This window comes from Oryctolagus cuniculus, chromosome 6, assembly GCF_051225735.1.
Source record: "Oryctolagus cuniculus isolate XC-2025 breed Fujian yellow rabbit chromosome 6, ASM5122573v1, whole genome shotgun sequence".
In the NCBI taxonomy this organism is placed as follows: domain Eukaryota; kingdom Metazoa; phylum Chordata; class Mammalia; order Lagomorpha; family Leporidae; genus Oryctolagus; species Oryctolagus cuniculus.
Window position 1 is genome coordinate 59,033,824 of NC_142872.1, and position 576,716 is coordinate 59,610,539.

At 43.7% G+C, this 576,716-nt stretch overlaps 4 protein-coding genes, 1 non-coding gene and 1 pseudogene across 30 annotated transcripts; 4 read left to right on the forward strand and 2 right to left on the reverse strand.

The window, feature by feature from the left end:
• Nucleotides 1–24,097: 24,097 nt before the first annotated feature.
• On the forward strand, nucleotides 24,098–394,250 carry RANBP17 (RAN binding protein 17). 21 transcript variants are annotated; one of them, XM_070076414.2, is made up of 29 exons: nucleotides 24,099–24,316; nucleotides 36,324–36,470; nucleotides 41,531–41,621; nucleotides 48,183–48,349; nucleotides 52,721–52,786; nucleotides 56,322–56,426; nucleotides 58,261–58,426; nucleotides 62,654–62,727; nucleotides 65,075–65,194; nucleotides 67,037–67,183; nucleotides 67,768–67,940; nucleotides 69,215–69,408; nucleotides 108,289–108,394; nucleotides 121,830–121,965; nucleotides 273,194–273,253; nucleotides 281,735–281,808; nucleotides 282,826–282,906; nucleotides 295,732–295,795; nucleotides 295,889–295,997; nucleotides 311,272–311,375; nucleotides 317,050–317,138; nucleotides 325,005–325,112; nucleotides 327,361–327,443; nucleotides 345,591–345,805; nucleotides 348,181–348,319; nucleotides 362,524–362,690; nucleotides 389,333–389,431; nucleotides 391,278–391,405; nucleotides 393,833–394,250. In XM_070076414.2, the coding sequence occupies exons 1-29, from the start codon at nucleotides 24,299–24,301 to the stop codon at nucleotides 393,927–393,929; spliced, it is 3,327 nt and encodes a 1,108-aa protein (XP_069932515.1). In that variant the 5' UTR covers nucleotides 24,099–24,298; the 3' UTR covers nucleotides 393,930–394,250. The 21 variants fall into 21 exon arrangements, 15 of the variants coding, with proteins under 15 accessions (XP_089192321.1, XP_089192323.1, XP_089192322.1 ...); XR_016236455.1 differs by lacking the exon at nucleotides 345,591–345,805 and having other exon boundaries at nucleotides 24,098–24,316; XM_070076416.2 differs by lacking the exon at nucleotides 273,194–273,253.
• Nucleotides 352,329–352,435, reverse strand: LOC127490825 (U6 spliceosomal RNA). The gene has a single exon (XR_007919220.1). It is a non-coding gene; the product is annotated as a U6 spliceosomal RNA (small nuclear RNA).
• A 10,227-nt stretch (nucleotides 394,251–404,477) lies between the features above and the next one.
• TLX3 (T cell leukemia homeobox 3) lies at nucleotides 404,478–407,655 on the forward strand. The gene is made up of 3 exons (XM_002710376.6): nucleotides 404,478–405,470; nucleotides 405,843–406,086; nucleotides 406,873–407,655. The coding sequence occupies exons 1-3, from the start codon at nucleotides 404,909–404,911 to the stop codon at nucleotides 407,081–407,083; spliced, it is 1,017 nt and encodes a 338-aa protein (XP_002710422.2). The 5' UTR covers nucleotides 404,478–404,908; the 3' UTR covers nucleotides 407,084–407,655.
• A 33,991-nt stretch (nucleotides 407,656–441,646) lies between these two features.
• Nucleotides 441,647–442,852, reverse strand: LOC100357815 (mitochondrial carrier homolog 2-like; annotated as a pseudogene).
• Nucleotides 442,853–461,195: 18,343 nt separating this feature from the next.
• On the forward strand, nucleotides 461,196–475,156 carry NPM1 (nucleophosmin 1). 4 transcript variants are annotated; one of them, XR_016235519.1, is made up of 11 exons: nucleotides 461,196–461,350; nucleotides 463,176–463,255; nucleotides 463,725–463,844; nucleotides 464,359–464,452; nucleotides 464,759–464,865; nucleotides 464,957–465,024; nucleotides 466,273–467,939; nucleotides 468,186–468,269; nucleotides 469,386–469,487; nucleotides 471,391–471,465; nucleotides 474,803–475,156. XR_016235519.1 is itself a non-coding variant. In XM_089335067.1 (11 exons), the coding sequence occupies exons 1-10, from the start codon at nucleotides 461,293–461,295 to the stop codon at nucleotides 471,487–471,489; spliced, it is 870 nt and encodes a 289-aa protein (XP_089191193.1). In that variant the 5' UTR covers nucleotides 461,196–461,292; the 3' UTR covers nucleotides 471,490–471,505; nucleotides 474,803–475,156. The 4 variants fall into 4 exon arrangements, 2 of the variants coding, with proteins under 2 accessions (XP_089191193.1, XP_008253606.1); XR_011389100.2 differs by having other exon boundaries at nucleotides 467,882–467,939; nucleotides 470,310–471,465; XM_089335067.1 differs by having other exon boundaries at nucleotides 467,882–467,939; nucleotides 471,391–471,505.
• Nucleotides 475,157–483,771: 8,615 nt separating this feature from the next.
• Nucleotides 483,772–517,557, forward strand: FGF18 (fibroblast growth factor 18). 3 transcript variants are annotated; one of them, XM_002710377.5, is made up of 5 exons: nucleotides 483,772–484,189; nucleotides 484,326–484,362; nucleotides 496,848–497,028; nucleotides 509,110–509,216; nucleotides 516,916–517,557. In XM_002710377.5, exons 1-5 carry the CDS (start codon nucleotides 484,158–484,160, stop codon nucleotides 517,180–517,182), a joined length of 624 nt encoding a protein of 207 aa, XP_002710423.1. In that variant the 5' UTR covers nucleotides 483,772–484,157; the 3' UTR covers nucleotides 517,183–517,557. The 3 variants fall into 3 exon arrangements, with proteins under 3 accessions (XP_002710423.1, XP_089191195.1, XP_089191194.1); XM_089335069.1 differs by having other exon boundaries at nucleotides 484,104–484,189; nucleotides 509,115–509,216; XM_089335068.1 differs by lacking the exons at nucleotides 483,772–484,189; nucleotides 484,326–484,362 and adding an exon at nucleotides 491,585–491,699.
• Nucleotides 517,558–576,716: the final 59,159 nt, after the last annotated feature.

Below are 576,716 nucleotides of genomic sequence, written 5' to 3' on the forward strand. Positions count from 1 at the left end.
AATAGATGGCTCATGTGGGTGCATCAGTCCCCTGCAGAGAATTTAATGTGCATGTTGCCTTTATCCACACATTCAGCCAAGGCAGTGTGAATGGGGGCCACTTCATTCTGGGAAGAGAGGATGCAGATGCCGCTGATTGTTATAACAGCAAAGGCAGGGATGGGGCAGGACAAAGAAAGCCCAAGGGTATAGCTGCAACTCCACTTAAGGCTAACGCATATCTTCATTTTAGTCCTCAGTAATAATCCAAAGAACTGTCTGATCCTGCTGAAAGACTGCTGTCATCCCTGCTAGGCACTCATCAATTATTATTAAGTATTGCACGGTTCAGGTCAAGATATAATATGTCTGAGAAAAACCGTGGCACCTCCTTTTAATCTTGCGTAGAAAACAATTAAAGTATATAAAGCACATTATTAAAATATGTAAAATTTATAATTTAATTATAAGATTGCATAGCTTTATGATCTAATAGTTCTGCTGTATTTTGCATATTAGTGAACAATTGCTTTCTTAAAGCACACAGTAGAATCATTTACTTGATGCCGGAGAATAAGTTAATTATGGATTCCCTGTATATGACTAATGGATTTAATAATCACTTTACTGTAGAATTAACTTATACTTCCCTGTGCTTATAGCACTAATGATGATATTCATAAAAGTTATATTTTTTAAAAAATGTAAGATTGGCAGAAAAAGAGAAAGCAACATACCACTTGGTTTTAGAGCCAGCCTTGCTAAATAGATGGTTCAGATCCTTCACGACCCTCTTCTTGCTCTGCAATAAATCATATACACCCTCTCCACCCCCACCCCCGCCACCAGCCCTGCCTCCATTGGCTTTATTAAGGGAATTTATTTTATTTAAGGGAAGACGAAATGCTTGCCAGATGCATTTAGTGAAGCTCCTGATTTGTTTAACCTCAGTTGTGGGTTACAATGAGGATTCTTCACTTACATCCACTTCCTGGAGCTCTGGGAAACCCCATATGTGCTAAGATCACATTGGGATGCCCCAGTCCCTCTGCTTGTCCTAGTTTCAGCCTGTGAAAACTACTCACTTTTCTCTTCAGGTCAGAACAAACACCACCAGAAGGAACAGTAGGAAATTCTTTATTGGAGGAAAGAAAGTCCCTAGCACGATGTTTCCCGCCTCTTACCGTTCCTGATGCTACCACTGGGGTTGTCATTGTCATCCTTATGCTGTCATCGTCACCATTGTCACCATCACTGTCATCATCCTCACCACCATCACCCGCGTTATTCTTCTTCATGGAAATAAGCAAGGGAAGACCCAGCTCTGCCAATTTACCAGCAAGAGGTGACCTTGAGGGGTCATTAAATCTGCTCAGGACTGGCGCTGTGGCGCAGCCGGTTAAGCCGCTGCCCGCAGCACTGGCAGGCCATATGGGCGTGTCCTGACTGCTCTGCTTCCTGTCCAGCTCCCTGCTGATGTGCCTGGGAGGGCAGCAGAAGATGGCCCAAGTCCCTGGGTCCCTGCTACCCATGTGAGAGACCTGAAAGAAGCTCCTGGCTCCTGGCTTTGGCATGGCCCAGCCCTGGTTGTTGTGGCTATTTGGAGAGTGAGCCAGCAGATGCAAGATCTCTCTGTCTCTCTCTCTGTGTAACGCTTTCAAATAAATAAATAAATCTTAAAAAAAAGTGGAACCAAGACTCACACCTGGGCACTCAGCTATGGGATGCACGAGTCCCAGATGGTGTCTTTGCTGTGTCAAACACTCGCTCCTGCGGTGAATCTCTGGTCCCTATCTCCCTGCTTCAATCCCTCCACCAGACCCTCCCAGAATAGTGCTCTGTGAAGCATGCAGAGCTCATCGATGGCGTTGAAAGATGGCCAGGAAAAGCCATCCAGGTCCCTAGAGGGGGCTTGGGAGACCAAAGAGCACCATCGCTCCCCACCGGTGGTTTCTTCAAGCTTCAGTTACCTTTCCCTCTTCCCCAGCACAGAGCGGAGCTGTACCAAACCTCTTGATACAAGATTCAATTGTTTGAGCAAGAAAGAAATCCACAAAGTTTTGTCTCTGTTTTATCCATAACATATTTAACATATTAAAGGAAAAATTTTAAGCTACACTTTCAAGATTTCACTCAATCACAGGCAGCATTAAATTTCTGATCCTTTTTTAAATTTTTATTTATTTATTGCAGAGAGGAGAGGGAGAGATCCCATCCACTGGTTCACTTCCCAGATGGAGCCAGGAAGTCAATCCAGGTCTCTCACGTTGGTAGCAGGAAGCCATCATTGCTGCCTTTCTGGGCTCACATTAGCCAGGGCTGGAACTGGCAGCCAGAGCCACCCTCTGAACCCAGGCACTGGGAGAAGAAACGTAGGCGTCCTAATGGCCAAACTCTGGCCCTCTGCTACCTCTAATGTCTCATGCTCTCTTCTTGCTTCATGGCTTGAAGCATTTACCACACACAGTCCTACCAATGCGCCACTCTGCAGTCACAATCCAGCCACTTTTTTCATTTTTGTGGCAATTGGGGTGATTTGTTCAGTTTGTTTATTCATAAAAAATACTCAGTCTATTCCCTGATACTCACTTTCCTCATTACAAATATGGATTCACATAAACCTCTTTCCCAACTTCACGCACTTCTCTCTTCATTCACAACATTTAGCTCTTGGTCTAAGTGCTTCCGAGACCACGATGTGCACAAACATCATCACCTGGGGGATCCAGTCCAGATGCACACTCTGACTCAGGTGAGCCCTGATGCTGCACTCCTCACAAGCTCCTGCAGTGCCCTCTAGGGCTGGGCCACCCTTTGAGTAGCAAGAACCTAAACTTTTGAGGAATCAACCTCAAAATAGTCCCTCTTTAATTCTCTAGGCAGAAAACTCACATTATACTTACATAATTTTGTAATTCAATACATGTTTAAATGGAGTAATTTCTACCACTGTGAAATAATTTTTATTCTTCTTCTCATAAAGTACTAATCTCACCCCCTCTCACTTCCACCTCCACTTTATCTCTCTTGTGGCTTCACATTCCCTTCTTTTTCAACTTGCTCCACAAACAGAAAGCAAACTAAATGCACCCAGTGTTACATGAGTGTAACAGCTCCTCTGCTTTTCAGTTGATAATAAGTATTCAAGTATTAAATATTTATTATTAATATTAAATATTAAATTATGAGCCAACATTGTGGTGTAGTACCTCAAGCCACTACCTTTAATACCAGCATCCCATATAAGCACCTGTTCAGGTCCTGGCTGCTCCATTTCTGATCCAGCTATCTGCTAGTGCACCCAGTTAGGAGACCTGGATGGAGTTCCTGGTTCCTAGTTTCCACTTGGCCCAATTTCAGCCATTGCAGCCATTTGGGGAATGAACCAGTGGATGGTTCATTCATTGCAGAGGATGGCCCAAGTTCTTGGGCCCCTGCACCCATGTGGGAGACCCAGAATGTCTGCAGCATGAGGTATTTGATTAAATTGGCATTGTGATATTTTAAAGGAAACAGACCAGCAGGACTTGGGACCCACCCAAAGGATGCTTTCACAGTGTGTCCTCTCCCTACTCACTTTCAAGCTGTTCCTATAACCCCACTGCCAGAGGCCGGGTTCCCTCCATGGCCCTGTCCTGAGTTAGCTGTCCTTCTCCAGAATGGCAACTGGTGTCAACCCCTGCCCCTTGCCCATCTCCTTGCCCTGTTTATCTCCAACCCTTTCACCTGCTGCTTTTGTGAAGCCTGCAGTGGTATTGGACACCTAGATTTCAAGAGATCAAACAAGACATGATGACAAATCTAAGAAAAATGCCACTGGCCCTTCGAAGCAAACCAAAATCAATTCCCTTTCTGCTCCTCTTCCTTGGGCGTCCCTCCTTTCCCTCTGTTATCTTATCTCATCTATCATACTTAGACAGAAATCCATATGTCTAGTTTAAATCACTGCTTCTCAGGCAACAGCCAAGCCATTTAGCAAGAGTCCAAAGCAGGCCAATATCGTGTTCTGCTCAGAGTAATACATGGTCAGAGGTCAGTTGTGCTAGGGTAGGTTAATTATTCTAAGAGGACTTACATTTACTATAATTATTGATTACCATGAACTAATAAAAAAAAGCTGCTATTTATTAAGTGTCTCTGCATACCCCACGAGCTCTTCTATATGTACCTCATTTCGTCCTCATTACAGCTCTGCAAACGGTTTTTCAATTTTAAGGACATTTGAAGATCAAGTTGGTGGGAGTGGTCTCTGCAGCATAGCAGGTTAAGCCTCTGCCTGCAGCGCCAGCATCCCATGTGGGGGCTGGTTCAAGTCCCAGTTGCTCTACTTTCAATCCAGCTCCTTACTAATGGCCTGGGAAGGCAGTGGAGGATGGCCCAGGTGCTTAGGCATGGGAGACTGGAAGAAGCTCTTGGCTCCTTGTTTGATATTCTGACTTTCACTGCATGTCCTGCTCCAGCAATTTATCCCTGGACACAACGGAACAAATCTTACAGAACTTACAATCCCTGCTTTTTCTTTTTAATCTTCTGCCTTAGCGCTATCTGCAAATGGATCTCTTCTTTCCATTTTGTAATTTTCCAGGCATCCCCTGTGTTCCACCCTGTTTCACAACCTTGTCTGCAAGGCTCACGCTGCTTCCGAATCTTGACATCCTGGAATTTCTAGCCTCTTGTCTTCCCCCAGTACAGAGCTCTCTCTGCTGCTCTAGATAGGTAGATAGGTTCCTATTTGTTCCTTTGCTTTCCAGCTTCCATGGTTGTGCTGAATCTCCCTTATTTGCTGTGGAGCCTGCTCTTCTGTTGGACCATATAAGGCTGTATTTTTCATTCCCTCAGCATCTTTTTTTTTTTTTTTTTTCAGACAGAGTGGACAGTGAGAGAGAGAGACAAAGAGAGAAAGGTCTTCCTTTGCTGTTGGTTCACCCTCAAATGGCCACCACGGCCGGCGCGCTGCAGCCGGCGCACCACGCTAATCTGATGGCAGGAGCCAGGTGCTTCTCCTGGTCTCCCATGGGGTGCAGGGCCCAAGCACTTGGGCCATCCTCCACTGCCTTCCCTGGCCACAGCAGAGAGCTGGTCTGGAAGAGGGGCAACCGGGACAGAATCCGGCGCCCCGACCGGGACTAGAACCCGGTGAGCCGGAGCTGCAGGCAGAGGATTAGCCTAGTGAGCTGCAGCACCAGCTTGTTTAGCAGATATTTTAAAATCAAAGAGAGTCAGGGCTGGCTGTGGTGTAGAAGGTTAAGCCTCCCTCTGTGGCACTGGCTTTATATATGGGCCGGTTTGAGTCCTGGCTGCTCCACTTCCCATCCAGCTCCCTGATAATGCACCTGGGAAAGCAGCAGAGGACGGCCCAAGTGCTTGGGCCCCTGCACCCATGTGGGAGACCCAGAAGAAGCTCCTGGCTCCTGGTTTCGTCCTGGCACAGCCCTGACTGTTGCAGCCATTTTGGGAGTGAACCAGCAGATGGAATCTCCCTCTCTCTCTGTCTCCCCTTCTCTCTCTGTAACTCTGCCTTTCAAATAAATAAATACATGTTTTTTTTTAAATCAAGGTGTGTTAAGTGATGGCCCAGAATCTCACCTGACCTCCAAATACACAGAAGTGAATTAGGTTGGGCTTTATAGGTACTCTCTAATATTTTATCAAATAGTAACCTAGATGATTTGAACATATTAGTCTTATGTATATGAAGGGAGGAAGGAAGGAAAGAAGGGAGAGAAGAGGAATGGGAAGTCATAGCCTAAACATTTTTGGATTCCATATGATAATAAACTTGATACATTACATAATTTTTCTTCATCAGTACTTAGGCACCATTATTAGGTGGTGTAAAACAATTCTATTCTTACGCAGTAACTGGCTCAGTATTTGGCTTCCAGACCTAACCAGGAGGCAAGCACTGCAATTCTACCGTCAAGAGTATAGTTTGTTTTAAACTCAAAAGCTGTTTTTATAAAAATCGCATCCCAGAAGAGCATTTGTGAATTTTAAAATATTCTATTTATATTCCCTTGGCTTGGAATCGGATGTCAACATTGGCAGGAAATTATCTGTGGCAGATCTGCAATTTTTTGGAGGGAAAAATAGAAACAAATTGAGGACTTTATTTCCTTTTGGCTTCAAACCCGAGATCAAAGACTGGGGTTCACTGCGTTGGAAACAAAGCTTTTTGTGAGAATGGTGGTGTTTGCAACCCTGCTACACGCAGTACACGTTTTGCGAAGTTTCCCCCACTACACGTCTTGAATGCTGACTGAGATTATTCAAGGGCAGGAATGGGTGAAGGCACGTATGTTAGAGCTCTGCTCCCAGGCTGCAGACTCCTTGTCCAGGGCGCTGGTGGATCGATGCGGCTGCTGTGGGAATGTGGGAGTGGGGACTAACCAGCCACTTCTGCCGTCAGTGTGAGCACAGCGTGGCCTGATCCTGGATGCAGAGAGGCTGACGGATGGGGGTCCTGGAGCCACAAGTGCACTTGTCTGAAGGGTCTGAAGACCCATGGGAATGTCTGCCCATCCAAGGAGCACCAGTAATAGCACGAAAAATGCAGGACCTTGTGAAACAGGTGAAAAATAACGCCTGCAACACTCAGAGGAATTCTTAATGAATAAAGGACGTGGATCTCTGCATCTGTGTCTCTATTTCTAACCTTGACCGTGTGTGTACAAAATATCTATTTTGTAGTCATAATATGACCTAATTTCTGACTTAATTTCTGGGCTACTTGGCCTCCAGCAATTCTGAAAAAAAAAAACCCTCAGATATGTGGAGTTAGTTGTCCAGTGCTCGATAGCTCGAACTATAAAAGCATGAAAACTTCACTGAAATAGAGCTCAGCGGTGCTGTCACTGGGAAATCGTTTGCAGTACTGGATGGGCTGAAGGCCAGGACTCCTATGACTCACCAAGTAATGGTCAATGTTTCTGTGCTTCATAATAGCCAAGATTTCTTTATATCTTCTAACGGTATCATGCAGAATCAACTGAATTTTTATTTGGTAACATCTAGATGGAATTAAAAATAAGAAGAAGCAATAAAAGGTAAATGACCTGATTAATATGAATTGTATCTGTGCTGGACTCAACACATTTTTGAAAATATAAACATGATGCCCAATTACTTGGATTAAATTTCACTTTGATGTGAGAACCAAAAACATACATCATTTGAAAAAACAAAACACAAATAGATTGTAAATCTACATTACTCGATAAGTGGGTCGAAAAGACTTCTGTGTCGGTGGGAAATCATTTGCATTTATCTTGGTGCACTAAAGAGCCGTAACGAGACAAAATAGAGTTCTTAGATGGCTGAATTTTCCTTGATAAGACAAAGAAGCCATATGTAAATACAAAACCACTCTACTCATTGGGAGAGATGAAGAAAAATAAAGTAATTAATGACAGCAACTTTCACAGAGACGGTTCCACGGGCCTGTGTTAATATAAATCGTTCTTCAAAACCAAATTACTCCAATTGCCTATAGAATTTTCATAGTCTTACTGCATGCTCTCTAGAGTTCTAACTTGCTTATTTAGCGCTTTAAAACACAATTCTGGAGAGAGCTATCAATGAAACAGTGTAAGTTTAACAATCACCTCAGTACCTAGAATCCACCGTATGTTATAGCATGCATGCCCTATAAGCACATGTGTTTCAGAATCTGATTGTTCCATCAAGTTTTCCAAGGTCCATTGGTTCAATTTACAGTATCATGTTTGTTTCTGATGAGTAAAAATTTGAAATCTCAAGAAGCAGATTCCCAGAATGAAATGAGGCTTCAAAAGAGAGGTGTCCCTGCCGAGAGCATGTCACCTCATTCTAACAGGAGTGCAGAATTAGAATTGCAAATACAGGTGCACAGGGCTCCCAGAACTTGGCAGGGCTGTGTGTGTGGAAATCTGAGACTCCTGAGAATTCTGTAACTTAGCAAGAGGTTTCTTACTGGTGTCTCCAATCAGCTCTAGCCTGTTGCTATGCATCTATTCTGTTGTGAATGAGAACTAAGAGTCATCTTCTCCAGGGTAATAGAACCATGGTGATGTCTGACCTAACTCCAGTGATCTGGAGTTATCATATTTCTCATTAACGCTTATTCATAAGACTAAGTATTCCTTCCAGTGTCCACTTTTGCTTTAATTTTTAAACTTAAGGTAACTCGTCTAGTGTTACTTTTATAGCCCTTAAAGCTAGTTTTCAGGCATCTTCTGCCTCCACTCTAATCATTCACTCACAATTCCTCAGTGCAATTTGGGAGTTTCCTGAGCTGGGAAGATGGGCCTAAAGGCCTGGGGGTATCAATTATTCGGATGCACAGATGCTTGCCATTGATTGGGTTACCCTCTCCACACTCTAATTTCTACATGAATAATAATAGCACTATTTGGTTTTTTGTTAAAATGATTCATAGGAAATGTAATTTTTTTATTTATTTGACAGGTAGAGACACAGAGAGTGAGAGAGAGGGACAGAGAGAAAGGTCTTCCTTCCATTGGTTCATCCCCCAAAATGGCTGCTACGGCTGGCGCTGCGCCTATCTGAAGCTGGGAGCCAGGTGCTTCTTCCTGGTCTCCCATGCGGGTGCAGGTGCCCAAGCACCCAGGCCATCCTCCACTGCACTCCCAGGCCACAGCAGAAAGCTGGACTGGAAGAGGAGCAGTCGGGACTAGAACCCGGCGCCCATATGGAGAGGATTAACCAAGTGAGCCATTAAGTCAGAGCGCTGGCCCCATAATAGCACTATTTGAAGTTAAAGTAGCTGAACATGCATTCAGTGGGCAGGAATCTTGTGATAGCCTTGTAAAAAATAACCACACTTGGGGCCGGCACTGTAAGGTAAGGTAAGGTAAGGCTGCTGCCTGCAGTGCTGGCATCTCAAATGGGCACCAATTCGAGTCCCGGCTGCTCCTCTTCCGATCCAACTCTCTGCTGTGGCCTGGGAAAGCAATGGAAGATGGCCCAAGTGCTTGCACCCCTGAACCTGCGTGGGAGACCCAGAAGCTCCTGGCTCCTGGCTTCGAATCAGCGCAGCTCCGGCTGTTGCAGCCATTTGGGGAGTGAACCAGCGGATGGAAGATCTCTCTCTCTCTCTCTCTCTGCCTCTGTCTCTGCCTCTCTTTAACTCTGACTTTCAAATTAATAAATAAATACATCTTTTAAAAAAAACCACGTTTATAAAAACATAATTAATCATTTTTCTGTTAATTTATGTTAATATCTTCTTGCAATGACCTGAATTCATATACTTTGCAAAATGGCCAGTTAGCCAACATAGATATGATTTTCTTGCACTCATATGAACTAACTTGCAATAATTTTTACATACTGAGATAAGGTAAATAAATAGATACAGATGCACTCTTCAAAACAACAAGCTGGAATCCTTTAAAATACTTTCAAAGCTGCATTTTACTTAGATTTGACTCAATGTTCTCGAGCTACATAATACAAATCTAATGTGGTTTAGCTGTCGTTGGACACAATTTTCTTTGGGGTTTTGGCAGATAGTGTGATGGATTGAATTTGAACTTTGATCATGCTAGGGCTCTCTGTAAAGTCTGTGAGGCCTTTTGTGGTCAAGACAGGTAGATTTATCATGAGGTATTTTTGCACAGGTTATTGTGAGTATGTTAAATTTGTAATATACAGAGGAATTAAAGGGCCGACATTACTGATTAACATGTGACATTAGCTAAAACAATGAAGTCAGTATCAGATTCCTTTTGCCAAGAATAGAGTAATTGATTTGTGTTCAATTAAGAATAATAATAATAAAAAAATAGACTTGATTCATTTAAGCCCAAGAAGTGGCCACTATTGTTAGCAGTCAAAAAAGATACCTCCAAAAGAAAGGAAAAAAATAAAGAAAGAAAAGTACTTACAAATATTGACAGCTTTTAACACCAGCTAGGACAAAATATTTGGTGGTTTAGAGAGCTAAGATATCATCCATTCTTTATGAGTTTCTTGATATAAAATGTAGTCCCTAATGTTGGGAACCAACAATTTAGCACCAGTCCATTTTTTGTTTTATTTCTTATCCCATTTATTTTTGATTGGATGTGGACAACCTACTATGTCCAAGGGCCACATACAGTAGTTTTGTCCTTGAAAAAAGGAATTTATGTGATTTCTGGTTTTTTATTTGATGCCCTTGGCATTCACATTTCTGCTTTCCCAGGACAAAAAGAAAAATTACTTTAATGTTAAATTGATTGATAGCCTGTTCTGATTTCCTGGCCTACTACTAATGAAAAAATACTTAACATTAAAATATAGAAGTTATGGGATATAAAATTTATAACAGCTATCTGCCTTTATAGGATCACATCATCTATGAAATAATTATACAATGTCAGTTTTTGTTTGTTTGTTTCTTTTTTTTTTTTTTTTTTTTTTGACAGGCAGAGTGGACAGTGAGAGAGAGAGACAGAGAGAAAGGTCTTCCTTTGCCGTTGGTTCACCCTCCAATGGCCGCCGTGGCCGGCGCGCTGCGGCTGGTGCATCGCGCTGATCCGATGGCAGGAGCCAGGTGCTTCTCCTGGTCTCCCATGGGGTGCAGGGCCCAAGCACCTGGGCCATCCTCCACTGCACTCCCTGGCCACAGCAGAGAGCTGGCCTGGAAGAGGGGCAACCGGGACAGAATCCGGCGTCCCGACTGGGACTAGAACCCGGTGTGCAAGGCAGAGGATTAGCCTAGTGAGCCGCGGTGCCGGCCCACAATGTCAGTTTGTATCAACTGCTACAACAAATAAATAGTTAAATATGTGGGCAAGACAATTCACACAGTTGAATTAAATATGCCTTGCTTTTTTTTAACCCTGAGCCACAACAAAGCCAATTTCTAAGATATTGTATCACTTAAGATAGAACTGAGCTATGTAACAGTGATATTGCATTATTTTTCAGACAGAATTTTAGTATACATAATTAAATATTAATTAAATATCTGTATATGCATATATTTTGAATTTTATCCCCTAAATGGATAAAAATGTTCTCTGAGGCAACTAGTAGAAGTTTGGGACATTTTAATATAATTTCTTAAAAGTAAAAATAACACTGAATAGAATTTACCATATTCTTAGTTATATTTCATTTCTGAATAAAGCATCTGTTTTAGATTTAGCCCCATTACTAAAATAAAATTATAAAGCTAGTTATAATACTGAGACAATATGATGTAATGGAAAAAACATTTTCTTTGTGGACAGACAAACCTTGTTTAACTCTCGGCTCTGCCACTTAATGATCTGACTGACCTGGGGCAAGGTGCTTGCTTGCCTTAGAAAATACCTGCTTTGAGCCGGCGCCGTGGCTCAATAGGCTAATCCTCCACCTTGCGGCGCCAGCACACCGGGTTCTAGTCCCGGTTGGGGCGCCGGATTCTGTCCCGGTTGCCCCTCTTCCAGGCCAGCTCTCTGCTATGGCCAGGGAGTGCAGTGGAGGAAGGCCCAGGTGCTTGGGCCCTGCACCCCATGGGAGACCAGGAAAAGCACCTGGCTCCTGGCTCCTGCCAGGATCAGCGCGGTGCGCCGGCTGCAGCGGCGGCCATTGGAGGGTGAACCAACGGCAAAAGGAAGACCTTTCTCTCTGTCTCTCTCTCTCACTGTCCACTCTGCCTGTCAAAAAAAAAAAAAAAAAAAAAAGAAAATACCTGCTTTGATAGCTGGTAGCATTAAATAAGAATTGCACAAAGGCTGATGCATAGCTATCACCACAATCGACTTTAGAATATTTTCATTCCCCTACTAGGAGCTTCACCTCCATTAGCCGTGACCACCCTGTTCTCCCATCCTGCTCAGCTCTACACAATCCCTGATGGACTGTCTCTCTAGGTTTTCCTAGTCTGGACAAATGGAATCATACAGTAGGTATTCCTTTGCGAATGACTGCACCCACTCAACATTCTTTCAAGGTTCGGCCATGTTGAAACCTGTATCAGTACATCATTCCATTTTCTGGCTTAATAATAATAATACTGTTTTGTACAAATACACCGCATTTTATTTATCCCACCATCATTTGATGGAAAGTTCCTCAAATGGTTAGAGTTGTCCTGTGATCTAACCATCCTACCCGTGGGTAGAAAAACTTGTATACAATTGTTAATAGCAACATTATCCCTAGTAGCCAAAAGATGGAAACAATCCAGTGCCGTCTATTTCCCCCATATTTCTTCTAAGTAGTTATTTGCTCTGGAGACTTGTTCAGATTCAGAGTCAGCTTTCTGGGCAAGAGCCCTTCCTAGGTGCTGTGGAGGGCTTCCTGGAGCCTCACGGTAGGGCAGGCACAGCAGGTCAGGCCATCCCTCTCTAGCAATGCTAATTAACACTGGCCAACTGTTCCAGGAGGTGAAAACTTGACTCCTCCGTGATAAAGTGTCCCCACCAGCTTTCAACTCAGCTGATGATTATTCCCTGCATCAATTCTTTCCTGTTAGAAAGCCTCCTCACACACTGTGATAGCCCTGAAATACAGCGCTTGCAGGAGAAGAAAGATAATTGCTGAATTCTTTCCTTTTACTTGCCAGGTTCCAGAGAGGGGAGTTGGTGCCCTTGTTACTGCATAGGGTCCCAGTGAACTGTATTGCTGTTGTTTTACCTTTCTTTCTAATATCATCATGAACTCATTTTAAATCTATGATGTGTTTTAGTTCACTTCGTGTTCTGTATCTTGATACTTAAATCCTCAAGTTTTGGCCAGTAATTGCCTCCTAGGTTTTTGTGGAAGAGCTGCAAATGCTATGATCACAGTGGCTCGTCCAGATGATTCACCCAGGAAGAAAAGACTTCAGGGTGTGGACAGGAAGAACAACATCCTAGAGTCCCAAAAGAGGAAGGGGGGCTCTGAGCTCCAGCTGTGGATGATTCCAGAGACGTCAGGAATTGAGAGGTCTTGGCAGCTAACAAGAAACGGACGACCTGAGAAGCACAGGCCTGGGGCGGAGATGTCCAAACTGGTGGTAAGAATTTTGAAGCTGAAATCCCTTTGGAGAGTTTGGGACTGGAGATAAAAGTTTGGGAACTTTACAAAAGCAACAGCTGAAAAAGTATAGCAAAAAGCAGAAAATGAGACCATGATCAGTACTACCAAAAATAAGTAAATAAATAAGGAGATCAGGGTCAGTGTTGTGGAACACTGAGGCATCCCACATGGGCTCCGGTTCGAGTTGCTGCTGCCCCTCTTCCGATCCAGCTTTCTGCTATGGCCTGGAAAAGCAGAGGAAGATGGCCGAAGTCCTTGGGTCCCTGTATGCACATGAGAAACCCAGAAGAAGCTCCTGGCTCCTGGCTTTGGCCTGGCCTAGCCCAGGCTGCTATAGCCATTTGGAGAGTAAGCCAGCAGGTGGAAGATATCTGTCTTTCTGTCTCTCCTCTCTCTCTGTAATTCTGCCTTTCAAATAAATAAATAAATCTTAAGAAAAGAATGTTTCTATAGTTCTCTTATCATATATTAACTCTTCTTCCTTCCTTGAATGCCAATATTCCTCCAAGTATGTGAGCTCTTTTTGGGGGATTAATTATGACTTACCTTGTAATGTCTTTTTTCTTTGCTATTATTTTTCTCATATCAAAACATAAAATTGAGCTTGTAACAGTTCGTGCTTCTTTTCTTTTTTTTTAAATCAGTGTAAGATCACTTTTTTTTTTTTTTACTATTTATTTATTTATTTGAAAGTCAGAGTTACACAGAGAGAAAGAGAGGCAGAGAGTCAGAGAGAGAGAGAGAGAGAGAGAGGAGTGTTTTATTCTCCTTGGATTGTGTGTTAGTCTGTTTTTTGTTACTATAAAGAAATATCTGAGGCAGACTACTTTATAGAGGTTTGTTTTGGCTCATGGTACTGGAAGTTCAAGGGCCAGGGCCTGGTCTGGTGATGGCCTTTCTGCTGTCAGACTCCTGAGGTGGTTAGGTCATCACATACCAAGACAGAAGCATGTCTGTCTGTCTCCCTCCTTCTACTTATAAAGTCACCAGGATTCAACCCTGGGTGCTCTATCCTAATGACCTGATCTAATCCGAATCACTACCCAAAGTATCTCTGTACACCATACTCAGATTAAGTTTCTAATATTTTCTACCTAAGTAACATATGACTTTGGTGATTGAACTGTGTGAGTTTGGAGAGAAAAACCATCTTTAAGCCATAGAGGGCTGCTGCTTTAGTAAAAAATGATGAATTGCATGGGCCAGAGTTGGAGCACTGGTGAGGGCTCTCCTCGTGGTTTACAAATGGCTGCCTTCTCACTGTCCCCTCCCTTGATGGAGACAGGGAGCTCCCATGTCTCTCATTTTAGAAGTGCACTGGCTTCACTGGATTAGAGCCACACCCTTATGACCTCATTTGACCTTTGTCACTTCACAAGTTCTATCTCCAAACACAGTCACTTTGTGGATTAGGGTTTCAGCACATGAACTTGGGGGTGGGGGCACAAACATTCAGAACTTTACAAGGAAATGTTGGAGTACAGGTAGGTAAAACACTTAAAGGTTTATTCTCGGGATACTGGTCTTTAAATGCTCTATTGACTTACATGTCCGATTTTATGCCAGTACCATACTGTTTTGTAATATAATTAAAGTCAAAAAAATGTGATTACTCTTATTTTGTTCAACTTGTTCAAAATGCTTTGTCTATTTGGTACATCAATTTATATTCGTGTGGATTAATGTTAGTACATCTGTAAGACTTCCTATTTTATTCAAGAATTTATAATCCATTACCATCATTATATATTTTGATGCTCAGATTGTTCTAGATCTGGTAAACAGTAACTCCTTTAAGCTGGATTTTGAATTCTTTTGTCATGTATCCTTCATTCATTTCCCTTTGGCACTCTAAGATGTTCCAAGCTTATCTTGTAGCTCCATGAACTAACTGTGGAATTAGCCAGTCCTGGTTCCTGTAAGTGGAAAACAGTATTTAGAACCTAACTTCTGGGTGCTACATGTGTAGATTGATAGTGGGTGTTACTGTTATACCAGCACTCTCAGCAGGGAATACACATACACACACCGCTAGTCTAAACTTGTGTCTGTCTCTATATATTGAAAACCAGCCATGTTTGCTGAAATAGCTCAGTTGGGAGAGTGTTAGACTGAAAACCAGCAATTATTCACTGATAGCTCCAATTCCAATCCAACAGCAGAGTTAAATCTAGTTTTCTCCCTTTCCATATTTGTAACTCCTTTCTCCTACTATGGAAAATCTGGCTTCCATTATTCTTAATGTGTTTATTTGTTTGATCAATCCCCTAGTATGTAATGAATTTACCAGTTCCATTGCCAAGTCCTGCCCTGCATGGATATCTTCTTCACCCTCCTGGGCACTGACGCTCCCTTGACAGGGCATCACTGCACATGAACACCTTCCTTACCTTTTAGCCTGTGACTCCCAGTGCCCAGCTAGCTCCTCTCCACTCCTACAAGGATGCCTTTTGGGCTCCCAAATCCTTCATTAGACACTCTCCCTAGGCATGGATCTACTCTCCTTACCAGATCGGCTCCAAAACCCCACTGTAGATCAGAACTCTGCCTGGGTGCCCTCTTCCACTGCACACTCTGATACCACGTGAGCATGGATGCTCTCCTCATCCAGCTGGGACGCTGACATCCTTGAGAACCAGCCCTCCTGTACAGAGTCCTTTTTACCCTCCTTGGGCCATAGTGGTTTCCCCAACTCTCTCTTTTTTTAAAGATTTATTTTATTTATTCATTCAAAAGACAGAGTTACAGAGAGAGGTAGAGACAGAGAGAAATGTCTTCCATCCACTGGTTCACTCCCCAGATGGCTACAACGGCAGGAGCTTTGCCAATCCGAAGCCAGGAGCCAGGAGCTTCTTCTGGGTCTCCCACATGGGTGCAGGGGCCCAAGCACTTGGACCATCTTCTACTGCTTTCCTAGGCCATAGCAGAGAGCTGGATCAGAAGAGGAACAGCCGGGACTAGAACCGGCGCCCATGTGGAATGCTGGCACTTCAGGTCAAGGCTTTAACCTGCTGTGTCACAGTGCCAGTCTCTCCCCAACTCTTTTGCTATAGGCAGTAAGGATCTTCCTGCACCCTATCAGATTGCTTTAGGACTAGCAGAGGAACTCATTAGTAGCCCCTACTTTATCATCAAAAGTATCCTTAGTAAACAATAAACTATATGGTAAATTTATGTGTAAGCCAACCTTGGAAAGGAAGTTTTTCAAAGCATTTTTTTTTTTTTATGTCCTGGGAACAAATTTTTGTCTTTTGTGCTTCCTCTAGTTACAGAGAACACTGGTAGTTTGCTTAGCATTGATGCTATATTCATTATTTATAATAGTGAAAAGAATAAGACAAACCTAAATTTTTGTCAGTAGAGGATTAATGAAATAAATCACAGTCTACTCGTAGAATATGATGGAGTTCTTAAAAAGAAGTGAGATAGATCTATCATATTGATGTAAGATATCTGAAGTATATTAAATAGTTAAGCAGAAAAATCAACATGTAAAATAGTATTACAGTATGATCATATTTTCATAGAAGAAAAACTGCACATTTGTGCATACAAAGGGCTGGAAAGTTGTATGCTGTTATATTAAGACTGATTAGTTCTTCCGAATTTGTATTTATTTATTTGAGAGAAAGAAAAAGCTGAGCTAGGACTCAAACATAAGCACTTTGATATGGGATGTAAGTGTCAACCACTCGGCCAAATGCTGGCCCCAAGATTAGTCATATACAAGAGACTGCCATTCTTTCTTTCCTTTTTTTTTTTTTTAAGAATTTATTTATTTATTTTAGAGGTAGAGCTACAGACAGAGAGAGGGAGAGACAGAGAGAAAGGTCTTCCTTCCGTTGGTTCACTTCCCAGATGGCAACAACGGCTGGAGCTATGCAGATCCAAAGCCAGGAGCCAGGTGCTTTTTCCTGGTCTCCCACACAGGCGCAGGGGCCATGTACTTGGGCCACCTTCCACTGCTTCCCCAGGTCACAGCAGAGAACTAGATTGGAAGAGGAGCAGCCTGGACTAGAACCCGGTGTCCATGTGGGATGCTGGTACTGCAGGCAGAGGATTAACCCACTGCACCACAGCTCTGGCCCCAAGACTGCCATTCTTGATAACTTTTACTGTTGATTTTGTACAATTCTGTATCATTCAATCTTGCATAGAAACTATTTCTTCTATAATCAGGTAAAAATTATGAAAAACTCTTAAAAAATAAATTCCTGAGATTGAAAAGGTCCTAACTTGGGTGCCAGCGTTAATTGATCTCCATAACCTCCTCTGTACAATGTAATTGAATCTTAGCAATGGCTTGTGTGCTAGGCAGGGGAAATAGGAGGCATAAGAAAGGAGAAAGAAGAAAGTTGAGGACTTGTGTTTTTTTAGCTCTTCTTGGGCTCTTTCATTTTTCCTTATTGCAAGAGATTTGCCTAGTCAGCTGGGTATGCTCACGGTAAATTTAAAACATAACTCTCAGCCAAAGAAAAATGTTAACCCTTAAGGAAAGGACTCAGGGTCTAAGAAATAGCATGCAATTGCCTGTTCAAAGTAATAAGAGTTTGTGATGGACTTAATGGCACATTTTAATCCAGATTAATTTTACTCTAAAAACAATTAAATAGTATTGCCCTCATTGATAAAGCCTAAATGTATTTTATAGAAATCTTTTAAAAGAAAGCACTTGAAATGCTGACAAGTCTATTGCTGGAAATGGCTGTGTGCATAAATGAGCAACGACTGATGATGGAGCTCTTTCTCTGTCCTCTTCCCCCGGAGTTTACGTATGTCGTACCTTCTGTTTCAATGTACAGCCACATTATTTAAGAAGTGTGTGTGAGTGAGTGTGTGTGTGTGTGTGTGTGTGTGTATTCTTTGTCTTACTCCAATAGCAAATCTGTGGCGATAGCAGCTGCCTGATTAAGTTTACCTTTCCTGTTTGGTCTTTCCCCCACCTCTACTCACCGCTTCTTTAATCAGTTCTTCTTTAATGAACATAAAGATCATCTGTTTAGGTATTTTTTTTTACCACATCATAATCTTTTCTCTGATTATAAAAATGAATAGTGTGCATTTTAGGAAACCTTGGAAGTACAGAAAAACTATAAAGAACAAAAACACCACCTGTTCATTCTACCATTCAAAAGGTAGCAATATTGGGGCCGGCGCCGTGGCTCACTTGGCTAATCCTCCGTCTGCGACGCCGGCATCCCATATGGGCACTGGGTTCTAGTCCTGATTGCTCCTCTTCCAGGCCAGCTCTCTGCTGTGGCCAGGGAAGGCAGTGGAGGATGGCCCAAGTGCTTGGGCCCTGCACCTGCATAGGAGACCAGGAGGAAGCACCTGGCTCGTAGCTTTGGATCAGCACAGCGCGCCGGCCATGGTGGCCATTTGGGGAGTGAACCAACAGAGGAAAGACCTTTCTCTCTGTCTCTCTCTCTGTCTATAACTCTACCTGTCAAATAAAAAAAAAATTTTAAAATAAGGTAGCAGTATTAACATTTGTTTGTACTCTATTCCACTCATTTGGTGCTGTGTCCTTCTTCACGTGGCTCATTTTTGCAGTTTTCTTTTTGCACTTCAATTTACAACTCATCATTTTCTGTTTTTACATAACTATCCATAAATGTAACTCTTTTAAAATTGTACTGTAAATTTGAAGCTGATAATCATATGTATTTATGGGTTCCAAAGTGATGTTATGATTTATGAGTACAATAACTAAAGTCAGTAACAATTTATCACCTCAAAGATTACCATTTTCTGTGGCAAGAACATGTGAAACTTACTCTTTTAGCAATTTTAATATGTACAATGCGCTATTAATAATATTCAGCACACTGTGCACACATTTTTCAGAAAACTCCTTGTTCCTCTTGTCTAGCTCCTTGGGGCATCATTCCTCCATTCTTCCCACCCCAAGCCTGGCCTCTGGTAGCCACCATTCTACATTCAGTTTGTATCAGCTTCTGATTCCACATGTAAGATTTATATCATCTCAGGTTCCAAATATAAGTAAGAACATATGGTGTTTGTCTTTTTGTGCCTGGCTTATTTCTTTTGGAATGATATAAACATAATTCTTAATGATTGTGTGAGAATCTGCTATGTGCTGTGCTGCAAGTTCCTTAACCTTTTCAGGTTTTCTGTATTTAAAATTAGCTGTAAAAATACCTTCACATATAATTTTTTTCTTTCCAATTTAGATTATTGTCTTTGGGTATTTTCTAGAAGTTGGGTGAAGATGATATATCTTTTTACACTCCTTGATTTATATGGCCAAATTTTTTTTTCATTTTAATTTTTAAACAAATTTTATTTATTTATTTATTTGAGAGGTAGAGTTATATACAGTGAGAGGGAGAAACAGAGAAAGGGGTCTTCCATCCACTGGTTCACTCCCCAGTTGACTGCAATGGCCGGAGCTGCGCTGATCCGAAGTCAGGAGCTTCTTCCAGGTCTCCCACATGGGTGCAGGGGCCCAAGCTTTTGGGCCATCTTCCACTGTTTTCCCAGGCCATACTAGAGAGCTGGATCGGAAGAGGAGCAGCTGGGACTTGAATTGGCGCCCATACGGGATGCCGGCACTGCATGCAGTGGCTTTACCCACTGTGCCACAGAACCGTCACTTTTTATTGAGTTTTGTGATAAATTGAATTACTTGACATCTTAGAGCATCTTCTCTGCTAATTGTAACAGCCCTAGCGACATGATTCTGAAATTTTATTAACTGACATTATTTTGTTGATAGACAGTCATGGAAGTGAGGGTTAATTGAAATAGAAATCTTAACCAGCCACTCAAATACAAAGAGAAAAAACAACGGACTTGTTTCCAGAATTACCTAGTAGGTCCATGAATAGTCAGAATCCCCTGCTGTTCTTATTACAACCCCACACTGTACCTAGCATGATCTGGCGTGGCAAAACAGTCAAATGATCAAAACCCAAATAATTGTTCCTCCCCTACAGACCTAAAAGTGGAAGTGATAGAAATGCCACTTTAAAGCAATAGCTTTAAGAGGTGATTCAGATTAGAAGCTGGACAAAGGCAGAAAGCAGTTTAAATAAAAGGGTATTGTGCAGCAGATGTAATGAAAGGACAGAAGTAATCAGTAGTGTTTGAGATGTGGGAGTCAGAAATGCTGGGTTGCGGAAATCACAATAGAGATTGGGTCTAAAAAATCTCGAGACACGGAAATGAAAGTTTTAATGAGCTTTGGGATATAGGAGTGAAAATGGCAGGATGAGACTATTAAACATGTTATGGGTTAAGAGTTGGGTTATGCAATGAAGATTCATGAGCTGTGGGAGAAGTATGAAAATTGAGGGTAAATAATGGAAGTTGTAGAGTTTGCTTGCAATGGAATTCCTTAAACTGGATTGGATCTCCCACTGAAATCAGGCATAAAAGCAGGACCAATTACATGTGTATGTACATATATAAAATATACTGTATTATATATACTAAGTATATATATATAACAACTGTAAATGCATATTTGGCAATAATTGCATACACATACTACCACAGAAGAAATATGATGGTACTTCAAAAAGTTTGTAGAGAATAGAATTAAAAAATAAGCTTATTTTGTTGAACAAATTTTTGAAATCCATGTACAGTTTATTCAAAAATTTTTAAGACCCTTTGAGATTTGAGAACTAAGGGCACTAGAGAAGAGGAGACAAAGGCAGAACTCAATTGGTCACAATGCCATAGAGAATGAAAGCATGAAAGGTAAGAACTGAATTTACACTTCCACCACCCCCACAGCATCTTTCAAGTGCCAGCAAGGAATAACAGAGAAGTGAAGGACAAAATTCCAGAGAGCAGGGAACCGGAAATTTCCTGCAAGTCAGCAGTCACTTCCTCAGATGCATATGCACATGGAAAGATATCAAGAAACCAGAGACACCAGGCCAGCGCTGTGGCATAGTGGGAAAAGCCACTGCCTGCAGTGCTGGCATCCCATATGGGCGTTGGTTCAAGTCCTGGCTGCTCCACTTCTGATCCAGCTCTCTGCTGTTGCCTGGGAAAGCAGTGGAAGATGTCCCAACTGCTTGGGCCCCTGCACCTGTGTGGAACCCAGAAGAAACTCTTGGATCCTGGCTTCAGATCGGCATGGCTCCAGCTGTTGTGGCCATTTGGGGGTGTGAATTAGCATATGGAAGACCTCTCTCTCTCTCTGTCTCTCCTCTCTGTAATTCTGCCTTTCAAATAAATAAATAAATCTTAAAAAAAAAAAAAAAGGAAAGAAAAAAGAAACAAGAGACACGAGAAATAGCAAAACAGCAGCACCTAAACAGCAGAATGGAGATTTTAGCAGTTGCTCAGTGTAGGGAGACCAAGATGAGAATTTAAGCTCTACAAGGTCGAGGGGTTTTGGCCAACACCCCAGAGTTTTAGTTGTAAGACCCAGTAACGATCATGATTCAGAAGTCAGAACAAAACTGAAATAAGCCAGCATAAAAATACCAAAAGCTACAATTTGGTTCAATTAAGGTGATCACTGGTACTTTGTTTGCCTACTAAAATAAGAAAAATTAACTCTCATTGGAGAAAGTTGATTTTATCCAGAGCCTCTATAATTTCTTTTTAAAATTTATTTTATTTATTTGAAAGGCAGAATTACAGAGAGAGAGGGAGAGACAGAGAGGTCTTCCCTCTGCTGGTTCACCCAAGCACTTGGGCCATCTTCCACTGCGTTCCCAGCACATTAGTAGGGAGCCAAATCAGAAGTGGAGCAGCCGGAATGGAATCTGTGCACACATGGGATGCCAGAATCGCAGGCTTTACCCATTCTGCCATAATGCCAACCTTGTCTCTACAATTTTCTTTTCATGTGGTCTGAATTTAAAAACTTCTGAGTAATAGGGGGAAAAAGGCTAAATGTCAAAAACGAGGAAGACTAAGGTGATTCAGGCACTGAGTTTTCAGACAGAAGCTTTAAATCATGGAGAGAAAAAAGACAAAAACAAAAACAAAAACAAAAAACAAAAAATAGTGCAAGAGAACTAAGGAAAATATCAAGAAATTCTAACATCAATGTAATTAAAATTCTAGAATGTAAAGAGGACAAAATCACTATTTAAGAAAATATTGGCTAGGATTTCTCAAAAACTGCTGAAAAGTATCAAATCTTACACTGATGAAACTCTATGTACCAAGTAGGATAAATACAACGCATATACACAATTAGTGACATCAATCTCAAACAGCTGAAGACCAAAGAGAAAAACTTGCAGAGTTTGTGGGATAGGGAGAGAAGACATAGACATCCTAACTTCAAAGGGGCAACAATCAGACTGGTGGCTGACTTCTCAATGGAAACAATGGCACCAGAAGAACAGAAAGACATTTTTTAAATGCTGAAGGATTACAATACAAACAAAAAAAGACAATGTGCAGGTTTTTTTTTTTTTTTTGACAGGCAGAGTGGACAGTGAGAGAGAGAGAGACAGTGAGAAAGGTCTTCCTTTGCTGTTGGTTCACCCTCCAATGGCTGCCACGGCCGGCGCACTGTGGCTGGCGCAACTCGCTGGTCTGAAGCCAGGAGCCAGGTGCTTCTCCTGGTCTCCCATGGGGTGCAGGGCCCAAGCACTTGGGCCATCCTCCACTGTACTCCCGGGCCACAGCAGAGAGCTGGCCTGGAAGAGGGGTAACTGGGACAGAATCCAGCGCCCCGACCGGGACTAGAACCCGGTGTTCAGCGCCGCAAGGTGGAGGATTAGCCTAGTGAGCCTCGGCGCCGGCCTATGTGCAGTTCTATACCCAACAAAACTATCCCTTACACGAAGGTGAAATAAAGGTATTTTATATCAACAAAAATGAGTTAGCAGACCTGAACTATAAGAATTTAAGCTAATTTCCCCCTTAAATACCAAAGCACGACAACCCCAAATGGAAATGTTGAACTTTTTTTTTTTTTTGACAGGCAGAGTGGACAGTGAGAGAGAGAGAGAGACAGAAAGGTCTTCCTTTGCTGTTGGTTCACACTCCAATGGCCGCTGTGGCTGGCGCGCTGCGGCCAGCGCACCACGCTGATCCGAAGGCAGGAGCCAGGTGCTTCTCCTGGTCTCCCATGGGGTGCAGGGCCCAAGCACTTGGGCCATCCTCCACTGCACTCCCAGGCTACAGCAGAGAGCTGGCCTGGAAGGGGGGCAACCGGGACAGAATCCGGTGCCCTGACTGGGACTAGAACCCGGTGTGCCGGCGCCGCAAGGCAGAGGATTAGCCTATTGAGCCATGGCATGGGCTGAAATGTTGAACTTTCAAAAGAAATAGTACCAGAAAGGAGTGACTTTGACCCATCTCTTCTCCAGTAAGTCCTCGTTCCAGTGGAATCGTTTGGTGTAAAATATTAGTTCATAGGAAGTGGAATGTAGTCAAAGAGAGGTAAGCCAAAATTTTACAATTTAATGCCATTTAGAAACTGGTTAGTGTACTTTTTTTTCTTTTTAACATTTATTTATTTGAAAGGAAAAGTTACAGAGAGGCAGAGGCACAGAGAGAGAGAGAGACAGAGAGAGAGGTCTTCCATCTGCTGGTTCACTCCCAGATGGCTGCAACAGCCAGAGCTGGGCTCAATCCCATATGGGGGAAGGGGTCCAAGGCCTTGGGCCATCTTCTGCTTTCCCAGGCCATAGCAGAGACCTGGATCAGAAGAGGATCAGCTGGGACTAGAACTGGCACCCATGTGGGATGCGGGCACTGTAGACGGCGGCTTTATCTGCTGAGCCACAGCGTCGTGCCCAGGTCAGTGTACTTTTAACCAAAGTCAAGTTAAAAATTTTCAAGAAAGAGTGGCAGTTGGGCTCGGAGTCAGCAGTCAGGGGCAGCACTTGGCATGTGTCAGTCAAAGGTTATGGCTGTCAGCGGCAAGTGGGTGTTAGGGGACTAGAACATTGGAGATGCAGGAGTCGGGAGCCATGGGGAACAGTTGTGCTGTGAGGGTCAGGGGTCAAGAGAGCCTCTGGCAGAGGGTCAATGGCTGACAGTTGGCCTGTGGTAGTTGCGTCAACAGGGTTCCGAGGTCACTTGGACAGCAGCGGTTGAAACCGGAGCTCGAGGGGCGGTTGGGATTCCTGCGCCCCCGGAGGACACGCCCCCTGAGGCCAGCCCCGCGCGTGCCGCCTCCGTCGCCCCGCCCCGTCCCTTTCTGCCCCGCCCCGTTCAGCGCTTCGAACGCCGACGCGGATCGCGGCTGAGGCGACGGGGACCGAGCGAGCGAGCGGCGCAGGGACCCCGCGGGCGGCTAGGGGGTTCCGCGGCTCCCGCCTCCCCTTCTTCCCTAAGGGCGCTCCGGGCCGGCCGGCCGGCGCCGCCTCCCGGGAAAATGGCGCTGCACTTCCAGGTCAGTGCGCTCTGCACCGTGGGCCCGCGCTCCGCCGCCCTGGGAACCCGGCGGACGCTTGGATCTGGAGACCGAGGGCCGAGGCAAGCGGAGGAGGCCGCAGGGCCGTGGGCGGGAGCCCCCGCAGCTCAAGTCCGTATCCTCGCCTCCAGCCGGGGGTCGGGGCAGTGGTCGCGTAACGCGGCCCGAGCCAGAGGAAGGGACAGCTCGAGTCCGGGGGTAGCGGGCGGAGGAGGCAGGGGCCAGGCTGCGGGCCGGGCCCCGGGAGGGTCGGGTGCTGGGGATCAATGGGCTTCGGAACTCGCCGTCCTCGGCTTGGCGGCGCCCAGGCAAGTGGGAGCCCGCACCCGGCCGGCTTTGGCGCGTGCCGGCGGCCGCCGAGCCGAGCAGTCCCCTTCCCGCCTTGGCGCCGCTGCTCAGTCGTCGGCGCCCTCCGCACGGTTGAGACGATCTCGAGAGGGGCCCGGGTCCGCCGGAGCAGCGTCGGCAGCAGTTGGACTTTAATTGGCCGGAGGAGGCAGCGGCTGTGTCTTTGGGGAGTTGCGATGGAAGGCTCCGCGGCAGTGTCATTGGTGGAGGAAACGGGGGCCGGGCGCTGTGCGGGAATCGCCGAGGCAAGGGAGGCTGGGTCGCGTGCCAGAGGAGGAAGGCCCGTGTGTCCTAGGGCTGCTCTGACATATGCATCCCCTTATTCCTCCCGCAGACGTGTTGAGCCCCGCACTGTGTTTCAAGCACCGGGCAAAGTTCTGGGGATAAAGGGTGACATCATCTTACTATCGCTGCCCTTACAGACAATTACGGGACAGGTGAAAAATATGATGGTGGAATTAGTCAATATCATGGGAGTGCTGAAAAAGGGCAGTCGGCCAAGTGTGTATACGGGTGTTGGGAGGCGGGAAAGCAACACTGTATCCTTCCCAGGCCGGGGGTTGTTTGAATTTCTTCCTCTTCGCTTATAGTATCGTACTGTGCTGGGCACTAAAGTTAACAGCTCGGAGCCAAGTCGGTCGTTTCTACTCTCAGCCTTGAGAACCTTGGAAGAATAGCAGGTGTTAGCTAAGTAAAAGGGAAAGGAAGGGTATCCAGGCAGAAGGACAGCGTGAGGCAGGGCGAAGAACTGTGCAAGAACAGGACATACTGCAGAAAGTTGGCTGTGCTTGGAGCACAGGGTTCATGTGACAGGAGGACCAGGGGAGGCTGTGGATGGCTTGAAATGACCCTATAGAGGAATTTCATAATATGGTGACAGCGTAGCTAAGTACCACATTCCCCCCTGTAGGTGTGTTTGGATTCCTTTCTGTTCATGCTGACTTACTACCTTATTTATTGATTCTTCTGGAGGATCTTTCTTTTCTAACTAATCACTGTTCTGACAGGTGATTGTGAGTTCCACACAGTATCTTTTGACTCCTCGTCATTTCTAAAGGTCCCTAGGTCAAAACAATGTATTTATTAGAACTTTAGTAAATATGTCCTCTGGGAAATTTTCACGGGAAGAATCTCACAGGGAGGATTTAGGGGTTGTAAATAGATAATCAGATGTTCACAGTGCAGGTATAAACCCTGAGAGTAAATTTCAAAGTGTGGTGGGACTTTGGAACTTTTTCAGACTTGGAAAGATAATAACGTGGTAAATCACCAAGTCCTGGAAGATTTCTTCCTCCTTAGGTACTGTATTAGAACAATTAACTGCTGATGTCAAAAGTACTCACCTAGGTTTCCCAGGAGTGTACTTCGTAGTGGGCGTGGCTTGCTTAATAGTGGAGGTGGACAAATGAACGATCAGACCATTTTGGTGACTTGAAAAAAAGCAAACACCTCAGTTTTCACTCTTTTTGAGAACTAGAATCATACTGTTAGCCAGTTGACTCAAGGAACATTTGTTAATACATGTTAAATATGTCTTATCCAAAATGCTTGAGACCAGAAGTGTTCAGATTTTGGATTTTGGAATATTTGCATATAACATGATTCTTGGAGCTGGGATTCAAGTCTAAATAGGAAATTCAGTTACATTTTATATACACCTGTACACATAGCAGGAAGGTTAATTTTATACATGTCAATGCTCACAATAAAGAGGTTTTGGAGCATTTTAGATTTTATATTTTTGGATTAGGCATGCTTTACCTTTAATACTTCCCAGTATTTTGAGTTTTCATGTGCTCATTGCGGAGTTGAACTCCACCATTGACTTGAGAGGTGTTCATATACAAGTTGACATTTTATCCTTTTTTTAAAAAATATTTATTTATTTGAAAGGCAGATTTGCAGAGAGAGAGAGAGACAGAGATATTCCATCCACTAGTTCACTCCTCAAATGGCTGGGGCTGGGCCAGGTTGAAGCCAGGAGACAGGAACTCCATCCAGGTCTCCCACATGGGTGCAGTGGTCCAAAGACTTGGGCCATCTTCTGCTTTCCTACACACATTAGCAGGGAACTGGATTGGAAGTGGAGCAGCCAGGACTGGAACCAGTACCTATATGAGATGGGCATTGCAGGTGGCAGCTTCACACTTTACGCCACACTGGCCCCTACATTTTATTCCTGAAGGCATTCAGCCATTGAACAGCTGTGGCTTTCCCAGGGTTACAGACTTAAAGTGGGGCTAGTAAGTCATACATTCCTATTCTTTACACTGCCTATACCTTACTGTCACCCAACAGGGTAGCTAGCCAAAAGTTATATTATCAAGATGATGAATAAAGGAATAGATTTGTGTAGAGTGAGCTTAGGGCACCACTCTACCGTCTTTTTTACTGCATGATATACATAAAAAGTTTTAATTGTGGAACTCATTATGTAAACTCTTTGTTGTCAGAGACCATCAATGTAGAGTTTCCAACCCTCACCTGCTTTGTCCTGGTTGCCTAGAGTGCAGGGGGATCAGTAGTTCAGGTATACATGTAGCCCACTCAGTACACATGCATTCTACCTGGAAAGCTGTGGGTTAGGGTACCCTGCCCCCCAAAAGAAGTAATGCATCTGGATTTTCTAAGGAGGCAGTCCAGATTGGGGGGTGGCGGGGCAGAGTGAGGAAAGAAAGAATTGGAATCAGGTAGCATATTGCCACTTTAGATAGAACAGAATCTTTGATGAGAATTAGAGGATAATGATAGGCAAAATTTAGGGTATCCAATTATGTGAAATTTTTGCTCTCAGCATTGTTCTAGAACCAGGAACTATGCTTCTTAATCCCTAGTTAGACTACTTGATTTTTTAAAAAATTTATTTTATTTATTTGAAAGGCAGAGCTAGAGAGGGAGAGGCAGAGAGAGAGGTCTTCCATCTGCTGGTTCACTCCCCAAATGGCCACAATGACTGGGGCTGGGCTAGGAGCTTCTTCTGGGTGCAGGGGCCCAAGCACTTGGGCCATCTTCCACTGCTTTCCTAGGCACCTTAACAGAGAGCTGGATTAGAAATGGAGCACCTGGGACTTACTGGTGCCCATATGGGATGCTGGCATCACAGGTGGCAGCCTTACCTACTACACCACAACACCAAACCCTAGACTACTTGATTTGACCTAGGTGTGATTGGGAACTCTTTATTATTATGATTTTTAATACAGTGGCAACATGATGAATATGGAAATGACTATGCTGGCACTGTGGACTTGAATGGGAGAAACAATAAAAAGATCAATGTGACCTTTTATAATAATCATTAACTAAAGAAATTATTTGCAATTTCTTATAGATCTGTTGTGTGGCAGGGACTGTGTTAGGCTTCCTCTATCTTCTATGTTAATGTCACATTTAATTTAGAAGGTAAATATTGCGATCTGTAATTTCAACAGTGAAGCTCAGAAAGGTCAAATAAGTAGCCCAAGGTCACTTCATAAGTGACAAACGCACAAGCTTGTGTTTACTTCATGGGACCAGTGGTTCTCAGATCTAACTGTGAGACCCTCTGGTTTCCTTCACAAAGCAGCCCCTGAAGCTCTTGAGTCCACAATTGGGAAATACTGTGTGATTGATCTACTACCTGTGAATAGCTTGTGGCGGTGCAGAGTCTGAGTTTGATGGAAAAAGGATTGGTAGGACTTTATGACAAGTTAGATAGATACCTGGAATTAGCTAGATTGTGTGGTTTGGGGACATAGACTTCAAGACTACCCTTACTTCTGACACCAATTGCAAGTTGCATGGTTTCCACAAAACACCTTCAGATAGTTCATCAGAAGGTGCTAGAGAATTTAATTAAAGCTGTTGTACTCACAGTGGCAATTCTATTACAGAGAGAGGATATAGATTAAATTGGTAAAAGGAAGAAGATGCATATGGCATCTTCTGGGAGGGCTCCAGAACAAGTCCACTGTTGTCCTCAGGACAACAAGCATTGATGTGTGTCAGTATGCACTGAATATTGCAAACCTAGAAGCTCACTTGAGCATGAGTATCCAGGGTTTTATTGATTTTTATTTCTTAGGCATGATTGATTGTCCATGTTGTTGAACTCGGTGTTTTGGTGGGCTGATACCTTGTTCCAAAGTCACTACCCTAAAATGCATAGTTGGTCTTTCTAGTGTGGCCAACCCCCAATGTACAGCTATTAGGTATGGTCAGCCCCTGTCCTAAACAAAAACACTACTATCAAGTATGATATAGAGAAACTTGCAGATAAATATAAAGACAATGAACATACAGGATTAAAAGTGTAGACCAAGGACATCACCTGCAGGTAGATGGAGATTTAAGTTAAAGGGTGAAGAAGTGGCAGATTGTGAGGAGGCAGCATGTACTTGCTATATAGTCTTATGCCTGACTCAGAATTGACCATTTCCTCTAGTTTTTTTTTTTTTTTTTAGGATTTATTTATTTTATTTGAAAGGCAGAGTTACACAGAGAGAGAAGAAGAGGGGGAGAGGGAGAGAGTGTAGGAAAGAGGGAGAGAGAGAGGTCTTCCATCTGCTGGTTCACTCCCCAGCTGGCCACAATGGCTGGAGCTGCGCCCATTCGAAGCCAGAAGCCAGGAGTTTCTTCCCGGTCTCCCACACAGGTGCAGGGGCCTATGGACTTGGGCCATCTTCTACTGCTTTCCTGGGCCATAGCAGAGAGCTGTATTAGAAGAGGAGCAGCTGGGATACAAACTTGTGCCCATATGGGATGCTGCACTGTAGGTGGCAGCTTTACCAGCTACACCACAGCACCGGCCCCTCCTCTATTGTTTATCTTGAGCAGCTTGTATTTATATGATCCCTCAGCTTCAATTTTTTTTATCTGGAAAATATATACTGAAAACATGTGTTTTATAGGAGCCTGTTTTTCAGGATTGGTTTGAAGATGGAAATACAGCAGAAATACTTTTGTATGCTGTAAAGTATCCAATTCAGTGTATTTTAAAAATTTTTTAAAATAATTTTATTTATTTGAAAGGCAGAGTTACAAAAAGAGAGGGAGAGACAGATCTTCCATCTGCTAGTTAATTACCAAATGGCTACAATGGCCAGGGCTGGGGCAGAGCCAAGCCAGGAGCTAGGAGCTTCACCCAGGCCTCCTATGGTGGTGGCAGGGGTCAAAGCACTTGGGTCTTCCTTTGCTTCTTTCACAGGCACATTTGCAGGAACTGGATTGAAGTAGAGCATCTGGGACACGAACCAGTGCCCATATGGAATGCTGGTGTTGCAGGTGGTGGGTTAACCTGCCATGCCACAATGCCAACCCCTCATTGTGTGTTTAAAATATGTATTTATTTTAAAGAGCAAGAGAGAGAGAGAGAGAGAGAGAGAGAGAGAGAGATTCATTGATCTTCCACCTGCTGGTTCATCCCCCAAATGCCCACACCATGTGGAACTGTGCCAGGCTAAAGCCAGGAGCCTAGAATTCCATCCAGGTCTCCCATGTGAGTGGCAGGAACTCAAGTGCTTGGACCATCACTTGCTACCTTCCAGGATGTACATTAGTAGGAAGCTGGATCGGAAGCAGAGTAGCTAGCACTTGAAACCAGGCACTGTGATATGGGATGCAGGCATTCCACCTGGCAGCTTACTGTCCACCTCCAAGGAAGAGTACCAAGAAACTCAGGGAAACAGCTTCGGGGATGCTCAGGAAAAGGTATTTAGAGGAAGAAGAAACAAAGTTTTTGGAAATGAGTAACTTCAAAATGAAGGAGGTTTTAATATTGGCAAGCATGATTCAAGAAGGCAGAAAAATGGAGCATCCATTTAGTGGTTAGGACACTCATGGCTGGTATCAGAATACTTGGGTTCAGTAACTGGCTCTGTTTTTTTTTTTTTTTTTTTTTTTTTTTTTTAATGGTTATTTTATTTATTTGAAAGGCAGAGTGACAGAACGGGAGAGACAGAGAGAGAAATAGATCTTCATCTGCTGGTTGATTCCCCAAATGACTGCAATAGCTGGGGCTGTGCCATGTTGAAGCCAGGAACCAGGAATTTCCTTCTATGTCTCCCATGTAGGTGGCAGAGACCCAAGTACTTGGGCTATTTTTGCTCTCCTTGCAGGCACATTAGCAGAGAGCTGCATGTTCCAGTTTGGGATGGCAGCCTCATAGGTGATGGCTAAACTCATGGCTAGACCTGCTGCATCATGATGCCAGCCACTGGCTCCTCTGGGTTCTGACTCCTGCTTCTTGCTAATACAGGCCTTTGGAGGCAGTAATGACAGTTCAGTTGTCCCGCGCATGAGACCTGGATGGAGTTCCTGGATCTTGGCTTCAGCTTGGCCAGTCCTGGCTTTTATAGGCATTTGGACAATAAACCAGTTGATGGTAATTCTCTCTGTTTCTGAAATATATTAATATTTTTTAAAAGAAAAGTTATAGGGAAGTTGTTGGAAAAGGCTCTAAATTCAGTTCAAGAGGGATTTTTGTGGTTCACCTATTTGTAGGGAATATTTTTTCCCTTTACTATCTTTTTTCAGATTTATTCAAATGTAATTGACACATAATGAGATGAACATATTTAATCTGCAATTGGATGAGTTTTGGGCTATGTATACATGTGTGAAACTATTGCCAAAATCAAGAAAATGAACTTATCACTTCCAAAAATGTCCTTGTGCCCCTTGGCAATCCCTTGCAGCCCCACTCTGGTCTCACTTTTTTGTTGTCTACCTCCCCCAGCGATGAAATTACTTATCTGCTGTCTGTGACTAAAGAATGTACACACATACACACACACACACACACTTTTTGTCTGACTTTTTTTACTCAGCATTCATCTGTTGATAGATACATGTGTTGCAATTGTTATATACAAAGAAGTCACATCTTTCTGGGGGCAGTTGTATGCCAAGTACAAAGGCCAGAAATAAGTCCAAAATAATTTGGAAGTTCCTTATTTCAACAGAAGTCAGGATTACTGAATTGTCTCCCAGGGTATAGAAGTTGGGTGTTGTCTATTTATATTTGATAGGTCCTCCATGGGAAGTACATGATGTCCAGGTCTCTTTGTTCTACCTATTTTTTTAAAAAATAATTTATTTGAGAGAGTGGTTCCATCTGCTAGTTCACTTCCCAAATGCCTGCAACAGCTGGGCCTGGGTAAAGGTGAGAGCCAGGAGCTCTGAATACAGTCTGGGTCTTCTGTGTGATTGGAGGGAACACAATCACTTGAGCTGTTGGTGTTGCCTGCCAGGGTCTACACAGTGTTTACATTGGCAGGAAGTTGGAGGCAAGAATTCAGCTCAGGCATGTAGGATGCAGGGTCTTAATTGCTAGGCTGAACATCTGCTCTGTACCTATTAGTTATGTATACAGGCTTCCAGTATTGATGTTAGCCCTTATAGAAGCTTTAGTAACTCAAACCTGATTGGACAACAAATTGAGAAGGGATCCATTTCTCTGAGGAATGCAGATATTAACCCTATTCTTAGATACCAGTGTATGTGTAAAACATACAGATTTATCATTAAAAATTTTTTTTTATTTGAGAGAGATTGGGAGACAGGCAGAATTCCCATTTGCTGATTCACTCTCCAAATGCCCACAACAGCCATGGTTGGGCTAGGTCCAGGCCACGAGCCTGGATCTCAATCTGAGTCTTCCAAAATTGAACAGCAGGGACACAAATAATTGAGCTATCATCTGTTGCCTTCCAGGTTGTGCATTATCAGGAAGCTGGACTAGGGCTAGGACTCAAACTGGACACTCAGATATAGAAAGCAGGTGTCCCAAAGGCTTTTTAACTGCTGCGCCAAATGTTCAGGTGCTACGTTTCCACCAGGATTAGGGTGTTTATTTATGTATTTTTTTTCTAAAAGGACTTAACAATACTGGGCATGTATTTGATTGATACCATTACAGTGAAGGAATAAGTTGATTTTTCCATTTGAATCTTGTAAGAGAAAATTCAAACCTTTCCCTTTTTATCTTGTGCTATGTTTCATTGTTTAAGAATTTAGAAAAGAAGGGTTGTTGTTAACATTGTTGAGCTAAATACTATTTAAATCCATTCCTTATTTGTTCTCTCTTGAGGGTCTTTAAATTAGCATAATAAAAATAATCCCCAAACTTTTCTATTATCTTACCAAATCGATTTACTTACGTATCATTGAGTTGACTAATATTCATATTTATATTTGTTTCCTAGTGCTGTTGTAACAAATTACCATAGACTGAGTGGCTTGAAACATGAAATCTTCCCCTTTTCCTTAGATTTGGGGTCCCTCTAAATTCAAGATGATCTATGAGATTCTTAAGGATTTATTAAAGATCTGAGTACCAGATAAAGTCATCACATTTATGGGTACTGGGTTTAGGAGTTGGACATATTTTTTAGGGAGACATAATTGAACCCAATACAATATTATTATTAGGTAATATTAACAATAAATCAGCCTTTATGGTATATATTGGGTACCTGGTGGTGATTTGTTTAGTCCTCCAAATAAACCTATGATATAGGCACTGTTATTAGTCTCATTTTTGCTGCCTTTTGTTAAACAAGTCTTATCACTAATTTTTGACTTAGTTTTTTTTTCTAAGTCAAAATACTTTTTCAAAGAATCTTTGGCCCAGATAAATGCATGGCAACAGAATCAGTTTATTGTTAGATTATTCAGGGTATTATCAATTCTAAGAGTTGGACCTTCAAATTTATTAGATAAGGGAAAAGACTTCTGGGATTGATCACAAAAGATGAAAAGATAACCCTTTTCATTTTTGTATTTATTATCCTTGAGAAAATATGAGAGTTCATATATATACATTCATATAAAATTTATGAATATATAATATTTCTGTGTATTTTAATATTGCAAACAGTATTACAAAGACATTTCAGAAAGTTTGGAAAACTGGAATTAAAAGATAAGTCTATTTTGCTGCAAGATTCATGCATACTTTTGGCATGGGCATTTTGGAGCAGTGGTTAATACACTGCTTGGAATGTCTGCATCCCATATGAGCAGTGCCTGGGTTGAGGGTTGGTGTTGTGGCATGGTAGGTAGAGCTGCAATGCCAGGATCCCATATGGGTGCCAGTTTGAGTCCTGGCTGCTCCACTCCTGATCCAGCTTCCTTCTGATGTACCTGGGAAAGCAGTGGAGGATGGCCCAAATGGTTGGGCCTCTGTACCCATGCGGGAGACCCAGATGAAGCTCTTGGCTCCTGGCTTCAGCCTGGCCCACCCCTGGCCACCTGGGGAGTGAACCAGTGGATGGAAGATCTCTCTCTCTCTCTCTCTCTATCTCTCCCCACCTCTCTCTAACTCTGCCTTTCAAATAAATCCTTTTTTTTTTTTTTTTTTTTTTTTTTGGTTAAAGTGTCTGGGTTTGAGTCCCTGTTATGCTTCTGATCCCAGTTTCCTGCTGATGTGACTCTGGGAAGCATTAGGTGATGACCTAAGTAGTTGGGTCCCTGAAACCCATGTAGGAGACTCTAGGCCAGCCCTGGCTGTTGTAGGCCTTTGGGGAATATACCAGTGGATGGAAGATTTTTCTCCATAACCCCTGCCTTTTAAGTAAATAAAAATGAATTATAAAAAGTTATTTTTAAAATAATATGTATTTTCCGTGAACTTTTGAAGATACCCTCATTGTAAGGTTTTGGACTTTGGCCAGTCTTGGTGGGGGAAATGTTCAAAATGGGGCTTATTTGAGATCCTATATTTTAATCCATTTGCAAACTCACTTTTGGACTTCTATTTTCATGCTAGCAAAAAATTACCAAGTCTAGGATAGTGGGCTGTGTCCTGAATAGGAAAGTGGAACATGTTGTAAAGGAGCTAAAAGAAGATAGAAGTAAAAAGAATACTGGGAGATAGAGGAGGTCTCATTTCAGTGTTACTTGTGTATTTCTATTAGGAGAAAGTATATGTATTTGAGGGAATATGTAGACTAGTGTAGCTGTAAGGTCGTAATACAAAATCAGACCAGAAAGGATTTTTTCAAGCATGGTCATTTTTTTACATGCTTGCATGATATTAAAATCTGTGCCACTATTTTTAACCTCTAAAGAATAATTCTAATTAAAATCAACGTGAAATAGTTTGTTTTAGTAAAGAGGCCTTTAGCAAAAATTCTTCTAAACTGAAATGAACATTCCTCATTTTAAAGTTATTCTTCCAGATTATTTCTGTTGCGTCTGTATCTTCAGACGATTGTGTTTATGAAAAAAATAAATTAGTCTTTGTGCTAATCAAGTAGGAGCTGCAATATGATAACTAGTTATTACAGTGCTGGAAATATCATGGGGTCAAGTGATAGTTCCTGAAAACGTGAAGTAGTTTATCTGTAGCAGTGTGAGTCATTAGTTTACAAGCCCCAAATCAGCATGTATTTACAAAAAAAGATGGGACAACTGATATTTTTATAATTTTAAAATTTGAAATTTTACAGTTAACCTGTAACTTATGTATGATCACTCCCCCTACCCATTTGTAGCTTCATCTGGTCTCTCCTCCTTACTGCTTGTTTACCAGCCATACTGACCTTTTAATGCTTTGAAATGACTACATTCTCCTATAGGACCCTGGGAAATGCTGTTTCTTTGCCTTTAATATCTTCTAGTCTTTTGTTCATCTGGTTCACTCTTTTAGGTTTCAGCATAAATGTTATTTTTCTAGGTACACCTTTCCTAACTCCTTGGATTAAGCAAGTCCTCCCTGTATGTACTTTACTTTTTCATTACAGAATTGTCAGTGTTTTTTTTTTTTTTAAGATTTATTTATTTATTTGAAAGAGTTATACAGAGAGAGGAGAGGCAGAGAGAGAGAGAGAGAGAGAGAGAGAGGTCTTCCATCTGCTGGTTCACCTCCCCAATTGGCTGCAATGGGCGAAGCTGCGGCGATCTGAAGCCAGGAGCTTTTTCCAGGTCTCTCATGCCGGTGCAGGGGCCCAAGGAATTGGGCCATCTTCTGCTTTCCCAGGCCATAGCAGAGAGCTGGATTGGAGGTGGAGCAACCGAGTCTCAACCGGCGCCCTTATGGGATGCCGGCACTGCTGGCCAGGGCATTAACCCACTGAGCCACAGCGCTGGCCCCAGAATTGTTAATTTTTAAGTAAATAAATCAGGTAGGAAGTGTGTCTGTTTTGTTTGCCCCTGTGTCTCCTAGTAAGTAGTTGGAGCTCAAGAAACATATATCTATATAGTTATTTATTATTATACATTTCATATTAATTACTTCCAATTGAAGATTAGGTGAATATTCCTCAGTTGTGTAGTTAAATGGATTGTGAACTATGGAAATTTAATTTACACTTGCATATAATATAGTATATGTTATACTATATTGTATGTATTATATATATAATATATATTATATAATATATTATATAATATATAACACATAATATTATATATTATAATATATTATATATATTATATAATAATATATTATACATATAATATATAATATATACTATATTATACAATATAGTATAATATAGTATGATATATATTATACAGTATATGATATAGTATATATTCTGTTAAATATTGAAATATATATTGAAAAATATCATACAGGCATGATATTTGCATAATTTGCCTTATGTGGTTAATTTTTTATTCAAGTTAAATGTTAAACTTTTTTTTTTTCCTCAAGAATTTGGCTGAATTGGAAGCGCTATGTACTCATCTCTACATAGGGACTGATCTTACACAAAGAATAGAGGCTGAGAAAGCACTCTTGGAACTTATTGACAGCCCGGAATGTCTCAGCAAGTGTCAACTTCTGTTAGAACAAGGAACAGTAAGTATTTGATAACAGCAGTTAACCATGAAAGATCAGTAGTTGCATGTCAGTGTTAACGAACTCATGCGTGTAGCAGTGATAACTGATAGACGCTCACACTTGTCTTTTTACTGTAGTTTATTTCATTATCAAAGAGATTAATCACGGGAAGAATTGAAAAGCCTGCGAAGCAAACTAAATGAAGAGTGAGGAGGTGGAAGTAAGGGTGAATGGAAATAGTTTCTGATTCCTCTAGCCATTTTTATGTCTCATGTTAATGGGCAAAAATCACAGTTATAGCAAGTTGCCTAACAATTTTATAAAAGATTTGGTGGAAGGAGCAGATTATAATTAATTTTGAAACATAAAAAGATTATTCAGAAGAATGCTGACTAGCTCTTGCCTACCTCCCTTCTAGATACATAGCCATTCATTAGGCAATCATTTAGTAAAGACTTAAATATAAAACTTTTTTTTAAAGATATATTTTATTTATTTGAAAGTCAGAGTTACACAGAGAGAAAAGGAGAGGCAGAGAGAGAGACAGAGAGAGAGGTCTTCCATCCGCTGGCCAGAGCTGAACTGATCCAAAGCCAGGAGCCAGGAGCTTCTTCCTGGTCTCCCATGTGGGTGCAGGGGCCCAAGGGCTTGGGCCATCTTCTACTGCTTTCCCAGGCTATAGCAGAGAGCTGGATCAGAAGTGGAGCAGCCGGGCCTCAAACTGGCACCCATATGGGATGCCGGCACCGCAGGCGGAGGCCTAGCCCACCATGCCACAATGCTGGCCGCAAATGTAAAACTTTGAAGATTTTAAAGGCACTGTACTGTTTACTTGGTTTATGTTCATAAATTAGGTGGCTCATTGTTTAGTTGAAAAGGAACAGCTATATACATAAAGAGCTTTGAAATGATATGGTGAGCACTATGCTAAAATTAGAGCTTAGAAGGCAAATTTTACTGAAAAAGACCAGCTAGTAACTATTTTAGGCTATGTGGGCCAATAGGCAGATATTTTCTTAAGTATATCCATAATAAGAGAAAACAAATTTGCATGATTTTATTGATGAAATTCAGACTACAATGATTGAATAAAAGTTAATTTAACTTTTTTTATAGAGTTTTTTTTTTAAAGATTTATTTATTTATTTGAAAGAGTTACACTGAGAGAGAAGGAGCGGTAGAGAGAGAGAAAGAGATCTTCCATCCACTGGTTCACTCCCCAATTGGCCGCAACGGCCAGAGCTGTGCCGATCTGAAGCCAGGAGCCAGGAGCTTCTTCCGAGTCTCCCATGCGGGTGCAGGGGCCCAAGCACTTGGGCCATCTTGTACTGCTTTCCCAGGCCATAGCAGAGATCTGGATCAGAAGAGGAGCAGCTGGGCCTCAAACTGGCACCCAAATGGGATGCCGGTGCTTCAGGCCAGGGTGTTAACCCACTGTGCCACAGCGCCGGCACCTATAAGAGATCTTCTAATGAAAATAATAGGGCCGGCGCTGCGGCTCACTAGGCTAATCCTCCGCCTAGCGGCGCCGGCACACCGGGTTCTAGTCCCGGTAGGGGCGCCGGATTCTGTCCTGGTTGCCCCTCTTCCAGGCCAGCTCTCTGCTGTGGCCAGGGAGTGCAGTGGAGGATGGCCCAGGTGCTTGGGCCCTGCACCCCATGGGAGACCAGGAAAATCACCTGGCTCCTGGCTCCTGCCATTGGATCAGCGCGGTGCGCCGGCCGCGGCAGCCATTGGAGAGTGAACCAACGGCAAAGGAAGACCTTTCTCTCTGTCTCTCTCTCTCACTGTCCACTCTGCCTGTCAAAACAAAAAAAAAAAAAAACAAAAAAACTATCCTTTGAGGAATAACATTTTGCTTAATCGGTGTTCATATTGGTATTTCCTATCAACATTGTTTGCAAATGTTCATTTGTTAATGTATAATGGAATTTTACATATATCGTATCTTTTCCCAAAGATAGGTACTATTGAATACTAATATCAGTCCTTGAGCATATGATTTCAATTAAGTGTATTCATTACTTAGAAGGCATTTATAGAATTCTATTAAATCTTCTTTGATATTTGCCTTTTAGCATGTCATTACATTTCAGATTAATTACTTCCAACGAAGATTAGGAGGAGGTTCCTCATTTGTACAGTTAAATGGATTTTGAACTATGGAAACTTCCTTTATACTTGCATCAGGGTCTGAAACTGCTACTGAAACTGTAGTTGGTGCCCAGAGAATATATCTGGGAATTGAGGTCTCACTACTTGTTTTAACTTTTCAGTGTATGAATATATAAAGCAGCTGTACGTTACTTGCAACTCAAACAGTGTTGGTTATCTAAATGACTTTACTGCAGTATGAGTTCTATTTATTAAGTATTGAGAACTGTTTGTCTTTTAGGCAGTTTTGTAATTTTAGGTTGAATTCATCAAGAGACAGTTTTCAGCAAAAGGTTATTTCCAAAGCCATTTAGTGTTGAACATAAAGGTTTGTTCTTCTCATTCAGAAAAATTTAGTATCTGCCCTGAGCAAAAAAAATTGCAGTAAGACATTACAATGATAATCTATTAAACCATTATGTGATAGGCAAGTCAGGATATTCCATTTCTGTGTCTGAAAGAAAGTCACAGACTGAAGATAAGTTCATAAAAGTGAATGAAATCCACTGTTAACACCACTGATTCATTAACTTATTATAGATTAAAATTTTTTACTACAAAATGTCTGCAAATGACTAGCACAATGAATAACCATAGGTTTTATACATCTTACTTTTTTATATAAGCTTTTTAAAAATTGTCTAGGTAAGCTTTTTTCTGCTCCGTATGTTTTTACCACCAATGTAACATCTTAACAGGTTCTACTTCAGTTTAGATTGATGATTCCTCAGCTTCTTTGAAAATTTTCTGTCCTCAAGTTCTTTTTTTTTTCTTTTAAGATTTATTTATTTGAAAGAGTTACACAGAGAGTGAAGGAGAGGCAGAGAGAGAGAGGTCTTCCGTCTGCTGATTCACTCCCCAATTGGCCACAACGGCTGGAGCTGTGCCGATCCAAAGCGAGGAGCCAGGAGCTTCTTCCAGGTGTCCCATGTGGGTCCAGGGGCCTAACCAATTGGGCCATATCTGCTTTCCCAAGGCCTCAAGTTCTACATCAATTCTTCATAGAGGCTAATTCACTTGTCACCTCACACTGACTTCTAGAATAAATAGCAAATAGTGGTAGTATTAACATTATGAGCAAAGTTAGTAACATCTGTCCATTCATTAAGAGCTAAGGAGAACCCTTCCAAATCATCTGTCTTGTTTTATAAATTGCCTTTTAATGTTGCATCAGTGTCCTCAACTCTTTGAAGGCACTTGTTCTTACAAAAGACTAGTAGTCTCTGAAGTTTATTCTCCCTGCACGTGTAACTTGGGCTGCTGGGATAAAGCAGTAGTCATTTAATTAATTCATGACTGGTGAGTTAAACAGATGAGCCACTGAAATTTAGGTTACAACTTAATTTTTGTAAAGAAATTCTACTGTGGGCCGGCGCCATGGCTCACTTGGCTAATCCTCCGCCTGTGGTGCCAGCACCCCGGGTTCTAGTCCCGGTTACGGTGCTGGGTATTACTCCCGGTTGCTCCTCTTCCAGTCCAGCTCTCTGCTGTGGCCAGGGAAGGCAGTGGAGGATGGCCCAAGTGCTTGGGCCCTGCACCTGCATGGGAGACCAGGAGGAAGCACCTGGCTTCGGATTGGTGCAGCGCGCCGGCAGTAGCAGCCATTTGTGGGGTGAACCAACGGAAGGAAGACCTTTCTCTCTGTCTCACTGTCTAACTCTGCCTGTCCAAAAAAAAAAAAAGTCTATTGTGATGAAATGTTCTGTGTATATTTTTCCACTTTTTCTGAATGTTGATTTCTTGTGATTTGAGGTTATTATGGTGAGTGCTTAGTCTTAACATTGTCAACATATGTTGTATTCTTCTGGGACAGCTATGGTACCATTGCATAAAAAGCATGTTGATTTGCCATCTAATTCAGTAACAAAATAATCTACATTCTGCTTACCTTAAAAGGTAGACATTTGAAGTCTACTTTTCTCTCTTTTTGTTTAGATTTAATGGATATGCTCTAGTAGTAATGAAATGTACATGTCATGTCATGGCAATACCCATAGCATTCTAGGTGCTGAGGAGTTAGAACTATTTTCACTGTGTTTATGGTGCTCTGAGCAACAACAGTAGGTAGCAAAGAGTACCATATATGGTTTCTGTTCTGCCATGATAATGTGAAAGCAGCCATAGGCAATATGTAAATGTACAGATGTGGCTGTTTTAATAAACTTTATTTGTGGACACTGAAATTTGAATTTCATGATTTCCACATGTCACAAAATATTGTTTTTTTCTCCAGTTGTTTAAAATTGTAAAAACCATTCTTAGCTCAGAGGCTGTGCTAAAACAGACAGGATGTGGTCCATGGACCATAGTTTACCAACCTCTGGGTCTAGGGAAAAAAAAAAAAAAAAGAGAGGACATTTTCAAAAAATTCCTAAGGGTTAATAACTGAACTGAACTTTAAAGGATGAACATCTATTTAGAGGGCTTGGATATACTATTAAGCCAGTTGATGACCAGAGAGAGTAGTCAGATGCGGGTATGAAGGAACATAGGGGTGAGGATGGGGAAGGATTGAAAAGAACTGAAAGGCTGTCATGATTGGAGCACTGTGAAGAGTGAAGCAAATGATTATGAAGGGATAATCAGAGACCAGATGGATATGCATTGATTAGAATAGTAACAGAAATGTGTAGATTGTGGAATGAGTGTTTTATTTTAACTTGCTCATAATCATTTATTTCTCCTGATTGCATGCTGTTGTCTGAGATAACTACCTATTACCTGCCTCAATTAACAATCCCTTAGGAGTGATTGTTTATGTATGTCTACCTGTATGTATCATAAACAAATATATTTTATCAATTGTACATCTACCAGTTGAGAAAACCAGAAAAATTCTCATTAGTGCTTAGAAAAAAGTTCCAATCATAAAATTTGTATTAATTTCATTTGTGATAATAATAAATAAAAATTATTCTTTACAGACATCCTATGCTCAGCTCCTTGCAGCAACATGTCTTTCAAAGCTTGTCAGCCGAGTCAATCCTTTACCTGTTGAACAGAGGATAGATATCAGTAAGTGGTTTATTATGCTTTTTTTGAAAAAACAAATTGTACTTTAAAAATAATTTGTCCATTTTAAGTGTGCTAAACTGTTGTCAGACTTGGAAATTTTTGACTATGTCTTTTTTTTAAAGATGAGTGTCTAAGTTTCATTTACTTAATACAAAACAATATATAATCAAAAAGTTTTTCTTAGTTTAATAAACAATAATAGCTAGCAGTTTTATCATATATGCTATTTGCTAATATTTGTACTCTCATTTTATCCACTAAACAAAATTATGAGTTATCTTCTTTTTTAAAGATTTATTTATTTATTTGAAAGTCAGAGTTACAGAGAGAAGGAGAGCAGAGAGAGAGAGAGAGAGAGAGAGAGGTCTTCTATCCGCTGGTTCACTCCCCAGTTGGCTGCAATGGCCAGAGCTGCACCAATCCGAAGCCAGGAGCCAGGAGCTTCCTCCAGGTCTCCCATGTGGATGCAGGGGCCCAAGGACTTGGGCCACCTTGTACTGCTTTCCCAGGCCGTAGCAGAGAGCTGGATCGAAAGTGGAGCAGCCAGGTATCAAACTGGCACCCATATAGGATGCTGGTGCTTCAGGCCAGGGCTTTAACCTGCTGCATCACAGCGCCAGCCCCTATGAGTTATCTTAATTTTACAAATGAGGAAATTATATTTGATAGGCTCTGTCATGTACTGAAGATCACACAGCTAGGAAATAAAAGAACTATAATTCAAGCCTATTGAATCTGTGTGGGATGTATGCTCGTAGCCATTGTCTAACGTGGCATGCAACTGAATGACAGGAAAAAAGTCAACTTTCCAAAATATCTTGGATGCAGTGTTGAAATCATTTGGGATGGATGTAAAAAATCCAAAAGAGGTTTCCTATTTATCAGGGAGATGATTTGTATATTGATAGATAGTGCTTGGTACTTAGTGCAAGTGGGGAATTGATTCTATAAAGAAGCAGTATACTTTTCAGAAGCAGTAATTTTAAGGTTTTTTGGATGGATGTGTATATAAGTGCATTTCTTATGGACAAAGCTCTATTAAGTTGTGGGACTTTTTTTTTTGTCTTTGTTCATATTAGAAATAGATTGCTGATTCAAATAGATTTGCTCTTCAGCCTCAATGGTAATGTGGTTTATATTTCTGTATCAGAAAATTAAAATGCATTATGTATGATTAATGTTTAAGTTCAAATTTGAATGGTCAAAATCACATAAGGATATGACATTTGCTCATATATTTGACTGGTATTTCCTTAAGCACTCTGAGTCTTAGGCACTATACAAAATCTGGAGAAGGATTTATCCATGCCCTTATATGTGTGTTTTAGAAAGCGGCAGAGAGAGAGAGAGAAGTGTATAGTTTTAGAAATAAAGATTTATGGCCGGCGCCGTGGTGGCCATTGAGGGGTGAACCAATGGAAAAGGAAGACCTTTCTCTCTGCCTCTCTCACTGTCCACTCTGCCTGTCAAAAAAAAAAAAAAAAAAAAAAAAAAAAGAAGAAGAAGAAGAAGAAATAAAGATTTAAACAGTGTGGTTGGTGCCGCGGCTCACTAGGCTAATTCTCCGCCTGTGGTGCTGGCACCCCAGGTTCTAGTCCCGGTTGGGGCGCCGGATTCTCTCCTGGTTTCTCCTCTTCCAGTCCAGCTCTCTGCTGTGGCCCGGGAGTGCAGTGGAGGATGGCCCAGGTGCTTGGGCCCTGCACCTGCATGGGAGACCAGGAGGAAGCACCTGGCTCCTGGCTTCGGATCGTCGCAGTGCGATCCAATGGAACCAACGGAAGGAAGACCTTTCTCTCTCTCTCTCTCTAACTCTGCCTGTCAAAAAAAAAAAAAAAAGATTTAAACAATAGAAACCTACATACAACTTATGATTTTTCTTATTTGACTTTTCGCACATGCATTTTAAACAGATGATTTTTTTTTTAGCACACTTTTGTATTTACAGCAAAATTAGGAAAGAAAGTACATAAAGTCCCCATATACCTCTTCCCTCACACTTCTCCACTATCAGCATCCTGCTCAAGAGTGGTGCACTGATGCATGATTATCTCCTGTGGATTTTGAGAAATGTATAATGACATATATTTATGATTGTAGAGTTGTACAAAATACTTTACCTCCTTAAAAATCCTCTGTGTTTTGGCTGTTCATCCATCCTTTCCTGGAATCCCTGGTCTTTTTATCGAGTCAAGAGTGTCACATAGTTGAAATCATGAAGTTTGTAGGATTTTTGACTTGTCTTGTTTGACTTAGTGATAGGCATTCAAGGTACCTCCACTTTTTTTGTGGTTTAATACCTCATTTCTTTTTGGTGCTGAATGATATTTCATTGTTTGGATGTATTGCAGTCTATCCATTCACCTCCTGAAGGATATTTTGGTTGCTTCTAAGTTTTGACAATTGTGAATAAAGCTGTTAAAAACATTTATATATATATATATATATATATATATATATATATATATATATATACAGCTTTATTTTATATATATATATATAAAAGTTTTTTGTGTGGACATGGTCTCAACTCCTTTGAGCATGATTATTGGATAAAACAGTGAGTATTCATTTTTGTAGGAAACCACCTATTTTCTGAAGTGGCTGTATCATTTTGTATTTCCACCAACAGTGAATGATAGTTCTTGTTGGTCTACATCTTTGCCAACATTTGTTGTTGTCAGTGTTTAGATCTTTGATTTCTGTTATTAAAGTTTAATAATTATTCTCACATAGGTCTTATACTTACTTTGTTATTTTTATACCAGTGTATTTCATTTTCTGGGGTTGCTAATGTAAACAATATTGTGTTTTTTTATTTTAAGTTTTACTTTTTTTTGCTGGTATAGGAAAATGATTGACTTCTGTATATTAACATTGTATCCTATAACCTTGCTGTAGTCATTTATTAGTTTAGGATTTTTTTGTGTGTACATTCTTTTTGGATTTTCTATAAAGATAGTCATGTCACTTGTGGGCAAAGTGACATTCGTAGTCTGTATACCTTTTATTTCCTGTTCTTGTCCTATTGCATTAGTTAGGAATTCTACTATGACGTTGGAAAGCAGTGATGGCAGGGAATATCTTACTTTTTTCTTTATCTTACGGGAAAAGCTTCCACACTATTAAATATGATGTTAGTTGTAGGTTTTTCTATAAATATTTTTTATCGAGTTGAAAAAATTTTTCTCTGTTCCTAGTTTTCTGAGTTTTTTTTAAAAACCATGAGTGGATGCTGCATTTTGTAAATTCTTTTTCAACATCTGTTGATAACATCATGTGATCTTTCTTCTTTAGTGTCTTCATTTGATGGATTATGTTAATTTTTGAATATTGAGCCAGCCTTGCACACCTGGGATAAATCTTACTTTGCTGTAATGCCTATTTCCTTTATACTTTGTTATATTAATTTGGTGCTATTTTATTGAGGATTTTTGCATCCATGTACATGAGAGATATTAGTCTGTAGTTTTCATGTAATATCTTTGATTTGGGTATTAGGTAATGCTAGCTTTGTAGAATCATTTAGGAAGAATTTCCTCCATTTCTATCTTTTGGAAGGTATTATAGAGAATCAGAATAATTTCTTCCTTAAATGTTTGGTAAACTTCAAAAGTGAACCATCGGGGCCTGTTACTTTCTGGTTTGGAAGATTATTGATTCAATTTTTATTTTTATTTATTTATTTATTTATTTATTTATTTATTTTGACAGGCAGAGTGGACAGTGAGAGAGAGAGACAGAGAGAAAGGTCTTCTTTTGCCGTTGGTTCACCCTCCAATGGCCGCCGTGGCCAGCGCACTGCGGCCAGCGCACCACGCTGATCCAATGGCAGGAGCCATGTACTTCTCCTGGTCTCCCATGGGGTGCAGGGCCCAAGGACTTGGGCCATCCTCCACTGCACTCCCTGGCCACAGCAGAGAGCGGGCCTGGAAGAGGGGCAACCGGGACTGAATCCGGCGCCCCAACTGGGACAAGAACCTGGTGTGCCGGTGCCACAAGGTGGAGGATTAGCCTAGTGAGCCGCGGCGCTGGCCTTGATTCAATTTTAATAGGTATATTCAGATTGTTTGACTCATATAACTTAAATGGAAGCCTTGTTTAAAAACAAGCCCCCAACTTAGGATGGTCTGATTGCCAATTTTTTTTTGACTATGCAGTGGTGAGAAATTCAGGTGCATTCTGTAGAAACCATACTTTGAGTTTTCCTGAGCTAGTGATTTGCAGTACAACATTCTCTTGAGATCCTGGACAACAAAAGATGGTCCCAGCTCCCAGTGAGTCCTGAGTCCCATAATCACAAGGGTCAACAAGTGACGTCCTACATACGATGTCCTATGTTGCCAAGCTATGACATTTAGCAGGTTGTATATATTAATTGTATTTTCAGGCTACAATATTTTTAGCTTTTGATGAGTTTATCAGGGTATAATCACATTGTAAGTCAATTATTATATGTACTCATAAACTTTTTTTTAAAAAATAATAATGCATCATTAAGGGAAATTTTGGGGAAAAAAAGAAGAAAGTAGAAATTTACAAGACTATTTGAAGAAAATGGTGATTGGTTTCCTATGTTAGTTTCTTTAGCTGGACTTAACCACTCTTGTTTCTGCAAATAGATTAGAATATTTGTCATGACCTGGTGTATCTTACTGGGATTTGCCAGTAGAAAGATTGACGTGAGTTAGAATGGACAATGCAAAGAATGGCCTTAACAGTCAGGTTGTCCTTATTACATCAAATACAAAATCCTCCATCCTTTATCATATGATCTTAGTCTATATATCTTATTATTTCCCACAGTTCCTCTGTGTTCACCACACCATTTTTTTTAACCTTTTTTAGTATAATTGACAATGGCTTACCATTGCTCATCAGTGAAATATCATTTTCTTAGCCTAGTACTGTAGTTTCTTTATAAGCTTACCTTTGAAGGACCATCCTTGTTTAGGGACCTTTATGTCTTCATTGGTACTAACCTGTTAGTTTTCCCATGAAATCTTCCCCCTCATGCCATCTTACTCCTGACTTGGTACCTTTTCTTATGTTTTTTTTTTTTCCCCCTTAGGCTGGAGTGCTATTCATTTTATCTTCTGTTCAAATGAAAGTGTAGTTTCAGTTTAGTTACTTATATAATCCTTTCTTCATCTCTCCTTTCTTCCCTTCTTTCAAACAAAATTATTGACATAAAATTTGTATGCTATAATATTGTTTTAAGTGTACAGTTACCTTTAGTAAATTTACTGGAATTGCTGCATTATAAGTTTATGGTTAACTAGAAACTGCCAAATTGTTTTCCAAAGTGCCTGCATCATTTTGTATTCTCACCAAAAATGCATTTAAGTTCAAATTTCTACCCCCTCCTTTAATTCTCTCCCTTTCTCCATCTTTCTTCTTTTTCTCAAATAGATCATTAAGCTAGCTCTCTTGGCATAGATTGTAGCTCATATTTTTAAGTGTTCTTGGAATTTGGAGTTGTTTCCATCAAAACATTTTTGAGGTAATTACTTTCTCTTTAGTCTTTTCACAGATGACCTGCTAGCTAGCAAATTTTGGGGCCAAAGTAGAAATGCAATCTTTCCCCTTTCTTTTATTTCTTTTTATATTTTTTATATATTTTATATATTTATATATATATATTTATATATTTTATTATATTTTATTTCTTTTTATATTTTTATATACTTTGTGCCATATTTATTACTTGATCCCAGATAAATATGTACTTCATATTAATTTCTCATAATGAGCTGATTTCTAAATATTGGTCCAGTGATTGACAACTCCAAAAATCATCTACAAGTTTGGACTTAGAGTTTTGAATTGCTAATTCAATTTAATAATACTATTAAAATGTGTGGCTTGGCTAGTATCTGGAAGCAATAAACAAATACAAAATCAAACCAAACCAAAACAAACTGACTTTGAGTCTAGTCACTTCAGCTCTTTGACCTTAATATTTTTGGTGTATAAACCTATGATGGTAATAAACAATGGCAGTATGTTCACATTGCTATGAGAGTCACATGAAAGTTGTTTGATGGGAAGTGCTTCGTAATTTTTAACACCCTAAATGCTAAATATTGTTATTGTCGTGTAGCCATTTGACACTCAAAGAGCCTCTGGGACATAGCTTTCTGTTAACAACAGTGTGGGATTTTTCCATATTCTTTTGTATTCTTCTCCCATATGTCTCCCGTGTGACACATATTCTTCTCCCATGTGTATTCTTGAACAATTCCTTTTCTTCTTGGTATGGCTTTTCCTAATTATTTGGACCGTTAATAATGAGATTGTATTGTTTCACTTATTATCATTGGTATTTACTAAACTGAAACGGAATGACATTGTTCTTATACTCAAATTATCCACTGTTGTATCACATGTGGTGGAACAAATTCAAAGCAAGGCATGTTAAAGAACTGACTATATCAATAAACACATATCTTGAAGAAAGGGTTTACCTTTTTGTTAAAGGGCACATTATTACCTCCTCTTTTTCTTTGCATGATTTACATTATATCTGAAAAATCCAGATGATCACAGAATTTTTCTTTATAGGAAACTACATTCTGAATTATGTGGCATCACAACCCAAGCTGGCTGCCTTTGTCATACAAGCTCTTATTCAAGTCATTGCTAAAATCACTAAGTTGGGGTGGTTTGAGATTCAGAAAGACCAGTTTGTCTTCAGAGAAATTATTGCTGATGTGAAAAAATTTCTTCAGGTAAGAAGGCATTGTTAAAGCATCACTACTTGCTTTTATTAGTTTAGAGGCTGTATGACTTGTAGCTACCAATGCCATATTAATTATGATTTATTATTTATCCTCTGGGCTCTATGTTGCTTACTGTTAGTAAATGAAGACCATGTTGTTATATAACTTCCAAACCAAGAATGCAGATAATAATCTTTTCTAATTTCAGAAATATGTTCTTTCATTTATAACATATATGAGGGATCTTCAAAAATAAACTTAGCACTTAATTTCTTTTTCATGAACTTTTGGAGTACCTTCATACATCTATGTATTGTGTATATACAAAGCACGTGTATAATGCTTTTCATATATTGTCTAATACTCTTTAAATCTCTATGAAATGATTTTATTTTGAGAAAACTGAGGCTTAGAAATGTTAAATAATTTATGAAAGATCACTCAGGGACCTAATAATGCATAGAACTAGCACTTCAACAAATCTTTTGACACTAATTACTTTCATTTTTATATTACACCATATTGATTCTACCAGTTTCTCAAGAATGTTTTTAACTTAAGTGATTAAAGTCATAACACATGCACATACAATATTTAACTTATACAGACTCAGATATTTGGACGGTAAAATTGGGAAGATCCTTAAGTTGTACCAGGGAGTCCACTTGTCATCCACACAGTGATGACAGTCCTAGGGTGATTTAGGGAAAACTGAGCTTGTTCCTGGTTTCTGTATGCCTCTTCCTTATGACTATTATACCCTGCCCAGTTAATTTACTTGGAAGTCATGGAGACAGAGAAAGAACTCCCATTGCTGATTCACTCCCCAAATACCTGCAACAGCCAGGGTTGGGCCAGACCTAACTTGGGAGCTAGGAACTCAGTATAGGTCTCCCACATGGGTGGCAGGAACCCAAACATTTCAGCCATCACCTGCTGTCTCTCAGGGTGTGGGTTAGCAGAAAGCTGGAGTTAGTAGTAGAGCTGAGACTCAGATGCAAATGTCCTGATAGGGGATGTGGCCATTCCAAGTAGCCACTGTGCCAAATGCCTGCCCTGATTCAGATATTTGAAGATGCAAATTGTTTTCTTAAAAATGTAATGCTTAATGTCAGGAAAATCGTGTAGCTTGTTCTAGCTGAGGAAGCAGTGATCTATTACAGTTCTTCAGGAATAATTGGCAATTTTGATGAATACTTTATTTCTTATGCAGTAACTTTAAAATTAAATCTTGTTTAAGATGTGACTTTATCATATAGCATAATGCTGGAAGCTCAAAATATGAAATGTTAGATTATCCTGCTTCCCTTTTATTCATGTTGTTAAAGCCCTGGCAAACAAATAGTTGATCATCTAAAGCTGGGGTGGGGAACATCCTGCCTGCGGGCCATATAAGGCCTGGGAAATCATTTGGCCTGGAACTACCTAGGCAACCACAGGCAGGACTTGGAATTCAGTAAATTTATAGCAAGCTAATTGTTTTAATGATTTATTTATTATTTATTTAAAAGGCAGAGTTACAGAGGGAGAGAGAGAGGAAGAGAGAGAGGTTCCCCAGAAGTATCTTCTGCTTCTTTCCCAGGCGCATTAGCAGGGAGCTGAATCAGAAGTGAAGCAACTAGGACTCAAACCAGCGCCCGTATGGGATGATGGTGTTGCAGACAGCAGCTTAACCACTGTACCACAATGCTAGCCCCTGATTTTTTTTTTTTAAAGATTTATTTATTTGAGAGGAAGAGTTACAGATAGAGATGGGGAGAGACAGAGAGGTCTTTTATCCTCTGGTTCACTCCCCTAATGTCTGTAACGGCCAGAGCTGGACAGATCAGAAGCCAAGAGCCAGGAACTTCTTCCAAGTCTCCCAAGTTGGTTGCAGGGGCCCAAGCACTTGGGCCATCCTCCACTGCTTTCCCAGGCACATTAGCAGGGAGCTTGATTAGAAGTGGAGCAGCTGGAACTTGAACCAGCAACCTTATGGGATGCCGGCCCTGCAGGTGGAGGCTCAACCTACTAGGCCACAGTGCTGCCCCCAAGCCCCAAATTTTTAAGTTGATCATTTTATATGACCTGCAAATGATGTTATAAATATCCAGGTGGACCTTGACAGAACAAGGATTCCCCACTTTGACCTAAACCTTTTAGTTTTTAGATCAGGTTACACTGGGGCAGAAGGATGGTTTAGTGATATGTGAGCTTCTCACTTTGTAATTTTAGCGAATGCAATAGTACCTTCCCTCTTGTCATTTACTAAGATAGTTCATCCAGAATCATTAGACAGGAATAGATTTCACAGTTATTTTTAGAATACAATCAAGATCGAAAACTGAATGAATTGAAATCATTCTTGTAGGCTAAGTTTCTCAAGTTTTCACTTTAGTAGCTGATAGGCTTAGCTTAAGCTGGGGCTTTAGCACACTTTTCTGAATTTTAGACCAGAAGAAATAAAAAATGTTTGTCTTAAAAGTTATTATAGTATAATCATGGAATATTTAACACTTGTTTCCTGGGTATATGAATTCACTTAATCTTGAGTCATAAGAAAGGCAATTGATTTTAGTATTTTTTAGTTCTCCAAAATAGTACCTCATGGTTCCTTTGAGTACCAGCAACTTTTGTGAATTTTTTTATTAAAAATTGTTTTAAGTCTTAAAATCTTTAATGATCTGAGCTTCTTTTTTTAAAGATGTCTTATTTTATTTTATTTGAGAGGTAGAGTTACAGTGAGAGGGAGAGACAGAGAGAGGTCTTCCTTCTGTTGGTTCACTCCCCAAATGGCTGCAACAGTTGGAGCTGCGCTGATCCGAAGCCAGGAGTTTCTTTTCTGTCTCCTATGTGGGTGCAGGGGCCCAAGGACTTGGGCCACCTTCTACTGCTTTCCCAGACCATAGCAGAGAGCTGGATCGGAAGTGGAGCAGCTGGGATTAGAACCAGTGCCCATATAGGATGCTGGCACCGCAGGTGGATGATTAACCTACTGCACCACGCTGCTGCCCCGATCTGAGCTTCTGTTCATTCCCTTTTCTCTGTTATTGTGGCCCTATTGCTGCCATACCTCAAACATATGATGTCTCCTTTACACATACATACTCAGTGGTACTACTGTCCTCTAGAGCAGTGCTAATTCAAATTGGTGGTCTGCAAGAAGATAAGATGCTTACGCTATACTGTAAGTGAATATAGAGCTGCCTTCATCAAGGAAGACTTGCTGTTAAAAAAATGCCATCTGAACTAAACAATGTACTTAGTGACTCAGTTGTCTTATATTTATTTTGTCATGGGCTTATACCTAACCACTTTCAGATGAAAATCAAGTCTGTAGATGGGCAGTGGATTCATGTGTGAGCTGTTTGCTAGAGAGCCACACTTTGAGGAGTGTTGATATAGTGTACATAGAGTGAGTAGGGAGTTTGGAGCTTACTTCCAACACCCATATGAAAGGCCATATAGAATTAAAATGCAAAAATCCTGAGATGTTTCTTCAGTTAATTTTTTTCTGATATAATTCAAACTTAATTATACCTAGTGACCAGTAGTATTAGAGTTACGTGATAGAAGGGATTAACAGCTATAAAATGAAGACTTGAAAAATATCATCCCTTGATTTTTTTTTATTGCACTGTAATTGATGTCATTTATTATTTTCATACATCAGTGTGATTTTGCAGTGGCGTACTTTGTTAGTATTGTGCCTATAAAGTCTGAATTGTGGTTGATAGGAAGGAAGTTTTGAGATTAACTTGGAAATAGGTTAAATAAAGAACATCATAGGTGCTGTGAAACTGTATATCATATTGATAGACATTTATTTAGCCCCACTACATTGGGCATTTTAGATGCCTTCATTTTAGGTACATGACAAATGCATATACATGCACTATTAAACAGTATTAAAAAGGTGTAAATGATCTTACTTGATATTAGATCAAGGGATTTGAATTAGTTCTTCAGCTATTTATTAGTTAGTTATTAAGTACAGCTATCTCAGTAAACTTTAAGCAGATTTATAGGGCTACAAAGGCCTTTTTTGCTCATTTTTACTCAAGATATTATGAAAAGTATTAAACATACATTTATATTTTGAAGCTTAGTATATTATATGTCCTGGGAGGCTGGAAACATTTCATGGAATATTGTGCGCTCTAAGGTAGGTGAACTCCCCTACCCAAATCAGTATACCCAGATTTAGCCTTCAAAAGCAGAACTTGAAGCATTTTCATTTGTAGAATTCATAGTAGTTTTTCTGCATATTTTAAAATATATGTTATGAAGTAAATGTGTTTTTTTTGGTATTGAATTATTTTTTTAAAACTATTATCTGGCTTATATTAAGAACCAATCACATGTCTCCACTTAGGCTAAACTTGGTTATTTTCTCCAAAGGGTACTGTGGAACACTGCATAATAGGAGTAATAATCCTTTCTGAATTGACTCAGGAAATGAACCTGGTAAGCCTTTCCATCTACTGGGACATGAAGTTTGTTTAAGTAATGCTGTTTCTTTGCTGCTTTTTATTGTGGCGAAATGTGGAATCTTCTTTGTGTGACATAAGTTTTTTTGTGTGTGTGTTTTAGTGGTAGAGTAATTAAGTAGTGGAATCCTTTTATTGTTATTGGAAATATCAGCAGTAGTAGAAAGTACTACAAAGAACAGGGAATTAGACATGGTCTTTGCATCATGGGCACTTGAAGAATTGTCCTTTTATTTTCTGTATATGTAATACTAACCACATGAAATAAATTATACACAAAAGAGAAACAAGCATTTATTCTCTTACAAATAAAGATAAGTGATTTGGTGGGTTGATTCCCAACAATACTCAGAAGGACTCACCAAAAAGCAGGCATCTTGGCACTATGCCAAGAGAACATCATCACCTGTTCCTGTTCACTTTTGTACTTAATATGCTTCTAAACAGAACAAAAGCAGAATTTATTTATTTGAGAAACAGAGAGACAGAGAAAATTGGTTCACTCCACTGTTTCACATCTGCTCGTTCACTCCCCAAGTGCCTACAACATTTAAGAGTGACTGGTTCTATGTCAAGAGCCAGAACTTCAGTCCAGGTTTCCCACATGGGTGGCAGGAACAGTTACTTGAGTCATCATTGTTGCTTCCCAGGGTGTACATTAGCAGGGAGCTGGAGACAGGAATTGAACCCAGGTACTGTGATATGGGACATGGTCATCTTGAAGAGGTCTGAAATATTATGCTTAATACTTGCCCCTGAAGTAATTTTATAACAAAGGGGAATACAGCGTCGTCATCTTGAATGGTTTGTGTGGATGCATACACATGTGTGTGTATGCAGGGAGAGCTTACACACCTAAGTACCAGTCGCCAGCTACCCTTGAAGTAACTATATAGCCATGCGCATTTAAAAAATAAATCCAAAATAACTATTTCTACTTGAATTCAATTAGGAATTAGAGAAATGCTTCTATGTTTATAGGAAGGAATTCTAAGATTTCAAGTGATCCTTGAATTTATTATAACTATCACTGACCTAATTTCTGTGCCCCAGAGTATATGATGATTTTTCTCCTAAACATATTTCTATGTGTATGTATCTTCCTAACTCCAGGACCAGTAGTAATACTGTATTGGCAGGATGTTATGACTGGGACCTTGGTGAATCATATTAAACTTTGTAAATCTGTCTAACGATCTGTAACTTTTTAAACTTTATTAAAAAGCAATTTTAGTATGAAAGTTTTACCTTGTAAAAGTGAAGAGCATATTAACTCTATATGCTTGTTCTCTAACCTTTCTGACTTTTTGCTAATCTTAAAATTGGCAGTTTGATTTATTTCATGCTTTACAATATTGTAGGGTGTAGGCTGTCCTGGAAGTCTGAGTTTGCTGTGTTAGATTGTACTGAAGTAGGACTGGATAATGACAAGTTCTAACAAAAGTAGAGTTCATAGAGTAACCAGATATCTTCTTATCAATAAAGAAACTTATTAAAATTAAAAGTATAAAGAAATTTTTTCTCAAATATTTAATACTAAGTTGCCTACATGCCATCCTACCACCAGGCAATACTTTAGTCCATTTCCTACATTTAAGGACATTCTTTTACATGAGCCAGTACTACCATTAGAATAAAAAAAGTTAGCACTGATATTACTACTGCCCAATCCTAAGCCCTTTTCGAATTTCACTAGTTGTCCCCAGTATGTCCTTTAGAGCTAAAGGAACAAGTTTAAAATTGTGTACCACATTTAGTTCTCATGTTTAGATTCCTCAATCTTTCTTTCACTTTCATGACCTTGACACTTGTAAAGATTAAAGGCCAGATGTTTTATAAAATGTCCCTCATTTGGGATTGTCTGATGTCTCTTTAGTATTAGATTCATATTGTGTACATTTATCAGGATGTCACAGATGTGAAACTGTAGCCTTTTTACTGTCTCCTGTCAGGAAGCATGCGATTTGATTTGTCACATTACTGATAATGTTCATTTGGGTTGCTTAATTAAGATGGTCTCTTCCATTTGCTGGTTCACTCCCCAAATGGCCCCAATGGCCAGGGCTGGGCCAGGTTGAAACCAGGAACCAGGAGCTTCATCCAGGTTCTCCCACATGGGCTCAAGCACTTGGGCCATCATCCACTGCTTTCCCAGGCATGTTAGCAGGGAGGTGGATTGGAAGTGGAGCAGCTAGGAAACGAACCAGTGTTCATATGGGATGCCAGCTCTGCAGGCGGTGGCTTTACCTTCTGTGTCACAACACTGGCCCCTTCTCACATGTTTAAAAAAGAATAAGTACCTCACAGGCTAATTTTAAGGAAGGAGTGAAAAAATGCATGAAGAAAACTTTATAAATTGTAGTTGTAATGCTGTGTGTTGCTTTGTACTCAAAAAATTGTTTTATATATTGAGGAAAGTATTGTGGTCAAGAGAGATATTAATGTTTGATTTAAATTAAAGAGGAACACTGGAAATGCTGATTCAAATCTTAAATATGGGGTACAGTTTCCAATAACTATTGTCTGTGATCACTTTTGACTTCTGTTGTGTTTCGTGTTTTATGGGTAAATGTAACATTTAATTATAGTATAAATTATATGTTGGAGCTTAGAAGATATCAGATAGTTTTGAATTGATTTTTTTTCAAATCTGCACATTAGCAAGGAAAATGGTTTCTTTTCTTCCTCTAGGTAGCAGAAGTAATAGTAGTAATGCTATAGCAACGTAGACCTTAATGTTAATGATTATTTGAGTATTAGACCTCAACTTTAGTTGTCTCCTATTGATATGTGGAAATATTAATGGTATTAATAGTTTTGAATGTACTGTATTTTAGGTTACAGACTTAAGAACTGATCTTAATAAATTTATTCATAAAATTATTTATCATTAGCAAATGAAATACTCAGAGGCAATGTATTATTGCTTACATATTAAGTCAGATTTCTGATTATTTATAATTTATGCTTTGGTTTCTTTTCAGAATACCAATGACAAAGCAATCAGAATCCAATAACATGAACCAATGATGTATATGGTATATATAAAATACTTTCATATAGAGAAATTTTTCTCTAATTCAGTTTTATGATTCACAGAAAGTTGGAATTTGAAAGTTGTCTTAGATTTCTCATTTTACAGGTGGCATTTGAGGAACGGGGGAGCTGTTACTTGCACTGTATGAAATATGGCACATGGTTTGGCAGTCTTAGTGTCTATTATTTTGTAAGCTTTATTGTTTATACTGCCTCTGAAAGTGTGATCAGCTCTGCCTTTTAACTTGGAATCCATATTGTTTGCCTGGAGAACATTAAATTCAAATACTCTGGGAACTTGGATCCTTACCTGTCAATAACCTCAAGTCACTTATTCTGTGGACTTTAATTAAAGTTCTCTTACTGGTGAACTTTATGATTATTTAATCATTATTTTCATTCTTTGTCTTACTTGGAAAAGTTTTGCCATGCTTTTTGGTAGGTCTGATTAAACTAATTCATCTTGGTCTTTTTAGGTTGATTATTCTAGACCTTCAGCAAAACACAGGAAAATAGCAACCTCATTTCGTGACACTTCTCTCAAAGACATTTTAGTTCTAGCATGCTCTCTTCTGAAAGAGGTAAGTTATCTAATAATACAGTTTTTTTACTTAGAGTATTCAGAAATTTTAAGAGTTTCAAAAGAATTTCAAATGGATTTTCTCCCCAATTTTGCTTTTAGAAAAATTATTATAAAAGTGTCAATTTTACTTACGTGGTAAATAAGGTAAAATCCCAAACTAATTTAGTAACTTGTGTTTATGTGATAGTTTCATTGCCATCCTACCATATATTCTTAACTGCAAAAGCTAATTAAGTCTTTTTCTGTCTACCTGCCCATATTTAAGTAGGGTGTAGCTGAAAAATGAAATGACTATAAGCTTACCTAATTTATCAACTATCAACATTTATCTATTGTAGAGTCAAGATAGTTGAATTTAATAATTTCTTTGGGAAATAATATTTCCCCATTTATACTTAGTGGCTGGCCTTTTGAACATGAGTGATGGCATGACTCATAATTGTATTGTGTGCCCTTATAGAATATAGGGATTCCATCATGTTTCTTAAGGTTGTGAATTGGCATTATACAGCATTTCCCAAAGTTTGTTTCACTAGCATTAGTTTCCATTAATTTTTATTCTGTAAGACAGATTGAGTATCCCTTAACTGAAATGCTTGGAACCTGAAGTGTTTCAGATTTTGGAATTTTTACATAGACTTTATCAGCTGAGCATCCCTAATCCAAAAATCTAAAGTCTGGATCTTTATGAACCTCATAGCAGTACTCAAAAAGTTTCAGATTTTAGGGTATTTTCTGTGGATTTTTTTTTATTAGAGATGCTCAAACTGCCACACTAAGTCAAACCAAAAGACCTTCTGTTACCCTTAAAATTTCCTCCTAGTTTGGAAAATTTTGACTTATGTAAAACTACCTAGATTAATATCTGGAGCCCATCAGCCACTTAAACAAAAACAGCTCATGGCCAGTTTTATTTCACCTCTATTCACCTCTGCTGACTTGACTTCTTTTTGTATTATTCCTAATGCAGAATCTCAAACTTATTATTTTCTCTACAGATATTTCACAGTGTATATTTAAATGTATAATCTCTTTTGATTGTTTCAAAATGATATTATTTTGATGGTCAGGTTCTTCTCCAGAAGCTTGTGAGTGTCTTTTCACATTCAAATAATTCTGGAAGCCTTTGTTAGATGAATATGACTCTTTCACGCATGATGTTAACCCAGTTTTTCTTGAAGCATATTAAATTTTAAGCTTGTTCCAAGCAACCTTTGAATTAATGAATCCCATACATTTATACAGTTGTGCTATATGTTGTCATAATATTACCTCTTATGGTTTTAGATGGTGATGTACGGAAGACAGTTAAGTGAAAGTTTTTACCCCAACTTTACAAAGTGAAATTTGAAAATAGTCAATTGTAGAAATTTATGGATAGTGATTTTACCTTTTTCCCCTAATTGGAATATGGAATAATATAATGTTTAAACTTTTTATTAATTTTTATTTGACATTGAAGTAATTTTTTTTAGATTTGTGAAAAATTTGTTGATATGGGACTAAGCGTTTAGTCTATGGCTGAGATGCCCAAGTCCTGCATGGGAGTACTTGGGTTTGATTCCTGGCTCCAGCTCCTAATTCCATCTTACTGCCAATTGCAGACCCTGAAAGGCAGTGGGGATGGCTTAAGTGATTGGGTTCACTCACTCAACTGGAGACTTGGATTGAGTTCCTAGCTTTGGTCTAAGCCCAGCTCCAGCCGTTGCAGGCATTTGGGGATTAATCTCTAGTTGGGAGGTTTTTTCTCTCTCTTTGTCTTCTTTGCTTCTCAAATAAATAAATAAATAATTGATGTGTTTCATAATGTTTTGATTTTGAACTTTTTTCAGGTGTTGGCCAAACCTTTAAATCTTCAAGATCAATGTCAACAAAACCTTGTCATGCAGGTCTTGAAACTGGTCCTCAACTGTCTTAACTTTGACTTCATTGGCAGTTCAGCAGATGAATCTGCAGATGATCTTTGCACGGTGCAGATTCCTACAACTTGGAGAACAAGTAAGAAAAAAAGTTTAGTAGAAAGGATGGTCAGTATAAAATGTGTGTAATTAAGCAGTGCAGTTGCTCTATGTATAATTACCCCTGGTTTTTCCTAGACAGTCAAAACAGAGCTCAAGAAGATTTTTAACTCAAAGTACCTGCTGATGCATACTTCATAACACAGTTACTGTCATATTGATTTTGGATAAGAAGAAAAGACAACTTTTGAGCTGGATGAAAGGCTGACGGGAATATCAAGAGCTATGTTTTGAAACTTTCAGATAACAGTTGAAGTAGATCCAATAGTTGGCAAGAGATGTCAACAGATTTTTCAGAGTTATAAAGAGTTAGTTAGAGTAAGTGACTTAGCAGAGTTGCAACTTATATTTTCTCAGGAGGGATAACAAGAAAAAGCAAGTTAACCCCATATCTCAGAAAGATGGTAATAGCTACGGTACCCCTGAAGTCAAGCAGAAGGCAATGGGGCTGAAAAGACAGAAAATCTATATTCTGCACAAACCTTTAGGATCTTCTCTATTACCTGTGCAAATGGGTGACTACGTTTTCCCCTGTGTATCTGTGCTACCCTCTTGCTTCCATGACTAGAACTTAAGAAATTAAATTAGAGAGGCTTCAGGTTCAGGAATACTAGGTATAATAGAGGAATACCATCGATTATATGAGAACTTCTAATATGGAGATTAGAGACTAAACCAGTAGAATGGGATTTAGTGTTCTGTTTTTTAATTGTAATGATGAATTCATGAACCAAAACATAAAATAAAAAATTCACAGGCTAAAAAAAATTCACAGGTTTGCCGGCGCCGTGGCTCAATAGGCTAATCCTCTGCCTGCAGTGCCAGCACCCAGGGTTCTAGTCCCGGTCCGGGCACCAGATTCTGTCCCGGTTGCTCCTCTTCCAGTCCAGCTTTCTGCTGTGACTGGGAGTGCAGTGGAGGATGGCCCAGGTGCTTGGGCCCTGCACCTGCATGGGAGACCAGGAGAAGCACCTGGCTCCTGGCTTCAGATCAGCGTGTTGCGCCGGCCGCAGTGGCCATTGCGGGTTGAACCAACAGCAAAGGAAGACCTTTCTCTCTCTGTCTCTCTCTCTCTCACTGTCCACTCTGCCTGTTAAAAAAAAATTCACAGGCTAAAAACATGCATATATTTATATGTGAGTTGATATAAGGTAGGAAATATGAATAAGATTGGTATGTTATATCAATATGAGTTTCCTGGTTGTGCAATTACACTCTGATTTTGCAAGAAATTATCGTGGGGAACTAGGTCAAACATGGGTCACTGTACTATTTCTTGCAACTGCATATAAATTTAAAATCTCAAAAAGTTTACTTAAAAAGGGGTGGGGAGTTATTAGAGACAAGATGAAGAGTAGAAATAAACTTAAAAATGTTGTAATTCATATCCTAAGAGAACAAAGAAAATGAGATAAGAACAGGATATTGTTTTAAAGAGGAAAATTCTGAGAATGTTCCAAATTTAAAATATAGGTGACAAAATAAAATATTTAGTAGGAGAATGGGAAGATAAAGTTAGCAAATTCTCCTAGAAGGTAGAACAAAAAAGCAGAGAAATATTTGATAGTATACAAGAGAATTAGAAGATGAAACTAGGAGGTCTGGCATCTGACTGGAATTCTAGGGAGAGAGAACAGAGGAAACAGAAGGAAATTTGCAGACAAATAATGCCCCCAAAAGATTTGACACTAAAGCACATACATTTTTTAATTGAAAGGCATCACTTGATCTCTAACATAATGAAAGTAAAAAGATAGGCACTTAACTTCATAATCGTGACATTTCAGAATAGTGAAGAACAAAAAATGTGCCAGAAAAAAAAAGTAAGTCACTTACTGAAGACTGGGATTAAGAATGGTATAGACTTCTCAGCAGTGGAACTGGAAGCTAGGAAACAATGCTATAGTGATAGCCTCACTATGAGAAAATTATTTTTAGATTGGAACAGAATGATCAAACATAACGGAAAAAAGGCATTTTTAGACTTGCAAGTCCTCCCCAGCTTTATCTGTGGTGTACTTGCTCTCAGGAAGTTTCTTGATGATATACAAGCCAAAGAAGATAGGGGATTTGGGAAAAGGATGCGTTGATGCAAGATAACAGTAAACAAAAAGGAGACAGATGTAGAACAAAGTTAGGGAACAGCCAGTTGAAGACTAGAGGTAGATATGGAGAACAGAAATGATAGGTTATTTGATGCTGTTGATTGGATGGAAAATGTTGTGAAGAACATTTTGCAAATATATTTGCATTTGGAAAGAGTTACTAACAGATATTCAAGGAAATTTTAAGTTCTGGAAAAATCGGATTAAAAGATGTTTATTTTGGTGAAAAACTTTTGAAAAATTTGTGTGTAGTTTTTTCATAATATGCATCTTGCAAGAACTTTTTGAAGTACGTCTGTATAACTAAGCCCAGAAGAGATGCTGTGATTAAGTTCAAGGAGTAATAGAAGTGTGATATAATCATAGTATGTTTCTTGACTCAGTTCAAATTTATTGCATAAGCATCACAAATATAAGCACATAGGATTGTTTTAATCACAAATTGTGATGATAGTGGATGCGTTTTGAGAGAGGATGGATTTGGAGAGAATGGTGGAAATGGTTAGATTATATGATGAATGGTTAGGTTAGTGAGGTAGACTCATTCACTGTAATATTGAAATCAGTTGATATCTGTAGTAAAGCAATCGAATGAAGAAACAGTAGTCTAGGATATTCTTTGGAAATATAGGTAAATATGTATAGCTGTAAGAGCTGAAAAGTAGATGGAGTGGGATAAGTTATAGCTCTTATAAGTATTTTTATTTTTAGTATTATTTACTTTTTGATCCTATTTTACATTTTAAGCATTGTTTCTATTACTTTAATATAAATTGAAATAGAAAACTTCCCCGATTAGAATTGTAGATACTACATAGAAATAAGGACCATCTTAGCTAATTAATTTTTCTGTTGAAAAAACAAACACAGATTAAGTTGCTCTTACTATTCACTCACAACACAGATCACTGCTGACACCAAATGTGTGGGAGTTTTCCCTCCACACACCAAGCAAGCAGTCCGTTCTGCACACGAGCTGGGTTTCCTCTAATCCAACCATTTTCTGGCATTACCTGCCTGCAGGCGGCATTAGGTCGCACAAGTTGAGGGCTCACTCCTTATATGTCAGTTGAAAGCCCCAGGTGATTTTGCCTGTGCTTCTGATCTTCCCTCTATAAATCAAGGTTCCCCCAATTCCCTCCTCAGGTTCGATTCATCTTCTCAAGCATCTCACAGAGCTCAGAAAAAACATTTATGTTTACTGATTTATTGTAAAGGATATTACAAAGGATTTAGATGAAAAGATGCGTAGGGTAAGGTGTAAGGGAAGGGGTGCTTGCCTTCTATGGGCACTCTTATCTTCTAGGAGCCTCCGTGTGTTCAGCTATCAGAAGCCCTGTTCTTTTGGATTTTTTTTAAGATTTATTTATTTTATTTGAAAGGCAGAGTTACATAGAGGAAGAGCGAGAGTGGGAGCTGGAGCCGGAGCTGGGGCCAGAGCGGGAGCGGGAGAGGGAGAGGGAGAGGCAGAGGCAGAGGCAGAGGCAGAGGGAGAGGGAGAGGGAGAGAGAGTGGGAGAGAGAGAGAGAGGAAGAGAGAGAGAGGTCCTTCATCCGCTGATTCATTCCCTAGATGGCTGCAATGGCCGGAGCTGTGCTGATCTGAAGCCAGGAGCCAGGAGCTTCTTTTGGGTCTCCCATGTAGGTGTAGGGGCCCGAGGACTTGGGCCATCTTCTACTGCTTTCCCAGACCATGGCAGAGAGCTGGATTCGAAGTGGAGCAGCCGGGACTTGAACCAGCAGCGGCCCATATGGGATGCTGACACTGCAGGTGGTGGCTTTACCAGCTACACCATAGTGCTGGCCCCTCCTTTGGATTTTTATGGAAATTTTATGTATAAGCATGATTGAAGCATGGACAACTGTGTTGAAATGTGATTGGATAAAAAGGGTATGATCTAAGTATATTTTATAACATTATAATTCTGTTTATATTATTTCCTCTTTTGAAGGAGACTAGTTAGTAAGAATTAAAAATAGTCCTAACTTGAAACAGTGGCAAATGTGCAGGGGTTTTGTTCTCAGTTTGTGTGTGGTAACATCTGACTTTGTTAAGATTGCTGAATTGAAAGTAATAATGTTAGAAAATAATTTTTTTTTCAGTTTTCCTGGAACCGGAAACATTGGATCTTTTCTTCAATTTGTATCATTCACTTCCACCACTGCTGTCTCAGTTAGTAAGTAAAAGTCATTCATTACTTCATTAAAAAGTAACTGTGATTTTTAATAACGGGTAATATATATTTCAGAAAATTCTGTTTATAAGTATGATTGGGTTTACCTCTCAAAGAAGTTCTTACTTTTTGGGAGATGTGTGAGTTTGCATGAATTTCAGTTTCTTGGCATCAAAATAAACGTATCTTTTAACTCCATTTTCCACAAACTTTTTGAAGTGCCCTCATATGTTTCTGTGGATTTCCCACAGGGTGTAGCCCACCCCACCTGGGCTTCCCTTCTGTTTTCCCCTTTCAGCTGTTTTTCAGCCCTTTGCTCCATTGTCTTAAGCTTGATAAGTGGTCTCCATCGGATATCTCTGAATAAGAAACAAAGGAGAGCTACTCATTTCATTTTGTATTTATCACTCTAGTTTTCATTTATTTTTTGAATTAAAAGCTGTTGCATGTTCACAAAATTCTTGAAACTGTATGGTTTCCATCTTTGCAGAATCAGAAACAGATCTGTTAAGGCTAAATTTTTTTCTGAGTTCAATATTCAAGCTTATAAAATAAAGTTGGGAAATTTTAATATTGTCATTTCCCAAAGAAAGATGTTTCAACTTTAAAGTACATCTAAGTGCTACAGATGTAGGAATGTTATTTCCTAGAAGGGAAGGACAGAGTCACAAAAACATCCTTTTGTACAAAACATTTCTAGGGCAGGTGTTTGGCATAGTAGGCCATTAGGATGCCTTTGTTGTATATTGGGATCCGTAAGTTCAAATCCTGGCTCTGGTTCCTGAGTCCAGCTTCCTACTGATACAGAGCTGGGAGGCAGCAGTGGTCACATGAGTAATTGGGTTCTTCCCACACAAGTGGGAGACATGGATTGCATTACTAGCTCCCAGCTTCATTCAGCTCCTGGTCGTTGCAGGGCTTTGGAGAGGGAAACAGCAGATGGGCTTCCTCTTTATCTTTCTCTCTCTCGCTCCTCTTTTTCTCACTCTTCCTCTTAAATAAATACATACAAATTTAAAGAAACACGAAACATATCTGCTCTTGAATGTAGGCTTTAAGGTAATGATTTTTAAACTGGGTTTCATAGGGTACTTATATTTCTCAGGTAATGCCGCAGCCTTCTTCTCACTGGAAGTCTTAGGTGTTTGAAAACCACAGTTTTATGTAATTATTTATTGGGATAAAACAAAAAAGGTATTGGAGCTTAAAAAATAAAATAAAAATATAACTGCTTTGAGAGTTAGTAAGCTCACATTCATTGAGCATATGCTATTACATGGTACTTATCTCACTCAGTCCTCAAACTGGCTATGCAAGGGGAATAATGCTGTCTTCATTGTGTAGACCCAGAAAACAGATCCAGACAGCAACAAAGTAAATGTTTATAGTGTGATTCAAACCCAGGTCTTTTTGGCTCAAAAACCTTTATCTTAGGGAGGTTTTTCTATTGTTTGTTTTTGGTATTTGGGTTTTGGTTTTAAACAGTAGGGACTGTGGCAAACCTGGAGCACATCTCAAAAGGACATCTGATTTTTTTTTCCTATTTTTACCTTTCCCAAGACAGACATTTAGTATGAAAACTCCTAATTGATATAATTAAATATTAACTGCTAATTTTAATTTTTAAAAGTAAAGTTAGCAAATATGTGACCCAAAGAAAACATATTAGGCCATTTGGGCCTGACATTATCGATTTGGGGCCTTTCACTTTATCTGACACATCAGTGGGTACCATTTATAGATTTAAGAACCTAAGTTATAGAATTGTCTGGAAACTTTAGGATGGTAACTAGTAACTAGGCCACAGGTACTTTTCAAGATTTTTTTTATTATTATCTAACCTACAGCACAACATTTCCCAAAGTGTTCCTTTAGATATTAATGCATAGTATAACATATATCCCTGTATGTTAACTGGATTGCCAAGTTACAAAGTTTGTCCCACTTGCAGGGCACCACAGTGCATAATGTGTAGTGTTTTTTAAATATATTGTGCCACAAGCCACCTTTTCTTTTTGATAGAATACCTGGTTCATTGGTTCACAAATAGAAGTGGGTATCATTAGCAGTTGGGAGCCTTTCAAACATATGCATGTCCAGTCCTACTCTCTCTGACTTAATATGTGAAAAAACATTAAAGAGGATCACATACAGATAGGAATTTTAGTGGTGGTTTAGAATGGTTGTGGGCGGTAGTGGTAGTTGATGATGTTTAGTTTCATTATTTTTGTATTCTGTAATGCTTTCTTACCATTAACATTAAATACATATACAATGTAAAGACTAGTATTCCTTACATGTGGCCATAGTTACTTTTAAAATTGAAATGATTTTTTTTTATTGTTTTTAGGCACTTTCATGTTTAGTTCAGTTTGCTTCTACAAGAAGGTCCTTATTTAGCAGTCCTGAACGTGCCAAGTACCTTGGCAATTTAATTAAGGGAGTAAAAAGGATACTTGAAAACCCTCAGGTATTTATGAAGTAATTTAATTAATATTTAGCATTTAGAAATAGTTTTTCTGCTCAAAGGCACATAATAAACTCATCATGAATTTATTATGATTCTGGAAGAAAAAATTTAGTATCATATTCATCTTCTTTAGGTCTCATTTGTTGTAGAAACAGGCGATTTTTAAAAATGGGTATTTCCATAGCAGACTTCTGCATTCTTCCTCTTTTATTTTCTTTCATATGGTCGTGGAAAGAAGTTATATATCTTACTATGCTTCTGCTTTCACCATTTTGCTGTATTTTTTTGCCTAGACCTGTTAAACTACTGAAGTTGAATTCATTTAGGGTTATATGTACCTTCTAAAGTAGAAGGCATAGTATAAATCTGAATGCTAATATTGGAATAAGTAGCTGTGAATTTTGAAGCAACATCTTTTTTGCCCTCTTGTGGGCAAATAAGAGTTTGTAGACTTTGAAAAGCTACTCTACATTAACTTCAGAGCTTCAGTGGCAACACTCATTTCAGAGAATTTGCAAAGTCGTTATTAAGAAGTGATTTTGGGTGCTTAGACTATTTTGTTTCACTCTTAATTTTGTTTTTGATTTAAAATATCTAATTACAGTGCTGGTTTTAAGAACTTAAATGATGATGTAAAGAGATTTATATAAGTCTTGAGCTAGTAATAACTGTCAGGAGGACATATATATCTTTGTACATAAATAACATGTACTTGTTCTACAAAAGGAAGTTGTTTCTGCATGTTATTTTTAGGAGTATTTTATGGGTTATATGTTTGTCTTTTCAATGTTAGTATGGTTGTGAAATTTCCTTGTTTTGCTGATAAATACGGTTTTGCTGCTCACTTTCAGAAATTTTAGTTGTATCATCAACCAAGATATGGAAATAATTTGCTAGATATTGGATAATTCTTTTAAATGATTTTTCAACATGCACATATTGATTTCTCATGGCTGTGAGTTAGTTTGAATATATTAGAATCACAAACATGTATTAAAAGAACTATAACTATAAAATATCTTTTCTGTAATTTATCCTTAATAATTAGATACTATTTTGTATTATTTCTGGGGACCCCTAGAAGTAAGTTTCCTAGGAACTTTATCAGTATTAAAAAGATACTTTTTGAATTGTGTTTTATGGCAGCTGCAATACGTATTGCAAAGTTCTCAAACTATACAGATAATAACACAGACACAGACAAAGACAGTGGGGAGGCCTTTTTGGTCTTTGCTTTTAATTCTCCCCCAAAAGTTACTTAGGTGTTCTGTAGCTTCTTTGTGAAACTTTGTTCCTTATATTGAGAAAATTTATTTGAAAGACTGTCTACTTGGAGATAGGGAACTGCTTGAGGACACGATGCCTTTAAGTGCTCAATAAGTATTTGTTGAAATAAAAGAAATTTGTAACTTGTGTGCACACCCACACCATTTAATTTATGTCCAGTTAGTGTTGCTGTTTTCCAGGACCTCAAGAGTCCATTCTTGGTTTTCACCTTTAGTATTTTTCAAGTCCTTTCTTGACTTCTCTTTAAGCCACAGTGAACACATCTGCAGGCCACATGCGTACACATGTGATTTTTTTGTTCAATATAATAGGTTCTCAAACATTACAGTTTAGTTGTTCCAATGCAAAGCCTTGACTTTGGATTTCTTATATTGATGACAATATTAAATCTTGCAGAAATCACTTGTTTTCTTATGTTGTGATTTTTCTGGTTGACATATGTATTCCTGAGAACCGGGAAACTTAATAAAATACTTTGGAAGTTTATAGACTTAATTATCAGTGATTTGTTTTTTAAATACTTTTAAAAGCCTTTCTTTTTGTCCCATAATTTAGGGTTTGTCTGATCCAGGTAATTATCATGAATTTTGCCGATTTTTGGCTCGGCTAAAGACAAATTATCAGCTAGGAGAATTAGTTATGGTGAAGGAGTATCCTGAAGTTATCAGATTGATTGCTAATTTTACCATTACTAGCCTACAGGTAAGTAAAAATATAAAATTAATTTAAATTATAGATCGTTTTAAAACACTTTCTTGCTCAGAGTTGGTGAGGGTATATTTTTAACATCTATTTATTTGAGTGCAGGAAGTGTTCATTGCAACATTTTAGGTAAAAAAAAAGTTCATTGCAACATTTATAATGATAAAAATTGAGAAGCCACTTTAATATATAATAGTTAAAGAATGGCTTGAGAAGTTGTAGTAAAATCTAAATGAAGAAAAAAGAATATTTTTATAGATTTCATTCTGGAAAATTCTTTTTGTAAGTTAGGGGTGAGGTTACAAAACCTATTTTCCGCATGATGTTGACTCTGAAAAGTACTCATTGAATGATTAAAAAGAAATGTAGTAATAATTTAATAGTTATCATCTCTGGTGGAATAATGAGAGACACTTGTATTTTTTATATTTATGAAATTTACAATAGTAAGTATTCATCAGTTACATAATCAGAATACTGGTAGAAGTTAATTTTAAAATATGTGTTAGTAATTTTGCTCCATAATTTCTGGTCCAGGGAGCTATAATGTCACTTAAAATAACTTTTGCTTTGTTTCTTTGTAGCACTGGGAATTTGCTCCCAACAGTGTTCATTATTTATTAACACTGTGGCAAAGGATGGTAGCATCAGTTCCTTTTTTGAAATCAACTGAACCTCACTTATTAGACACCTATGCTCCAGAAATCACCAAGGCCTTTATTACTTCTCGGTTGGAATCTGTGGCCATAGTTGTGAGGTATTGAAAAATTAAATGTTTCTCTGCTATTTTCATCTTTGACATCATTGATTTTTTAAAGATTAGAGTATAATTTTAAAATTTATGCTTTTTAGTGTACTTTTATGTGTTCTGACAAGTGTACACAGCTAAACCACTACCGTCATAATTGAGATTTAGAATCATTCCATCCATTCTATTGTATGTTTTTATAGTCAGTCAGCCCTTTCCCTACTCTCAGCTCTGGCAACTACTGATCTATTTTGTTTTCTTCTAATTTTTGCTTTTTCTAGAATGTTGTATAAATGAAATCATGGGGTATGTATCTTTATAGTCTGGTTTCTTTCACTTAGCATAATGCACTTGTGATTCCTCCATGTTTAACTGTTCCTTTTCATTGCTGAGTAGTATCTATTTTGTGGATATGTAAAGAGTTTGTTTATGCGTTCATCCTTTGATGGACTTTTTTTTTTCTTTCATTTTTGTCAATGTCACTAAAACTACTAAAAACATTCCTGAAGAAATTTCGATATGAGTATAAACCTCTACTGATCTTATTAAGATGACACTTCCTCTCTGCTTATGGCCAGGTGCCTTCATGGGGAGAGGGGAGGAAAGCAGCATGCTCTCCATTCATGGGGGTGGGTGGACACCCTGCCCCCACTAGTACTTAGGCCAGATTCGGAGTGACTGGGGACTGCAAAGTTCTCCTTCAGGAGTAGCACCAGCGGCAGGGGCCGCTGCTGGTTCCTCTCACCCAATCCGAGAAAATACTATCCCCATCGGCTCCAGCTGCCAGAGTTGCTGGTCGTGGTCGTGTCGTTCCTGCTGCTGTATAAATTGTCTTCTTTCTGTAGGCTTCCCACTGCAAACTTCTCTCCTACTGTCCCCTGGGAATGTGGTTCCTCCCCGTTCTGGTGTCTTCCCATGGTCAAAATCAGACCATTTTTTCTCTATTAAGCCGTTGTATACCAACCCCCTAGTTTTATATTTTTAAAAATAACTGAGTTGCCATTATTTCAGGGTGAGGAATACTACAAGAATATTCAAATTCAACATTTTGACTTCTTGTGAAAAGCAAGTACTTTGGGCCCCCTGTAGCCACATGTGTGGAACTCAGCAGTGGCCGAGGTTTGGAAGGAGTCTACACAGGTTTATTTCTTATCTTCATTCCATTTGTCTTTCTCTCTTTATCCATTGTAGGCTTTATGTAACACAAAGTTTATTTGTGATGAATAAAAAGAATGAAACATATTCTAATGTAATCTGTAAATCTTGCTCTTGTATATCCACAGAGATCATTTAGATGACCCACTGGATGATACCGCTACTGTGTTTCAGCAATTGGAGCAGTTGTGCACTGTCAGCAGATGTGAATATGAAAAGACATGTACTCTTCTTGTACAGTTATTTGACCAGAATGCACAGAATTACCAAAAACTTCTACATTCAGCTTCTGGACTAACTGTAGACATGGCAATTCAGGAAGGTCAGTTAATTTTTTGATTATTATGTATTATGTTGAATATTCAGTAACATCATTAATCACTTTATTTAATAATTTTATTGCAAAGTATTTTTATGCCCAACCCCAATTCCTGCTCCTCTAATAAACAATTACTTTTATTAACCTTCTGGATGTTTTAGCAGCTTCATAGTTGAGTTTTAATTCTCCTTTATAAGATTCATAGAAAATATTTCTCTCTGGAATCAGTATCAAGAAAAGCTGATAAGGATCCTTGAGCAGATAGCTTATTAACATAACTATTTTTCATCTAATCATCTTTCCCTCTTTGCTATAAGTATAGCTGACTGCAAACTGAGAACCGAATTTCAGCCAGTATAAAAGTGTATAAGACCCCATCATGACTTTGCTTTTATGTATTTGATTTCACCATGATTTTATTTCTTATTGATAAATTCTTCAATGTGCTTTGTTTAATTCTTTTTTTTTTTTTTTAGATTTATTTATTTATTTGAAACTCAGAGTTACACAGAGAGGAGAGGCAGAGAAAGAGAGAGAGAGAGAGAGAGAGGTCTTCCATCCGCTGGTTCACTCCCCAGTTAGCTGCAATGGCCAGAGCTGCACTGATTCAAAGCCAGGAGCAAGGAGCTTCTTCTGGGTCTCCCATGCGGGTGCAGGGGCCCAAGGACTTGGGCCATCTTCCATTGCTTTCCCATGCCTTAGCAGAGAGCAGGATTGGAAGTAGAGCAGCTGGGACTCAAACCGGCACCCATATGGAATCCCAGTGCTTCAGGCCAGGGCATTAACCTGCTGTGCCACAGCGCTGGCCCCTTGTTTAGTTCTTTATTGAAAGGGGAAGTATTTCTGTGTACCCCTTTAAATCCTTTCAGGAACATAAAAGAGTATATAAATATATATAGTAGTTTAGATTTTAAAATGAGATGTTTTATGAGAATGGAACTAGATTTATCCATTTCTAATAGAAGAGACCCTAATTACAGTCCCAGATTTTTTTTTTTCCCATAGGTGTTTCTTTTGTCTTCTGGTAGAAGGTGAGTTTAGTAAAGGATCATAGTAAAGTTTATTTCCAATAATTTTCCACCCTAACTCTTTCTAAAAATTCTTTCCAAGAATAATTAGAATGCTTTTCACTTATTTTAAGTTGCATAGTTGCTATGGAACAGTAGTTAACCTTCTGTACTTTTAGTATTCTTTCTTTTTATTGGGATTACATTATTTATAAGTTAAATGGGGGAGAACTAACTTTTTTTGCAGCATTCTCTTTATTATTGATTTCATCTTTCAGTGAAGTTTATAAATTATTAAATATAAAATACAAAAGAATATTTGTGTGAAAGTATTTCAGAAAGTTTGTGGATTATCCAACTAAGAAATAAGTTTGGTGCAAAAAGTTTTAGAAATGTTTGTATATATAAAGGATCTTCAAAAAGTTCACAGAAAATATGTGTTATGAAAAAAACCCTGTCAATTTCAAAATGTTTTTGTATCCAAATAAACTTATTTTTTAATTCCATTTTCCACAAACTTTTTGAAGTACCCTTGTACATATTGATAGAGAATAGCAGTAACAATGCCTGTCACCTGGCTTAAACAAATATGTCAATGTCAGGATCTTTGCAGTATTCTTTGCTTTTCTTTTTAAGTATGTCCTCCCTCCCAGCAGAAAATTTTACAATTTTGAATTTTGTGTATATCAGATAATGTCTTTTCTTTATAGTTTTATGATATAGGTATGTACTTTGAAAATAATATATATTTTTGCATATTTCTGAACTTTATAGAAATGGAATCACACTGTATTTATTCTTCTACAACTTCATTGTTCTCAGTATTACATTTATGAGCGCTCATTCAACATTGATGGCACGTAGCTGTAGCTGTTTGATTTTTACTGTTATTTACTGTTGTTTGAATATACCACATTTGTTTATGTATTTTCTTGTCAATGAGTACATGTGTTTTCTCTGTTTTTTGCTAATACAGTATTGCTGTAAAGGTTGTTCTATATATCTATAATGCATTTGACTTTATTAGATAGTGTCAAACTGTTTTATCAAGTGATTGTACTACTTCACATTTCACCAACAGTGTTCATGAGTTTCAGTTGATCTGTATTAAGAATCAGCAGAATTTTTCTTAATGTGCCAGGTAGCAGATCTTTTAGGCATCTGTGTAGTACTCAACTTTGCCTTTGTTGCCAGAAAGTAGCTGTAGACCATATGCATGGCTGTGTTCCATTAAAATTTTGTTTACAGAACAGGAGGCTATAAGTTCACTGACTTTGACAGAGATCATTGCCAGCAGCCTATATTACTAGAATTTATGTTTGCCAATCCATGTGAGATAAAATACCTCATGGATATATTACTTTTCACTATGGTGGTGGTCATTAGGTTTAGCTTGTTCCATGCTTATTGATTGTTAGTTGCATCATTATCAGTGAAGTATATATTATCCCTTTTTTTCCATTTGTTTTTTTGCCATTAGATTATTTGCCTGCTTCTCACTGGTATGTTTAACACTTAGGTTTTTGAATTATAAATCTCATCTCCAAGTGTTTGATTTATCTTTACATATCACTTTATGCTCTTATTTTCATGTCAAAATTGATTTTAACTAATTTTTTAATTTCTTAAAGAGATAATGCATTTACATTGTCCACAAATCTAAAAAATTAAACTGTATTCTGTTCCAGTATTCCCATTCTTCCTCACAAATAACCATTCTTACTAATTTTATCTTCCCAAAGTTTCTGTCTGCAAATGCAAATGATTATGAGTATGTAAATTCTTTCCCCCTTAATTTATATAGAATTGGCATACCACATTCACTGTTCTTATATTTTTAATTTAAAAATGTTTTATAGCTGTTTGCAAATCAGTATGTAGACGACTGTTAGAAATAGATAATACTTGACTTTCTGAACATCTCTGTATTAATCAATATTTTGTCACTGTAATGAAATGCCTGAGGTAAGGAAAGTCATTTTGGCTCATGGTTCTGGAGGTGCAGAGTTGTCTAGGCATGTTATCTGGTGATGGCCTTCTTGTCTGCAGCACAGGACATCAGATAGCAAGAAACTAGGCGTATGTATGTCTGTGTGACCTCTCCCCTCTTCTTACAAAGCTACCATGATCAAATCACGAGGTCTCAACCACAATTACCTTATTTAATCTTCATCACTTTCCAGAGGCCCACTTGTGAACACCAGTTAGATTACATTTCTATCTTCCGAATAATATTAACATATGACTTTGGAAATTAAATTCTTGCATGAGTACAAGAGAGCAACCGTAGTCATATCCTTGTGGTATCCATTTATTTAATCCCTTCGCTGTTGATAATCATTACAGTTGCTTACAGTCTTCTATTATAAGTGTTATATAGATTAATGTTGTATAAATGTCATTTTATGTGTGTAAAAGTCTATAAGAAAAATATCCAGACATGGAATTGTTGGGTGGAAGGGTTAAGATGTTTATAATTTTATAAATACTGTCAACTTCTTTTCTGTCAGGAATATGCTGGTTTAGGTATATAACAACAATTTATGAGATGTTTCCACATAGTCTTCAGAGGACCCATTAATATTACCCCTTAATAGCTTCATTTTATAATTTAATATGTGCATCTCTCATATCAGTGAGGTTAAGTGTTTCAGTTTCCCTTAATTTGCTCTTCCTTTTTTGTATGTGAATTATTCATTTCCTTTGCTCATTTTTATATTGAGTTGTTGACCCTTTTTCTCTCATTGATTTCTTTTTTTTTTTTTTTTTTTTGGACAGACAGAGTAGATAGTGAAAGGTCTTCCTTTTGCCGTTGGTTCACCCTCCAATGGCCGCCACGGCTGGCGCGCTGCTGCCGGCGCACCGCGCTGATCCGAAGGCAGGAGCCAGGTGCTTCTCCTGGTCTCCCATGGGGTGCAGGGCCCAAGCACTTGAGCCATCCTCCACTGCCCTCCCGGGCCACAGCAGAGGGCTGGCCTGGAAGAGGGGCAACTGGGACAGAATCCGGCGCCCTGACCGGGACTAGAACCCGGTGTGCCGGCGCAGCAAGGCGGAGGATTAGCCTAGTGAGCTGCGGCACTGGCCATTTTTCTCTCATTGATTTCTAAGAGCTCTTTATATTTTACGAAATTGAGCCCTTTATTTGTGATCAGAGTTGCAAATATGCCCAGTCCCCCTTTTTGAGTTTACTGTTTAATGAATTTAGCAACTATATATAGCTGTGACCACACCAGCCCATTCAGCATAGGGGACACTTCTCTTTTCTTATGCCTTTGACCCCATCCTTAGTTCCTGGCCCAGGCAGCCACTGGTCTGATTTCTGTCGCTAAGGTTTGTCTCTTTTTTAAACTGTCCTATAAATGGAATCATACAGTAAGAGTCTTTTGTGTTTAACTTTGGGTAGCGTAATGTTTTTGAAATTAAAATATATTTTGTATATTAATATTTTGTTCCTTCTTGTTGCTGCATAGCACTACATAGTATGGCTTTTCCATAGTTTATCTCTTTACCAGTTGGCGGACATTTGAATCAGGCTTCTGGTTTTTAGCTGTTCTGAATCATGATGTTGTGAACATTTGTGATCCAGTCTTTGTATGTGTATATTACATATATATAATCCCTTTTTCACATATGTTTTGCAAGTATTTTCTCCAAGTCAATGGTTTGCCTTTTTAATTGTGTTTTTTTTTTAATTAATTTATTTTACTTGAAAGTCACAGTTACACAGAGAGAGAAGGAGAGGCAGAGAAAGAGAGAAAGAGAGAGAGGTCTTCCATCTGCTGGTTCACTCCCCAGTTGGCTGAAATTGCCAGAGCTGTGCTGATCCAGAGCCAGGAGCCTCCTCTGGGTCTCCCACATCGGTGCAGGGGCCCAAGGACTTGGGCCATTTTCCACTGCTTTCCCAGACCATAGTAGAGAGCTAGATTGGAAGTAGAGCAGCACCATATGGGATGCCAGCACTGCAGGTGGCAGCTTTACTTGCTACGCCACAGCACAGGCCCCTTAATTGTCTTTTTATTGTTATTTTTTTATTTTTTTTTGACAGGCAGACTCAGTGCGAGAGAGAGATACAGAGAGAAAGGTCTTCTTTTTCCATTGGTTCACCCCCCAAGTGGCTACTATGGTCAGTGCGTTGCGGCTGGCGTGCTGCGCTGATCTGAAGCAGGAGCCAGGTGCTTCTCCCAAGCACTTGGGCCATCCTCCATTGCACTCCCGGGCCACAGCAGAGAGCTGGACTGGAAGAGGAGCAACTGGGACAGAATCCGGCGCCCCAACCGGGACTAGAACCCGGGGTGCCGGCGCTGCAGGTGGAGGATTAGCCTAGTGAGCTGCGGCACCAGTCCCCTTAATTGTCTTTTTTTTTTTGACATGCAGAGTGGACAGTGAGAGAGAGAGACAGAGAAAGGTTTTCCTTTGCCGTTGGTTCACCCTCCAATGGCCGCGACGGCTGGCGCGCTATGGCCAGCACACCGCGCTGAACCAATGGCAGGAGCCAGGTACTTCTCCTGGTCTCCCATGGGGTGCAGGGCCCAAGCACTTGGGCCATCCTCCACTGCACTCCCTGACCACAGCAGAGAGCTGGTCTGGAAGAGGGGCAACCAGGACAGAATCCGGCGCCCTGACCAGGACTAGAACCCGGTGTGCCGGCGCAGCAAGGCGGAGGATTAGCCTAGTGAGCTGCGGTGCCGGCCCCCTTAATTGTCTTTTAAAGCCCAAAAGTTTTTAAATATGAAGTCTGCTTTTTCAGTTTTTTCTTTATGGCTTGAACTTTTTGTTTAAGATCATCCTCTCACTCAGTGTCATGAAGACTTTCTTCTATATCTTTCATAAGTTTTTTTTTGTTTATTTTAAAGATTTATTTATTTTACTTGAAAGAGATACAGAAAGGGAGAGATGGAGAGATCCTCCATCTGCTGGCTCACTCCCCAAATGGTCACGATGGCCAGGGATAGGTCATGTCAAAGCTAGGAGTCAGGAGCTTCATCCAGGTCTCCCACATGGGTGTCAGGGGCCCAAGGACTTGGGTCATATTCTTTTGCTTTCCTAGGTGCATTAGTAGGGAGCTGTATCATAAGTGAAGCAGCAGGGACATGAACTGGCACTTATATAAGATGCTGGTATTGCAGGTGGTAGCTTTACCCACTATATGACAGCACCAGCCCTAGTATCTTTCATAAGTTTAATAGTTCCAGCTATTGTTTTTAGGTCTTTAATATGATTTGGATTAATTTTTGTGGATTTTATATGTTAAAGTCCTCTTACACAGTTATCCAGTCATTTAGCACCATTTGTTGAAAAGACAATTTTTCTCCATTGAATTATCATGGCATCTTTGTCAAAAATCAGTTGACCATGAAAGGGTAAAGTCTGTTACTGTACTACCTTTATTGTACTATTTATCTGTACATCTATCCTCATACCAATATTATATAATCTTAGTTACTGCTGTAGCTTAAAATAAGTCTTGACATCAGGTAATACAAATCCTCCAGTCTTGTTCTTCATTTAGGAAATAATTTTGGCTGTTGTAGGTGTTGTGCCTTTCTTACTAATTTTTAGCATCAGCTTGTCAGTTTCTTCAAAAAAGGTCACTGGGATTTGGATTGGGATTGCTTCAATCTGTATTTAGTTTGCACCAATTTAACAGTATTGAGTCTCTAGTTCATGAACATTTCATTGTCTTTGCAATGTTTCACTGTTTGCCATGTGCAGTTATTAAAAGCAATTTGATAATTTATTTCTATACATTTTTGATGCTATTGCAAATTTCTGATTATTCTGTTACTCTATAACGCTAACATTGAGTTTTGTTTTCTATGACTTTACTTATTCTAATACCTTTTGAACAGATTCTTTACAATTGACTATATGATTGTGTCATCTATAAATAAAAAGTTTTTTGTCTTCTTTCCAGTACCTATGTCTTTCCTTTTTCTTGCCTATTCTACTGGTAGGACTTATAGTATAATATTGAATGAAAGTGGTAAGATTATTCTCTTTGTTACTATTTGTGCATAGAAAGCATTGAGCTTTTTTACCTTTGAATATATTATTTGTATATTTTTTGAAGATATAAGTTTAAGGAAGTTCTCTTTTATTTCTTACAGTATTTATAATGAAGATTATATTGCTTTTCTTAAAAAGATTTACTTATTTGAAAGGTAGAGCAAGAGAGAGGGAGAGGGAAAGAGAAAGAGAGAGAGAGAGAGAGAGCTTCTATCCACTGGTTTTCCCCAAATGGCTGTATCAGCCACATCTGGGCCAGACTGAAGTCAGAAGCCAGAAATTCTATCCTGGTCTCCCATGTGGGTGGCAGGGGCCCAAGTATTTAGACCATCATCTGCTGCCTTCCCAGGCACATAAGCAGGAAGCTGGATCAGAAGCAGAGTAGATTGTGCTCAAACTGGCATTCTGATATGGGATGCTGGCTTCTCAAGTGGCAGCAAAATTCATTTTTTTAAAAAGATTTTATTTATTTGGGAGGTAAGAGTTAGAGAGAGAGAGGGAGAGAGAGAGAAAGAGAGAGAGAAAGAGAGAGAGAAAGGTCTTCCCTCCACTGGTTCATTCTCTAAATGGGCCAGTTGAAGCCAGGAGCTTCTTCCGGTTCTCCCACATGGGTGCAAGGACCCAAGCCCTTGGGCCATCTTCTGCTTTCCCAGGCCATAAGCAGAGAGCTGGATTGGAAGAGGAGTAGCGGGACACAAACTGGTGCCCATATGGGATGATGGCTCAGCCTACTGCACTACAGTGCCAGCCCCAATTTAGTTTCTTAAGTCATAAAGGACTGTTCAAATTGTATATTTCTCCTGTGGTAGATCTGGTCCTTTGTGTCTTAAAAGGAGTATGTTCCATATTTAAAGTTATCAAAGTTATTTGTAGTATTTCATTATTATTATTATTATTATTATTATTATTATTTTGACAGGTAGAGTGGACAGTGTGAGAGAGAGACAGAGAGAAAGGTCTTCCTTTTGCCGTTGGTTCACCCTCCAATGGCCGCCGCGGCCGGCGCGCTGCGGCCAGCGCACCGCGCTGATCCGATGGCAGGAGCCAGGAGCCAGGTGCTTTTCCTGGTCTCCCATGGGGTGCAGGGCCCAAGCACCTGGGCCATCCTCCACTGCACTCCCTGGCCACAGCAGAGAGCTGGCCTGGAAGAGGGGCAACCGGGACAGAATCCGGCACCCCAACCGGGACTAGAACCCGGTGTGCTGGCGCCGCTAGGCGGAGGATTAGCCTAGTGAGCCGCGGCGCCGGCCCTCATTATTATTTTTAAAGTATCTATAGTATTTGAAGTGATGTCCATTCTTTCATTCTTCTTTTTGTTTTAAATTTTTAAATTTTCATTTTTTTTGAGAGGTAGAGAGACAGAGACAGAAGGATCTTTCATCTGCTGATTCACTTCCCAAATGCCCACAACAGCAGGGGCTGGGCCAGGCGTTTCAAACGTGAGAGCTGGGAGCTCCAATCCTGGTCTCCCATGTGAGTAGCAGGGACCTAAATACCTGAGCCATTACCTGTTACTGGGTGAGTACTAGCAGGAAGCTGAAACTGGAAACAGAGCCAGGACTTGAACTCAGGCACTCAGATAGGGTATGAGGGTTTCCAAGTAGCATGTTAACTCTGCATCACATGCCCACCTGACTCAAGTGTTCTGTAAAGCTGTCCTTTCATTCTTGATATTGATAACTTTTGTCTTTTTTTTTTTTTTTTAAAGATTTATTTATTTGAAAGGCAGAGTTACAGAGAGGCAAAGAGAGAGGGAGATAGGTCTTCCATATGCTGGTTTGCTCCCCAAATGGCCGCAACAGCTGGAGCTGCACTTATCTGAAGCCAGGAGCTTCTGCCAGGTCTCCCATGCAGGTGCAGGGTCTCAAGGACTTGGGCCATCTTCTACTGCTTTCCCAGGCCATAGAAGAGAGTTGGATAGGAAGAAGATCAGCTGGGACTTGAACTGGTGCCCATATGGGATGCTGGCACTGCAGGCGGTGCTTTTACCCACTACGCCACAGCACTGGCACCCGATATTTGTCTTTTTTCCTTAGTGACCCAACTACTTATTTGTCAGTTCTGTTGAACCTTTTAGAGTTTCAGTTCCTGGACTCAATGATTTTCTGTAGTTTCTTCGTTTTCTGTTGTTTTTAACATTCTCTGCTTTATACTTATTTCAGATCTCATTTAATATTTGGTGGAGGCTTCATATATTTGACTTCTACATTTTCTATGTATTTTGCTTCTAATATATGTGTTCTGCTTCTAATAAAACATTTAAAACTATAAATTTTTCTTTAAATATTGGTTTAATTTAATTATCAAATGGTTAAAGGATTTTCTTTTTTCTTTCTTTTTTGAAAGAGTTACAGAGAGAGGGAGAGACAGAGAGAGCTCTTCCATCCGCTGGCTCACTCCCCACCCCAGTGGCTACAGTGGCTGGGACTGGGCCAGTCCAAAGCTAGGAGCTTCTTCTAGGCCTCTCACATGGGCCCAGGGGCCTAAGCACTGGAGCCATCCTCTGCTGCTTTTCCTAGGCCATCAGCAGGGAGCTGGATCAGAAATGGAGCAGCCAGAACTCACTAACTGGCATCCGTATGGGATGCCAACATCACAAGCAGCGGCTTTCCCTTCTTTACCCTTACTACAATGCAGCCCCCAGAAGGTTTTCTAATGCAGTATTTTTGTTAACTTATAGCTTATTCAGGAGTGTGTTTTTATTTATGAATATTTGTGATTTTCCTAATTAATGATGTCTAATTTAATTTTCAATTGGTCAAATTTTTGGTATGATTTCTGCCTTTCTAATTTTATTGAGACATTTTTTGTGATCTAACATATGGTCTATCCTGATAAACATGCCATGTGTACTTAAAAAGAATAAATATGTTAGAATTATTGGATATTATATTATATAGAGATTAAATGTTAATAATATTCAGATATTCTTTGCTGAGGTTTTTTCTATTTCTTTCTTTCTTTTATTTTGACAGGCAGAGTTAGACAGAGAGAGAGAGAGAAAGAGAGAAAGGTCTTCCTTCCATTGGTTCACCCCGTGCACGCTATGGCCGGCGTGCTGTGCCAATCTGAAGCCAGGAGCCAGGTGCTTCTCCTGGTCTCCTATGCGGGTGCAGGGCTCAAGCACTTGGGCCATCCTCCACTGCCTTCCTGGGCCACAGCAGAGAGCTGGACTGGAAGAGGAGCAACTGGGACAGGACCAGCGCCCTAACTGGGACTACAACCTGGGGTCCCAGCGCTGCAGGTGGAAGATTAGCCTAGTGAGCCGTGGTGCCGGCTGATTTTTTCTATTTCTTTTATTTGAAGAAAGAGATTGAAATCTCCAAATATGATTGGGATTGCCTATGCTACTTTTAATTATTTCAATTTTTCTTTTAAATTCTGTTTTATCTAATAGATTATTGTTATTGCCTTCTTATCCTTACCATTTATATAGTATATCTTTATACTTGATCTTAGCCAAAAGTCCGAGAAGCGATATATATACTGTATCTTTCTCAATCTGTTTACTTCCAATCTGTGTTTATATATTTAAAGTGCTCTGGGGGCCAGTGCTGTGGCGTAGCGAGTAAAGCTGCCACTTGCAGTGCCAGCATCTCATGGACTCTGGTTCAAGACCTGGCTGCTCCACTTCTGATCCCTGCTATGGCCTGGGGAAGATGGTCCAAGTGCTTAGGTCTCTGCACCCACGTGGGAGACCTAGAAGAAGCTCTGGGCTTCTGGTTCAGATTTGCCCAGTTCTGGCCATTGTGGCCATTTGGGGAGTGAAGCAGTGGACAGAAGACATATCTCTCTGCCTCTGCCTCTCTGTAACTCTGCCTTTCAAATAAATAAATAAATCTTTTAAAAAAATAAAGTGTCTCTGTAGGCTGTTAATATTAAGTTTCCTTTCAAAATGGGGCCAGTGCTGTCTTGCAGCAGGTTAACACCTTGGCCTGAAGCACCGGGATTCCATATGGGTGCCGGTTTGAGTCCCAGCTGCTCTACTTCCAATCCTGCTCTCTGCTAAGGCATGGGAAAGCAATAGAAGATGGCCCAAGTCCTTGGGCCCCTGCACCCGCATGGGAGACCCAGAAGAAGCTCCTTGCTCCTGGCTTTGAATCGGTGCAGCTCCGGCCGTTGCAGCTAACTGGGGAGTGAACTAGCGGATGGAAGACCTCTCCCTCTCTCTGTCTGTCTGTCTCTCTCTTTCTCTCTCTCTGCCTCTCCTCTCTCTAACTCTGACTTTCAAATAAATAAATAAATCTTTTAAAAAAGTTTCAAAAAATCCAGTTTGACTATTCTTCTATTTTAACTGGAGTGTTTAGTTTATTACATAGGGTTGAGGTGGGGCCACCAATTTGATACCTTTTCAGGTGTTTCTTAGAATGAGATTTTTCTGGGGCTTGCGTTGTGGTGAAATGGGTTAAGGTGCCACCCACAAAGCATGCCATGTGGTCATCAGTTCAAGTTGTCACTTCTGACACATCTCCCTGCTAATGCGCCTGGGAAATTAGGGGAAAATTGTCCAAGTTCTTGGGCATCTGTTTCCAAATGGGAGACTTGGATGAAGCTCCTGGATCCTGGCTTCCATTTGGCTGAGCCCTGATTATTCTAGCATTTGTGGAGTGAACCAGCAAATTGAAGTTCTCTCTCTCTCTGTGTAATTCTGCCTTTCAAATAAATAAGTAAATAAATCTTTTAATAAAAAAAGGATGAAGTTTTCTTTACCATACTTGTAGTCTGTATTCAGATCACAAATATAAGTCTGACTTGGTTTCTTTTCTTTTTCTTTTTAAGATTTTATTTATTTATTTGAAAGTCAGAGTTACACAGAGAGAGGAGAGGCTGAGAGAAAGAGAGACAGAGAGAGAGAGAGAGGTCTTCCACCTGCTGGTTCACTCCCCAATTGGCCGCAACAGCTGGAGCTGAGCTGATCCGAAGCCAGGAGCCTCTTCTGGGGCTCCCACGCAGGTGCAGGGGCCCAAGGACTTGGGCCATTTTCTACTGCTTTCCCAGGCCATAGCAGAGAGCCGGGTCGGAAGTGGAGCAGCCGGGACTAGAACTGGCGCCCATATGGGATGCTGGCACTTCAGGCCAGGGCTTTAACCTGCTGCGCCACAGCGCCGGCCCTGTGACTTGGTTTATTTTCCTCTTCTCCACTTAGCTTTGAAACCAAAGTTTGTGTGTTATGTTTCTCTCTTTGGGGCAGATTTTTGTTTTCCAATCTACATTTTTCACTAAGGGTATAGTTAATTCTTTGATTTAGGTTTATGCGAAGTTTTCCTAATGTACTTGTTACATTGGTCATGTCTTACTTAGGCTTTCTCCTTTGGCCATGAGAGAAGCTCGTGTTGCTTAGTTGTTTCTGTACAGATGTCTTTTGAAATTTCAGCCCTATATAGCCACGCCCCTTTGGAAGTGGATAAAAGGCCTGAAACATGGTGGACCTTGCCTTTTTTCTCTTCTTGCGCTTTGTCACCCTTATTGCCCTTTGCTGCCTTTGTTGCTCCGCTCCTTCAGGGCAGGTGGTTCTCTGCCTTTGCTTCATTGCTTGTGCTATGCTACCTGGGGCTGCTCATAACCAAACGGTTGCTACACGTGCCTCCTGGCCTGTTCTCTGCTCGCTATGGATCCCAACTCAGTCTCTAGACTTTTCTTTCTCCATTAGACCAAGCCCTCACTCTCCTGTGCATTTTTCCTCACTAAATAAAAAGCTTAAAAAAAATTTAAAAGAAAAAGAAATTTCAGCCCTTATATATTTTTTGACTGTCAAGAATTTATTTGGGGCTGACGCTGTGGTGTAGCTAGTTAAAGCCTCGGGATGTAGCATTGGCATCCCTTGTGGGTGCCGGTTTGAGTCCCAGTTGCCCCGTTTCTGGTCTAGCTCTCTGCTGATGTGCCTGGAAAAGCAGCGGAGGAATGGCCCAAGTGCTTGGGCCCCTGCACCACCGTGGGAGACCTGGAGAAAGCTCTTGGCTCCTGGCTTCAGCCTGGCCCAGCCTGTGTCATTGTCGCCATTTAGGGAATAAACCAGCAGATGGAAGACCTTTCTCTTTCTTTGTCTCTCTAACTCTGCCTTTCAAATAAATAAAAAATAAATCTTAACAAAAAAGAATTTATTTCACTCTCTCACCAGCTCAGTAGCACATTTTGTAGGTTTGAGCAAGTTAGAAAAAGGTTCTTCTAGACAGATGAACAGATTGCTGAGTAAAGTGTAAGTTGAATTTCATTGCCCACTTGTCCCTTCAGTTAATGTGTTTTTTAGGAAGAATGAGGTAGCTCTATCAGCTTGTATTGTTGTTGTTTTGCTAATGACACAGTAGCAACCTTCTTTTTGGATTTGTATTCTGTGTGTAAACATTAATTTGAATTTTGTTACAATTTGGGCCATGTTTATCCAGTTACTTGTAATACCATATTTTCCTCTTTAGTTTATATGAAAGACAATTAGTGTGTGCTTCTTTGAAAGTAAAGCGTTGGTCTACAGCCATACTACCCTGAACGCACCTGATCTCATCTGAAAGTTAAGCGTTAGTAGTAACTTTATTTCAGTGTGGTCAGTTAAATGCTCTGAAAGGTCTTTCAGCTATAAAACAGTCAGATCCTGAATATATTGTTAATGGATTACTGAACTTACAGTAAAGTATGTTAAATTTTTTAGGTCTTTCCTCACCTCTTTTCCTTTATTTTCCATTTCTATATTCCTCTCCTCTGACCACAACCTGCTCTTCCAGTCAAATAACAGATTTTAATCAGAGTGGGGCTGATCAGTAGCAAACACAGGAAGAGGGCAGATTGCTCTCAAAGGCAGATTCTCAGTATCAGTGATAAAATTGATTACAAAGCCTCTGGCCAGCAGCAAGATTGGTTTGCTGAACCTCAGATTTCCTGCAGTCAGTGGAAGGAATGCTTGCAAGAGGAAAAAGTGGTTCCAAGTTCATAGATCCCCTGGCTTCCAGCAGAAGGAAATTAAAATCTCTGAAGGGTAGTAACCATACTTAGGTCCTTAGGAATTCTGAAGACTAACATCAACCAAATAAGTTTTCATAATAGACAAACAAAACCAAAACCAAAACAAAAGAAAAAACTTTAGCCTACAAACAGTGAACAATGAAGTAAGTTACCATGAATTAGCACTAAAAAAATGTGATTTAGACTCCTCTCACCAAAGACCCTTAAGATGTTGGAATTGGGATTTCTTCAGCCCATATCAGAATACCCAGGTTTGAATCCTCCCTCCTCTCCCAATTCCAGCTTCTACTCATGGTGAACCTGCTAATGTGGACCCTGGGAGGGAACAGGTGATCCCTTAAGTGATTGGGTCCCTGCTGCCCATATGGGAGACATGGTTGAGTTCCTGGCTTCTGGCTTAGGCGTGGCGCAGGCCTGGCCATTGTGAGCCACTGGGGCATAAGTAGTGGGTAGGAGCTCACAGTTGGTCTTTCTCTCTCTCTGCCTCTAAAAAATAAATATTTATAATTAATTTTTTAAAAAGATTTATTTTATTTATTTGAAAGAGTTACAGAGAGAGGTAAGATAGAGAGAGAGAGAGGTCCTCCACCTGCTGCTTCACTCCCCAGATGGCTGCAACGGCCAGAGCTGTGCCAATCCAAAGCCAAGAGCCAGGAGCCTCCCCCAAGTCTCCCATACAGGTGCAGGGGCCCAAGGACTTGGGCCATCTTCCACTGCTATCCCAGGCTACAACAGAGAGCTGGATTGGAAGAGGAGCAGCTGGGACAACAACTGGCACCCATATGGTATGTCAGCACTTAGGCCAGGGCTTTAACCCACTGTGCCACAGTGCTGGCCCCTATAATCTAATTTTGTAATGCTTAAATAAGAAGATAGACCAACAAAAATATGTAAAATGTCCAGGACGATTTGAAAAAGACTTAAAACCTTTTTATTGAAAACTTTGTGAACTGAAATTTATTGGAAATGTTAAAAAGTAAATTATACCTAACTGAGGAAAGAATTATCAGATTGGCAGTTTGACCTGATATATTTTCAAGAATACAGAGAAAGAAGGGCAATGAAAATATTAAAAGAGAAGTCAAAGGATAGAAAATATTAAAATAGAAGGTCAGATATGTGATATTGAACCCTGGAAAGACAGAGAGTATGGAGCAGAAAGAATAACAGATTCTGTGTGATAAATTTTCTGAGCTAATGGAATACATGAATCCATCAATACAGCAAGCCCAATATACAGTGTCAAAAACAAAACACAGCCCTTTAGTCAAACTTTGTAAGTCCAAAGAACTCTTAAAAGAAGCTGGAGAAGAAAGATCACTTACAAACTGGCATAAAATAGACTGACTACTCAGCAGTAAAAATGGAACCTAGAAGATGGTAGAATATTATTCTTCAAGAACTAAGCACAAATAGCTACCATCTTGTTATTATAAATCAACAAATGATCTTTCCAGAATAAGGGCTAATAAAATATCTTTTCAGACAAATGAAAATAGAATGTTACTCCCAGTAGATGTTTGCTAATGTTCTTTCTTAAAGGTTTTCATTAAACACTCTAAAGGTGATTTCTCTGATCCCAGAAGGAAAGAAAGGAGCACACAGAAATCTAACACATGTGTAAAGCTTAAACATATTATATTTGTGTGTGTATTTAGTTAATTTGTGGCATTTAAAGGCCAAAATAAACAACACAGGCAATAACATATGAGGGGAGTGATGAAAGTTATCTTAAATGCTTTTGTAAGAGGTCAGATAAGATGGTTAAATTTTCAGTTGTAATAACTAAAAGAATAGAAATCGTATTATCTCCCATAGCCAAATAGACGGAGAGTAATGAACTAGGAATACAAGCAATACAATACCAATTTTATAAAAACCCAATGTGGAGGCTTCTTAAAACACTAAAATAGATCTACTATGTGGCCCCACCATCCCACTTTTAAAAATTTATCTGAAGGAAGTTAAATCAGCATATGAGATACCTACACTCCCCTGATCATTGCAGCAGTATTCCCAGAAGCTAAGATATATAGTCAACATTTATTCATACCATTGTTGAATGAAGGGATAAAGAAAATGTGGCACATATATACAATGGAATATTACTCAGTGCCCCCCACCCCAACATGTGCAATAAATTGGATGGACTGAAGATCATTATGTTACATGAAATAAGCCTGACGCAGAACAACAAATAAATCCTGTATGTTCTCATAGAGGAAGTTAAAAAGAAGTTGATTTGAATTTCAAGTTGTGATTACTGAGAGGCAGGGAATGGTAGGGAAAGGTGGGACTGGGAGGTTGGTAGGGTACCAGAACACAGTGTCCTTCAACACGTAGGGGAAACTATAGTTGATCATGATGTATCATATACTATATAAAGAACTGGAAGAGAAGAGCTGGGAGGCTCCAAACTTAAAGAACATATAAGGAAATGGAAATGCTAATTGCCCTGTTTGGACAATTTGTACTGTCCAGATGTTGAAATAATGCACCCTAGCCCATTAAAATACACACGTGTTCCATATTAATCAAAAATTTAAAAATAAAATACTAAGAGCCAGAAGAAATGAAAATGACAGCAGAAAATAAATATTTGCAATTGGAGGACATCAAGTTGAGTGAAACAAGCTGGACACAGAAGGACAAAGTGTTGCGTGTTCTCTCTTACATGTGGGAGCTAAAATTCAAAAAACAAAGCAAAGAGGCCAGTGCTGCTGCAATGCTGGCATCCCATATGAGCCTTGGTTCTAATCCCAGGCTTCTCCACTTCCAATCTCACTCTCTGCTGTGGTCTGGGAAAGCAATAGAAGATGGCCCAAGTCCTTAGGCTCCTGCACCCACTTGAGAGACCAGGAAGAAGCTCCTGGCTCTTGGCTTTGGATTGGCCCAGCTCTGGCCATTGTAGCCACTTGGGGAGTGAAGCAGTGGATGGAAGACTTTCTCTGCCTCTGCCTCTCTGTAAATCTGCCTTTCTCAAATAAATAAATCTTTAAAAATAAAGCAAAACAAAAACAAAAAAAGAAATGCCTGTGTGTATCACATTGCAGCTACAGTGTTTTGTCAAACTTTGCTTTAAATCTTTGTTAAGCAAATTGTTAAGAGTGATATACTACTTTTGGCCGGTGCCACAGCTCACTTGGCTAATCCTCTGCCCAGGAGTGCCGTGGAGGATGGCCCAAGTGAATGGCCCTGCACCTGCATGGGAGACCAGGAGGAAGCACCTGGGTCCTGGCTTCAGATCAGCACAGCGCACCAGCCATAGCGGACATTTGGGGGGTGAACCAACGGAAAAGGAAGACCTTTCTCTCTGTCTCTCTCTCTCACTGTCTAACTCTGCCTGTCAAAAAAAAAAAAATAATAATATAGCTGGAATGCTCTTACCACGTTTTTTTGAAAGTCAGAGTTACACAGAGAGAGGAGAGGCAGAGAGAGAGAGGTCTTCCATCCACTGGCTCATTCCCCAATTGGCTGCAACCGCTGGAGCTGCACCGATCTGAAGCCAGGAGCCAGGAGCTTCTTCTGGATCTCCCATGAGGGTACAGGGGCCCAAGGACTTGGGCCATCCTCCACTGCTTTCCCAGGCCATAGCAGAGAGCTGGCTGGGACCAGAACCGGCGCCCATATGGGATACCAGCGCTTCAGGCCAGGGCGTTAACCCGCTGCGCCACAGCACCAGCCCCACCACTTTGTTTTTAATCTTTTATTGAAATTTAGAGACTGGCTGTGAAATATTTCATGGGGCTGGTATTGTGGTGTAGCAGGTAAAGCTGTGCCTGCAATGCCAGCGTCCCTTTTACCTGCCAGTCTGAGTCCCAGCTGCTCCACTTCCCATCCAGCTTCCTAAAATTGGCTTGGGAAAAGCAGCAGAAGACTGCCCAAGTGCTTGGGCCCCGTCACCCACATGGGAGGCTGGGATGAAGCTCCTGGCTCCTGCCCAGTACTGGCTGCTGAGGTCATTTGAGGAATAAAACATCAGATGGGAGATCTCTTTCTTTCTCTCCCTCTCTCTGTAACTCTGCCTTTCAAATAAATAAATAAATCTTTTTTTTTTTTTAAAAAGGGTTCTTACATTTAGGTTTACCTTTTTTCATTTTTATTTATTTATTTATTTTTGAGATAACATTTTTAACTCACATTATAGTCAAAGGCTTAATGCACCACTAAATAAAGAGTTCAACAACAACAAAAAAAGCAAAATGAACAGGAATACTGGCAAGGACCATAAACAATAATGAAATGAAAAAATGTTAATATCACTCATATATAGTAAATCTTAAAATAGTCACAGATCCTTAAAGTAGTATATCACTCTTTTTTTTTTTTTTTTTTTTTGACTGGCAGAGTTAGACAGTGAGAGAGAGAGAGAGACAGAGAGACAGAGACAGAGAAAGGTCTTCCTTCCATTGGTTCACCCCCCAAATGGCCACTTCAGCCAGCGCACTGCGGCCGGCGCACTGTGCCTAGCCGAAGCCAGGAGCCAGGTGCTTCCTTCTGGTCTCCCATGCGGGTGCAGGGCCCAAGCACTTGGGCCATCCTCCACTGTCTTCCCGGGCCACAGCAGAGAGCTGGACTGGAAGAGGAGCAACTGGGACAGGATCCGGCGCCCCAACTGGGACTAGAACCTGGGGTGCCGGTGCTGCAGGCGGAGGATTAGCCAAGTGAGCCGCGGCGCTGGCCCCAGATATATTATTAATCCAATGAACATAAATGAGCTAAATTCACTATTGAGTCAGATTTTAAATTTGAAATTTTTTAAAAAAACTTAATTCTCATTATAAGAGACATACCCAAAATAATAAAACATGAAAAGTTGAAAGTAAAGGTATAAAATATGACATGTTACGCAAATATGAATCTAAAGGAAAAAGGGGGTAGTTATTAGTATCAAACAAGAAAGACTTTAAGATAGAAAACACTATTATAACTAGAGGTAATGGTTTGTGTAACCAGGAAGGTATAAACAATTTCTGGTATCTACTACTTAGATACCAGAGGAGGATCTGCTGTTGCAACTGTATCTGAGTGCTGAATCAAGTCTTTGCTGCTCTGCTTCTGATCCAGTTTCCTGCTAATGTGCCTGGGAAGGCAGCAGAACTTAGCTCAAGAAGTAAGCCCTTGCCACCAATGTGGAAGACTTGAAAAAATTCCAGCCTCCTATCTTCTGCCTGAAGTAGCCCTAGTCATTGTGGCCATTTGGGGAGTGAACCAGCAGATGGAAGATATATTTATCTTTTTGTCTCTCCCTTCTTCTGTCACTCTGCCTTTCAAACAAATCTTAAAAAAAAAAAAAAATCATGGAGAAATTGACAAATCTACCATCACATGGAGGGTTGCAGTAAATGTCTCAATTATTAATCAATTACATAAGCGAAAAGTTAGTAAATTTCAAAAGGATTTGAATAATGTGGATTTAATTAAATTGATATGTATTAAATATTGGAATCAACAATTAGAAAATACCAGTTTTCTCCAGGGTAGATGGTATATCTTAAAGATTTGACTAAGCATTACTATATAGAGTGAGTCTCAACAAATTTCAATGACTCAGTATCATAGCACATTTTATTACCAGTTTCCAGTTAAAAGTATATTGCAGAAATAATAAATAAGCCTCATGTTCTTGGGAATTTTAAAAACATTCTTCTAATTATTATGGGGTAAGAGAAATTATCGTTTGGGGGAAGTTAAAAAAAGAGCTGCTTAGTAATGGAAATACATTTCAGAGTACAACAGAAGAGCAATTGAATAAAAAGCTTGTATTAAAAGAAGAAAGACTGAAATGCTGTGACATAAGCAACCAGCCTGAGAAGTAAGAATGTGAGGAACAGATTAAATCCTAAGAAAGGAGAAAGAAGAAAATGAAGAACAGGACTTGATCAGCTGAAAAAGCAGATTCAGTAGAATTAAAGCAAACACAAGTTAGATCTTTGAAAAAGACTTATAAAATTGACAAACTCATTAGATGAATTCACAAATAATGTTAGTAACAGTGGTGAAACATAATTATAGGTACAGGAAGCTTTTAACAGATAAAATTATTTGGAGTATTTTTTCTGAGATCAATAAAGTAGGAAATTTGAATACATTTCTAGAAAAAAAGTACTAAAAAGCCTACAGGATGCATTGGTTCTTTAAATTGATAGAAGTTTGTTTTATTTACATGTGTGCTTTATGTGCTTATATATGAAATATGTTAAAATGTAAAAAGATTCAGTTGAACAAAGACCAGCTTTCCTTAAAAAAAAAAATTGGATGGGCCGGCGCCATGGCTCAATAGGCTAATCCTCTGCCTTGCGGCACCGGCACACCGGGTTCTAGTCCCGGTTGGAGCATCAGATTCTGTCCTGGTTGCCCCTCTTCCAGGCCAGCTCTCTGCTGTGGCCAGGGAGTGCAGTGGAGGATGGCCCAAGTGCTTGGGCCCTGCACCCCATGGGAGACCAGGAGAAGCACCTGGCTCCTGCCTTCGGATCAGTGCGGTGCGCTGGCTTACAGCGGCCATTGGAGGGTGAACCAACGGCAAAGGAAGACCTTTCTCTCTCTCTCTCTCTCTCACTGTCTACTCTGCCTGTCAAAAAAAAAAAAAAAAAAATTGGATGAACCTGTAGATGTTCAGATATGTGAATGGGATTAATACAAATATAATAATTTAGTGAATAAAATAGTTACTAAGATAATCAGACCTGATTCTTGATTAATAATATAAATTGAAGGAGTTTTTTTTAATAGTTGGGTATACTATTTATTTTAGTGATATAGCGTATCAAAGTCTTTAATATAATGACTGGTACTTAGAAAAAATTTTAGTAATCAGTGGTTTTATTCTTCTTGCCAAAAGATCAATAGGAATGAATCTGTCTGCCTTTTAAAAACATGTATTCCCAAAATGATTGTTTTGTATTACAAAAAATGCTTAACATGGCTGTAGTTAGTACGCTGTGTGTAGTAGTATTCAATTTCTTTTGTGCAGACTAAACACTTCAGTTAGTGTTGAACAAAGAAAATTATATGCTCTTGTTATGTGTGCTTTAATTTAGATGCTTAATGGCTTTTAATGTTACAAAATAAGTTTATTATTATATTATGATCTCATTTGTATTATATTGTCTTGCTGTTCCATATTTGTGGTGATATGGTCATGGTTTACGAAAACAATAATCCCTAAGAAATAGGTCATTAACAGTAGTTAACGATTACTTGTGATCTATGGTAATGACTGATTTCTTTGGGATTATTGCAGTTATAAACCATAATTACAGATTATTATAGCAATAATTATTTTGTTAAGGAAAAAATGTTCTGTGCCTGAACAGCTGCTAAAACCAGTGCCCTGAATGTTTCAGAATAAATAGAAAAATGGAAGATTGTAATGGAAGCTTAGTCTTATTTATAAAATGTGATTTTACAAAAATATAGATATGAAACATATATCAGATTTTTTTCTAAATGCAATTTAGATTTATAGATTTGCATGGTTCTTTAGACTTTGTGGTATTAATTCTGTTACCAAAGTAACGTTCTTGTGTATATTTAAGGTATACAAAATAATGTTTTCATATACATAGCAAAATGAATACTGCAGTCAGGCAAAGTATCCTATCTCCTGGCATAGTTACCTGTGTGTGTAAATGTGTTTGTGTGTCTGTCTTTCTCTGTGTATGCTGAGAGCACCTAAAGTATACACTCCTTGTAAATTTTCAGTGTATACAACAATGGTTTTAACTGTAGTCCTTATGTTTTACATTAAATTTCTAGACTTAACCATACCATATAACTGCAAATTTGTATGCTTTGACCTTCTCTCCATTGTCTTCTCCCTGCCCCCAGCAACTACTATTCTGCTTTCTGTTTCTGTGTATTAACCTTTTTAAAAAATTCACATATGATACTGCATTATTTTTGTGTTTGGCTTATTTCCCAGAGTAACTTCTTTTTTAAAAAAGATTTATTTATTTATTCATACATTCATTTAAAAGGCAGAGTGACAGAAAGAGAGAGAAAGAGAGCCAGGATCTGGGTCTCCCATGTAGGTGGCAGAAGCCCAAGTACTTCAGCATTCTTCCACTGCCTTCCCGGGCACATTAGCAGGGATCTGGATTGGAAGTAGAGCAACCAGGACTTGAACTTGTATGGGATGCGGGTGTCACAGGCTACAGCTTAGTACTTAAGTTTATAAGGGTTAAGAAATATCTCCTTTTCTGTTTCTTTCATGTAGAAATTGTTGCTGTCTAGAACTAGGAGAGATTGAATATGCACTCAGTTATTTTGTTAGTAGGCTTCTATTCAGAATTTTCTATAATTTCAGAAAAAATGCTCACAATTTAATATCTACTATCTTTCTCTAATTTTTATGTCAAAGCCTTAATTTCAAGGTCACATGATAAAATAAATAATAAAAATTTTAATTTGAGGAAATTCATGGCTTAGATTGAATAATTTAGTCTTTTTATTAGGTGATGTTGTACAGTATGCCCTTTTCTCTGTGTATGGAGTATTTTTCTGCCTTCACACCTGCCTACATGTTTTTTCTTTCTTTCTTTCTTTCTTTCTTTTTTTTTAACTTTTGTTTAATGAATATAAATTTCCAAAGTACAGCTTATGGATTACAATGGCTTTTCCCCCCTTTAACTTTCCTCCCACCCGCAACCTTCTCCCGCTCCCTCCCCTCTTCCATTCACATCAAGATTCATTTTCAATTCTCTTTATATACAGAAGATCAATTTAGTATATATTAAGTAAAGATTTCAACAGTTTGCACCCACACAGAAACACAAAGTGTAAAATACTGTTTCAGTACTAGTTATACCGTTAAATCACAATGTACAGCACATTAAGGACAGAGATCCTACATGAGGAGTAAGTGCTCAGTGACTCCTGTTGTTGACTTAACAATTTGACACTCTTGTTTATGGCATCAGTAATCTCCCTATGCTCCAGTCATGAGTTGCCAAGGCTATGGAAGCCTTTTGAGTTTGCCGACTCTGATCCTATTTAGACAAGGTCATAGTCAAAGTGGAAGTTCTCTCCTCCCTTCAGAGAAAGGTACCTCCTTCTTTGATGGCCCATTCTTTCTACTGGGATCTCGCTCGTGGAGATCTTTCATTTAGGGTTTTTTTTTTTTTTGCCAGAGTGTCTTGGCTTTCCATGCCTGAAATACTCTCATGGGCTTTTCAGCTGGATCTGAATGCCATAAGGGCTGATTCTGAGGCCAGAGTGCTGTTTAGGACATCTGCCATTCTATGGGTCTGCTGTGTATCCTGCTTCCCATATTGGATCGTTCTCTCCCTTTTTTTTAATCTATTGGTTAGTATTTTCAGACACTAGTCTTGTTTATGTGATCCCTTTGACTTTTAGTCCTATCATTATGATCAATTGTGAACAGAAATTGATCACTGGGACTAGTGAGATGGCATTGGTACATGCCACCTTGATGGGATTGAATTGGAATCCCCTGGCACGTTTCTAACTCCACCATTTGACACAAGTCCGATTGAGCATGTCCCAAATTGTACATCTCTTCCCTCTCTTATTCCCACTCTTATATTTAACAGGGATCACTTTTCAGTTAAGTTTCAACACTTAAGAATAACTGTGTATTAATTACAGAGTTCAACCAATAGTATTAAGTAGAACAAAAAAGTACTAAAAGGGATAAAGTATTAAGTTGTTCATCAACAGTCAGGGCAAGGGCTGATCAAGTCACCGTTTCTCATAGTGTCCATTTCACTCCAACAGGTTTCCTTTTTGGTGCTTGGTTAGTTGTTACCAATCAGGGAGAACATATGATATCTGTCCCTTTGTGACTGGCTTATTTCACTCAGCATGATATTTTCCAGATTCCTCCATTTTGTTGCAAATGACTGGATTTCATTGTTGTTGTTGTTGTTGTTTTTTTACTGCTGTATAGTATTCTATAGAGTACATATCCCATACTTTCTTTATCCAGTCTACTGTTGATGGGCATTTAGGTTGATTCCAGGTCTTAGCTATTGTGAATTGAGCTGCAATAAACATTAAGGTGCAGACCACTTTTTTGTTTGCCAATTTAATTTCCTTTGGGTAAATTCCAAGGAGTGGGATGGCTGGGTTGTATGGTAGGGTTATATTCAGGTTTCTGAGGAATCTCCAGACTGACTTCCATAGTGGCTTCACCAGTTTGCATTCCCACCAACAGTGGGTTAGTGTCCCTTTTTCCCCACATCCTCGCCAGCATCTGTTGTTGGTAGATTTCTGTATGTGAGCCATTCTAACCATTCTGCCTTCCCACCTGCCTTACATGTTAACACATATTTAGTTGTATGCCTGCCACAGAACATGACACCTAGGAGGCCTTCAGCACATGTTATTCTGAATGTCTTTTACTTAGAATTTTTCCTTTGGTTTGGAGAGTTTCTTGCTTGTTTGTTTTAAGCATAATATTATAAAAGAATATACGACTAATGGTAACTATCTTTCGTTGTCACAGGCTTTTTTGGTAGAGAGGAAAGAACTTGAATAATTCTTAAATATTGTGTGACTTCATTTTCTTGAGCAGCTTTAAAGTAAAACGTATAAATGTTACATATTGATGTATCTTATGTATTTTTGTACATATGATATACAACCACCATTACAAATGGGACTACTATTTGATGGTAATTACAGCCAACATTTACTAAGCACTTACAGCACTTCTTCTTAGTCATTATTATGAGTACATTACATATATTGTATCTTTTAGTGCTTGTCACACACTATGATGAAGTTATTATCACTCATGTATTTCAAAATAAGGAAATTAAAGCCAAGAGGTTAAGTAACTGGTATAATAAGTATTAAAGGCAGGATTTGAACCTGGACTGTGTTCTTGGCAGCTAAATTAAAAGAGAGACACAAAAACAGAGACCTCGTGTCTGTTGGTTCACCCCCTACATGCCTACAACAGCTCAGGGCTAGGCCAGGTCAAAACCAAGAGCCAAAAGCCAGGATCCAGGAACTCAGCCCAAGTATCCCATGTAGGTGGCAGTGATCCAGCTATTTGAGCCATCACCTGCTGCATCCCAGGTTGCACATTAGCAGGAAGCTGGAATGGGGAGCAAAGCTGGGATTTGAACTCAGGCACTCCAACATAGGATGACAGACATTCCAAGAAGCATCTTAATCGCAGTGCCAAAGCCCACCTTGCTCTGTTGTTCAAAATACATACACATGTTCTAAAAAGCTACTAAAACTTATGTTCGTGGTAAAATCTCTTTCCAAGTAGGTTTGTTTTAACAGGAGCTGGTAGATAAAGGTTTCTTTGTTTATGTTAATGTTAAGCCTTCAAAGTAAGTTTGCATCTTTTAAATTCAACTAGTCTACCAGTATTCCTTTCTTGTGTCAGTTATACTTGGTTTCGCAGTAGATGCTTTAGGGGTCAAAAGTGATATAAAGCTTCCCCCTAGAAATGATTCAAAGGTATATGCAGTCTCTTCTGTCATCAGGGCTTGGGTGATGGCTAGAGAGCAGTTCAGTATTAGGAACAAAGTGTGTCAAATGCTTATGAAATTTATAAGTGGGGTTATAAAATATCAGAGATCTTCATAAAGGTGATAGAAAAATGTATATTATGAAAAAGCTACATGGCTTTAGATTTTTTCTGCACCAGAATAAATTTATCTTTCAATTTATTTTTTTTTTAAGTTTCCTTGTACTGTTGGCTCATCAATGTCTGTTGAGCTAATTGAGAACTGTGTTATTTGAGAATTCTTTTTCCATTATGTAAATAATACTTCAAAAGGAGTTGCAACGTAATGGTTGAAGAATTGAGTCTTAAACATCCATTGGCCAGATTTGAATCATAGCTCTGTACTTTTTAATAAATATTTCTGACATTAAATGGATATAGATATAGATAGTACTCATAGGTACAATGTTTAAACAGTGCCTGGTACATAGTAACTGCAGTGTGTTTGCTGTTACTTTTAATAATAACAAAGCTTACTTTAAACAAAACCAGTGTCTAAAAATAAAAAAAAGTTATCCATCAGATAGAAGAGGTATTTACATTTAAGTATTATTTTTTATTTTGAGAAATAATTTATAATAGAGTGTTTTGTAAACAAATGGGTAAAATTTTACACTATATTCACCAAAAATTATGCTTGCAGTATTTCAGATTCACATCTATTACACTAAGCATGCAACTGGTCCTATGCATAATTAGAGTATATTAAATAAGGACCTCTGAGAACCTGAGAAATACAGCCAAGTCTAGTTATTTGATAGTTAGGTTCTATAAAGTCATTGTGAACACTGAATTAGTAAATACTGAGCTGTAGCTCCACCATGTCTCTTTTCACAACATTTTCATCAACTAATCAACCTCATTTTATAACTTTCTGTTTAAAAAACACCTGATTTAATATGCATTGCTTATTGAATTACTTTGAACTCACCCAGTTCCAACAGCTCTACAACTCATGCCTGAACAAAACTCATCTAACACATATGTTTTCTTTATGAAGCACATAACAGGCTTTTAAAATTTAGGAACACTGTACAGCTTTTAGCATTATTCATAACCAAGAAGAAGCACAAAAATACTAAACCTTGTGGTGATAAATAGACCATAAAAAGAGTACTTTTTTTTTTTTTTAAACTTTTATTTAATGTATATAATTTTCCAAAGTACGACTTATGGATTACAATGGCTTCCCCCCCATACCGTCCCTCCCACCCACAACCCTCCCCTTTCCCACTCCCTCTCCCCTTCCATTCACATCAAGATTCATTTTCGATTATCTTAATATACAGAAGATCAGCTTAGTATACATTAAATATGGATTTCAACAGTTTGCTCCCACACAGAAACATAAAGTGAAAAATAATAGATGATTTTTTTTTAAATGATGATGAAATCAGATCAGACCTATTGTCATGTTTAATCCCAGTGAGAGTCAAGTTGGGAATTGATAATTTCTTTTTTTCTTTTCCTTTTTTTTTTTTTTACAGAAGATCAGTTTAGTATGCATTAAGTAAAGATTTCAACAGTTTGCACCCCCATAGAAACACAAAGTGAAATATATTGTTTGAGTACTCGTTATAGCATTAAATCTCAATGCACAGCACATTAAGGATAGAGATCCTACATGAGGAGTAAGTGCACAGTGACTCCTGTTGTTGACTTTACCAATTGACACTCCTGTCTATGGCATCAGTAATCTCCCTATGCTCCAGTCATGAGTTTCCAAGGCTATGGAAGCCCTCTGAGTTCTCCGACTCTTATCTTGTTTAGACAAGACAAGGTCATAGTCAAAGTGGAGGTTCTCTCCTCCCTTCAGAGAAAGGTACCTCCTTCTTTGATGACCTGTTCTTTCCACTGGGATCTCACTCGCAGAGATCTTTTGCCAGAGTGTCTTGGCTTTCCATGCCTGAAACACTCTCATGAGCTTTTCAGCCAGCTCTGAATGCCTTTAGGGCTGATTCTGAGGCCAGAGTGCTATTTAGGACATCTGCCATTCTATGAGTCTGCTGAGTATCTCACTTCCCATGTTGGATCACTCTCCCCTTTATTTACTCCATCAGTTAGCATTAGGAGGTACTAGACTTGTCTATGTGCTCCCTTAGACTCCCAGTCCCTTCACCATGACCAACTGTGAACTGAAACTGATCACCTGGAACAGTGAGATGGCATTGGTACATGCCACTTCGATGGGATTGAATTGGAATCCCCTGGTATGCTTCCAACTCCACCACTTGGGGCAAGTCAGCCTGAGCATGTCCCAAATTATACATCTCTTCCCTCTCCCATTCCCACCACCATGTTCAACAGAGATCACATTTCAGTTAATTTTCAACACTTAAGAATAACTGTGCATCAATTACAGATCTAAACCAGTCATATTAAGTAGAACAGATAAAAAAACTACTAAGAGGGATAATGTATTAAGTTGTTCATTAACATTCAGGGCCATGCTGATCAAGCCACCATTTCCCATAGTGTCCACCTCACTCCAACAGGTTTCCCTCTTGGTGTTCAGTCAGTCGTCACCGATCAGGGAGAACATATGGTATTTGTCCCTTTGGGACTGGCTTACTTCACTCAGCATGATGTGTTCCAGATTCCTCCATTTTGTTGCAAATGACTGGATTTCGTTGTTTCTTACTGCGGTATAGTATTCTAAAGAGTACATATCCCATAATTTCTTTATCCAGTCTATCGTTGATGGGCATTTAGGTTGGTTCCAGGTCTTAGCTATTGTGAATTGAGCTGCAATAAACATTAGGGTGCAGACCTCTTTTTTGTTTGCCAATTTAAATTCCTTTGGGTAAATTCCAAGGAGTGGGATGGCTGGGTCGAACGGTAGGGTTATCTTCAGGTTTCTGAGGAATCTCCAGACTGACTTCCATAGTGGCTTGACCAGTTTGCATTCCCACCAACAGTGGGTTAGTGTCCCTTTTTCCCCACATCCTCGCCAGCATCTGTTGTTGGTAGATTTCTGCATGTGAGCCATTCTAACCGGGGTGAGGTGAAACCTCATTGTGGTTTTGATTTGCATTTCCCTGATTGCCAATGACCTTGAACATTTTTTCATGTGCCTGTTGGCCATTTGGATTTCCTCTTTTGAAAAATGTCTATTGAGGTCCTTGGCCCATCTCTTAAGTGGGTTGTTGGTTTTGTTTTTGTGGAGTTTCTTGATCTCTTTGTAGATTCTGGTTATTAACCCTTTATCTGTTGCATAGTTTGCAAATATTTTTTCCCATTCTGTCGGTTGTCTCTTCACTCTCCTGACTGTTTCTTTTGCAGTACAGAAACTTCTCAATTTGATGCAATCCCAATAGTTGATTTTGGCTTTGACTGCCTGTGCCTCCCGGGTCTTTTCCAGAAATTCTTTGCCTGTGCCAATATCTTGAAGGGTTTCTCCAATGTTCTCTAGTAACTTGATGGTGTCAGGTCGTAGATTTAGGTCTTTAATCCATGTTGAGTGGATTTTTGTGTAAGGTGTAAGGTAGGGGTCTTGCTTCATGATTCTGCACGTGGAAATCCAATTTTCCCAGCACCATTTATTGAATAGACTGTCCTTGCTCCAGGAATTAGTTTTAAATCCTTGATCAAATATAAGTTGGCTGTAGATGTTTGGGTTGATTTCTGGTGTTTCAATTCTGTTCCATTGGTCTATCCATCTGTTTCTGTACCAGTACCATGCTGTTTTAATTACAACTGCCCTGTAGTATGTCCTGAAATCTGGTATTGTGATGCCTCCGGCTTTGTTTTTGTTGTACAAGATTGCTTTAGCTATTCGAGGTCTCTTGTGCCTCCATATAAATTTCAGCACCATTTTTTCCAGATCTGAGAAGAAGGTCTTCGGTATCTTGATTGGTATTGCATTGAATCTGTAAATTGCTTTTGGGAGAATGGACATTTTGATGATATTGATTCTTCCAATCCATGAGCATGGAAGATTTTTCCATTTCTTGGTATCCTCTTCTATTTCTTTCTTTAAGGTTTTGTAATTTTTATCGTAGAGATCTTTAACGTCTTTGGTTAAGTTTATTCCAAGGTATTTGATTGTTTTTGTAGCTATTGTGAATGGGATTGATCTTAGAAGTTCTTCCTCAGCCATGGCATTGTCTGTGTATACAAAGGCTGTTGATTTTTGTGCATTGATTTTATACCCTGCTACTTTGCCAAACTCTTCTATGAGTTCCAATAGTCTCTTAGTGGAGTTCTTTGGGTCCCCTAAATACAGAATCATGTCATCTGCAAAGAGGGATAGTTTGAGTTCTTCCTTCCCAATTTGTATCCCTTTAATTTCTTTTTCTTGCCTAATAGCTCTGGCTAGAACCTCCAGAACTATATTGAATAGCAGTGGTGAGAGTGGGCATCCCTGTCTAGTTCCAGATCTCAGTGGAAATGCTTCCAACTTTTCCCCATTCAATAGGATGTTGGCTGTGGGTTTTTCATAGATTGCTTTGATTGTATTGAGGAATGTTCCTTCCAAACCCAGTTTGCTTAGAGTTTTCATCATGAACGGGTGTTGTATTTTATCAAATGCTTTCTCGGCATCTATTGAGATAATCATATGGTTTTTCTTCTGCAGTCTGTTAATGTGGTGTATCACATTGATTGTCTTGCGCACATTAAACCATCCCTGCATACCAGGGATAAATCCCACTTGGTCTGGGTGGATGATCTTTCTGATGTGTTGTTGCATTCTATTGGCGAGAATTTTATTGAGGATTTTTGCATCTATGTTCATCAGGGATATTGGTCTGTAATTCTCTTTCAGTGCTGCATCTTTTTCCGGCTTAGGAATTAAGGTGATGCTGGCTTCATAGAAAGAATTTGGGAGGACTCCCTCTTCTTCGATTGTTCTGAATAGTTTGAGAAGAATTGGAGTTAGTTCTTCTTTAAACGTCTGGTAGAATTCAGCAGTGAATCCATCTGGTCCTGGGCTTTTCTTTGTTGGGAGGGCCTTTATTACTGTTTCAATTTCTGTCTCAGTTATGGGTCTGTTTAGGTTTTCGATGTCTTCCTGGTTCAATTTAGGCAGGTTGCATGTGTCCAGGAATCTATCCATTTCTGATAGGTTTCCCTGTTTGCTGGCATACAAGTCCTTGTAGTAATTTCTGATGATTCTTTTTATTTCTGTGGTGTCTGTTGTTACATTTCCTTTTTCATCTCTGATTTTATTGATTTGGGTCTTTTCTCTTCTTTTTTTAGTTAGTTGGGCCAATGGGGTGTCAATTTTGTTTATTTTTTCAAAAAACCAGCTCTTCGTTTGGCTGATTTTTTGTAATGTTTTTCTTGATTCAATCCTGTTGATTTCTTCTCTGATTTTAATTATTTCTCTTCTCCTACTAGATTTGGGTCTGATTTGCTGTAGGTTTTCTAGATCCTTGAGGTGAATTGAAAGCTCATCTATTTGGTGTCTTTCCAATTTCTTGATGTAGGCACCTATTGATATAAATTTTCCTCTTAACACTGCTTTTGCTGTGTCCCATAAGTTTTGGTATGTTGTGCTGTTATCCTCATTTACTTCCAGAAAGTTTTTGATTTCTCGTTTAATTTCTTCTATGACCCATTGTTCATTCAGGAGCATGTTGTTCAATCTCCATGTGTTTGCGTGTGCTCTAGGGATTCCTGAGTTACTAATTTCCAACTTCATTCCTTTATGGTCTGAGAAGCTGCATGGTATGATTCTAATTCTTTTGAATTTTCTGAGACTTGCTTTATGGCCTAGTATGTGGTCAATCCTAGAGAAGCTTCCATGTACTGCTGAGAAGAATGTAAAATCTGTAGCTGTAGGATTGAAAGTTCTGTATATATCTGTTAGATCCATTTGGGCTATAGTGTCGTTTAAATCTACTGTATCCTTGTTGATCTTCTGTCCGGATGATCTGTCTATTTCTGAGAGTGGAGTATTGAAGTCCCCCAGTACTACTGTATTGGGGTCTAAGTCTCCCTTTAAGTCCGTTAATAAATCTTTTAGATAAACTGGTGCCCTGTAGTTAGGTGCATATACATTGATAATTGTTATATCTTCCTGTTGAATTGATCCCTTAATCATGATATAGTGTCCCTCTTTGTCTCTCTTAACAGTTTTTGTGGTAAAGTTTATGTTGTCCGATATTAAGATGGCGACGCCCGCTCTTTTTTCATTTCTGTTGGCATGGTATATCTTTTTCCAGCCAAAAAGAGTACTTTTTATAATCTGAAGCTGAGACAAGAAGGCAAGTGTGTCACTTTGTTTGACCTGAACATGGAATATGTGCACTGGACAACTCAGAAGCTTCAGTGCAAGTATTGATTTGGGGTTATAATAAATTTTACCAAATAGTGAATTTGCAAATTATGGAATCTGTGAATAATGGAAATCAATTGTATCCTCATCTTGTATTGATTATGATTGGAGAAGTTGCTCTTTTTTTTACTCCAAACAATAGAGATATAATTATCATTAATATGCTAATAATATGGCTAATCCTCCACCTGCAGCGCCGGCATCCCATATGGGCACCAGGTTCTAGTCCCAGTTGCTTCTCTTCCAGTCCAGCTCTCTGCTGTGGCCCAGGAGGGCAGTGGAGGATGGCCCAAGGGCTTGGGCCCTGCACCCGCATGGGAGACCAGGAGGAAGCACCTGACTCCTGGCTTCAGATCGGCGCAGCGCACCGGCCGTAGTGGCCATTTGGGGGGGTGAACCAACAGAAGGAAGACCTTTCTCTCTGTCTCTCTCTCTCACTGCCTATAACTCTACCTGTCCAAAAAAAAAAAACTTATGAAAAAATTTAAAATAAATTGCTTTTTAATGAGTTTACTAAGTTGATATGGTTAACTTTTTTTCTGTTTCATGCTGTGCTTTCTGTGTAATGATTTCTTAATTTAATAACTCTTGTCTACTGATAACCTACTGTGTTCCAGGCACTGTTTTAGGCTCTGGAGATGCAATAATGAGCAGACAAAAATACCTGCTCTGAAGCCACTTATGGTCTATTGGAAGAGACAGATATCAATGCAAGATAAATATGTAAATATATACTATGTTAAAAAGTGATGTGCTAAATAAAAGAATGAAGCAAAAAAGAGGATACGAAATGCTAGGGAATTTTATTATGGTTATCTGTTTCCAAAACTTAGTGACTTATCCAGTAACAATTTCTCATGTTCTGGGAAATGGGAAGCTGGATGGGTTCTCCTTTGACATTTTTTAGTGCAGTAATCAGATGACATTTGAGGCTAAAGTCACCTGAATGCTTCTCTGTTCTCCAGGGCTAATGTCTGGGCCGGGAAGCTTGGAGCATGGCCTCTAACAGAGCATTTCTTTTCTGTACATGGCGAGTTCAGGCCTCCTAACATTATGGTGGGCTCAGGTTTTGAGGTCTTCTTACCTCGTTGCTGGTTTTCCCAGAGTGAACATTCCTTGACAGACTAGGGGAACCTGCCAGTTTGTGTAAAAGGTAGACCTGGTCCTGGAATGTTGTGATGTCTGGCATATTCTTTTTGTCAGGACAGTTATAGTACAGCCCAGATTTATAAAGTATTAGAAAAATAGACTCCACATCTTGCAAACAGTGAGGAAAGGATTAGATGGATACTTGAGGATATGCTACTATTTGAGCTATTGAAAATTGATGGGGGGACCGGTGCTGTGGCATAGTAGATTAAGCCTCCTCCTGCGGTGCTGGCATCCCATTTGGTGCTAGTTCATGTCCCAGCTGTTCCTCTTCTGATCCAGCCTCCTGCTGTGGCCTGGGAAAGCAGTAGGCGGTGGCCCAAATGCTTGGGTCTCTGTACCTGCATGGGAGACCAGGGAGAAGCTCCTGGCTCCTGGCTTTGGATCAGCTCAGTTCCAGCCTTTGTGGCCATTTGGACAGTGAACCAGCAGATGGAAGATCTTTTTCTGTCTGTAACTCTACCTCTCAAATAAATAAAATAAAAATCTTATTAAAAGAAAAAAAAATTTATAGGATGTTTAGATAAGACCTGCCTGAAAAGGTGAATTCAAGTAAGACTAGTCAACATGGTTGTACCTTTCTCGAGTTATATTAAACTTTGGGAATATAGGCAAAAAGTTGGTGGGATTTGGTTCTAAACAATAAGGTTTTGTAAATTATGTCAGCAAGGGAAGAGTTAAATATATATGTAGAGCAGAGATTGGTTTGAAAGTAGGCAAGCAGGGTGCCAGATACTAAACAATTATTAGTGAAAAAGAGACTGGCAAACTTGTAGGATACAGGATCAGTTAATAAAATCCAATAGTATGTTTATATATTAGCAAAGAACAATTGAAAATGAAGGGAGGCCAGCGCCGTGGCTCACTTGGCTAATCCTCCGCCTGCAGCACCGGCACCCCAGGTTCTAGTCCCATTTGGGGCACCGGATCCTGTCCCAGTTGCTCCTCTTCCAGTCCAGCTCTCTGCTGTGGCCCAGGAGTGCAGTGGAGGATGGCCCAGGTCCTTGGGCCCTGCACCCGCATGAGAGACCAGGAGGAAGCACCTGGCTCCTGGCTTCGGATCAGCATGATGCGCCAGCCGCAGCACGCCGGCCACAGCGGCCATTGGAGGGTGAACCAACAGCAAAAAAGGAAGACCTTTCTCTCTGTCTCTCTCTCTCTCACTGTCCACTCTGCCTGTCAAAAAAAAAAAAAAAAAAAAAAAAAGAAGGGAAAAAAATGAGTCCACTTACAAAAACATCAAAAATAGGTATAAATTTAATTTAAAAAAGAATTGTAAGCCTTAAACAATGACACTGTAAAACAGTGTTGAAAGAAATTAAAGATTAAATAAGTTGAAGTCTTGTGGTCATGGATTAAAAGACTTAATATTACTAAAATGACAATACTCTTCAAATTGATCTGCAGGTTGAGTGCAATCCATGTCAAAATCCTAGCTGCCTTCTTTGCAGGAGATCAACAAGCCGATCCTAAAATTCCTGTGGAAATTGACAAGATCCAGAATAGCCAAAATAATCTTGTGAAGAGTGAAGTTGGAAAACTCACATTTCATGATTTCAAAATTTGCCCCAAAGCAACAGTGATCAAAGACAGCGTAGTGCCAGCATTCGGGTAGGCTTATAAATTAATGAGATAGAATTGAGAGTCCAGATATAAACCCTGTAGTTTATATTCAGTTGATTTTCTAAAATGGTGCCATGATAATTCAGTGGCAAAAGGAAAATATTTTCAACAAATGGTTCTGGGACAATTGGATACCCACATTTGAAAAAATGAAATTGGATTCCTGTTTCCCATCATAAATAAATATTAAGTAAATACCAGAAAAGATGCTCAATATTGTTAATCATTAAAGAAAGGTGTGTCAGATTACCATGAGATACCACTTCACACCCATTAGGATGGGTGCGATTGAAGATATTGACAAGGATTTGGAGAAACCAGACCTTCAAATAATTGCTGGTGGAAATGTAAAATTGTGCAGTTCCTTCTAAAAACATTTTGACAGTCCCTCAGATGTTCAAATGGGACCAGCATTATGGTCTAATAGTGTCGCTCCCCCTCTTCGTGGAGGAACGACACTAAACCCTGCCTAGGTTTCCTATCCGAGTCACGGCACCATTATGTCGCTCCCCGTCTTCGTGGGGGAACGACACAGGACCCTGCGCTGTTCTTTTGTCTGCTCGGCCCTCCCCGGGTTTGCTGCTGGTTCTTCCCGGGTTAGCTGCCGTCCCTTCCACCTCCGTGGAAGGGCGGTTCCCCCTGGCCACTTTCCCCACTTCCGCGGGGGAGCGGCACACCGCCGGCCGGCTCTCTCGGGGGCTGCACAGGTGTTCCTTCAGATGTTCCTCTTAGATGTTCCTGGTGCATGTTGTCTCTCTCCTCCTTTATAGTCCTCTTCCGCCAATCCCAACTCGGCTGCCCACACGCCGAGTACACTGCTCTCCTCCAATCAGGAGCAGGTCCTACAGTTTATTGGTTGAACTGGAGGCAGCTGTGTAGAAGCTGTTTCTCCTCTCCCAGTGCCATATTGTGGGAGAGCAGATGCATAGAATAAGTCTTAATTCCAGTAACTTAGTCTAGTCCGAGTTGCTCCCCACATAATAGGTTAAGCCACCACCTGAGATGGGCACCAGAGCCCTGCTGCTCCACTTCTGATCCAGCTTATAAAAAAATCAAAGACAGCATAGTGCTAGCATTCAGGTAGGATTATAGATTAATGAAATAGAATTGAGAATCTGGTTATAAACCCTGTAGTTTATAGTCAGTTGATTTTCTAAAATGGTGCCATAATAATTCAGTGGCAAAAGTAAAATATTTTCTTTTTTAATATTTTATTTATTTATTTGAAAGTTAGAGTTACAGGCAGTGAGAAAGAGAGAGAGAAAGGTCTTCCATCTGCTGGTTCATTCCCCAAATGGCCGCAACCGCGGGAGCTGCACCAATCCAAAGCCAGGAGCTTCTTTCAGTCTCCCACACAGGTGCAGGGGCCCAAGGACCTGGTCCATCTTCTCTTGCTTTCCCAGGCCATAGCAGAGAGCTGGATTGGAAGAGGAGCAGCCAAGACTAGAACCGGTACCCATATGGGATGCTGGTGCCGCAGGTGGAGGATTAACCTACTGTGCCACAGCGCCGGCTCCAAAATAAAAATATTTTCGACAAATGGTTCTGGGACAATTGGATTCCCGCATTTGAAAAAATGAAGTTGGATTCCTGAGATGGGCACCAGAGCCCTGCTGCTCCACTTCTGATCCAGCTTCCTTCTAATGTGCTTGGGAATGCAGTGGAAGATGGACCAAATCCTTGGACATCCACAACCTAGGTGGGAGACCCGCAATCTGCTCCCGGCTGCTGGCTTCAGACTAGCCCAGCTCTGGCTGTTGTGGCCATTTAGGGAGTAAGCCAGCAGATGGAAGATCGATCATTCTCTCTCTCTCTCTCTCTCTCTCTCTCTCTCTCTCTCCCCCAAAAACTCTGCCTTTCAAATTAATAAATAAGTCAAAAGTTTTCAAAGTGCAGGTGCCATTTGACTTACCAGTTCTACTCCTAGGTATGCCTAAGATAAACAAAACTGTATATCCACATAAAAACATGTAAATTGATTTTCATAGCAGCATTATGATTACCAAAATAGTGGAAACAATCTAAACATCCATCAACTTAATAGAAAAATAAAATGTAGTAAGAAAACCCTAAAAAGTGGAATATCATTCAGCTGTTAAAAATAAATGAACTGATACATGCTACATCATAGGTGAACCTTGAACACATGCAAAATTTAAGAAGATAGTCAAAATGACCACATGCTTTAGGATTCCATTCGTATGAAATATCCATAATATGAAAAATCTAAAAAGAAATCATGTAACTTAGTAATTGCTTAGAGCTAGGGTGAGATGCAGAATAACTTCTGATAAATATGATTTATTTTGGGAAGTATGGAAATATTTTAAAATTAGATTGTGATAATAGTCCTGTGAATTCATTAATATACATTGAATTATTTACTGTGAGTTGTATGATATGTGAATTATATTTCAGTGAGCTGTTAAAAAGTTTCAGTAGAGGCCGGCGCCATGGCTCACTAGGCTAATCCTCCGCCTGCGGCACCGGCACCCCGGGTTCTAGTCCCGGTCAGGGCGCCAGATTCTGTCCCGATTGCTCCTCTTCCTCTCTGCTGTGGCCCAGGAAGGCAATGGAGGATGACCCAAGTGCTTGGGCCCTGCACCCGCATGAGAGACCAGGAGAAGCACCTGGCTCCTGGCTTCGGATCAGCGCAGTATGCCAGCTGCAGCACGACGGCCACAGTGGCCATTGGAGGGTGAACCAACAGAAAAGGAAGACCTTTCTCTCTGTCTCTCTCTCTCACTGTCCACTCTGACTGTCAAAAAAAAAAAAAAGTTTCAGTAGAACAAAGGATTTATAGCCATCTTTGTAGATAGTAAAATCGGTAGTGATTACCATAGAAATCATGTAAGAAATTACCGTAGAAATACTGTTGGAAAGAATACAGGAACCAATACTCTTTAAAAAATAAGGGGAAATAACTGGAAAAAAAAAAAAAACCAGGTAATTGCAACACGAAGGAGTATTTGGTAGCGTAGTTTGAGTACATAAAATGTAAAGGTAAGTGTTTTAATGATGAAGAGAGGGAGAATGTTCTGCATGTGGAAATGAGGAATATGAAGAACGTTTGCTGAATGTTCAACACCCCAAGATAATGAAGGTATGAAAGAGACAGCAACTATTGAAAGGACTTAATGAGGAAGCAAGGTCATCAGGGGAGAGCTTATGGTATTAAAGGCTTTCTATTGACCATAAAACACTTTGGAAGTACCTAAGGCAACTTTCTGAATTCTATCAGTTTCCTACATGGGCTGTTTGTTTTAGTACCTTTTCTTTTCTTTTTTACTGATTATACATTTCATGAAACTTGAGTATGTTTTATGATGGATTACTTGATGAAACTTGTAGTTCTTATTCTGCTTAGTCTGTTTCATAGCTCCAATGTACAAGGATGGTGAATTCTAATTAGTTTATTGTTGTTTTGTGGTAGAACAGCTATGTGCATACTTGACAGGTTATATTTCTAACTTCTAAGAAGTTTGTCCCCTTAATAGACTGTTTTTGCTCCAAAAATTATTGTTGAACTGTGTAGTATAATAATCACTGCTGGTGTCCATTGGAATATAGGAAGACTATGTTCTTTTTTAAAAATACATTTGCTTCTCCTTCCCAATTATTCAAACAAGCCCAGGTAGCCTTTTTCTGTTTAATTCAACATTTTAAAAACAAAAACAAAACTAAGTTCTCTGGAAAAGATTTCTCATTAAAAAAAATAATTGCAGTATCATAAGATAGCATGTTGTCTTTTGCCCTAGAATAGCACAGAATTTCTTTTTAGCAAGATATACTATGTTAATTGATCATAAAGATCTCAGAAAATTTTTGGAGAATGTGATACTTAGATTGATGAATCCAAAGATGAAGTTCTGAGGGAATAAATCCATTATTAGCTGTTATCTTCAAAGCAAGTACAATGTTCAAAATGATCAGACCAATCCTATCATGACAATGACCATTCAGAAAATGATACTGGTCATTGCATCATAATAGTATTTTCTGACTGAATAACATTTAATATTTTGTTGTCATTTTCGATCATAAGTCTTAATGGTAAAAGTTAATCTCTCCATTTTACAAATGAAATCCCTAAGATGCAAAGAGGTAAGTAACTTACACAAGAACATATATCAAATTCATAGAACTGGGATTCAAATATAGTTCTATGCGGCTCTAAAATCTGTACCATTTTCACTGTTATACTGTCTTAGTAAACTTAAGACCCAACTCTCCACTTTCTGTCAAGAACTGAGTTTACAAGAGTTTATAACTTGTTTGAAAGAATAGATCACTCTGCTAATTTTGAAATTTTCTGAGAAATAAGTTTGCTTTTCTTATCACTTTCTAAGCTTTTTTTCTTTCTTTTTATGTATTAGGACGTCTTGCTTGGCTGGTGTATTTAGTTGGGACAGTTGTAGGAGGAAGATTGACATATACCAGTACATATGAACACGATGCCATGGATGGAGAATTATCCTGTCGGTAAGTAACAGCCATGTCATTTATTGAAATTTACTAAATAATTAAGACATTTAGTTACTGAACTCATAAACTAAAGCATTTTGGACATGACCTTTCCAGAAAAGTATTCTTTCCCTTTTTATTAGTGAGAAAAGCAAAGTTTAGAAGTTAAATGATTTAAAGAAGTCAGATCTCTAATATATGATAGTTTCAAATATATTTTAAACATTTGAGCAAATAATGTGATGAGGATATAAGTTGCTTTTTGTTTAGAAACTGATAAAGTATACAAAATTTAGGGTTCTAAAATTAGAAGAAGAATTGGGGTGACATACTTCTGGTCAAAAAGCAATGAGTGTACAGTTATCCAGCACAGCTTTGTTTATGATTGTTAACTAGATTTTTCATCCTAATCACCAGAGTCCTGGTAAGAAGTGATTGAATTACCCTTCTCACATTTCATTGCTAATTTGGGGAAAATTCCTATGTTAGAAAAATATGAGTGAGTTGGTTTTCCATATGTTTTATTTTTAGTAATTTTTTCCATATGACAGAATAATACAAACTTTTGTCAAAAAATTGAAATTCAAAGAAAAAGTCAAATGTTAATCTGGACTTAACCACTATCATTTTGGTAAAGACGCTATAAGTATTTAATTAATATGTATGGATATATGTACATTGAATATATATTTTTTCAAGGTTTTAAAAACATTGTCATACTATTGTGTGGTGAAATGGTAATGATACCTAATTGATTTGGAACTATTATAAAGATCAAATGGGTTGATATTTTTTAAATACTTAGAACAAACCTGGCAGATATTAGGTGATATATTACACACACACAGACATATGCACACATTTAAATCAATCTGAAAATATCATGAACCTTTTATTTAGACATTAAATATTCTAAGCTATATCATAAATTTAAATAGACCTTTGTTTTTGAAATTTTAGGTTCTCTCTGAATTTTTCATTGTTATGAATTGCTTGAAGGTGAATATTATTTTAGTTACATCTTATTCAGATTAAAATAAATTCAGTACAGTTAATTCTTAAAAGACGAGTATAGTTGCTGGAAGGGAATGTGGCTTTTCAAAGACTTTGAATACATGTTACCAAATGCCCTTCTGGAAAATTTGTACAATATTTTATCCTCTGAATCCAAAGGCTACGAGAATTAGCATTTTTCAGTAGTTGAGCACTGCTGGATAATAGGATTTTTATTATTGCCAGTTTATAGGTAACAAATGTCTTGTAGTTTATATTTCTTTTGTTAGTAGTAGTGTCAAACATTCATTTGCACTCCTATTTTTGCTATTTGTATTTCTTTGTGATTTTCGTAACGATATTGATGGAATAATTTACCTGATGTTTTTTGTGATTTTTTTAAAAAAATATTTATTTATTTATTTGAAAGGCAGAGTGACAGAGATGGGGGGGAGAGAGATATAATTTTTCCATCTGCTCATTCACTCTCCAGGTGGCTACAACAGCCAAGTCTGGCTAAGCTGAAGCCAGGAGGCAGGAGCTACATCCTGGTCTCCCATGTGAATGACAGGGACCCAATTACTTGGGTATTCTCCCACTGCCTCCAAGGCACATTAGAAAGAAGCTGGATTAGAAGTGGAATAGCCAGCGCTCAAACCAGCAGTCAGATACAGGATGCTGGTGTTGCACTCAAGCAGGGGTTTAACCTGCTATTCCATAACACCCACCAACCCCTTGTGATTATGTTTTCTAATTTGTTCATAAAAACTCAGTATTTATCAAAGATCTTAATATTTGCTATTTATTTTGAAGATGTTCTCTCCACGTTTCAGTTTGTTTTTGCTGGCTTTAAATATTTATAAATTCAGTTCGAATTTTCTTCATTAAATTTTTTTCACTCCTGAATAGTAAAAATGTATGTCAATATTTTATCCTAATTCTTTGATGATTTCAGTTTTTTGTATTTTATTTTTATTGTGTCTGACATTTATTTTGTTTTACATCCTTTCCCTAAAATTTTAAAAGTGTTAACTAGTTAATGCCAACCCCACCACACTCTACCAGTTAAATGCCACTGGTATCATACACAAAATTCTGTCAATTTCCAGGCCTTTCATACATTTCCATTGATCTTGGAAGTCTTTTTTTTTACCACTATCACTCTAGTAAAATCCTTAAAGTCGTAGCTAGCTGTGATAATCTCCCTCATTATTCTTGCTTAATATTTAGTAAATTTATGATAATTTTAAATAGAAATTTTCCATTCATCCCATACGCTCTTCAACATTTAAACTCTTTTCAGTAGAATCTGAATTTAAATGAAAGATGTTTTTGTTTTTTCTTGAGATCTATTATTTCCTCTCTGTAACTCTGACTTTCAAATAAATAAATAAGTCTTAAGAAAAGGAAAATATGGCCGGCGCCGCGGCTCACTAGGCTAATCCTCCGCCTAGCGGCGCCGGCACACCAGGTTCTAGTCCCAGTCGGGGCGCCGGATTCTTTCCCGGTTGCCCCTCTTCCAGGCCAGCTCTCTGCTGTGGCCCGGGAGTGCAGTGGAGGATGGCCCAGGTGCTTGGGCCCTGCACCCCATGGGAGACCAGGAAAAGCACCTGGCTCCTGGCTCCTGGCTCCTGCCATCGGATCAGCGCGGTGCACCGGCCGCAGCGCGCGGGCCGTGGCGGCCATTGGAGGGTGAACCAACGGCAAAGGAGGACCTTTCTCTCTGTCTCTCTCTCTCACTGTCCACTCTGCCTGTCAAAAAAAAAAAAAAAAAAAAGGAAAATATGTATAATAATGTATAATAGATGTTTGAAGGGCCTCTTTAAAATGCTTTAATTTTCAACAAGTGAAAATTTGCCTCTGTTCCATCTTTTAAGATAATATCACATATTTGGTAAAGTTGAGATTAAGTGTTCTTTTTGTTATAATTACGCTGGTGCTGTTTCCTGAGAAAATATATAAGGAAATAAAGCAGTTGTATATTTCCCAATTAGAAAAACATTCATGGTTTCTGTATGCAGCAAACATGTTTAACCTTAAGTAAGACTTTTTTTTTTTTTTTTTTAAGATTTATTTATTTGAAGTTCAGAATTACCGGGCCAAGGAGGGTGGGGAGGGAGATATCTTCCACCCACTGGTTCACTCCTCAAATGGCTGCAACAGTCAGGGATAAGCCAGGCTGAAGCCAGGTGTCCAGAGCTTCATCTGAATCTCCATCTTCTGCTGCCTTCCCAGGTGCATTAGCAGGGAGCTGGATCAGAAGTGGAACAGCCGGGACTCAAACCTGTGCCTTTATGAAATGCCAGTGTCACAGGCGATGGCTTACCCCACTGTGCCATAATCCTGGCCCTTCCTGCATCGTTCATGGTGCTTTTGTTGTCATTGGTAGATGTTCATTGACATGAAAAAATTTTCAGTTGGCTGTTGATGTTTTCCCACCAAAGTTGAATAGCATGATCCTTTGCCTTCATGTTTGAACATTCATATAGTAAATAAATATCCTTTCTGCAGCCTGCTTGAAGCCACATTTGTTGCTTTTTAGTGCTTTTTATGAATATTTTACTGCTTATAATGACCCAACTGTAGTGCTGTTTGGTTTTCCTTAGCATAAGAAGGTATTTTAAATGCCTTACAGAGAAAATACATAGGTTTGGTAGATAAGGTACATTCAGGTATGAGTTGTTGACGGTGAGTTCAGTGTTAACAAATTAACAATATATATTATATTTTTCTTTTTCTTTTTTTTAGGGATATTTCTTTTTTTTTTCTTTTTTTAATTTGACAGGTAGAGTTACAAACAGTGAAAGAGAGAGAGATAGACACAGAGAGAAAGGTCTTCCTTCCGTTGGTTCACCCCCCAAATGACCGCTACGGCCAGAACTGCGCCGATCCAAAGCCAGGAGCCAGGTGCTTCCTCCTGGTCTCCCATGTGGGTGCGGGGACCCAAGCAATTGGGCCATCCTCCACTGCCTTCCCGGGCCACAGCAGAGAGCTGGACTGGAAGAGGAGCAGCCGGGACTCAAACCAGTGCCCATATGGGATGCTGGCACTGCAGGCGAGGATTAACCTAGTGCACCACGGCATCAGCCCTAATAATATATATTAAATAACATGTTTTTGTTTAAACAGAAACACAAATAAAGCACAGCTATGATCTGTTGACAAAAATGTTATGACCGAAGTTTCCCAGAAACCTAATCCTGTATTTCCCATAAGAGCTGTGATTCAGGATTCATGAATTCAGTGTTCAAAACCATTTTATAGAACATTAAGTACCGTGAATAGAGAGAATCATCTGGATAATGTGGCATATTACTTAGAAAATGCAGCTGGTTGCTTCCTTTTACAGAAATTTCCCCTAAAGTCCACATGGAATGCTGCATCTCACAAACAGTCCATGGTATGGGGGACTAAGGGCAAGAAGTTTGCTGTCTTCTCTCTGTGTCCCATTTCTTATTGGTTGAGGTCTGCTCATAGGTGTTTAACTTTTCCACACTCCTTAGTTGTGCTTCCTGATCTATTAGAGGAATTTCTAGGGAAGTTGGAGCTTCTATTGGTCCTGCTGAGTTGAAACTACAAGATAGAACTATGAAGGACCTTTCCTCTCTCCTGGATGAGTGTTTATAACTGCAGGAACTCTGTGAATCTTTTAAAGATTTATTTTATTTATTTGGAAGGCAGAGTTACAGGAAGGAGAGACAGAGAGTGAGGGAGAGAGATCTTCCATCTACTTGTTCAATCCCCAAAGGGCTGCAACAGCCAGGGCTGGGCCAGGAGCTTTTTCTGGGTCTTCCACATAGGTGCAGGGACTCAAGTACTTGGGCCATCTTCTGCTGCTTTCCCAAGGAGCTGTATCAGAAGTGGAGCAGCCGGGGCCAGTGCTGTGGTGTATCAGGTAAAGATGCTACCTGCAGTGCCAGCATCCCTTATGGGTGCTGGTTAAAGGCCCGGTTGCTCCACTTTCAATCCAGCTCTCTGCTATGGCCTGGGAAAGCAGTAGAAGATGGCCCAAGTTCTTGGGCCCCTACACGCATGTGGGACACCTGGAAGAAACTCCTGGCTCCTGGCTTTGGATCTACCCAGCTCCAGCTGTTGCAACCATTTGGGGAATAAATCAGTGGATGGAAGACCTCTCTCTCTCTCTCTCTCTCTCTGCCTCTGCCTCTCTCTAATTCTGCCTTTCAAGTAAATAAATATATATGTTTTTTAAATGGAGCAGCTGGGACTTGAACCGGTGCCCATATAGGATGCCAGTGTTCCCATCTGTGCTGCAGCTTTAACCTGCTGAGCCACAGAGCCGGCCCCCTGTGTGAATCTTCACTAGAGCTGCAAGGCAAGTGGTTTAGGTGAGGGATTGGGTAAGAAATCATGGTGGGCTTGATGGTATGCAACAGGCCCAAGCAAATTTAAGGTGAAACATGTTTTAGGATTTGTAATGATATTTATTACAAATTATAGGCTATTGCTTTCCTATAAAGAAATTCCAAGTAATTGGAAGTATAATTCTGTACTTGTTCTATGTTGCCTTCTATGATATGATACCTGTCCAATTCCTAGAGTAATGCTACCAACTTAGAAGATCACAAAACTCCTGTGAAAAGTCTATATGCTATTTGGGCATGAAAAGTTAAATATTCTTAAAAGCTCCAACACTGCAATAATTTATAATTATAATTAAAACACATTATTTTAACTTAAATATTCTACTTTTGTTTAAAAAGATTTATTTATTTATTTGAAAATCAGAGTTACACAGAGAGAGAATGAGAGGCAGAGAGAAAGAGGTCTTCCATCTGCTGGTTCACTCCTCAATTGGCTGCAATGGCCGGAGCTGCACCAATCCAAAGCCAGGAGCCAGGAGCTTGCTCTGGGTCTCCATGCAGGTGCAGGGGCCCAAGGACCTGGGCCATCTTCTACTGCTTTCCCATGGCATAGAAGAGAGCTGGAATGGAAGTGGAGCAGCCGGGTCCTGAACCAGTGCCCATATGGGATGCCGGCACTGCTGGTGGCAGCTTTACGCACTACACCACAGTGCCGGGCCCCATATGCTACTTTTAATTTAGCAAATAAATATATTTCTATCTAGGCTACACACTACTAATTAAATAAGGATAATATTATAAGAATGCTTCATTCATCATGACTAGAGTGTAAATCTCGTAAGAAATTCCACAGGGATTTTTTTTCTTATTTACTACGTGTCCTCTCAATCTGCTGGAGCTAGCAGAGTGCCTGCTTCTTTCAGGCTCGTCCTACTCTGCTGTGCAACCAACTATCTGTCTGTATTGCTGTTATCTGATCTTTCCTCAGTCATCCCTTATCATTCACTGAAGATTGATAACTAGCTCAGACTTATGCTCTCTCTCCCAAATGCAGCATCATATAGATAATTTCAGCTTTTTTCTTATTAAATGTTACTACTTCTTCCTCTACTTGTTAGCCTCCAGTGGCTTCCTGTCACACTTAAGACAAATCCAATGGCCCTAAACGTCCTATGCCTCTTCTGACCCCAGTTCCTACCCTTCTGATTCAACCCGTCTATACTGACCTCCTTGCTCTTCTTTGAGTATTATTGTTATCTCTGGATCCTGAAGGTTATCTTTAATGTTCCTTTTTTTCTCTCTAAAGTCTATATGGTCAAGTCCTTTAGTTCTACCTTCTAGTTTTCCCAATTAGCACACCTATTTCTGTCCCCACTGCCAGTTTAACTCTTGTCATCTTTTACCTATTTCTCCTTTGCAGCCAGGGTAATCTTTCTGAAATAGAGATCTGACTGTATCAGTGCTTTGCTTAAACTATGAAATGACTTTCCATGGATTTTCAATGGATTACGATCAGCTTGATTAAGTGATTATGTTCTGGGCTTATCAGGCTCCTTAGTCTATCTCATTAGCCTTGTACTCCTGCTGCTGACTGCTTTATAGCAGAATTGAACATTTTTCAGCTCTTAAATGAGGCATTTTTTCTTCCTTCTTTAGTGGGCTACACATGTTTCCCCCTTTGTCTTGACATTTCTCTCTTTGCCCTGTTTCAGTCTGGAATATGAGGAGTGCTTGCTAGTTTTCTTACAGCATTTATTAACTACTTGTTATTTTTTAATTCTGATTTCTTATTTTATCTGTTCCTGGAAAGATTATAGATTTATGGATGAATGGGAATGTATACAGGATACTTCTGAAAGTTCATGGAAAATGGAATTAAAAGATATGTCTGTTTTGGTATAAAAAATGTTGAAATTCATGCAGATGAGGAGTCTTACAAACACACATGAAAAATGTGTTAGGAAAAAGTTGCATAGAATTCAAAGTGTTTTGCAACAAATTTGTCTTTTAATTTCACTTTTCCACAAACTTTTTGGAGCATCCTCATATGCCTTACTCATTGTTGTACTCTAAACACCTAATTAACACTTGGCGTATATAGTATCCCTCAAATATTTATGGTCTGAATGAATACTTGTTAAATTGAATATTCAGAGGAATCCAGAATACTCAAGAAAATTCATTCAGTTTTATTTGAAATAGTGTGCTTATACTTAAATTATCAAATGATTTATCTTTTTATTCCTTCCAATGCTTTTTACTAAAAGTAATTTATGATAATGGAAAAATATTTATAGGACAGTGAATTGAAACTGGGTGTGACTGTTACACACACACACACACACACACATATAATACGAGGCCTTGGTCTGATGCTTGTTAGAAGAGGCATACTATCTTTGAAGGACACTGTGGTAGAGACTTCTGGTTGTTCCCTCTCTCTCTTCTTCCCTTCTTTGGTGGTGGTAAAATCCCTGATTGTTTTGCTGAGCAAATGGCCATCCTGAGTAAAGACTAGATTTACTAAACTGTTTTGGTTTTAGGTACAGTTAAGTGGTCATGTTCTAGGCAGTTGGATATAAATGAATTTGATAGATACAACATATATACTTAATGGGTGGAGGTGAAAAAGCCATGTTACTAGATCACAAAATGACTGTAGAGGAAAGTATAAGAAGATGGAAAGAACCAAACCCATAATACACCTTAGAGCACCAGTTAGCCCTGGAGCATTGCCTTGTATTTTTGCTTGATAGAGAAATAAACATCTATATTGTTTAAGCCATTATTAACTTTTGGATTTCAGGCATTTGCAGCTGAACCTGTCCAACTACCAAAACTTCTTTGACAAATGGATCATGTATCCTGCTGGGAGCTCTTTCCTACTCTCCTGCTGGGTATATTATTGCCTGTTAGGCAAATACAAATCACCAGCTTACTATGAATTGTAAAGGCCTACAAACAAACTATCTTTTGGTTTCACATCTTCCTTGGCTTTGGAATTGTATACTATATAAAGGAAATGAAAGTATACAACCGAGAGCAGGTGTTTAGTGCAATGGTTAGTAACACATCACTTGGTACATCACATCCCTTATTGGAGTGCCTGAGTTCCAGTCCCAGCCCCACTGCCAATTCCAGATTTCTGCTAATGCACATACTGGGAGGCAGCAGATAATGGCCCAAATACTTGTGTTCCTGTCACTCATGCAGGAGACCTAAAAGTGAGTGTCAGGCTGTTGGCTTTGGCCTGGCCCAGTCCTGGCTGTTGTGGGCATTAGGGAGCATGAAGCAGCAGATGGAAAGGTTCTACCTTTCTCCGTATTTCAAATTAAAAATTTTTTTCTTTATATAAGAGAAAGTACATAAAATCGACAAAAAACTGGAATGGGAAAAGAGAGGTTCTACTCAATTTAAAAGCAACATGTGCCTTAAATAGTCACTTAACTCACTTTCATCCAGCAATGAAGTTTGTTGTATATATCTGTTTATTTAACTCAAAACTCCTCCAATAAACTGCTTTCTCACCCGTATATAAGCTTTAAAAGTCAGCTTTGTCCTCCCTCTCAAAATTAGAGGATAAACACATATTCTTAGGGGAAACAATCCCCAAAACCTGGTTATAGGAATCTAATTCTTTCTCTTTTTTTAGGATTTATTTATTTGAAAGAGTGACAAAGAAGGGGTACGGGGGAGAAAGATCCTCCATTTGCTGGTTCAATTCCCCAGAAGGCCATAATGATCAGGTTGAAGCCAGGAGCCTGGTACTCCATTGGGTCTCCTGTGAGGTAGCAGGGGCCTAGTACTTGGGCCTTCTTGCATTGCTTTCCCAGGGAGCAGCATTAACAGGGAGCTGGATTGGAAGAAGAACAGCTGGAACTTGAACCAGGACTCCAATAGAGGATGCTGGCATTGCAAGTGTCAGTTTAACCCACTGAGCCACATCCTAGACCCCAGGAACCAATTCTTTAGCAAGTCTTCCTTCATAAATTTTAGTAGTATTGAGGATATTTGGTAAGTGAAGGATATGCTTAATACATAGCTTAATTTATAAATGTAAGAAATAATCATGGGGGCCGGCGCCGTGGCTCACTTGGTTAATCCTCCACCTGAGGTGCCGGCATCCAATATGGGCACTGGGTTCTAGTCCAGGTTGCTCCTCTCCCAGTCCAGCTCTCTGCTGTGGCCTGGGAAGGCAGTGGAGGATGGCCCAAGTGCTTGGGCCCTGCACCCACATGGGAGACCAGGAAGAAACACCTGGCTCCTGGCTTCGGATCTGCACAGCACGCCGGCCGTAGTGGCCATTTGGGGAGTGAACCAATGGAAGGAAGACCTTTCTCTCTGTCTCTCTCTCTCACTGCCTATAACTCTACCTGTCAAAAAAAAAAAAAAAAAAAAAAGAAAGAAAGAAAGAAAAAAGAAATCACAATAAAAATGATTGTCAAAATATATTTTGTTCGCACTTTCACTATTTATGTCAAGTTTTGTAAAAAGTTCACATGCTGTGATCTAGACATTTTGTTTCTAGAAATCTTGGGGGGTAGAATAAGGGACATTGTTTAAGTTTCACTTAGAAATATGAATTTATATTCCAAGTGGAATGATTGATTTTGGCCCAGCCATCTGGTTCTCCCATGTGAATGCAGGGTTCAAGTACTTGGACCACCTTCAGCGGCTTAACCTACTAAGCCATACAAGTTGGTCAGCTCCTTGCCCCTTTTTTTCTTTTTTAAAAGATTTATTTATTTGAAAGACAGAGTTACAGAGAAGTCCTCTGTCCTCTGGTTCATTCCCCAAATGGCCACAATGACCAGGGCTGGACCAGACTGAAGCCAGGAGCTTCATCTGAGTGTCCCACGTGAGTGGCAGGGGCCCAAACATTTGGGCCATCTGCTGCTGCATTTCCCAGGCACATTAGCAGGAAACTGGATTGGCAGTGAAGCACTAGGATACAAAATAGCACCCATATGGGATGCCAGTGTCATAGGTGGTAGCTTAACCTGCTGTCCCAACGTTGTGCCCAGGACACCCACATTCTGTTGCAGGGTGCCTGGGTTTTAGTATTGACTCTGGCTCATTATTTCGACTTTCTGCTAATACCACACACTGGGAAGTGGCTAGTAATGGAACAAATGATTAGGTCCTTGTTCACCCGAGAGGGATTGAGTTCCTAGGCATTTGGGGAGTAAACCAGCAGATGAGAACTCTTTGGGGCTGTCCCTTTGTGCTCCTCAATTAAAAATATATATATATATATGTGTGTGTGTGGGTGTGTGTATGCTAAAGATATATATATACATATATGTGTGTGTGTGTGTGTATATATATACTAAAGATAAATATCTTTAAATCTATGAAATTGATTAAATTTTCTGCATAAGAAAAACAGCAGGGTACAGTGGGTTAAGCTGCCACCTGCAGTGCCAGCATAACATATGGGCATGGGTTCAAGTCCTAGATGCACCACTTTCTATCCAATTCCCTGCTGATGTGCCTAGGAAAGCAGCAGAAGATTGCCCAAGTGCTTGGGTCCCTGCTACCCATGTGGGAGACCTGGATGAAGTTCCTGGATGAAGTTCCTGGCCAGCCTCTGCCATTTAGGCCATTTGGGGAGTCAACCAGAGGATGGAAGCGCTCTCTCTCCATCTCCCCTATCCCCCATAACTCTGCCTTTAAATAAATAACAATCTTTTTAAAAAATTTCTCCAAAAAATAAAAAAAGAAAAACAACAAAAAGTTTTGGATGGCATTTAAAAACACCGTAATCAATGTCAAGAAATAAATGAATAACAAAAATGTCTGTAGTTCAGTTACAAAGAGGCCAATTCTCTAATATGTAAAGAAATTAAAGAAGTCAGTAATAAAAAAGTGAATCTGATATAAAAAATCAGCAAAGTTGTTGAACAAGTAGGGTACAGAAAAGAACATGTATGAAGCTTCAAAACATGGAAAAACTAACATGCATAAGAGAAGAACAAAGTTAAACAGAGATGTCATGTCCATTTTCAGATATCTAGAAATTCTAAATTTTTAAATCATTCAGAATTATTCTCCCAGTGCACATATAGTAATTGTCAAATGACTGATAGTAGGAATATAGATTATTTCACTTTCTATGGTGGACAATTTGTAATAGCTGTCAAAATTGTAAAAATTTATACTGTTTGAGCTAGTAATTTGACTTTTAGAGGTATGTATTAAAAATGTACATGTGTGAAATGGAGATGATATATGTGAGATTGCTAATTGAAGCATTTTTGTAACAGTAAAAAATTATAAATAACCTTAGTATCCATCAGTGGGAACTGTTTGAAAGTATTATGGTACATTCATATAATGGAATGTTTAGCCATTGCAAAAGAATAAAGAAGCTCTATATGTCTGACATGGAAAGATTTCTAAAATGTATTGCTAAATGGAAAAAGCTAGGCTTGGAGACATATTTTGGTGTACTCCATGTGTTTAAAAGGGTTGGGAGGAGATTACAAGTCATGTGTGTGTCCAGACACAAGTCTCTAGAAGGACATAAACTATTAAACAGTGAGTGTGAATATCTTTATTTGTGCATGCATGAAAGGAACTAGGTCAGGGCCTAGCATAACTGTTGTTTTGCAAATTAGAAAAGGGAGCTACTTCTTCAACAACTTAATGTTTCTTTAAAAGTTGTACTAATAATAGTGCAAGACACTTGGCAGCCATTCACCTGAAAATTTTAGTAAAAATTGGTAATGTTGAAGGATTTCTGTCTTAAAAATTCTAGACTAAGCTTTTCATTATATTAAAGTAAGCCTTTTAGGTAGGAAATTTAACTTAATCTGTAGCTCATTTATGATTTTCTAATAGTTTCTAATAATAAATAGAGAATATATTATTTTTCTGGTAACTAATAATAGTTTACTAATTCATTATAGTTTTAGAAATATTTCATTTTATTAAGATCATCTTTTTCACTAAAGGGAGATTTTTTATTATTCATTAAGAGAATAATATAATTTGATGAATGTACCTTTTTTTCTTAGAAGATTTATTTATTTATTTAAAAGGCAGAAAGAGAGACCAAGAGGTAGAGATAGAGGCAAAGACTGAGAGAGATCTTCCATCTTCTGCTTCACTCTCCAAATGGTTTTAACGCCCCAGGGCTGGGCCAAGCCAAAGCCTGGAGCCTGAATTCCATACAGGTCTCCCATGTGGGTAGCAGGAGCCCAAGCACTTGGACCATCTACTGCTGGCTTTCCAGGTGCATTAGAGGGAGCTAGATCGGAACTGGGACAGCTGATCCACCTTATAAAGGATGCTAACATCGCAGGCAGTGACTTTAACCTGCTGAGCCATAATGCCAGCCCCAAGTGTACTTCTAGATTTTTAAAAAATGTATTTTAAATTATATGATCCTAAAATTTTTAATTATTTAGAAATGTAAGATTAGGTGACAGAATGAAATACAGAGGGTAATGTTATGGTAGAGTGGGTTAAGCCGCCTCTTGTGACACCAGCATCCCAGGTCGGAATACTGGTTCAAGTCCTGGCTGTGCTACTTCTGATCCAGCACCCTGCTAATGTGTATGGGAAGGCATTGGAAGATAACCCAAATACCTGGACCCCTGCCATTCATATGGGACACCTAGATGGAGCTCCTGGCTCTTGGTATCAGCCTGGGCCTACACCTGGCTGTTGTAACCATTTGAGGAGTGACCCAGCAGATGGAAGATACATCTCTGTCTCTGTCTCTGTCTCTCCTGCCCCCCTCACTTTCTGTCACTCTGCCTTTCAAATAAATAAATCTTAAAAAAGAGAGTAAAATACAAAACTATGCATTCCCTAACATTCTTCTTTGTTTATACATACTGTATTTTTACTTTTATGTATTCTGTGTATATTATATATGTGGATGATGTGTCCATATATATAAAATTTTAGTACAGTAATATTTTATATACTTAAATAGGTTTGTATTCTTGTGCATGTGTATGTATGTCTTAGGAAAGAAAACCTAGAAGAAATTAAACTAAATTGTAATATTTCAAATGAATGAGAAAATATTTTCTTCATGCTTTTGTTATTTTCCTAGTTGTTTCATAAATTTTTCAGTTTTTTTCACTAAGAATTTACACTGAAGCATTTTTTTTCTTTATGAAAAGAGTTTTTCAGCTTATCTCTTTAATGGATACTGGATTGCCTCAGTGTTCTAATGAGAAAATAGAGCTTGCAGTTCTGTGGTTCCTGGATCAGTTTCGTAAAACATATGTTGGTGATCAACTTCAAAGAACCTCAAAGGTAGGTTTTTATAACTGTAGATTTTGAAAAATGTTATTGAAGATGAAGAAATATAACAGTCTTAAGCTGAATGATACATTTAGGAAATTTCTACTAAGAAATCTAATTTACCATTTGAAATCAGTTGATGAGTTGGTACTGAAATGTAGAGTTTGTTTTATACCTAGATTTATCAATTTTTTGAAGATTGATTAGCAGAACAGTAAATAGTTTTACATTGGTAGTCATTAAATCCTTAAAATTATTTCAGTTAATGAATTTTGCCTTACTGGTTTCTATTTCAAGATAAAAGCGTAAGATTTGCTATAATAGTAGTTCTGAGGTTTTTTTGGACACATACATGGTTTCCAGTATATTCCACTCATTCCTTCACATTTTTATATGCTACATAATGAGAATTAGGAGAGTTAGATGTGTCCTTGAGAGGCTTAATGTAGGGAATATTTTAGTATGATCATCGAAAGTTTAACATCAATGAGTTTAGATTAATTGATCTTTAGGCATAATGTGGGATTGAGGTCATTTATGTGAACCCTAAGTAGATACTTAGTGGTATAGTGGTACCAGCCTGCAAGATTGGTATTACTGTTCCCATCTTACTAATGCAAGAACAGATTCTCTGAGATATTTAGGGAGTGCACCATACTGTCAGTCTGTGTCCATGAATTCCACAGCTGTGGATTCAGTCGACTGTGTGAAATGAAAAATGTTCAAAACAAACACGGTACCCATACTGAACACATAAGACGTTTTCTCTTTGATATTTCCTAAACAGTGTAGTCTAGCAATTTTCATTTACATTGTATTAGGTGAATTACAAATGATCTAGAGATAGTTTAAAGCATATGAGAGGATATGCTTATCTTTTATGCAAATATTATGCCAATTTATATAAAGAAATTGACCATCTTTGGATTTTGATATTTAAAGAGAGTCCTGAAACCAAGCCACTGCAGATATAAAGGGACAACCATCTCTATGACACAGAGACCTTGAGACTTTTTTTTTCTCGTTCTGGAATTGTAATACCACAAAACCTTCTCGGTTAAGAGTCCTGAGGATATTCTTTCTCATTTGGATTTATAGTTTGTTCTAGTAATGTTGGAGGATTTATTTGAGAGTTCTAAAATAAAATTTTTATACTCGATTTAGCTTTTTTATTCTAGAAAATTTAGCTCAATCTTCAGTTCACATATGATTTTCTGGCAATAATAATTGTACAGCACTATGGAAAAATATTGATTTTAAGATTATCCTTTATGGCCGGCGCCGCGGCTCACTAGGCTAATCCTCCGCCTAGCGGCGCCGGCACACCGGGTTCTAGTCCCGGTCAGGGCGCCGGATTCTGTCCCGGTTGCCCCTCTTCCAGGCCAGCCCTCTGCTGTGGCCAGGGAGTGCAGTGGAGGATGGCCCAAGTGCTTGGGCTCTGCACCCCATGGGAGACCAGGAAAAGCACCTGGCTCCTGGCTCCTGCCATCGGATCAGCGCGGTGCGCCGGCCGCAGCGCGCCCGGCCGCGGCGGCCATTGGAGGGTGAACCAACGGCAAAGGAAGACCTTTCTCTCTGTCTCTCTCTCTCACTGTCCACTCTGCCTGTCAAAAAAAAAAAAAAAAAAAAAAAGATTATCCTTTAGTTTATTTCAGGTATAGTTTTTATAACTTTTTAGGGAAAACAATATAGCTTGATGCTTCCTTTGTTGATTATATTGTAATAATTAATTTGTTTTTAGTATTAATAGCAGTAGAATTTTTATAGACTTTAGCTGCCATTGAATGAGACAAGCAGTAACTAGAAATAAATTTTTTGGATGATCACTAAGACAAAATAGAATCAGACAAAAATTACATGATATAAATTTTATACAGGGAGCCTCCTTTTAAATGTCAGATATGCTTCTTAAGGTGGAATATATATCAAATTATGGCAAGTTCTCTTTTTTTAAAGATTTATTTTATTTATTTGAAAGAGTTACAGAAAAAGAGAGAGAGGTCTTCCATCCACTGGTTCACTCCCTAGATGGTTGCAGTGGCCGGAGCTGAGCTGATCCGAAGCCAGGAGCCAGGAGCTTCTTCCAGCTCTTCCATGTGGGCCATCCTCTGTAGCTTTCTCAGGCACATTAGCCGGGAGCTGGATTGGAAGTGGAAGAGCCAGAGCTTGAACAAGCACCTATATGGGATGCTGGCATAGCAGGTGGGGCTTTAATCTGCTGTGCAACAGCACTGGTCCCAGATTCTTTTTTAAATATACCCAGAGAGTTCATTATTTTGCCTTTGTAAAGGTGCATAATCCTGAAATGTTACTTATCCTGTATGCTTTTGGCATGGGTTTTAGAACAGTATAATGTGCAATAGAAAATCCTTATTATTGCTTTCAAGTACTTGGACAGAAATATGTAAAATGAGACTAGTTATTTTGGACAGTGGAATTTGAGAGTTTTTTTCAAATTTTTTGTTTTAATATAAATTAGGTGTGAAAAAGTTACAGATTAGTTTATATTTTTGAAAAAGCTTACATATTAGGAAAATCAACACCAGTTATCAGACTGTATTGATACTTCTGCAGTAATTTTAAGAAATTTGGATGCATGAATCTTATTATCAAATGGAGCTTAGTTCTAAGATGACTTTATTTCAAAGTCATTACTATCAAATAATCCTAAAGTGAAGCTAAAGCATCCAGTTTTTCAGTTTTTCTGATTACTTCGATTATCTGTCTTAAATAGAACATGTTTTGGTGTCCATTAAGGACATTAAGAACTGTTTACATTTTATTTATCCATTTTTGTTTTCCTAGAGGAGTTTTCACTGTTTTTTTTATTCATTTATTTTTTTATTTATTTGAAAGGCAGAGTTAGGAGGAGAGACAGAGATCTTCCATCTATTCCATAGAATAGACAGAGATATTCCATCACTCCCTAAGTGGCCACAATGGCTGGGGCTGCGCCAGACTGAAGCCAGGAGTCAAGAGCTTCCTTTGGGGGTCCCATGTTGGTGTGGGTACCCAAGCACTTGGGCCATCCTCACTGCTTTCCCAGGCACATCACTAGAAAGCTGTACTGGAAGTGGAACAGTTGGGTCTCTAACCTGCACCCTTATGGATGCCAACATCGCATATGGAGCTTTAACCTGCTGTGCCACAACACCGGCCCCTGTTTATCCCTTTACAGCAGGTCAGCAAGGTTGGTATTACTGTTCCCATTTTACTAATGAAAGAATAGACTCTCTTAAGACATTTAGTATGTTCTGTATACAGTTAGCCCTCCATTTATGGGTTCTACATCTGTGGGTTTCACCAACTGTGGATGGAAAATATTTGAAAAAGACTATTGTGCCTGTAACTGAACATGTGCAGAATTGTGTTTTTTTTTTTTTTTGTCATTCTCCAAACAATACAGTATAACAGCTGCATAGCATTTATATCTTTTTAGGTGTTATAAATCTGTAGATGATTTAAAGTACACAGGAGGGTGTGTATAGGTTATATGCAAATAAATACTTCACAATTTTGTATGCGTTACTTGAGCATCCACAGACATTAGTTTCTGTGACAGTCCTGGAACCAGTTCCTCATGGATATGAGGAACAACTGTATTCTATTTTTCTGGCAACCAGCTAAGGAAGACTAGGTAGAAAATCTTGGGGGCCAGGTAAAGCTGCTGCCTGCAGTGCTGGCATCCCATATGGGCAATGGTTTGAGTCTGGCTGCTCCACTTCTGATCCAGCTCTCTGCTATGGCCTGGGAAAGCAGTGGAGGATGGCCCAAGTCCTTGTTCTCCTGCACCCGCTTGAGAGACCGAGGAAACTCCTGGATCCTGGCTTCAGATTGGTGCAGCTCCGGCCATTGTGGCCATCTAGGGAGTGAACCAGCAGATAAAGACCTCTCTCTCTGCCTTTCCTTCTCTCTCTGTGTAACTCTGACTTTCAAGTAAATAAATAAATCTTTTTTTTTTTTTTTGACAGGCAGAGTGGACAGTGAGAGAGAGAGACAGAGAGAAAGGTCTTCCTTTTGCCGTTGGTTCACCCTCCAATGCCCACTGTGGCCAGTGCACCGCGCTGATCCTAAGCCAGGAGCCAGGTGCTTCTCCTAGTCTCCCATGCAGGTGCAGGTCCCAAGCACTTGGGCCATCCTCCACTGCACTCCCGGGCCATAGCAGAGAGCAGGCCTGGAAGAGGGGCAACCGGGACAGAATCCGGCGCCCCGACCGGGACTAGAACCTGGTGTGCCGGTGCCGCAAGGCGGAGGATTAGCCTATTGAGCCGCAGCGCCAGTGTTAAATACATAAATCTTAAAAAAAAAAAAAGAAAGGAAGAAAGAAAATGTTTCTTGATGGGTATATTTTCCAAATCCAAATTTTGGCAAAAAAGCTTACTAGGTAACAGAAATTAGATAATAGTAAAAATTAGTATGCCTTTATTTCTTGCTAGGAACTGTGCTAAGCACCTTTAAGCATTATCTCATTTAGTTGCATCGATTGGTACTTACAAGGTTCTACCTAATTTCTCTTCAGCATATGTTGCCAGCTTCAATCTTCAGTACCCTACAAAATGCTAAACTTGCACCACTTACAGTATGTGTTCTAATGTTTCAGTCTGTGTCCTCTTTCAGTTCTAAATATTAGAACAAAATGTTCCCTCTTCCTGGGACACTATTTTTTAAAAATCCAGCCTTTTCTTATCTGCTTTATTCTGTTAACTGTCGTTTTCACTTCTCATCTTTTGGATGTCCTTCCTAACTTTCAAGTTCAAGGGGCATTCTTTTTATCTGTATTCTGTAACATCTGTATAACCCTTCTTTTAGTATTTATTACACTGCATTGTAATTATTTGTTAGCAAAGCATGGTTAGACTGTAGTTTTGATAATGACTATTTCTGCCTTGTTGTTATCCCCAGTGGCCTGGCATGTTGGTTGTATGCTGTTGATATGTGTATTTAGTAGAATTCTGTAGGATTTGGGCCTAGATCTTTTGTATAATACTTTCAGATAATAAAGGTTATGTTCTTGAGTTGGGAGATGATACTGACTTGAATGAAATTATTCAATAGTTTTAAATGTAGTATTTTTTAAAGATTTATTTATTTATTTGAAAGGCAGAGTTACAGACAGGCAGAGAGAGAGAGAGAGAGAGAGAGAGGTCTTCCAGCTGATGGTTCACTCCCGAGATGGCTGCAACAGGCCAGAGCTGTGCCGATCCGAAGGCAGGAGCCAGGAGCTTCTTTGGGTCTCCCATGTGGGTGCATCTTTCACTGCTTTCCCAGGCCATAGCAGAGAGCGGGGTTGGAAGAGGAGCAGCTGGGACTCGAACTGGCGCCCATATGGGATGCTGACACTTCAGGCCAGGGCGTTAACCCACTATACCACAGCGCTGGCCCCATAAACTATAGTATTAATCACCTTGAAATTTTTATAAAAGCCTGTATGTGCTTTTACAATGTGAAATCACCAGAGTCCTAAGTGATGTGTGTGATAGAATTATGTTCTATAAATGAGAAAGAAAAGCTGTAAATAGTAGCTTTAGGTATTTGTGGAATGATTACTCTGTGCCAAATACTTAGCTCAGAACATGGCAAAAATTATCCAAGCTCGTTCTCACAAAACACTATGAAAATATTTAATTAACACCCTCCCTTTTGTAGATATAGAAACTGAGCCTAGAGTGGTCAGTTAGTGTGCTGAAGTGTTTGAATCTGGATTTGAATTGAGAACAACTGACTCCCTAGCCTGTATTGCTAACACTTGCTGTATTGCCTATTACTGGATCTTTCTCCCATGATATTGAATATTGGCTGGTCTCTTCAAACTCAGCAAGTTCTGAAAAGAAACTTACCATCTTCTTCTTCTTCTTTTTTTTTTTTTTTTTTTTTTTGACAGGCAGAGTTAGACAGTTGAGAGAGACAGAAAGTTCTTCCTTCTGTTGGTTCACCCTCCAATGGCCGCCGCGGCCGGCACACCGTGCTGATCCGATGGCAGGAGCCAGGTACTTCCTCCTGGTCTCTCACATGGGTGCAGGGGCCCAAGCGCCTGGGCCATCCTCCACTGCACTCCCAGGCCACAGCAGAGAGCTGGACTGGAAGAGGAGAAACCGGGACAGAATACGGCACCCCAACCGGGACTAGAACCCAGTGTGCTGGCGCCACAGGCAGAGGATTAGCCAAGTGAGCCGCGGTGCCAGCCAAAACTTACCGTCTTCTAAAACCTTCTCTTACTTTCCTATTTTAAGGAAGAATGACATTGAACCCCAATGCCCTTTCTATTTCTTTTTTCTTATCTGTCACCTAATGCTGCTGATGTTATTTTCTCCCCATCTCTTAGCCCCTTCCTTTCATCCTAGTTGTCACTGCTTAAGTCTTCTGTACTTTTTTAAAAAAATTTATTTGACAGAGTTATAGACAATGAGAGAGAGACAGAGAGAAAGGTCTTCCTTCCATTAGTTCACTCCCCAAATGGCCGCCACGGCTGGCGCTGCGTTGATCCGAAGCCAGGAGCCAGGTGTTTCCTCTTGGTCTCCCATGCAGCTGCAGGGGCCCAAACACTTGGGCCATCCTCCACTGCCCTCCCGGGCCACAGCAGAGAGCTGGACTAGAACCCAGTTGCCATATGGGGTGCCAGCACCGCAGGTGGAGGATTAACCAAGTGAGCCACGGCGCCTTCCCCTCTTAAGTCTTCTAATTGCCCTCTTTGTTTCCATATTCCTTCTTCTTACTCTGGTCCATTTTCCTTACTGCCACCAGAATGATCTTTTCTTCATTAGAAAAGAAGACTAATGTAATGAACACTCAAATACCCTCACCCAGCTTTGTGAAATCTTAATGTTTTGCTATATTTACAAGCTCTATTTTTTAATTGAACAATAATGATCTCCTGTTGCTCTGATAGCATTTGTCTTCTTTCCCAAAGGTAAATGGTACCCTAAATAAGTGGTATTCTTATCTTTGGTTTTGTTCTTATTCCACCTTTCTATGTGGAATATGTATTTATATGTATTTATAAACAAAAGATATTACTGTTAACGTTATATAGTAGTAGTATGCAGTTTGGATCCTTAGAAACTTCCTTTTTATTAATTAATGCTGTTCTTTGATATTTTATCCATGATGATACATACATTTCTAATTATTGAATGGTATTACAATGTATTACTATGTCATCATATCCTCAGATTTTCTAATGATACATGTTAAGTTGTCTCCAGTTTTTCAGTTTTACAACTAATACTGCAGAAAACATTCTTGCACCTTTTTCCTCATGCATTTTCCCCCTTCTTCCCTCTCTGTCTTCTTCCCTCCTTACCCCATCTTTCCTTTTAGAAACTTAAAATTATATTTAAAAGAAGAACCCAAGAATAATACATCTTTTGCGGGCTCTTAGACATAACTCTGACACATAAGACTATCCTCTGCTTAATACCCTAAAAGGAAATGATTCTTTGGGAAAAAGTTTTACTAGTAAGCCTCATAATACAACTCTTTGGGGACTGAGGTCCTTTCTGGGAAGTTACTGTGCAGTGATTATTGTTGTTAATTTAACAATTAACACTCTTATGTGTGATGTCAGTGATCACTCAAGGCTCTTAACATGAGCTGCCAAGGCTATGGAAGCCTTTTGGATCTACAACTCGGCAAGGCCATAGCAAAGTGGAAGTTCTCTCCTCCCTTCAGAGAAAAGTACATCCGTCTTTGATGGCCGCTTCTTTCCCCTGGAGTCTCACCCACAGAAATCCTTCATATAGAACATTTTTTTTTGCCACAGTGTCCTGGCTTTCTATGCCTGAAATATTCCCCTGGGCTTTTTAGCCAGACCAGAATGCCTAAGGAGCTGATTCTGAGGTCAGATGCTATTTAAGGCGATTGTCATTCTATGAGTCTGCTATATGGACTGCTTCCCATGTTGGAACATTCACTCCTTTTTAGTTCTATTATTATTATTACCAAACACTTATTCCTATTTATATGATCATTTTAACACTTGATCCTATCTCTATGATCACTTTAACACTTATTTCTATCCATATGATCTCTTTAACACTTGAAATGCTATTCCTACCTCTTAGCTTAAGAGGATTTGGGGGTCCCATGGCAAGTTTTTAAACTCTACCCTTAGAAGTAAGTCTGTAGGAATGTGTGCAGAACTATACTGCTTTACAGTTACAGATTTCATATATTTCACAATTACAAATATAGGATCATGATAATTCTTCCCACTATGCCCGCCCTCCCACCCAAACTCCCACCCCCCCCTTCCCCTTCCCTTTCTTAGTCTCACTTTTATTTTTTACTAAGATCTATTTTTAATTAACTTTATACACATGTGGTTAACTCTATGCTAAGTAAGGAATTCTAGGATTAGTATGAAAGAATAATAGATAAGTAAAATAAGAAAGGAAGAGAAAAGGCAGCAAACAAAACAAAACAAAACAAAACAAAACAAAATAACAAATCAAACCAAACCAAAACAAAAACTTTTCCTCAACAGTCAAGAGAAGGGCTGTTCAAAGTCATTGCTTCTCAAAGTATCTATTTCACCTCTACAGGTTTCCTTTTAAGTGTTCTATTAATTATCACATGACTGGGAGAACATACAGAATTTGTCCCTTTGGGACTGGCTTATTTCATGGGACTGGCTTATTTCATGAAGTATGATGTTTTCTAGTTTCCTCTATTTTGTTGCAAATGACTGGATTTCTTTTTTTGTTTGTTTGTTTTTACTGCTGTGTAGTTTTCCACAAAGTACATATCCCGTAATTTCTTTATCCAGTCTTCACTGGGTGGGAAACTTGGGTTGATTCCATGTCTTTGCTATCATCAATTGCACTGTGATAAACATGTAGGTACAGATAGCTCTTTGACATGCTGATTTCATTTATTTTGGGTAAATTCCCAGGAATGGGATAGCTGGATCATATGGTAGGTCTGTCTTGAGATTTCTGAGATACCTCCATACTGTTTATCACAGTGGCTGTACCAGTTTACATTCCCACGAACAGTGGATTAGGGTACCATTTTCTGCACATCCTCACCAGCACTTGTTTTTTTGTTGATTTCTCTATGAAAGCCATTCTAAAGGAGGTGAGGTGAAACCTCATTGTAGTTTTGATTTGCATTTCTCTGATGGCTAGTAATCCTGAGCATTTTTGCATATGTCTATTGCTATTTGGATTTCCTCTTCTGAAAAATATCTGTTTAAGTCCTTTGATGGTATGAGATTCTAAAAAACTAAGTTATTTATTGTATGTGGAGTATTTGTGTGTTTGTGTGTGTGTGTTGTGTGTGACGGGGAGAGAGAGAGAGCGAGCACGTGTGAGCATGTTTACTCCTAAATGCTCACAACTGCCAGGCCTAGGTTGGGGAAGCTTGTGAACTCTATACAGGTCTCCCAAGTGGATAACGGTATCCCAATTACCTGAGCCATCACTGCTGTTTTCCAGGGTCTGCATTAGCAGGAAGCTGGAGTCAGAAGCCAGAGCTAGAAATTGAACCCAGGTGTTCCAATGAGGGATATAGGTGTCCTAATTAATGTCATAATGACTTGTCTAAATGCCTACCCCAGCATGATTTTGTATATAGAAAAATTTAAGGATCCACTAAAAAACTGTTAGAATTAATGAACAACCTCAGTAAATTTGCAGTAAGTTTTTATTGATATAAAATCAACATAAAATTAACTTAATTCCTATGCATTTGCAACAAGCAACCCAAAGATGAAATGAACCAGCATCTTAAATGTAATAGCATCAAAAAGAATTAAATACTGGGAATGAATTTAATAGGAGAAATGGAAAACTTATAATTTGAAAGCTATAAAACATTGTTGGAACAAATTAAAGAGGATCTAATAACTGGAAAGCTGTCCCATGGTTATGTTTGAAGATAGCAATATTATTAAAGTAGCAATACTCTCCACATTGATTTTCATATTCAACACAATCTTATGTGTTTTCATTACAGAAATTGATAAGCTTATTCTGAAATTCATATGAAATCAAAAGGATCCAGAATAGCCAAAACAATATTAAAAGAGAACAAAGTCAGAGGATTCACACCTCAAAATATCAAAACTTACTGCATAGTAGCAGTAATCAAGACATTGTGATACTATCATAAGATTAGATATGTAGATGAATGAAATAGAATTGAGATTCCAGGTGTAAATTCTCACATACCTGTCTCATACCTTATGCTAAAATGAAGTCAAAATGAGTAAGATGTAAATATGAAAGTAAAAAAAACTCTTAAAACATAGGAGTGAATCTTTATGACTGTGATTGGCTGATGTTTTATTAGAATCAGCACCAAAAGCACAAGCACCCAAAGGAAAAAATATATATATTTGACTTCATCAAAATGAAAAACTTTTGTATTTCAAAGATCATCATCAAGAAAATGAAAACAACCCACACAAAATAGGAGATATTTACAAATCATATATCTGTTAAGGGATTTACATTTAGAAAATATGAAGAACTCTTGCAATTAACAATTTAAAAATGTAAATAAAAAATGGTCAAGGGATTTGAATGGACATTTCTTCAAAGAATATATATAGATGGCCAACAATCACATAGAAAGATATTCATTATAAGATCTTCCACTGCTTTTCCATGCCATAGCAGAGAGCTGGATTGGAAGTGGAGCAGCCCAGACTCAAACTGGTACCCATATGGGATGCTGGCACTGTATGCGGCAGCTTCATCCACTATGCCACAGCGCTGGCCCCTAGATAAAACTTTGTACAGATGTTCATGGCAACATTATTTCTAATAGCCAAAAGTATAAAATATCTGAATGTCATCTGATGTATGGATGTTGTAATTTGGAATATCTCAAAATAGAATGTTATTTAGCCACAAAAAGTATTGAAGTACTGACACATGCTACATCATGGATCATCACAGGAAATACTAGATTAAGTTAGAAAACTAGTCAGAGGCCGGCACCGCGGCTTACTAGGCTAATCCTCCGCCTAGCGGCGCCAGCACACCGGGTTCTAGTCCCGGTTGGGGTGCCGGATTCTGTCCCGGTTGCCCCTCTTCCAGGCCAGCTCTCTGCTGTGGCCAGGGAGTGCAGTGGAGGATGGCCCAGGTGCTTGGGCCCTGCACCCCATGGGAGACCAGGAAAAGCACCTGGCTCCTGGCTCCTGCCATCGGATCAGCGCGGTGCGCCGGCCACAGCGTGTGAACCAACGGCAAAGGAAGACCTTTCTCTCTGTCTCTCTCTCTCACTGTCCACTTTGCCTGTCAAAAAAAAAAACAAGCCGGCGCCGTGGCTCAATAGGCTAATCCTCCACCTTGCGGCGCCGGCACACCGGGTTCTAGTCCCGGTCGGGGCGCCGGATTCTGTCCCGGTTGCCCCTCTTCCAGGCCAGCTCTCTGCTATGGCCAGGGAGTGCAGTGGAGGATGGCCCAGGTGCTTGGGCCCTGCACCCCATGGGAGACCAGGAAAAGCACCTGGCTCCTGGCTCCTGCCATCGGATCAGCGCGGTGCGCCGGCTGCAGCGGCGGCCATTGGAGGGTGAACCAACGGCAAAAGGAAGACCTTTCTCTCTCTGTCTCTCTCTCACTGTCCACTTTGCCTGTCAAAAAAAAAAAAAAAAAAAAAAACCACAAATATTATATGATTCCGTTTATACTAATGTGAAATGCCCAGTTTATAGAAATGGAAGTAGATTGTTGAGTGCCTCAGTCTGGAGTTACTGGAGACTGGTAGTCACAACTGAAAGTTTTCCCTTTATAGTATTGAAATATTCTAAAATTGATTGTGGTGATAATTGCACATGTCTGTGAATATACTAAAAATGTTGAATTCTACACTTAAATGTGTGAATTATATAGTAGGTTAATTAACAAATCTATACAAAGGAAAGAAAGAAAAAACTCACTTTTAAAACAGGCAAGAAATTTAAACAAGTACCTTGAAAGAAGGTAACCCTAATAGCTAGTATGTGTATAAAAAGATGCTCAATATCATTAGTCATTTTCAGAGAAGTACCATTTAAAACCCAAGTGAAATACTATTGTACATCCAGCAAAATAGATAAACATTGAAAAGATTGATAAAATAAAGCCTTGGTGATGTATGGGAGTGTGAATTTTGGAAAACTATCTGGTTATATGAACTAAGAGCTTAACATTAGCCCACCTTAAAGAGTCATCAGTTCTCTCAGATAAACCCAGAACAAAAGAATTTATGTGTCTGCCAAATACCAAAGAAAGTTCATTGCAGCTCCATTTATAATTCCTAAAATTGGAAACAATCCAAGTATCTGTCAACATTCAAATGGATAAATAAATCAACACATAAAGTCATACAATGTAATACTACACTGCAGTTAAAAATGAAAAAAACTGCACATAAAAATTTGGATGAATTTATGATGATGAGTTTATAAATAATCAATTTAGTTTTGATGATGAATGGAAAAGTCAGACATAAAAGTGTGCATGTTTTATGATTCCACTTACCAATTTCACTAACAGTGAAAACTAATTTATGATGATAGAAATCCAAATGGTGGTAACCTTTCAATAAGGATATATTGACTGAGGAAGTAAATAAAGGACCCTTCTCAGGAGCTTGAAATATCTTGATGGGGCTTACATGAGTGTATACGCATGTAAAGATTCACTGGGCTCATAATTATGAGTTAGTCACTTTATATTATACTTCAATTTTTTAAAAATAAGATCATTCATAGAAGCCTAATGTGGAAAACAGAGAAAATCGGCCTATCAGCAAAAGCATGGGTAAAGTATGGCATAGTCATATGATTAAATTCTATATAACAATGACAGTGAATGATCTAAAACTGCATTTATTTTTTCCAAAGAATCCTTTTATTTAAAAAGTACAAATTTCATAAGTACAACTTTAGGAATATAGTGGTTCTTCCCCTCTATACCCTCCCTCCCACCTCCACTCCCTTCCTACCTCTTCCTCTCCCATCCCATTCTTCATTATGATTTGCTTTTAATTAACTTAATATACAGAAGAACAACTCTATACTAAGTAAAGATTTCAACAGTTTGCACACACACACACACACAGAGTATAAAGAAGTGTTTGAGAACAAGTTTTATACTTAATTTTCATAGTACAACTCATTAAGGACAGAATTCCTGCATAGGGAGTAAGTATAGAGTGACTCCTGTTGTTATTTTAACAATGAACACTCTTGTGTATGACATCAGTGATAACCTGAAGCTCTTGACATGAGCTTCCAAGGCTATGGATGCCTTTTGAGTCCTCAAACTCCATCAGTATTTAGACAGGGCCATCAGCAAAGTGGAAGTTCTCTCCTCTTCAGAGAAAAGTATATCCTTCTTTGATGGCCCTTTTTTCCCCCGGGGTCTCACTCACAGAGATCCTTCAGGTAGGATTTGATTTATTTTTTTTTATTTTCTATTTTTTTATTTTATTTTATTTTTTTTTTTTTTTGCCACAGTGTCTTGGCTTTCCTTGCCTGAAATGCTATCTTGGGCTTTTCAGCCAGACCAGAATGCCTTAAGGGCTGATTCTGAGGACAGTGATGTTTAGAATGTTTGTCATTCTATGAGTCTGCTGCGTGGAACATTCTCTCCTTTTTAATTCTATCTATTGTTATTGTCAGAGACTTGATCTTATTTATATGATCCCTTTAACACTTAATCCTTTCCATATGATCAATTAAACACTTAATATGATCACTTTAGCACTTAAGATGGCATTATTACTACCCAGCTTAATGGGATTTAGAGTCCCATGGCAAGTTTTTAGCATTACCTTTAGAAGTAAGTCCTTAGGAATGTGTGCAGAACTATACAGCTCTTCCATGTCTTATTCTCACTCTGATTTTTTTACTGGGATCTATTTTCAATTGACTTTATACACATATGATTAATTCTATGGTAAGTAAAGAGTTCAATGGTATTAAGAAGAAAAAAAAATCTCTTCCTTGACATCAAAACAAGGGCAGATCAAATCATTGCTTCTCATAGTGTCAATTTCGCTTCTACAGGTTTACTTTTAGGTGCTCTGTTAGTTATCACAGATCAGTCCCTTAGGACTGGCTTATTTCACTGACTATGATATTTTCCCGATTTATCTATTTTGTTACAAATTACCAGATTTCATTTTTTTAACCACTGTGTAGTATTCCATGGAGTACATGTCCCATAATTTCTTTATCCAGTCTTCAGCTGATGGGCATTTAGGTTGATTCCAGGTCTTAGCTAATTGTGAATTGAGCTGCAATAAATTTTTAGTATTTCATTCTGACTTCTCTTTAATATCTCATTTTTGGGAGCACTTTTCATTTAGATCGTGAATTTGCTTCTGATTGCTTCTAAGTTATCTGAGGATTAGTTTTCTGATTTCCATTTCTGGCATATTCTCGATCTCTTCATCTTTACCTTCTATTATTGAAGGGCTGTAGTGTTCCTTTGAGGGGCTCATAATGTCTTGTTATTCTTATTTAGGGTTTTTCTTTTGTTTTTTTGGCTTTTGTGTATTTTTTCTTTTTTCGTCTGGTTGCTTTTTTCTTTAATTTGTGTCTTTGTGCTTGTGGTGAGGTTTCCCTCTGATATGAGCTGCTGTGTGTTGTTAGTGGAAGCATGCAGCCCCACCTCCTGGAATTCAATAACTGCATTTCTTTTTGGATAAACCCCAAAAGCCTTAATATAGTTTATGAAAATGTTGTTCAATAACACTTCTTCTATAAGCTATGTTAAGAATAATTTATATGTGTGCGAATTCTGTAGGAAAAATAGGAAGATGTCTATAGGATTGGTAAACATTAAACTAGACAATTATTATCTCTGGATGAGAAGAATATTAGGGAAGAAACCACACTTCACCATTATCAGTAATTTCTTTCTTAGTCTGCATGGTAGTTGTGCATGGGTATTTATTTTCGGTCTGTTTTCCTTATTTGAAATATTTACTCTACAAAATAATTGTAAAAACTATAGTATATTGAATAGTCTCTCCCCTTAAAATGCTAATATGATGTCAGCAAAGAAATATATTTGCAAAGAAAAATATTGGGGTGATGTTAGAAGATTGAAGACTTGAAATGAGCAACTGAATGTCTAAAGTGCTGTTTTGATGTATCAGAGAGAGCTGAACCTTAAATTGTTACAGTAGAAAAAGCTAGTAGTTTAGTTGATTTGACTAAGCCCCCGGGAAAAGCTCAGAACTTGGACTCACTTTGAATACTAGGTTTCAGGTTGTGGAGAAAAATAAGATAACTGATTTAAAGTGTATATTAGGATTCATTAGGTTTTTAGTGCCCCTAATAGAGATTTCCTCTCAAGTTCTTACAGGAGACAGGAAGTTATTTTTATTTTTTAAATTAATTTATTTATTTGAAATAATTATAATGAGAGACAGAGACAAAGAAATATCTTCCAGCCACTAACTCACCCCTGAGATGGCCCAACAACTAGGACTGGGCCAGGCTGAAGCGAGGAGCCAGGAGCTTCGTCCAGGTCTCCCTGAGTGGCAGGGACCCAAGCATTTTGGCCATCTTCCTCCGTTTTCTCAGGCTATTAGAAGAGAACTGGATTGGAAATGGAGCAGCCAGGACTGGAACCAGCGCTAATATGGGATGCTGGTGTCACAGGTGGTGGCTTTACCCACGAGGCTACAACACTGGCCCCTGGAACCCAATTTCTTGAGCCAACACAACTGCCTCCCAGGTTTGTATTAGCAGAAAACTAGGTCATGAGTCAGAGCTGGTACTCAAAGCCAGGTATTCCAAGATAGGAAAAAGCATCTTAACCGCTGACTTAAATGTTAGGTTAACCACCTGTCCCAATCGCATACTAACTGAATAGAATTGTGGGTTCTATGTCTTCAATTCTATAGAAAAGGACAGCCACGGTCCACAGTTGGATTGATCCATGAGTGTTAGTTATCTTCTTTTTTTAACTTTTATTTAATAAATATAAATTTCCAAAGTACAGCTTATGGATTACAATGGCTTTTTCCCCCCTATAACTTTCCTCCTACCCGCAACCCTCCCCTCTCCCGCTCCCTCTCCTCTTCCATTCACATCAAGATTCATTTTCAATTCTCTTTATATACAGAGGATCAATTTAGCATATATTAAGTAAAGCTTTCAACAGTTTGCACCCTCACAGAAACACAAAGTGTAAAATACTGTTTCAGTACTACTTATAGCATTAAATCACATTGTACAGCACATTAAGGACAGAGATCCTACATGAGGAGTAAGTGCAGTGACTCCTGTTGTTGATTTAACAATTGACACCCTTGTTTATGGCATCAGTAATTACCCTAGGCTCCTGTCATGAGTTTCCAAGGCTATGGAAGCCTTTTGAGTTCGCCAAGGCCATAGTCAAAGTGGAAGTTCTCTCCTCCCTTCAGAGAAACGTACCTCCCTTGATGACCTGTTCTTTCCACTGGGATCTCACTCGGAGAGATCTTTCCTTTAGGTGCTTTTTTTTTTTTTTTTTTTTTTTGCCAGAGTGTCTTGCTTTCCATGCCTGAAATACTCTCATGGGCTTTTCAGCTGGATCCAAATGCCATAAGGGCTGATTCTGAGGCCAGAGTGCTGTTTAGGGCAACCGCCATTCTATGAGTCTGCTGTGTATCCTGCTTCTCATGTTGGATCATTCTCTCCCTCTTTTTTATTCTATTGGTTAGTATTTTCAGACACTAGTCTTGTTTATGTGATCCCTTTGACTCTTAGTCCTATCATTATGATCAATTGTGAACAGAAATTGATCACTTGGACTAGTGAGATGGCATTGGTACATGCCACCTTGATGGGATTGAATTGGAATCCCCTGGCACATTTCTGACTCCACCATTTGACACAAGTCCGATTGAGCATGTCCCAAATTGTACATCTCTTATTCCCACTCTGATATTTAACAGGGATCACTTTTCAGTTAAGTTTCAACACTTAAGAATAACTGTGTATTAATTACAGAGTTCAACCAATAGTACAAGTAGAACAAAAAAAAATACTAAAAGGGATAAAGTATTAAGTTGTTCATCAACAGTCAGGGCAAGGGCTGATCAAGTCACCGTTTCTCATAGTGTCCATTTCACTCCAACAGGTTTCCTTTTTGGTGCTTGGTTAGTTGTTACTGATCAGGGAGAACATATGATATTTGTCCCTTTGTGACTGGCTTATAGGAAGTTATTTTTTTGGAAGTTTGAACAGCTGATGGATAAGAATGAGATGTTGGGGAGCAGGTGTTATGATGCAGTGGGTTAAGCTGCCACCTGCAATGCCAGCACCCAACCCATATGGGCATTGATTGCTTAGAGTCCTGGCTGCTCCCATCCAGCTCTCTGTCACTCCACCTGGGAAAACAATGGAGGAAGGCCTGAGTGCTTTGGCCTCTGCCACCCACATGGGAGACAAGGATAGAGTTCCAGGATCCTGGCTTTGGCCAGGTCCATGGCTGTCATTTGGGGAGCGAACCAGTGGATGTAAGATAGATTCTCTGTCTACCTATCTCCCTCTCCCTCTCTCCTTTTCCCACTCTTTGCGCCCTTATCCCCAATACCTCACCTGTCCCCTCTCTGTAAATCTACCTTTCAAATAAATTAATTTTAAAACATGAGATGGTGAAGGGAACAACCTTCTAGACAATGTAACTATCATAAATTGTTAGGTAAGCTTAAAACACTAGATTGGTAAATGCTTTTGTGATGAAAAAACTCATTTAAGTGAGAGATCTACAGATACACAAACATGGGATTCTCAGTTTCAAAATTAGCCTAATTGCCTGTGACCCTACAATGAAGTTCACTAGAAAAAAAATTCCTTTTGTAAGCAAAGAGCTTCTGATAAGTAAACAGTTGACAACTGCCAGCCTTTGAAGAAAGCCTCTTGTATGAAGATCAAAGAGAAAAACAGCAAATGGGAAATTGGATGAAAGTAAATTAATATTGCAACCATGAAACAAGAACAGGATTCTGCTAAAAGTATTATTTAGAGAAGAAGTCTCTGAAATGTAAGACATGACCACAGAAATGAACACTTAGGTTTGGAAGATAAAGCAGCAGGTATCACCCAGAAATTAAAACAATGTTAAAAATAGATAATGAAAAGGAAAAATTAGTACAGGAGGTCAGCATTGGGTTAATCAGAGTTCCAGTAAGAGGAAGTGAAAGAATACTGGAAAGTTTCCCATAATGAAAGACCAAGGCTTCCATATTGAAAACAACAGTGCAGGCGTTGAGTGAGTACAAAAAGATCCATATCAAGGTACATCATTGGAGTTCACATTATCAGAGAGTGAAAACAGAAGATCGTCAGCTTCCAGAGAAACAAGAACTCAAGGGCCTTGAAATGAACATTTTATTGTCCTTCTCAATTGCAGTACTAGAAACAGAAAACAGTGAAACAATGGCCTAACCACTTTTGAAAAAAAAAATTGCAATGTAAAATTATATATCCAATAAGACTTAAACAACAGTGAAGGTAGAATAAAAACATTTTCAGTCAAACAAAGTCTCAAGCTTTCCTTCCCTTACATCCTTTCCTGGGAAGTTGCTAGAGGCTGTGTTCCACCAATTAAGAAGGCAAATGAGAAAGGAGATGGCATGAGGTCCAAAAATAAGGATATCCAACACTGTAGAGAGGCTAAGGGAAGCTCTAGAATGGCAGCTGTACCTCAGGGAAACCAGTTAAAACTTAGTAAAAGGTAAAATATGAAAAAACTTTGGTAAATGAAAAGACAAACTAAGTATTTGTGCAAGAAAGGAAATGTTTTCTTAATATCAGGTAGCTTAGTTGTAAAAAGTAAGGTACCCTCTGTCTCTCACTGTCTATAACTCTACCTGGCAAATAAAAACAAAAGTAAGGTGCATTGTCAGATATATGCTAGGGTGTCAAAATATAATGTCTGTAATTTAAAAATAAATGGCTCTGCAGCATGTTATTTAGAAGAATGAATGAAAATAGCCAATTAGAGTTGAAAGTGGGTTGACCAAGTGTTGGAATTACATTTGGGAAATATGTTAGAGGATGGCAGCTTTTCATTATTACTGTTTGTTTAAATGGTGTATTTGTATAACAGAAATGAATGTGAATTTGAATAATTCCAGTATATTTTATGCATACAATATGGTAGATATTTTGACATCAGAAAAGCACAGGGGCAGGATATTTAGCCCAAAGGTAGGGAATCAGAGAAGGTTTCTGGGAGAGAGGATTCCTGAGTGAAATCTGTAAGAATTCATTGAAGGCACTGCAAAGGGAAGAAAAGTGGGTTGTATGTTCTAGGAGGTAAAAACAATATGCAAAGCCTTAGAATTTTTCTACATTTGAAGAAATTCAAGTAAGCTAGAAGAGCTAAGGCTTGCAATATCTCTAGTTACAGAGCCAAACATTTGTAAATTCTCAGCAAATGTTTTTTGGATGAATTAATACATAACTGATATAAGGAAAGGGTTTTTTTAAGAGTGGGAAGTCTGAGAAAGGAGACACATGACAGTCACATGCATTGTTCCTCTGGTCTACAGCACCAGAACTCTATAATCAAGATTGAGCGAATTTAGCCCTCTACAAACTAGTCAGTTCATTATTTGGTCGTTGTGTAGGTTCTTTCTGAAATACGTAAATATTCTATGTGAGAGTTTAGTAATACATAGTTATAGTTATCCTATATGCTTATGGAATAAAATATATTAATAAAAGTGTGGCTAATAGGATATATGTCACTCAGTAAAAATATTAAACTATGATTGAAAACATTAAACATTATATTTTAATATAGCAGAATTTTCCCTGTTTTTGTATAACATTTGTTTTCTGATGTTACTTGTGCTTCCCTTTATTTCATTATATATTTGCCATCATTTATTCTAATTAAAAGTTATCTCAGTTTATTGGGAATAGTTTTTTTTTTGTTTTTTTTTTTTTTGTTTTTTGGTTTTTTTTGACAGGCAGAGTTAGACAGTGAGAGACAGAAAGGTCTTCCTTCTGTTGGTTCACCCCCCAAATGGCTGCTACAGCTGGCGTTCTGCGCCGATCCGAAGCCAGGAGCCAGGTGCTTCCTCCTGGTCTCCCATGCAGGTGAGGGCCCAAGCACTTGGGCCATCCTCCACTGCCTTCCTGGGCCACAGCAGAGAGCTGGACTGGAAGAGGAGCAACCGGGACAGAATCCGGCGCCCCAGCTGGGACTAGAACCCGGAGTGCCGGCGCTGCAGGTGGAGGATTAGCCTAGTGAGCCATGGCACTGGCATGGGAATAGTTTTAAATATTACATTTTTGAACTACTACAAATATCTACCAAAAGTTGGAATTTTCAACTTTGTTCCTAAATCTCTCTATTAAATCAACCCTTCTATCACCATCAATTTTCCCTTGGTTGGTAACAAAAACTCACCAGTGAGTGAAATTCTGAAAGTTTTAAAAAAATGCTGTTGTTTAGATCTTGAATTGTATTTTACTTTAAAATGGGTCTAGAGGTTGGGTTTGTTAGAGCAGTTAAGGTACCAGTTAACTTCCTTTGTACAATACTGATGTGACCTGGGTTCGAATCCCAGGTTCAAGTTCCATTTCCAGCTCACGATTCCACCTTTGTGCTAACGCAGATCCTGGGAGGCAGCAGATGATGGCACAAATAATTAGGTCCCTGCCACCCACATATAAAAGCTGGATTGAGTTCCTGTCTCCCAGTTTCAGCATGGCCCAGCTCTGGGCTCTGTAGGCATTTGAGGAATGTCAATCTCTGCCTCAAAAATAGAAAAAAAAAAAATGAATGTATATAGAGAATTTAATTAATGATACTGATGAAGCATACTATTAATAGAATTAGTCTGAATTCTGGCCTCCTAGAAATTGAGAATGAAGATAATTCTGTTTCCTTTTTTGAGTTTAAATTTTGAAATAGACGAGTTAATCTTAGCAATTTTCTCTCTGTTTCTTCATTCCCTGATTTGACAAACTATCCAGTCTGTCACCACTGAAGGAGTATCATCCTCTAAGATGATATGTTTGTCTTTTCCCATCACCACTCTGATGTAATAGTGCCAAAGAATTCAAATGATAGAACAAAGTAAATGGCCGGCGCCATGGCTCACTAGGCTAATCCTCCACCTGTGGCGCCGGCACCCCGGGTTCTAGTCCTGGTCAGGGCGCTGGATTCTGTCCCGGTTGCTCCTCTTCCAGTCCAGCTCTCTGCTGTGGCCCGGGAAGGCAGTGGAGGATGGCCCAAGTGCTTGGACCCTGCACTCACATGGGAGACCAGGAGGAAGCTCCTGGCTTTGGATTGGCGCAGCGTGCTGGCCGTAGCAGCCATTTGGGGGGTGAACCAATGAAAGGAGACCTTTCTCTCTGTCTCTCTCTCTCTCACTGTCTAACTCTGCCTGCCCCCCCCCCCGCCCCAAAAAATAAAAAAGTACAAAGTAAAGTTAAAAATCAGGCTGTGAGGATGAGGTTGCTGCTTGGCTGTGGGCATCATCTTGTCTGAGAGTGTACATGTAAATTTCCCACGTTTTTGCCTTGATACTCCTGAATATTGATACTTCCTAAAAATTCCTAAACTGCTTTCCAGGACAGTTCTCAAGTCCTGAGAAGGTTATGAATCCAGAGGAGGCAAAAGCAGGATAGTAATTTGTAAATAAATGGGGTGACCATATATCCAGATTTGACTAAGATTTGCCCAATTCATACATGTTGTCCTGTCAAAATTGTTAGTATCTTCACCAAAAGTGCCCCTGTTTGGGTGATAAACAGTTTGATCACCTTATATATAGGTCCCATGTTTATAATTAGGAGATAATAGTAATTCATAAGTAGTAAGTAACTTTATATGAAGACGAGGCAAATTGTTTTCCCCCTTTGGACTCTCTGGCCCTTGGTATTTGAGTAAAGCCTTGTTTATGGATGTCATAAACTAGAACTAGTGATATCACACATGCAAACAAATACGTTGTATCCTTATAATTCTGTAGAATAACTTGAATTTGCAGTATTTTTCTAGTTGTCCAAAATAAAAATGGAAATTATCCTAACTTTTAAGCTTTATCTCTGTGTATGTATTTCTAAGTTGTTCTGTGTGATTACTTGTTATCCAACTTTTCTCCTGCTGTTGAGTACACATACAGAGCAGCAGATGGCATTCTCTCCCTGCAATTGTTAGAGCCTCGTGTATGGTATGTTACTAACAGTTACTGTTCAGTTGAGTAGGAGAGCAGGTAAATAATGAAACAGATAAACACAACAGTAACTTAAATGGACTGCTGTAACTGTAAGTTGAAAGTATATACTAGCATCTGTTTCCAGACACTTGGGTATATTTTGATTGTTGGTAAAACATATCTTTGTATGATACACCATATTTCAGAAAAGTGTTTAGAAAGTCCAATCACATGGACTTTCACATGGCTTGTGAAAGTCCAATCACATGGTTTGTGCATAGTATTTTTACTTTGGTGAGAAATAAGTAGCAATTTTAAAACATTCTAAACAGCAAACATTTAAAATATTTCCCAGTGTATCAAATGTAGCATGTAGGTTATAGGAGGAAAGTACCTGTGACAGTTGAGGTTGTAGTTTGGAGCTTTGCTTTTACAGAATACTGCTCACTGACTTTTGGAATTTTTCTGTTTTTTAAAATGCTTCAAACTTTACTTGTGGACTGCTTTCAGATTGCAATTTTCTGTACAAATGTATCAGAATCTGTTTAATTATAGAGTGTTGTTTGAGCTAGTTAGGCTTTCTGACTTGGTGATTGGTTAGGGCTTTTAATACAAGTTAATGTTTATTTATACTGTTAGATTGTTTTACTGCTCGGGGATTTGTTCTTTCTGTAGTCATATAATACATCTAATACATATATTTCACATCAGAATTTAGTTAAGCCCTTTTTAAAAAGGTGATTTCTCTACTCCCCCTCCCACTTAATTAAGCTCACATGATAATATATGTTAACTACAAAAAAATCACATTCTGTAACATTGCTTAACAGAAAGTTTTGCAAATCTGACTACAGGCCCAATTATCTTATTTAAAAATTGTCTTTGATCTATAAATGGATTTGTCAAGTTACACTTTTAAGTTTGAGCTCCATAAGTGCATTTAAATGTTGATTCAAGAGCCATTGGTAATTGAAATTATGATGTAAGCTGGAGAAATACAAGATGTGAATTAGAAAAATATAGGCTTTGATTTTTTAAAGGCTAACTCTTACTATTTATTATTTAGCATACCAGATTAAATATACCATTATTTGACAAATCTTATGTGAATTATATGTAATTATATAATTATGTATACATTCATTTAACACTTACTTTTTCCCTTGTACCAAGCATTATGTTAGAACCTGGAAGAATACTGAGATAGTGATTCTTTGTGATTACTTGAAAATATATTTGCTTTCCCAGAGAGTATCCTCCCCACCACCAGAGGTTTTATAAAGTTTGTTTTTCTCCTAGAGAGAGAAAGAGAGAGAGAGTGAGAGAGACCTCCGATCTACTAGTTCAATTCCTAAATGCCCTGTAGCTGGGAACTCAGTCTGGTTCTCTCTTGTAGGCTGCAGGTACCCAACCCCCTTAAGCCATCACCTGTTGCCTTCCAGGGTGCTCATTAGCTGGTAGCTGGACTCAGGAACACAGCTGTAACTCAAACCCAAGCACCCCAATATGAGATGCAGGCATCCCAAGTGGCCTGTTAACCACTGTGCTAAAAATATGCCCGTCTTAAAATATTTTAAATATATATTTTCTTCCCAGTTTTTTCATTTGTTTTCAATTATTATAAGTTCTAAAGCATTTATGCCATTTGAGATTTTGTAGACAAATGCAGAAAGTGAAACTCCATATTTATTCTGATGAGAACCCAGATTTTTAGACTGTTTCCTGAAGTAGTTACAGTTTGATCACTTTTTAAAAATAAGGTGGAGGCCGGCGCCGCGGCTCACTAGGCTAATCCTCCGCCTAGCGGCGCCGGCACACCGGGTTCTAGTCCCGGTCGGGGCGCCGGATTCTGTCCCGGTTGCCCCTCTTCCAGGCCAGCCCTCTGCTGTGGCCAGGGAGTGCAGTGGAGGATGGCCCAGGTGCTTGGGCCCTGCACCCCATGGGAGACCAGGAAAAGCACCTGGCTCCTGGCTCCTGCCATTGGATCAGCGTGGTGCGCCGGCCGCAGCGCGCCGGCCGCGGCGGCCATTGGAGGGTGAACCAACGGCAAAGGAAGACCTTTCTCTCTGTCTCTCTCTCTCACTGTCCACTCTGCCTGTCCAAAAAAAAAAAAAAAAAAAAAAACAAAGAAAAATAAGGTGGAAAGGGATAATTTCTTAGGGTGGACATTCATGTTTTCTCTTGTAGCTATATTTATTTCAACTTCTGATGTTTACAAATTTTTAGTGATTCTAAGAAATGATGTAATTAGAATAATAGTCTGTAGAAAGTGACTTAAGCTCTATTCTTGAAGAATTGTCAGCACTAAAGAACACTATTTAAAGAGGTTTATATTACTAAATTTTACAGCTCTAAAAATCTTTCCCCTCCCCATCAGACTGTAATTGTTATTAATAATTATTGGGTCTTGTTCAAATTATGTGCAAGATAATCCTGCCTCACAAACCAAAAGGCGGGACATAAAATATACAATATTTTCCCTGTGGAAATATTTTTCTTAATTTAAATTATGTCATAGTTTATGATATGTGCATGATATTTGCATTAATTTGATAGTCCTTGATTCTGGGATAAGGATAGATTTTTCTTGAAAATTAGACTATCAAGTATTATACAGGATGGAGATGGGAAACTTCGATTATTGAAGTCTTGGGTTGGAATCTGCTGTCTTTAAAATATTCAAGTTGTTTAAAGGAAGCTCATGTGTGAATACATGTTGCTAATATTTCAATGATAGAGTCATGTGCAAATCTACTGAATTTCTACTAGAAATGTGTTCAACTGTGAAGGTGACGCTCAAGTTGGTTATCTTTACCACTATATAATTTCAAAGTGATTATCAGTAGGAATCTTTTCCTAAGATCCTGAAATTATTTTCTTTGGAAAATTTTACTCATAATTGCTTCCAGCAGCCTGTCTGAAAACAATAAATATAAGATAGGATCATTCCTATTTCTGTTATAGAAACTCTGAAGCTACTTTGTATAAATATTAAGTGCACATTTTTGTTTCTTCTTTTTTTTCTTGTTCATATTATGATGACTTGGTGAACTGGAAAGATGAGAAAACTCATATCAGCTATAAGTTCATCAATAAATATGGTTGAGATAATTTATATAAAGAGTTAAATTTCAAGTACTATGTATTAAATGTTTCCTACAAAACTGAATGAGGAATATTGTGCATAGTTGCATTATTAATAACTTATAATTCTTTAAAAGTTCTATATACTAAGGACTTAATCATTTATATACTAATGTGTTACACTTTTTTTTTTAGAGTAAGGTAATCATAGGATATTATTCCAAGGTATATTACTATTTGAAGAATAAACATGTTTAGACTGAGATCTGGTAATAAGTAGTCAAACATTTTAATAATATATTGGGGTGTATCTGTTTATATGTTTTTTACTTAAACATATACTGTTCATTGCTAACTCATCATATCTAATATCCAGGAAGAAAAATTAACATGTTAGGTTTATTGAGAAATGTATGTGAGTGTTAAGCCAGAATTGCAGGCTATTTGTTAACTTAAATGTATATAGTATGGTTACAATGATGTGAAACAAACACCAAAAGCCAAGTTGTTAGCCGAAGTTAAAAAAATAGGTTAAAATATTAATTTGTTGTCTCTACTATTAAAACAACATAAGAAATTATTTATTTTTTAAAATTGTATTTGTTATACAAGTATCATGTATTTCATATATAGATTTAAGAGCATAGTGACACTTCCCTCCTACCCTCCCATCTGCCCACACTCCAACCTTTTCTCCTCCTCTTTCTCACATTCCCACTCTTAATTTTTACAAAAATCTATTTTCAGTTTGCTTAATCATCAATAATTATTTTTATTTTCAAAATTTCTGTACTGGTTATATTATATAATCACATATAATATAATTAATTAATATATTATTATAATTATATATTATACATAATATTTATATATTATATATAAATATAATATTATATATTATAATATTATATAATATATAATTAATATATATACACACACAAACACAAGTATTTGGGAAATTCAGTAAAATCCAATTAAAAATGTTTAACTTTGTCCAGTCTGACCAGTACTGCCTTTGTTCAGATGATACTTGTAGTGAACAATTTAATTTATAGGCTAGTAAGCAGTTTATTGAATGTATTTTAATAAATACACTGTGAACAATTATTCTATTATCCTATATTATAAGGTGTGTAAATTTTAGTTCTACTACACATAGATGGATATAATATATATTTATTAAATTCCCACTGATTCCAGTAAAAATTTTCTGCTTACTTCGGGTCCTGCTTATTTTATCAAACTAGCTACCTCTCTGTAATGTTAAGCCTCTTACCACAACGTGGCAGTAAACCAAGTCAGTAGAAACTTCAGCAGAGTGGAATGTAATAGTTAATTTTTATATTCCATCTGGTACATTTTTTCCTTCCTGTGAAAAGGCCAAAAAATGTTTTTAGCTTAAACAAAGGATAAATGAGCATTCTGAGTAAGGCTCCTTTACTGTCCTAATGATTAATGATCACTGAACACTTTTGAAAGATTAGCATTTTTCAGAGCTGCTAAAAAAATATACTGTTTTATTTAATTACAAGAAAGTAAAGGCGCTTCACACTGACAGGTGGTGGAAATTAGCAGGCAGTTTTGAAATTGTGCTGTGCACGAGAAATTAGATCTCATTTTAATTCTGCTTTTCTCAACTAGCAAATGAGGTTAATGCCATACATATTCAGCTGATATGGATGAAGAAATTGATATAAAGTAGATCAACATAGCTACAGGGCTAGATTAATTTATAGGTAAAGAGGCAGTGATAAATGAAAGTAATGTAGTAGTGGTCACTAAACTCCTCTGCCATGAGGGATTCAATAGCGTTAGTTGCTCATTAAAGGCATTGTCAGGGTGCATCAAATAGAAATTTGAAAAGGAATAGCCAACTAACCCCTAATTATCAAAATACAGAAAATACTAATTATGCCTTAATTAGCTTTTCTTTTAATGTACTGAAATTTGTTACTTTTTGTGTGGCACAAATGGATAGTTATATCAACAATAAATAGGTTGTTTTAATAACTTTCTTTTACCTCTGGGAAAACTACACTCCAATTTTTAATATGCAATAATGCTTCTCTCTAGCCTGTAGGAGATGAAAATTATTAAGTAGCTTTATTTTTTTGAAGATTTTACAGCAGCTTTGGGAAGAATTATTTCACCATGCATCAATTACTTTTAATTGAACTGAATATTTTTCAGATTGTACCAAATGCCTCTCATTTAAGTTTAGCAGTTAGAGTTTAAGAAAGCATCCTAATGAGAACTGCACATAACCTCTGTCATGTGTTATAATAAGATAAGGATGATTATTTATTTCGAATTTTTCAAAAGCAATCCAGGGTTGGAATTGTAAAGGTAGTCATCTCATTTATTTCTGGTAGTAGGTATGGAAAAATAGAGGCTATATATTCTAGAAACTTGGCTTATCATTCTTCCTCCCCTGCAAATAAGGTGGTTATCAACAGTTCAGTTAAGAAAGAGGATCATCTATTTAGGAAAAAGATGCAGTGTTGCAGTGAAAAGCAGCTTGAGCTTTTGGTCACATAGACTTCAGTCCCATTGTGGTTACTTGCAGGTTGTTAACTACCTACCCTTAGGAAATCCATTAACTTTTCAGTTCATCAACTTCCTCCCTTAAAACGGGCGTGATAGCTTTATATATATATATATAAATATATACATATAAACATATATATATATATGTTGTGATGTTAAGTACAATATGGCAAGTACCTGGCATAGAATTTACCCAGTGCAGTTGCTGAAGAGTGATAGTTGCTGTTACTGGTAAGAATAAGAAGATAGAACTTTTTATTTAAAAAAATCTTTCTATATACATTTAATGTAATGAGTTAATTCTCTTTCAAAGAATTATGTGTAATCTAGTCATTAGAACATCTAACATAATTCTTGGTATGTGCTAGAAATCAACTGATGTGTCACAGATTGATATTTGTGTGTAGGAGGGAGTGGTGATTTGGAAACAGTTTGATGTTGGGGCAGGTATTTACAGTGATTGTAGTATTGGCAGATACTTTAAGTTTGCATTTTCTCTCATTTTTTAAAAAGATTTATTTATTTATTTGAAAGAGTTACACAGAAAGAGAAGGAGAGACACAGAGAGAGAGAGAGCGAGAGAGAGAGAGAGAGAGCTTCCATCTGCTGGTTCACTCCCCAATTGGCCACAAGGCCGGAGTTGTGTCAATGAGAAGCCAGGAGCCTCCTCCAGGTCTCCCACGTGGGTACAGGGGTCCAAGGACTTGGGCTACTGCTTTCCCAGGCCATAGCAGAGAGCTGGATTGGAAGTGGAGTAGCTGGGACTTGAATCTGTGCCCATATGGGATGCTGGCACTGCAGGCAGCAGCTTTACCCGCTACGCCACAGTGCTGGCCCCTGCATTTTCTCTTAATGCCAGACAGGACCAGGAATTAAAACAATAGAATCTGATTCCAAAGCCAAGACTCTAGAAAAAGAAAAGTGTAACTTCTGACCTAATCAAATCTGTGATTACTTCAAAAGCTCTGTTTTCCAACCTCTCATTTTTTGATGCTTACATTGGGTTTTTGTTTCTTCCCATTCCTCCTCTTTTACTTCTTTGCTGTCTTTATAGGGGGTATTGGTCCTGGAGTTCACTGGCCTTTAATCAGTTCTGTGACACTAAGCTTCTCCAACTTTGTTTTCCTTGTCAAGTAAAATAAAAATAATATTCAGGGGTCTTTTTGGGTGATCATAGTATGTTTTTCTAATATCCTTTTATTAATTATATTGTATATTTTTTCAAAAACCTCAGGTGTATAGGGGCAGGCATTTGGCCTAGTGATTAAGATGGTGGTTAAGGTGCTTACTACCCATTTTAGAGTACCTGTGTTCAATACTTGGCTCTGGCTATCACTTTCACCTTCATCCAAATGCAGACCCTATCAGATTTTGCTGTGGGCTGGCAGGGTCCAGGTTCTTGTCTCCAACAGAAGAAAGAATTCCAGGAGGAGGCGTAGATAAATGTCAGCAGAGAAGCACCATTAATTGCATGCACTGCTGAAGAGAGCTGCGCTCCACCAGGCTTGGCTCCATCCCTTTGGAGTCATGTGAGCAGCCCTTATTTGAATATTCAAAGGGGTGGGGCTTGGGGTGGAGCTTGAATGGCATGCATTCATTTTTCTTGCCCTTTTTTTGAAATTTCAGAAGTTCATGGTGTCAGCCATGGTAATTCTGTTGTAATAAGCTAAAGGTTATTGCCGGACAACCTACAGCCCTGTTGATTATTTTTAGCCAGCAACAGCTGTAAGAGCCAAAGTTTCTTAGAAACGCTTTTTTTCTCAGCAGAAGCCGTTTTCCACTGCCTGAAAAGGGGATGGAGAGTTTGGAAGGTATGGGTGGGGCTTCAGGAATGGGTTGTTGAATTTAGCTCCTCCTTGGTAGCTGCCTCCCTGCCTGCATTTCTAGCAGGTAGTAGTTCAGTTGCAGAGCAATTGCCATTTCAGATAATTAGGAACACTGAGGTTGTGATGTTAGAAATCATAGAAGTCCATTGAGAAACTTTGGATGGTTTTTTTTTTTTTTTTTTTAAATTTACTTCACTCTGGGCCGGCCCTGCGGCTCAATAGGCTAATCTTCGCCTGCGGCGCCGGCACACGGGTTCTGGTCCAGGTCGGGGCGCCGGATTCTGTCCCGGTTGCTCGTCTTCCTGTCCAGCTCTCTGCTGTGGCCCGGGAAGGCAGTGGAGGATGGCCCAAGTGCTCGGGCCCTGCACCCGCATGGGAGACCAGGAGAAGCACCTGGCTCCTGGCTTCGGATCAGTGTGGTGCGCTGGCCGCAGCAGCCATTGAGGGGTGAACCAACAGTAAAGGAAGACCTTTCTATCTCTCTCTCTCTCTGTCCACTCTGCCTGTCAAAAAAAAATTTTAAAAAATTTACTTCACTCTTAGGGATATCCATATAAAATTATTAAACTGATTGTGATCAGATGACATTGTCACAGTATTTAAATGGACACAGTATAAAAAATGTATATACGCATAATAATACCATCAGTACCAAAAGTGGTAGTGATGATAATACGATGTTAAGCCCTTCTCATTCAATGATGAAATAATCTTGTTGAGGTTCTTGATGCTCTCTAATCCCTGCTAACTACAAGTAGACCCATGGCTTATCTATTTTATTGTAGTTTACTTGGATCTTAGATGTCTATGCAGATAATTTTGAAATCCTTGAGTTGGAGGGGTCTTCAAAAAGTTTGTGGAAGATGATGCAGATTATGAAAAATCTACACATGAATTTGAAAAATATTGCATCAAAATAATCTTTTCCAAAGAAAGAAAGGGAAAGGAAGGAGGGTGATAAAGAGAATGGGAGGGAGGGAAGGAGTAAACTAGTATCATTATATTCTTAGAATTGTATCTATGAACTATGTTGAATCTGTTAAAAACTAATTAAAAATTAAAATGATAAAATAACTTGTTGAAGTTTACTCATGTATATATAAAGAAAAATATAAAATTTTCAGAGGGCACAGGTCTCAAGGCTATGGTTTTTAATTTCTATAAAATAATTTTTAATTTGGTAAGGAAGTATTGGAGTTTACATGGTATTTTATTGTTTTTGAATTGTTTTTCCTAGATATAGAAATCAAATGATCATGAGTTTAGTTATACTATCACTATTTAGAGTATTTTGCTTTCCAATTTTTATTTTGTATTATAATAACATTGCAAAGTTTAGAGCCAGAAAAGATCTAAGAAATCATATGCTACCATGAAGCGGTCTAAAAATAAAAAATCTCAGGCAGTGAGAGTGATTTGCCAGAGTTCTCATGACTATTAAACTTTAGAAAGCTAGAATCTAGTAGATCTTTATTTTCCTAATGGAATGATTTTTATCTAAGCTGTTATTTATTTTCTTGGGTCATTACATTAATACATTCTTCAAAAGTAGAGCATATATCAGTATTTTTTAAGTTTTTTCTATAGTTGTAAATAAAGTTTTTAAGTATATTTCTATAGTTGTAAACAAAGTTCTGATGTTTGTTACAGGATTCTTTTTTAACCATTTTATCCTGTTTTAACAATAAAAATTAAGCAATTATAGAAATAGCCAGGTTTTTCAATTGGTGTAAGTTGGCTTTCTTCTTTTTTTTTTTAAATTTTAAAAATGTATTTATTTATTTGAGAGGCAGAGCCACAGTAAGAAAGGAGACAGAAAGAGAGAGGTCTTCCATCTGCTGGTTGACTCCCAGACCAGAGCTGAGCCGACCCAAAGCTATGAGCCAGGAGCTTTCTCCAGGTCTCCCAATGTGAATGAAGGGGCCCAAGCACTTGGGTCATCTTCCACTACTTTCCCAGGCCACCAGCAGGGAACTAGATTGGAAGTGCAGCAGCCGGAACTCAAAGAAGCTCCCATATGGGATGCCGGTACCACAGGTGGAGGCTTAACCTGCTATGCCACAGCACTGGCCCCAGCTTTATTTCATACTGCTAATATAATCACATTATGTTCAGGCATTGCAATTATCACCAAAATACACGTCCATTAACTAAAACATAAGTCTGAGTATATAATTATTGTCTACAAAGCTATTAAACCATGAGCAGTATTTGTAACTAATACTTAAATTATTAAAAATTGATACCATCTTCTGTAAACTTAAAAAATGAATACCATGCACATTTAGCTTGATTGGTTCATTAGGTGCTTAAAAATATATGATGGGGATTCTTAAAGATCATTAAGGTAAGTGACTTGAGATATGAATTTTAACATAGTTTCTATAATCTAATATGTAACCTTTCTGAAGTCTTTTTTTCCCCAAAATTTGCATTGTAGTAAAATATGTTACATAAAATTTACTATCTTAACCTTTTTAAATTATGCAGTTCAGTGATATTAAATACATTCGTATTGTTGTCAATCATCACTACCATCTGTCTCCAGAACTCTTCATTTTGCGAAGTTAAAACTATACCTGTTAAACAATAGCTCCCATTCCTCCACATCTCTTCAGCTTGTGGCAACCAGCATTCTTACTGTCTCTATGATTTTGACTAATTTTGACTAATCTAGCTACCTCTTTTTAAGTGAAGTCATATTATATTTTGTCTTTCTGTAACTAGCTTATTTCACTTTGCATGAAGTTCTCAACTTCTCAGCCTTCATCTACATTGTCGCATGTGTTGGAATTTCCTTTTTTTTTTTAAGGATTTATTTTATTTATTTGAAAGACAGAGTTACAGAGAGAAGTAGAGAGAGAGAAGAGAAAGAGAGAGAGAGAAAGAGGTCTTCCATCCACTGGTTCACTCCCCAAATGGCCTCAACAACCAGAGCTGAGCCAATCCAAAGCCAGGAGGGAGGCAGGAGTTTCTTCCAGGTCTCCCACATGGGTGCAGGGACCCAAGGACTTTGGGCCATCCTCTGCTGCTTTCCCAGATGCGTTAGCAAGGAGCTAGATTGGAAGTGGAACAGTCAGGACTCGAACCTGAGCCCATATGGGATGCCAGTGCTGCTGGCAGGGGCTTTAACCTGCTGCACCAAGGCACAGGCCCCCAGAATTTCATTTATAAGGCTGAATAATACTCCATTGTACGTAAGTACCACATATTGCTTAGCATTTATCGTTGGATAGATACTTGTGTTGCTTCCATGTTTTAGCTGTCAAGAATAAAACATCAGGTTGAGTATATAATTATTGTCTACAAAGCTATTAAAACATAAGCAGTATTTGTAACTAATACTTAAACTATTCAAAATTGATACCATCTTCTGCAAACTTAAAAAATGAATACCTTGATTTCAGTTCTTTTGAGTAAACATCTGGAAGTAGAATTACCAAATCATAAAGTAGTTCTGTTTAATTTTTTAAATATTTTCAATTTATACTTAATAATTATGCATATTATGGGGTATAGTATTATTATACTTCAATGCATAATTTAATGTATCGGATCCAGGGTAGTTTGTATATCTTTTCCCCCATTTATTATTTGTTTGAGTTGAAAACATTCACAATCCTCCCTACCAACTCTTTTGAAATATACAGTTAATTGTTGCCAACTGTGTTATCCTACTGTGTTGTAGAACATTAGACATTGTTCTTCCTACTCAGCTATACCCCTGTACCCATTAACTGTCCTCTGTCCAGCCTTCCTTCTCTCCATCCTTCCCAACTCCTGGCCAGTGTTCTACATTCTACATCTATGTGATCAACTATTTTAGCTTCTACATGTAAGTGAAAAAATGCAGTATTTGTCTTTATATGCCTGACTCATTTAACATGGCATCCTCCAGGTTTATCCATGTTGCCACAGATGACAGAGTTGCATGCTTTGTATGGCTAAATAATAGTCCATTGTATACATATGCTACATTATCTATTCATCTATTGATGGATGAATACCAAGGCTTATATGATTTCTTGGCTGTTTTGAATAGTGCTGTAATTCTTTGTTTAACTTTTTGAGGAACCACATGATTTTCCACAGCAGGTGACCCATTTTATATTTCCATCAGTGATATACAAGTATTCCCATTTCTTCACATCTTTGCCAACCCTTATTTTCTGTTTTGCTTTGCTGAAATCTTTTATCCATATGAAATTAAATATGTATGTAAATTCACATCACAATAAAACTGAAGTGACATACTCAACCTTTTTAACTTAAAAGGTATTTTTGGGCCTATCGGTACAAAATTGCTTTAAAATATGAATATATTGACTTGAAATCTGTCTGAACTCACATTACTAATAATATGTGCCACTTTTCTTTTTGATACCACATTTAGAAGACAGCTGTTTTGACAGCTGTCACCTATAAAATGGCTCACGATGTTCCTTCCTAATATGTAGTGTGAACATTATACTGTATGACATAATTTCAGCATATGTATCTCAGCCATGTAATAAAGAAGACAGAGTCAAGATATTTCCTGACTGGTTTGTCCCTGCCACTAATCTTGTGTTTTATAGTGGAAAATATTTTAGTTTGGAATTTGATGGACTTGATTCTAGTGCCAATTTTGATCAATTCGAAGGTCTAAGGCCTTTAGCAATTTACCTACTTCTTTTAGGTATCACTTTTCCTAAATAAAACCACGTTCCTGGGTTGTTATGAGGATTATAAATAATAAGTATAAAGAACTTCACATAAAATTGATGTTTTCTAAATCATAACTACTCACCTCGCTTTGGTTGTAGAATCTTGTTTAAGACAGTCTAGGCCGGCGCCACTGCTCAATAGGCTAATCCTCCACCTGAGGCTCCGGCACACCGGGTTCTAGTCCCAGTTGGGGCACCGGATTCTGTCCCGGTTGCTCCTCTTCCAGTCCAGCTCTCTGCTGTGGACCGGGAATGCAGTGGAGGTTGGCCCAAGTGCTTGGGCCCTGCACCCTCATGGGAGACCAGGAGAAGCACCTGGCTCCTGGCTTCAGATCAGCGCGGTGCACCGGCCGCAGTGCACCGGCCGGAGCAGCCATTGGGGGGTGACCCAATGGAAAAGGAAGACCTTTCTCTCTGTCTCTCTCTCTCTCACTGTCTACTCTGCCTGTCAAAAAAAAAAAAAAAAAAAAAAGGAAGACACAGTCTAAATATTAAATTTACCTCATGTAAAATAGAAAAATTGCATTGAATTAGGAGAAATATATCTTCAGAATTATTTGTTGAGGAGATTATCCTTTCTTCCATTGATATCTTGGCCTTTTTAAAGAAAATCAATTGTTTATACGTATATGTGTATGTCTACTTTTGAACTCTGGTTTGTCCCTTTGATCTATAAGCCTATCCTATTCAGGTACCACACTGTTTTAATTACTGTAGGTGATGTTCAGTCCTCCAAATTTGATTAAAAAAAAGTATTGCTTCGACTGTTCAAGTTTTTTTGCTTCTCTATACAAATTTTGGAATTAGCTCATTGATTGCTACAAAGATAAAAGGCTATAGTTTGTCAGAATTGTGTTAAACTGATAGTTTGAGAACTGAAATTTGAAGACTATTGAGGTTTCATATATTCCTAATTTTGTTAAGTATGTACATTTTGAGTTTCATAAAAATTGGAAATAGGGATGTCGGATCTCTGACGATAGTTGGGGGTGTGTCTGTTTCTTTTCGTCCTTGTATTTGTTTTTACTTCGTGTATCTTGAAACTCAACTGTTAGGTCCTTGAACTTTCAGGACTCCATGTCCTCTTGATGCATTGGCCCCTTTATTCTGAAGTGATCCTCTTTTCACGATAATATCCTTTGCTCTGAAATCTATTTCTCCCTTCTTTTGATTAGTTATTAGCATGGTGTATCTTTTTCCTTTATTTTACTTGTAACCAATTTATGCCTTTCTGTTAATACAGTAATAGGCCGCATGTGGTTTAGTCTTGTTCTTTTCTTTATTCTATGTGACAATCTCTCTCTACTTTTTTTAAAGATTTATTTTTTAACTTGAAAGTCAGACTTACATAGAGAGAAGGAGGGGCAGAGAGAGAGAGAGAGAAAGAGAGAGGGAGAAAGAGTATTCCATCTGTTGGTTCACTCCCCAGATGCTTGAAACGGCTGGAGCTGTGCCAATCTGAAGCCAGGAGCCAGGAGCTTCTTCTGGGTCTCTCACATGGGTGCAGGGTCCCAGGGACTTGGGCCATCTTCTACTGCTTTCCCAGGCCATACCAGAGAGCTGGATTGAAAGTGGAGCAGCTAGGACATGAACCGGTGCCCATATGGGATGCTGGCACTGCAGGCTTTACATGCTACACCACAGCACGGGCTCCTCTCTCTACTTTTTTTTTTTTTTAATTTTATTTATTTATTTGAGAGGTAGAGTCACAGATGGTGAGAGGGAGAGACGGAGAGAAACCTACACCTACTTTGCCACAGTGCCAGGCCCTGACAGTTTGTCTACTTATTAATTTGAGCAATATAAAATAAATCATTTTCATTTACCATAATTATTAATGTGCTTGAATTTATTCCACTGTCTTGATTTTTTAATATTTTTCAATGAATCATATTGCTGGTTTTTCTCTCTTTTTTTGCATTTCTTTTTATTTATTTATTTATTTGTTGACAGGTAGAGTTATAGACAGTGAGAAAGAGAGACAGAGAAAAAGGTCTTCCTTCCATTGGTTCACTCCCCAAATGGCCGCCACAGCCGGCACTGCGCCAGTCCGAAGCCGGGAGCCAGAAGCTTCTTCCTGGTCTCCCACATTCCTCCTGGTCTCCCATGTGGGTGCAGGAGCCCAAGCACCTGGGCCATCCTCCACTGCCCTCCTGGGCCACAGCAGAGAGCTGGACTGGAAGAGGAGCAACCGGGACTAGAACCCAGCGCCCATATGGAATGCTGGTGCTGCGGGCAGAGGATTAACAAGTGAGCCATGGCGCCTGGCCCCTTTGTATCTCTTTTGATAGAGGTTTTTATTTTAATTTATTCATTTTAAAGGTAGAGGCAGAATTGGGGAGTATCTGATCTGCAGTGGTTGGGTATCAACCAGGACTGGAGTCAGGACCTGGGAAGGCATCCAAGTTTCTCATGTGGGTGGTAGGATCCCAATTACCTGGAACCATCTCTGCTGCCACCTGAGGTTCACATTAGCAGGAAGCTGGAGTCAGGACCTGGATCAAGGAAGCAAACTTAGGCACTCAGTGTGGCATGGTAGGAGTCTCAGTCACTAGCCTAAATGCTTACTGTGGGGATTGAGTATCTTTTTATTAATCAAGTTTGTATCCATTTTTGGACTTGTGAGCTGTAACTTTTGTTACAGCTTTTAGTAGTTATACTTTAGGGCTTGTGCTTCACATCTTTAACTTATGACTTTTGTCATCTTGCAAATCACATGATACCACTTCATTTAACAAATAAGAACTTTATAACAGTATATTTCCATTTCTTATCTCCCATCCTTATGCAACATTGTCATACATTTTACTACTTTGTACATCATAAGCCCTACAGTACTTTTTTTTTTTTTTTACAGGCAGAGTGGACAGTGAGAGAGAGAGAGAAAGGTCTTCCTCTGCCGTTGGTTCACCCTCCAATGGCCACTGCGGCCAGCGCACTGCGCTGATCCGATGGCAGGAGCCAGGTACTTATCCTGGTCTCCCATGGGGTGCAGGGCCCACGTACTTGGGCCATCCTCCACTGCACTCCCTGGCCACAGCAGAGAGCTGGCCTGGAAGAGGGGCAACCGGGACAGAATCCGGTGCCCCGACCGGGACTAGAACCCGGTGTGCTGGCGCCGCAAGGCGGAGGATTAGCCTAGTGAGCCGCGGCACCGGCAGCCCTACAGTACTTTGATGTGATTTTTGCTTTAACCAATTATCTTTTAAAGAAATTTAAATAGTAAGAAAAATATTTTATATGTACCCATATAGCTATCATTTCCAGTGGGTTTTGTGTGTGTGTGTGTGTGTGTGTGTATGAGTGTATTTAGATCCAGAATTCCATGTGGAAGTCTTTTCTATCTGAAATATTTCCTGTAAAATTTAATCTAGTGTAGAAATCTTGGTGATAGATGGTTTCAGCTTTTGTATGTTTGAAAACACATGTATTTTGCCTTCTGTTTTGAAAAGTATCTCCATTTGATATGAAATTTTAGGTTGAATTTTTGTTGATGTTGCAACTGAATACATTAAAGAAATTATGCCATTGTCTTCTCACTTGTTTTTTTATAATGAGGCATCTGCTGCAATGCTTTTTTCTTTTCCCCTGAATATAATTTGCCCTTTTTCTTTCTGGTTTTGACTCTTCTTTCTGCTTACAAGATTTTTACCTTCATTACTGTAAAGTAGTAAAGTAGTTTGATTATGCTGTGTTGTTTTCTTCTTGTTTCTTGTGCTTCAGGTTTGAGATTCCTGTATCTGTAAATTTTGAGTTTCATAAAATCTGCAGAGCTTTTAATATTTTATTTCCTTATCTATTTTTCTGTCCCTCCTGCTTGTCTTTCTTGAGGACTCCCATTATACATATGTTACACTACTTGCATTTGCCCAGCAACTACTGATGTCTTTTTTTTTTCTATGTGTTTTAATTTGGGTACTTTCTATTGCTGTCTTTAAGTTCACAAATACCTTCTTCTGTCATATCTGTTCTCTTGTTAATTACGTTCAGTGTATTTTTTATCTCTAGTACTGAAGTTTGGGCTATTTATTATATCATCAGTGTCTCTACTTAAATTTATTTCCTCTAACTTTTGAACATATTAAGTACATATGATACATGATACTTTTAATTATTTTGCCTAATAATTCTGTCATCTATAGAGTTTTCTTCTTTTCATGCCTAGTAATTTTTCTATTAGATAGCATAGTTTGGTATTCTTGTAAATATTCTCAGGTTTCATTCTAGGGAAACAATTAAATTACTTGGAACAGTATGTTTCCTTTATATCTTTTTTTTTTAAATTTGACAGGTAGAGTTATAGACAGTGAGAGAGAGAGACAAGAGAGAAAGGTATTCCCTCCGTTGGTTCACTCCCCAAATGGCCACTACGGCCAGCATGCTGTACCAATCCGAAACCAGGTGTTCCTTCCTGGTCTCCCATGCAGGTGCAGGGGCCCAAGCCCTTGGGCCATCCTCCACTGCCCTCCCGGGCCACAGCAGAAAGCTGGACTGGAAGAGAAGCAACTGGGACCAGAACCCGGTGCCCATATGGGATGCCGGCGCTGCAGGCAGAGGATTAACCAAGTGAGCCACAGTGCTGGCCCCTCCTTTATATCTTGCTTTAAGACTTTGTCGTACAAAACAAGAAGAGCATGTAACTAAAAATCTTTCTGAGTCATCAACGTACCAAGAATAAGATTTTCCATTGTGGTTATTGGTAGTAGTCCAATGACTATTTCTGGCTCTATATGAACCCCAGATACCATTCTGTCTAATCACTTATATTATTGAATTGAAGCCTTTGAATCAGATATCAGCAAATATTTTCTGTGAACAGCTAAATAATAAATATTTTAGACCTTGCAAGCCATACAGTCTCTTTCATGACTGTTCATATCAGTTTTTGTAGTGCAAAAGCAGCCATAGCCCATGTGTCAATGATTAGTCATGACTTTGTTACAATTAAACAACTAAACTGTATTTGTGGCTACTGAAATTTGAATTTTGTGTAATCTCCCTGTATCAGGAAATGCTATTCCACAATTTTTTTTCTGAAAATACCATTTACTTCTTGTTAAATAAAAAGCTGTTATTTGCTACAAAGAAATAGGGAGCAAACTGGAATTGGCCTTTGATTTGCAGTTTGCCAACCTCTTCTCTTTAGACTGTTTCTTTAAAAAAAAAAAAAAAAGATTTATTTATTTGTTTGAAAGGCAGTTAGAGAGGAAGAGACAGAGAGTGACTACAAAAGATAGAGCTTCATCTGGATCTCTCCCTTGGGTGGCAGGGGCCCAAGCACTGCCTTCCCAGGTGCATTAGCAGGGAGCTGGATCAGAAATGGAGCACCCAGTACACAAACCAGTACCTATATGGGATGCCAGTATCACAGGCAGAGGCTTAACCTGCTATGCCACACTCCACTCCCTAGACTGTTTCTTTTAAATGTTGTTATCATTATAGCTACTACTTTGCTACTGTTTTTTATTTGTCCAATCTATCATTATTCCATTTAATTGTGTATTATTTAATAGTTCCATTGTATCTTCACTTACCAGCCATACCCCTGTCAGTGGTTTCTCTGTGGTTTGTAGTCTGCATTTTTAACTTATCAACCCCAATTGATATTAAACACTTCACATATAATGTAAGAACTTTAAAATAATATGTTTCCATTTAAATTATCCATCTTTTGTGGCTTTGTTCTCAGATTTTACTTCTACATTTGAACCTCTCAATATGGTACTATTTTTTAATAGTCTGCTATCTTAAAGAAGTGGAATAATGAAGGGGAAAGCTTTTATATTTCCTTTCATGTATGCTAATTGACACTATGCATTCCTTTGTGTCTGGCTAAATCTCTGTGTGGTAGTGTTTTTTATTTTCTATTTGAAAATGTTTAAATGTCTTGTAGTGCAGACATGATAGAAATTGATTCTGTCAGCAATTTTTCATCTGGCTGAAAAATTATTTTGCCCATACCTATCAGACATTTTGATTGGGTATAGGTTTCCAGTGTAGAATTTTTTTAAACTATTTGAAAACATATTCCATTGTCTGTTAACTTTCATAGTTTCCAACAAGAAGTCTGAAAATTCTGGAATTCTGCACTGATGTTTAAGTCTTCTGAAACTTTGAACTCTTATCTCTATCTTCTTAACTCAGTGAGATTACTATACTGTTCTTGGGATGCTGCTTTCTTCTCTGCAGTCCAGAATACTTGTTTCCTTTCTGCAAGTATTCTAGTTCTGCACTGCCTGTTTGCTACTGTCTCAAAACTAGTGTTTAATATATTTAATCTGGTTTTCTTGTTACATGGGGCAGGAGGATAAACCTAACCCTGTTACCATATCATGGATGGAAAAGCAAGTACATTCTTTCAGAAAGTTAAAAATGAAGTATGTATTGAATGCCCTAAGATCTAAATCTAGTTTACATACTGGAGATGTAAAAACATTAATTATACAAGCTTGGTGTTTTTTCTCCTGGAACTTAGATTCCAGGAGAATTATACAATAACTAAGGCAAAAAGGTAATTTAAGAAAATGGATAATCTGTGAAGATACTGCTGCAGGATGGTATGATGGAGTGATGGGAGAAAGAGTATACTTTGGAAGAACATGAAAGCTCTGCTGAGATAATACTATATGGCATGAAACTTGATTGTTGTGAAACACATATTGTCAGACCATGAGGAGGGCTGGTGCCTGTTTTGTAAATAAAGCTTTTTTTTGGAAGACAGCCACACTCATTCCTGTACATGCAGTCTACAGCTGCTTTGGTAGCAATAATGACAAAGTTGAACAGTTGGTCCACAAACACTAAAATATTTATTACCTGGTCTTTTCAGGAAAGGTTTTCTAATCCCTAACATGAAACAACCATACCCCCTGCTGCTTGAGCTGAAGTCAGGACTGGCCTTGTACTTGTAAAGCTCATTTATACTTTCTACTCTTAACTTAGTGGGCTTTTTGCAGCATTTAACCCTGATTGACTAATTTCTCTCTTTTGAATTGTTTCTCTTTCCCCTTAACTTCTTTGATACCCTGTTCTCTTATTTTTTTTTTTCCCCTCTAATCTCTCTGGCAGTTCCTTTTCCACTTCCTTTATATACTTACTTTCCTGGGTCTAATCTTAAATGTTGCAGTTTCTTAAGACTTATCATCTTTCTTTTCTCCCTAAGTAGTTCACAGGCACTCTTGTATCTTCAATTACCACCCCTTTGCTTAATTACTACCAGATACAGATCTTAGCTAGACATATCACCTGAATTTTAAACTTATGAATTTTCTATTTGACATCCATCTGTTACCTTAAATTCAATACACTCTAAACAGAACTCATGACATCTCCTACTAACAGCACTTTACCTTTGGATTTCTCTATTTCAGTAAATGAGATCTGCTGTTCATGGTGAAAACCTGGAATTCATCATTACAGCAAGTTGGTCACTAAGACCTTTCAATTTTCCCTCTTGTCTATTTGTTGTTCTACATGTGTTTCCACATTCCTCTCCATGACCCGTGTGGTAGCTTCTTCTTGATTTTCAAACATTCCTCAATGTGGTCTATCAGACACCAAAGCAACAGTGATTGTTTTAAGATGGAAACCAATAACTTACCCCTTGGTTTTAGGGTAAAGACTAGAATCTTGTTTGTGGCTTATAGAGTCTGCCAAAGAAACTTCTCTGTCTCTTCCCTATACCATTTTTCTTCTTTTTCTCCTTTCTCTAAGTATCTGGCTTTATTTCCTGAAGTCTCCAAATATTTTATCAGAGCCTTTGCATTGTATTATTTCTTCTCCTTTTTGGAACAACGTCTTTCTCACTTATTTTGCCTTGTTAGTTCCTTTTCTGTTTTCTCTAGGCAGTCTTCCCTCCCCCACCTTAGTGTCTCCAGTTATGTGATGTCATATTACATTGTCCTTAGCCTTTAAGGTACTTAACTATGATTAATCACAACTACAATTAATATAGTTATTTGTTTCTTCCTCACAAAACTATAGACTGCATAAGGGAAGGAATTGTATCAATCTTGTTCACTATTATATCCCTAGCACCCAGCACATTTTTCACAGTAAATATTTGTGAAATAAAATGAGTATGTTATATGTTTTAATTATCACAAAACACTGCAATTTATAATTTCTCTTTGGGAGTCTTTTAAATTCCTTGGGAGAAATCTGGTAAAGAATAATGGTAATAGCTGCCATTTATAGAGCAACTCCCTTGTGCCTGCTATTCACTATGCTACATGCACAATATTATTTTAACTCTTACAGCAACCCTTCACTATGGTTAACCTTCTCCCCATTTTTACATGGGGAAACTGAGGCTCAGAGAGATTATTTTACTTGCCCACTGTCAAACAGTAAGTAGCAAAGCCACAGTTCAAGTCCAATTGGTCTTTTTCGAGAGGCTGTTACACGCTTAACACTGTGTAGCCTAAAGTGTGATTTTCATTATAGAGACCAACTTTTTTATTTGCTTCTGTAACTGTATAGAAAAACATAGACTGCTAGACGTAGTGGTCCTGGTTTTTTGGGGGGAATGGGAGGTGAGATCTGAAATTGAAGGAAGAATTTTGAATTAATTTTTCTATTAATTATTTGATCTATTAAATTTTTATGCCAACTATTGAACTTTTGCAACCACTCTTCTGAATACTTTATTAAAGTATCATTTATTAGCTTGTTGTATCTTCTTATCACCTCATCAGACACATATGATATAGAATTTTTACTGATTTTTTAAATAACAAGTGATACCTTTATACCACACTGAAATTTCAGAATTTTCTGTGAACGAGAACAGTTAAATCAATATTAGATTTATAAGACACTACAAAAAAGTTAAATATATTTTGTTATAGAAAATAAAAATTAGTATTGTTAAGGAAAAGGACAAAGTAAACATGGCTAAATCCTTGAGTTTACTAATTCTTTCAAATAAAATTATGCATATATTAAGAGAGACTGCTATATTTTTAAATGTAGATTCTAATAGTAAAAGGAAGAAATCAATTTTTGAGGTAAAAATTTTTTTGGTAATCTTTATTTAGAAACTTTAATAAGAATGCTTTATACCTATAGAAAACCTACCTGGAATATGTTAGAGATATATCAAGTATGATTTTTGGAATACCAAATAATTTAACTCTGACAAGATAAACTGTATCCTTTAAAAAAATTTTTTTTTGAAAGATAGAGATCTTCCATCCATTAGTTCACTCCCCAAATGTTTGCAATGATTGGTGTTCAGCTTGCTGGGAACCAGGAAGTAGGAACTCAATCCAGGTCTCCCATATTAGTGGCAGGGACCCAAGAACTTGAGCCATTACCTGCTGCCTCCTAGGGGCTGCATCAGTGGGAAGCTGGAATTGGGAGCTGAAGCCAGGTATAGAACCCAGGCGTAGGCATTCACATGTGGACATGGGTGTTCTTAGCCATGGTCTTAACTAATAAGCCAAACCACCCACCTCTACATTCTTTTAAATCACTGTTAGAGTAGCTTGAATAATGGAATGTAATTTAATCATTTAAACTCACCTGGATTGTGGACATCTTCCATTTCTGTAGGACTAATTATTTTGTTCATGAAAGCGGTCTCTTATTTATTGATCTTCTCAAATTTGCATTCTAAGGGGCGCTAACAATAATCAGTTATAATAAGCATCTTTATTTCTATAATCTTCATTCCAAAATGATTTTAGACTTTTGATGTCTTTGTCTCTTCCAACTTTTGCAGAGACCTTCTTAGCCTTGTGTACAGAAAAGCACTAGTAGCTAATGGAGAATATGCATACCTGACTTTTTCCCCACTCCTATAAAAGGAGAATTCATCCACTGCCACTGTACCTTTTCTTCTTTTTCTTTTTTGTCTTGCACAGAAGACTGACATCTTCCTGTGAAGGGCTTGTGGCAAACCTATCCAACTCGGGTTTCTTCCTTCTTGAGAACGATCTGATTCATCATCATCTGAACCAGGGATCACAGTCTAAGGGCCCAGGTGAGGGCAAGTCAGTCTGTATGTTAAGCCAGTTTCTTTTCTGGACAGGTAAGTCACATTCAGCTGTGACCTCACTCAGCATCAGTCTTTCTACCTTTTTCAAAGTTTCCTAGTCCCCAAAGAAAAGACAAAATTTCATTCATTTCATCTGTCCATTTATTTTAGGATCTCCATAAATTATTAATGACTGTCACATCATTAAAAGATTCTCTTTGCTTTATAATGTGATCATTTTCAGGATACTTGTTCATCTTTAAGTTCAAGAAGTCTTAAAAGGAGCGTATGTGTGGTGACAGACATATTGAAACAGATATTTCTAGCTAGAAATTTAGAACTGATTCTCATTTCCATTTTTATTGAACTTCTAAGAGTTCAGAGTAGCTTAAAATCAGTCTAGAACAGATGATCTTGTACCCTTATACTTTTAATAGCTTTTAACTGTGTTTATAGATGCTCTGAAACCGGACTTAGATTCAGAATAGTAGAGCTAACATTTGCACCAGTGGTCAACATGAAGATTCTCTCATTACTTTTCTGAGGATTATTTAATTTACTGTCAGAATGATTAAGGGCAGAGAAAACATTTCTCTGTCCTATGTACAATTTCCATATGCTGGTTATATGAAGAAATTTAGGATTGCTTTTCAGGCAAGTAGTTGTCGCCAAGTGAAGCACTGCTTTGCACCTTGGTGCTGTCTTAACAACTGGGAATGAATTAGGTCTGTGACTACAGGACTATTTTCTAGACAACTTATTTTTCAAAACCTTTTCTTGATTGAGTGAAAAATATCTGCCTTGCATTCTGATATTCATAGTTTCTCCTTCAAAATTTACTTGTGCATGATGTATAATTTGTTGCGTAGGTGACCATTTATGTACATAGTAAATTGGTTTTCAAATCATAAAACATTAATTTGTTTCATCATCATAATATTGTATGCACATATTTTAAGGAAATCAAAAATGCTGCTCTAATGTATGTGATCTCTGCCATTTGCCAACATATACATAAGGATAAATTGGGCTTTTATTTCCTCCTGTTGAGTTAATTCTCCAAATGACTGATAAGTTATAAACTAAAGTGAATATACTTCAGTGTGTTTGCTACAGTAAAGTGATGCCTTGTTACTGATTAGAAGAGAGATTATCTTCCTCTGAATTTTGCCAGATGAAGCTGAATGTTTACATCATCCTTTACTGCTGGCTTATTGAAATATAGTGTGGTGTTTAATACTCCAAAAGATCTATTCTGTATTTGAACAAGACAACTTGTTCTTTGACTGAAAAGGTAACTTTTTAAGCCTTTCTTATTTGGACCACCTGATATTTTACCATTAAATTCTAAATAAAGTAATTGTTTACTTGATTCTGTATCAGTACAATTAAGTATATATGAACATATCAATTTATTATGTACAAATCTGTTTCTATTCCTTATGTTAAATGCAACATGTGCAGAAAAACAGAGTATTTCTTGGGTATCAAAAATGTCCCAGTCAGGGCGCCAGATTCTGTCCCGGTTGCCCCTCTTCCAGGCCAGCTCTCTGCTGTGGCCAGGGAGGGCAGTGGAGGATGGCCCAAGTGCTTGGGCCCTGCACCCCATGGGAGACCAGGAGAAGCACCTGACTCCTGGCTTCAGATTGGCACAATGCACCACCCGTAGCAGCCATTTGCGGGGTGAACCAGTGGAAGGAAGACCTTTCTCTCTCTCTCTCTCACTGTCTAACTCTGTCTGTCCAAAAAAAAAAAAAAAAAAAAAGCAAAACTGAATCATGTTCTAACCCAGGAATGTTGTACACATTAAAAGCCTTATTAAATATCAGGGGGCATGTTTCAAAGCATTAGGAAGTAGCATAGATTTCCAATAGTGTTATTGGGCTGAGTGATCAACTATATTATTGAAGGATTGTAATTTTGAAGAAATTAGCTAATGGAATGAAACTTGAGGGTTATATTTGATTGGCTTTGGAAGTATTTGTATATTTAAAAGAGTGTGAGATTTGAGGTAACCACTCCTACTTTTTCCCTCGACTTTTATCTTTGTTATGCTTTTACTTTTGTAACCAGAAGTTTTTTGGGATAGATGCATATGTGAACATTGGAAATTTCCATAATTGTAGTAGTGACATCATGGCAACAACTGTTTCAATAAATGAATTAGCTAAAATTTAGAAACTTAAAAGATCAAGTTTTTTTTTTTTTTTTTTTTTTTTTTTTTTTTTTTTTTTTTTTTTTTGACAGGCAGAGTGGACAGTGAGAGAGAGAGAGACAGAGAGAAAGGTCTTCCTTTGCCGTTGGTTCACCCTCCAATGGCCGCCGCGGCCGGCACGCTGCGGCCGGCGCACCGCGCTGATCCGATGGCAGGAGCCAGGAGCCAGGTGCTTTTCCTGGTCTCCCATGGGGTGCAGGGCCCAAGCACCTGGGCCATCCTCCACTGCACTCCCTGGCCACAGCAGAGGGCTGGCTTGGAAGAGGGGCAACCGGGACAGAATCCGGCGCCCCGACCGGAACTAGAACCCGGTGTGCCGGCGCCGCTAGGCGGAGGATTAGCCTAGTGAGCTGCGGCGCCGGCCAAAAGATCAAGTTTTAAGTCTTTAAAACATCAGGCTGAGATGAGCTTTTTTTTTTTTTTTTTTTTTTTTTTTTGACAGGCAGAGTGGACAGTGAGAGAGAGAGAGAGAGACAGAGAGAAAGGTCTTCCTTTGCCGTTGGTTCACCCTCCAATGGCCGCCGCGGCCAGCGCGATGCGGCCGGCGCACCGCGCTGATCCGATGGCAGGAGCCAGGAGCCAGGTGCTTTTCCTGGTCTCCCATGGGGTGCAGGGCCCAAGCACCTGGGCCATCCTCCACTGCACTCCCTGGCCACAGCAGAGGGCTGGCCTGGAAGAGGGGCAACCGGGACAGAATCCGGCGCCCCGACCGGGACTAGAACCCGGTGTGCCGGCGCCGCTAGGCGGAGGATTAGCCTAGTGAGCCGCGGCGCCGGCCTGAGATGAGCTTTTAATCATTACACGAAGATTTACAGAACTTAAACATGTAGAGTTAGATCACGTCTGATTGGGTTTCTGTTCTCTACTGGCTAATACATTCTAGAAATGCCTGTCATGTAATAAGGGACATGCTAGCTGATTTTACCTTACTATAAGCAAAACAAAATAGAAAAGCAAAGTTTTTAGGAAAAGTAACTCATTCCAAACCAAAAAGTTGACTCCCAAAACCAAATATGTTACTTTTAGACTCTTCCACGATTGACTGTTAATAGGATTTATCTGCCCATGTTTGTAAGGGCATGCTGTTGAAGCACCATAGGCTTTGAGTTACCTTTTAAGTGAAATATGTTTCGTTGGCTAGAGCGAGATATTGTGGAAATGGTGTGCTTAAACTGGACTTCCTTGTCTCATTCTCCCTCATACTTAGGATTTGATTGCATTACTATAATAAGCATTATATTAAAACTATGTTTTACATTTTTCATGTCCATTTTCTGTCCTTACTTTTCCTAACAATTTTGCTAATGCATCTAAGATGCCAGAAATAATCCTTTCATACAGTTGTATAGAGATATTCTACTTACATTTTTTTTGGTGATGTCTTGCATTAACTAATAGAAATGTGTGTCCTACTATTATCCTCTACTATACCTTCATGTCATTGCTTAGATTACCTGACAACTGCTAATTGTCAAGTTAATAATCATAGAATTTTCAAAAAGGTGATGCCTGTTCATAAAATGGCATTTGTTGTTGCCAAAATCTTATTTGACTCAAAATAGCTAAATTTAGTTGACTCTAAAATTGTATATTGTTAAAATATGCTACTTAAAACAAACATACAAACTATGATTTACTTTCAGTTCTGAAAATATTCAGAAGGATTTGTTATGTTTTGCAAACCTTTCTGCAAACTACTAATGGGATGAACACAATATATCACTTTTATAATAGTGAGCTATTAAAGGCAAGCATAAAGCAGTCTGAAGCCCATAAGTGCTGCCAACAGCTCCTGCTTTAATGAATTCCCTTTTAGATGTCCATTAAATGCTCGTGGCAAATGTACTCATAATGGAAATGGCAAATCTAAATGGGTAGATATGAATAATCCATGGAGTTTAAATTCTGTTTATGATCATCTTCACATTTAGTTTTCAAGACAACGCAGTTTAGTTTTCATTACAGTTTGGAATAAAGAGGACAGGGAGTAATTGATTGCTTCAAGCAGATTAAAATCAATGGTTTTCTTCTCAAACAACCAGTTCAATGCGGTAATTCCAACTTTAAACATTGATTTAGGGTACTCAACACCAAATGTTTTGTGCTGTGTGAACTTTTATATAGAAAGACTATTATTAATTTTATTTCCCTATATATCTATATGGTGAAATATAGAGGTTGTTAGTAGCATGTGCATGACTTAATAGTGATCTATATTAAGTCATTTTGATACTATTGCAGTCATATAATGAATCAATGAGATTCCCGTCATCACTGTAATACTGTTTGTAACCCATTAGCACAGAGAAATTACAGCCCATCATACATCATTACTGTGATTGAGGCTTTATTACCATATTCTCAAATTGCTTGCTTGCTATAAAACTAAATAGACACAAGGCAACTATAGGTGGAGTATAGACTATGCATTATTGCGCTACAGTAATGAGGCATTATTGTACTATAATGGGGTGGAACTTAAGAGGAAAATAAACTTGGCAGTAATAGAAAACTGGAGGCTCTTTTTACATTTTTTTAAATTTAAAGATCAGATATATTTGTTATGCTTAGGTTATTGTTTATGTACTACATGAATTATAACCTCTTAATATTTTCTAAAGGTTTGTTCATTTGTTTATTTGTTTTTCCAGTTGTATCCTTTCAAAGTGTTTAGTCTAATGCACTCTGAATACTCAGGACTGGACTTGGAAGATGCATTTGCCGCTTCTAAGATTAGACATTTCACTCGTGCTATAACTGACTTTGGGGGATGATTGTTACCCTTTCAACTTGTAAGTTATTTTCAGGGCTGTATACATTTTATTAACAGTGTGGCCTTCTGATTCTTCAGTTGAAATAAGTGTATGAATGCAGTGATGGGAGGTAAAATATGGAACATCTGCCTAGGACTTTATGACAAAAGACTTATTGGTGTTTCAGAAAGGAAAATGGAAAAAAATCTTGTGTCTATATTAAAAAATAAAAATCCCTATGATATAATAACTTGTTGGTTAAATCATGCATATGTTTATCCACTCCCTGTTGAGTCTTCTTTATGAGTGACAATATTGAGAACATCATTTATAATACTAGAAATTTCAATACACTGACTTTTGAGATAAGGCCATTGCATGAGTTCTAAGCTAGAAAGGCTTTCTGATCTCAGCCTCATTGTGATTTGGCACCAGGACAATTTAAATATCAAATAATAATAGAAAATAAAACCCAGAAGGTAACATAAAATATGTTTATCATTATAAAGAGCTTCTTTACATGTAAATTCTTAGCCAATATGGCTACTGATGCTTCTAGTTGCTTCCTAAATATACAAGTGACCTGATTTTTAACTTCTTAAGTATACTTCTGACATTGTAGCCATATCCTGTCATTTCATCATTTCAGTTTGTTGCCCTTCCAAAGCAATCCATAGCTCTGTTAAAGCTTATGAAGTCTTATTTATTTGGGTTGCAAACAAATAGAAATAGGTGACGTGAAGTTTTGGAGATCTTTAGTCCTGTAAAAGGGGTCCTTTAAAAAATGTTTTAAGAACTAGCTGGTTTCTACAGCAGATGGTGAGTTACAGAGGACCCAACCATGTTAAAATTCAGCTGGAGAGAAGACCTTAGGAGAAGCTTGAGGTGCAAAGAAAGGGAAGTAGTTAAGAATGTGTAAAAATTAAGTTTTTAAACAGAAGAGGAAGCTAGTGAAGAAGTACTTCTTCCTGGTTACATCCTAATTAATAGCATTAAATTAGCTATTAACTTGTAACAGATTACCTCAGGACATGCTTTGTTTCGGTATTCCTGAGGGACAGAAATTTGGGAGCTCTTGATTCCAGCTTGTCCCGAGCTTTCAGTCACGGCATCCAGCCAAGACTGAGAATTGAATATGACGGAGGTTGGAGGATCAGCTTATCGAATGGCTGATTCAGTTGACTGCTGACAGGGCGCTTCCCCTTGCCACCGGAAGCTCTCCATGGGGCTGCTTGGCTTTCCTTAGGATATGGCAGCTATCCAGTGAGTGACCAACACAGAACAGGAAGGAAACCACTATCCTTTCTGTGACCTGCTCTTAAAAGTGACACATTATCACTTCTGCCATATTCGGTTGGTTGGAAGTGAGTCACTAAGTCCAGCCCATATTCAAAGGGAGTGGGAGTTAGCTCCACCTCTTGACAAAAAGGATGTCAAAGAATTTATGGACATATTTGAAAACCAACACACTTAAAAGCAGCCTAGGTGATCTTGTGTATGCTGTAACCCAATGCTCTGAAACCAATATTCTAGAATTAAGAGAAAATGTAGATTTTTCCTCTTTTAGCCTTCTTAGCTCCCCTTTCCCCAAATCCTAGAATGTGGATTTTTTTTCCCTGAATTTTGAGTTTCCCAGCCTATGTGATATCTAGCAGTAGGATTTCAAGGATTAAATTCAAGAAATAAGTCTGGGTGAAAGGAACCTTATGCCTAATGCAGGGTAGGGTGGGAAGTATCACTGTGCTTCTAAATCTGTATATATGAAATACATGAAATTTGTTCACCTCATATATGAATGCCTGTTTGTGTCTCAGCTGCTCCACTTTCAATCCAGCTCCCTGCTAATGTGCCTAGGAAAGCAGCAGAAGATGGCCCAATTACTTGGCTCCCTGCCACGTGCATGGGATGCCCAGATGGAGTTCCTGGCTCCTGGCTCAGATTGGGCCAGCCCTGACCGTCGCAGCCATTTGGCAGAGTGAGCCAACAGATGAAAGATCTCTGTCTCTCCATCTCTCTGTAACTCTGCCTTTTACATAAATAAAAATAAGTCTTAAAAAATACATATAAGGCTTTAAAACCTCTATTAACTGATGGATTAATAGATGGATAGAGGGATGGCAAGATATGTAATAATGTAAATATAGAACAATGTAATGATAGAATCAGATAGTAGATATATGATATTCATTGTATAATTTGTACAGCTTTGCTATATGTTAGATAATTCTCATAATGAAATATTGGGGCAATAAAATCCTAATCCTTATAACACTTACTGCTAGCTATTACTCTTCTAAATGTGTAACTCACCTTGGAGAATTATCATTTTTTCCCTTCCAACTTGAACAACAAATTGTTGTTAATAGTTGGCATCCTAGAGACCTAGTAACATCTAGCTTTTTCTGTGTATATATTATATTTCCTATGACAAGGAATCATAGCCCTGACATCTCCTATATATCACAAGGGCTTGAATCACAAAGCATATTTAAACCGAATATCCATTATAAATCTTCATGTACTTAGTGTATATTTGAAAGTAGGGATACTTATACCAAATAATAATCACAGAGGGCTATTGAAAGCCTAATGTGAAACTGTAGATTCATGTTTCTCACATATTTTTCTAGCATATTATAGATATTCAGTAATTTCCATGCATAGTTAAGTGACCACTATGTGAGAATGGAACATAATCTTTTAAGAAAATTCTTAATCTTGAACTTGATGACTAGATTCAAATCCTGAGGCTACTACTGGATGAACTTGATCAATTGATTTAGTACTGTCATTTTCCCACAATAGTATGAAATAGTGATAAATATTCTATCTATCTTTAATAGCATTTGAATTATCTCATTAAAAGCTAGTATAAACATTCAGGGTCATCTTATGTAATATTTATGGCAATGAGCCATTTGAGTAATTGATGTCACCCATTTGCTTCATTTATGCTGTGATTCCTCAGTTTTTTGAGCCATTATAGAGCATAAAACAGCAAAACAAATAAACAAGTCAAGCTGCCACCACTCCATCCACCATCTAACTTGTGATAAAATACAATATATATTTGTTGAAGGAAGTCCTGTACATTCTTTTTGAAATCATTTTTAAGTTATCATTATAGGCACATGCTATACTTAAATACAATTGCTATTTTCAGCGTTCAGGAAATATTTGTGCTGAAAGAGATGGTTAAGTAATGCTGGTGAGTTGTTGAGATCAGGTAGGAATTCTTACTTTGCTGGAACATCAAGAATGAGCCTGAATAGGAACATCAAGAATGAGCTTACTTTATTAGCACTTACATCATCTTTGGATTTAAAGGTTTTAACCAGTGTCCAGTACTTCCTTAATAACACTATAAATCAAAAATATGTAAAACTGCAGAGGGCCAAATATTTTGAAGAAACATATAATGATTCAACCATTTAATGAACTATCTTTTTGTTGGGAAAACCAAGCTTAATGAAAGATTCCTACTCTTTATTTCAGGCATGGAAAGCCAAGACACTCTGGCAAAAAAAAAAAAAAAAAAAAAAAACCTAAATGAAAGATCTCTGTGAGTGAGATCCCAGTGGAAAGAACAGGTCTTCAAAGAAGGAGGTACCTTTCTCTGAAGGGAGGAGAGAACCTCCACTTTGACTATGACCTTGTCTAAACAAGATAAGAGTCAGAGAACTCAGAGGGCTTCCATAGCCTTGGAAACTCATGACTGGTGCACAGGGAGATTACTGATGCCATAAACAGGAGTGTCAATTGGTAAAGTCAACAACAGGAGTCACTGTGCACTTACTCCTCATGCAGGATCTCTGTCCTTAATGTGCTGTACATTGAGGCTTAATGCTATAACGAGTACTCAAACAGTATATTTCACTTTGTGTTTCTATGGGGGTGCAAACTATTGAAATCTTTACTTAATGTACACTAAACTGATCTTCTGTAAAAAAAAAAAAAGAAGAAGAAATTATCAATTTCCAACTTGACTCTCACTGGGATTAAACATGACAATAGGTCTGATCTGATTTCATCATCATTTAAAAAATCATCTATTATTTTTCACTTTATGTTTCTGTGTGGGAGCAAACTGTTGAAATCTTTACTTAATGTATGCTAAACTGATCTTCTGTATATAAAGAGAATTGAAAATGAATCCTCATGTGAATGGAAGGGGAGAGGGAATGGGAAAGGGGAGGGTTGCGGGTGGGAGGGACGTTATGGTGGGGAAGCCATTGTAATCCATAAGCCGTACTTTGGAAATTTATATTCATTAAATAAAAGTTAAAAAAAAAATAAATAAGGAAATTTCTTGTAGATTCTTGTTTGGGAAATAAAGGCTGATACTTCAAATTGTTTACTGTAAAAAAAAAGATTCCTACTCTTAAATTTGTACTTTATAGAAAGGGTGTCTATATACATACACACAAGTGGACTTCAAAAAGTTCATGGAAAATAGATGAATTTATTAATTTATTTTGGTATAAAAATTTAAGGCTTATTTATTTGAAACACAGAGAGAGAACAAGGAGGAGAGACAGAGATCTTCCCTCTGGTGGTTCACTCCTCAAATGGCTGCAACAGCTGGGGCTAGGCCAGGCCAAAGCCAAGAGCCTGGAACCTTATCTGATTGGGTCTCCAACATGGGTGGCAGGTACTCAAACACGTGAGCCATCCTGTGTTGCTCTCCCAGGCACATTAGCAGGGAGCTAGATCAGAAATAGAGCAGCCAGGACTCCAACTGCTGCCCATATAGGGTGCTGGCATAGCAGGCAGTAGTTTAACCCACTGCTCCACAATGCCAGTGCCCATGTGCAAATATTTTTGAAATCCATGCATACAAGGGATCCTCAAAAGGTTCATGGAAAATGTGTATAATAAAAAAATGCCTGAATTTCAAAATTTTTTGCACTAAAATAAACATATTTTAATTCCATTTCCCTACAAACTTTTGATTGTGCTACAGATATTTGAGAAATAGTTACATAGAATATTTTCTACAGTGTTTTTAAAACACTTAGTGGGGACGGCGCCGCGGCTCACTAGGCTAATCCTCCACCTGCAGCACCGGCACCCCGGGTTCTAGTCCCGGTTGGGGCACCGGGTTCTGTCCGGGTTGCTCTTCTTCCATTCCAGCTCTCTGCTGTGGCCCAGGAATGCAGTGGAGGATGGCCCAAGTGCTTGGGCCCTGCACCCCATGGGAGACCAGGAGGAGGCGCCTGGCTCCTGGCTTTGGATCAGCGCAGTGCACTGGCCGTGTCAGCCATTTGGGGGATGAACCAATGGAAGGAAGACCTTTCTCTCTGTTTCTCTCTCTCTCACTGTCTAACTCTGCCTGTCAAAAAAAAAAAAAAAAAAAAGCACTTAGTGGATACCAAAAAAATTTAATGGACACAAAGTAGATAAATATGGAATGACTTCATAAAAAAGATATTGCTGATATTATGTACTGACTGATGACTGCTCTCCTCTACTTAAAATTTATAGTATGCAAATACTGGAATTTATCAAGTGACTGACTATAATATTTTCATGCAGATATTTATGTTATTTTATAAAAAATAATTTTTAAGGTAAATATGTAAAACAAAGTGTTGTGCTAAAAAAAATTAAACCAGCATCTGTCTTTTTACTTAAATATTTTATTCTGAAAATTTCAGGAATATACATAGGATAAATTAGTGATTTCAAACTGGTTTCCAACCAGTATAACTGTTTCCTCAATGAAATCTTTCTTGGAAGCAAATAGCTTGCACTAAAATGAGGATGTAAGATTTCAGTGAGCCAGATGTTACTTTGGTTCAGTCCTGAGATGCCCCTGAGGCATCACTCTTGAGTTCTGAACCTCTGATGAGTGCATTTTGAGAACTATGGACATATGTAGGAATTTGTAATTCATAGGCCATATGCCATTCATCTGATTATTAGATGACTCTGCCATAGTGTCACTGTTAGATCACATAGGGCGTCTAGCAGTAACTATAGTTGTTCAGCAGAATAAGTTTATTGCTTATAAAAATTATCATTTGTGAATATGTAGAGCTAATTGACACCGATAATTAAGTATGTGATATGGAATCAGACATTTCCAATTCCCAATTTCTTTATATATGTATATAATGAGAAAGAGTTGTACTAAGTTAAATCAGAAGCACCTATCACCCTATCGTTCTGATATATAATATTTAGTGTCAGTGGGGAGTCTAGAACTTTCCTGTTATGAAATAGAGAAAAAGTCTAAAGCTGTGGTCCATAACTCTTTTTTAAACTTAGATAGATAAGATAAAAGTAGCCAACATAAAATTATTAGAGAAAATCTAGTAAGAAAGTATTCGATTCTAAGATCCAAGCTTAGAGGCAAGTATATATACAAAGGATCAATATAAACATTTTTACATTAAAATCTCTGTAATCAAGATTTCTTCTAATTCTAGCATTTTATATATGTATGCATTTCTCACTAAGAACCAGAAATCAATCTTATTGGTGATCTTTTAGCAGATGTAGAAAGGTGTTATTTTTTTTCTCCTGTTATATATAAATGTTAATATATGACATTTTAATTTTAATGTTTCCTATGAAATCTGTATTCTTAGAATTAGAACTAGAAACATGTATTCTTATGATTTTTAACAAGTTATATAAATTCTGTTGGTATATGGCTTCAATCTTAATATTAAACTTAAACATTTTTCCTAATTGTTTGAGTAAAAATTAATTTTTTCCTAAGTCCACTCTTAAAATGAATTTTTTTATAACTTTAAGATCGTAGTAAATATATTTCAGCATTTAAAATACATTTTATTAGTGGTTTTTAATGTTGAAATTTTATTTTACTTTATTGATATTTTAATTTATTAAGACTTTCTCTTTTTTAGCAATGTATTTTTCAAACCATTTTAAAATTTGTAGAGAATGTTTCTTGGATTGACTTTAATACTCAAACTGGTTTTGCTTTTCTCACAAAGGTAAAAAGAATTTCAAATTTACTCATAATAAAAGTATTAGAGAAACTGTCAATAAATTTACGGTTATAATTGAATCATATGATATCTAAATTGTTGATAATATGATCTGCTCGTTAAACAATAGTGTCTGGAGAAAATGATGGATTAATTGACTGATGGCTAAAGTTTCCCTCAAATATAATGGTTTACCCAGTTTGATTTGATTTGTGTAAAATAACTTTCTCTAATAAACAATTTGCTCAGAGGCAATAGAAGAAATGAATGGTTATCAAACCAAACTTAATTAGTCTACCCTAGATTGATATTACTTGGGGAGTCTTCGTTTTAATTGTAGAGTGCTGGATACAAAGAGTTTGGTTCATTATTTTTTCCTGTATAAACACTATTGTGTAACTACCTATGGAATAATAACATGTGAATTCATTTTAATAAATGCTTGTAAAGTGAATTAGCTAATTATACCAGGCTAAAAATGATTCCTTTAATTATTTTGGATATTTAACTGGTACTTCAATTTTATTATTGTTAGTCTGTAAATGTGATTTGTATTAGCTCTGCCAAACTAATTATAATGTATAACTTAACAAACAATTTGAACAGTTTTATAATGCTTATAATATTCTCTTCTCTTGTGCAATACAAAACATTATTTCCACTTTGCATGAAGATAAAGATTCGACAGACTTTCAGACTCAAAGTATGGCAATATAATTGTAAATAGAGAAGAAAAACCTCTTACTATGCCATGTAGTGCTTGACATAATTATATGTACATAAAGAATGAATAAATTTCACTCAGAAGATCAAACTAGTGACTCATTACTTTATCTTAAGATACGGTATCATGTAAGATATCTGACTAATTCTTATTTTGTAAACCAGAATGGTGCTTTTCTTCATACTTTTATAATAGACAAAAATTCCTCATTCTCAAGCAGAATGCTTTATGTTAATAACTCTTGTGGATGTCAAAAACAATATGCATCTTAATCACTTTTATTTAGGTTAATTCTAATTGGCTTGAATCAGAAATGAGTAAGAACAAAGGCTTTAGTAGTTAAAAGAAAATAGCATCCTAATATAGTCCTTCAGGAAGAAAACCAACATAGCCACCAACAAGAGCATGGCAGTCTTCCTTTTTAAATTTATATGTAGTAAAATTCACTTTTTAAATGTACTGTTCTGTGAATTTTAACTCAGGTATATCTACTACTACAATCAGGATATAGAATAGTTCTATTACCTAAACAAATAAACAAAAAATACTCATGCTGCCACACACTTGCTCTGTCTCTGTCTCTGATCCCTGGCAACCACTGATTCGTTCTCACCCACTTTCTCCAGAATGTCATATAAATGGAATCTCGTGGAATTTGACTTTAGAAGCTAATTTCTTTAATTTAATATGATGCCTTTGAGATCATCCGTATTTTTACAACACAGTTTGTCTCCTGTCTCCTCCTCCCCAAATTAAATATAGCAAAACTAATGTCAGTTTTTCCAGTTAACATGAACTGCCCCATGTGGAAATTTAGTTTTTCCTTTAGAGTGGCCCTTTCATCCTTATTCACATATTTAGATCTCTTTTTTTAAATGACTACATGGTAATATTTTTTTTTTTTTTTTGACAGGCAGAGTGGATAGTGAGAGAGAGAGACAGAGAGAAAGGTCTTCCTTTGCCGTTGGTTCACCCTCCAATGGCCGCCACCGCTGGTGCGCTGCGGCCGGCGCACCCTGCTGATCCGAAGGCAGGAGCCAGGTGCTTTTCCTGGTCTCCCATGGGGTGCAGGGCCCAAGCACTTGGACCATCCTCCACTGCCTTCCCGGGCCACAGCAGAGAGCTGGCCTGGAAGAGGGGCAACCAGGAAAGAATCCGGCGCCCTGACCAGGACTAGAACCCAGTGTGCTGGTGCCGCTAGGTGGAGGATTAGCCTAGTGAGCCGTGGTGCCGGCCTACATGGTAATCTTATAGATGCCCCATACTTTAACTTGTCTCCAACATGGATGCTTAGATTTTTCAAAATTACATTGTTGCTGCAGTACACATGCTGGAACATACATGTTCTGCAAAAATGTCTACTATAAGTCCTAAAAGTGAAATTACTAGTAAAAGAAAAACAAAAATTACATGGATTGCAGTTTGCAATCTTCTACTTCTACTGTCATTGTCCTTCATTGTAATCTTTCCAAGTATGGTAATTGAATATCTTTTATTTTAGTTGTAGGTCATTAAATATTAGGGCATTTGATCTCAATATTGTGGAGATGTAAAATCTCTCCAATTTTACCTATATTCTAGTACAACCTTAACTTCTGTAAATGCCAGCAAGGTTTTTTGTGTTTGCTTGGTTTAGTTTTTGGTATTTTTTTGTTTTGCCATTTTAACAGTATTGTAAGGCATCCCATTGAGTTTTAGTTTGCATTTTCCTAATGGGCAATGATGTTGAACATTTTTCATGTTCTTAATTGTTTCCTATATGTCCTCCTAAAAAATGTTCAAGTCTTTTGCCCATTTTTAAATAAGGACTTTTTTTCTTACTGAGAATACTTATACATTTTAAGTACAAATTCTTTGTCGGGTACTTGATTTGCAAAAATTTTCTCTTAGTATGTAGCTTGTTTTCCTTTTTAAATTTAGGAGAGTGTGTTTCTTTTTTGCATCCCTAAAGTTTTATACAATTTTTAAATTAACATATAATAATTGTACATATTGATGGGTTAGAGTAACTTGTCTTTTCATTTCCTTAACATGTTCATTAAAGAGCACGAGTCTTTAATTTTGGTCAAAGTCTAATTTGCTTGTTTTTTTTCTTTTATGGATCATACTTTAATATCTTTTCTGAGAAATCTTTTCTGAATGCTCAATGATGTATCTCCTATAAATTGTATAGTTTTGGATATGTCTTTGAAGGTAGTTTTTTTTTTTTTTTTCCACACTTGTGCTTTAACATACATGTATCTCTTTTTAGAGAGAGAGCAAGCTCCTATCTGTCGGTTTGCTCCCTTCGTACCAACAATGATGGCCAGAACTGGGCCAGCTAGAGGCAGGAGCCAGGAACAAAATCCAGGTCTCATATTTGGGTAGCAGGAAACTCAGTTGCTTGAGCCATCATTGCTGCCTTCTAGGATTTGCATTAGCAGAAAGGTGGAGACAGGAGTTGGGACAGGGTATGACACCCAGATACTCTGATATGGGACATGGGAATTTTAACTGCTACGCCAAATGCTTGCCCCTAAACTATGTGCTTTTCTGGTAGACATAATATCACTGGATCTTGTTTTTTGTGCTATCTCTTCGTTATGTATTTATACCGTTTGCATACAATTATTGATGTCTGGACTTAGATCTTTGTTTGTTTACTGTTTTTTCCGTCTGCATTTAAGTTCTAATTCTTTTCTGCTTCTTTTTAGATTCTTTAAATATTTATAGCTTTCCATTGTATCTATTGAATGTTTCTTACTATGTATCTTCAAATGGATTTTTTTTCATGGTTGCTGTAGGAATTGTAACATACATATTTAACTTTTCACAATCTACTTAAAATTAATATTTTCCCATTTAAGGAGGAATATAAGTCCTTTTATCCTTTATTCTTTGTGTTTTAGTTGTATGGTAGATATTTTTATTCACACATTGAAAACTCTTTAGATAATACAAGTTTTCTTTTAGACCATTATATTTTGCTGAGTATAAGAGACAAATAAAAGTCTAATATATTTATCCAGATACATATTTATCCTTTCTGTTTCCTCTTCTTTCATTCCTGATATTGCTGTTTTTTTTTCTGACATCATTTATTTTCTGTTTGAAAAAAACTAGCATTTCTTACAAGGTGGGTCCACTGACAATGAAATTTTATAGTTTTCCTTTCTGTGAGGATGTCATTTCAAATAGACTCATGAAGAATTTTTTTCTCTAATTTCTCCATAACAATGCTGCACTTTCATCTGAATGCATGATTTCTGATGAAAATTCCACAGTCATTTCATTTGTTATTCCAATGTAAGTGATGTGTTATTTTTCCCATGGAGGTGATGTAACATTTTCCCTGGCCTTTATTTTTCAGCACTAGCAGGGAGTTGGGTCAGAAGCAGAGCAGCTGGGATTCAAACCAGCTCTCTGATATGGGCTGCCAGTGTCTCAGGCGATGGCTTTAACTCTGTACCACAATGCTGGCCCTGAAGAACAAATTTCTAATGGAGTTTCTTTGCCTCCTTTTAGATAAAGAAGGAACACACTGGGTTTTAAATTAGCTGCTACCAGATGAGTAGGTGTCATTTTGATTTTCAATTTTCATAGCTGAATCAGATGTCATGAGTTAAGAGAATCCATTGCTGATTTATCCGTATATACTCTTTGCCTTAAACAGTTCTCTCCTTCAACAGCATTGAAGAAGAGGCCATGTTTGTATATTCCTTTTTCCACAGTGAGAACCTCCACTAATATCAGCTTACCTACCCATTTGTTCAGCCCTTTAGTATACCTAGATCAGTTTCTGAATGGGTTTGCAATTTAAAAAATCTCTGCTAAAAGAGTTTTGGATTCGTTTGCAGTACTCCCTCTCCTTCTACCCCAAAAATGAGGACATGTTGGGATAAGACTTAAGATACCCATATCCTGTATCAAAGTGCCTGGGTTTGAGTCCCTACTCCCAATTCCAGATTCCTGCTGTTACAGACCCTGAGAGGCAACAGATGATGGCTGAAGTGGTTGTGTTACTAACACCCATGTAGAATACCTGGATTTAATTTTCAGCTCCGATTTCGCCTAGCCCAGCCACAGCCACTATAGGCATTTGGGGGGTGAAACAATGGATGGGATTTCCATGTGTCTGACTCTCTGTCCCTGTCTCTGCCTCTCAAACAATGAGAATGTGTTGTTAAATACTGTATTTAAAAATTACTTCAGATTAGTCATTCTTCTCTTCTCTCCCATCTTTCCCTTTGGTTTGGCTATGGTGTTCACAGAAATACTGTTAAGTTCATGTGTTTGCTGTCAGTTTTAGTAACTCCTCATTATTAGTTATTTATTTTATTTTTGGAATATGTAGAATATTGCCATGCTTTCAAAAGCCAAACTATACATAAAAGCATAACCAGAGATATGTCAATTCTGCCTGTGTTCTTTCTATACAGTTTCCCCAAGCACTTGTAGGCAACTAACTGGATTGTTCCCTAGTTTATGCTTTTGTTTTCCTTTTTGTAGTAATAAACTATTACATGTACTTTAAAAAAAGTTTCCTTCTTTTGTACACGAAAGTTAGGGCATGATATACATACATACGTATGTATATATGCACATGTCTGTGTATACATTTGCATTTTACTTTTTTCTCTTTTTTATGTCTCTTGGGAACCATTCCATATTCTGATTTATATATGTGTAATACTTCATTTAGTGTATATATCGTAGTTTATTCAACCAATCCATATGCTTGGCAGTTATCAGTGACACTCCATGAAAATGTCAAACATGTTTTCATATTACTATAGATGTATATCCAGGGTAAACTCATACAGAGATTCTGTTTTGAGGTTTAGTTATATGAGGGTCTTCAAAAATTTCATGGAAAATTTATACTACAGAAATATATATTATGGGCCGGCGCCGCAGCTTAATAGGCTAATCCTCCACCTAGCGGCACCGGCACACCAGGTTCTAGTCCCGATCGGGGCGCTGGATTCTTTCCCGGTTGACCCTCTTCCAGGCCAGCTCTCTGCTGTGGCCCGGGAAGGCAGTGGAAAGCAAGACCTTTCTCTCTGTCTCTCTCACTATCCACTCTGCCTGTCAAAAAAATTTTAAAATATTTATATATATTATGAAAAAATAAGTATGAATTTAAAACTTTTTTGCAACAGAATTATTTTTCCATGAACTTTTCCGATGAACTCTTTGAAATACTCTTATATATGATTGGTTAGATGTTGACCAGTTCCTCTCCATAGAGATGACACTGTTTTCCATTTCCATCAGCAGCATATACAGTTACTTGTCCCTTCACTACCTCACCAACAGAATGTATTGTCAAGCTTTTGAATTTTTGCCAGTTTGATGAGTGAAAAATGGAATTTCATTGGAGTTTTTTCATTTTTTAAAGATTTATTTATTTATTTGAAAGTCAGAGTTACAGAGAGAGAGAAGGAGAGAATAGAAGGGGAGATCTTCCATCTGCTGGTTCATTCCCAGATGGCTGCAATGGCCAGCACTAGGCTAGGCCAAGCCAGGAGTTTCATCCAGGTCTACCACGTGTGTGGCAGGGGCCCAAGCACTTGAGCCATCTTGCACTGCTTTTTACATGCCATTATCAGGGAGCTAGATCAGAAATGGAGCAGCTGGAACACGAACTGGCACCCGTATGGGATGCTGGTATCATAGGCAGCAGTATTACCTACTACATCACAATGCCAGTCCCTAGTTTTCATTTTTATATGTATGAAATTGCATATGTTTTCAGTGATTAAGGGTCATTTTATCTTTTTTGAGTTATTTGTTGAAGTCTTTGCTCATTTTCCTATAGGATTTCTGTAGGTCATTTTCCTTCAATCTAAAAAAGTTCTGAATAAAGGATTTAATCCGTAATAAAGGATGTGAGTATTTTTTCCTTGTCTCTCAGTTGTTTTTGACCATGCGTTTGTTATTATTTAGTCAAATCTATCAACCTTTTCTTTGATTGCTTCTGGGATTTTAGTCATAATTAGAAAAGCTGTTTCTTAAATGTGGGTCTTAGAGGAATTCAATGATGTTTTCTTTTGATGTTTGTGTAATTTTACTTTTTATATTTACATTTCTGATCCACTGTAGTTTATTCTAAGATAGGAAAGGAGGAATGTATCTTTTATCTTTTTCAAAATGGCTGTTCCATAGTTCTTATGCTAAGTATTAAACAGAGCATATTTGTCCCAGTAATTTAAGATACTACTTTTATTACATATTGCATTTTTATATATGATTGGATCTGCTTCTGAAGGCTTTATTTTGTCCCATTGATCTGATGGCTTATTCTTGTGCCAATACTAAACTATTTAATAAAAAAACTTACAATACATTTTTATATCTGTGGGTAGTTCTGCCTAACCCACCCCCATACCTCCTAGCAGTCAACATAGTTAGCAATTTCCTACCTATTCTTTTGAGTGTATTTTTTAAGATTTATTTATTTATTCATTTGAGGCAGAGGTACAGAGAGGGAGGGAGAGTCAGAGAGAGAAAGAGGAGGAAGAGCTTCCATCACTGGCTCACTCCCCAGATCACTGCAACAGCCAGGGCTGGGCAAGGCTGAAGCCAGGAGACTGGAACTCTATCTGGGTCTCTCATGTGGATGGCAGGAACCCATTTTCCACTGTTGCATTAACAAGGAACTGGATTGGAAGTAGAGCAGCCAGGATTCCAGCTGGTGCCCAATTGGGATGCCAGCATCATAGGCAGTAGACAGATCTACTGTACCACAGCACCAACTGTATCCTACCTATTCTTGTGTGTTTTTTTTTTTTTAGTTTTTAATAAAGCTCATTTTTTCCAAGAATACAATTCACTGCTATTAACCATAGTTGCCATTTATGCAGTAAATATCTTTTGTACTTGTTCTCTCTCTCTAGCCAACTAAAATTTTGTATCATTTAACTACTGTTTCCCCAAGATCTTAACCCTCCAACTCCTGGTAACTACCATTCTACTGTCTACTACTGAGTTGTTTTTTGTTTTTTTTTTTTTTTTTTTTAGATTCCATATGTGAAATGATACAGTATTTGTTGTTCTGTGGGCATTGTATTTCACCTAACATAATATCTTCCAGAGGCATTCATGTTGTCCCAAATGACAGGATTTCCTTCTTTATAAGGCTGACCAATATTTCACATGTGTTTATATACCACATTTTCTTTATGCCACATTTTCTTTATCTACTCATCTATTGATGGACATGTAGGTTGATAGACATTGATTCTGCATCTTGGTTGTTGTAAATAATGCTGCAGTGGGAGAGCAGCTATCTCTTCAACATACTGATGTTATTTCCTTTGTGTGTGTATATATATATTCCATATATATTGCTGGATCATATGGTAGTTCTATTTTCAATTTTTTGAGAATTTCACCTATTCTGTTTTGCCTAAAGCTGTACTAATTTACATTCCACCAATGGCAAGCAAGCATCCTCAGATTTTTAAAAAATTAACAACAGCATCAAAAAACAAATGAGCAAACCCAAGGTAAATCAATCCATCATTAGTAGACTTGCCTTATAAGAAATGATAGGCTGGCGCCGCAGCTCACTAGGCTAATCCTCCGCCTTGCGGCGCCAGCACCCCGGGTTCTAGTCTCGATCAGGGTGCCGGATTCTGTCTCGGTTGCCCCTCTTCCAGGCCAGCTCTCTGCTGTGGTCCGGGAATGCAGTGGAGGATGGTCCAAGTGCTTGGGCCCTGCACCCCATGGGAGACCAGGAGAGGCACCTGGCTCCTGGCTTTGGATCGGCGCGGTGCACCAGCCACAGCGCACCGGCCGCAGAGGCCATTGGTGGGTGAACCAACAGCAAAGGAAGACCTTTCTCTCTGTCTCTCTCTCTCTCACTGTCCACTCTGCCTGTCACAAAAAAAAAAAAAAGAAAGAAAGAAAGAAAGAAAGAAATGATAAAGGAAGTCCTGTATGCTGAAATGAAATGATATTACACTGTAACTTAGTCATATGAAGAAAGCTTTTAGCTTTTTTAAATCCATCCTGTCAATCTGTCTTTTAATTTGTAAGTTTAATTTATTTACATTTAAAGTTATTACCAATAATGAAGGATTTAGTTCTGCCATTTTGCTATTTATTTTCTATATGTTTTATATCTTCTTTATTCCTTAATTCTTCCCATACTGCCTTTTAGTTTGATTGATTTTTTTTTTTTTTTTTTTTTTGACAGGCAGAGTGGACAGTGAGAGAGAGAGAGACAGAGAGAAAGGTCTTCCTTTGCCATTGGTTCACCCTCCAATGGCCATCACGGCCGGCGCACCGCGCTGATCCGAAGGCAGGAGCCAGGTGCTTCTCCTGGTCTCCCATGGGGTGCAGGGCCCAAGCACTTGGGCCATCCTCCACTGCCTTCCCAGGCCACAGCAGAGAGCTGGACTGGAAGAGAAGCAATGGGGACAGAATCCGGCGCCCTGACCGGGACTAGAACCGGGGTGCTGGCGCCACAGGCAGAGGATTAGCCTAGTGAGCCGCGGCGCCGGCCTCGGTGTATTTTTTATTTCTAAAATTTCTACTAGCTTCTTTTGTGTATGTTGTTTTAATGAGAATTTCTGTCTTCCTGTTCATTTTAAGAGTGCTTTTACTTTTTGGCGGGTGATTTTAATAGTTACAGGGCTGTCATCATTGATTTTCTTTTCCCTGGAAACTTTAAAATGTTTCTAGTTCTTTTTATGAAAAGCGATTTTGGATTGTTTCCCAGACATTTTGAATATTAGGTGATGAGATTCTGGGTCTTGTTTTAAACCTTACAAGAATGTTAATTTTCTGTTTGCTTTGGCAGTCACTTGACCTCATTAGGTTCAAAACCAATTCTGACTCTGCTTTTGTGGGTTGTGGTTCAGTTGTCAGTTGAATTTCAAAGCCTTTCAGTGCCATTAGGATCTATCTAGTGTCTGTGCTGCTCAATGGCAAGTTGGGACCTGGCCAGTGTCATAGTACAGTAAAGTACTGAAAGATTTTAGTGAGCTATTTAGTATTAGATTTATACAGAAATTGTTGAGCCCAGGTAATCATAGATCCCTTTATGGGATAGGTTTTTTGAGTTCCTTCCTTTTTGTGGTATCCTCAGCACTTTACTGTTTCCTAGAACTTCTATTTTATATAATTCTCTGACCAAAAGTCTGGGATGTAGTTTTTTGTTGTGCCAATAGATTTACTGCAGCTGTGTCTGCTTCCAGGGCCAAAAACCAAGAGGGAAAACAGGAAAAAAAGACTATGCAGATTTGGTCCATCTTCTTTTTTTAATGTTTATTTATTTGAAAAACAAAGTTACAGAGAATGTGAGATTTTTCCATCCACTGATAAACTCCCAAATGGTCACAACAGCCAGAGCTGGGCCATGGATGGCAGAAGCCCAATGTGTACTTGGACCATCCTCCACTGCTTCTCCCAGGCATATTAGCAGGGAGCTGGGTGGGAACCAGCACTCGTAGGGGATGCCGGCACAGTCAGTGGCTTAAGCCACTGTGCCACAATGTCAGCTCTTGTTGCATCTTCTTAAGACCATAGCTCTCCTGGTCACAGAGAAAGGCTTTTAGTTGTCATTTCCCACCCCAAACTTCCATACTACTGCATATCTGTGACATCATCTAGGCACTTGGGCAGAGCTAACAAAAAGAAGACAAAGGATTTCCTTCACTCCAATTGTGCCTTCTGAGTCCCATCCCCGTGGCCCATAGGCCACAAAGTGACAGCTTCTTTGCATGTTCTCTCATTCTGCTTCCAGTACATATTTGTAGGTTTAAGGTTGCCTTTGGGTAATATATGGTGAGAGTAAGGGGAAAAAATGAAAGTTACTACTCATTTAATAGTATTGTGAATTCTGGTTTCTTCCTCTAATTTGCCCACTATTATTTATTTATTTTTTAAAGTCCCCAGATTCCTTCTCTATATTTTCTACCCAGAGTTTATATTTTAGTGCAAGAGACAGGATATAGTTTACTTATTTCATCTTGTCTGAATCTAGAACCTCTCTTTAGAGTTAAGTTCCCTGCTGCTTTAGAAAAAAACACACTTGAGTTTTTAGCATGTAGTACATAGCATGAGCCATTAAGTATTTACTGATTTGATTATTCTTTCTAGTTGTTAAGGATACAGAGTATTAATAAAGATAATTATATGAAAATTCAAGTAAAAGGAACAGAAACAGAAATAATAGGTAACATTCTAGATTGCCACCTGAAGTGAGCTCTATTACTTGTATGAGTGTGCATGTATGCGCATGTATCTCTGTGTCTTTATGATGTTATGTAACATCTACGTTTACAACTATTTTATCATTATTAACATACATTTTTCTAAGAACTAAAAGATAAGTCATAGACTTTTATGAGCAATAACTGATGGAAATGTCACTTCATGTTTAGTAAGCATAAATCATTTTGAAATCTGTATGCTAACAATAAATATGACCACTTAAATAAGCTACGGTTGATAAGGCACTTTATAAGTTAAATTTGAGAGTTCATTTTGTTAAAGAAATACTATATACATATATTCCAGAAACAAAAAATATTAAAAATATTTTGTGATGGTTTTTAAAGGGATAGATGAGTTTTTTGGTAAAGCACTAAAAATAGTATTAGAATATAAATGCAAGTTATAAATTGATACTAAAAGTTCGTTAGAGGCCGACGCTGCAGCTCACTAAGCTAATCCTCCGCCTTGCGGCGCCAGCACACAGGGTTCTAGTCCCGGTCGGGGCACCGGATTCTGTCCCGGTTGCCCCTCTTCCAGGCCAGCTCTCTGCTGTGGCCCGGGAGTGCAGTGGAGGATGGCCCAAGTGCTTGGGCCCTGCACCCCATGGGAGACCAGGAGAAGCACCTGGCTCCTGCCATCGGATCAGCGTAGTGCGCTGGCCGCAGCACGCCGGCGCGGCGGCCATTGGAGGGTGAACCAACGGCAAAGGAAGACCTTTCTCTCTGTCTCTCTCTCTCACTGTCCACTCTGCCTGTAAAAAAAAAAAAAAAAAAAAAAAAAATTCATTAGAATACAAATTTCGATATTAATAACTCCTAGGAAAAATATAGAAATTAGGATCAAAATACATATTTTCTGGTGTTTGCTTAAGAAATGGGATAAATTTAATAAAGCGTAATATGCTAAAAGATTTTATAAATTCCAAGACTACTTCTGTTATTAAAATTAGCATGGGTTGGCAGTTAAAACATCAATATCTCATGTCAGAGTGCCTGGTTTGATTACCTGCTCCAGCTCCCAGTTCCAGGTTTCTACCAGTGCAGACTCTGGGAGGCAGCAGGTGATGGCTCAAGTGGTTGGATTCCTGCCATCCATGTGGTATGCCTGGATTATATTCTTTGTTTCTGGCTCCTGCTGCAGCCATTGCAAGCATTTAGGGAGTGAAACCAGTGGATGAGAGCCATTTCCCTTTCTGTGTTTTCCTCTCTCCCTCTCAAATGAGGGGGAAAAAAGTTGGCTTTTTAATTTGTATGTACAATCATGAAGAAACAATTCAGTCATAGAAACTTAAGCTTAGAATCTACCTTAAAAATTCCCCAGAATCTAGAGTCATTTTTGGAAAGCAAAAATTTTGTACATTGGTCTTGGAGTATGATCATGAGAAATACCACCCCACTTCATACCTCAGTTTTGACTTTGCAAGAAAATATTAGTCATTAGTTCAGAAAATGGACTTTATTCTGAAGACACCACCCTAATGTCAAAAGGTTTCATTTTTTTTTTCTTTTTTTTTCTTTTTTTTTATTTTTTTTATTTTTATTTTTTTTAACTTTTATTTAATGCATATAATTTTCCAAAGTACGACTTATGGATTACAATGGCTTCCCCCCCATACCGTCCCTCCCACCCACAACCCTCCCCTTTCCCACTCCCTCTCCCCTTCCATTCACATCAAGATTCATTTTCGATTATCTTAATATACAGAAGATCAGCTTAGTATACATTAAGTATGGATTTCAACAGTTTGCTCCCACACAGAAACATAAAGTGAAAAATAATAGATGATTTTTTTTAAATGATGATGAAATCAGAGCAGACCTATTGTCATGTTTAATCCCAGTGAGAGTCAAGTTGGGAATTGATAATTTCTTTTTTTTTCTTTTTTTTTTTTTTTTTTTTTTACAGAGGATCAGTTTAGTATGCATTAAGTAAGGATTTCAACAGTTTGCACCCCCATAGAAACACAAAGTGAAATATATTGTTTGAGTACTCGTTATAGCATTAAATCTCAATGTACAGCACATTAAGGACAGAGATCCTACATGAGGAGTAAGTGCACAGTGACTCCTGTTGTTGACTTTACCAATTGACATTCCTGTCTATGGCATCAGTAATCTCCCTATGCTCCAGTCATGAGTTTCCAAGGCTATGGAAGCCCTCTGAGTTCTCTGACTCTTATCTTGTTTAGACAAGGTCATAGTCAAAGTGGAGGTTCTCTCCTCCCTTCAGAGAAAGGTACCTCCTTCTTTGATGCCCTGTTCTTTCCACTGGGATCTCACTCGCAGAGATCTTTTGCCAGAGTGTCTTGGCTTTCCATGCCTGAAATACTCTCATGAGCTTTTCAGCCAGCTCCGAATGCCTTTAGGGCTGATTCTGAGGCCAGAGTGCTATTTAGGACATCTGCCATTCTATGAGTCTGCTGAGTATCTCACTTCCCATGTTGGATCACTCTCCCTTTTATTTACTCCATCAGTTAGCGTTAGCAGGTACTAGACTTGTCTATGTGCTCCCTTTGACTCCCAGTCCCTTCACCATGACCAACTGTGAACTGAAATTGATCACCTAGAACAGTGAGATGGCATTGGTACATGCCACCTTGATGGGATTGAATTGGAATCCCCTGGTATGCTTCCAACTCCACCACTTGGGGCAAGTCAGCCTGAGCATGTCCCAAATTATACATCTCTTCCCTCTCCCATTCCCACCACCATGTTCAACAGGGATCACATTTCAGTTAATTTTCAACACTTAAGAATAACTGTGCATCAATTACAGATCTAAACCAGTCATATTAAGTAGAACAGATAAAAAAACTACTAAGAGGGATAATGTATTAAGTTGTTCATTAACAGTCAGGGCTATGCTGATCAAGCCACCATTTCCCATAGTGTCCACCTCACTCCAACAGGTTTCCCTCTTGGTGTTCAGTCAGTCGTCACCGATCAGGGAGAACATATGGTATTTGTCCCTTTGGGACTGGCTTATTTCACTCAGCATGATGTGTTCCAGATTCCTCCATTTTGTTACAAATGACTGGATTTCGTTGTTTCTTACTGCGGTATAGTATTCTAAAGAGTACATATCCCATAATTTCTTTATCCAGTCTATCGTTGATGGGCATTTAGGTTGGTTCCAGGTCTTAGCTATTTTTGCTTTCCAAAAATGACTCTAGACTCTGTGCTAGATTGGAGGACTTAGTATTTAGTGGAGAAATAGTTTACCACTAATGACACGACTGAACTGGAAGTTGAAACTGCTACTCACTTTTTAGGCTTCTCTTGCCAATGAACTACCAAGAAGAAGAGTTTACTGCGGAAGTTTACTCTGGTTTCTTAAGATGGAGCTCCTCTGGAGTGCCTCCTAGTGAGAAAAGCTAATGGATGATGACAGCAACCCATGTGGTCAGGACCAAGGCTCAGACCACGGAGACTTTTGCTTTGGATTATTCTGCTGGACAAAGAATCATGATCAGCTGAAACTTGTGCTGAGCACAAAAGGAACATGGAAGAAGAAAGTTATCAACACCAGAGATAATCCCCAAAACATCTGCAGAAATGAAAAATTATTTTAGTGGCTGTATTATCTTCTATGTGTATAATTATACATTAATGTTTCTCCATACCAGGGGATTCCAGTTCAATCCCATCAAGGTGGCATGTGCCAATGCCATCTCACTATTCCAAGTGATCAATTTTAGTTCACAATTGATCATAATGAAAGGACTAAGAGTCAAAGGGAGCACATAAACAAGTCTAGTACCTGCTAACACTAACCGATAGAATAAATAAAGGGGAGAGTGATCCAACATGGGAAGTGAGATACTCAGCAGACTCATAGAATGGCGGATGTCCTAAATAGCACTCTGGCCTCAGAATCAGCCCTAAAGGCACTCGGATCTGGCTGAAAAGCCCATGAGAGTATTTCAGGCATGGAAAGCCAAGGCACTCTGGCAAAAAGATCTCTGTGAGTGAGATCCCAGTGGAAAGAACAGGTCTTCAAAGAGGGAGGTGCCTTTCTCTGAAGGGAGGAGAGAACCTCCACTTTGACTATGACCGTGTCTAAACAAGATAAGAGTCGGAGAACTCAAGGGGCTTCCATAGCCTTGGAAACTCATGACTGGTGCATAGGGAGATTACTGATGCCATAAACAGGAGTGTCAATTGGTAAAGTCAACAACAGGAGTCACTGTGCACTTACTCCTCATGTAGGATCTCTGTCCTTAATGTGCTGTACATTGAGGCTTAATGCTATAACGAGTACTCAAACAGTATATTTCACTTTGTGTTTCTATGGGGGTGCAAACGATTGAAATCTTTACTTAATGTACACTAAACTGATCTTCTGTAAAAAAAAAAAAAAGAAATTATCAATTCCCAACTTGACTCTCACTGGGATTAAACATGACAATAGGTCTGATCTGATTTCATCATCATTTAAAAAAAAAATCATCTATTATTTTTCACTTTATGTTTCTGTGTGGGAGCAAACTGTTGAAATCCTTACTTAAGGTATACTAAGCTGATCTTCTGTATATTAAGATAATCGAAAATGAATCTTGATGTGAATGGAAGGGGAGAGGGAGTGGGAAAGGGGAGGGTTGTGGGTGGGAGGGACGGTATGGGGGGGGGAAGCCATTGTAACCCATGAGTCGTACTTTGGAAATTTATATTCATTAAATAAAAGATTAAAAAAAATTATACATTAAAAAAAAAAAATTCCCCAGAATCTAACCCCAAGCCGAGGTTCTTCCCTTATATAGTCTATGATTCTATGAATGTTAGAACTGAGCATTTTAGTGTTGTAAGCGTTCTCTACTTCTCCAGGAGATTCTTTTAATAATTCAGTTCCTGGAACAGATTGAACATCCCCAATCCAAATATGCTCCAAAATCCAAATGTTTGGGCACTGACATGACACACAGGTGAGGAATTATACATTTGAGCCCCCTGTGAGTCAAGCATATGAAAAATATTGGATAAATTACCTTCAGACTGTGTTTCAGGTATATATAAAAAGAATGAATTTTGTGTCCCATTCCCAAGACATTGCATTATGTACTCCTATGTGCAAATACTCCAAAATCTGAAACACTTATGGTCACAAGCATTTTGGATCAGGGATACCCAACCTGTATCAAACTTTCTCTATTAAATGCTGATTATTTAGAGAACAGATTTATTTGCCAATTTTTTTTCTTGTCTAGCTCTAAGATTACTATTGAGATGTTTCAGCTTCTTTGCACACCATTAAAGATGTAATACAAACTACTTTATTCCAATACTCAGTTTTGTTTAGTTCTTTCATTGGATACTAATTTTTGCTCCATGCTTAATGAATCAAGATTTCATACCTGAACCTGAAGAACTCAGAAAAACTTACAAATAGCTACAAGTATATCATGCAACATATGCAGTGTCATTAAGTATTAAGCTCAGATGTTCTGCAGAGTACAGCATGATTTATTCTGATTGAGTCCAGCATTAGTTGAGTTCTGAAAAGGTGCAGTAAAAAATGGAAATAAAACAAAAGGTCAATCTAATTTTTGAAAAACTCTTACAGTAATAGGTTACAATATCAGAAAAAGAGACAACCACAGGTAATTTTATCATAATACCAGCATTGAAGAAGCTTAAACTTCTGATTTTTTTAAGATTTTTTTTTTATTTATTTTGAAAGTCTGAGCTACAGAAAGAAGGAGAGACAGAGATCTTCCACCCACTGGTTCATTCCCCAGGTGGCTGCAATGGCTGAGTTTGGGCCAGGCTGAAGCCAGGATCCAAGAGCTTCTTCTGGATCTTCCATGTGGGTAGCAAGAACCTAAGCACTTGGGCCATCTTCCACTATTTTTCTCAGGCCATTAGCAGGGAACTGGATCTGGTATTCCATATAGAAGATGGAAATGGCAACAATATTATTATTAGGAATGTAGAATAAAAGGGAGATGCTCTCTCAACTCCTCAATTTCTCCTTTTTTTAAGAAATTTTATTTTAAAAAGTTTAATAAACTTGAAAATTGTACATATTTGTACCACATTCTGTTTCATTACGTGTGTACATTGTGGGGGCCGGCGCCGTGGCACAGGTTAATCCTCTGCCTGCGGTGCTGGCATTTCATATGGGCACTGATTCTAGTCCCAGCTGCCCCTCTTCCAATCCAGCTCTCTGCTGTGGCCTGGGAAAGCAGTAGAAGATGGCCCAAGCACTTGGGCTGCTGCACCTGCATGGGAGACCCACCTGGCTCCTGGCTTCGGATCAGCGCAGCTCCAGCCATTGCAGCCATTTGGGGAGTGAACCAGTGGATGGAAGACCTCTCTCTCTCTCTCTCTCTCTCTCTCACTGTCTGTAACTCTACCTCTCAAATAAATAAAGAAAATATTTTTTTTAAAAAGTATACATTATGTTATGTCCAATTTTCTTGTCTTTACCAAAAACAAAACAACAAAAAAAGCTAACCTTCATAGGTCAAACTAAGCAAATGCTATTGGAAAACCAGACTTCAATAGAATAGATTTTCTGATTATGTTCTTATTTAGGGGAACTTTAAATGAAATAAGGTTATTGCAGATTAATTTTACAGGAGAGGAAGGCTTCCTTGATTCAACAAAATTAATTACTCTAAAAAGGAGAAGTCTACTGATTGCATTTTTTGGTGCTTTTTCAGCATACTCAGCAGTCTTCCCTCCTGAATATTTCAAAAAAAGCTTTTAGCACAAAGTATATTCTCTGCCTTAGATTTACTTCTGTTGTTTATTTCTGTCTGTAGTCTGCATAAATATAATGTTAAAACTGGAAAAGTTCATAGAAATCAGCTAAACTTTGGGGGATCAAAGATCACTTTGAGAATTGAGTAAAATATATACATTGTGTTTATATTTAGGTCAGTAAGTAATTCTTGACATGGAAAGGAGCTACAGAAAGTTCACAGAAAATGTGTATTTTCTTTTAATTCCATTTTTCCATTACATTTTTGAAGATCCCTTGTAGATGGAGAAATCCAAGATTTTTCAAGATCCAGATAGGTCAGTGATAGAAGAAATAAGAATGATCTACTCATGCACACTAAACCCTGCCCAAACTCCATGTCTTATGTTTATTCAGTTAGAGTGCCACTCCCTGCCCTAAAGGGGACTGCTGAACTGAAAAGCATACTTTCTCTGTCTTTCTCCCATCATCTCTCCTGGGAAGTAGCTCTGGCCCTAGCCTGGCAAGTATCTTCATGGGGGTTACCCACTTTCACATTTGAATGAATTCTCACTCTTTCATTTTAAATAAATCCTGCTCTTATTTATGCACCTTACTTATATCTCTGCCTTGGATTCTTATCTCATTCAAGAGCAAGGACTTTGAATAAAAGCCAAGAATTACATCCCTACAGCACTACCTCATAGCTTAGCAACGGTAATTTTAACCTTTAACAGTTCACTAAGATGTAATCTACTTGTTTTCTTCATTTGAAATCACCACTTTAAAAAAAAAAAAAATTCTGTTCTTTGGAATCAAATCACTAAGTTCAATCCACATTGAGGAGAGGTGAATTAAGCTATCCTTCCTAAAGGGAGATGCATCATGGGAAAGTGGGCAGACTGGATTGGTATTGTAAGAGGGTAGAATTAAAGTACAGGGCTGCAGGACAGAAATTGTAGGAAAATCTTCCAGCTCATTTTTTTCCCCCGAACTTCCTGCCAATTCTGGGCCCCATATCAGTAACACATCAATGATAAAGTCTTATTTTCTATAACCAATACTACTTTAATCTTGGGAAAATATCTAACAAGACCAAAATAAAAGAAATTCTACAAAATACTGGATGAGTACTCTTTAAAAATGTCAAAGACATGAAAAACAAGGAAAGTCTAAAAGGCTACCACAGACTAGAGAGACCAAGGAGACATGATAACTAAATGCTGGTGGAGTCCTGGACTGGATCTTAGAAGAGAAGGTGAGGACATTAGTGAGAAAACTGGCAAAACCCAAATAAAGTCTTTAGATGGTAGTGTTATGCCAATATTGATGATATAATTTTGACAGATATGCCAGGTTAGGAGAACCCGGATGAAGGCTATCTGGACACTTTAAATCCAGTCTTCGCAACTTCAATATAAAATGTTTAATAAAGATTCATTCTGTCTAAAAATACATTTTATGCCATTGAGCATCTCTTTGTTTATTGATCTTTTATGAATTGTGTTTCAGAATCTTTGTTCATTTCTAGTTTTTTATTAGGTACACTTTTATGTGCTGTTATCTGTGGCTTTACCACTGCATAGGTGTAAAAACCTTGTTTGTATTCATTTATACACTATTTTTCAGACTTTAAATTCTAAAAAGAAGGCTGATTTTAAAGGTTTCCTTTTGTTGTCTTCTCCTCTGCTTTAGATACTGGTAGCTTTTCATAGTATCTCAGGTCATTCTTCTTAAGTGCCTGTTAAGTGCCTTTGCAGATAAGAAAAATGAGACTTAAAAGTTAATAATTACCAAAACTCAAATTTAGCTGGGACTGGATTTAAATCCTGGTCTTGCTTTATTCTTCCTCTGTTAAGATAAGTTGCTTTTTCTGCAGTACAATAGGAGAACTTCAGAGGAATTATTTGTGGCTTTTTAAAATCAAATAAGAACGACAGGTGTTGTAGCACAGTGGGTTAAGCTGCCACTTGCAATGCCAGCATCCCATATCAGAATGCTGATTCAAGTCAGCTCTGCTTCCCATCTAGCTCCCTGGTAATGCACCTGGGAGGGCAGCGGAGGATGAGCCAGGTATTTGGGACCCTGCCACCCATGGGGAGACTAGGATGGCTCCTGGCTCCTGGCTTCAGCCTGGCCCAGACTTGGCTGTTGCAGCCATTTCAGCAGTTAACCAGTGGGTGGAAGATCTTTCTCTCTTTGTGTCTTTAACATAAATCAATAAATATTTTTAAAAACCAAATAATATATATTTACAAAATGTAAAATTAAAATCCATCTTTTTTCCTAAATTAAGCATACAAGGAAAAGTTGAAAATTGGATTGATCAAGTGAACCAAGTAAGAAAATACTATTGACTTACAATTTCTGGTTGAACACGTTTTTAGAAAGTCCATTGCACTTTTTACTTTCTGTTAGAAAGTAATATAGCAATAAAAAAGTGTACCACTGGGTTTTGAGGATTTTGAAGTTAATAACAACATGATCATTGTTTGCAGTTTGTTGAATTTCAAGATAGAGGAGGAAAGACAGTATAACACTTCTGTGTTTTGACTTGTACTCTGAGACTGTGATTATACTTACTAGTTCAAGTAAAGCCACCCTTGAATTTAAGAAACATTTACTTTTCTAAAACGCTATTTTATGTATTCTTTAGAAACAATCATTGGTTAGAGTCCCAGATCTGCTTCTTACCCAATTTTGTTATTTTATTTATTTGAGTAGGAGAGAGAAAGAGGGAGCGCATGTGGATGTTTCCATCTGCTGGTTCACTCCTCGGATGCACGCAACAACCAGGCCTGGACCAAGCCAAACCAGATCTTCCTTATGGGTGGCAGTAATCCAGCCATTTGAGCCATCACTACTCCCTCCCAAGGTCTGCATTAGCAGAATGCTGGATTCAGGAGCTGGAGCTGGGTATTGATCCCAAGTATTGCGTTATTGGACACAGGCATCTTGACCAGCATCTTAGCCACTAGGCTGAATGCCTACCACGAGTTTTGTTATTTTAATCTCCATGCATATGTCTCCCGTGTCATCCTTGTAACTTATGATAGCATGTCTATACAAGCTACCTTGTTAAACCTAGAATGTAAATACCTTTGACTATTTCAGGCTCTTGTCTGGAACTCCAAGGAAAAAGGTGTTTATTCTCAGCAGTTTGTATTATAGTGAGAAGATCTCTTAAGAATTTCTTTTTGGTGTGTAAGTTCCATCTAATAATAAAGACCATCTTTAAAAATAAAAATCCACAGTCTGAGAGGAACTTCACAAGAATATGTTCTTACAACATACAGTATTATCAACTACTATAGATCACAATTTTAAAGTTCAGTTACTATCAGAGTTTCTGATCTAGAGATCACTAGATCAATTTTCTTATTTTGGTACCTGCCAAAATTCACTTGTCATCTTAGACCTTGAATACCTTCCTGCAAATAAGTTATGGCAACTACCTTTACTAGGATTTAGTATCTTTTTTTTCTTCCACTAATTATTAAGGACTAACTTAAATAATAACTTCATAGCTTTAGGATAATCTGGTTTCCTAGACACAAAGGAAATTGCAAATGAAAATCTGTATGTCTTGATGATAAGGATTTCCAAAAACCTTGATTATCAAAATAAGAGGAAGCCTAAAGGGGCCAGACCTCATGGCACAGCCTGTGGTTTACAGCATCAGCTCAAGTTTGGCTGCCCTGCTTCCAGTCCGTCTCCCTACTGATTCTATCACCCACGTGAGAGACTAGGATGGAGCTCCTGGTGCCTGTCCCAGCCCTAGCTATTCCAGTCATTTGAGGAGTGAACCAGCAGATGAGAAATTACTTTCTCTCTGTCTCTGTCACTCTGCCTTTCAAATGAATAAATCTTTAAAAAAAAAAAAAAAAAAAAGAAGAAGAAGAAACCTGAAAATAAGGTTGTTAAGGTCTGCTTGTGAATGGATTCTTAGAATTGTGTGATGGTACAGACATGAGGTGACATATTGTACTTTATGTTCTCTTATGAGATGGTCAAGCAGGTACACCCACTGGAGAGGACACCGAAGAAGCACAGAGGGGAAAAGTCCGTGGTACTCACAGGTCCTAGAGTCAGAGTCACTGCATGCCTAGAGGAGATCGCAGAAGGCAAACAGAGGAGCCAACTCAGCCGTCAGGTGGGGAGCACAGAGACATCAGTGACCTCTGAGCAAGTGCCTTTAGTAGGTGTCAGCATGAAACACATAGGAAAAGAGGCAAGAGAATTTCATTGATGGTTTAAATGCTACTAGGTCAAGATCGGTAGAGATTAGAAAGGAAAACTTGTGGCAAGGTTACCAGACTGGTGCTTGTTGAGTGTTCAACAGCCTATTGGTGGGAATGGTGAGGCAGCAGAAAAAAATGTGAAGTTTTAAAATATACAGTATACATTGTAATTGTTTGCTCATGTCTCTCTCTCTCCTTCCATACTGAGCTCTATTATGACTTTGTTTTGTTTTTGTTTTTTTATAAATCTGTATTGGCAGCATCTAGTACTGTGGTTAAGCGTTAGACCACCTTTCAAGATGGGAGACTAAGGAAACAAAAAGAACAATAGCTTGTGAGTAACCTAAAGTCCTCCCGAGAGATGTCCAGGTGATAGAGGAAAGGGAGCGAGGGTGGGAGAGGCAGAGAATATTATAGGGCCATAATCATCTGAGCTGAATGAGAGACAACCTTCCTCTGAAAATCAAGGACCTTAGGCTGGAATGAGGGTGTGGAGGAGTTTAGAATAGCAACTCTGGGAAATTCAACAAGTAAACTAATAATTAAAAAAAAATAGCTCAAGAGGACTCAGCTGAGGATAGAGAGCAGCAAATAAACACTCAAGCCCATTTTAAAGCCAAGTGTCTGAATAATGTAAGAACAATATTAGAATAATGACTGTTGCTGGACCTCCAGAGATGTTGTGGCTTTTGCTGCCAAATATATCATCAGAGTGTTTTTGTTATTTTTATACAATGCTATCCTCTGTCCTTGAAGGTAGTCTCATTGATGGTGATTCTGTTTCTGTGAAGGCGTGGCTGGTGAGATCATATATAACAACATTACCCATTTGGTCCATAAAGCCCCTCTATGTATTATTTTCTGTTTCATGACTGTGAAGCTATTAGTGTGACTTAGGGTTCACTCAGCACAGGGTCAGTCGCACAATGCCAATGCTCCAGGAGCTGACAATCTAGTGAGAAAGGGCCAAATGCATTAGTAGTTGCAGTGTCATCTAAGAAGTGCCTTCAGGCAGTATTTTATTTTTATTTATTTTTTATTTATTTGACAGAGACAGAGAGAAAGGTCTTCCTTCCATTGGTTCACCCCCCCAAATGGCCGCTATGGCCGGCGCTGCGCTGATCTGAAGCCAGGAGCCAAGTGCTTCCTCCTGGTCTCCCACATGGGTGCAGGAGCCCAAGCACTTGGGCCATCCTCCACTGCCTTCCCGGGCCACAGCAGAGAGCTGGACTGGAAGAGGAGCAGCTGGGACAGAATCCGGCACCCATATGGGATGCTGGCACCGCAGGCGAAGGAATAGCCAAGTGAGCCATGGTGCCGGCCCCTATTTTATTTTCAAGGCATTGGGTCTCTAATGTTACAATTACAAGGAGTTAATGAGTGGTGCTGGACAGCTTGGAGGAAATAGGGAAGACTTTAAGAAATGATACATAATTTGCATCTTCAAGGACCAATTTGCCAGTGGAACCCGGGAGGGAAGGGATTTTGTACTAGTATTTCTCAACCTTGTAAAATCCATATAATCTTCCTTCGGCATGAAAATGTCTTTCCTTCCACATTATTTTTAGTTTTCAACTCAAATGAAATATTGTTGAAAGTAAATCAGTGGGGGTGGGGCTGGTGTTGTGGCATAGCAGGTAAAGCCTCCACCTGCAATGCCAGCATCCCATATGGGCACCTGTTCATGTTTTGACTGCTCTGCTTCTGATCCAGCACCCTGCCGATGGCCTGGGAAAACAACAGAAGATGCTCCAAGTGTTTGGGACCCTGCACCCACCTGGGAGCCCTTGATGCAGCTCCTAGCTCCTATCTCAACCTGACCCAGAGCTAACTTGTTTCCGCCATCTGGGGTGTGCACCAGCAGATGGAAGGAAAATATCTTTCTCTCTCTCCCCGTCTCTCTTTCTCTCTGTAATTCTGACTTTCAAAATAAATAATTAAGGGGCCAGCCTTGTGGCATAAGCTGGCACCTGAGATGAGTGCCTATTGGAGTCCTGGCTGCTCCACTTCAGATCCAGCTCCCTTCTAATACGTCTGGGAAAGCAGCAGAAGGTGACCCAAGTCTTTGGGCCCCTGCCGCTCATGTGGGAGACCTGGAAGAAGTTCCTGGGTCTCAGACCAGCCCAGCTCCAGCCATTGCAGCCATTTGGGGAATTACCCAGTGTATGGAAGATCTCTCTCTCTCACTCTGCCTTTCAAATAAATAAATAAATCTTTTAAAAAATAAAAGAAATAAACCTTAAAAAAAACAGCAGATATGTAGAATCTACAATGCATGACATTGCTACACGATCATAAGGTTTTTCTCAGAACACGGACTTTTATTATCTCTACATAGCATTAGTGAAGGCCAGTTTTTCATATGAGTTCCTCATACAAAGTGCCTTCAATGCAGGATCACAGATTGTTACTTTCCATTCTGCCTTTGTCCCTTTGGTAGTTCACAGTAGATTTTCAGTGAACTATGACATTGATGTTCCCAGGTTGGTTTAAAGTCTCTATTACGCACCTTCTTAGAACTGATGCTAGAGATTTTGACACTTACTATTTTGACTAATAATCGCCCTTTTTAATTTATCTGCATCCCTTGAAAGCATGTAAACCAAAAGAGAGCATAAATTATAATCTTTTGTTGTTTTATTTGAGGGACAGAGAGACAGAGCTCCAGTCTACTAGTTTACTCTCTAACTGCCCACAACAGCCAGTCAGAGCTACTGGCTGCCACCAGGAACTTAGTCTACCTCTCCCCTGTGGGTGGCAGGGATCTAATTACTTGAACCTAGGATCTGTATTAGCAAGAAGCTAGGGTAGGGGCCAGAGCTGGGAATGGAACCCAGTTACTCTGTGTGGGACATGAACATCTAAATATATATATTTATATTTTTTGACAGGCAGAGTTAGACAGTGAGAGAGAGAGACAGAGAGAAAGATCTTCCTTCCATTGGTTCACCTCCCAAATGGCTGCTACGGCCGGCGCATTGCGCCAATCCGAAGCCAGGAGCCAGGTGCTTCCTCCTGGTCTCCCTTGCGGGTGCAGGGCCCAAGCACTTGGGCTATCCTCCACTGCCTTCCCGGGCCACAACAGAGAGTTGGACTGGAAAAGAAACAACCAGGACAGAATCCGGCATCCCAACCAGGGCTAGAACCCGGGGTGCCGGCGCTGTAGGCAGAGGATTAGCCTAGTGAGCCATGGCACCGGCCAGAACATCTGAATCTTAACCAGCATCTTAATCATTTGGCTGAATACCCACCCTTAGATTATCAGGTTTTTGTGCAATTCATTGTTATTCCCAGAACAATGCCAGGCACCAAGTAAGTAATGAATATATGAATAATGAGTAAAAATGGTTAAAAATCATATTAACATTAGACAAAAAATTATACAACAAAACAAGCCTGTTTGTAGTTCATCGTCCCACCTTCATTGCTCTAGCACCAGCTCTTTCTCTGAAGCCTTCCTCTGCTTTTTATGTTTCTCTGCTTCAGGGGCCCTGTGTCTGCGTCTTGCCGTGAGCTGATATTCAGGCAGTAGTGGAAGAGAAGGGATCTGGTTAACATTCTCATGCAGAATAAGAGTTTGTGATGGCCTCTAGAATTTAAAGATGCCATTTTTGTAATTTTCCTATGTCTTTCAAAAAATGTGTTTACAGAAGAAGTAATATAGGAACATGGTACCAAATGCGAAATACAGAGAAACATGAATTGATGAATGGTTTTCCTTCCTCTCTCTGCCCATCAGCCATCAAAATATGGCCCCCAGAAACCATAGTTAATCAGTGTCTTGTGTGTTTTCATGGAATTGTTCTACACATGTTCATTTTATATGTCTTCTAATTTAACTTATCGTGTCTTCTCTTTTAAAGTTTTTTTTTAAAGATTTATTTATTTATTTGAAAGGCAGAGTTACAGAGAGGCAGAGGCAGAGAGAGAAAGAGAGGTTTTCCATCTGCTGACTCGCTCCCCAGATGGCCACAAGGGCCAAACCGACTAGGAGCCAAGAGTTTCTTGAGTCCCCCAGGCAGGTGCAGGGGCCCAAGGACTTGGGCCATCTTCCACTGCTCTCTTAGGCCACAGCAGAGAGCTGAATCAAAAGCGGAGCAGCCGGAACTTGAACCAGTACTGGCTTTACCTGCTATGCCACAGCAACAGCCCCTTAAATAGTTTTTAAATTTATGTTTAACCAACAGCTTGGCTTGTCCTGTAGAGTTTCTCACAGTCTAGATTATGCTGATTAAATCCCATGCATTGTTTAACGTGTTGCTGTGTCCCTGTGTTTCAGAATACTGATATTAATAAAATCTAGAGACTTCAGGCTTGATCCTTTTTTTTTCCTTCTCAAGATCACTTCCTAAGTTAGGTTGTATCCTTTTAGGAACCCTATGATGTTTGGTTGTATTTCTGTTGCCAACATTAGCAGCCCCCAGTGATCCTAGCCTAGATCCATTATATCATTAGTGATTGAAAAAAATGTTAATATTCTGATTCTCATTCCTTCATTTATTTGCTGGATATGTGCATAAAGAGATCCCTCTACTCGCTTACTTACTTACCCCACTGTGCAAGTGATGCAGTTAATTCAGGTAAAAATGTAAGATTTTTTCCCTAATGTCTTTCAAATGATTTTTTTCTTTAGTATTTCTGTGAACATATGGATTTAACCTAATTTTAGGTTTAAGCATATTAAGTAGTTAATATACTACTTGGGACAACTTTATCCCATGTCAGAGTGCCTGGGTTCAAGTCCTAGCTCTGTTCCCAATTCTAGCATTCATGATAATGTATTTTCTAGGTAGAAGCAGATGATGGCAGTGGTTGGGTTCCTGCCACTCATGTGGGAGATTCAGACTGAGTTTCTTTTTCCTTTTTTTTAATTTTTTTTTTTTGACAGGCAGAGTTAGATAGAAAGAGAGAGACAGAGAGAAAGATCTTCCTTTTGCTGTTGGTTCACCCTCCAATGGCCGCTGCGGCCGGCGCACCACACTGATCCGAAGCCAGGAGCCAGGTGCTTCTCCTGGTCTCCCATGCGGGTGCAGGGCCCAAGGACTTGGGCCATCCTCCACTGCACTCCCTGGCCACAGCAGAGAGCTGACCTGGAAGAGGGGCAACCGCAACAGAATCCGGCACCCCGACTGGGACTAGAACCTGGGATGCCGGCGCCGCAGGCGGAGGATTAGCCTATTGAACCATGGCGCCGGCCCAGACTAAGTTTCTGACCCCTGGTTTCAGCTTGGCCTAGCCCCAGACATTTGGGGAATTTGGGGAGTAAGTAAACTAGTAAATGAAGGATAGCCCCTGTCTCTCTCTTGCCTTAAAATAAATTAAATAAATAAGTTCTAAATGAATAAACACATCTGAAATTAGTACTCTTATTCAGTTGTCCCCTCTCCTAGCCATTGGAAGCTTCTTCAAGTTGAATTGAAGTTCAGCTTTTCCTGAATCCTTTTTACACAAACCTAGTAGTCTTTGATAGCTTCCTATAGTTTCCTTCCTATCTGCTATGACAAGATATTCTTGATTTATCTCATATATTTCCTGCCACAGATCCAGAATCAGCTGCTTTCCTTTGTGTGGAAATGATATTCATTGGCCACAATCTGAACTTCTCATTATTGTTGAGGTAGTTCTTCTTTCTAGGCCTATTGAATACACAGAGCTAGGATATTGTTATTGCTTGAACAGTATTTAGCTCCCCAAATTCATGCTAACATTTAAACCCCAAAGTCTTAAGTTAACAGTTAATGTCCTTGCGGTGCTGGCACACCGGGTTCTAGTCCCGGTTGGGGCGCCGGATTCTGTCCCGGTTGCCCCTCTTCCAGGCCAGCTCTCTGCTGTGGCCAGGGAGTGCAGTGGAGGATGGCCCAAGTGCTTGGGCCCTGCACCCCATGGGAGACCAGGAGAAGCACCTGGCTCCTGCCTTTGGATCAGTGCGGTGCGGCGGCCATTGGAGGGTGAACCAACGGCAAAGGAAGACCTTTCTCTCTGTCTCTCTCACTGTCCACTCTGCCTGTCCAAAAAAACAAAACAAAAAAAAAAAAAAAAAAAAAAAAACAGTTAATGTAGTAATGTTTATGGTTGATGGATCAATGGTAGAGACTTGATCTAACCATGGTGTGGGAGAAGGGTCTAATGTGAGGTCTTTAGATAATGGAGGACTTGTCCTTAGAAGGTAGTTTTCACAGGAGGATTGGTTATCTAAGCCAAATGTGCTTCCTATATCTCTGCTTACTGATTCACCACCTGATCATCCCTCCACACATGTTCTACCTTCATCAGACCCAGGCTAATAGGCCACTTATTCTTGGACTGTGAATCTCCAGAACTGTAAGCTGAAATAAATGTTCTTCCTTCCTAAGAAGCTTCTCTCAGGCATTTTAGTTAAAGTAACAAAAAGTTAATAAAGAAAAATAAATTTTTTGAAAGTAAAATCAACATAAGTATAGTATACTATGCCTCCAAAACAAATTTAGCACTTCAGGATATTTATTGAACCTCAGATATCTTTCATTATTCCTTTCTCCAGAGTCCAAATTTCTAGTTTTGGTATACCAACATAACTGTGCATTGTCTTACACAATAAACATCTTGTCATCTCAGAATAATAGCAGCTTCACTGCCAACAATTTAATTAACAAAGCCAATTTATAGTTTTTAAAATTATTTTTGTATTTATCACGCTAGAGTCAGACTGTCATTGAGCATTTGAAGTGTTTCAAGTATTTTGTCTTTACAAGTAGAGCCGGGCCAAACACCTGCTCCTAATCATTTTTACAATTCACCCATTTAAATGTTTAATTCAGTGGCTTTTAGTGTAACACAGAGTTGTTGTATATCCACCACAACAAGCAGTTTTAGAACAGTTTTCATCACCTCAAGAAGAAATGCTACTCTGCTCAGCTATTGCCCTCTATATCCCCAGTCCTACACCAAAACTCTGCATGGTCTCTGCATGGTTCCTGTTTGGAACATTTCATATAAATAGAATCTATGTATCTGGCATTTTGTGACTGAATTATTTTATTTACCATTTTTTCATGATTCATCCATTTTGTAGCACATGTCAGGGGTTCATTTCTTCTATTGTTGAATAATATAGCCACATTTTATTTGTCTATTAATCAGGTGGTATACATTAGGGTTGTTGTCACTCTTTGTTAGGAATGATGCTATGAACATTCGTATTTTGGATTGACTGTATGTTTTCTTTGTTTTGGCTATATACCTAAGAGTGGAATTGCTAGATCATATGTTTAACACTTTAAGGAACTGCAAGACTGTTCTCCAAGGTGGCTGTATTATTTTACGTTTCCTTGAGCAGTGTCAGGGCTTCTGTTTTTCCAAATCGTTGCCAACACCTGTTTTTATCTATCATTTTTTAAAAGATATATTTATTTGTTTGAGAGACAGAGTTTGTAGAGAGGGAGAGAGAGGTCTTCCATCTGCTGGTTTGCTCCCCAAATGGCCACAAAGGCCAGAGCTGGGCCAATCTGAAGCCAGCAGCCAGGAGCCAGGAGCTTCTTCTAGGTCTCCCATGTGGTGTAGGGGCCTAAACACTTGGGCCATCTTCCACTGCTTTCCCAGGCCATCAACAGAGAGCTGGATCGGAAGAGGAGCAGCCAGGACACAAACTGGTGCCCATATGGGATGCCAGTGCTGCAGGTAGAGACTTAGCGCACTACTCCACAGCGCCAGCTGCTGTTATTGATCATTTTAGTGTATGCATCCTAGAGGGTGTGAAGTGGTATCCCCTTGTGCATTTGATTTGCATTTGCCTGATGTTGAGCATCTTTTCATGCTCTTTTATCCATTTCGTATCTTCTTTGAAGAAACATATACAGTCATCCTCAGTATCCATGGAGGATGAGTTCTAGGACACCCACATATACCGAAATCATGGATACTCAAGCTGCCTATATAAAATGGAGCAGTGTTTGCATAAAACCTATGTATATCCACTGATATACTTTAAATCATCTCTAGATGACTTCTGATACCTAATACAATGTAAATACTACGTAAATAGTTATTATACGATATTGTTTAGGGAATAATGACAAGAAAAATCTGTTCCCGTTTAGTACCTATGCAAGTGTACTTTTCCTGAATATTTTGAACCCACAGACACAGAAAGCAGAGATATGGCAGGCTGACTGTGTTCAGATCCTTTGCTCATTTTCACATTGGGTTATTTGTCTTTTTATTATTAACTTGTAACAGATTTTCTTTATTCAAGATGCATTGCTCTTATCAGATGTATGATCATAAATGCCTGCTTTCATTTTGTGAATTGTGTTTTTACATTGTTGATGGTGTCATTTAAACCACAAAAAATTTTAATATTGATGAATTTCAGTTTATCTAATTTTTCTTTTGTTGTTCAAGATTATGCTTTTATAGCTAAGAAGACATTGCCTAGCCCAAAGTTATGAATATTTAAAATTATGTTTCCTTCTAAGAACTTTATAATTTAAATTTAGGACTTTGATTCCTTTTCATTTAATTTTTGTCTATATTATAAGATCAGGGTCCAAGTTCATTCTTTTTGATGTGACTATCCATTTGTTTCTAGAGTTGTCTTTCCCATTGGATGGTTTTGTCAAACTTGATTTACTATAAATATGTGGGTTTATTTCTGGACTCTGAATTCTGTTTCATTGGCTCTTATCAGTGCTACACTATCTTGATTAATACAGCATTATAGTGAGCTTTTTAAACTGATAAAAGTATTCTAGGTCTCTTGAATTTTCCTGTGATTTTTAGAATCAGTATGTAAATTTCTACCAAAAAGTCAACTGAGGTTTTGATAGGGGCTGCATTGAATCTGTAGATTAATTGTAATTATTGTCATTTTAAAATAGTATTGTCTCCCATTCTGTGAGTACAAAGATTGCTTTCCATTTATTTATTCCTCATTAATTTCTATAATCAGTATTCTGTAATTTTCAGAGTAAAGGTTTGGCTTCTTTTGTTAAATTTTTTTTCTAAGCATTTGCTCTTATGTTATAAATAGCATTGTTTTCTTCATTTCAGTTTTGGTTTGCCCATTGCTCTAAATACAATTGATTTTTGTCTGTCAGTCTTTTGTCCTACAACCTTGCTGAACTCGTTTATTTCAAGAGTTTTTACTGGATTTCTGTAAAATTGAGATTTTCTATGTATGAGATCATTTCACCTGAGTGAAGCAATTTTAATCTTTGGGTTAATAATAACCTAACTTGCAGTAACAACCAAGGATAGCTTCATCCCTTAATTCCTTCTGCTTGTTGTTTTGCCTCATCTTTTTTCTCCTTGTCACTCACAGTGTCTGTCCGCTTCCTTTCCTTGTATCTCCTTCTCAGTTCTCCTTTCTACGCTTTGAGTTCCTCTGTCCTCTAGATCCACCTCTACTGTACTCCTTGTGTTCTCTCTATCCTTAGGGCTTTTCCTCTTTTCTTTTATCTCACCTCTTCTTTCCCCCTGTACTTTCTTCCCCTCTTGTATCTGTCTTTATTATTGCCTGCCTGGAGTACTCACACTAAGAAGAAGTGACAGAAGTCATTTCTGAGTTCTAGACTGCATTTTCTGGTATTGTTCTCTTGTGGAAATAGGTGTAGCAGCCATTTTTAACTTTATTGAGATAGGAATGACTTACACTGAATAAATTTTAAGTGTTCAGTTGGATGAGTTTTAACAAACTCATACACCAGTGTAACCATTGTGCCAAGAATATTCATTCATTTCTTTCTAGTCAATATCCCTCTTTCCTTCATACTATATATATTTTTCAGAATATATATATATATACTCAGACACACATACACACACACAGAGTCCTGCAGCTTGCTTTTTCTGAATAATATCTCTTAAGCATCTTTCTGTAATGGTACCTGTAAACTATTTCATTGATATTCTTATCATATAATTATGTATATACTATGTCTATATTAAGTTGTATAGATGTACAATAAAATTTTTAACTAGAATAGTAATAAATTATAGTTATTTCCCTTTTATGTGTTTTTACTAATATTTCTTAATAAACATCTTTATATACTTGTGCTATTTGCTTTTTACATAAATAGTGTAAGATAACTTTCATATAAAAATTATTCAAAGATATGTACATTTGAAGTTTTGATACAAATTACCAAATTGCTCTCCAAAAGTCTTACGTTAGATCAATACAACATTGCTCTTTTATTTCTATGGTAACATTGGGGTTGTTTTCTATTTGTGATTACAGACAGTCTTCTTCTGTTTATGGTTTGTCATTTAAACAATTATTGAAGACCACCACCAGTATCTGAGAGCTTTTATTTCCACATAGGCTGACTTACATTAAGTAATCTCCATCTTTACCATAAAGTCTTATAGTGAAAAATGTTATGTCATAGGTGTTTTAATAATACTTCTGTAATTACAGATAAAATCTTTTCATATCTTTATTTTCCATTTAGTTTTATCCATACACTGTCTACTTGTATTCTTTGCATGTTTTTAATCTGATTTTTATATTGATTTATAAGAACTCTGTATAATAAAAGAATTAGCTCTTTGTCATATAATTTTTCCTAGTTTCTTGCTTGTGTCTTGACTCTATGGTGTTTCTTTGTTTTGATTTGGTTTGTTTTTTGTTAAGACCCCTCCTATTGCAGTTCCTGGGTTCAAATGCCAATTCTCCCAATTCCAGCTTCGTGGTAATGACTCAAGTAGTTAGGGACCTGCCACTCACACTGAGAACCTGGATTGTTTTGCTGGCTCCCAGCTTTGCCCTAGCCAGGCTCCGGCTGTTGCAGGCATCTGGGGAATAAACCAGCAGATGGGAGATTCCTCTTTGTCTTGCCACCTTTCAAATATTTAAACAAACATCTGCTTTAAAAAGGAAAATGTCCTCTGTTTCCTCAGTGGTGTTTTACAGTTTTCAGTTAAAGTGTTATCTGACCCACAAGAGTAATTGAGTGAAATTTAAGGCACCCTAACAGTTAAGTGAGAAATTTGTTTTGGTTGAAAGAAGAAATACCAAAAAATATTCTGAAATTTTCATCTCTCTAAGATAAATACTTCCTTTAAAGATTCATCCTTTGGTTTGCGGATGGGAGGGTGGTTAAGGGGGAAAACCAGTATAATCTAAAAATTGTACTTTCATAATTTATATTTATTAAATAAAAGTTTTCTTTAAAAAAGAAAAGATTCATCCTTCATGGTGCAGGCCAGCTCCACTGTTCTGGAATCTCGCTCCAAAGCAGTAGGGCTGCATGACTGCCCACTCTCAAATCACATGGCCTGCACCCCATGCAGCTTGCAAGGGAGAGGATTAGGTGGGAGGAGCCTGCTGTTTAATGTTGAATTTCTGTAAAATATACCATATTTGCAAATCCAAGATTGAGCCTCTGGATCACGCTGACCTCACGGCTGAATCCTCAATGGAAAGGACTGTGCCTTCGCAGTTGCAGTGTGTGTAAATACAGTCTCTGTCCTCTGAAGTCAGGTGACTCATAGCACATATGTCTTTATAAGACTCGTATGGTAATGGCAGAAAAGTCAGTTTTTAAAAGTCATAGGCGCCGGCGCCACAGCTCCCTAGGCTAATCCTCCGCCTGCGGCACCGGTACCCTGGGTTCTAGTCTCAGTTGGGGTACCGGATTCTGTCCCGGTTGCCCCTCTTCCAGGCCAGCTCTCTGCTGTGGCCCGGGAGTGCAGTGGAGGATGGCCCTAGAGCTTGGGTCCTGCACCCCATGGGAGACCAGGAGGAAGCACCTGGCTCCTGGCTTCAGATTGGCGCAGGGCCGGCCATAGTGGCCATTTTGGGGAGTGAACCATGGGAGGGAAGACCTTTCTCTCTGTCTCTGTCTCTCACTATCTAACTCTGCCTATCAAAAAAAAAAAAAAAAAAAAAAGAAGAAGAAGAAGTCATAGGCTTTTTCTTGTCTTCAACTGTAATAACACCCTAATTTTAGTTTCCTCGAGAGCTGTATTTCTGTCCACTGCCTGTATACTGGCCCCTGCGTTAACCACTCCAGCCCACTTCTCACTCCCTCTCCCCTGGTCTTTTGGAGTTTGTGACACTTGATTTGAAATGAATGGTATTCTCTTGAGAGCAAGTGAGATTGTTCACATTAAATTCCAGCTATACAGTTTCTAACTTAGCTCTATGTCCTTCAATGCTATTTGTGGTAACTGATAGATAACTAATTGGAAATGTGCATACATTAATATTTAGATAAAATTATGGTTTGTACTGTCTATTAAATCTCTCCATTAATTGCCCTGCACCCCATGGGAGACCAGGAGAAGCACCTGGCTCCTGCCTTCGGATCAGCGCGGTGTGCCGGCCGCAGCGCGTCGGCCGTGGCGGCTATTGGAGGGTGAACCAACGGCAAAGGAAGACCTTTCTCTCTCTCTCTCTCTCTCACTGTCCACTCTGCCTGTCAAAAATAAATAATAAATAAATAAAAAGAATGAAAGACTTGTCCTTACAAAAGGGGACTGTTTTAAATTTATTTATTTACTTGAAAGTCAGAGTTAAATGGAGAGAGAAAGAGAGGCAGGCCGGCGAGGCAGGCCGGCGCCGCGGCTCACTAGGCTAATCCTCCACCTTGCAGCGCCGGCACACCGGGTTCTAGTCCCGGTCGGGGCTCCGGATTCTGTCCCGGTTGCCCCTCTTCCAGGCCAGCTCTCTGCTATGGCCTGGGAGTGCCTTGGGCCCTGCACCCGCATGGGAGACCAGGAGAAGCACCTGGCTCCTAGCTTCGGATCAGCGTGGTGCGCCGGCCGCAGCGCGCCGGCCGCGGCGGCCATTGGAGGGTGAACCTAGGGCAAAGGAAGACCTTTCTTTCTGTCTCTCTCTCACTGTCTACTCTGCCTGTCCAAAAAAAAAAAAAAGGGGGGACAGAGAGAGAGAGAGACAGAGGGAGGTCTTCTATCTTCTGGTTCACTCTCCAATTGACCGCAACAGCTGGAGCTGAGCTGATCTGAAGCCAGGAACCAGGAGCCTCCTCCGGGTCTCCCACACGGCTGCAGGGGTCCAAGGACTTGGGCCATCCTCTACTGATTTTCCAGGCCATAGCAGAGAGCTGGATCAGAAGTGGAGCAGCCAAGACTCAAACTGGTGCCCATATGGGATGCTGGCATTGCAGATGGCGGCTTTACCCATTATGCCACAGCGCTGGCCCCAGGAGGGGGGAATGTTTTAAACACTATCAACTTTGGTGTTATGAAGATAAAATTTATCTTCAATTTAGTTCTTAAATGTGTAACAGTATATTTTATATAAATGCAGGTATACACATTTTTCCTGTAATGGTACATTTGCTTATTTTGTTATTTGTGATATTAGAAATCTTATCTTTTAACTCTACTGATATTCTTTGTATAGATAATAACCCCAAAGAATCATATATTAGAATTGTAGCACTGGAAGAGTTGTGTCATGGATTTCAGACACCCAAGAAATTGTATTCAGACATTGTAGCACACCAATAGAGATTTTTGCTTCTTTAATAAGTGTAATACACTCCAGTATTGTCATTGCTTTGTTTTCTTCTCTGAATATTTGCTGACTTTGGCTGAAACCTTAACTGAACGTGGATACAAAAAAAAACCTGAAAGATTTAACAAGGAGCCTGCTTCATGAGTGTTCATCACATAAAATACCTGATATTTAAGTTGTTAATACCACCACATCTTCTGGGCAATCTGATTCAGTTAGTGCCTACTGTGTTTAAAATACAAAACTGAGTACTTTTTATATTTTAACCTCTGAACGTTTGGTCCCATGATCTCTGTCTTACAGATGAAAAATCTAGGCTCCAAAAAGTAAAATACTTTGCCCAAACTCAGTGCTAAATGACAGATAAATCTGCTGTTAGTCTACCAGAAGATAAAACTGTATTCGTGCACTGATTTCTTTCATCAATTAAATGCCTTGCTCTCTCTTCTACTGTTATTCCATGGGGAGCTAACCCCATTTCCTGGCCTCAGGAATGTGAACATGACATAGGCATGGCCAGTCAGGTCATTCTATTCTCTGGCCACAGTTATTGATTTTATAGGAGTATATGACCAGGTTAGGTCCAGGTCAATGAGGTTTAGATTCTGGGACCTGTTGAGCCCATTTTGTCATTAAATTCATAACTGGGGAAATGTAAATCTTGAACAATTAGGGGCCTGCTTTATTCAGAAGGTCAGCTTGAGAGTGAAAAGAATGGAAAGAAACCCTGAGAAATGGAGAGTGACCAGAACTGGTAACATTTATGTAACTTTGATCTATCCGTGACTACACAGAGTGTAGAAGTGGTTATATCAGAAACAAAAAATAATCCCAGCACCCACGCTCCCTGCTTTAAAATGGAAGACCCTGTTGAAATAGAATCAAATGGCTGCTAACATTTTGGTATGTTTACTGGTGATGTATTCCTCTCTCTCTCTCTCTGTCTCTCTCTCTCCCACCCTTCCTCCATCCCTCCCTTCCCTCTCTCACACATGCATTCACTCATACACACACAGAGACATATACACAACTTGAATCTAACATGGCCTACTAATTCTAAAATAAGAAATGACAATGAAGATGCTAGGAGGGAGAAATTTTCTGACCTGTTGCCAAGTCTGTTTGTTTGTTTGTTCGTTCATATCTACAATGTACCTAGATTCTGTAATGGTCACTGCAACCTTTTTTTTCTGGACTGTTTACATGTCTGACTTCTTGTTTGGATTTTACTTGGTGATTTGATATGAATTTTTAATGTGAAAGCACTTAGCATTAGGAGTTTGACATTTTGTCTGACCTTAATCACCAGGAGGATCATGAGAGGTTTATTCAGTGGGAAGAGAACTGTTACAGCTCTGACAGAAATGATGGGAAATAAGTAAACAGCCTTTTAAATCTTCACCAGAAATCAATAGGGTTTAAAGATGATGGACGTTGGTGTTCTTTTTTTTTTTTTTTTTTTTTTTTTGGCTGCTTAAGGACTTCAACCTTTTACGGGAAAATATCTTCTCAACGTGTCAGCAGTTTTTCCCACACACACAATGAATCGCTGCTGCAAATAGAACATTCTGCATAGAACACTCTTCATCATTATTATTAGGAAGAAGTTGTATATGACTGGCCATGGTAATATAGAGCCTTTGGGGGCATTTTTGTATGAAAGAAAGAGAACCATATCTCAGTATTTTGTTTTAGTCTTAAGTATAATTTATATACCAAACTTTTTCCTTAAAATATAATGTTATTATATATTGAAAAAAACCTTCATTGTACAGGATATTGTGTGATGTGAAGATGGACGTTAGGATTCCATTTTCTAGATAATGAAATTGAGACCCAGAGGCTCTGTCTAGGTTCATCTGATTAGTGATGGCACTGGTATTTAAAACACTGGTCCATCTGATTTGAAGCTTGTGCTTTTACTGCTCTCCAGACTATTATCTGAGGACTGGCACTCAATAGGTGTTGTCACCATTGACTCTATTTCTTCAGTAGTGATCTCTCTTATATTCTTTGGTCTTTTTCCCTAGTCAGTAAAACTAACTTAAGTGACAGATCTCCACATCATTTAATAAGAAGATAAGAACTACACCATGGTCATTCAATAAAGGCATATGGGTTGAGAACTGCTTCCCAGTATACTCTGTAGATTTGTTTTCTATGAATGATTTATAAGATATTAGATTGATACAGCATTTTACAGTGTATTCACAATCAGCTGCAATTTAGCTTAAGTGTTCAATAATAACCAAACATGTCATGTCATACAGTGTCTTTTCTTTCAAAATATAGAATTATAGATTTCACTGTGAAAGAATACTTATAACATGGTAGCCTTGCCATTACAGAACAGTTAACTTTCCAGCTGTTCTTCTAGCTCATACATATCATTGTACATCTGTTATCCTTGGAGAAAGTCAGAGGTCTGTTTTGTGATTTGGAAATACCCTTTAAAATTCAGGCTAACTGTATCAACTCAGCTTTATGATAATAACTATCATAGAACATATATTGATAAATAAAAACTTTCATATAGAATCTCCTGATTTGATATGATTTTAGATTTAAGGGTGCATGCCTTTAGTTAATTAATTGGAATACTTACAAAGGAAACACAATATAACTCTTTACCAGTTTAATGCAGGCTATCTATGTTGAATGCAAATACTATCAGATGAAAATTTTATTCCTTGTTATTTTATTAATCAGTCATGAAACAGTCACATAACTTTTGTCATCCTCCAATTCCTTATTCATAGTTGCTGTCTGTGATGCCTACATCCCATTATCAGAGTGTCAGTTTCAGACTTGGCTACTCTGCTTCCACTCCAGCTCCATGCTAATGCTCATAGGAAAGCTGTGCATGATGGCCCAAATGCTTGGGCCCCTGCCACCTATATAGGAGACCCAGATGGGGTTCTAGGCTCTTGGCTTCAGCCTGGCCCAGAGCCTACCATTGCAGCCATTTGGGGAAGGAACCAGTGTCAGTCTACCTTTCAAATAAGCCTTTTTTAAAAATGAAATGAACTAAATGACCTGAGACTCTTTCTAACTCTAAAGCTCTGTAACTCTTAAGGTTTAGAATTTTGGTTGGAAATCATTTTCTTCTAACATTCTTTTAATAAATAAAATATTCTTTAAAAATTGTATGACTGCATTCCTATGTGTTCCTCCTCCATCTCTCTCTCTCTCTTTTTTTAGAAAACTTTTATTTAATAAATATAAATTTCCAAAGTACAACTTTTGGGTTATAGTGGTTTTTCCCGCCATAACCACCCTCCCACCCACAAACCATCCCATCTCCTGCTCCCTCTCCCATCTCATTCTTCATCAAGATTGATTTTCAATTATCTTTATATACAGAAGATCAACTTAGTATATACTAAGTAAAGATTTCAACAGATTGCACCCACACAGACACATAAAGTATAAAGTACTATTTGAAGACTAGTTTAACTGTTAATTCACATAACAACACGTTAAGGGCAGAGATCCTACATGGGGAGTAAGTTCACAGTGACTCCTGTTGTTGATTTAACAATTGACACTCTTATTTATGACGTCAGTAATCACCTGAGGCTCTTGTCATGAGCTGCCAAGGCTATGGAAGCCTCTTGAGATCACAAACTCTGACCTTATTTAGACAAGGCCATAGTCAAAATGGAAGTTCTCTCCTCCCTTCAGAGAAAGGTACCTCTTTCTTTGATGGCCCATTCTTTCCGCTGGGATCTCACTCACAGAGATCATTGATTTAGGTCATTTTTTTCCACAGTATCTTGGCTTTCCATGCCTGAGAAACTCTCATGGGCTTTTTAGCCAGATCCAAATGCCTTAAGGGTTAATTCTGAGGCCAGAGTGCTGTCTAGGGCATTTGCCATTCTATGAGTCTGCTGTGTATCCTGCTTCCCATGTTGGATCGTTCTCTCCTTTTTAATTCTATCAGTTATTATTAGCAAACACCGGTCTTATTTATGTGATCCCTTTGACACTTAATCCTGTCTTTATGATCAGTTATGAACTTAAACTGATCCCTCCTCCATCTCTTAAAAGCAAGTCTTTTCCTAATATCCTGTAGCCATTCCTGAATTAGTGATACTGTATTGCTCTCTTGACTTGCCTTTTTCTCATATTAGAAAAACAACAAAAACAAAAACATTACTCCAGGGACTCTAAAGGTTCTGAGCAAAGAACAACTTACCAGCCATTTTATTGTGTTCTCTGAGTTCCTGAAGTTTTCAGGTACCTGTTGATTAATTCTGAATTTGAGGCCAGCGCCGCAGGTCACTGGGCTAATCCTCCGTCTGTGGCGGCGGCACCCTGGGTTCTAGTCCCAATCGGGGCGCTGGATTCTGTCCCAGTTGCTCCTCTTCCAGTCCAGCTCTCTCCTATGGCCTGGGAGTGCAGTGGAGGAGGGCCAAGTGCTTGGGCTCTGTACCCACATGGGAGACCAGGAAGGAGCACCTGGCTTCTGGCTTCGGATCAGCGCAGCGTGTCGGCTGCAACATGCCAGCCGTAGTGGCCACTTTGGGAGTGAACCAATGGAAAAAGGAAGACCTTTCTCTGTGTGTGTGTCTCTCTCTCTCACTGTCTAAACTCTGCCTGTCTAAAAAATAAAGAATAATAAAAAATAAAAAAAATTCTGAATTTGATAAAGGCGTGAATTGATCCATTTCCATAGGTAATTAACTATTGAGCTTTTAAGAAATAATTGTGCTTGTTGTAAGATGATCTTCAGATATTCTCACTGTAAGGAGAGACCATAAGAAATACATGCGTCTCAGTACAGTGATCTGTGAAGTCTAAAATTAGGTAGTGAAAATCAAGAAACCCCTGTTCTAGTCTGTAAGCCTTCTTATTTTCTGGTCAGTCACATAAATTGGAAGATCCTACAGCTTTTTGAGGCTCAAGCTTTTTTTTTGCAAAATGAGAAAATAGTATTGACAGAGTTTTGTAGGGAATTATTTGAATTAACATAAGTGAAAATATTTGAACTCTTACATGGTTTCTGTTTTGTCAGACAATTTATCTTTTATAACCTGAGTTTGGTGTATAACCTCATTTTTTTTGACAGGCAGAGTTAGACAGTGAGAGAGAGAGACAGAGAGAAAGGTCTTCCTTCCATTGGTTCACCCCCCAAATGGCCGCTATGGCTGGTGCGCTGTGCCGATCCGGTGCGCTGCGCCGATCCGGTGCGCTGCGCCAATCTGAAGCTAGGAGCCAGGAGCTTCCTCCTGATCTCCCATGTGGGTGCAGGGCCCAAGCATTTGGCCCTCGTCCACTGCACTCCTGGGCCATAGGAGAGAGCTGGACTGGAAGAGGAGCAACCGGGACAGAACTGGTGCCCCAACAGGGACTGGAACATGGAGTACCAGTGCCACAGGCAGAGGATTAGCCTAGTGAGCTGCGGCGCCGGCCATAACCTCATATTTTTGTACTGCACCTTTCTGGGATGACCAGAGGTAACTTAAGAAAAAAGAAGTGCGAGGTATACCCACTCACTGATTTATAGTTTTCTTCTTTGCTTCTTTTCTTCATGTCCATTTTTATAATAAGACAGTTGGTGTCCCAATATGATAGAGATTAAAAATTAAACAAATGAAGAGAACTTTTCAGTATAGAGCCTTCCATATAGTCTAGTTACTTTACTTGTTTGAACTTTTATTCCTTTTGGTAAATATCAAAATAATTCCCTGGTAAATTTGCATGTCTGAGAGAACTTAAAAAGTTCATGGAAAATGGAAATAAAAGATAAGTTTACATTGGGACTAAAAAATTTGAAGTCCAGCATAGAAAGGAGATCTTTAAAATGTTTATGAAATATGTGTATTATGAAAAAACTGTATTGGTTTCATGATTTTTTGCATCAAAAAACATATCTTTTCATTCCATTATCCACAAAAATTTTGAAGGGCTCTCATAAATTTTTCATTGGTTACTGTTACGAACTACATGTTTGTGTTCCCCCAGAATTCTTACTATTGAAATCTGATCAACAGTGTTATTGTATTTGGAGGTGGGATCTATGGGGCATGGTTATGTCATAAACATGAAACCCTCTTGTATGATATAAGTGCCCTTATAAGGAAGTGACCAGAGACCTAGCCCACTCTTCCTACCATGTAAGGATGCAACTAAAAGTTAACAGCCTGCGGCCCAGAAGACGGTCCTCACCAGACATGTCCATGGTGCTGCTCCTAGACTTGCAGCCTCCAAAACTATCAGAAACAAATGTCTGTTGTTTATAAGCTGCATAGCAGCACGAACTATGAGTTACTGAAGTTCTTTATGATTTATCATGATGAGGTGATCTTTAATGGTTCATTCTATTGGCATCTGTTTTGGGGGTCAGAAATTTTTCCCAAAGACATACTTTGAATTTATTAAAATCAGTTTACTGTAGTAAAGCAAAGAAAAAAATTGTTCCAAAATTGCTTACTTAACGTTAAATGCTTATAAACTATTATTTATTGTCTATGCTGATCCTACCTGCAGATGTTTGTTGTTCCTGAATAGCACAAAGGTTCCTCTTGGTGAAATCTAAATTTGGATATTTCATTCTTGAGCAACTTAAATTATTTTCATTTCATTTTCATTTAAAGTGACTTTACAAAAGTTGTCAATCTCTACAAAAACAGGAAGTTATTTTCCCTAAAACTGGTAATTTTTTCTCTTTTCATAGTTTGTACATTCTTTTTGTTTTTTTGTAACTATTACATTGCACATTTGTGTGTTTCTCCCATAAATTATCAGGAAGTTAATTTCTTTTTTTTTAAGATTTTATTTTATTTATTTGACAGGCAGAGTTATAGACAGAGAGAGACAGAGACAGAGAGAAAGGTCTTCCCTCCGATGGTTCACTCCCCAAGTAGCCACAAGGGCCGGAGCTGTGCTGATCTGAAGCTAGGAGCCTGGTGCCTCCTCCCGGTCTCCCATGCAGGTGCAGGGGCCCAAACACTTGGGCCATCCTCCACTGCCCTCCTGGGCAACAGCAGAGAGCTGGACTGGAAGAGGAGCAACCGGGACTAGAACCGGTGCCCACATGGGATGCTGGCACCACAGGCGGAGGATTAACCTAGTGCGCCACGGCACCAGCCCCAGGAAGTTAATTTCTAAGAATTCTTATTTACCTTTGGTCTCTTGTTCTTAAGCCTAGCACTTGGCATTTAGTGAACTCACAATAATATATTGAATGATACTGCAAATTATGGTGAAGATCCAAAAAATACTTGCCCAAATTGATCTGTGGCTACCTAGACAAATTCTGTTGCATGACTCTTACACTAGTCCAATTTATGGCTGATGCTTTGTGTCGTATTTACTTCCATAACAAACACCTTACTTTCATAATAGTGTCAGAATAATAAACTGTGATGAAAAGATTTAACTAAGACTTCTCTCCCAACCATTAAGGTAAACCAGGTAGAAGGCTGTGCCTCCAGTTACCTCTGTGACCTTACTCTGTTAAGATTGTATTTATAAAATGAGAACTGACACTGGATTATTGCTAAGGTTCTATCTAGCTAGAGAAATTCTCAACCAGTAGAGCTTAACAGTATTTGTCACCTATATTTATTTTTCCTAAGAGATCTTTTTCATTTCAGAGTGATGTGATCATTCTGAAGTCCATCCAGCTTCTTTCAAAATTTTGGAAGCTCAGCTGTGTTATTCACCCCATCGTAATGAAGGAACCTGTCTTACACACTGATAGGAGCTCCTTATGTCCTGAGAAGAATTTCTATTCACCTTTGATCTGAGTGGTTTAAGCTCAGGACTTGGCATTTATTGAACACCTGCTAATATTTGGTTTGGTTTGGCTTCATTACAGTAGAAAGTACTCATTAAGAACCCCCTTTATTAATGTGATAACTTATGTAATAGGGGAGCTTCTAGAAAGGTACCTGCCAGTTGCCATTGTCTATTATATTTTCAAAAACAAAGGACAAATAATAGTCACTGATGCTACTATAGTTTTCTTAAAGGACTATAGAAATGTATCAATTATTTTAATTTGTGGTTTTATGAAATCTGGCAATATAATCAGATTGTGTATGTGTCACACACTTTCTCACTTATAACAATAATCCCTTATCTGCATCTTTGTAATTTAGTTCTGTAGGCAGTAAAGCAATGCAGAATAAATCAAAGCTGGACTTGAGCCAAGTTGATGAGCTAGAAAGATCCCTGGCTTTGAAATTAGGTAGACCTGGATCTGTGTTAATTGAAGTAGCATATATAAAACACTGAACACAGTACCCAGCTCTTGGTTAAGTTGCTCCATAAATGATGGTTAATGTTATTTTTTATTTTTATTTTAAATATAATGTCCTTCCTTATCTTTTTTTTTTTAAGATTTATTTATGTATTTGTTTGTTTGAAAGGCAGAGATAGAGAAAGAGAGATCTTCCATCCACTGGTTCACTCACCAAATGGCCGCAACAGCCAGGGCTGGGCCAAGTCAAAGCCAGGAGTCAGGAGCTTCTTCTGAGTCTCCCATGTGGGTGCAGGGCCCCAAGGACTTGGGCTATACTCTGCAGCTTTCCCAGGTGCACCAGCAGGAAGCTGGATAGGAAAAGGAGCAGCCAGGACTTGAACCAGAGCCAATTTGGGATGCAGGCACTGCAGGAGGAGGCTTAACCTTCTAGGCCATAGCACTGGCCCTGCCTATGTTATTTTAAAGAGTGCATTATTAAAAGTAATTATTTGGTGAGAAGAACTAAGTCAAAGTAATGGAAGTCTGTAGACTTAACAGTACAATTTATCAGCATATAGTGTGGCTTGGCATATGTTAGCTCTGGAGAAATGTGCCTGTTTGAAAAGGAAATTTACATTGAAACAGACTAAGAATGAAAAGACCAACTAACTACCTCTGTGCAAAGCCTTGTGATTTTTATTTAATGAAACATAATAGTCATCAGATTAGACAGAATCTAGATGGTGGTAGCCAACAAATGTGTGATTTTTAGTTTTGTATTTTAGATGATGAGAGAGTGAATCCCCTAGGCAAGCCACTGAGTACTAGGTAAACTTAATCCTAAAGTTACAATTTTCTCCAGTGAAAAGAGGCCAATAATACTTGTGTTGCAAAATTCTTATGAGTGTTGGTAATTATGTCTGTAAAATGCTTTTCTAAATTTAACCTTTTATTTTTCTTACTGTTGTCATCATCTTTATATAGTGATCTATACATTGTGTGGATTTGTCTTATGGATCCTCCCAAATAGGTCCATGGCATAATCATTAAAGATCTCTGTGCATCTGAGAACAAAAATGATTCATCCAATTCTATAGTCTGTTGACTTTTTAGTGTTCTCACCTAAGTCTGCCTCTTAACACTAATTCCTCTGATCCTTCAGAACTATTTTCTCTTCAGGTAGAGTAGTTAAGGAAGAATTAGCCATCTTGGTAAATCTACAATTGACCCAAGAGGGATATATGCATTTTGTACAATCTTTATCTGATTGTTAGTCCTAATCCCATATCAACAACTTTTACGTATTCTGTCCCTACTTTTTTCATTTTCTTGTAAAAATTTCATTTTAATTTTATTATTTTTTCATCTTTGATCTCAGTTTTACCTTTGATTCCATAACTACATAATGTGGTCAGCTGTGTGAATTCCAGATCCATTCTCACTGAATAGTTCATATTGCCATGAAGCTAGTTGATTCACTCCATTGGATCTCTATTTTCTATTCTCTGATGTGTTTATTGTGATGACTTTGATCATATTTAGACTGGCTCATAGAGATGAGATTATCAGTTATAGAAATTGGCTGTAGACTTTGTATTGGCTGTGTGTCTTTTTTATTTTTATCATCTTAAAGTTGAACTTATTTAAGACTTTACTGGCTACTCTAAGTAAATTGAATAAAAATAAAGTGTGTTCTTTTCTAGCTCAGATTTATAATCTAGCAGAAGAATCCATTGTTCATGTTGATAAATGAAGGGTTTTAGTAGTTCAGTGAGCTTTGCCAAGTCACAAGCTTGCTGGGCCTTTGTTTTCTCCAGTAAAAAGTAGACATATTAACTGCCCCTTCCATTTCTGTGGATTCTGTAAAGAACAGATGAAATGTGTGTCAACTTTGTCCATCATAAAAAATGTTGTATGCTGTCTGACTGTAACGTGTTAATGACCTTTAATCCTTACAGTAAAGATACTAAATATTGGCATATTGTGTTTATTAACTTATTTATACCTTTTTCCCAGAAAGGATTTGAAACAGAGATCACTAATGAAGTTACTGAATTTAAGGTGTTACTGTCAAGAGAAGTGAAATGAGAGGAACTCTGAGGAGGAAAATGTTTTGAAAGGATGTTGAGTTCGTTTACTATAGGAAGAGTAAACATTTAAGTGGCACTCCCCGTAGGCAGGATAAAATATGAAAATCAGATTGTTGTTGGTAAGGGTGATAGAGCTGTACTACACATTGGAGAAATATTTCATACAAAAAGTGGGGAATCTTAAGAAAAGGTAAAGATTGGTTAGAATAAGAAGGTACATATTGGAGTGGATGCTGAAATACAACAGCTTGAGTCACCACTTGGGATACCTACATTCAATATCAGAGTGTTGCACTTGGCAAGTCTCTTGATCTCTGCTCTTGATCCAACTATATAAATGAATACTTCCGAAAAGTAGCAGGTGATGGATCAAGTATTTGAGTTACTGCCACCCATGTGGAATACCTGGATGAAGTTCCTGGCTCCTGGCTTCAGGCTGACCCAACCACAGATGTTGTGGCCATTTGAGGAGTGAACTTGCAGATGGAAGATCAAACTCTCTCTGCCTCTCAACAAACAAAACATATAAAATCAACAAAGTCCCATGTTATTACACTAAACAGTTTTAAGAACTACTTGAAGATTTTGAAACTATTTTTCCAAATTACAAAGGAGTAATAAAAAAAAAAAACCACAAAGTGAATCCATTCCCAAAAGGATTCTTAGGTTCAAGAGTTTTTACTGAAATAGACTCACCAAGTCAACAACAACAAAAAGTTAGTTTAGTGAATACTATTTCCCAATAATTTCCCTCTCCTAAACTGACTAGTTTTTCACAAAATGCCTACAATGCTTGGGGCCAGACCGAGCTGAAACCCAGAGCCAGGAATTCAGTACAAATCTCCTGTGTGGGTAGCAGGGATCCAACTACTTGAGCCATCATCTGCGGCCTCTCATGGTCTGCATTCGCAGGAAGCTGGAATTGGAAGGTGGGGCGAGAACTCAAATCCAGGAATTCCCATGTGGGATGTGGACATCCCAGCAGGCATCTTAACCATGGGGACAAGCACCTTCTCCAGGGATTTGGTTTTTAATGCCAATGTGGATTTGCTATAAAGTACTCCAGTTTAACTTTTTCAAATGTTAGGCAGTGGGGAAATAGATGGTATATAAGACTAACAAAATATTGCTAATCATTTAAGCTTGGTTATATATTCTGCTATGTTTATATGTTTGTGCATTTACATTAATAAACTGTTTTTAAAATAAAATGTAAGAGATTTTTCTGGGGGCAGGCATTGTGGCTCAGCAAGTTAAGCTGCAGATTGCAATACTGGTATAACAGTGGAGTGCTACTTTGATCCCAGCTGCTCCGCTTCTGATCCAGCTTCTTGTTAAGGCTGCTGAGAAGGCAGCCTGCTACCCATGTGAGAGGCCCAGTTGGAATTCCTGGCTCCTTGCTCCAGCCTGGCCCTGTCCTAATTGTTGGGGGCATTTGGAGAATGAATCAGTGGATATTCTCTCTCTCTTTGTCTCTTTCTCATTATCTCCCCCTCTCTGTCTCTCTGTCAAGTAAATCAATAATAAAATTTTTAAATTTTTTTCTGAAAAGCCACCCAAAAATACCCGTGCCCCATTCTGAATCCATTAAATCACAATTTCTTAGTGTAGTACTCAGGTATATATTTTTTTACATTCAACATAGTTCTGGTATGTAGCCCTGATTCAAAACTCTGCTTCATGAGGTAGACATACCAGGAATGATTCCTAATGTATGGAGAGAGAAACTGGGACTCAGGCTAAGTGTTTATTCAGAGATGACACAGGTAGTAAAGTTGTCAACCTAACGTTCTAGAGCTGATTTTATTATACCACTCTGCTTCCCTGTTGCCACCATGAAAAGAGTGATTTTGTTGTTGTCACATGATATGTTCAAAACTATGCTATATTCAAGATTTCTTGGTCCCTACAACCCTATTCTAGAGCATCCATAGTTCTCTTCTTCCTCAGATTGACAGTGAATGCTTGGTATAAGCCAGAAAGGCTGCTAAATCGTTTTCATTTGTGAGTGGATACTCATAATTCAATCGGCCATTTTCTGTCCTTGGTCTGTAAGTAGGAAAGTGAGCAGTGTAAGTGCCTCTCAGAAAGAAAAGATGCTGATATTTTTCTAATGCCGTGTGCACTGGGGCAGTAAATCTACATGTACATTAAAGATTTTGGTGACAAATGGTAACTCTCATCATCATTCTAATCTCTTCTTAACTTTCCTGGGTATTGTTAATTCATAACGTAGTTTGAATTGACTTACCATTATTGATTCCTGTATTCATTAGAATGAAGAGGGAAATTCTGCCTTTGCAAGGGGAAATATGGTTATCTGATGCTTTCTTTCTCAAAGAATGAAAGAACCTGGTAGATATAAACTGTGAGGATGACAATTAAATTGACATAGTGAAGGTTAATGCCTGCTTGCCATATTGATGTTAGGGGTCCCAATCACTTGTCAGTATGCTCCTATAATACATGCAGTATATCTTCATTAGGAAGGCATAGAGCAATCAGGTTCAGGTTTCCGGATGAGCCATGCTGTGGCCAGGCCATAATTAACCTTTTGAACTTGGAATTTTAACAGAATGTACTATTGGCCTAAGTTATCAATTATGGTCAAAGTCAATTGATACTCACTCAAAGAAGGCTTATTGGTAATGGATATTATAATTTACTCCTCCTCCCATTGTGTGTTTAAAAAATAAAGGTTGTAAGCAAAGTGTTCCATTTTTTGCTTTTGGAGAGAGAAATTTTTACCAGACAGTTGTGTAATTAGTAGTTGTTTGTTTTTTGGTAGTGATGGTTTTTTGTCTTAACTTTAAGTATTAGTTTTAATGTCTGAAGTATGAAACAGAGTAAGGGGACTTTTGGAGTTAAGTGATTTGTCAAATTGAAGTACAAAATGTAGACTCATACATAGCATATCAGGATAGTTAAAGCATAAATTTGAAATATTAAAGTTCAGGTGAATTGTGTAATTGTTACTTTTTTGTTCATTTTATACTTTTTTTCTATCCAATATGTTTACTCAAATCAAGTAATAACAGAAAAGTGACTCACAGAAATTCACTTATTTTGGAAAAACAATAGAGTGTATGTTGATCACTTAAAATTGAAAATACTAATTGCCAATCCATTTGAAGGGAACATTGCTATTTCAGTGAAGTTCAGATTATCTATTACAGTTTTAAAATAATTTCAAATTAAGATACTATTTGTGTGTTTAGCTATATTTCTGTTTTGTTAAATTTATTATTAGTTTTGGAAATAATTTTCTATTTAAATAATAGTAAAATATATCCTAGACATTATATCTAAAAAAGAAACATTTATATCTTGCCTGAGTCTTAGTAGTCCCTTGGTGACCTCAGGATAAAAATCCCCACTCAAAATTGTGCCTGACGTGAGTAGATATTTAATAAAAGCTGGTTTCCTTTCTTCCTTCCCGCTTCCCCATATGGCAAATGTACAGCTTAATTCTAATAAGGGAGCCCAACCAAACTGCAGTTTTCAAATATGTCTGAAGATGTATCACTGAAGAATCAGTCTCCATCATGCTGTATCTTCTGCCTGTCATGTGACCACATATCTTTTCCTTGGCTGCTAAAACCAGTGGCTAATTTGTTTAGATTTGAGCATTAATGACAGTCATTACCCATGCTAACGCTATTTAGAAATAGGAATTATGTTACTGTTGGAATGTGAATGCCATGTATGTAAACAGCCATTCATCCTTTCACTCATTCATTTATTCATGTAAGTTTTATTTTAAAGATTTAATTATATGAAAGTCAGAGTAACACAGAGAGGAGAGAGAGAGAGAGGGGTCCTCCATCCACTGGTTCACTCCCCAATTGGCCGCAACGGCCGGAGCTGCATCCATCCGAAGCCAGGAGCCAGGAGATTCCTCCGGGTCTCCCATGTGGGTGCAGGGGTCCAATGAGCTGGGCCATCCTCCATTGCTTTCCCAGGCCATAGCAGAGAGCTGGATGGGAAGTGGAGCAGCTGGGTCTCAAACTGGGGCCCATATGGGATGCTGGCGCTTCAGACCAGGGCATTAACCTGCTGAACCACAGCGCCAGCCCCTTCATATAAGTTTGAGCATCTCCTGTGTTCCAGACATGTTCAGATTGTGCTGGGCTTAGCAGTACATTGGTATAAATGACTAGATCCAGCATGTTTTAAATGGGAAGATACCCATAACTCTTTTAAAGCAATAATTTATTCTCATCTTAGCTATTATATTATTATTCAAAATCATTATATACTGGCTAAGCTCTTAGAATGGATTATCTCACTTAATTCATATAACAATTTCTCCAAGGTAGGTACTATAATAAGCCATTACTTTAAATGAGGAAATTTAGTCCTGGTAAATTAAGTGATATATTCAAGGTCACCTCTCTAATAAGAGAACCAGGCACTCTGAATCTAGAACCTGTAATTTTAACCTCTGTGCCAACTGGTTTCAAAGTGAGTTCCAAGGACTTCTTGGAGATCTCTAAATCCTTTCAGAGGGGTCAGTGAGACCAAAACTATTTTCAGAGGACTAATGGTAGGATAGCATTAACTCTTTTGACTGTCATGATTCTACAGTGGAGTTTTCTAGAAGTGATATGCCATGTGATAGCAGAGTATAGCTGTGTTAAAGAGACTTCATAAAAATGCAAATGAATCCAGGTATTAGGCAGATTTATAAAATGTAAAACAGCACCACTCTTCTTACTAAATGTTTTATTTTAAAGAATGTAGCTTTTTAAATAAAAACTTTTTATATTAACATGTAAAATATTTATTATTAAATTAATGTTTTTATCATTCTCAGTTTTAATTTCTAATTTGGTAAATATCCATAAATACAACCTACATGAACAAAAATTTCTTGGGTTCCTTAATGATTTATTAAAGTGTCAAAGGGTCCAAGGATCAAAATGTTTGGGAATTACTGTAACAGTTATTCTCACATTTCAGAACCTTCCTTTTGAGTCTTTTTAGTTGACCTCCTAATTGAAAATCTGGCATTCTATAAAAAACAGCATGTTTTTAATAGATTGCCAAAATTATTAACACTAGTGCTTGAGACCTGTGGATAGTCTTTGACCTTATTTGCCTGCTCCTAGAGCTTAGAGTGCAAAATATCAAGGCACCAGGATTCTGGTGTACTTCAGTCAGATTTGTAAAGTTTTAATTTTTATGAAATACCCAGAGATAATGACATTGTAATTAAAGCAGGTTGTAAGTGATCATTTATATTTTGATAAGTGATTGATATAGTAATCACAACCTTCATAATTATCCAACTACAAAAAAATGAGTGTTATTTCCTTCTTATATAAAGAAATGGCTGAATATTTTTAATAGGATGTATCTATTGTGTATTTATCCAGCACTTCAGAAGCATGGTAGAATGCAGACATGCTAGATTATATCCAAGAGAACTATTTATTTCTTTCATTTAAAAACCAGTTATTGAGCATGTATCTGGCCTTCTCCTTAAGAACTAGGGAAAAAATAAACTAGATGTGGTCTTGGATCTTACGAATCTTATGTTTGTTGAGAGAGATAGAAAACAAAGATACTTTGTCAAATTAATGTAAGACTTCTCAAAAATAACATCTTTTATAGTCATGATGAATTATAGTTATCACTGATTTTGTATGACTAGAAGGTTTTCTACAATTGATATGAGAATAATTAGTAATTAAAGTTCACCCTACTGTTACATGAATGTATTGAAATCTAATACAGTGCTAAAGTATGTTTTAAACAATCACTAAATTATCTTTATCTAATCTCCCTCAAGACAAAATGGATATTTCTATTTTATTTACAGAGTGGATCCAGGAGAATGTTCATCCTAAGACAAAATTAATCACTTAATTGAATTCATATATGAACTCATCAAAAGGGAAAAATACCCTAAATTTCCCAGAAAGCTGGGGAACATGTAAATGTAGATTTTTTTTGACAGGCAGAGTTAGACAGTGAGAGAGAGAAACAGAGAGAAAGGTCTTCCTTTTGCCGTTGGTTCACCCCGCAAAAGGCTGCTACGGCCGGCGCACCCCACTGATCCGAAGGCAGGAACCAGGTGCTTCCTCCTGGTCTCCCATGTGGGTGCAGGGCCCAAGCACTTGGGCCATCCTCCACTGCACTCCCAGGCCACAGCAGAGAGCTGGCCTGGAAGAGGAGCAACCAGGACAGAATCCAGTGCCCCGACCGTGACTAGAACCCAGGGTGCCAGCGCTGCAGGTGGAGGATTAGCCTATTGAGCCGCGGTGCCAGCCTAGATTTTAAATATATAGATTCCATGTCCATAACAGTATGTAGGAATACTTCAAAAAATTCATGGAGGATCCAGTATTGTGGCTCAGTGGGATAAGCTGCTATCTGCAATGCCAGCATCCCATATCAGAATGCCGATTCTAGTCTTATTGCTCCACTTCTATCTAGCTCTCTGCTGTTGTACCTGCAAAGACAGTGGAAGATGGCCCAAGTACTTGGGCCCCTGTCACTCATGTGGGAGACCCGGATGGATTTCTGGGCTCCTGACTTCAACCTGGCACAGACATGGCCGATGTAGCCATTTTGGGGCAGTGAACCAGCAAGTGGAAGGTCTCTTTCTCTCTTTGTCTCTCCTCTCTCTCTAACTCTGTCTTTCAAATTAGTAAAATATTTTTTAGAAGTTCATGGAATATGGAGTTAAAAAGTAAGATTATTTTGTTTAAAATAATTTGAAACCATGCCTAATTTTTCCTTATGCACGTTTTCCATGAACTTTTTGAAGATCTCGCAGATGTATAGGTTCCAGAATTTCTTGCAGTAAAATCAATTTATCTTTTAATTCCATTTTCTACAAACTTTTAAAAAAAAGATTTATTTATTTATTTGAAAGTCAAAGTTATAGAGAATGAGAGGGAAAGACAGAGAGAAAGAGAGATCTTCCATCTGCTGGTTCATTCCCCAAATAGCTGCAACATCCAACGCTGGACCAAGCCAATCCAGGAGCTTCACCCAGGTCTCCTATGGGGATGCAGAGGCCCAAGCACTTGGGCTATCTCCTGCTGATTTCCCAGGCACATTAGCAGGGAACTGCATTGGAAGTGGAGCAACCAGGGCTTGAAGTGATGTGCATATGGAATGCCGGCTCTGCAGACCGTGGCATAACCTGCTGTGTCACAGCACTGTCCCCCACACATTTTTGAGGTACCCTCATATATTTCCTACATTTATCCTGGGAGAGGTGATTTTTTTTAAAGATTTATTTATCATTTGAAAGGCAGAGTTACAGACAGACAGAGGCAGAGAGAGATAGATCTTCCATCTGCTGGTTCGCTCCCCAAATGGCCACAATGACTGGAGAAGGGCTGATTCGAAGCCAGGAGCTAGGAGCCTCTTCCAGGTCTCCCATGTGATGCAGGGGCCCTCTAAACTCTTAAATGACAGTATTGTATTTGCTTATTTATTATTTTTTATTTATTTATTTATTTATTTGAAAGGCAGAGTTACAGAGAGAACAGGGAAAAAGAGATCTTCCGGCCGGCGCCGCAGCTCACTAGGCTAATCCTCTGCCTTGCGGCGCCGGCACACCGGGTTCTAGTCCCGGTCGGGGTGCCAGATTCTGTCCCAGTTGCCCCTCTTCCAGGCCAGCTCTCTGCTGTGGCCCGGGAGTGCAGTGGAGGATGGCCCAAGTGCTTGGGCCCTGCACCCCATGGGAGACCAGGAGAAGCACCTGGATCCTGCCTTCGGATCAGCGCGGTACGCCGGCCGCAGCGCGCCAGCCATGGCGGCCATTGGAGGGTGAACCAACGGCAAAAGGAAGACCTTTCTCTCTGTTTCTCTCTCTCACTGTCCACTCTGCCTGTCAAAAAAAAGAGATCTTCTAGCTGATGGTTCACTCCCCAAATGGCCACATCAACCGGGGCTGGGCCTGGTGAAGCCAAAAGCCAGGAGCTTCTTCCGGGTCTCCCACAGCAGGGGCCCAAAGACTTGGGCCATCCTCCATTGCTTTTTCCAGTTTTTTCCAGGCCATTAGCAGACACTGAATCAGAAGTGGAGCAGCCTGAACTTGAACCTGAACCAATGCCCATAGGGGATGCTGGTGTTGCAGGCACCAGTTTAACCTGCTGTGCCACAGTGCCAGCACCTTGTTATTTTAACATGCATTTATTGGGAGTTATGAAGAACAAAATAAATTAGTTAGTTCTGGCCTTGCCATCAGGGAACTTATAATCTAGTTTATGAGATTAGATTCCTACTTAAGTAGGTGAACTCAAGCACTGTGCTCTTTTTCCCTACCCCCTTCTCTCTCTCCATCTTTCTTTCTCCATGACTCTCCCTCTATAGCATAGGACTTTTAACCTAGAAGAGATTTTCTCTTTTTAGAACTCATTCCACACCCCAACCTTTCTTGAATAATATCCCAACCTTTCTTCATCTCCCCAGTAGCTCGAATTTGGCATTGCAGCTGGGCCCAGAGCACCATTTACGAGCCATAGGAAGTAGTAGAGGCCATTATTTCCATGCCTAGGTATTTCTCCAAAGCCGCAGCTTCAGCTCCTTCACAGCTTTTCATTCACAAATCATATGTAGTGATGCTGAATTAGCCAGGAGCCATGAGATCTATCCATTCCAATTAGCAACTCTGTAAAAGAAATCAATTATGAGATATATAGATAATTTTCTACTGTGATAATCTTAGAAAAAAAAGTTTATACCTGTAACAGAAGACAATGTTATACTTTGTCCCAAAGGCTTTGTCTTACAGACTTTGTCACAAAGTACCTGGCTTCATATCCACCTTCTGGACTTGTGGGGTTTTTATGTTACAGTGTACAAAGTGCTTGAGACAGAGTAGATCCTGGAAGTGAGTCATATTATGTTTCAGTTATGTGAGTAGAATTAGATGGAGCTGGCAAAGGGTCAATATTCTACAAAAATAATGAAACTAGTTTGTGCAGCAGAAGGAAAGAATATGATCATTAAGCAAATCCATTTGATGTCAGGGCCCTACTTTTTATGTTTGTTTATTTATTCATCTATTTGAAAGGAAGAGAGAGATATCTTCCATCTTCTGGTTTACTCCCTAAATGTCCACATGAGCTGGGGCTGGGCCATATTGAAGCCAAGAGCCTAAATACTTGAGCCATTGTCTGCTGCTTCCCAAATGCTTGCATAAGAAGCTGAGTCACAAGTGGAGTAACTGGGACTCAAACAGGCACTCTGATGTGGCATGTGGGCATTCCAACTTGTGGCTAACCTGCTGTGCCACAACACCTACTCCAGGGCTGTACTTTTTTTAAATAGTCACGTTCTGTCCATATGTAAATCAGGGAAGGGCTTAATTTCATTAATAAGTCTATTGAAGTAAACTGAAGTTTCAACATGTAATTAAATTGTACTTTATGTAAGAACATTGCAACAACTCTTTGAGCCATCTTCTCCCCACCTAACATTAGCCCACCAAAACTCAAGAAACCTATAAGTAACCATTCCTTTCTTGGAATAAGCACAGGAGAAGCTGCAGAATATAAGAAAATCCATTCTTCATATTTTCTTCTTTCCCTTACTTTTTTTTTTAAGATTTATTTATTTATTTGAAAGTTACAGCGAAGCAGAGGCAGAGAGGGAGAGAAGTCTTGCATCTGCTGGTTCACTCCCCTAGTGGCTTCAACAGCTGGAGCTGGGCCAGGCCAAGGCTAGGAGCCTAAAGCTTCTCCTAGGTCTCCCACATGGATGCAGGGGCCCAAGCATTTGGGTCATCTTCCACTGCTTTCCCAGACCATTAGCAAGGAGCTGGGATTGGAATTGGAGCAGCCACGACGCGAACCTTGAACTGTAAGGTTCAAGTTACAGTGTCCATAAGGGATGCCAGCACCACAGATACTGGCTTTACCTGCTGTGCTCTCTCACCCACGTGGGAGACATGGAAGAAGCTCCTGAATTCTGGCTTTAAAGACTTTAAAAATACTATGTGTATCTGGAAACATCATGTTATTTCTTAAACATATGATGTGCTTTTCAAAACCACTTAGAAAATGCAGATGTATTATCAAGAGACTATTACCTATACACAATTGTATACAAATTATGTTGTAAGGAAGAAAACCCTTATGGCCAATTCTTTTGGTAAATGGAAATTAATGACTTGATACCATTGTATTTAAACGGGGAATATTTATGTATATTTTTATTCTCACAGGTTTATTTTTTGAAAAGCCTGTCTTGTTTCATATGTCCATAGACTTTTGTCTTCGACATTCTTTTGCCAGTTGAGATGAGGGATTAACTTTTTGATTATACAGACTTGTTCAAATGTGATTCTTTCATTCCCTTAAGAAAATTTCTCTTAGATCCTCTGATTTTTTTTGTCACTAAAGTTAGAATAATAATGATTAATTCAAAAGGCCATTATAAGAATCAAAGGATATTATATTTCATAAATTTTCAAAATATTACTTTCCCTATAAAATGTAAAATTTCCCTTCAGATATGTAGATTACATCTTAATGGTTACTGATTATTAAAAGTGGTTCTTATTTTTGTCTGCTAGTATTGTTTTCCAGATCCAAGAATAGCATCCAAATAATGATATTCCTTTAAATGGAATGGTGCTAATTTATCTAGCTCACTACTGTATTGTACAGCTTAGGAAAATATGCTGTTTTTGCAGTCTGTTCATTCAAATGCTTTATGAATTAAAAGCTGAGGCCTATCATGTTCCAAGATCCACTAGTTCATTATCGAAAAATAAAGTACCCATTTATTAGGCAAGCATTGTCTACAATGTCTGCAAGAGTAAACAGGCCCACTCATAAGAATAAGTGTTGCCTTCAAATTTGTACTGAAGTATGCTGAAAAACATGTATACTATAGCTGTGATAATGAGCAGTACAGTAGAGAGAGGTGATTTATGATACCTGTTTCTGACAGCTATAGTGCAGAGAATCCCAGGGTATCTGATCACGGCATTAGCATGCTGACAGCTCAGCATTTAGAACATTATGGTAATTTATCCTGCCTATGCTGTCACCTGCACTGTCAGAGTTTCTTTTTAATGATGGTATAACTATTTTGTTTGTTTGTACTGCATTCTTTTCATTTGGCTAATGCTTTCTCATTAGATTGAACCTAGTAAATGAGAGTAATTAAGTGCTTCCTATAGCTCAGATGCAATGATTAAGTTGCAGAGCTGCTACTGATTATGTTTTGTCATTTATCTCTATTAATCTGAGAATAATCCAGATGATAAACACATGTAATTTTTTTGCTAATGTTCAATAGATGAAATTTATAGTTTCTCAATGGAGCCAAGCAGTAAGTGTATATTCATATATGAGTAGTGAGTTGTTACATGTGAACCTGCTTTAAATAAGAATGCAAATTACAACTAAAGTTAATAAAAAGGGAAAGATCTTTTGATTGTCACACCAAATTTACTCTTTCTCAAAATATCCTTCTCTACTACCCACCACTGAGAGAGGGGGGAGGAGAGATATGAGACTTAGAAATAAAGAGAAAGGGAGAAAGGGAGGGCAGGCAGTCTTAAATCCTTGTTACAGAGCAGATTGTCTCTCTGGCTTTTCTTTGAGTCATCTGTAGGGATAAGAATAAAATTTATTTTAACATAGCATATTTGAAATTCTTTCACTTTGTTTTGAAAATTTCTCAAATCTTTTCATGTACTCTGATTTTCTAAACTATAGTAATTTATAATGATTCCAGAAGGAAATCTGTTTCAACTAAATTGCTTGTTAAATAACTCATGAGATTAATCAGAGGTTTTAATCTTTTAATGAATTAAGCTAAAATATAGAAATGATGTGGAGTTACATATCAGTTTTCTGAAAAATAATATTTTATTTGCTTATACCTGACATTTTTTGCTGTAAGGAGAATATGTGGTTTTCAGAACTCTGATATGAATATTATAGTTAAGTGATAGCTAACTAGTTTTTAGTGTCTATAAATTATGCCAAATAAATTTGTTACATTTGATTTGCAACTCAAGATAGTATATCCCAAATTCATGATTTTAAATAATCTTTTGGTAAGGATTTATTATCTTTATGATTTATTTACAAAATTAGAGTTCCCACAAGCTTTCAAACATACTAAGAGAAATATAGGATTGTTCATAGGAAATTACATTTTGTGAGACTTTTTTCTTAGATGCTTAAAAAACGTTCATGGAATTACTCAGGCTGTGTGCGTAGGCTTCCCAGAATTTTCATTTCATTCACAAATGATAGGAAAATTAAAGGACACCTAGGTTTTCTGTTTGTTAGTACTTAATTGTATGACTAGGAATCTGGTGAGTGTGATTTGTCAAACATTTGAAGAAGAATATTAACAGTTCTTACTTTGTAAAACCACATTGTTATATTTGAGCTTTTAGCTTGTTTCCGTGCATTGTAGTATGATAGGAACTGTCTTCACATTTTATTTAAGAAAAATATCTTTTAAACATCTGCATGGGTGGTAGTACCTTCATTTGCACATTTGGATCATTTGCAGAATTTTGTTCTATAAACAGATTATATCACCTAAAATGAAATGCTTGAAACCATGATATTAAACCCATGTCGATCAGTTGATTTAATGAAATAGGATCTTTTGAAATGAAGACTTGCTACACAAATCCCAAATGGAATTTTATATTTTAATGGTTTTTCATGTATTCTTAGAATTCCTTCCTAAAAATAATTATTATTTTTAAAAAGTAAATTTTGACTACACCAGAACTCTTTGTCCCCTATAGGCAAGAAATTATCTTCTCTGCAGACTAACTAGAAATTTGGGCTGTTATAAGTATTTGAAATTTATTAAGTTCTGTAGCAGTCTGTTCCATTTGTTTTTCCTGCAATTTAATATTTGGTCTTAGAGATTGTCACCTTTCTTAAGAATCAAATTTTCAATATTATACTAAGGCTGTATTAAAGAACTTTTTGTTGAAATACTCAGATTGTATATGAAGTGTTAACTTGTTAATGATAGCATAAGAGAAGAACCTGTGTTTTTCAGCTTGTGGGAAGTGGCTCTGTTAGGCATTTGGTCAGTGATGTAACAGACTGAAACCAGAAAGCCCTAAATTCTAACCCAGACATTGTTGCCTGGTGTTTATTTCATCAGATGAAGCTTTATCTTTCTTTTGCACAGTGGGATATTAGAAAAATTAATGGTGAGTGTCCGGCCAGTGGTATACTCTTTGAATGTTAAATTATAAAGTCAGAAGCACCAAAACAAATTTTTTTAAAAGAGCAGATGTCCCACCATTGTGTTCTGTTCTTCAAAAAGACAGGCAAAAATTATCTAATTTTAGGATAGACTGTTTACTAATCTAGAAGATAATTCTTTGTCAGTATTTTGAAAGATAGGAACATTGGGTTTGATAAACAAACATTTTGATACCTGAGCCTTTAAGAATATTTTCAGTATTGAATATCTATTCATTGTTTCTGTATTCCTGCATAGTCAATTCTTAAATACCCTTACTAAAGTTAGCAGTTTAAAAAATTATTGTTCTTAATTACTTTCCACCCTTACCCCTTTGTCCACAGAACAAACCAAAAAGCAAAGGTCTGTTTGACTTGTTAATGTTAAAATCGTAAGTTACAAGTGTTCCTTTGTCTTTGGTTAAAAAAATAATTATAAAAATAGAGCAAAGAGAAAATTCTTTTTTTCTCCTTCTTGGTCAGTTCTGTGGAAGTAATTTGAAATACCGTATATTGAATTCTTTGATCATTTCTCCTGGGTGGATTGGGAAAGAAGTCAAAGCTGAGGCAATTGCTTCTGGGCTCTCTTTCTGTGTGCCTGGTAAATGAAACACAAGGAACCTCACCAAACTACATGACTAATGGCAACCTCCAGTGCCGCCTGCAATCAAAGATTAATTTGCTTTATCAAGTTTAAAGAATACCGGGTGATAAATCATGTCAAAAAGAAATAATCAGTCAGAGGCTGATGTTCTTTTCTACATGTGAGGACAGGTGCTATGAGGCATGCACTTGCCATATACAGTTAATTTTATTTTTATGCATTTATGTTCATCTTAATTTCTATTTAGCTGATACTTGAGTCAAATAATTTCTCTCATTAAGTTCAACTACCATTCATCTGAAATGCTGCAGTTCTACAGATCCAAGTAAGAATTTTCTCCTTTAGTTGGCATGAAGTATATTCTCACGTTAGCATTATTAGTAACTGGGTTTTATTATTTTTCCCAAACATGAGTTAGCTCATGCCAGTAGGGAAGTGAAATAGTATTTCTCCATGTCAAGAAGCCCCAAGAATATTAACTGAGTTTCCACGTATATAATAAATGTATGTAATATATCTACATATTTATGTGAAATTTTCATTTTACTCAGATCTCTCCACCTTTTTTATTCTCTCGCTTGCTAATACATGGGTTCGTAATGTAAGATTCATTTTAAGTATGATCGTATTATAAAGGGATGGCCCTCCTAGCACTTTTCGCAGCCAGCACGTTTTGAACAGTACCCAAGACTTGTCTAGTAATTTTCTAGAGGCTGTGCTGTCACGGCTCTTTTGAAAATGAGACTTGGGGTATGGCGGGTAAAGCACCTGTGGTGCTGGCATCCCATATGGATGCTGGTTCGAGTCTCTGCTGCTTTACTTCCAATCCAGCTCTCTGCTATGGCCTGGGAAAGCAGTAGAAGATGGCCCATGTCCTGGGGCCCCTGCACCCATGTGGGAGACCTGGAAGAAGCTCCAGGCTTCTGGCTTCGGATTGGCCCAGCTCTGGCCATTGCAGCCATTTGGGGAGTGAACCAGCAGATATAAGACCCCGCCCCCCTCTCTCTCTCTCTGCCTATTCATCTGTAACTTCACCTTTCAAATACATAAATTAATCTTTAAAAAAAATAAAAATAAAAAAATAAAATAAAAGTAGACTCAGAGTAATATTTTCATAGTTTCTTATTCCTCACTGTAGTCACAAACTGGAGCCTAAGTATATTTGGTGTATGTAGATATGTATTACATTCTAGCTAGCTCTGCCTTCAGTGAGTAATTAGAAGTTTAGAAATTATTAGTTTTCCATCTGAGATACACATTTATATAAAAATTCATTATGCTTGAAACTTGGAGCTGTGGAGGTTTCGGTTGGAGCACCTGTAGGAAATTTTAGTCTTAAGGTGACACTTCATTTTCTTTTTCTCCATAGTTTCTCCCCATTTTTCTGTCTAAATCTGATCCTTTTTGTCTCAGTAAAATTCTGGCAGTGCAGGAGAGATTATCACTGACTTTTATTTTCCTTTTCTTCTTCTGATTCCTAGGAATTATTTTTAAATATTTACAAAGTCCCGATATTGACATGAATAACATTCTTAAGATAGAGTATTGTGGCTGGCGCTGCGGCTCAATAAGCTAATCCTCCAACAGCAGCGTTAGCACACCGGGTTCTAGTCCTGGTCAGGGCGCCGGATTCTGTCCAGCTCTCTGCTGTGTCCCAGGAGTGCAGTGGAGGATGGCCCAAGTCCTTGGACCCTACACCACATGGGAGACCAGGAGAAGCACCTGGCTCCTGGCTTTGGATCAGCGTGCCGGCCGTAGCGGCCATTTGGGGGGTGAACCAACGGAAAAGGAAGACCTTTCTCTCTGTCTCTCTCTCTCACTGTCCACTCTGCCTGTCAAAAAAAAAAAAAAAAAAAAAAAGTATTTCCAGCTTGTATTTTAAGGCTTTTTAAATTTTTTTTCAGATGTATTTGAACAAAAGACAGAGATAGGGAGACATCTTCCATCTGCTGGTTCCCCAAATGCCCACAACAGCCAGAGCTAGGTCAGGCTGCAGCTAGGAGCCCAGATCTCAGTCTGGATCTACCATCAGAGTTGCAAAGACCCAAGTACTTGAGCATCACCTGTTGCATCCCAGGTTACGCATTACGAGAAAGCTGGAATCAGAAATGCAGCCAGGGCTAGAACCCAGGCATCCCAATATGGGATGCAGCTGTCCTGATCAATGTCTTAACCGCTGCCCCAAACACCTAACGCAGGATTTCTGTTTAAACTGGGGAGGATTTTAACTTGGCTATATATTTTTTCCACATGACAGTATCATGGTCTATGTCTTTTCTAAAATGATTAGATATGGTGATGAGGTCCCTTCCAATTTGAAAAAGTTCTGTAACCCTGGATATGCCTGCTTCAGTGTAACTGGAGCCACCATTACTCATTAGTGGTTTGTATAATAGCAGTCTGTCCTAGTGAATTGTTGTAGTGTAGGTTGCCTAGGGGAATGACATAAGATTTAGATTTGAAAACAACAATGCCATCCAAGATCTAACTCCAAAATTTGTGTGAAACCAATAACTATATTTACTTTAGAGTGCTACTGAATGTACTGCCCCATTATATTCCTTTGAGGTCCCAGTATGAACCCATCCAAGAGAATTGTCTCAGTTTAGCACTAGGATACGCTTCTATTTGTTTAAGAATATACAAACACATTCCCCCTCCCCTAATAAATTTTTAAAATATTCTTTTTCTTTTCACTTTGGCCACCAGGGAAATTTGGCACCAACTTATGACTGGATTATACAACTGTGTGTTACCTTTAGAACAAATCTGCATGTGTGAATTTTGATCATTCTCCTCCTTTCCTCTCCCCCTTATTCAGCTTCACATTAAACCTGGTCCTCATGTTTGATTTTAATTCTTTTGCATTATAAACATCTGGATTTCCTATATGTCACCCAGATACTGTGGGGATAATTCAAAAAGTTCATATAAAAATGGGATTAAAAGATAAGTTTGAGGCTGGCATTATAGCTCAGCAGGTTAGTATCAACATTCCATAAGAGCACCAATTCGAGCTTTGGCCTCTCTACTTTCAGTTCAGCTTCCTGCTAACATGCTTAGGAAAGCAGGGGAAGATGACCCAAGTACGTAGGCCCACTGCCTCACCAGTGGAAGGCCTGGATGGAGTTCCAGGCTCCTGACTTTGGCCTAGGCCAGCCCCACCCATTCCAACCAATTGGGCATGAACAAGAAGATGGAAGATCCCTTTCTGTTTCTTCCCATCTCTCTGTAACTCTGCCTTTCAAATAAATAAATAACTTTTTAAAAAAAGTTTATTTTGGTGCAGAGTTTTTTGGAATCTATGCAAACAAATATATATGGCGAATCACTGAGTAAATATGTAGAATCACCCTCGCTCTATCACTAAATACTCAACAAAGTCAGTTATTCTCTTTTAGAGCTACAGTATTCTCATCTGTAAATAAGAATGAACTAGATTGTCTCTGAGATCTTTTTCATTCATTCGAGCATTACAAACCATACAACGCTTCTGTTTTCCATTTGGGGATGTAGAAAGCTGATAATAAACATCGTTCCCATCCTTCCAACAAGAGAAAAGCGGGACAAACTGCAGTTTTCTGACTTTCTTGAAGTCATTAGAGTTAAGATTGCTGGGGAACCAAAATATCCAGAAACCTGAGAAGAGGTCGGTGCCTGCCAGGAAATGTGGGCACTTTCCTACCTGAGGCACCCTCGGCAAGCGCCAGCAAGAACTGGGCTGGCACGGTTAACGAAAGTGGAATCCAAGTGGCCTTAGATATATGGGAATTGCAGGCTCTTTGTCCACAGACCCCACCAAGCAGTACCCACTCGCGGAAAAAAAAATGGCAGGAATCCTTCATCCTGCAGGCCTAGGAGTGAGGAGCAGAGGGGAGATGTGATGACAGTCGTGAAAGGGGCACCAAACTCTGCCTGAACCCTTCTCCCCTGCTTTCCCTACTGGAAACCAGTGTTAATGTATGTATTACAGAAGGCTGCCCATGAAAACGCATTGCTGCCCAGTGGGAAAAATATTGATAAGAATATGTATTAGCAAAAATTTAGACACATGGGGGTGGGCATCTGGCACAGTGTTTAAGACATCGCTTAGGACTTCCACATTCTATGTCAGGGTTCCTGCGTTCAAATTCTGGTTCTGCTTCCAGTTTCAGCTTCCTACTAATGTTCACAGGAGACTGGAATTGAGTTCCAGGTTCCTGACCTTAGCCCTGGCTTTTGCAGGTGTTTAGAGATTGAATTCAGCAAAGAAGTTCTGTCTCTCTATCTTTCAAGTAAACAAAAATAAGTGAGTAAAAAATGTTTTAAAGTTTAGACGTATGGCCGGCACCGCAGCTCACTAGGCTAATCCTCTGCCTTGCGGCGCCGGCACACCGGGTTCTAGTCCTGGTCAGGGCGCCAGATTCTGTCCCGGTTGCCCCTCTTCCAGGCCAGCTCTCTGCTATGGCCCGGGAGTGCAGTGGAGGATGGCCCAAGTCCTTGGGCCCTGCACCCACATGGGAGACCAGGAGAAGCACCTGGCTTCGGATCAGCGCGATGCGCCGGCCATAGCGCGCCAGCCGCGGCGGCCATTGGAGGGTGAACCAACGGCAAAAAGGAAGACCTTTCTCTCTGTCTCTCTCTCTCTCACTGTCCACTCTGCTTGTCAAAAAATAAATAAATAAATAAATAAATAAATAAAGTTTAGACGTAGATCAGTACAATGTCATGGAAAATTAGAAGTAGACCTACACAAATATATTTTGCTGATTTTTTTTTTACCAAGATGCAAAAGAAATTCATTAGAAAGTTCAATTAATGGCTCTAGAGCATTTGGATATCTGTACACAAAAATATTAGTTTGTCCCCTTAGCTCACACCTGATACAAATTAAGTTAAAACAGATTTAAAAAGCAAGTTACAATTTGGGGAGAAATTTTTGCATATAGTGTTTCTGACAAATGATTTATATCTAAAATATGTAAAGAAGTATTGAAATTCAACTGTAACAAAATACCACATTGAATTAATGGACAAAAGATCAAAATAGACAATTTCGTGAAGAAGATATACACGTAGGGGCAGGCATTTGACAGAGTAATCAACTCGCCACTTGGGATACGCGCATTCCATTTCAGAACACGTAGTTTAGGTCCTGGCTCCTCCACTTCCCAAGCAGCTTCCTGCTAATGTGTGCCACGGGAGGCAGCAGATGATGGTTTTGAGTACTGGTCCCTGCTCACCGTGGGAGACCTGGATTGAGTTCTGGGCTCCCAACTTTGACCTGGCTATTGTGGGCATTTGGGGAGTGAACCAGTGGATGGAAGATCTCTGTTTCTCTACTTTTAAATAAAATAGAAGTGGGGGAGGGGGGGAGGAGAAGAGAAAGAAAGGAGGGAGGAAGGAAGGAAGGGAAGGGGAGATACTGGACATTTATTTGCTCTTTGAAAACAAAAGATATGTACTTTGTAAATAAGCATATGAACAGCTCAACCTGGTTATCTTTAGGAAAATTTGCATAAAAACATAAGCCTTTCTAATAGTTGTAGTGTTGTATTATGTTTTAAAAAGCAAGTAAGCTTTTAATCATAAGCATTGTAGATAATAAGACAAGTAAGTTTCTGTTAGAAACCACAGTTACAAATAAGGAAAGGGGAAGGCTAAAATGAATGCTGGTGCTGAACTAGAGTTCTACCAGTACGAATTCATGTTTTTCCCTACATATTCAGATAGATAGAGAAAGAAAAATAAATGTATATGTGTTTATCTTGGTTGATTAACATAATTGTGTTTTCTTACTTTGAAACTGCGAGGTTGTATAATCAGTGAAACTCCAGTAGCAATGAACACATCTAGATCTCAGATCTTGATTTCTAAATACCATTATCCATAAACAAAACCAAAGTTTCTTGGAGAGAAGATGATTCTAGAACCAGATCAGAGAAAATACAAAATAAGTCTGGAGCTTCCTATAGTACCAACGAATAAGATGCCTAAAAAAAGGAAAAACGGGTTATGGGCGTGTCAAAGGAGTTCATCTGAAAGAACTCTTAATGGCCAATACTGGAACACTTTTGAGCAACAAAGTGAACATTAAATTAAATTCTAACTCGTAAGTAAGATAAATATCCGTGAGTTAATACTGAGGTAACATACATACTTTAATAATTAAACAGTGAAAGACTAGGTCCTCCTTATAGGTGACTTCTTTAATCTAAAATACAGTTCTATCTTTCCACCTATTTGTTGTTTTGGGTGTAAAAGACAATTTCATATAGGTAGATGGCTCTTATCTCTTATGGGTCTACCTTCATCTTCCCTGTTGAACTTCATATAACCCTCCATTCTCCGTCACCAGTCCACTGGCTTTAAGATACTCAGAAACACAGATCTTTCTGGTAATTCCAGACCTTCTTCATTCTGGAACATTATTGTGTTTCTCCCAACCCTCCCCTTTCACCTAGTTATTACCTACTCACCCTCAGCTCTCTGCTTAAATATCCCTTTCCTCAGAGAGGCTGTCCCTGATTTCCCAGAACAGGTGTGTTCCCATGTCAGAACACTTTGTGCTTTTCCATTATAGCAGTTCTCACAGCTTGGAATAATATTTGTGTGATTGTTTGATTAATATCTATCCCTTTTTCTAGTACCTCCATGAGGTTGGAGATCATATTTGATTTTATGTCAGCATCTAGCACAATGCCTGACACATGTTGGAATACTTATCAAACTTACCAAATTCAATTGAGCATTTAATAGATAAATAAAAGAATAAGCCATACTGTGCTAAGTCATAAAGTTGGAACTACAGCTAAGTTTATATGCCCAACATTAGATATGCCATCTCTTCTGCAAACAGAGTTTAGACTATAAAGAACAGATCCCATAACATATTATAGTTTTTAAAAAATCTAACCCAAGTCCTTTTGATAGTCAGTCTTCTGTTTGGTAACAGATTCTGCCAGACTCAAGAATCCCTTAGTACAGGAGATGGGACAGGAGTGTTAGATTAAATACAGTAAGGCAAGAGGACTATTTTGGAGTAATGGAAATTTTGATTGTGATGATAGTCCATATGCATTTGATAAACTCATAAACTTATATGCCTTTGAGAAGGTTGACCTTTTTTGTATATAAATTATTTCAAACTCAAAAAGAAAAATCCCTGAATATTTTAGAGGTAAGCATTAGCTCTGTACTCAAAGATCTCTTTATTCTGTCCTTAATGTGCAGAATGGATCCCTGTGTCATGAAGATCTGAAAAGCTATTCTAAGTCCAGAATATTCCATACTGCCCTCTATCCCAGTCAAGTTTTATGAAATTGAAAGAATGAATGAAACAGAAGCTATTGTTAACTACTTTATGCTATTAGTACAGCTCTGAGGCCACTCTGTTACTGTGAAAGGCTATCCTTACACATCTCCACCTAATTCGGCATCATACCATTCATTTAAAAAAACATTTACAGAATAACTCAAAGTATTTCTTTTCTTGCCCTGCTCTCTCTGAAATGATAACTAGTTAGTTTAAATGGGTGTGTCAGAAAAAGAAAGATGGAGTTTGTTTTACCAGGTAGAAAAGGAGAGGATGATTATTCACAACTGCTGGAACAGTAGACACTAAGCCATGGAGATGTTAAAGAGCAGGATATCACCCGTTTCAGAGGACTTGGGGGGATGACATTCTTGGAATTACAGTGCCAGTTAAGTGCTCCACAGCAAGTTAAGAAAAAAAGGTTTATCCTGCAAACAACAGGATGCCATTGAAGATTTTATAATTTAGATGAGAGAAGTGATCATTAACTAGCTTGTATTTAAAAAAAAGAAATAAGTTTTCCCAATGGCAATGACATGATCCTGGAGGAAAAAAGAAAAAAAAAAAAAAACAACTAAATTCAAGTTGCTCCCTCCTCAGCCGTCTTGCCTCTTTCACTTTTGACTCTTAACCAACGGCGCCCGTCATTTTCCCCAATGGCAGTAAGTGTCCATTCTGTCTGCTTGTTTTGTTAAAGGTGTTTTGTCCTTTATAGTGTCCGCCTGCCACCACAGACCATAGATCAGATCCGGAGGACCTTTTAAAACCGAATGTTTGACTCTGTGAAATCCCTTTTTGTGTTCTGCTTCACTTGAAATGACATTATGACTTACTGTGAGACAGGATAATTTGTAGTTTCTTTTGTCATCATCTTCTTTGGATGTCACAGACCATGGAGTGCTCCACATTGGTTCAGAGGAACTGAGAACGGGAAGGATGCATTGTTTTTATATTATTCTTTCTCTTGAGTATTCTCGCTTGTGATGGATTTTGGCTCCAGGCATAAAGATGTGTGGAGAAGCAGCCAGCTGGGACAGTATTTTATGTTTCACTTGGCTTTTCTAGGACTAAATACAGTATTAAATGATTTGTGTGATGGTTGTATAATATTAAATGGAAAGAGCTATTGTTTTATCAAAAAATGCGTTGGCATATACTATGATGGCTATACATTAAAAACCTGGGATTTTGTGTGTAAAGAAAAGTCAAGCCAGAATGTTGGCTTGGATCATTTTAGTTAGTAACCTTAGAAATGGCTCTAAAGAAACCTAAGACTTTCTTTCTCATCAGAAACCTTAAATAACAGGTGGTCTTTGGGGACCATTTTTCCTAAAATTATGCTCGGGACTTGACCAACATTCTGAGTAAACCAGTATCTTATGTCTGTCTCCAAAATCTGTGTACATTTCTTAAACTATGTGTGGCTTAAAATAAAATCTATGTAGTTCACCTGTCCTAACCAAGAGTAATTTGTCTTTCTCTAGTGAAGCACAAAAAAAGAGCAGAGAGTTTTGTTCAGTATAAATTCCTAGGGACAATTATTATAAAAGCCCCAGGAACTGACTTGCCCTTACATCTATTCCAGGTTCCTCTGCTCCTTGACCCTCAACACTTTTCTCAGCAAGATTGTTAGAGATTTCTAAATGTTTTTATAGTAGCAAAATTTTTAAAAACTGTTTATCAGTGCAATAGAGAAAGATCACATAATAACTAATTGCATATATTTTAAGTCTCACATCAAAAGTTGCTTGTAACAGTTGAGTGCCAGAAAGCAGTGAGTTAAATTGCTGCTTGAAATGCCTGAGCCCCATATCGGAGTATCAGTTCAAGTCTCAACTCCTCCACTTCTGGTCCAGACCCTTGCTAATTCACTTGTGAAACAGCAAAGAATGGCTCAAGTACTTGAGTTCCTGCCTCCTATTTGGGAGACCAGATGAAGTTTCTGTCTCCTGACTTCAGCCTGGCCCAGCCCTGGATGTTTTGGGTATTTGGGAAGTAAACCAGTAGATAGAGATTTTCTCTCTCTCTCTCTCTCTCTCTCTCTCTCTCCCCCTCTCCCTCTCCCGCCCGCCCTCCCTCCCTTTCAAATATATACATCTTAAAAAAAAAAAGACTTGCTTGTAATAGTAGTGAACTTGTAAATTAGAATAAGCCCAAAGTACATGTCATCCGTGTTCTCCTGAAAGCCACATAATGGACTATATACTCCATTCTCGAAAAATAGTATTTCTGTGAGATTATAGAAGCCTTACTTCTCCTTTAAAAGCTAACAAAAAAAGTAAGGAAAAATAATAATTATTCTATTAATGTGAGGTCTTAAAAGGACCTCATTTTGGAAGAAACTTCATATTGTGTGTAATAGACCCCAGGAGGAAGAATAAACATTTGTTAATCACCTATACTAGACAGTGCCAAACATTTCTCCTACTCCTTGCAGCATCACATGCTACCTCTACTATTGATAAGGGAATACATCCAAGGGATTTGCCTTCTCTGTCCTGTTTTCCTTCACATTGGGCTTTGGACTAAGAAAAAGAGCTAACGAGTAAGAATAAAGACCAAAGAATATGGCATACATACAAGAATTGAAGAAGAGATGATAAGTAGTGTGCCTGAAAGATTCAGAACCTGTTAAAAAGTGAATGAGGCTCTTTTGTGTAGAAAGGGAAGAACAAGTAAATAGAATTATCAGGAAGAGGTATGCCATTTAGTATGTAACTTCTGTGTGCCAGCACTCTGCTAGGGATTTCACACAATCAGTTAATTTCTCACAACCATCAAATAGGGTTAGTGCTCTGTCATATTAAAGGAGAACCTGAGGTCAGCTTGGCTAAGTTACTTTTTCAATATTGTATCAGCTAGCAATTGTTAGGACAGAAATTAATCCTGCATAAAAATCCCTCAATATAAAAAAAAAAACCAAGAGCGATTTGTTTTATATTTTCCTGGGAGAGGGTCCATATCTTTGATCAGTTTCACAAAACAGTTCATAACCCCACAAATGGTGAGAACTTCTATAAATATTATACCTTAAAGAACAAAATCCTGTCTTTTGCTGCAAAATGGATACCATTATACTTAGTGAAATAAGCCAGACCCAAAAAGACAAATATAGTGTTTTCTTGATTTATGGTAGCTAATACCTAAAGTACAAAAAATGAAATGTATATGAGTGCAATTGACATCTTGATATTTTATTATTGTTTATAGCCCTTGTCTGTACTCCTACGGAATAGCAGTTTTGCTGTGTTCTACTTGTTGAATTCTTTATTTAGTGGAGGAGTAAGCCTGTGATTATAAAGTAAATTGAAAGTGTGTTATCACAAAAAAGAAAAGAAAACAAAGACAGGAAGGAGAAGGAAAGGAGGGAAAGTAGAAAGTGTGATTATGTCTAAAATTATATCTGTGAAATATAACATCTGTTCTCTTTATAAAAGTTTAAAAAAGAAAAAGAGGCAGGGAAATTAGAGGTATAGAGCCTTGTTTCTATTTTATTTATTTTTTATTTTTTTCAGGAGACTTTTAAAAAAAATGTTACTTTTATTTGAAAGGCACAGCAACAGAGAGAGAGAAGTGAGAGATATGTTCAATCCACTGATTCAATTCACAAATGCCCACAACAGCCCGGGCTGGAGCAAGGTGAAGTGAAGAGACAGGAATTTGATTCAGATTTCTCACGTTGGTGGCACGGACCCAAAATTGTGCCATTATCTATTACTGTTCAAGGTGCCTATTAGCAGAAATGCTAGATTGGAAGCAGAGTAGCCAGGACTCAAACCACATGCTCTGACAGGGAGTATGTCCCAAGTGGTGGCCTAACCACTGTACCACAGTGATTGTCCTTACCCTTTCAAACTTTTTCCCAGATAATAGTAGCAAGTTAAACCAGTAGAGGGTGGGATGGGCATTAGTGGGGCAGCAGGCTGAGGCAGCAGTTGAAGACTCAACCCTGCCACCCAGTAGAGTTTCAGGCTCCTGACTTGAGCCTGGCCTAGCCCTGGCTATTGAAAGCATTTGCAGAGTGAATCAGTAGATAGAAGATAAGATGTGCGCTCGCTCGCACTCTCTCTCTCTTTCTCTCTTTCTCTTTACCCCCTCCTCCCTCTTTCCCTCTGTTTTACAAATAGGTAAAACTAAATATATTAACATTTACGAGAATCCATGGATATATGCTGCCTGCAAGAGATTCACTTCACCAACAAAGATACACACAGCTTGAAAGTGAAGGGTTGGGGGGGGGGGCGCTTTAGTGTAGTGGGTAAAGCTGCTGCCTGCAGTGCCGGCATCCCATATGGGTGCTGGTTCGAGTCCCAGCTCCTCTTCTTCCTTTCCAGCTCTTGGCTAATGGCCTGGGAAAGCAACAGAAGATGGCCCAAGTCCTTGGGCCCCTGCACCTGCATGGGAGACCCAGAAGCAGCTTTTGGCTCCTGGCTCCTGGGTTTGGATTGCCTCAGCTCCAGCAGTCACAGCCATTTGGGGAGTGAACCAGCAGATGGAAGATCTCTCTCTGTGTCTCTCTGTATCTGCCTTTCTGTAACTCAAATAAATAAATAAATAAATCTTAAATTAAATAAAATAAATAAATCTTAAAAAAAAAAAAGTGAAAGGTTGGAAAAAGATATACAAAGCAAATCGAAACTGAAACTGAGCAGGCATAGTTATCCTGAGATCAGATAAAACAGACTTTAAATCAAATACTGTAAAAAAGAGATGAAGAAGGACATTATATCTTGATAAGTTTCTATTCAGCAAGAAGACATAACAATCATAAATATATGTGCACCCACCATAAGACCACCCAGATATATACAACAAATACTGTTATACCTAAAGGGAGAGATAGATTTCAATACAATAATAGTGGGTGACTTCAACACACCACTCTTGTCAATGGACAGGTCATCCAGACAGAAAATCAATAAAGATACATTGGAGTTGAAGCATACCATCAAGCAAATGGACCTAACAGACAATTACAAGACATTTCACCCAACAGCTACAGAATATACATTCTTCTCTCCAGCACATGGAACATTTTCTAGGATAGATCACATATTAGGCCACAAATCAAGTCTCAGTGAATTTAAAAGGATTGAAATCATACTCTGTATCTTCTCTGACCATAAAGGAATAAAACTAAAAATAAACTAGAAGAACAATGAAACATTCATAAATACTTGTAAATTAAACATACTACTGAATGATCAAGGGGTCATTGAAATTAAAGAAGAAATCAGAAACTTTCTTGGAATAAATGAAAATGAAAAAACATTAAAACTTGCAGGATACAGCAAAAGTAATATTAAGAGGGAAATTTATGGCATTAAGTACTTACATTAAAAAAGAAATGTCTCAAAAATCTAATGATGCATCTTGAAAACTTAGAAAAACAAGAACAAACCAAACCCAAAATAACCAGGAGGCAAGAAATAATAAGGATCAGAGCAGAAATAAATGAAACTGAAACTAAAAAAAAAAAAAAAATAGAAAAGAGCAACAAAACAAAAGATTGGCTTTTTGAGAAAATAAAGTAAACTTCTTGTCAGACCAACAAAGAAAAAAATACAAATAAACAAAATTAGATATGAAAAGGGAGACATTACAACTCACACCACTGAAATACAAAGGGTCATAAGTATGAAGAATTATATGCTAATAAACTGGAGAAAATTTATAAATTCCTGGATTCATATAATCTACCAAGATTAAATCAAGCAGATATAAACAACTTAAACAGACCCATAACAAGCAATGAGATTGAAGCAGTAATCAAAAGTCTTCCATCAGCCAGCGCTGCGGCTCACTTGGCTAATCCTCCGCCTGCAGCGCCAGCACCCCGGGTTCTAGTCCTGTTTGGGGCGCCGGATTCTGTCCCAGTTGCTCCTTTTCCAGTCCAGCTCTCTGCTGTGGCCTGGGAAAGCAGTGGAGGATGGCCCAAGTCCTTGGGCCCTGTACCCACATGGGAGACCAGGAGGAAGCACCTGGCTCCTGGCTTTGGATCAGCACAGCACCGGCCATAGGGGCCATTTGGGGGGTGAACCAATGGAAAAGGAAGACCTTTCTCTCTGTCTCTGTCTCTGTCTCTCTCTCTCACTGTCTAACTCTGCATGTGAAAAAACAAAAGTATTCCAACAAGGTAAAGTCAGGGACCTGATGGCTTTACTACTGAATTCTACAAAATATTCAAAGAGGAAGTAACTTTAGTACTCTTCAAACTACTCCAAAATACTTAACAGGATAGAACTGTGCCAAACTCTTTTTATGAGGCCAGCATTACTTTGATACCAAAACCAAAGACATGATATGAAAAGAAAACTACAGACCTATGTCCTTAATGAACATAGATGCAAAGATTCTCAACAAAATACTAGCAAATCAAATCCAAAACCACATGAAAAAGATCATTCATCATGATCAACATGGCTAAAATCCAAAACTCAGAGATGTGGACAAAGGGGAACACTTACACACTGTTGGTGAGAAAGTAAGTTAGTGTAGCCACTGTGGAAAATGGTGTGGAGATTTCTTAAAACACTAGAAATAGACTTTCCGTATGATCCAGCAATCCCACTCCCAGGTATATACCCAAAAGACTTGAACACAGAATGTCAAAGAGATACCTGTACTACCATGTTCATCACAGCAGTGCTCACATTGGCCAAAATTTGGAATCAACCAAGGGGTCCATTGTCAGATGAATGGATAAAGAAAATGTGGTGTATATACACAATGGAATAATGTTCAGCTATAAAAAAGAATGAAATCTTACCATTTGTAGCAAAATGGATATAAGTAGAGAACATCATGTTGAGTGAAATAAGCCTGACCCAGAAAGACAAATACCACATGTTCTCCCTTATATGTGGGAGCTAAAATTAAAAAAAAAAAAAAAAGGAATGTCCACATATATCAGTACTGCTGCGAAAATAATTTTGTAAAACTTTGTTTTATACCTTTGTAAAACCAGTGGTTAGGAATATTATGCAACTATAGTTTTAATAATCTGTGATTATTTTAAAATTTACTGTATATGAGTGAAATGGTCTTTTTTCCATTCAGTTATTGTTTATAGCTGTTGTCGGTATCCTCACTAAACTAGGGTCTTTTTTCATGGTAAGCCTTTTTTACTATAACATAGATTTCAAATATGTTATCTTGAAAACTAAAAAAACAAAGGGAGAAGTCAGGAGGGTGGAAGCAAAAAGTGGAGGAAGGGAGAGGGGAAGAGAGCATCATTATGTTCTTAGAATTGTATCTACAAAGTACATTGAATCTATTAAAAACTAATTTAAAATTTTAAAAAACCCAGTAGGGAAGGGGAGAATTTGTGTATTCCATTCACAATCTTGTAAGGCTGAGAAATCTTTTTATTTTATTTTATTTTTTTAATTTTTTTTTTTATTTTTTATTTTTTTTTATTATTTTTTGACAGGCAGAGTGGACAGTGAGAGAGAGAGACAGAGAGAAAGGTCTTCCTTTGCCGTTGGTTCACCCTCCAATGGCCGCCGCGGCCGGCGCGCTGCGGCCGGCGCACCGCGCTGATCCGATGGCAGGAGCCAGGAGCCAGGTGCTTTTCCTGGTCTCCCATGGGGTGCAGGGCCCAAGCACCTGGGCCATCCTCCACTGCACTCCCTGGCCACAGCAGAGGGCTGGACTGGAAGAGGGGCAACCGGGACAGAATCCGGCGCCCCGACCGGGACTAGAACCCGGTGTGCCGGCGCCGCAAGGCGGAGGATTAGCCTAGTGAGCCGCGGCGCCGGCCTTATTTTTTTAATTTTAAGAAACCTTTATTTTGCTCAAGAAAAGCATAATGGGTAAGAATACAGGTGCTAGAATCGAATTGTTTAAATTTGATCTCCAACTCTACCCTTACTAGTTCTGTTGCCTTACCTAATTTGCTCTGTCTCATATTCCTCCTAACACTGGAATAGTAGTAGTAGTACCTGCCCTGTGGTAAGTGTGAGCATTAAACTAATCCATATATGTAAATTGCTTAGCACAGGCAGTGGTTCTTTCCAAGGGAGATTTTACCTCCCAGATGACACTTGACAATATTTAAAGGCATTTGGGGCTGTCACCATTTGGCAGGGCTACTGGCATCGAGTGGGTAAAGGCCAGGGGTGCTGCTGAATATTTTACAGTACACAAGACCAGCCCCCCAACAAAGAGTTACCCAACTTAGAATGTGGAAAATACTAAAATGAGAAACTCTGGTTTTAGCACAATGTCTGACAAATATGTTTCAATACATACTTGCTGTTAGCTTCATTTTCTTAAAAAAAAAAAAAAAGGAACAAATAAAGTTATGATGCACTCAATTTTTAGAAAGAAACAAATTTTTTATCTAAAGTAATAAACTAACAGAACTTCAATGTTATATGGGAAAATTCATTTTAAGAATGTAAATTTTTGATCATAAAATGGATATGAAACTGTTACCTATCAGATATGCTTTGTAAGCATTTTTATAGTATCATTCTGTCTAGTGTTAATATACATATATATAGAAAGAGAGAGCATTTCATGATTATTTATAAAAACTTACTGATTAACAATGTAGTCTTTGGCATTATTGTGATTTGAGTTTGAGTCCTACTTCTGTCACATACAAAAACTGTGTGTGACTCAACAGACACATGACTTCTCCGAGCCTCAATTTCTTTAGTGGTAAAATTGTATTAGTGATGTCTACCTGCTTCATAGAGTGACCAAAAAGATAAGGTACACAGGCATCTAGCATACTGGCTTCCACATAATGAGCACTTTAGTTAATGATAGCTTCTTACATCGTCGTCATCATCATTATCATCCCTGTTGCTGGAACTACCAAAAACAAGGAGCCACCTAACAGAAGCATTGCTGGTAAAGTAAACCTGATCATGTGTTCTGTGGCTACCAAGTGTAAGCTATCTGACTTTACATGCTGCCTTCACCAACTCCTTCAAATCACCTCAAGTTTCTTGGCCTCTCTACAAGTCTCTTTCTCAGGTTGATATCTGCCAATATCTGCTCTTTTGCACCCTTCACCTCTCTTGGAAATAACTTGGATCTTTCATGGAGGTCTGAATTACGCTCATGTCTCACAAGTACCAAGTAGACACATGAGGAATCTTCAGGAAGTTTGTGAAACATGTCTATTTCTTTTAACTTTTATTTAATAAATATAAATTTCCAAAGTACAGCTTTTGGATTACAGTGGCTTTTCCCCCCATACCTCCCTCCTACCCGCAACCATCCCATCTCCTGCTCCCTCTCCCATCCCATTCAGATAAAGATTCATTTTCAATTATCTTTATATACAGAAGATCAATTTAGTATATACTAAGTAAAGATTTCAACAGTTTGCACCCACACAGAAATACAAAGTGTAAAGTACTGTTTGAGTACTAGTTATACTGTTAATTCACATGGTACAACACATTAAGGACAGAGATTCTACATGGGGAGTAAGTGCACAGTGACTCCTGTTGTTGATTTAACAATTGACACTCTTGTTTATGACGTCAGTAATCACCCGAGGCTCTTGTCATGAGTTGCCAAGGTTATGGAAGCCTCTTCAGATCACAAACTCCGATCTTCTTTAGACAAGGCCATAGTCAAAGTGGAATTTCCTCCCTTCAGAGAAAGGTACCTCCTTCATTGATGGCCCATTCTTTGCACTGGGATCTCACAGAGATCTTTCATTTAGGGTTTTTGTTTGTTTGTTTGTTTTTTTATTTTATTTTATTTTTTTGCCACAGTGTCTTGGCTTTCCATGCCTGAAATACTTTCATGGGCTCTTCAGCCAGATCTGAATGCCTTAAGGGCTCATTCTGAGTCCAGGATGCTGTTTAGAACATCTGCCATTCTGAGTCTGCTGTGTATCCCGCTTCCCATCGTTCTCTCCTTTTTAATTATATCAGTTAGTATTAGCAGACACCAGTCTTATTTATGTGATCCCTTTGACTCTTAATCCTATCATTATGATCAGTTGTGAACTGAAACTGATCACTTTGACTAGTGAGATGGCATTGGTACATGCCACCTTGATGGGATTGCATTGGAATCCCCTGGCACGTTTCTAACTCTACCGTTTGGGGCAAGTCTGATTGAGCAAGTGCCGAACTGTTCATCTCCTCCCTCTCTTATTCCCACTCTTATATTTAACAGGGATCACTTTTCAGTTAAAATTTAAACACCTAAGAATAATTGTGTGTTGATTACAGAGTTCAACCAATAGTACTAGAGCAAAACAAAAAAAAAAATACTAAAATGGATAAAGTATTACATTGTACATCAACAGTCAGGACAAGAGCTTTTCAAGTCACTGTTTCTTATAGTGTCCATTTCACTTCAACAGGTTTCCCCTTTGGTGCTCAGTTAGTTGTCACCGATCAGGGAGAACATATGATATCTGTCCCTTTGGGACTGGCCTAATTCATTCAGCATGATGTTTTCTTTTTCTTTCTTTCTTTCTTTCTTTTTTTTTTTTTTTTTGACAGGCAGAGTGGACAGTGAGAGAAAGAGACAGAGAGAAAGGTCTTCCTTTTGCCGTTGGTTCACCCTCCAGTGGCCACCGCGGCTGGCGCATCGCGCTGATCCGAAGCCAGGAGCCAGGTGCTTTTCCTGGTCTCCCATGCGGGTGCAGGGCCCAAGGACTTGGGCCATCCTCCACTGCACTCCCTGGCCATAGCAGACAGCTGGCCTGGAAGAGGGGCAACCGGGACAGAATCCTGTGCCCCGACTGGGACTAGAACCCGGTGTGCCGGCGCTGCAAGGCAGAGGATTAGCCTAGTGAGCCGTGGCGCTGGCCAGCATGATGGTTTCCAGATTCCTCCATTTTGTTGCAAATGATCGGATTTCATTTTTTTTTTTACTGCTGTATAGTATTCTATAGAGTGCATATCCCATAATTTCCTTATCAAGTCTACTGTTGATGGGCATTTAGGTTGATTCCAGGTCTTAGCTATTGTGAATTGAGCTGCAATAAACATTGAGGTGCAGACAGCTCTTTTATTTGCCAATTTAATTTCCTTTGGGTAAATTCCAAGGAGTGGGATGGCTGGGTTGTATGGTAGGGTTATATTCAGGTTTCTGAGGACTCTCCAGACTGACTTCCATAGTGGCTTTACCAGTTTGCATTCCCACCAACAGTGGGTTAGTGTCCCTTTTTCCCCATATCCTCGCCAGCATCTGTTGTTGGTAGATTTCTGTATGTGAGCCATTCTAACCGGGGTAAGGTGAAACCTTATTGTGGTTTTGATTTGCATTTCCCTGATTGCTAGTGATCCTGAATATTTTTTCATGTGTCTGTTGGCCACTTGGATTTCCTCTTTTGAAAAATGTCTATTGAGGTCCTTGGCCCGTCTCTTAAGTGGGTTGTTTGTTTTGTTGTTGTGGAGTTTCTTGATCTCTTTGTAGATTCTGGTTATTAATCCTTTATTGGTTTCATAGTTTGCAAATATTTTTTTCCCATTCTGTTGGTTGCCTCTTTACTTTCCTGACTGTTTCTTTTGCAGTACAGAAACTTCTCAATTTGATGTAATCCCAATTGTTAATTTTGACTTTGACTACCTGTGCCTCCGGGGTCTTTTCCCAGAAGTCTTTGCCTATGCTTATATCTTGTAGGGTTTCTCCAATGTTCTCTAATAATTTGATGGTGTCAGGTTGTAGATTTAGATCTTTAATCCGTGCTGAGTGGATTTTTGTGTAAGGTGTAAGATAGTGAAATCAGAGAAGACCCCCTAAAATTTACACTGAAATGTGGCACTTTAAAGTTCCCTAGAAATACTATCCGGGGTGCCACATGTGCTACCAGAATTTGGGGTGCCTTACGATTTCACCACGGGCTTATTACTAAATCCCTAATATTAATAAGCCGAAGAGGGTTCTTGCCTAATATTTAGAGAAGAATTCTAAATACCGGCACAGATAAACGAGGCAGCATGGTACATTTTAGGCTTTTATTTAGTGAGAAAGATGCATAGGAGAGTGAGAGCTTTATTTAAGAGAGAGAGGTAAATAGGGGTTCATACCGAGCACCAGGAACCAGCCACGTGGATGAGCATCTAGGCCAGGAAGCCTAGAGCACATGGCCCGAAGGCCATGCGCCCTGGAGGCGCGGGGCTACAGCCAGCCCCTTCCTAGCAAGAGGCCAGGGAAAAAGAGCAGGCCAGGCCACACCGTGTCCCGGCTTTTAACCCACTTCCAAAGGGGAGTGGTTAATTAACCTGATTGGCTGGTGGGCACCCAGGTGTGGCCAGGTAGGCAAATGAGGCCACTCAGGGACGTGGCAAAGGCATGGTCTTCTAGTTCACAAATCTAACAATTTTAACCTAATGCCTCCCTACTTCAGTAGGTTCATGGTTGCTTCATGATTCTGCACGTGGAAATCCAGTTTTCCGAGCACCATTTGAAACATGTCTATTTTGAAAGAACTATATGCATGGATTTAAAAAAATGTTTTGCATCAAAATAAATGTGTATTTTAATTCCACAAACTTTTTGAAGTACCTTCCTATTTTATATATAGATATAGATATATATATAGATATATAGATGACTACCCATTAAAAAAAAAATCTCTGATCCCACCAATAACAAAATCTGAACAAAACTGTGGTTCCCATCTAAATCCTGTCACCACGTGACTATTTTATTCTGTTACTGAATTTCAGTCCTCTAAATTATATCATAATGTACTTTGAAGTTCCTAACTTTGTTCAGAGGCAAAATAAAAGTTCAAGGGTTTATGAGACATAATGTTTAATTTGTTTCTATATGTCTTAAAGAGATACTATGATTGCTTTCTGTTTCTACAAGCTAATTTATGATAATTTCTTCTTTTATAGTCCATGAGCAATGTAAAATATAATTTGCAGATATGGTTTAAGCTTTGAGTTAGATTGTATCTATCTATATTAATGTGTTCCATAAGTTAGTCCTTAATATCCCTTTATTGTAGTCTTTTAGAAATAATTATCTTAAATCTGAGGAATATGTCTTAATTTTGGAGAAAGAAATTTTTCTACCATTTAAGATTAAAATAGTGAGAGAACCTTGCCAAGAAGAGGAAAATCCATGTTAAAGTAACAGAAATCTCTGCATAGGCTCTTGATTTGTAGGTTTTTAGTGTTCATTCTCGGCATCCATTGAATGTACCACACCAACACCAGTGAATACCTCAGTGGGGAGGTGAACCGGGAACAAGAACCTGCAGCCCTGGCAAATTGGCAAGTGCTTCTGCTTTGCTAAGCACCTGCTTTTCTGTACTCAGCCTGAACCATCTGCTTTTATGACCTCTTTACCTACTGGCAGCCATTTTAAAAGTAGTTGGGAATTTTCTTGTTCATAATGAACTACGAATGCTTGCTACTCTTTAAAAACCACACACTTTTAGGGAATTCCTATATAATCCTCAAGAGAATAGTTACTTTTTAATTTAGTGGCAATGTCTTATGTAATTAAAATGCTTTTCTAAAACATCAAAATTTAAATTACCTAAATAGATACTTGGTCATAGTGAGATATACTAACAACAGATGTACAGTGATTGTTCCTTCTCATTATACAAATGAACATGTTACACAGTTTAATGAGAGGTGCTGATTCTGTATAAGCCTACTTATTTCTAGATATGTAAATAATGTTCTCAATAAAAAATACTTAGTACTTATAATTCTTTATAAGCCTCGCTATTTTTTAGAAGTGTAAATGATGTTCTCAATAAAAAAAAATGTGTTATATTATGCACTAGGCACTGTATTAGGCACTTTGCCTACGTTATTGCAGATCCTGTCCTCAGCCTTGTTTGGCAGACATTATCCTCATTGTATAGATAAAGAAAATGGTTCTCAAAGAGGTTGAGAAAATTATTTAGGGTCACATGAAGACTGAAGATTTGAACTGTGATTTCTCTGGGTCTTCCATACTGCTTTAAAGACTTATCATGGGGCCACTGTTGTGGCACAGTAGGTTAGTCGCTTGTGACGCCGGCATCATATTTTACAGCACGGGTCCTAATCACTGCTGCTCCACTTTCAATTAAGCCTCCAGCTAGTGCACCTCGGAAGGCAGCAGATGGCCCTGCCATGCATGTGGAGACCCAAATGCAGTTCCTGGCTGGTTTGGACCTGGCTCATCCCTATCCTTTGCAGCCATTTGGGGAGTGAACCAGTGGATGTTAAATCAGTCTGTCTGTCTGTCTCTCCCTCTCACTCTCATTCTGAGGCCCTGACTTCCAAATTAATAAATCTTTGGTTAAAAAAAACTTATCACAGCCAAGAGATGATTCAGTATGAGAAAGTTTCTGCATTAGAAATCAGTGATGCCAGCACCGCGGCTCACTAGGCTAATCCTCCGCCTAGCGGCGCCGGCACACCGGGTTCTAGTCCCGGTCGGGGCACCGGATTCTGTCCCGGTTGCCCCTCTTCCAGGCCAGCTCTCTGCTATGGCCAGGGAGTGCAGTGGAGGATGGCCCAGGTGCTTGGGCCCTGCACCCCATGGGAGACCAGGATAAGTACCTGGCTCCTGCCATCGGATCAGTGCGGTGCACTGGCCGCAGCGCGCCGGCTGTGGTGGCCATTGGAGGGTGAACCAACGGCAAAGGAAGACCTTTCTCTCTGTCTCTCTCTCTCACTGTCCACTCTGCCTGTCAAAAAAAAAAAAAAAATCAGTGATGTTCCATTTTATTTAGTTGTAAGTAAGTATGTTCCATTTGGTTTCTAGAATTCCTGACTCTTCTAGGTTTTAAAGAAATTTTATTTTCTTCTCTTGTTATTGAGAAATTGTTGGCATTTGGTCCTCTACTCCTGATTTTTCAAAAATGTTTTTACTTTAAAAAGAAAGAAAAGGCACAAGGTGTCTCCTGTTTCTAAAAATTTGCAGCAACTGATTTGCTTTATCAGTAAAGCATATATCTGTCACCATTAGTCAGGGCTTTAGTAGCCTTTCAGGATAGTAGTTACAAATAGCTAGCTATCTTGTTACATTCTTTTATGATCTTTGTCACTATCCAGAAATGTGATCTGTACAAAACAGATCCCATAACTGCAGTAGGTAGAGGTTCAGTTCAAGTAATTTAAAAGCACCAGTGCTAACAAATATAGTCCATACTTATATTTCACTTGTTTAGAGCTAAGCTCACATATAGACCATAGATATCAAATACATTGTGAAATTTCTAGGCCTATTGGGCGTGGAGAATTAAACACTTAAAAGGGAAGATCAGGTATCTCGTCTTTTGAATGTTGTTTTAGCTTGGTTTGGTTTTGGTCTGGATATGAAAAGGACTTGAAAATTTCTGGAATCCTTAAATTCATGATACCCCTTAAACTACATTACCTTCCTGCTAGTGGATCCCCTGGTAGATAGCAGGTGATAGCTCAAGTCTTGGATCCCTGTCACTGCTGTGGATGACCAAGATTGAGTTCCAAGTCCAGGCTTCAACCAGTGTCTGTCTGTCTGTCTCTCTGCCTTTTGAATAAATAAATTAAATAAATAAATGAAATATTTTTAAAAAGAAAAACACAAAACCATTACCACTTAACAGCCCTGGCTATTACAGGGATTTGGGAAGTGAATCAAGTGAATGCAAGTTCTTTCTCTCTTTCTCTCTGCTCCCCTCCACCACCCATCTTCTACCTCCGTGTGTGTGTGTGTGTGTGTGTGTGTGTGTAAGCCCACCCATGTGTGCTTTCCAAATAAAATGAAAATATCTGGGCTGCACCTCAAACTTTTTGAGGTTAACAGTCATTGGTGGATGTTACTTCGCTGGAACCTTAATCAGAGATTATATTGAATTAATTAGATAAGCCATTCAGCTCATTCAAAATAATGTATTCTGTTCCTATATAATTAACATAGGCAGTAGCAATGTCCTCCTTCAAGTTCTTGGCCTACCTTGAACCTTCCTCTAGCTCAAGGAGAGAACCAAAATTGTCCAAACTTTACCACATTGGCATTTCTTTTGAATTTCCAGTCCTAACAGTTATATAATTGAGGCAGGTAGGGGTTTCTTTGCCAATTTTTTTTTTTAAGATTTTATTTATTTTTGAAAAAGAGTGGGGAAGAGAAAGGTCTTCTGTCAGCTGGATCACTCCTCTAATAGTCACAATGGCCAGGACTTGGTCAAGCAGAAGCCAGGAGCTAGGAGCTTCTTCCAGGTGTCCCACATAGGTGCAGGGACCCAAGCACCTGGGCCATCTTCCACTGCTTTCCCACATGTAAGCATAGAGCTGGATCAGAACAGGAGCAGCCAGGACACAGACATGGGCCACTAAGCCACAGCACCAATCCCCTCTTTGCTACATTTAATACTGACTTTTGGAACTGTTACTTTGGGATTTAGAGTCATTTGCATACATAGTTTATTGAACTCTTCAGAGCAGATGAACTCTCCCAAGGAACCGGGTATATAAGGAAAGAGGGTGATCTTAGTTCAAAAATGTGTATAATAGAAATTTAGCTGAAAAGGAGTTAGAAAAGCCAAATACCAAATAGTAAGGTGTATATGAAGCTCAGAATATGTAGGTAAGGATATGTAATGGTATCAGAAAAAAAGGGCCCCAGAAAGATAAAAGCTCTCCTCTGGTCTATTATACACACTATAATCAGACAAATCCTAGGCAACACTTTCATCTTAAATACCCTCCCTGTTGCCCATCAAGCCAGAATTCTTTAGCATTTATGATCCTTCATAATCTAGCTCCACTTGCTATCCAAGTTTAATTTCTATAGCTCCCCTCTATAAAACCATCACCATCCTTAGCTTGGATGTTATTGGTCCCTTCTTCCTTCTGCCCACACAAAAATGACCCTCATCCTTGAATGTTCTGTTCAAGAATGCACACTTAGTTCTTAACACCTTTGTGCCCTACCTGTTTAAAATTTAGTTAAATAATAATGCTAGTATTCATTTATTTATTATATGCTATACATTATGATCATAAACCTTTTACATGTATTACATTTTAAAAGCTTTGAAATAATCTTATGGTGAAAGTGTTATTAACCACAGTTCTACAGTTAAGTAATTCTACCAAGAATGCATAGGTAGGAAATGGCATGCACAAAGTTTGACCTTAGGTCTCTCTAACTCTAAATCCATTGGATGATGAAGTGCAATTCCTAATCTTGCTCTTTGAGCATTTTGTACTCTGGATCCTTAGTTTCTCAACAAGGTTTGGCATTCTTAAGGAAAGAGCCAGTGTTTGGACATGTTTTGTATCTGCCAGTACAAGTAGAACAGTGTTGGATCAATTTATTGGTTGATTAGATGTGGATTACATAGAGTAAGTTGGCCAGATTTCATGGTGACAAAGAGAAATTTTATTATGATCCTCGTCATTTTTTGAAGTGTTGTTAATTAGAATAGTTTCTTATTGGAGGACAGAGGTTAGTTTTTAAGAAATGTAAATTAGAAAGGAATTTTTTACAGTGGCTAAAACAATGTTATTTGAGGCTAGATCAGTGCATTCTTTTATTTCATTTATAATAAAAATGTTTATAATTGAAAATACATTTAATTACCTATTATAATTAATTGGTGAGCAGTGTGGAACAATATTGACTACAGAAAAATAGCCCTGCCATCACAACTCATGAAGAACATAAAGCCAACAGGTAATCCTTGTTCAATATGATGATGCCAATGACTGACATGCAGAACAGTGAGAACATATAGAAAGATACCTAATGAAATTGTGGGAAAGTCATGAAGATTCGTGGGATGCTTGGGTGTCTTTTGGTGTAATTAAATTCTGTGTAGAACAGAATCAGGTTATGAGTAAAAGAAGATTAGGAGTTGCACATTGGTGCAAAAAAGACTAGAAGATTTCAACTTCACATTTTCTGTTTTTCCATTCAAGCCTGCAAAGCCAAGCAACTAAATATCAATTTATTTTGTATTATTTACCAAATTAAGAATGTGGTAGAGAGTTAATATTTCATCTCTTCTAAGGAGATAATTAATAAAATAAGAGAATTTGCCCTAATTCCTTCAGTTGATACCAAGAACTACCGACTAGTAATCTTTTAAAATGGCATCTTCTCCAACTTGCTATTCAAGTTTTCACCTTTTTTTTTTTTAAGATTTATTTTATTTATTTGAAAGACAGAGTCAGAGAAAGAAAATCTTCCATTCGCTAGTTCATTCCCCAAATGACCACAAAGGCTGAGACTGGGCCAGGCTGAAGGCAGCAGCCAAGAACTTCATCCAGGTCTCTCATGTGGGTGCAGGAACTCAAGCCCTTCAGCCATGTTCCACTGCTTTCCTTGGCACATTAGCAGGGAGCTGGATTGGAAATGGAGCAGCTGAGACTTGAACTGGCGCCCATGGGATGCCGGCATTGCAGGTGACAACTTAACCCTTACACCATAAATGCTGGCCACAAAAGTAAATATTCTGTCAGTTATTTTTTTAGTCTCTAGTTGAGAATATTATTACTGAAAATTGGCCTAAATATGGGGAAAGGTAATAATTCCATCAAATTTGAACATTTACTATTAAAAAATAAAAATAGGGTAATGAGTATATAGATATGTTATAGAATATTACATATTATTATGAAATGACAATTTCCCTCTAATCAGTGAAAATGAAATAAACTTATTTTAATGAACTCTTTAGAAAAGATATCTTACATGTAACTCTAGTTAGATTAACTATTATTAATTAAAAAAAAGAGAGAGAGAGAGAAAGAACAAATGCTGATGAGGACACAGAGAATTTAGGTTAGCACAACCATTGTGGAAAACAGTGGAGTTTCATCAAAACAACTGCTATCTGACCAGGCAAGCCCAGTGAAATCACTCTGTTGAAATGGCATCTGTACACTCATGTTTATGGCAGCACTGTTCACAATAGCCAAAAAATGGAAATAATCGAAGTGTCCATCCACTGAGGAATGCATACAGAAAATGTGGTATATTGGTGCAGATGTTCTGGTGTAGCAGGTTGAGCTGCCTCCTGGGACACTGGCATTCCATATCAGAGTTCCTGGGTTCAAGTCCCACCTCTGCTTCTGAGCCAGTGTCCTGCTGATGCATATTCTCAGTAGCAATAGATAGTGACTTAAATGCTTGTGTCCCCATCTCCCATGCAGGAGACTTGGATGGGGTTCCTACTCCTTGCTTCAGCCTGGCCCAGCCCCAACTATTGCAGGCATTTAGGGAGTGGGCCAGCAAACGGAAGATTGATATTTCCCTCTCCCTCTCCCTCTGCTTCTGCCTCTCCTCACCTCCCTCCCTCCCCTCTCTGCCTTTCAGATTAAAAATAAACATTTCTTTAAATATATTTAAAAAGAGAGGAAGTGTGATGCACACACACAATGGAATACTATTCAGCTATGAATGGATGAAATCTTTTCATTTGCAAACCTGGGTAGAGCCGAAGGTCACTATATTAAGTGAAATAAGCCAAGCACAGAAAAACAAGTATGATCTCACTAATATATGGAGTCCTAAAAAAGGTGATGAGCAGGCATGTGGTCCAATAGTTCAGATGCTACTCGTGATGCCCACATCCCATGTCTGAGTGCCTGGGTTCCAGTCTCACCTCCACTTCTTATCCAACTTCCTTTTCATGTATTCCCTGGGAGGCAGCAAATGACAGCTCAAATACTTGGTCAGCAGCCAATGTGGGAGACTCAGCTGGAGTTCCAAACTTCTGGTGTTGGCTTGACCCAACCCAGGGTGTTGCAGTCATTTGGAGGGGGAAGGCGGTGAACCGGTTGATGAAAGATAATCTCTGCGTGGATGTGTGCCTCTCTCACTGACTTTCAAATAAAATGAAAATAAATAAAAATTGATCTAAAAATTTTTAAATAGTGATCTCATAGAAATTGAAACTATCATAATAGTGATTAAGAGGGGCCGGCGCTGTGGCATAGCAGGTAAAGCTGCCGCCTGCAATGCCAGCATCCTATATGGGTGCTGGTTCAAGTCCTGGCTACTGCACTTACAATCCAGCTCTCTGTTATGGCTTGGGAAAGCAGCAGAAGATGGTCCAAGTGCTTGGGCCCCTGTATCGTAGGAGGCCTGGAAGAAGCTCCTGGCTCCTGGCTTCAGATTGGCTCAGCTCCAGCTGTTGCAACCATTAGGGGAATGAACCAGCAGATGGAAGTCCTCTCTCTCTCTGCCTCTGCCTCTCTGTAACTCTGCCTTTCTTATAAGTAAATAATTTTTTTATTTTTTAAAGATTTATTTATTTATTTATTTGAAAGTCACAGTTGCACAGAGAGAGGAGGAGAGGCAGAGAGAGGTCTTCTATCCGTTGGTTCACTCCCCAATTGGTCACAATGGCCGGAGCTGCAACAATCCAAAGTCAGGAGCCAAGAGCTTCTAACAGGTCTCCCATGTGGGTGCAGGAGCCCAAGGACTTGGGCCGTCTTTAACTGCTTTCCCAGGCCACAGCAGAGAGCTGGATTAGAAGTAGAGCAGCCAGGACTTGAACCAGTGCCCAGATGGATGGGATGCCAGCACTGCAGTTGGCGGCTTTACCTGCTACATCACAGCGCCGGCCCCATAAGTAAATAAATTTAAAAAAAAATTTTTTTTAAATAGTGATTAAGGGGAGGTATGGCAAGGGATGGGGAAAGACTGATTAATGGGTACTAAGTTATGGTTAGCAGTAGAAAGTTCTGGAGTGTGAGTGTTTGGCCTAGTGATTAAGATGCCACTTGAGACACCACATCCCATAATCAGAATACCTAGGTTCAAGTCCCAACTCCATTCCCAATTCCAACTTCCACTGAGAGGCAATGGTGACAGCTCAAATACTTGTGTCTCTGCCATCCACATGGGAGCTATGGGTTGCATGGGTTCCTGGCCCCCAGCCTGGCCCAGCCCAACCCCTATAGTTGTGGGTATTTAGGGATTTAGGGAATGAGCCAATGTACGATGCTCGCTCATTCTCTCTCTCTCTCTCTCTGCCTCTAGATAAAAAGATAGATGGGTGGATGGATATATAAAAGAAACTCTGGGGTTCTGTTATACAGCAAGATGAGTAAGATGTTAATATACTGTCTATTTCTCTATTTAAAAAGCTAGAAGATAGAATTTCGAATGTTTTTATCATAATGTTAAATGTTTAAGGAAACAAACATTATTTACCCTAATTAGATGTTTCACAAGGAATGCATATCAAAACATCACATGATGCCCCATGCATACAATTTTTATATTTCCAGTTTTAAAAAATGCAAGTAAATAAAAATTAAATTGTCCAGATATAAGGAAAACTATATCCTCACAAATTTCTCATTTTTAATCATAATAATAAGACTGATGAGCCGGCGCCGTGGCTCAATAGGCTAATCCTCCACCTTGCGGCGCCGGCACACCGGGTTCTAGTCCCGGTCGGGGCACCGGATTCTGTCCCGGTTGCCCCTCTTCCAGGCCAGCTCTCTGCTATGGCCAGGGAGTGCAGTGGAGGATGGCCCAGGTGCTTGGGCCCTGCACCCCATGGGAGACCAGGAAAAGCACCTGGATCCTGGCTCCTGCCATCGGATCAGCACGGTGCGCCGGCTGCAGCGGCGGCCATTGGAGGGTGAACCAACGGCAAAGGAAGACCTTTCTCTCTCTGTCTCTCTCTCTCACTGTCCACTCTGCCTATCAAAAATTAAAAAAAAAAAAAATAATAATAATAAGACTGATTTCAAAAGAGGGGGAGAAAAAGTAGATCTAAACAGAGAAATAGAGCTACAGCATATTGAATTTTTATTCATTTCTACCATGTATTGTCATTTTGAAATAAAGATGAAATGGAACAAAATTGTTTGTACTTGGAAAATGAAAGCATTGTTCATCATGCATAATTGAACAAAGTTGAAATTTTGTAGGTATGAAACAAACAAAAAGCCACAGCTATGATAGCTATTACAGGAAATGGAGGAAATTAATAATAAAAGGCAGTACACCACCTCATAAATATATTCTTGAGATTAGAAGATGAAAGCATTAAGCAAATACTCAATATTAATTTAACAATTTATTCTTGGAATTGGAATACAGATACTTCAGAATTCATTTGTACATAGATAATCTGGAGAGATGAAATATGTAACTTAGTTTCAAAAAGTATGCTTTTAAAAAGCAGTTGTTGTAGCTATATGAAGATAATATTCTTTTTAAAAAAAGATTGTAACTAAGCAAAACATGTTTGATGTGAATGTTTCTTAAATAGCCAAGTTTCTGCATCTTTCTAAAAATACAGTATGTATTAAGGAACAAAACTGGGGCATGTTACCATACATCCAGTCATCGTGCCTTTTGTAATTTGTTCTAAGTAACTGCTTGAAGCTATGATTTTTAAATGACTGCATGTTACTAGATACATAACTTAGGGGAGAAAGGGTGCTGTCTTAGTTATTCATAATTGAACAAAGTTTAAATTAATCCTATTAGAATATACTTGAATGCTTTTTGATGAATAAAATAATTTATCAAAGAATGTTTTAAAATAAATTTTAGAGAATCTTTAGGAGGTGGAAACAGAATAAGGGTATTTTTCTTGAACAACTTTTATTTTATGTCATGTTGACATTTGTGGGTTTTTTTTTCCCCCATCAGCTATTTGGTAAAAGTCCACAATTTGCCAAAATGGTTAATAGGACACAAATATAGACATTTCGTGTGATGTACCATGTAAATGTAAACCTTTGTAGTTACATGTTTTTGTAGCAAGAGAATTGTTTTAAAAGGCATGTAATTTATTAGCTATCGGTAGCTTCTTTATTGCCTTGCCGCACTGCAGTAATAAATAAAAGAAAGTGAACTGATTTTACAAATGGCACACAAGGTGCACATTTTGTGGGAAAAAAGTCTTTTTTTAAAGAATTGGCATTAAATCCTTTTTTTGTGATGACAAAGAGGCTAAGAGTGCAAACTGTATTTTCTGTTTATCGAAAACAGTCTTTTTTTCTCCGGGGCATTTTTTCCTATGATCATCAAGGGATTTCAAAAGCAATAAAGTGTGGAATCATTGTTCGACTTGAACAGTATTAAAACTTAGGTTTTAATTTCAGTGAAGTAATAAGATTTGAACCTGTCTCACATTACAGCACTGTAAGGCATTTAGCAATTGTATTTTAAAGGAGGTTTTTAAAATGCAGCTCACTTGTAAGCTAACTGTCTGTCAGTAATTAATAGTTTTTCTTCAGCATAGGCTGTTGTGATCAGACCAAGAAATATCTGGGTTTTTAGTAACACATTATGATAATTGTGAGTGTATTTATTCCTAATTAGTCTAAACATCTAATAATTTTCAGCTTGCTTCCCTGGCTGCTTAAAAAAAAGGAAAGTGATATTTAAAGTTACAGTGTGTCTTTGGGCTTTTAAAAATACAAATGTAAAACTGCATTATATTACAATAAGTTTACATCCAGCAAGATTATATTAGTTGGTTCCTTCATTAACCAAGTATTTTATCATTCAATATAATTTCCTAGTTTTTAGGTATCATATCATTTCTGTTTGTAAAAAATATTGCCAGATAAGGTACTATATATAAAGTTAATCCCAAATTGACAATCCAGATTCTTCAGTACTCAACATTGAAACTTATTTTTATGTCTCAAAAACAGCTTTAAAATATGAGCATTTCTATTAGATCAATGTGGCAACATACTCGCTGATGAAAGATTGTATTTACCATTTTGAATTGCTATTGAAAATAATTGCCTCTACAAAAGGAAACATCTGTATGATAGCACATGGTTAAAGCTGCCATCAATTTTTAACATTTGAGGGTTGAGCTATGACCTTTTATGATGACTGTGAACAGTAACTGCCTCCATTAGCCATAAGTTTTGTTTCTTTATTTTAGTAGATGGCCTAGACTGTAAATATTAGAGAATCTAAAATAAATCAACATATTATCCTAAGGATACAAAATGTAAGAGCTATTTGTGGTTGGGAACCTTTGACAGATAGTTTGGATGAAGCAGATGATTGCCTGCCTAGCGTATCTGGTCTCCATTGCTATGCCTGCAGGCAGTTTAGTGCTATGGTTGTATATTGATGTCAGGGTTAGTACTGAGTGGCTAGCAGTGACAGATGTCTATAATTACAGGCAATGCTTCCAGTATTTCTGAAAAGCCAGCCTATGTTGAACAATTATCTTATTTCTGCCTTGCCAAAGAGCATGTTCCAATTGCTAGTATTAGCAATGGTTGAATATAGTGCTTCATCTGCTGCCTTGGGACAAATGTGGGAAAAACACTTGGTTATAAAACATAAATGCAAAATACTTTTTCAACACTTTAAATTAGTTAAGTTCAGTGTTTTCCTAATTTTTATCTCCCCATAATGTTTCTGTTGAAGAAGTCTTGATATATAAAAGCACATTTGGCATACTTATTAGGATTTTGTTTTCCCCCAGGCCTGCGTGGTTCCCCAGTGTCAGTATCCCTTGCTTTACTGAGATGTGTTTAAGCAAGTTGGCTTTGAAACAAGTTTTTCCAATGTGAATTGTATTTTCTGACTGATTTCCATTACAAAATTGGAATTGCAATTCTATGGAAAATCTCCCACACCTAGTAAGTTTAGTTGGGAACTTTTGATGGGGAAAATAAAAAATGCTGAAATGCATCAGATGCATCATGTAGTATACCTTAGTACACTGGGGGTTTCACATTTGCAAAAAATTATAATTCTCTAGTTCTGTTTTAACTTTACTTTTATTTTTAAAGGCCTTTTGGTCATTTATTCTTTTCCTTTCTTCAATTTTTATGCCCACTTCATTCCATGCTTCCCTCTTGCCCACTTTTCTGACTTATTAGAAATGTTTTCATGGTTAGTGGCATTAATTCTCAGTTGCCCTTCTATTTTTATCTGTTCATTAGCATTTATGAGACATGGATTATAATACAACACTTTACAGCAAATGCAACAGCCTAACAGCACAATATTCACCAACCTTCCTAAAATTCAAAGTACTGGGTATTAGACATTGTGCATCCTATAAGTTGAAAATTCTGTATTTTCAGGTAATGTGGAATGAGAGAGACATAGGAAACCTTTGAAAATATAGTTTATCTTCAGTATTAATCTAACCTGTATTGAGCTGTTCATTACATTTTCTCAATACTCTTCTACTTACTATGATTGTCTTCATTTCACAGAATATGAAGCAAAATTTCAGAAAAGTTAAAAACTTGTTCAGTGGGCAGCCCTGGGTTTCAGCCACATCCTCATGTTCTGAACTCATTTTGCTTTCCACTGTATTACATTACCTATCTATTAGCCATCAAGCTAGGCATGATTATGTTCAGAGTATGGTGGCTGAGACCAACATCACAAGTTTCATCTCCCTATTAGATGTGTTACTACCCAAGGAAAAAATTCATATCTGCAACTATAGATTTGACCTCTAGTCTTGTCTAGCCATTAGTCTCAAGAGAACTAGGATAAATTACATATTTGGTATAATCCATCCCACAATTGGAGACATCATTCAGAATCTATAGTATGGTATCAGAGATCAGTAATATTATATTGATACATGAAAAACATTGTGTTTCTGTTCTTACTGTGAAAGACTGCCTTCTGAGGGCCCATCAAAAAATTTTTTAATAATTTAAATGATAGCTAATGATAGCATTCTGGAACCCTTGTCTGTCTGTATTAATTTAATGAAACTTAGAAAATTGGATGGACTCATTGATCGCGATTGGGAAAATTTGGATAATTTATTGGACACAGGGTTGTAAATCATCTGCTCACCCCGTGATTTGGAAACTTATTTTGAGAAGGGAAGTGGAAACTTGTGATGATTCCAAAATAGTCCTGACCCTGAGAATTTAATATGAACTTTGAGATAAACCTCATCAGCTGCCACAGACTTATGGTTTTTGTTTTGTTTTGTTTTGTTTTTTACCCTCCTCATTTGGCCACCACTCTCCTGCTTCTCCTATTTCTTCGCAAAACTAAAAGGCTAGAGCAATTATATAAGATTAGGAGTTATGCTACCTTTCATTAGGGCTCTGTCCCCCAGCTACTCTTCTTTAATCACTATTAAGTCTGTTCACCTGTGCTCTTATCTATAACCTAGCTCATAGTACAGATAAGGCGCAAAGAAATGGGACTATTGTCTTGGTACATGCTAGTAATAATAACTAACACTTATGAAAATTTACTATTCTAAGTGATTTACATAAATTAGCAACTTTAATTGTCTTAAAATTTCCATAAATTAGGTCCTACCATCATCCTCATTATATATTTGAGGAAACTAAGATTTAAATGGTAAGCAATGTGTTCAAAATCAGTCTGTATAGGAGCTGGCATTGTGGTGTAGCAGGTAAAGCTGCTGTCTGCAATCAGCACCCAGTATGGGCACCAGTTCATATCCCAGCTGCTCCACTTCCAATCCAACTCCCTGCTAATGGCCTGGGAAAAGCAACAGAAGGTAGCCCAAGTGTTTGGGCCTCTGCACTCAAGTGGGAGACCTGGAAGAAACTCCTGGCTCCTGGCTTCAGCTTGGCTCAGTCCTGGCCATTGCTGCCATCTGGAGGGTGAACCAGCAGACCAACAGTATCTGTCTTTGTCTGTCTCTTTTTCTCTCTGTAACTCTTTCAAACAAATTTATTAATTGAAAAATAAGCCGGCGCCGCGGCTCAATAGGCTAATCCTCCACCTAGCGGCGCCGGCACACCGGGTTCTAGTCCCGGTCGGGGCGCCGGATTCTGTCCCGGTTGCCCCCCTTCCAGGCCAGCTCTCTGCTATGGCCCGGGAAGACAGTGGAGGATGGCCCAAGTGCTTGGGCCCTGCACCCCATGGGAGACCAGGAGAAGCACCTGGATCCTGGCTTCGGATCAGCGCAGTGCGCCGGCCGCAGCATGCCGGCCGCGGCGGCCATTGGAGGGTGAACCAACGGCAAAGGAAGACCTTTCTCTCTGTCTCTCTCTCTCACTATCCACTCTGCCTGTCAAAAAAAAAAAAAAGAAAAAAAAGAAAGAAAAAAGAAAAATAAAAAACCAGTATGTGAGGAATCTTACTGGTCTTGAGCTTCAGAATTTATTCCCTAACAGCCTTACTAGACTACCTGGTTAGTGATATTTTTCATGTTGATGCTGTTCTTTCTTTTGTACACGTGAGGAGACTGAGGCTCTGAGGGACTAAGTGATTTAACTAGAGTTATAGAACTAATTCATTAAATAAAAACACATATTGAATGACTGTTTTGAAGCACTGTACTTGGCTAGCAAGTAACAAAGGCTCACTCAAAACCCCATGAGCATTGTAGTAAACATTGTGTTTTCTCCTAGTTGAAGTTGTATAAAACATAAACTCAACAAATGTCTGTCTTATCGAGAGAAAAAATATGCTTCCTGAACAACTGTGTATTATTTTGTCCAACAGTTAGACCATTACATATGTTGTAGCTAGTTTTTCATGTAGGAGACTATGAAGGAAGCAGGATTTAACCTATGGATGCAAATTTCACCTTCTCTGAGTTAAAACCAGATGTTAATATCTGGTCTACCAGAAAATGAACTCTGATCCATTGCATTTGGGGTAAAGTTGTCATTAATGGGCTATAATGAGAGAAATTGTTAGACATGAGCATTTATTTGAAAATTTTGGTAATACAATGAAAATGGTTGGTTTGACAGAATAGTCAAAATGTAGATGATGTCATTGGTATTCACAGTTACTGGAGTCATTATCTCTCTTCATTCAGGTTTTCCCCCCAGGGGATGAAGAGTTTAGTATTTCTTAGGAGGAAGGTAGAGAAATTGTTTTGGATATAGGGAATGGAACATGGTTCAGAGAGGTGATGTGTAAACAAATAGGATTTTATTAATAGGAAACATGCATGAATAAAATAAAGATGGTAGACGTGGATGTGGTCACCTGGTAATGATCTTAACACCCATTGCAGCTGTCATTCGGTGTGCCTGTCAACAGGATTTGGAGGAGAGTGTGCATAAGAAGTGTGGAAGGTTCAATATGATTTACTTACCCTCTGAATAGCTACAGAAATTAATTTATTTACTCATAGAAGGTTACTTGGCCTATTTAAGTCATTAGCCCCACTTGCCACGATTCTGAACTGAAAGTGCTTCATTGGAAGCAACAATACTAAGAGATTCTTAAAAATAGTTCTATTAGATATTATTTATGATGTGTTATTTTTTTAGGGCTACCTTGAGTCATTGGTTTCTTGAATTACTCCATTAAAGTAAACCCATTCCAGAGTTTGAGCAGAATTTTACCATTCCTCTGCTCGTGGACTCCAGCATAAAATCAAAGTCCTAAGGCTATTTTAAGTAATAGCCACAAAGATCCTGGTCGCTTTTTCCCTAAATCTGAGATTAGGAAGACCTTCTGTTCTCTTTTCCCTGGCAGCAGATGGCAGGTCCCTAAACTTTGTGCTTTTTAGGTGGTACGGCTCAGAAGTGATGTATCCAGAGTTCCAGAGAAGGCTTGGAAAATAGTTAAGGTGAGTCAAGTTGCTGGTTATGGTGGTGGATCACCAGTCTTTATGCTTGTCTCACTAAGTGCCAGATTCTTTTTACTAAAACAGGCACGTACATACAGTGATAAGTGTAGGGGTGTATTGTCTTGCTTTCCCTTTTTATGCCACGTGCATGTTTTACAGACAAATGTTTAACAGACAGCAGCATTAACTGCCAAGACTGTATTTAGTGTGATTGCACAGTGTGGAAACAACCTAGATTTCTTGATTATAACATTTCTGAGTGGCCAGTTTTAACCACCTTTTCATACCTGAAAGGAGAAGTTTTATTTGGCTACTTTAGATAGCATCTGTTATTGAACAGTGTCTAGAGTACATTTATGTATCCCTTGTGCCAGAATGTGTTTCTGGCCAGACCCTTTGACAAGTATAGGGGATTAGAGTAAAGAAACTATTTATATCCCAGTCCCCCACCTCTGCTATCACCTTCTCACAAACTTCATCCATCATCAACTTCTTTATTCTAAAATCTAATCAAGCCATCTTGTCAATTTACTATTAGAATTATAAATGTTCCTTTAAATGACTGAAATGCCCCTTCAAACCATGGTGTCAAACCCTCTACCAAAGACACGACTTCCTCCAGTAGTCTTGTGTCATACCCATGGTTAACTTCTTTTTGAATGAATTTGGGAAGATAATATGTTTACCCAAGGCTTTACCATGGCTTTATCCACAGAAGACTAGTTTTAACAGAAGCTTGGCCCCAGACATGGAGTGAGTTGGCAGCCAGCAGGAGCAAAGCTGTGTCAGGACAAATGTACACTCTCCATCTTCTCTGGTTGGCTTTCAGCTGGTTGCACCACAGGAGTCTTTCTATGGGCTGTGTATCCTGTGACCAATAACTGGTGCACTCGACCTGGGTCCCTCTTGGCTAGTGAAGGCCTGTCGGGAGGCATTAGGTTCATGCTGGTGAAGATTCTTAGTCAGTGGCTCCCTGAAGGAAAATGAGGCAAACAGCCAGCTTCTGTTGAACAGGTGGTAGTTAGACTGTAGATCTGGTCAGGGGTAGGAGGGAAAGAATCTCTCCAAAAATACCAGCCTGCTGGTCTTCACACCATACCTGTACTTCTCTTTCTAACAAATGATTGTTTAGAAGCTAATCCAAAATTATCTCTGGCAGCATCTGGAGTCCTCTAACTTTTCCACCTTCCTTGGCAGTCTGGATTTGGGCCCAAGTTAGGAATGGAAACCCCACTGGGGTGCAAGCAAAAGAGGAAGCATGTTCTTAGCCATGCATCAGTGGAGGCCCCTACTGGGAGAGGGGATTATCACAAGGCAGCAGGCAGCCCTGCACCCCAGCCTGCTGAGTTCATGTTTTGTGCCACAGGATGTGGAGCGAAGGAAATGTGAGGCCAAAGTGGTTGCTCCAAGTTTTCTTATACAATAGCTCATTCAAGCAGATTGGGAGTGCCTCTTAAGAGATTTGTTAGGTACATATTCCCTTAGCAAGATGGCCACTACAGATGGTGGGTTCAGGCTTTCTAACTGAAATAAGAATTTAGCATTCATATTTATTTTATACTGTCATAGGCAGCTTTTCTTTATCAGATGCCATTCTGTATTCCATTGAATGAGGCAAGCGGATTCCTCACCCTTTACCAGTTGGTTTCCAACATAAATTATGGTTTCAAAATTAAATTTTGGCAAAATATTTTTCTACTTAATTGTGTTCTATATTTAGTGATGTTATTTTAGATGAATTGGAAAAAATAGGATTAACATGGATCTATTCAGTATTACTAAGTTTGTGCGTTTGATATGCAACAATGATGTTTGTGTCATTAATTCTTTTGATATGGTGATAAGTTCATTGTGATCTCATTTTATTCCTCTTCAAATGTTAATAAAAGAGCTCAGTATCTTTAGTTGGAAATTGTTCGGATGTAAGTCATTAAAAATGCTTATTAGTTCCTTCTTATGCCCCTCCTTCTCCCTCTGCCACCACCACCTTTCACTTGGTTGGAGTCTCTTTTATAGAAAGCTCTATATTGACCTCAAGAGCACTTGAAACCTAAGACAAAAATATGAAAATCGGTTTCTTATTTATAGTAAATGGTTACATGCTCAATTCCTATATTTTCTTCCTAAGGAACTTTACTGCTTTCATTATATTGGATCCTTTCCAGTGAGAAATTTTGTTTTACAACCAGTTAAAACCCTTAATTGATAAGCCATTTCAATGGATGAAATAATACCTTAAAATTCCCAACAATATTTAGAGGGTTTTTTGAGGTATTATTTGATGTAAGTTTTTGAGACTAAATTGCTTCTGGGAAGGTATATCGTTTGATGGCAGAATACTTTGTTGTTGGTTTCCACAGCATTGCTAATTTTCTGCACTGAGCCTACTTAAAATGTACTAAAGCTCTTTGAGAAGTTATAACATCTTAAACATTTATAGAAGGCCTAAGGGTATTAACTTACTATAATTTTCTGAAGATTCATTATCCAAAATCTTAATTCATTATAACAGCTCTTATGAAAACCTATAGAACTAGTGTTTCCTCTTATTTTCTTATTTGCACAGAATGAGAGATTCATTGTTCTTTTTAATTTGTTTCATGTGGTGCTTTTGAGTACATTTCATAGAGGGCTGTTATTGAATTTCTGTGACTGTCATTATATATCCATACAACCTTTAGGAACTAATATTCTGGGTTTCCCAGTTCTGTAATCTACTTCAAATTTAAGGATTGACATAATTAGTTTCTTCAAAGTTATAACCAGAATGTTAGAGACAGCACTGCAGATACCCAAGACCAAAGATTAGAATTGGAAAAAGAATGGTTTTAAAATAATTATCATAGCACATGCTTTTATTCTTTATTAAATTAAATTTACAACTCAAAATCTGGTTGCTACTTGTGCAGTTATTCTTTTGTCTGGTTTTCTTATCTGATTCCCTTTTAAAAACCATATATGTGATTATTGCAGCTACCTGCAGTTGCACAGGCAATATTTGTCATTTGATTAGTTGAGAAGTTAGAGAATTTATTAAAGCAGTGAAGCATTATACACGTGTCCAAATGCTCTTTTATGAAATGTCTAAGAACTTTTGCAGTAAAATAAATAGTGATAAGAAAACAAGTATATCAAAACAGTTTTTGAGGAGCATGCCTTCTGAAATCTGTAATAGTGATCATTTCTAATGACCTCCTATATATCAATAGCTAAAAAGATGAGTAACTAGGTAAAATGAGTAATTTTTCTGGCTTCTGAGGTAATAACTGTTTATAAGAAGAAAGAATTTGGTTTTATGTCATGAAATTTACACAGTTGCTTTATGCCTTTAACAAATGTAATTTTTGATTGTACTAAAATATGTTCATTGACTGAACATGTATATAAAGACTTCAAAGTTATTAACACACTTTAATGTTTTGTTTTAACCATCTTTGCACCATGTGAAAACCTTTAAATTACCTCTTTACCTTGTTGTTAGTTTTGTATGTGAAGGGCCGCCTTTTGAAAAAGTAGTAGCTGACAATTATAGGAGGGTCCGTGTAGAAGGGTGGAGTGGGAAGCAGCATCTGTTGAGTGATTCCTAAGTGCTGTGCTGTGTGTTAGGGGTCATCATTTAATCTTCCCCAAAGCCTGTGCTATTTCTGTTTTACAGAAAATAAGAAAGATGCAGAGAGTGTAACACCCAGCTAGCAGATCTAAAATTCAAATCCACATATCCTTGGCACTAAACCCTATGCCTTTTCTTCTTTTCTAAATTTGCCAATACATTGTTTTAGGTGCTATTGGAGATACTGGGGGAAATAGACATTTCTCCTGCTCTCTGGGAGCACATTAAAATGGTGGGGGAAATATGTCTTCACATGGAAAATTAACACCACAACAAGATCATATTCTAATATTTGAGATATGCTGATTGATAATAGACTGGCAGCAATAGACACTCTTGAAGATGCAAAGGAGGGAGCTCTTCTTATTGAATTTACAGGGACAATTTCCAAAATACTATTTGAATGTTGAAGCCAACCTTGTTAAATAATAAGATTATACCAGCAAACACCACTAATGAGTAGAATTTGGGGGTATATTATTTGTACAGGAAAAAAAGTGTTGGGTGGGGAAAAGATGCCTTTTATTGTTGTTTTCCCTTTGTTAAAAAATTCCTAATGAACTCAGACAAAAGGTTCATTTTAACATTGTAGTCTCCTTATTTACTTAACAAACAAGCGTCGGAGATAAAAAGACAGAGTGGCATCCCTGCTCTCGGGTAGGCGGAGAGTCTTTTGAGAGATGTCCTTGTGTTCGCAAAGAGCAGAAGGGAGGAGGACTCTGGCAGACGGAAGCCACTGACTCATGTGCCTCTCTGACTATGTAAGACATATCACAACTTATCCAGGGTCATCCTTCTCTGAAGGTTGTCAACAAAAATGGACTTACGCTCGTTTTTTGGACTTTTGCTTTTTTTTCATTATGATGAAATTATCTTAACAGATTCTGAAAGAAAAGATTAGGAACCTGTGAATGAAAAGTGAGGGTTTTTTTTTCTCTTGCATTCCTGTGCCAACTCACGTGTACTTCCTGAAAATGGGTGTTGGAGTGTGGTTGCTTCTTGCTATCATAAAAACTATTTTTCATGAAGCGATAAAAGTTGTAGAAAGGGTTGAAGAATCCAAATACTATGTTACAATTTTTTTTTCTGGAGAAAACTTTCCTTGACTTGTGCTATATGATAAACAATTTTGTAGGTATTTCCTCACTGACCTAATTACTTCCCACCCCTAAATTACCCATGTGTATGATATAATTAAATTCCAAATGTTTGGAGACATTTTCATATTTTCTGCATTTTCCCTGAGTGGTAAGGTAGATGCCTTGTAAGATGTGAGACAGTCTTTTAAAAGAAATGCCGGAATCACACATTGATTTTAAATGACCCTGTCACTCGTGAAAACAAATCAGATTGTTGCTCTTAATGAGCTTTTCAATTTACTATTCAGTAGATCAGATAAGTGGATTTAAGAGGTAATGATCCTGTTTAGTACTCAAGCTTGACTGTCAGATCCTAGTAGTGGAGAGAAATCCCCAAGGACAAAAGCGTTGACACAGTTCTAGATAGGATAATGGGAATCAAAGCTAATGGATGATAAAAGGAATGGTGCAAGTTACAAGGATAATTGTGGATTAAAGCACTGCCATGTGTCAATGTTGACTGTTTGTTCTTGTATATTATTGGGTCAAATCTGATGCTTTGAGAAACTGTTTTGACAGCAGAGCACAACAGACCTGCCTGCCTGGTTCTTCCTCTGTTAAATGCCGAAGACACAATTGGAAAACTTGTTCTTGTAGAAACATCCATCTAAAAAGATATGTGTTTAAAGTGTTAAAAATCACATTTTAGTTGTTATATTTTTATTACTCAGCATGGTGTTGTTAAAATAAAATTTACATTAATTTTGAGCTTTACCATAAGTAGCTTTTATGAAGTATTGAAAATGCAAAATTTGATTTTATGGAAGTACAGTGTAGGCATTATGTGATGTAAAACAAGAAAATTAACCAAAAGAGAACAGAGAATGACAGATGTAAATACAATGGATATAAAATAGATGAGTTAAGATAATGCAATGGTCATATCCTTTCTAAAAACCAATATATCAAAACACTGAATTTATGATAATGTTATTTATCTATAAAGATGATCCTGTATACCATCAGGAGAATTTATACTTTGAGTTGTAGTAGAGCTAGTTTAAACATATTCCTGTGGGGCCAGCATTGTGGCATAGGTGGTAAAGCTGCAGTCTGTGATGCCAGCGTCCCATATGGGCACCGGGTTAAGTCCTGGCTGCTCCACTTCTAATCTAGCTCCCTGCTAATGCACTTGGGAAAGCCATTGAAGATGGCCCAAGAGCTTAGACCCCTGTACCCACATGGGGAACTGGAGGAAGCTGCAGTCTCCTGGTTTCTGCCTGGCACAGCCCTGTCCATTGCAGCTGTCTGGGGAGGGAGTGAATCAGTGGATGGAAGATCTTTCTCTCTCTGTCTCTATCTCTCTCTCTCTCACTCTGTGTGTGTGTGTAAATCTTTCAAATACATAAAAAATAATTTAAAAAAATACTTTGCATGCTTTTACCTTTGTTAAATGAAAAATTCCTTTACAGTTCCTGTCAGAGATAAGGGCCTCTGGAACAGAGCAAAATGTGCCTTGGACAGATGACAGTAGGGATCAAGTCCCCACTATTATTTGATTTTATCAATTAGGCTTATTTGAAATTTTTCATTTGACAAGGGTTTTACTAAAATAAAATTGAAAGACAATTGTTATAATCAAATACTAGATATTCATAGGTTAAAGTAATAGTACAAGGCATTCTAAATAATACTTTTTCTGTTGTCTTCTGTCTGTGGAATCTAATATTAACTTACTCATAAGAATCTTCATTTTTCATCATTTGTGGGATATTCTTTTGTAATATAGTACTAGTGGGTCCAGACCATGACTTCCATCATTGTACATTAAACACATGTGGTATTCATTTAACAAACATTGTCGTAGGTGCTGAGACACAAAAGAATAAGGCACAGTGTCACCCTTCAAGAAGCTCTCAGTGTACTGGGGGAGATGTACGCCCAAACAGTTACTGTAGTCAGAGGAATAGACCAGATAAGGGAGAGTGATTCACCCTGCTTGGGAAGGCAAAGGTTTCAGAGGAGGTGACTTTTGAATGGGAATCATGGGAAGAGGAGGTAGACTGACTCAGGCAAAATGACCAGCACACACACATACACATCTGAAATTGCAAATTCACTGTGACTTGAGGTTGAGGGAAATGGTGGAAGATGAGGTAACTTGGGGATACGTTGTGAATAGCTTTGTGTGTTGTAAATCATATTAATATCAGATTTTCCAAGGGACCCATTTCAGATACTCCTATCTGTAAGACAGGTTTTGGATTCATAATGAACTAAGGAAACTTCTGCATATCATTCTTCCTGTGAGTCTTTTACATGCTTTAAATTTTCTGATCATTGAAGATTGGTGGTAACTAATTTTCCTAGGTTCTTCTTCCCTACCTCCCTCTTTCTCCAAACATCTTAGGACCCACAGTGATAACTGCAATCTTATAAGAGGTGAAGGCCTGCTCTCCTATTAGGTGTATAGTCATTGAAATGCTTTTCGGTAGGACAGGAATTTGAATCTCAATCTTCCTTCTCCCTTAGCCCCCTGCTTCTCTTACACTGTCAGCCCTTTTTTTTTTTCCTTCTTTCATTCTCTACACTCAGCTCCTTTTCTTTCTCTCTTTCTGAGCCTGAGGAGTTTTCCAGACAATAATACTTGAGTTGAAACCTGGAACACAAACTTCCGATATGAATGGTGTTTAAATTCTAAATACGAGATGTCTGCAATAAAAAGCTCTCCTGCTCTGTAATACCCTATAACTCTGCATGATTTGTAGTGCCTTGTGATTTTTATCTTACTTTCATGACCTATTGCAGTATATCAAGCTGATGTTTAGATACGAAAAACAAAGGGCAAAAGAGGTGGAAGCTAAGTTGCCATGCATGGGAAATACGCAGATCAGTAGAAAGTGAGAGAACACAATCACAGGGGAGCGAATCACAGAAGAGAAATCCCATACAGCTGGTGTCTGGCAGGGATAAACTGGAATCACACCAGAGCATCAGGGAGTATGGAGGTGTTAACCCACCTCTCAGCTTTGCCAGGCTATTAGGGATATTCCATTGGCTGCCGGTGGCATTTTCCCACTTGATGTCAGATGTGTACTTATAAGCTCAGTGTGGCTTAAGACGGAAATGTTTGCACCCCAAACTCTGCAACCAACACTTCCTTAAGTGGAAGCTTAGTGGATTCCCAGGCCCTGATGTTTTCAACAGAGAATCCCTGAGCTTGGGATTTCAGTTGCAGCATGAAAAGTAAGACCTACCTCTCTATATACTGGGGGGAGGGGAGAGGAGTTTAATTAGGGGATATTTGAGGAGAATTTTCATAAATTTATGAACTTTCTTTGGTTTTTGAAATCCTATTTGTGTAACTGCCTTGCAAAATCTTAGTGAGTGGATATTTTGCTGCCATCTGGACTACAAGGAAATTTGTTAAAGGTTAGAGCTTTTTATTGAGGCACCCTTCTTTCCACTCTACTTTGCATACCTACTGCCATCTTCTAGAAAGGGGTGGTTTACCATTTGAGGGGGAAAATTATATAGTATGGTGGGAGGAAAATGGATGTGTCGATGTTTTGTGTATGAGTGTATACAGATTTCAAAGCAGGAGAGGTACTTTCTAGAGAAAAAAATAAATTTTAAAATTAAAAAAAAATCTTCACTTACTCTCCCCACCTACTTCCTACTTCGGTGTGGATGGAACAGTGCATGAAGTCTTTCCATTTGTCTAATTTGGTGTAGTGTTTAGGAAACGTATGTTAATGACAGAGCTTTTAACAATGAAATGTTTTCCTGCAGGTATATGCCCGTATGTCAGAAGTCTTAGGAATAACAGATGACAACCATGTTCTGGAAACTTTCATGACGAAAATGTGAGTTATGTTTTGATTTTTAATTTTACTTTTGTTTCTGTTTTAAATATAGTAGATCTTCACTGTGTTTTTGTGTCTTTATAGGCTTTAATTTTTAGTAAAAGATTTTTAAATTGCTTGGAATGTTAGCATGATTCTTAATTGAAACTTACTGTCACATATTTAAAACTCAGCCTCCAAAGGACATGGTAGTTTGTCAAGGTGTTCATTTAGCCACAATGTGCAAACATCAGAATATGGCTTAAAACGATTTGTAGACCTTGACTCTTAGAATCAATTTGGCACCTTTTATAAATAAAAAAAAATAATTTCAAAGGCCAACTGAAGAGTTTATTGCAAGTTGGAATCATTGAGAGAAGTATGACTACCCTTATGGTATTCTTTGGTTTTAATATGAACCTGTAGCCATCAGAAGAAACTGTCCTGGAAACTGTTCTAATTTATCCTCATAACATTAGCACACTTAATTGGGTTTTAGTCATAGATAAAACTTTGTACATACACTTAGCCTAAACTTGTACACCTCCAGTGGTGTTTGACTTGACCTGTATGACAGATAGACAGTATTGTTATGCTTTCAGAGAACAAAACTAGATAAATAGTCATGATCAGAAAAGTGAGTTTTGGAGCCATAATTTAATGATTCATTTTTTGGCAGTAAACTGTGATCCTCTATTTGACTTTCTTTTTAATTCCTCTTCGTAATCCCTAACATGTTTGGATAAAAACATAATATTTCTTATGGAAAACACTTTGGCAACTTTTTAATTTACACAAAACTAAATTTATAGAGTTATACACTATGCGGAGAGCAATGTTCATTCTAGACTTAGATAATTTTGAGTATGCCATAAAAATAGAATAGAACATATCCCACTGGTATTTGAACCTGCCTTTCATTTTGTGAGATATTTGTGATATAGATCATCAACTTACATAGACAACTGTATGCCTCTATAGTTCTCCCTACACAAGCAAATATGTTCTTTATAATTTAAAACTTTTTTTTATATTTAGTGTTACAAACCTTAAATACTGGGGAAGATGTGAGCCTGTAATTTCAAGAACTCTTCAGTTCCTAAATGACCTTTCTGTTGGATATCCTTTTCACTGTATATCTGGTATTATATATAAACAACCTAGTAAGTGTGTTTTATTGGATAGGTATTTTCCTTGGGTATAATGTTGTAAGTTTTTTAAAAAATAAAAGCCCTTTCATTTAGCCTTACTTGTAAATGCCTATTTTTGACATTTTATATTGGCATACTTCATATGGTTCATGGAAAATTGAATTAAAAGATGTTTATTTTGGTACAAAAATTGTAATCTGTATATAATTTTTCATAATGCAAATTTCCATGAACTTTAAAAATGTTTTATTACTTTATTTATTTGAAAGACAGAGAGACAGATAAACAAGTAGAGATCTCCCATTCACAGTTCACTCCAAGTGCTGCAGAACAGCTGGAGCTGGGCTGGGCCAAAGCCACAAGCTGCAAACTCAACCTGGGTCTCCCATGTGGATGGCAAGGACCCAAATACTTGAGCTGTCACCTCTCCCTCCCTTCCTGCATTGGCAGGAAGCTGGAATTGGAAATAGAGCCAGAAGTCAACTCCAGGTACTCTGATACAGGATGGAAGTGTCTCCCTACCCCTCCATGAAACTTTGAAGACCCCTAGTATTAACTGCATATATGAAGTATTTATGTGGTGACAACTGAATTTATATGGAAATATGTAGATCCCAGCTAGAGAAAGTTATGTTTATACTCACCCATATTAAATTGTTACATAAGAAAGCATGCAACCACATGTGTTTTATTCCATTGTTTTCCATAATTATCAGAAATTCTTGTCATAAAGCATATAACTAATTTTAAGGAGATCAAAGTGTTCTAAAACATTACTTTATAAAAATTGAATTCCTAAGATTAAGTATATCTCTAGTATTCGTTAGTTGAGAAGAGCATTATTTTCATTAGTTGAGGGGAACTAAGGAGTAATAGGAAAGAAATGATAAGCTTTTGGACTACTTCATTGATTATTGACCCCAACAAATCAACCTCATAGCTACTATAAAATAAGATTTCCCATTACATGTTAAATGTGTAGCTCTCCTTATCTAATAGCAGATTTTTTAAAAACCAGGAATCATCCTTCCTTATTGTATTATATCTGATACTGTTGTCATATTTCTACCAATGAAAGAGAACCATGTAGATTGTCTTTTAAATGTTAGCAATCAAATGTACAGGTGTTGTGAAAAATAAGTGTTGATTTAGTTAACCTCTAAGATTTGCTTATATTTAATATGAAGACAAATTCTGAAAATGAGTGACATTGGATGGAAACCATTGATGTAGGTTCATTCCAGGGATATGGTTGTATTAGTTAAGTTTAAAATTGTGTTCCATAGTAAACCATAAAAGATTTCCAAAGTATTAGACACCCACTTTTGTGCTGGAATTTAATATGCAACTTTTTATTGGAAAATAATCGTCCTTGTCTGGCAAAATCCACCATGCAATATTTCTGTTAGTAGGTATAATGCAATAAAGACAGGGAGGGCTATTTATCACTACAAATTTTGAGGATTTCAGGATTCTTTTTATTATTTTAATATATTTCTTTGATATTAAATCAGAAAAATGATAAATTACACCTGTCCAAGCTGTTTTTCCTTTTTACTGGAAAGTGATGTACAACCCAATTCTAGTGGTCATTTTGGCTTTTTAAGATATGTATTTTTTCTTATAAAAAAAGTAAACCTGTATTTTTTCTAATAATAATACTGAAATACTCTTTATTTCAAACATATGAAGTGGTTTATAAGTACTTCGTAGTATTGCTAACTCCGGCCTTTTCACAATGAATTACTTTGAGAGCACATTATCTGAAAAGAAGCCTGGGTAATTTTATAGCACATATCTATTGTTTAGATTTACCCTATATTTAGGATGGAATTGATATTTAATATAAGATTAATTTAATTTGTATTCTTTTTGGTGTAATTTGCATAATGCTTAATTTATTCGTATCTGCTATTTGAGATTTTTTTCTATCACATTATACTTCCTATGTATTCTTTAATCCAAATATTATAACCTTTTATTTTACAAGCTGTTTATTGCTTTTGAATACTTCTTGAAGTTAATAAAAAATCCTATTTTCAAGAAACTTATTAGATAAGTTTAACAGCTGTAACATTAAACCAAAGAATACAAATGATTTCAACATGAATACATTGATTTATATTTTTTAACAATTATTTCAGGTTTGCATATTTAGAAATATATATTAGCTCAATTTGATTTCATTGCTCAGTTATTTGAATTATAAATCATTATGTCCCTTCTAGCTGATCAGTCATGAAATATCTTTGAATTCATTTGCATAATGGAATATGTGAGTGGTGTATCTGTTTCAGTGCAGTCACTGGTTACCTAATGTATGTCTTGTTGTTTCCAATTGATTTCTTTATTACAGTGTGTTGCTTAATCTTGATTTTAAAGCAGTACATTATTTCTGTGTTAAAAATAGATGATATTTTTCAGCAATAGAAATAGCTATACAAGATAAAAATGATGACCTATTGGTCCCTATTAATGGAAATCTATTCATATAATAATATTCAAAAATTTTACTTGAAATATTAATAAGTAAATTAAAATCGTAATGTCTTACTATGAAGTTTTTAAATGTACCTTATTACTTTATAGTGCGTATCTTCAGGTACTTTTTATTTTGCCTTTTCTATTTTATTTACTTCAAGTGTACCTTAGTGTTGTGGTGCTCAAAGCCAGTCTCTGAAATTGGGTGGATTTTTATTTTGTTTTTTTTTTAAGTGTAACCAATTGTTTACAAATTGATGTCACCGAGACCTTCCTTTAGACAGTACCAAAAAGCTCTCAGTTGCCTTAAAGCAGTGGTCTCAAACTTCAGTGAGAGTGAGAATGGGAGTCTTGGTGAAGCACAAATTGTTAAGCACCGCTTCCCAAAATTTCTGTTCCAGGAGGTGTTAGACGAAAGCTTTGGGTTTGCATTTTTTAACAAGCCTTGGGTGAAGTTGGTGGCTCTGGGATCATATACTGAGAATTTCTACCTGACCAGAAAAATCAGATATTTCTCCTGTAGGCACTTCTTTGTAGGATTTTGCCTTCACTAGGAAAAGGCGGACTTAACATTTTTAAGAATGCAGAGGTCCAGTTCTCTAAACAACAGTATGTGGGGTCAGGGAGGCTACCATTACATCAGTTCAGATTGGAGCTGCCATAGCCTATTGCTTTTTACTCTAAAGTTGTTGTTTGCCAGATTTTAAGCTTGCTAAAGGTAAGACTACTGTAATTTTAAAATCCAGCGACCTTTTTGAGGGCAAATATGTTTTCCCATCAGATACATATGTGGGACATAGATGATAAATTTAGCAAATGCATTTGAGTAACTTTTTTTTCATTATTTTTTTTTATTTAGTAACTTTTTAACATGTTCTTTAAATTTCTAAGACTAAGTTTCAGAAATTCCTGCTGCTAAGTAGTTTTTTCTAACATACATACAGCTGACATGGCTATTTCCAGGGCCAGCCCTGTACTGTCAGGTACAATACTAGGGGACCCTTCCCTGTCTTTTAAATGTTTTCTGGTCAGAAATTCCAGTTTCTATCTAAATGAGAAAGGCGTGAGAGTGTTCAAGTGTTGGAACAAGGAGGTTTCTGGGAAAACTAGAAAGAGTAAGGTTGATACAGAGCAATCAAATAAACTTAAATATCTTAAATGCTGAGAAATAGGGAGGAAGGTACTGCAATTTACCCAAAATTCTGTTTATTAATCATTATTCCAAGTTGATTATAACTGTCCTGTAGTATATGTTGAAATCTAGTACCGTGATGCATCCAGCTTTGTTTTTGTTGTATAAGATTGCTTGGACTATCCAGGTCTCTGGTGTTTCCATTTGAATTTCAATATCATTTTTTCTGTCTGAGAAGAATGTCTTTGGTGTTTGGATTGGTATCACATGAGTCTGTAAATTGCTTTCGGTAGTGTGGCCATTTTGATGATATTGAGTCTTCCAATCCATGAACATGGAAGATTTTTCCATTTTTCTGTGTCTTCCTCTATTTCTTTCTTTAATATTTTAACATTCTCATCATAGAGATCATTGACATCTTGGTTAAATTTATTCCAAGGTTATTGATTTTATTTTTTGTTAGCTATTGTGAATGGAATTGATCTAAGAAGCTCTTTCTCAATTGTGGCATTGTCTGTATATCCAAATGCTGTTGATTTTTCTGTGTTGATTTTGTATCCTACTACCTTTCCAAACTCTTCTATGAGTTCCAATAGTCTCTTAGTGGAGTCTTTGAGATCCCCTATGTATAGGATCATGTCATCTGCAAATAGGGATAGTTTTACTTCCTCCTTCCCAATTTGTACCCCTGTGATTTCTTTTTCTTTTCTAATGGCTCTGGCTAGAACTTCCAGGACTATATTGAAAAGTAGTGGTGAAAGTGGGCATTCTTGTCTGATTCTGGATCTCAGTGAGAATGCTTCCAACTTTTCCCCATATGATAGGACACTGGCCGTGGGTTTGTCATAAATTGCCTTGATTGTGTTGAGAAATGTTCCATCTATTCCTAATTTGCTTACAGTTTTCATCACAAAAGGGTGTTGTATTTTGTCAAATGCTTTCTCTGCATCTGTTGAGATAATCATATGGTTTTTGTTCTTCAGTTTGTTAATGTGATGTATCACATTGATTGATTTTCAAATGTTGAACCATCCCTGCATATGAGGAATAAGTTCCTCTTGGTCCAAATGGATGATCCTTCTGATGTGTTGTTGGATTTGATTTGGCTAGTATTTTGTTGAGGATTTTTGCATCTATGTTCATCAGAGATTGGTCTGTAGTTCTCTTTCTTTGTTTTATCTTTTTCAGGTCTAGAAATTAAGGTGATGCTGGCTTCATAGAAAGAATTTGGGTGGATTCCCTTCATTTTGATTGTTTTGAATAGCTTGAGAAGAATTGGCGTTAGTTCTTTTTTTATTATTCATTTGAAAGTCAGAGTTACACAGAGAGGAGAGGCAGAGAGAGAGAGAGAGAGAGAGAGAGTGAGTGTCTTCCATCTGCTGGTCTACTCCCCAGATGGCCGCAACTGCCGGAGCTGCGCCAGTCCAAAGCCAGGAGCCCAGAACTTCTTCCAGGTCTTCCATGTGGGTGTAGGGGCCCAAGGACTTGGGCCATCTTCTACTGCTTTCCCAAGCCACAACAGAGAGCTGGATTGGAAGAGGAGCAGCCGGGACTAGAACTGGCGCCCATATGGGCTGCCAGTGCTTCAAGCCAGGGCATTAACCCACTGCACCACAGCGCCGGCCCCAGCATTAGTTCTTTAAATGTTTGGTAGAATTCAGCAGTAAGCCATCTGGTCCTGCGCTTTTCTTTGTTGGGAGGGTCTTTATTACTGATTGGAGTTCTGTCTTGGTCTGTTTAGGTTTTGTATATCTTCATGACTCAATTTAGTTAGGTCATATGTGCTTAGGAATCTATCCATTTCTTCTAGGTTTCCCATTTTGTAGGCATACAGCTCTTTGTAGTAATTTCTGATGATTCTTTTTATTTCTGTGGTGTCTATTGTTACATTTTCTTTTTCATCTCTTATTTTATTAATTTGGGTCTTCTCCATTTTTGGTATGATTTCGAATTTTTTGAACTTGCTGAAACTTGCTTTATGGCCTATCTTGTGGTCAATCCTAGAGAAATTTCCATGCACTGGTGAGAAAAATGTGTATTCTTTGGCTGTAGGGTAGAAAACTCTATAGATATCTGTTGTGTCCATTTGGTGTATAGTGTTGACTGTTGTTTCCTTGCTGATTTTCTGTTTGATTGATCTGTCCATTGCTAAAAGTAGAGTATTGAAGTCCCCCATTACTATTGTATCTGAGTCTATGTCTCCCTTTAAATAGCCAGGTGCCCTGTAATTAGGTAATTAGGTGCATATACATTTATAGTAGTCATATCTTCCTGTTGAATTGATCCCTTAATCATTACATAGTGCTCTTCTTTATCTCTTTTAATAGTTTTTGTATTAAAGTCTATTATGCCTTATTAGGATGGCTCTGCCAGCTCTTTTTTGGTTTCTGTTAGCATGGATTATCTTTTTCCATCCTTTCACTGTGAGTCTGCATGTATCTTTGTTGGTGAGATGTGTTTCTTGTTGGCAGCAAATAGATAGATTTTCTTTTTTAATCCATTCAACCAGTCTGTGTCTTTTAACTGGAGAGTTGACACCATTTACATTCAAGGTGGCTATTGTTAAATAATGACTTTGCCCTGCCAAATTTCCTTTAATAGTTCTATTTTTAACTTTGGGCTACCTTTGTATTTTTATCACGTTATTTTTGCCTTCACCTTCTTTCATAGTGATGACCATGTTTCTGTATTTCTGTGTGTAGCACATCCTTGAGCATCTTTTGTAGGGCTGGGCGTGTGGTTATAAATTCTTTTAATTTCTGCTTGTAAAGAAGATCTTTATTTCACCTTCATTCATAAATGAGAGCTTTGAAGGGTACAGTTTTCTGAGTTGACAGTTTGTTTGTTTGTTTTCCCTAAGGACTTGGAATATATCTTGCCATTCTCTCCTTGCTTGTAGGGTTTCTGATGAAAAGTAAGTTGTGAGTCTAATTGGAGATCCTCTGAATGTGATCTGGTGTTTCTCTCATGCACATTTTAGAATCTTTTCTTTATGTTTTACTGTGGAGAGTTTGACTACAATGTGTCATGGTGAAGATCTTTTCTGGTCATGTCTATGGGGAGTTCTATGTGCTTTTTATACTTAAATGTTCCTTTCTCTCTTCAAATTGGGAAGTTTTCTGTTATTATTTCATTAAGAAGGCCTTCTAATCCTTTTCTGTCTTTTCACGCCTTCAAGGAACTCCTAGCACCCATATATTGGGTCATTTGATTTTATCTTGTAGATCTCTAACAGTATTTCTTAGTTTTTTAACTTCTTCTTTTTTTTTGGTCTGATTGTAAAATTTCCTGAAATTTGTCTTCTAGTTCTGATATTCCTTCTTCTGTCTCACTTACTCTGTTGCTGAAACTTTCCACTTCATTTTTATTTGATCTATAGAGGTATTCATTTTTGGTATTTCATTCTTATTTCTCTTTAATATCTCAATTTTGTGAGAAAAATTTTCATTTAGTACATGAATTTGCTTTTGGTTGCTTCTAAGTAGTCTGATGATTAATTTTGTGAATTCCGTTTCTGGCATATATTCAATCTCTTTATCTTCACCTTCTACTACTGAAGTATTGTAGGGTTCCTTTGGGGGGCTCATAGTGTCTTCCTTATTCTTATTTAAGTTTCCTTTGTTTTTCTGCATTTGTATGGCTTAGTGGGATGTGTGTACTTTCAGTGAGTAGCAGGAGGCATGTGGTGGGTGTGGCCTGGTTGTTCTGTTCAGTATTCCATGGTTGAGCAAGTATCCAAAGCAAGGCTCCTGTGTAGCTCTCCTCTGGATGTCTGTAGAGGAGGGTAGGGTGTTCACCTCTGTTGGTGTGACCAGCCCTTTTCCTCACAGCTGCAGGACGCCCTGGTGTTAGTCCCTGGTGTTTTCTGCACTAGTTGGACTGCTTAATGAACTGTACCCTCATTCTGTGGTGATTTTCCTGTGAGCATGGCCCTCTGTTGTGAGCTGCTATAGGTCTTTGGGTGACAGGCGTGTGCGTGGAGCCCCTGCCTACTGGGCTCGCTTCGCTATGGTGGTGGGCAGGCACAAGCTTTCAATAGGCTGACTTCCCCTTGCCATACAGCTTGCATGTTGGGGGAAGGCGTTCTTCTGAGTTATTGTGTTCCTCACTGGGTGGAGGGTGACGCGACCCCTGCTATTGCTGGGTGTGTACACAGGAGCCAGGGAGGTGAGCAAAGACTATATTACCTATCAAAGCCACTTGGTAACCATGATGATTTTATTTTTAAACTCTGTACTTTTCCTGGCTTTATTTGTCTTTCTCTGCTTGCTTGTTTGTGTTAAATACAATAACTAGAATTCCTTATTTAGAGTTAACCTCCGCCTGCGGCGCCAGCACCCCGGATTCTAGTCCCAGTTGGGGCACCGGATTCTGTCCCAGTTGCTCCTCTTCCAGTCCAGCTCTTTGCTGTGGCCCGGGAGTACAGTGGAGGATGGTCCTTGGGCCCTGCACCCACATGGGAGATCAGGAGGAGGTGCCTAGCTCCTGGCTTCGGATCGCACAGCGCACCAGTGCGCACCAGCCACTTGCGGGGTGAGCCAATGGAAAAAGCAAGACCTTTCTCTCTGTGTGTGTCTCTCTCTCTCACTGTCTAACTCTGCCTGTCAAAAAAATGAAATGAAATAGTGAATTTTTAATTAATTCCATTCTCATCATAATGAGTTACTTTATCTTATTGGCCTCTTTCAATTCAGTAAATACTTATTTAGCATTTACTAAGTGTGAGGCAAAAGGACAAATAAAATACAGACCCTACCCTCATAGATTTTAAATTCTAATACAATTGAATAGTATTAATTCCACTAATTCCATACTTTCTTTTTTTTATTTTTTATTTATTTTTATTTTTTTTGACAGGCAGAATGGACAGTGAGAGAGAGAGACAGAGAGAAAGGTCTTTCTTTGCTGTTGGTTCACCCTCCAATGGCCGCCGCGGCCGGAGTGCTACAGCCGGCGCATTGCACTGATCCGAAGTCAGGAGCCAGGTGCTTCTCCTGGTCTCCCATGTGGGTGCAGGGCCCAAGCACTTGGGCCATCCTCCACTGCACTCCCGGGCCACAGCAGAGAGCTGGCCTGGAAGAGGAGCAACCGGGACAGAATCTGGCGCCCCAACCAGGGACTAGAACCCAGTGTGCCGGCACCACAGGCAGAGGATTAGCCTATTGAGCCGTGGCGCCGGCCTCCATACTTTCTTTCCTAGATTTGTCCTAACAGCTCAAAGTCAGTTGTTCCATTAATGTAGTTTTTTTTTCTTTATTTTTTAATTTAGCACAAATAAAATATATACTATTTTTCTGTAAATCTGTACATTAAAAATAATATGGTTGTATAACATTGTAATATGGCTGCTCTAGTGGATCTCCCTTTTAAAATTTTTTTATTTATTTATTTGTGAAGTGGGAGAGTGAGAGCCAGCACATGTGAGAGAGAGAGGGAACATGCTGGCCCACCCCCCAAATGCCTGCATTGGCCCCTTGCTGGCCCCCAAATCCTGGAGCCAGACACTAAATCCAGGTCTCCCATGTGGGTGACAGGAACCCAATGACTTGAGCTATCACCTGCTGCCTCCCAGGATCTGCAGAAAAAGAGAGCTGGAGTCAAGAGCCAGAGTCAGGCACTGTGATAGCGGACCACCAGCATTTTAACCACGATGCTAAATAGTAACTTTTGTACAAACCACGAAGTATATCTTTTTTTTTTTAAGATTTATTTTTTGACTTTAAAGAGTCCTCCCCCCTCCTTGGGGGGGGGGTCTTCCATTTGCGTTTTCATTCCCCAAATATCCACAATGGCCAGGGCTGGACCAAGCTGAAGCCAGAAACCCAGCACTTCATCTGGGTCTCCCATGTGGGAATAGGAGCCCAAGCACTTAGCCCATCTTCTGCTGCTCTCCCAAGTGCATTAGCAGAGAACTGAATCCCAAGTGGAGCAGCCAGGACTCAAACCAGCATCTATATGGGATGCCAGTGCTCTAGGTGGCCCCCAAGTATACAGTTTTCTTTCTTTTTTTTTTTTTAATTTATTTATTTATTTGAAAGGCAGAGTTACAGAGAGGTAGAGGCAAGGAGAGAGAGAGAGAGAGAGAGAGAGAGAGAGAGAGAGAGAGAGGTTTTCCATCCACTGGGTTACTCCCCAGGTGGCTGCAACTGCCAGAGCTGTGCAGATCTGTGCCCCGGAGCCTGGGCTAAAGACCTGGCCCATCTGCTGCTGCTTTCCCAGGCCATAGCAGGGAGCTGGGAGGAAAGTGGAGCAGCCAGGACTCAAACGGCACCCATATGAGATGCCGATACTACAAGCAGCAGCTTTACCTGCTACCAGCGCTGGCCCCTACAACTTTTTTTTTTTTTTTTTTTTTTTTTTGACAGGCAGAGTGGACAGTGAGAGAGAGAGACAGAGAGAAAGGTCTTCCTTTGCCGTTGGTTCACCCTCCAATGGCCGCCGCGGCCGGCGCGCTGCGGCCGGCGCACCGCGCTGATCCTATGGCAGGAGCCAGGTGCTTTTCCTGGTCTCCCATGGGGTGCAGGGCCCAAGCACCTGGGCCATCCTCCACTGCACTCCCTGGCCACAGCAGAGAGCTGGCCTGGAAGAGGGGCAACCGGGACAGAATCTGGTGCCCCGACCGGGACTAGAACCCGGTGTGCCGGCGCCGCTAGGCGGAGGATTAGCCTAGTGAGCCGCGGCGCCGGCCCCCTACAACTTTCAATATTACCAAGTAATTTGCGAACAAGACAGCCTTACTCCTGTCGCCAGCCATTGCGGCCATCTGGGGAGTGAACTAGTGGATGGAAGACCTCTCTCTCTGTCTCTCCCTCTCACTGTCTGTAACTCTACCTCTCAAATAATAAAATCTTACAAAGAAAAAAAAGAAGAAAATGAATGTATAAAGATTTTAAAGATGATGTGTCTGTTTGCTTTTCTTTTTGTTAACATCACAGAGCCTCCTAACAGCCATAACTAACTCTGAATTGAAGTCCTATAAAGTAACATAAATATTCAGATGAACTCTTATTTTTTTATTTATTGAAAAAAGTAAAAATTCATTCTTAATCATTTTTTTCTTTAGAATTAGAAAATGTTATTAGAAGGCAGTGAGGCTGGCCTTGGTACAAAGTGCACAGATGCGGTTCTGCAGAAAATGTGTCTTTGGCAGATGAGATTCTTCCTGTGAATGTTCTGTTTATTGCTTCCATAAATATTCTATTGTCAAAACATGACTGGCTGTTTATTAACAGCACTGACAGGAAGATTCCTATTAATGGCAGCATCCCTGTTACTGGTAGACCCTGTCACTTTTAACTTAGTAATTTTGAGAGAATTGTACTTGGTAATTACTTAAGATATTTGCAGGTTTATTGATCCCCACCCCTGTTTACCTGGGTGACATTTGAATGGCAGTTCTTCTACTCAGTGATTGATGATTTTGAAACATGATCAAATCTGCATCTTTGGTTACAGGGGAAAACTTGCTACCTATCAGTTCTGAACTTGTTTACCCTTAGCCTACCAGAAAAACAATGCATCGAGTCCTGCTGAGAGCAGTGTACTAAGGAAAGTACCTGGATGCGGTCACTGCCCTTGGAAAATTTGCAGTCTAATATGGAGGTGAACCAAATATATGTGCTTAATATGCAAACTGGAGTTTGCAGTCAGAGGGATTTGGATCTAAATAATACTAATTATTTTTTAGGAAGTAAAAAAATTTTTTTAGTTTGTTTGCTCATCTGAAAAATAAAAATGATACTGCTTTATCTCATGAAATTGTAGAATAAGCTTTTTAGGTAGTACACATCCTGTAAACTCTAAATCTTTATTCTTCTTCCCTAATTTATAATTGGCAGACATTTGCATCATCTGATCCTCAGAACAAACCTATAAAGTAGCTTGGGCATAGGTTTCATCCTCATTTGTTAGAGAGGGTAACTAAGGTTCAAGTGGGTTGGGTATGGTGCTCTGACACATCCAGCTGGCTGAATGGCGTAGTCCAGCAAAGAGCCCAGGTTTCCTGATTCAAGTTCCCATGTGTTTTCCACTCTTTGAAACCAATACCTGAGTAAGTAAAATGTAGAATTAGGCTTCTCAGTGCCAGTATACTGAGACAATTTACAAAATTCTATATTCAGATATTAGTGAAAGGAAAAGAGCCAGTGTTTTCATTGTAATATGAATGGAGCCAACAGCTAAGAAAGATATAGTAAGAATGTAGGGAATGGCCAAGAGATGCTCAAGCTAGGAGCTACGGTAGTGAGCTATGATAGTGACATGGTAGTGATGTGATAGCTACGGTAGTGAGCACGTGTCTATGATAAAGTGAGAGCAGAGAGTGTTTGCAAACTGAGTAGATATACTTAGAACCCACCTCATACCATAAATAATTTGAACTTTGTATCGTGGTTATGATTCCTCAGCTTGGTTCTCACTGAGTGGAACTATTCAGGTGATAGCACGACACAGTGAAAGAGCATGATCCTTGAAGTCACACCTCGGCCCAGATCTCAGCAGCATCAGTCTCAGCTGTGTTACTGTGGGCAAGCAACCTAGCTTCTCTGATCTTCCTCTTACTTATCTAGGGAATAGAAATGAGTACTATTTAACAGTATAATTGTGAATATTAGACGCCTTAACATAGAAAAATGCCTTGCACATAGTAGGCACTGTGAAATATTAGTTCCTTGAACCTGTCGTTCAACATTGGTAATGTGCTCTCTGCTCTATCTTCCTAATTCAATTCTAATCTTAGATTTATACCAACTGAGCCTACCGTTTCTTAGAATGGAGTAATTTTCTTTCTTGATAGCCTATTATGGGTCTTTTATAATTATTTTATTATGAAATAACATTGTTTCAAAAGAAATTTTCAAGTTACACCCAAGATGTAAAAAGGGGTCATTTTAATTTTCCACTATCAAGATTTTAATAGTAAAGAAGTTCTTGTCTTAATTATAAAATTCATTCTTCCTTCCCATAACTAGAATATGTATAAGATAGAAAAAGTAATTGCACTGGTTAATAATGGATTATCATTCTTAACAAAATGAAAGACATTTCTATAGGAAAACCCTTGAGAAACCATATTTATTCTTCATAAGTAGAAATTGATGCCCTTATAGTTTGGTGTTTTTTGTGGTTTATTACATATTGATAAGACAAATATATTTTCCCATACTCCTTAACTTCTAGCACCTATATCCTTTTAAAAAAACTTGTGAAAATAGATGCTGTGAAATTCATGCTAAAAAACCACACGGTAAGGCTTATTTCCATAGTTAAAAACTAGAATTTTCCAGATCATTTAGGTGTAAAGCATTAGTAACTTTGGATATTCTTTTGCTTTCGTTAGAGTGAACACTTCCCCTTTCTTGGCATCACTGACAATTACAGTCTGAGTGACTTCAGGTGCCGAACAACCTTCTACACAGCCCTCACCCGCCTTCTGATGGTAGACCTAGGTAAGATTAAGAGTTTAAGTTCAATTAATAAGGGAGCAGCATATACATATGTGAATAAAGAGTTAAAATACTAATGGATACAATTATTAATGTATTGGAATTGGCCATCTTTGACAATTTTGTACAGCTTTTTAAGATATCGAGCATTCATTCATTAACAACAGAGTCAAAAGACAAATCTTAGTATTTAAGGTGGTGTTTCTTACTTCAAATACTACTTCATCGATTTTTTAAAGATTTATTTATTTATTTGAAAGGCAGAGTTACAGAGAGGCGGAGAGAGAGAGTGGGAGAGAGAGAGAGATTGGGAGAGACAGAGAGGTCTTCCATCTGCTGGTTCACTCCCCAGATGGCCGAAATGGCTGGAGCTGTGCTGATCCAAAGCCAGCAGCCAGGAGCTTCTTTCTTGGGTCAGGTCTCCTACACAGGTGCAGGGGCCCAAGCACTTGGGCCATCTTCTACTGCTTTCCCAGGCCACAGCAGAGAGCTGGATCAGAAGTGGAGCAGCCATAACTCGAACTGGTGCCCATATGGGATGCCAGCACCGCAGGCGGTGGCTTTACCTGCTACACCACAGCACTAGCCCCTTCACTGATTTTTTTTAACCTCAAAATTTACTTTCTGTGTATTCCTTTGCTGATTAATTTTACTGCTACAAATCTAGGAATTATGTTAAATACAGAAAATTTTTTCTCTGATTTCTTTCATTGTGACATTTAAATTAGATAAATAATGGAAATGACGTGTCTAACAGTTAATAGGAAATTGTAAAATTACATCACATTCACTTCTTTGATGGAATGGTCTGTAACCATTAAAAATGAAAACCATGAAGTTTTATGTTATACTATTAAGTGAAAAGCCAAGGTGTTTAACTGTACCAATGGTATGATCATGTTTATTGGGGAAAATAAATAATACATTGAGAAAAGTTACATGGAATTATTCAAAAATGGTAAATAGTGCAGCCATTATAGAAAACAGTATGGAAGTTCCTCAAAAAAAATTTTAAATAAAACAGATACACAATCCAGCATTCCCACTGCTGGGTATATATATCCAAAGGAAATGAAATCAGTATGTCAAAGAGATGTCTGCACTTCCATGTTTATTGCATCATTATTCAAGATAGAGAAGACATGGAATCAACCTAAGGGGTCCACACACTTAAGGTGATGTTAGTCAAAGGATGCAAATGTCAGGTAGGTAGAAGGAATAAGCTCAAAAGATGTTTTGTTTAACATAGTAAAGAAACAATATATTGAATTACTGAAAAATGCTAGGAATGTGGATGGTAAGTGTTCTCACCATAAAAATTATAACTCTGTAAAGATATATGTAAATTAGCAAGAATTAGGCATCCCATTGTGCATATATACTTCAAAACATGCTGTACACAATAAACGCATACAAGTTTGTCAATTTTAAAAATAACCAAGTGCTATTAAAAGATTTTTCTGGGGAAGACTATGGGTAGTTTTTCCCCCTTTCATTTATTACTTTTATAATAGCAAAATTTGCCTTGTTTTTAAATTGTTTTAATTAAAAAGCTGAAGTTAACAAGAAGTGTCCACAGGTGGACAGCCCTTTAGGATGGCACTTAAGTCTCTCTGTAGTGGCCATCTTACTCTGGATTCCCATTTCCCTGTCATTTGAAGACTGGACTGCAGATTAGATCAATCAGTTATAGACACGTAAGAGGGTTCAATCAATGACAGCATCATCCTTGGAGAATATAATACTGATGATACTTTTTCTTCCTTTCTCTTGCAATGTATTGATTGATCCATCAACTTAAATATGAATTTTTAAAAACATGATACAGAAGGAAGGAAGATAAATAATTTTATTTTGCACATAAAGGGCATTGAACCCTAAAATAAAAAGGTGATTAAATCCCTCTATATTCTAACTCCAGTTACTTTTGTGAATTTCAACACAGTAAATCACCAGAAAGACAAACAGTCAAAAGTTTAGAGAAACACAACTAGAATGATTAAGGAGGTTAGTGGGATTGATTTCTGAGAAAGATTAAAAGAACCATATAAGTATAACTTGGCTAAGTGACAAACTAGGGCTGGAGGCAAAGAGAACTATCTATAAATATTTGAAGAGTGCAAACCAGGCGTGCAAAACCCAGTCATCTGCCTACCTTCGGCAAGGGGGAGATCTGAGTGACAGCTTTTCATAATGCAGGCTAGCCTCTTTTACCTCCTGGCTGCTGCCTTGGAGAGAAAAGGAGAAGCCCCAGACTGTCATTGTCCTTGACAATCATTTGGAGAGCACACTGCAGCAAACTCTGAGAGCAAGACAAAGATGAAGCAGGCATGCTGGCCTCAAGGAGCTTGCCTTGCTTGTCTTCCATTTGTCTGAGGACTGAAGAAAACCTTGAAACCCTTGGCTAGATTTAATTTATTTCCCGGAGAGTCCTTCAACATGCTCTTTTAATGACCTTATCACACAGTGAAAGAACTGGGAAGACCAAAGTTAGAGAGAGATGTACATCAGAATCAGAACACAGTGCAAAGTCTCTATTTCACAGTACTATGCATGTATTGAATATTGATATTCAGGAAGATGTCCAAAAAAACCCCACGTTGTACACTTTTTTGAAGGTAGACTTTTATTTATTATGTATTGCTTAATGTAAACTGTAGGTATGAGAAACTGAAGTAAACACATAATTTTTTAAAATATTTTATTTATTATTCATTTGAGAGAGTTACAGGCAGAGAGAGGGAGAGACAGAGAGAAAGGTCTTCTATCCGCTAGTTCGCTCCCCCAAATGGCCACAATGCCAGAGCTGGGCCAATCTGAAGCCAGGAGCCATGAGCTTCTAACAGGTCTCCCATGCAGGTGCAGGGCTCTAAGCATTTGGGCCATCATCTACTGCTTTCCCAGACCATAGCAGAGAGCTGGATCAGAAGAGGAGCAGCCGGGACTTGAACCTGTGACCATATGGGATGCTGGCACTGCAGGCAGAGGCTTAGCCCACTACATCACAGTGTTAGCCCCAACATATATAATTTGAATAACTAACAGGATTAGGTTCCCCAGGATTACATTCCTTTGAAACATCTAACTCAAAACACAGTAAGGTATATATCAGTATTTTATAGCAAAAATGTTAAATGTCTGTTACATTGCAAGCACTGTTTAAACGCCTTAAGAGAAATGGAAAGAGATGGTCTTTGGTAGCAGTACCTGGATCATCCTAGGTACTCAAATAAATCAGTTTAATCTAGATTATAGATAAAATTAAAAACCTTAGCAACTACTTGTACATTCCTTGAAAAGAAATTTCTTCTTAATTTATCTCAGTGGTTTTCACTTTAATAATTAAATGTCTTTTATAACCATCAAGTGATAATTTGTGGTATAAGTCCCCGAAGTTGCTTTCCCTTACTAAAAACCAGAGTTAGTTTTCTTCCCAGAAGATTTTGAGCTCCTTCAAGCTGTCAACTTTGTCTGTTTTGTCTTGTTCGGAAACCAAGCTCAGTGCCTCCACATTGTTGGTGTTTAGTAAATGCTTGCTCAATGAATGACAGACAAGTGTACAATAAGCAAGATGCCATCATCGTGGCTCCTGGAATCAGTTTTACCTGCCAGGTTCTCTGTAGAAATAGCTTTGATCATTGGCCTCTCCAAGATAAAACAAATCAAGGGGCCGTTTACTTTCACTATTGGCTATACTTGGCCACTCTTGTGCCTGATTAGTCACTTGCTGCTCTCTGTTCCAAGTGTTATCACTTTATGGATGATCATTTGTTGAGTGTTGTTGAACATATTTTTATTATTTGAAGCCTTGTCTCACAAGCTGTGTTGACTGGCACATTGCCATCAGAATTTCTGTGTACAGGACTTGATAGTTTTCTATTGTTTGTTCACTGTCATGGAAACAAGGATGAAAAAGATAATGCTGTTGTCAAGAGCAGCACAGATCCATTTATTAAATAAGAAAAACAAAGAATCCTTCTCAAATTAACAAAAAAAGATTGAGGATGAGTTTATTTTACCATTGGTTTGGGGGATAGGTTGGCTAGAGCTAAAAATAAATAGAAAATATGCCCAACCAGCCTGCTTGGACTCTTGAACTAAAATATAAAGTATATTCTAGTTGAATTCTATGAAATAAATTGAGTGTGTTTTATATAGAGGCCATGCACATTGGCGTGATTAGAAAAGGGGAAAGAATTGGATATCACATTAATTGATATTTACTTTGAAATGCATTTTGGTTTCTGTTCAATAATTTGTACTTTGTATGAATTTAATTAGATGCTGTGTGTCCTGGGTTGGATTTCAGATGAAAAGAGGGGGAGAAGGTTGGCAATAAACAGTCATACCATTTTATCAAATTGCTTTAGCTAAACTAAACAAAGCATTCACTTGTACGAAGAACAGAACTGAAAGCATTCCATCTAATGATAACGTTTCAAAACATGTAAGAGATGTTGGCAGTGTATTTTTTGTACTCTAAGAAGTTATCAAAATGAATGCAAAAAGTCCCTTCACAAGAACATATGCATAAAAAAATGGATGACCGACCATATGTGCATCACGGTAGCCCTTCCAAGAATCACTTATTGTTCCCTAGGTTGTTTTAAAATTAACCTTGTCGATCTAATAAACTAAAGGAAAGAGTAACACCCAAGCCAGTAAAATGGAGAACCTCTAGGGAGCTATTCAGTGTAAAATTCTTGGATAAATAAAATCTTATTTTGTTTAATTTGAATGGAAGTGAATTCAGTTTACCAATATTGAAGAGGGAAAATGTGGAAAAGAGCAATTACAAAGCTTTTGGTTTTGTGGAGAAGTAACAGTTATTAGTTGCAGATTAAGTGTTTATCATGCACAGATTTGGAACTCCTCAATGTCACCAACAGTTTTTCCGTGGACATCTCATCATTGTACTTCATATTGAGCGATTCGGACAGGAAGTACATGGATAGGATTTGAATGGGCAGTGCGTTCCTCAGGTGTTTAAACTCTGTGAAGCAGCTGTGCTTTTAATGGCCAGGAGTGTACACTCATATTAATGTTTTAACAATATGTCTCTAATATTAATATAGTAATGTTTGCAGGCATTAAAGGAGGGAGCAGTCTGTGAGAACAGTATAGTATCCACATACTGTTGTGGCTTTTATCAGATAATTGGCACCTGAAGATACTGCTAGCTTTAATTTGAGAAACTTTAAATAAATAAATGATTTGAATAAAAAAGAAAGAGGGACAGGCTTTGGCCTAGTGGTTAAAATACCCAGCTCTGGTTCAGTTCCCAGCTTCTGACTGCAGCTTCCTGCTTGCAGACCCTGGGAGGGAGCAGTTATGGTTCAAGTTATTGGATCCCTTCATACACGGGGAGAGCTGTACTGAGTTGCTGGCTCCCAGCTCTAGCCCAGCTCATGCTGATGCAGGCATTTGGAGAGTGAAGCAGCAGATGGGACTCTGCATCCCCCTTCCTTCCCTGCTCCCATCTATCTATCTTTTTGCCTCTCAAAAAAATAAAATTTTAAAAATTTTGGGCTGATGCTGTGGTGTAGCAGGTAGCCTGCAGTGCTGCATCCCATATGGGCACCGTTTTGAGTACCAGCTGCTCCATTTCCGATCCAGCTTTCTGCTAATCACCTGGGAAAGCAGTAGAAGATGGTCCAAGTCCTTAGGCCCCTACACTCACGTGGGAGACCCAGAAGAGGCTCCTGGCTCCTGGTTTCAGATTGGCCTGACTCCAGCTATGGCGGCCATTTGGGGAGTGAACCAGCGGATGGAAGACCACTCTCTCGCTCTCCATCTGCCTCTCTGTTACTCTTTCAAATAAATGAATCTTTAAAAAAAAATTTTAAAGAGTATTCTAGAAATAGCTACTAAAGATGGAAGTAAAAATATACAAATAAAGGAAACTTTTCCTTATTAACAGTAGCTAACAATTGTGTACAAACTTGTAATTTAGTATCGGCAGCCCATATTAAGTGTTACTCCATTATGTATCTATTAAAAAACAGTTTCAGAGAGAGTAAATGGTTTGCCCAAGATCAGTCACGTGACTAGTAGCTCTCTGACCACCTTATTTTCATTCACTTTTTCTAACTCTTACTTCACCTTTCATCTTCCCAATCAACTAAGAAATGGAACTTTTTCTCCACTTTTATTTGAACTAGTTGGACTAACTGATTGGTTTGGGGCTTGGAGGCATTGAGGGCAAAAGAGAAAGGATTACTTTCTAAGCTTCTAAGAAATAAAACAAATTCATTTGTGATTTGCCTTATATAGGTACAGTTTAATGATCAAGTGGAAATCAAATGTAATTTTAAAAATTTGTTCTTATGTACAATAATTGGCCAAAGTCTACTTCTGGTGATGGATCAAGAGATATATATCCCAGGAAGATTTAGCAGGTGACGTGCTTGATCAGAAATAGCTAATGTTCTTGGGGAAGGTGTTGTGGCACAATGGGTTGAGCCACTGCTTGTACACCCTCATGCCATATCAGAGTCCTGGTTTGAGTTCCATTGCCTCCACTTCTGATCCAACTTCCTGTTAATGTTTCTGGAGAGTCAGCAGATGATAGCTCAAGTGCTTCGGCTTCTGCTACCCATGTGGGGAAGCGTGAATGAAGTTCCTGGCTCTTGTCTTTCTTGTCTTTGGCCTGGCCCAGCCCCAGCCCCAGCTGTTGCTGGATTTGGGAGGTGAACCAGCAGATAGAAGATCTCTCTCTCTCTCTCTCTCTCTCTCTCTCCCTCTCCCCCTCCCTCCCTCTCTCTCCCTCTCTCTCCCTCTCTCTCCCTCTCTCTCCCTCTCTCTCTCTTTCCCTTCCTCCCTCCCCCTCTCTCCTTCTGTCTCTGTCACTTTGTCTTCAAAAAGATAATAAATAAAAATCTTTAAGTATTTTTAAAGGAAAAAGAAATAGCTAATGTTTATTAGATAGAATAGCACATCAGTATTTCACCTGTGTCCCTGACTTGGCAGGGACTACCTGGAAAATAGACATTGGGGGAGGAGGAGAGTGGGCAGTAAGGGGTAAAGAAACAGCTGGAAATACTTAGAATCTATAATGAGATAATTAAGACTAATTAGCTGGCCCTGTAGGCAGAAAGCAGCCCATTAAGACCAGAATCAGTTTTAATAACTTACCTGGTTTTTGAGGATAGAGGGTCCAGGCACCCCAGGGAGTGAGATGCTTTAGGGATCAACTTTTAGAGGAGATTTCCTAGAAAAGGAGTAGTAGTCGTCTGCACCGGGCAGTGTGTTTTTCTTTGGGGAACTGAAACAAAACATTCTCGTTCCCTAGGGAAAGGAACTAAGGGGAGCCTCAGTTTTCTCATCTATTAAATGGAGATATTTACCCTGAAGAGCTGTCATGTGTATTAAGTAAGATAAAGATATATGAAAAGGCCGAAAGCAACTCCTATCACAAAGCAAGTGTTTACCAAATACTAAGAAGCACATTTATTGCACTGACTGCCACTTGGACCTCAAAATGAGGCAGGTTCAGGGCTCTTAATGCATCCACTCTGCCCTCGGGCCTTGGGGCTAATGTCTTTTAAAGCAAAAGCTGGTGATACTTCCCAACATGTACCAAACTCTCTTGCCCTGCCTGAAGCCACAGCCATTTCAAAGCTAGAATGCCTAGCTTTTAGAGGAAAACTGAAGTGAAAACCAAATTCCAGGGACCAGCTGAGCACATTTCTCAAGTCGTGCTCTGATAGAACTTTTGAAGCGTTATCCTGATGAAGTCCCAGGAAACAGGAGATGAGGTATGCCTCTACCTGCAAAGGGCACTGACTCTTCCAACGTCAACTACGATTACCTGGTTTTGAATGGATGCTTTTTTTAAAAAAATATTTATTCATTTATTTGAAGATCAGAGAGAGAGAGAGAGATTGTCCGTCTGCTGCTTCATACCCCAGATGGTTGCAACGTCTGGGACTAGGCCAGGCGGAAGTCAGGAGCTTCTTCCATCTTCCACTATTTTTCTCAGCCCATTAGCAGGGAACTATCTCAGAAGTGGAGCAGTTGGGAAGCAAACCAGAGCCTATATGGGATGCCAGCATTGCAGGCAGCAGCTTTACCCACTATGCCACAATGCTGGCCGGGAAGCTTTTTGTTTTTGTTTTGTTTTTTGACAGGCAGAGTGGATAGTGAGAGAGAGACAGAGAGAAAGGTCTTCCTTTGCCGTTGGTTCACCCTCCAATGGCCACCGCGGCCGGCGCGCTGCGGCCAGCGCACCGCGCTGATCCGAAGGCAGGAGCCAGGTGCCTCTCCTGGTCTCCCATGTGGGTGCAGGGCCCAAGCACTTGGGCCATCCTCCACTGCACTCCCGGGCCACAGCAGAGAGCTGGCCTGGAAGAGGGGCAACCGGGACAGAATCCGGCACCCCGACCGGGACTAGAACCCGGTGTGCCGGCGCCGCTAGGTGGAGAATTAGCCTAGTGAGCCGCCGCGCCGGCCCGGAAGCTTTTTGTTACCCACTGTTTCTATGTCTCCTTGATGGTCTCTCCTCTTAATTTTCCTTAGTTTAGATCAGAGCTTCATAACAGGAGACCTGACCTTTACTGACTGTATTAGTTTCCTATTACTGCTGTTACAAATTACCACAATTTAGTGGCTTAAATGACACAGATGTATTATTTTTACGATTCTGGAGGTCAAGATGTCCAAAATTGATCTTAGTGAGCTGAAATCAAGGTGTCAGCAGGCCTGTGTTCCTTCCTGAATGTTGTACAGAACAGCTTGTTCTCTACACATGTAGCTTCTGAAGGCCACCTGATTCCTTCACTCCTGCCCCCTTTCTCCAGCAACATCAGGCCCAGAGCCTCTCATGCTGCCATCTTCCTGGCTCTCCCACTTCTGCTTCTCTGGACCCTTGTGTTTACATTGGACCTACCAGAGATAATCCTAGATTAAAGTCAGTTGATTAGAAACTTTTAAGTCCCTTTTAATCATGTAACCTAATAGATCCATGGGTCCTAAGGGATGAGTCCTATGGAGTGGGAAAATGTCATTTTTTTTGTCCACCATACCAACTTCTCACGTGATACTTATCGTGCAATAAATCCTCAGTAACTGTTGGCTCCCATCATTTATAGACACCGTAATTATTTCTGCTACTTGCTTCTGTTTTGCTTCCCCAGCTTCCCAGTAACCCAGCAGCTGTTTACATCCAGTTTTGAGGAAATGAGAAGTTTCATTGCTCTGTATTTAAAGGTGGGGAGGAAGAGCAGATCCAGATTTCTGGGTTTATTTTTCTTTCTGAAATTCACCCTTGCAGGAAGCATTTAGACTACAGGTTAAGACACCCATGTTCCACATATGAGTGTGTGAGTCTGATTCTTGGCTCCAGCTCCTGACTGTAGCTTCCCATCAATGTAGACCCAAGAGGCAGTGGTGATGGCTCAAATAATTGAGCTCCTGCCCCCCCATACAGAAGGCCCGGGTAGATTTCGCAGTTTCTGGCTTCCGCCCCAGCCCAGGTGTGGCTGCTGTGAGCATTTTGGGGGTGAACCAGCAGATGGGATGCTCCTATGCTCTATCTCCTCCAACCCTGCCACCTCTTTCTCCTTCCTTCACCGTTTCTTGCCCTCTCAAGTGTACAATTCAGTGGTATTTAGTATGTGAGCGTACTTTAAAATTTTTTTGAGAATTGAATTAAAAGATAAATTTTTTTGGCACAAAGAAAATCATTAAATCCATGCGTAGTTTTTCATGATATACCTTCTCCATGAACTTTTGAAGACCCCTCACATGCATGAATTTCATTTTTCTAAAAGCTTTATTTATTTATTTTGAAAGAGTTACAGAGAGAGAGAGAGAGAGAGAGAGAGAGAGCAGGAGAGATCTTCCATCCACTGATTCACTCCCCAGATGGCCACAATGGTCAGTGCTGGCCCAGACTGAATCCAAGAGCCAGGAGCTTCAACCAGGCCTTCAACCAGGCCTCCACAGGTGGGAGGGACCTAAACGTTTGGGCCACCTGCTGCTGCTTTCCCAGGCCATTAGCAGGGATCTGGATGGCAGTGGGCTTTACCCACTACACCACAATGCCGACCCCTCAGATTTTTTTGTATCAAACTTTTTAATCTCATCTTCCATGAACTTTTTGAAGTGGTCTTGTATTTAGAATATTTACAGTTGCACCATTATCTAATTCCAGAACATTTGGTCACCCAAGAAGAAACCCTGTTTTTAGCAATCACTTCTCTTCCCCCCCACCCTTCCCCTGGCAACCACTAATCTGCTCTGAGTCTATGGCTTTGCCTATTCTAGAAATTTAATATAAAAGGAACCACACAATATGTAGCCTTTGTATCTGGCTTCTTTCCTTTAGCATAATGTTCTTGAGGCTTACTATATGATAGCATATATCAGTACTTTTTTTTTCTTTTATGGCTGAATAATATTCCATTGTATGGATGTGCCACATTTTATTTATCCTTCTATCAGCCGATGAACATTTAGATTATTTCTGCCTTTTGCCTGTTATGAAAGAATGCTGCTGTGAATATCTGTATACAAGTTTTTATGTGGACATATGCTTCAGTTTTCCTGTGTGTATACCTTCAAGTGAAATTGCTGAGTCGAAGGGCAACTCTAACTCTTCTAGTGAATGCCAAACTCTTTTCTACAGTGTCTGCATTAGATTATATCGGCTTTGCCATTTTACATTGCACCATGCAATTCAAGGTTTTAAACTGTGTAATAAATGAAATGTAGAAATAAAAAATAAAATGTCTGATAGAAAACATAAAGAGTTACTATTCTGACATGATTTCTCTGAAAAAAAAATTTGCTTGGAACTTAGAAAATTGTTACTGTTGAATCATAGCCTTCGAAATCCAGTACAGGTTGATTAGTTTTTGGCTTTTAACATCAAAGTCAAAGAATTTATCATTTCTCTCTGTGCATGATTAAGGGCTTGCAAAATATTATGTTAATAATTTACTTTTCCTGATACCAATGAAAATATTAGCTTGTAAATTGGCATTTACCTTCAAATAATATTGATTTCTGGGTCCTTGGTAGGCAGTTTTGATTACTTTTCATGGAACAATTACCTATACATTGGGGTGTTAAAATGCGACTGCATATTTGAATATGAAGTTGTAAGAGGGTGAGCTCATATTTTCTCCTTCCACATCAGAAACAGTAAATGAAACTTCAGCATGTATGAGTGATACAGATGAGGAAAAGATCTTTTAACAGATAGTGAATAAGGTTGTTTACATAATGTACACATAACTGGCCAGTTCTCCAGCACAAGTGATAGAACATACCACATTGCCATAACAGAGGAACAGTGCTAACTGAAACAGACATTTCTGGAGTAATAAGGAACCCAAGTCTCACTTTTGCCTGCCTACCTGAATCTCAAGTGATTGCCAGGGAATCCATTTTCCTCACTAGAACCAAGCTGGTTGTTCTTTGTTCTCTTCTGACTTCATTTAGCTCCAAGCTCAAGGTTTTGTGACATTGTCTGCAGTTCCCACCCCAATGCCTTCTACCCTATCAGAGACACGAGGATGATGGACAACACTTAACACCTCTGAGTCTCTCTGCTTACATGTGAACTGAAGGGAATCAGACCACTTCCTGGGAGTGGTGTGACCAGCAATGACTTGCCATAGTGCTTTGAACAGCATAAGAGCCACATCAGTGTTTTTCAAGTAAATTAAGTACCAAATTCATTACCTGCACATAATAAGCGCTTAGGAACTAACTACTGTTACTGTCACTTTACAAATATTTCTTAAGTGCCAGGCCCTGCTCTAGGCACTGAGGCTGTGTAGCCATGATCAGAATAGACTAAGTTCCTTCCTCCAAGAAGCTTACATTCTAGTAGAGAAAACAAATGACAAATGAATAAACACATAAATTAATAACCAATTATAGAAAGTGTCCTGTGAAAATTAAAGCAGGTTATAGGGTTGGAAAGCGATGGGAGAGGTGGCACTTGGGTACCAGTTTAAACAGAGTGGTGAGGGAAGGCCTCCTGAGGAAGTGACATTCAAGTAGAATTGCTGCTCATTGCCAGCGCTATTTGCCTTAACTTCTCCTTACACATGCTGGTGGCTTGTCTTCACTGGGGAAAGAGGTGGAGTCAGGAACTTCTTTGATGCGTAGCTCAGATTATTAATTGAGGAATTGAAATGTTAAAATACTGAATTTGTCTTTGTTCTGAATAAACATCTTTACTATGGAAAAGCTTTGTTCCCAGAGGAAGAATACTGGGCTAACAATCTTCTGGTCACACTTTGATTACCATAATCACCTCTCTAAGTCCATGTTAAACAGAAGATTACAAAGATGTTAATGGCTGTCATTTATTAAGTGCCTGGCATTGAGCAAGGGGAGTTGCAGGTGTTTTCTCATTTATTTAATCCTCACAGCTAACTTGATGAAGTAAATATTATGTCTCTTAATTACCGGTGAGCACACTAAGGCTTAGATGAGTAAAGTGACTTAACTCACAACCAGGTATCAAGCCTAGATAAACTTCTGATTTCAAAGTATCCACTCTTTCCAGCACCCTGATTTGCCTGCAGTTCCCATTACTATTCCTATCACTGTTCCCATTAAATAGTCCACATTTAGAAAGTACTTTTATCTTAGAAGAGTAACATTATATGGTTTAAATGCAATGTACACATATATTATCTGTTTAGGATTTGATAGTGTTTAGTTACTTATTACTGTTTATCAGATATTGAGAAAATAAGAACATTCTAAAATTTAGCTTGGGCAGGTGTTGTGACACAGCAGATTAAGCTATTACTTGAGACACATCCCACATCAGGTGCTGATGGCACTACGGCTTCCAATGCACCTTCCTGCTAATACACCTGAGAGGCAGCAGATGATTACTTAAGTGTTTATGCCCCTGCTCCTGGCATGGGAACCTGGATGGAGTTCCAGGCTCCTTGCTTCAACCTGACCCCCTCCCCCCGCCCTTGTTGTTGTGGGCATTTGGGGAGTGAACCAGCAAATGGAAGATGGATCTCTCTCTCTCTCTCTCTCTCTCTCTCTTTCTTCTTCATAGTAGATGAAGATGAAATAAACATCAAAAACATAAATAAAACTTACCTTTGTTGAGCAACTACTTTTCACTTAAACACAGTATTTCCCTAATATATGAGTATGCCAGGCACTGTTCTAGTGCTAATACTGTAATACTAGTGCCACCATGACTACTTATTGAGCATCTTCTACTTGTCACGGATTATAACATTTAATCTTCATAACAACCCTCAAAGAGAGATATTGTATCCTTACTTTATAGGTAAAAAATTGAGACTCAGTGGGTAGTAAACTATAAAGTTAGTAAACTGTACATTACTATACAGTAAACTAAACAGTACAAATACAGGTTGGAATCAGATACTTGAGCCTGTTTACTATAGGGTCCTGCATCATTTTCTTTCACAGAAAACCATAAAGTTACACAGTTTCTGCTCTTCAAGAAGCTAAGGTGAAGGTATTCTCAGTGTAGGCTGGTAGAATTAGTAGTTCGCATATATACACATTGTAAATTTTATCTCATTTAATCCCCACAGTAATCCTGATCAAATGGTGGTAGTAGTGGTATGATCTTGGTGATGTTACAATAGTAGCAGCAGTATTAGATATATGCTTAAATGTCTGCAGTTGAAGGCAAAATGATGTTATAGTCCAACGTAATGCTATGGAAAACCAAAGAGAAAAGGGAAAATACTTGCAGTGAAAGTGGGAAGAGTTTAGCTCAGACATTAGGAAGTCTGGCGTTTGGCCTGGGCCTTGCAGAATAATAGCTTCTGTATAGTTCTGTTATTACCAGTTGACAGAACGGGCGAATCTAAGAATTTGGTTGCAAGTCAGCTGACACAGCAGAGATTATAGTTTGTTCAGCTCTTACTCTTCATCCAAGACCCTGAGCCTGGTCCTGAACAGCACCGATTCGTTGACCTTTCGGCATCTCTTTGCAAATAAAGCCAAGTTCCTTATTCTGTTGGACTCCTGAAACAAACCATGTAAGGTTGAAAGGAAGAGAGAAATCACGAGAAGTGAAGGTTCAGCTGATCAGGCATTCCTTAAGAATCAAAGGATCCCGATTCCACCAGTGATCCTCTGCGAATGATCTTGGGCTGTAGTTTTCTTACTGTGCAACGATATATATAGTTCAGTGTTTGTCGGATGTTTGTAGAGATCTGAATCACCTGGAGGCCTTGTTAAAACAAATTGCTGGACAGTGCCCCCAGAGTTTCTGTTCCCTTGGGTCTGGGATAGAACCTGGGAATTTGCATTTAACAAGTCCCCCAGTGATGTTGATGCTCCTGGGTCAAGAACCAAATTTTGAGGACCACTGGTCTTTTCTCTAAAATCTTTTTTCTTCTCTAAAGCTCGCTTGAGATGAGTAGGAAATCAGGGGGTCTGAATCATATAGTTCTACCTACAACTAATCAGGCCATCTTAAGCAAAACACTTCACTTTTTTCTGCTTGTTTCTTCAACACTAAAACACCAAAAAGGAAGCTCCTAGCTTCCTTTGACATAGGATGAATGGGAGAATCCAAGCACATTTAAAAGGAACTTCTTTTTAAAAAATTGTATAAAAATTATCATTTGTGCATATCTATGTGTGAAGATTCTGTTTTGACAGAATTCTTAAGGAAACTAGTCTACCTTTAAAATGAACAATTAATGGGAAATATCTTTTGACTCCTTTATCTATAAAGTAAAGGAAGCTTAGCCCAAGAGGAAATGTAGTTAAAATCCAAATGATCCATGAGAGGCCCTATCCTTTTTGGCAGATAAAAGTTTCCCTGCCGCCTATTTAATAAATTAATTTTAAAAAAAAAAGAATATAAATAAAAGAATAATAACGGAGCGCTATCTGGGCACCTGAGTCTGTGAGCCCTCTAGGGCCTTGGCACCTAAAGAGAAGGGGAAAGAAAGACCCTTGTCTCTGAGGCTTTGAAAAGTGGCCTTCCTTGAGGCATTAGGGAAGCTCTGGGGGCCCTAGAAGCAAAAGGGCTGAGGTGCCTGGGGCAAGAATCTGTTAGTTCCAATAAAGAGCTAGGGGGGAAAAATGGCTGGTAAGTAATTTTGCTATTTCATTTGGTGTAAAAGAGTAGGCAAAAGACCAGAATATTCAATGAGCCAGAGCACAAAATGTGGCCTGGATGTGAATACAGCCTGACCCCTTGTTGGGAAGACTTCTAAGCTTCAGTGAAACACTGGGCATTGGGGCCAATGTACAATAGCATGCATTTTAAACCATGGTGACCCTTTTGTTTCTCTGATAGGCGAAGATGAAGATGAATTTGAAAATTTCATGCTGCCTCTTACAGTCTCTTTTGAAACAGTATTACAGATATTCAACAACAACTTTAAACAGGAAGAAGTGAAGGTGGGTTTGTTTCCAAGCATGAGGAAAGACACTTGCGCTCTTTCTAGAATGTCGAGATCCAGAAAAGAGTTTTGCATATCTGTGTTTACTCCACGCCTCCTTTGACCTGCATTCCTAATTGCATATGTCTTTCATAGATGGATTTTCCTAGGTTCTTACATAAATGGACTTTAAGATCAATGAATGGTTTTGGACATTCCGTTCATAATTAAATGGCACAGGTATGTCTCTTATGGCAGTTACCATCTTTAATAAAACATTTCTCATGGTACTGCATGATAAATATCTACCCTGCACTAAATGTTTCAACATCTATATAGAGGAATGCACAAACATACACATGCTAAAACACTACATCTCTAAATATTTTTTTAAACAAGAATTTATATAAATCAAGACTTTATTAAATGGCTAGGCATATATGTATAAATAGGAGCTGGTCTTGAAGTATTGCATTCTTAAACTGAACAAAGTGATTAGGATAACTGATAGCTAAATAAGGTTTTTATGTGCCTGTGGGAGCCATATTAGGATTGATTTGACAAGTCAGTTCAGCTGTGGCAACAGTCATAATATCTTAGACAACATTATGTTTTATTAGTAAAATCCTTAAGTGTAGCACGCTGTTTGTGACAAAACAGCCCCATATTTAATGTGGGGGATGGGAGGCACAAGCTCTGCTAAATAGAAACAGTAGCTCCTGAAATTATAATGTATCCAGGCTATATTAAATAGGCTGACACTGATTATTATTTTTAAAAGACTAATAAATGCACTCCAGAGGACATAGGCACCTATGTTGGTGATGATTGGGTCATATTTTATTGTTATTTAATATACATTGAAAGTATTAACCATCTTTTGTGTGACTTTTCCTCTCTTCTCCAAAAAGAAAAATAGCAATAGGAAACCAAGCAGAAAAATTATTACATTTGATGAATTTTTGTGTAAATCTGTTACCAAAAAAATAATTAGCCAAATGGTATATGTTTGAATTTAAAAATTCAGCTTTTGAAGTGAATATTTTATCAGGCTGCAAGGTCATAGAAATTTGAAACCAAAAAAGATCTGACAGATTTTCTTTGTGTTTGTGTCTTGCTGAAATTCTTCACCAGAGTTTCCATGCAGGTTAGCTGTATTTTTTAGATGTCTTCCAGATATTTTTAATGATCAGCTGTATCTATGTAGCTTTAAAATGGCGATTGCTGCCCTTTATCACAAAGAAGCAGTGAAGTTGAAAAACACCATCTTTATAAAAATTACATTTGTCTCATTTGAAGATTTCATTATATTGCAAGCCTGTTTTGATGTAATCCCATCTAGTTTGATAGAAACCATCTTCCCAGAGTCATTTTTAATGGAGTTCCAGTGATATATCCCTAAACCAGCAAGTTCTTAACGACCCTGGAAAGTGACTGCTTGATTACACTTTAACGGTATTTGCAAATAAAATCACAAGTAATTAAGGGGAAATCTCCAGGCTTTTGAGCAAGTTTGATGCATGATAACTGCCTGATTCAGCTTCATCTAGAGTAATGCTGTGTAGGCAACAGCTACTGAGATCAATAGCAACGTAATGATAGTGGCAGAATTAAGTGAGTAACCTGAGAACTGTGCCTCAGAATGCATGCAGCTGCCACGAACCAAGGCCACACAGTGCACTCCGTGCTTCCGTCCTAAATGTTCATCAAAAGACGCCCTGCAGGAAAATGGAGTTAGATGCTCTTTATTGCTGATCGTGTCTCTTGCCACATTTATCAGGGAAATTGGATTAGCAGTTGGCAGCTGCAGGTAGACAAGATTCTGCAGTGATTAAATATGCAGCTTGGCTGCATTTGTTGTGACAGACCTTTAGTAAATTCTACTGTAAGCACCATCTGTCTAATTTGTATAAAGAAAACTTGGTGCTTTAAGCTACCGATAAAGAACTAAATCTGTTGCTCTATCATAAACAAAACTTTTGCACTAAATGCTTTTAAATGTAATTTATTAGGTTAAGGCTATTTTTCTATCATGATGAATAAATAATACATGCAAAAGTGCTTTCAGGTACTTCATTTTGCAAGTACCAGAGATAAAAACAGTTCTGTTTTGTTCCTCAATAAAGTATTTAGTATTCCAACCCACAGGAGGTGATGCTGTTAAAATATCTCTATGAAAATGCCGCAGGACTGCCAAATTCATTTAATTTGCAGTCCTTACCAGGATTTTCTACTCTGTATTTGTAGATATTTTTCAAATGCAGATTTCAACATGAACTTAAACATTAAGGACCTGTGTTGCCAAATTGAAATATGGTTGTGAGGAGAGAAAAGGCTGCGAAACTCTTAAATTTATAGCTCTGTTTTCTTACTTAGTCCTAATGAAATTGAAGAGAACATTGAATTTTTGTCTTGGGTTTTGCTCTCCAAGTAAAGGGGGAAAAAAGAAAATGCTGTGACAAATCCTAGCTCTGGAGTATTATTTCAGAGTATGTGTTTCCCTGCTATAATTTTATCCATTGTGAAATATAGCCTAGTACTCCCCTGACTCATGCAGCATTTGTGATTTGGCCATGACGTCAGAGGTTTCAAGGAAAATGAATGAAAGCTTCTCAGAGGAAGAGGAGCAGTTAAATAGGAACCTGCTATCTTTAGTCCCTTCGTGAAAACTCCACAATGTTAAATTATTTAAAATCCTTGATTTTCAGCATGCGCACATTAAAAGTTTTCGCACTAAGTGCCAAATGTTGCAAACAGCACTTTAACAGAATGATTTTGCTTTGATCCCTGTAGCAGTTCCTGAATAATTTATCACAGGTTATTGCCTTAATTCTGGAGAGGGATAGAGCAATAAAGGCAGATGAAAACACTCCAGTTGAAACACCTTGGGGCCTGCTCATTCCTCTGACACGGCTCTTTTGTTGGAACTATTTAGAGGTTATTAAGATGTGTCTCCAGAATTAAGAGTATGCTGTAAGGATGAAGACAGCCATCTTAATTCTAAAGACAAAGCACAATGACCCTTCACCTTCTTTTTCTTTGTTGTTATTATATAGTAGAATTATGAGGATAATATTATAGCCGCCCCCAGTAGTGCCACTACAGTAAAGGGTCTGTCAGACTTTCCATTAGAAACCCTGTTTTGGGGGTCAGGGTGGAAGGAGCCACGTTTCAGCTGTTTCCCAGCCTATCTGTCTCGCAGTTGGCACGCAGACAACTTCCACCGTGCAGCGGACTGAAGTACTCATCAGTTTCTCCTTGAACTGTCCAAAAAAGGAATCCACGTAGATCCCCAGACTTGCCATACTCCGCAGAATTGCCTTACTAAAATTATTTTCAGATCAATCTAGTGTTGACCAATCATAGGAGAAAGGCAACTTTAAAAATAGACCTCTTTGTGCTATTCTAAATGAGATGGTAAACCGTGGCTCCTCCCCCCCTAAATTTCCATCAGATCACCTCTTAGCTCCCAGATTAGTTAGCAGCCTGATTGAGCTTCTAGTTAGCAGGGTTCTGTCTCATTCCAGAGCAGGGTATGTTGTAACTATGGAGGAAATACTCTGTTAGTACGCTAGTGTGTCTGTGTGGATTATTATAGGACTTTGTTCTTCTGCTTTGAGATAAGAGATAATTTTGAGCATAAGAAATTTGTATCTTATTCACATATACCTACCCTGTGGAATTTATTTAAAACATAAATTTAGTTATCATGTGTTTCCTCTGCTTTGTACTATTTTCTAAAGTGAAATGAATTGGTAGGATACAATTTCATAGCCACATTTTACTGCAATCAGAAGAACTGTAGATTTGAGTTAGTTAAAGCATTTCTATTACCTTGGCATCTTTTAAGGAAAGAAGATTTATGATCAACTAAAAATTAACCTCTGTACAATGAGACTGCAATAAATATTTTACTAAGAGCCTTTATACTAGCCACAAGGAAAGTAAAACTCATGGTTCCTGATGACAAATTTAGAGTTGAGTGATGAGTATCTTATACGTGTGCAGAAACTTAAGATTATTTGAAGAGTCACCTTTTACCTGTATTTGTACATAAATTAAAAATAGAACAAAAAGACTGTTAGTAGAAAGATTGCAAACACAGTAGTAAGAATTGTTCGAGGAAGGCTCCTTAGAGGTTCTGTTTTGTTCGGGAGACTGCATAGATCGTGGAAAGCTGAGAAGGAGGAGAACAGTTCCAGGTGGTAAAAGAAAAGCAAAAGGCAGAATGATTTAGATTTTTGGCTGTTGCTGTTGCTGTTGCTGTTGGTGGTGTTTTAATAGCAGGTCACATGAAGTAACTACATTGAGGCCGGCCAATTATAGAAAAACAAGGACTGGTAAGATTATGAGAGAAAAAGTAGGTCATTTTAAAGAAGCAGACACGGAAATTCAGAGTTCTCAGATTCAGAAATATAGGAAACCATCATTCTTACACATAAATTAAATACTCTTGTAGTCAACACCTGGTTAAGTCAAATCAACTTTTAGGAAGAGTAGGGAGGATGAAAAATTTCAGATACTTTCCGACAGTTTAACTCTAATTTGCTACTTTGAAATGGTATTCAGTCATTAAGATGAAGATCAGGATGTGTTGCCTTCTCCCTAATGATAATTTAAACTCCTTGCTAAAAAGGTTTTCATTAATTACCAAAGTATGAAGAAAGAGAAAATCTGAAGAAAAGGAGTTTAGAGAGCACTTTCTGGTAGAATATTTCTACTGAAACAGTATCTTCAGAAATCACAGTTGCTTATCTCAGTTATCCAACCACCTTGTTTTGCAGTTATGTTTGTTTGTGCTTTTTGTTCTGACATCCTGGCATCTGTTCATGGGTTTCCTTTTTATCTTTCCAAGCATTATCCTAAGGACAGCTTAATTAAGAGTCCAGAATGCGAGTCAAGGGTCTGTTTGTTTTCCTCTAAAAGTTTATGTGTGTGGAACGCTTGCTGCGTATCAGGCTCTGGCTAGACATTTTTATGTGAATTTCTTAAATTATTCATCATAGTACCTCTGTGAAAGAGGCATTATTAACCCCTTTCATAGGTGAGAAAACTGAGACTGATAAGTTGCCTTGCCTTAAGTCTTAAATAAAACTGGGATTCAAATTCAAGCCTTAGGACATCAAATATAGAACTCTTTTATTCTTATGTCTTTTCCTTGCTTGGGGAATGTGACTGTCATTCTGAGTACATCATAGTACCAGTGGGTCACTGAGCCAGTTTTATTTTATCCAGAGTCATTAAAGATATTCATTAGGAATCTTTAGATGCCAATATGTTTCCAAGGTAGACACTAACTATCAAAGACTAATTTCATACAAGTTGATATTGTTAAGATTTGCTGCTATGAAATAATGTGCATACCCTGGGCATATCTGTTTTGTGATCCTGGCTTTATTATTATTTTTATTTCTACTTTAGCATTATTCAGAAACAAGATGTATTAATTTAAATTTTCCTAAGCTACTGAAATTATTACTTAGCTCCATTTATACGAAGCAAAGTGGAGTTGGTGAACAGATTTGATGTTCTGTTTGTTTAAAGAGTCTATGGTTTTCTATAGAAAGGGATCTGAGCGAGACATTTTAGCTAATGAATCAAAATCAGATATGTGGTCATTATTGCCTGATTATTACTCCATCTGCTCTGCGCTAACGTGAAAATCAATTACTGTATCTCTTTCCCACTGACAGCGTATGTTGATCGGGCTGGCAAGAGATCTTCGAGGGATTGCCTTTGCACTGAACACAAAGACCAGCTACACCATGCTGTTTGACTGGATGTATCCTTATTACACTGTGACAATACCAGCTCTGTGCACAGAGGGATGCCAGGCCCCTCGCTTTCGTTTAATAGTATGGCACAGTAGGGAAGAGGAAACAAAGCTAAATGAACTAATGTGTAATCAGCTAAAAATTACAGCACAGTGGCAGCAGTGCAGATAACTGAGCACAGCATTTGGAGACCCAGCTCAGAGAGGTCAGTTTTTTGGTGCCATTAAATATTGACAACTTAAAAATCACTTCCCCCAAACGATTGTTTATGCTGGGATTGCAGAGATAATCTGGCTAACATCTTTACTTGGGATCAATGAATACTACCATTTGGCATTTTCCAGGAGATTTGAATCTCTACTTCATCTCAATTAGCAAGGCTCAGAAGGTCACTTTATCTCTTTGAGGCTTAACTCATCATGCTGCAGGTTTTCATCATATTAATGGATACGAAAGGGGAGAGATAAATGGCCAGGATTTGTCATTTCATTTAAAATTTACCTTTGCCAAGGCTTACTACAGACAGAAAAATGTTAAAATCCCCCACAGAAATGCCTCATCATGTAAACAGCAAAAAAGAGCGTAGACTGGTGTTAGATGGACCAGACTTGAAGGCCCAGCTCTTCATTTGTTGTGTAAACCTGGGTAAGTCATCTCACCTCTCTGAGACTTGGTTTCATGGTGTTCAAAAAGAGACCGCCCAGTAGCATTACTTACTATGACAAAAGTACATAATTACTTTATATAATGGCTCGTACAAATTCAGTATCCATAAATGGTTAATATTATTTTAATAGTATTTTATGAATAGCTTCAATCCTAATAGGAAGTGATAATTTATACAAGTCAAACTAAGTATAATACAATGATTCACGCCTTCTGTACGTGAAGCCATCAGAGCCCATAAAAAAATTTGTAGTCAGAAAACTAATTTCCTTTTAAAGTCACACTGTTTCTCGGTTGTTTTGTTCAAATTCAAACTTCCTTTATAAATCAGATTGCAAAAAAAACTTTTCTTTTTTTTGACACTTTTTTTAAGATTTGGCAGTTTTTAACTTTTTTGCCATATCTACTTCATATGTAGATATTATATGCATATGTAGATATCATATGCATATGTAGATATAATATGCAAAAGATAATTTTCAGCTGCCATGCCACGGTTGTGACCAAAAACATAACTAATGGGGATCTGAGCATATTTTAGGGAGGACTGAAAATTCTTGCATATTAATTTGAGTACTGACCTATCTTTATAATTACTATTAAAACCTCTTCATCAGATTTATGTGGCCGAGGAAAGGTTAGAGAGATTTTTCTGTCTTTGAGGAGTCATGTACATGTTTTATATCAGCATGTAATGTACACGAAGGACAAACTAGAATTACACATGACCCTTTAATTTCTCTAAGCATCTCCAAAAGCCAAAACTTTCATTTGAAAAAAATCACAAAATCTAGTTTTGACACTTTAAAGTTGATGTGGTTGTAGAAAACCAGGTAGAACTCTAGACTGTCCAGCAATTAGCATTTCATGTTGCCCTGTTTTGCAATTTTAACTGAATCGTGATCAGAAACTTCCCACTCATTGTTACTAGAAATATCTGCCATAATTGATACTGACCAAAATTTATAGAAGATTATTTTTAATTCAGTCTATTTCCCATTTCCTATCTCAGTTCCTTCTTTTTGACACTTATTTGAAATAAAACTTTTGTCCAGCAGATGGCAGAAAATAGCAAATGGAAAATGTTGGGACTGAATGTTTTGTTTTGAACTAGAAACCATTGTCTCCTCCATTTGACCATAGATGTTGACGTTATTAGGGTCAGGGGCGGAGGGCGAAGTGTCAGTTATGCAGGAAGCTATGTTAGATTGCCAAATAGGGTGGTTTGGTACTGGCCTTGCTTATAATAATTGAGTTTCAGTAGCAAATCAGCTTCCTTGGGAAAAGGCCAAAGGCTTTTCATAATTGTATTGACAACGAAATGAATATGATAAATGGTGTTCATTCAGTTGAGACAAGATTTATAGTTCTCCTTTGGGCAAGGGATGAAGAGCAAATATTTATAATAATAGTAAAATTTGTTTAAAAGTTGCATTATTTGATAATTCAAAAAGCTTTATTAAAATATTTCAAAATACTTTAAGCAGTTTCAGGTGATAAAGTACAGATTCTTTCCAAAGTATTAAAGTAATGCAAAAATGAATAAATATATGATAAAAATAACATGGATATGAAAGTCATTTGTTCTTCCTGAAATATTGATATGTCAAACCGTCAGTGATGATTCCCACATTACTGCTGGGGAAAGTTTATTTGCCTTTTATCCACATAAGTGTTATGTTCTTTAATTTGTTATACAATCCTTAGTATGCAGAAGAAACATCCTATAAGAGTACATGTCATCTTAAAGTCAAAATGCATTTTATTTATGGCGATTATTTGATAAAATGGTATTTTAGTGGTTAGCTATTTAATTCAGAAACATTTCTGTAAATACTGACTGCATTAACTGCTACACAAACTACATTGCTTATCACTGTGTCCTCCCAAAACTAAATTGCCTGAAACTACATAGCAACCATCTTGACAAATAGTTTCCATGACTGGAGAATTGAAGGAGGATCATTGATTTACTTCTTTGCTCCTATAGTAGGAACACAGCAGTAAGCAAACACCTTTCCTTACAGTGCAGTTAATCACCTCGTTTAAACTTTTCTCGGATCACACCGAGGCTGAAGTATCAAGACTCCAGAGGGAAGCTGGGGGTTGGGGTGGGGAAAGGAATGTGTATGACATTATTTCCTCATGCTGGTCTTTTTTTTTTTTTTTTTAAGATTTTATTTATTTATTTGAGAGGCAGAGTTACAGACAGAGAAGCAGAGACAGAGAGAGGTCTTCCATCTGCTGGTTCACTCCCCAAATGGCTGCAATGACCAGAGCTGGGCCAATCCAGAGCCAGGAGCTTCTTCTGGGTCTCCCACATGGGTGCAGGGGCCCAAGCACTTGGGCCATCTTCTACTGCTTTCCCAGGCCGTAGCAGAGAGCTGAATCGGAAATGGAGCAGTAGGGACTCAAACCGGCGCCCATATGGGATGCTGGCACTGCAGGTGGAGGATTAACCTGTGCCACAGCGCCGGCCCCCACACTGGGTCTTCTTGTTTTCCTAATACTCATAAGACTTTTGAGCTCACTTTTGAGCCAGGCAGTCGGGGCTGTTTGTCAGTGTGTGTAAACATATTATACAAAGACAAGGCCAAACAATGAGATATGTGAAAGAGCACAAACTTTGAAAGGGGGTATTCTCAGTCTTTAGTCTTTGTTCCACCACTCAACAACCTGTGGATCTTGGGTAAGTTAGTGTCCCAGCATCCGTGTTCTCTTCTGTGTAATGGGACTGTGAATACTTGTCTGACTGATATGTTGCGGGAAATGTTGAGTGTCTGCGTCTGTGATCATGTAAAGGGCTTATTACAATGTCTGGCAGAAAGTAAATACTCCACTGCTGTTCCTTTCCCTAATATGTAATGAGACAAAGGAATCCTGTTTACTCACTTATTCAACAAATTAGGCCTCCTCAGTCCAATGTACTAGATTTCATGAGGGATATAGATTACATCAACACAAATCCTACCCAGAGTGAGCTTATAATTTAATGGAGTCAGTTAGATATCTATATAAATGACTTATAATAAAATCTAGAAAAGTGCCATAGATAAAATGGAAGAATGGTTGTATTTAGCTGGGGAATTGGGAAAGGCTCTGGATCTTACCAAATCGTGTAGGGCTTGGACCGTGTGGAAATAGGCAGAGAGATTTTCTGCTGTCCTCATCACCACCAGGTTTAGGAAGTGAATAATGAAGAAGATGTTTTATTATGGACAACTTATTTCATGGTTGGAAGTATGTAAGTTTTCTGGGACCCTTGAATATTAAGTGAATTCCATAGGTAATATAAATCAATGGGTGAATTTGACTAACAAAATCAAGAAAAAAATAATTGGCAATATCACATTGGACAAACTAAAATAGGGAAGAAAGCAAATCTGAAAAAAAATCACCGTTCAGCTAGCATTTTTGTGAGTGTTCCAGGCCAGGCACATGCAGCACAAGAATGAATAAAACATATTGCTGTTTAGAAGCTCACAGCCTTATGAGTATGTGAAAAACTAATAAACAATTAAATGTCAACAAAGGTGCATGCAAAATGTCATATGACAATATACGAGGAAGAGTTTGGTGTTTTGGATAAAAGAAGGAAGGCTTCCCAGAAGAAGTGAAAGTTGAGTTAACTCAACTTTGAAAAACCCATATTTTCCAGATGAAAGAGGGGAAAGGCTTCCAGCAGCTGCAGTTACCATCATGGAAAAGCATCCAGGTATTTGCGTGTTCATGGAGTACCTTTAAAACGAGCTCTGAACTGGCAGGCTATTTTTTTTTCTGGAACCACATCCTCAGACCCTCATCTCATAAGAATTTTAACAAAAACTCTGATGTTGCCTTCTAATGTATATGATGCCTTCTCTACTGTGAAACCCCAAAAGAAAAGAATTCTGTTTTTACTCATTGCTGTTTTCTTGGGGTCCAGCAGGTAGTAACTACTACTAATGGATGGATGAATGCATGGGAAGAACAAAACCTGATACTTTTCATTTTTTTCATATTTGGCATCCCATAAGGAAATGTCCTATCATTAATGCCTTTGATTTTTCATGTATCTGATACAGAAAGTAGGAATTCATTGAGAAGGGGTATATGAAAGCAATTTGATCTGTGCATGTTCCACTAAGGGCCCCCACTTTCTTGCTCCTATCTGTGTCTATGTAGTCCTCACAAGACCGCTGGAAAATTAAACTCCCGGAGTGGGTCCGGACTGTCACCCCGTAATCTGAGCCTGGCATCCCACTCTGAAGCCCTTTAACCTCCCTGCTTAGTAGACCTCCTCTCTGCTTTCCAATAATCACTCATTTTCTCTGTGGCAGTCACCTCTGTCAGAAGCATATTAGAATTGTCAGCACTCTCATTCCAGACAGGAAAGGGAGCATCCCCTCGTACCCCGGCCTTAGCCCACAGTGAATGCAGTGTGCTCTGAAAAATATGATGGCCCTAATGCCTTCAGAGTGCTTTGCAAAGGGGCCGGGTGTGCCTCCAGTATTCTGAGGTCCTGAGACTTGGATCTTCTCAGTTTCCCGATGAAGCTCCCTGATGCTTTTCCATGAATGATGACTAGGTTTATGCTCAGGAGATGTCTTGGTGAAATATTTTCTCACCTGGCTTCTCTGGCCCTGCTTCAGACTTGTAATACTCTAAGCGTCCCTCTTACATGTCTGCCATCCTGAAATGACCACAAACTCCCTAAGTATAAAAGCCGTGGCTTCCCTAACTCGCGATCGCTGGCCCCTAGCACACAGAACATCACACCTAGCTTCTACTGTTTGTCAGAAATAGCAGCTTCCCTAGTCCTTAGAAAAAACAAAACAGTAATTATCTGACAACAGCCAAAATAAAGCTAGTCCTCAGATTCACTGATGGACTTTTTTCGTCTTCATCCCACTGAAACCTCGCTCACACCTATACACTCACTTCTCACCCTTCGCTACTTTAGTTTCCTTTGAAGTACTTTCTAATTTTTTTTATTTTATATATTATGAGAATTAAATTCCATGAGGGCAGGGATTTTTTAGTGTTTTGTTCAGTGGTGTCTGCAGAGAGTCTAAGACAGTGCTTGTTACAGAGTAGGACTTCGGTAAGTATTTGTTAAATTGTGTATATGCAAATAGAAACTTGACATGGTATCTCTGGCAAAGGAGTTTTTTTCTTTTCACTTTTAGGGAGCATTCTACTCTTAAGGCTTTAAAGCATTTCTTTTCTTGGAACATTATGCAGATATTTTTCTAAAACCTCAGAGTAAAATGCACAGTTAAGGATTTTTTTAAATAGTAGTTCCTTTTTGTTACTTTTCTGGAAAGCAGAGTGCAGTATCTTCCATCTGCTAGTTCACTCCCCTTTAAATGCCCACAACTGCCAAGGCTGAGCCAGACCAAAGCCAGGAGCCAGGAACTCCATCTGGGTTTCCCACATGGGTGGCAGAACTCAAGCACTTGAGCCATCAACTCCTGCCTCCCAGGATGTGCATTAGCAGAAAGCTAGATGGGAAGCAGAAGCAGGACTTCATCCTAGGCACTTCCATACGGGAGGCAGGCATCCCACGGGTTAGCTTAACGCACTGCAGTGCAACACCCACTTCTAAATAGTAGTTCCAACCAGATATGCTACACCTCATTTTGAGGTTGGCAGGTTGACAACAAGTACAGTATGTTGAAATCTACTTTGTACCAATCCTGTGCATGTATAGGGACTCAGTCCCTACCCTCAAAAAACTTAAAGTAGGAGAAATAGACAGTACTAGCACAGGGTTCCACCGCCATATCAGGACATAGGAGTGGGGTGTTCACACAAGGTCAGAAAAGGCTTCCTGGAATAATTCTTCCTGACACCTGTATTGAAATCTTAGGGTAAAATAGGAGTTAGCAGAGAGATTGTAGAAATTCACCATCTAATGAGGCAGACGGATGACATGAGCAATCAACTCTAATACACTGTTATAAGAGAGAAGTGGTCAGGAGTGCTGATTGAACAAAGATGTGGAAGAGGCTGATGCCCTTTTGACAAAATAGAGAAGGCATCTCAGGAGAGGTGAAACTTGAGCTAGGTATTGAAAGACAGGGATGTGGTAGGCAGCAGAAGCAGTATATAGAACAGAGACGGGTGTCGGCGTCCGTGGCCGTGTAGGGAGTTATGAATAGCCCAGCCATAGATAGAGCAGAAGCATTAAGAGATGAGAATGGAGGTAGAAAGGAACCAGATCTTAAAGGGCCTTATATGCCATGCTAAGGAATTTAATATTTATTGTTAAGAGCCTAGAAGAAACTTGTGGTGACCATTCTTACCTGGAGATCTCTACCTGTAACAGAACGGGAACACCATGAAGTGATTCACTTCAGCACTTTGTTCTGAAACAAAAAGACAGACACATTGGGAAACATCAGAAAGAGAGAACAGGGTGGGGAGAGGGGAGGGCGGTGAGGAAGACAGTGGCATAGAGCTTTTTTTTTTCTGCAGTTCTGTTCCTTAATCCTATATTTGTGTGTCCATTGGGCAAGGAAAAGGCCAGTGATGGGGAAAAGGGCCAGTGGAACTGAGTCAGGTTTCCAGGTTCTGATGGTTTATCGGAGGCATCCAGTCCTTAGTGTTAATGAAGGGGTTTGAGGATTGTGCCTTGCACGTATGTGAGGCTCCCTTTTGGTGCACTACCTTGCAGATTAATAGTTAGCCAAAGCTTTTCTTCAGGCTGGCATCCCAGGTGTTCCTTGAGCTACAGTGGGACCAAGCAGAGAGCTGAGCAACTTAAAGGGGGGAAAAAGAATGTAAGGAATTTTGAAGCTTTGAGATAGATATTTGGGATTTGTTAGTGTTTCTCTTTGATGTTATATGTTTTAAAATTCTTATAGTAAAAAATGTTTGTTCTCAGTATAGTGCCCAAGAAACCCTGATACTAATATTTCAAATATGTTTTCGTCCTCATTAACTCAATTTGTTTTTCTTTCCTACGACATTAAACATGAGTCTTTAAGTGTGTAACTTTGTGTGATACTTTAAAGGTATGTCTTCTGCACAGCAAATTGTTTGCAGCTCCAGAAAAACTTATAACTGAACAGGTTAGAGATTTGTAAAACTGCCATTGTACACTAAACACAGAAATGTGGATGCCTCTCCCCACCTTTTTTTTTTTTTCACTTTTAAGTGGCACTGATTTTTTCAGGAACAGTATGTCTTTTGACCCTTAAATTCTTTAACAGACTTTATAAAAGGTACCCAACATACCTTCCCATTCTTCAGAGGGCTGTTGAACGGTGGTATGGAGAGCCGGCGTGTACAACTCCCATCCTGAAACTCTTGGCAGAGCTGATGCAGAACAGGTAAGCAGTGTGACAAGGAGTGAAGAAACAGTCTGCTGCTATGTTCAGACTCTCCAGAGATCACACTTTCCTAGCTGGTGTGCGTGTGTTCAAGGCCTACCAAAATCCCAGGAACCACCATTTAAGGTGGTCCGTGAAAACAATAGGATTAGAGACTTGACGTTGAGACCCTTTGCGAGAAAGGGCATAGTATACTTCAGTCTATGTGAGGACTATAAAAATTGGAAAAAATTGGGGAGACTGCAGCCACCATTATTTAAATTATTCAAAATCACAAAATGGAGGGAGAGCGGCTGTTTTAACTGTTTCACCACCTGATTGCAAGTCTGCAGGATTTTAAAGCAGGAAAGAAGTTTGGACGTCTCTGTGTAGAGGCGAATCATGTATGGATAAAGACGCTGACTCCCAGAGCAATTTATGGGCACATAGTTGTTTGCCTCAGGAGCTCTGGGGATTATCCCTGGGTTTGACTTCTAAATTATGTTTCTTCCTCTATGCCTAGATGCATATATTTGGGTGATTTATGCACTCACAATTTTCATTGAAATAGCAACTACAACACTTCTCAGAAATTGCCTAGTTGACCTTATAATTTGCATAGACTGGCAGAGATTTAAACACTCTGCATATAAATATTAGCAAAGAGTAATAAAAGAGAAAAGGGTAAAAGAGAAAACTGCAACAAGCTAATTGTGTTTACCTCTTTAAAATATGTCATTGTGAATATGGCTTAGCACCAAATTACCTGTCACTTAGCCATCTTGCCTCATCAATTCCTCTGTAAACTGCGTGTCGGAAGGGAGATACCCAAACAGGGAAGGACTATTAGTTGCAGCTCTAATTTTATCTCTGGTCACAGCAGTAATTTAACATTTTTACTCTAAAGCAAGAGGTGGAAAAAGACCTGGCAAATAAAGAAATGTGAGTATTATTTTTTTCAGAGCTGTTGGTTTAAAAAAAAAAATCTCATTGGTGCCTGAAATAATAAGGGGAAAATGGCTTTCTATTTTCTATTGGAAATTTAAGGGTTTTTTTCTTATTAAATTCTAACATTTAGCCAGATAACTGATATTAGTATTACTGATACAACATTTAATATTAAAGCAAAAAAATCATTGTATTGAATATTGTAAAGGATTTTATGTCTGCCCTAGGCAGATAATTCATATCCAGAACAATTATGCTAAGAATTATCTAGTGAAAATGTGTTATCTCAGAAAATGCATCATTTTGTCTATATTTTCCTAGAATCTAATGTGAATTATGAATATGCATTCCTTTTCTGTAATCAAGAATTGTATGCCAATAGGAAATGTTTATAATAACATGACCTCCAGGATATAATTGTACCAAACAGTAAAGCATTCTGAAAAAGCATGGAAATGCAGGAATTCATTCAATTCCTGACAAACAGAACTTTAGCAATGTCTTTACTTTTTGGTTTGGTTTTGTTTGCTCATCTTTTTAACAATATATCATTATTTCTTGAAAGAACAACAGGAAGGCATATTAGAACAAACTAAAACTAAGATGATACTAAAAAAAAAAAAGGAATATTATGTCAAGATAGCATGTCATTTCTTTAGCTGCTCATACTGTTACCCTGTCTGTCAGGAACCAGGGAAGTTGAATTGTTCTCAGAAAATTTTTGAGATTTGTATCTCTTTACTGAAGGTATGTGTGGTGGAAACTATAATCTTTAGTGTAATTTAATGTGTTTGAAATATGCCTGAAGTATTAAATGATTCATTAAATATATGTGCAGTATTAAAGGTACCTGGATTTCCTATCTGTCACTTTAGAATCTGTTTTTAAAATGTGTATTAGGCACAGTAGGAGCATTCAAATGTAAAAAGACATCTCTATTCGGTATCTATGTAAACATACACATCTACATCTGGGGTTTTATTATTATGCTTATGATTCTCATTATCCATCCAGCACTTTGTATGACAGGAAAAGAGGTGAGAGATCTGGGATACAGGATGTCAGAATGTTGTTTTGACAGATAAAGAAATGCACTCTTTGAGTCAACAAATAAGTGGGAATAGCTCTTCTTAATTGTCTGGTACCTTAACAGTGAGGGAATTCACATACATATTTTATCAACAGTTGTTGAATGGAATGGCACTTTAAGGGATAATTTCACTGCTGCTGCTTCTAATAAAAGAAAATGCTGGACATTTTAAACCTGTATTTGATTTCTTCATCTGCACATATAGTCTAATTTTTTTGCTATATTTCTTAGATCTCAGCGTTTGAATTTTGATGTATCATCTCCTAATGGGATTCTTCTCTTCAGAGAAGCTAGTAAAATGATTTGCACTTATGGTGAGTATCCTTTTCCATATTTGTCTGTGCAATATAACTTTATCTCTTTGGAGGAAAGAAAGATGTTAGTTATTTTGTTCTTTTGAGGCTTCATATCCGTATGAATTTGTGAAGTGGGTAATAGGAGTGCAGAAAGCCAGGTAGCTATCATGTTGGAGGAGTAAGCAGCTGCCTTTGACTACAAATCATGCCTGACCAACTTGATGAATTTCTTTTGGAAAAAAATGCAGTGTCAGTAGATAAAGGGAATGCACTAGAATATTGAAAAGGTATAGCATATTCACAAGTGCTAAAAGTTACATCAGGGAGTTTGCTATCCTGGGTCACTGAATTTGAGGAAATGTACTTGTAAAGAGCCGTAAGTATTGCATTACAAGGAACTTTTGGGAACTGCATTCCTAGAAGCAGACATCTATAACAAAGATTGTCCTATTCAATTACAATCCAAAAATCTTAGAGTTTGGTTAGCAGTCTGTGCCTTAGAACTACAATAAACCCAAAACTTTCCAATTCTGACAGCTTCATCGGGGTAATTCTCTACTCACTGGAACTTGGATGTAAATAGGGAATTGGGAGAGGGTGGATAGGAACCCTCTGTAATCTGATTTGGCAAATACTGACTGAACACTGACCCTGAACTGGGCTCTGTACATTGCATTTCTCCCCGTGAGATGTTTCTTGTGCTCTCCTTCTTTCATTGCCTTTGTCCTCTTCCTTTTTGCCTGTCTGAACTTACTTTCCCAAGTCAACAGCGAGCTCTAAGTAATTTGGTCTCAAACATTGCCTACGGTTCTCATATATTTCTTTTTGGGTATCTAGAAAGAGATAAAGGCTATTTCGTGTGTGTGTGTGTGTGTGTGTGCGTGCGTGCATGCACTAGAGAGAGAGAGAAATAACCATTGAAAGCACATTAATTTTTATTTTTTACTTATTTAAAAGACAGAAAAAGAGACATAGAGATCTTCTATTCACTGATTCACCTTCAAAATGCCCACAACAGCTGAGGCTGGGCCAGGCTGAAGCCAGGAGCCTGGAGTTCAATCTGGGTCTCCTACATGGGTGGAAGGGACACAAATACTTGAGCCATTACTTGCTACCTCCCAGGGTGCTTATTAGTAGGAAGCTGGGATTGGAAGTGGAACTAGGTCTCAAACCCAGACCCTTCAGTATGGGATGTGGGCATAACCAAAAAGCAGGGTCTTAACCACTGTGCCAAACGCCTGATTAGCATGTCACTTTTTTTAAAGTAGAAGCTTGCTGTTTAAAAATAAATAAATAAATAAACAGAACAGTAGATGTTTTCAACTATTTTTATCAGTTCAAAGTGCATTCTGGGGCTCTGAGCTACACAGCTATGTAAGCCTGTGTTTGAAATGCTTTGATGTGTGGATATCGCAGTGGTCCGTGTACAGAAGCTTCAGAAAGCACCTATTGAAGACAGCAAAGTTTCACTCTTGTTTTCATTTGTACCAGCAATTCCATCTGTTACATCTATTTGGAAATAGACACATTCAAAATCATAAAAAGTAGAAATCGTAGAGGTAAAAATGGACTTCTTTTTAAATATTCTAAATATAGTTTGCCAATTAGTGTCTTATTATACTAAGATCTATATGGTGGACCGCCTTTAAAATGCAGTGTGTTCTATTAGGAAAAGCAATTTTTGGAGATTTAAGATCTAAATACCAATGCTAGTACTAATGCTTATCAACTAAGCCCTTGACCTTCGATTAACACTATACATCTTTGTGCCCAATGTTCTCATATATAAAATTAGGAATAGCAAATACCTACAGACCCACCTACTAATTAGGATTAAGGGGGTTAATGAACTGGCCTGGCACAGGGGACAGCCTGTGATAGGTACTCATTGAAGGTGCCTGTTCTGGATCTAAAGCCTTTCTCTTAGCTCACTGAGCCGGCAGCCTTCTTAGGACAGGTGTTCCCTGTCCCACATCACTGTTTTGTTCAGGAATGCCTCCTGCTTGGATCACACTGTCCTGCTTCCTTCTGCCTGTAGCCGGTGCTGAGTCTTTAGTTCTTTACTTTTAAAGGGATTTCCCTTAATAATTCCCATAATGAAACAGTGTATATATATATTAAGAATCACTTAGCAGCTGGTAAAGCATTTAACTATAGAAATGTTGGGTTGCGGTTACTGATTACAATTTTATCTTTGCCACACCTTTTTCTGGATTGTGTCTTTCTTTAAATATATTTTTTCCCTTTAGGGCTTATTCACTATTGCAGTAGAACTGATAAAAGCAGTGAGCCTCCCTTCTCCCAGTATCACTGGCTCCCTTGGACAGAATATATGTCCAGCAAGGGACACCAAAAGGAATCTCATAGGACAGGGCTGATCAACTTCGTTCAAAAGCTGTCCAGTCTCTTATCAAGTTGTCTGACATAGACCAAAGGCATCGCAACAAAAATTGTGAAAAAATATATATGTGAGGATAATCTTAGGAGGAAGGAGAGCAGACAGAAGGAGCCAAAGGAAGGAAAGGGGAAGGAGAAAGGAGGTAGAGGGGGAAAGAGACAAAACCTTTAAGGCATTCTTGAAAAGAGAAGTGAGTTTGGCATTTTCTTACCCTAAGTAAGCAAATAGGGCTCTGTTTCTCAGTTTAGATTAATAGCATCTCCCATTTTTAAATCAGCTATTATGTGTCTGCTCCTGTGTTAGGCTATTTATCATACATTACCCCATTTAATCCTCAAGATAGATATTACGATCTGCCATTCACCAGTTGTCTCACCTTCGTTAAGTTGCTCGCTTGTCTTGCTTCACTCTTGTTAAACAAAGAAAATTATACCTGTTTGATGATTGTGAGCATACAATTTAACAATGTGTAGAAGTCCTTAGACCAGTTAGTTGCTATGATTTATAAAGAAATTAAAGCTCATAAATGTTGAGAATATATATCACATGGCTGAAAAGTAGTTGAGCTGGACTTTGTTTCAAAGGCAGTGTGACTTCAGACAATAGTCTTTGCAATACCCTGTTGCCTCTTGGGAGTGGCCACAGGAAGATTGCACCTCGGATGTTTATGAAGCACTGTTCTTTAAAGCATGGTGATTCCTATCCCAAAACAAAGGGGAAATCAGAAGTTCAACAGAGAAAGTCCTTCAACTGTGGCACCGGTGACCTTACACATGAGCTTAACACGGAGCAGTAGAAAACTATTGCTCGCCCTTCTCTGATTCCCGTGCGGGCCCCCATCGGCCAAACTTATTTGTGAATCTTTGCCTTCTGTAATGTTTTATGAGCTGTGATATTACCTCTGGAGATTCTAATACAGTCCTTGGAGAGAGATCATGTGGTTGCCAGCCAGGGGACTAGAAAATGAATGAGTTCCAGGAGGACACAGAAGAGCCAGGATTATGTATTTCTTTGGTGAGCCAAGGTGAAGAAAGGGGAACCTCATGGAAGAGAGAGGCCAGAATATTCTGTGATCCCTTCTGGCACCGTCCTCACTGGGTTTCTTCTCTGCTCACCTCTCACTGGGGGCATTAGGTAGTCAGTGATTAGGGTGATGTGGAGGGGGAAGGACTTATTTCCACATGCACCTGATTTGTTATACATTTTGTGAGGTACCTCCACCTTGCTGCTCCATGAGACTGGCAGAAAAATAATACTTTTGATATGCTGTTTTATTTATCTACATTCTGTCATGATATACTTTGATGTAAGTTTTTAATTTTGCTTCAGCTCTCCGCTGCTCTTGCCGTTACAGCTCAGGGTCAGCAATGAGGTTAGCCACAGTAGCACAAAACAATTTCCTGTTTGTACAGCCCAGGTAACATTTGGATGAGGATTAAATTTTACCACATTTTCTACTAGCCCAAGCCTATTATTTCTAATGAGTTTTAAATTGCTTCAAGAACATGTATTTCAAAACTTAGTGCTATGATCCATTCAGCCTGAGCAACTTAATAAAAGAAATTTCTTTCTTAAATTTTTGGTTAAAATGCCGCATGCAGTGTAATAAATGTTATTACTTTGGAAACCTACTTCTCAGTTTTAAGAACTGGATGTTTTTTATGCTCAATTTCTATTTGTCTAATCTTTTCTTTTCCTTTGCCTCTGGGTACTGGTATCTTTAGTGACATCTGTTGGTTGAAGAGCGCACAGAAGGGAGAGACAGTGGTTGTTTTCATAAGGCTGCCAAAATGGAACTGCTGTTATTTCTTCCTTAGGAACCAAACTGAAAAAGTTCAGTGGTGAAAATCTAAATGTTAAATGGGTAGAATAAGCTGTGATTATTCACTGTATCTAAGAATTTATATCAGAGGTCTTTATTTTTTAAGATTTATTTTTTATTTATTTTAAAGAGTTACAGAGAGAGGGAGAGACAAAGAGATCTTCCATCTGCTGGTTCACTCCCCCAAATGGCCGCCAGGGCCCAGGGCTGGGCCATGCCAAAGTCAGGAGCCTCTTCTGGGTCTCTCACATAGTTCCAGGAGTCATCCTTGGGTGACTTGGGTCATCCTCCAGGGCTTTCCCAAGTGCATTAGCAAGTAGCTGGATCAGAAGTGGACCAGCTGGGGTGTGAACCAGCACCCATATGGGATGCGGGCACGGCAGGCAGTGGCTTTTCCTACTGAGCCGCAACACCAGCCCCAGATCATGGGTCTCTTAAGCAGTATAAGCTCTGCATGCTTTTAAGGTATGCAAGCATGGAATGTGTAAAGTGTTCATTGTGACCTAGAAAACAAACGAGTGGTTTTCACATTGGATATAGCGGGACCCCAGAGGTCTGTAAGGGTACCACAGAGGCCCTTCAGAAAGTAGGGGCGGAGAGGGCCTGCTTTGACCAGAACCACCCAGCTCTAGAGTTGCACTAGACTTGTTGTAGAACATGTTGCCTGTTAAGATGTGTTTTTAAGGAGCTTGAAAATTATTGACATGTATTAGTAGAAGGATTGTAAGAATGGGTGATTATGATTGTATATTTACAGTAAAATTATTATAAGAAGATAGCTGAAGAATGCTTTGGTCTTCAGATAACTGGAGGCTTAATAAAATGCCACTAGGAAATAAGTTCTTGAAAACAGATTATCCAGGAACCACAGACATTGCCTTATATCTGATCAGAAACTTAGTTGAGGACATACAATAACAAAGTAGCAAATAAGGCTGCTCTACTTCTGATCCAATTCCTACTAATGTACCTGGGAAAGCAGCTGAAGATGGCCCAAGTATTTGGACCCCTTCCACCCACATGGGGGACCTGGATAGAGTTCCTGACTCTTGGTTTCAGCCTGGACCAGCCCCTCCCATTGTGGCCATTTGGAGAGTGAACCAGCAGATGGAAGATCTTTCTCTTTCTGACTCTCCCTCTCTCTATGTCACTCTATCTTTCAAATAAATAAAAATCAATCTTGAAAAGAGCAAAAGTTGACAAAAAATCTTTGGAAATAATGTAATAATCAATATGCAGAGAGTCTCAAAACCAGGTTCAGGTAACTTATAAAAGCAATACTCTGAGAAATATATTCCACTGTGAATCCAAGAGCCTGCTGCTCTTAGAAAATCTCTTTTATCACCACGAATATTTGAATTTGACCGCTTCTGCACATAGGCAATAATATGCTAGTGTATCCTTTCATCCATGCAGCTAATGTTTATTGAGCACTTACTACATATCTGGTACTGTGAGAGTTATAAAGTATAGCAAGATAAATGAGACACACCAAAAAAAGAAAAAAAATCTTCCTGTAAGGAACTTGAGTTCAGCAGGGGATTCAGACAAGTAAATGAAGAGTTATGCGTTGCATTCTGTGTTATGTTTGCAAAGTATTCAGAGTACTATGGGAGCCTTGAAGACACTTCTAATTCAAAGTGAAGGGTCAGAGAAGGCAATATTTCTTGAAGGAATGAGGATAGGGCCCAGAAGTTTGAAAGGGGCATTTAAACCAGACACTAGCTTTTACAAAGAACATAAATATGAAACAGCGTGGTCTATTAGGAAACTGCGAGAATTTCAAGTTGCTAGAGACAACGAAAATGCTAAGGAATTTCAGGCAGTAACAGAGATAGGAGGGGACTAATTAGGAAGTAACTTCTGAGTCAGATTAAGGAATCGTAACTTTACCCTTATTTTTAAGATTTATTTTTTATTTATTTGAAAGAGAGTTACAGAGAGAGGTAGAGACAGAGAGAGTGGTTCACTCCCCAGATGGCTGCAATGGCCAGAGCTGTGCCAATCCGAAGCCAGGAGCCAGGAGCTTCTTCCTGGTCTCCCATGTGGGTACAGGGGCCCAAGGACTTGAACCATCTTCTACTGCTATCCCAGGCCATAGCAGAGAGCTGGACCAGAAAAGGAGCAGCTGGGACTAGACCGGTGCCCATGTGGGATGCTGGCACTTTAGGCCAGGGCTTTAACCTGCTGTGCCACAGCACTGGCCCCAACTTTACCCTTTTTAAAAAAAGTAAGTTTTGGGGGCCAGCAAAGTGGTGCAGTGGATTAACACCCTGGCCTGAACCGCCAGCATCCCATGTGGGTGCTAGTTCTAGTCCCAGCTGTTCCTCTTCTGATCCAGCTCTCTGCTATGGCCTGGGAAAGCAGTGGAGGATGGCCCAAGTCATTGGGCCCCTGTGTGGGAGACCCAGAAGAAATTCCTGGCTCCTTGCTTCTGATTAGCACAGCTCCGGCCGTTGCAGCCAATTGGAGAGTGAACCATTGGATGGAAGACCTCTCTCTCTCTCTCTCTCTCTCTCTCTCTCTCTCTGTCTCTCCTCTCTGTGTAACTCTGACTTTCAAATAAATAAATAAATATAAAAAAGTAAATTTTAATGTGTATATTTAAGGCATAAATATGATGTTATGGTATATATATATAGAGAGAGAGAGATAGTAAAAAAAGTTACTATAGTAAAGCAAATAGCCAATTAATATATCCATCATCTCAGGATTACCCATTTTTGGTATGTGTCTTTGTGTCAAGAGCATCTAAAAATCTGCTAATTTAGCTTGCATTCCAAATATACTACAATTTCCAGGGCTGGCTCTGTAGCGGGTAAAGCCGCCGCCTGCAATGCCAGCATCCCATATGGGCGCTGGTTCAAGTTCCGGCTGCTCTACTTCCTATCCAGCTCTCTGCTATGGCCTGGGAAAGCAGTGGAAAATGGCCCAAGTCCTTGGGTCCTTGCACCCACATGGGAGACCCTGAGGAAGTTCCGGATTCCTGGCTTCAGATAGGCGCAGCTCCAGCGATTGCAGACATCTGGGGAGTGAACCAGTGGATGGAAGACCCCTCTCTCTCTCTGCCTCTCCTTCTCTATCTGTGTAACTCTGACTTTCAAGTAAATAAATAAATCTTTTTTAAAATTTTTTTAAAGATTTGTTTATTTATTTGAAGGTCAGAGTTACACAGAGAGAGGAAAGGTGGAGAGAGAGAGACAGAGAGAGGTCCTCCATCTGCTGGTTCACTCCCCAAATGGCCACAATGGCCGGAGCTGCGCTGATCTGGAGCCAGGAGCCTCATCAGGGTCTCCCACATGGGTGCAGGGGCCCAAGGACTTGGGCCATCCTGTACTGCTTTCCCAGGCCATAGCAGAGAGCTGGATTGGAAGTGGAGCAGCTCAACCAGTGCCCATATGGGATGCTGGCACCTCAGGCCAGGGTGTTAACCCACTGCACCACAGCACTGGCCCCAATAAATAAATCTTTAAAAAAAAATTCCTATAACCCCATGTCATATATTAGATCTCTAAACTGAATTCTTCCTGCACATCTAATGCCATATATCCTCTGACTTCCATCCCTCTATTTCTTCCCCTCTCCCACGCCTCTGGTAACCACTGTTTTGTTATCTGATCTCCATGCATTTAGATTCCACATATATGTGAGGTCATGCAATATTTTTCTGTTTCTGGCTTGTTTGTTTAGCATAAATGTACCCTAGGCTCATCAGTGTAGTGGCAAATGGTAAGATCTCCTTTTTAGGACTGAATAATATTCCATTATGTATTTAGTAATGGGGAACATCTGGCCAGTGAACCATATAAGGCAAGGCCCACAAAATCATTTGGTCTAGCCAAGGCAACAACAGGCAGAAACTTGAGATTGTATCAATCTGTAGCAGGCTAATTTTTAAATTGATGATTTTACATGGCCCACAAATGATGCTATAAACATCCAAATGGCCCTTGGCAGATACAAGGTTCCCCGCCCCTAAGTGTACCACGGTTTATGCATGCATGCGTCTACCGGTAGACATCTAGGTTCTTTCCTACCTTGGCTATTGTGGATTATGCTGCAGTGAACACGGGAGTACAGATACCTTGCAAGGTGATGATTTCATTTCCTTTGACTATATGCCCAGAAGAGGAATTGCTGCCTTATATGGTAGTTATATATTTTTAGGATTAATTTATTTACTTGCTTACTTGGAAGACTGAGTGACAGAGAGAAAGAGAAAAACACAGAGAGGGAGAGATCTTCCATCCACTGGTTTACTCCCCAAATAGCCACAACAACCAGGTCTGGGGCAGGCCAAAGCCAGGAGCCAGGAACTCCAGCCTGTTTTTCTATGTGGGTGGCAAGGGCCCAAGTACTTGGGCCATATTCTGCTGCCTTCCTGGACACATTAGCAGGAAACTGGATTAAGAGCAGAGTGATTGATTCACAAACAGGCTCTCTGATATGAGATGCCAGCATTGCAAACAGTGGTTTAACCCACTCACCACGATGTCAGCCCTGGTAGTTCTATTTGTAATGTCTTTAGAAACTCCCATACTGTTTTCCATGACAGTTGGGGCAGTCACCTATATTCCCAGCAACAGTGTCCAAGTGCTCCTTTCTTTCCACACCCTCACCTATACTTGTTGTCTTTAGACTTTGATAATAAACCATCCCAATAGGAGTCACATGGTGATCACATAGTGGTTTCGATTTGCATTTCCCTGATGATTAACAATATTGAGGCCGTGGCTCACTAGGCTCACTAGGCTAATCCTCCACCTTGCAGCGCTGGCACACCGGGTTCTAGTCCTGGTCGGAGTGCTGGATTCTGTCCCGGTTGCCCCTCTTCCAGGCCAGCTCTCTGCTGTGGCCAGGGAGTGCAGTGGAGGATGGCCCAAGTGCTTGGGCCCTGCACCCTCATGGGAGACCAGGAGAAGCACCTGGCTCCTGCCATCGGATCAGCGCAGTGCACCGGTGGCAGTGCACCAGCCGCGGCGGCCATTGGAGGGTGAACCAACGGCAAAAGGAAGACCTTTCTCTCTGTCTCTCTCTCTCACTGACCACTCTGCCTGTCAAAAAAATAAAAAATAAATAAATAAATAAATAAACAATATTGAGCACCTTTTCACATGCTTTTTGGACATTTTATGCCTTCTTTAGATAAGGTCTGTTCTTATTCTTTTGTTTGAGTTGATTTTCCTCTGTTGTTTTATGAGTTCTCTATATATTTTGAATATTAAGCCCTTACAAGATACATGGTTTGCAAATATTTTTCCTAATCCATATGATACCATTTCATTTTTTTCCTTTGTTGTACATAAGCTTTTTTATCTGATTTAGTCCCATTTATTCATCTTTGCTTTTTGATTTGAACTCTTGCTTTAATATCCAAAAAGTCATTGCCATAGCCACTGTTTTTAGTTTTTCTCCTATGTTCTCTTCTATGAGTTTTATAGCTTTTAGTTTTACATTTTAGTTTTTTATCTATTTTTTTAGTTGATTTTTGTGTTTGGCATAAGATGAAGATACAGTTTAATTCTAATGCATGTGGAAATCCAGTTTTCCCAGCACCACTTATTGAAGACTCATTACACTGTTGTGTCTACTTGATGGCCTTGTCAAAAATTGGCTGTTTATGGTTTGTTTGGTTGGTTTTTTTTTTTTTTTTTTTTTTTTTTGGACAGGCAGAGTTAGAGAGAGAGAAAGAGAGAGAGAAAGGTCTTCCATTGGTTCACCCCCCAAATGGCTGCTACAGCCAGCGCGCTGCGCTGATCCGAAGCCAGGAGCCAGGTGCTTCCTCCTGGTCTCCCATTCGGGTTCAGGGCCCAAGGACTTGGGCCATCCTCCACTGCACTCCCGAGCCACAGCAGAGAGCTGGACTGGAAGAGGAGCAACCGGGACAGAATCCGGCACCCCAACCGGGACTAGAACCCTGGGTGCTGGCGCTGCAGGCGGAGGATTAGCCAAGTGAGCCGCGGCGCCGGCCAACTGTTTATGTTTGAATTTATTTCTGGACTCTGTATTCTGTCCCACTGATCTGTGTGTCTGTTTTTATATCAGTGCCATACTGTTTTGATTACTGTATCTTTGTAATACATTTTTAATCAGGAAGTATGATACCTCCCAACGTTGTTTTTCTTTCTCAGAATTGTTTGGGCTCTTCAGGATCTTTTGTAGTTCCATACAAATTTTAGATTTTTTTTTATTTCTATAAAAAATGACGTTGGGATTTTGTTAGGGGTGGCATGGAATCTATATATTGCTTTATGTAGCATGAACATGTTAACAATATTCTGTGAATCCATGTAGGAAATATATCTCCATTTATTTGTGTCTTCAGTTTGTTTCATCAATGTTTGATAGTTCTCAGTGTCTAGATCCTTAAACTTTATCCTTAAAGATACACTTTCCTTAAGGAAAATACTAAGTGGTTAAACAAAGTTATACAATCATTTATGTTTTCAGTAGGGGTGTGGAAGGTGAATCGTTTGCTGCAAGAATTTCCTGATGGAGTGGACATCATGACACAGCGAGTTAAGCCACAGCTTGTGTCTTCTGCATCCTATTTCGGAGTGCCAGTTTGAGTCCCAGCTACTCTGTTTCCAGTCCCACTTCCTGCTAATGCACCCTGGGAGACAGCAGATGATGGCTGCTCGGTCCCTGCTCGGGTCCCTGCCATCCATGTGGGGGACCCAGATGGAGTTCCTGGCTCCTGGTTTTGGCCTGGATCTTCCCTGGCTGTAATGGGCATTTGGGGAGTGAACCAGATGACAGAAGATATCTCTCTCTTTCTGTCATTTGCTTTCTCTCTCTCTACCTTTCAAGGAGGTGAAAAATAAAAATAGGAGAAATGGAGAAACCTGGACTTGGTAATGAACATTTAGAATTAGAATAGACTCTCAGAAGTGGATTTATACTTTTTTTATTTACAGGCAGAGAAAGAGAGACAGAAGGGGAAAGAGACAGTCAGACAGAACCATGCACTGGTTCACTCCCCAAATGCCCAGGGGTTAGGATGGGGCCAGGTCAAAACCAGGAGCCTGGAACTTGGTCCAGAACGCCCACGTGGGTGGCAGAGACCAAGTACTTGATCCGTTATCCACCGCCTCCCAGAGTGCACACCAGCAGGAAGCTGGAATTAAAAGGGGAGCTGGGAGTCCACCCAGGTACTGCAGTAGTGGGTGTGGAAATCCCAATTGGCATCTTAACCGTGAGGCAAAATAATTACCCTGGGTTTATACATTTTTATTTTTAGTATTACCAAATTGCTCTCTAGAATGGTTTTTTCTAATTTTATATTCCCAACAATTTGCTTAATTTTCCATTCTTTTTTTCAATTTTAAGTTCTTTATTTACATAAGGTTCTTGTGGACACTGCATTGTTTTCATCTTTTCCAATCTGAAAGGGAATTACTGTTCCCTTCCGAGTGTCACAGCTTCAGCTCCGCCCAGACCATTTCTGTCTCAGGGACTTGGCTGGTTTGCAGAAAGACAAGTGAGCTAAGTGACCTCTGAAGGAAAATGTCGACAAGCTTGCGGTTCTCTTCCCATAACTGTTCTGATGGTGAACGAAGACACTCAGCCTATAGAAATGTCAGCTGAATATCAAACTCACTTTAAAATTGTAGAGATTAAAAGGAAAAAAATAAAAGGTAAATCAATGTAATGGATTGCTTTATAAACCAGGAAATGGCATTGTTCATACCATTAGTTCCTCCTGGAACAAGATACCACGATAGTCTATCTTAACCATTTCCCCTTAATATTCTTCTGAGGCACAGAGAACTTGTGGGAAACCCCACAGCTAATTCTGTGAAGGAACAGAAGGCAGGAAGTCAGAAGATCTGCATTACCCTTGCTTTGAATGAGAGTTTAGAGGGAAGTGACATTATTCTACACTACACACACATACCCAGCTTCACCTCCTCTTTTTCAGGCTCTCGTTCCTCCAGCGGTAAACTTACATGCTGTCAGGCTATCGGGGGGAAATGAACCCCCAGTGTTGCATATTGTCATAGCTTGCACTCATTGAACACTGTACCAGTTATTGTGGTGAGCACTTTACATATGCTGTTCCTTTATTCCCTGTAAGCCTTGAGTTATATGTGTTGTTTTCCTCATTTTATTTATAAGGAAGCTGTGACCTACAGAGATTATTGATCTGCTCAGATACCCAGATAGTAAGGAAGGATCTAGAATTTAAACCAGGTCACTATGACTCCAAAGCCAAGAGCAGCGATCACTATCTTATGGACTATGTGTTTAATCTCCCATAAGAATATTACCTGGTTCAGCTGAGGTTTGTGAAGGAAGGCTGTTCCTCTTCATGGGTAGGAAGTCTCTTGACAAGAACGATACTGTGCAGTTTTTCCACCTTTCCTCAGGGGAAAGGTAGAAAGTCACTGGAGGATAAAAAGTTAGGGATCAGGCATTTGGCATAAGAAGTTAAGTTGCTGCTTGGGATGCCCACATCCCCTGTTAAAGTGCCTGAGTTCAAGTCCCAGCTCACTCGCTCACTCTGTTTCTATCTATCTGAAAGGGAAAGCAACGGAGAGAAAGGGAGAGACAAAGAGATCTTCCAGCTACTGGTTTACTCCCCAAGTGACCACAGCAGCCAGGGCAGGGTCAAGCAAGGGCTAGGACCCTGGAACTCCATCCCAGTCTCCCACATAAGTGGCAGGGGTCTTCATTGCTTTCCCAGGTGCATTATCAAGGAGCTGTATAAGAAGCAGATCAGCCGGCATTTAAACTAGTGCTGGAATAGAGGATACCAGCAGTACAACTAGCAGCTAAACCCACTGTACCACAGTGCAGGCCCCTGCAGCTCCACTCTTGGTTTCACCTTCCTGCTAATGCGCAGCCTGGGGCACAGCAGGGATGGCTCAGGTGGTTGAGTCTTTGCAAGCCGTCTGGCCGAGCTCCAGGTGTTGGGAGCATTTGGGAAGTGAGCCAGTGGATGGGAAACCTGTGTGTCTATCTGCCTCTCTCTCTTTCTCAAATAAATAAGTAAATTTTTTTATTGTTTAAAAAAAGTAGTAGTTTTAAAATGTTTAAAGTAGACCTGGAAGTCAATCTTAGATGAGCAGAAGAGGAAATTTTACATCTTTCTGTGTCTGTTCCTCTCTAGATGTTGAGAATCTTGAATGTAAATCTTGAGAGAAGTCTAGAAAGGTACTTCTGAGTATTGGAGGTTAACAACAACAAAGGCCCTCTCTATAGAGGAAAGAGTACAAGTCAAGGAGGAGGACTCAAGTAGTTAATGTAATTAATAATGAGGAAAATATTTCTGATAAGTCAAATTATCATTTGGCCCTCCATGCTTATTCCTCAGGCATTTCCCCTTATCATTCAATGAGATTGCTTGTCCTGCTACAGCATGTGCAAGAGTCAGAATGACAATTCCATGGTTCTTGTGCCTCCAGTCCCGTATTGCTGCCTTTGGGCAGGTTAACCATTCAGTTCACATCATTCTTTTCCCCTAGCCCCAACAAAACCTCAGTATGCATCTTAACTCCAGTCTAGTGTTAAGGCTGTAACACTAACCCCCATTTATAGCAAATGCAGTCAGTGGCAAACAATGAGATTTTCCTTTTGGTTCTAGCCTTTGGAAGTCTATTTTATTTCATTAAGGAAAGTATCACTTCTCATTGTGCTGCAATGATACTACTGAAGTGGCAAGTGTTACTGCCTTCACTGACTGCCAACCTGAGAATGCTATTATCTGCTAGCTGCCAGTTAGTGCAATGTACATCTCCCATGTAGAAGTAAGTGCTGGGAAGGTAGGAGTTCAGACTTTCTAGGTGTGGGTAGAACAAAGAGGACAAGGAGAGTTATCATACCTGAAATGGAACATCAAAACCAAACCTCAGCCCTATCACTTCAGTTTTCCATCTGTTAGATTTTAAGTGTTTTGAAGACTGGAACCTCACTTGCAGTAAATACTGTTGTATACATATTGAATAAAGATGAATCAGAGTGAAAAAATGATGGTTGGCCAAGCCTTCTCCTCCATCATCTTTTATAGCCACAAGTGAATGCAGAGCATTTGAGCAAAATGAGATACAGTTTGAGGTTTTCAAAAATATTAATCAGGGGCCAGGGCTGTGGTTAAGCATCTGCCTGCAGTACCAGCATCCCATATGTGTGCCAGTTTGAGTCCTGGCTGCTGTACTTCTGATCCAGCTCCCTACTGATGGTCTGGGAAGGCAGTGGAAGGTGGTCTAAGGACTGACGCCCCTGCTCCTGTATGGGAGACCCAGAAGAAGCTCCTGGCTCCTGGCTTCCAATCTGCCCAGCTCTAGCCATTGTGGCCATTTGGGGAGTAAACCAGCAGATGGACGGCTTCTCTCTGTCTCTCACTCTCTCTGTATCTCTGCCTCTCAAATAAATAAATCTTTAAAAAATATTAATCAGGGGCAGGCACTTGACACAGTGGTTAAAACACTACTTGGAATGCCCACATGCCAAATTAGAGTATCTGAGTTCTGTTTTCCATTCCAGCTCCCTACTAATGCACACCCTCAGAGTTAGCAAGTGATGGCTCAATTACTTGGGCCCCTGCCACCTAAATGGGAGACCCAGTTTGAGCTCCAGGGCCCTGGCTTCTTTGACCTGGTACATCTCTAGCTGTTGTAGGCATTCGGGGAATGAACCAATGGATGAAAGATCTGTCTCCCCACCCCACCCCACCCCACCCCACCCCCGGTACAGCAGGGTAAGCTGCTACTTGAGACACCTGCATCCTATATCAGAGTGCCTGGAATCTGGTTCCTCCTCCATTTCCTCCAGCCTCTGGCTAATATGCCTCAGAGCAGCAGCAGCAAATGCTTGCCCAAGTACTTGGCTTCCTGCCACCCACATGAGAAACCTGGGTGGAGTTCCTGGCTTCAAGTTGGCTCAGTCCTGGCTGTTGCAGGCATTTGGAGAGTGAACCAATAGATGAAAGATTTTTCTCCCTCCCTCTCTCTCTCTGTCTTTCTGACTGTCACTCTGCCTTTCAAACAAATAAATAATCTTTCCTTTAAAAAATATTAATCATTCTGTTGCATGTTCATCACAGTATACTAATTACTCTTTTAATTATTACAAATATATCTGAAATAGTTCAAAAAGCAAGATATGTATGCAAAATTGCAACCTGTGAAAGGTGTGACAAAATAAAAGTTGTGATTCTAAATAATACTTCTTGATGATATATTGCCCAGGCCTTTACAATCAAGTTTTCTTTCCTGTGCCTTTTCCTGCAAAATTTAGGACCTTGCCTCCCCCATAAAGATGTCAGCATAGATAGACCCCAGTAGTTTACTCGCTTTGACCCTGCCCTCGGCAACAAACACAAAATAGATGAACCACCTCCCTGCTGCCCTAGCTCTTTCTTCAAGTACACACAGTCTGTTCTTTCTTGAGAAGTGGAAGAGGAAACATCTACCTTGGTTTAAATTGAATGTGAGGCAAAGGTAGAAAAGCAGTGATTAAAACTGTCCTCCCCAGTATTCTGCTTTCTCTGACCTCCCTCCATTTGCACTTCGTCTACCCAGAGCGCTCTCCTCTCCACCTGGGAAACTGCAGGTGATCCTTCAACAGCCTGTTGTCCGAATCCTTTCCCTGCCGCTCTCCTGCCCTTCCTACCTCCCATAACATCTCGACACAGCTCTTGGATAGCATTTGTCACATTGTGTGGAATTAGTATTTACAGATCTGCTTCCCCAACCAGACTGAACTCGTTCAGAGCAGATTTTATTTTAATATTGGTGTGTTTATCCCAGCACCTCACACATGGTAGCTGTTAAGTAAATGCTGTCATATTGAACTGAATCTTTATGGAGCTACTGTATTTCTAAGGTAAGTCAGGATGAGATCATGAAAGAGGGTACAGAACTTGAGATTGAGTACATAATTCTAAGGCATGCTTCAGCCTTCCAGACAAGGATTTTTTTTTATTCAGATGTATGAATTATAAGGAAAGCCACATGGGCTTCTAAGGCTGCACAGAAAGCACTGATATGGAAATGTAATGTAAGGCACATAAAGGAGAGGAAACCTACATCCTGGGCTGGTCCTGAGTTTCATGCCCTACTAGCACTATTGGTCTTCTTAACCTCCTAGTACTCATGTGGTGACCTTGATATATGTATCAGTCAGGATTCAAACAGGGCAAAAGAACCAATATAAAGAAGCAATATGATATTTGTGCAATAGAGAGTTTATTTTAGCAATTAGAATTTTTATAATCTTGGGTATAGATAGAGAAATAGGTCCAAAGGGGAGAACTGGAGACTCGGGAAAAGAAGTCACTGCTCACCCCTCCTAAAACAATAGCAAACATGGACAGGCTGGGCTTGCGGGGACATCTGGAAGGTTGCACATCTAGCTGCTGGAGTGAGGCTCTGGGAGGGTACAGGGTGGAGGAGTTGTGTGATGGCATAGAAGTCAGTGGAAGGCTGTTGCCTCTGCAGAGCTGCTGGTTCCATAAGTTTGCTGTCAAGTGTTTGGTGGTGGGTTTGGGGTCATTGGTCAGCAAGGCTGATAGTTATAAACACAGAACAGGGAAGAATAAGGACAAGCTGGAACTCAGAAGCTTCGTACACATGACTCTCACCACCTTTAACCACAGCAGCCTTCAGAAAGTTATGGCAGCTGCCTCACATGCATCTTCCGAATCTCTCATTGATTTCTTGTTTTGGCCACTTTGACCTTAGCCAGATAGGGAAATGCATTCTGGAAACTTCTTATTTAGCCCAGTTGACATAACATAAACCACAAGAATGTACCCCCAAATTCTGTAAATATATGATTTTCAGGTTTTTTTTTTAATTTATTGATTTACTCGAAAGGCAGTTACATGGAATGGGGGTGGGGAGATCTTCCATCTGCTGGTTCACTCCTCAAATGGCTGCAATGGCTGGAGCTGGACCATGCTGTAATCAGGAACCAGGAACTCCATCTGGGTCTCCTACATTGTTGGCAGGGACCTAAGAACTTGGGCCATCTTCCACTGCCTTCCCACATGCATTAGCAGGGAGCTGGATTGGAAGTGGAGCAGCTGGTACTCGAACCAGCACTCATACGGGATACCAGTGTCACCGGTAGCAGCTGAACCTGCTGCGCCACAACACCTGCTCCTAGTGCTCACTTGAACAGGAAAATCAGAGCTAAGGAACTTGTATGACTTTATTTTTTTAGAAAGTATGTTTAGGTATTGCCTAGTAATGTGCCTTCCCACCACACATTTCAGAAACAGAAATTGTTGACTGTAAATACTAACTACTACAGAAAATTGTAAGGTAATTATATAAGCATTTCCTTGTCTTTTGATGGTTAGCATAGAATAAGTACAGTTTTTAAAATGGTCATCTCCAGATATTCTGAAAAAGAACCTAAAGAGAAAAAGAAGGTAACGTTTATTGTGCAATATGCCAAGAACTTCTGTATGTCTCATTTCATTTAATTCATGTCCCAAACCTCTGAAGTCCCTAATAGTATAGTAACCCAGAACATCAAGTTCATATTAAAATGTTGAAAATACATCCAGAAATTAAAGTAATTTACATTCCAGTCAGGTTATCTTTTTCTCTTGGCTTAACTGGTTATTTTACCTTTCTTTTTAAAAAAAACTTTATTGAAAAAACAACACATACATTAAAGGATATAAAGTGACCTAATCTTAAGAGTACGACTCAATGAATTTTTACATATCTATGTATACATACATATAATTATCCAGATAAAAATACAGAGCCTTCCTAATACCCTTGATTGATTTTCCTTGGTCTCTTTGTACTTCCCAGGTAAACTGCCATATGTTTTGATTTTTCATTACAGTGGATGGTTCAGTTTTGAAACAGTGCTAGGAGAAGTAGACATTAGTTGTAAAGTGAAAATGCTAAATAGTGTGCCCCGTAACTGCCTGGAACTACATCTACTCATGTCACTTTCTCTTTCTGCTTTTACCCTAAAACAGGTAATCAGATCCTGTCCCTGGGGAGCCTCTCAAAAGATCAAATGTATCCAATGAAACTCAAGGGCATCTCCATCTGCTATTCAGCTCTCAAATCTGCCTTGTGTGGAAATTATGTCAGCTTTGGCGTCTTCAAGTTGTATGGGGACAACCATTTTGACAATGTACTCCAGGCCTTTGTCAAAATGCTGCTGTCAGTGTCCCACTGTGACTTGCTAGTAAGCATTCGTGCATCCTGGGAGTCTTTGTGTGAAACGTGAAGCGTCGTCACCACAGGCCTCGAAGTGTTGCAGGGAAGCCCAGGGAGTTAGAACGACACCTGGACGTTTCATGTTTTAAGACAGCATACTTGATCTCACTTAGAGAATTCGGACAACCATAGGGGCTGTATTGATGTAACTAAACGTACAGTTTAGAAAGATGCAGCCAACATTTTCTGGTAAATTGGTCAGCCATTGTGCTCGAGGTCTTCTGCATATAGAGAAAATGTAATTAGCAGTTTTGGCTAATGACTTACAGCCGTATTCACAATGCAGAAAAGAACTGTTTGCTGGATTAGGACTGGCTGCAGAGCTTCCCCTTCAGTGCACTCTGACTTCCCCTCCATCCATGTCCACGAGAGCTCAGGTGTGGTACACGGAGTGCCAGCCCAAAAGCTGAGCAACCTGGTGTATAATCAGCTCTGCCACTTACTGGTCATCTACCTCGAATTCATCTCCTGTTTCTCCAGGCTTCAGTTTCCTCCCTTTTAAAACAAGTGGATTAAACTGAGTGATTTCTAGATCCCTTTTCTGCTCGGCTGTTGGGGAGCTATGGTTTATGTCAGTAAAGTGTATTTTTAATAAGCACTCCACATGATTCTTATGAAGGTGCGCTTCAGACGTTCAAGCCCATCAGAAATACCTGAGGTGCTTGCTGAAAATTCAGATTCACAGCCCCTCCACTGAGCTGTCAATTGTCAGATTATTTTTTTTTTAATCTCTGCCTGATTACCCAGAAGCTGATATGTACCTGGTGTGGTACAGCAGTAATGACTTGGCGGTAATTATTTAGGTGGCAATCAAATTCACGTTCAGGCTTACTTCATACTTTCTCACCGGTTCCCCCTAGATCACAGTTAGGATCTGGAGACCACTTGTTGGTCAGTCTGTGTGAGAAGCGATCCTTGATCATTTGCAACCTGCTTTCCCCTTCCTAAGCTAACCTACACAGGACCACAGCCAGACCAAAGTTGTTCATCCTCCTTATGGGAGAATGCAGTTCTCATCGAAGGCCAGGCCAGTGTGACAGAAATCACAAAGGCAAAACTTGAGTCCAGTCAGCCACGTGGTACAGCCACCTCGTTGAGGGGACTCCTCACCACAGTTGAAGTCCAGCAAGAAAACTGGTGGGGTTCAAGGACTTTTCTCTTCCCTCTTCTCTGAATGAAGCAATGTCCAATTCAGCAATTCTCAAACTTGAGAACGCTGTAAGATTCTTAGCATCTGTGTCACAAGTGATGTTTCAGAGCCTTATACCAGAGCTTTTCACTCAGCCTGGGGTGGGGATCAGGAAACTTTTTTTTTTTTTTTTTTTTTTTTTTTTTTTTTTTTTTGACAGGCAGAGTTAAACAGTGAGAAAGAAAGAGAGACAAAGAGAAAGGTCTTCCTTCCATTGGTTCACCCACTAAATGGCTGCTACGGCCGGCACGCTGCACTGATCCGAAGCCAGGAGCCAGGTGCTTCCTCCTGGTCTCCCATGAGGGTGCAGGGCCCAAGCACTTGGGCCATCCTCCACTGCACTCCCGGGCCACAGCAGAGAGCTGGACTGGAAGAGGGGCAACTGGGACAGAATCCGGTGCCCCAACCGGGACTAGAACCCGGAGTGCCAGCGCCGCAGGTGGAGGATTAGCCTAGTGAGCCATGGTGCCGGCCTAGGCAACTATAACAAGTACCCCAAGTGATGTTTGTGGAGGAAGTCTTAATGTCACGTTAAGAAATGCTGTTCTGGTTTATCTGTGTTACAAGCTTTGTGCTTCTTTGATACTGTATTGATTGGATTGCAATTGAAGTTTTCAAGTATCTTTCTGATGTACTTATCTTATGCCTACAGTATATGGTAAAAATTAAGCCTATTTACCAAATAATAATTTACTTAGATGGGTTGGCATTGTGTATATACAGATTATGATACCAAAGCCTATTACAGTAGCAAGTTTCTTTGTGTTTATAAGACAAAAAAAAAAATAAGGTTGCCTAGCCACTCTTTAGCACTGTTCAGTGTTCAGAATATTCCAGTATAGAAAAATGACTCACACAGTCTTCCCTGTCATACTGCAAGGCTTTTGCTTGAATGTTAGTGTTAACCATACAAAGTCAAGTGGAAATAGCATACCATGTTATAGCTTCAAATTGAGGTTTCTGGAGATCGAGAGATTCCTAATAGAACCCCTTTAAATGCTGAATTGGGAATCTTTATGTCATGTGTTCTATATAGTTATTGACCTTGTGTTTAAGTTTACAATTTCCAGTATTATAAATGGCAATTTCCACTGAATCGTAGCCTGTCTTTTTCTTCCCTGTGGCTTGACATTTAGTGTATCTCTGTGTTGTAGCAATATCGGAAACTGAGCCAGTCTTATTATCCACTCCTGGAATGTCTCACCCAGGACCACATGAGCTTCATCACCAACTTAGAGCCTCCTGTGCTCCTGTACGTCCTCACGTCCATCTCCGAGGGCCTCACTACTCTCGGTAAGGATCCTGGGGAGCGCCGTTCCCGGTGAAACGCTTGACTGTGGTCGCTTCGCTGTGTGTGCTTCCTGAGACTCTCATCCTATAAAGCAGAAAAAAAATTAGGAAGCCAAACTACAGATTATTTTATAACTTTTATTTATAAGTGGAAAGTGTATTTTTCCATATTTTCTTACACAGTGTTTTAATCAGGTTTATTGAGGTATAATTTGCATACAATGAAATTCGCTGATTTTAAGTGAACAGTTCAGTGAATCTTGACGAATGTATACTCACAAAATCATGAACGACAGCAACCAATATATAGAACATTTTCATCATCACAAAAAGCTCCCTTATGTCCCTTCTAATCAATCCCTTCTCCCTGCTCCCAGCCCAAGGGGACCGCTATCTGCTTTCTCTCACTATAGTTTGCCTTTTCCAGAATCTCATATAAATGAAACCATATAATATGAAGTTATCTATGTCTGGCTTCTTTAATTTAACATAATGCCTTTGAGATTCATCTGTGTTGTTTTGTAACCAGTTAGTTTGTTCCCTTCTATTGCTGTATGTAACTCTGCTGTGAGGATTACTATAGTCTGTCCACTCATTCACCCACAATGGATGTTTGGGTCGTTTCTGTTATTCACTATTTTGAATACAGCCATAGTGAACATTCGTATACAATTCTTTATGTGGCCTTTTTAAAAAATTTCCTTTAGGTAAGTGCCTAGCAGTGGAATTTCTGGTTTATGTTTAGTATTTTAAGAACTGACAAACTCTGCCTAGGGAACTGTACCATTTTGCTCCTGCCAGCAGTGTATAAGGATTCCAGTTGCTCCATATCCTCACTGATACTTACTACTCTGTCTTTTAACCTGAGCCTTCCTAGCAGATGAGAAGTGTAATCTCACTGTAGCTTTAATTTGCATTTCACTAATGAATATGATTTAAGCATCTTTTTATGCTTATTTGCTATTCATGTATCTTCTCGGTGAAGTTTTCTTTTTTTACTCATTTGTTTAACTGAGTTTTTAATTTTATTACTAAGTTATAAGAATTGTTATATTTTCTGGATACAAATTCTATATCACATACATGTTTTGTAAATATTTTTCAGCATATGGTTTGTCCTTATGCTTTCCTAACAGTATCCTCTGAAGAACAAAAGTTTTCAATTTTGAGGAAATTCAATTTTTTTATTATTTTGATTCATGTTTTCTGGTCTTATTCCAAAAAATTTTTGTTTAACCCAAAGCCATAAAGGTTTCATCTGTTTTCTTCTAAAAGCTTTTTAGGTTTAACTCTGATATTAAAGTCTATGATGCATTTGGACTTAATTTTGTATATGGTAGGAGGTAAAAGATGAGATTCTTCATTAACATATAGATATTCGATTGTCCCAATTCCTTTTGTTGAGAATATCTTTTACCCCATGGATTACCTTGTGCCAGTATTATATTGCCATAGTTTTATAGTAGACCTTATAGTCAGGTGGTATAACCCTCTGGTTTTGTATTTCTGTTTTAAAAATTTTCTTGGGGGCTGGCGCTGTGATGTAGCAGGTAAAGCCACCGCCTGCAGTGCCAGCATCCCATATGGGCGCCGGTTCAGGTCCCAGCTGTTCCACTTCAGATCCAGCTCTCTGCTGTGGCCTGGGAAAGCAGTAGAAGATAGCCCAAGTCCTTGGGCCCCTGCACCCATGTAGGAGACCCAGAAGAAGCTCCTGGCTTCAGATCAGTGCAGCTCCGGCTGTTGCAGCCAACTAGGGAGTGAACCATCAGATGGAAGACCTCTTTCTTTGCCTTTCCTTCTCTCTATGTAACTCTGACTTTCAAATAAATAAATAAATCTTAAAAAAAAAAAAAGCTGGTAAATTTCACAGTTTTGCATAGCAACTAACACCTCAAATGTCCAGACTTCAGCAGGGAGTGAGGGAACACAGACACCCAAGATCCTGCTAATAGAACATAAGTCAGGGTTCAGGAGCCTGAAGTTCAAGCTCCTGGCTCCAGGCTTTGGATCAGCACAGCTCTGGCCATTGCAGCCAATTGGGGAGTGAACCAGTGGATGGAAGTCCTCTCTCTCTCTCTCTTTCTCTCTCTCTCTCTGCCTCTCCTTCTCTCTGTATAACAATAAGGATTTATTTTAAAAAATTTTTTCTTGGCTATTCTAGGCCTTTGCATTTTTATGTAAGTTTTAGCTGTGTTTCAAGACTTATTTATTCATGAGAAAGGCAGAGTTAGAGAAAGGAAGAGACAGAGAGACAGAGTTTCCATCTGCTGGTTCACTCCCCAAACAGCTGCAACAGCCGGTGCTAGGCAAGGCTAACACCAGGAGCCCAGAACTCCATCTGAGTCTCCCACATAGGTGGTAGGGGCCCCGGGGCATCTTCCACTGTTTTAACAGGCACATTAAGAGGTAGCTGGATTAGAAGTGGAGCAGCCTGGACTTGAACTGGAGCTTATATGGGATGCTGGCCTAGTAAGTAGTGACTTAACTGTGCCACGGTGCCAGCCCCTAGAATCAACTTGTCCATTTCTCTTGGTTAAAAAAAAAATAGGGAAATTTCGACTGGGATTTGATTTATATTTCAGTTCACATAATTAATTTTTTTAACAATATTGAGTGTTCAATTCTAGAAAAATAGCAATCTGTTCCATTATTATTTAGATCTTCCATAACCTTTCTCAATTGTATTTTTGTGGTTTTGAATTTGTGAGTCTTATACATATCCTGTTGTATTTATAACAATATCTTTTGGTTTTTTAATGGTACTTTGAATGATATTAAAGTTCCCAATTTTCTTCACTACCGTGTATAATTGTAATCAGCTTTCTTGTATATTGATTCTGTGTCCTGCAGCTTTGCTAAGCTCATTAATTCTAGTAGCCTTTTGTGTATTTCTTAAGATGTTCTACATAGTTGTTTCTGCAAATATAGAGTTTTACCTCTTCCTTTTCAGTCTGTATGGCATTTTTTCTTGCCTTATCAGACTGGGCAAAACTTAGAATGCTGCAATGTTGAATAGAAATAATAATAGCAACAATTTTTCTTGTCTCCAGTGTGAGGGGGAAAGCATTCAGTCTTAATATCATTCAGTATAATGTTAGGGTTTCTCATAGATGCTTCTTATAGTTTTTTTTAAAAAGATTTTATTTATTTATTTGATAGGTAGAGTTACAGACAGTGAGAGGGAGAGACAGAGAGAGAGGTCTTCTATCCACTGGTTCACTCCCCAGATGATCATAATGGCAAGGGCTGCACCAATCTGAAGCTAGGAGCCAGGAGCTTCTTCCAGGTCTCCCATGCAGGTGCAGGGGCCTAAATGCCTGGGCCATCTTCTGCTGCTTTCCCAGGCCATAGCAGAGAGCTGGATTGGAAGAGAAGTAGCTGGGACTAAAACCGGTGCGAATAGAGATGCCAGTGCTGCAGATGGAGGCTTAACCCACTGCACCATAGCACCAGCCCCAACATTTTTATAGTCTTGATTCCCCTATATTTGTAGTTTTCTGAAGGTATTATCCTGAATGGATGTTGAATTTTATATAATGCTGTTTTTGCATCAGTTGATATGATATATGGTTTTTATTTTTCAGTCTGTTAATACATATACATCAATATTAATCAATACATTGAATGATATTCAGATGCATTCCATACTTCGTTATGATGCATTACTGGATCCACTTTGCTAAAATTTTAATTCAGATCTCTGTATCCATATTCATGACAGATACCCATGTGTTTTTCTATAGGTGTTATATAGCTTTCTGTTCTTCTCATAGCTTTGCTACATTTTAGTGTGAATCTAGTACCCTCATAAAATGAGCTGAGAATGTTCCCACCTCGCCTATTTTCTCAAAAAAATTCTGTAGGATTACTATTAGTTCTTTCTTAAATGTTTGATAGAGTTCCTCAGTGAAACTATCAGGCCAAGATTTTTCTTTGTTTGGAAGGTTTTGAGCTACAAATTAGATTTCTTTCATAGACACCTTATTATTATTACTGCTTTCTTAGCTGATTTAAAAATATGGAATGCTTCATGAATTTGTGTGTCATCCTTGCGCAGGGGCCCTGCTAATCTTCTCTGTATTGTTCCAATTTTAGTATATGTGCTGCCGAAGCAAGCACTCATAGATACATTATTATTCCAGTTATCAGTTACATCTTGAATGGCATTTGGTAGTATGTCTTCAAAGGAATTTGTCCATTTCATCTAGAGTTTATGTAACATCATTGGATTGAAATTGTTCAAAATGCTTCCCTTATTATCTGATTTCATGTCTGTAGGGTCTGCAGTGATGTCCCTCTTTAATACCTGATATTGGCAATATGAATTTTCTCTATTTTTTCTTGGTCATTCTGGCTGTTTATCAGTTGTATTGCAAAAACTATGTTCAGTTATTTTTTTCTCTCTTTTCTGTTTTTAGTTTACTAAAGTGTGCTTAAGTTTGCAAGACCTTTTCTCTTTTTAGTTTTTTCATATAGAAGCTTAAATCATTACATTCAGACCTTTCTTTTCTACTATACATACTTGATGCTTTAAGCACTGCTATACCTGTACTTTACATATTTTGATATATTTTGTCTTTATTTTTACTCAGTTCAAAAATGTTTTCTAATTGCCCTGCTGTTTTTTTTTCCTACTGTTTTTTTAACTGATGGATTGATACATAAAATAATCACATTGTTTAATTTTCAAGTATTTGGAGATGTTCTTGATTTCTTTCTGTGATTGGTTCTAGCTTTGTTCCAATGTGTCAGAATGTTCTCAATTATTTTTATACCTTTTAAGTTTATTGAGATTTAATGATCCAAAATATTGTGAATGTTTCACAGACACTCAAAATGAAGTGTATTCCATGGTTGGGAAGAGTGTCCTTCTAAATAAATAAATATATATATATATATATATATATATATATATATATATATATAGAAAGGCAGAGTTACAGAGTTACAGAGAGGCAGAGGCAGAGAGAGAGAGAGAGAGAGAGAGAGAGAGAGATCTTCCATCTATTGGTCGCTCCCCAAGTGGCCACAATAGCAAGAGCTGGGACTATCCAAAGCCAGGAACCAGAAGCTTCTTTTGGGTCTCCCATGTGGGTTGCAGGGGTCCAAGCACTTGAGCCATCTTCTACTGCTTTCCCAGGCCATAGCAGAGAGCTGGATTGGAAGTGGAGCAGCCAGGACTCAAACCGGTGCCCATATAGGATGCCAGCACTGCAGGTGGTGGCTTTACCCACTACACTACAGCACCGGCTCTGGAAGAGTATTCTAAAAGGTTTAGATCTAGTTGATTGATAATGTTCAGATCTTCTGTGTTCTTACTGGTTGCTTGTCTGTTGTCTAATTGTTCTGTGAATTAGCAAGAAGCAAGTGCTGAATTTTTTATGCCTGTGTCTCAATCCTATCAGTTTTTTGGATCAAGTATGTTAAAACTCTGTTATTAGGCACATAATTATTTTATTGTCATATCTCCTTGATTAATTTACCCTTTAGGATTATGAAATTACCTTCTTTATCTCTAGAAATATTGTTTCTTCTTTTTGTTTTTCAAATGTGTTAGAGCAATCCTTCATTCACTCCCCAAATGCCTGCCACAGTTGGGACTGGACCAGGCTGAAGCCAAGAGCCCGAAACTAGTGAGTCTCCCACGAGGGCAACAGGTCCAAGTACTGTGGCAGAGCTGGTACTCACCCCAGGCATTCCATCCCAACCCGTGTCTGCAGCTGCCCCGTGAAGCATCTTATGTGATGCTAGTAATTATATAAAAGTCAGGAGTAAGGCTTAGTCACTCCCACAGGGTAGCAATGTGTTCTAAACACTCTAGGAACACATTCATTTCTTTGCCTTTCCAGCTTCCAGAGACCACCCACATTCCTTGACCTGCAACCTCATCCCTCCATCTTCAAAGCCAGCAGTGCTGCTTCTCTGACTCGTCTTCCATAGATACGTCTCCTCTGACCTGTCAGCTTTTCCCTTCCAGTTTTAAAGACCTTTGAGTTGACAGTGGGCCCATGCCGTTATGTCCAGAATAATCACCCTGCTGTAAGGTCATTTGGTTAGCAATCTTAATTCTGTCTGCAACCATAATTTCCTTTTTCCATTGAATCTAACATAATCACAAATTCTGGTGATTAGGATATAGACCTATTTTTTTAAACACATAACATATAGCTGGGTCATATATTTGTATTAAATTTGTCTCTGTCTTCTAATTAGTATTTGAACCACTTAGTGTAATTGCTTTTAATCTATGATATTGCTATTCTCTCTCTCTCTCTCTTTCTCTCTCTCTCTCTCTCGCAATAGCATGTTAACCAAGTGTAATGGAAATATACCTGTCAGGTATTTTCACTGTGTCCTATCTGGTCTTTGTTTCTTTTTGCCTTTTTTCTGTCTTTTTTTGGTTTGGATTAATTGTGTATTTTTATGAGTCAATTTTTTATGTATCCTCTGTCTGTTTATTAGCCATACTGCTTTACTTTCTAGTGGTGCTTATTTAATATCTATATCTTCAAATAATATCATCACAGTTTATCTTCAAATAAACATTTCAGATAAATAGTGATTTACTCTCAAATAATCACACTTGCCTCTGTCTCTACTTCTGGAACTGCTCTGTTCAACTGCTTTCCTGCTTTTCCTCTCTGTGCTTGGATTTGAGTAGTTTCTATAGCTGTATCTTCAAGTTCACTGATTTTTTAATACTTAACCTCATATTAGTCCTGTATTTTTTCATCTCAGATATTGTATTTTTATTTTCTAGAAGCTTCATTTTGGTCTTTTTAAAAATTTTTTCATTTTTTTTCCTCATCAGGTTCATTTTAACCTTAATCATATGTATGAGATTTATAACAGCTCTTTGATAACTAATGTCATTTCTGGATCTGTTTCTGTTAGTTTATTTTTCTCCTTCTTAGGAGTAATATTCTCTCATTTAAATTCCTTTTTAATTAATTAATTAATTTTTATTTTATTTTAATTATTGATTGATTTATTTATTTGCGAGAGGGAGAGAGGGAGCCCCCAGCTACTTGAGCCATCACCTGTTGCTTGTAGCGTGCACATGAGCAGGGTACTAGAATGAGGAGTAGCTCCAGGAATTGAACCAGCATTCCATCATGAGATGCAGGCATACCAAGCAGCAGCACAGCCACTAGTCCAGACGCCTGCCCCATGTGACTTTGGTTGGATGCTTTATATTGTGATTTAAATTACTCAGTATTGGAGTTTGATATTTTTTCCCCAAGATTGTGGATTTCATTCTGTCTTGCAGTTGAGCAACTTTTGAATCAGTTTGACTCATTTGAGAGAAATGCAGCCTTTATTTTGAAGTAACTGAGCTTTACTAGTAAGGTGTGACCCTGTGAGGACTCTCCAGTGCTCTGTGTATTGTGAGATTTCTCCACAAACTATCTCCAGCCCTGTCATCCCCAGGCAGTATTTGGCCTACTCTTTTCAGTAGTTCTTTCCCCAACCTTGTTAGTTTCTTCTCACACTTACACAGGTCACTGTTCACACTCTGGAGTGGACTCCTGGTGTACCTCTAGCACTCTGTCCTGCAGCTTCCACGCTCCTACGTTCTAACTCCTCATCCTCCCCAGATTCTAGTCTGTGGCTCTTCAGATCAGGAGGTCACGTGGTTTTGTTTGAGTTTACCCTTCCTGGCCTGCAGCCTGGCAACTGCTTTGGACAGTAAGCTTGAGGAATTGGAGGTCCTACCCTCATTTATTTTCCCCCTTTTTGGGTGAATAGTCCTGTAATATCTGTTTTGCAATAATTGAAAAGCTTTGTTTTATATATATTTTGTCCTGTTTTCTGGTTATTTGTGGCAGGAGGACAAATGCTCATAGCAGTCAATCCTTCATACATAGAAGTAGAGTGCTGTCTTTTATTATCACAGTTTGACCTGACATTGTTTTATCTAGCCCCATAGTAATACTTGAATACTCTGAATTAGTTGTAGGCAGCTATGTCATTCTCAAACTATAATTTTGGTCAGGCCTACAATTGCATTTTAACAAGGCTCTCATGGGAGTCTTGACAGAATGGCATTATGGATGGAATACTGAATTTGCATGTAAGGCCCACTGTTGCCATTTACTGTCTAACTGGACTGTAATGGGTGTTTTCACAGTCACTCATTTTGTTCTCAGACCCTTCTTGCATACCAACAGTGGGTTAGGTGCTCTGTCTAAGAACACCATTTGTCCCTATTCCCTGCTCCACTGAAAAGTTCTCAAGGACAGGAACAGTGTATTGATCACTACATTATTCCCAGTTCCTAGCATATGTGAGTGTTCTTTCATTATTCAGGCTAGTTAGCTGTGGTTCAGAGAGGTGGAATGATTTGCCTAAGACCATATAACTAACAAGTGTCTGATCTAGGAGTCTGCCTCTGAATCTTACTCTTCTGCTGGATCTCCCTGATGACAGTTGCAACTTTGAAAGCTAGGTGCCCGGTAGAATTGTTTGCCTTGTCTTCACAGTTTCCTCTTCAGCCTCTTGTATTGTCACAAATTGAAATTATAACCACTGGATGACTCTGGCAGGTGACTTGTGCCCTGTGTCTTCAGGAAAGAAGCGTGTTTTGAACATTGACAGTAACTGTTTGGATATTTTCTTTACTAACAGTGATGCATTGGCAAAGAGGCATTTATTGGCATTATTGGGTCTCACTTCTGCTGTAGTCTCAGTTAAACAAATGGGTGGCAGGTACAAAAAATGAATCAGTGATAGAATTGTGGTTTGTCTACTGTTCAGAATGTGATATAAAAATATTTTAGTTAATTATCATACTTTATTATTTTTAGTTTCACGTTATCTTTTTAACCACCCATCCATTTCCCCCTCTCCAAGCACAGGGCTTAAAAACACTGCTCCAAATAATGGCTTTCAATTAATTCATTCAATAATTATCCATTGTGCACATTCTAAGTACCAGGTACTATTCTGAACTGTGGCAGTTCTGAGGGAAATAAGACAGGTAAGGTCCCAGTTCACATGAAAGCTTATATTGTAGTGAGGAGAAATAAACAATAAATGAAGAAGCAAGCACACATATTAAATAAGACTAAGTCATCATAAGTGCTAAACAAAATTTAAAATAGGGTAATGGATAGAGAGTTACTAAGTGTAGCTATTATAGAAAAAGTGATCAGGGAAGCCTCTGAAGATTACCCATGGCAGGCATGGTGGTACGCTGCAAGCAGAAGTAAAGGGCATCACAAAAGGTGAAACAGGGAAAGAAGGGCAAGTAAAATTTTTTTTAAGATTTTTATTTATTTATTTTAGAGGTAGTATTACAGAGAGAGGGAGAGACAGAGAGAAAGATCTTCCATCTGCTGGTTCACTCCCAACGTGGCCGCAACAGCTAGAGCTGAACCAATCTGAAGCCAGGAGCCAGGAACTTCTTCTTGGTCTTCCACAAGGATGTAGGGACCCAAGCACTTGTACCTTCTTCTACTGCTTTCCCAGGCCATAGCAGGGAGCTGGATTGGAAGAGGAGCAACCAGGACTGGAACTGGTGCCCATATGGGATTTCAGCGCCACAGGTAGAGGCTTAGCCCACTATGCCACAGGGACGACCCCGTAAAATGTTGAACCAGTTAGAAACTACCAGATCTTTCCCTTTGAAATTCATTATTAATAAGATGCATATAAAAAATAGAAGTGGGTACATTGTATTTTGAACAAATTCTTGGATTGGATGAAGTATTTGGTATGAATGTTACATGAGAGTAAAACATGTAGGAAACATTTAGAATTTGGATACCTTGTTTGTTAATTTTTCCTATGAAGTAAATGCTAAAGAGAGCAGAGAGCAATGGATTATCTTGGTAGACCTACAGGCTTGATGTTTAAGGGATTTACATAGCCAGCAAAACAAATGGAAGTGAAAAAAGGGAAACCTAACATACAGTGCCAAGCACTTTGTTACAATCTATGTATACTTCCTCATAAGTGGCTGACCACACGTGCAAAGTAGGTATTGGTAAGCACGTTTTACAGAGGTACCGTTGAACCTTACCAGAGTCGAGCATCTCAAAAGTTTAGATTCAAACCTAGAACCAGCTATTTCCAAGACCTTCATCCTGCTGATTCTGCTGCGATGAGAAGTTTGCAGCTAAAGCCCGATTTCAGCTCAGCCTTATTATTATTCTTCCTGAGTCAGTTAAGCAATTCTTTCCTCCACAGTTAACTTTGCAGAATGGCTTTCAGTGATGGGTCTTAGTGAGCCGGAGGCTATTAATGATGCATGTGTTTCCTGTGGAGACTGGGTGCAGGAGAAAGGAGCACTTGGTTCTTCCCAGTGCCAAACAAGTTGCTAGAGAGGACAGAAGCCCATTAGACTTAAAAATCATTGCCAAAATTGTCCAAATTCTAGATGCAATTCTTTGAAAAAGATTCTAAACAGCAAGAGCTAGGACACAATATGAAACTTCATGACTTCTGCTCATCCTTTTTATGTCAGGAGAGTTTCATTATTTGAGTCTCACATAATAGCTTAGCTGCAGATAAGAACCAATAATAACATGTAGTCCTCAGCACAATTCATTCTGTTTTTGACCAAATGCCCTTTGAACCTTATGATTCCCCACTTTTAAATCTATCACGAAATAACATTTATCTTTTTCAAAGCCCCCAACCATAAATCAGCCATAATGGAAGCTCTTCTTCATGCTTTTATTGTAAGGATATATGCTTCAACCTTTGTGGCTAAAGTGTTTACCTGGCATTTTCACAGCTGACTCAGTGCATTGGAGCCTTTTAAAGCAACCTGCATGGCATATGGTCACCAAATCTATGTGAAGTCTTTATAATTTTCTCATGATTGATAGCACACTGCTGTTCACTGGTGAAGGCAACCATATCTATTTCCTGCTTGCCTTTATAGCTGTTAAGTGACTTAATCCATTTACTTTCATGACTGGGATTTCAAATGTGGAATTGTGAAGGAAAAGGGAAATGTGACGTAGCCAGGCTCAGCAGTGTTGTGTATGACTGCCATGCTACACTGTGCTACCTCCCAGGCTTATAAAACCAGAACTGCCTTTTCTACAATATAACCTAGTTAGTAGGGAGAGAAAAAGAGTAAATTAGCTAATTAATCAATCAAATTCCATTACTGTAATAGAAATCTGCTTCCTTAGACTTTATAACTCCAAAACTATTATCCATGCCTATCTTTTTAGACCTTCAATTCCTCATCTTTCATGATCCTGTATTAACTACCATTATCCTGCCTGTATTTCGTTTATTATTATTATTTGAAAGGCAGAGAGAGACATAGTGGAGACAATCAGAAAGATCTCCTGTGCACTGGCTCTCTCCCCAGAAGCCCACAACAGCCAGGACTAGATCAAGCAGAAGCCAGGAGTCTGGTACTCAATCCAGGTCTCCCACATGGGTGTCAGGAACCCAAACACTGGAGCCATCACCTGCGCCTCTTGAGGCATATTGGCAAGAAGCCAGAATGGAGAGCAGAGCTAGGGCTCAAACCTAGGCACTCCCATATGGTTAACTGTGGTACATAATGCCTGCCCCTACTGTGTTTCTTTTCAGACTTGCCACTGTCTGTTTTTCATGACATTTCTCTATAAAATGCCATGACAGTTTTAAAACTGTGGTATTGTATCAGAGCTATGTATTATTACTAAATGCAAATCAAAGGTTTTTCTAGAAAATTTCTGATTAGTTTTAGCTACCCATTTCTTGATTGATTCAGCTGATGTTTGACCTAAATCTGTGTTGAGCACACCACGTGTGTGTTCACATGTGATCCTCAAAGATGACTCAGGAAATCTATTCCCTTTGTAAATCTGCTTCTCAGCCCTACTTTCTTGATAATCAACTTCTCAGTCCACCAAATTTTTCATTTTTAATTGTTTTCTCTTGGTGTTTTCTCTTACTAATTATAAATCCCAGGGCCATGGCTCGCTTAGTTAATCCTCCCTCCACCTGCGGCACCGGCATTCCATATGGGCACCAGGTTCTGGTCGCAGTTGCTCCTCTTCCAATCCAGCTCTCTGCTGTGGCCCGGGATATATGTCAGCATCAAACATCTTCTTAAAACACAATAGGCGGCCAGCACCGCGGCTCAATAGACTAATCCTCCGCCTTGCAGCACCAGCACACCGGGTTCTAGTCCCGGTCGGGGCGCCGGATTCTGTCCCGGTTGCCCCTCTTCCAAGCCAGCTCTCTGCTATGGCCCGAGAGTGCAGTGGAGGATGGCCCAAGTGCTTGGGCCCTGCACCCCATGGGAGACCAGGAAAAGCACCTGGCTCCTGCCTTCTAATCAGCGCGGTGTGGCGGCCATTGGAGGGTGAACCAACGGCAAAGGAAGACCTTTCTCTCTGTCTCTCTCTGTCTCTCTCTCTCTCACTGTCCACTCTGCCTGTCAAACACACACACACACACACACACAATGGGCACTCAAAAAAAAAAAAAATTTCCAGCTACTACTGGTTTGCTCTCATGGTAAAAAGGAGGCTATTTTTAGGGGGCAGGACTTTTTTTTGCTGTCAGTAGTAGTGGAGGATGGCCCAAGTGCTTGGGCCCCTGCACCCTCATGGGAGACCAGGAAGAAGCACCTGGCTCCTGGCTTCAGATCGGCGTAGCTCCAGCCAGTGGTAGCAGCCGTTTTGGGAGGGTGAACCAACGAAAGGAAGACCTTTCTCTCTATCTCTCTCTCTCACTATCTAAATCTATCTGTTAAATAAAAAAAATTATAAACTCCCAAGGGTTGTGCCAAATGTTATCTGTCAGTAGCAAAAAAAAGAAAAAAGTCCTGCCCCCTAAAAATAGCCTCCTTTTTACCATGAGAGTAAACCAGTAGTAGCTGGAATTTTTTTTGAGTGCCATTGTGTTTTAAGAAGATGTTTGATGCTGACATATATTTTTGATTAATACTTAGTACTTTTTCAGATTTATTTATTTATTTATCTATTTATTTATTTGAAAGGGAGAGTAAAAGAAGCCTTCTCTCTTCTACTTGGTGGTTTATTCCCCAAATGTCCACAACAGCCAGATTTTGGCCTGGACAAAGCCAGGAGCCACAAACTCTATCCTGGTCTCACCAGTGGGTACAGGGGCCCAAGTACTTGGACCATTTTCTGCTGCTTTCCCAGGCACATTAGCCAGAAACCGGATCAGAAGTGGAGTAGCCAGGACTCAAACCAGCACTCCAATATCAGTTGCAGGGCATCTCAAATGGCCACTTAACCTGCTACACCATAATGCCAGCCCCAGCGCTTACTTTTAATATAGTAATTAAAAATACAGATCCAGAGTCTGAATGCCTTCTTTATTTTCATACTGTGATCACACAGTCTTCTAGCTGTATATCATTGGATGGATTATTTAATCTCTAAGCCACACCTTTAAATAGAGGTAATAGTAGTATGGAGCGATAATAATAGTAACTATTAAAGTATTGTCGTGAGGATTAAAATTAATAATCCATGGGAAGCACTTACCATAGTAAGTGCTCAATAAATATCAGCTGTTTTTATTACTAATTAATTTACTTTCCTCTCACTCAACTACACAAGGCATTTTTTAAAAGGTGAGAAAAGTAGCAAGAGCAGCAACACAGCGAGTAATTGGGGAAAAAATGGGATTTGAAACCAGAGCTGACTCCCAAACCCACAACTTTCCTACCACATTCTCTTTCTCATGCTCATCTCTCTATCTGAAAACAGCCTTCCTTACATCTCACGGAAGTGGTCTTTCTAAGCCCACTTCAGGTGCTGCCTCCTAAACTAAATGCTCTCAATGCCCTCAAAATGTTCTCAGCAGTATGTCATTCATTTTTGCACAACGTTGGCTACAGTAACTTGTCTACTAAACCATGAGTCTCTGACAGCAAGGTAGGTTAGACCCCCCCTGTATGTCCTAAAGCAGAACACTTTGCACTAAGTAGATACCAACTGAGCAGCCACTTGGGGAATCAGAGGTAGAATTAAGCAGAAGTTGTTCAGGTCACAATTTTGTATAGTAATCATTTACTGAACTAACACGTCTCTGTGCCCGGCTCTGTGATAGACGCTGGGTTTAAAGAGGGGAGGCAAGAATCTCTACCTCAAGGAGCTTACAGTTTGCTTACCAGTGCTCTGAAGCCAGAAAGTGATGTTCTCTGAGGGGAGACATTATAACCAACTGCAGCAAACACTTCAGTAATGCAAATGAATTCTTATTTATTGTTTGTACAGATACAGTTGTCTCCTCCAGCTGCTGCATCAGTTTAGACTACGTCGTCACCTACCTCTACAAGCACATAGCAAAAGAGGGCAAGAAGCCACTTCGATGCAGAGAGGCAACCCAGGCTGGCCAGAGACTATTACATTTTATGCAACAAAACCCAGATGTCCTGCAGCAGGTAACTGGTAATTAGTCACCTTGCTTAAGAGAGTTCCCCAGAAGCCAACCTGGTCCCTGACTGTCTCTTGGAGTAACATCTTGTCAAGACCCTTTATCAGTTATTCTTCAGGAGTATTTTCCCTAAATGTGGGATGGTGCACTGGCTCCCAGGACTACCTCCCCTCAAGAAATGCCCTTGTCAGTCATCTTATCACAGTAAAGCTAAAATTTTTAAAAGAGGATAGTTCTTCCAGAGGCCTGAGAAAAACTATGGCAAAAGTGGAGTAGAAGCACTCAACATCTGATCTCTTTCCTGGAGCCTCTAAAATACCATGTGATGCTTGCCTTGTGAGTTCTCTGTTATATTAAGATACTACCATACTCTGGGCTCCTGGTCTCTATCAGCCAACTTGCTAGGAACTGTCTATTCATCATATAATAGTGTATTTCTCCAAATTTAAAATGAGAAATCATAGCTCAGGTACTTAAGGTTGTATTCCTAAGAGCACTTAACTAATAAGAAATGAAACCACAGTTTATTTTCAAATGTACTTTAATTGGCTAATATGGGTTGGGTCCAAGTTTAATAATGTTTTTAAAAACTTCTGTACATCACAGTAATAGTATGCTTAAAAAGAAGTATATGTGCCAGAAATATTTCGAAGAGAATAATACCATTTTTATGGAAATACCATTACTATATTTTCTAATTTCACTAAATTTGGGGAGTGATATCTTCATATTGTTTTTAGTTGTTTTATCTAATTATATCCATAATAATCTGTGATTTGCAGATGTAAACATTTCAGTGTGTCTTTAGCAAATAAATTGCCTGAAATCAGCAGAAATTGTCACTTCTGTAGAGAAATGATGGAAAGAAAATGAGACAGCCATGGAAGAGGTTTCCTTCCTGGCTATCATATTTTGCTAGTATTTAAATGAAATTATGTGAATTTTAATTATGGTGATGTTTCAATTAATCGCTTATCGGGGAAGAGGGTTGAAAATTCAGATTTTGTGTAGTCATACAGGCCTATAACTGGTACAACCCTGGAACTGTTACAGCTCGGTGGCAATACAGTAAAGGTAAGAAGAAGGATTCATTACATGCAAGGTGCAAGAATCTTTAAAACTCATAAAACACAATTTCTCTCCTTAAAAAGTTTCCTTTCATGTGAGACAAACCAGGTATTTGGTAATTTGATTAATATAGTGATGACAGAGAGTGATGCAGGAGAGAGAGGAAAACTGTCAGAGAAGTCTTCTCACTTAGATTCCATAAGAACCTTGAAATAAGGATATCATTATCCCATTTTATTGATGACTAAATTGAGATGAGGAGAGACCGACTAGAAAGTGAGGGAATTGGAATTTGAACCCAGATCCATTTAGCTCAAAAACACAAGTCCTTACTGCTCACACAATCAATTCTCGAAGTGGGGATAATATCTCAGATTAAAATATCTCAGATTAACCTGAAATGCCTTCTCAAAAATCTACATTCTTTCAAGACTTAGGTAAACCTCTGTTCTCCCCTCTCCACACACCTTGCCTTCATGTAGTAGCCGCTGTTAGTGTTGAGAGTGTCCCATAGCCCTCTTTTTTTTTCTTTTTTTTTTTTTTTTTTTTTTTGGACAGGCAGAGTTAGAGAGAGAGAGAGAGAAAGGTCTTCCTTCCACTGGTTCACCCCCCAAATGGCCACTACGGCCAGCAGCTGCGCTGATCTGAAGCCAGGAGCCAGGTGCTTCCTCCTGGTCTCCCATGCGGGTGCAGGACCCAAGCACTTGGGCCATCCTCCATCTGCCTTCCTGGGCCACAGCAGAGAGCTGGACTGGAAAAGGAGCAACCAGGACTAGAACCCAGAGTACCAGCGCTGCAGGCGGAGGATTAGCCAAGTGAGCCACGGCGCCGGCCAAGAGAGAGCCACCAACTTAGAGCTTGTAATCACTGGAAAAAAGTATCCCCAGGTTAGCCAGATCCCAGACCCAGCCCCCACCACAGCCAGGGACTGGTCCACTACAGATCACTCCTGCAAGCACTCAGCTGTAATCGCAATATTGTCCCATAAACTTTGACAGAAACTTTTAAGTTGGTAGAAAATTTTAGCAGAAACAGTAGACAGTGGTCCTAAACGAGGTTCCAGCAGACTGTATTTAGCAGGTAACATGGCTGTGCAGGAGACGATCAAGTTTGTCTTCACTCAGAATTACCATGCATTTGTTGGTTTAAGTAATTTCTGTGTGTTAATAATACTTGGTAATCTTTCACTTTATAGTGTTTGACTAAGTAGTGATATATCTTTATTAACAGTGGAATACATTCTATTTATTTGGAATGTAGGCTTTCAGATAGCATTTTAAATATTAATGACTGGTCTCTGGTAGTCAGCATAAATATGATTTGCATTAGCACTAGGTTGTATCATCTTGAGTGCCTCTGATGTCAACTACTGGGTATAGTAATATCTGACATCATCTCCTTAGGTCACTGACAACTTTGACCTCTATTCTTATGCACGGTTTCTATCGTCTCAAAAGCTCTTTTGAATTGATTTGAAATTTTGACTCTTCCCTTTATGAGGCAGTAAAATTGATAATTATTCAGATGGGAACTGAGCGCTGAGTGAAAAATCAATTCCACTCGCTCTCTGCTGCGTATAAAATTACTTCTGAGTCGGCTGGACGGAGCGGATGGCCAGAGTAAAAGCAGCAGGCAGGAGTAGTGGGCAGAATTAGCTGGACAGAGCTAATAGCCTGGAGGGATGGACTTGGAAAAGAGGGAGTGGGCCAGTTGGGGGTTATTATGAGCAGGGATGGGTTCCATTGATCATCTGTTTACATCAGCTTTCCAAGGCCTTATAAATCAGGCCTGAAGAGCAAAGGAACCCAAGACTCGGCCTCTGACCAGAGGGACTTTGTATTAGATTATTCTCATTTTCGCACTCAGATGAAAAGTGAGCCATTGATTATTCATTGGTTGCCCATTAAATGCTGTTTTTATAGATGATTTGCCTATCACATAAGGTAATGAACAAGGTTGCTGCTTCGTAACTTGAGGTTTCAGTTTTCAGGCATCTGTGTCGGTTAAGTAATGCCTAACCCTATTAAAAGGAATGGGTTACAAATTGCTTAACAGTGCTGAAAAACTAGACCCTAATGACTAATTGTGCTTGGAGTTTAGAGAGGGTTTGTCAGCTCTTTAAACTAAACTGATGCAATGATGCTGCAATTATTTACTAGTTTGAACTATTTTTCCCCCAACCTGGACCTGTTTTGCTGAAAACATAATTGCATGAAGAGTGTCAATTCCAAATTGCAAAGTTACCTCCTCAAGCTTCTATAATAAACAGAGCAAGAACCTATATAGAGGGTTTTCCAATATCCTTACAGGCCTTTTCCATTTGTATGCAGCAGCCTGGGAAACCAACTGTAGTGCCTGCCACCTGAAAATGTATTTATCATGACCCACTAGGTGCCTGTAGATCTTCAGTGTTTCTAAAACTGTTCTGCAAATAAATAAACTTCCATAGTTTCCCAAACAAATCTTACTTGGAAAACATTAAAATTTAGTTCACTTGAAGATCTATTGTAATTAAATGAATCTATTTCAAGTAAAACTTATTGCCTCACTTTAACTTAACAATTGAGAAAAATGCAGTTTACATTAATTTGGGGGGGGGGTGTTCCTGAATGCTTTTAAGTCAATAGGAGAGCAAACTAAAAATTTTAGTAACCTGATCACTACTGACTGGACACCGACCCGCTATAGAACTTGGAAGATGACATTGGTGTGTGAATTGTTTTCAGTTTCGTCACTGGTCATACTAAGTCTTTGCATCTCTAACCAATAGATGAGCTGACTAAATCCATGTGGTCATTTCACAGAGTGAAAGATCTTCCCACATTAGGTACACGAAGGATCATGCTATATGGAATGAGAGGAGCATTTCAGAGATGGAACTAATTCTTTTTGAGATTATAAGAATCAGACACTGATACTGCTTCTCTCAATCAAAATTTCAATGGAAACTATTGCTTCAGAAAGACTAGCACCTTTCACAGAAGTAGAGCAAGAACTATCAGGCTGTCAGTATTACATGCCATTAATTTGTTAACAAGGAATATTTAGTAGTTATAGTCTCTAAAATCTAGAGGAGCTAGAACAGTTAGGTTTGAATTTCTCTTACCCGCATCTGTTTATCTTTTTGATTCAAGTCAGCTGAACTAGAAACCCAAAGAAGTTCTAATTTTTTTCTCTCTCCTCTCCCTCCCTTTTTATCTCATTTTATTTATTTATTTATTTATTGCTAACACGGCATTTAACTACAAATTGTAAAGAGCTGTCAAGAGCCATAAGAATCATACTTCAGTAGGGACTTAAGCTGAGAGAACATTCACCCTTTTCCTCAATCAGTCAGTCAATCAATGAAAATTGCTTTTGTATAGTGCTCTTCATGACATGCATCCCAAAGTGAATTATAGCAAAAGGGAGATCATCTGCTTTTTTTTCATTTCTGTTTAGACTGAAATGATATTGCACAACATTTTGACATACTATACAAGACATCTTTCATACTTAAGATTCCATTCCATAATACTAAGTAGGAGAAAGTGCAGTTGCATATATATCTGATGTTGAGACTTTGGCCTGTAAAACCTTAGCAAGATTCTCACAGTAGAAAACAACTAAGCAGATGAAATAATAGTCACATTTCTTATCCTCTTAAAAAAATAATCAGCCAGTTTTGCTAATTTTATTCTTTTTAAAGATTTATTTTATTTATTTGAAAGGTAGAATTACAGAGAAAAGAGTGGGCAGGGGAGAATCTTCCATCTGCTGGTTCCCTCCCCAGATGGCTGGGCTGGGGCTGGATCAGGCTGAAGCCAGTAGCCTAGAATTCCTGCTGCTTTTCCAGATGCATTAGCAGGGAGCTGGATCGGAAGAGGAGCAGCCAAGACTTGAAGTGGCACTCATATAGATGTCTACCAGTGTGGCAGGCAGCACCTTAACCTGTGCCAAAAGGCTAGCCCCCAGATTTCCTATTTTAACAAAGGTATTTCTAGCGATCCTTAAACACAAAGTGTGCCCTCCATAGGGCACATTCAGTCTGGTTGATTTGCAACTTTATTATCAAAAAATATGGCAAACTGAAAGAATGTGTCCTACAGGATCAGAGAATAACATAAAGGAAGCCAAAGATATGTCATTAGCTACTCAGGGTGGAAGGTAAGAACTCCCATTTCATGTGAGTTATTTTTTGTACTTGCTGCTGCTGCAGACTTGGTCATATTCAAAATGGCCCATGTATATATCATGTATTTGTTTCTAAGAAATAAAGCAAAATTTGCTTACTGTGTGCAGACAGTAACTTAAGCTCTTTACATATGTGGAGTCTGATCTAATCATCACAGTGGCTCTGAAAGTATGTTGTGACATTTTACAGAAACAGAAACAGGCTGGTGTGGGCATCATGGTGCAGTGGGTTAAACCATCCCTTGGGGAAACCCGCACCCCATATCAGAGTGCCTGGAATCAAGTCTCACCTCTGCTTCCGATCCCTGATGATGTCCAACCTGGGAGGCAGCAGATGGTGGCCTAAGTGGCTTCAGTACTTGGGTCTCTGCTCTGCCACCCAGGTAGACAGAGCTCCTGGTTTCTAGCCCTGGCTGTTGTGGGCATTTGGGGAATGAAACAGCAGATGGAAGATACTTTCTCTCTCTCCCTCCCTCCCTCTCCCTCTCCCCCTCCCTCCCTCCCTTCCTCCCTCTCCCTTTGAAACAAACTTTTTAAAAATCAACTGAGGGAGCCGGTGCCGTGGCTCACTTAATTAATCCTCCACCTGTGGTGCCGGCATCCCATATGGGCGCCAGGTCGAGTCCCAGTTGCTCCTCTTCCAGTCCAGTTCTGTGCTATGGCCCGGGAGGGCAGCGGAGGATGGCCCAGGTGCTTGGGCCCCTGAACCCGCATAGGAGACCAGGCTCCTGACCTCGGATCGGCGTAGTGCCGGCTGTAGCAGCCATTTGAGGGGTGAACCAATGGAAGGAGGACCTTTCTCTCTGTTTCTCTCTCCCTGTCTATAACTCTACGTGTCAAATAAAAATAAATAAATACATAAATAAAAATCAACTGAGGCATAAAATGATGACCTTTCCCAAAATTACTAAGTAGAAGAACTTGTGTTTGCACCTGAGTCTGTTTCACTCCAGAGTTCACATGCTTAACCATAAAGTTATCTGCTCTTTATTTGGTGGCTTCTTTTTTTTAAAATGTTGTTTTATTAATCCTTAATGTTACATGAAGTTCCATTTTCACAAATTTTAGACATTTAAGCATTTTACTCAAAAAGTGATGGAAATTCCTTTATATTTCTGAGCTTAGTTGATTTCACTCCAAGCACAAAGACAAACATTCTAAGTGAAGATACGTATAAGGTGCAAAAAGTGGTAAAAAATCTTATTCAAAAGTGAGAAAGTGGGGGCCATGCCAGCATCCCATATGGGCACTGGTTTGAGGCCCAGCTGCTCCACGTCCTATCCAGCTCTCTGCTATGGCCTGGCAAAGCGGTGGAAGATGGCCCAAGTCCTTGGGTCCCTGCACCTGTGTGGGAGACCCAAAAGAAGCTGCTGGTTCTTGGCTTCAGGTGTTGCAGCCATTTGGGAAGTAAACCAGCAGATGGAAGACTTACTTTCTCCCTCTCTCCCTGCCTCTGTAACTCTGCCTTTCAAATAAATAAATAAATATTTTTTTAAAAAAGTGAGAAAGTGAAGACACATGCACACGTGAGCAGGGGTTGCCCCACACAGAGAAAATGCATCAGAAATGGGCAGGGGGCCCAATGGTTACCCCAAAGGAAGAGGGGTGGGGAAAGGGCGACAGAGCGGGCGCCTGCGCAGCACCTGCGGCTGCCTGTGAGGGAGAGCTCCTCCCAGTGTTGGCCTCCTTTACGAGGTGGGGGATGATGCCTCTCCAGGCATGAAGCTACCTGGAGAGGATATGGCCCCTCCACAAGGTCCACGTGGAACTCAGTATCCGTATTCTCATGGCATCCCCCATTTAGTTCCCAGATGAAGCAGGTGCATCCCAGCAAAGGGGGCATTTTGATTGAAAAGTAGGAGGACAGAATTATATATGGGAGCTTGTAGTGACTTATAGCTAGCTCAGAAGACCTAAACTAACTACCTGCCTATCCCACATTATTTCAGCTGATTGACAGGATTTTGACATATTGAGGGCACTTCAGAAAATTCATGGGACATATGTATTATGAGAAAACTATAAACATTTCAAAATACATTTGCATGTTTGGTGACTTCTAAAGAAGTTTGCATCTTTTAAGCACTTACCACAAGACAATCTGAGCCTCCAATAAGTCCCACCGGAGCTCTCCTTAAGGGCAGTGACCCAGACAGGCAGTAGGCAAAGGAGAAGGACTTTGCCAGCCTGTGCAGAATCACAAAGACAACGCTGAGGGTCCTCTCTCTTATTCTCCACCTGTGTCTATTCATTAATTCTGTAGGCAGACATTGAGGGTGTAAATTTAGTAGGGCATGTATCCTTGGGAAGGTCAGAGTCTAATAGTGTAACTGTCCCATGATATTCTTTAGTGACTTTAATGCCTTTGAGGTAGCTCTTGAGGTTTACGTTAACCTGATTTCTCGAGGACAGAATCAATATGGCAGCTGTAGGATGAAGGTAGGAAGCAGCTTGTGCTGTGCATCCATCTCCGGTCGCCAGTACCTCCGTGCTGTATCCTGGCTCTCAGCACTGATTGCTCAGCACTGGATGCCATTTTTCACCTCTTTCTAGTTGTAAACTGTTTCTCTTTTCTAAAGGGAACTTGTGCTAGTGAGTACGATTAGCTCTGTCAGTGGTCATTGTAAAGGTACGAGTCTGACACCTGGACTCCTTAGAGCGTCCCTCTCCATGTCCTAACCAGTGGAGCAAGTATCATAAACTAAGATGCCTTTGAGACCAGGCAGAAAACATGAATGAAGTAGACTGGGAAGAAAGTTGAATGTGCATCTCAGCTAAAGCAGGCAGCTTCAACACAGCTCCAGCTAATTGTTGCTTTCAGGGGTGGGAAATGTTTCTTCTGCCAAGGGCCATGTGGATATTTATAACATCATTCATGGGCCAAACAAAATCATCAACTTAAAAATTAGCCTGTTATAGCTTTATTGAATTTCAAGTCCCACCTGCAGTTGCCTTGGCAGGGCCAAACCAAATGATTGTGTGGGCCTTCTATGGCCCACGGGCCAGACATTCCCCAGCCCTGCTACAAGTAAGACACACTGTTGCCAGAAATTCTAATTTTTAAATGTTGGGCATTGATTGAAAATAAGAAACAGGGGCCATCATTGTGGCATAGTGTGTAAAGTTGTCTCCTGTGATGCCAGCATCCCATATGAGCCCCTGTTCAAGTCCCAGGTACTCTACTTCTTATCCAGCTCCCTGCTAATGCACCTAGGAAAGCAGCAGAAGATGGCCCAAGTACTTGGGTCCCTGCACCCCTGTAGGATACCCAGATGAAGCTTCTGGCACCTGGCTTCAGCCTGGCCCAGCCCTGATCTTTGTGTGGCCATTTAGGAAGTGAACAAGTGGATGGAAGATCTCTCTCTCTCTCTCTCTCCCTCTCCCTCTCTTTGTAACTTTGACTTTCAAATAAATGAATAAGATCTTTTTTTGTTTTGTTTTTTGTTTTTATTTTTTTATTTTTTGACAGGCAGAGTGGACAGTGAGAGAGAGAGACAGAGAGAAAGGTCTTCCTTTGCCATTGGTTCACCCTCCAATGGCAGCCGCGGCCGGCGCGCTGCGGCCGGCGCACCGCGCTGATCCGATGGCAGGAGCCAGGTGCTTCTCCTGGTCTCCCATGGGGTGCAGGGCCCAAGCACTTGGGCCATCCTCCACTGCACTCCCGGGCCACAGCAGAGAGCTGGCCTGGAAGAGGGGCAACCGGGACAGAATCCGGCGCCCCGACTGGGACTAGAACCTGGTGTGCCGGCGCTGCAAGGCGGAGGATTAGCCTAGTGAGCCACGGCGCCGGCCAATGAATAAGATCTTAAAAAAAAAAAAAAAAAAGGAAAGAAGAACAAAAAGAAAACACTCAGGCCAATGCTAAATGTCTATCAGTTGCCAACCTGTGTATTATGCCATCCCAAGGAATTTCAGAACTGAGGTGTCCAATGCATGATCCCTTTTTTTTCTGACAGCCGTGCTGTGATATTTTTATTTCCTCTGATTTTTTGATAATTTTTGAAGACTGCTTTTTGTTAGTTTTAAAATGTTATGGTTATTTTGGTTTTACCTAATTTTTTTAATTTAATTTGCTTTTATTGTATTTAAGTACTGAAACTGCCTCATTAAGGGGCGTTTTATCACATTTGGGTTGTGTCTTTGCATCCTGAAGCATGTAATAAACAGGCAGTTAAATTCAGTTAATATTTTTTCTAACTCTTTTTGGTTTTCAAAGTAGCCAAGTTTGAGTCAAAAATAAAAAGTTTTCTCAAGTGTGTGAGTTTGCATGTACACAGTCTAATTATTGAGGATCAAGGCAATATCTGGAGATCCAGGATTGGACAGAAGTATCTAGGGAACAACCAAGCTGCTTAAGGAGGAAGAATTTGTGATCACTATCTCAGAAGATTAGTCCAGAAAGTTAATGTTTATGGTTTTAAAAATAGAAAAACATTTTTAACTGAAATGGCCTTCTATCTGTAATATTATATGACTCTTTGTACATCTTTTAAAGGATGATTCTAGTTCAAATCCTGTTATTACACATATCTTTGACATTTTGATTTCATTTTATAGGGATATTTGTTGAATGACTATTTCACCTGTAACAAAAGTGGTATTCTCAAATAGAAAAACCAGTAACAGAAATCTATCCTTGGTTTATAAATCAGCAAATTAGTGCTGTGACCATGGTATGTTCTATAGGGTGCCTTTTTCCTCAAAGATCACCTACATTTAGATAGGTGTCTCAGCACCCAGGAGAGCCTGACACCTCCTGATAGTCTGTGAATTTCTGCAAGACAAACCCTGAAAAATTAAGTTCTTAAAAGTAGGCAGTGACTTTAGGCATTAACTCTTAACATGTTCATAGGCAACTACTTTATAAACCAATGGATAAGAATGTATCATACTATATATATGTGTGTATGTATATAATACCCCTGCTGACATTCCACAAGAAAATTTCATTCTAAACACGATGAAGGAAGAAAAGTACTTCAAATATTATTCCAAATAGAACAGAGAGCTCCCCCCTCCCTGCGCCAAACACACACACACACACACACACACACACATACACTAGGACATGTGGGTTTTTTTTTTTTTAACCTCTAAGCATAGTTTAAGGATGTAATCCATTGATGGCATAACTTGCCTTATTAATTGAAAGGAATAGAATCCACCAGATGTAGCCCAAACCAGCAGAGAGTTGGGTGGCTAAGCAACAGCAAAGGCACCATATTGAGTGAGCCAGAATCCAGTCTCCAAGTCATTTATTTCAGCCAGTGACAATACATTTAAACTCCTGTGCCTCAGCAGTGATTGATGGTTTAATATCATATATAATTTTTTTAATGAAGGAAAATCATTTAAATATGTTACCATTTGCACTGGTATTCTCCTATGTACATAACTGCATTTAATCATTATGGGGATTGTTTTTGTACTTGTGTAATTTGTATCCAAGAAATAACTGTCAAAGCCATCTCATGCTATTGCTGGAAATGGTGCAGCATGCTTCATACTTGAATAGATTCATTCTTTCCTGCACATAATTAAGAGTGTTGGAGCTTTCTCTGCCACCACATAGGAATTCCATGTTTACATTTCTGAGAATGAAAAATTAGCCACAATGTGCTTTTTCAAGTTCCCATTTTCTGGGGCTATGATATTTAAGTACCTTAGTTTTGTACCCATATATGATTTGAAGAGTTTGATTTTAAGACTTTTAATATTAAAATGCATAATAAAATTTTATTATCTAATTACAAGAGGCTTTAGCCTCTTATTAAAGTTGCTAAATCAGGCCTAGATTAGCATTATAATGGCACAGTTTGACATGGAATACTCAAAAGTCAAGTTCGAGGGAAGGGAGGGGTTTTTTGTTGTTGCTTTGAGGAGGGGGCAGTTTCTCCTACCCGTACCCCTCCACAAAATAATAAGGATTAAATGCATGTATAGAAACAAACAAGGAGCAATTTGGGATGCTGGAGAAGGAGTGGAGGTGTCAGCCTAGGATGGTACCCTTAGGCAAGGCAGCTGGTATATGTAAGCCTTTTGTTTATCTGCTACTGGTTTATGTAGCCTTTAGGCCGGCACCAGAAACAATCACTCCTAAAGGGTCAGCTGCTGGTCAGAAGCAAAGTAAGAAAAGATTTTGCGTTCAGACGCGGCAGCCATAATTTCTGTACAGCTGGCACCTGCTACTGGTGCACAGCGTGAAGGTGAAAGGTCAAAGAGGCAGTTGTTCAAAACTCAAGAATGGCTTAAAGGGACTTGTAGATTAATCTGCTTTATTAACTTCTGTATATTAGATAACTATTGCTGTGAATGACAGTACATCTTTTTGAATAAGTCGCATCTCTTTCTCTTTTAAATTAGCTTTTGAGTAATGAATATTAAATAGAAAGCATTTCAGGGGTAATTAAATGAAAACAGAATGATGTCATTTTACAATTATATTTGTATGTTTATGGAATTGGGGAATTACAATGTTTTCCAGTACACTAAATAGAAAAAATAAAACAACTCTTCCTAGAGAAGAATTTGGAATAAGTCACATGTCGATTAGCCTTTGTCTTTAAACAAAAAATGTGATACAGTTTGTGAGTTGGCATGGAGTCATTGGGTGCCAGTGGCTTGATTTGGCATTCCCAGGGGCTCCAAATGTTTTCTTTATGAATGAAAGTGACCCCATCTGTCATCGTTTTTTTCTCTACAGTTTAGGACAGTGAGTTTTGCTGTTAGTGTGCAGCAAATGTTCTGAGACTAGCAAAGGAGTTGCAAAAAATGAACAACAGCCATATCTTTTCCTTCACACCCATGTAAAATAGAGAAAGCGTTTCCTAAGAGAAAAAGCACAGCCTTGCACAGGGTTAGCCCACCAGTAATTGGGCATGCTTTATAACACTCTCACCCGGCATGGCAAGTGGCAAGCAAGATGGTATATAGCCTCTGCATTATCAGTGATTGGCATAATTGGCTGTCACTCTAAATTAAGAATAAAAAGAATTCATTAAATTTTAAATGTATCCTTTGTAAAAACCTCTGCAAGGAGGACTCTAATCCATAGATTAAATACTGACACCAGTTCTGGGAATGTTTTTAGCAATCTGTGTTCAAAAGAGATGTTTCATCTGTTGACTCTCAATGGTTTTTGGTTTTGCTTTGCTTTGTTTGGTTTTCTTAAGAGTTCTCAGGAAAAGAAAGCCCCGCTGAGGACAGCTGCATTTTATGCTGCAGGGTAGCACAGGTAGCTACCCTGTGCTTTCATCCTTACTTTGCAAACATTTTGGGGGGATTTATTTGCACTCCCACGTTTGACACAAGTACGGTCTTTCTACTCTCAGCAATTTCTATGACCTAGGAAGGTGACAACTGAGGGTGTCCTCCTGGGTGACACCAAGCCAGCCCAGAACTCACCAGAGGGATCCTAAATGTGTGTGGGTGTCACAGAGTGACTGGTTACCTTCCCCCGCCCCCATCCTGTGACAGAAGTCTTATTTCCTGCAGTGTTTCAGAGACTGAGAGATCACTATACAAAAACCTCAGACTCAAACAGAGAATTTTAATAATGAAAACAAAGTAGAAATAACATTTGCTAAGATCCTCTACCAAGTGCTCTACATAGCTTTCTTATTTATTTCTTATTTATTTATTTATTTATTTGTCAGGTAGAGTTACAGACAGTGAGAGAGAGAGAGACAGAGAGAAAGATCTTCTTCCACTGATTCACTCCCCAAATGGCCACTACGGCCAGCGCTGCGTCGATCTGAAGCCAGGAGCCAGGTGCTTCCTCCTGGTCTCCCACGCGGGTGCAGGGGCCCAAGTACTTGGGCCATCCTCTGATGCCTTCCCGGGCCACAGCAGAGAGCTGGACTAGAAGAGGAGCCACTGGGACTAGAACCCAGCACCCATATGGGATATCGGCGACGCAGGTGGAGGATTAACCAAGTGAGCCATGGCGCCGGACCCGCTTTACATATCTTTCTATTTAAATCTCACAGTTCTGCGAACTAGGTATTTTTATCTCCATTTTATAATCAAAATTTTGTAATTATGGCTCTCAGAAGTCAGATAACTCAGACAAAATCAACAGCTAATAAGTAGAAGAACCTGAACCGCTAACCATTATACAACACTGCTGAGTGGCCAGGAACCAGGACTGGCAGGGGTAGAAGAGTGGTCACAGGAGATGCGCAACGGTCATTCAGAAATCCCTGATGGCGCCTAGGACTCCTTCCTTGGAGAACTGATCAGGCAAGTGGTGGAGAGGCTTGACCCAAGCTGGCTCAGATGGAGTCCTCCTCCCTAGATTTAGCAACCAGCAGTTCAAAGGGGATGGGCAGTCTCTTCATCCTCACCTAGATTGAAGACTTGAAAATCCAAGAGCCTTGGAGCAGCCATTCTGTCTGCCCTGTGCTCAGAAAGGTAGCCAGTCTGCAGGGGGAGACAATGGAAGCAGAAAGACAAGGGGATCTAGAATGAGAGACCAACAGCCCCAGAGAGGAGGGGCTGGAAAGGGGGAGAGAGAGAAAGAGTGAAAGATCCTGCCAGCTGCCTATTCACAACTGTAAGCCGTCTCAAGGCCTGACTGTACTTCCTAGACTTGGGTTCCTCTAACTACTCCTTTTAGACTGAAGTTTTCTCTGAGGTGGTCTGTGCCCTTATTTACACCCAAAGATTCTTGACTCAGGGATATTGTGAGGGCAAAAATGAACCAGTAAGAATAGACTCATCTAACACAAAGAAAGTATTCAGGGGCTGGTGTTGTGGTGCTACAGTTTAAACCACTGCATGCAATGCTGGCATCCCCTATCAGCGTACCAGTTCAACTACTAGATACTCCACTTCTGGTCCAGCTTCCTGCTAATGAACCTGATAAGGCAGCAAAGGATGGCCCCAAGTACCTGGGCCCCTGCCATCCATGTGGGAGACACAGATGGAGTTCCAGGCTCTTGACTTCAGACTAGCCCAGACCTGGCTCTTAGGACCATTTAGGGAATGCACTAGCACATGGAAGACAGCTCTTGCGCTCGCTCTCTCTCTCTCTCTCTCCTCTCCCCCCTTTCTTACTCTTTCACTCTGTCACTCTGCCTTTCAAATAAATAAGTAAATCATTTTTTAAAAATTTAAGTAAACTGCCAAGAAGGACAACAATGGAAAGTTCCAGACCTGAAGAGACTCTTTTAGGCCCCAAGGCAACTCACTAGAAAGAAAACCCCACACAAAAGCTCTGTGTTAATGCCCATACTTAATATGGCATCTCATTTCAGATGGGACAAAGAAGTTCCATTCAAGGAACTAACAACATCAATTAGAGTTAAGTGCATTTAGGGATGATTTCTCTGAGACTTTTAAGATTGGATAGAAACTACTTGATGGGTGGACACCAAGAGATTAATAAATACTTAGGTTTCATGAGCCTTTGAACCACAGAGACCACATTTAATTCAATTCTGTACCACCAGTGCTTGACACATAGTAGGAGGTCATTAATTCTTTGAGCAATGCTTAGGTGTAAGAAATGAAGGGGGGGGCCTTAGGACAATACATGGCACATAGTAGGTGCTCAGTAACTGTCCTCCTAGCACATAAGAAGAGCTAATAACAGTCGACGATTGACTTGAAATGTATGCAGGTGAAACCTTATAAATAGTCAGAAGGATTCGCAGTCCCTCCAGAAGCCTAGCCTGTTTTGGAGGCTGCACTTTAAGGGCAGGTGTTCCACCCCAGGCAAATGGTGTACTCTCATCCCACGGAGGGAGGAGGGCCTCCCTCCCCAACCCCATCATCTTCCTGAGCCCCCTGCATTATAGAGAGGCTGCAAACAAATTGACAGAAATCTGGAGGAAAGTAACTCAAGTGATTTAGGAGAATGGAAGGGCTGGCTTATGGGGCCAGATTAAGGAAGCTAAATATGTATAGCTTGCCTAAGTGACAACTAAATGGGGCATTTGATAAGTCTATAAATACTTGGAAGATGTAAATGCCAAGGAGGAAAGGGAATTACTTAGCATGGCACAATGGAGTATTGGCATAATGGGATAATATTAAGAAAGGGAAAATGAAGGTTGAACATCAATAAAAAGCGTCCTGACAAAGAGAACCATTCCTGACAGGGGACACTATTAAGTTATGTGCTGTGGGCCAAGGGAAGTGATGGCGGTGCCATTTCTCAGAGTGCTGGCAACAGAGCCAGCAAGACAGCAGCCGGGCAGCGCCCCGACTGAGGCAGGTCACCTGTGTCTGTGGCCTCCCCACCTGGGAACAGGCAAAAGCTGTATCTTCTTGGGAGGAATCAGGCGGTCCAGACCTCCCGAAGCTCGGACCCTGTGGGGAAGTGTTCTACCAGCAGTCACTACCACATCACTGCCAGAAAGATCCGCTCACTTTATTTTTTTTAAGATTTATTTATTTATTTATTTATTTATTTGGAAAACATGGTGGGGGAGTGTCTTCCATTTGTGGGTTTACTCCCCAAATGGCCACAATGGCCAGGGCTGGGCCAGCCGAAGCCAGCAGCCAGGAGCTTCTTCCAGGTCTCCCACATGGGTGCAGGGGCCCAAGGACTTGGACCGTCCTCTGCTCCTCTCCCAAGCACATTAGCAGGGAGCTGGATTGGAAGTGAAGTGAGGTGGGAGGGGGGATTGGAACCAGGAATGCCAGCACTGCAGGCCAAAGCTTAACCTCCTACACTACAGCGCCGGCCCCAGATCCGTTTTGATGGCAGCCATTTCCTGCAGAATAAAATCCATGCTCCCTAACACATAGCACGAGTTTCTTCACAGGTTCTACCTCTGCCTACTTAATCAACCTTATCTGCCACCAGCTGGCGCCACGTACCCTCTCCAGTTCCACAGGACTGCTCATCACTGCCCAGACATTTCTCTAAACCCGTGCACCTGCATGCTTTCCTTCTCACCTGACTACATGCCGTACTTTGTGAATTCACTACAAAAGATCCAAGTGTCGCCTCCTCTATGGAGCCATCCCTGCCTGCCCTCAACCCCTAGGCAGAGTTAACATCCTGGTCTCTCAAGATCTCCCGTGCAGACTTCTGTTTCTGGCACTCTAATGTCATTGCTTCTGTGCTGTGTATCCCCTCCCCCACTGGACTGTGAGCTCTGGGAGGGCTGGCGCTGTGGCTTGTTCATCTGAATAGCCTAGGGGCCTGACACAGCCTGGCCAAGAGAGGTGGTCAGTGAATGTTTGACTAAATCAGCCAAGGAGGTTCTAATCCCAACACTTGAGTCACTATCATTCTTTGGGCCCCTGATGTGATTATTGAGAGAAAAGAGCTTTCCAACCACAGCAGCGTCTTTGACTCCTCCCCCTGGCCTCTGGGCCAGCACTCTGTGTGCCACTTAGACAACTATAAATACAAATCCTCAAATCTGAAGGGCAGCATGCCATCCTCTGTGGTTTAAATATAAACTCTGATCTTTAATGGAAAATGCTTTTGAGGGACTCTCTGAATTGTCCACGAAAATACTTTCCCCCATAGTAAGTAAAATAATCCTCCACTGGTGGTTATGGAAATGTTTAGGTCCATCTGACCAAGTCCCTTTAGGAAAGTCGGGAGACGGTAGTGACAGCTGAGAGAGCTTTGAACCCCCTCTTTCGAGAATATTCTATTATGAAATACAATATTCATAACACTCTGATAGCTGCATGAGATGCCCTCGTTGTTTTGTTGTGAAAGACGACATGCATCGGGCAGTGTTGTGATGCCCATTCAGTAGAGTAGCAAACTATTTCCCCACTCCCCCTCTTTGAATGGCCTCAGATGTTTCTTATCACTGAATATTTAACATGAACTTGGGCTTATAGTCATCTCTGTCATATATAATATGCACATATTAATACAACGGCTAGCGTTTGTTAAATTGTGACTTATTCCCAAAGTTAATTGTATCACCCAACTGGTGAAGGATGTCCACCTCTCCACTGCATGTAGCATTTGAGGTTCTGAATTAATCTGCGATTTCAGATCAGAATATGTTTCTTGGAAAGATTTCCGTGACTGGGAAGAAAATTGAAATAATGCAGTCAAGGATTTTAACTGTTTCTCTGTCTCTGCTACCAGAGCCTTGTGAGGTCCTCATCATTTCTCCACTGAGCCTTTGCAAGAATAAAAAACTCCTTACCTTGCCTGCATTACTAACCCGTAGCTGCCATTCTCCAGACCTTACCAGTTACTGTTCTAAATGGCAGAACCTCAGCACATCACTTCCTCCTTTAAAATGCTGTGAAAGCTACCATTTTTTAAAAGATTTTATCTATCGATCTTTCAATCTATCTATCTACCTGAAACTCAGAGTGACCAAGAGAGCTTCCATCTGCTGGTTCACTCCTCATATGCCCACAAATCGCAGCTGGGACTGAACCAGGCCGAAGCCAGGAGGCAGAACTCCATCCTGGTCTCCCATGCAGGTGGCAGGGACTCAAATACTTGAGCCATCATCTGCTACTCCCCAGACACATTAGCAGGGAGCTGGATCAGAAGCAGAGTAGCTGAGACTTAAACCCACGCTCCCTTATGGGATACAGATGTCACAGATGGAAGCTTAACCCGTTGCTCCGAAGGCCTGGTCCAAATTCATTCTGTACCTCACAGGGCATAAAAGGCCTTTTGTAGCCTGGATTCAGCCCGTTCTTCTGCTCCTCACCCTTAGCTCTGCTCCCTGTTACTCAAAAAGTCTCTCTCAAGTTTCCTGTGTGGAGGCTATTCATTCTTCAGAATTGCAAACTCTGTACCTAGTGCCTTTTCCTATTTTATTTCCTCTTCCTAATATGTCCACCTTCCTGGATGTTGCTCTAATCATCTTAAAACGTTCAAGTTAACTCTCCCTATCCTGTGAAGATGGGCTTGTCCCTCTAGACGGAACCATAGCACGTGTGCCTTTGCCTGCTCTTTGTCAAGCTGGTACACATCTACCTGCCTGTTTGGGGGCCCCTCAAAGGCTGGTTCTAGAGACAATTAAAGGTCTAGAATCCGACCACCTGAAAGTCATTCACAGAGCAGTAGGAACTAGAAGTAAGTGTCACTTGAGTAAAAATTAGGAAGAAATGGCTATGGGAGTCAAAAGTTATTCCTCAACATACAGATTTTCCCAACAATTCTACCTAGAGGACATTTAGAAGGGGTTTTGACCAGTCGTGCTTAATTTTTACATCAAATGGAAGCGTGTTCTGTTTGATGTTGGCAAGATAAGAGTGAGAAAGAGTTCCCCAAATAGTGCTGAGTGGCAAACCCTGCAGCCTTCCAGTGCCCCAGGTTTTCTGGTTTTATTTTAATGCAGCAAGCTGCTTTATGAGATCTGCAGCCACTTGAAATATGATTTACTGCTCATAAAAAGTTTCAAATGGATAATGAAGATTCAAGAATGAGACTCTCAGTGTAGTGTAGTCAATTCTGTTGCTGGTGCTCTCCAGTACATCTCTGCCATTGAAATGAATTATTTATTATAATTTATTTCAACCCTGGAAAATAAAACTGTTTGCATTGTGATGTGTGCTGTAACGTTCAGAATAGACACATTACATGGAGTACTCTCAATTAATTAATCCTGAGCTCTCATTCTAACTTTATCATCTTTCTTATAAGCTAGAAGACAGGCATGTGATTCCCCCCCCCCCAATAAACTGTGATTAAAATGAATGTTTTGAGAACTAGGGGTAAAGTCAGTAATGGAGAAAATTGTAACCACAGCAAAACCAGGTTGTGTTTCCTTTCAATTTCACAGTGGATGGAAAGGTTTTTAAATATCTAAGACAATTTATCACTTGGAGTAAAAGCTTTCCTTATCTTTATATAAGGGGTGGGTGGCAGAGGAGGGTGCTGTTAGTTTGGAAGTGGGGGCGCACAGAGCTAACATATGACCGACCAGTGCCAGCTGAGTTTGCTGGTCCTGCAGCGCCTTTGAGGTGAGAAGCTTTTTTGATTTTAACCCAGCATTGTTCAAGGCCAAGGAGACCAGACTCCCAGGTGACTGCAGGGGTGACTGGCTCACCGTAACTGATGGCAGTCTTGTTTCTTAGAAGAGGCTCATCTCTTCTTGCATTTCATTTGCCTTTTTCTTTTTTCACATTTAAAATGCTAAATACTTCTATTATGAGGCTGCAAAAACACTATAAGCATTTAGGAATGTGCTTAATATGTACAGATATTTAAAAATTTAATGTAACTTAGATTTAATGTAACCTAGACAGGAAAATACAACTAAATATATGCTTATTTGTCCATTCGTTCATTTTTCATAACATTCCACTAGTATCACACAGGTAAACAGCAGACGACGAGAGCAATTGATTCCTTTTCCCTAAAGATGACTAGTATCTAATTTGAGCAGGATCACATTTCAATATCTGCTGTGCACATGGCCTCAGGAACAACACTCAGTAATGACAGAAACTCCCTGACTTCCACTAGCACTGAACCCTGGAAGGGCAGCATTCAGATTCTCCCTGATCCTGCACCTCCACCCCAGGTGGAGGGCTCTGAAGAAATCACTGGAGGTGGGTAGATGCTGCTTGTTCAAACTCCGTCACACCAGCCAGGCAAGCAGTCATGGATTGGGTGTTTGCTTTGTTTTTGTTTGTTTGTTTATTTGTTTTTGTTGTTTTTCTGTTGGGAGGGCCAACCGTAACCTTCCTTACTTACTGGCCTCTGAAAGCCAACTACACAATTGCACATGCCAAAAGATTGTTGAGAGATTGCTATAATATTATTGGTTGTTCCTCAAAACATCACCCGCTCATTCCATCAAAGTCAGTCAGTCTCGCCTAGCAGAGGTACAAACGACTTCGGGTCCTTTGCATCAGGGTGGTCAGAGTCACAGGCTCATCATCTTGTCTTTGTTCTCCTGACCCCCACCTCCACCACCTCCCCCCCCCACTTCCCCCATTACAGATCCAGGCATGGTGTTGCTTTGTCTTTGGTCTCTCCATTTTTCTTTCTTTACTATGTTCTTCCTTTGTCTAAACCAAAGCCTGCTTTTCAAGCTTTCTTTGCTACCACCTTTTAAACAAGGGGGTGGAATGTTTTCATGTATTTCATACAACTTTATGGGATATTTTTAGTTATACTACTCAGTGTGCTCAAACATTAGTAATGAAAAGAATTCACTTTATCAGGAGTATTTTAACTCAGAGGAAATTAGTTTAATTTACTAATGTGCTCTATGATGTTAATTTAAATTGCTGTGGATATGCTAGCCTTGATAAGAGGGAAACCATTAATTTTTATAAAAATGTTCAATGGACCATTTTCTAGAGACAATCTATTAATTAAGTCTGACGTTGTTCATCTTGAGAGTCTGAAAATATGTTCACCAAATTTAAAGAAATCTCCAGGTGGGAGGCAGGAGGGGCTGCTGAGCGCTCCCCAGATACCACTGCCCTGGATTCTAGTCACAGACATTTCAGTGGCTGCCTGGCTCAGCAGCAGGTGGCAGGGTGATGGAGGAGAGCCACCGCAGGTGGAGGAGTGAGCCTTCCGTCTCCCACCCGCAGTCTTCCAGAAGTCGACAGAAGAGCCGGTCTTGCTGCTCACTCACCGCTGCTGGCACAGACAGCCCCAGGGTGCAGGCAGCAGGCTGGCTTGATGGGCGCGGGCAGCCTCTGCACGTGGCCTGCTTCTGCATTGCGGCCTGTGGTGGCAAGACCTTGAGCAAGTCAGGTCCTTAGTCTCACACTGGGGATGATCCCTGCTTCCCAGGATTAGTTGAGGATTAGAGACGACGTGTGCAAGTGCCTTAGCATGCCGAGCGCCCAGAAGACTCTCCAGAAATGAAAGCTGTTCTTACTGCTGGGTACGAGAAAACCCGGGCACAGCTTACTCTTGGGCGGAAGTGCTTGTCATGAAGGAGATGGTGCCTCAGACTTGAGTCTTTGGAACCCAGAACCCCGCAGGACGGTTCTCTCTGGGAGCTACTGGCTCTTAGGACAGCAGTAGCTTAGAAGAATTCCAAGATTCTGCACATAAAAACAAGAAATGAGCAATGTGTTGGTTCAGTTATTTTAATCATTTCAAGTTTTAGCCTTCGATTGAGGCCAGAACTTCTCTACTTTCTGTACAGTCCCCTCTCCGCTCTCTAGCTCTTTACAGACACTTCAGCCATTCTTTTCCATTCACCACGTATTTCTTTATGTGTGCATTCTTTCATTCAGTAGATGTTTCTCTGATAGATGTCAGATGCCTTTCTAGGCATTGGGGACACAGTGACAAGGAGTCCCACGTGATCCTAGCATCACAGGTGTCTGCAGATTAGTAAACCCATCTCACCTCACCCTGCACGCATCCAAACAGGCTGTCTTCAGCCCGTCAGCTTCTGCTCCCTCAGTCTCCACTCACAGCTCTCCGGGCAGCCTGCTCTGCCCAGCTCCTGGACCCACTGGACCTCCACCTCCTTTAGAACAAGTACGTGCTCGCCAGTATGTGAAGCATCCGGCCCAAACCACACCTCTGCGTCAGCACTTGTAGTGAGAGCAATTTCGTCACCACACGGCCATGGAGGAGGGATGACCCAGCGTTTGGGTAGGAAAGTAGTCTCCTTTGCTTTGTGCTAGAGCTTTACATCCCATGTGAGGGTGGAAGAGTAGGAGAAGGGCTGGAGAGTGAACAGAGAAGTAGTCCGTGTAACACACCACCTTGTATTTTCCCAGGCCAGATACATGTGAGGTATTTTGTGTTTTATTTAGAAGACTACAAGTTTTCAAGACAAAGAAATGCTCTCATTCCAAATCCTTCCTAATATGTGTACCAGACCAATGAGAGATGCTTTCTGGCCTTTTTCCCATTTTAGGTTGTTTTGTTGATTGCAGCTCCCAGTGAAGTCAGATAATTGTGAGGCAACCATTATCTTATTGGTCTATATCTAATGAAGACAAGAGTTGGAGTACTTGCTTAAGTCATGTAATTCCATTGGGTTAACCAAGGAAAGGCAGCCACAGTTGTGATCAAAGAACATCACATTGAATTGTTATGTGGCAGATGCGACACAAAATGCTTTCTATGTAACAGGAAGTCATTCCTCACATAGTCCATCAGATAGGTGTTGTGGTCCCCATGGTAAGTGTAAGGAAGTGAAGGCCCAGAGAACGGAATTGATTTGCCCAGTGTTGCCAGTTAAGTGACTCAAGTCTGGCTGCCTCCAAAGCTTGTGCCTACCACATTGGGTTGATTGCTCTTCACTAAGAGAAATTCCTACAAAGTCCTGTGGGAAGAAGGAACGAGATTAAGGTAACACCTGAGGCAGTGAGGGATATGGTTTCCTAAGTGGACCAAGTCATCCAGTTCTCCTTCCCAGATGGCCCTCCCCTGCTTTGGTAGAACAGCTGCTTAGGCTAGTGCAGCAGATAACATACGGCTGGGGATACAAGCCCTGGAAAATAGAGCCCGGGTTGGGAAGTGGCCTTTGCACCTCCCCGATGCTGTGTTGAGCGTGAGCAGAAGCTGAGGGAGTGGAGCCCTGGCTCAAGCAGCCACTCCTTGTACCAAATATGTCAGTACCTGTGACACCGCATAGAGTTGTCACGAGCACTCCCCTCTCAGTGTTCAGCTACTTGTACTGTTTCCTTTTTTTTTTTTTTTTTTTTTAGAACAGGCAGAGTTAGACAGTGAGAGAGAGAGACAGAGAGAAAGGTCTTCCTTCCGTTGGTTCACTCCCCAAATGGCCGCTACGGCCAGCACTGTGCCAGTCTGAAGCCAGGAGCCAGGTGCTTCTCCTGGTCTCCCTTGTGGGTGCAGGGCCTAAGCACTTGGGCCATCCTCCACTGCACTCCCGGGCCACAGCAGAGAGCTGGCCTGGAAGAGGAGCAACCGGGACAGAATCCGGCATCCCAAATGGGACTAGAACCCGGGATGCTGGCGCCGCAGGCGGAGGATTAGCCTAGTGAGCCTCAGCGCCGGCCTGTTTGTACTGTTAACCATAGAGAGCTCCACCAGAGAGCCCACATTACCTGGGAAGGGTTCTATGTGGAAGTGTGGCACACAGTGTTCTTCCTGAGGAAGAAGAAGGGGCCCTCCTCCTAGGGACTTTGCCCCATTGGTTGAGCTGTTTTCTCCTATGCCCCACTCTAGGATTATTAGAAAAAATAATTCTGGAAACGGGCTGCCATGTCAATGCCATTTCAGCAGATTGCTCACTACTTTTCATATTTCCAGAAGAGTAAAAATGAAAAAAAAAATCATCCATTTTAGCCAACTTTATTTTTAGAAAAGTGTTTTATTCAAACATCCCCTTACTTATTACAGACATAAATACATGCATTCAGACAAATGAATACACAGGAGAACCGTATAAAGTAATTGGCACATCACTTCAGGATGCTTTGTCAGTTACTGGAGGAATTTGGTGCCTGTAACTTTAATCTTTTCCATTAAAATATCCATTCTGCCTTCAGATTGTGAAGCCCATAATATTTTAGACTGTCTCCCTGGATCTGTTAGTTTTGCTTGTCAATTTAATTTGTGGCACTATGACTTCGAGTGGCTTGTTAGATTGAACATGGAGGCATGTGATCTGCAAATGATGTTCGACCCACCAGGCTTGAGCCCTAGCCTCTCCCCGGAGAGACTGGACATACCAGGAAGATGGAGTTGGCACATTTCCTTTGCAGCCAGCCTCATTGTGGTGGTGATGATGGTGATCTATGGAATGGCAGCCATTGAGAGTGGCAGAGAAGCTCATTACTGTTGTTATTATATACCTTGAGTGTCTACAGCTCATTATACTCTTTGCAGCACTTTTTATATGCCCCATCTCATTTGATTCTCAGAGCTTTCCTTGTGCTAGATTATTATCCCCCTCTTTCTAGTTAATGAAACCGAGACACACAGAGTTTCAGTAACTTGCCTGAGATCACAGGGTAAATTGGATTTCAAAAAATGCCAGAGGACAAGAGCAAATGTATTCCAAAGCCAGCCAGGTCACCAGAGCCCAGTCAAGGCGGTGTGTGTGGTGGTCTTTGCCACATAATTGCCATTTCCCCTGCCCTTCTCTGCAGAAAGGAGCTGTGGAGCCGTGCAGACAGAAGGGCTACAGGTGAGAGATTAAAAAGTCTGGGCCGGCGCTGTGGTGCAGCGGGTTAACACCCTGGCCTGAAGCACCGGCATCCCATATGGGCGCTGATTCGAGGCCAGGCTGCTCCACTTCCCATTCAGCTCTCTGCTATGGCCTGGGAAAGCAGTAGAAGATGCCCCAAGTCCTTGGGCCCCTGCACCTATGTGGGAGACCCACAGGAAGCTCCTGGCTCCTGGCTTCGGATTGGCGCAGCTCCGGCCATTGTGGCCATCTGGGGAGTGAACCAGCAGATGGAAGACCTCTCTCTCTCTCTGCCCCTCCTCTCTCTTGTAACTCTGACTTTCAAATAAAACAAATAAATCTAAAAAAAAAAAAAAAAAAAAAAGTCCAAGAAGCAGGGGTAGGCATTTGGCCTAGGAGTTAATATGCCAGATACATCCCATGTCAGAGTGCCTGGGTTCGTGTACCGGCTCTGCTCCTGATCCGAGCTGCCTGCTGCTGTCCGCCCTGGGAAGCAGCACAGGGTGGCTCAACTGTTGGACCCCTGCTGACCAAGTGGGAGACCTGTATTGAGTTCCTGCCTCCCGGCTGTTGTAGTATTTAGGAAGGGGACCAACAGATGGGATCATCTCTCTGCCTCTCTCAAATAGGTAAAATTATTTTTTTCAACAGTTGAGGACTTTTAATTTGTCCTAAAGTGACTGAAGCAAAAATCATAATAAAACATTTGGTTTTCCTTTATAAGCCCAAATGCAAATAAAATGGGGGGGGGCACAAAAAACTGTAGGGAAAAATGGTTTTGTAAAAGGAGTGAAGCAATATGAATTCAGAGCTTAAAGAGAAGTGTTAGCTCTACCGCTCATCTCTAAAATGTTTATATGACTATCCAGCCAGCACCAACAGGGTTTCGCCCTTGAATGTTACCTTTACAGGTTTCCAAGTAAACTACAGGTCTGAAAATTAAAAAGAATCCAGGGGCCAACGCCGTGGCGCACTAGGTTAACCCTCCGCCAGCATCCCATATGGGCACCGGTTCTAGTCCCGGCTGCTCCTCTTCCAGTCCAGCTCTCTGCTGTGGCCCGGGAAGGCAGTGGAGGATGGCCCAAGTGCTTGGGCGCCTGCACCCGCATGGGAGGCCAGAAGGAAGAGCCTGGCTCCTGGCTTCGGATCGGCGCAGCTCCGGCCGATGCAGCCATTTGGGGAGTGAACCAACAGAGGGAAGACCTTTCTCTCTGTCTCTCTCACTGTCTGTGACTCTACCTGTCAAATAAATGAATAAAAATCTTAAAAAAAAAAAAAAAAAAAAAAGAATCCGAGAACCAGAAACTGTGTCATCAGCTCCACACCTCTCCGGGCTGTGTGTGGGCCACGGCGGCAGCCCCACCCCCCCTCACCCCCCACCCCCCACCCCGGCCTCCCTCCTTTGGGGCACCTTCACAGCTCCCAGGCCGCCTGTCCCAGAGGGCTCTTCCTGAGATACCGGTCTGAGCACGTCTGCCCAGCCATCACCGGCTCCCGCTACTGGAGACTTCAGACTCCCCCGCGTGGCCCTCCCTTCCCACTCCCCACTCCATTGTCGCGCACGCTGAGTTCTGAGCCTTGCGGACCCACTCCCATTCACTCCCACCCTCCTTGGGTGCTGCTTGCTCTGCTTAGGACACGCGGGTGTTGAACTCCTGCAGTGCGACCTTCTGTCCCCTCCTCAAGGCCCCAGCGGCAGTCCTCCCTCCCCTGCATGCCCACAGCACTCTGCCCAGCCCTGTTTCCCGTGTAACTTCTGCCCAGCGTGGTCTCTCCCAGGATGCGTCAGGCTCCCTAGGGGCAGACGTCGTGGTACATGGCTGGACTCTCCTATCTCCTCACTGTGGAATCTTTAAGAGAAAGGTTGACTATGGACGTGTAGGAGTGAGTGAGTGAGTGAGTGAGTGAGCGAAGAATGAGAACACAGCCTGAGCCAGCAGGACGTTTGACATTCCAAGGCCACGTGAAATGTGGCCCATTCCTCGCTCTCAGGGCTGTTGGCCGCCGTGGCATGACCTCTTAGGTGAAATGAGAGGTGGGTGGGAAGGTGAACTGGGCCTTTGCCTGGTACCCAGAGAGGAAAGCCTGTCAGGGTCGAGAGGCGGACACTGATGCTCTGACTTCCGCCCACCCCCAAGTTTCCCTCAGAAGCCTTTGATGGTGGAAATGCTTCCTTGGAGAGCTGGGGGCTTTGCCAAGGGTTCCCACAGGCAGCACTGTTGGCTTCCAGAGGCAAAGCTGTTTGTCTGGGAAGAGCCCTCATGGCCGTTAGCAAGATGGGGTGGGTTAGGGGTCAGAAGGTGGGGTTATTAAAGGCTTGGAGTTAGGGGAGCTCCGGGGCGAGGCATCCCAGGCTTCATGTGGCCATGTCTTGCAGATGATGTCCGTGCTCATGAATACCATTGTCTTCGAAGACTGTCGGAACCAGTGGTCGGTGTCCAGGCCTCTCCTGGCGCTCATTCTGCTCGACGAGAAGGTAAGAGTGGGAACCGGGAGGTCCACAGGAGGAAAGAGAAGCCGTGCCCCGAGCTGAGCTGTGGCAGTGGAGGACACAGGAGCAGAGCTGGCTGTGTTTCAGCCGGGACATTGCCCGCTCTGGGGCAGGGCTGCCTTGTCCCGCAGAAGGCTGGTCTTCAGTCGCACAGTCCTCCAGAGTGGCTCTTCGGGAACCCAGAGAGAGCCCTGGTGCGAGAGGGAGGCTGGTTTGCTCAGGAGGACCCTCTCTTCCCTTCCCCATTCCGGGGGGATTCCAAGCCACAACCATTTGCCTCTTCCCTTTGCCTCCTTTTATAGCCTGGACCTCCACTGCCCTAGATGGTGGCGGCAGTAGCCCATCAGGGACTCCTCCACCGAGCCAGCACCCTTCCTGTAGGGAGTGCACGACTCCAGCTCCTTAGGTGTGCTTGCCAGCCTGGACTTCCTCCCAGGCCTCCCCTGCTCCCTCCGCAACCCACCCTGCCTCCCCAGCAGTCAGCAGGAACAGTGCATTACTGCTTGGGAGAATGAATTGTCTATACAATAAGATAGTACTGGGGAAAAAGACAGTGAGATTAGAGGCAGCCGCATACATTAAAATTCAAACGAAAATCCCAGCCTTGGAAGGAAACTAATAGAAGAAGAAAATATATCAAAAAGAGAAGAGCTGTCTCATCACTCACCTGTGCTGAAGTATCCAATTTTAGCCACATTCAATAGCACTGTCATTCATCTTCCCTCAGTGTTATTGTGATTTAAATCCAAGCTCTATAAAAGAGAGCAGTTCTTTTAAAATGATTGAGAGGGAATAAGGGCAAATTCAGTGTTTAGAAAAAGCTTATGACATCACAATATTATACTTTACTGATGGAGGCAATATTTCATGGTTTGGGATGAAAAACTAATAATTTTCTATTTGGTGTGAGTCACTGCATCATTATAAAAGGGAAAAATAAGTAGTTTTGTGCATTCCCAGTCTTGTTCAGGAAGACACTGTGGCTTAAGTGTAATGCCTCTGATATATAGTAGTTAAGTATTAGTCTGACTACATATTAATTATGTGTGTTTTTTGATGTGAGCTGTTTTAATGTATGATGGAAATTAAATATCAGGCTGTTTGGGCTTGGAAGGATAAACACCAGGCTGGCAAAATGTTGTCTTTGTGCTGAAATTAGGCTGTTTCCAGTGATGAGGAGCTAGCTTAGCATCAGAGCCCAGCAGAGGAGAAGGCACTGTGCAGTTGTTTGTGACCAGGCGTGACAGCTGATTTCCTTGGTGTCAGAAAGCTCTCCCAGAACCAAGCAAGCCCCTCCAGTCCCCGCCTCAGAGCAGACCCATTCCAGCTCACGAAGACAGAGACTTGGAACGCAGCCCAGAATTGCTTGCCGACTGGCTCGCTGAAGCCAGGGAAGATGCTGAAGCACGAGGGAGCCCCCAGGCCTTGCCTTCAGTCACCCAAGGGGCTCCCTGGGCGAGTTTCGTTAAGTGCTTCCCCTCGGCCTGCGGGGCCCTCCCTCTTCCAGCCTTGCTGTGACTAGTGGAGGTGAGAGCCAGGGAGACCATGCGTTCAGGGCCCCACCGAGGAGGCAAGGACGCCATCAGCCCAAACAGTGGCAACAGGACAGTTACAGCGAGAGATTTTTTTGGAAAGGGATAATTCAATTTATGCCTGGGAATATCTCTTGCTTGGGTTTTCTCTAAGAGCTTACGGGTCAACAATGTGGATCTGGACAAAAATCCCCCTGAGCGAGGCCTGAGTAGATTGGAGCTGCTCCTGCCCTGTCTGCCACAGCGTCCTCTAGGCCAGGGTTGGAGTCAGAGCTCTGATGCCTTCTGTCTCCCAACAGTATTTCAGTGAACTGAGAGCAAGCCTGATAAACAGCCAGTCACTCCCCAAGCAGGAGGTCCTTGCCCAGTGCTTCAGGAATCTGATGGAAGGAGTGGAGCAGAACCTGTCTGTCAAGAACAGAGACAGGTGAGCATTGCCTAGTGGGGCATCTCTGGGGTGCTGAACTTGGCCACTTTGCTGAGAATAACTGGATTGTGCTTAACACGGCCCACACATGGATGTGGCTCTTCTGTTACACACATCCTGGGACCCTGGACTCACATCGGTTGCATTCAGTGATTATTATGGGATATTTGCTTTCTTCCAGGCAAAATGCTAGCACTGTCCAGGCACGCAGGGATTGCTGAAATGCAGCCTTTGCCCTATGGAATTTACAGTTTAGGAGGCGAGAGAATTGTAATGGAAAGGATCAAAAGAGGGGAAGCTCAGACCTGCTGCAGAAGACGGACGAGGAGAGACTGTGGCATTTGGACAAGATCAGGCTTTGCAGGCAGCAGACCCAGCTGCGTTTCTGCCCGCGCCCTGTGTGTGTGGCAGCAGGGCAGTTAGCTACGGTGCTCCTCATTGTCTTCACCAGCAAAGTGGGGATGATGACAGTGGGTCGTGAGTGTTTAAATGACAGTTGTAGCCGGCGCCGCGGCTCACTAGGCTAATCCTCCGCCTAGCGGCGTCGGCACACCGGGTTCTAGTCCCGGTCGGGGCGCCGGATTCTGTCCCGGTTGTCCCTCTTCCAGGCCAGCTCTCTGCTGTGGCCAGGGAGGGCAGTGGAGGATGGCCCAGGTGCTTGGGCCCTGCACCCCATGGGAGACCAGGAAAAGCACCTGGCTCCTGGCTCCTGCCATCGGATCAGCGCGGTGCGCCGGCTGCAACGCGCCGGCCGCGGCGGCCATTGGAGGGTGAACCAACGGCAAAAGGAAGACCTTTCTCTCTGTCTCTCTCTCACTGTCCACTCTGCCTGTCAAAAAAATAAATAAATAAATAAATAAATAAATAAATAAAAATAAAATAAAATAAATAAATGACAGTTGTGGGGAAGCAGGGCACCTGGGACAGGTGGCCCACAGTAGGTGTTAACTGCTTCCTGTGCACATCCTTTACTGTTGCAGTTGCCAGGAAGATGTAAGTGACAGGAACCCTATCTTACCAGCCAGGCCTGAACTCAGTCATTGCGGTCACAAAACTTACATGCAGACATTGGATTGGTCAAGGCTCCTGCCCTCATGTGGTTTACATTCTAATGGAGGATGCAGACATCAGTGAATATCAGAGAAGGAAAAGCTGCCTGCATCATCCTTTTATAAATGTGGGCAGGGGCCGGTGCAATGGCTCACTTGGCTTATCCTCCGCTTGCGGCACTGGCACCCCAGGTTCTAGTCCCGGTTGCTCCTCTTCCAGTCCAGCTCTCTGCTGTGGCCAGGGAGTGCAGTGGAGGATGGCCCAAGTGCTTGGGCCCTGCACCCCATGGGAGACCAGGAGAAGCACCTGGTTCCTGGCTTTGGATCAGCGCGGTGTGCTGGCCGCAGCGCGCTGGCCACGGCAGCCACTGGAGGGTGAACCAACGGCAAAGGAAGACCTTTCTCTCTGTCTCTCTCTCTCACTGTCCACTCTGCCTGTCAAAAAAAAAAAAAAATGTGGGCAAGCATTTGCAATGCAAATCCTCAGTCATCCCAATTGCCACACTGTGTCCTGGAGTCAGCAGCCCGGGCTGTGGTAATCCGAGGCCATGGCCTCTGAAGACATGTTCATTGCACTCTCTCATAGTCCTCTGTCCGGCAGAAAGGGGCAACCCTGGAAGTCTGCAGAGGAGAGTTGAAGAATGCGGAGCAACACGGGGGCGGGGGTGGGGGCTCACCTGAGGCTCAGAAAGTTGAGTGTCCCGCCTGCACTGCTCCGTGAAATGGTGCAAGGCAGTCCTCCCAGCTTAATAAGGACAAAAGCCAGCAAGGACTGACCGTTCTCTTTGTGCCAGGCACTGTCTCAGCTGATGCAGTGAATTCTCACTTCCTACAGTCCTTGGAGGTAGCTACTCGTGTTAGGCGCTAAGGCAAGAGGTCAAGGATTCATCAGAGTGGCCTAGCTAGGAAGCGGTAGAGGCAGCCCAACCAGTGCCCTCTCCTTCCAACCGCTAAGTGCAGTTTTCTCGTCAGTAAAATGAGGATGCTGCTGCCCACTTTCGGGGAGGCTTGCGATGATAAATGAGTTTATATGTCAACTGAATCAGTGCTTGGCACATACATTTCGGCTGTTTTCTTTATACTCCTTACCATCTACGTGTAATTGGACTTTTAAAGAAAATGTTTTCAACTTTAGAAGTACAAAATGTAGCCCTCAGTATGGGCAGGGTGGAGCTGGTGGCAGCCCTTGTTTTCTGGGGAGCAGGGGTGGGCGGTGCTGGTGGGGAAACGGTCATTGGCCGGGAAAGAGCTCAGCTGCCCCCTGGAGCCTCCCTCCAAGCCAGGTCCTCTCCAAGGTCCTGAACTCCTCAGTGGCCGTCTCGTCCAGAGGTTCAGATGCACGGGGACCCACTGCTTCCCTTCCGTTCTCTCTCCGTAGGTTCACCCAGAACCTCTCTGTCTTCAGAAGAGATGTGGCAGAGGCCCTGCGCTGTGACGGCAGCACTGAACCCTGCAGCCTGGACATGATGAGCTGACCCGAGCCAATCAGCCTTCATCAGGAGACTCTTGGTGGGCCGGGTCTCAGGACAGTGACGTTGGCTAGCCCCGGAAAAATCTATTTTTCAAGCAAATAACAGCAAAAGCCCTATCTTTTTATAAGTCTGGCCTAATTATAAGAATGTATAATAGTGCACAATGTAAATTCAGTCCATGCTCTGAAAAAGCGTAAGATGTGTTTCAGTCTTTCTACCAGATATCATTTTCTTTGTTCTCCAAACGCTCTGAAAGGATGTAAAAACAGTATTTAACCAAAGAACGTAATAAACCGGGTTTGCGCCCACGTGTGCACTAGTTAATGGGCCTGCAATCAGGTTGTCAATTTGTTGGAGATGCAGCCTTCAACATGGATCCTGAATTGAGACAAATGCCAGTTGAACCTGTTACATCAGTAGTGGGTTTCGAGTTTGGAAGAAGCAGTGTTGGGGACTCTGGGCTGTGGGCATTTAGAACAAGCCTGGGAGCGCTGCAGAACCTCCCACAGGACCACACACAGGCCTCTCTGTCTCAGCACCATCTGATAAAGTTGAGAGACAGTAACACAATTAAATGACTTACAAACGACGTTTGCTTTTCGCTGGCATAAATCTGAAGTGGTTCAGTCTAGAAGAATTAAGCTGTGCAATTACTGCCTGCAGAGAGATTGCTTCAGAGCCATGTAGCGCCAGGAAGAAGTGCTGGGTAGTGCCAGCACCCAGTCCTTCTACCTGCGTGGAATTTGTAAGAGAAGATGAAGATAACTAATTAAAACACAGTGTTTGAAGCATCTCTTTCTTCCTTGGCTACCCTAAGTATACAGTTCTAGGTGCTAATTCAGGAGCAGCCGGTTTCCACCTCGCCACAGCCCTTAGTACCCCTGGGGTTGGCCCTCACCCATCCCAGGACGGGAAGGTTGTGAGAAACACTGGCACCAGGCTACCGATCTGAGGTTGCCACTGTCAACAGGCTGTCACCCCAGGGCTCTGCCTTCAAGGTTCAGACTTATAGTAAAGATGATACCCTTTCTTTCCGATAAGACATGAGAGATTGGCCTTACTTTGAACAACAGGCTCCTGTTATAACTCATTTCTCAGACTAGTGTTTTCTTGAAATTTTTCTTGCAACTCTGAAAGCAGAGTCACCACGTTTATGTAGAAATGTTGCTCTCCCATGTGTGAGGAAAACCACAGGAAATGTGTTGCAGATGGGATTCCTTCTAGTAGTTCAAACATAAGTGAGCCATGGCCTTATACTTTATTTCATTAGCAATTAAAAATACAGGGGCCAGCGCAGCAGCATAGTAGGCTAAGCCTCCACCTGCAGTGCCAGCATTCCATATGGGCACTGGTTCGAGTCCTGGCTTCTCTTCTGATCCAGCTCTCTGCTATGGCCTAGGAAAGCAGTAGAAGATGGTTCAAGTCCTTGGGCCACTGCACCCACGTGGGAGACCCAGAAGAAGCTCCTGGCTCCTGGCTTTGGATCTGCTCAGCTCTGGCCGCTGCGGCCATTTGAGGAGTGCATCAGTGGATGGAAAACCTCTCTCTCTCTCTCTCTCTCTCTCTCTCTCTCTGCCTCTGCCTCTCCCTCTTTCTGTCTGTAACTCTACCTCTCAAATAAATAAAGATATCATTAAAAAATTAAAAATACAGTTTTCCTTGTGAAGGCAAATCCTGAACTCTGTAAAACAGCAGCTGGTAGAGAAGTCTAGCGAGAATCTTGGTTTCTCGGCAGATTCTAACTGCACAGTCATTCCACAGAAACGCGTCATAGAAGGCTTACCCCGTCTGGCACTGTTCTCTCCCGCTCTGTCGAGGCTCGGCAAGCACCACACTGTTTCATTACTATGTTCACAGGAAGATGACGGTGTGCACGCGCTTCCCTCCGTGACACTGCGGAGGTCACACGGTGCTCTCACGCCAGCCTGGGAGCCTTGGGCAGTGCTCTCAGAGCCGGCTGCTCGGGCCTGCGCCCCTCTCTCTTCCTCAGCACCTGCTCCGTGGTGCTGGACTTAGTACGCTGCGCGGCGGAAGTGTAGGCCAGAGGACAGGCTAGGCAAATATTCACTGAGTATCTCCAACACCCTCTGTGCTGTGTCACCCTTCGTCCTCACAACGGCCCTGCGGAAGTGGACAGCTGTCGTCCCACGTGGCTGATGAGGACGCGAAGGCAGGATCTGAACTTGGATCTGTGCTGTTTTTCAGCATGGTGAGTTGAAATCAGTTAACACCTGTTAGGTCCATTTCCATCTGTTTTTCAGAACTCTTGTTACATAACAAACTACCCCAAAACTTTGTGGCCTCAATGAACATTTATTACCTCATCGTTCCTGAAGGTCAGGAGGCCAGGGCTGGGTCCTCTGTTAGAGTCTCTCACAGGCAGCAGGCAGGGTTATTGGCCAGAGCTGTGATCATTTCGAGACTTGACTGGAGGGGCCAGCACCGTTGATGCCGGCATCCCATATGGGCGCTGGTTCGAGTCCCAGCTGCTCGTCTTCCAATCTAGCTCCCTGCTAATGTGCCTAGGAAAGCAGCGGAGGATGGCCCGAGTGCTTGGGCCCCTGCGCCCACCTGGGAGACGAGAAAAAGCTCCAGGCTCCTGGCTTTGGCCTGGCCCCACCCCAGCCATATCAGCCATTCAGGGAATGAACCAGTGAATGGAAGATATCTCTCTCTCTCTCTCTCTCTCTAGCTGACTTTCAAATAAATAAATCTTTTTTTTTTTTTTGACAGAGTGGACAGTGAGAGAGAGAGAGACAGAGAGAAAGGTCTTCCTTTTGCCATTGGTTCACCCTCCAATGGCCACTGCGGCCGGCACATCGCGCTGATCCGAAGCCAGGAGCCAGGTGCTTATCCTGGTCTCCCATGCGGGTGCAGGGCCCAAGGACTTGGGCCATCCCCCACTGCACTCCCAGGCCACAGCAGAGAGCTGGCCTGGAAGAGGGGCAATCGGGACAGAATCTGGTGCCCCGACCGGGACTAGAACCCGGTGTGCCGGTGCTGCAGGTGGAGGATTAGCCTATTGAGCCACAGCGCCGGCCCCAAATAAATAAATCTTTAAAAAAAAAAAAAAAAAAGACTTGGCTGGGGAAGGACCTACATTCGCGCTCCCTCGTGGTTATCTGCGGGACTCAGTTTCTCCAGGATTGTTGCCTGAGTTCCTGGCCCGGTGGCCTTCTTCACAGGCGGCTCCCAGCATGGCATCTTGCTCCACCGGAGAGTAGCCAGAGCAAGTGCAGCAGGCTGGAAGTCGCGGTGGTATGTAGCCTTGTCTGGGGACGAGGGAACATCTCCCATCACTCCTGCCGTATCATGTTCCCTGGAAGGACACCACTAGGACTAGGTGTCTACCAGGAAGCAGGGAAAGCCGTCAGCCACAGCTCAGTCCTCTGGCCTTTGCTGCCCGGGTTGGCTTTGGGCTACAGGTTCCTCCTGTAAACCTGATCTCCTTGAGAGGGCCCAGTTCCCTTCCGAGCCCTTCCCGAGGGAGGGAGAGGAGAAGGGGAAGCTGGGGTGTTGAGGGAGCACGCTCCACTGCACGCTTAGCCCACAACAGCCAAGATCCCAATTAGGGGCTCTGTTGCCTGGAGAATCGCCTTGGCGCTGGGAGACCTGGAGCCGTGGGTGGGAGTGGTCTCTAAGGAGACATCCAATCCCAAGGACACAGGCACGCGAGGACACACCCAAACCTGTGCAGGTGTCATGTGACCCAGCCCCATCACAAATGTGCCTGACTTTGATATTCACCAAGAGGGGAAAATCCACAAGGCTTAACAAGCACAAGCCCTGAGCCACCTGTGGGCCCATCTGCACACCCCGCTCTGACTGGATGCAGGAGCATAGATACGCGTCCCCGCATGCAGCGTGGCCTCGGCCACCCGCTCCAGCCCATGCTCAAGCAAGAGACCTGGTGAAGGGATTCAGGCTCCATTTGCGCCCTCCACACTGAGTGCAGAACCTCTCCCCAGGGAACGCTGCACTCTGTTCTCCACCCAGGATGCTGGAGGGCCGGCCGGCCTGGGGGACCTGTACCTGGACGTGAGCTGGCCAGCAGGTTAGGAAGCAGCGTGTGAGAGAACTTGCTCCCTAAGGAGGAAAAGGAGCACCTGGGGGCGGGGCCGGGGGTGGGCGGAGGGGGCAGCGGGGCCGCCTGGCTGGCCCGTGACCCATGGGCTGTATAAGACCTGTGAAATCCTTTGCTCTGGCCCTGCCAAGGCACCACAGGGACTGGAAATGCAGTGAATCCCTAGCGGGCTGGTTGTGAAGCTGATCATTTTGTGAGGCCTGCAAACTATATTATAAATACACAAATGGCCCTTGGCAGATAAAAGGTTCCCCTGACTTGGACAAGCAAGAGTCCCAAGACAAACACAAACCCATGAGAACTGCTAGCATTCATTGAGTGCCCGCTCAGCATTGCAAATTGCTACCTTGCCTAATGCTTCCCAACAGGAATATCAAGTATTGTTGTCCCCATTTACAGTTGAGAACAGGGAGACAAGGGGCAGGTGTTTGGCCTAGCCGTTAAGACATCTACAGCCCAAATCAGAGTGCTGGTTTTCAGTTCCCAGCTCCGGCTCCTGACTCTGGCTTCCCACTTCTGTAGACCCTTGGAGACAGCAGATGACCCAGTGATTGGTTCCTGCCACTCATGTGGGAGACCTGGATAGGGTTCCGGGCCCCTGGCTTCATCCCAGTGCAGTGTTGTGGGCATTTGGGCAGTGAATCAGTGGATGGGAGCTCTCTCTGTCTCCCTGTCTCTCAAATAAATATTAAAAAAAATAAATAAAAATAAAAAGGCCAAGCACAAAGCCTGAAAGTGGACAAGCCAGTATTCAAAAGCAGGCAGGTCTGTCTGACTCCCACGCTCATGTGTCCCTTCTACTACAATCCGGAGCCTTGGGGCTGCCCAGCTGGCTGTGGGGGACAGCTGGGAGGGGGAGTGGGTATGGAACCCTCTGGGACCCCCCGATGACACTAGGCATGCCCAAAGAAAAGCCACTCCAGGACCTGGGCTCTTTGCGCTGTGTCTGTGGGTTCTGCCACTGATCCATCCTCCTTCCTGAACTTTATAAAATCATTCCTGAGACTTCTTAATGTTTTATTGAGGCACAAGTTTACGATGACAGCAAACCTTTCAAACTACAGCAAGAGTAACCTGCTCCTTGGCATATTAAAAAATAATGTTAGTGTCGGTTTTTACGTCCCATAGTTTGGATTGCTGATAAGAGCGCTTCCTTGACAAGATTCTTTTTGAGGTTTACAGAAAGCGTAATAAAATATGTAAGTTACATTTCCACAAACAAAAGCTATAACATAAGTTATTTATAAGCGTGAGATACAAACAGTATCATGATAAATAAACCATAAAGGGTACCTGCAACATCCATCTTAATGTAATTTGCCCAACAAAAGTGTTGAAACGAAGTCAAATTTAGTAGAGAAATTTGTCAGGAAGGGAGGAAAGTTGTACAGCACAAATGGGAACCGTGGCGGTGGGAGGGAGAGGAGCCCACGGAGGAGTGAGGTGGGGTTTGGAGGTCCCGCATCCCATGAGCCTACATGCAGAGACCAGGCCCTGCTCCCCTGCCCACACTGCCATCTGCACACGGGCACTGCCCACGCAGCCCTCTGAGGTCTCCACTGGTGCCCTGCATGGAGAGATGAGCCTCCCACCCCACTCCGGCCCCTTCCTGCCTCCCGACCTCTAATCCCCAGCCCTGGGCTCAGCTTCTCCCCCCCCCCCAGCGACGGCTGGGGCTCTCATCAAGGCCAGAGCCTGGGTCTGACCCAGCTGCAGGATCCTAAGATCTTTCATTCACCTGCCACGGATGAACCAGTGCTGTGATGGAGACAAAGCCTCTGCCCTGCGGGGGCGAGCAGGAAACCAAGGTGGGGTCCGAGGACAGCAAAGTAAAGAAACAGGGATGGAGAATGACTGGGGAGGGGGTGCTGCCTCAGAGGACCTGCAGAGGGGTGAAGCGGAGCCAGGTGTCACAGGAAGCAAAGGCGCAGGCGGTGCATGGCCAGTGTGGTGGGGGTGGGGGTGGGGGTGGGGCGCCACCAGCATCCCATATGAGTGCAGGTGGTATCCTGGCTGCTCCACTTCCCATCCAGCTCCCTACTAATGGCCTGGGAAAGCAGTGGAAGGTGACCCAAGTGCTTGGGCCCCTGCACCTATGCGGGAGACCTGGATGAAGCTCCTGGCTCCTGGCTTCAGCCTGACCCAGCACTGGCAGTTGAGGCCATCTGGGGAGTGAATGAGCGGATGGAAGATCTCTCTGTGTGTCTCTCACTCTCTGTAACTCTGCCTTTCAAGTAAATAAATAAATGGTTTTTTTAAAAAAAAGGGGGGGACAGGCAGCACAAAGAGCTGGGGGAGGCACATGCTGACGGCGTAAATTCCTGGGCCCCGGAGCTGACCGCATCTTCCGTGGCCCTCACCCAGCCTCACTGCGTGTATGTCGTTCTGTTTCATACCACAAACTCCAGGATTATCCTCGGGACTGGGGAGGGGGGAGGCAGGCGCTGGGCCCAGCCCCAGGCCACCGTTCTGCTCTAAGGAGCTCCCAGGCCAGCTGGGAGCGAGCCAGTGTGCAGCCCACTCCCACACTCTTTCACCAGGACCCTCCAGGATTTCGCCTCCCCATTCAGTGCTGTGGCTGAGAATCCCGACTACCTGTTCCCAGGGTAGAAACAGTGGGCTTTGCAGCCTACACGGTCCTCGGTCCGGATGCCAGCTCTGTTCCTTCCTGGCTGCACGTGCTTGGACAGGGGACATCACTTCTCTAAGCCAACTGTCCTGGAAGCCATGTGACACTGCGGGGGGGAGGTGAACCCCAGGAGCACCCAGCACCCAATGGCCTTGTCCTTCCTCAGTAGACACTTTCAGCCCTCCCCATGGCGGAGACAATGCGGAAGAGCTCACACCACACTGCCCCCATTGCCAGAGGGGCACACGGAGCCCTGGAGCTGGGCTGTGGTCCAGGAAAGGTGTATGGATGTTGAGTAAATATTTGCTGAATAAATAAATGAATGGGTGAAGAGATGGGAGCAGCTGCCTCAGAGCCATCCACTGCACCCTGAGACCCTGCAAGGCCCTGGAGACTCCTAAGTAGGGCGTGTGATCCAAAAATGATGAGCGACCTGTGACAGTGCATGTACCAAATTAGGGATTTGCCTTTATTAGACCTAATATTTTCATTAGTCTTTCAAACAGAGTAGCCCACCCAAATGTAGTTAAGATTCCTGATTCCATTTCTGCACCGTTTTTATTTTTTAAGATTTATATATTTATTTGAAAGAGTTACAGAGAGTGAGAGGCAGAGGCAGGGAGGGAGAGAGAGAGACAGGGGGAGGGGGAATTCCATCCACTGGTTCACTCCCCAAATGACTACAACAGCCAGGACTAGGCCAAGCTGAAGCCAGGAGCTTCCTCCAGGTCTCCCACATGGGTGCAGTGGCCCAAACACTCGGGCCATCCTCAGCTGCTTTCCCAGGTGCATTAGCAGGGAGCTAGATTAGAAGTGGAGCAGCCAGGACACCAGCCAGGACACCAGGATGTGGGCATTGCAGGCAATAGCTTTCCCTGCTACACCACAGTGCCGGTCGCTCTACCCCATTTTTACAGCACTGGGAAATTAAAATCCCCAAGGCACCACCTAGGAAGCCAGTGGCAGAGTGAGCCTCCTGCGTTTGGGCTCAGGGACCAGTTGGAGGTTGTGGCATCCTGCCTCTCGGAAGCCCCGCCCTCTCCTACAGACTCCCAGAGGCGCTGGCTCCACCAGCTTTTCTCCCAGTTTCTCCATAGGGAGGAGTAGAGGGTATGTGCACATCCAGGAAGTTTTTCTTAGATTTCTCATTTTCTAATCTGGCGCGCTCTCTCTCTCTCTCTGTGTGTGTGTGTGTGTGTGTGTGTGTGTCATTGTTCGATTGGTAGCAGCTAAAAAGGAGTGGCAAAAAAAAAAAACATTATATTCTCAGGAACAGCAAATACATATCAAAATATGTTTAGCCAAAACAGTGCTCACAAGAAAATGTATGACCTCGAATCCATTTATTTTAAAAAGGGAAACATCGACAAATGAGCTAAGTTTTCATCTCAACAAAGAAGGAACTACTAAAAATAAAACTGAGACATTCCTGAAAAGGGGCATAAAAAAAGAGTATCCGCAAGTCAAAGGTTATTTTTCTTTTAAAGAGAGATAACACAGACAAACCTCGGGCAAGAACTGAGCAAGAGAAGGCAGAGAGGCGGATGGGAAGCCAAGCACAGGGATTCAGCGCGGACCCCAAGAGCCTCTCCCCCACAACGCGCAACAGGAAATGCGAAAACTTGGACCAAAGGGGAAGACCCTGGCCACTGGTTTCCGAACTTGAGCCTGCATTAGCACAGACTGCCGAGCCCTACCCAAGTCTCTGATTCAGTAGCTCTGGGCTAGGGTCCAAGAACTTGCATTTCTAACAAATTCCCAGCGATGCTGGCGCTGCTGGTTGGGGAACACACACTGGGAACCACGGTCCTCGGAGCTGCTCCCGCCTCCATTGATGGCCCTTGCTCGGCAGCCTATGAGCTCGTGAGCTGGGGCACAAAGCCGAGACACCCAGGCCCTCCCTCAGGAAGCCAGGGCCCCAGCAGGGAGGCAGAGCCCTTGACACTGGTGAACACGAGGGTGGTGTTTTTACTAGAAGGGAAACTGAGGCAGAAAGATGAACACTTCCTAGCCCACAGCCGGTAAACTGAGGAAGGGATGGAGATCTTCTGCACACGCCGTGGCCACACCACCGGCACCGTTTGAACCCCACACCCGCACCTCGCTGGCGTGGGCCTTCCCTCTCCCACTTGAGCCGCGCAGAGAAGTGGCAAGGTCGGGCCTGGCATCCAGGACTCTGGGAGGCAGCAGGGGCGTGGGGCCGGGGAGGTGCCAGCGCTAGCCCCTGGGCATGTGCGTGTGTGTGTGTGTTTGTGTGTGAATCACTCAGACTCCGAACCTCAGTTCCCTCTTCAGCCAAACACCGGGGTCACCAATGACCCTTCCGCCGCGGGGCTCTGGGGAAGCGTGCAGCCCCTTCCTGGCACACGCAAAGTTCTCAGGCCCGCAGCTTGATGGCTGCCGTTAAAGTTATGATTACATAATGGCCCGAGTGTCTCACTGCCACGTCCACAGATGTCATCTCACTCAGCTCTCACAGGGGTAGCTGTTGCCCTTTCTGTTTTACAAATAAGTGAGGGACCCAGCAGCCCCCAGACTGCCAGGGGCACAGGCTGAATTAAGAAGCAGGAGGCGCCCCACTGACGGGCCTGGGCCTGGAGGCAGTGGGGCGTGCTTGCCCCAAAGGCTCCTCGCTTCTCTCTGCCTCAGGCCTGGCTCTCCCCACCCAACACAGAGCTTCCCAAAGGGCCAGCCTCTTGCCCAAGGTCACAGAGCCCAGCCTGGAGGCCTCTGGTCTCTTGGAAGCAGGGCAGAAGAAGCAGCACCTCTGAAACTCACTGCCTTTCTCTCCAAGACATGGAGCCCGCCGGCCCATAAAATAAAGCTGCAAACAAAATCAACAAGAATCGTAACACTAATGCATCAACCATCTCTCTCTAGGCGTGCGGGGAAGGGAGCCACAGCCCAGCGCTACCGTGTGCCCAGCCTGGTTCTCACTCGCGGCTCCCGGCCAACCCGCCCCGTGCACGCATTACTCTGCATTTTACAAAGAACACCAACGCGTGAAGAGACGGAGTCACTCGCTCAAGGTCACTCAGCCAGGAGAGCCACTGGCCCAAATCTAAAGTCACTTCTGGCCAACAGTACACCAGAGCCCTCGCCGCTGTGGGCACGACAGAGCGCGCCAGGAGAGGCCTGGCCCTGGGTGCAGCCCTCAGAGTTTAACACCTAACGACTTTAAAATGAGCCGGGAGCGAACCCGGCTCTGCCTCCCGCAGGCTGGCGCCGAAGGTGCCCGCTTCGCGTGCGCTCTGGCCTCGGGGCCCGGGCCTGCTTGGGCAGTCTCCGAGGGCGCGAAACGCCCAGGTCGGACTGGAACCAGGAGGGGCTCAGTGCTCACGATTCCCAGAGAAATCCCGCTATTTGCCCCCAACAGGAGTCGTCCTCTCTTTTGCCATCCCAGCAACCCGAGGTCCCGAGACCTTCCGAGCCTCAGGAGGCCCCCCACCGCGCGACCCCTGCCCCGTCCATCCTGCAACGAATTTCCAAGGGCGATATCCCCGCTCCCCGCCGGGGGACCCGGGGTCCCTTGCCAGGGTTGGCCAGGCACGCGTGGGCACCTGCAGACTCCCGCCTCGGGCCGCCCGGCCCGAACCAGGGAGCGTCTCCAAAGTGGCCACGACGCCGCGGCCGAAGCGTGAGCAGGGCGAATTCTCCCCACGCGGGTCGGTGTCCTCCGGAGCGCGCAGAAAGCCACGGCGCTCCCCTCACCCGGGGCGCAGGGAGTGCGGACCTTGCGCCCTGGAGTGCGCCCGATTCGTTGCTCCTTCGGCGGCGAATTCTCCGAGAGGCTTCCGCTGATTCCGCGGGAGTCGTTCCGGGGCCGCAACTCCGCTGTGGTTGACAGGATTCACTGGGTTCGGTTTTCGCGCGGAGGAAACATTTTGGAAGAAAACGAAAACCCCCTCTGCAAAAAGACAGTTTCGCGGGCGGAGCGTCCTGCCCGCCCCGCGCGGCGGCGGGGAAGCGGCCGGGGCCCGGGAGGAGCGGGGAGCGTCTGCTAATTGCAGCTTCGTTAGATTCCGGGTTTGGGAGGCTGCGGTTCGGGCGCTAATATCCGCCGCCCATTATCCCGGCTAATAAATTTGACCTATTGTTCGTTTGTTAAAATGATGTCACCTTGGAACAGTCCCTAAGCTCCTATTTCCATGAATTAGGCCTTTATTGAAAGCCAAGAGCCAATGAGAGGAGAGAGGCTTGTTGATCGCAGCCAATGGCTGCGGCGGGAGAGGAATTAGCAGCGGAAACTCCAGGTTCGGTTCAAGAAAGATGACACAGAGCCTGTCGGGCCCGCGCACTCTTGGCAAAGTTTCAGTGCGACGAGAGGCGCCGGGCGCTCCATGGCCGCGCCGTAACGGGGACCCAGCCGCCTCCCCGCCCAGCCCGGCCCAGCCCTTCCGCCCACCCAGGATGGAGGCGCCCGCCAGCGCGCAGACCCCGCACCCGCACGAGCCCATCAGCTTCGGCATCGACCAGATCCTCAACAGCCCGGACCAGGACAGCGCGCCCGCCCCGCGGGGCCCCGACGGCGCCAGCTACCTGGGAGGGCCCCCCGGGGGCCGTCCAGGCGCCACATACCCGTCGCTGCCCGCCTCCTTTGCCGGCCTCGGCGCGCCCTTCGAGGACGCGGGATCTTACAGTGTCAACCTAAGCCTAGCGCCCGCCGGAGTGATCCGGGTGCCGGCGCACAGGCCGCTGCCCGGGGCCGTGCCGCCGCCTCTGCCAAGCGCGCTGCCCGCCATGCCCTCCGTGCCCACAGTCTCCAGTCTGGGCGGCCTCAACTTCCCCTGGATGGAGAGCAGCCGCCGCTTCGTGAAAGACCGCTTCACAGGTGAGCCCAGCGGGCCAACAGGCACCAGGCCTCAGCCCTCCGGGGGGCCAGGGGCGCCGCGCCCTGTGCGCTCCACCCCCCGGAAACGAATCCGGAGGCCCTAGCGCGGCGGAGGCCTTGGCGCCCAGGGCCCCAGGCAGAGGTAGAGGGGAGGGGAAGCGACGAGTTGCGGGAAAAGAAACCCGTGTCCGGGGGAGGGAGAAGGAGAAAGGGGAGGGGGCGTCTCCCGACCCGCCGGCTGCCTCTGGGGACGCGCGCGACCAGCGACACAGCGGAGCACTTTGTGTCCCACGCGGCGCCCCAGCGTCCGCCAGGGGCCTGAGCGGCGGCCGGGTCGGACAGGGCTTCAGGGGGCCTCGCGTGTCTCCGCAGCGGCGGCCGCGCTCACGCCCTTCACCGTGACCCGGCGCATCGGCCACCCCTACCAGAACCGGACGCCGCCCAAGCGTAAGAAGCCGCGCACATCCTTCTCCCGGGTGCAGATCTGCGAGCTGGAAAAGCGCTTCCACCGCCAGAAGTACCTGGCTTCGGCCGAGAGGGCGGCGCTCGCCAAGTCCCTCAAAATGACGGACGCGCAGGTCAAGACCTGGTTCCAAAACCGGAGGACCAAGTGGCGGTGAGAGAGGCCGGGCCCGGCTCACCTTGCACCTGCCCTGTCCCTGCCCCGCCCCGCGCCGCAGCCCCGCGCCCTCTCCACCTGGTGAGGCCGCCTCCCCGTTCCCGGATTTTATTTACCCCTTTCTCTCTCCATCGCTGGAGCGTCTCGGCTGCTCCTCGGTGCCCACCCGCCACCCCCAACCTCATCAGCACCTCCAACTGCCGGCGTTTTGTCTCCTGGCGCTCGCTCGATTTCCGCTCACCTGCTCTCCCCCTCCTCCCCGCTTCCCCCCACCCCCAGCCCTCTCTTCCCCTCCCTCAGCCTTGCCCGCCCTCCCCGATTCCCGACCCTCCTCGCGGGCTCCGTGTCCCACTCTGAGTCCAGTCTCTATCCGATTCGTTTCCATCTAACCCGTAAACAGCGAAGCGATCGCATCCTGGAAAAAAGGGTTCGAGACAGGGCCTGGCAGAACGGGGTGAGGCTGCCCGGGCCCCGGACGCCCCGCGGGGATGTAGAACATTCCCGGCGCCCCTGCTGCCCACGGGGCCGAGTCCATTTAAAACATTCCCTGTACCCACCCTTGTTATCCCGCGAAAAAACAATATTGTTGGCCCAGCCAGAGGATCCGGGCATGCAAGTGGACACAGTTCCCTCCCGGTGACCCCTGCGTGAGCCACAAAAACGTTCGACCCCGGGCCACGCGCCGTAGACGCGGGCCTGCGGCGTCCAGCGCGGGTCGGGAAGCTCCGGGGAGGGCCGCGCCGGGTGTATGACGGGGCTGCCCCTCTCCCTCCCCTGGTGCAGGCGGCAGACGGCGGAGGAGCGGGAGGCGGAGCGGCAGCAGGCGAGCCGGCTCATGCTGCAGCTGCAACACGACGCCTTCCAAAAGAGCCTCAACGACTCCATCCAACCCGATCCGCTCTGTCTGCACAACTCGTCGCTTTTCGCCCTGCAGAATCTACAGCCCTGGGAGGAGGACAGCTCCAAGGTCCCCGCCGTCACCTCTCTGGTGTGAGCCGCCCGCGCGCACCGTCGCCGCGGATCGCCGCCCCCGCCCGGCGGGGCGCCCCGGACCCCCCAGCCGGGCTGGGGGAGGTGGGGCGGGAGGAGGGAGGCACCGGAGGCCGAGAAGGGAAGGGGACACCAAGCCCCAGGAGGCCCCGGGGCGCCTCAGCAAACCGGCCGGCCGCGGAGGGGGGCTGGGCCCGGGCTCCGCGCGGCTGCACAATCCGAGCCCCCCCCCGCCCCGCGCCCCGTCCCGCCCCAGGCCCGGGCCTGACAAAGAAAGCGCCTTACGTTTCTCCGCCCCCCGCCCGCATCCCCCCGGGCTGGGCGCCTGTATTATACTTTGTACTTTTGCCCAAACGTGTAAATAATAAAACTTTTGGCTTTTTTCTTTAGAAACCCGCCCTCAGCTCCCCCCACCGCGGGGGGCCGCTGGGGGAGGGGCGGCCGGCCCCGCGGCGGCGGGGGGGAGCTCCAGGGGCCGGGGTCACCCTGCGTTTAGGCTGGGTCCACTCCTCTCCTTTTTCCGTTCCTTTTATTTAAGTCGTTTTATTTAATAAAAAAGTTAGCTATTTCACTTAACGCCGCTTTTATTTCGTTTTCGTTTCAATAATGCTTGGCGACCTCAGCCCTGCGCCCCACCCCTGCGGCGGTAGCAGCCGAGCGGCGGTGTGCGGGGGGCGCGTCCACGGCTCCAAGGTTCGTCGGCATTCGGCTCAGCTCGGACCCCGGCCGCGGCCCCGCGGAGGATGCGCGGTGCAGGTCAGTTCGTGCCGGCCTCCCGCAGCCCGGGTGCCTGCGCCCTGAGGGTGAAGGCGCTTGGAGGCCCGAAGGCCGCACGCGGACCAGCGCTGGGGAGTGCAAGGCCAGGCCTGGGCCGTACTTGGGCCGTTACCTAGTCTAGTGCACCTGGGCGGGTGAGAATCCGGGTGGTCTCCAACTTCTTGGAATGCTAGCCGGAACGAGGAACCCGCCCCCCCATCCCTGGGAACCCGAAACCCGCTCTCCGTTCTTTTTCCAGCGGGGCCTGGGAAGGGACCCAGGGCTGGACCCACGGACCCGGCTGTCTGGGCGCACTTGGCGCGGGCTGTTAGTGCAGAGCTGGTGCACGGCCCAGGTCTCCGAACGCAAGGGCAAAGCGCAACCCCAGGACTCCCTCTCGGGTTTGCGTGGGACCCCAGATGGGGCATGACGTCGGGTGACGTCACTGGACAGGAGGGGGCGGGGCGCCCGGAATAGTCAGAACCTTAGGCCGGAGTTGGGCTGCGGCGCGATCCGGTCCAACAAGCTTAACGGCGGCTCCAGAGTTGGAAGTGTCGGGATTGCGGCACCGGGAGCGGTGGCCCCTTCCAGCAAACACATACTCCAATCGCCCGTGATCACCTCCTCGCGCCCGTCATTCTCTTTCGGTCCTTGAGAAATTATTTTCCTGGCCTCTCCATTTCTTCCTTTACGCTGCTCTCCATTTCCTCTTCTGTGCGCTACTCCTGCTCTCTGTTACTCCTTTTTCCTTTTCCTTATAGTTTTATGTTTATTAGCTCGTTCTTTTGCTTTGATTTCTGAATCCCTCCTTTCTTCTCTCTCTCTCTTTTTCCATCACCCTCTTTTGTCCTTTTTGTCTTCCCTGTCTCATCCCTCAAAATCTCTTGGCTTCGCTCTTTGTCTCTTTTTCCTCACCTTTCTCCCTTCCTCCCTGGTCCCGGTCGGGCTCCCAGTAGCACCCCAAGGCTAAACACTTTCGGGACCAGTCCCAGAGTGCGTGCCCGCCTCGCCCCCACTGCGTCCCTCGGAGCCATTCGCGGGTCCCAGGGCCTCGGAGCCTTCGTTGCACGCGGACCACAGGACGGTCCGCACGATGGTCCATACTGGCAGGGCTCTGGGGGAGGGGAGCGCGGCTGACACCCCCTCCCCGGCTGCTCCTGGTCCTCCTGCCCTCAATCCACGCGCAAATGCTACAGATCCGGGATCTGCACCCCTGGGGGTTTACAGATGCCCTGGGGGCGACACGGAACTTGGGGTCTCTTCCGAGGGTGTTTTCCTGAAATGTTTTTATTTTCCCCTCTGAAAAGCCGGTCGAGAAAGGCTGGCGCTTCTACAGGGCCTGGCGTCGCTTTTCAACTCCCCTTCGTTTTATTCTGTTGCTCCTCCTACGGCCTAGCGTTTTGTTTTCCTAAACTACCCGAGCTGTTTTGCCAGGATGAGGCTCGATTGTGGGACCTCGTTGCGAACCTACGTTCGTCACCTCTTTCCTTCTCTCTGACGCCTCGCTTGGCGCAAAGGGTCTCTGGCGGAGAGGCCGTGCCGCGGTCGGCGTCCAGGCGGGCAGGGAGTCGGGGACCGGGTCTCTCTGCGGCACTCGGCACCGCTTGGCCTTCGCGCACCCGGGGCCTTCGGGGCGTTCTCTGGCGCCTCGCGCTCTGCGTCGCGGGCTGGGAGTCTCTTGGAGTCAGGGGGCTGAGCGCTGACTCCAGGAGGTCTCTATGTTCTGCGACCAGCTCGCACCCGTAGCGGCTGGGGCGCCCCCGGCAGGAGAGAGAGACTGCCTGCTCGGTGCACGGACCTTTAGTGCCTAAGCCCCTCCTCCCGGTATGTAAGGCCACGCGGCGGGCTTCTCGGTGTGGCTGCTCTGGACCAGGGTCCACAGACGCCCCCAGCTCAGGGCCCTCCAACCGGAGGGCCATGGGGCAGAATCTTGGCGCGTTAATGTTTTGATCCGGCGGACTCCCCCAGCCTGAGCTTGAGAGGAAAGAATGAGCACGGCTCGGGAAGACCCCGCATGGGCGCTTGCTTCGCGACCGTCTCCCAGCCAAGGTCCGGAGCCGATAGGTGAGTGTGGACGCCCAGCCCGGCCGCGCAAAGCATCGGAAGAGAAGCAGCTGGCCTCAGGGCGAGGGCTACAGCTCGCCGCCTTTTGCGCCCTTAAAGGCGCACCCATTTCACAGATGCAGGACAGGGAAGCCCGAGGCAGCTACGCGGGCCCACACGCACTTGTCGCGCAAGTTCGGCCTGCGCTTGGGTTTCCGGGCTGCGTGAAGGGACAGGCCGAAGGCCCTCGCAGGAGTTAGGCCGCGCTCGGTTCAGCTCTCCCGGGTACGCTCCGCAGCGGGCAAGGTCCGGGAATGGGGGCACGCGACAAGGACCCGTCCTGATCAGAGCCTTTGAGAAAGCGCTTCGCAAATCCTGGGGCCGGGCACTCAGTGTGTGTAGTGGGAGCGGTTCCGGGTCTGCAGCGCAGACCGGGGGAGAGCTTTGCGCTTCCCCGCGACTCGCGAGGCTTGGGGTCACCTCCCCTGTTTGCAGATGGGAAAACTAAGGCTCGGAGAAGTTCAGAAGTTAGTACTGGGGCGCGCAGGCGTGGCAGTCAGGTGCCCTCGCCGCCGAAACAACCCTCAGGGGTGGAGGGGAAAGTAAGGGGAGCTCCGGCGTAATGAGGGTTAGGAAGGCGGACCTGGGGCCCTGCATCCGCCCTGACACTAGGCCTGGGGTGAGAGTGGGGCACACCGGCTCCCCTGCTCCAGCTGGGGTGAAACTGGCTCCCCAGGCTTGCGTGCTGGCCCCCGTTTGCCGCCGATGCAGAAGAGGGGAGACTTGGCAGCGGCCTCCGGGAGCTCAGCGGTGAGGCCAGAGGCTCCGGTGCGCCCTTGGGCCGGGCGACCTCCACCTGCCCTCTTCACCCAGAGTGGCACTCTTTTGGGGTGCGAGGCGCCTCTCGCCGACCTGCAGCCGAAGGACGCGGCTGTGCCAGCAGGGGCCCGCCGCCCGCTGAGCCGTTTCGCCCGCCACGGCCTAGGCTGCTGCTAGCGGCGCGCGCCGCCTTCCCTCGCAGCGGGGCCAGGCGCTCGGGCTTAGGGGCCGCGGAATGGGGCCTCCAACCCCGCGCAGGGCCTGAATCGAAACCACACGGAAGGTCCCCGAGAACCTTGGTCAAAATCCCAACCTCGGCCTCGGCGCATCAAAAACCCACATCGAGCGAGTGTGGTGCTTGCGCCTGCGTGCGCGAGTGGCGAAGGTTTCTCAAGAGCGAAGCGATTTTCCCGGCGCGAAATCCACATCCGTCGGCCCACCCTATTCGGGAGCACCGGCTCGGTTAAGGGCGTCCCCGGTTCGCGACGCACAGGCCCAGGCGCGCACTCTTGGGTCGGACCCTCGCAAAAACCCCGGCCGGGCTGCCGGCTCCTCTCCGGCCAGCCAGCGCCGGTGGCTGGGGGTCTCCCCTCGGTTCCGTCGGTTCCCTGTTTGTGTGGCCCTGAACGAGTAGTTCTGGCTTCTAGCATGTCATTGAAGAATAACAAAGTTTATTTTTATTATAATTTGATAGTACAGCAGATTCTCGATTTACTGTGAAAACAAAAACACGTTTAAAATATTTTTTTATTTTCGGATAAAAATCTAATTCGATGCCTACTAATAGAGCGAGTGTTGAATCCGTGGTGGTGGTGTTCGGCTCACCTCTCTGGCCCCTGGCGGCAGAGGGTGACCACGTCGCCCAGAACCTGCCCCTGGCTTGACCGGGCAAGGCTACCGGGTGTCCTGGTCTCACCCTGGGGTCGGCGGTCACATCTGCCCTTAGTGGAAACGAAAACCTTTTCTAGCGTCAGACCGGCTGCCGCTTAGCGCCTCGGTGTGCTCCGTCGGTGTGGCGAGCGGCGAAATGGCAGGAGAAAAACATTTGAACAGAATGTGTGAGCGTGTTTTTGTTTTTATTATCTTACACGCTCTGTCATCCCGCGGAGTCCCCAGGACAGTCTTGTGCTCCAATTCTACGAATAGAAAGTTGAGCAAAGAAGGCTGCCCCGCCCAGGTTCACCCAGGAGCCCTGACTCGGCTCTGGACCCGAACGCCTGCCGCCTGCGTCCCGGACCGGAGCCCGGAACCCGGAGCGCAGGCTGGGGTACCGCCATCCGCAGGCTCATTAGAGAGACTTGTGCTGACCCAGACTCCCCTGATTTTCAGAAACCAAATCCCCCAGTGCAGGGTGCTTCTTAGACGGGCTTTGAAAGCCTGCGGACCGCGCTGGCCGGCTACCTGGAGCGCGCCCTTTTCGCCATCAAGCCATCCATCGATGGCGGCCTCCAGGAAGCAAGCGCTCAAGCTCTCCAGGGCCTGGAGCCCCGGGCGGCTGTGCATCCTTTGCCTCATTCGCCCTCATCCCGGAAAAATCCACTGCCCTCGGCGACGGGTGCGCGGAGCGCCCCAGGAGAGGACCCGGCCTCGCTCCCCCGGGCGGCTGGGGTAGGAGTGGGCCAGGTGCCCTGGGGCAGGAGAAGGTGGTGCGGGGCCCCACGGGCGCCCGGGAATACCCAGCGCGCTCAACAGCCCGGAGCTCGCACCTGCTGTCGGGGCCGCCACAGCTGGGTCACTTTTGTTGCTAGGAAGAGGGGGTGGGGTTGGGAGGCAGAAAGGGAACCCAGCCCTGAGAGAGGGCAGCGCTGTGTTGTCTGCTGTTTTCGTGTTCGTTTGTTGGGCGGGGCAGGTGGGGTCCCCCTGAGGCTGGATGGAGTCCCAGCAGGGAGAGCCCCTTCAGAACTGCGGCCACCTGCGCCCGCCCACGATGGATCTTGAGCCAGGCAGCCACCGAGCACCGAGCACAATCTCGGAATCCCCAGGGGGGTCCCCGGAGAAGGGCACTGCGGTAATGCCCATTTTGCAGATGAAAAAGCTGAGGCTCCAAGGAGTGAGGCAACATCCCCAAGGGCACTCTGGTGCCAGGACTTGAATGCATTCCCAGGAACTCCAGCTCCAAAGCTTCTGTCCACAGAGGCCTCTCCCTGTTATTAAAGCCAAGGTCTTCAAGTAACTGCAAAGGGAACTCCGGCCAGGCTGCCTTGTCATTCCTCAACCTTGTCACACACAGACCAGAAAATCCTGGTTGTCCTTTAAAATCGTTGTTGCAGGGGCTGCTACCATTCCTATCCCATTGTCTCTCCTTGGGACGTCCCACAGGTGACTGCAACGTGCTGGCTCTTGGCTTTCTTTGAGAGGATCTGGGGGCTGCTTCTGTCCCATCCCAGCCCCCAGCCAGGGCTAAAGTGTAGGCTCTGGTGATCCCTGTGGCTGGTGCTGAGAGGCAGCTTAACGCCTCCTCTCTAGGCTGAGCCCCAAGGATTTTTCCGCTTGAGGGAGGGAAGATGGCAGTTACATGCACTTTGCTATTAGCACCAAAATGCCAGCCACACAGGTGGAGCTTGCACAGGCCTGGGTTCAAATCCTAACTTTACTTCTCATGGGTTATGTGGCCTCTCTGAGCCTCAAAGTCCTCATCTGCATTGTTTTTAAATTTTTATTTCATTTATTTGAGAGAGAGAGAGCCAGTTCCCATCCCCTGTTTCACTCCCCAAATGCCTGCAATGACTGGCGTTGAGCCAGGCTAAAGCAAGGAGCCAGGAACTCAGCCCAGGTCTCCCACCTGAGTGGCAGGAACCCAAGTACTTGGGATCACCTGCTGACCTGCTGCTGCCTCCCAGGGTGCACATGAGCAGAAGGCTGGAGTTGGGAGGAGAGGTGGGATTGGAACCCAGACACTGACGTGGAATGTGGGTATGCTCATTGCCAGCTCAAACTCTACCTCCTCCTCTGTATTCTGTGAGGAAACATTTACTCGTATTATTAGTGGTAACTAAAGTTCACAATCAGAAGGCTCATGGTCAGAAATGAAGTGGTGGAGCTGGACTTCAAACCCAGTTTTAAATACTCATTTCCTTCCCCCTGCACAACGTCTTCCCTGAAGGAGAACCTTCCAGAAATGACTGTTGATTGATGGTTGAGCATCCAGATTACTCTAAGAAAAAGTGACCAGGTGCCCTGCTGCCTTCTGGGGCTTCAGTCTCCTCTGGTTGCTGGAATTTAGCACATGGTGAAATCTCAGGACTCGTTGTTAAATGATACCAGGACTAGTAAGTAGCATTTACAAAACACCTACTATGGGCCAGTCAGTAGACCAAGCATTTAACCCTTAAAACAGGCCCAGGACATAGATAGACACGAATATTCCATTTTGAAGTTCCAATGTGAGGTTTAGGGGTGCTGCATAACTTCCAGATGTCACATAGTGAATGGGTCAGAATCCAAGTGTTCAGGTTCCAGAAAGCCTAATTCATGACCTACTATGCACCATATACCGACCCAGTACAATCATGCCTATCTTCTCCCTTGGTCCCCACGATAGTCTTGTGGGACAGTTTTCAACCCCATTTTGGAGATGGGAGAACTAAGGCTCAGCACCCTTACAGGGCAACTCCCCCGAGGTCTCAGAGCTGTGTTGAGGATAGCAGTTCTCTCCGTGTGCTAGCCCGGGATGCTCCAGTCCATTTCGAAAGCTGGCCTCGAAGCCTCCAACCCAAGCTGGAGTGCTGTATGGAGATGGGGCAGCTGCAGGTGTGGGAGTGTCATTCCCACACAAAATGTGGCTTCTCCCACAAGGAAGCCAGGCAGACTGGAATTCCCTGGGCTGTCTCAGAGAGAGGGAAGCTTGCTGATGTCTAGAGACCAGGCAATGGCAAAGTGTGCATAGGAAGAACAAGGAGAGAAGTCAGGGGGAGGTGGACCATGGGCAGGAAGGCCTGCGCCTTTGGGATGCACGTCTCACGCAGTGTCCTCTTCTCTCTGCCTCTCTCCCAGTGTCAGTGCCAGTGTGCTGTCTGTCCCATCTGCCTCCAGAAGGGGCTGCCTTTGGTGAAGACCCTGCCTTCCACACAGTTTTTATTCGAAAGCAGGGAGGGAGGGACTTCCATGTTAGTGTCACGTCTAAGATGTAAAGACCAAGAACAGTGGATGTTGTTCCGTGTGTCCTCAAATTCCTCCCATGGGGAGCACGAGACTTGGAGCTTGCAGTGACTAACCCTCAAGGGCAGGTTCTGGGCTGATGTCTTGGATTTGTTTTTCACACATCCACCAGTTTTCTGTAGCCTGGCTCTGTGCTATCTCAGGCACGCCCCTCCTGAGGCCCCATGGAGCTCAGGCAAGCATGGTGCACATAGTAGGTGCTTCAATAAGTCCTGGCGATGGTCCCAGCCACAGCTGAGCTGTGCAGCTGCCCGTGCTGGACAAGCAGAGGTCAGGGTCAGAGGCTGCCCTGCAGGAAGGTGGCTTGGGTGCCCTGAACAGAAAGTGGAACCTGCACTCCGGGTAGCTGGAAAGCCATTTGTCAGTGACGACAATTTACAAGACTATATTCCTGTTGCGGCATCTCCCAATCGCTGGGATTTATGACTTCATCTCCCGGATTTGAAAGCACACCCGCACACTCCAGCAAATGGGAAAATGTATGAACAATTTGTTGGCTTTTTTTTTTATCAAGTTTCCCCAAATATGTAAACTCTGAGAGCGCCTTATTCTTTTTAAATGATCATTCATTTGTCTCCAGACTCTATCTTTTGGCACAATTTATTATTCTCTATTTCAAAAAACTTAAATGCATTTTGCATATTAGCACGTAACTCTTGTTCCTGTCTCCTCAGTTGTAGAAAGGGCTGGATTGCTTTTATAAAGAAAAAAATGGCTAATAAAATTGGCCTCAGCACCATCGCTCTGCAATTCTTATGAACAGTAAAGTGGTACTTACCGTCATTGATGTTAAAAGCTATTTCTAAATTATGGTGCCATTTATTATCTCTAGTGTCCAAAGTAAGTTTAAATGATGCTTATAATTCATGTTTTACCAAATTTCCTTTTCCCCCCGAGGATACCTCTGATTAACTTATGCACATTAAAGCGCTTTTTAAATTCTTCTTTTATTGCCATTATGCTCTGAAAATCTCAGCGATTCTCAAAAATGGGTAATAAACTTGAGATAAAATGCTGCAGTTTTAGATCAATGCTGACATATCACTGTGGTGATTTCTACAGAGCTAAAGTGATAATGCTTCATATTTACGGAATATATACTAGGTTATTACTACAGTATTACCATTTTGTTCTAAGATGAAATGAGTAATTTACCAATTTATTAAACAGTTACATTTAAGTATTGCTTAGGACATTACCACCGCAATCTGTTTACTTAGCTTGAAGAGTTACCATTAAGATACCCTGTTTATTTAGGTAAAATTTGTAATCATCATGCCTTCCATTAACCAACTTATTTTTCTGCAAGGCTAATTGTCTGGAAATGAGTTTCTTCTTATTTACTGTGCTACATTCTGCTTAGCTGGCTAAAACCGTCACCCCGGCAAGAAGTGCTAGGGAAATTAATAATACATATAGAGAACAGTTTTAATTAGTATAATACCAAATGTTAATAAAAGATTTATGACACTGTTAGAAAGTTCTAACAGAAAGATCTTCCCGCTTCGGGCTCAATCTGTCAGGAGGGCATGACCGTGGCTGCTGTTGGCCGCGGCAGGCAGGTCTGGGCGGCCCTGCGGTGCTGCGGGGGCGGCCGAGGAGCTCAGGCTGGAGGCGGGCACTCCGCCTGGAAAAGAGGCTGGAGCTGAGCCGCGCATGCTGAGGGTGGGCAGACAAGCCAGGGGCATGGATGTGGGACACCACGCTTGACCAGTTTTCTGCAGAGGAGGAGAGGCACACAGGCGAACTGGAGGCCCTCCGGGAGCCTTTCCCCAGGCACCGGGGATCTCTGGTCTGAAATGGGACCAGCCAGTGGAGAAGCCGGCCTCTGGGGGAAGTGGACTGACATGAATCTAGGAACAGGACAAAGGATGTCCTGTTGGGCATCATTATGCATCATTAGATTTTGCACATCTACAAGGGATCTTCAAAACGTTCTTGGAAAATGTGTCTTATGAAAAATCTATGCATGGATCTCAATTTTTTTTGCAACAAAATAATGTTTTCATTCCACATGTGCATGAACTTTTGCAAGTCCCCTCGTTTCTCTGCACTGCAGATAGAGCATTATCCTCATCTTGGAAGTGCGTATGGAAAATCCTGGTGGGTGTACCCTTGCCTGAGGCTCAGAGGTAGTGAGTGGAGCAGGATTTGAACCTGGGCTGTGAAAAACCTGCTCGTGCACAGGACCATTGTGAGGAGGGCGCGACCTGTTACTCATCTGCGTGTCTAGTCCATGTGCTGTCACCCAGATGGGCATCCAGACTGGACAAGGGGTGTCACAATAGGCAGTTGGATGCGTTCATTTCTGATAAGGTGAGTTGATGCCTTCTGGTCCTCGTGCTGCACTGCCTGTCCTGGTTGTGTGTCCATCTCCCCTACTGGAACACAAGCCCATAAGGGCAGAGTCATTTCTCGCCTTCTTTACTTGGCACGCAGTAGACACTTGAAGGAAGATTCAGGAGATCAAGGAAAAGAAGGAGGTAAAGGGGCCAGCGCTGTGGCACAGCAGGTTAATGCCCGCCCTGGCCTGAAGCACCAGCATCCCATATGGGTGCCGGTTCTAGTCCCGGCTGCTCCTCTTCCGATCCAGCTCTCTGCTATGGCCTGGGAAAGCAGTACAAGATGGCCCAAGTCCTTGGGCTCCTTCACCCGCGTGGGAGACCCGGAGGAAGCTCCTGGCTCCTAGCTTCAGATTGGCGCAGCTCCAGCCGTTGGGGCCAATTGGGGAGTAAGCCATCGGATGGAAGACCTCTCTCTCTCTCTCTGCCTCTCCTCTCTCTATGTGTAATTCTGACTTTCAAATAAATAAATAAATCTTTAAAAAAAAAAAAAGAAAGAGTTGAAAATAGGAGATAGATAGAGCTTCAGAGTGCAGGGTTAGCAGAAGTCCTGACCCTGGATAAAATACATAGTGCTGTATTGCAGACAATCACCCGTCTGCCACCACCAAGCCCCCACAATGCTGGCTCAAGCATAAGGGCTTATTACTGTTGCCATTTTTTGCAACCCCCAAGGGCCAGGTCTTAGGAGCTGCGGGAATCCTTTGTACCATGAGCTGATTCTTTGCTAGCACACATAATAAAAACTGACCAAGCCAGTTACTTTACTAACATTGTCTCCAATTTGAGAAACTCCATATCACCAGGCACTTGAGGGCCGATGGCTCTTTTCACCTGCCCTCGATTAAAAAAAAAAAAAAAAAAAAAAAAGCAGGCAGCCAAAGTTCTCGGGCGTAAGTTTCCCAGGACATGTGGCCAAGCCCGGATTGCTTCTAGATATAGAAGCAAAATATGTGAGGCAGGGCCACCCTGCAAGGGCCCTAGGTGGTGCCTGTGTGCACACTGCTTTTCAGAACCATCCTCCTGAAGAGTGTAGACCTGCAGTGGAGGACTGGATAAGCCTGTGTGGCCTGTCCACACAGTGGAGTGGCGCTCGGCTATGGAGAGAGACGAGCACCACTGGGACGGGCTCCATTGTAAATGAGCTGAGTGGATGCTGTCAGACACAAAAGACTACATACATGGGGTGTACGGGCTTCAGAAAGTTCACAGAGAGTCCAACGCTGTGGCATAACAGGTAAAGCCGCTGCAAAGTCTGCATCCCAAATGGGCACCTGTTCGAATCCCAGCTGCTCCACTTCCAATCTAGCTCCCTGTGTATGCACCTGGGAAAAGCAGCAGAAGATGGCCCAAGTACTTGGACCCCTGCAGCCACGTGGGAGACCTGAGTGAAGCTCCTGGCTTTGACCTGGCTCAGTCCTAGCCGTTGTGGCCACCTGGGGAGTGAACCAGCAGATGGAAGCTCTCTTTTTCGCTCTCTCTCACTCTATAACTCTGACTTTCAAATAAGTAAATAATTCTTAAAAAAAAAAAAAGAAAAGAAAGAAAGTCAGGGAAAATGCCATCATCTATTAATTCCATTTCCAATGAATGTTTGAAGTCCCCTCATATGGTATGAAATTGCAGGACAGGCACATCCAGGAGGAAAAAGTAGGTCAGAGTTTCCCAGGGTGCAGGGGAGGGGGACTCAGAGTGGCCACTTAGTGGGTCAGGAGTGTTTTCTGGGGTGAGGACAAGGTTTTGAGACCAGAGGTTATGCTTGCATAACATTGCAAAGACACGCAGTGCAACTGACTTGTACGCTGAAAGCTCATCATAGGTGATGTGGGTTTCACCTCATTTTTTTTTAATGATTTACTTATTTATTTGAAAGGCAGAGTCACAGGGAAGCAGAGGCAGAGAAAGAGGTGGGGTGGGGAGAGGTCTTCCATCCACTGGGTCACTCCCCAGATGGCCACAACGGTTGGAGCTGTGTCAATCCAAAGCCAGGAGCCAAAGCTTGTTCCGGGTCTCCCATGGGTGCAGGGACCTAATGACTTGGGCCATCTTCTACTGCTTTCCCAGGCCATAGTAGAGAGATAGATAGGAAGTGGAACAGCCAGGACTTGAACCGGTGCCCATATGGGATGCTGGCACCGCAAGCCATAGCTTTACCCGCTATGCCACAGCACCAGCCCCATCACTTCATTTTTTTAAAGGACATTTTTGGAATGAGAGTGCAGGTGTACATAATTACATACTCCTGGGTATTGACCATAGCAGGGGCTGGAAGGGAAGGGAGGGATTTGGAAATAACTTAATGTCCATCACTTAGAGCTCGGTCACACTCTAGAGGAACAAGAAGTCACCAACAAGACTGGGGACAGGCCGGTGCTGTGGCACTACTTGCGAGGCCGACATCCCATATCCAAGCGCTGGTTGTTCTGCCTCCGATCCAGCTCCTTGCTAATGTGCCTGAGAAAGCAGTGGACAACAGTTTAAGTGCTTGGTCCCTTGCCAACGATATGGGACATCTGGATGGAGTTCCTGGCTTCTGGCTTTGGCCTGGCCCAGCCCTGGCTGTTGGCAGTCATTTGAGGGAGTGAACGAGGGGATAAACACACACACACACACTCTCTCTCACTCTCTCTCTCTCTCTCATATTGTCTTTCAAGTAATAAATAATTCTGAATGCATTTCAAATAAATACATCTTTTAAAAAAAGAAAGAATGGGGAAAGTTGATAGGTACTGACATGGAATGATGTCCCCAGCACATTAAATAGTGAAACAATTCAGTTGCAGGACACCCCATGTGTTCTACCCCATTAAACACATGCACACACATGCACACTCACATGCACACATGCACACTGGTATACTCGCCTAGGTACAGGACAGAGGACTGCAAGGGTAGGCACCTGCTGTGGTATCAATGAGAGACACTGGTCTTCACACTGTGATTTGCATCAATTTAAGGAGTTTCTGAAAATAAATGAGTGGATTTTTTTAAAGATTTATTTATTCATTTGAAAGTCGGATTTACACAGAGAGATGAGAGGCAGAGAGAGAGACAGAGAGAGAGAGAGAGAGAGAGGTCTTCCATCCACTGGTTCACTCCCCAATTGGCCGCAACAGTCAGAGCTGAGCTGATCCAAAGCCAGGAACCAGGAGCTTCTTCTGGGTCTCCCATGAGTGGATTTTGAAGGAAGCCAAAAGGTGTACTAATGTGTAAGGTACGCAGGGCAACAAGGACGAAGATGAAGCTCACCATCCTGCTGCCAAAAGCCTTTTTGAATTTTTTTTTTTTTTTTTTAAGCATCACTAAGAACTCCTTAAAAATCTCTAGGCTACCATACCTGGATTTGTGTTTCTTCCAAGACTCAGCAGCAAGCCAGGATGTAACAGGAGCTCCGTAAACCTCAGTCCCTCAATGTTTTAAACATTTTTAAAAGAGCTTGCATTTTCCTACGGTTTTCAGAATTCAGAATGAAGTCATTGAATGTAAAACGTTGATGAGACGAAATGGCTGTGCAAAGTGCAAGGGGCGGACTGTGCCGCCCAGGGAAGCCTTCGAGTCTCAATGGGGACATGGAGGACAGGGTAATTAGCTCCGTCCCCACTTTGTTGTGACTAGCGCTGCAGACGGATTGGCGTTCAGGAAGGGTATCAGTTACTTGGAAGGACTGTTCTTCCAAGCCCTCCATGCCAAGCTGTAGGGTTTGTCTGCTTGTTCCCTGGCGGCTTTTCTCAAACACAGCCAACGCTTTCATTTCTGCCGTTTTATCCCTTCTCAAAAGGTAGCGTCGTTAGAATCTGCGCGAATGGAATCTAAGTGCTGTGGGGACCTGGCGTCTGTGTGTTTCTGCGTGTGTGTGTGTGTGTGTGTGCACGCGCGCACGCGCACGCATGCATGCACACACATGCGTACATGTAAGTGGCAGTACCAGGTCAAGTATTCACAGCAGAAGGGAGAGCAAGTTCTCTCTGATTTCCCATGTATGAGTGTTCGCGGGTCCTAAATCACTGATAAAGGGGTCTTGTTGCATGATTGCAATGATGTCCTGTGTGTCACTCCGAAGCATTCCCAGTCATGAGTGAATTTAGTTCCAGTAGGTTCCCGCCACACACGCACCCACGTAGGAGACCTGGATTGAGTTCCTGGCTCCTGGCTTTCCCCTGACCCAGCTCCAGCTATTGTGGACTTTTGTGAAGTAAACCCGTGCATGGAAGATTTCTTTCTCTCTCTCTCTCTCTCTTGCCTTTCAAATACACAAGTAAATATTTTTTAAATTGCTAAAGAATATTCCAGATATTCTAACCACACCCCCAAAAGTAAGGTCATAGATATGTTAATTAGCTCAATGTACTCATTCCTTAATAGGTGCCTGTATCAAAACATCACACTCTACCCCTTAAGTATATACAACTACAGTTCATCAATTAAAAAGAAAAGAAAATATACCCCCTGCCCTGGAGGGCCTCCTGGGGTGGGGTACTCAGGAGAAATGTGTGGCTGTGGGAATGGGTAGTGGGCCAGGTGTTGCGGGAGAGCACACGGAAGGGAGGAGAGGGCCGAGCAGCCAAGGGGGTGGGGAGGCCTCCTCACTGAGACCGAATCCCTGGGCCGGGGCGGGCGGTGGGGGGGGGGGGGGCGGGGCGCTGAAGGGTTTTATGCCAGGTGGTGGGTAGGGTGTGCAAGACGTCTTTCTCGCAACCACCTGTGGGGGAGAAGGGCCGGGAGGTGACACTGGAAGCAAAATTAAAGGGTTCAGGCTGTAAAAGAAGAGTCCCCCCAAGTGGAAGAAGGTTCCAGAAACGTCTTAAGAAGTGCGGCCGCCCTGTGGTGTGAGGGGAGGTGCGGCAGGCCTGGGAGGCGTGGGACTGATGCGAGCCACTTGCAGTCCGGGGCTCCCCATCCCTCCAGCGACCACCGACAGGAGGCAGGGGTGAGGATGAGGCCCAGCAGGTGCAGATTCCAGCGGCAGCGCCGCGGAGCTCTGTCACCCCGGCGAGGCCCTTTTCCTCTCTGTAACCTGGGCGCCGCCGGGCCTGCAGTGCGTGTGTCCGCCAGCGAGAACCAGCTGCAAGAGTAATCACAGGGGCGTCCTTCATCTACGGGGGCCATGGGCTTTGCGCAAATGCCTTTGCAGAGACCTGAGGCACAAAGACCTGGACGCAGAGCCCCGCCCTGGAGAGGGCAGCACGGAGGGCCTCCTGCAAGAGGAGACCTTTGGGCGAGTGAGAGTGAGCCGCAGACAGGCTGAATGCGTTTCCGGGCAGACACTTGTCAAAGGGAGAAAAAAAAAAAAAAAAAAAAAAAAAAAAAAAACAAGAGAAGCAGCAGCAGCAGTGGCGGCGGCGGCGGCGGGCGGGTCCTGGCAGAAGCACCCGCGGCCACAGATGCATCCGCCCGCCTGCCCCCGCTGTTCTCCCTCCCCCGGCCTCTGTGGCGCGTCTTGGCTTCAACAGCACCAGCTGACTCCAGAGAGGTGACAGGCAGCTCAGAGCGGGTGCACATCGCGCAGGGGGCCGGCGGATGACTTCGGAGAAAAAAAATGCTCATTCCCCAGCAGTACCAACTCCTTACCTGTAAGAACAAAATGATCGAAACTCTGCCAAGGGTCTTGGAAAGCACCCATGCTGACATGTTCAAGATTCCTGTCTGGTTATTAGATTTATCCTCAATGTAGTCAATGCTCACAGACCTCCAGGAACAGTTTTTTTTTTCTTTTCTTTTTTTTTTTCTTTTCCATTTTATTTGAATGGCAGAGAGACAGAGAGATCTTCCAACCTCTGGGTCATTCCCCACATGCTAACAAGGAGGCCAAAGTCAGGAGTTAGGCGCTCCATCCAGGTCTCCCATGTGGGTGGCAGGAATCCAAGCACTTGGGCCATCTTTGGCTGACTTCCCAGGCTGGGCATTCGCAGGAAGCTGGATCGGAAGCCAAGGAACCAGGACTTGAACCAGGCCCTTCAATATGGGATGCAGGTGTTCCACAAGGCAACTCAAGCCGTTGTGCCTGACACCTGCTCAGGGGAATGGTTTTCTTAAGAAATCACCATTAAAATCTAATTCCAGCATCTAATACTTCCTTTAAGAAAAAAGCCAAAAATTTTCTTGCTCCACTCAAACAAGCATAAAAGGAGCTTTTGGGGAAATGCAGAGGCTGGGTCCCAGGTGGCTCCTCTGAACAAGCTGCAGGGGCCACGGAGGGGATGGAAGGGCAGCCGTGATGGGCGGATATGCATTTGCAGGATCAACTGGCTGACTCTGAGAAATGGGCCAGCAGGTGACTATGAACGTTTTTTCTTAACAGAGAGGCTATAATACAGGGGAACCCTGGTGACTGCACCCCCAAGGTTGTGAGGAATTCAGAGCCTACCACAAAACTCTGCAAAAGACAAGCACATTCCCCAAGTTCTCCAGCTCCTCTATATCTCTTAGACACACAAAGGCACTTCCAAAAGTGTGTGGAAAGTGGAATCCAAAGTTTATTTTGGTGAAAACCATTTTTAAAAGATTTATTTATTATTTATTTGAAAGGGAAAGCAAGAGCAAAAGAGATATGAGATCTTTCATCTACTGATTCACTCCCCCAAATAGCTGCAATGGCTGGGGTGGGCCAAGCTGAAGCCAAGAGCCAGGAACTTCATCTGTGGATGTAGGAGCTCATGCATTGGGGCCATCGTTTGTTGCTTTCTCAGACACCTTAGCAGGGATCTGGATTGCAAGGAGAGTAGCCGGGACTTGAACCAGTGCTCTGATATGAGATGCCAGCATAGCAGGTGGTGGCTTAACCTGCTGTGGCGCAAAACATTTTGAAATCAATCCGTGATTTTTTTTCATAATATACACTTTCCAAGAACATTTGGGAGATACCTCATGTATGTATTTCCATGAACTTTTGCAGTGTCCGTGTGGGCATCCCCCATGTGGGTGTATCCCGCCCCAGCCCAGCCTGGTGTGCACACTATGAGTCCTCCCCTCACTGGTCTAACACTGAGCTTCAGGACAAACAGTTCCGTCCCTTAGGTCAGTGCTGAAGTGCTGGCTGCTATCAGCAAGCAAGCTGAAGTGGACGATGGTGGCTGGCTCTTACAAGGACTGGAGTTATGGGTGCAGGGAAGTGAGTCCCAAGGAGACAGGACATGTGCAGGACCCCAGCAGCCTCTCAGCCTAAGGACACACCCCTGGCCATGGGGCACCTGCGCACTAGTGCCCCTCAGTGAGGCAGGCAGGAAGGAGCAGAGACCAGGACGTATTTCCCTCCCCCTAGTGATGAGCAGGGAGCTGAGGTATGAAGACCCCAGCTGCCTGACCCTAGGTGGAGAGGAGGCCTCACATCTCCCAGAAATCCCTGCGGCAGAGAGCTCCAATTGTCCCAGAGGGAGCTAGCTTGAAAGCACCCCTTTTGGGCCAGCATTGCGGCACTGTGGGTTCCTCCACCCCCGTGACAACCGCATCTGACACCTGAGGCCAGGGCAAGTTCTGAGGCAGTGCTTTCCATCCAGCTCCCTGCTCCTGTGCCTGGGAAGGCAGCGGATTATGGCCCAGGTGCTCAGTCCCCTGCACCACGAGGGAGACCCGCAGGGAGCTCCTGGCTCCTGGCTTCAGCCTGGCCCAGACTTGCCTGTTGCAGCCATTTGGGGAGTGGACCAGCAGATGGAAGATATCTCTCTATATATATCGCTCTCTCTACCCTTCAAATAAATAAGCCTTAAAATAAGACAAACTGCCTTTTTTATTTTTTTAATTTTTTTTACAGGCAGAGTGGACAGTGAGAGAGAGACAGAGAGAAAGGTCTTCCTTTGCCATTGGTTCACCCTCCAATGGCCGCCACGGCCGGCGCGCTGCGGCCGGTGCACCGCGCTGACCCGATGGCAGGAGCCAGGTACTTCTCCTGGTCTCCCATGGGGTGCAGGGCCCAAGCACTTGGGCCATCCTCCACTGCACTCCCTGGCCACAGCAGAGAGCTGGCCTGGAAGGGGGGCAACCGGGACAGAATCCAGCACCCCGACTGGGACTAGAACCCGGTGTGCCAGTGCCACAAGGTGGAGGATTAGCCTAGTGAGCCGCGGCGCCTGCCCAGAATGCCTTTTATTGGACAATTTTTTTGCTTGCTGATGTCTCTTTTTAAACAGTTTTAAAATATGAATTTACCTGTTTACAGGGTACAGTCTGATAATTTGATATACATATTCAAGGTGTGATGATCAACACAGTTAATTCACATTTCCTTCTCCTTAGACATTAAAAAGTTCTTGGGGGCCGGCACCACAGCTCACTAGGCTAATCCTCCGCCTAGCGGCGCCGGCACACCGGGTTCTAGTCCCGGTCGGGGCGCCGGATTCTGTCCCGGTTGCCCCTCTTCCAGGCCAGCTCTCTGCTGTGGCCAGGGAGTGCAGTGGAGGATGGCCCAGGTGCTTGGGCCCTGCACCCCATGGGAGACCAGGAAAAGCACCTGGCTCCTGGCTCCTGCCATCGGATCAGCGCGGTGCGCCGGCTGCAGCACACCAGCCGCGGCGGCCATTGGAGGGTGAACCAACGGCAAAGGAAGACCTTTCTCTCTGTCTCTCTCTCTCTCACTGTCCACTCTGCCTGTCAAAAAAAAAAAAAAAAGTTCTTGGATCAACAATAACTGTACATAAGTATGGAGGTGCAGTGTGGTATTTCAATAAGCATACACCATGTGCACCAATCAAATCCAAGTAATTAACACTTCCCTCTCCTTAGCATTGCCTCCTGTGTGGCCTTGCAACTCCTCTCTCTTAGTCCTTTGTGAAATACAGACTGTGTGCTGCCCAGCACCAGAAAGGATTCCTTCTGAATGACTGTGTCCATCCTCCTCTGCCCACTCCCCACCACCCTCCACCACCGCCGGGATCACTGTTCTACATTCAGATCAACTTCTTTCGACCTTCCATGTATAAGTGAGAATACGCAATATTTCTTCTCTCTGGTTCATTTTGTTCGCTAGTCTCATCTGCTTTGTTACAAATGACAGGACGCCATTCTTTTTCATGGCTGAATAATATTCCACGGTGCATATATACTCAAATTTGCTTTACTCGTTCATCTGTTGATGGAGACCCAGGTGGCTTCTGTGCCTTGGCTCTTGTGGACAGTGCGGCCAGGGGCGTGGGAGTGCAGATGTCTCTTCAATAGGAAGCGCACCTCTTCCTGGTTCTCTCCCCTTCCCTGTCTCCCCCTCCCTTCTCACCATTATCTCCTGTGATCAATGCCTAATAACTTGCTTGCCCTTCAGTCCTCCTCACAGCCTGCTTTGATGGGAGCTGAACAGAACGCGAGAGGATTGGCCCCAAAGCATCACAGGAAGGCATCACCTATAGCCACAGCAGGCTCGGGTGGTCTAACTGATGATTCTTGGTGCATAAACTCAAGGAACTGAGATGCCAAGACAGCACACCCCTGACCTCTGGCAGCTCGGGAGCAGCCATGCTGTGAAGCTGCAGGCTGGGCGCAAGAGCCAAGCACGATGCTCTGTCACACGAAGTCTCAGGCTCGTCACTTTTGAGGATTGCTTGGTATCCCATGGGTCTGTCATGGGATCTGGATGCAGGCCCAGCTTCACGGGCTGCCCCCCGAGCCTTCCTGGGAGCCTGTGTGGAGAGGAGAACCACACTTGGTGTAAAGTTTTCCTGTGCCAGCCTGAGATTCTTAGTACGTTAAGCACAAAGGTTGATGGTTGATTTGAGGGGCACAGCAACTGGGCAGGGTGGGAGGAACAGAGCAGGGAAGAGAGAGAGAGAGAGAGGAGAGAGAGAGAGAGATCTTCCGTCTGCTGGGTCACTCCATCTTGTACTGCTTTTTCATGCACTTTAGAAGGGAACCGGATTGGAAGTGGAGCATCCAGGACTTGCACTGACAATCCAGTATGGGATGCCAGTGTTTTCCAAAGTGGCTTAACCCGCTGTGCCCCAGGGTTAGCCTCTCTGAATACTCTTTGAACAAGAAACTCTGCATTTTCATTTTGCACTGGGCCTGAAAGTTGGTTATCTGGCTCTGCCTGCACAAGGCAGATAACCCTCCCTGGGAGTGCCTGTCCCCAACCCAACTGTCCTCCTCTGTAAATAGAACAGTTCCTACAATCAAGAAAAAGAACATTATCCAATTGGCCAAGATAAAAGTCCTTCAACGATCTACTCCATTGGCAGGATTAGGGAAAATAAACATGCTCACAAACTAGTGGCATAATGCTACCTGGTCCGCCTTTTTGTAGTGCAGTTTGACAGCATCTTCCCTAAGGTCTTTATCCAGCAGATAGTCTTCTGTGCTTGATCAAAGAAGTATGCACAAGGACATTCACTGTGGCATCATTAGGAACAACTGATTGTGACTTTCTAAGTGAATCTACACGGCCATTCCGGAAAGTGGACTGACGCAGGACTCTCTCCAGAGGTATTGCAAAGTGAAGAGGCAAGGTGCAGAACGTGTGCATAGTAACTTATGTTTGTATTTTTAAAAAATAATGGTTCCATACCCTCCTGCAAGCACCAGCTGGCCCTGGAGGGCCAGACACAGAGCTGGTGCCTTGACTTGTGTTGGAGCAGACTTGGGGAATGGGAGACAGAGACGGGAGAGCAACAGATGGGTCACCAGCGCAGTGCCCCTGACCAGTAGTCTCACTTTGCATGGCTTCAGTTACCCAGAGTCAACCACAGTCTGAAAATATTACATGGAAAATTCTAGAAATAAAGAGTTTGTACACTTTAAATGGTGTGCTGTTCTGAGCAGCGTGGCGAACCCTCAGGCCATCCTGCTCTCTCCCGGGGTGTGTGTGTGTGTGTGAATCATCCCTTTGTCTGGCAGGTGCACGCTGTACAGCTTATCTGCCCGCCTGCTAGTTCCGGTTATCAGATCCCGTGCTGTGGTGTTGTAGTGTCTGCGTTCAGGTCACCCTTTGACCTTTGATTTTACTTGACAGTGGCCCCAAAGCACAAGAGCAGAGCTGCACAGGCGGCCCCAGGGCGTGACCCACAGCAGCACAGATGGACTCTGGTTCTGTGCGGCAGCACAGCAAGGCTGTGGGAGAAACACAGCACAGACAAGGAGTCTTACAGTCCGTGATTTCAGGCACCCACTGGGGGGGTCTTGGGTAAAGGGGAACCTCTGTGTTTATACTTGATTTGCATATTTAAGTTTTCAGGCTCCTGGGCAGGGGTGACCAGGACTAAACAGCCGCTTGAGCTCATTTCTGGGTTGGGGTGACAGCAAATTCTCATTTTTCTCCTGGAGCTGCCATCCTAAGGTTCCAAGTTAAAATTCTTTTGAAAATGAGAGAAAAATAAAACCTCTTTTTTAAAATTTGTTTATATATATATTTTTTTTTTGAGAGGCAGAGTGACAGAGAGAGAGAGAGAACTTCCATCCACTGGTTCACTCTCCAAATGCAGGAGCCAGGAACTCCATCCAGATCTTCCACGTGGGTGGCAGGGGCCCAAGCACTTGGGCCATGTTCCACCGGCTTCCCAGGCCCATTAGCAGGGAGCTGGGTGGGAAGTGGAGCAGCCAGGACTCACTGGAGCCAGCACGATGATATGAGATACTGGCGTCACAGGCAGTGGCTTGATCCACTTTGCCACAATGCCGACGCCTGTCTTCCTCCCCTGATGAATTCGTATATTTTCCCTGTGTTGAAAATAAGACTGGCAGTGGGCATTTGGCCTGCCAGTAAAGTGATAGCACACCTGTGTCCCTGACCAGAGTGCCTCAGCTCCTGACTCCAGCTTCCTGCTAATGCAGACCCCAAGAGGCAGTGGCAATGGCTCAAGGAATCAGGTCCCTGCCACACACATGGAGACCTGGGTGGAGTTTCAGGCTCCTGGCTTTGGCTTGGGCCAACCCCTGCCATTGCAGCTACTTGGGGAGTAAACCAACAGAGGGAAGATCTCCCCCCTGCCCCATCACTCTGCCTTTCAAATAATGAATCTCTAAAAATAAATGCAAATAAGAATGAGAAGTGAGTGGGTCTCCACTCCTCCCCCTAGGCTCCAGGAAGCTCTGCCTTCCGTTAAGTTAGCCCCTGGGCTGTGGGTTAAGCACTTGTCTTTCCCCTGGACTTGATTTTCTGTTTCTATGTCCTTGTTTCTCTTTTTGTTTGAAGTTAGGGTCAGTTTCAACGCATATGGGCTAACGTGATAGCCTAGGTTTTCAGCTGATATTTTTTCCCTTCCCACATTTCCTTTCCTCCCCCTCAGTCAACAGGACCCAGTGGGATCCTTTCCTCAGGGAAGTCACCTTAGATGCGTTTCCAGGCTCAGGTGCTGAGCCAGGGGTGGGATGGGGCGGGGAGGGAGCAGGCTGGGGTGGAGAGAGCTGATCTGGGAGAGGGGGGACTGAGTGAGGCAGAGCAGGGCCCCTGGAGCTTGTCGGCTGGGAGGGTGCGGCAGAGCAGGAACCCCACCTGCTGGGAGAAACCTGTTCCACAGGACCAGGTGCCCTGCCTCCCACTCAGGCTCAGGGAGAATGCCAGCCCTGTGGCAGAAATGGCTGTGTGCTTAGACAGTGGGCCGGGACCACCTCCCAGAGTTTCCCACGCTCCAGAAGGTACAGATATTGTGCAAAACAACTCCCCTATGCCCACGGAAATGGGAGTCTGGGAGGATTCAGACAGCAGATCCGGAGGGGCCGTATGGGTGAAAGCCAGGACCGGACCGTGTAGCAGCATCCTTCAAGGTCAAGACCAAAGTGAGATGCTGCCATATGCATGGACCTCGGCTAAGGATGGTGTCTGCCTGGACGCCTCGGAGGCCTCAGAATGGAGAGCAAGTTGGGGAAACTCTAACGTGGCTGAGGTGAGCTTTCTGCCATTTGGCAAAATGGTGCTCCCGACAGAAATGGACTTGCTTCCCAGAGAAGTCACGATACGACGCTCCTCAAAATGTTCATGGAAAATGCCATTCGAAGTTTCTTGGGTGCAAAAAATTGTGAAGTGCAAAATGTCCATGGAAAGTATGTATTGTGAAAAGCTATGGTTGGGGTTGGCGCTGCAGCTCAATAGGCTAATCCTCTGCCTGCGGTGCCAACATTCCATATGGACGCCGGGTTCTAGTCCCAGTCGGGGCGTTGGATTCTGTCCCGGTTGCCCCTCTTCCAGGCCAGCTCTCTGCTGTGGCCCAGGAAGGTAGTGGAGGATGCCCCAAGTGCTTGGGCCCTGCACCCCATGGGAGACCAGGAGAAGCACCTGGCTCCTGCCTTCGGATTAGCGCCGTGCGCTGGCCGCAGCAGCCATTGGGGGTGAACCAACAGCAAAGGAAGACCTTTCTCTCTATCACTATCCACTCTGCCTGTCAAAAAAAAAAAAAGCTATGCTTGGATTTCAAAATTCCATTGCACCACAAGAAACTTATCTTTTGTGTCTTAAAAAAAATTTTTTTAGGGGGGGAGAGAAGGGTTGGTTCATTCCCCAAGTGCCTGCAATGGCCTCCAGTTGGGGCCAAAAACAGAAGTCAGGAACTCAATCTAGGTCCCCCCTGAGGGTGGCAGGGACCTTTACCCGCTGCCTCCCAGGGTGTGGATTAGCAAGAAGCTGGAATCTGAATGCAGCTGGTGCTTGAATCCATTTTTTTCTATGAACTTGAAAGCACCCAAGTATATCTTGTGGATCCAAGTTTGCAAGTTCCCTATATAATGAAACAGAGAAGCAAATCCAAGAAAGCAACACAAAGGCTTATCCTAAAATTAATCCTTTCTAGAACTTTCCATAGGAGAGAATGCAGGCCAGATTGCCTCCTTAGGAGGCCTGGGGCTTTCCCTCTGACAAGGACAGGATTTCCCCATAAGGGACCCAGCTAAGGGGGTCCCCTGGGCTGATGGACCAGGGAGCAATCCGCCTCTCTGTGTCCTTCCTCCTGTGTGACAGCCACCTTCTGAATCAACCAGAGCCACCTCTCAGCACCGAAAATGGCCTAGAAGCCCCCAGGTGCCTGGGAAGAAGTGGTGTGTTTGCAGCAATTTTTTGGCGTTCATGGCTAATGTTGGCCTTTGCTGCCACTTGGAATAACAAACGAATCCTTGTCCGACCCTGAAAGCTCTGGCTGGTTCCCTCCACTCACAGAGACTCGAGCTGTCAGCTGGCGTCTCACCCATCTGACCATTAGTTTACTTGTCTTTCAAATGAGCATAAGAATAATTTCTTTGTGGGGGACTGATGCTGAACAGATGTTCACCAAGCCCCACAGGAGCACCGTGACAGGGCCCTCCGTAGGACTGGGACTGTTGTTATGTAATAATTTTTCCTTCTCGTTTTGATTAAAAAATGATCCATGCACATCTATGTGCACAAATGTGTCACTGCTAATGGGGACATGCGCACTGCAGGCGGCCGCGCGCCTGCTGGAGCAGCCGATGCCGCCCGGCGCGCCTCCTGCACTTTAGCTTTCTGCACGAACGTGACTGTGGGGGCGCCGCCACTGACCTGTGAGTGCCGAACACGGGTGGCCCAGGGCTCCGCAGGCAGTGCCGTGATAGGCAGCCAGGAGCCACCTTGCCGTAGTCTCTAGTGCCCTCTGCTGTAATTCGGGAAACAAACGCTTCTTGAGGGAGCCATAAACGTCTACTTGCAAGGAAGCAAAACGAACTGCTCTTGACTTCTCTCAGAAGTTTGCACCTATAGGGAGATTACTGATGCCATAAACAGGAGTGTCAATTGGTAAAGTCAACAACAGGAGTCACTGTGCACTTACTCCTCATGTAGGATCTCTGTCCTTAACGTGCTGTACACTGAGGCTTAATGCTATAACGAGTACTCAAACAGTATATTTCACTTTGTGTTTCGATGGGGGTGCAAACGACTGAAATCTTTACTTAATGTACACTAAACTGATCTTCTGTAAAAAAAAAAAAAAAGAAAGAAAGAAATTATCAATTCCCAACTTGACTCTCACTGGGATTAAACATGACAATAGGTCTGATCTGATTTCATCATCATTTAAAAAAAATCATCTATTATTTTTCACTTTATGTTTCTGTGTGGGAGCAAACTGTTGAAATACTTACTTAAGGTATACTAAGCTGATCTTCTGTATATTAAGATAATCGAAAATGAATCTTGATGTGAATGGAAGGGGAGAGGGAGTGGGAAAGGGGAGGGTTGTGGGTGGGAGGGTCGGTATGGGGGGGGGAAGCCATTGTAACACATGAGTCGTACTTTGGAAATTTATATTCATTAAATAAAAGATTAAAAAAAAAAAAAAAAAAAGAAGTTTGCACCTGACTTAGTTCACTTCTGGTCACACCCTCTGCTACCGCCGGGTAAGGCAGCCCCGGTACTCCGCGTAGCGTGCATTTTGTAGGGAACGAGAGGAGAGGGCTGTGAAGGTCTCTGGCACCCAGGAAGGTCCGTGTTTAAGGACAGGAGATGCTGCTGACTCCGAGTGGACCAGGATGCGCTGTCCACATGTACTGAATCAGCCTCCAGCTCACACGCGTGTGCGATGATGAAGGTCCACTTAAAAGAAAAGTTATCCACCTGGGCTCAGACTTACGGCTGTCCTCCAGTTATGGAGCTGGGGGCTAGGACTCCCACGTGGAGCAGGGGATGTCCGTGACCCCAGCCTCATCGCCCACTCCAACTTGGAGGGCAATGGCCTGCATCCAGACGAGGTCTCCCGGGCAAGAAACAGAGTTTCGGGGAGCACCGTGTTTCGGGGAGAATTTCAGGAGAGGGCACTCTCCCTGATTTCACACGGGCCCCAAGCGGCTGCCTTCCCTGGGCTGTGTGGTCGCGGGGCTGGTTATTGTTAGATTTTGCAGCCTGGTGCTCCTGGTTGGGTTTGTCCCCTCTGTCTGTGCCTTTCTGTCACACCTGGATGTGGCTCCGGGACGGCAGGTTCATTTTCTCTGTAAGGGAAAATGATATTTGCCCATTAATTCCAACTCCAGCCCTCCCAGCCCCATATAAGGCACGGTTAATATCATCTCACTGTAGACGACCCTCGGAGGAGCAGAAAGACAATTTGTGGGGGAAAGGAATAAGAGGTAGTGCACATCTAACAGGAATGTTAATATTTACTCGTTCTGCACGCACTATCTGGGAGGCAACATCGCGGCTAAGTGGGGATTACATCTTCAATTAAGTAGTGGTGGCAGGGGAGTTGGTGATGTTTCACACAGGGAAACTGCCGAAATCATACTTTAAGGAGAATAATTTTTTTAAAAGCTACAAAAAAATTGAAAGTAAAGCTCAAGGGAAAAAAATAGAGGGAACATTTCTGTTTAGGGAATCCTAATATTTTGGCTGAACACATTATGTAAAATTAAATACTATTTTAAACCAAGGAGATATAATATCTAATTAAGTTTCTGTGGTTGATGGGCTTTGAGAGGATTGTGAATGTTACATCCATTGAACTGAAAGAAGTAGAAATATTAAATAACACTGTTCTATAGCGACTCTCACTCAGACATCTAAGCCGACTTCCATATTCCACTCTCACTCTGCCCCTACCTCCAACTCACTGAAGACATGAGCAAGAAAATGAGAATGTGCACACCGCTCTCATTAAGCCCCGGAGCGACCCCGAGGAGCAGGTATCAGGAATTGTCAGTTTCATTTCCGAGCTGCCACCGTGGGCTCTGGCAGGCCCAGGGACTGCATCCGGGGTCATCTACTGAGTCAGGGTGAAGAAAGAACAGAACCGCCGACTCCCAGCAGCACCCGCAGCTTCCGCCCCACAATGCTCTCTGCTCCACCGCAAGCAGAATGTGCACTTTGGGAAGTGCAGGCTTCTGTGAGGGACAGAGCTACCAGGGAGCCCTCAGGGTTTAAGGCCGTTTGGCATTCTGGGAGAATTTCAATGTAAAGTGTGTAGAAACCAGAGATGTAAGATTCGTTTGAAAGGGTTGTTGACTTTTAAGATTAGTTACTATGTGAAGGCATTTTCAAGTTAACTTTATACCATAATTCTTTTTTTTTAAATCACCATTTTTGAAATGTTATTTATTTAATTTGAGAGAGAGAGAGAGAGAGAGAGAGAGAGAGAGAGAGTGCTCTTCCGTCTACTGAACCATTTAGTTCATTCCCCAATGCCTGTGACAGCCAGGGCTGGAGTAGGCTGAAGCTGAGAGCCAGGAATTCCATTTGAATCTTCTACGTGGGAGGCAGGGACCTAAGTACTTGAGCCATCAGCTGCTGCCTCCCTTGTGCACATGAGCAGGAAATAGGGTTGGAAGCCGAGTGAGGGCTTGAACCCAGGGAGCTCACTATAGGCTGCAGGTGTCCCAAGTGACTGCTCCACAGCTACACCAAATGCCTGCCCTCAAACCACGATTGTTAAAGAGGGAAATCCAGAGGTCACCAGGTGCTTTTTGGTGGACAATTTTTTAAATACTTACCTTAAGTAGTAACCTTTCTCAAACTGGGTAAAATCAAAATACCTACCTATACCAAAAAGCAACACAGATGGAGACAATATCCCAAGGGCGAAGACTGACTGTTTCAATCATAGTTCATTGGATTTTCCCTGGAAATGTACTGTTTGAGATGTATAATGAAAGAACTAATCCACCATCTTAAAAGGTTGAAGCTTTAGTAATATCTATTCTGTCTGTAGTTCTTGTCATAAAGTCAGCAGGGTTATATTTGATATTAAAAAAAAAAGAACTCTCAGGACATCTTCATACAGAGCTGAAAGAAATGTGGTCAGAAGGCTATTTGAAATTGGAATACTCAAGTTATAATTTGGCAGTATAGGAAGTCATTTAAATAATTAAAAATGAGGAATGAACTTGAAGAAGTTGCTCTTTGGTGGTCGCTGTTGCTTGGATTGCCACGAGCGAGAAGCCGACTTTCAGCATAGATCACCGGGGCAGAGCAAGTGCTTCTGACAGGACTCGCAGGCAGGATTCTAGAAATTCCAATCATTTAACAAATTGCAGCATTAAAAGTCATAATAGGTCTAAAAGCCATTCTTAAAAGAACTTACTAAGTAATTTGACCTACATAATCATCTTGTTAAATTCATTTGATATCATGAGACAGTTAGTGAAATATGCATAGTACATTATATTAAAGAGAAAAGTGCCCGTCACTGGAATCTGATGTGCACTTTGGAATCGCAGCTTTTAGTTGTCTATAAAACTCCTAGACATGATTTGATTTGATTTGATTACTCTTATATCATTTTACTTTGTAGCATATAGACAGAGATTACAGGTCTGCTATTGCTTACTAGGAAATATTTAACGGAGGATGTTTTATTTATTAGCATAAAGAGACACAGCGGATTATTGGGTAAGTAAAGTGATGATACGACTGCCAGACTTGTCAAAAATATAGCTCTAATTCAATAGCAAGGCGACAGCCAGTCTCTCGGTTGATCTATGCCGAAGCAAACCGGCTCTGAGAGCAGGACATTGTCCTCTCAAATGGATCTTTGTAAATTTCTGTAATTGCACAGTATCAAAAACAAACAGCAGCAACAACAAAGCCACAGAGTGATTTCTCAATTGTCAGTTGACTTTTTATCTGCCCTGAGCCCCTGCATTTTATCTTTTGCATTCCTAACAGCCCAAATCAATAACAGAGAATGATACTTAATGTTACTAATCTTTGCGGGGAATACAGTATTTTTTATAACAACTAAGTTGAGAAATAAATTCAATAAAAGGAAGCAAGGGAAGAAAGGAACTAGCATTTATTGAGTGCCTTCTGTGTACTGGATACTGTTTCATAAATAATAGTATTCACAAAAAGCCATCTCATTTAATCCTACATAAAGCTGCAATGTGAATAAAAAGTTATTTATTTATTTTTATGTATTTAACAGGCAGAGCTACAGACAGAAAGAGCGCTTTCACCTATGGTTAACTCTCCAAAGGCTCACAACAGCCAGGGCAGGGCCAGGTGAAAGCCAGGAGCCCTGCACTCCATCTGGGTCTCCCACAAGGGTGGCAGAGACACAAGCTGCTTGGGCCACCACGGCTGCCTCCCAGGGCCTGTGCTAGCAGGAAGCTGGCATCCGCAGCCGAGCCAGGACTCAAGCCCAGGCACTCTGACATGGGATGTGGGCATCCCGAGTGCGGGCGTCCTAACTGCAGGGCCCAGTGCCTGCTCTGAGAAACTCATTTTTAAATGTTGAATTTGAAGTGTAGAGATCTGGCGACACAGATTCACATTCTTCTCTTTCTTTCTTTCTTTCTTTCTCTTTCTTTCTCTTTCTTTCTCTTTCTTTCTCTTTCTCTTTCTTTCTCTTTCTTTCTCTTTCTTTCTTGGTTCATGCCATTTAAGTCCTACAAGTAAAATATGCTGAGAATTTCACATCTGATTGTGAGAAATTGCTAGCACCATGAGCATACTTACTGCATGAGTGTCCATATTTTATCTATTCCTAACTATTCAAAGGGAATACTTGTTGAGGAATGTTTTTTTTATGTACTATTTGTTGAACTCTTTATTTAGTATAGACTTACTCTTATGTATATAAAGTTAACTGAAAATAGATCAGTAAAATTAAGAATGGGAATAGGAGAGGGAGGGGGAAGCAGGGTGGGGAGTGTGGGTGGGAAGAATCACTATGTTCCTACAGCTGTATTTATGAAATGTACAAAGGGTGTACCCCTTAAATAAAAGGTTTCTGGGGGCAAAAAAGAAAGAGAGAGAGAATATTTGATTAGAAGTTTACTCTGCAGAGTTAGCCATAAAATATATCTTCCCTAAAAGAGCTTCTCTCGACTAATCCCGGGGATTTAAACAACTGGTGAAATCACATAAATTATCCGTCTTTTTTTTTTTTTTTTCAGCACAAAATTAGTGCTACTTCCAGATAAGACATTCCAGACCCTGATGTACAGCCAGCTACAAGCCCGGGGTCGCGGTGGACGGGTTCTCCGTCCTCTCCCGCGCGGTGGCAGTTTAGGGTCACAGCGCCCTCTGCTGGCGCTCCGTGAGCACTGCCGCCTCCTGAGCGAGCCGGCGGCAGCGGGGAGGAGCGGCCTCCCAGGTCTCTCCCGCCAGAGCCTCCCTCGCGTGAACGCTGCCCGAGAGCGCAGGTGCACGCGGACCCGCCGCGCCCCGGCTGGACGCCCGGGCTGCCTCCTTCCGCGCCGCCCGAGAGCCCGGGGCCCCCGGCTTGGCGCCCGGGCAGCCCCTGAGGGGCGTCGTCCGCCGAGCCCGGCCCAGCCGCCCCGGGCTCCGCGGCCGCCCCTCGCTGGGTCGCTCGGCCCCAGGCCCGTGTGTGGCTCCCCTGCCCCTCTCCTGGCGCCGAGCGGGCCCTTCGGAGGCACCGCCGGTGTCCGTGCACGGAGTCTCGGCGGCGCTCCCTCAGCAGGTGGGCGGGCGGCCGTGCGGGGCGACGTGCGGGGGGCGCCGGCTTCCTCCCCGCGCGCCTCCCTGCGCCCGCCGCGTCCGCCAGGCCGGGCAGGGAGCGCAGGGCCTGGCCTGGGTTTCCAGGAGGCAGCCCGGTGTCTGCCTCTCCCGGACCCTGTGCGCGGCCCATCACGGGCCCCAGCTCCCCCGTCAGCGTTAGGCGCGCCCGGGCGTGTGACTCCACCCTCCAGAGACCCCTCGGCTGCGGGCGCCTGTGAGTTAAACGTGCTGCTCAAAATCTGGCAGGATACAGTATTGTCTAAGTTACCTGGCCTAATTCAGCTTGAGCAGACACTGATTTAAATAAACATCAGTAAAACCCAGTTGAAGGCCGGCGTTGAAGCACAGTGAGCTAAGCCTCCCCCTACCACACACATACACACACACACACACCTCACATGGGTCCCAGATCGCTTCCCAGCTCCAGCTCCCTGCTAACGCACCTGGGAAAGCTGTGGAGGGCGGCACAAGTGCTTGGGCCCCTGCACCCACGTAGATTTGGATAGACTGCTGGCTTTGGCCAGGCCTACCCCTGGCTATTGCAGCCATCGGGGGAGTGAATCAAGGCATGGAGGATTCTCTCTCTCTCTCTCACTCTCTCTGCATTTCAAATAAATCTTTTAAAAATCATGTGCATTTTGACAACACATATACAATTCTGAAAACTAAAAAGCTAATCCCACCACTCAGAGGTAACTTCCATTAACATTTTGATGCATTTAAAAATACACTCTATGTATTTACTTATTTATTTGTATATGGGCCTCCTGTGAAACCCTTGGATCAGATCCACACTGTGGCCCTCTCTCTGGCCACATACACTCTGTGTGTGTGTGTGTTTTCATGCTTTATGTATAACTGGCAAATTGAAAAAGGTATATAAAGTATACAGTTTGATTTCTTTTTTTTAACATTGATTGCATTTATTTGAAAGGCAGAGTTACACAGAGAGACAAGAAGATATAGAAAGAGAGAGATCTTCCATCTGCTGATTCACTCTTCAAATGGCAGTAATGGCCAGGGTTGTGCCAGGCTGAAGCCAGGAACCAGGAGTTTCATCCGGGTCTCCCACATGGATACAGGGGCCCAAGCACTTGGGCCATCCTCCACTGCTTTCCCAGGAGCATTAACAGGGAGCTGAATCCAAAATGGAGTAGCAGGGGCTCAAACAAACACCCATTTGGGATGCTGGCGCTACGGGGCTGCAGTTTAACCCTTTATTCCACAATGCTGGCCCCAGTTTGGTTTCTGGTATATTTATACGTTGTGAAGTGATCACCATGATCAAGCTAAATTCACACATTTGCCACCCAACACAGCTATCTTTTTCTGCGCATGTCATAAAGAGCTACTCTCTTGGCAGCTTTCAAGTTCATGTTCCAATACTGTTAATGACAGTACCGTGTGCATTCCTCCTGCATAACTGAAGCTTTGTATCCTTTGGCCAACGTCTTCCCATCCCTCTCCCTACCAAGCCCCTGGCAACCTTTGTACCTTTAGGAGTCAAAATGGTTTAGAGTGCACCTGGAAGGGAGTCCGTGTGGCATTTGTCTTGCTGTGCCTGGCTGATTTCTTTCAGCATAGCATCCTCAGGTGCATGCATGTCATTAGAAAGTGGGAAGATTTCTTTCTTTTTAAAAAAATATTTATTTATTTGAAAGGCAAAGTTACAGAGAGAGAGGTCTTCCATCCTCTGGTTCACTCCCCAAATGGCCGCAACAGCCCAGGCTGGGTTAGGCCTTAGCCAAGAACCAGGAACTTCTTCCGGGTCTCCCATGTGGGTGCAGGGGCCCAAGGACCTGGGCCATCTTCCTCTGCTTTCCTGTTTGCATTTGCAGATAGCTGTATCAGAACTGGAGCAGCCAGGATTCGAACCGACGCCCATATGGGATGCCAGCACTGCAGGCAGCAGCTTAACCTGCTGTGCCCCAACACCAACCCCTATTTTTAATTTTTGAGGAAACTTAACACTGTTTTCCATAGTGGCTATACAGTGTACGCCCCCACCAACAGTGTGCAAAGGTTTCCTATTCTTACCAACACCCAGGGGAGGCGACACCTCATTGTGGCTTTGATATGCATTTTCCAGATGATAGTCGTGTTGAGCACCTTTTCAAATACTTGTTGGCCTTTAGTATGTCTTTTTGAGAAATGTCTATATAAGTTTTTTTGCCTATATTATTATTTTTTTATGAGAGAGCGAGCTCGCTCCCATCCGTTGATTCACTTCCCAAATGCCTGCAACAGCCAGGCCAGGCAGAAGCCAGGAGCCAGGAATTCAATTTACATCTCCCACATGGCTGGCAGGGACTCAATTACTTGAGCCATCACCATTCCTTCCCAGAGTCTGAATTAGCAGGAAGCTGGAGTCAGGAGGTGGAAGCAAGCATTGAACTCAGGTACTCTGACATGGGACACGAGTCTTAACTGGCACCTTAACCGCTGGGCCAAACTCCCACCTCATCCTCTTTTTAAAGTACCTTTAATCCGCCATCCACTGGTTCACTCCCAGTATGCCTACAAGACCTGGTGCCAGACCAGGTCAAAGCCAGGAGTCAGGAACTCCAACTGGCTCTCCCACATGGGTGGCAGGGGCCAAAGTAAATGAGCCACCATCAGCTGCCTCCCAAGGTGCACATTAGCAGAAGCTGGTCACAGGTGGAGGACTCAAACTCAGTACTCCAACATGGGATGCAGGTGTCCCAAGGGGAGGTTTAATTCCCTGCGCCACACCTGTCATGCCCCCCTCATTTTTTAAATTACATTTTTTGTTTGTCTGCATTCCTTGTATTTTCTGAATACTAATGCCTTATCTGATGTATGGTTGTGGATGTTTCCTCCCATTCTGTAGATGATCTCCTGACCCTGTTGATTATTTCACTGGCTGTGCAGCTTTTCATTTGATGTCATTAGAAAATGGGAAGATTTCTTTGTTTTTTTTTTTTTTTTAAATATTTATTTATTTGAAAGGCAAAGTTGCAGAGAGAGAGGTCTTCCATCCTCTGGTTCACTCTTTCTTTGCTGTCTGTCTTTGCTTTTGTTGTCTGTGCCTCTGGTGTCTCACCTAAAACTTACTGCCCAGAAATTGTGTCAGAAAGCTCTTTTTTTAAATTTAATTTTGTAGTTTCACTTTTTCCCATCTTACATTTAAGTCTTTAATCCATTTCTAGTTGATGTTTGTAACTGGTGCAAGAAAATAGTCAAATTTCATTATTATTATTATTATTATTATTATCTGAAAGGGAGAGAGAGAGAGATCTTTCATCCACTGGTTCACTCCCCAGATGATTGCAGTGGCCAGCACTGGGTCAGGCCAAAGCCAGGAACTTCTTCCCTGTCTCCCATGAAGGTAGCAGGGACCCAAGCACTTGGGCCATCCTCCACTGCTTTTCCCAGGTCATCAGCAGGGAGCTGGATGGGAAGTGGAGCAGCTGGGACTCAAACTGGCACCTATATAGGATTCTGGTATCATGAGCGGTAGCTTTACCCACTATGCCACAATGCCACTACCCCCCCCCCCATTTCATTCTTCTGCGTGGAAATGCAGTTTTTTCAACACCATTTTTGAAGACAATGTCCCTTCTTCACTGTGTGCTCTTGGTATCCTTGTTGAAAGTTAGTTGACTGCAAATACATGGACTTCTTTCATCATTTATTTTATGTATGTGTGTATTTAACTTGAAAAGCACAGTGATAGGAAGAGAAGGAGTGGGGGGGGGGTAGAATCTCATTTCAGTTGTTCACTCCCCAAAGCCTCACAACTGGGGCTGGGCCCTGCTGCCTTCCAGGGATCATCTGCTGCCTACCAGGCACATCGGCAGGAAGCCAGATTGAAAGTAGAGGCAGGAGTCAATCCCAGGCATCCTACTTAACCTGCTGCACCACAACACCCACCCCTGCATGGACTGTTTCTGGGTTCTACAGTATGCTCCATTGGCCTAAATGTCTGTTTTGAATGCCAGGGCCAAGCTATTTTGATTATTGCAGCTTTGTGGTATATTTTGTGTTTTTTTTTCCTTGTTGTTCCCCAAATTAAATGATTACTAAAAAAAGTGTGCCACACTGTATAGAAATCAACATTCTCTCTTGTAACTCTGTGCATCTGGAATTATAGAAGTGTTGCTGTCCCTGCCTCTCAACTTCACATTAGCATTCTCGGGTCACAACAGTAAGTCTGGGGGCCGGCACTGTGGCGTGGTAGGCTAGACCTCCACCTGCAGCACCAGCATCCCATATGGGCACCAGTTCATGTCCCGGCTATTCATTTTCCAACTCAGCTCCTGCTAATGTGCTTGGGAAAGCAGTAGAAGATGGCCCAAGTGCTTGGGCCTCTGCAGCCACGTGGTAGACCCAGAAGAAGCTCCTGGCTCCTGACTTCAGATCAGCCCAGCCCTGGCCATTGTGACCACTGGGGAGTGAACCAGCAGACAGAAGACCTCCCTGTCTCTCCCTCTCTACTTGTAACTCTGCCTCTCAAATAAATAAATAGATCTTTAAAAAAAAAAAAAGTCTTCTCGAAAGGGACTTTCTGGAGAAACAAGCTATTTCCTCACTCATATTTCCCTCTTTTGGTGGCATGCAGCAGCAGTCTATCCAGGGACTGTGTACTGGGGAGAAAGGAGAGCGTCCACCAGCAAGCCAACAGCTGTTCACAGTCATAAGATTAGAGCAAGCACAAAGGGGTGGGTCAACATGATGGCAAAAATGCCTGGGACAGCTTGGGAGTCACTCATTGCATTTGTGGTGGACGCCCCACTGTCCAGTGCCAAGTATCAACCAGGTAGGCCAGTGAGGTACAGAGCCACGAAGAAATTACGTCACCCAGGAGGCAAGGAATAAGACCCCCAGAAACTCCTAGGATGCCTTCTTCCTGCTAGATGGCTACTGGGCAGTCACGAAGTCCACAGTACTCAGTGACCTGCACCACAGATGTCAGCGTGATCCCACGCAAGGGATGTGTGATGAGGGTGGCAGCAGGTGGAGCGAGCGACAGATGATCTCTTGAGTTGTCTCTTTGAGAACTTGGTCAAAGGAAGATGAGACTTCTTTCTGGAACTTTCTAGATCCCAACTCCTCGACCTTGTCACGCTCCTGGTAACGCTGTAAAACTTTACCACTGACCACAGTTCCAAGGACTCCTGATCACAGACTTTGTGAACAACCCACACCTCCCATCGAAGCTAGCATGTCCTTCTGTTATGGCAGAAGAGACCAGGAAGTTGACATATTTGCCACCCAAAACTACTTTGTTCTATTATCAGAGGAAGAGGCTCATATCCAACATGAGTGGCTAGGACAGGACGGTGAGACCAGAGCCCAGGAGCACCTGGCTGGCCAGGTCCGCCATGATGACATCTGTGGATGGACAGACAGATTGAGACATAAAGTGACCGAGCTGGCCCCAGGTATTTTGTGAGATATATATATATATATATATGGAGCAACTCGGACTAGACTAAGTTACTGGAATTAAGCCTTATTCTATGCATCTGCTCTCCCACAATATGGCGCTGGGAGAGGAGTAAAAACAACTTTTACACAGCTGCCTCCAGTTCAACCAGTAACCTGCAGGAGCTGATCCCGCTCCTGATTGGAGGAGAGCAGCGTACTCGGTGTGTGGGTAGCAGAGTTGGGATTGGTGGAAGAGGACTATAAAGGAGGAGAGAGACACCATGCACCAGGAACATCTAAGGGGAACACCTGAGGAACATCTGAGCAGCCCCCGAGAGAGCCGGCCGGCGGTGTGCCGCTCCCCCGCGGAAGTGGGGAAAGTGTCAGGGGGAACCGCCCTTCCACGGAGGTGGAAGGACGGCAGCCAACCCGGGAAGAACCAGCAGCAAACCCGGGAAGGGCCGAGCAGACAAAAGAACAGCGCAGGGTCCTGTGTCGTTCCTCCACGAAGAGGGGGAGCGACATATATACATATATATAATATTTTATTTTATTTATTTGACAGAGTTACAGACAGTGAGAGAGAGAGAGAGACAGAGAGAAAGGTCTTCCTTCCGTTGGTTCACCCCTCAAATGGCTGCAACAGCCGGAGCTGTGCCTATCCAAAGCCAGGAGCCAGGTGCTTCCTTCTGGTCTCCCATGTGGGTACAGGGGCCCAAGCACTTGGGCCATCCTCCACTACCTTCCCCAGGCCACAGCAGAGAGCTGGACTGGAAGAGGAGCAACCGGGATTAAACCGGTGCCCATATGGGATGCTGGTGCCGCAGGTAGAGGATTAAGCTAGTGTGCCATGTCACAAGCCCCTTGTGATATATTTTGAAGTTTAAATAGTGTGGTGCCTTCAGCTTTGCTCAAGACTGCCTTGGCTATTCACAGAGTTTTGTTTTTTTTTTTTTTTAAGATTTATTTTATTTATTTGAAAAACAGAGTTAACAGAGAGAGGTAGAGACAGAGAGAAAGATCTTCCATCTACTGGTTCACTCCCCAGATGGCCGCAATGGCTGGAGCTGTGCCAATCCGAAGCCAGGAGCCAGGAGCTTCTTCTACACAGGTGCAGGGGCCCAAGGACTTGGGCCATCTTCTACTACATTCCCAGGCCATAGCAGAGAGCTGGATCGGAAGAGGAGCAGCTGGGACTAGAACCGGCGCCCATATGAGATGCTGGCGCTTCAGGCCAGGGCTTTAACCTCTGCACCACAGCGCCAGCCCCTCACGGAGTTTGTAAAATCTCTATAAAGAGTACTATTAGAATCATAGCAATCACATTGGACATGTGGCTAACTTTGAGTAATATGGACATTGTATCACTATTAAGTGGCATTGAATGTCGATCCAATTATCTGTGTCTTCTTTAGTGTTTTTAATTGATCTTTTCCAGATTTTAGCGTACGTCTTTCACCTTGTTGGTTAAATTTATTTCTAGTATTTTATTCTTTTTGTTGCTATTGAAAATGGGATCGTTTTAATTTTCTTGTTAGGTGTTTTTTTGCCAGATATTGTTTGTGCGTAGATTTGCCACTGATTTCTGCATCCAGCAACTGTATTGAATTCATTTATTCTTAGTTCAGGGTTTAGTTGCTATCGAATCTTCAGGGTTTTCTGCATATAAAAACCATGTCGTCTTAAAGTAGAACAATCTTAACCTCTGTTATGGTTCGAATTTTCTTCCTTCTTCCTTCCTCCCTTCCTTCCTTTTGTCAACTCACTCTGACTAGGACTTCCAGTGCTTTGTTGAAAAGAATTGATGAGAGTGGGCATCCTTGTCTTGTGCCGAGCCTTTAGGACAAGCTTTGAGTTTCTCTGCATTGTTGCGATGTTAGCTGTGAGCTTCCTATTAGGTCTTTGTTGTTGTTGATGTAGTTTCCTTCTGTACCTAGTTGTTGAGAGTTCATATCATGGGTTTTTTTCAAATGCTGTTTCTGAACCTGTTATGAGGATGTGACCTTGGCCTTTCATTCAGTTAGCATGGTGTATCATGTCAATTGATTGATCTCGCAATCCAGGAGTAAATCTCACTTGGTGAGGCTGTACAGTCCTTTGTATGTGTGATTGAATTTCCCATGCTCACATTTTATTGAAGATTTTTACATCAGTGTTCATCAGGGATATTGGCACGTAGCTTTCTTTTCTTAGGTGTTTTTGTTTGGTTTTGTTATCAGAGAGATGCTGGCCTCATAAAATGGATTTGGAAATGTTCTCCCTTCTTCCATTGTTTGAAAGAGTTTAAGAAGAATTGATATTCATTCTTCTTTGATCCCTTGGTAGAATTCATCTATGGAACAATCTGGTTCTGGACCCTTCTTTGTTATAAGGATTTCTTTTGAAAGACAGAGTGACAAGAGACTGGCATTGTGGCTCAGCAGGTTAAGCCACTGCTTTTAAAAAAAAAAAAAAGATTTTATTTATTTATTTGAGAGGTAGAGTTACAGACAGTGAGAGAAAGAAACAGAAAGGTCTTCCTTCTGTTGGTTCACCCCCCAAATGGCCACTACGGCCAATCTGAAGCCAGGAGCCAGGTGCTTCTTCCTGGTCTCCCATGTGGGTGCAGGGCCCAAGCACTTGGGCCATCCTCCACAGCACTCCTGGGCCACAGCAGAGAGCTGTACTGGAAGAGGAGCAACCAGGACTAGAACCTGGCGCCCATATGGAATGTCAGCGCTGCAGGCGGAGGATTAACCAAGTGAGCCACAGCACCGGCCCCAAGCCACTGCTTTCAATACTGGTGTCAGATGCACCTGAGAAAGCAGTGGATGATGGCCCAAGTGTTCAGCCCATGCCACCCACATGGAAGACCTAGATGGAGTTCTAGGCTCCTGGCTTCAGCCTGACCCAGCCCTGGCTTCTGTGGCCATTTCAGGAGTGAACCAGTGGATAGAAAATCTCTTTGGTGGGGCTGGTGTTGTGGTACAGTGTATTAGACCATGGCCTGTAGAACTTGCATCCCACATGGGCAATGGTTCGAGTTACTGCTGCTCCACTTATGATCCAGCTCCCTGCTAATAACACCTGGGAAAGCAGCCGATGACCCAAGTCCTTGGGCTCCTGCACCTACTGCACATACATGGGAGACCCAGAAGAAGCTCAGGATCCTGGCTTCAGCCTGGCCTAGCCCCGATTATTGTGGCCATTTGGAGGAGCGAACCAGAAGGTGGAAGATCTCTCTCTCTCTCTCTCTCTCTCTCTCTCTCTCTCTCTGGCTGTCTCTTCTTCCCTCTCTCTGTAACTATGTCTTTCAAGTAAATAAGTAAATCTTTAAAAATAAACAAAACAAAAAAGATCCCTTTGTTTCTCCTCTCTCTTTCCCTGTCACTCTGCCTTTCAAATAAATAAATAAATCCAGGAGGAAAGAAAGAGTGAGAAAAAAAAAGAGTGACAGAGGGACAAGAAAGACCAGGATTGGAGAGGGGAGAAAGAGAGGTTTTCCTCCTGGTGATTTACTCCCCAAATGCCCACAAAAGCTGGGGCTGGGCCAGGCCAAATCCAGGAACTCCATCTGGATCTCCCACATGTGTGGCAGGAACCCAAGTATTTGGGCCACCAATGTCTGCCTCCCAGGCACATTAGCAGGAAGCAGGGCTAGAAGTGAGGAGCCCGGGCACCGGCTTAACCCGCTGCACCGCAGCACCTGCCCCTGGAGTTTGTTTCCAGGAAGAACTTTCCCTCACCAGTCATTCGGGTACCTTGAAACAAAAAGAGTAAACCACTGGTGCAGAACAAGAGAGAAGAAGCTCCGAACTGTGTTGCATGAAAGAGTCCAGTGTTGACAGAAATCAACAGGATCCATAAAATGGTGAGTGTACGGTTTATGCAAGGCAGAATGTGAGTGACCCAGGCCCAGAACGCACAAGGTCAGCGATGTCCAGTGAGTCATGGGAAGGTTCTGAAGAAGTCTAACTCCAGTGAGAATGCGTGGGTACGTGGTGAACACACATTGGTATGGCCCAGAAAGTGGGGCTGTAGGTGATATGGTTGGCTAAGAACACCGTTAGCTACAGAAAGGGTCTGAAAAGAGACTACCGAAAAGAAGGCTACTGATTAATTTTATTTATTTATTTGAGAAGCAGAGTTACAGAAAGAGAGAGGGAGAAACAGAGAAAGGGGTCTTCCATCTGCTGGTTCACTCCCCAAGTGGCCGCAACGACCAGAGCTTGTCCAATTCAAAGCCAGGAGCCAGGAGTTTCTTCCAGGTCTTCCTTGTGGATGCAGGAGTCCAAGCCCTTGGAGCATCCTCTGCTGCTTTTCCAGTTGCGTTAGCGGGGAGCTTGATCAGAAGAGGAGCAGCCAGGACATCAACTGGTGCCCATATGGGATCCAAGGGCCGCAGGTAGAAGCTTAATCTACTATGCCACAGGCGCCAGCTCCTAGGATCGTTTTGATAACAATTTATAATTTTAAAAAGTTTGGAGGGGTCGATGAATTTTTGCTAAAAGCTTTTCCTAGGGGCCGGCACTGTAGCACAGAGGTTTAAGCTGCCATCTGCAGCACCAGCATCCTATATAAGCACTGCTTGGTGTCTGGGCTGCTTCACTTCCAATTCAGCTCCCTGCTGATGTGCCTGGGAGGGCAGCAGAGGATAGCACAAGTGCTTGGGCCCCTGCACCCACGTGGGAGACCTGGATGAAGCTCCTGGCTCCTAGCTTCTGCCTGGCCCTGCCCTAGCCATTGAGGACATTTGGGGAGTGAACCAGTGGATGGAAGACCTCTATCTCTGTCTCTCTCTCTCTGCAACTCTGCCTTTTGAATAGATAAATAAATCTTTAAAAAAAAAAAAAAGCTGCTTCTGTGTGTCACATGTAACAAGCTAAATATTTGTTTACAGTATTTGTTTAACAAATTATGCATTTAAGTGAAGTCAGCAAGAAAAAAGGAAATAGGTGTATGGATATGTGATTTATATTAAAATGTTAATAAAGTATGGAATGTGTCCTCAGGAAAAAAAAAAAATGGTAGTTCCAGGTTGCTCTGGATGGCTAAGACCAGAGACTGTGCATGTCACTGAGTCGGACTGATCAAGTAGGGAAGATTAATCTCTCTGTCCTGCCACTCGTCACCTAAGACTCAGTAAGTGTTTCTTTTGAATGCCTTGCAGGTTTTTTAGGAGCAATTCATTCCAGCCAGTCTCAAAAGAATACACAGCATGTTAGTCCAGTTATATGAAGTCCAAGGGTACAGACAAAAAACTAATAAATGGTGAAGGAAGGAAGGGGCAGACACTTGGTTCCCCGGTTAAGACCTCACTTGGGATGCCCAAGAAGAAGTCCTGGCTCCTCTGTCTCCAATCCTACTTCCTGCCAGTGTGCACCCTGGGAGGCAGCAGGCGATGACTCAAGAGCAGGTCTCTGCCACCCATGTGGGATTTCCAGAATTCTGCGTGCCTGGCTTTAGCCTGGCTCAGCCCATGGCTATTGCAGGCATTTAGGGAATGAACAAGCAGATAGAAGATTAAAATAGATTTAAAAAAAAAATTTTAGGAGCCAGCGCTGTGGCATAGCGGGTTGCACAGTGAAGAGCAGCACACTTTACTGTCTATTATTTACCAACTAAGACTGCCAAATTTGGGTGGAGCTCCTGGCTTCAGTCTGGCCTAGTCTTACTGTTGTGGGCATTTGGGAAATGTACCAAGAGATCAGATCTCTTTCTCTTTGTCACTGTATCTTTCAAGTACATGAAAATAAACATTAAAAAAAAAAAGTTTGAGGCCAATCTTATGGTATAGCCAATAAAGCTACCACCTGTCACACTGGCCCAGCTGTTCTACTTCCGATCCAGCTCCCTACTAATGTGCCTAGGAAAGTACCTGGGCCCCTAAACGCATGTAGGAGACTCAGAAGAAACTCCTGGCTCCTGGCTTTGGCCTGGGCCTCTCTCTGTAACTCTGCAATTCAAATAAATAGAATAGGGGCCGGCGCCTGCAGCGCCGGCATCCCATATGGGCACCAGGTTCTAGTCCCTGTTGCTCCTCTTCCAGTCCAGCTCTCTGCTGTGGCCTGGGGAGGCAGTGGAGGATGGCCCAAGTGCCTGGGCACCTGCATCCACATGGAACACCAGGAGAAAGCACCTGGCTCCTGGCTTTGAATCAGCGCAGCGTGCCAGCCGCGGTGGCCATTTGGGAGTAAAAAAAAAAAAAAAGAAAGGAAGACTTTTCTGTTTCTCTCTCTCACTGTCTCACTGTCTATAACTCTACCTGTCAAATAAATTAAAAAAAAAATCTTTTTTTTTTTTTTGACAGGCAGAGTGGACAGTGAGAGAGAGAGAGACAGAGAGAAAGGTTTTCCTTTTCCGTTGGTTCACCCCCAATGGCCGCTGCGGCCGGCGCGCTGCAGCTGGTGCACCGTGCTGATCTGAAGCCAGAAACCAGGTGCTTCCTCCTGGTCTCCCATGCGGGTACAGGACCCAAGCACCTGGGCCATCCTCCACTGCCTCCCCGGGCCACAGCAGAGAGCTGGACTGGAAGAGGAGCAACTGGGACAGAATCCGGCGCCCTGACGGGGACTAGAACCTGGCGCCCATATGGAATGTCGGTGCCGCAGACAGAGGATTAGCCTATTGAGCTGCAGCGCCGGCCGATAAATTTTTTTTTTTTTTTTTAAGAGTAGTTGCTACTACTTCGTGCTCACCAGGTCCACTCACGTCATCCATGGAATGAACCAGCTTAATGTCCTGTGGAAAGGAAAGTGACCTGGTCCTTCCAGTGCAGACCACGACCCAGGGCTGAGAGCTGATAGGGCCCTGAGGAGGGACACAGCAGGTCCATCGCTGGCCCTGCCAGCTTGAAGTAACTGCATCTGATGGAAAGCATTCTGTAGATGAATAACTGCAGAGCGGGTCCTGGGGGTGTGTTGTCTGACTTCAGAAATGAAACCAGTTCTGGAAGAGCAATGCAGGGAAGTCGCTGCTGATTAACTTTACGATAATCCCCTGGCTTCCAAGACCCACCTGTCTCCTGCACAGCCATCAAGGCGAGTTGGAGACACCACTCCTTCATATTCTTCCAGGTCTTTTGATGGAGGTGCTCATCTCTGCAATCTCTCCAGGAATGTGGTGTTGCTTTCAGTTTACGGTTTTCATGCATGGTGACTCCCTCTTGGCCTTTTCTGCTAGAATAGCTCTCATTGCAAAGGACAGGGAACCAGCGTGGGGGTTACGTCTATGCCAATGATGCTTTCTGAAGAAGAAAATGGGCAGCTCGGGGTGGCCAATGACCAAATCAGGACACAGTCTGAATCAGGAAGCATCTGTGGTGATGTTAAAGACACCTTCATCCAGAAAGCTAGCCGAGCTGAGACCCGTGCCCACACCTTAAGAGCAGCAGAACTACAAAGAAAGCCTGAATTCCTAGCCTTTGCAAGTCTTTTATGCCCTGACAGGGAGCAGATGGGCCCCAGAGACATGGAATGGGGATAGCTAGGTAGAACTTGAACTCACGGAAACTCTAGATTCATCTGAAGCCACGGGCCTGCAGGAGTGGTCTGCTGCCCCTGCTGGATTATAGCAGCCTGTCCTTGCGTGCATTTCAACCTAGTATTTCAAGTTAGTAGAAACACTTTTCCTCCCTAAGATGTGTCCTCAGCTCCCCCATGTCTATTAAACCAATAATTGGAGTCAAGTCACAGCATGGCCTGGCTGAGGAAGTACAGGGCTGGAAGGGAAGAGAAGATTATTCACCGAAGAGCTTGAGAACCAGTACTGTGGGGAAACAGGCACGGGTAGTGGATCTTAAGAGGCGCAGGGGGTTCACTGTTGTGGTTTGGTGAGTTAATCCACTGCTTGGCACTGGCAGGGACCCAAATACTTGAGACAGAAGTCAGGACCCCAGCCCAAGCATTTTCATATGGAACGCAGGAGCCCCAAATAGCACCTTTTTTATTTTTTTTGTTTTTGTTTTTGTTTTTGACAGGCAGAGTGGACAGTGAGAGAGAGACAGAGAGAAAGGTCTTCCTTTTTGCCTTTGGTTCACCCTCTAATGGCCACCATGGCCGGCGCGCTGCGGTCGGCGCACCGCGCTGATCCGAAGGCAGGTGCCAGGTACTTATCCTGGTCTCCCATGGGGTGCAGGGCCCAAGCACTTGGGCCATCCTCCACTGCACTCCCGGGACATAGCAGAGAGCTGGCCTGGAAGGGGGGCAACCGGGACAGAATCTGGTGCCCTGACCGGGACTAGAACCCGGTGTGCCGGCGCCGCTAGGTGGAGGAGTAGCCTATTGAGCCGCGGCTCCAGCCCCCAAATAGCATCTTAACCACTGTGCCAAGTCCCTGCCCACTGGGTGGGAATTCTCAGAGCCTGAAGGCAAGGTGGGTGGAATTGCCTAATGGGCAGCAAGATTGGGATGGTCACCAGGTGTACCTGCCTCCCAGAGGTTTGTTACAATTGTCAAGACCACAGTGTTCCTGGAGTGGAGAGGCTGCAGCCAGCAAAGCAACAGCAAATATTTAGATGCTCTGGTAAGATAAATGTGCCCCAAAGCATTGGGAGTTAGATCCTACACAATGTAGAAGTTCCCAGACGTATGCTAGTGAAGTGTTTAGGCAGTGATACGGGAGTTGTGGGGAGATAGATCAAGGACAAGCCATTGCCCCCTCCCCCCAACTCCCTCTGCTAAGAGGCACAGTCTTGACAGGCTCTCGGTGTGGAGGCAGCAAGTCCTGCACTAGGAATGTTGTTCTGCCTCAGCCACAGGTGCCTTGGAAGGATGCCAGAGTCGGAAAGAGCTCTGGGGCCGGGAGCAGGCTTGCCCTGGGCTAGGTCCTGTTTGTTATCTGCAGTAGATAAGGCACCCTGTGAAGCTGCTTTCAGACCCCTATGGGAGAGCCACAATGCAGATGCCCAGGGGTCCAGAGCAAAGGCCTGCCCTCCGCAGTAGAAAGCCACTTGAGAAAAACACGCTGGGATGTTTCTGTGTCCTGGGTCCTGTGACTGGTGGGTTCACAGGTGGGTCAGTCCGCAGAAGGCTCTGCTTGGGTATAAAAAAAGATCTTTAGATTGTTTTAAAATAAACTTTTGAGATTTATTTGAAAGGCAGAACGACAGAGAGAGAGCACTTCTATCCCACACAGGTGGTAGGAGCCCAAGCACTTGGGCCATCTTCTGCTGCTTTCCCAGGCACATTAAACAGGGAACTGGACTGGAAGCAGAGTATCCGAGATGCAACCTGCACTCTTATATGGGATGTTGGCATCTTAAGCAGCAGCTTAACTCACTGTGCCACAGCGCATGCCCTGATAATGTGAGTTTTAGTGGACTCACTTTTCAACGTTTCAGTATTTGTTCAACAATCTTAATGTTCTGGGAAAATTTTAGCTGTCAAAAATTATTCTATCTGCTTATTCTTTTAAAAAGACATTTATTTATTTTGAAAGTCAGAGTTACAGAGAGAGGGAGACAACGAGAGAAAGAGAGATCTCCCACCTACTGGTTCACTTCCCAAATGCCCACAACAGCCAGGGCTGTGCCAGGTGGAAGCTAGGAGCCAGGAGCTTCCTCTGGTCTCCCACCTGGGTGGCAGGGCTGAAACACTTGGGCCATCCTCTGCTGCTTTTCCTAGGCCATTAGCAGGGAGTTGGCTTGAAGTGGAGCAGCCAGATACAAACTAGCACCCATATGGGATGCTCATGTTGCAGGTGGCAGCTTTACTGGCTATGCCACAATGCCGGCCCCCCAAACTAATTTAAAATCCTGTTGGGAGGGGGTGGGAGATGAAGTTGTGGCATAGCTGGTAAACTCCTGCCTGCATCCCATATAGCTGCTGGTTCAAGTCCTGGCTGCTCATCTGGGGAGTGAACCAGCAGATTGAAGATCTCTCTCTCTCTCTCTCTTTCTCTCTCTCTCTCTCTCTCTCTTTGACAGGCAGAGTGGACAGTGAGAGAGAGAGAGACAGAGAGAAAGGTCTTCCTTTTCCGTTGGTTCATCCCCCAATGACCGCTGCGGCCAGCGCGCTGTGCCAATCCAAAGCCAGGAGCCAGGTGCTTCTCCTGGTCTCCCATGGGGTGCAGGACCCAAGCACTTGGGTCATCCTCCACTGCACTCCCGGGCCACAGCAGAGAGCTGGCCTGGAAGAGGAGCAACTGGGACAGAATCTGGCGCCCCAAATGGGACTAGAACCCGAGGTGCCGGCGCCGCACGCCGGCCTCTCTCTCTCAAAATAAATAAATCAATCTTTAACAAAAAAAATCCTGTATGGGATGGGGGACATACTTTCCCTTTTGCTTCAAGCTCCAGTATGGATCAGCATAGCAATGACATGAGTTCACATTTTTGATGTTTTGTCATCTTGGATTTCTTCTGCATTCATTTTGAATTTTTAAATATTGCATTAAACTATTATTTATCATGGTTACTGATTTTTTAAAAAAGATTTATTTCTTTATTTATTGAACTGCAGAGAGAGAGACAGAGATCTTTCATTCACTGGCTCACTACCCAATGGCCTTTAACAGCTGCGGCTGGGCCAGACTGAAGCCAGAAGACAGGAATTGCGTCCAGTCTCCTTCATGGGTGGCAGGAACACAGGAACTCATAATAAAGTAGCACAATTTGAACAATGTATTGCAATAAAAGTTATGTGAGTGTGGTCTCTCTCGCTTACTCCAAATATGTCAATTTATTAAAATTTATTTTCAGACTGATTAACCACGGGAAACTAAAACTGTTGTAGGAAGCTGAGCTGCTGCCTGTGGTGCCAGCATCCCATACGGGCGCTGATTTGAGTCCTGGCTGCTCCACTTCTGATCCAACTCTCTGCTAAAGGCCCGGTAAAGCAGCAGAACTTGGCCCAAGTGCTTGAGACCCGGAAGATGCTCCTGGCTTCTGGCTTCAGGTTAGCTTGGCTCCTGCCTTTACAGGCATTTGGGGAGTGAACCAGAAAATGGAAGACCTTTCTGTCTCTCTGTCTGTCTGTTTGTAATTCTGCCTCTCAAATAAATAAATCTTAAAAACAAAAAAGAAGAAGAAGGAAAATGCAACCACACATAAGGGGACGCTTCTGTAGTCTGGGTGGGCATTAGGCTGTGAGACTGGTTTAGCTACATCCTAGTAAGTCCTGTATGTGTGGTCTGCCTAGAAAGAGGTGAGTCATGTGAGCTATTTTCCTCAGGTTGGAGCCTGAGCCAAGAGCCCGAGATAAGGGTTAAGATCTCATGTAATTTTCTGAATGCCTGAAACTAAGACATCTTCAAACCCGCTACAAATGGGACAAGATGGTAAGGAAGGGTCGGTGAAATCTGAATTTGCCCTTTGTCCTCCATTCCCTGTCTACAGTTCCTCACATCCATGGACCCTCTGGAGTGATGGTATCATTTTGTTCCTTTTTCCCCCTTTATTCATATTCTATATTTATTTGAGGGACAGAATTACAGACAGAGAGGGAGAGACAGAGAGAGAAAGAGAGGTCTTCCATCCACTGGTTCACTTCCCGAGTGGTCATAACTGCTGGAGCTGGGCAAATCTGAAGCCAGGAGCCAGGAGCTTCTTCTGGGTCTCCCATGTGAGTTCAGGAGCCCAAGCACCTGGGTCATCATCTACTGCTTTCCCAGGTCATAGCAGAGAGTCATAGCAGAGAGCTGGATGGGAAGTGGAGCTGCTGGGACTCGGACTGGCACCCGTGGAGGATGCTGGCGCCACAGGTGGAAGCTTAACCTACTATGCCACAGCATTGGCGCCCCCTTATTCTACATATTTATTTATTTAGTTGAGAGGCAGAGAGAGAGAGAGAGAGAGATCTTCCATCTGCTGGTTCACTCTCCAAATAGTTGGGCCAGTCCGAAGCCAGGAGCCGGGAGCTTCTTCCTGATCTCTCATGTGGTCCAAGGACTTGGGCCATCCTTCGCTGTTTCCCCAGATGGATAAGCAGGGAGCTGGATCACAAATGGAGCAGTCTGGACTCTAACTGGCACCCATATGGGATGCTGGCACCACAGGCAGTGGCTTTACCCAGTATGCCACAGCGCTGGCCCTGACAGTGTCATTTTTTTTTTTTTTTGACAGGCAGAGTGGACAGTGAGAGAGAAAGACAGAGAGAAAGGTCTTCCTTTGCCGTTGGTTCACCCTCCAATGGCCGCCACAGCTGGCGCGCTGCGGCCCGCGCACCACGCTGATCTGATGGCAGGAGCCAGGTGCTTCTCCTGATCTCCCATGGGGTGCAGGGCCCAAGTACTTGGGCCATCCTCCACTGCACTCCCTGGCCACAGCAGAGAGCTGGCCTGGAAGAGGAGCAACTGGGACAGAATCTGGCGCCCCTACCGGGACTAGAACCCAGTGTGCCGGCGCCTCAGCTCACTAGGCTAATCCTCCGCCTTGCGACCCGGCCGACAGTGTCATTTTGTACTTTGGTGGGTTGACCAGTGACTGACAGCACCCAGGTAACTTCAGGATGGAGGATGGGCACTTGGAATGACCAAGCAAGATTAGAAGGTTAAGAGTTCAGCCGCACTCCCAACCTCCGTGGATGCTACAGAGGCTGGAGGTTAAACCTTGCCCCTGGTCCATAAGTTATTCAATAGTGCCTAGGTAACAAAGCCTCTGTAGACACCAAAAAAGACAAGGCTTGCAAGGCTTGCAAGCAGTTGAACACATGCGGGCTTCCAGAAAGAGGAACGGGAACATCACGTGCTGGGAGGTGGCACCCAAGGCCATGGTCACAGCTCCAGTGCTCAGGGCGCTTCCACGCCCAGCCCTTTGTACCTCTCCACTAGGCTCCTTATTTGTATTCTTTGGAGCAGCCTTTTTAATAAAACCACAAACATGTTATCTCAAAGACCTCTCTCTCTGTAACTCTTCCTTTCAAATAAAACAAACAAATCTTTACAAAAATTTAAAATATGGAATGTGATTGTGCTATGAATGGTGTTGCTAAATGAAGGAAATAAAAGCAAATGCAAACAATGACAATTGTAGATGACTTTTTTTTTTTAAAGATTTTTTTATTTTGCTTGAAAGAGTTACGTACAGAGAGGAGAGGCAGAGAGCGAGAGAGAGAGAGCGCGCGCGAGGTCTTCCATTCGCTGGTTCACTCCCCAAGTGGCAGCAACAGCTGGAGCTGCGCTGGTCTGAAGCCAGGAGCCTGGAGTTTCTTCCCAGCCTTCCACGTGGGTGCAGGGGCCCAACGACTTGGGCCTTTAAAACTGCTTTCCCAGGCCATAGCAGAGAGCTGGATCGGAAGTTGAGCAGCCAGGTCTCGAACTGGTGTCCACATGGGATGTTGGCACTGCAGGTGGCGGCTTTACCCACTATGCTACAGTGCTGGCCCTGTAGATGTCTTATTTTTAAGGTTTATTTTATTTGAAAGGCAGAGTGCTGGGAAAGGGGGGCGGGGAGAGAGAGAGAGAGAGAGGGAGAAAGAGAGAGAGAGAGATCTTCCATCTGCTGGTTCACTCCCCAAATAGCCACAATGCCCAGGAATAGGCCAGGCCAAAGCTGGGAGCCCTGTCTCCCACATGGGTGCAGGGGCCTAAGCACTTGGGTTGTCATCCTCTGCTTTCTCAGGTGCATTAGCAGGGAGCTGGATGGGAAGTGGAGGAGCTGACACTCGATCCTGTGCTCTGATATGGGATGCCTTTAACCCAGAGTGCCACAATGCCCTCCCCAGAGATGACTTTTTATCTAAAAATATTTCCTAGCTGTCCATAGAAAATCCTAGAAAAATTAATGCAATAGCAAAGAACCCTGTTTAAAGGCAGAATATGGTCCCTAAGACCAATTCCCACTAATGGAATCAGAGTCCTTAGAGAAATGGCTGAGACTATGTTAGAGTAGGAAATGTACAAAGTGAATGTGGGGTATTTTATCATGCCCCCATGTAAGACAGCTACCAAAGGGGCTGGTGCTGAGGCGTGGCGGTTAAAGCCTCCACCTGTGACACCAGCATCCCATATGGGTGCCAGTTTATGCCACTGTCAGTCCAGCTCTCTGCTCATGACCTGTGAAATGCAACGAAGGATGGTCAAGTGCTTGGGCCCCTGTAACCGCATGGGAGACCTGGTTCCTGGCTTCAGCCTGGCCCAGCACTGGCGGCTGCAGCCATCTGGGGAGTGAACCAGTGGATGGAGGACTTTTCTCTGTGTCTCTCCCTCTCTCTGTCTGTAACTCTACCTTTCAAATAAAGACAATCTTATAATAAATAAATAAAAATTCATGTGCATATATAGATATTAAAAAATTAGTCATCTTTGGAATCATGTAGGGTTCTACCTTATTATTCTGAAACTAAGTAAATAAAAATTTATTTTCCTGCCTTTCCTTTCTTTTGAAGATTTATTTCATTTACTTGAAAGACATTACTGGGCTGGCTTTGTGGCGCAGCAGGTTAATGCCCTGGCCTGAAGCGCTGGGATCCCATATGGACGCCAGTTCGAGACCTGGCTGCTCCACTTCCAATCCAGCTCTCTGCTTTGGCCTGGGAAAGCAGTACAAGATAGCCCAGGTCCTTGGGCCCTGCACCCACGTGGGAGCCCTGGAAGAAGCTCCTGGCTCCTGGCTTTGGATCGGCACAGCTCCCGCCGTTGCGGCCATCTGGGGAGTGAACCAGCAGATGGAAGACCTCTCTCTCTCTGCCTCTCCTTCTCTCTCTGTGTAACTCCGACTTTCAAATAAATAAATAAATCTTAAAAAAAAATAGTGATTCAGAAATGCCAGCACCTTAAAATTCATTAAAAAAGAAAGATTACAGAGAAACTAGGAGAGAGAGAGAGAAAGAGAGAGAGAGAGAGAGAGAGAGAGAATCTTCCATCCACTGGTTCCCTCTTTAAATGGCTGCAATGGCCAGGGCTGGACAGTTTAAGCCAGGCACTGGGAACTCTATCCAGGTTTCCCACGTGGGTGGCAGTGGCCCAAGTACTTGAGCCATCATCCCCAACTTCTGGTATGCAGAGTAGTCGGGAAGGGGTGGGGATGAGGGTGCCTCTGATTTAGGATGTGGACTTCCCAAGGGATGGCATAAACCCACTTGGCCACAATGCCCGCTCCACTGAGTTTAACCTTATTACAGAAAGAGAAGCAGACAGACAGAATGTACCCTTTGGCACAAAAGGATGGATTCTCGCCTTCTATAAAGTTTCTTGCCATGAAAGTGAACATGAGTCTAGTCAATCTAGATGAGCGGTGTCCCATAGAACTGTCCGTGATGATGCACATGTTTTGTGTGCCATCTACCACTATAGCAATTAGCCACAGGTGCCTATTGAATACACGGTTAGAGAAATTGATTTCTAAATTTTAGTTTATTTTAATTCATTTAAAATACCATATGGAGTTAGCGGCTTCTGCATTTGACGGTATGGCTCTTGGATTTACTAATTTATGGACAATTCAGAGGATATAGGCATGTGTTAAACTGTTAAATGACATGTGTTAAACTGTTAAATGTATCCATGTAATGTGTATAGCTTGCTTAGATCCCTGTTCAAGCCAATCAACTGCTAAAGACTGCAGGGAGTATTTGAACAGGATAATTCATAATATTAGCAATGATTTAAATTTTTGCTTTGTATCATAACGGCATTGTGGCTAAGTTTTAAAAAATTGTCTTTTAAAAATACACACTGAAGTGTTTCCAGGTGAAATGATACCTGCCTGGAATTTTTTTTTAAGCAACCCGGTGGAAGGAGAAGACGGGGGCAGGCACTGTGGTGTAGTGAGTAAAGCTGCTGCTGTGGCGTAGCAGGAAAAGTCACGTCCTGCAGTGCTGGCATCCCATATGGGCACCAGTTCGAGTCTCGGATGCTCCACTTCCAACCCAGCTCTGTGCTATGGCGGGGGAAGGCAGTAGAAGATGGCCCAAGTCCTTGGGCCTCTGCACCCACGTGGGAGACCTAGAAGAAGCTCCTGGATTGGCCCAGCTCCTGCCCTTGTGGCCATATGGGAAGTGAACCAGCAGATGGAAGACCCCTCTCTGTCTCTGCCTTCACCTCTCTATAACTCTGTCTTTCAAATAAATAAATAAAGCTTTTTTTTTTTTTAAATAAAAGGAGAGGAGGAAGTTGCGTGGAAGGGTGTGTGTGTGTGTAAATAAATTATAATACATATGAAGCATGATTGGCCACATAATTGTTGAAGCTAAGTGGTGGAAATATGGGTGTTCCTCATGGATCCTATTTTGTTCAGATTTGAACATTTTCTATCGTAAAATGTGTTTTAAAATGAAGAATTAAAAGAGAAGCTGGGATTTAAGAAGAATGCATCCAATGTGATACCATGCAAGCCCTAAAAAGAGTAGAGTGTGGAAAAGGAGTCCCATGGGTCCCTGTGTATGATGTCACGGCAAGACAACTAAGCCACATGAGGGGGTCACCGAGATAAGCTGCTCAGTGGTTCTTGCCTTCAGACTTGAGACAGTAAGCCTGCTAGCCAAGCATCTCTGCAAACAACTGAGCCCAGTCTGCACTGAAACTGGTTTTTATTGATGTGGCTGTGGGCCCTTTGTTTTTCCTTCCCCACACCCCTTCAGGGGTATTGCTGGGTGGAGGGCTTTCTGAGCATGGAGTCCCTCCCAGAGGGATTAGCTTAGTCCACTAAACTGCCCCCAAGGAGAGGAGTAGGACCCACCCAAGCACACTATTGACCCATAGCAAGACTTTTGAAATGTAAATGTTGGTTTGTTTCCAAGGCCTGTATCCTTGTGCCATCACACAAATATTCCCACTTTCAAAAAATTCCCATTTTCTTTGACCACTGGCACACAGATAGGCTAATGTCTACCAAGCTACGTTAATAAAGTTGGAGGACACTGGATAAAATGTGATCTTACTTAAACAATAAAAGAAGTATTTCTGAGTGTATGTACATATATTCCTAAGTACCCATCCTTTTACTGTGCAAGTCCATTTCTTAGGCTATATTCTATTAAACTACTTTCAGATATCCATAAAAATATAGGTACAAAGATGTTTACCTAAATAATATTTTTAGTAAAATTAGGTAGAAAATATGCCTATCAATGGAGGAACAAATAAATTATAACATACCTACATTATACTACCATAGACAAACATCTATCCAAAACATTTTTTTAAAAGTTTACTTATTTACTTGAAAGTCAGAATTACAGAGAGGGAGAGGCAGAGAGAGAGAGAGAGAGAGAGAGAGAGAGAGGTCGTCCATCCGCTGGTTCACTCCCCAAATGGCTGCAATGGTCGGTGTGGACCAGGCAAAGCCAGGAGCCAGGAGCTTCTTCCCCGTCTCCCACGTGGGTGCGGGGGCCCAAGGACTTGGGACATTAGGCCATTACCAGGGAGCTGGATGAAGTGGAGCAGCCGGGACTCAAACCTCAAACCGGCGCCACCATCACAGTACTTCCTAATTCGATGTATTGAGGTAAAAAAAAAAAAAAAAAAAAAAAAAAAAAAAAAAATTCCTTAAGAAGCCCAGCGCTCAGGGTCTGTGAGGTCTTACGTGTTTGTCAAGTAGTTTAAAATGCTAATTCCCAGGCTGCCTTCCAAAGATTCGAATTAAGGTTCCTGCATTTAAATCGAGTCAAACGTTTCCTTTCGCCGGGAATGTTAAAGGTTAGGAAGTGCACATCCCCAGAGGCTGCACCGGCGGAGGCGGCTGACTCGGTCCCCGTGTGGCCCCAAGTTGCCATAAAAATGAGGACTTTGTTGATTTTTCCTCAGAAAGGGCGGATTTATAAGAACACAGAGTCCTGTAAGTCTGGCCAATAAAGAATAAAAACCGTCGTCCACTCGTTCTCCCGCTCTGGCACCTGAGACTAGCTGTGGGGAAGCCATTAGCTCCGAGCCCAGGCTTTCGGGCAGGTCAAAATCCCGCGCTGATTATGCCATCTTGGAGGCTTGCGGGAGACGAGGGGATGGAGGAAGGAGAATGGAGCTGCTTTCTGGCTTATTCCCGACTGCCTGAGCCTCCGCATCCAGCACAGCGAAGGCCTGCTGTCGCCATCTTGCAGGGTGGGCTGCGCAGGCTCTTGGCGCGAAGCCGACGCGCTGGAACCGGAGAGGACGTGGAACCGCCGGAGGTGGGGAGCGCGCGCCGCAAGGGGAAAGCGCGCCTGCGCATCGGCGACGGCGGCAGAGGGGTGGGGCAGGGTTTCGAGTGCGCGTGCCCGGTGTGAGCCCGCGAAGTACCTGGAAGAGGTGGGGGGAGAGGTAGAGAGGAGTGTGTTGAAGAGCGCTTGCGCAGCAGCGCGACCGTACTGCGAGAAGGGGCTGAAGAGCACGCGCGCGGAGGCGGGACTTGGAAAGCTATCGCGAGATTTCTGGTGGCTATATATACTAGCGGGGAGCCCGCGTCCTTTCCCTGGCGTGATTCCGTCCTGCGCGGCTGTTCTTTGCAGCAGTGGGCGTCTAATCTCCGTCCGCTTTCTCTCCTACCCAAGTTCGTCCCTCCGCCTCATGGAAGATTCGATGGACATGGACATGAGCCCCCTGAGGCCCCAGAACTATCTTTTCGGTAACTATTGTGGGGGTTGAAGCGAGGCCGAGCAGGGCCTGGTGGTGGCTTTAAGGGTTGGGGGGAGGGGGCGGCGGGAGTCTGACTGAGGCCCGGGCTGTTGGAAAAAGGCCGGCAGACTGGAGGCCGGAGAGAATAGGGAGCAGACCGCAGGCGTCCTGGTGCTGAGCGGGGTGGGAGCTGGGAGCAGAGAGTGAGCCGTGTGAAAGGGGTGGGGAGGAGCGGCGGCCCCCGGCCTGGGGCGTGAGCGGGCCATGGCCCAAGGCCGTCTGAAGGTTCGGCGTTGCCTGGGCTGCGAAGTAGGATTCCAGGCGTGATTTTTTGTCCCGTAGTGTGTAAGTCGGCTGGCTTGTTGCTAGGCCGTGTTACAGGAGGTTGGGGGGGGTGCATGGAGGGGCGTGGAAGTCCCTGCTGGAGGAGGAGGTGGGTGCAGCCTGGCGTCCTCATCCAGAGTTCCGGGCCCGGAGACAGCTCGGGTGCCTCAGCCAGTGAACCGGGGAGGGGATGTGCGGCGGGGCTTGAGGAGGCCGCGACCGCCCGAAGCACGTGGTTGCCACGTGGTTGGGGGAAGGGAGGGGGTGTGGGCTGTACATCCGGGGCTCTGGCATCTTGTCACCCACCCACCCCCCGCCCCAGCCAGGGGTCCTGTGGCTGCTTTGAGACTGTTGGGCGGGAAGTGATAGGTGTAGTGGCGGATTGAACTAGGATTCTGGAAGTCTTTGTCCAGCGTCTGCAGCATCAACTGTACCGTAACTGGCCTTTTTAGAGTCCTCTTTCTGCCTCAGCTGGTAGACGGACCTAAACCACAATACAGGTCTGATGCTCAGAGAAGTAATTAGGTTAAGGTTGCGCTTAAAAACCAGATTTAAACAAAATCCTTGATTGCAGAGCCAGCGCTTCATAAGTGAGGCTTATTTTTTTTCCAGGAAGGGTGTAGCGGAGGTAGTCCAGCATGGATTTTGTTATGTTCACCAACGTTCTCGGGTTGTAACCAGAGATTGGGAACCACAGCGCCCCCGTCCCCCGCGAACTCACACTACTATGTATGCATAGTTTTAAGGAATTACAGTAGAACTTAATTCTGGGAACCCTTTGTTGGTTAGACATGGAAATAGATGCTAATCCTACCCCTAGTTTACAAACCATGTTGAGGTTTGTTAGCACTAGCATGCTTAAGTATCTATTGTGAATGGGAGTGAAGTGTAACCACGTAAATTTTTATTCTGGCAATAATTAAAACAGTTTCCCGATGGAGTGGGAGTAGATAATGTGCACGGTAGTGCACTTTAGGACTTAATTCTTAGCCATTTTTAGAGGTTTCTGGTGATTTTATAAACAATAATTCTTTTTTTTGGCCCTTTATATTGGAAGTGTCCTTGATTGTGTCTGTTGCCTCTATTTCTAATGTGCATCACTTTGGAATATTGACCCTTACAAGTTGATTCTTTTATGTTGGTACTTTTCTCTGTAGATGAAAGCTGTTCATCTGAGAAACCATTCTCATTGCTAATTTTCCACTATTGGGAGTTTAGATAGATAATTCCAGTTTTTTAAATGGTTGGGAATTAACTATTATATATTAGGCTTCATTATTGATATGTCTGCAGAAGTAGTAGTGCTTGTCTCAGTGTATTGAAAAATACTGTAATGAAAATGCAACTAATACAGACTTGTAAGGACCTTAAATGATTTTTAAAAATGAGTGTTGAGGAAACCAGAAAGAGACCATTCTTCCTACTCTGTGGTAGCTAAAGTAGAGGAAAACTACTTAAAAGGTTAGCTTTGTTAATTTTCTGCTTGTTAGAATTGCTTTTTTCTTTTACAGGTTGTGAACTAAAGGCTGACAAAGATTATCACTTTAAAGTGGACAATGATGAAAATGAGCACCAGTTATCTTTAAGAACGGTACTTAAGCTTTTAAAATAAACATTTCTTGATTTCAGCAATTTAATTGTCCCCTATTTCTCTGCTTATAAGAGTTTTTATGATTGGATATTGTATATACCTCATCAATAAACTTGATTAAAAAGCTGGGCATGTTCACTGCTACCTGGTAATCTGGTAAAGTCAAGTCACCGTTTTATTATCTTGCTTCATTTGAATCATGAAAGATCTCTAGGGTGTCTGCCAGACGAACCTACTCAGCTTTGTAGTGGGTGTTTAATAGGTGTTCTGTATAATATGTGTGCATTTTTAAGTATTTCTTCAAGTTTACTGAACATGAGAAATTGGTTTGCCAATCTTACTAAACTTGAAGGTAGTGTTGGCACAAGTTGGAAATAATGATAAAAGTCATATTTGGTATTTTTAAACACAGATTTCCGAGGCAGGATTGTAAAACAGTTGGAAATTAAAGTTTACAAACTGTTCACAGGTCAGTTTAGGCGCTGGTGCCAAGGATGAACTGCACATTGTTGAAGCAGAGGCAATGAATTATGAAGGCAGCCCGATTAAAGTCACACTGGCAACGCTGAAAATGTCTGTACAGCCAACGGTAAGGGTGCTTGGATTTGGGATTTTATGTCAGGATTTAGTTCTGTTTTAATGCAGGTATTTAGGTTACTACAAGCAGTAGTAAAAATTTTTTTAAAGATTATTTGAAAGTCAGTTACAGAGAGGCAAAGAGAGGTCTTCCAATGCTGGTTCACTCCCCAAGTGATCGCAGTGGCTGGAGGTGGGCTGATTGAAGCCAGGAGCTTCCTCCAGGTGTCCCCTGCTTTCCCAGGCCATAGCAGAAATCTGGGTCAGAAGTGGAGCAGTTGCCCATACAGGATGCTGGCAATACAGGCAGCGGCTTCATCCACTTTGCCACAGTGCTGGCCCTAGAAAGTGGAATTTTATTTGGTGCTTCTTTACCCCATTAGTCATAGCTACATGTTTCTGTCACTAGAGTTGAATGGTCAGCTGTTAAAAAGGTTTCTGCTGTTAAATAGAGGGGGAAACAGACTCACTGGTTTATTTTGGTGTGTGGATTTGCCTGTAATGCTGTTCTTAAATCTCCATTTTAGGTTTCCCTTGGGGGCTTTGAAATAACACCACCTGTGGTCTTAAGGTTGAAGTGTGGTTCAGGGCCTGTGCATATTAGCGGACAGCACTTAGTAGGTATGTTCTTTTCATATACTGCATTGTATATATATATATATCATATACTGCAGTTGCTTGGCTTCTGGTTTGTACTTAAACCAGGCTTGGTTATACTATTACTGTTTATAGTGAGTTCCAGTGAGAACCTTAAATTAATGATAGTAAGGGCATGTTTAACAACAAAATCCTTTAAAAAATTCTGTTGCCATTTGCTGTCCTTTTGTTGGATTTTTAAGTGTTCAGCATTCTATAGTATTAATCTTTATTTTTCCTGAATGATTCTTGTTTGAGTTTTAAAATAAATGTCTGATAATTTTATTTTAGCTGTGGAGGAAGATGCAGAATCAGAAGACGAGGAGGAAGAGGATGTGAAGCTATTAAGTATATCTGGAAAACGATCTGCCCCTGGAGGTGGCAGCAAGGTGCCACAGGTAGAGATGTCATTTCACTGCAGATTTGCATTACAGCCTTTGTTAGGTGGTAACAATCAGCATTTGCTCATAAGTATATTTTCCTTTTTAGAAAAAAGTAAAGCTTGCTGCTGAAGAAGATGATGAAGATGACGACGACGACGATGATGATGATGAAGAGTGAGTAGCATGCTTTTATGTGCATGGGTGGTAATTTTATGGAAATGATTTACCAGAGTTATTCTGTGCAATAGTTCATAATTAAAGGGATTCATGTGGTCAGTGGTTGTCAGCAAAAAAATGTTGGGACTGAGCCTTTAAAATGCTGCTGTGCATTGTGGCTTTTCCTAAGAGTAGAGCATGCAGCATTGGTAGGAATGGGAAAGTAGAGACAGAATCCTTCCATCTATTGGCTTACTCCCCAAATGGGCTGAACCAAAGCAATGAGCCCAGGAGTTTCTTCGACCTCCCATGTGGGTTTGGGAGCCTAAGCAATTGGGCGATCTTCCACTGCTTTCCCAGACCATAAGCAGAGAGTGAATTAGAAGGGGAGCAGCTGGGACATAAACTGGCACACTTATGGGATGCTGGCACCACAGATGGAGACTTAGCCTGCTGTGCTACAGTGCCAGCCCCAGTAGATTTACTTTTTAAAATGTAACCACAGTGTCGGAATTGTCCCTTTGTGTATATAGTAAGTAGATAATGCTTAGGGAGAAAGTAAAGTATGGGTGGTCCAAATCAGCACATTTTCGAATAGAGGAGAGGGTAGTCAAAAGCATGTGTGTGCTAAGGGACGTCATGGTTGCCTCAAGGGGGCTGAGGGTTAAGAGCATGGCATGGATGATGGTTAAGATGTGAAAAGATGAAATAGCCAATTGGCAGTAGACTTTGAACAAAGAACAAGGTGAAAGGGAGATCCTCTTTTGAGGATGGAAAGGGTATGGCACAGCTTAGTTGAAATTTATATCTGGATTCTATACTAGTATTGTTGGACAGTGTCTTCTGTACTGAATACAGACTTGATTTTTAATCTTTCATCATTTTTGTTAGGTGTAAGAAGTAACTTAGAGGTGATTTGGAGTATATGTATGTGTATATGTATGCGGACACTCTTATAAGTGGTTTAAATATCCCTGGATTGTGGAATACTTGGATCCTGGAATCAACACCCTGTGCAGCCATCACCTAAAAACAATTTTCTGTTTTTACATTTATTTGAAAGAGTTAAGGAGAGAGGGAGAAACAGATCTTAACATCCACTGATTTGCCCCCAAGTGGCTACAGCAGTCAGGGTGGAGCCTAGCCAAGAGCCAGGAGTATCAGTGAGTGGGAAGTGTCTAAAACTTGGCCTTTTGAAGTTTTTTTTTAAAGACAGATTCTTTTATGTCTTAAACCGATTTATTTTTAAAACTTTTTATTTGAAAGGCAGAGTTAGAGAGGCAGAGAATCTTCCATCTGTTCACTACCTAAGTGGCCGCAACAGCTGGAACCAGGAACTTCTTCTGGATCTCCCGTGAAGGCACAGAGGCCCAAAGACTTGGGCCATCTTCTGCTTTTCCAGGCCACAGAGGAGATGGATGTGAAGTGGAACAGTTGGGTCTTGAACTGGAGTCCATACGGGGTGCTGGCACTGCAGCTGGTTTAACCCACTGCGGCACATCACCAGCTCCTTGAACCTTTTCTTGGGCCGTTATCAGGAAGCTGTATCTGAAGTGGAGTAGATGCGACACCACGTCACTAGCTGCACAAATCATTTTAAAATGGTGTAACTGAAAAAATCATTTCCCTTAGCTGTGACTCCTCATGTTCCTCAACGAATGAACTTGGTCTTTATATTTGTAGATTTGCCTATTCTAGATGTTTCGGGTAAATGGTGACTGGAGGTTTAACTCTTCGGGAAAAAAAAGCCTGGCAGTTCCTCTAAGTGCCTGAATGATTCCTGCCAGTGGTGGGTTGTATACATACCTACCCCACTGGTGTATAGTATCATTGTGGTTTTGATTTGCATTTCCATGGTGACTGGTGATGGACATATACCATATGTATATCTTTGGAGAAAAATGTTGGTCAGATCCCTTGCTCATTCAAAAATTGCTAGAGTTCTTTATATTCTGGAAGCAAGTACCTTAGGTGATTTGCAAATACTTTCTGCCATTTTCTGCCATCTTCAGTAACTTGGTGGTAGCCTTTGCATAAAAATTCGTTTTCATGAAGTACAGAATTTTTTGCTTTGCTTTTGTTAAACCTAAAACACCGTTGCCAAATCTGAGGTCGTGAAAATATACTAGTAGCTTCAGCATTCATATAGGTCTTAGATTACTGTTTGAATCACCAAGTGAGAACCCTATGTGGTTTTAGGACAGATTTTTCCAAGGAAGTCAGCATTGTTGTAGGGATTCTGTTGAATATTGTCATTAGATTTAAGTCTACTGTGAATTTTTTGTGTCTTTAGGGTTTTTTTTTTTTTTTTTTTTTTTTATTTTTTAAGATTTATTTGAAAGAGTTAAACAGAGCACAGAGAGCTTCCAACCACTGGTTCACTTCCCAGATGGCCACAATGGTTGGAGTTGGGCTGATCCAAAACCAGGAGCCAGGAGCTTCTGGGTCTCTCCCATGGTTCAGGGGCCCCAGAACATGGGCCATCCACTACTGCTTTCTCAGGCCATAGCAGAAAGCTGATTCAGAAATTGAGCAGTCAGGACTCAAACCATCACCTGTATGAGATGCTGGCACAGCAGACAGAAGTTTTATCCACTCTGCCACAGTGCTGGCCCCTAGCTATTTTAACATGTCCTCAAGATTCATCCCTGTTGCAGCATGGGACAGGGTTTCCTTAAGACTGAATAGTATTCCATTGTATGTTTACAAATTTTCTTAATCTATTCAGCCATTTGGACATTTGGTTGGCTATTCTGAAAAGTGTTACAGTGAGCCTGAATGAGCAAGTATGTCTTAGAGAATGCATTCAATTCTTTCACTAGCCTCCCCCCAAATTTTGGAAGTTCTTAAATATTTTCCCTTATTTCATTTCTAGTGATGATGATGATGATTTTGATGATGAGGAAACTGAAGAAAAAGCTCCAGTGAAGAAAGTAAGTACAGTGCTATAAGGTTGTCAGAAATGACAGCTTATCTGTTGTGTAGTGCATGGAAGGAGAGAATATGGCCTTGTACTGAAAACATTAAAGGGGGGAATGATATTCATGGCCTTTTCCCACAATTTGTTAGCCTTTGGTAACCTTCTGACGAAATGCTGCATTTATGGGATTTGGCACAGTTTATTTGAACTGATAGATTTTGTTGTGGGACCTCTGATTAAGAGTGCTTTCCATTTTCAGTCTATACGAGATACCCCAGCCAAAAATGCACAGAAATCAAACCAGAATGGGAAAGACTCAAAACCATCAACACCAAGATCAAAAGTAAGTGGATAAATGTATACAGTCAAGAGGGAAGAAATGCTTGTTATTCATTGTTCCATTCCACATACTGGAGAGGTGGCTCCTAGGATTCCGGGGGTAGGGGTTGGAGCCACCATAGCTTTTTGTTACATTTACATAAGTGGTTTCTTTTTTATTTTATTTTTTTTAATTTTTGACAGGCAGAGCGGACAGTGAGAGAAACAGAGAGAAAGGTCTTCCTTTTTCCGTTGGTTTACCCCTCAATGGCCGCTGCGGCCGGCGCACCGCGCTGATCCAAAGCCAGGAGCCTGGTGCTTCTCCTGGTCTCCCATGCAGGTGCAGGGCCCAAGCACTTGGGCCATCCTCCACTGTACTCCTGGGCCACAGCAGAGAGCTGGCCTGGAAGGGGAGCAACCGGGACAGAATCCGGTGCCCTGACGAGGACTAGAACCCGGGGTTCTAGGATTAGCCTATTGAGCCTCGGCACTGGCCACATAAGTGATTTCTTATAAGGCGTATGGATTTTTTTTAAGATTTGAGAGGTAGAGTTGCAAACAGGAGAGACAGGTCTTCCATCTGCTGGTTCATTCCCCGAATGGCTGCAATAGCTGGGCTGATAGGAAGGCTGGAGCGTCTAGGTCCCCCATGCAGGTGCAGTGGCCCAAACACTTGGGCCATCTTCCATTGCTTTCTTAAGCCATAGCAGAGAGCAGGGTTGGGAGAGGAGCAGCCAGGATACCAGCCGATGCTGCAGATGGAGGCTTAGCCCACTGTGCCATAGTGCCAGCCCTAGGATTATTCATTATTGAAAGTACACGTAGTGGCACAGAGCAGAGGTTGAGCCCTGTCTACATGTTGGTATCCAGTAGAGCTAGAAGCCACCGTCTACCTTTGGAAGGTGAATTCTCTGGGGTGTGAACACCAGGCATCCAGCTATTGATTTCATTCTTTTGAACTAAATAAATGCAAATGCAAGTTATTCCTAATTATTTCAAACAGTATGGTGCAGCGTGAATATATGGAAACACCTCTGGGTTATATGCTTGCTATTGTAATAGAGGGGACTGTAGGGTCAATATTATCAATATTATATACATTAATATTAATGAACTTTTGGGCATTCAAATTTTTCCCCAGGGTCAAGAATCCTTCAAAAAACAGGAAAAAACTCCTAAAACACCAAAAGGACCTACTTCCGTAGAAGACATTAAAGCAAAAATGCAAGCAAGTATAGAAAAAGTGAGTAAACTAGCTGGTTCTATCCCCCCCTCAAACAACCTTTCTGGGTTTTGGATAAACTAAACATTACACTTTTTTAGCCTTTTAATGTACTTAACCTGTTTCATGATGATGTGAATTTTCCAAGAGAAAGGATTACTAAAATAGAACTAGTTAGCTATATTCATTTATGTTTGTCTGATTTTTTTTGCATAAGTGAAATTAAATGTGCTAAATTTAACATTGTAAAGAAAATAAGCACGTTGGATGCAAGATAAATTCTGACTTTTAGATGTTAAAATGACACGGATAAGAAAATTTCTGCTCTCTGGTTGTTGTATCCCTTTTAGAACCAGCAGAGGGCGTGTGAATCTTCAGTTAATTTGCAGATGGCTAGAAAAGTAGGAAATTCTGTGTTGGTCCTGCTTGGCATTATTGTGAATAAAACTCAGCATTTTCTGGCAATCTGAGTCAATTCTCTTTGCCCTTTACAGCAAGGCATTACTAACCAATACATACTATATAATTATGAATTTGAGTGACCAATATGCTTACATTTAGTCTTTCTGTCAGTGGAAACCTGTGAAGAGAGGGTCAGCTCTTGCCCTACTACCTTCACGATTTGAGATTAAAACAGTGAACTCAGGACATGCGTGTAGAGTATGGAATAATGGGTTCACATGTTTTAGAATTGCATTTCATAGCAGCATTAGTTTTATGAATAATAACTTAAGAATCCAGTTTCTGGGAATGTTGTCCCTTGCATACGGTGCTAAAATGACATCTTTGAGAAGTCCCTCCTCTCAGTTTTAATGCGGTCCTATCTCCTTGGTTTAATTGCAGGCGAATTGAACAGTCCTGCTGGGCACTACTGGTTAATTAAGCCCAAAGATTGGGAGAGGAAAAGGAGAAACAAATATAGTCCATACAGAGTATCATCAACAGTCGAGACTGAAGTCTTCTATTTTAATCTCAATCCCCTTTCCTGATATGCCATCCATACTCCCTTCCAGGCTTGAAGCAATCTCCTTTAGCACTTTGCTGTGACTGCTGTGATTCAGTGAAACCTTTGACATTGCTTTCTATTACATGTGCATATTCCTCATCTCTTTAACCATGTGTTAATTACTTTTGTATTTCCTTAGCTGTTTAATAAATTTGAATTGATAAAATAAGAATGTATGTGACAATAATTTAAAAATGAAAATGATTGCAGTGAGGTTTATTTTCTGGGTGTTAGGCCTGGTCCGTTTGCCATTTGGGAACCTTCTTTAAAATGCATGAAAGGTGGTATTTAGGATACAAGAAAAGCCAGTAAAAATTCAAAATGTTTCCTAAGTGGTAAATTTAAGTATGAACAGTTTAAGGTGTTGGCAGTGCTTGCAGTGTCTTAAATTTTGGTAATACAAGTATTGCTAACACTTTGTTGACTGCAGCCAAAATTTGAAGGAAATGATCAATTTTTGTTACAAATTAGTGATGTTAGGATTTCGCCATTCAACATCTCATTGCCTAAATTGATACCAGGTTATTGTGCTGGACCTAAGTTCTTGGTGAATATTAAATGTTATATTACACAGTTTTGGTCACTTGTGATGTAGTTCTCAAAGGGGATTGCGTTTTTATTTGGTTCTGGGTGGTAGAAGGTGGTTGCTTGTTTGTATACCTGAAGCACCTCAAGTGTAGCCTATGTTTATTCCTAGAGTGACTACCTGGCAAGATTTGGATCTTTGAAGGCGTCTGTAGAGGGGGACTACTTTGAAAGTCTATGCTGCCCACTATATGTCCTAGACCTAAAAGCTGTTCCGTAAAGTTAAAGGGATAAGGAATAAACTAATTCATGTAATAGCATGCAGATCTTCCTAACAGTTGCTTTGTTAAACAACATGTTACTGTACTTATCCTTAATCTTCTTTCTCAATAGGGTGGTTCTCTTCCCAAAGTGGAAGCCAAATTCATCAATTATGTGAAGAATTGCTTCCGGATGACTGACCAGGAGGTAACTGCATTTTCTGCATTGTGACTCAATCCAGACTTGGGTGATTCATCAAGATTCCCCTTTTGTTCCTTTAGTCTCTTAACTGTTGGCTCCTTTTAAAAGGCTCCTGACCACAGACAATACGTCAGATTAAATAACATGGAAACTCTTAAAAACTGAGTTGGCAGAGGCTGGGAAGATAACATTTTTAGTACGTTTTTCTCAGCTTTTATATAGTTGGTAAATTACCTCTTGATTACTGAGCCCAGTTTTACTTCTGGCGCTGTCTTGGCTAAGGAAACCAGCTGTGGTTTTCCTTGTTGCTCTGTTAGGCTGTCTGGAGCAGTCTGCTCTTGGCTTTCTTGGGAGCTGAAGACAATTTTGCTAAAATCAACCTAAAGGATAAAATTCAGAGAGCAAGAAGCCAAATTGTACTTGCTATATATATGAGTTCTTCGAGGAGTTTGTAGAAAAATGGAATTGAATATAAACTTGTGCCAGCCCATGCATTTTTTTTCCAAAATTTGCACTTACCTAGATCTTTGAATCCCTTGAGTTAATTCTGTAGTTTACTGAAAGGCAAAAATCTTCCATCCACAGGTTAGTACCCGAATCCCTGCAATAGCTGAGGCTGGCCAGATAGAAGCTGGACTTCCCCTCCTGGTTTCCTAGGGCACTTATTAGCAGGAAGCAGTTAGTAACCCAGAGGTTTTCCAGTGTTGAACACAGGTGTCCCAAGTCTTAACCAAATTTAGCCGCTGAATTTTATAATTGTATAGGTGTTATTAGTAGGCTTAATTTTTTGGATTTGGATTTTTAGTTGCTGACTAAAATTAGCAATTAGATAAGGTTATTAGGCATATACAGGACAGGTGCTGTGTTTAATTTTATGTCTTTGTGGAGGGCTCCTAAGTCTAAATATTTTCAATAAATTTTAAAAATTTCTTTTTTTTTGACAGGCAGAGTGGATAGTGAGAGAGACAGAGAGAAGGGTGTTCCTTTTTGCCGTTGGTTCACCCTCCAATGGCCGCCACGGCCAGTGCGCTGCGGCCGGTGCACTGCGCTTGATCCGAAGGCAGGAGCCAGGTGCTTCTCCTGGTCTCCCATGGGGTGCAGGGCCCAAGCACTTGGGCCATCCTCCACTGCACTCCCTGGCCACAGCAGAGAGCTGGCCTGGAAGAGGGGCAACTGGGAAAGAATCCGGCACCCCAACTGGGACTAGAACCCGGTGTGCCGGCGCTGCTAGGTGGAGGAGTAGCCTATTGGGCCGTGGTGCCGGCCTTAAAAATTTCAATTAGCTTTTCCTGCCACACTATTTATCATTTAAGAATCGTGTGAATGGCAACACAACTTGACTTAGTTTCTGGGTTTGTAGTTCTTTCAATTCAGCCCTGTTCATGGTTAGTTGTGTAGTCAACCTTGAGTGAACATGGAATTGATTCAAATTCTACAGTTGCTGATTTTCTTTGGTATGAAACTAGATTTCTGTGAATATTAGGTTATTAAACATAAAAAGCTCCTTGAGGTTGGCATTTAACCAAGCTGTTAGGATGCCTATACCCCATATCAGAGTACTTGGATTGATTTCCTTACTCTGAGTGCTCCCAATTCCAGCTTCCTACAAATGTAGATCCTGGGAGGTAGTGGTGACAGCTCCTGTCACCCACTTGGGACCTATGTTGCTTTCATACCCACTGGCCTTTGCAACTGAACAGTATCAAATTTCATCTTTCTAGATATTGGAACCTTCAGGCATTCCAAATCTAAGAATCAAATCCAATGTCCTTGAACGATCAGTGCTCAAAGCTATGGATTTTGTAGCAGTTGGGATTTCAGATAAGGGATGCTTAGCTTGTAGAGACCCACCATCTCTAAATTGCTTTTCTGGCAAGATTAGGCACAAGTAACATACAGCTCCTTGCTTGTGCAATATTTTTCTCAAAAGACTTTTAAGGCTTTGGCAGCTAAAATCTCTTCCAGATGGGACTTAAGAAACAATAGCAAATGCTTGCAAAAACTCTTACTAAAGAATTAATCAAAATTGTGCTGCTTTTGTGTAGAAACTACAAATAGAAGTTTTGTTGAACTTGTATGTAAAGGTGCAAGCTGTTATTGCAGAATTGAATGAAGCAACGTGATCTGCAGAAGGTGTTGGGCTGTCCTGTCCATAGCCTACTGAATGCTAATCCGGCAGCATCTGTTTGTGTTAGAGCAAATGACAGCCTTCATATTGTTTGAAGTTAATGATTAGGAGACATTTGTGTTATTTGCCATTTAATGTTCTTCAGTCTTTTTGCATTGTGGTATAGCAGGTAAAGCTGCTGCCTGCAGTACCAGTATCCCATGGGTATCTGTTGGAGTCTGGGTTGCTCCACTTTCCATCCAGCTCCCTGCCACTGGCCTGGGAAAGCAGCAGAGGACAGCCCAAGTGCTTAGGCCTGTGCACTCCTGTGGGAGACAGATGAAGCTCCTGGCTTTGGCCTATCCCGGCCTTGGCCTTGGCAGTCATTTGGGGGAGTGAACCAGCAGATGGAAGATATCTCTTTGCCTTTCAAATAAAGTAAAATTAATAAATTCAAAGCTTAAGTGGAGAACTATGTATGTATGTGATATACTGCTTTGAAATGGTTATCTTTTGAAGGATTTAAGTAAATATTCTACCAGCTTGAACAAGTAGAATCATGTTAAAGGAAATAGGAATTGAGTGGTTTTTGCTTTTTTAAGTAAATGATACTTCTAAATCATGAATATGAAACGGTAGTGAATTATGGAAAAATGGGGAGTTGTGTTTCGTGCTTCACCAGCTCGATACAAAGAGCAAGTCTTAGTAGGTAATGTCAGTATGTGAATCTAACGCTTAGCAGTTCTCATTGACTGTTCCGTGGACAGTTGAAGAAAGTAATTTCCATAAAGCAGGAGACTGAAATTCCCATCTGGGGTAAAATTAGTGATGTGATTTAGGTAAATCATCCTCCTCCCCAGATAAAGGAATAAATTCAATTCTGTCCTGAGTTTTTATTTGGTTGATGGGCAATCCCAAAGCTGATTTGCAGGCTGATGAGGAGTTTGAGGCAGTATTGTCCAAACTGCTCTCAGTCTTTCCTCAGCTGGATGGCCACACTGGTCAATTATATTTGTTAATGTAGGAATCTTGGGATTCTGTGTCTGAATTGGAATATTTGAAAGTTGGTTTGAATATAAATTTGTTCAGTATTAGTTCTTAATTATCTGGAGTGTGAATGTCTTTTGTGGTAGAATGAAAAATAGATGTTGAACAGTGCAGAGAGACGTGGTTTAATTTATTGATGTCTGTGAAATACTGTGGTTCTTTAACCACATTTCTTTTTATTTTTTCCAGGCTATTCAAGATCTTTGGCAGTGGAGGAAGTCTCTTTAAGAAAATAGTTTAAACAGTTTGTTAAAATTTTCCGTCTTATTTCATTTCTGTAACAGTTGATATCTGGCTGTCCTTTTTATAATGCAGAGTGAGAACTTTCCCTACCGTGTTTGATAAATGTTGTCCAGGTTCCATTGCCAAGAATGTGTTGTCCAAAATGCCTGTTTAGTTTTTAAAAGAAGGGACTCCACCCTTTGCTTGGTTTTAAGTATGTATGGAATGTTATGATAGGACACAGTAGTAGCAGTGGTCAGACGTGGAAATGGTGGGGAGACAAATATACATGTGAAATAAACTCAGTATTTTAATAAAGTAGAACTGTTACTCTTTCTATTCACTTATTTAACCTTTTGTATGTAGATAGTATGTTGTATGTTGATAGTATCCTGAAATCCCATGTTGAAAGTCCCTGCCCCTCCAAATAGTCTCTGGAGTTAACCAATTTTTTCGTGACAATTTAGTGCTCATACAGTCCCACCTCAGGACAATAGTCAACAACTACAGCTATAAAAACATGTTTCCAAATGTCATTCTGCCTGTGCTTACCTTATTCCAACTCCCAAAGGAAATTGGCATGTTAAAACAGCCAGGTGAACTTCCCAACCTACAGTCCTTTGCCTAAGTTGAGATAAGAAAGCTGTTTTTGTGACTTTTCTTGGTTTGTCCAGGAATGACACTTCAAACTGATTTCACCATTTTTGAGTTGGAAATACTGTTGTGATTGCTATGCTTCCTGTCATTTGTCTTGATAGTTTTAAAAAGTACATGTGAGAAGTATTTTCTGAATGCTTAAAATTTTTAAGTTGTCTTGATTTTGACAACTGAAGGCTCCCTTTTAGGCTGAATCTCAGAAATGTGTAGCTTTTTCTGGCAAAGTCCAAAGTCCACTGCCGCAGTTGTATCTTTGGTAAATGACTGTGTTCTGAGGCTTGATCATGTTCCTTTTTGTGAATTCATAAATTGGGCCCTGAGGGACTCTGGGTCTGATCTCCAGTTCTGGGCCATTGGGGATTTCAGGGTCCCACTTCCATCTATTGGGCTTTGTGTTTGATTCTTTTGGATATTTTTCCTCATTCCTTTGTTTAAACTTTAGGAAAGACTATTTTCTGCCTTCTCAAATTTTTGTCACTTTATTTTTAGCTTTAACTAAGTGCCTGGGTCCTTTGGAATGTACTTAAAATCTAAAAAAATACTGTAATTATGAAGGAGTCTCATCCCTGATTCCGTTTTATATTTCTCCCCCAGCTTCCCTTCCTAACTTGTTGTATGTTGATTTAGTAGGGTGGAGTATGATTACACGTGCAGGCAGCTTTGGGAGTGTGCAGTCCTTGCCCTTTCCAACTGGGCTGGCTGTCAATCCAGGTGGTGGAGGAGGACAAAAGGTGTAGTAGCTGTCAGTGCCTCCAGTCATTGAGGTTGTTAACAACCTCACTGATTTAATTGTTCTAAATATGTGTTGCTTTTCTGCTGATTATAGTGGAGGCATAACAGGGAAAGATCTGCTTATAAACTGAATTGCTAGACCAATCCCAAATGAAGTACTCAGCCAACTTACTGGATAAGTAACAGGTATTGAAGTAACGCCATAAAGAAATGCTACGAAGAACCACATGATGCAGTCGCTGCCCTGATTGGGCACTTCACTCTGTTGGGATGATCATGTATGTAACATTTTCAAAAGTGGGGTTAATATTTGGTTTTACCCTAATGGAAATACAATTATACATATTGGCTTATGTGTCTGAAGTTGAACTTCACCTAACAATTTCAGGTAACAGGACATCCTAAAGGACCATTCTGAGTGGGAGCCACTGGCCTTAAGGAACAATTGTATTGAAGAAACAATTGTATTTACCTCTAGTCAGTTTACTGAATAAGAATGCTGCTTGATGGCATAGTCCTTAGCAGTACCTTTGTATTCTGCAGGCAGCTTTTTTTTTTGACCGGCAGAGTTAGGTCTTCCTTTTTTCCATTGGTTCACCCCCAAAATGGCTGCCATGGTCAGCGCACTGCGCCACTCTGAAGCCAGGAGCCAGGTGCTTCCGCCTGGTCTTCCAAGCGGGTACAGGGCCCAAGCACTTTCGGCATCCTCTTTTGGCATCCTCCACTGCCTTCCCGGGCCACAGCAGAGAGCTGGACTGGAAGAGGAGCAACGAGGACTAGAACCTGGGGTGCTGGCGCTGCAGGCGGAGGATTAGCCAAGTGCTCTGCAGGCCGTTTTTTAAAAGACTAATTTGAAAGATCTTCCATCTGCTGGTTACTCCCCAAGTGACTGCCAGTGCCGGGCCAGGCCAAAGCCAGGAGCTTCATCCAGGTCTCCCTGTGCGTGTTGGGGGCCCAAGTACTTGGACCATCTACTTTTACCAGGTCATTAACAGTTGGATTGAACATGGAACAGCTGGGTTCCCATATGGGATCTGGGTGTTGCAGGCTATGGCTTTATACAGCACCCCACAACACTGGCCCCTCTGCAGGCATTTTCTCTGGTTTCATTTAAAACAAAATTTTATTGATTCCATTTGTGCCTACATTTGTGAGAAATATTTGCCAGTCTTCAGAATGATGGACTGATAGCTAGCAACCTCAAAGGAATCAGTGAATTACATCCTGACTTCAGGTTTTTATATTTCAAGCTGCTGTATCACAGATTTGAGAAAAGCTGCTTTAAGATTCTGTCAAACCTTGGTAAGCTGCTACCTACTTAGTGTGATCAGGTTTGTTTTCCCATTTCTCCAGAGAAAAACAATGATATCCATAGGCCACAGCCAGGGTGGAATCCTTGTTAATACCGGGTACAGACCCTTTTGGGACTATTGGAATCACTGGGGAAGGACATTGATGAAGTTGGATGACTAAAGGAAGCCTTTCTGCATATAAGATAGGGTGTTTGGGGTTGGGCCCAGCACTGTGGCATACAGTGAGTAAAGCCTCTGCTTGAGACATCATCCCATGGGTGCCAGTCCAGCTGCTCCCTTGCCAATCCATCTCTCTGCTATGGCCTGGGAAAGTAGTAGAAGGTGGCCCAGGTGCTTGGACCCCTGCACCTGCATGGGAGATCTGAAAGAAGCTCCTGGCTTCAGATTGGTCCAGCTCCAGCTGTTGTGGCCAGTTGGGGAGTGAACCAGGGGAAGGAAGACTGCTCTGTCTCCCTCTCTGTCTCTCAAATAGTAAAACATTACAAATAACGTTGTCCAGATTAGAGGATTACAGTTTTTCCGGGAAGTGCAAGGAGGAGCACTACCATCCAGTCCATCCAGCTGTGTCCTGACTCATGGGCCTACCAGTATAGGTCCCACATTTGTGTGAACTTGAGAGCCTCCCCTGTGCTAAGGGTCTACCTCTAACTTGATCCAGTTGATGCTGCTGCTTGAGCAGATCTTGTCCCCTGTTGGGTTGGATGTTCATCTTTGTCACCACACTAGTTGTATATACCATGAACACCTTGAGTCAGTCTCAATGAAGATTGGGAGAAAGTGGAAAACTAGTGTCAGTTCATTGTGCTTAAAAAAGAGTAGTTAAATGGGTTCTCTGAAGAATGTCATTGGGTTAGAATTTGCTGTTCCTGGTCCCTCAGTGAATTGAGTAGCTTAGAGTTGGGAGTGTCTAACTGCATCCTCAAACTAGTGATAGCCATGCAGCTCAGGCCCTTAAGGCTATTTTTTTTTTTTTTGGTTTATTTGAAAGGCAGGAGTTACAGAGGCAGAAAGAGAGGTTTTCTATCCATTGGTTCACTCCCTAGATGGCCTCAACAACTGGAGCTGTGCTTATCTGGAGTCAGGAGTTCCAGGTCTCCCACATGGATGCAAGGGGCCCAAGGACTTGGGCCATCTGCTTTCCTCAGGCCATAAGAAAGCTGAATTGGAAGTGGAACAGCTGGGTCTTGAACTGGCACCCACATGAGATGTCTGCACTGCAGGTGGCAGTTTCACCTGCTACACCACAGCCTGGAGGCCCTTAGTGGGTCCCTCAACTGCCACTTGTGTCATTCCTCCATTCTTAAAAGCCAGAGTAACTGAATCTTAACCCTTAGTCTGAAAGCCCTTGATAGATAAATTGTCAACTGGTTATATCCATGCTATTAAGTACTACTTAACAACAAGATGGAATGACTACTGGAAAGTGCAGAAAGAATGAATCTTGGGGAAAAAATATGCCAGGCTACACGCAAAGGAGCACGATGCTTTGTGGTTCCATTTATGTGAAATATGAAAAACTGCCTGGGACCAGTGGTTGGGGGTGGGGAAGTTACCTGAGGAGGTACATTTTTATGTAGTTAAGTTTGTCAAGATCGAACTGCATGCTTAGATGCATTAAAATTGTATATAAATGGTATGTGAAAAAAATGCCGAGGTGTGCGTGTTTGGCTCAGTGATTGGGGAGGCCATGTAGCATATCACAGTGTTCCAATCCTGGCTCAGCTCTGGATTCCAGCTGCTTGATGTGCACCTTGGGAGGCAGCAGGTGATGGTTTGAGTTGTTAGATTCCTGCCACCCATGGGTGAGACCTGGGTTTGAGTTCCCAGTTCCAGTATGTTTGGTAAGTGAACCAGTGAATGGGAACTTTCTGTCAAATAAATTCTAAAATAAAAGGCTTATATTTTTCCTATGAGGCATGATCAAGGTAATTATTATTTAAAAAGATTTATTAGCCGGCGCCGTGGCTCAATAGGCTAATCCTCCACCTTGCGGCGCCGGCACACCGGGTTCTAGTCCCGGTTGGGGCGCCGGATTCTGTCCCGGTTGCCCCTCTTCCAGGCCAGCTCTCTGCTATGGCCAGGGAGTGCAGTGGAGGATGGCCCAGGTGCTTGGGCCCTGCACCCCATGGGAGACCAGGAAAAGCACCTGGCTCCTGGCTCCTGCCAGGATCAGCGCGGTGCGCCGGCTGCAGCGGCGGCCATTGGAGGGTGAACCAACGGCAAAGGAAGACCTTTCTCTCTGTCTCTCTCTCTCACTGTCCACTCTGCCTGTCAAAAAAAAAAAAAAAAAAAAAAAAAAAAAAAAAAAAGATTTATTTATTAGAGAGGGAGAGGGCTTCATCTACTGCTTTACTCCACAAATGGCTTATCACCAGGGGCTGTGCCAGGCTTAAGCCAGGAGCCAGGAGTTTCATCCAGGTTTCCCATGTGATTGCAGGAGCTCAAGCACTTGAGTCATCTTCTGCTACTTTTCCCAGGCCATTAGCGGGGAACTGGATCAGAAGTGGAGCAGCCATGACTCAAACCGGTGCCCATCTGGGATGCCAGCATGCAGGCGGCGGCTTAGCCCACTATACCACAAAACTGGTGCCAAGCAAATTGTGTTTTTGCCCTCTGCCTTTTTCCATTACAGGCACTTGAAGTCTACCTGGAATATTCCTTTGCATGACTGACCGTCTATCTGGCTCTCAGCCTAAATGTTTCCATGGGGTCTTCTGACCACTACATCTCTTCCCATCCTGCTGGCTCCATTCAAAGAAGTAGCACTTAGCCTTGGTCTGTTGCTTATTACCCTTGTTCTCTAGTAGAAGCTAACTGCCTTTTCTGTAGGTTTTTTTTGTTTTTGTTTTTGTTTTTTGTTTTTGTTTTTTTTTTTGTTTGTTTTTTGTTTTTTTTTTTGGTGCAGGGGACCTTTCCTATCTTTATTGTGAAGGCTGAAAGTCCAGGAGACTCAACAGACAGTGGTCAAATGAATTGATAAGTGATTCCGAATGCATGTGGCAAATAGGTCATATTGTAACAGCTGTGTGAAGCTCGGTTTGAGCGTGTGCTTGGTGAGAAAAAGGAATAATTTAGTAAAAGGAAGTCAAGATATTCTAGTTAGAAGCCTTTTCAACTACCTTGGGAGTGATCCTACCTCTCCACTTCGGGAAGTTGTAAAGGAAAGAAATGTGAGAATACAGTGGAAACCGTAGCTACGGCTGAGTTAATAACAGCTAAAATGTTGGGAGCCGCCTTTATGCGCCAGACTCTGGATGGTTTCGTCCAGTACTCAACAACTCTGAGAGTTATTACTGTTCTTGGCCATATTTTTGTAGATGAGGAAGCAGTCTGCAGACTTGTTTGCTGGAATTTATAAGTGAACATTGGAGGCAACATTCAAATCCCGGACCTCTGATTCTTGCATTTATGCTTGTAACCCCAGACTGTTCTTGACTTTTTGGTCAGTGTTGTTTGTGGGATAGGGGAGATCAACAAAGACGCTATCAGAGCCCTGGAAAAGACTGCACGCAAAAAGGTAGGACATCAAGTAGTTACATGCTCAGTGTGTTCAAAAGTAATAGAAAATAGTCGTAGTACAGAGACCTCCAGCTCTTAGCTGGGGGGTACTTCACACACTAGTGGGTGGTGAGCTCAAACCACTCCTTAACTGGATCTTAGACGTCTTAAAAAGTTCTGGCAATGGGAATTTCTAAGTAAATTTAGTTGGGTAGCTTCACACAAGGACTTTCTCCATCACTCAGCATCTTTTTTTTTTTTTTTAATAGAGTTACAGGGGCTGTGGGAGAGAGAGGTCTTCCATCCACTGATTCTCTCCCCAAATGGCTGCAACGGCTGGAGCTGAGCTGATCCAAAGCCAGCAGCCAGGATCTCCCACATGGGTGCAGGGTCCCAAGGACTTGGGCCATCTTCTGCTTTCTCAGGCCATAGCAGAGACCTGGATCAGAAGAGGAGGAGCAGCCAGGACTCAAACTGGCACTCTTATGGGATGCTGGCACTTCAGGCCAGGGCTTTAACTACTGTGCCACAGCGCCAAACCCAACAGCCTCTGCTTGTGGGCTGGTGTGGCAGAGGATTAAGCTGTCACTTGAGACTCCTACATCCCATATCAAAATGCCTGGTTCCAGTCCTGGATCCTCCAGGCTTCAGCTGCAGCTCTTCCTAATGCACCTGAGCAGTGGTAGATGATGGTTCAAGTACTTGGAGTCCTTGTCACCCACATGCGAGACCTAGATGGAGTTCCTGGCTCTTGGCCTTGGCCTGACCCAATCTTGGCTAGTGCAGGCATATGCGGAGTGAACCAGCAGATGGGAGACAATCTCTTCTTCCCTCCCTCCCTCTCTCCCCCTACTCCCAGTGCACCCTACTCCCCCACCAATCTCTGTTTCAAGTAAATCTTCGGGAGGGGCCGGCGCTGTAGCACAGTAGGTTACCTCCCTAGCCTGAAGTGCCGGCATCCCAAATGAGTGCAGGTTCAAGACCCGGCTGCTCCACTTCCGATCCAGCTCTCTGCTATGGCCTGGGAAAGCAGTGGAAGATGGCCCAAGTTCTTGGGCCCCTGCACCCACATGGGAGACCCGGAAGAAGCTCCTGGCTTCAGATCGGCGAAGTTCTGGCCGTTGTGGCCAACTGGGGAGTGAACCTCTCTCTCTCTCTGCCTCTCCTCTCTCTGTGTAACTCTGACTTGCAAATAAATAAATCTTTTAAAAAACAAATCTTTGGGAATAATCGCCTCTGCTTTGGAACTTGAACTTCAAATAGCTTGCAGGAAGGCTTGATACTTGGAACTAATACTGACATTTCATATTCCATGTCTAGGAAGCAGCACATGCCTCAGTTTATGCCTTAGTGGAGTGGGAATATCAACCACAACGAACAACGCAAGGAGGCTTTTAACCAAAGAAGATTCCTGAGTTTTGCTTTGTAGCTTGTTTTCCAGTTTCCTTCCCACTGTGGCCTGTTTCCTTTAGCATAAGGCCAAGCAGAGCCTGGCTGACGTGGGCTGTAGATGGAGCAGCAGGGTGTGAGAATAGGTTTGGGGGTTTGTGGAGAGGACAGGAGTTATGCCTCTGGACGGACTGGAAGCGGTGCAAAACAGTGTCTTGAGAAGCGTGATAGTCAAAAGACCCAAGCTGCTCAGTTTGCAGGCGGAAGCAAACCTTAGCCTGCTCTTGGGCTTAAAGTGGGCGCTGACCAGAGTCCTGGCTACTCCTCGGCCTGTGGTGCGCCCGGCTGAGGTTGCAATGACGGCTCGGGGCCGCTAGGTGGTAGCCGTGTGTTTCCAAAGCTGGCTGTTGACCCAGGCGCCCAGCTGGGATCCCCAGAAGCGACCCCGGAGCCCCAGCGAGGCCTGGGGTGGGGCAGGGGAGAGACGCCCCGGAGTCTCACCCTCCAACAGCAAGCACGGGAAGGGCGAGGAAGGGCTCCCTTAGAGTGGCCGGCCCTCCGGGAGGGCGACTTAAGAATGGCCCCCTTTTGGGTCCGCTCACGGGGTGGGTAAAAGCGACTCCCCCTTCAGCTGCGGAGCCGCCCTGAGAGCTGGGACTGACCCGCCCTCTTCCCCGCTCCCCACTCTAGCGCGGGTGGGTGTGCGTGCGAGGAGCGACTGTGGGCGAACGAGGACGCCCCGCACCTAACCGCCACCTGGGGGACCGCCGCCTGCCAGATTCGGGCAACGTTTGCGCCGCTGCGCGGGTCACTGCGCCCGGGAGCAGCGCTCCGACGGCTTCCAGCGTTCACCGGGCCCGGCCTCGCGGGTGCTGCCCCTTCGGAGCTGCCGGAGTCTGAGCGCCTCCCTTCCAACCGGAGCCGCCAGGAGGAGGCGGCGGCGGCGGCGGCAGTGGAGAGGCCGCAGCAGGCAGGCAAGCGGGCAGGGCCGCCTTTGATGTGGGCGCGGCGCACCCAGGCGAGCTGAGCGCCCGTCCGGCCGCGCCCCGAGGGGGGAGCCCCCGGGCCCCGCATCCTCATTGTGCCGGCTCGGGCCCGGGCCCGCCCCCGGCCCCCCGCCCCCTCGCCGCCCGCGCGTAGAAAACGCCCCGGCCGCCGCCAGTGGTGGGAGGCGGCGATGCGCACGGCCGGAGAGACGCGGAGGAGGAGACATGAGCCGGCGGGCGCCCAGACGGAGCGGCCGTGACGCGTTTGCGCTGCAGCCGCGCGCCCCGGCTCCGGAGCGCTGACCCCCGGCCCCGCGCAGCCCCGCGCCCCGGCCAGAGAGCGCGCCCCAGCTGCCAGCCCCGCCGCGCATGCAGTCTCCGGAGTGAGCCAGCCAGCCAGCCAGCCTCCCGCGGACGGCCAGACGGCCGGACGGCCGGCCAGCGCTGAGCCAGCTTCCCCGCACCGGCCGGGCACCTCCTGCACAGAGGCGGCCGCCCCGCAACCCCCGCGCCAGCCCGCAGGGCGCAGCGCTCGGGAGGAGCCGCGCGGGGCGCTGATGCCGCAGGGCGCGCCGCGGAGCGCCCCGGAGCAGCAGAGTCTGCAGCAGCAGCAGCCGGCGAGGAGGGAGCAGCAGCAGCAGCAGCGGCGGCGGCGGCGGCGGCGGCGGCGGAGGCGCCCGGTCCCGGCCGCGCGGAGCGGACATGTGCAGGCTGGGCTAGGAGCCGCCGCCTCCCCCCCGCCCAGCGATGTATTCTGCGCCCTCCGCCTGCACTTGCCTGTAAGCGCCCGCGCGCGGGACAGCCCACCCTGACCGGCCGTCTGGTCGCCTGACTTTGCGACGGCGTATCTGTCTGTCTGTCCGCGCGCCCCCTCCCTCGAGTCCCGCTGACCGCCTCTCCGTCTCTCTCTTGCAGGTGTTTACACTTCCTGCTGCTGTGCTTCCAGGTACAGGTACGTGGGCTCCTGCCTCGCGGTGCAAGCCGACCCCCCTCTCCCGGGCCGCGCCCCCTCCCTGTGCCCCACCCTCCTGGGCGCCGAGCCCAGTGCACCTGTTCCCAGGGCGCGGAAGGGCGGCTCCGCGCGCACCCTGCGCGGGCCGGGACTGGCCAAGGGCAAGGGGCTCGAGCTGGCGCGGGCTGGCGCAGCCCCGGTCGGCTTCGGCTGGGAGGAGATGCCCGGAGCCGGCGGGCTGAGCCGCAGCAGTGCGCCGTGCTCCGAGCCCCCTGCCCGCAGCTGCCGGAGTCGGGACCTGGGGGTTTTTTCTCTGCTAACCCTCCCTTCACGTCGCCGCTCGCTCTTCCAAACAAAAAGGCTCGTTTGAGCCGAGTGGATTTCGAGTCCGGGGAGGGAGCTTCGGTTGTAAATTACTCTCTGGCTTCAAAGGCGTTTGCAGCATTGAGAGACAGACAGACAGACAGACACGCACACGCAGGGCGAGGGCAGACGCGGGGCGCCGGGGCCGAGGGCCGCTGCCCGCAGCCCGCGAGGCCGCTCCCGCACGGGCGGCGCTCCGTACGCCCTCGCCCGAGGCGGCGCAGCCCTCGCTGCTTCCCCGCCTGCTCCCCGTTCACTCTCGCTCTCCGTGAATCAGAAGAGGGCTTGGCGCTCAGCCTGGAAAGCACTTGCTAAAATCTGATCTGTTACTTCAGCAGCTTTCAGACTCGGGAAGGTCTTGGCACGCAGACAGTTGGAACGCTCTGGCTTCCAAAGCCGTGGAAATGAAGGGAAAAGGGGGTGGGGGTGGGCGGGCGGGAGGGAGGAGTGGGAGCGAGGGAGCTGACTTCAGCCCCGATTAGAACCAGACCAGCGCTGCCGCAGCGTGGTGGTGGTGAGGGGCGGGCAGAAGGGATAGGAAGGGCCAGCTGCCCAAGCCCCCACCCACCTAGAGTTGCGCGGCGCGGGAGCGGCTGCAGGAGGGCCGTCCCGCCCCCGCCCCCTCCTGGCTGCGGGCAGGTGTCCTTCAGGGCTGGGGAAGATGCTTGGGCTGGCGCCTTCTGGACTCTGGAGATGCCGGGAGAGCCTGGAGCTCTAGCAAGTGGTGTTTCTCCTAGATTTCTGGTGTGCAGGGTGCTGTGGAGACCCAGCAACCTCTTGCAGCATTTGTGGGTGGTGGGTCTCTTGTTTTCTTTCCCACCCTGTCCCGAGCATGGCGGTCTCGTCCCTGCGCTGGTGCAGTGGGAGGGCTGGGGGCTGGCAGGACAGGTGGATGGCCCGGCTGATGGATTCTCTCCTCCTGTTGGCCAGGCTGGAGTCCCCACTGACTCCTTGAATCAATACAACTGGAGTCAGTAACTTAAAACTGGCTGGTCGCCAAAGCAGCTGTGGCCCCTCGTGGGGGTGGGGGTGGGCTGGGGGACAGAGAGAGAGAAGCTAGTGCCCGGCAGGGTCCCCACGCAGAGCTGCAGAGCGCAGGCCCCCGGGTCGCTGCACGGGTTCCGCTCGGCTGACCCGGCCAAAGCTCTTTTCTGGAACGCTGGGCCTGGGGTGAGGGGAGTCTTCGCACCTTGGCGCCCAGACCTCCGGATGCTCCTCTTGGTGTTTCTTGAAGTGGGGCCCAGGACAGGGGCTGCGTGTGGTCTTTGTGTTCTCCAGGGCAGTGTGAGCCAGGGAATCTGGCCTCAGCGTCCCCCCTCCAGCCCCGGGCCAGAGCCAGCATCTTGAGAGAGAGCTGGGTGGTCCCTGGGTTGGGGAGGGGGAGGCAGCCTTTAAGCAGGTGAAGGATCCGGTCCACTCCCCCTCCTCCCCCCTGCTTCCTTCCCCCTTCCTGTGCCCTTTTGTGCTCTCTGGCCTTTCTGCACTCAGAACTGATGGTTTTCACCCAGGGTCTATGTTTAAGCATGGGATTATGAGGAGGGGTGTGCCTGAGACATTGCACAAAAATGGTGTCCAAATGTGTTGTGTCTGGAAGGCGGTCCTCAGCTACCCAAAAGATTTTCAAATGCATCTAAGGCCCCCCTCAAAGGTAAAGAATTGCTACCCTGGGATGTGATGGGCAAGGTTGGCAGGCTCGGGTCCCCATTCACACTTCCTAGGACAAAGGTAGGATGCCTTTGGTGGCAGAGAGCGCCTTTGTGGCACGGAGGGGACATGTGGTGTTGGTAGCCCGGAGTCTTGCAGTCTGCCTGCTCCCTAGTGAGGAGCTGGCGGGCCCATGCTGGGGGCCGCTCCGTCCAGGGCAGGGTGAGGTACAGGGTGGCACTTGGAACTCCGTCTCCTGCTGTCTGTGGCTCCCTGTGGTGAGTCTTAGTCTCCTCTGCTGGGAAGCAGGTGGCCATGCAGTTGGCCTGATACATGGGAGCAGGGGGAGAGGCCATGCAGGTTTGCACCTGCCCACCCAGGGGGACACCTGGCTCTGCCGGGAAACGCGGGCACCTATGCCCTGCCCACCCCCCGCCTCAGTGTTTTGGGGCTAGTCTGGTCTCAGCAAGGGCTGAGCTCCTGTCCTCCCCTGTCTATCAGCCACCAGGCCCAGAACAGGTCCCTGAGCACATGCAACGCCAGCCCCAGTGTGCTGAGCCCCGCCCTCACCCACCGGCCACCCCGGGGGGAAGTGGGAGGCTGGGAATTTAATAAAACCCCTTCATCCCTTGTCTGCCCCGACTCGGGACACCGCGGACAGCTCAAATCGGAAGAATTTTAAAAATTTCCGCGGGGAGCGGGTGGCGTGACCAGTAAATTGCTTTTCTGCACTCGGCTGAGCTCTGACAATGACACCGGCGCCCGGCCTTTCACGCAGCTCGGCCGGCACCTGCCCGACATTGTTCCGGCCGCCAGGCTCCGCTAGGTCCGGGCCTGCCCCAGACAGGCGGGCCGCTGGGGAGGGGGGCTTCCTCCCGCCCCATGGCCCTCCCCCAGGGCCGCTTCCTCCCACACTGCAGGAGATGTTCAAGTTTGGGAGTTTGCTTCCACGCCCCCTTGGGCTGAGGACGCCCCACACCCAGACTTTTAAGTTGATGGGGAGACAATGTCCTTTGGGGAGAGACCGGTCCTGCTGGGTGCCCTTGTGATTTCTTAAAGCAACATCTTGCAGCCGTCCATGCCGAGAGGTGTGCCCCCAGCCCGTACCTGCTAGGAGCCTGCCTCTTGATGGCCTTGGGAGTGAGGCGCACTCTGTCTCTCTATAGATGAGGACACATCAGCGGGAGTTGGTCTCATCTGCTGCTCTGCTTCCAGAGCTGTGGAGTGTAGTGAGGCAGGGCATATCTTCTTCCCATTTCACAGGCGAGAAACTGAGGCTGTTGAGCCTTGACTCTCCTAAGGGAAGAGGTGCTGCTTGGAAGGGTTTTAAAGTAATGTCAGGAACCTGGGTTCATTCGTCCCAGCGTTCTACAAGGAGGTTGAGGTAGGAGGAGTTCCTGTTTCACAGAAGGAGAAATTGAGGCACAGGGTAGGAAGGAATTTGTTCAGAGCCATGGCTAAAAGTCCCAACCTTGTATTCTTTCTACCACACCAACCTGACTTTTCCAGAGCCTCCTGGCTGGGATCCAGCATCCCAAGAGCAGGCTCGGGGTCTGCAGTGAGGGCCTGGGCGGATTCCGGTGTGTCAGGGCGAGTAGGGGGAAGTTGGTCAGCACTCAGCGACTCCAGGCCCTGGGCCTGCTGGAATGGGCTGACCCGAGGCTCCCCGAGTTGGCAGAGGGGGGCGTCTGGGCAGGCAGTGGGTGTGTGAGGTCCCGAGTGCCCCTCCCAGCCTCTTTCCCAGCATGGAGGAGGGGCAGGCACCCTGCCAGCATTCCTGCAGCCCGGGAGTGTCACCATCTCCACTCCCAGATAAGGAGGTGGATTTTTAGAATTTCTGGTGGTTGGCACGGCCAGTGTCAGTGGGCTTGGGGCAGGTGTCGGGGTCACAGGTGCAGCCTCTCCACTGCTGGGGGCAGTCCTGAGGGTACCTTGGGTCCCCCAGGGGACTGGAGGGGCAGGGGGAAGACTTCGTATTCTCTGCAGGACCTGGGTCTGGCCTGGTCCTCTTGCAGGAGGGGTGTGGGCCTGGGACAGTGGAGCACAGGCTAGCAACCACCATGGAGGCTAGTCGTGGCGGCCGCTAGGTACCCAGCTCGCGGCGCTCAGGCACTGCGCCGCTTCTCCCCGCTGGGCCTCACAAGCAGCCTGGACTCAGGGAGGTCTAAGATGCAGAGCAGGAGGCTCAGAGGCACACAGTCAGTTGCTGTTGGTCTCATAGCGCCAGAGAGGCAGGGCTGGAGTCGGCTCACGTCTCTCTGGCTCTAGAATCCCAACAGGAAAAGGCAGTACGAGGAGTCTGCAGTTGGCCAGCCTGCTTCGGATGGTGGCTGTGCCTTCTCTCTGCTGTGTGACCTTGGGTAGGTTACTCAGCCTCCCTGGGTCTCAGCTTCTGCCTGTGTGAAATAGGAAAAAGCCAACAAGATGGTCCCTGCTTCCCAAGGGTCTTGCTGGGCTGTCACCTCTTTCCTGCAGTTCCAGCCCCAACCCCTGTGCCTTACTCTGAGAGGTGCCTTGCCCAGCCCCCCGTCCTTTCCCGGGGCTCTGCCACCTCCTGGTCACTTGGGGGAGGGACAGTAGGCTCTGGAGTTGTTACTGAGTTTGTTGTGTGCCCCCCTCACCCCAGAGCCATGGCAGCGCATCGTGGGAAGGGGCAGTGTCCAGGACCCTGCCTGTGTGCCGGGGCTGAGGGGAGCAGACCAGCCTCAGAGAGAGGGCCGAGGCCTCGATCCACACTTGAGTCTTGGGGATTTGTTCTGGGACATCAGCCCCCTTGGGCCTTCGTCAGACTTGCTGGTAGTTCTTTACTCTGCCTCAGAAGACGCTGCTGTGCCGTGGCCGGGGCCCATGTCAGGCCTCCTGGGGGCCTCTGAGCAGGACTGATAGCATCCCTGGGTTCCAGTCCTGGCTCTGTCCCTGAGGGGGCCTTAGCTTACCCACCCGAGCATCCACCAGCCAAGCTAGGTGTCTCCGCTGGTGCCCAAATGCATAGGCTTGGCTAACCTCTGTGAAGTGGGATCATGAGAAGTACCTGCTTCTTAGGGATCATGGTGAGAATGAAACCGGCTGCATCGCGCAGAGACGCTAGCCAAGCACAGTGGCAGACTGAGTAACAGTTGGAGTAATGGCTTGGTCGGTTATCTGCTGCGTGTGGGTCAAAGGCATCTTGCAGCCTGCCTGGCCCCCACTCAGAGCTTGCTGGAGGCTAAGGGGAGGTTGACCCTTCCTGAAGGCACCACGGCCCCTGGTAGAGCAGGCATGCTGGCTTGGAGGGCAGGGCCTCTGTTGGCTGGAGACCCAGCTGGAGGCCCCACCTGCTCTCCTCGTGCCAGGTGGCTCAGTTTCCGTGTCAGTCCTTGGGGACTTGGGAGAAACTGAGAGATGAGTGCTGGGGAGCCAGAGCTTAAGGGCTTGGTGGTGCTCACATGAGGAGCCCTGAAGGGGTGGCAGTCCTGGCACAGTGGGTTAAGCCATTGCCTGGGATGTCCCAATCCCATGTTGGAGTTCCTGGGATGGAGTCCTGCCTCTGCTTCCCATCCAGCTTCCTGCTAATGTGCAACCTGGGAGGCAGCAAGTGAGGCTCAAGGGGTTGTGCCCCTGCCACCTATGTGGGAGTTGGAGCTCCCAGCTCCTGGCTTTAGCCTAGCCCAGCCCTAGCTGTTGTGGGCATTCAGGGAATGAACCTGCAGATGGAAGATTCTTGTCTTCTCTGAGTCTGTTTCGTTTGGGGGCCAGCGTTGTAGGTGGTAGGGCAAGTTGCCTCTTGATGGAATAATCGAGTGCTGGTTCAAGTCCCAGCGGCTCTACTTCCAATCCTGCTCCCTGCTAATGCACCTGGGAAGGCAACAGATGATGGCCCAGGTCCTTGGGCCTCTGCCACCCACATGGGAGATGAGGGTGGAGGTCTAGGCTCCTAGATTCAGACTGGCCCACACCTAGCTGTTGTGGACATTTGGGGAGTGAACTAACAGTTGGTAGATACCCCTCTGTCTTGCTCTTTAAAATAAATACATTACTTTTTTTTTTTTTTTGACAGGTAGAGTTATAGACAGTGAGAGAGAGAGAGACAGAGAGAAAGGTCTTCCTTAAGTTGGTTCACTCCCCAAATGGCTGCCATGGCCGACGCGCTGTGCTGATTCAAAGCCAGAAGCCAGGTGCTTCCTCCTGGTCTCCCATGCGGGTGCAGGAGCCCAAGCACTTGGGCCATCCTCTACTGCCCCCCGGGTCACAGCAGAGAGTTGGACTGGAAGAGGAGCAACCGGGACTAGAACTTGGTGCCCATATGGGATGCTGGCACCGTAGGCGGAGGATTAACTAAGTGAGCCACAGTGCTGGCCCCTGACCTTTCTTTTTAAAAGAAAAGAAAAGCCCTGAAATCAGGCCTAGGGCAAGAGGAACTTGCCAGGGAAGATGTCTCACTGAGTCGGGAAGTAGTAGGAAGCCAGGTGTGAGGACACTGTGAGCCAGCCAGTGCCTGTGTGTGTGTGCGTGTGGGTGCAAGTGCATGTGTATGCATATGTGTGTATGCATGTGTGCGCATGTATGGGGTGTATGTGTGCACATGTGTGGGGGTGCATGTGTGTACACATGTGCCTGTGGGCATGTGCATGTGTTCTTGTGTGTGTGTGTGTGAGAGAGAGAGAGAGGACCTCTCTGGGCACGTGGAACTCCACTACCTGCAAGCAGGGTGTGTCCTGGTGTCCTCAGGAAGCCCCACCCACTGGGCTGGCTGCCGTGTCAAGTGCAGGACTAGGAGTGATGGAGAAGGCCAAGGCGGCACTCAATGCCAGAATAAAGAGCGTGGCTGTCCTCTTGTGGGCAGGAAGAACTCTTCTGCTGGTGCAGGACACCAGGAGAGCAGGGGCCGGAAGGAAGGGAAGGGGGGAAGAGGAGAGGGCAGGGGTCTTCCCTGGTCCTCACCCCCAGGCTGGGTCCGGGTTGACACCCATATCGACGATCTGTATGGAGGAGGCTGATGTATGGGCAGAGGGAGGTTGACCCTTGGGCCCCACCCCCACCTCCCAGAGCCCCTCCCAGCTGATGGCTCAGCCCTGCCAATCAATACATTGATAGCCCTGGGAGCTTAATGGACAGGCTGGGGGTGGGGAAGGGCCCTTTGTGGCAGCAGGCAGTTGGTCCTGGTTGAGTTGGGTGTGGGGAGTGTGACAGGAGCCAGAGCCTGGGCTGAGGGCAGGGTGGGGCATCCATCTGAGCCAAGGGCAGAGTAGGGGATGGGCTCATTCTGTCCAGGACTGCCTGCGGGGAGCTTTCCAGGCTGCAGAGCCAGAGCTGGGTGTGATCTCAGCTCTGCCATCCTCTGTACCATGTGGGTGAGTCCCTTGGCCTCTGTGGGTCTCCCTTTGTCACCTGGGGCACAGGGACAGTGAGACTTGCCCTTGCTCAGGTTGTTCAGGGGGGAGCAGAGAGGCAGAGCCTGGCAGGTGCACAGCCTGGGCCCTGGCCCAGAGCAAATGCCAGGTGACAGTAATGATGATCCATGGGCGCTGGGGCCCATGCCGCCCTCGAGGAGGCACTGGGGAGCTGTGTGTTGGGCTAGAGATGGGGGGGAGGCTGGCTTTCTTGGGGAACAGCCCTGGGGTGGAGAAGAAGATCTCAGGGCTGAATCCAGAATGTGAAACAACTCGGAAATCACCGCCACTGGGGGGGTGGGGGGGTGGGCGGTGGAATGTGCCGGAAGTCTGTGGGCTGCCCCTCCTGGGCCAGCCAGATCCTCCCTTTCTGGGCAGGCTGCCTGGAGACAGGCACGGATTGCGTGAGGCCTCAAAGATGGGGGACCCGGGCGGGAGAGGGCAGTGGACCCCATCCTCCCCTCGCAGGGGAGGAGAGCTGCAGGCCTCCAGTCCTTTTGTGGCTCATCTTGGCCCCACCCACGTTCCTGGTGCCAGTCCTGGAACACACTCCTCTTCGCTTATCTGTGGGGGCCGTGTATTCCAAGACCCCTGGTGGCTGCCCGAAATCAGGGTGGTGGTGAGCTCACGCAGCAAGCACTGGGGTGCTCGGGGGCGGCCCGCAACCTGGATGGTCACCATGTGACCAGGCCGTGCGCAGTGGGGTCACACGGAACAAAAGGACGCTTCCGCCTCAGGTGGGCCGCAGGACTTGACGTGAGAGTTCCTGGTGCTGCTTAGATCAGTGCAGCTGAAAACATCGGAACTGGCTGTTTCTGAAATGTTCCGCGGAGTGTTTTCGGACTGAGGTTGACCCTGGGGGCCCCAGATAAGGGTGGCGGCTGTAGTGGAGGAGAGGGTGAGTGAGGAAGGGACGGGGTGGCAGCGGGCGTGGGGAGTGGAGAACATGGGCTCCAGACCAGTTGTAAAATGTAAACTTTAAAGTTTATTTCTTTTTTATTTACTTGAAAAAGCAGAGTGAGAGAGCGAGAGAGAGAGAGAGACTCTTTCACCCACTGGTTCGCTCCCCAGATGCCTACAGCAGCAGAGGCTGGGCCAAGCTGAAGCCAGGAGCCAAGACCTCCATCTGGGGCTCTCACGTGGGTGGCAGGGGTTCAAGTACATGAGCCATCACCTGCTGACTCCCAGGGCACCCGTTAGCTGGAAGCTGGGACTCAATTCAGGCGCTTTGATGTGAGGTGCGGTCGTTCCAGATGGTGTCCTAACTGGTGTACCTAATACCCAGGCCTGCTTTTGAATCTTGATTCCTCTTCTCATCAGTTCCATGACTTAACCTCTTCAAGCCTCAGTTTCCCCATCTGTGAAATGGGGGTAATAATCACACCAGCTCGTGGGCTAGCTGTCGGGATTCCAGAAGTGTTCCTAGCACAAAGGATCTGTGCCACAGTAGTGGTTTTTAAGAAACAAAGTAACATGAAGAAAAAAAGAAAATAAATAAAGGCGTGGCTGTGGCTACTAATAGAATCTTTCTCTGAAATACCTATTATAAACAATCCCATTTTGCTGATGAGAAAACTAAGGGTTAAAGAAATCAAACGCGTTGATGATTGGACATGCAGCCAGGTAGGAGGGAAGGGCAGGTGGCGCTAGTTACCGTGTGTGGTTGAATGCATGTGGGGAGGTGTGTGGGCTGTGTGTGTGTGGCTGATGTGTGGTGTGCTGGATGGCTGGGGAGGTGCAGACGTGGCCCAGGAAGGAGGAGAAAGCGGTGCACCTGATTGTTGGAGCCACCAGTGGGCCCAGGCAGCTGATGTCTTCAGCAATGGTGATCGTGGGAGGTCCCAGGGGAGGGCATTTGGTGGATCACTGCAGGTTTGCACTTTTCTTGCCAAAGTGCCAGAGAGGAGACTTGGAAGTGCGGTGGGGCTAAGTCCCAAGACAGCTGTGCTGTGTAGTAGCGGGAGCCAGGGCAGCGGCGTCACGTGATGCAGACAGAGCTGCAGAAGAGGAGACTGACTGTGGGCAGGAAGTGAGTGGGCCCTGTTCTGCTGGGCACCCTGTCTGGGGCCCCCGCCTGGAGACCTTGGCAGACCTGGGGGGAGACTGGAACCTGACAGGCCCAGGTGGTCTCTGTGCAGCCTGTGGATGGGGGAGTGAGTGCTCACAGCAGATGCAAACCCTCAGGGCAAGGGCAGGGGGAGGGTGGTTGGGGACCCAGGCCACCTTGCTGCTTTGAGTCAAAGGGAAACCCATTCGCATGGTGGCGGGGGAGGGGTGCAGGTGGAGTGACACAGGAGAAGGAGATGTCCTTTATGTGCCGGCCCCTCTCACCTTTGAGAGTTCATCCTGTGGTTTTCCACAGCTGTCGTGCACCTGCCGGCTGTGGCCAGCAGCTCCAACTCTCCTGGGAAACCCTCCAAGATAGGCACCAAGACGGAGGGACCTGCTGCCTGGCTAGCAGGCAAAGAGAAGAAGTGAGCTCTGGAGGTGGACCCTGGAACTCAGCAGGCTGCAGCACAGTTCTGAGGCCCCAAGGGGCTGATCTGTGAAATGGGCTCACTTGCATGGATGGTTGGGGGAACCAGAGGAAGTGCTGTCGTATCTAGAGCACAGTGTGTCAGACAGAGGAGAGCTTAGTAGTCAGCAGCTTCAGGAACATCCTGGGCAGCCCTCTGTGGGACACTCTATGCTTGTTTGGGCAGTGAGGGGTGGGGCTTCTAGCAGCGGAGTCCCTCACTCTGAGCCACAGCCATTTGGCACGCATTTGCTAATTGCCTCCTGGGGGCAGAGCTGAGACCCAGAGATGAACCAGACAAGCTGGACTCTGGGGACAATAAGCAAAGTGCAGTGGAGAGCCTCTGCACACTCCAGCCTGGGAGGCAGGGGCCAGTTTCCTGGAGGCAGGTGACAGCTGGGCAGAGGGAGCAGGGTGCCCTGGGCAGAGAGGCCAGCCTGTGCAAAGGGCTGGAGCCGCCCACAGGCCCTGCCCAGGAAGCCCAGGGCTGCTCCTTGCCTCTCCCGGGTCCGACAACAGAGCCACCCCTGCCATGTCCCTCAGGGCTGGTATGGCTGCAGTGTTGGAGGTGGCGAGAGGGATCATTCCCCCCACTTCTGGGGAGGACCCCCGATAGCCCCTGCTGACCCCAGGTCACCCCCGCTGCCTGTGTCCAGTGGGCCAGGGAGAAAATCAGTCACGGAAGGGCGGCTTCTGGGGCAGGAGCGCGCCCCTCGGGGCCCCTGGGGGAGGAGATTGGTTTGACCTCTGGTCGATAAGGTCTCCTGTGAGCAGGAGGAGAGTTGGAGGACGGGAGGGAGGCTGGAGGCCTGGCCTTGGGGGAGGGGCTGGGGCCAGGCCACTCCAGAAGTCATCGCAGGAGGGTCAAAGGCCATGGGTGCGGGGCATACAGGACAAATGCCCACCAGGTGTGGGCCTTGGGGCCCTGGGTAGAAAGCCAGGTGGCCTGCAGGGATCCAGGCTCTGATCACTGTGGCTGCTTGGAGGCACACCGGGTGGGCCAGCAGGCCAGGCCCTGTTCCTCTGGGCCGTATGGCTTTCCGAGCCTCAGTTTCTCCATCTGGAAAGTGGGGAGAGGGGGCTGTGCGTAGCGTTCCCACAGCCCAGAGTCCTTGAAACTCTCAGAAGCAGTCACTTGTTCTGGAACGAGGGGGTGCTTGCTTGTTTCAGCCTCACTGCAGCCCATGGAGTGGGGGGCCCATCATCATCACCCTCATTCTTGGAGGTGAGGACACAGAGGCACAGCAAGGTTAGGAGTTTGCCTGAGGTTTCTTAGCTAGAGAGTGGCGCTTGGGCTTGGAACCTGGGGCCAGCTCCCGGTAGCACTGCTGTGTGGTGGTGGTGGTGGTGGGGTTTGCAAGCTGGCAGCCCACAGCAGGGGTGGGCCATGGGCAGTGCAGGCTTGGGGGCCACAAGGCCTGTGTGTTCTGCTCCGGAGTCTCGGTTCCCTCACCTGTCGTGCGGAATGATGCTTCCAGCCTGAGGAGGCCTGTGAAAGCTGAATAAAGTGGCTCTCCCAAAATACATGTGGGGGCCAGGCCCGGGGAGGGGGGTGGACAGGTGCAAGTCACCTGGGGACAGAGACCTGGGTTGGCCTTGGGCTGTCCTTGCCCTTGGGAGCCCATAGCGGAGGGGTGAGACAGATACTTGAGCAGCCGGGGTCCCAAGAGCCCTGCCACGGGCTGGGTGGGGCCATGCTGGTGCTGTGTGCCAAAGCTCATCTGAAACAGACCCAGAGTGCCGGCGGGACTTCGGAACTGTCCAGCTCTGTGGATTCAAGGCAGGGCAATGGCATGCAATTTGTAGGATGCAGGAGAGCCTTGTTAGAGGCAACATGGTGATGATAGGGTTCCAGGTCTTTTCAACACTCGTTCATTCATTCAACAAGTGTTTGCGTTTCTGCTCTGTTAGGTTCTGGGGAATAGCAGCCCCTGAGAGGTAGAGAGAGAGAGAGGAGAGAGAGAGCGAGAGAGACAGAGAGTGCTCCAGCCTTCCTGTGCTCCCAGGCTGTTGAGGACAGACAGTTGTCACTTGAGTAGATGTCAAGGTCACAAATGCTAGAAAGAAACACAGAGCTTGGCTGGAGAATGAGAAGTGACAGAGGTGGTGCTGTCTCAGAAAGAGGCGGTCCCGGGGCTGGGTGTTGCTGTGTCTGCAGCCATACTCCAGGGGCCTCGGGGGGGGGGGGGTCTCCGTGCTCTGCTTCCCTTTTTCTTTCCTTAACTTTTCTTCCTGGGACGGGGCCCCGGCTCCACCACTTTCCCTAGAAGGAATCCAAGGCAGAACATCCCACAGGTCCAAGGTCACCTGAGAAAGCTGCGCTCCGGCCTGGCTTTCACAGGGGCTGAGGTGGGAAGACCCCGGGGCGTTGTCACACAGACCCAGGCCTGAGTCTCAGCTCCGCCGCTTCCTATCCGGGCCACCTCGGTTCACCTCCCCAGCCTCTGTCGCCCGACCCGTGAAATGCGGGTGGCAGTGGGGCAGTTGTGAGTGTGGGCCGAGGCCCTGCCCTCTGCTGTGAACGTGGCTGGCTCCTGCTCCCAGGGGCCCCAGCCCTGCCAGCGTGGCTCACTATGGCCCCTTTCCCTGCCCAGGTGCTGGTGGCCGAGGAGAACGTGGACTTCCGCATCCACGTGGAGAACCAGACGCGGGCTCGGGACGATGTGAGCCGTAAGCAACTGCGGCTGTACCAGCTCTACAGCCGGACCAGCGGGAAACACATCCAGGTCCTGGGCCGCAGGATCAGCGCCCGCGGCGAGGACGGGGACAAGTATGGTATGTGCCAGCTCCTCCTCTTCCCCGGGGCTTTAGAGGCCTCCAGTGCAAATTCCAGCTCTGCCGGGTCCCGGCTGTGTGACCCTGGGCCTCAGTGTCCTGATTTGTAAACTGGGGATGCAGTGGTGAAGCCAGGGGAGGCTAGTTGGGAGTGCCTACTGCAAAGTGCTTTGGTGGCGGGCATCTGTGGCTCCCTGGGGGATGGCTGCTCCCCATGCCATTGGTGCACCAGCCCCAAGTTCAGACACTTGCAGGGGCAGGAGCCACTGGGTCATGCATTTTGGATGCTGCTGCTGGTGCATGCGAATTGCCTTGGCATGTATGTATGTGTGTACCTGTGAGTGTATGTGTGTATGTGTGTGAGTGCCAACGTGTATGTGTGCTGCACACTTGAGCTTGTGCACCTGTGAAACGTGGATACTCCCAATATCATGGTCCTCTTGACCTGCCCTTGACCTGGAACCTCCTGGCCTTTGTTAGGAGGTGCTTGGGGACCCTCACCTGCACCCCCAGGCTGCCTCTATGAGAACTGGGAGGAGCAAGGCCCCTAAACAGCAAGAAAAACATGACTGCAGCCTCCCAGAGCATGGGGGTGCGTGGCTGTGACGGACCCTGAGCGAGTACTCACCGCACAGGTTACGGATTGAGCATCGCCAGGCAGGAGGAGCTCCGGCTGCTCCGAGCCAGCCTGGTTCTCGCCCCTGGCCAGGAGAGCACAGCACTAGGCCTGGGGAGGCAGGGCCGTGGGTAGCTGAGGCCCTGGCTGGGCTGGGAGTCCTTGATGCGGCCGAGTCTGCCAGCCGCGGCGTTCCTGGGGTGATCCTGCTCGCCAGCCCCTGCCCGTTGCCGGCAGGACATGACAACAAGACAAATAATTTCGTGGACCTTTTATCTTAGACACCATTTATTTTCCTGCAGCCCCAGGGCAGGACTGACCTCATGGTAGGGCCCGAGCGAGCGAGCGTGGCAGCTGCACCATCACTGGGGGCCAGGCTGGGCCGGGCAGGGCTGGGCCACGCTGGCCTCCCGCACCTCTAGGCCAGCTGCCTCCTTCCCGGCTCCCTGGCCATCACTCTCACCACCGCCCCTCCCTCCCACCCTTCTTCCCTTCCTGGCTCTGCCCCTTTCCCCTCTTTGTTTTCGTCCCTCCCCCTGGCCACAGCTTCCCTCCTCCCCAGCTCTCCCAGGCCCTCTGCGTGGACGCCTGGCTGCGCCGCGCGGGCCCAGGTGCTGGTTTTCCCTGGGCTCTGCTGTCCGGTTGCTGCCAGGGAAGAGGCAGCTGGCTGGCTGCGGCAGGAGGAGGTGCCCTGCTGGGGGTTCCCCGGAGCTCTCGCTGGCCCCTCCAGGCTAGGAGAGTACAGGGGGGTCACACTCTGGTCTGAACCATCTGTCCACAGCCTGGCCCGGGAGGCAGGGGCTGGGGAGGGAGACGGGCCCGGGCACGGCAGGCCTCTCCTTTGCTCTGCTGAGCTGGGGCCTTAGGGGATCTTACCTGCTGTGTGACCTCGGCCGTGCCCTCTGCCCGTCTCTGGGCCTCAGTTTCTCATCGATAACAATGTGAGGTTTGGATTAGAGCTGTACTTTTTTTTGATTTTTAAAAGATTTTATTTATTCATTTGAGAGGTAGAGCTGCAGACAGAGAGAGGGAGAGACAGATAGAGAGGTCTTCCATCCACTGGTTCACTCCCCAGATGGCCGCAAAGGCTGGAGCTGTGCTGATCTGAAGCCAGGAGCCTGGAGCTTCTTCCAGGTCTCCCACACAGGTGCAGGGGCCCAAGGACTTGGGCCATCTTCTACTGCTTTCCCAGGCCATAGCAGTGAGCTGGATTGGAAGAGGAACAGCCGGGACGCAAACCAGTGCCCATATGGGATGCTGGTGCCACAGGCAGAGGCTTAGCCCTCTATGCCACAGCCCCGAGTGCCGTGCTTCTTAAATGTCAGTGTGCATATGAGTCACTGAGGGCACTGTCAAAACTGATGTGGGTGAGGGGCTGGAGTGGCCCCGGGGGTGGCAGTGCCGGCCGACCCCACTTTGGGGCTTGGGGGCACCTGACCGATCTAGCACCACACCTGCTGGGCGGTCATCACACTCTTTCTAGGAACATGTTCCTCAACCCCTGCACACCCAGGGCACCATGGAGGCCTTGCGGCTGCTCCATTTAAATATCGCATTAGAAACGCAGATGAGGGACCCCATCTGTGAGCCCTGGGAGAGGAAGTGAGACAATGGAGCCAATTGAAGCTTCCAATCTAGATGATCAATACAAATATTATTGGGAGGGTGATTTATGTGGCCACACGAGGCAGGAGGACGGGGCGGCGGCTCCGTAGGTCTGTATGAGGGGCCTGCCTTGCCCTGGGGGAGGGGCAGGCTGGGTGCTGAAGGGACCTGCTCCCCTCGTCTCAGGTCTGGCTCTGGCTGAGAGAACCATGTAGCCTGAGACGGGCAACACACATAGTTAGAATCACCTCACTGCGGTCTCAGAATTTCAGCCAACCAAGTGCAAGTACAGGATCCCTGCAAACACCTGGCATTTGGCATCTCACCTTGGAGTTAGTAGAATGGCAGCCTCTGTGGGCAGGCAGGCTCAAAATGCAGGTCCCCTTGGTCTGGGTGACTTGTCTGCAGTGGTGGCTCGTTGGTGAAGTGTGCACAGGTTATCACTGGGGCTCCCGAACCCCTGCGTTCTGCAGAAGGATCTCCTTCTGTGTCCCCTCCAGCTTTCCCTGCGCCATGGGAGCCATGAGGGTGGGCTGCTCCAGGAATGAGGGGCTTTCTGAACCTAGGGCTGGGCTCTGGGGGTGGGGCGTGGGCTATGGGACAGCTGGCCAGAAGACTGGAGGCTCAGGGTTTGGGCTGCCAGGCCAGGAGGGGGGTCGAGGGGGAAGTTTCTGTGAGCCACCTCTTCTTGCCCTGGGACCAGCGGGCCTGGGCCAGGAGTCTGCAGCTCTGGGCTCAGAGCCTTCCTCTGCCTAGCGGGGATGAGAAGGCCCCCCTCACCTCCAAGGTTGATGCACCTGAGCATGGGAGGTGAGGGCCTTGGTTCCTGGCTGTAGGAAGCAGGGCTGCTGGGTACTAGGGCAGGACCCTAAGAAGTGCAGGGGCTTGGGGCCACATGGAGGGGCTGTGCTAGCCAGGGATTTGGGGTTTCAAGGGCTGAGCACGTGCACCCTGGAGTCTGGTGGGATTCACGTCTCAGCTCCACCACTTAAGAGCAGGGATGGGTTAGCCCTCTGAGCCGTCCTCTTCTGCAGAACGGGGCACTGACATGGGAGAGTGTCCGAAGCACAAGGCACCCATGGTTGTCCCAGCAAGAATATGAGTAATGACCATGAACCGCATCGCTGTGGTCCTGGCTGTCACTGGCTCAGGGTGGGGCTCCCCTGTTAGGAACTTTGGTTGTTTAAGATTTATTTATTTATTTGAAAGGCAGAATGAGAGGGAGGGAGACAGAGATCTTTCTTTTCTTTTCTTTTCTTTTCTTTTTTTTTTTTTTTTTTTGACAGGCAGAGTGGACACAGAGAGAGACAGAGAGAAAGGTCTTCCTTTGCTGTTGGTTCACCCTCCAATGGCCACCACGGCCAGCGCGCTGCGGCCAGCGCACGGCGCTGATCCGAAGGCAGGAGCCAGGTGCTTCTCCTGGTCTCCCATGGGGTGCAGGGCCCAAGCACTTGGGCCATCCTCCACTGCATTCCTGGGCCACAGCAGAGAGCTGGCCTGGAAGAGGGGCAACCGGGACAGAATCCGGTGTGCCAGCGCTGCAAGGCGGAGGATTAGCCTAGTGAGCCGCGGTGCCAGCCGAGACAGAGATCTTTCATCTGCTCCTTTGCTCCCCAAATGCCAGCAATTGCTAGGGCTGGGCCAGGCCAGAGCCAGGATCCTGGAACTCCATCCAGGTCCTTCAAGTGGTGACAGGGGCCCAAGCATTTGGACCATCATCTGCTTCCCAGGTGCATTAACAGGGAGCTGGATTAGAAATGGAGCAGGGGCTGGTGCTGTGGCTCAGCAGGTAAAGCTACTGCCTGCAGTGCCAGCCATCCCTTATGGACACCCATTCGAGTCCCAGCTGCTCCAATTCCAAAACAGCTCTCTGCTATGGCCTTCAAAAGCAGTGGAGGATGGCCCAAGTGCTTGGGCCCCTGCAACCATGTAGAGATCTGGAAGAAGCTCCAGGCTGCTGGCTTTGGATCAGCCGGCCATGTGGCCATTTGGAGAATAAACCCCCAGATGGGAGACCTCTCTCTCTCTCTCTCTGCCTCTCCCCCTCTCTCTCTGCTTCTGCCTTTCAAATAAATAAATGAATCTTAAAAAAAAAAAAAGTGGGGCAGCTGGAACTTGAACCAACCCTCATATGGGATGCCGGCATTGCAGGTAGAGGCTGCACACAAAGCAGGCCCCAGGAGCTGGTTCTTGAGTCCTTGGGGGGGCCCTGGGGGAAGAAGGGGAGCTTCCTGTCTGCCGTCACTTCAGATACAGGCAGGGCAGGCCCTGTTGGCATGGTTCTGTGCAGGGGACCGAGGCCAGCTGAGGAAAGATGGCCTTGGGGTCCTCTCATGGGTGTGGCTCAGTCTCCTCTGAGTTAGCACCAGGGCCCCTCGCACATTCCACACAGATGGCCCAGCCGGGGGCGGGGTGTGTGTGTGTGCAGTGGTGAGTGACACGTGCCAGGGCCCAGTCCTTGAGCAGCTCTCAGTCTAGCGCCCTGTTCCTTACTTGCGGCCCACATTGCACAGGAACAATGCTGTTACCTTTCCATACCTGTTCCCTTTCAGGCCTCAGTTTCCCACTTTTAGCCTGGGTGGATTAGAGGATGTGGAGTTGACATTCCGCAGGCTTCTTCCGGTGGGGGCTTGGCACGGGTCTGTGATTCCAGGTTCACAGGGAGCCAGTGTGCCCTGGAGCAGGCTCTGCCCTGCTGGGCAGCCTCCCCAAGCCCCAGCCTCGCCTCTTTACCACCCCTGTCCCAGTACGGGTCCCATCCTGGTGGAGCCAGCTATTGGCATGCTCGGCTCCTAAGACAGGGGTTCCTTGGAGGCAATGACCTTGCTTTCTGCTGTGTCCTCAAGCCCAGCACGAGGGCCCCTTAGACATCGCCTGATGAATGAGTGAAATCAGTGTGGGGCGACTCGAAGTGTAATCAGAGGCTGCCGTGTGCGGCCGTGGGGAGAGCTGTGTGGGGTCTTCTGGGGTTTTTGAGGGTCCTCCTGCTCCCAGTCCCCTCATCCTGTTACTTCCTGGGGGGGGGGGTTGGTGTGAGGGAAGGGCTTGATCCTTGGGTCTGGCTGGCACCAACGAGGCCACAGGGACCCTGCTCTCTCCAGGGTGGGCCCCCACGGTCCATTCTGCAGAAATGTAGGACATGTCACTCCACCACTCCATGGCATTCCTGTCCCGTAGAATCCAAGGCAGGTCCTTGAATCAGCCAGGAGGGCCAGTGTGGCCTGGCTCCTGAGCCCCTGCGGCCCCTCCTTGCCCAGCCTGCGCCAGCAATGGCGGCCGGCCTGTCTTCCTGGAGGTGCCCGTTCCCATCCACGGGCCTTCGTGCGGCTGTCCCTCTGCCGGGATGTCCTCACCTCGTGCACACTGGCTTCCACCCCACCCCTTCTCAGAGGGTCCGTGTGCCCGGTCCCTGAAAGGCACGGTTCCCTCCCCAGAGCCTGTGGCCATCTGACATCCTGATGCCGGTGCAGCCACTCACATCACTCCTGTTGGAGCACAAGCTCCTGGAGGCAGAGGCTTTGTCTGTCTTGCTGGCTGCTGAGCCGGCCACAGAGAGGCGCTGGAGCAAGCCAGGGCCTGGGTCCCTCCGTGTGTGTGCCTGTGTGGGTCCTGTCCTCTGGACATGGGTGGCACACAGTAGGGATGTGGGAGATCCCCTGCCTGCCCTGTGCCCTGGGGACGCCACGATCAACGGGTCGGTGTCCCTTGGAATTCACGCAACGAGGAGGGACGTTTACATTCCAAACCCCTGCCCTCTGAGCCCACAACTTTTGTCCCCAGTGAGGAGCGGCCACCCATGGCTCGCTGACCCCGGGGCTGGAGCAGCTACGTGAGAGCCCCAGCGAGGATTAAACATAGCTCCTGATCGATGCCATTGATTGCCCCTCTTCCTGTCTGGTGGCCCACGTGGCCATCACATCTCCTCCAGGGACTTTAGGAGAAAGGCGAGTGTGGGCCCCTTTGGAGCAAAGGCCAGAGAGTGCGCATGCGCCTGTCTCATCACGACAGGGCCACATCTCCCCTCCCCCGCCCCTCTCGATTTCTCTGTGCTGGGGCCACCTTCAGAGGGGACGGAGGGAGGACAGATTCGCTGTGACCTCCCAGTGCCTTTTGTGGCCAGGACATTCCCTCACCGCAGGCCGGTGATGCCTGGAGAGGGGCCAGGAGCTCCGTCAGCATGGGATTGTGGCGGCAGCCAGCTGCTGGCCACCTGGCAGGGCCGCTTGGGGCCGCAGCTCCCCCGTGGCCCTCGCCGGTCTTGGGGAGTTTATCCAGCCTCGTTCTCCCGGGCTGGGTCCCTCTTGGCGCCGTTTCTCTAGACCTCCGGCTGCCTCTCTGTGTCTTTCCCTACAGTTTCCTGTCTCTGGTCCTTGCTGTGTGACACTGGCGAGAATGGAACTACTCGGATGACTGCCTCGGGTTCTTCACCTGAAAGGCGGCATCACTGTTGGCTACCTTATGGGGTTGGCTGTGGGATCCAATGAGATACTCCATGTGTGTGTTTAGAGATTTATTATTTATCTATTTGAAAGGAAGAAATACAGAGAGAGAAGGGAAAGACAGAGAGAGAGAGAGAGATCTTTCATCTGATGGTTCACTCCCCAGCTGGCTGCAATGGCCAGACCTAGGCCAGGAGCTTCTTCCGGGTCTCCCACGTGGGTGCAGGGGCCCAAGGACTTGAACCATCTTCCACTGCTTTCCCAGGAACATTAGCAAGGAGCTGTATGGGAAGTGGAGCAGCTGGGACTCCCGCTAGCACCCATATGGGATGCCAGCACTGCAAACGGCTTAACCTACTAGACCACGGCACTGGCTCCCATCTTCTGACTGTTAAAACATGGTAGGCAGTCAAAGGAATAGTATCTTTCATCAAGGTTTCAAATAACTTTTTTTAAGGTACACAAATTTCATATCATAGAAGTTATTTATTTATTTGACAGGTAGAAGTAGACAGTGAGAGAAAGAGATGGAGAGAAAGGTCTTCCTTCCATTGGTTCACCCCCAAATAGCTGCCACGGCCGGCGCTGCACCACTCTGAAGACAGGAGCCAGTTCCCTCCTCCTGGTCTCCCACGTGGGTGCAGGGGCCCAAGCACTTGGGCCACCCTCCACTGCCTTCCCAGGCCACAGCAGAGAGTTGGACTGGAGGAGGAGCAACCAGGACTAGAACCCGGTGCCCATATGGGATGCCAGCACTGCAGGTGGAGGATTAACCAAGTGAGCCATGGTGCCGGCCCCCTCAAATAACTTTTCAAAGAATTGTTTTTTAAAGATGTATTTATTTATTTGAAAATCAGACTTATAGAGAGGGAGGGACACAGAGAACCCTTCCATCTGCTGGTTCACTCCCCAGATAGCTGCAACAGCCAGGGCTGGGCCAGGCAGAAGTCAGGAGCCAGGAGCTTCTTCCAGGTCTCCCACATGTGTGACAGGGGCCTAGACACTTGGGCCATCTTCTGTTGCTTTTCTCAGGCCATTAGCAGGAAGCTGGATCGGAAGAGGAGCAGCCGGGACTAGAACCGGCATCCATATTCTCATAGAGATGCTGGCACTGCAGGCCAGGGCTTTAACCTGCTGCACCATAGCATCGCCCCCCCCCCCAAATAATTTTGAATTGTTACTGTAGGTACTTTAGAGAAATGGGGAAAAAGAGACTGCACCAGTCTTTACAGAAAGGGCTTTCTTTCTGGCTTCGTTTTCTTGGCCTTTCTTTTTCCCTCTTGGTTCGGGTGCTGGAGAAGGGAGTGAGTCCTTGGTGCCCGCTCCTCTCCCACTGCCCTCCTGGTCCATGGCCGCAGGTGGGCACAGGGCTGCTACTCTGCAGTGGGCCCTGAGGGGCCCGGCTCTGTGTGCTGTTTCTCAGGACGGCGCCCCAGCTTGGACTTGCTCCTCCTCTGGGTCCGTGCAGCTCGTCTTCCCTGGACCAGATCTGAAACACCCTGGGAGCACCTCATTGTGGGCTCTAAGGGTTCTTCCTTGGGGAGACCCTAGCCCCCCGCCAGCATCTTCTGAAATTGCAGCTGCATGTCCACTCCAGGGCTTCTGCCTGCAAAGTGGCCAAAGGGAAGCTGACCGTGCCCCCATCTGTGTCTACTTACTCCCTCAGGGTAGGGACCTCTGGCTCAGCTTGCCAGGATTTGACCCTTAGCTACGTCACTGTGTGACCTGGGGACTCAGTTTTCTCCCCTATAAAATGGGTATCACAGCAAGGATTGGCTCCTCACAGGACTGCTGTAAGGGTTAGCATGAACTGATGTACGCATGGGGGTAGGCACGATGCCCAGCATCGTCAGCTCTGCACACATGTGTGCTGCTGCTGACACCTCCTAATGGGGCGGGAGCGAAGGAGGCCTTGGTGGTTACCTGGTCCTAACCCCGACAGGGTTGGGTGGGAGCCCACCCTGCATTGAGATGGGGGAGGAGCCCGGGACTGCGTGCCTTTGGGCCAGCCCCTTCTCCCTGAGTCTCCTGTGTGTGTGTGTGTGTGTGTGTGTGTGTGTATGAGGGAGGGAGGGAGGAAGGGATGGAGGAGGGAGACAGAGAGAGAGAGAGAGAGAGAGAGGTCTTCCATCCACTGGTTCACTCCCCAAATGACTGCAACGGCTAGGGCTGGACTGATCCAAAGCCAAGAGCCAGGAGCTTCTTCCAGGTCTCCCATGCGGGTGCAGGGGCCCAAGGACTTCGGTCATCTTCCACTGCTTTCCCAGGCCACAGCAGAGAGCTGGATCGGAAGTGGAGCAGCCAGGACTTGAACTGGCGCCCGTATGGGACACCAGCCCTGTAGATTTGGGTTTTAACCCACTGTGCCACAGCGCCTGATGCACTTTCTGAAGCCTGGGCATTGCAGGGGTGAATAAGCCAGGCGAGACCCTTCCTCAGGGGCAGAGAGAAACACCTGAGGCCATTTTGGAGAAACGGAGCATGCCAAGGGGAGGGCAGTGCCAGCCCTGGGCAGTGTGGTCATGGAAGGCCGCTCTGAGGAAGTGGCATTGAGTGACAACCTAGGAGTGTGGGGCCATTTGCAGGAAGCTCCAGGCAGAGGGAACCGCAGGTGTAGGGGCCCAGAGGCAGGAGTACCTGTGCTGTGGGTGGGGGGAGAAGGCGGGGCCTGTGAGGATGGGGGCGGGGCCAGGTTGTGTGCATCCTGGAAAGGAGTCTGAGGCAAGGAGAGAGGTTCTTAAAGTGACATTTGTCATGGATTCCTTGGGCTGGTGTGTGGAGAGCAGGGGGTGTGGCCGGAGCTGCGCAGGTCCAGGTGTGATGAGAGGAGAGAGGTACTGGCTGCAGGGCCGAGAAGGGAGCTGAACCCAGGCGAGAGAGCTGGGGTCACGGGCCGGATGGGGCAGAGGTGCTGGGGACCAGGCAAGCTCTGGAGTGGACCTGGCCTGGGTGGAGTCCCCCTCTCCCTCCCCTCTCCCCTCCTCTCCTCTCTCTCTGAGAACTGCCGAGCTATTGCTCCCCAAAGACTTTACATAATTCTGGCCCGGCTCCCTGCTCATGATGTCATGTGCTGAGTGGAGTCTAGGCTGGGCCAGTGCAGGCTGCAGCCGGTCAGGGAGAACGGACTGTCGGCTCCGCTGGAGGGGCCCGTGGGCCCACACGCTCCCTGACCTGGTGGGAATGGCCAGGCCTGCCCAAGGCCAAGGCCAGGGTCTCCTGTCGTGCCTCTGGCCACTGAGTGCTAGTAGGGCTTGCACTTGGAGGCCTCTCTTGGAGGAGCCCAGGTCCCAGCAGAAAGAGGTGGGCAGTTCTGACGTCAGCCCCTCGTGCTGGAGTGCCTTCTCTACCTCAGTTTTCTATACTGTGAAATGGGCACTAAGACACTCAGCCTCATGGGAATCAGTGGCTGCAGTGGGCTCGGGGAGTCTCATTGAGCACATGGTAGGAGCTATCTGAGGACAAAGGCCTGGGCAGGTGCTGCGAGGGGGCAGGCAGCAGAGGCTGCCTTTGGAGCTCCCTTGGGGGTTACCTGGGTCCCAGCCCCATGGCATCACCTGCTTCCCACAGCCTCCCTTGCCAACCCTCTCTTGGCCTCTACTCATCCATTCCAAGAAGCAGGACAGGGTTGAGCCCCTCTGTCCCTTGCACCAGCCAGGAAACGGAGACTCGGAAGGGCGGGTGTCTTGCTTAGGGCCACACAGCCTGGGACGGCAATGCCGGAAATGAACTCAGGCCCTGTGAGTCCCAACCGCAGGCACTTTCTGGGGCATTTCCCGGAGGGTGATGCCAGGGCCCCTGGAGGACGCTGAGGAAGCTCTCGGTGGCGCGCAGGGTCTGGGCAGCAAGGTCCGCCCTTGTGCACACATCCAGGTTCTTCCCACTACGTCTGAACAGTTTTTTCTTTTAGGAAAACTGTTCAGTTTTGCAGTTTTTAGGAAACTAAAACAACAGTTACTGAGTTCCCCTTCCCCAGCCTCTGAGAACAGGGTGCTGAGCTCTTTACTGTGTCACTTTGTGCAGTCCTGAAGGTTAAGGGTGCTTCTGCCCATTTTGCAGATGAATAAACTGAGGCTCATAGTCATACACTTGGCAAGGGGATCCGGGGTTTAGATGCAGATCTGTGCCTTCTAAAGACCTCATCAGAAGCTCCTGGAATTGTCCTGACCACACCCTCCCCCCCAGTTGGCTTGAGCTCTGTGCAGAGATGGAGAAAAGTCACCGAGCCGCTGTGTTGTTTGGTGCCTGGGGTGGAGCCAGCAGAAGAAATCACAGGGAGTCTGAATGAAGGGGTAGTGGGGGTGGGGGTGGGGGTCAAAGGTGTGTACCCCGCCCTCCATCTCAGTCCGACTCAGTGTGCACCGGCCATGGGGGAAGGGGAGGGGAAAGAATGTGCCTCCCCTTGTTTCTAGAATTACTGAATTCTTGTTAGATCTTTAAATTTTATATAAATTCTTCTTTTTCTTCCCCTCGGAAAGGTGGGTATCACATTTTAATTAGCAGTGGTGTCAAAGGAGGGCTAGATTAATTATTGGAAATCTTGCATTCCAGATGGTTGTAATTTTCACAGCAGGGCACCAGGGTCTATATTTGTAAATTTTTTTGATTAAAATCCTACCTCGTGTAGTTTAGGAGCACTGAGGCACATTCCTTGTGGCTCCAAGGATACTGTACTCAGGAATTCGGGGCTATGATTCTGGTTATGGAGAAGCAAGTCCCTTGTCAGTGAAATTAAACTTCCGAGGGTGCTAGGAAGCAGGGGGCCGGGGGGCGGGGTGCGAGCATTGCAGGGGGGACGGTCACAGCCTTGGGTAGGAAGAGGTGGTGGCCGGGACACCAGAGAAGGGCGCACAGCTTCCCCTGGGGTTTGCACGTCCCCTTTCTGTGCCCTGGCAGCTTCCAGTGGCTGGGACAGAGGTGCCAAGGGGGCACCAGCGGGGGTTCAGTTGTTTGCTCTGGGGAAAGTGGACTCTGAAATAGCTTGATGTCCCCCAGGGCAAGGTGTGTGTGTGTGTGTGTGTGTGTGTGTGAGAGGGCGAGCACTCGCGCCTGTGCACCTGTGTGCATGCCCCTTAGTCCCAACACTGTTTCTTCTCAAACCGGGGGTGGGGAAATTGGCCGGCTGTGCTGCTTTGGGAAATGGGGCTGAGGGGCTGGGGGTCCTTGGTGATGAGCGGGAGAAGGGCGCAGGGCAGACTCCCCTCCTGTTGGAGCCACCTGGGTGCCAAGAGGAGCCTCTGTCTCCCAGCCTGAGGGACCCAGTGCTCACTCCAGTGAGACTTGTCAGAGCCCCCCCCGCCCAGGCCTGAGGTTGGGGGAGGGAGGGACCAGGGACGGGGTCAGGGACCATGTCACTGAGCCTTCAGGCTGGGCCATTCATTGCCCCTGGTTAAACAGCGTGTCTTGTTGTCCTGCCTTTCGAAGCCCAGCTCCTAGTGGAGACAGACACCTTCGGTAGTCAAGTCCGGATCAAGGGCAAGGAGACGGAATTCTACCTGTGTATGAACCGCAAAGGCAAGCTCGTGGGGAAGGTGAGTGAGGGCCTGCCGCTCCCGGGGGCTGGGAAGAAGGGGAAGCAGACCCTGTGTGTGTGTGTGAGTGTGTGTGGTGTGTGTGTGTGAGAGAGAGAGAGAGAGAGAGAAAGAGAGAGAGAGAGAGAGAGAGAGAGAGAGAGCCAGCCCCAAGGTCATCTCTTCCCTTCAAACCCACCCATTCCTTCTCTGCGGGGGAGCACCTGCAGTCCACCGGGCCAAGGTAGCCAGGGCTACGGCTGGGCTTTGGGAGCACAGAGGGCCCCTGGTCCTGCCGTGGTGGTGGGGGGGTTGGAGCTCTGACCTCCTCAGTAGCAGGAGAGTCCCAGCGAGCAGTCAGCAGTCGGCCAAGTGCTGTGGCTGCAGCGATCACTTTAACAATCGCCAGGGGCCTCCAGCGCCGCACAGCAGCCTCCGGAACCCGGCTGCCTTGTCAGCGCTGGGCCTCACGGTTCTAGCATTTCAGGAAGATTTTATTACTCTGGAATAGGCAAGAGAGCTGCATGCAGCAAACTGGGGCGGTGATGAGGGCGCTGGGGCAGGGGTGTCTGAGCTCCCCTGCTCCCCTTCTCTGCCCGTGGAATGTCAGGTGGACGATGGTCCTGGCAGAGGCTCTGTGGTGGGCTCAAGCTGTCTGCCCCTTTCCCCTGCAGGGACTGTGCCAGCCTCCATGTCCATGGAGGCTGGAAGGACTTCACCTGCTGGGAGCCTAGGCCCTGGTGCATAATTTGCAGTTGGTTACACATTACGGAGGTGGGAGGGAGGTGGCCAGTCAGGGTTTTGGTCTCTCGAAGCCCTCAGCTTTGCGCTCAGGTGACTTGGGAGGGTGTAACAGGCCAGGGACCTGAGCTCAAGTATTGTCACCTTAATATTTTGGGGGAAATCCCTTAATAAAAACGGTTGCAATCGCCCTGATAATTTGAGCACCTGTTTTCTGCCAGGCCCTGAGCAAAAAAAAAAAAAAAAAGGAGCCCTCCCAAAGAATGCCCAAGTCTGTACCACTACCAGCCCCATTTCACAGATAGGAAAGCTGAGGCTTGGCCACGCCCTGGGCCCCTGTCCCAAGTCCCACACCAGTGCTAGGCGGGATTCAGAGCCCAGTCTGGCAGGAAAAGATTCCAGCCACACTGCCCACCCCAACCGGAGTTTCTCAAACAGCAAAATAGTGGCGATCCCAAGAGCGCGTTCTGGGGCCCGGGAGTGGTTTCAATTAGTGATTCACTCTCGGCCCGCGGTGGGGCCGGCGGCCGGCGCGCGGGGTCGGGGCTGGGGCCCGGCCGGTCTCCCCTCCCCAGCCTGGATGGCCGCTGCCTGCGGCAGCGGGCGGCGTGGCCGGGCCCCGCGTCGGGAGCTTTGTTCTCCTGCCCGCCTGGGCCGCCTCCCAGGCCCGACCTGCTTGGGGTTTGGGGCTCGGTTCCCTCCGGCTTGGCGCCCGCGCCCGGTGCCCGCCCCGCGGCGCGGTTCCCGGCATCCTGACCCCAGGAGGGCCCTCCCGGGTCAGAAGAGCAGCCCCGGCCCCGGGCCGCTGAGTCACCACTTCCACAGGGGCCGGCTCCTATTTCCCGCCCCTCGGCATGAATTTTGGGGACGGTTCAGCTGGCGCGCGCGGGGGTGTGGGGAGGCCGGCCCGGGCCCCCTGCCGGCCCTGGCTCTCCTATGCCCACTCCCCGGCCCCTGCAGGCCCCTTTTCCGAGGCTGACCCTGTGCTCTGGGGGCGCCCCCATGGCCACCTGTCTTCAGCTCCACGCACACTCCTGCTCTGAAGCCGGAACCCTCGGGCCCAGGGCTGTGTCCTTGCCCAGTTGGGCCTGTCACGGGATTCCTCTCCTTCCCGCACACCTGCCCTGGCCTCATGCCTTCTGGAAGTCCTGTCCCCAGCGCTCTCACCCTGCGGGGTCCCAGCCCCGGATCCCATCTCCAATGTTTCACGGCTTGCTGCCCTGGCCGCAGCTCCCGGGGTGGGACTTGGGGCCCCTCCATGCTGCTCTGTCTCTGGCTGCCATCCCCTGTCTGTGTGCCCTCCTGCTGAGCAGGCTGTCCCTGCCCTCTGTCTTGGGGCTTGTATCCCTCATTAGATTTGGAGCTCCCTGAAGAAGGCCAGTTCTGGGTGCATGCATCCGTCTGTGCTACATACCTGGCCTAGGGGCTACAGCAGCACCACAGCAACAGAAATGTGCTTTTTGCTTTCTGAGGACTGACTCGCAGCCTCCAGCCAGAATTGTGCACATCAGGCCAGGGAGTCAGAGTGCCTGGAGCTCGCTGAGCCACAGTGTCGTCATCTGTCAGATGGAAACCAGGTCATGAGGTCACTCCTTCACTCGTGGGAGCCCCAGGCCTCAGCCCTGGCTCCAGCTCCAGCCACTCCAACAACAGGAACTTCCCTGGGCTGTCTTGACTCTGGGTGCCACCTCTGTGCACCTGTGGCAGGTGCATGGCACCCTCAACAGAGCCTTTCCGGACGTACTTACTCCCCCTGCTGCCTTGTACCTGAGCCCCGTATGCTCAGGTGCCCCCATTCTCCTGGCCGCCTCTCTGGAACCCCTCTCCCCGTCTCCCACAGGAGCTGGTGCTCCTGTGGTTCCATGAATGGTGGCTGAGCATCTCGCATTGTGTGCTGGACTTTCCCCTGCAAGTCTGGAGGCCCCACCCAGATCGGATTTCCCCACCTGCCCCCACCTGTGTGATTATCACCGAGTCCTCTTTGGGGGCAACACAGGGTTACAGGCCCTTTCAGGGCCACCAGCACGTGTGCTTTGGCTGTAAGTGACTGAAACCCAGCTCAGAATGCCCTAAGCGAAAGGGGAGGCTTTGGCTCACGGAGCTCAGCAAGTCCTTGTTTTTGCTAGGTCTGGACCCAGGTACCAGTGATGCCACCAGGATTCAGGCTGTGGATCGAATCCTTCAGCTTGGGCAGAAGGAGGTTGGAGGTGGGCGTAGGGAAGAGAGGGTCAAATTCCACGTCAGAAAAGTCCTGCAGCTTCTGCTCAACTTATCCAGAACTAGTTCATCCAGAATTTCTGGGGGTGGGGCACAAGCACAGAGTTTTTAAAAAATTTTGCACTGATATAATAATCGCACAGAGCCATTTCTTTCCTTTCTTTTCCTTTTTTAAAAACAGACTTATTTACTTGAAAGGCAAACTTACAGAGAGAGAGAGAGATCTTCTACCCACTGGTTCACTCCCCAAATGGCTGCAATGGCTGGGGCTGGGCCAGGCCAAAGCCAGGAGCCGGGAGCCAGGAGCTTCTTCCAGGTCTCCCACTTCGGGGCAGGAACCAGTTCCTTGAGCCATAGCTGCTGCCTCCTGAGGTCTTTACCAGCTGGAAGCTGGAATCAGGAGCCTGAGGGGGCGTGGAAGCCAGATACTCTGACATGGGATGCAGGTACCCTAAGTGCTAGGCTAAACACCCAGCTGTATGGGGTGTTTTATAAAGTCCTGCAGATAATTAGCAGGGTGAGAGGGTGGTGAGGAGCCCAGGCCAAGGTCAAAGCCAGTGCAACCTACTGTTGGCTTCTGGTCTACTCTCAGGGTGGGAGGCTTAGCATTATCACAGGCTCCATGGCTGGTTTGTAATCGGCCCCTGCACTCAAGTGTTGGAATTGCAGCCCGAGGCCCAACTGCACCATCTTCACTAAACCCGGACGGGTCTCCAGCATGTACTGAGCATGTGTGCTGGGCACTGGCAGGGCTAGCCTCTTAAAAAAAAAAAAAAAAAAAGAAAGAAACATTTTTTTTTTAACTGAAAAATAGAGTTACAGACAAAGAGAGGGAAAGACAGACAGAAAGGCCTTCCATCCGCCGGTTCACTCCTCAACTGGCCGCAACGGCCAGAGGTAGGCCGATCCGAAGCCAGGAGCCAGGAGCTTCTTCCGCGTCTCCCATGCAGGTGCAGGGGCCCAAGGACTTGAGCCATCTTCTGGTGCTTTCCCAGGCCATAGCAGAGAGCTGGGTCAGAAGTGGAACAGTCAGAACACCATTCAGCACCCTTAGAGGACGCTGGTGTTGCAGGCACAGGGTTAGCCCACTATGCCACAGCGCCGGGGGCTAGCCTTTTGCACATCCAGAGCCTCACTTTATGCCCCTGGTATGTGGGTCTGGGGGAGGTGAGGTTTGCACAAGCAACGCCTGTTCCTCCTCACCCATTCTCCCAGTGGCCCTCTGTGGATTGGGCAGGGGAGAACTGAGCTGCAGAGGCTAAGCAAGTTCAAATCCCTGCTCTGCCACTTAGAGCTCCATGACCTTAGGCAAGTCCTTGCAGCTTTCTTGGAGCTCTGTTTTCCTGCAGGTCAAGTTGACCTTAGTGATTTAAGAGGATGAAATGAAATAATGGATATGGAAATGTCTGGCTATAGCTCGCAATTAATAAATGCTGGAGCTGGAGTGGTCATTCGGTGCCACCTGGGATGCCTGCATCCCATATTGGAGTCCCTGGATTTGAGTCCCAGATCTGCTTCTGATGTCAGCTTCCTGGGAGGCAGCAAGTACTTATTTCCTGCCACCCACATTGGAGACCCGGATGGGGTTCTGGACTCCTGGCTTCAGCCTGGCCCAGCTCTGGCAGTTGTAGGCATTTGAGGAGCGAGCCAGCAGATAGAAGACCTCTGTCCCTGTCTGTCCGCTTTTCAAATAGAAAAATGAAAATCAATAAGTGAAAGCGGATAAATGCTGAATGAATGGGTAGGAAGACTGAGTGGGCCAGGTGGCCGCCCCCACCGTCAGCTCCGTGAGTCTCCCTGATCAGTGTGTCCCCAGGAGGGGTCTCCCGTGGCTCATGGTATCACTGGGCCATGGGGAAGGTCTGGGAGGCAGAGGCCGCTTTCTTGTAGGCTTTCCCGTGTCACCCCCACTGCTAGCGAAGCTGTTGCTCCAACCACAGATGCTCTGGGCACGCCTGGCTCAGCCAGCAGGGCCACGAAGATGCCAGTCTGACTTTGGGGTGCTCTTGGGTTAATGAAGAGGCAGATGCCAAATTGCTCTGTCAGGAGGTTGGGGGAGGAGTGGGTGCCTGGGGCTAACAGGATGGCGTATATGAGCCCAATAAGGCTGATGTTTGAATGGAGGCAGTTTTTCCTATACATTACTTTGAAAATAATGTTCATTTACTTTTTTTCATCTACTTGAAAGTCGTGGTGGGGGCCGGGGGAGGGGGAGAGAGAGAGAGATTGATTTTCCATTCATTGGTTCACTCCCAAATGCCTGCACCAGCCAGGGCTGGACTAGACCAAAGCCTGCTGCAGCCCAGAACTCCTTCAGGTCTCCCACACGTGTGTCAGGGGCCCAAGCACTTGAGCCAACATCTGCTGCCTCCCGGGATACATTAACAGGGAGCTGGATTGGAAGCGGAGCTGCCGGGTCTCGAACTTGGCAGCTCTCAAAGGAAGTGGAGGAATCGCCCAGGGAGATAAATGGCAGTCAGGAAGCCTTCGCCAGGGAGGCAGTTCCTGAGCTCAGCCTTGAAGGAGAACAGTGTCCCAGGCAGGGGCAGCTGTTCTGGGGTGAAGAAGTAATCTTGTTCAGTTTTTCCTGACTGTTCTGTCGAGACCAGGACTCAGTTTGGGCAGAAATCTTCCGTATTTTTCCATGGGGGACCTATAGCCCCGGGACCACCCCTCTTTCCCTGCCTTGCACATTTGCCCCAGCTTCGCTCAAGAGCTCCTCTCTGCCGTCCTCACCCGGTGCTGTCCTTTGAGTGCCGAGCGCACCTCCCGGGCCTGCCCTCTGCGTGTTCAGCAGCCTCCTGGCAAGGTCTCGTCCTCCAGCGAGTGTTTGCTTTCTGCAAAGTTCAGCACTTTGTCTGCAGGGCCCAGGCTTGCCCTCTGCTTAAAGGTGAACGTTCCTGGAAGCTCCAGCCCGTTTTCCACTTCAAACAAAAGGCTGGAACTCGCACCTCAGTCTCCGCACACAGCCAGACCGCTGGGCTTCCAACTTGGCTGGGCGTCCGTCCGGAACGGGGAGTGGGCCCGGCCTAAATTTGGAGATGTCAGTTGGAAACTCGAACGCTGCTAATTCAGGCCTTCCAACTGTGTGTGTTTCCCACTCTCCCATCGAGCGGCCGGATGGGTTCGGGGAGGAGACGCAAAGCCCTGCCTTCCCACCACCTTTTGTCCGCCTCAGGCCAGCCCGGGCGGAGCCACCTGCTCTTCCTGCAAGGTCCCCCGTGAGCGTCAGGCTTGTTTCTGAGCGTTGTTGCTGCCCTCATCCTGTGATGCAGGAGGACCCATCTCCTGGCTCCTTTAGGTGGTGCGGAGTCTGGGGGCTTGAGAGTGGAATTAGCTAGGCTGAAAGGGTCGAAATCCATCAGCCTCTGCACACTGGGGCACCCTGCCCAGTGTACCTCTCTTCCATGGGAGTTCACACCTCTGCTTGGGGGCCTGAGAGCCCAGAACCCAGGGCCCGGGCCTGGGAGTCTGGCCAGGCGACATCTCTTATTTTTGGAAGCCCCCCACCCTCCTTCCTACCACGTGTTAAGAATGAACACTTCCCGCATTCCCTGCGATTTATACTGAGCCACCTCACAGTGCAGTTGAGCTGCAGCTGAGTGGCCGACTTCATGGCAGGTTTTGTGCAAATCTGTCAGGACTCATTTCTGTTGCAACTGATAGGACATGATGTCAGCTGGTTTCAAGGAAGTGAGACTTTATTGGCCCACAGATCAGGGAGCGAATTTGACCTTTAGATGTGGCTCGATGCAGAGCCCAGATGGTGCAACCAGAACTTGGTTTCTCCCATTCTCTTCCTCTTGGCTTTGCTTCTGCTATGCTGGCTTTGCCGTCAGAAAGATTTTCTCTCTAGTGGTGAAATGGCTGCCTCCGGTTCAGCCTTACATAATACAGTTTAAATCAGCCAACATTTTTGGGATCACTTATACAAAGGTCTCAAGGAACATTCTGATTGGATGGCTTGAGTCACATGCCTACTGAGAACCGATCACTGAAGCCTAAGGGGAAATAATGTTTTGATTGGCTGGATCTGGGTCTCCTGTCCTAGGAGGGACAAAGTGGAGCTGCCTGGCTGTGAGGTGGAGAATGGGGAGGAGTGGATTCCTGAATGACAGTGGGAATTTGTTACCTGGTTGGAGGGTGGGGTCAGGACTTTTCACCTGTGCCCTGCCTGGCATGGCCACCTGCACATGTTCTCTCCTTAGCGCTCTGCCCCTTGCACCTGCTGTTCCCTTTCTCACCTTCTCCTGACAAAGACTTTTTGTTTGGCCAAACTTTAGTCAAGCTCCTGACCTTCTCCTAGGCCCGCCTGAGCATTTCCTCGCAAAATTCAGTCTTAGCAAGAACCCTGCTAAGTCACTTCAGCAGGAACCCCCACTCTGGAGATCTGATCTCCCTCGATATCTGGTTGGGGTCCTCTCCCTCTGCTGCCATTCCCCAGGTGGTGTCTGCTGGCCCTGCATTGTCTCCAGCAGGGATCCTGTTGGCTGGGTGTAGGCAGAATCCCTCCTACCCCTGAGGTTTGCTCTCAATGGTTTGAAACACACACACACACACACACACGCAGTGATTTCCCCAGCCTGGCTCCTTGGCTGTCCATCTCCACTCGCCCACGCTGCAGTCGGAGTGGGGGCCTCTGTGTCTGCTCTGCCCTGGCACCGCACCCACCCCAGGGGTCCTGAACAGCACCTGCCTTACCGTGTTTCAGCGGGCGTCATGGGCCAGGTTCCGCCTTAACGCTCTTCTCCCGTCCCTGCAGCCCGATGGCACCAGCAAGGAGTGTGTGTTCATCGAGAAGGTTCTGGAGAACAACTACACGGCCCTGATGTCGGCCAAGTACTCCGGCTGGTACGTGGGCTTCACCAAGAAGGGGCGGCCGCGGAAGGGCCCCAAGACCCGGGAGAACCAGCAGGACGTGCACTTCATGAAGCGGTACCCCAAGGGGCAGACGGAGCCGCAGAAGCCCTTCAAGTACACCACGGTGACCAAGCGCTCGCGGCGGATCCGCCCCACGCACCCCGGCTAGGCCGCCCGGCCCCTCTCACACCCCAGAGGACTGCATCAGAGGAATATTTTTACATGAAAAATAAGGAAGAAGCTCTATTTTTGTACATTGTGTTTAAAAGAAGACAAAAAAACTGAACCAAAACTCTTCGGGGGAGGGGCGATGAGGATTTTGTTGTTGACTTGAAACCCTCTCCCCTCCCCCCATGACAAAGAGGGGCTGTTGTCAACCCACAGGTGCTTGCCTCCCTCTGGGAAGAGACTGGAGACTCGTCCCCGGAGGAGGACTCGAACGAGGAAACCGACACTCCGAGAAACCAAAGTCCTTTTTCCCAAAGGTTCTGAAAGCAAAAGCAGAAAAAAAATAAAAGTTAAAAAAAAGAGGAAAACAAAGAAAGAGAAAGTGGCACCCCCTTCCCTCAACAAACTCCTCCCATTTCCTCCCCCTTCCCTGCCCCCCCTCCCCGCCCGAAACTCCAACAAAAATCGCTCTCTGGTTTGCAGTCATTTATTTATTGTCCGCTGCAAGCTGTCCCAGGACACCACGCAGGGAAGGTGTGCGCCTGGGCGCTCTCCGCGCCTCGACCTCCGACGACAGCCGGCCTCGTCTGATCCCGGTGACCCTGCGTTGCTCAAGTTCTAGAGGATGCTGCTATGACCTTCTGTGACTCACGTGACCTAGTACACCAATGATAAGGGGGTATTTTAAAACCAGCTATATTATATATATTATATATATATAAGCTATTTATTTCACCTCTCTGTATATTGCAGTTTCATGAACCAAGTATTACTGCCTCAACAATTAAAGACAACCGACAAATTATTTAAAAAAAAAAAAAACAGGAAGCGCGTGATGGCTGGGGGTGAGGTTCGGCCCGTGTGTGTCTCCTTCCTCTTGGGCTGTTGTCTTTGTCCCGTGGTTGGTTCTTCCATGGATCACTCGGCACCCAGTGTGCACCAGGCGCCATTCAAGGAAGCAGGTGGGCAGCCTTGGAGTTGGTGGAGAGTCATGGATTCCACGGTGGGCTCAGTCATTCATTCATTCACATGCATTTTTTTGGTACCTCTGCGGTGCCACAGGGGACCGCACTTCTGGTGAGTCAGTGATTGTCTCATTCATCGGCTCCCTGACGGGTTTACCCACCCAGCACATGTTGAGTAAACACTTGGGAAGTGCCAGCATCCTCCTGGATGCCGGGAATTCATCCCTCATAGCAGGCAAACGCAACCTTCCTCAAGGAGCTTGCAGTCTGTTGCACGGGGCCCCTAAGTCAGTCCATGTCTGGGTTTGGCCGAGCACAGCCTGGTCTGGGGTATAGCAGGTGCGGGGTCCATGTCTGTGCGGGACCTGGGGTTTCTCTTCTCAGATCAGAGGCTCCCGCTGGAGTGGGGAGAGTCTGCCCTTGTTAAGGCCAAGGGTCCGTTCTTCAAGGTCTTCTGCTTCTGCTTCTCCTTCTCCTTATTCTTCTTCCTCCTCCTCTTTTTTTTTTTTTGTTTAAGATTTATTCATTTATTCGAAAGAGTTATATAGAGAGAAGGAGACACACACACACACACACACACACACACAGAGGGAGAGAGATCTTTCATCTACTGGTTCACTCCCCAAGTGGCTGCAATGGCTGAAGCTGGGCCAGGTCTACCACGCAGGTGCAGGGGCCAGGGACTTGGGCCATCTCCCACTGCTTTCCCAGGTGGATTAGCAGGGAGCTGGTTAGGAAGTGGAGCAGCGGGGACTTGAACGGGCATTCATATAGGATGCCGGTGCTGCAGGCAGCAGCTTAACCATCTGTGCCACAGCGCTGGTCCCCTTCAAGGTCTTCTTTCCCAGGGCCTGGCCCAGGAGGCAGGGGGGAAGCCAGATGAGTCTTGGGTGGGAAGCAGAGTGGAAGCCTGGGGTCCCCTGCCCTGAGCTCTGGGCTCAGTGGGTGCAGCAGTCAGGACAGCGGAGGGAAACTGGTTCTGCTCCCTTCCTCCCTTCTCGCATTCAGTCTGAGTCTCTTCCTTGGGCAAACTGTGCATTCCTAGAAGGCAAGAGGTTGCCTGAGGTGGAAGACGCATCGTCTGGGGTCCCGCTGCTGTCACCGGCACTTGCCTTGTGCCAAGAGTGGCTGGGAGAGGTCCCCAGGAGGCCCTGAGCAGAGGAGGGGTCACAGGCGGGGTGGGCGACAGGAGCACTTTCCCTGCGGCTGCCTCAGAGAGGTACATCCCCTTGGTGACGGCCAAGAGCTCAGAACTCGGGCCCTTGGTGCCTTTCCTCCCTGCCCCGCCCCAGCCCGTCCCCCTTGTCTGCGGTTCGCCCTTTTGCCTGCACAGCTTTGTGAAGCCCTTTATGCGCACGATCTCATCACGCCCTCAGGACTTCTGTGCAGAAGGCACTGTTAATATCCCCAATTTATAGATGAAGAGACTGAGGCCCCAACATGTTAAGCCACTCCCCCAAGCTAACGAAATAAAAAAGTGGTGGGGCCCGTGTCCAAATTCCAAACCCTGCAGGACTGGGGCAGCTGCCACGAGATGAGTGCCCACTGTGTCAGCCCCCCTGCTCAGGGCACCACTAGGGACACTGCCTGGGCATTGTCCCCAGCAGCCCTGTGGGGGACATAGGTCCTCCAGCTCCCACGACTGGCTGAGGCCTTGCAGTGAGCAGGAGACAGCTTGAGCCTGGTGGTGAGAATGACTCCTAGCGACCCTGGTTGGCACCTGTTGTGCACCTGTTACATGCCACCTCCTTTCACTCTATGATTTCATTGAAGCCATCATCCAGTGAGCTGGGTGTTTGCTCTCTTGCATGGGGAGTTTTAGAGAGTTGAACTGACTTGCTTAAAGCCATAGCAGCTAGGAAATTGTGGAGTTACAGGTGTGGGGTTAACCCTGTGCTACGTGCTGATCCAGGGGCTGCAGTTAGGGCAAGGCGCAGGGCCTCACGGAGCTCACAGCACATTGGGGAAGGTCACCGACAAACCAGACATGCAATGTGCCGGATGGCGCAGAGCCAGCAGGAATGAGAAAGTGGGGGCGGGGGATGGGGCTGTTGGGCTAGGGTGCTCAGAAAAGAGGCAGGGCGCGGGGTGGGCTTGAGCAGGCTTGAAGGCAGGGAGGGCGGGCCCATAGGAACACTGAGGGCAAGGGCTGAGGGCACAGAGGGTGTGGAAGCCTGGAGGCCTGTCGTGGTGCAAGGAGGGGGCTGGTGGGGCTGGAGCAGAGAGGGGGGCGTGGGGCGGTGTTGGAGGGGCCGCGACTTGAGCTTTCATCTGGAGGGAGAGGCCGCGTTGATGCCGCATTCGCGCACTTTTAAGGTGAGGCCAGAAAGATTGCAGCCAGAGGCTCTCATCCACCCTGCCTTCTGCCAGCTCTGACTGCCCCTCCCCCTCTGCCTCTGCCTGCTCCCCCTGCACCCCCAACCTTGTCTTTTTCCATCCCTAGGGCAGCGAGGCCAGCGGTTATCTCCCTGTCTTGCCCCTTCTCTTTGCTCTAGACAGAGCTTTCTGGATGCTTCCTGAGTCAGGAGAAACAAGGATTCCACTGTGGGCTGGGGGAAGCCTTCCCAGCTGCTGTGGTGTCTTGCTAGGTACGCCCGCTCTGCGGAGGGGGCTAGCAGGAGTCTTCATGGTCTCAGTTCTCAGCTCTGTGCAGGCGCCCAGTCTTCCCCCACCGACGCCGATTCTGCATTAATGCTTGTACTCTCCCAGCCCAAGGAGAGGCACCACAAACCACGCTCCTAAGTGCTCGGTGACAGCCCTCTCCCCGGGGTGTCCTGCCACTGACGGTACCAGATCTGGGACCTAGAGCGCCCGGCTTGGTCTTTGCTTGCCCATCCCGCCCTCTGTGTCACAGCTTTTCTATGCACCATATCGTTCCCCAGTGCGATTGTTTGACCTTGCAGGTTCCAGGCAGTGTTTGCAAGAGAGAGCTGAGCACTGGGCACCCCGGGCAGGAGCTGTCTCCCTCCTTCTCCCTTGTCACCCGGGGTCACCAGGCGCATATGACAGAGCCCCTTAGATGCCAGTTCACAGTAATCACAGTGCTCACCAACACGTTGGATGAGATGCGGCTGGACGCAGTGAGCTGCAGCTCTCCCCGGGAGTTCAGGGCTCTTCCCACGCCAGCCGGCCTGGCTTAGCGTCCCTCCCAACTCAGCGTCTCTGATGCCGAGGAGCAAGGGGCAGGGTGCAGAAGGCTGTGAGCTATCTTGGTCCCTCCCACTCCCCCTCCTCCCCTTGTAATGGCACTGGGCGAGATGGGTGCTGGAGGGGAGTAAGGACTGTCCCTCACCCTAGCATTTCAGGAGGCAAGCAAGCAAGAAGGAGGCCCCAAAGCGGGGCTGGAAGTGGGCGTGGGGACAAGGTGCTTCTCCCCCCGCCCCTCGGGTGTTGCTGGGGTCCAGTGTCTTCTCCCTCTATGGCCGCCGCTCCCCTTCCCATCACAGCGGTTCCAGCAGCACAGCTCTGGGGCAGAGCAAGCTCCGGTGTCCTCGCCCTTGCTGGGATCTCATTTGATTGACACGAGAACCTGGCCAAGGAAGTGTTAGGAGGGCCATTGTGTAGATGGGGAAACTAAGGCTGGTGGAAGAAGGTGCCAGAGCTGAGCTTTGAACCCAGGCCTCCCGTGCCCGCTTGTCTCTTCCCTCCCGTTCGCCTGTGTGTGTGTTTTGGGGGGGGAGATGAAGTTCCAAAGCTGAGGGGCAAGGGAAGCGAAGTGTCCCCTGAGGAGCGGGGGAGGCTGTGGTGTGGGGGTTTGTTTGCCGCCCGCCAGGTGAGCCGTGCAGGTGCTGGGAGGTGCGGCGAGGCTGAGTGGAGGAAGTCAGGGGATGCCCTCCTGGCTGCCTGCCCAGCCGGAGCCTAACAAGGCCAGGCTGTGGTGCCCGGGGCCTGAAAGTCCCATAAACAGGTAGAGCCCTCCCTCCCCAGCCGCAGGATCGGGCTTCCAAAGAAACAATAGCGAATTAGGTGCTAAAGGTGGAAAGACTGCTGCCTACCCGTGCAATTAGCTGCTGGGTCTGCTACAAACATTAGGCAGCCGAGTTAGGGACCAGATGGCGGCGAGGCTCACCCTGCTGGCCGGCCGGGGGCTGCCTGGCTTCCTGGCTGCAGTTTCCAGCTCTGGCACAGAGGGGAAGCCGGCAGGTAACACCGGGGTGTGGCCCCCTGCAGAGTGGGCCAGTCATTAACCAAGCGTTCCGTCCCCTCCCTGGAGGCAGGCGGGCTGGTGGCTTTAAGGACCTAATTAGCACTAGCTAGAATTTCTGCCGGCTCCTCTGCTTGCGGAAGGGACAGCTCTTTCTGATCCTGGGTAGCCCGGGCTGACCACTCTGCAGCTGCCGGCCCATGCCAACCTCTGGGCAGGAATGACTGGTGCGGTCTTGGGTCTCATCCACCCATCCCACTCAGGGTAGCTGTCACACGGAGCACCAGCTCCGTGCACACGTTTCCACCACAGCACTGATTTTCTTCTGCTTCCTGCCAGTGTGGAAATGAGGCTGAGAGCAGGGAGGTCCCTTGCTCAAAGCCATATCTGACCCCTCACATCCTGCGCATGACTGTGATACCTACAGTAAGCCCCCATGGCCAAGGACTCCAGGAGGACAGGATCCAAGAGGCAAAGTGACTCATTTGAAGCCAAGATTCGAAACTAGGGCTCCTGGGTTGTAGAGCCTTGCCCCGCCCCTCCTCCTCCACCCCCACTTCCGTCCCTGTGTTATTCAGGATCCTTTTGGCTACAAATGACAGAAACACAGGGAGATGGACTCATATAGGATATGGAAACATGTTTTCTGTGTAACGGGAAAGTGCCCACGCATTTGACTTCAGGTGCAGCTGGATCCAGGTGCTTGGTCTCCTTGCCTGCTTTCTGCTGGGTGGGAGGCCTTGTTGGGAAAGCGTTCCCTGCCATCCCAGGCTGATGTCCCACTGGACTAAGAACTTGCGAAGGAGAAGAGTAGCATTCCCTGGGGCCAATTCTGATTGGGGTAACTCTCCCTCTTGCATGGCCTTGAACCTGTCTCTGCGATCAGGGAGTCAGACTACTTGGCCAAGCCTGGACCATGGGCCGGTCCCTGGGACCAGGCCAGGGAAGGTCTGGGGCGGGGGGAGGCGGAGTGGAAGAGTTCTTGCCGGAAGGAGGGATGCTGGCGGCAGCAGGGAGTCCCAGCAGCGGTGGTTCTCACACCTGAGTGCGCAGCAGGGCCCCAGAAGCACCGGAACCTGCAGGTTCTGCTTCTAGAACGTCCCAGGTAGTTCTGAGACTGTGCGTCCAGCAAGCTCCTTTGGGACACTGATGCTGCTGGCCTGGCGGCCACACTTTGAGAACCACCGGTCTGCACTTTTCTCCTGCACGCAGGCTCCCATCCTCACTGACCTGTTTCCTTCCCTGGCCTCAGTGCGTGCTGCACCGTTGTCCCCTTGCCCACGTGCTCCTTGTTGACGGAGTGCCCCCGTGGCCGGCCTGTTCACCTTCCCACTTCCTGTTTCACAGTGCACTGTCTCTACAACAGAGAGAGCCACCTCTCACCCGGCCTGCATGTCACTGCACCTGCTGCCCTGCGAAGCAGAAAGCTCCAGATCAAGAAATACAGGGAGGATCTCAGTGTGGGGCGCTCCCTTGACTCATGACAGCATCTGCCTAGCTATCAATCATCTGCCTGTGTCTGTATCAGCTGTCTACCAGTCACCTATCATGTATCTGTCATTTATTCTCTATCTCGATCGCCTATCAATCCTCTATCTAATCATCTAACAATCATCTATTTGATTACCATCATCATCACCATTACCATCATCTGTCCATCCAAACATCGGCCCACCCATCAATCTGGTACATCCATCTCTCTGTTTACCTACCACCAATTCATCTTAGGATCCCCACATTTAAGATTTGGGAGAAGCACGCCAGGTAACACAGTCTGGGTGAAGCCCCCGGGGCTTTTCCTCACCCCTCCCTCCCCAGTTTTTGTCACCCCACAACATTTTGCCCAGTTTTGAAAAAGAAGAGGTGACATATCTCAAACTTATTTTCTACAATTCAACTTTGGGGCCAGTGCTGTGGCACTGACATCCCACATGGGCACTGGTTCAAGTCCCAGCTGCTCCACTTCTGATCTAGCTCTCAGCTATGGCCTGACAAAGGAGTGGAAGATGGCCCAAGTGCTTGGGCCCCTGAACCCATGTGGGAGACCCAGAAGAATCTCCTGACTCCTGGCTCTGAATTTTCCCAGCTCCAGCCTGTGTGGCCATTTGTGGAGTGAACCTGCGGATGGAAGACCTCTGTCTGTCTGTCTTTCCCTCTCTCTGTCTGTAACTCTGTCTCTCAAATAAAAATAAATATTTAAAAAAAATACAAATCCATTTTCAGTAAAAGCTCCTGTATCAGAGAAAAATTAGTGTTACATAGTTTCTTGAACATTTTTTCAGCCTCGTAGGGTAAATATGTTCATCTGACTTTTGCAAAAAGATGACTGGCTAAAAATCTATATTCTTTTTTGACTTGCATGTATTTATCTTATTTGCTGTCACTTGTCCCTGCTCACAAGTTCGTTCTCAGCAAGTGTGTCTTAGATTTAGGTGAACTTAACTGTGTGTGATATGAATCTTACTGAGAACTGATAATTTTGGCAATTATTGAGGGGGGTTAATGTACAAAAGAAAACACGGGGCCCCATTCTAGTCACATTCATGCCTCTGCAAATTCCATGCCCACACACAGGTGCATGGCGCCGTCTGGGACAGCTTCCCCTGGGCACTGCTGCTTACCTGCCTTCAGCAGTGGGGGCACAGAGAAGCCTCCACAAGACCCTGGGGGGGGACCTCCAAGCCCTGGGGGCTCACAGGTGGATGTCAAGCAGGTGGGCTCTAGGGCAACAGGGGGAGGGGCTCTGGGTGGGTGCAGGGAAGAAGAGAGAAGGGGGTGGAGCAAGGGGTTAGGAAGGCTGAGCCAAGCTTTATGTGCGATGAGGATGGGGAAAGAGCTGCCCAGGCGGAAGGAAGACGGACGGCAGACGGACGGTGTGCGCGGGGCTCCTCCACTCTGCAGGTCGTCTCTCCACTCTGGAGTTTTCCTTCTCTGGACAGAAACTTCACAGCTGACGTCATCCCGTGTGTGTGCGCCCTGGGGTTGATAGGAGCCTGTGGAGTTGGGCTTCCCCGGGGCCTGTGCCCACAGCCTGGTACTTGGCACTCCCTACTCCAACAAGCAGTGTGGGGCTCGGAAGGACCTCCTCTGCGTTTCATTCACTCGCACAGCTGAGTGCTTTAAAGGTTCACAGACACATGGCCCAGCGGGATGGGGGGAGATGGGGATGACGCTGGCGTGAGAGGGAGATCAGGCCGTCCTGCTGCGGTGTTCACAGCCCCCACATCTTAGCTGCTCTCTGGCACAGGATGGGGACAGCCACACCCCCACACACTCACACTGCACCTGCATGAACACACATGAATGCCCACCCCTGTGCAGAGATCACCAGTCGTGCCTCCCTCATCCCCTGCCGGCCGCTTGCAACATTTTCCCCAGTGCCTGTTCTCTACTGGGTTCCTGGGATATTAAAAAAAAAAAAATTCTGGCGTAGCCTCTGCCCATAGGGATCTTGTTGAGAGACAGTTCACAATGACCATGCACTGAGACAAGGCCACAATGGGCAAGGGTAATACGGGGAGGAGTCCCAGAAAGCTGCCTGCAGGAAGACAAACCAAAGCTGAAGCCTGAAGATTGGTGTGCATGGCAGGGGCTGGAAGGAAGTAGACGGAAGGCAACATTCAAGGAAGAAGGCGTGTGTGCCAACTCTGCCCGAGGGAGCGCAGCCTGCAGGAAAAATGCAGTAGAAAGAGGCCAGGACCAGGATTTATGATCTCAATATAGGAATGGCAATTTTGTTGGAAGCCACGGTGGTAGCGGGTTGGGGAGGAGAACAATAGGGCCTCACCTGTTGTGTGGATGCTGCCTGGGGCCAGGAGGATGCAGCTTGATGGTGATGGGGAGGGGCAAGCCCATGGAGGGGAGGTAGGGCACTTGAGTCTCAGGTGCAGCTACCCCCTCTCCTAGCCTGAGCAGCCTGAGGCCCACACCTGGGTCAGCCATCCTCTTCTGGGTGACATTTGGCTGTGTGTGGAGACTTCAGGTTGTCCTACCTGGGAGGAACATGGATCGGGTAGAGGCTGGGGTGCTGCTGAGCCCCCTGCATGCGCAGAGTAGCCCCTGTAACCAAGAAGCCACTGGTGGCCAGTGGCAGCCGTGCCACGATTGGGAAACTCTGGCCTTGATCCGTTATTTCAGGGGGGCGGCAAAACTGATGTTCTCACTGCATCATTTCTTCTCTGGATTGCTGGAGATTCGTCTAAAAACACAAACCCCCTCCCTGCGCCAGCTCCCCAGGTTTCCCAAGACATGATGCCTGCAGGCAAGGCAGGGCAAGTCCTGCTACTCCCTCTTTACCTGGCAGTTTTCAGCGTGGTGAGCCAGCCCACATCCTCCAAAGGAGACCAGCGCATTTTTTAAGCATCACTATGAACTTCTGGAGTTTTAAAGGTATTCTATGTGTTTCAACCCATGGCCATTGCTATTCTTTTGGAAAACTGGGTTATTTCTGTCTTTGGCCACTGAGCACTCCTTTTTTTTTTTTTTTTTAAGATTTATTTATTTATTTGAAAGTCAGAATTACACAGAGAGGGAAGGAGAGGCAGAGAGAGAGAGAGAGAGAGAGAGAGAGAGAGAGGTCTTCTATCCACTGGTTCACTCCCCAGTTGGCCACAATGGCTGGAGCTATGCCGATCTGAAGGCAGGAGCCAGAAGTTTTTCTGTGTCTCCCATGCAGGTGCAGGGGCCCAGCGACTTGGGCCATCCTCCACTGCTTTCCCAGGCCATAGAAGAGAGCTGGATCAGAAGTGGAGCAGCCAGGACCCGAACCGGCACCCACATGGGAAGCCGGCACTGCAGGTGGTGGCTTTACCCACTATGCCACAGCGCAGGCCCCACTTGTGTACTTTATTTACTTAGTTTTTAAAGATTTAGTTATTTGTTTATTTGACAGGTGGCGGGGGCGGGGAAGGGGTAGAGGAGATATCTTCCAGCCACTGGTTCATTCCCCAGTTGGCCGTTATGGCTGGGGCTGGCTGAGGCCAAAGCCAGGAGCCAGGAACTCTATCCGGGTCTCTAACAGGAGCAGTAGGCAGCCAAACACTTGTGCCACTTTCACTACCTTCCCAGGCATGTTAGCCGGGAGCTGCTTGGGAAGTGCAGCAGCGGGATAGCAATCGTCTCGTGCATTTCAAGCGGAGACGTAACCCCCTGAGCCTCTCTCGCGTCCTGTCACTGCCCCAGTGCTGTGGTGGCGTCTCTGCCTTCTGGTGTGACTAGATGTCCCAGGGGTCCCACTGGGTCGTGCATTTCCCACCTGCAATCTGGAGTCAGCCCGGCCCCCGCAGGCCTGGTTTACTTTAGTGGAGGGTGCCAGGGCTCACTGAGGGTCCACACGCGGGCAGTCCCACGGGAGCTCATAGCAGGAGCCTGGGTGGAAGTTAGAGCTCTTGAAGCTTGGTGATTTCCAGGCTGGCAGTCGGCTGGCTCGGGTCGCTTGGGCTCCGTTCTTTTCCCCAGCCTCCCGTGCAACGTGACCCCTTGCTCGCTCTACCTCTGGGTGGGCTGGGCGGGGGCCCAGGTGCAGGGAGGGTTCAGGTTAGCAAGGAGAGGAAAGGAAATAGGACCCTGCCAACCAAAGAGGTGCTTAGCCCTGGAGCCAGGGCACAGCCAGCCCGGGAGAAGAGCAATTAGCTAATTCTGGAGTCAGGCCTTGCTTTTATTTTCACCCTTAATCCGGCAATGACCTTTGCCCCAAGCCTTCAAGCAATTAGTGTGTGCTGGTGAAGTGGTGCTGGGTTTGAGCTCCTGCCTGCCTCCCCAGGGCCACTACCTTTGTATTCTGTTGCATGTAATTGAGGTAAAAGGGTTTATTGAAGCTCACACATTCTGTCTCCCATAGCAGGGTCTCCGCCCTGGTTAGTGAACGGGCTCTTCCCAGACAGCTCTGTTTTCTCTGCAGCCCAAGCCTGTGTTTCGTACGACTCCCCAGTTCTCCCCTTCCTCCCCTCTGCATGCCCAAGTGAGTCCAGGAAATTCAGTGTCACCACCGCTCACCCGGCAACCACCCTGGGCCAGCGCCTCCGTCCACGGTCCAGGTTCAGAGACCGCAAGACACTGCTCCCTCACCGCATCTCCTCGCCTCAAACTGGAGACAGACCCCCAAGCAGATCAGGTGTCAAACGGCCCGTGGTAGGCTAAGGCCGTGACCATTCCACAAGTCCAGACACAGGAGATGGATGGTGTGGGCTGGTCTTTGTGCGGAAGAGTCTAGAAGGGAAGATGAGACTGGAGACAACGGCGGGAGTCTTCCGTGGACCAAGGGGGTTTTTCTCAAGGGGTCTGAAGGGTGGATGCTTAAAGGGAAGGCGTTGAGAAGAATGTGGCTGGCATCTGCCTGCACAACACAGATTTGGCTCAGGTTCCCTGCTCCCTATGGGGCCATGTGCTGCACAGCAGCCCTGTGCCCTTCTTGGCCTCTGAGGGTCAGTCCTGATTCAACTCAGCCCACCAGGCCAACTGTGTTTCCTCCACAGTAACTGCCTTGGATAAGGACATGTGACCATGTTTTGGCCGAGGCACTGTAGGGAAAAGTCTATGAAGGGAGAGGGTTGAGCAATTTTCTCGGAACATTTCTTAATTCTTAAAAACAGACACCAGGAAGTCAGCGTCCATTTTCAGAATGTGGATTTTGGTGTGGATGTGATGGCTGGAGCTGTTGTAGCCATTTTATAACCATGAAGATAGTTAGCTGCTACACTTAAAATGGCAGAGCAAAGAGACGGAAAGAATCCGCCTTCCTGAGTACGTTGTACGGCTGCTGAGGTAAGCCACGTGAGGCCATCTCATTCTCTGAGATAACAAAACTTTCTTGTGTTAAAGTCTCAGTTAGGAGTTCTGTGACGTGTTGCCGCAAGCATCCCAACTAATGCAGGAGACGAGGTAGCAGCTGGAGAACGAGGCGTGAGGAGGAAGGAGAGGGCACTTCAGGGAGGCCGTGCGGGCCAGACAAACTGGCCAGCAGAACAGAGCCTGGGCAGAGCAGCCTTGGTGCTGGCAGGGGAGGCCGGCTGGGGTTCAGCCCGAAGGCACCATCCTCTCTCTCTACCGCCCTCTGTCCTCCCACCATTCTCTCCAGATAAAGCTGGGAGGCAAACGCAGGTGACAGCGACCCGAGCCTACAAATGAAATGAGTGAAAACCAGGGATCCCAGGGGATGGGCAGGTGAGGCTGCTGGTCCAGACACCTGATTTAATAAATAGTGCTGACTTGCGGACAGCAAACGGTGGCCAGCGCAGTGTAGCCCCCCACTTGGAGGCAGCTTCTCCACCACGTGTGTTCTCTCTGCAAGGCGCGGCTCAGCCCTCCTGCCCTTCGGGAAACAGCAGGCCGGCTTCAGCACTGTGCTGGGGATCTTGGTAAGCGGCGAAATCACCTACAGAAAGCCCCCGGACGGGAGCGGCGGGCCGAAACGGACCGCAGATCCGCAGCGTGAGAAGCAGGGCGTCGCCGTGGTTGACTTTGGCTGGGAACGTGTGCATTGAGTGACTCAAAAAGTTTTCACCATTCTGGGCACAGCCATGAATCACTGAATATTTATTTGGGGTTGTGAATAAATGAAATGTTAGCAAGTGGGTGGATACCCAAACATAGACTCTGTGAATAATGAGAATTGATTGATTCTGCAGATACATAGATGTCTATTTATGTGGACATGAATATATATATATACATATATACATATATATATATAGAGAGAGAGAGAGAGAGAGAGACCCCAGCACTCCAGCTCTGTGACTCTGCTTTGAGTCATTGGCTGTGTCTACTCATCCGTCTTCTGGTTTGGGTTTTCAATTTTTGTTCGGTTATATGAAATACTTCTTTCTTTCTTTCTTTCTTTCTTTCTTTCTTTCTTTTTTTTTTTTTTTTTTTGACAGACAGAGTAGATGATGAGAGAGAGACACAGAGAGGAAGGTCTTCCTTTGCCGTTGGTTCACCCTCCAATGGCCGCCACGGCTGGCGCACCATGCTGATCCGAAGGCACCGAAGGCAGGAGCCAGGTGATTCTCCTGGTCTCCCATGGGGTGCAGGGCCCAAACACTTGGGCCATCCTCCACTGCACTCCCGGGCCACAGCAGAGAGCTGGCCTGGAAGAGGGGCAACTGGGACAGAATCTGGCGCCCCGACCGGGACTAGAACCCGGTGTGCCGGCGCCGATAGGTGGAGGATTAGCCTAGTGAGCCGCGGCGCTGGCCTATATGAAATATTTCAATGTCCTTCTCCATCCATGTTTTCTGCTTGACTCCCAGGCTGATTCAAATCAAGTTCTGGGGCCGGTGCTGTGGCGCAGTAGGTTAATCCTCCACCTGCAGCGCCGGCATCCCATATGGGCGCTGGTTCTAGTCTCGGCCGCTCCACTTCCGATCCAGCTCTTTGCTGTGTCCTGGGAAAGCAGTAGAAGATGGCCCAAGTCCTTGGGCCCCTGTACTCATGTGGGAGACCCGGAAGAAGCTTCTGGCTCCTGGCTTCATATTGGCACAGCTCCGGGCGTTGAGGCCATTTAGGGAGTGAACCAACGGATGGAAGACCTTTCTCTGTCTCTCCCTCTCACTGTCTGTAACTCTACCTCTCAAATAAATAAATAAAATCTTAAAAAAATCAAGTTCTGTTGCTTACAACCAAGAAAGTTCTGACCATGTACAAAACCCTGGTGCGCAGTAGGTCCTCAGCGACTCTGAGCCCCTCCCTTCACGAGAGGCAGGGCTGGCTAAAGGTCCCCAGTGAATTGTCTGTGCTAGGGAGACCCAGTGGTGAGAAGAAAGCTTCATTAAACAACAACAACAAATCAGGAGACCATATATTTCCAGCTCTTCTCTCTGCCCTCGGCACCAGCAGTCAGTCCTTGCCATGTTCCAGTCCAGATGGAAAAGTCACTGAATTACAAACCCAGTTGCGAGCTATTTTTGGTGGAGCTGTGTGTGTATGTGTGTGTGTGTGTGTGTGTGTGTGTGAGATGTACGCATCGGGATTCTTGGCCATCACCTCTGTTTGTATCAGCTGTCAGCGAATCAGAGGCGCCATCCACGTTTGTCATAATTCATTACATTAATTAACCACGTTGGAGAACTGGGTGGGGGCCAGAGGGGCTGCAGGGGAGGGCAGCCTCCACACTGTTGTGTCTCAACCTCCCAGGTCAGAATTTCCACGGTTTGATGGGCTGCCATCGCCTGCACATGTGTCCCCTCACAGGAGGAGTTTGATGAAATCATCGTGTTTACATCTCTGAATATTCTCTGCAGATGATGCCTGTGGCGGGCAGCCAGAGGCACAGAGCATCCCAGAACTTGGCTCCGGAGGCTCAGCTCTGTACCCAGAAGAGTTTGGAATTACCCTGACGTCTGATACCGAACTGGGCCTCCTCCAGCCTGGCCCTCCCTGGCCAGCTCTCTGGGCTGGCTGCCCAGCCCAGGCCTTGCGCAGGACCCATGGCACGGGCTACGCCAGCCCCACTGAAGACCCAGTGAGGGGAAGCCATCATTTCTCTATTCACCCATTTCAGTGCATGGTACCACGGCCTCCCAGCCCCGGGACTCAGAACCTGCTGGTGGCTCCTGACTCTTGCCACGTCCAGCCTCTGCATCCCATTATTGCCCGTTATTACCTCTCTCAAGTCTCACGCCCCACCGGGGCCTCTGTGGCTTGTCACCGGACCGCAGTGACAGCCTCTCCTTTAATCTCCTTTGTCCTTGTCTCTGCCCTCTGTCTTTCCTGCAGACTGTGGCTATACAAATTTTTCTCCAATGCAGACGGAAGCAGGTCACTCTACTGGCTAAATTCCATCATGTTTTCCCATTGACCTTGGGACTTTTAGGATGGCTTACCAGGACCTTCCTGACCTGGCCCTGCCAATCATCAGTTCCTGTTGGTTTCCAGGGCTGGTGTTGTGGCTTAGCGGGTTAAAGCCTCTGCCTCTGATGCCTGCATCCCATAGTGATGCTGGTTTGTATTCCAGCTGCTCCACTTCCGTCCAGCTCCCTGCATATGTGACAGGGAAGCCAAGGAAGATGGTCTAAGTGCCTGGACCCCTGCACCCATGTGGGAGACCTGGATGAAGCTCCTGGCTCCTGGCTTTGGTCTGGCTCAGCCTTGACTGTTGTGGCCATTTGGGGAGTGAGCTAGTAGATAGAAAACTCATCTCTCTTCTCCTCCCACCCTTCCCCATTAACTCTCACTTTCAAATAATAAATAAATCTTAAAAAAAATTCTTGTCCATATCCAAGCCTTATTCTCCAGCACTTCTTCCAATGCATTTCTTTTGCCCAAGTTGTTTCTGTTGCGTGCAACCAGACTCTGATTCCTGAATCATCAGTTCTGTTTGTCAGGCTAAGGGCAATTCTGTTTATTTTTTCAACAAAAATGTCCTAGGTTCTTAGCATGTGCTCAGTAACTGGGCCACCAATTAGTGTTCAGACACTGAGTCTTTGGTGCTTAGAAACTAGGTCTTCAGTGACATCATTGAAGCTACTAGGTCAAACCTTACCTGAAGCCAGTGCCAAAAATATTCCAGTGCCTTGAGTCAACAGATTCTTCTCATTAACCAAGTTGGTTTGTATTAAGATTTTTTTGGACTTTGAACTTAACACAGATGTTGAATCACAAACTGTTTTTGGACAAAGACCATACCTGCTTTATCCTGCCCCAGTCATCTGCTAGAGTGGGTTCACGGCTTATGTTACCTGAGCCTGTTACCAGCCTCTTCCCTTTTTAAAGATTTATTTCAAAGACTGAGTTAGAGAGAGGGGAGAGAGGGAGAGAGAGAGAGAGAGAGAGAGATCTTCCATCTGCTGGTTCACTCCCCAAATGGCTGCAAAAGTTGCCACTGGACTAGGCTGAAACCAGGAGCTCCATCAGTCTCCCACATGAGTGGAAGAGCCCCCAAAGACTTGGGCCATCTTCTGCTGCTTTCCTAGGTACATTAGCAGGAAGCTGTATTGGAAGTGGAGCAGCTGGGACTTAAACTGGCACTCATATTAACCAGCTGTGCCAAGACGTCGGCCCCTCTTCCCGACCTTATGGATGCAGTCATTCCCCTCCGGACATCATTTGCACTTTGTTAAATACTTTCGGGTCTATTATCTCATTGGAAACTGTCAGTGATCTTGAAAGGTGTGTACAATTGTAGCCATTTTATTCACAAGAGGACTGAGGTTGAAAGAGGTGCCAGAGAGGTCACAGGCTAGCCCAGAGTTCTGCAGCTAGTGAGAAGCTGAGATAGCGCTTCAGTCGTGTCCTGGGGTTCAGAACGTGCGTGCTTTCTTATATTCCTTCAGCCTTTCAAGATCAGCGAGAATGACCATGTGCCTGCCACCTGCACGCCCCTTGCTAAGCTTTGGCAGTGCACCAGTGACCTAGACAGGCCCCCTGTCCTGCAGAGCTTGCTGGTTAGCAGGAGCCACAGGGGCTGTGCCGTTTGAAGACATCCACCACGGGGTCACCTCTCCCTTCTGAACCCGAGCACTTGGGCAGCAAGCCACCCCCAAAGTGGACAAGACTTAGCTACTACACCTCTCATTGTCCCTCAGATTAACATTCAAATGCCAGTCTTGGCTGAGGTGACAGGCAGATTAGAACACATGCAATAGGAGCTAGCACTGTGGCGCAGTGGTTTAAAGCCCTGGCCTGCAGTGTCGGCATCCCCTATGGGCGCCGGTTCGAGTCCTGGCTGCTCCACTTCTGATCCAGCTCCCTGCTAATGTACCTGGCAAAGCAGTAGAAGATGGCCCAAGTGCTTAGGGCCCCTGCACCCATGTAGAAGCTCCTGGCTCCTAACTTCAGCCTGCCCGAGCCCTGGCCATTGCGGCCGCTTGGGGAGTAAGCCAGTAGGTGGAAGATCTTTCTTCTTACACTCCCCACTCTGCATTTCACATAAATAAAAATTTAACAATTCTAAAAGAGAGAGAGAGGAAAGAACCTCAGTTGTTTTAGGGTCTAGACTTTGGGCTCTGGTAAGGCATTTCCCTTCATCTAGGACATCTAAGTCTTTGTCCCTGCAGCACTTCGACTTATTTGGAACGCTCTTCCGTGACTGTTGCTAAACCTTTGAGGTAGAAAGTGGAGGCAGGTGAGGCAGCCCAGGGCCTTTTTCCATCATCTCCTGTGGTTCTGTGGGCACCTGCTATGTCCTCTGACCCCACCCACGGCAGGCAGGACTAATGGATCCCACTGAGTGGACACAAAAGCACTGGAAAATGTCTCGGCAGCTGACCAATAAAACAGAGCTGGCACATGACATGAGAACTACTTGCCTGTCCTGGTCTGGGGACTGTGGATCCTTGGGAGGAGGCCTTTAACAGGTTTTCACCTGTTAAATACATGATGTGTAAGGTGTCTTCCAGTTCTGAGAGTGTGGGATGGGGAGTCTTGATGTGAGCAGGTAGAAAGTTCTCTGTAGGCTTTCAGCTTCTAGGTAGCGTTCCCCATCTCCCACCCCCACCCCGCCCCCATCTTCCAGCCCTGAAGTGGTAGGGATCACTACCCATCCAGGGAGCAGGGCCAGCAGGCTCTGTCCTAATTTCCAAGTGAAAGTCCCAATTCCCATTCGCAGAGGAGGGCTGAGCGCTGGGTGGCTGCCCACACTCACCCAGGGAGCAGAGTTCAGGTTTTGTGTCCACGGCTCTTTGCCCAGTCCTAACTGCCTCCTGCGCCAGAGGACTAAGGGGAGGGCCTTTGCTAAGCCCACTCCCACTCCAGGTCACCCTGGAGGACCCTCCACTGCTCCACTGCTCGCTCTATTGCAGGGCCCTGGGTTCTCACTCCTAGAAGCATCTCTGCTGAACCTAGGTAGGGTTAATCACTTCATTCTCTTTTAAAAATTTTATTTATTCATTTTATTTGCTTGAAAGGAAGACACACACACAGAAAGAGAGAGAGAGTGAGTGGGAGAGAGAGCTCCCATTTGCTGGTTCATTTCCCAAATGCCTGCAACAGCTGGGGTTAGTCCAGGCCAAAAGCAGGAGCCTGGAAATCAATCCAGGGTCTCCCACATGGGTGGCAGAGGCCCAACTACTTGAGCTATCACCTGCTGCTTCCCAGTGAGCACTTTAGCAGAAAGCTAGAACCAAAAGTGGAGCTGGAACTCAAACCTGGGCATCCTGATATGGGCTGGAGGCATCCCAAGTGGTGTCCTGACGGTGGTGCTAAATGCCCACCTCCATGGCTTCCTCCTTTGTCTCCTACCTGGTGGCAGACACCCACTGCACAACTGCCAGTCTCCCTTGCAGGTAAGCAGGAGCCGGACGACTGGCTCGAGTCAGTGGAACACGGGCCAGTGAGGTATGGGGTTTCCAGGTGAGGCCTGGATATGGTCAGTGCAGTCCCCCATGCTGTTGGCTGACATACATAGAGGACTCCAGCAGAAGCCCCTGCCCATGCGTTGCACTGTGGGATATCCTGTTAAGCCAGTGAAATAAATGGTGGGATTTTTTTTTCTTGGTACAACAGCTTGCACTAAATGGCCTGACACACGTAGCATCTGAAGGTTCCTCTATGCTAACAGCAATCACGCTGCCTTAGAAGCTGCCTGAGAGCAGACAGAAGCCTTGTCTCTCTGTATCCAGTGTCCAGCACAGAAAGGCGCTTCATCCTGATGTAATGGGTAACCCAAGGCACTGTGGGATGGCCAAGTGGCTGGGCCTGGGTTGTCTTGGGCTAGTGACTGAACATCTCTGAGCTCAATTTCTTTCTTTTTTAAAGATTGATCGATTGACTGATTTGAAAGGCAGAGTTACAGAGAGGCAGAGGCAGAAAGAGAACGCGAGAAAAGTCTTCCATCCGCTGGTTCACTCCCTAAATGGCCGAAAAGGCTGGAGCTGGGCCAATCCAAAACCAGAAGCCAGGAGCTTCTTCTGGGTCTCCCACGTGGGTGCAGTGGCCCAAGGACTTGGGCTATCTTCTACTCCTTTCCCAGGCCATAGCAGGGAGCTTTATCGGAAGTGGAGCAGCCAGGACTCAAACCGGCGCCCATATGGGATACCAGAACTGCAGTTGGCGGCTTTACCCACCACGCCACAGTGCTGCCCCAAGTTTTGTTTCCTAATCTGTAAGGTGGTGATGACAGAAGCACCTGCTCCATAGAATTGGCCTGAGGCTGTAATGTGGCCACGTGTTTAGCCCAGGGCCTGGGGCAAGCAGTAAGCACTCAACAAACAACTCTAATTACCATGATAACTATTGCCATTGAAATTCAGAAAGGTTGCTTGACTGAGCCAAGATCACTTGGTAGGAGACAAAGATGGGCCTGGAATCAGCTCACCCTCTTTGGGCTACGCTTGAGGAGTAGCAGAGAACTTGTCTGTGACCTTGGACTCCCCCTGAAGTCCTGGGTGACAGCCAGCATCCCCAGCTCGAGTGGAAGTTTTTTTTTTTTTTTTTTTTAACACCTTTTGGTGCTTGGGGATAGCCACACCTTTGGGTGGAAGATGCCCTTGGGGTGGAAACACCACCGCTACCCCAGGGTGCTCCTGGAGTTCGTGGGACCCCCACCCGAGAGCCCTGTGGCAGGACAGCCCCGCTGGAACTGCGCGGACAGCGGAACACGAGCCCAGCTTTGCCTTCTGTCTCCCCCTCCACTTTTACCTCTCCTCCTGCTGCACAGAAATACTCAGCAGTTTTTGAGCTGCCTTAGCAGTCTCTGGGCTCGGATCGCAAGCCCTGCCGCCTCCAAGGACAGGAGCCCAGAGGAAGGGCTCCGCACCTCAGACCCAGACGGCAGGAAGCGCGGGGGTTTCCTGCCGTGGGGGGGGTGGGGTGGAGAGAGAGCTGGGCCCTCCAGGGTTTCCCCAGCACGACGGCAGGGGTCCCAGCTGAAGTCGGACTTAGGGTCCCTCGCAAGGCTGCAGGAAAGGGCCCTGGGAAGCCTGGCCTGGCTCCTGCAGTTCTTGGACGGCGGGGAGTGGCTGCCCTGTGTTCTGGAGGGGCGGGTCGGCAGCGGCCGGTGAGGAGCTCCGCCCTCCCCCTGGCCGCCGGCCCCGCATCTGAAACACACCGAGCTCCTGCCCACCTCTGGGCCACGTCTGGATTGCCTCCCCTCCCCCACCTTCAGCACCTAGGCTCCGGGAGGTCCTCCCAGACGACGATCCCAGACCCCCCGGGGTTCATGCCGGCTGCCCACTGGTGAGCAGAGCATCAGAGAGTGAATGAACGAGAGGGCCGGAACGGAGGGCAGGGGACTGGCGGTGTCCCCGACAGGCAGTGCGGGAAGGAATGAATGAACGAGCCCGAGCGGGAGGGATGAGTGAGCGGGGGTCCGCCCAGCCCAGCGCAGGAGAGGACGTGGGGGAGGGGCTGCCTTGCTTCTGGCTGGGAAGGACCCCGCCCCCGCCGTCGCTCCGCCTCCCTCGCCGCCCCGCCTTCGCCACCCTCGCAGGAGAACCCCGCTGGCCCCCCGCCCTGGGGTTTTCTTGGCTGGATCCTCCTTGGAAGCTGTTTCTCTTGGATGGAGACTCCCCCTGACCCCTCCTCCCCTCCCCAAGTCCCCATAAAATGTTCAAAGTATTTTCTTTTACTCAATAAAGCAAACAAAGGCGAGGGCAGCCCTGAGGGCTGAATTTGCATCTCCTCCGCTTTGCTCAGCCTGGGCTCACCGACCCCTCCGTGCCAGGGTCTTTGGGGACCTCACTGTGGGTTCCACTTCTCAGAAGGGTCCCCGCGGCTCAGGAGGGCAGAGGTCGTGCAGCTGAGGAAGAGCAGCGGCAGAGGTGACCAGGGGCCTTCCTGATCTACGGAGAGCAATTCGCTTCTTCATGGCCCCTCATCTTGACCCCAGTGGGTGACAGCACAGGGATGCCTCGGGGTGGGTCTCAGGCAACCTCGAGGGCAAGAGCCTGCTGCTGTTTCTGCTCGGGGCTGAGGGGGAGGGCGGTCCACGCATCATCAGCTGACACCCCCAGGGGACAGACAGGGTGGGGCAGAGCTGAAGAGACCCCCCCCCCCCCGCCCTTGAGAATGGGCTGGGGCTACAGGATTGGCACACCCATCTGAGTGCATTCTCCTGCTAGCATTCATTAACCACAGCCCCTAGGTGGGCACCTGGTGGGCCTCTCATCTCCACTTGACGGTAGAGAAGCTGAGGCCGAGAGAGGTGACAGGAGTTGTTAGGGGTCACACAGGTGGTAAAAATGCTGGAGCCCAGGCTCTAACTCCTGCTCCTACTTGGGTGAGAGCTGGGGCTGGGCGAGGAGACGGGCATAGGTGCAGATGGGCCAGCATCAAGCTTTAAGGTGCCCGGCGGGGCGCCAGGGGCCGAGTGGGTGCTGGGTCACAGGCCAGCCCGCCCAGCCTTTGGGAGTCTGACTGTCGTTGGTGGCTCCTTTCTCTGGAAGCCTCATTGCTGGCGCCTGTCTTCTGTGCAGTCGGATGCTCCCCAGCCCTCAGACTCCGGGTGTCCCCCTTCCTGCCCCCCCCCTCCCGCATCCCTGTGGTGGGCGGAGCCGGCTCCTTGGGAAAAGGGGATCCCTTCAGACAGCCTTGCCCCCGCCCTCCCCCCCCACTCGCTGGCCTGGGCCGGCCCCCTGGGCCCCGGCTTGGGAACAGACACTCACCCCTCTGCCAAGCACGGAGTGGGAAGGGAAGGGCTGCCGCAGCTCTGGCCAGGAGTCCCAGCCAGGGAATGGATCAAGAGCGGATGGGATGACTGGGGCTGCGGAGGGGCTGGGACCAAGACACGAGGACCTCGGGCTGGGGCCAGCCTGGCGAGCCATCGAGAGGTGGCTGGGAGGTCAAAGAGGGAGCAGGGGGCTCCTCTCCCCAGCTCAGCAGGATCCTGCAGCTGGAGGGGGCACCTGGAGAGGGGGCATGTTGTTCTCCTTGAAGGGCGCAGCTAGACTCTTAAAGGGGCAGCTCCTCCATGGGGGGGCTCAGCCTCCTGGCCCTGGGGTCCTAGCTGAGCTCCCCCCAACCCCAGGCAGCTAGTCTGCCCCTCCACAGGTCCTCTGCATCCCTGCTGCTCACCACCCTGGCGTCCAGCAGCGCCCCTCTCGCTTGAGGGGCTCCGAGGGTGCGATGGCCTGGCGGAGCCCAGCTGGGAGGAGTGTGTCAGGGACTACTGGGCAGCAGGTGGTTTGGGGATGAGACCTGACTCAGTTCCCTGTTGGCCTCCCAGAGCCAGTTTGTGGGACTGGGTGGAGAGAACTGTGGCAGAGAGAGACCTGCCTGGTTACTTTGTCCTCTTAGCCTTGCCACTGGCACTCAATGCAAAGTCACGGCCCCACGGCCCAAATGACAGCTCTGATGCACTGCTCAGAAGCTGTAGAAGCCTGGTATTTATGGGGTCAGACAGTCTGAGTACAAGCCCCCATTCTGCCACCCCCCAGCAGTTCCTGCTTCCTCATCTGCAAATGGAGCCATCAGTAAGACAGTATCAGAGGCCGGCGCCGTGGCTCACTAGGCTAATCCTCCGCCTAGCGGCGCCGGCACACCGGGTTCTAGTCCCGGTCAGGGCGCCGGATTCTGTCCCGGTTGCCCTTCTTCCAGGCCAGCTCTCTGCTGTGGCCAGGGAGTACAGTGGAGGATGGCCCAGGTGCTTGGGCCCTGCACCCCATGGGAGACCAGGAGAAGCACCTGGCTCCTGCCATCGGATCAGCGCGGTGTGCCGGCCGCAGCGTGCCGGCCATGGCGGCCATTGGAGGGTGAACCAATGGCAAAGGAAGACCTTTCTCTGTCTCTCTCTCTCTCACTGTCCACTCTGCCTGTCAAAAAAAAAAAAAAAAAAATTAAAAAAAGAAAGACAGTATCGGGCGATTTTTGGACAGCTTCGATTACTTCTTGCAGCTGACGTGATTAGAACAGTGCCTGACCCCAAAGGCTCTTACAATAAGCGGTGGCTGTCATTTTCACCAGAAATAGCCTCTGTGGAGGGTATTACTCAGAGGTTGAAGTGACAAGTCCAAGGGCACACAGTTGCTACACAGCAGAGCCAGGGCTTGAACACAGGTCCAACAGGTGCTAAAGCTTGTTTGCTTTCTGCCTCCCTGCGTACCTTGCCCTGGGGCCCGGCGGGGTGGGGGCTGGCACTGGCATCTCAGCAGAGACCTGGGGACAGAGGCTCAGCAGAATCCACTACCTCCTCCCGCTGGCCTAGCGCTGCAGATGTCCAGAGGCCCGAGCGGGATGACGGCCACTCTTGCTGTGGAAGTGCCTGGAAGCCCTGTGTACAGTCCTGGCTTCCTCATCTGTGGGATGGGCTCATCCCACCGAGGCCGCTGAGAAAGTGTGTGGGACACAGAGCTGGCACGCTCTCCCAGGCTGGAGGACAGGAAGGGGGGCCCGCGTGTCCGAGCGAGGAAGCGAGCTGGCTGTGTCCACAGCCTCCAGCCACCGCCCCGGCCCGCAGCTGGGGCTGGATTCCTGCTCGTGGCCGCCCCGCTCACAGCTCTTCGGGGATTTCTCTGCTTCTAGCTGACCCCTTCATTGCTGCTGAGGTTTCTTTTAGCCCCAGTCCAGGCACGCCCACAGTGTATTTGTGCGTGTGTGTGTGGGTGGGTGGGGGTGGTGTAGGGTCTCCTCTCATGGTGAACACACGTGTGCACCATGCACGGAGCCCCTCGGAGGCGGCCTGGGCTGCCGGCTCAGCCGCCCTTCCCAGAGCCTCTGCAGGCCTCCTGGCTGCTGCTGCTTGCAGATTCCCGGCGAATGGTGCTCCTGAGACTGCCACGGGCCTAGGCTGCGTCATCTCCCCCCCCCCCCCCCCCAGCCCTGGGACCTGCTGGGCAGGGCTCCAGCCCCGGGAATTCCGCCTGCTGCTTTCCCCCCACTCCTGTGATTCAATGAATGGCCTCGGATTCCCATTGCCTGGTGTGGCCAAGCTGACCTTGTGGTGCAGGGCAGAGGGCATGGGGCCCGGAACCGAGGCGCAGGTCTGCGTTCTGGCGTGGGTGCCCTGTGTGACCTTGGGGAGAGTGCGCTCCACGTTGGGTAACGTGTTCCATGCAGCGAGAAAACTCAAGGCCAAAGGCATCTTTCAAGAATCATGCTCCAGTTCACTTCTCCCTTAGCTGTCTGCGCGGTGCTTCTATGGGCCATGCACTCAGCAAAGAAACGGTTTCAAGCATCAGCAAAGACAGCTTTACAGTGGGCCTCTGTTTTTCCATCTGTGAAGTGGAGCAGGAGGAGGGTGGTGAGGGTGCATCTCACAGGAGCAGTGAGAACCGCCTTTGCACCCTCTCGCACCTGCCTCTCAGCACCAGGAGGGCACTGCTCAACTTTTCTTTGTCCTTTACCCAGGAGTCTAAGCTGAAACTTTCTTTCTCTGTCCTTCCTGCCAAAGCAGCATCCGAATCACCAGTCCTCAGGCCCAGCGGTGGTGGCCTTGGACGGGTATTCACCCCCAGCCCCACAAGAGATGTAGGCCCCAGGCTGGGAGGTGTGGGCCCCGCAGTCCCCTTCACCACCGTTCTCTCCCTGGGTCAAACACAGAGGTACCCCACCTGGTGGGGCTCCACCACTAGAGGGCACCCACCCCCCAAACGATTATAAAAATAAACTCAAAACTACCCCAAGCAAACGTGATGGTCCCCACATTTACTGTGTCAGGTGCTGTACAGTAGTCCTCCCTGCACCTCCGGGAGGTGGACAGGGCCACCCCTCCCGCTTCTCCAATGCTGCCACTGAGGTCCGGAGAAGTGAAATGACTCAGCCAAGGTCATCGAGCTGGTCAGAGATGGAGGTAGACCAACACTCCCGTGCAGTCAGGGTCCAACCCCTTGCCCAGGGCTGAAGGACAGTGGCCCTCAGAGTCCCAGTGATGGCTGGGCCGGGAACTAGCAGGGGGAGCTAGGAATGATGTGATCAGAGACCACGGAAGAAAATGGTTGTGAAAACACTAACAACAATGAAAAACCCCACACATGTCATAAATTATTTTAGTAGTTGTAACTGCAGGTTATACCCATGGAGTGCTCACTCCGGGCCACAGTGCTAAGTCTTCTGCCTACTGGGTCTCACCTAATACAGCTATGCCTAAGTATCCAATGGTGGTGGACCCAGGGTCCCCCAGAGACACCAGAATCCACAGCTGCTCAAGTCCCTTTGTAACTCAGCACAGCATCTGCACAGAATGTGCACACTTTAGATCCTCTCTAGATGGTTTATGATACCTCATACAAGGAACGTGCTATGTAGATAGTTGTTAAACTGTACTGTTTAGGGAATAACGAAAAGGAAAATGCCATCGGTAAAGACACGAAGTTCTTCTCTGAATATTTTCGATCTGAGGTTGGGTGAATCCTCAGATGCAGAGCGCTGCGTAGGGAGGGCCTACTGTGTTCAGAACAACCCAGCGGGGATTTGCACTAGCGTTATCTCCATTTTACAGGTGAGAAGACTGAGGCTCATCAAGGTGAACTGTCTTGTCCGAGTGACCACACGTGACCCCATATCTGTTGGCCTCTGGAGCTGTGACTCTACTGCACTAGGCTGCTTCTTTCTCTTGAGATGAATCTTACCCAGCATCCCAGTATTTAAGAGATAAAAGTGGGTGGAAGCAGAGAGGAGGTGAGGACACAGAAGCCCGAGGCTCCCCAGGCCACAGTTTGAAATGCACCTGAAATGATCAAATGCACCCCTCTCGCTCCCCAGAGAAGAGCAGGGACTGATCAGGGGCGAGCTCTAGGCAGCCGGGCAGGCTTGGGGCCCCAGCGTGGGATGTGGTCCCTGCACGGTGTGAAGCTCTCTTTAGGAATAATGGAGCCATTTCCTGATTCAGACTGTGCCTGGGTCTACCCTAATTTCAGCAAGAGTTGGATCTCTGCAATTTTCTGATGTCTGCAGTGGGGCTGGAGTAATTGAGAGAAGCTGCAGGATATGCAACAAACACCCTAGAGTGGAGGAGCATCATCGGTGGTTCCGGCAGGGGCTGGGGGTACAGGAACTCATAATGTGTGTTGAGCACCTTGTGGGGACCAAGCCCGGGACGAAGCATGATGGCACTGAATCCCTGCAGCAACACTGTGAGGCCGGGACTCTGGTGTTTTGCCTGCCTTATGCACGTACAAAGCTGTAGAGATGGTAAGTGTCAGAGCCTGGATTTGCATCTTGGTCAACTTCAAATGTTCCTGCTGGAGTGTACATCACAGAACATTATGGCCCCAGTGAAGCCCCTCTGGTGTTCATGCCCTTCTGTGTATCCCCTTCCACAGTGATTATGTGCTTGGCCGTCTGACTTGCTTTGTTCAGTGGGATGATAGCAAGTAAAATGCGGAGGCTTGATAAATGTTTGCACAGTGGGGTGTCTTTTCTCAAAATCTTTGCTCTTGCAGGTATCTGTTTTTTTAAGATTCATTTTTATTTGAATGTTAGAATTATACACAGAGAGAGAAAGAGAGGCAGAGAGAGAGAGAGGTCTTCCATCTGCTGGATCACTCCCCAGTTGGCTGCAATGGTCAGAGCCACACCAATCTGAAGCCAGGAGCCAGGAGACAGGAGCCAGGAGCCAGAAGCCTCCTCCAGGTCTTCCACCTGGGTGCAAGGGCCCAATGACTTGGGCCATCTTCTACTGCTTTCCCAGGCTGTAGCAGAGAGCTTGATTGGAAGTGGAGTAGCTGGGACTAGAACTGGTGCCCATATGGGATCCCAGCACTGCAGGCAGCAACTTTACCCGCTCCGCCACAGCGCCAGCCCTTCTTGCAAGTATCTAATAGAGTTCTGAGTACTCTGTCAGACTGACCACAGGAGAAGAGAGAGAGAGAGAGAGAGAGGTAAGTAGTCGATCCCCAGCCCCCAGCTGTTCTGCCACCCCAGAGGTGGCAGATATGTGATTAAAGAACACATTTTGGGAGCTGGTGTTGTGGCGTATTGGGTACAAAGCTTCCATCTGTTATCCTGGTGTCCCATATAGGCACTGGTTTGGGTCCTGCCTGCTCCACTTCCAATCCATATCCCCAATAATGTGTCTAGGAAAGCAGTGCAGGACAGCCCAAGTGCTTGGGCCCCTGCATCCGTGTGGAAGGTCTGGATGAAGCTCCTAGCTCCTGCCTTCAGCCTGGCCTGTTGCATCCATCTGGGGAGTGAATGAGAGGATGGAAGATCTCTGTTTCTCCCTCTCTGTAACTCTTTCAAATAAATAAATCAATCTTAAAAATAAAATAAAATAAAGAAGGCATTTTGGGTGTCCCAGCTTCAGTGACACCATGTGGGGCAGAACAACCACCCAGCTGAGCCCAGCTGAGACTGTTGTTTGCAGACTCCAAGTTGGGGTGATTTGGAACAGCACTAAATGACTGATGCACTTCCTCCCAGGAGGCGGGATTAAGAAACAGTTTTCGTCTTAGCTTCTTGTTCTTGAAAGAACTGAGCAAAGTCGGTGTGTTTGGCACACTTCCCTGTTTCCATTTGAGCAGATGTGAGGGACAGGAGACCTGGCAGAGGGAGACAGATGCGCATCCACAGCCATGTTTTCTGTTCCTCCTGACCACACGGCTGGGTTGCACTTCCCTCTCCTCCCTCCTATGCAATGTGGCCATGGCACCAATTTTCAGTCTGAGCTGTGTGGTGGAGGCCATTTGTGCCACTTCTGGGCCTGGGACTTATGTACCTCTCACGAGTCCGCTCTTACCGCTGACTGACAGGGAGGCTCTGAGGGCTGAGAGGAGGGGGAAGCACAGGGTGGAGGAGGTCGAGGTCTCTGAACAACTGCCTGGAGCCTCACCTGGAGCACCTGCACTGGACTGCGATGTGAGCAAAAAATAAGCTTTCACTGTGTTAAGCTACCAGGGGGGCAAGGGTTCTCCGGTGCAGGCTCAGCTGGCCCAAATGATTACAGAGGGCAAAAAGAGGAGATTTGGGCTTCCCGGTGTAATGGATACTTAGGTAAAGAGGAAGACAAATGTGTCTCCCAGCCCCCAGGGGCTGTGGACACTGTGGATGCTTTGCCGTGGCCCTCTGGACAAAGGTGGCTGGGAGGTGTCTTTGTACCAAATCATTTGCTGAGTGCCGGATGTGAGTCAGCATTTATCTTGGCCCTGGAGAAGCAGAGGTGGCTGTGGCTTTGCTCTCAAGGAGCACAGTGTCTGGTGAGGGACACAAAGGCAGCACAGGGACAGATGACATTGGCAGCACAGGGGCCACAAACTCACATGGCTGAGGGTCAAGGTGGGCAAGGCAAGCCAGCAAGGGTGACCACGTGTAATGCGGTAGGGAGTGGTGGGGACTGTGGTGAATTTCAGACACACCTTAGGGTGGTGGCTGCTGTCAGATTTTGCCACTGGTTGCCATGTGGGACTACAAACCCGGTGTAGTCTGAGTCTCAAGTTTTTAACGTCAAATATTTATTTGAAAGGCAGAGTTACAGAGAGAGACAGACAGACAGACAGACACACAGACAGACACAGAGAGAGAGAGAGATCTTCCACCAACTGGTTCATTCCTCAAATGGCTGAAATGGGCAGAGCCAGGAGCCAGGAGTTGCATCCAGATTTCCCAAGCACTTGGGCCATCCTCTGCTGCTTTCTCAGGTGCATTAGCAGGGAGCTGGATCAGAAGTGGAGTAGCTGGGACTCGAATCCATGCCCATAAGGGATGCTGGCATTGCAGATGGTGGCTTTACCTGCTATGCCCCAATGCTGGCCCCTTTTTTATTTGTTTAAGACAGAGAGACACAGAGATCATCCATCCACTGATTCAATTCCCAAATACAAACAATGGCTGTGGCTGGGCTGGGCTATAGCCATGAGCTAGAAACTCAATCCAGGACTCCTATATGGGTGGCAGAGATCCATTCACTTGAGCCATCACTTGCTGCCTCCCTAAGTGCAAATTAAAGGATGTTGGAACTGGGAGAAGAGCTGGGACTCAAACCCAAGCATTGTTGTAGGATGTGTCGCAAGCGGGGTCTTAACTGCTGTGGCAAACACCTGTCCCCAAATCAGAAATACTGGTATTCAGTGAATTCTTCCATTTTCCCAAACTTGAAAACCAGTTTAAAACTAGCTTCAAAAATCTGAAGGGAAAAAAAACAACGTCAGAGGAATTAAAGTTTGCAAAGGAACCCAAATCTGGGTGGGCCCAAAAACCTCCCAGGCCAAACCCAGCTTTTGGATTACAATCCCTGGATGATACAGGCTGAGCATCTGCTTGGAACCAGAAATGGATTTGGATTTTGGAATTTAGAATATTTGCACATACATAGTGAGATATTTACAGACCCATAATGAGATATCTTGGGATGGCACCCAAGTCTAACGACAAAATTCGTTTTTTTCATATACACTTTATACCCATAGTCAGAAGTTGATCTTATGCTGTATTTTTAATACGTTGTGTTGTGACTGTGGCCTGTCACATGTGGCGAAGTGTGGAATTTTCTACTTGTGGCATCCTATTGGCACTCAGAAATTTCTGGATTTTGAAACACTTTGGATTATGGACATTTAACCATGTTCTTAGGGCCTGGGGGATCCTGGAGGGGTCCCTCAGGGAGGGAAAACCCAGCCTGACACTGAAGAAGGGTTGGGAGACAGTAGGGAAGAAGCAGGTGGGTGGGTCCATGGCAGCACCTGCCGGCACCTTGGTTCTGTGGATGGGCTGGAACTACCAGGGTGCTTGTGCCACTCACACCCCTCCTGGGGGAAACTGCCATTCTAGGAGTAACCTAAGTCAGAGTTTTGTGGTTTTATTGGGGGGGAGGTAAAAGAAGAAGAAGGAGAGAAAGGACATCTTCCACTGCTTTCCCAGGCATGTGATCAGGGAGCTGGATCGGAAGTCGAGCAGTTGGGACTTGAACCAGTGTCCATAAGGGATGCTGGCCTTACAGGCCGTGGCTTTACCTGCTGTGCCACAGCGCCGGCCCCGGGCTTTCTTCTGAGGACAATGGGGAGTCAATAAAAGGGTGAAGGAGGGGTGGGTTAGACCTGGTGACACCATGTTTTGGGAATGAGGAGAAGCAGGGAGCCTCTTGGAACTCTCTTGGGGCTTCCTTTGGAAGATGCAGAGCATGGCCCTGGCGGGATTCCCCAGGGCAGACAGCACTGGCGCTCTCTCCCCGGTCGCCAGCACTGGGGGTGTGGTGTAGCTGTCCCTCCACTCCAGCTTCCTGACATCATCTTCTGCTCCCCCACCCTTCCCCATCTCCCATGTACCCCAAGCCTGTCCACACCACCCTCCTCTTCCCTAGGTGTCGCTCCCCGTCTTCGTGGAGGAACGACACAGGACCCTGCGCTGTTCTTTTGTCTGCTCGGCCCTCCCCGGGTTTGCTGCTGGTTCTTCCCGGGTTGGCTACCATCCCTTCCACCTCCGTGGAAGGGCGGTTCCCCCGGCCACTTTCCCCACTTCTGCAGGGGAGCGGCACACCGCCGGCCGACTCTCTCGGGGGCTGCACAGGTGTTCCTTCAGATAGATGTTCCCCTTAGATGTTCCTGGTGCATGTTGTCTCTCTCCTCCTTTATAGTCCTCTTCCACCAATCCCAACTCTGCTACCCACACGCCGAGTACGCTGCTCTCCTCCAATCAGGAGTAAGTCCTACAGTTTATTGGTTGAACTGGAGGCAGCTGCGTAGAAGCTGTTTCTCCCTTCTCAGCGCCATATTGTGGGAGAGCAGATGCATAGAATAAGTCTTAATTCCAGTAACTTAGTCTAGTCCGAGTTGCTCCCCACACCTAGGTCCTGTTGTTTCTTCTTTATAGATTTATTTATTTATTTGACAGGTAGAATCACACACACACACACACACACACATCTCTTCCATTTATTGGCTTACTCCCCAAATGCCTGCAACAGTCAGACTGGACCAGGCCAAAACCAGGAGCTAAGAACTCAGTCGGGGTCTCCCACGTGGGTGGCAGGGGCCCAGGTACTTGAGCCATCACCAGGAAGTGGATCCAAAGCATGGAGTAGCTGGGTGGGACCCAACCCAGGCACTGCCAAACTGCACCATGTTGCCCGTCTCAGTCCTGTTGTCTTAACCTGACCAAACTCTACCAACAGTTTCCAATTTCAGATAAAATTTCCCCTTAAATATGGCCCCTCGTGTATCTGGACACAGCTCACAGCTTGGATGGAAGCAGAATCAGAAACAAAAGCTATCTGAGCAGCCAGAACAAAAGTCATTATGAGGATTCGTCCCACCTGGGAGTCTCACTCAGAGCTGGTTAACTCTTTCTTTGCCTCCTTCCTTGCTAGGAGGCCAGGTATCATGCATTACAGGTGCATCCTGGAATTTTAATAAACTACTATTTTTGGCACTTACCCCATTTTGTTGCTTTTTATTTATTTTTTTAGTACTCTTTTTTTTGCAGAACAAACACATAATAAGCATTCTAAAGAAAATGTAGGCTTATAAAGGATGGAAGACAAAGAACATCCTCTAAAACCATCCCATGAAGAGCTAATATCGAGAGAGGCATGTGTCCTTTCAAAAGAGTTTCCAGAATATCTCTTGGTCTATATACCTCTCTGTTTTATACAGACATTGATCAATGCTTGTACCCTCTGTAGACTTTCCACAACATGCTCTTAGCTTATTTTGTTTTAGACATCTTCCACTGCCACTGGATTTCCCATACCATACCGTACTTCGTTTAGTTAATCCTCTTCAGATGGTCATTTGCATATTCCTCATTACTCACTATTATAAATGCATAAGATTCCTACCTTTGGGCATCTGCCCCAGTCTATTTTAAGATGAATTCTTGATGTGCACTTGCTTAACCATCCTCTAAAAGTGTTGATTCAACCTACATTTCCACTAACAAAACAGGCTTGTAGTCTTAGTACTAATATCGTCTTTTAAATTTGTACCCAAAAGGGCCAGTGTTGTAGCACAGAGAGTTAAGCTGCCGCCTGCGACACTGGCATTCCGTATGAGTGCCAGTTCAAGTCCCTGCTGCTCCACTTCTGATCCAGCTCTCTGTTAATACTCCCAGGAAGGCAGTGGAAAATGGTCCAAGTTCTTGGGCCCCTGGCACCCATGTGGGAGATCTGGAAAGGGTTCCTGGTTTGTGGCTTTGGCCCTGCCCAGCCCTGGCTGTTGCGGCCATCTAGGGAGTGAACCAGTGGATAGAAGACCTCTCTTTCAGTAATCTTACCTTTAAAATAAATAAATAAATACAGCTTTAAAAAGAATATTTTTTTACTCTCTCACATACACACTCTGCCTTTTGAATAAATATATCTTTAAAACAAAAGTCATATTCTTGCCTAAATACAGGCTTTTTCTATTTCCAGCTAGGTGAGTGCTTTCACATCTTTAATGGTCATTTGTAGTTGTTCCTTGCATTGCATTTATCTTTTTTTTTTAAATATTTTATTTATTTATTTGAGAGATAGAGTTACAGAGAGAAGGAGAGACAGAGAGAGGTCTTCCATCTGTTGGTTCACTCCCCAAATGACTGCAATGGCCAGGGCTGTGCCAGACTGAAGCCAGGAACCAGGAGCCTCCCCCACGTCTCCCACGTAGGTGCAGGGACCCAAACACTTGTGCCATCTTCCACTGCTTTCCCAGGCGCATTAGCAGGGAGCTGGATTGGAAGTGGAACAGCTGGGACTCAAACCAGCGTCCATATGGGATCCTGGTGCTGTGGGCTGCGTCTTAACCTGCTATGCCCCTAATCTGGTCCCTACTGTGATTTAAAAATATTTTTTACTTATTTATTTGAAAGGTGGAGCTACAGACACAGAGGGAGAGACAGAGAGAAAGGTCTTCTATCAGCTGGTTCACTTCCCAAGCAGCCACAACAGCCACAGCTGGGCTGATGTGAAGCCAGGAGCCAGGAACCTCTGCTGGGTCTCCCACTCTGGTGCAGAGGCCAAAGCATTTGAGCCATCTTCCACTGCTTTCTCAGGTCATAGGCAGAGAACTGGATCAGAAGAAGAGCAGCCAGGACACCAACCAGCGCCCATATGAGATGCCGGCACTGGAGGCAGAGCCTTAGCTAACAGTGCCACCCCCCACTCCCACCATCACCCCTAACCCTGCCCTGTAACTTTTTTTTTTTGACAGGCAGAGTTAGTGAGAGAGAGAGACAGAGAGAAAGGTCTTCCTTTGCCGTTGGTTCACCCCCCAATGGCCTCTATGGCCAGCATGCTGCGGCCGGCGTGCTGTACCCATCCGAAGCCAGGAGCCAGGTGCTTCCTCCTGGTCTCCCATGCAGGTGCAGGGCCCAAGCACTTGGGCCATCCTCCACTGCCTTCTCGGGCCACAGCAGAGAGCTGGCCTGGAAGAGGAGCAACCGGGACAGAATCCGGCGCCCCGACTGGGACTAGAACCTGGGGTGCTGGCGCCGCAGGCGGAGGATTAGCGGCCCCATAACTTTTTAAAAAAGCAAATTTCTTCTTGTAGCTGGTCAGAGGAGGGCTTGGCAGAGAGAAGTGCCCTATGACAAGGAGAGCTTGAGGCTCCTCAAATGAGCAAGGGCATGGCACCAGGACCCCCAGAATCCCCTCCTGCCCAACAGTGAGAATGTGGAAACCTGCGTTGTTGCATACAAGCGTGTTCCCACTGGGGTCAGCCATGCGCTCTGGTAAATACCATGGCATCCACGCATTTTGTAAGGGGAGGGCTGTTGTGGAGGTATTTCTCTGCAGAAATTGTAGAGCTGGACTTTGGTGAGATTTCCTGAGAAAAGATTAAAAAAAAAAAAAGAACAATAAGCCAGGTAAAAAGCCAAATCTTCAGGCTGAGGTTTCTCTCCAAGCATCACTGTCAAACGGGAGAATGGGCCACACCCAGGAGTGTTCCAGCCAGTCAGAACACAGGGGTCCAGCTCGCTCCGCCACCCAGAGCTCAGCACTCCTCGGATGCAGGAGCTCTGTTCGTTCTCGATTCCTGCCCGGGACAGAACTTCGGAGCTCCATTGGAGAAAAGCCAGGTGGGCGCTCTCCAAGTGTGATCCATGCATTGAAAGGGCGAAGCTCACACAACTACCAGCTTAATAGCACACATTCAGTGTGCGCGCGACCACGCTCAGCCTGCCCCCGGAGAGGGTAAGGAGCTTGTTGGAGGGCACACAGTCTGTGGCGTGGGAGTCCCTGGCCCCTGAGTCTCCTGCTGCTTCTGTGAAATAGTCATTGTCATCACTGCACCCAACAAGAGCTTCCAGCTGCTGGGCCGAGGAACCTGGACGCAAACCACACGCGAGGACTCTGTGGGTGCCATCAGCACTTCTGCTGTGGCTTGGCGGTGCCTCGCCCCCAGGGGCTCATGTTCTGGGAGCTTGGTGCCCAGTGTGGTGCCTACTGGGTGGTGACTGGCTCGTGATCACCCTTGAAGGATTAATGCTGGTCTTGGGGAGGGGGTGGGGTCTCACGGACCGGCTGAGCCCCCAAGAGGAGGGATTGCCGTGAGTGAGTGAAGCATCTCGCCGGAACCCCTTTTTCAGTGTGCTGCTCCCCAGTCTTGGAGGCCACTCACAGTGAGGCCCCCACCAGAGCCCAGGAGATGCTGTGCCCTACCTTCGAACTCCAGAACCGTGAGTTCAATCTACCTCTTTTCTCCATAAAGTGCCCCGTCATGGGGATTTTGTTACAGCAACACAAAACAGACTAATACAGCTTCATTTTACAAAGTGACTGATAGTAAAATAAGAAAGAAATCAGAAACATGTCTCCCATTGGACAAGAACTTGACAATGTAGAGAATATGAGGGGCTGGCGCTGTGGCACAGTGGGTTAAAGCCTGGGCCTGCAGTGCCAGCATCCCATATGGGCACTGGTTCTAGTCCCAGCTGCTCCTCTTGCAATCCAGCTCTCTGCTCTGGCCTGGGAAAGCAGTGGAAGATGGCCCAAGTCCTTGGGCCCCTGCACCCACAGGGGAGACCCGGAAGAAGCTCCTGGTTCCTACTTCGGATCGGCGCAGCTCCAGCCATTGTAACTCTGTAACTCTGCCTTTCAAATAAATAAAATAAATCTTCAAAAAAAACTGAGAATGTGAATTGGGTTCCTTCATGAAAGAAAGAAAAAACACACCACAAAGCCAAAGGCTGGGCCATGGAATGATTCAGCAAATGGGTGTTGAGTGACTGAGTGACGGGGTGTAGGAAACTGCAGGGAGGCCCAGTGGAGAGCCACCAAGAGTGAGGGGTGACAAGGATGTGGGCCCCGGGAGTGTACGCTGGCTCCTAGTGGAACCCCCAGCACGCGTGTGACACCTGGCCCTCACATGGTCCTCGAGTGTCAGGGGTCTGATATGTCCAGTGAGTACACACACACACACACACACACACACCCCACACAGGGCTCCAGCACAGATATAGTCACAAGCAGATAGGGCACCACACAGGGCTGGCTGTTCCTGTTACCACAGATACATCCACCTGCGGACAGCTGCACCTTTGAGCACACACACACCACACATGCACACAACACACACAAGCACGCACATACACAAGTGCCTGCATGTACAGCCCACTGCCCTACACAAGACAATAACACAGAAACTACACACAACACACACAAAACACATACATACACACAAGACAATGTACACATACATGCAATGCACAACACACAAACCACACGCATAGGCACACACATATACAAGTGCCTGCATGCTCAACTCACCCACACGTACATACAACCTACACATGTACACACCACACAAACTACACAATCACACACAAGCATGTGTACACACACACACACACACACACACTCGTCTGTCTCTGAGGACCTCAGGAAACTCCTGCACAGAACTCCTTGCCTGCATGCCTCTTGGCCGCTGCTGGTCCGGTGGCTCAGTCCCCACGTGCTCTGCCCGGGCACCGTCCCCTGGGGCCAGGAAGGAGACGGCCCAAGTCAGGAAACAGGGAACTCAGGTTAAGGGGAAAAAAGCATACTGGGCAATGAGCGGTGTTGCTGGTGGGTCTGTTGGGGAGAGCTTGTCAGAAAGGCTCTGGGGAGCTGGCTCTGGTTCAGACATCTTCCAGGAACACAGAAAACAACCACATTGTACTAATTATAGCGAGGGAAAACACGCCGCGATTACGGCTAAATTACATGGAGACAGAACTGGCTGGCGGGCCTGGGCTCTATCTCTCTGGCTCCGGTTTCAGCCGGGTTGGGGAGGCAGGGGTCTCCTAGCCCCTTTCCCCTTGGGGCTGTGACTCTGGGGTGACGATGAAGAGCCGCTGTGTGACAGCATCTAATCCTCCCCAAAAGCGGCTTCCCTGGGCCCCCGGGGGCTGCAACCCCCTCCACATGGGGGGCCACTGAGTCGCCTCCTTCCCCTCTCTGAGCTGGGCATGGAGAGCGCCAGGTTGCAAGGAAGGTCTTGGGACGGGAGCAGAGCTGCTGAGAGGGAGCTCCCGTGGGCTGTTCTCCTAACCCCTCTCCCCAGCCGCAGTCACCAACTCAGGTTTTTCCTTCCAGGTCTCAGTGTGCACCTGCCAGGAGGGGCTTGGCACCTGTGTGGGGAAGGAGGGGCTTGGACCCTCACCCTCTACTCTCTGTGTAATTATTCCCAGAGGGCCCATGTCTGATTCATGCCCCACAGATGGAGGGAGGGAGGAAATGAATGAGTGAATGAATCATTAATGTAGGAAATTAATTAATGGAGGCAAGTCCACTTACTGAGCGCCTGCCAACTGCCAGCCTCGTCCACCCCGTGTCTCCCGGGCTCTTTACAGGGGCCCTGGGGGCGGGAGCCAGCCTTGTTCTTCCTCGGGTTCCAGCGCTGCATACAAGGTCGGGACGCCGCCGAAATTCAGCAATTCCTTGAATGAGCTAGCAAGGGGGTAACTGCCGGGGCTCCGCGGGGGCAGTGGCTGCCCGGACAGCCCAAGGCTGGGGTTCCATCCAGCTTTGCTAGGCTCCAAAGCCCACTTGCTCACCCCCGCAGACCCAGGCTGCTGCCCCTTGGGTGCTTTGAAGGTGGCCACCCCAGGGACCACGCAGCCCCCAGTCCTGATGGGCCCAGGTTCTCAGCCTCTCCCTGCTTGGTGCCTGGGGGCCCAGTGCCACCTTTCCTTCTGCCAGACACTATACTTTCAGTACACCAGCTCCATTGACAGTCCCGTCACGGTCAGACGAGGTTCCTTACAGCCTGGTCCATTACATAAGGATCCTTGGGGCTCAGGAGGTCAAGGGGCTTGCCCAAGCTCACTCTCTCTCCCAGAGCTGCTCTCGGGAGGTGCTGGGGTTCCCATCCTGGCCACCTGCTGCAGCAAGCAGCACACTGTGAAGCCACGGTTTGCAGGGTCCCTGTGGGGGCCTGGTTTCTGGCCACCTCCTCAGGGCCCGCTGATGGCCAAGGGCAGGGGCTGGGGGGGGGCCCCTCTGGTTCCCAGCGCAGACCTTGTCAGCCATGCCGGGGGCCTTTCTTGCTGCAAGAACAGGGTTTGGCCAGGCCCCTGGGGCTCAGCTCAGGAAAAACACGCCCGTCTGTGCCCGCGGCCTGTGGAGCCGCGTCCTCCGCAGATGCAGGGTAGCAGGTGGTGTGGCCACGGGCATGAGGCGTGGCTGGGCTGCGGTGCTGGCCGCTGCACTCTGGCCAGGGCCGCTGCTGTTTACAGTCCACATTTTTAATAATCTGATGTTATGTTTGGCTCCGGATCCCTTGTGCAGAATCTACGGCTGGCCTCCAAGATAGTCTTCCTGCTCCTTCCAGCTCCCGACCTGAACTGAGCCGGGAAGAGAGAGACCTGGGGGGAGGTGGGGACGAGGTGGGGAGGGCACGCCTAGAGAAGTCCACCTGACGGTGACGGAGCCCCCCTGGGTGCCATGTACCCATCTTACGTTGCTTTTATCTGATCTCCTGCCAGCAACCCAGATGCTGTGTTTTTCCTGTGTATTCTGCGGATAAAATTGAGGCCCCAGGCCTGAGGCCGGCTGCCCAAGGTCACACATGCAGGTGTGGGCCAGCCAAGGCCTTGACCTCAGGTGTGTCCTGTTCCAGGCTCTGTGCTTGTTGAGTGACGGGCACAGCTGTGACTGCAGCTGCCCCATGAGGCCTCACCCACGCTGACCTTCCCCGGTCCCAGGGGCCCTGTAGAGCTCTTAGGCCAGCTTGGGTGAGAACAGCGATGAACAGCTGTTCCGGGCACGGGGCAGCCCAGGCCTGGGGCTCTCCCTTCTTGCTCCAGTCCCATTTCCACACGCCTAGCACAGCTTGTCAGCCCCAGTCTGCAGTGAGAGGCGGGGCTTCCCGCTGAGTCAGGGGCAGGGAGGCCAGGCCTGTGCTGTTTGTAAGCAGCCTGTGACCAGGCCCAGCCAGAGCTCCGCCAGGCCCATGAGCTCAGGGCCCCCAGCTCCGTCCCTTTCTTTGCAAGCTTCTCTCTGGTGCGGTGGAACCAGCAGTGAACCTGGATCCCCGCACCGGCGCTCCTGGCTGTGCGGGTGGGCAGAAGTGACAGCACTAACAATAGCCCAGCCCCCATCCTGTTTCACACAGTGCTCTGCAGGTTCCCTCACGGTCTGAATGCTCCCCCCAGCCCTCTGAGGTGGCCAAGGTCACTGTGCTCATCTTTGGGGTGAGGGTTTGCCTGGGGGCCACGGCCAGCAGAGGCAGTGTGCCTCCTCATGTTGCTTTTAATGACTATCTCTAAGCCACCGTTTTCTCATCTGTAAAATGGGCTTCTACTTGCCATATGCACACCAGTGCAAGGAGACTGTGAGGGTCAGGTGCTGAGGCTATAATCTGGCAGCTCTTGCAGCCTGTCCACCATTCGGCTAGGGTGTTGTGGGAGGGACAATGTTGTGCTGTGGGAAGACAGGCCTCATTGCACATGACTGACGGCGTGGTTTAAGGCGTGCTTCGTGCGGGAAGGAACAGTACAGGGCGAGGTAAGGAAGGCCCCTGGGGCCACTGAGGTCGGAAAGTCTAGGTGCCCCCGGCACAAGGGAGGGGTCTCTCCTCCAATCTGCCTGGCAGCTGCCCAGACACCCCCAGGAGGTCTGATTCCAGGGGTTCAACGTGGATCCTGTCGCCCTTGGCAACATTCCTGCCCCAGGCACACACGGGGCCCATTCTGTGGGCTGGGGTCCCGTGCTCGGCAGCTGGGAGCTTGCCCAGCAGGTCGGGGTAGGGGGACTCCCTCTCTGGAGCCTGTGTGAAGCAGCGGACACCTGCCAGTTGTTGAGTTGACAGCAGCTGGGAAAGCCAGGTCAGGTCCCGCCTCTGCAGCTGCTTCCTCGTGTGATATCACTGCTGAGAGCCTCAGTTTACCTGGTCTGTGAAATGGGCACCTTAAGACTCCCTCTCTAGCTGTTTTGAGGATTTAATGTGAAGCTGGTATTAGTTACTATCCACTATTAAAATGTACAGTTACCAGATATAGTGCGCACTTGACATATGTTGGCGGCTTATTTAATTTAGGTCTCAAATTCCTGAAGGAGGTGCCCACTTTGTCCCCATGTTGCAGACAGGAAAACTGAGGCTCAAAAAATTCAAGAACGTGGCCAAGGTCAGGCTGCTGCTGTTAGAGTTTAAGTGGAAAAAATAAAACACACAGGGCTGGTGCTGTGGCATAGTAGATTCAGACTCCGCCTGTGGCGCCGGTTCCTGTCCCAGCAGCTCCTCTTCCGATCCAGCTCTCTGCTGTGGCCTGGGAAAGCAGTGGAGGATGGCCCTGCACCTGCGTGGGAGACCTGGAAGAAGCTCCTGGCTCCTGACTTCATATGGCCCAGCTCTGACCATTGCAGCCATTTTGGGAGTGAACCAGAGGATTGAAGACCTCTGTGTCTGTCTCTACCTCTCTCTGTCTGTATTTCTGCCTCTTAAATAAGTAAATAAATAAATACATCTTTAAAAAATAAATAAAACACACCAGGAAACTACAATTGAATAAAAACCATAACTCTTGAATACCGATTACTAATATGGTACAGACATTTGCGTGTGAACCCAGATCTCTCTGATTAACGGGTGCTTTTCTGCTTTGGTTCAGGACCTTTGGGGGTGGGGTGGGAGTCCAGGGACACCAGGTCTATTTGGCCCTGACTTCGCATTTATGAAGGACTGCAGATGTCAACTTTCCATAGTCTCTTTAAATGAGGTTGTGAATACTGTTGGAATTGCCAGATTTAGGAAATGGAGATATAGGACATTAAGTTAAATTTCAATGGCAAATAAGTGATTCTTATCAGTATAGGTGTGTCCCCAGAGTTGCATGGGATATACTTACACTAAAACAACTTGCATAATTTTTTGGAAATCAAATTTTTTTAAAAAGATTTATTTATTTGAAAGGAAAAGTAAGAGAGAGAGAGAGAGCGAGCGGGCTTTTCCATTGCTGGGTCACTCCCCAAGCGGCCAGAGTGGCAGGGGTTGGGCCAGGTTGAAGCCAGGAGCCAGGAGCTTCTTCCAGGTTTCCCAAGTAAGTACAGGGGCCCAAGGACTTGGGTCGTCTTCTGCTGCTTTCCCATGCCATTAGCAGGGAGCTGGATCAGAAGTGGAGCAGCCAAGACAAGAACTGACTCCCATATGGGATGCCGGCATCATAGGTAGTGGTTTAACCCACTCGCCACAGCGCCGGCCCCCTGAAACCAAGCTTACTGCACATCCTACCTTTTATCTGGTCACCCTACATGTTGCCCAAGAAACACCCAACTTGGGGCTTGTCACCAAATCTCCCCATGTGTGGTGCTCTGTATTGATTTTTTTTTTAAAGTTCTGACATTTCTTTGGAAATATCTCGCATGTTGTGGGGGTTAAAACTTCACCTTTGATTTAATGTTTAAAACAGGCTGCAGTGTTTTTGTAATTTTACTTTGACATTTGAGTTGGCAAACCCTGGGCCTGGGGGCTAAGTCCTGTCCCAAATACGAGATATTTTATTTAGAAAAAGAAAGTTTTACTGGTGCACAGCCACACCCTTTCACTTGCATATTGTCCAGGGTTACTTTTTTTTTTTTCTTTTTTAAAGATTTATTTTATTTGAAAGGCAGAGTTACAGAGAGGCAGAGGAAGAGGGAGAGAGAAAGGTCTTCTATCCGCTGGTTCACTCCCCAAATGGCTGCAACAGCTGGAGCTGGGCCCATCTGAAGCCAGGAGCCGGGAGCTTCTTCTGGGTCTCCCACGCCGGTGCAGGGACCCAAGGATTTTAAGACATCTTCTACTGCTTTCCCAGGCCGTAGCAGAGAGCTGGATCGGAAGTGGAACAGCTAGGACTCCAAGCAGCGCCTCTACCCACTACGTCACAGCGCTGGCCCGCGTCTGCCTGTTAATTGGAGTGCAGAACTTGTTGAGTTCCGGTGCTTGGGGCTCAAGGTTCAGCTGGGTTTCACTGCGGCCCTTGTCAGAGAGCGTCAGCGTTCAGACTGGACACAGGACAAGTGCCGGGCCAGGAAGTCCCCCATGTCTGCTGCTTTGTGCCCAGACCCCCCCCCCCCCCCGCCTGTACACCCGGAAGGAATCCTCCCATCTCAGAGCCACTCTCCCGTTCTCTCTTCACATTCAAATCCTCTGCCCACAAGCGCTCTAGTGGGGCTGAAGCTTTACTTGTAAGCTAACAAGTTTGGCTTCATGGTTTCACAAGTCCTGGCAGAAGACACAGACTCCAGGGCAGAGACAAAGGACGTGATGGGCCAGCGCTGTAGTGTAATGGGTAAAGCCTCCATCTGCCATGCCAGCATCCCATATGGGCATCGTTGGTTCTAGTCCTGGCTGCTCCTCTTCCGATCCAGCTCTCTGCTATGTCCTGGGAAAGCAGTGGAAGACAGTACAAGTGCTTAGGTCCCTGCACCCGTGTGGGAGACTTATAAGAAGCTTCTGGTTCTTGGCTCCGGATTGGCTCAACTCTGGACATTGTGGGCATTTGGGGAGTGAACCAGTGGATGGAAGACCTTTATCTTTGTTTCTCTTTCTTTCCATAATGCTATCTCTCAAATAAATAAATCTTAAAAACACATAAAAGACATGATTCCTCATAGTGCAGAGGTCAGTGTGCGTGTCACTGGTGGGGTGACATGGAGACATGCAGAAGGATGCTGCAGGTGCACTGGTTTGTGTCACAGGTAAGGAACCCTGAAATAAGGGAGTGGAATCTTTTATGAGGCAGGAGACTGGCCAACCTTTCACATTTTCTTTGTTGTACTGGATGTTAGATAAACCTGCCTTTAATCTGGGGGGAAACGCTAGGTCTGCTTTCTTGGGCTGTTCTTAATCTACATACCGCCTTGAAAAGACAGTCAATGCACTGCTGCCGAGGTGTGCAGGGATTTGAGAGAGCCACAGGCAACCGGGTCCCCTTAACTGTCGATTTCTCTCCACTGAGCCTTCTTACTGATGGCTTTGAATACACAGGCTTTAGGCTCGCAGCAATGTGACTGATGATGTAACTCTCACTCCAAAATCTACTTAGAATCGTTGTGTACATTTAAAAGTAAATATTCCGATACTAACAACAAGCCTGAGTGAGTATGTCTTGGATGTGGGCTTGACGTTGTTTTCATGAGTGGACTTGATGGGAAACCTACATGATCACACAACAGGGCTTAGGAAGGTCAGAAGTGACGCTGAAGTTGGTACTTGGTTCTTTGCTCTCCAAAATGGAATCCAAGACGGAAGTGAAATAGCAGACTTCGGCTGATTTGAGAGGCTGACATGGGTTGTTAATTAATTAATTAAAAATAAATTCTCAAAATTTAAGAAACTGAAAGAGAGCGAGAGAGCGAGAGAGAGAGAGAGAGAGGAGCGAGCTCCCTACTACTGGTTCATTTCTCAAATGCCCACAACAGCTAGGGGGTGGGGGAGTGCTGACCTAGGATCCAGGACCTCAGTCCGGGTCTCCCACATGGGTGGCAGAGACCCAACTACTTGAACCATCACCACTGCCTTTCCAGGGTGCACTGCTGGCAGGAGCCCGGAACCAGGAGCCAGAGCTGGCGTCAAACCCAGACACTCGAGCATGGGACGTGGGTGTCCGAATCAGCAAACTGACCCCCGGCCAAGCACCTGCCCCATGTGGTTAACTTTCCCTATAAACCAGACTGGGCTGAGGAATGCCCAGCTGACTGGGCATGCAGCATTTTTGGCTGAGTGCGTGAGAGCGTTCTGGAAAAGGTTAGCACTTGAATCGGGAGGCTGAGGAAAGGGGGCCCTCCCCGGCGCGGCCCCAAGGAAACAAGGAGGTAGAGGAAGGGACGTCCACTTTTCCCCCTCCGCACACTCGGCTCTTCTCCCGGAAGTGGACGAGGACGCACGCCACTGGTTGCTCGGTTTCTCTGACCTTTGCGCTTGACCGTAACGTGGGTCTCCAGCTGGCGGCGAGCAGACCGTGGACCCCTCTGCCTCCACGAGCTAACGCCAGTGGCCTACATCTCTCTCCGTCTATATATGACCTGCTGGCTCTGTTTTCCCAGAGGACCCTGGCTTGTACAAAGTTGGATGCTGGTGCACTCATGGGGGCCGAACGGCTGCAGGAGGAGATGACTAGGGTCACGTGACCTGAGCTCTGCTGCCCACAGGTGAGCTGGAGAGAGGAAATCTAAGGCCTGGTCCCGAAGCAGCAGCAGGAGCTGGGGGAGGCGGGCATGGGGTGGGTGTGGGCGTGGGGAGAGTTTCAGGTTGAAGGACCAGCATGCGCTGAACTCAGAGGAGAAAGTGAGTGCCCAGTGTGTTATGGAGTCGGAGGGAAGTTCAGAGCGGGTGCCACACAGGGAATAGGTGGAGCAGGCTGAGAGTGGTGGCTTTGCCCCCCATCCCTGCCCTGCCCCGGAAGTTGGGAGCTGTCATGTAAGAGTAATTCCCAGTGTGAAATATGCCACCTCCAGAACCCAAAGAGCCCGTCGGGCACAGTGCATCCTCCCTGGTGGGGGGAGCTGTGCGATGCAGTTGTCTGCTGCCTCCACGTGCCCCAGCTATGGCCTCTCAAACCATCGGTGAAACACCAGCCCTGGTCTTCACACACTGGAGTTCTCCCACTCTCTGTGAAGCCTGTTTCCTTCCGAGCTCGCCAGTGCACTTCCTACTAAGTAGCAGGCTGTAGCTTTTCGGTAGGACAGACCTGCCGTCACATTGCGTCCGAAGTCCAGATTGTCTTCACCTCCTTAGAGAGCCTCCCAAGGCAGCCCTGGGGAAAGCACTTACTCACACCGGGTGAAGACAAGTTCCTCTGCGCTTCCCTCCCAGCGGGGACCATGAAACGAGTGCGGCTGCCAGCTCCATGGCCAGATGCCGTGAGCCTGACCCCCACGTTCATTTGCTCTACGCAGGGACAGCAGTTGCAGTTGGAGCTCCTGGGTTGAATTTGTGGTAGTCTTGTTTGGCCTTTAGCAAGTCGGGCTAACCTCTGCCTGGGTCATGTTGTGATTAATCCTTGTTAGGCAACCAGGAAGGAGATGAGAGTAGATTTTGAATGAGATGCATCCTGTCTTTCAAAGTAGTGACCTCTGCAAAGCAGCAGCCGTGGGCCACACCAGGGGAATCGGGCATTCTGGTGTCGGTGCACCGACTCACCTGTTTCCATATCAGTGCTCAGGCCCCACTCCTGAGTAGCCCTCCGACTCTGGCATAGCCAGCTTGAGGGGTTGAGAATTCAGCCTCCTCTGAAGCTCCCCATAAATGAACGCCGGGTCTGATCCGCAGGAGATGGGCGTCTTCTTAGCCTGCCAAGGAGAACATCTGGCACTCACGCCTCACCTTCAGCTGGTAATTAATCACCACAGCCTTCTACTGTCTTTCTCGGATGAGTTGATGACGCTTGGCAACAGCCGGTATGTCCCATTAGCGTGGCAATGGCCACTTCCTCTGTCAGAGGTGTTGCACCTGCGGGACACTCCCTTCCACCTGCGTCCTATCCTGTTTGAACGTTTTCAGGATTGCACCACTACTGCAAGCTAGGGGAGTCCTCCAAGGGGCTGAGGACAGCCAGGACTGGGCAGCAGGAGAACTTGGGCGCCGTGCCGTGGAGACAGTGGCCTCATCAGTGCCATGGGGATCTTTAGAGTTGGGACGGCACCTCCAGGGTGTGGGATTGAGCTGTGAAGACAGTCGCTGCATGGGGGCTGCTGCAGGAAGGGGAGCATGAGTGAGGCCGCTCACTGTGGCCGAGGGCAAGCCTGGTAGAGGGAAGCACAGAGCCACCAGCAGGCAATGCTCCTGGAAGTCAGGAATGAGTGCTGCGGTCCCAAAGAAGGACAATGCGGGGGCCACAGGGCACTCCGTCCACTCCCCATCTCCGCACTTCTCAGGAGTCCTGGCACAGGGGCGTCTTTGTGGTCCCCATCAGCAATCTCCACTGCACACCATTATGTTGGTTCTCTCTCTCTCTCTCTCTCTCTCTCTCTCTCCCTCCTTCTCTCCTCCTGTGGGGAGCAACTCGGACTAGACTAAGTTACTGGAATTAAGACTTATTCTATGCATCTGCTCTCCCACAATATGGCGCTGAGAAGGGAGAAACAGCTTCTACGTAGCTGCCTCCAGTTCAACCAATAAACTGTAGGACCTGCTCCTGATTGGAGGAGAGCAGCGTACTCGGCGTGTGGGTAGCAGAGTTGGGATTGGTGGAAGAGGACTATAAAGGAGGAGAGAGACAACATGCACCAGGAACATCTAAGGGGAACATCTATCTGAAGGAACACCTGTGCAGCCCCCGAGAGAGCCGGCCGGCGGTGTGCCGCTCCCCCGCGGAAGTGGGGAAAGTGGCAGGGGGAACCGCCCTTCCACGGAGGTGGAAGGGACGGTAGCCAACCCGGGAAGAACCAGCAGCAAACCCGGGGAGGGCCGAGCAGACAAAAGAACAGCGCAGGGTCCTGTGTCATTCCTCCACGAAGACGGGGAGCGACATCCTCCTACCCCTCATATGTGTGTGTGCGTGTATAGGGTCATCTCCCAGTACCTGGAGGGTTTGGTTCTAGGATTCCCCAAGGACACCAAAATCTACAGATACTCACATTCCTATGAGTCCAGCCTATGCAATGCTTTTGTGTACTTTTGTCTCTAAATTCCTTGTAATAAGAAATGCAATGGCCGGCGCCGTGGCTCACTAGGCTAATCCTCCGCCTAGCGGCGCCGGCACACCGGGTTCTAGTCCCGGTCGGGGCGCCGGATTCTGTCCCGGTTGCCCCTCTTCCAGGCCAGCCCTCTGCTGTGGCCAGGGAGTGCAGTGGAGGATGGCCCAGGTGCTTGGGTCCTGCACCCCATGGGAGACCAGGAAAAGCACCTGGCTCCTGGCTCCTGCCATCGGATCAGCGCGGTGCGCCGGCCGCAGCGCGCCGGCCGCGGCGGCCATTGGAGGGTGAACCAACGGCAAAGGAAGACCTTTCTCTCTGTCTCTCTCTCTCACTGTCCACTCTGCCTGTCAAAAAAATAAATAAATAAATAAATAAAAAAAAAAAAAAAAAGAAATGCAATATGGAGTCTATGTGAGTTGCCATTGGACTGCATTGTTTGAGGAAGAATAATGACAAGAAATATAAGTTTGTATGTGTTTAGTAAAGTTGCAAATTTTAAAGAAATGGATCTTCAATTTTAAAAATTTAAAAAATTATTTGAAAAGATGGGGTGAGAGAGAGGGAGAGAGAGAGAGAGAATCTCAAATGCTCTGGGGCTGGGTCAGACCCAGGCTGGCTTTCCCATAGGTAGTTGGAACACAATTACTGGAGTCAGAAGCTGCTGCCTCCCAGGGTGTGCATTAGCAGGAAACGGGATGGAAACTGGAGCTGGGACTTGAACCCAGCACTCCCATATGGAATGGGGCATCACAAGTGGGGCGTAACTGCTGCACCAGATTCCTGCTCCAGGTGCAATTTGTTTTTCCTGAAATTTTTTGGATTTGCAGTTAGTTGACGCCAAGGATGTGAAACTCAGATACAGATGGCTGACAGTCTATGTATGTATGTATGGATGCATGTGCACGTATATATGTGTGTATGTATGAATGATTGCATGTGCGTATAGATGTATGTGCATGTGTGCTTGTATGTGTAATACGTGTAGATGATGCATGTGTGTATGCATGTATGTGTAGGGATGCATGTGCATGTATGTGTAGATGGATGTGTGTGTATGGATGTACATGTACACATGAATTTTTGGAGAAGGAGGTGCACAAAACTATCAATAATGCTTAGGAACTAGGCAGTTGGAAAACACAGGTACGAAGATGACTCATTTTCCATGTTTCCACTTTTACTTTTCTACCAGGTGCCTTCATTTTACTATCTATATGCAATATGTCAAATAAATCAGTACACATCTTAGGAACATTGAACACATTGAAAAATATCAAATCATTTCCCAGGCAATTTTTTTTAAAGATTTATTTTATTTGAAAGGCAGAGTTACAGAGAGGCAGAGGCAGAGAAGAGAGAGAAGTCTTCCATCCGCTGGTTCACTCCCCAAATGGCCACAACAACCAGAGCTGCACCAATCCGAAGCCAGGAGCCAGGAGCTTCTTCTGGGTCTCCCACGTGGGTGCAGGGACCCAAGGACTTGGGCCATCTTCTACTGCTTCCCCAGGCCATTGCAGAGAGCTGGAATGGAAGTGGAGCAGCCAGGTCTCGAACTGGCGCCCATATGGGATGCTGGCACTGCAGGCAGCAGCTTTACCTGCTACGACACAGTGCCGGTCCACCAGGCAATTCTTAAAATTATAATTAATCATGTTTCCCCTCGTCATCCAAGTGTCATGTGGCCATTTTAGCAGGCTTGGGCATTTTACCAAGGGAAATGCGTGTGCTTTGCTCTTAAAGCCCTTGATTAGAAAGTTCTGGACAGTGCCTGGCTGAAGTACATCTCACTTGATTTTGATGGTGCTTTGAGGTGGGTCTTAGCAGGTGCCAGTTTCACAGGTGGGGAACCACGCCCAGAGAGACAGCCTGGCAGTGGGGCGTGCTCCAGTAGGTTCTTCTTGTCTGTGACACGGAACTGTCCCTTGCTGTCTATTCCCAAGAGTCCCCAGAGGCAAAGCAAGGATTCTTCAAGGCAGTTTGCTGGTGAAGAGACTGGGCTCCAGATAGCGGCTGGGCTAGGGGGTGGCCAAGGCGGGAAGCGAGGCATTGCTGGGCGTGAGTCCCAGGCCAGAACGGTGTCCCTTGGTGTTGGGGCCCTGCCTGGGCTCCCGAGGCCTTGAAAGGAATGATCTGGTGACCTGAGAGGCCAGTGGCCCCGGAGTCAGAAGGTCACCCTGCCCTGCCCTGCCCTCCGTCTCTCACACTGACCGAGGGGTCGGTGGGGGAGGGACTTTATGGCTGAGGGGATTTATGGCAGAAACAACAGTTTGTTCTGTGCTGCCCTGGCCTGAGCCACCCAGGGAGCAGTTTAACACACAGCCCCACAGCCCCCAAATGGGGTTTCCAGCTGGCGCTCCGGGGCCCACCCCTTGGCCCTCGCCTGAGACGGTCCCACTTGCCATCTGTGCGGCAGCCCCACGGGCTGCTCAGCTCCTCTGACTCTGCCAGGAGTCCTGGAGGGAGAGGGATCGGCTGGGACAGGCCCCTTAGTAGGGGCCCAACTCCTTCTAGGAGCTCTGAGCAGGAGGGGGTTGGGCCGCCAGCCACCAAGCTGCTCCCCGTGCAGAATCTATCTATGGCCCTGGGGCCACAGTAGGCTCAGGTCGCCCTCTCCACTGCCCTCTGCCTTGGTTCTCTGTTCCTTCAGCCCCAGGTACTCATGACTCTCCACCTGCCTGAGGTCTCCCCAGGGGCTTCACAGGAACTCACAGGCCCATGGCTTCTCCTCCTCACCCATCTCCCTGTTCTCAGGCAATGGGGCCTCCACTTTTCCCGCCTCTCAAGGCAGGAACACGGGGTCCCCTCTGACCCCGCCGTCTCCTTCTTTCAGTCACCAAGTCCTGACACTTGGTGCTACTCTAAAACTTCCCCGAGACCTGTAGACCTCTGTCCACTCCCACCATTCCCTAGCGGCCTTCCCTTCTCCTAGGAGTATGTCAGAACGCACCTTTCCCAGCTGGCACCTCACGTGAAGACGCTGGTTGGGATGCCTGCACCACCACCACTGGAGAATCTGGGGTTCAGTCCCAGCTCTGGCTCCTACAGCCGGCTCTCTGCTTCTGTGCAGCCAGGAAGGCAGTGGGTGACTGCTCAAGTAGTTGGGGCCCTTGTGGGAGACCTGCATTGAACTTGAACTTCCTTTTTTTTTTTTTTTTTTAAAGATTTATTTATTTGAAAGTCAGAGTTACACAGAGAGAGGAGAGGCAGAGAGAGAGAGAGGTCTCCCATTCTGCTGGTTCCCTCCCCAAATGACCGCAATGGCCAGAGCTGGGCCAGTCCGAAGCCAGGAGCCAGGAGCTTCTTCCGGGTCTCCCATGCGGATGCAGGGGCCCAAGGATTTGGGCCACCCTCTACTGCTTTCCCAGGCCATAGCAAAGATCTGAATTGGAAGTGGAGCAGCCGGGACTTGAACAAGCGCCCTTATGGGTTGCTAGCACTGCAGGTGGTGGCTTTACCTGCTACACCACAGCACCAGTCCCTGGATTATACTTCTTGCTCCTGGCTTTGGCCTGGCTCAACCCTAGACATTGTGGACATTTGGGAAATTAAGGAACAGATGGGAGCTTTCTGTCTGTCTGTCTGTCTGTCTGCCTCCCAAATACTTCAAAACAAAACAAAACCCTCTTCAGTGTCTCCTCATTGCGCAGAGTTGTGCCTCTCAAGCTGGGTACCTGAGGAATTGTCAGCGCATACACAAGGTCATGGCCCACCTTGACGAGTGTCCCTCCAGCCCTGATATCACACACAGACTTGGAGGAAAGCTTCAGTGTTTCATGGTCTAATGACTCCCAGGAAGTTCTGGGACAGGCAAAGAGAGATGGGCAGGTCTGGTTAGAGAGCTGGTTTGGGGTATGCATGCATGCGTGCTAGCCAGTGATCTCCACACAGCCAAAGCCATTAGGAGAGGGCACAGAGATAGACACAGATGTGTAGATAGAGATTTATTTTAAGGAACTGCTTCACGTGATCGTGAAGCTTGGTAATCCAAGGCCTGCAGGACAGGGTGGCCGGCGGCAGCCCCAGGGCAGAGCTGATGCTACGGCTCCATCTGATGGCGTTCTGGATGCTTCCTTCCTTCTTGGGAGACCTCGGTCCTTTTCCCCCTTAAGGCCTTCAACTGATGGATATGACCCACCCCCACTATGGGGAGATCTGCTTTCCTCCAGGCCTGCTGACTTAAATGTTAACCTTTTCTTTTTTTTTTTTTTTTTAAAAAAAGATTTATTTATTTATTTGAAAGTCAGAGTTACAGAAAGAGGGAGAGGCAGAGAAAGGGGTCTTCCATCCTCTGGTTCACTCTCCAGATGGCCACAATGTCCAGGGCTGGGCCAATCCAAAACCAGGAGTCAGGAGCTTCTTTCAGGTCTCCCTTATGGGTGCAGGGGCCCAAGCGCTTGGTCCATCCTCTGCTGCTTCTCCCAGACCATTACCAAGAGTTGGATCAGAAGTGGAGCAGCCAGGATATGAATCGGTGTACACACGAGATGGTGGCACTGCAGGTGGCAGCTTTACCCACTATGCCATAGTGCCAGCCCCAGTGCAAATCTTTTCTAAACAAAAAACTACCTTCACAGCAATACCTGGGCTGGTGTTTGACCAACTATCTGGGCACTCTGGTTTAGTCAAGTTGACATCTGAAGTTAGCCATGACAACAGCCATGTGTTTTTATGTACATGGAATACGGATAATTGAATGAATGGATGGATGGATGAGTGGATGATCTGACGTGTGTGTGGACTGGATGATGGAGAATTTGTGGTTGGTGATGGGTCTGGATGGGAGGATGAATGAAGAGATGGGTGGATTAACCATGGAATGATTGGTTGAGTGAGTCAGTGGGAGGACAGATAGCTAGGTAGGTGGATATGTACACATCACTGATTGGGTAGTAAACTTGTGGGTGGGTGGACCAATGGTTGTTGAATGTTTGGGCAGCTGGCTGTTGTCTAATGGGAGCTGTGGTGGGAGGCATTGCTGATGGGTGCACAAAGGTGTGTGTTGGGGGGATAGATGTGCCAAAGCTTCCGTGAGTGGATGGATTGATCAGTAGGCAAGTGAATGATTGTGTAAGGGCAATGAACAGGTGGTTGGGTGTGTGAGTAGGTGTCCCGGGCATCTGTAGAGCTCTTTGGGAAAATGCTAAAGTCGACAAGGTCAGTTTTATCGAAGAAAAAGGTGGCAGAAGAGAAGCAACATACCAGGCCCTCTGTGGGGTTTATACAAGTTCCTTTACTTCTCCGAACTCCCACTGCTTCATCTAAGAAGCAAAAATACAGCACATTCTACCTGGCAGTGTTCTGTGAGGCTCAAGGGAGGTGTGTGTGCGAGTGTCCGGCACAGCGCCCTGATTGTTGTTTCGTTCTCAAAAACATCAGTTTTCTGCACTCCTCTGCCTCTCCCCTCCCTCTCCCCTCCCTCTCCCCCATCCTTGGGGAGTAGGAGTCCCGCTGGGGGCTCCTCTGAATGCCCCCTCCCTGGCTGGAATATGAACACATCCCTGACATTGCTAGTACGACCCCGTGAGTCCCCCTCCCGGGTGTAGACTAGAGTAACCCCTCTCAATTCTTCTCATTCCAAAGGGACGCCACTGGCTCCAGCTGGGATGATTTCTTTGTCCTTAATGGGCCAGAGACAACATCTGGCCTGGCTACTGCTTCTCCTTGAATCTTCTCCTGACACTCGAACATGATGAGAAACACATTTGGTCTCCTTGGCGGTGGCAGCACTTTCTCCCTGGGAGATGAGAGGACAGGCGCAAGGCCACACACACACACACACACACACACACACACTTCTACAGGGGCCCTTGGTGGGGAGGAAGTTTGTGGTATAGCACTGGAGTCTGAGAAAGCAGTTTTAAATTCTGGCTTTGCCATATGGTTTTCCACGCGGGTGGCAGGGGTCCAAGTACCTGGGCCATCTTCTGCCGCCTTCCCAGGTGCATTAGCAGGGAGCTGGATTGGAAGTGGAGCAGCCGGGACCGGAACTGGTGTTCTGATATGAGATACTGTTTTGCCAGCGATGGCTTAGCCCACAGCGCCTCAATGCTGGGCCGAGGGGAGATATTTTAGCTGGTCTGGATGCCCTCCTGTACTTTACCCAGACAAAGCAGGACCAAGTCCTCTGGTTCCTGGCTGAAGTGGGGAAAGCATTTTGGAAGCATTTTTCCCCTCCCCTGAGAGGATCGAGGAAGCCCGAGGAAGGGGAAGGGGCCAGGCAGAAGTCACGCCCCTCAGCAGGGACTTGGGCTGGCCCTGAGAATGAGTCCTGGCCTGCGGGCCTCTGGCCAGCTCCTTCGCTGCTCCATCTCTGCCAGACTTGCAGGCCCTGGGCACTGCGAGGGCTGGGACCAGCGGCCAGGAAGGGTTCCCTGCCTACGGGAAGGATCCCACTTGGACCCGGCTTCCTTGTGCCCTGTGGCGGCTGCTCGGGAGGGGGGCTGTAGGGTCTGACATGTGTGGCCATGAACCATGCTGTGTTTCCAGAGGGACACCAGGGTGGCCAACTTGTCCCACTATGCCCGGATTTAACACTGGGTGTCTCGCATCCAGGGGAAGTCACCAGTCACCCTAGAAATTTAGCAGTGGATGTGCCTAAGAGAAATACACAGGCAAAAGATGTGACTCATCCTGTCTCCCGAAATGCCGTAAGGCAGAATGGGTGAGAGCCCAAGCAGCAATGCTGTGAGACTTGGGTGAGTAGCTTAACTCTCCGTGCCGCAGCATACCCATCTGTAAAATGGAGACAGTGGTTATATTATAGGGTACTATCTCGTGGGTCATATTATAGGGTAAATACACAAAGCATTAAAACCACTTAATAGTAATAAGTGCTCAACTGATATTAGTGTTTATAGAATTATAGACAACAAATTATAGAATTTGTTGCCTCAATATCAACCGTAGGTACTCAGCAAATGTTTGTATACTGTTTTTTTAATAAAGATTTTATTTATTTATTTGAGAGGTAGAGTTACAGACAGTGAGAGAGAAAGGTCTTCCGTCCATTGGTTCACTCAATGGCCACGATGGTTGGAGCTGTGCCAAGAGCCAGGTGCTTCCTCCCAGGTCTCCCACATGAGTGCAGGGGCCCAAGGACTTGGGCCATCTTCCACTGCTTTCCCAGGGCACATCAGAGAGCTGGATTGGAAGAGGAGCAGCCAGTACTAGAACCAGCGCCCATATGGGATGCTGGTGCCGCAGGCGGAGGATTAACCCACTACTCCACAGTGCCGGCCCCTGTTTTTTATTTTTAAAGGTTTATTTTATTTATTTGAAAGACAGAGTTACAGAGAGATGTAGAGCCAGAGAGAAGGAGAGGTCTTCCATCTGCTGGTTCACTCCCAAATGACTGCAATGGTCAGAGCTGAGCTAATCTGAAGCCAGGAGCTTCTGGGTCTCCCATGCAGGTTCAGGGGCCCCAAGAGTTGGGCCATCTTCTACTGCTTTCCCAGGCCAAAGCAGAGAACTGGGTCAGAAGTAGGGCAGCCGGGCTCGAACTGGCACCCATATGGGATGCTGGCACTGCAGGCTGGGGCTTTAACACACTGCTCCACAGTGCTGGCCCCTTGTATATAGATGTTGATCAAATTTGTGAATAGATGGATTAGTCTGATAAGGGTGGTAGCCAGAGGAGAGACAGCTGTCTTTAGTGGGAATCCAAAGTGACGTCACAGAGCGGGTACTACTTGGGCAGGGTGTGACGGGTGGAGGAGGAGTCTTCCAGGCAGGACGAATCACAGTGCAAAGGCCCTGAGGTGAGAGCATGAACAATGGCTTTGCTGTCCTGCCACACCACGTGCAAGCTGGGCTGAGACACAGATCAGCAGCTCACTTAGCAAAGGAACCAGGTCTCATGGGAGTGGGTTTTCCAGCAGCCACGAGTATAAATGTCCCTCCATCTGCTTTTCCACTCTGTTTCCTTATCATCCAGCTCAGCGCCTGGTAGGTAGGAGATGCTCAGCACATCTCTGTTACTTACCTGCTCCGAGCTGGGAGACAAGTAGCTTGCTGGGGTGAGCTTCAAGGGCTTGTTCAGAAAAGAGTTGGCTTTGGCCTGCGTCGCGGCTCAATAGGCTAATCCACCTGTGGTGCCGGCACACCAGGTTCTAGTTCCGGTTGCCTCTCTTCCAGGCCAGCTCTCTGCTGAGGCCCGGGAAGGTGCTTGGGCCCTGCACCCACATGGGAGACCAGGAGAATCACCTTGCTTCTGGCTTCGGATCACCGGCCACAGTGGCCATTGAGGGGTGAACCAACGGTAAAGGAAGACCTTTCTCTCTCTCTCTCACTGTCCACTCTGCCTGTTAAAAAAAAAAAAAAAAAGAGTTGGCTTTGCGTCTGTGCAGTATAAGCTTTTAACCACGTCCTGACACAGTTCTTTAGCTCTTGGTCAACGGTTCCTCTGCTACAGCCCTATGAGCAGGAGGTGACTGGTTACGCCCCAGGCTCTTTGTTTCTGCTCTGGCGGGGAGGTAACCGGGTCAACTCAACTCACTGGATGACTCACAGGCCCCTGATACGCCGGCAAACCTGGAGCTACAGAACTCAGGCAAGAGGCTGTCCCGCCGGGCTGCGGGGCTCACGCCTGGCTCCATGCTTCCTGCACTGCTGGGAGACTGAAACGAGAAACCTCTCATACGGGTCTGTGCGCAGTGCCCGGCCCGTGTGCACCTGGTTCTCGTGATCTGTGGTTACGGCTAACGTCATCACTGCGGCCATCAGACCGTGGGGACAGAGAACCAGGTGACACCTGAGCCTGCCCTGGAGGAGCTCAGAGAATGGCAGAAGAGGAGTGGGCTGGGCTCAGGCCTACCCTGGGGCTCAGTGGCACACGGGCTTGGTTTTACGACTTCTGGGGAGGAAGACAGCACTTGGAGCAGGGATGGCGAGAAAAGTCGCCAAAGACCAAGCTCTGGGCATTCAGCATGGATGGAGAAAGTGGCACCCCCCCTCCCAAAGCAAATGGCCAACTGCCCCTCAGGCATGGGCAAACTGGGACCTTGGCTAGTCTGGCCCCAAGGGAAACTGAAGGAACAGCCCAATGCAAGAGAATAGCAAAGGGTGAGGGGATTTGGAGGAGAAGGAGGTGGGGGCAGCAACTCAGCGGGAGGCCAGTACCCTGGGAAGATGGCGCTGCCCCTGGGTTTGGCAATGTGACTGTCACAGGAGGGCTGGGCTCTGGGAGACTGGGGCTAAGTGTTTGATGCGGGTGGGCTGAAGAATGCAAAGGAGGTGAGGAGGGGAGTGCACACCACTGTGAGAAGTTTGGTGAAGAAATGGAAAAGACAGGAGTGATGCTGTGGCGTAGCAGGTAAAGCTGCTGCCTGCAGTGCCTGCATCCCATCTGGGTGCCGATTTGTGTCCCGGCTGCTCCATTCCGATCCAGCTCTTTGCTATGGCCTAGGAAAGCAGTGGAAGATGGCACAAGTCCTTGGGCCCCTGCACCATGTGGGAGACCCGGAAGAAGCTCTTGGCTTTGGATCAGCGCGGCTCCGGCCTTTGCGGTCATTTGGGGAGTGAACCAGTGGAATGGAAGACCTCTCTCTCTGTCTCTGTCTCTATGTCTCTATGTAACTCTGTCTTTCAAATAAATAAATAAATAAATAAGAAGTGGAAAAACTGGAATCCTAGAAAATGCCCATGGGAGGATCCAGCAGAGAATGGGAAGTAAAGACCCAGGAGGCGGGGCTCGGTGGGACGGAGACTGATGAGTCGGGATAGGGTGCCCAGGGCAGGTGCACCTCCACAGTGGGAGAGTCGGGCCAGCAGGGAGGCAGGCTGGGAGATGTAGGGACTCCTGCCAGAAAGGCTGCGTCTTATTTGTGAAGATGGAACAAGCCCACCTCCTGAGGAGGTTCACAGGGGGTTTGGGTGAAGGGGAGGATGTGGGAGGGTTGAGGCAAGTGGGGGAAGGCAGCCAGTGGGAACTGAGCCTCAAGGCCATGACCCCAAGGAGCCAGAGACCAGCTGCCTGCTGGGGAAAACTGCAGGTCACGGCTACCGGGGGCAGAAGCAGGGCGGTATGTGGAGAGAGCTGGAAGGGAAGAGGCACTGGTGATGGCGGGTGGCTGTGGGCTCTGGGGCCAGGCAGTGACATCTTGGAGAACCCTGGACCACAAATGCAGGGGCTGCAGTTAGAGGACTGATGCCCCACTGGCTTTCTTGAGGTTTGGGTGTCCCATTAGGGTGGCTGGTTTGGAGGGGAGCCAGCAGTGGGGATGAGGAGTCTGGGACAGAGAAGTTGGGGCACTGGCCGGGATGTCCATGACGTGCCACAGTGACCCAGGGCAACAGCAAGAGGTCGTCTAGGGAAGGGGAGGGTCCTCTGTGCGGGAGAGGTGACTGGGAAGCTGTGGACCACAGTCAGGGCGGCAGGTGCAGCTGACAGCTTGACCCCAGGGGGCGGGTGTGTTGGGCCCAGGGCAAGGTGGGGGTCAGCAGGTGTCCGCTCTCTGGGATCCCGTCCTCAGGGGAGAGGCAGCTCATGGGGACCGATGGGTGATTGGGGAGTCCAGAAGGGGAGCCGGCAGCTGTGTGGGGAAGGGAGCACGCTGTCTACGCAGCATGCTGCTTGCAGGGCCAGGGAGAGACTACAAAGAGAAGGGGGCGGAAGCATCTATGGAATGACTGTGGGGCCGTGGGCTGCCTTCTGGGTCGTTCCAGTGACTACTTGGGAGCAGCCGAGGCCTGGAAGCAGGGTCGGGGTACCAAGGTGGGGGCGAGGGTCTGCTGCCCCCCAACAAGGGGGTGCAGGGGCCTGGTTACCCACTCCGGGGTGGGAGCCTGAGGCCGTGGGGCTGGGCCTCCCAGGGCCAGTCTCAGCTGTCTCTGGGAGGGCGTCCCTGTCTCCCCACCCCGTGACCCCGGGTCAGGGGCTGCCTCCCCAGGGCTGGGAGTCTGCGGCTGGCCTGGGCCAGCTGCTCAGGGGAGGAGGCCCCTGCCATGAGGGCTCTTTCACACCCCCAGGAAAAACAAGCCCATCTGGGGCTTGGCAAACGGCGGCTCTGAGGGAGGAGGCTCCCTGTCTTCCCGCTGCGGGGGCGGGGGGCAGCCCTGAGCCTGCGAGCCGGCCCCTCCCTCGTCGTGGGGGCCTCGGAAGCACCTGGAGGATCAGGAAGCTCCAGGGACACTTCGAGGCTCAGAGGGGTGGCAGAGTGAGCACTGTGCAGGGAGTCATGTGACCTCAGCCTCCCCGACAGACCCCCCTCCCACCCCTCCCTGACTCCTGAGTGCCCTGGGGCTGCCCAAAGGGTCCACTTGGGGTCTCAGTTTCCCTGGCCATGCAGCCACTGATGTCGGTGGCCTGGGATGCTCTTGCAGCTGCTGAGGGTGTCTAGGCCCTCCCAATACGGGTGGAAGAGCCAGGCCGAGGGCCTGAGTGTCCGCCCGCTCTGGGCACCCGGGCCAGCTTGAGTTCCATTCCTGAATATCAATGAGCAGGCCTAGGAATGTCTACCACAGCTGCTGCGGCCAAGAAAGGGGAGGGAGGAAATGGTCCAGCCTGGCTGTCCGGGACCCACCTGCCCCAGCAACCACAGGCAGAACGTGCAGGGGGCGGGGCAGCCTCTGCCCAGGGCGCCGGGAGATGGGGACGATGGGAGGCAGGGACTGGGGAGTGGGACCGCAGGCCTACCGCGTGCCTCTCTGCACCTCTCACCTTCAAGTTGGAGGAAACCCCAGGATCACGCACGTGCACTCCTGCGAGTGATGCACCTCCACCTTGGGAGGAGGCGAGACTGGGCTCTCCACCCTGCCCCTGCCCGAAGGCCTCTTCTGCTTCACACGGATGTCTTTTGCACTGTGGCACCCGAGGGGGCGGTGGCAGCTGTGCAGGGAGGGCCCCGCTCATGGGCTGGGCTCTGAGCTGCATTTGTACGTTTCCTCCTCTGGACCAGGCTGATGCTGGGTGCTGGGTGCACATCTGTGAGCAAGCCGGGGAGCTTCCGGGCCTGGAGAGCAAAGGCTAGCACCCATCGCTCTGTACTTCAGCCACTCACGGTGCACCTGCCAGGGCTGCGGATGGCCCGCATGCCTCTGCATCACCAGACTCACCGAATCGAAAGCCTCCCCCACCCCCCCGCCACATCTCATCCCAAGCTTGATCTGTGGAATTGCATGAGGGATCAAAGCCTTTGGAGAGTTGGGACATCAGTGAGTAGCCCCCAAATGTGCAGGGGGAGGGGGTGGCTGGCAGTAGTACTTGATGAGGTTCCGGCTGGACGGAGCTCACAGCTCGCGGCTGAGCAAGGGAGGCAGTCCCACAACAAGGACACCACAGAAAAGCATGCAGGGGCTGGGAGCTGGCAGGGGCTGGGTTGGGACACAGGGTCCATGATCAATGCAGATTGGTCTTGATTGCACCCGGTGAGCTTCTGAGGGGTGCCCAGGAGGCCAGAGGACACGTTCTCCAGGTTGACCAGCTTGTCCGCCTGGGCACCCAGGCTGTTCCTTATCTGCACCTCTGCTGTGGCAAGGGACTCATGGCAGAGAATCCCACACATGGCTCAGCCACACCTGCTTGGACAGGAAACAGCGTTTGAAGCCTTCTCCATTCAGACCAGGTTCAACCCCAGGACCCAAGGCTAAGCGACCTGGACAAGTCCTTCCCTGCTCTGCTGCCCCAGTTCCCCGGATGTCTCCGGGAGAGGTGGGGTTGGCTGACTACAGAGAAGGTGGCTGGAGAACTGCTTTAATTGTGGTTGTCAGTTCTGGTCCCTGGTCTTGCTGTGGGGAGGTCAAGATGGGGGAGACAGACCATGGGGCCACCCTACTGAAGCATAGTGAGACATCCATGGAGCTTAGACCCCCCATATACACCTGGGATGGGATGTAGAGGCAGAGTAAGCATCTCGGGCCTTGTTATCTGGGAAGATAAGGACTAATATCCCAGCTCTGGCCCCTATCAACTCACTCATCCATCCATTCATCCATCCATCCATCTGTCTATCCATCCATCTGTCCATCCATCCATCTGTTTATCCATCCCTCCATCCATCTATCCGTCAGTCTGTCCATCCGTCCATTATTCCATGACTAATTGCTGGGCACAGGTGCATCCAGCTTGTGTTCAGTAGCTGCTGTGGCAGCTGCATTAGTAAGCATGGTATACATAGCAGAAGGGTCTCTCTCTGGCAGCATGGCCATTCATTCAGCACTTAAGGAACTCCCCTTGTGCCCAGGAAAGCCACCTCATCCCTGTCAGCCTCAGTTTTCTCATCTGTGTGATGGGAATTAATGAGCACCATCTGCAGTGCTGCTGTGGGTTCATGAGAAGATGGCTGGAGACCACGCAGCGTGGTCTGGGGACTCTGCCAGGGAGCTGTCATCTGGGCTCATCAACGCGTCAAGACTGAATCTCCAGGTGACACAGCAGGGTAGCAGGCCCCACTGTGGGGGAGGAGGGCCATGGTGTCAGGCTGACCTGGCCACTTCCTAGGCCTGTGACAGTGGGCCAGGCCCTCAATTCCCAGAATCCTTAAGCATTCCTGCCTGGCAGGGTGGGGGTGAGGATGGAAGGGACCAAGGGCAGGCTTGGCATGTTACATCAGAGACCGCCTGAGCATTCGGCTCTCCTTCCCTTCTCTGAGCGGGACAGGCTGATGGGAGAATCAACAAGC

Excerpts from the sequence above, each read along its gene's own strand:
- RANBP17 (XM_070076414.2), top strand. Across the intron at positions 41,622-48,182 it reads TGAACAGAGGATAGATATCA|GAAACTACATTCTGAATTAT; the intron begins GTAAGTGGTTTA and ends TTTTCTTTATAG. Across the intron at positions 56,427-58,260 it reads CATGCTCTCTTCTGAAAGAG|GTGTTGGCCAAACCTTTAAA; the intron begins GTAAGTTATCTA and ends AACTTTTTTCAG.
- TLX3 (XM_002710376.6), top strand. The coding sequence starts at position 404,909 with ATGACACAGAGCCTGTCGGGCCCGCGCACTCTTGGCAAAGTTTCAGTG. Across the intron at positions 405,471-405,842 it reads CGTGAAAGACCGCTTCACAG|CGGCGGCCGCGCTCACGCCC; the intron begins GTGAGCCCAGCG and ends GTGTCTCCGCAG. Across the intron at positions 406,087-406,872 it reads AACCGGAGGACCAAGTGGCG|GCGGCAGACGGCGGAGGAGC; the intron begins GTGAGAGAGGCC and ends CCCCTGGTGCAG.
- NPM1 (XM_008255384.5), top strand. The coding sequence starts at position 461,293 with ATGGAAGATTCGATGGACATGGACATGAGCCCCCTGAGGCCCCAGAAC. Across the intron at positions 463,256-463,724 it reads ACCAGTTATCTTTAAGAACG|GTCAGTTTAGGCGCTGGTGC; the intron begins GTACTTAAGCTT and ends AACTGTTCACAG. Across the intron at positions 469,488-471,390 it reads TGCAAGCAAGTATAGAAAAA|GGTGGTTCTCTTCCCAAAGT; the intron begins GTGAGTAAACTA and ends CTTTCTCAATAG.
- FGF18 (XM_089335068.1), top strand. The coding sequence starts at position 491,601 with ATGGGCTCATTCTGTCCAGGACTGCCTGCGGGGAGCTTTCCAGGCTGC. Across the intron at positions 497,029-509,109 it reads CGAGGACGGGGACAAGTATG|CCCAGCTCCTAGTGGAGACA; the intron begins GTATGTGCCAGC and ends TGCCTTTCGAAG. Across the intron at positions 509,217-516,915 it reads AAGGCAAGCTCGTGGGGAAG|CCCGATGGCACCAGCAAGGA; the intron begins GTGAGTGAGGGC and ends CCGTCCCTGCAG.